General features: G+C 43.4%; 5 protein-coding genes across 23 annotated transcripts; 2 read left to right on the top strand and 3 right to left on the bottom strand.

Annotated features, from left to right (window-relative positions):
• Positions 1-35,448: 35,448 nt before the first annotated feature.
• RAN (RAN, member RAS oncogene family) lies at positions 35,449-42,472 on the bottom strand. Of its 4 annotated transcripts, none has more exons than XM_061602711.1 (7): positions 42,163-42,472; positions 41,011-41,059; positions 38,809-38,893; positions 37,602-37,727; positions 36,893-37,080; positions 35,942-36,112; positions 35,449-35,848 (listed from the first exon to the last, which is right to left on the bottom strand). In XM_061602711.1, exons 2-7 carry the CDS (start codon positions 41,047-41,049, stop codon positions 35,804-35,806), a joined length of 654 nt encoding a protein of 217 aa, XP_061458695.1. In that variant the 5' UTR covers positions 41,050-41,059; positions 42,163-42,472; the 3' UTR covers positions 35,449-35,803. The 4 variants fall into 4 exon arrangements, with proteins under 4 accessions (XP_061458695.1, XP_061458696.1, XP_061458697.1 ...); XM_061602712.1 differs by lacking the exon at positions 42,163-42,472 and adding an exon at positions 41,805-42,039; XM_061602713.1 differs by lacking the exon at positions 42,163-42,472 and adding an exon at positions 41,801-42,014.
• A 12,181-nt stretch (positions 42,473-54,653) lies between these two features.
• Positions 54,654-92,307, top strand: STX2 (syntaxin 2). 3 transcript variants are annotated; one of them, XR_009759665.1, is made up of 11 exons: positions 54,654-54,884; positions 62,768-62,842; positions 67,270-67,369; positions 71,406-71,480; positions 74,220-74,293; positions 77,457-77,565; positions 82,116-82,189; positions 82,445-82,582; positions 85,632-85,742; positions 90,373-90,593; positions 91,301-92,307. XR_009759665.1 is itself a non-coding variant. In XM_061602987.1 (11 exons), exons 1-10 carry the CDS (start codon positions 54,855-54,857, stop codon positions 88,941-88,943), a joined length of 870 nt encoding a protein of 289 aa, XP_061458971.1. In that variant the 5' UTR covers positions 54,654-54,854; the 3' UTR covers positions 88,944-88,987; positions 90,373-90,461. The 3 variants fall into 3 exon arrangements, 2 of the variants coding, with proteins under 2 accessions (XP_061458971.1, XP_061458972.1); XM_061602987.1 differs by lacking the exon at positions 91,301-92,307 and adding an exon at positions 88,860-88,987 and having other exon boundaries at positions 90,373-90,461; XM_061602988.1 differs by having other exon boundaries at positions 90,373-92,307.
• Positions 92,308-115,646: 23,339 nt separating this feature from the next.
• Positions 115,647-389,665, top strand: RIMBP2 (RIMS binding protein 2). Of its 13 annotated transcripts, XM_061602669.1 has the most exons (25): positions 115,647-115,727; positions 184,539-184,667; positions 279,876-279,965; positions 290,347-290,469; positions 302,555-302,659; positions 304,750-304,800; positions 314,786-314,806; positions 321,827-322,031; positions 330,744-330,895; positions 334,181-334,257; positions 335,899-336,008; positions 338,393-339,205; positions 341,509-341,660; positions 343,609-344,073; positions 346,489-346,638; positions 346,949-347,107; positions 348,501-349,220; positions 351,215-351,332; positions 371,223-371,407; positions 373,605-373,773; positions 378,081-378,184; positions 381,988-382,059; positions 385,629-385,763; positions 386,303-386,350; positions 388,109-388,134. In XM_061602669.1, exons 1-24 carry the CDS (start codon positions 115,686-115,688, stop codon positions 386,327-386,329), a joined length of 4,374 nt encoding a protein of 1,457 aa, XP_061458653.1. In that variant the 5' UTR covers positions 115,647-115,685; the 3' UTR covers positions 386,330-386,350; positions 388,109-388,134. The 13 variants fall into 13 exon arrangements, with proteins under 13 accessions (XP_061458653.1, XP_061458648.1, XP_061458652.1 ...); XM_061602664.1 differs by lacking the exon at positions 386,303-386,350 and having other exon boundaries at positions 388,109-389,665; XM_061602668.1 differs by having other exon boundaries at positions 386,303-388,190.
• Positions 214,750-219,343, bottom strand: LOC133373260 (uncharacterized). Its single transcript, XM_061602774.1, has 2 exons — positions 219,098-219,343; positions 214,750-215,536 (listed from the first exon to the last, which is right to left on the bottom strand). The coding sequence occupies exons 1-2, from the start codon at positions 219,135-219,137 to the stop codon at positions 214,932-214,934; spliced, it is 645 nt and encodes a 214-aa protein (XP_061458758.1). The 5' UTR covers positions 219,138-219,343; the 3' UTR covers positions 214,750-214,931.
• A 4,910-nt stretch (positions 389,666-394,575) lies between the features above and the next one.
• Positions 394,576-441,509, bottom strand: PIWIL1 (piwi like RNA-mediated gene silencing 1). Of its 2 annotated transcripts, none has more exons than XM_061602814.1 (21): positions 441,195-441,509; positions 438,003-438,102; positions 430,211-430,331; positions 425,144-425,269; positions 424,602-424,816; positions 423,930-424,051; positions 422,742-422,822; positions 421,096-421,293; positions 419,963-420,074; positions 413,175-413,298; positions 412,688-412,805; positions 412,441-412,555; positions 412,118-412,305; positions 411,720-411,792; positions 404,676-404,876; positions 401,089-401,192; positions 400,762-400,832; positions 399,201-399,354; positions 398,288-398,413; positions 396,930-397,077; positions 394,576-395,008 (listed from the first exon to the last, which is right to left on the bottom strand). In XM_061602814.1, the coding sequence occupies exons 2-21, from the start codon at positions 438,081-438,083 to the stop codon at positions 394,892-394,894; spliced, it is 2,595 nt and encodes an 864-aa protein (XP_061458798.1). In that variant the 5' UTR covers positions 438,084-438,102; positions 441,195-441,509; the 3' UTR covers positions 394,576-394,891. The 2 variants fall into 2 exon arrangements, with proteins under 2 accessions (XP_061458798.1, XP_061458797.1); XM_061602813.1 differs by having other exon boundaries at positions 441,112-441,507.
• Between the last annotated feature and the right edge of the window lie 4,146 nt (positions 441,510-445,655).

Below are 445,655 nucleotides of genomic sequence, written 5' to 3'. Positions count from 1 at the left end.
CATGAGGATTTTTTTTTTTTTTTTTTTAAAGGCTAATTGCTGCAGAACTGAATTTAAGATTGGAAAAATGAGAAGTGTAGAGAACCGAAACTGACAGATATTTCCATCCTTAATACACACACACACACACACCTCCTCCATCCAGGCAAGCACGAGACATTAGCAGAGTTGAAGGACACCTTCCAGCCAGGCAAAAGCGCTCAAGCAAAGTGCAAAGCAGCAGTGATGGGGAGTGTGGGTCAAGAGGCTGTATGTCCTGAGGAGTGTCCCAAGGGCCAGACGCCTGGTGGGAGTGAAGGGAAAGGAGTTAAAATGCCAGCGCTATCACCACTGCTTCACGCAAAATTAACCCTTCCCTCTCTATTTGTTTTAAACAGAACAGCCTTGGGGCTCCATCGTGTGCATATGCACGGCAACAGCACTCTGCTGCTCACATTTGTGCATAGTGTGTACTTAACCCCATAATTAAACCCCTAAGAACAGCACCTTCCTAGTCAAAAAAGCAAAAACAAAATCCCGCTTAATCTTCCAGGCTCTGGCCAGGCAGCCCACATCATTGCTTGTTCAACTGCTCCACCTACAGGCACAAAAAAAGAGCTGCAGCTTAAGAAAGGGCAAGGAAAGCAGAAATGGAAAGATGTGCCTTATTTTGTTTTTAATTGCCGGGAGGAAGTAGAGCTCTTAAGGAAAACTAGAAGCATGCAGAAAAAGAGCAAACATTTATGCTTAACGGTGGTGCAGAAGTAGTTGTTGGCAAGCTAGACCCCAGAGAGCATCTTAGTCACAGTAATATAATTGTTATATGCTTCTCTCCAGGATGGAATAACAAGGGGCAAAAGGATTTAACACAAAACATCATTATCTGGGGCTGGGCGGGTAGATCAGAGAAAAGGGTTGTTCCCTAGAGACATTATGTTCCAATAGTTCTGCTCCAGCCTGGCAGGGAGGCTCCAGAAGGTGGAGAAGTTAATTCTACAGAGCTCTGTTTTGCCACTGCTGTCACCCCCGTCTTGTTATTTGATGTCTACATGCTGCATGCAACTGCTGGGGGAGGTTGCACAGGGACTTTGGGGGAGGTATGGCATTAATATGCAGATGGCACCACGTTCAGGAGCCCTTTTCATGTCCTCAGAAGAATACATTTGGGCGTAGAACTCTGTAGGGCATGCCACAAACAATGCCCCCATCATTGCAAGAAGGGCCATGGCTCAGTGGCAGAGCATCGGCTTTGCATGTAGAAGGTCCCAGGTCCAACCCCCAACATCCCAAGGTAGAGCCGAGAAAGAACCTTGCCTGAAATTCTGGAGAGCTGCAACCAGTCAATGTAGGTGGACCAATGGTCTGACGCAGTGGAAGGCAGCTTTTTATGAGGGGGTGAGCCTCAGTTCAGCAGTAGAGCACCTGCTTTGCATGCAGAACTTCCCAGGTTCAATCCCCAGCATCTCCAAATAGGGCTGGGAAAGAAAGACCCTTCCTGAAAACCTGGAGAGCCACTGCCAGTAAGTAAAGACATTACTGAGCTAGATGGATCAATGGTCTGATTCAGTAGAATCAGTAGAATCTATGTTCCCAAGATCTGAAGGGGGTTTCCACCTGTGTTGGGCTGAGTATGCTGAGAACCCTCTGTATGGGAAAATATCTCACAGGACTTCTCGATGTAACAAGGAAGTATAGGATGGTATGCTCAATTCCCCTGTCCCATGCTTCTGTCTCACTCCCCTGGATCCCAGCCATGTGGGCCTTTTCAGCAATTTTGCATTTGAGTTCTTTGAGAACTCTTGAGAGGATGCCATTTGGACCTGGCCATTTGTCAGTTTTTATTTTGTCTATTAAGCCTAGAACTTCATCTCTCATCATCACTATTTGCCTCAGAGTCCCATCTTGCAAAAGTTAGTTCAGGCACAGGGATCTGCCCTATATACTCCACTGAGAAGCCAGATGCAAAGAATTCATTTAGCATCTCTGCAATCTCCTTATGCTGCTTTAGCACACCTTTGACTGCCTTGTCATCCAAGGGTCCAATCGCCTTCCTAGATGGCCTCCTGCTTTGAATGTATTTAAATATTTTTTGTTGGTTTTTATTTTTATCAATGTGTTCCAAATTCTTTTTTAGCATCCCTTATTGTCTTCTTGCATTTATTTTGCCAGAGTTTGTACTCCCTTTTATTCTCCTCATTCTGACAAGACTTCCACTTTTTGAAGGAAGCCTTCCTGCCTCTAAGAGCTTCTTTGACTCTGCTCATTAACCAAACTGGCATTCTTTTGCCCCTGGTGGTTCCTTTCCTGATCTCGAGTTTACACTCCACTTGAGCTTTTAATATTGTGTTTTAAACAACTCCCAAGCATTCTGGACCCTCTTGACTTTGCCTTTCGACTTTATTTTTACTAATCCCCTCATTCCGGGGAAGTTTCCTCTTTTGAAGTCAAATGTGACAATGTTGGATTTTCTTGGTAACTGGCCATTTACACGTGTGTTTAATTTAATAACACTATGGTCACTGCTCCCAATCAGTTTGACAACTCTTACATCTCACACCAGGTCTGAGGCGCCACTTAAGATTAAGTCTAGGGTCACTGCCCCTCTGGTCGGTTCCATGACCAGCTGTTCTAGGGCACAGTCATTTAGGGTATCTAGGAATTTTACCCCTTTGTCATGACTGGAACACATATGTAGCCAGTCTGTATCAGGGTGGTTGAAGTCATCCATCCCTACATTTCCTAGTTTGGATACTTCTTCAATTTCATTTTTTCAGTTTCAAGATCTCCCTGAGCATTTTGATCAGGGGGAGCAAGAACATTCCCAGTACTAAAAACAAATTGAGAGAGAGAGAGAGAGAGAGAGAGAGAGAGAGAGAGAGAGAATGTTGCTTTGCATGTGTGACAAAGTCTTGCTTTTTAAAATTAAGCATGTGGTTGATGAGCTAATACAATGAAACTTTAGAGTTTGGTTTCAGGACTCTTTATTTCACACCAGACGCCTTCCAAGAGATTTTAGCACAAACAGTGCCAGAAAATTAGCTAATTGTCACAAGCTCTCAAAAAGCGCACCAAGAAAAGAATGATATCCCAAAGTGAAATTCTTTTTCCTGGTTGCATAAAGGGAAGGCACCAGAAAAGAAGGTAATTTATATTTCATGCCATGGATAGAAGAATCTGTAATGCAGCTTTCTTAGAACTGTTTTCGTTGGAATTAACTACCTCTTGGCAACACCACCCAGAACAGTTCAATACATCAGTGCCATTGGAATATTTAATGAACATTATAGGCGAGCTCAATTCAACACAAATCCTTTGCACTTCCAGCTGTTAAGTCTCATTACAAATGACCCAATAGCCCATATCTTTGGTGGCTTTGAAATCTAAAGGAGAATGGATAAAAATGAGTCCAAATCTATTTCTAAATAAGTAATGGAGACTATTAACGAGTAAAATACAGCTGATCTCAGAAAAATGCTTCTAAGATCCACACACAATTGATGTGAGCTTTAATGTTCCATCTGCGGGCTTAAACTACAGTTCTCAAGGGAAGTTAAAAACCAAGTTGTTTTTATTTAATTTCTGTGAGCAGAAGCATTCCAAGAAAATAATAATAAGAGGAGGAAAAGTCAGGCCCAGAATTATCCCCAACAATCTGGTAACCTTATGGGTTGTATCCAATGCTAGCCCTACCTCAGAGTAGACCCACTGATATTGCTGGATATCAATATCAATTTAGAGATTTCATTTCAGTGGGTCTACTCTGAGGTAGAGCTAGCATTGGATACAACCCATTGAATTCAGGAAGACAATTCTCCCATCCTATGCATCTTTACTCAGAAGTCAGTCCTAATGTGTTCAATGGGACTTACTCCCTAGTAAGCATGCTTATGGTTGCAGCCCTAGGTAGGACTCCTATGCACACTTTCCTGGGAGTATGTCCCATGGATATCAGCGGGTCTTACTTCTGGGTCAATATGCACAGGATCGAGCTACAAGGATGCAATCCTAGGTTCATTTTCCTGTAAGATTCTTTGAATTCACAGGATCTACTTTTGAGTACACAGAGAGAGAGAGAGAAATTAAGCAATACATGCTCCTGTCCAGTGGAAGGGAGACATACTTGAGTAAAAGTCCAATCTTATGCTGGAGGTATTTAAGCAGAAGTTGGATGGCCATGTGTCAGGGATGGCAGTTTACAAGATTCCTGCTTTGAGCAGAGTGTTGGACTAGATTATTACCAAGTTCCATTCCATTTGCAAAGACGCAAAGTAATGTCACAGTGCTACATAGTGAATCAGATTTGGCTCTTTGATGATGTCACTGAGAAGGCCAACGAAGTCCAGAGGGCATTGCTCCGTGGCTTAGTTCTGTAAGTGATCTCAGGCAATCAGGGATCATGGAGCATACAGGAAAATGCCCTTATGCCATCTGTCAGAGATGCTGCTAGTTGCAAGATTGGACTAGATGACTTCCAATATCCCTTCCTGCTCTGTGATTCAATCATCTGCAAAAGGCAGGAATAGAGACACTTATTCACTACAACAGGGATGGGAAACTTCCGTTCCGAGGGGACAAATGCAGCCCTCCAGACCTATCTGTTTGGCCCTCAGGACTCTGCCCAGGCCACCACCCCTCCTGAGTCACACCTTTCACCTGCCCTGCTTTGTGCCGTCCTTGAGTGCTTTTTCCTGTCTGGAAATGTGTCCTCTCTGAGGATGCCTCTTGCTTGCTTAGACGTAGGATAGAGAGAGATGGGCATATGTGAACAAACCAGCCTTCCATGCAAAGGTAGCATTCACATTGATTGCTCCTCTCACTTTTGCCGCTGGCCCTGCCCACCACCGACATGTGGCCCCTGCAAGGCTGCCAAGAAGGAAACGTGGCCCTCTGGCTGAGAAAGTTCTCCCACCCCTGGACTTGAAAATAGAAGGTGTTCCTGGTAAAGAAGGGCAGCTGGAGTATTCAAGACTGGAGGAGCCTTAACTTCCTTCCCATCTGCTCAACCTGCCTCCCCTTCTCCCCAAATCCTCTTCCAGAGACATGCTGGGAAGTTAAATCATTGCCCTTTATCCTCGTTCACGGAATGGCACCACACCCATTTGTTTGCTGTCCATGACACAACACACTGCCGGGCTGGTGAGACCCCAAGCCCAAGGGAAACGCAGCCTCTCAGATCTGCACTATTTGAATTCAAAACATACTTGAGAGCTCCCTGCTGGTTTCACAGCATGGGATGAAGTGTTTAAGCATTCATGATGCAATGAGCAATGGATTTAAAAGAAAGGAACCTTCATATTTGTGAACCGATATTCATCCAGCTGCAGCAGCACCACAGACAGCCATGTTGATCCCTTGTTTTTAAGGCCCTTCTCCAGCACGGAAGAGACCTTCTCCTCCTCCTCCTCCTCCTCCTCCTTCTTCTTCTTCATCATCATCATCATCATCATTTAATTTGTATCCCGCCCTTCCTCCCAGCAGGAGCCCACGGCGGCAAACAAAGCGCTAAAAACACTTTAAAACATCATAAAAACAGAACTTAAAATACATTAAAACAAAACAGTATTAAAAACATTTTTAAAAAACTTTTTAAAGGGTTAAAAACATTATTAAAAAACATATTGAGCAATTCTAACACAGAGGCAGACTGGGATAAGGTCTCAACCTAAAAGGCTTGTTGAAAGAGGAAAGTCTTCAAAAGGCGCCGAAAAGATAGTAGAGATGGAGCCTGCCTAATATTCAAAGGGAGGGAATTCCACAGGGTAGGTGCCGCCACACTAAAGGTTCGTTTCCTATATTGTGCAGAACAAACCTCCTGATAAGATGGTATCTGCAGGAGGCCTTCACCTGCAGAGCGCTGTCATCGACTGGGTATATAAGGGGTAAGATGGTGTTTCAGGTATCCTGGTCCCGAGCTTCCAGCATCACCAGCTTGCTTCAGAATGAGAGAGGGGGTGTGGCCTAGGAGAGTGCTAGGGAGTCAAATCACAAGACCTGGCGGCTAGAGGTTCTCAGTTTCTGGTGGAAAATGCCAGTTTTTTTAAAAAAGAGTTAACATTAAGATTCTAGCCCCTGAAACAATCTTGGAGGTTCAAATGCATGTTTCATTTTGAGTGATTGCTTCAGCAGTACCAAGGCAAGGCTTTAGTGTTATTCTGGATAGCTCCATGCAGGGCTCAGGCTGGAGACTCCATAACAGTAGAGTTCAGATGTTGCTTCAGCAGCAAACTGAGAGGAGAGACACATTCACTGTTCTGCCTGGTCCAGTGAGTCTCCACCTCTCTTTTCTGAAAATGGAGGCACATGACGCTAGTTAAACCCCATCTCTTTTCACTGTAGAACCTGGTGGGATCAACTTGAGTGCATTTTTTTAATTCACTTCAAAGAGATTTCACAATTGATTGGCTGATTCAGGGCTGGCATCAGGCATGCCGGGACCTGCACACATGCCCCACCTACCTTCCTTTCCCTTGAAGTGAATGCTGCCTATGCTGTGCGCTCATGCCTGCCATCAACCAAGATGGAGGCTGAGGCTTCCCTAAGGGGCTGATGCCTCCACTGCCATCTTGGTTGACGGCACACATGTGTGCTACATGCGCTCATACCTGCCATCAACCAAGATGGCAGCAGGGACATCAGCCCATTACGGAAACCTCAGCTGCCATCTTAGTTGATGGTAGGCTTGCCCCTGCAGTGCAGCCAGCATTCACTTCAAGGGAGAGGTAGATGGGGCATGCAGGCAAATGTTGCAGGCCTGCATGATAGTAAGGGGGTGCCTGGAAGATCCCTGTCTGCGATCCACAGCAGGGTTGGGAGCCAATGCTGTTGCAGATCATGGAAGGGAGTGCTACCCACCCATCCTAAGGAAGGGCCCTTCAGGGGCCCTCAGCCAGGGCCTGACCTGGCCATCCTCTGGTGCCAGCCCTGGGCTGATTGACCCATTCCCCCTCCAGGTGAGGCCAATGGAAACACTTTGCTGTAGACAACTAGTGTGTTCACAATCTGTGACTTAAATAGGAACTGCAGCTCTCTCTCTCAGTTGGTAGCTCTGCAACAGGAACATCTTCACTGAAAGGGCCCTGGCCTGCTTTAGCATTCATTGACTGCAACAGAATGGGAGAGACAAGCAGCAACAGTGCTGTGGCTCTGATGGTGGTAAGGATGGCAGGGGCCCTGGACAATGGTACCAATGGGTCAGCAGGATCAGATCACCTATGGGCCCTTCTGTGCTCCTGGGCCCTCAACAGGTGGCCAAACATGGAGACTTCTGATGCTGGGCCTGCTTCTTGGTATCCAGCAGGTGAAATACTTTCCTCCTCACAAGCACAGACAATAAGAAGACAAGAACATCAGAAGAGCCCTGATGGATCTGGCCAATGGCCCACGTAATCCAGCATCCTGTTCTCACAGTAGCCAGCCATCTGAGAAGCCCATCACCAGGAACCAGGTGCAATACCCCTCTCCTGCTTTGGATTCTCAGCAACTGGTATTCAGAGGCACCCTGCCTCCAACAGTGGAGGTAGAACATTGCCATCATGGCTAGTAGCCATTAATCCTCCATGAATTTGTCTAATCCCCTTTGAAAGCAATCCAGATTGGTGGCCATTACTATATCTTACGGTGGCAAATTCCATCGTTTAACTGCATGTTGTGTGAAAAAGGGTTTTCCTTTTATTCAAATATGGAAAGGGGATATAAGCACTGGCTTGTCATTTTGCTAAACCAAACAGCACAAATTCACTAAGTTCACAAATTTACAGATTGAATTCCTCAAGCGTCCCTTGCACGGCTTCCGCCTGTGCTGTTCTACTTGCAAATGACTTGTATCAGTCCCCTTCCATGAATTTTTCTTCACTGCAGTAATCTGCTTTTACATGAAATGGCGCCATAAAGTTTTAATCATCATCATAAGCTTGCATTGCAAGCATCAATAAAACATCCCCTGCCAAACTATGACAGCCTTCTCGAATGGCTTGCTAGCTTGTGAGAAACCCATTTTACAGAGTTTTAAAATAGTTTATTGATGCCATTTACTTCACCATCTATAAATCTGGAGTGTTTCAGCATCGCAAAGCTAATAGCACAGATCTCAAAGGACGGATTTTTTTTTTTCAGATGAAAAATATCTATTTGACTCTTCCTCTTTTTTGGTATGACCGCATGATGGTATTTCAGTTTTACCCAACGGCTATAAAAGAGGACCTGCATAATCTCACCTAACCCCAGAGTTGACCAGTAGCCATTGACAGTTGGGACTTACAACAAGAGGTTACATGTTGGAATGTGGAATGCTCCTGTTCAATCAATCAATCAATCAATCAATCAATCATGCTCCTGTTCAAGATTCCAGCCAACGAGACATGCCCTTTTCAAGGATACTCTACTCCATTCTCCCCTTGCTTTCCCCTACCCAATAGTCAGCCAGAATTCCATGGCCACTGAGCATGCTCAGTCCTCACTGAACTGTTGTGGGGGGAGGCTCTTCCCCTTTGAGTTCTTGTTACTACAGATTATACTTCTGCAAACCTTGGGGTTCCTCAAAGCTTGTCGATACGTCCTTCTTTTGCATGCATCGTGCCATCTCGGCTACGCTAAGGATCCACAGGCAGAGGGCGAGATCACTGCTATGATAAAGCAGGAATGGAACCTTGTGGCCCTCTGGATGCTCTTGAACTCTCATCAGCCCCAGCCAGCATGACCAGTGGTCAGGGATGATGAGAGTTGTAGTCCCACAACATCTGGAGGGCCACAGGTTCCCCATCCCTGCTAAAAAGCATGGGTGGGGAACTGAAGACCTAGGGGCCAAATGTGGCCCTCCAGGACACTCTGTCAGGCCCTCGGTACTCTCCGCAGACAGCAGCCACAGACCTTCTTGCCAGGCCACACTGCTTACAGGCCCTACTTTGCACCATATTTCAGCATTTTTACCAGGATGGAATGTATCTCTGAACTCTGATAATGCTTTTTTCTTGCCTGGCTACAAAGAGAGAGAGAGAGTATAAACTAGACTACTGTCCAAATGTAATATTCAAATTCATTGCTCCACCTGGTTTTGACTCTATCACTGGCATATGGCCCCTGAAGGGTTGCCCATAAGGGAATCTGGCCCTTAAGCTGTAAAAGGTTCCCTAATCCTGCTCCAAAGAATAAGTGGTGCCTCCATGAAAGGAGGCCAAACTCTGTCTTAAAGAATTAACCACTATATTGCTTTCAGATGAACTGCTTTGTTGGTTTAATGTTGATGGTAAGTTGTTTATTTTTAAGGCAGGGGAGCACTCTAACATTGTGATCCCCACCACTTGCAGCCTAAGACTGTTCTACCACCCCAGCATTCCACCATTCAGTTCTGTTAAATGTATCGTCTAGGTCCAGCTGAAGCCAAATGGAAAGGAGGAGTCCCAGACTCAGCCTTTCGGAGCCAGTTGACTATGTCCTCCAAGATGGAGCCTGGAGTTCAAAAGTGGAACCTGAGAAACTTGGGCCAAGGAAGTGAATGGCTAGCTTAGCACTGTCACCTCTATAGCAGGCCAACAAGCTGGGTACTTTCTACGCCAGTACTGCCTCCCTATGTAGGAACATGAAGCATACCCTCCCCATTTCAAATATTATCAGGGCACCTCTCCTGTTCCTGCCAGACAGGAGCGGTATGGCTGGATTTGCCACCATACCAGTGAAGGCTGGGAGCTGTCCAGTAAGGCAATTGCAGGTCTGAGGCAAAGGGTGCTGAAGCCGCAGGGGAGTTGTCCAGCAAAAGACTCAGATTGCAGCACAGAGAGTGGAGCAGCTGAAAGAGTCGCATTAGCAACAGCAGGCAGCAAGTGAGTGGCTTCACAGCTGGCCCACCGTTGTTGGACTACCAGATGTCTTGCCATTTCCTGGCGCATCTGCAGGACCCTAATCCCAAGTTACAGTCAGGCTGCTGTTCTCACCTCCTAAGCAAGATGCAGAGATAGGAGGCCTCACACTAGCAACAGTGTGCGGGCAGAAATTTTGGAGTTGGAGGGTATGGGCTCCCCTCTCTCAACAAACTCCCTGAGTAGGTGTCACCCTCCAGGGGATGCTCCCAGAGGCTAGGGTTCTAGTTACACATAAGTCTTCACCAAAGTATTCCTCAATAAACAAAGCAAGGTCAAGCAGTCTAGGTCCAAATGTGATCCAGAGACAAAGTCAGGTAACAATCTACGGCCAATATCAGAGTTCAGGCAAGGGACAGCACAGCAAGGTGGGAAGATTAGACTCAGTCACACAGTGGCAAAAACATATATTGTTCCCAGCACCTGGAAGGCTCAAGTGGGAGGCCTTATATTGTTGTTGCTGCTGACATTTATTACCCACCCTTCACCAAAAGGTCTCAGGGCACGTTACACATTTTAAAAATCCAGTATTAAAAACAAGCTAAAATCACAAAATAGGGGGTGTCCTAAAAATATATATCTCAGGAGTCAATGTCAGGGTAAAGAGGTACATCTTCAGCATTTGCCTAAAGCTATACAGTGAGGTTGCCAGACATACCTCGTTGGGGAGAGAGTTCCACAACTTAGGGGCCACCACAGAGAATGCCCTCCCAGGACACCACCCCTGAGCTTCCAAGGGTAGCGGAACTACGAAAGGGCCCCCCTCTGCTCATCTCAATACCCAAAAGGGTCTGTTGGGAAGGAGGGGGTCTTTTAGATATACGGGACTGAAGTCATTTAGGGCTTTAAACACTAGCGTGATCACCTTGAATTGGGCCTGGAAACAAACTGGCACCCAATGCAGCTGTTTTAAAACAGGGATTATATGAGATCTAGTAAACTGGCTATTACTTTTTGAACCAGTTGACATTTCTGAGTTGTTTTCCAGGGCAGCCTCACATAGAGCACATTCCAATAATCCAATCTGGAAATTACCAGAGCATGGAGTACTGTGGCCAAGTGATATCACTTGGTCTTCTCGACCACACCCTAATCACAGCTGCTGGCAGTGAAGGAGTATCGGAGATTGCTTACTCACAAGTATACAGATGAGACTGGGTCTGTAGATGCATACTGTGCCATTGCTCTTCAGCCTGAACCCAAAGCTTCAGCGCAGGCACTGTTGGTGACTACGGGACCACTCCACCTCTGACAGTTCCACAGGGTCTTCATCAGGTATTAACCTGGAAGGCTCTTCAAGGGGATCCTCAGCATTGGATTCATTACTCCTCAACCCGTGGGGTATCTGGTTCATCCTCTGAGGACTCCAGGTCTGGTACCAGGTCAAGGCTAGGCATGGCAGTGGGATGTCATCTAGTGTAGCAGCCTTGGGGAGTCCATGAGGGCATGCTGACTCCCCTCAGTCTCAGGAGATGCTGTGGCTGGCAGCGGGATCCTCCTCCGCTGAAGATAAGGAGGTCTCAGCTGGTCTCAGAGCTGGGCCTGGGCTGCTCCTGGCAACAGCAGCATAGGCTCTCTGCGGTAATTCTAACATTTGAATCGGCCTTTGGCAGTGTCATAGGCCTGCCTCCACTAGTTAATTGACTCTGTCTACTATAACACAACCTTGACATTTTTTATGCGTTACTCATGAATGCAGGCCGTACATAAAACAATAATATTAGCATAACTAGATAAATAGTCTTTGTTTTTTCTTCCCCCTAACCTGCTAGCTTTTCTGTCTCCGCGCTGCATCGCCTTTGGATCTCCGTAATTAGGAAAACATTTTGTGCTACGACAAGCATCTGCCCTTGGAGTTCACATCAACGCATTTGTTGTCTGTTGCCTTCTTAATTCATTGCCCTGACACCCTCAGAGGTCAAAAGAACCCTATGGAAAATAGCAGAAGATAAAAGCAAGCCACAGCCACGTTACATTGCAAATTAAATTCTACCATTCAGAGTTGAAGACAAATAGGCTCAACCACTCCCAAGCAAGTCTGCAAATTGTTCTACTGGGAGGAACGCAAAATAGATAAGTGAAAATCATCTGCCAGACCGATCCTGTGTTGGGGAAAGTATCGAGTGAAGTGGCAAGAGTTCCAAAAACAAACTGTTCATAACCTCCAAGTTCAGAGGAAGTGTACCACTGTTGTCTTAAAAAGCCCTGGATCGCAGGGGATGATAACCAAATGGGCCTGGGTTTGGATTAGACCCATGGTGCCTGGCATAATTTTAGGTGATAATAGGAAGCTACCTTAGATCACGGTAGGGATGGGGGAGAAATGTGATTCCATTTAAATTCATTTCATTCATTTGATTGCATTAAATTCAGATTCTGTTTCAAGCTGAATCTATCAAATTCAGCCTTTCTGAAACAACACAAGAACCAAAACACAGCCATCCTTCAAAATCTGCATGTGTCCAAATTTTGCGATGCAATTCTCCAACCAAAATAATGCTTGCAGAAATGTGTGTATTAAGGGAAAGTGTGCATAAAAATGAATATATTTGTAAAAATAACATACAAAAATGCATTATATAAGGAGAAATTGGTTGCAGAAATGCATACATTGGTCAAAACCACCTATAAAAATGCGTGTGTTAGGAGAAATTCCCACTAAACTGCAGAAGAATTTTCATAGAATCATAGAATAGTAGAGTTGGAAGGGGCCTATAAGGCCATCAAGTCCAACCCCCTGCTCAATGCAGAAATCCAAATCAAAGCATTCCCGACAAATGGCTGCCCAGCTGCCTCTTGAATGCCTCCAGTGTCAGAGAGCCCACTACCTCTCTAGGTAATTAGTTTCATTGTCATATGGCTCTAACAGTTAGGAAGTTTTTCCTGATGTTCAGTCGAAATCTGGCTTCCTGTAACTTGAGACCATTATTCCGTGTCCTGCGCTCTGGGACTGTCGAGAAGAGATCCTGGCCCTCCTCTATGTGACAACCTTTCATGTACTTGAAGAGTGCTATCATATCTCCCCTCATGAGGATTTTTTTTAATTGCCAATTAAAAGTAAAGGTGTCCCCGCACTTGTAGTGCAAGTCGTTTCCAACTCTTAGGGTGACATCTTGCGACGTTTACTAGGCAGACCGTATATATGGGGTGGGATTGCCAGTTCCTTCCCCGGCCTTTCTTTACCCCCCAGCATATGGCGGATACTCATTTTACCGACCACGGATGGATGGAAGGCTGAGTGGACCTCGACCCCTTTTACCGGAGATTCGACTTCCTCCTTCTGTTGGAATCGAACTCCGGCCGTGAGCAGAGCTTCGGCTGTGTTACCGCTGCTTACCACTCTGCTCCACAGAGGATCTTCACACCACGGAGCCAATTGCTACAGAAATAACCGAATTTAAGATTGGAAAAATGAGAAACGGAGAGAACCAAACCCATCCCTAGATCACAGGAGACCTTTGGTCTGCCTAGCTCAGCCTTTCCCAACTAGTGGGCCACCAGATGTTGTTGGACCACAACTCCCATCATTCCTGACCATTGGCAATGCTGGCTGAGGCTGATGGGAGTTGTGGTCCAGCAACACCTGCTGGCCCACTAGTTGGGAAAGGCTGGTCTAGCTTGTGATTATCTACACTGACTAGCAGTGGCTCCCCAGAGTTTCAGACTGAAGTCTTTCCTGACCTACCTGGAGATGTTTGGGTTAAACCTCAAACGGTTTGCATGGAAAGCATAGCCCTTCTCTACCTGAGACTTCATTTCCCCAAGACTATCATGAAAATAATAAGAGGGAAGAGCTGGGGGCTTCTTACAATATAACCATTGTTATTAAGGAGGCCTATCAGTAGGAGTTACTCCCTATGAAGGCAGCTTTACATCTTTCTATTACGTGCTGAAGAGGCAAGCCCCTTTTCAGAATGCATTTTAAACTAAAATGGAGCTGCAAAAACTGCAAAGAGTTAAGGTGATGATGACTGAAGCCAACCAAACAGAATCAGATTTCAGGTGAGAGAAGGGGATCTTTCATGAACCTTCACATGCTTGTTAAGAAAATGTGATGGTCCATAAAGCACAAATCAGAATAAAGATTTCCAATGCAAGCATTCCGGAGGAGATTCCTCGCCCCCAACCCTACACAGAATGAGGTTATGCAAATTCAGTGAATCTATGTAGTATATTTCTGTTGAAAGCTGAGTTTGTTTGTTTTTCCATTTTGTTTTAATCAACAGAATTCTAGAGCCCCTTCTTATAACTTACCCTTCTCAGCACTTCTGGCCCACTCTATGGAGATTTGGAAGATTAAATTTGCATCCTTGCTCCCCTATGTGAATTACTGAGCATATGCATGGTGCAATCTTTTACGTTTCTGTTGGCTCTCCAGACATTGTTCTCTGCCAAATGCCAGTAAGAACTCCAGCCTTCATTCCAGTCCCCATGGGAATCATGGTATGAAGCTAATTTGAGGCTGCATGCTGTGCCTCCAAGAAAACGATCTTATTTGGTGGTGAGGGTAGAAAAACAACTTTCCTGCCATTATTCAAATATGCTAAGCTACAAGCAAGTGTAAGTAGCTAGTGCCATTGGGGAAATGGCAGCTAATTAAAATGTAACACAGCTCTGCAAGATGTCATCAACTCTCCAACCCTCGAGCGGGTAGGGCCTCCAGTACTGAATTTCAGTATGAAGGTGAAGATTCTCACAGACGGGCAAAGTACCTGCCTCTACAATAGGCAGCAGGCAGAAGGATGGAGAGGCCCCGCTATGAAGCCTTCACATTACCTGCTGCATTGGGAGTTTCTGGAAGACACACACACACACCCCAGTGAAAGTTTGACCATCCAGGGTCAACAAAGTCCCCAAGTTTGTCACTAATGGAGAAATTAACCCATAGGCTTAGAACTTTAAGAAAGAGAACTGAAACAGATACGTTTTATGAAACATGGTATTGTTAAGGATAAATTGAAACCCCCAGTGCTTGTAAAACTATAGTTCACTTGTCCTAACTAAACCAGCTTGAGCTTTATGGGAAATAGAACCAAAGTGGCCTTTATTTGACTTTTGATATAAAATGTCGGTTTATTTCCTTGTGACCTGACCCTTACCTACATTCCAGTGGCTCGCATAATAAAAGCCGGTTTAAGCTGGAACCTTCCCTACTATGCATTTCTGTATCTCATGTATGCTTGTGGCCTTGCTTATTGCTGCTAATGTGCCTTACATAGAAATGTCAAATGCTGTTCCATTGCCCCTCATATCCTTGAGTTGTATCACTCCCTTTTGATACGTAAGAAAGAATGATACCATGTCTGTGTTTGGTTTAGGGGGCGCCCGGTTGCAACTGGACCTCCTCTTCTCATCTGCCTTTGTCTGTTTCTGCATAGTGCTTATCTCAAGGACATGCGAAATATGCGGACAAAGAGTCTAAGAGATAGTCTTGATGTTTCCACTTTGTCCTTCCCCCTGTACCCCTTTACCTCCTTTTGGATATGCCCTAAAGCTATGGCAGTTAGCAATTGTTTCTTTATATTTTATGACGCGAACCCGATATTGTAAACTTCGGGGTAAGCCTATATAAACCCTTGACCACCAATAAACGAGGTTCCCATGCTGGCCTGCTTCGGCGAGTAAGTATTGGGTCCCCTTTGCAAAGGTTTTGTGTCGTGTTACTTGATCTCTGATAGTGGGTTCATTTGTACTCAGCTCTGCACTCTTCCCGGGTGTAATAAGCGAGTTGGGGTAGACAGGACAGCTTGCGTGTTGGGTTTGGACCTAACAGTATTGTTTTTATTGTTTATCATTTAAGAAAGAAGGTGATTGCAATCAGTGCCGGATTTAGACTTGGTGAGGCCCTAAGCTATATAAAACTTGGAGGCCCTTTGTTAAAAAGTTACACCAGATATATATATATATTCAGTACACATAAAATTTTAAAAGCCCCCCCAAAAAAGATTCTGAAATTTGTTGAGGCCCCTGCAGATTGTGAGGCCCTAAGCTGTAGCTTGTTTAGCTTATGCCTAAATCCGGCACTGATTGCAATCCTCTGGCCAAGCAGAGACAACACTGGTTGACTAACCAGGGTTGAATCCTATAAAACAAAATGGTCAGTTATGATCTTATTGCTCGGACATCAAATCTCAATGTATATGGGTATGTAATCATTCTGTCTTTTGTATTTCTCTTGTTTGCTTTTATTTTTGTTCTTTTCTTTATTAATGTTTTGTTTATTGTTAACTGTACTGTGGATGTGGAAGGTATCTTTGATAAAAGGATAATAAAAAAAAACAGAGTCCCCAAGTGAGTGGCAACCATTCACGTATATGGAAATAAAGATATGCACTCAAGGATGTGAGCAGAACCTTTTCTCTGTCGCTGGTCATTCTAGGAAAGCAAGCTGAGTCCTTCCCCCACAGTTTTGCCTTACAGAGGTTAATGGGAGCTGTGAACCCAATCTTTCATCACTCTACCTAAGTGACTTCTCTACTTTACATCAGGGGTGGGGAACCTCAAGCCCAGGTGACAAATCCAGCCCTCAAGACCTCTCTGTCCAACCCTCAGTAACTTCCCCAGGCCTCTCCCCTCACCAATCCTGCTCCATGCCCTCCTCAAGTGTGGAGATGTTACAAACAAAACGCCCTAGCCCCTTTTAGGGGTCCTAGTGGCTTGAGTTCACTCCCAATACTCACCCCAATAGAGTCTCAGAAACGACGAAACAATGATGGAGAAGGAGTATCTTTATTGCTAACACGTGCACGTGGAGAAGAGGCCAGGCCAGTTCTGGCAAAACTATGCATTGCTGGCCTTTTTATCAGTTTTGTTATGTTAATTACATTAGCATCATTATCATCATAACTACATCACTTTCATTTTCCATACATCACTTTAACCATGCCCACTGGTACCTTCCCCTCTCTTCCTAGTTCCATATTTGGAGTTGTTATTCACAACTTGTTTTGCTCATTTCAACCTTGGATGTTTCACTTATATCTGATACCTTTTCCTACAAACACAGCTGCATATTGCAACAAGACCTGATTTTCCCAGCTATAGCTATTTTGCAAACGCAGCTTTATACAAACAATACCAGTCAGCAAATTAGCATTTCTCTTTACACACACACAAGTAAATTAACTTGTCAGCAGATTATCACACAAGCAAATTAACTGTCAGAGGGATGCTACAATTCCCAAACCAAGCAATATCTATATTTAAGTAGACTTCAGTGTCACAGGGATGTGCCCTTGAACTGTGACAAATGCCTCTTGCTGGAAGGTAGCCTAAGGTAAGAGTTACCTATCTTGCTCTGCCCACCTTTGCTTCTGGCACCACCCACCGCTGACATGTGACCTCTGGAATGCTTCCAGCGAGAGAACAGTCCCCAGGGCTGAAAGTTTCCCATTCCCTGCCCGAAACCTTTAGATGGATGGCTTCCTATCCACCCCTGGATCATACACAGGCTCCTCAATTTCGTCCTCAAAGCCTTCTAAGGCCTAGCCTCTCCTTATCATTGGCTGCGTACACACCATTCATTTAAAGAGCAGAGTGAGGCATTATGCAGTAGAGCATGGTTGGCTGGCTGGAACCCTGATCAGGAGTACTCCTTATAAGAAGGTCAGAATGCATCGTAACATTTTGTTGCAAGCCCAACTTGTATGCCTCTCTGCAGCATACATTTAATGCAACCCCCCAAGAATCCTCAGAACTGTAGTTTATCCCTCACAGAGCTACAATTCCCAGCACCCTTAGCAAAATACAATTCCCAGGATTCTTTGAGAGGGGAGGAGGAAATGTGATTTAAATGTAAGGTGTGTACGCAGCCTCTCTATTTTTATATCATGAGAAATCCCGGTGCTCCCTGGTTGTCTCTGAGCCATGACAGGGCTGTCTCAGTGGCAGCCCCAATCTGTGGAATGCCCTTTCTGGTGAGGTCTGTCAGTCTCCCTTATTATTAGCATCCAAGAGGAATTTTAAAACATGTATGTTCATCCAGTCTTTCGACAGCTGAAAGAGACAGGTCATCCTTTTTGAAATTATTAGCTGTGAGGTTATGTGGCTATGCATACACCATATATTTAAAGCACATCCCCCCCCCAGAATCCTGGGAACTGTAGTTTACCCCTCAAAGAGCTACAGTTCCCAGCACCCTTAACAAACTACAGTTCCCAATATTCTTTGCAGGGGGAAATGCGCTCAAGTGGATTGTATTCAACTATGTCCTACGCAGACCTGTGAAATTAACAGACCTAAACTAAGTTAGTAATGTATGTCAACTTGGCGAGTCTTATTTAACATCGACACGAAATCGAGCCTTCAGTGTCACTGGCCCATTTCTCTGGAATGCTCTGCCAACAGAGATTCAGCAGGTGCCTTCTGTTTTAACCTTTAAGCACCTGTTCTTCCAGGCTTATGCAGGCAATTAAGAATATGTCTTTTCGTAATAGTTGACCTTTGTTTTTATTGTATTTTTAACGTTTTTATTCTATGGTGGTAGATGTTTTTAACAAAATAGTGGTATACAAATATCTTTTATAAATAAATAAACAAACTTCAATGGGTTTACACTGAGTAGGACTGGCTGTGAATACCATCCAAAATATGCTGTGTAGATGTTTTAAAGTGTTTTTAGATGTTCTTAATGTCTTTAACTTAATGAGTAAATACATGAAATAGTAAAATTATCTGTCTGTGACCATCATTCCTCCAGCCCCATGACCCCCAGCTATTCCAGAGCCCCCTCTCCTTCAAATGACTCTGACCTTTGCCCCTCACCACACATTATTCTCAAGACCACCTTCTCAAATTCCTGCCTGATGCCACTTCTCTTTACTTCCATAAAACCACATCTTAAAAATCACCTTTTCCATGAAGACACGAGCAAAGCATTGTCATCCCCCACACAAAAAGGCTGGTGGTGTTTACCTGAAAGCAACATCCCATCCAGCACTCTGAAACGCAAAAGCAGCTCCCTGGGGGAGGCAAAAAAACAAACTACAGCTTCAGAGCTCTCTGTGTGCTCACAGAGAGGAGTTTCAGTATATAGCCAACTTCTATCAATCAGTGGTGGCTAGTGGCTCCATGTCAGTGGGGCAGTGGAATCTGCTCCGGGAAACCTGGAGTGGATTCCACTGCCTCACTGACATAGAGCCACCAGCCACCACTGCCATCCATGTAGCATTTAGGTCAGGTGTGGGGAATCTTTAGCCCTCCAGTTGTTGCTGAACAACAACTCCCATCATCCCTGCCCATTGGCCACCCTGGCTGGAGCTGATGGAAATCCAGCAACATTTGAGGACCCAAGGTTGGGAAAAGCAGACCTAAATGGAAGGACCACATTGTGTAAGAGAACTGCAGGATTCGAAGCAATCTTAATATTTTGGTAAATATTTGGGTGAGAGAGGCTAGTTTGCAATAGCTGATAAATTAACACACTCCTAAGAAGGGAGTTTCCGGCTTCCCACACTTCCCTGCCACTCTTCCTTCAGCTTGTTTGGATGCCTCAAATCAAGCTCTTTATTAAGTGTAATCATGCTCAATTTGTTCTACTAATTATGCTCAGCAGGATGGCAGCCAGACAGCGGCATCAAGACAGCTCAAATCGTCATTTGTTCCCACACACACACAACCTTCCCAAACTTTCTCTTGCTGATGGATGCAGTGAAATTTGGGAATCCCATCCTATGACCCAGATTGCTGTTGTTGTTGTTTCTGTTGTTGTTGTTGTTTTTGTTGTTGTTGTTGTTGTTGATAATAATAATAATAATAATAATAATAATAATAATAATAATAATAATAATAATAATAATAATAATAATAATAATAATAATAATAATATAGCTGCATGAGGAGGAGAACGTAAGAACAGCCTGCTGGATTAGGCCAAGGGCCCATCTAGTCTAGTATTCTGTTCCCACAGTGGCCAACCAGATGCCTATGAGAAGCACACAAGCAGGACCTGAGCGTAAGAGCATTCTCCCTCCTGTGGTTTCCAGCAGTTATTATTCAGAAGCATGCTGCCTCTGACCATGGAGGCAGAGCATAGCCATCATGGCAAGGAGCTATTTATAGCATCCACAGTATGAGTGCAGAAGCCATTAAGTTAATCCCTTTACTACAGTGGTAGCCAATGTGGTGTCCTTCAGATGCTCTTGAACTGTTAACTCCCATCAGTCCCCATATGCATGACCAATGGTCAGAATCACAGATGATGACAGTTGTAGCCCACCAAAATCCAGGGGGAGACCACATTGGCTACTGCTGTTCTAGTACAACATGAATTTTATTTTATTTTATATACTACTTACATGCCAAAATGGCTTCTAAGCAGTTTACAACTGTAGAATCAATTATAAAATAAATACATAATTAAAGTACATAATAACATTTAAACATCCTTAACTGAAATATGTAATAAAACAAGCAAGCTAAAAAGCATAACAATTAATTTCTTTTTTAAAAAGTTAAAATAAAATAAAATTAGAAGTTCAAGTTCAGGGGAGTGCTTGCCTAAACAGGTGTGTCTTCAGGAGCCGGCGGAATGACAGTATTGATTATCAGTAACAATATTATTAAGTTACATTTGTATCCCACTGTGAGGCGTCCTTCCCTGGCTCTCCCTGTCAGGTTCCTACCTGCTTGTGGTTACTGCCTGTCTCTAGGCACCACCAGGGACTCCACCAGTCCGGACCGCACTCTCTTATGGTTTACCTCTCCGCTCTAGCACAGATCTCAACAGATCCCCCTGCTAGGCAACCACCAGTAACGTCCCAATACTAGTATTCCCAGAGACTCTGAATACTGGTATTGTTATTCTCTTCACCGCTGCCACCATTTGTTACAGTTCCCCTTCAGCCTTGGTCATTACCTTACCCTCCCTTCTGGTCTGTGAAACCCCAGCCAAGGATCAGGCCTTTGGTAAACCAAATTAAGTATTTATTACAGATAACAAAGCTAACAAGATTAACAAGATTTCTTCTTAAGGCACATAAGCATATGGTTTTACTCAATACTAATCTGAACTCCACCCCCCTCCTTCTTCACTCTCTCCTGGCAAACAACTCTCTCAAACCCCACCAAGCAATCCACTCTTTCTCTTCTCCCCCCCAGATTCGACTCTCACTCTTCCTTTTATACATTCAGCCATTTTAAACACTCAGCCAATCATCTCGCATTCTACTGCCCAGTCACTCCCCCTCCTCTTTCACTCCACTTACCATGTATCTTCTAAAACAACAACACTTACCATATATACATTAATATAGGAACATCACACCCACCTTTTCCTCTAAGGAGCTCATGGCAACATACATGGCTATCCCTCCTCATTTATCTTTACAACAATCCTGTAAGGTAGGTTAGTGGTGAAATATTTTGTGCCAGAGGAACGTTGCTGCACAAGAAAACACATAAGCAGGTTGCTGGTAACTTTGTTGCACAACAGATTGTGCAATCTCATTTCATTTCATTTTATTTGTATATAGCCATAGGCTGTTACAAAAGAGCAGTGCAATCATAACATTTAGCCCGGATACATTTCATGATTAAAATGTGAAAAATTTAATTTTTAACTACCGTATTTGTCTTAATAAAACTGGTTCTGAGTTTCTTAGCAGCCAAGGCAAAGTTAGCCATAGAAATTACTACGTCTGGCTGGGGCGAAGATAAAAGAAAAATTACTTTCTGAAAACTATTAAAATTAGTTAACGTATCGAGAATTGAAAATAAAAATTTTGCCCTTGGATAATCAAACAATTGGCAGTCTAAGATATAATGAAATACATCATCAGGGACAGAACAACCGGCTATACATATCCTTTGGTCGTATGGAATACCAAGATATCTACCTTAAAAATAAGACGAGGGCATCACTTGAAAGCGGAGTTCAGTATAGGCTCTACGCAGTGAGGCCCTCGTCAGGATATCTAGGTAATTGGGCCAATCGCAATTAGGTTTGATATACTGAAAACATTTGGAGAAGTGAGAGTTTGCAATTATTACTGTGTCTTGGTGTCTATCCTGGGCGTAAATCTGATTGCGAAGAGTGGTGGGACTGAGATTTGAAAGGAGAGAAGGGGTTAGAAGATACTGTACACCTGGGGCTGGAAAGTTTTTTGCCCAGCCACCCTTTGCCAGCTGGTCCTCCCAACATGATTTAACCAGAGAGGGAGGATCAATAACCAAGAGTTTCTTCCAGTAGTGTAAAAACGCTAAGTCAATTCTGGCCATTAAAGAAGGGGAATTGAGTTCGGATCTCAAGAAAGCTGCCGGAGTGCCTTTAGGGAGGCCTAAAATGTGTTTGAAAAAGGTATTTTGGAGAGGTTCTAAAGTAAGACGTAAAGAGGGACCCCAAATCTCGCTCCCATACATAATTGCCGGCAGAATTTTCGTTGAATAGAGTTTAACCATGGGTCTCACTAGTTGGCCACCCTTGTATAGAAAAATTTCTTCAGGAGGCCGAAGGCCCTTAATGATTGGAGCTTAATATGGGCCAGTTGGTGGGACCAAGACAGATTATTATTGATATAGATGCCCAGATATTTGAAGGTGTGGACCTGTTCCAAGCTATGGCCGTTTAATCGCCAGGTGATGATGGTTTTACTACCTTTCCCGCAGACCATTATTTTAGATTTTGAGTAATTTATTTTAAGAGATTGTGAATTACAATAGTCTTGTAGGTGTAGTAGCATTCGTTTGAGACCTATCTTGTTCTGTGAGAGAAGGAGAAGATCGTCGGCATAGAGTAGAACAGGGATCTTCTTTTGATTAATTGAGGGTGGAAAGAATGATGGGGAGGCCATGGCTGAAACAATATCATTGATAAAGAAATTGAATAAAAAGGGGGCCAATATACAACCCTGTCTGACACCCTTTCTCATGTGTATTTCTTGGGATAAGACACCATTAAAGCCAAGTCTAATTTTTATATTGGTGTCATGGTGTAAAATTTGGAGGAGATATAGTAATCTTTTGTCTAGGCCAGCCTTATCTAATTTCCTCCAAAGGAGAGAACGGTCAATTGAGTCAAAGGCGGCAGCAAAGTCGATAAATGCTAGATAAAGCGAATTTAAGGCTCTCATTTTAACTTTCATGATGAAGTGGTGGAGGACATACAGTTGGTCTATTGTGGAAGCCCCTTCTCTAAACCCCGCTTGGGCGTCTGATATCACTGTGTGTTCCCTGTCCCAATCACTATGTTTATTTAGAAGATATCGCCCATAGAGCTTTGCCGCCACATCCAGCAGTCTGTTGTGCAACAAGTTTCCACTAGCACAACTGTTGCATTGGATCCCTGTTGCACAACATTACCCAACCACTAGTGCAAAAGCCCTTGCACTAGCAGATAGAGAATGTTGGATTTACAGCCTTTTGTCACAGAGCCACAGGTTCCTTCACAACCTGGAAAGAAAAGTGCCTTGCCTCTGAGTTGACCATTGGAGGTTAGCTGGTGTTCCTCAGGGGGCTGGAAGTGACAGTTTCCATCGATTGCCACCTCCATAAGCATTTTAAAACATCTTTAATGCACCACCCTAAACGCTTTAAATAGATTCTGGAAACAAAAGCTTCACTTGGAATTCAATGTTGGTTAGCAAGCAACTGCTTTATTACACTTACATACGTAGGTCATACATAAAACATTTATTTTTAACATCTTTTGTTTTTGCAGTACAATGGAAGAGGTGACCAAGCGTGAAAAGGGCATTAATGCCGTTGAGATCTCACAGCAAGTGGTTGTGGTTGCAAGTGGATGATTAAAGAGGAGGGAAAAGCAAAGGCAGTGTGGTGGGGGAGGGGAGTGAAAGAAATATTGCACAAATAGAAACCTGCAAAAACATTTTAAGGAGCGCATTTATATAAAGAGAATGAAATGGCTGAATTAAGGTTGATCTTTAGGGACAAGTACAAAAATACGTGTGGATACCCATCACACACAAAGACACGATCTACCTCCTCAAGAAGCAGCACCAATATTAATAGTACTCTGTGATTCTACTCAGAGTTCTAGCCCTTATGCTTATTTATGTTGAAGTCTTACACCCTGCCGTTCAATTAAATCAGGGGTGGGGAGCCTCAGATCCAAGGGCCAAATGCAGCCTTTCAGGCCTCTTTATCTCGCCCTTGGAATACTCCCAAGGCCCCACCCCTCACTGGCCTTGCTCCTCCCACCCCCCCGGGTGCATTTGCCTGGTTGGAATGTGTCCTTAAACCCTGATGACGTGTCTTGTTTAGAAGGAGGTATGATGTGTGTGTGTGTGTGTAGATCTGTGAAGAAACTAGCCTAGTGTACAAAGGTAACATTCACTTTTTATGTTCCTCCCACTTTTGCCTCTGAACCCGCCCACCACTGGCACATTGCTCAGAAGGTTGCCCAGAAATGAACATGGATCCTGGACTGAAAATGGTTCCCCACCCCTGAATTAAAGGATGCTCAAGGCGGCTTGCAAGAAACAAGTATCATTTTAAAAACAAGAACAAGCAAATTTTCTCTCTCACCCACCTCAAAGCAGCTTTCCTTTTGGTTCTGCAGTCACAGGACAAGTGGTGGCTGGATCTGACTGTTTGTTCTAGCAAGAAGGGAGGGAAGTCAGCTCCCTATTGCTACTCCTTCTCTGGCCAATGGACGGGGCCAGACTGGTCCTCTCTTGCCACATTGTTCTTCCTGGTAGGCAGGGAATGCAGCCTTCCAGTAGCCCTCGGGCATAACACAGGAAGCTGCCTTATACCACATCAGGCAACTGGTCCATCAAGCTCAGTATTGTCTGCACTGACTGGCAGCAGCTCTGCAAGGTTTCAGATGCTCCCTGCCCTATCTGGAGATGTTGTAGATTGAACCTGGGACCTTCTGCATGCAAAGCAGACGCTCTTCCACTGAGCTGTGGCCCTTCGTCTCTTGGATGATGTGGATGGGGCCACAGTGTGCTTCTCTTCAGCTTTCCAGCTCCCAGAGCAACTCAATAACACTCTCAGCTATGAAAATACTCTCAGCAGTGTGTGGCCAACAATATTGCAAAAGCCAGAGTGCGGCTCACTAGGAATTCCAGTGGCTGAGAACACATTTCAAAGTGGGAGCCACGTTTCATCTGTTGCACCAAAACCAATAAAGAGATTTGCAGCATATTAAGTCACAGCAGACATATCTAAGTAAAACTGAAAGGCAGCAATTTTACTCTTAAGTTACAGAGCTTGCATGGAGGCACAGCACCATCATGTGGGCTCTCAGCATTATGGTGATATTCTGTCGGAATGTTGCTCTCTATTGAGATGCGTAGCAAAGTTGCGTATGCGCTGCAGAACGGAGAGTATTGAGCAAGCTTAGTGTGTGTGTTTGAATCTTTGCTAAGATTCTACCTTCCCTGCAAATTAGTCAGACAGAGACTTTAAGCTTTAAAATAAGAAACAACTCCTTCATTCTGGAAGTACATGCTTGATAGGAAAGAGTCCTATATCTAGCTTAACTGGTCTATGCTGGAGAAACGAGCACTGGTCCCAGTACTCGCCCTCATCCTGGTTGAGAGGAGAGACAAAGAGAAGATGTCTGCTACCCTCTTGAGAGAAAGAGAAGAACTGAGAAAGGCAGGAAGGAACTGAGATTAACATTCCTTTGCTTATCAGTCTAGCAGGAAGGGAAGGCAGGATCAAAGGGATAGGTATAGCTTCAACCAGCAAGAGGTCTAGCTCTCTAGCTACCCTTATTAACCCCATGCAGCCTCAACCCGCCAAGTTGGAGTTGAACCTCATACATTCCAACATATTCTTCTTTAAAGGCAAACATTTATCTGGTCTGCATCATGCAGCAGACTTTGCAAGACTCAAGAGTGCATCACACGTAGCCTGCACTGGCGCTGGGATGGTACTGGCTGAGGCAGGCCCTGTTTGGATCATCTGTTCGCAACCACAGGCTGTTTTTCTGCTCTCTGTGGTGAACGCAAGTGGGATGATCAGGAGGAAATCTTCCATTTTCTGCACTATATGCAAGCAAAATTCAATTTCGAATACCAACAATTTCACCACACAAGGCATAAGGCATTTCTTTAAGTCCCAGAAGAGGGGTAGGGGGCTAGAGTGTGCCCCCCAAGACTTGCCAGCGTGCTGAGTCCTCTTCCCCCCCCCATTTTGATAAGGCAAAAAAAAAGACTGCTATAATTAAAACATCTTTTGCAAATGATTAAAAAGCAGAGGTGGACACTTTTTCTAGGAGCCTGCAACCAACAGCATTATCTTGGTTACTGTGCCTCAAAAGTAGGTTTATTTATTTATTTATTAGATTTTTATACCGCCCGACTAGCATAGCTCTCTGGGCAGTGTACAACAGAAAATACAAATACATCTCATAAAATCCCATGTTAAATACAACAAAAACATGTAAAAAGAAGAAACAATCTAAAATCAATTACACAAATTTTAAAATTTAAATTAAAACACCATAGAAAAGAGGCAAGTCTTAAGCTGGGGCCGAAAAGACAGCAGCGTCGGCGCCATACGCACCTCATCGGGGAGACTGTTCCAGAGTTCGGGGGCCACCACTGAGAAGGCCCTAGTTCTTGTCACCACCCTCCGAGCCTCCCTATGAGATGGGACTCGGAGGAGGGCCTTCAAGGTAGAGCGCAGTGTCCGGGCAGTTTCATATCGGGAGAGGCATTCCAACAGATATTGTGGTCCCACGCCGTATAGGGCTTTATAGGTTAAAACCAACACTTTGAATCTGGCCCGGAAGCAAATTGGCAGCCAATGCAAGCGAGTCAGAACAGGTGTTATATGTTCAGACCGCTTGGTCCTCGTTATTAATCTGGCCGCCGCATTTTGGACAAGCTGTAGCTTATATAACTGAGGTTATATTGAATGTCAGTTTAAATGGGTCTACACTGAGTATGACTAACAGATGGGACTAACTTAGACCCATCAATATCAGTGGGTTTCTTCTGAGTTAAACTTAGCCACAACCCACAGCTTTGCTGTGGTGGGAGGAGCTGAGTGGAGGGCCACTGTATGCAGAGGGAGAGAGAGTTGAGGTCAACGGTGTCAATGATGAGCTTGGAACAGTGTTCTTACAGCCAAAACAAGTCTACTAGGAAACAAGAAAGAGCTGCAAAAGCTGTCTAATATGTGCACAGGTTGATAGTGTTAAACATTGGAGAGGCAATTCTAATGGGGCATGTAAGTTTCATGTATTTTGGACCTGCCCTAAGATTATAACATACAGTACTGGTCTTCTGTAATAACAAGAGAAAAGAAGCATGAGAGGCTACAAGTTACCATTGGTTATTCTGTTGGGACATGTGGAGGGTGTAATACCCCAGAATGCTAGGGAAATACTACATTTATTGATAGCCCCATTAGTGATAAATGGGAAAACCCCAATTCACCATCTATCGATGAGCAGCTTTCAAGAGTGTGGGAGATGGTCTATATCGGGTTAGGAACACAGGAATCTGCCTTCTGCTGAGTCTGATCATTGGTCCAACTAGCTCAATATTGTCTACACTGACTGGCAGCAGCTCTCCAGGGTTTCAGGCAGGGAGTTTCTCCCAGCCCTACCTGGAGATGCCAGGGATTGAAACTGGGACCTTCAGCAATGCAAGGCAGATGCTCTGTCACTGAGCTATGGCCCTTCCCAAACGGTGGACCATGGACTGCGAGCTTCATTCGGGTGGCCTGCAGCGTGTTTGTGAAGAATACTTACAATTTGAATTCTATGGAATTCAAGTTGTAATACAATTTTGAATACAATAAAATAGGAAAGAAGCAATAAAAAATGAGTTAAAAACATACATCATCTAGCACAACACATTTTCCTCATCAAGCGGTCCACCAAGAGCAATTTTCAAGAAGTCCATGGGGGGGGGAGGAGAAAGCTTGGGAGCCACTGGCCTATATTTTAAATTTACAAATATAATTAGAATCAGGAAGGGGAGACAGCAAACAATTCCTAGGGAAATGGAATGTGCGTAGCCACTGCTGGTGAGTGTGCCAGTTTCAAAGGCACCTCCATTTGTGTGTGTGTGAGAAGGTTAAATCCCTGAAATTAGAAAGACACAAAATAATAATAATAAAACCCAGAACATCAGGGAGAACTTGCTCATTTCCTAACCCCGGCAATGGTGGTTATCCTTTGTTTCAGAGGCCTGATCCAACCCCCGCAAGCTAGTTTTTCTGAGTGCAACAGGACTCCACCAATTTTGCTGGCAGCTGCAGCAATAAATAAATAATAAAGCAGGCACAGTGCTGGGGTGGGCAGAGCCCAGCACCCTGAAGAGGACGCCAGCTGCTCCCCCCTCCTTGCTCAACAGATGAATCATTTGTTGAACGAAGAGCGGGTGGCAAACCCTGCCGCTTAGCTGCTCGGCAGGATCCGCTGAGGAGAGGAGCTTCTGTCTGCCTGTGGGCATATGCAAGCAAATGTACGTTACAGAGTGTAGCATCATTACAACCACTTTCAGCTATAATCAGTGGGCTAACTTTGCCCCCCGCCCCCATGTTGTTGCTTCAAATCCCATGATCCCTGGACTAGTGGCTAAGCTGGCTGGGGATGTAGCTCAAGAACATCTGGGGACCCAAAGTTGAAGAAGAGTGAGCTGTATCCTCCACTAGCTCCCAGAGTTGGCAGTGGGTGAATGCAGCCCTCAGGGCAAAGACACAAGTTAAGTTTGTTTGTAATGCAGAAAAGCCTTCAAAAGTGTCCTGTCCCCCCTTCACCTAGTTTTAAATGGTATTAGGGTTTGTGTTTTTTGGTACAGCTGCCACATATAGAGAAATGCGTAAGGACGGAGCAGGGACACACTCCATCCAACTGGGATCCCTGACTGGCTGGAGTGCCTACGCATGAAAAGATCGTTTGAAGACATCTGCCTGTTAGGGGACAGGTGAGGACCCGTTCTGTCCTCCCCCTTTCCTTAAACATTAAGGATGTGTCTGAAAAGGGCAATTGTCTGTTCCACCACCTCAAAATATTCTTTCCTCATTTTATTTGGCTGCGCCCAGGTTGGATGACTGCTGTTTGACCAGGCTGCTGGGCCATTTTCCGGTGATCGCCCAGTTGCTACATGTAACACAGCAAGGCTGCCATCACCAACCAAACATGCAATGCTCTCTGACAGCCCAGACAGGAAGATTTCAGTAGGCGATCAGGCCACCACTGTTTGACCACAGTACTGCAAGAAAGGCAAGCAGCCCAACCCAGCTGTATTCACTAATAGGCAAAAAAAAAAAAAAAACACCTTGTGGTTTAAGAATGTACCTATAGGCAACAGATATTTCTATCAAACTTTAAAAAGCAGGGAAATTGGGCAGCTATAGTGAATGCATCAGGGGAGCAGGAGACTGACCTCCTCTCTGAGATATTGTACTGCGCTACAAATTTGTCAAAATGCAAACACAATTTGGGTTGGTCTTTCACAGTCCAATCCACTTCCTGTGTAGCTTGGAAGAATTTAGTAACATGTGCCTCTGAGCATATGGTGAGTGGTGGCAACTGTGAGGATCCCACCTCAGACCTCCAGCTATCAGGTCCCTCCAGTCAGGATCATTTTTTATTTGTTCTCTCACCGGCTCTAGCACAGATCTCGCAAGATCCCACTGCTAGGCAGCACCACCAGCCACTCCCTATTTCACAATATTGCCTGGGGATTTTGCCTTAGTCTCCCTCTGGCTTATTGCTACTTAGTGTCTGGGTACACTTGCAGGCCACAACCCCCCTGTATCTTTGTGCCAATAAAGCATACAGCCCTGGGTTGCCCTGGATACTTGATGATACACTATCTCTTCACCGCTGCCACCATTGATACTGTTTCTCAACCTTGGTAATTACCCTGCCCACCCTTCTGGTCTGTGAAAGCCCCAGCCGAGGATCAGGCTCTTGGTAAACCAATAAAATATTTATTTATAAACACCAGGAAATAACAAGATTACGTATGGGATATTTAACAAGCGTATGGTTTCATATAGCGTTACTCTTTATGTTTCCAGTCATATATAATCTGCCTTAATACCAGCCAAATATAATCCAACCCACAACCAACTCCAATCCACACTCCACAACCAACCGACCCCCTCTCAACTGTCATCCTCTCATTTATACCTTCAGCCACTCAAATTCTCAGCCAATCATCATACAGCATTCTAGCCCATGTACTCCCCCGTCTCACTCAGTCACTTACCATATATCGCTTAATAAACCCGCACTTACCATATTTACAGTTATCAAACTATAGGGACAGCACAGCAACACCTGCCATCTCCACAGGTGATTACATTTCTGTATGTTGTGTTCTTACTTTGCTTCTTTTTTGTGTTACTACTGTTTCTACAGAGAATCTAACCTTGAAAATTGTATTTCTCTTATTATTCATCCTAGAAATCTGTTGTCAAATTTATTTTTATTAATTTCAAAGTCTTTTTATTGGTCAATGTCATATGATGGTAAGCCTTTTGTGTTTGAAACTGGAGGTTATGTTCTATTTCTATTTTGGGTGCATAAACAGTAGAATCTGAAACTGCAGCTTGATGTAAAATTAGAGTAATTACAATATGTTGCTACTTAAGCAATGACTCTGAAAATGGAAATGGACTGACTTCAAGTCGATCCCGACTTATGGCGACCCTATGAATAGGGTTTCCATGGTAAGCGGTATTCAGAGGTGGTTTACCATTGCCTTCCTCTGAGGCCAAGAGGCAGTGACTGGGCCAAGGTCACCCAGTGAGCTTCGTGGCTGTGTGGGGATTCGAACCCTGGTCTCCCAGGTCGTAATCCAACACTCTAACCAAGCTGTTGGAAAAAACAAACTTGGCCTGTCCAAGATGCATGTTTTCAGCCTGCTATGCTTAAACCACCCCACTTAAGGAAAGGTGGGCACTGTCAATTAAAAACATAGAGCACACCTAGAATTTTGCTAGAATATATTTCACCTCCCACTATTTTATCTTGTGCAAACTCAGACACTCCTCAAGTACACTGGAAACTATTTTTCAGAATAGTCAGTGCCATTATGCCCAGGCTATGGTCTGAAGGCACATGAGGCCAGTACCTGCTGAAGCTAAGCAGGTCAGGTCTGGTCAGTGCTTGGATGGGAGATCGCCTGGGAACCATATGTAAGCTGCATGAAAAGGCGGGATATAAATTATTCCACAATAGTTTTTGGAGTTTTCTTTAGTGTTGCAAAGTGTTGCTGTACTTCACATATTCATAGAAACAGAAGTAAAGGAAAATGATTTACTATAGGAAACTTCACTAAAATTGCAAAGTAAACCAAACATATCAAAGTGACCATTTGAACTGTATCAGCTGTCTTAATATTGCTGTTCCTCCCTGCTAAAACAAGATCAGCACATCTTGTTTCTGTTATTTGGGCTGATTGCAGGTATTGCCACCACTCACCGGGGGGGGGGGAGATTGGGTGGGCGGGCACTGGGCAGAGGGGAAGCCCTTTTCCTTTCCAAAAGGAAAAATTGTGAACAGTATCATTGATTTTCAGCATTCCCCCCACCTTTTTATTCTACAACAGGCTCATGCAGCCTCCCACCCAAATTTAAACCAAAGCTGTCATTACCACATCCACACCAGACCTTTATTTCACTTTAGACAGTCATGGCTTCTCCCAAAGAATCCTGGGAAGTGTAGTTAGTGAAGGGTGCTGAGAGTTGCTAGGAGCGGCCCTATTCCCCTCACAAAGCTACAATCCCCAGAAGTGGAGCTGACTGTTAAACCACTCTTGGCCACTGGGGTTCTGTCACCCTTCACAAACTACACTTCCCAGGATTCTTTGGGGGAAACCATGACTGTCTTAAGTGAAATAAAGGCCTGGCATGGGTGTTGCCCCCTAATTAGCTAGGCCAAGCCAAGCAGATGTGGGTCTGGCTATTTAGAACACTGACAGTTGGTTCTTACTGAGCATGCCCGGCCTTATCATTGACTTTAATATTAAATAAATGTCTTGAATTAATTAAAAATCAGTCAGACATTTTTTTTTAACTTTTAAACTGCAGAAGATGAAGGTCAGAGTATGGAGCAAGGTCAGTAACCGGATTACAGGTACTCTGTGTACATGACTGATTTTTAAGTAATTTCAACGAATTATGAGAACTCTGTCAGAATAAAGTCCAACAGGGGTCTGGTTTCCCCCCTCATCTTAGACTTTGAACTCTCGATTCTCTGTTTTGTGTATAGCCCTAAACATTTAGAGGGTTGTTAAGTAAGTGTTTCTGAGTTCAGGACTGTAAGTTTTTTTAGGTTTTGTTTTGAACTGAGCTTATGGGATCATTATGCATCAGAATGGCATGGGGGTATTTTCAATTTAACATTGCGGAATGCTGTATAATTTGTGTCTCCTTTGCAAGGCACAAATGTTCGAAGGCTACCTTTTTGCTCTGGCTCAGCTCTTGGTATCTTTAATAGCAACTTAACAACAGAATTCAGCGCTTACATTTTGCTCTTTTGAAAGATGCACACCTGCTTGATTTCTGTATGCCAGCCTGATGTTGAGCCAGGGAGCAATGCTAGAAAAACAGCTGGTGGAGAGGAAGAAAGAGAAGCATAAGAGAATGGATCCCCCTTTTCCCTCTCCTACAGCAGCCATGACTTTCAGTTACTGGCTATTGACATTTTCAGGGGCCACTTTGGACACAAATGGGTGTTCTAAGACCCTGGTATCCAATATGGTCACCAGTCACAACATGTGGCGATAGGACTACTGACCTGTGGCATATTGGTGCTTTACTTGTACCACTTTTTAAATAAAATTCTTTTTTTACATGTACCAGTTTTAAAGTGTCCACCCTCTGCCCTTAGCAACCAGATTCAACCTTGGATCCGAAGTGTGGCAAAATGCACTTTAACATCTACAGTTCTCAACTATCTCAAGAGCTTGTGGGGCTTCTTTCTTTGGAGGGGTGATTTTACTTTAAAACACTCAACATTTGAAAGATCGTTCAATTGCTACAATGTGGACTTGTATTTTAAATTGAACTGAGTTCAGTTTTAGTTATTCCAAAACTGGTTTCAATTTTTGGTTCAGTGTGGCTCTGTGAATCTAGCTGCCTCTTGAATGCCTCTGGTGTTGGGATACCCCAACACCTCCCTAGGGAATTGGTCCTATTGTCATACTGTACTGCTCTAACAGGAAGATTTTCCCAATACTCAACCGAAATATGGCTTCCTGTAACTTGAGCCCATTATTTCATGTCCTGCACTCTGGGACGATCAAGAAGAGATCGTGGCCCTCCTCTGTGTGAGAACCTTCCAAATACTTTAAGAGTGCTATCATATCTCCCTCAGTTTTCTCCTCTAAAGGGCTAATCATGCCCAGTTCTTTCAGTCCCTCATTTTTATTAACACAGACCTACTCAAAGGGCTACAGGCCATTACACATTACTACAAGGGAGCCATCCTTATTTGTCCAATTCCAAGATTTACAATGACTTCTTTCACCTTTAAAATACATAGGAACTGGGCCCATGACAGAACTTTGCCCGCACATAGCATATGAAAATTATGCATTATCATTGACAGGATTTTTTTGGCAGTTCCGAAGACAAAAGCCAAGGAAACTAGAACTATAGCACTAAAATCCTGTACCACACGTCTTGTGTGAACTGAGAGATGTAACCAGTTCCTGAGCTAGTTTCATGTAAGTACTTTGGAATTGCATTAACCCATGTAAAATGTATGCATGTAGCATCTTTCTACTTTAAAGTATATACTGAACATACTAAGTTGCAAAGTAATTTGTGGGATTACTGGAAGGCTTGTTTCAGTTATGATGGGCAGAGCAATCCAACTCAGGGGAAGCCAGCATAAATGGTGCCAGTGCAAAAGAAACCAGTGTAAAGTTCTGCAGCGTCCAGTTGCTGTTCACGTCTCTGGGTTGGCTGAACACTGGCTCAGCCGGGAGCTGCGTGCAAGGGCCAGATAGTAAATCTGCTCTTCCAAATACCCCTACCAGGGAGTAAGTCCTCTCCACTGACTTCTGCTGTATTAATTTTCTTAAACCTTTTTCCCAGAGTAACTTTTGCTTGAATTGGGACCTGCAGGAGCACTCCAAAGGCAAGTTGGATGTGGCCTAAGTCCCCTCACCTTGGCACCTCCCCTAACATGCCCCCAGAACACCCCTTTTTCGGGACTTACACTGGTCTCGGTTGAGCTGTGCCATGGGACTTACGCTGGCATAGCCCAGCTAAGCTGGGACCCTGCCTTCTCAGCTGGAGATCCACCACATCAAACTCTCTGGTGTAAATAGGGAGTTGGATTGTGCCCTTAATCATCTTTCCCATGGATTATTTGGTTTCATTCTTACACCCAGGTCTTGTTTCCATTTGTTGTACTGTATTCATTCTGCACTTTCCTTTTTTACTGTATTTATTCCCAATATAGGATCTCTTACAACAAATTCATAAAGTTATGCATGGAAAGACAAAAACCTATATACAGGTATTTTCCAGGGTTGCTCCTTTCCTTTGTTTCTCTGCACTGGCCAAGCCCCACCCCTCACAAAAACAAGATGGAAGCAAAAATGACATGTCAATGACCAATAGCTACTGGGCAGACTAGAGCAGTTTATTTTCATCAGGTGAAAAAGAAAATGCTTATGCTTGGAAACTTAGTATGGAAATATTTGTATTTTAAAAATGATCACAGTGAGACGACTCCTTTAACTCAAACGGGGTGGATTCTGTTTGATTTTAACTGAAGGACTAGCATGCTTATAGTGATATATTAACCTAGTTACAACTTGAGATACAAGCTATTTTAAAACCTTATTTAAATTTAAAAATCCATTTTATTTACCCTGCCTGGCAGTAAAAATTAACTATTTTTCAGTGCCAAGATCTGCTACAATTGCAAGGAAGCTGGTTACATTTCACAGGCCAGTCTAGTCAATAGGTCCATCAGAATGTAGTATTCTCAGACAAATAAAAGCCTTTACTTAAGGCTCTGTATTGTAATTTTGAGTAATGGCACCTATTTTCCTATTCATGAACTTGCATCCAGACTGGGACACTAAATACATCACTTGGAATACCATGGTTATTTTTTTTTTAGTAGCTATTGCATGAGGGAGGAATTTTATTCAAGAGTGCAATGCTCAGGGAGGTATATCCTTTGCTCACCTGACACAACTGTACACCTTGAATGCCAAGCTTCCATAAAAGCTTTGGTGGGAGAGTAAAGGATTAACACGCCCCCCTACACACCAAGGCCATGATGACAATTTCCCACTTACCACATTAACAGTTAACATACACAGTACTTTGTGATGAGTTTTAGCATCAGATTGGCTCCACTCTATTAAAATTGTACAAGGGAAGATTAAAGTATTTAGTCCCAAGTAACTTGCTTTTCAGTTAACTTGTTAAAAAGTGCTGCTTCCAACAAGTAGTCTTACCCACCTACAGCCCAAAATGCTGGCATTTGCTTCAATGTTTTTTTTTAAAAAAGTATCTGCAAGTGACTAAAATATACTATCTACCTTTAAACTATTATGGGTGGGTAGCAGCTTTTCCAGAATATGAATGCATCTGGTTGTCAGCTAGTCAGAGAACGTTTCCTGTTGAGGGTTATAGGGTTTCTACTACATCCCAATTTGGTGGAAGCTTTAAGGGCTCTAAATAACTAGTCTTAAATTCATGAAGAGTCACTTGCTTGGATATTTGAAATACAACTTTATTATGATTCTAAACAAAAAGGAATGGGAATGACAGTAACAAACAAGATTTACCACTGAATACTGTGATGTGACTGCAGCAGTCAGATTCATAACTCAAATGAGGAGTAAATTGCAGTCCAAAACAGCTAAATATGCAGGTCCAAAATGAAGGAATTTTTTTTAACTGCCACATTCACTCCAAAGCCCATTCTCTCTTTCAGCATCCCAAAGATTAAAGCACATGTTCTGCTCAGCTAGAATAATAAAGTGGCAAACACGCTGCACCACTGACATCACAGGACAGTTGCCTATAAAACTAGACTTCTGACGCTGGGCTCCAGCTTCTCTCCCTCACAGGTCATCATCTTCATCTGGCAGTGCAGTGGTTTGAGCAATCTGGAACAGGGAAAGGAGAAGTTTAGTAACATTCTAAAGTCTATGGCAATAACAAACAGATCGCTATCTTGGGTTCTTTAGGAACTCATTTACCTGTAAATCTTGCTCATACTGTGCTGCCAGTGCTGGATCCATAACAACCTCTGGTGGTGCAAGGGCAGGCATAGCAACAAATTCCAAGTTAGGATCTCCAATTAGCTTTCTCGCCAGCCAAAGGAAGGGCTTCTCAAAATTGTAGTTACTCTTGGCTGAAATATCATAGTACTAAAGGGAAAAAAAGATTGCACATTCACAAACAATCCAGAGATGAATCAGTATTATTTATAAAAAAGTTTTATTGTGGCACAAGCCCATCTCAAATGCACTGAGCATTACTCTCAGTGAGGAGGTAAGTCCCAGCAATTTATCTCCCACTACAGATGAAAAAGTAACATAACAAGGACACAAGTTTGTGAACTACCACTACTTAATCCCACTGTGAATGTTGCAGTCTTTGTCTCATAGACATTTGAGCTTTGCATCTGTATGCCAGCCTCATCATTGTATTTTGTTCCCACTGATGCTCTGGGCCCATGCGCAATAATTTCCCTCTAGTCACGTGCGCAGGTGTGAGCACACACACACCCGCGGAGCTCTTCCAACTGTGATGAATTTCATGCAGCTAAGTGGGCTGTAGTCAACAAAAGCTTATGCCACATAGAGTTATCTTCCAAAGTGCTACAAGAATCTTAATACCTACTTTACTGCTTTAGGAGCAAACTGCACAGACTAGAGTGGAGGGTACAGTCCAATCAAATTTATAATTATCAAAACATTACCACCACCTTCCTTTAATATGACTTACTGCACACTGCCCATCAACAGAAGATATTTAGAAGCAGATGGAACAGAGGATTTTAAGTATGATGCAAGCTAAGAAGAGAAACCAGAATAATAGAGAATGACGCCTCTTTAGTTCTTTCCAAAACTGTTGATAATCCTCTTACAGCTTTTTTCTTCCAGTCTTAAACAGTTTTCCCACTAAAGGCAATCTTGTTATCTTACCTGCAGATTCTTCTTCCTATGGAAGACAATCGACTTTGCTTTGACTTTCCTGTCCTTGATATCCACTTTGTTGCCACACAAAACTATGGGGATGTTCTCACACACCCGTACCAGATCTCTATGCCAGTTAGGTACATTCTTGTATGTAACTCTTGATGTTACATCAAACATTATGATGGCACACTGAGCTAAAAATGGAAACAATTTACAGTTTTATTAACAGTGATCAAACTGATGTAATGTACAGCTGTCCAAGCTCAAGTTCTAATGATTTTAGAGGTGCTCCTATAACATATATACCAGGCCTTGGACCATTATATCCAGAACACTGCACTGGCTTTAACACAGCTGCATTTTTATAACGAAAGAACCCACAACTCAGTATTTCAAATATAGTGTATAGAAGACAATAAATCTCTGCTTAAGGAAATGGACCTTATTTCTGATATCATATAACCACAGTCCTGCAAAATTGTACAAATCTAACACACATGTTCATAACACACTGGTGAAGATCTAGTATATGAATACAGTGTTCACAAATAGCAAGCTGACCTTGGCAGATGCCCTTCAATAAAGCCAAAGGCTTACTACCCCATAAAAACTAGAGGTTGGTGCAATGAAATTACTGATGCTTCACACTCTGGGAAAGTAGCATATACTTCCTTTTGGCAGTTAATCAGCCAAAATAGCTGTTCAGGTAACTTACCTTGGATGTAGTAGCCATCTCGCAGACCTCCAAATTTCTCTTGCCCAGCTGTGTCCCATACATTAAATTTAATAGGACCTCTATTAGTGTGGAACACCAAAGGATGAACTTCAACACCCAGAGTAGCTACAGTGACATAAAACCTCAATTAGAATATTGCAAGTAAAGGACACACAGCCACAGTGTTTATAGGCCAAGATTTCAATTGAAGAGCTTCTGATGGAGCACTCTTAATGGTTCCTCACATCCTTGAGGTTTGGGTGGCCTCCACCAGAGATTGAGTCTTTAGTGTAGCAGGCCCTACCCTGTGGAACTCACTACCAATAGAGGATCAGCAGAACCACCCCTTCTTTCTTTCAGGTGTCTCCTGAAAACTGAACTTTTTAAACAGGCCTTTTAATATGCATTTTCTTTTCCAACCAATGCAGTACTTATGGATACTTTTATTATTATTTTTAACTATTTATTTATTGGTTTTTAATTCTATTATGTTTTTGTATGTTGTAATGCCATCTTGATAAAACTTATGAAAACTGTGGCTTATAAATATTTTAATAAATAACAGCAATACATAATAAGCGACAACACATGACTGGCATAGTTATTTACCTCCACTTATTTAAAAAAGACCCACTTTCATAACCCGCTTGCCCACAATAGTGGGCTGTTTTGCATCTTGTAATCAAAAGATTTAAGATGCCTGCGGAGGTGCCCATTAAAGGCCTCCATTTACACCAGGGGCAGGAAACCTGTGGCTCTCCAGATAACGACAAACTTCAACTTCCGTCATCTGTCACCACTGGCCATGATGGAGGGGGGTGATGGGGGTCCAACAATATCCCGTTCCCAACTCCAATCTACACCCTCAAATTTTTCATTGCATAGTCTGGTCCATTCTTTTCTCTAGGGCTAAATTATTTCACCTACTGTCAATCCTTCTCAAAATATCAATCCACTAGCAGAGAAAGAAAATCCAGTTTTATCACAGATTTAGATCTTCCTCTTATCTTGTAGCATTGAATCATACAAGATTCAGTGCTCAACATTTGCACATTAGAAAGGAGAACACTTCACAAATTTATTTTACTGAAATCTATTTGAGGAACAAGATATAAATGCCCAAAATAAAAAGCCACCCACATTATTTTACATATTACTAATATAGCAATCCTTATGCATAATAGAATATTGAAGACATCTGACATACCTACATACTTCTTCTCAAATTCACCAGTCAAGTGACGTTTTACAAATGTTGTTTTACCAGTACCACCATCACCAACCAAAACAAGCTGTTGAAAGACAAATTTGGAAAATTTGTTTACTTTTGTATCGAACACCCTAGGTTAATGTTTCTACCCACACAAATGGAAACGTTTCTCCAGCCAGAGTGGTATAGTGGTTAGAGTATTAGGCCTGGGAAAACCCATGTTCAAATCCCCACTTAGCCATGAAGCTCACTGATCGACCTTAGAACAGTTACTGTCTCACACACAGCCTAACCTTCCACAAAGAATTGGTATGAGAATAAGGGGGAACCAAGTACGTCATTTTGAACTCTTTAAAATATGAGTGGAAAATAAATTTAATAAGTACTAAGTTACATTAAGCTACTTAAAACCCCAAATACACTAGTTCACCGCACTGACTGTTAAGTCCACAAACCATTTACACAATGGCACATCTCCCTTCTACCAGAATCTAGAGAACTGTTTCAGAGTAAGTGATATACAGCTGCCCTGTAAGATGCTTATAATCATAAACCAAAGCCAATTCAACCATGCCTAAAATCTGTAACCTGCCTGTCTTCAAAACAGGTACAAAACCAAACAGATGTCACAATGTTTCCTGTTTTGTACACTGCCTCGGATAAGAGGGAGGAAAGACACAGACGCTGGGCATCCAGAATTTAATTCAGAGGAATATACATATGGGTTAAATTCAGTCTACAGCTTATATGCTACATAAACTAAGTTATATTCAGCTAAGCTGAGCAACAGAAATTAGAGTTACTTCTAAAAACAATGGTTAGGAGTCCGTCAAAACTATAAAGGGCAATATCCAATTGTGACATCCAGCTTGCACCCTCTCCTCCCAAATCAGGATGTTCGGGAGACACAAAGTGCTGGGACATACTTTTGGAGGTGAGAGAGAAGGAGAGTCCCTTTATGCCTACAATGTTGAATGTCATCCACAAAACCTATGCAGAATATCGCACTTTTTCCCCAAGATGTGAACTGTAGTGATCAGTACAAACTTCTTGTTTCATAACTTGCTTGATAAACTTGAGATTTCCCAATACAATAATTAACTGAGCTAAAAGGCAAGCAAGGTCTTGTACATCTGAGAATATACTGCCCCATGTTGGTTTTGCTTTACTGAGACCTTACATCTCAGTCTTTAAAGGCTTAAAAACAACTTGGAAATTTATGGAAGAATAAAAATTAGAAAATACTTTAATTAAAATTTGAACTTCACAATTTCACTCATTGCACAAACCTCCACATTAATGCCACAGAAGACACTGAAAGAAAAAACACAGAAAGCAAGCTGCCAGCTAGTAAAAGAATGTTGTGGGTCACCTGTCCAACTGATTGATTTGGGTATTAGTAAGACCTCAACACAAGTAACTTTTCTCTCATTATTGCCAGAAAACCATGACACTGAATTTAGTGCAGTTACCTCATTGTTCAAAAGAGCCATATATTTTCTTTTATTCCCCAACAGTAACACACAAAAACCAAAGCAACTCAAAACTCCTTAACTGTCTGTCCATCTGATGGAAATTTCTCCTTACATGCCAGGCATCTATTAAGTCAATTAAGTTACCATTTACAAACTAGTATGTACAGCACTGGCAGAAATCTTAAGCATCAAGCCCAAAATCCCCTTCCCTTGGATAAATCATTTCATCAAAACCAATAGGCACAAAGCAGACAAACACCTCAGGCTGCAATCCTATACATATTTTAAGTCAAGTCCAACTGAACTTAATGGACCCTTCTTCCAAGCAACCACACAAATAATTGCATCCCACTTGTTCAATCTCAAACACATTTATAAAACTTTTAAGATTTACAAGGCCAGTATAGTTTTATTGATCTTATGTAAGCACCTCTCTTAGGAACCTTTTTAGCTCTAGAGTAGGGTAAACATTCTTTATTTTTATTTTTTTACATCCCAAGAAAATAAACAGGGCATGATTTAAATAAACCATGGTTAGGCTAGAGCTGTTATAATCTGCAACTCAGTATGAGCATTCCTGTGGCTTTGCAGCCTAACAAAGGAACTTCACATGCCCAACCTCCATCGCTAGTATCGGCAAGAGGTTTCTTTTAATTTAAAAAAAAAAGAAAAAGGGGAAAGAAAAACAAAGAAGGGTAGAGAGCGTGTCTGCCTTCCGCCTTACCTTAAACTGCACTTGAGGTTCTCCTTGTGGGGCGGCCATGCTGCTGCGTCTGCGGAGGAGAAAAAAAAAGGTCCGGCTGAGGAACAAGCTCCTGCTATGCTCATCGGCTCACGCCACCAAAAGGCGCGTGGCTCACTCTTCATCCGGGTCAGGAGGAAGGAAGCAGTAAATGGCGGCCGGAATTTTTCCCCCGCCCTCCAAGTTCTCTCTCCCCCCCCACGAGGGTGGATGGCTCAGCAGAATTGAGAAAATTATCGCTTTAAAAAAACACACAAAAACCGATGGCCTACAGGGTTTATATGGGGGAAGGGGGAAAATATTACAGGAGAAAGAGGTAGAAATTCAAAAATGAAACGTCAATCTCCCCGCCCCCAGCCAAATCCCCTCTCCCCCCGCCCCGATCACTTTCTATCTACCCTGTGCCATTATTTACATGGACCCACGTCCCTCTCCCAAAATCTCTCTACCTTCCCAATCCACCACGGTCCCGTATTTCTTTTCTTAAAGCGGGGGGGGGATGAGATATAGTCCCACGACACCCTCCCAAATCGCACCCATCCACTGCCATGACTCTCTACCTACCCAATCAAGCATGGCCCAAAATTTTAGTTTTTCCTTAAAAGGGGACAGGGAAGAGGAAGATAGATGGATGGAGAAAACGGTCCTTACCCACCCGACCACTACGAGGAACCCCCTCCACTCCCCCACTTTTCCCTCCCACCCCAATCCCGTCGCTCGGCGCGCCCTCCCGCCCCGGGGCACGCGCGAGGAACGCAACGCTAGCACGCACGCACGGGCTTCTCCTTTTAACGGCCTCCCTCCAACCGCCGCTCCGCGCCTGCCTGGAGGCCACAGCGCGAGAGAACGCAAACGGGGCAGGGCGCGCGAGAGGACTGTGACGTTTCTCTCTCTCCCTCCCCGTGTGCGCCCACCCTGTCTCGCGCCTGAGGTAAACCACCGCCACGACCAGCACTGCGCAGGCCCCTTTCCCCGCCTCCCGAGAGTTAAGGCCTACTCCATGCCGCCGCCCGAGATTGGCTCAATGAGGACAACCCGCAGCGGGGCCTTGCCAGCCCTTCCCGCCACCTTTTTTGTTTTTATTATTTTGCCTCATCGAGTTTTTTAAAAAATTATTAATCCCCCAAGCGTTACCTCCTCGATGCGTCTCTCCGCTTTGTTTTTTTCCCCTTCCCGTCCTCCTCCTTTCCTCTCAGTAAAAAAACTGGGCGGGCAGGCGGCTGAAGAAGAAGATGGCGGAAGCGCGGCGGTTCAAATAGCCGTAAAGAAGGGAAAGGCAAACGCTGGGAGGGAGGGAAAGGCGGGCGGGTGGCGCGCACGGCGGCGGCAGCAGCTGCAGCAGCGCGAGAGGGACGCAAGGGCCGTTGGGCGCGCACGCACGCACGGCGACGCACACAAAACGCCACACAGAAACGACGCAGCAGGGTGGGACGGGCTGGATGGCGTCACATGACGAGAAAGGAAAGGGGAGGGTGAGCGTGGCTGTCGGGAAAGGGGAGGGAGCCGGGAGCTTCCTCCTTCCGCGGGAGTTGTGTGCCCGTGCGCAACTTTTCGCTTTCAAGCGGCTGTGTAGGGAGGGAATACGTGCGCGCGCGCCAAGCAGCTGCTCTACTGCAATTCTTTCGTTCTCATGGGAGAAGGAGCGCGCGGGCGCGATGTCGCGCGGGCCTCAGCAGTCGGCGCCGACGCGGCGCGTGCTAAACCTCAACGGAGTTGTGGCGGAAAAACTTTGTTTTCCTTCTCTCCACTCACACACATTCTCTGTTATTCTCTGCTTGTTATTGGGCCGCCCTCCTGCTCTTTCTCTGAAGGAAGCGGAGAAAGGGAACCCCTTTCTTCTCCGGCATACTTAATTCCTGTCTCTTGCAGACCACGTTCTTTGTTTAACACTTACAAGATGAAGTATATTTGAGCTCTTAACTTCAGCGTACTAATAGTAGTAATAAATAAATGATAAATGGCAGGTACATCACCGAATTTTAAAAAATCGAAACAAACTGTTTCTAGTCAGTTAAATGAAGATATATCTGCACACAATTGGATATGGAAACTACGGGGCGGGGGAGAGTGCTCCTATGCTCCGGTCCTGCTTATTTATGTATTTATTACATTTATATCCCACTTCATTTGAGGACCTCAAGGTGGTATACAAACATGGTTCTCTCCCTACTGATTTTTCCCTCAATGGTTCCTTTTCAACCTGAGCGGAAGTAACGAGTGGGGTACCACAGGGCTGGGTCCTGGGCCCAGTGCTCCTCGATATTTTTATTAACGACTTGGATGAGGAGGTACAGAGCATGCTTATCAAATCTGCAGATGATACACAATTGGGGGGCACAGCTAATACTGTGGAAGACAGAAGCAAAATTCAAAGAGACCTTGATAGGCTGGAGCATTGGGCTGAAAACAACAGAATGAAATTCAACAGGGATAAATGCAAAGTTCTACACCTAGGAAAGAGAAACCAAATGCACAGTTATAAGATGGGGGATACTTGGCTCAGCAATATGACGTGAGAAAGATCTTGGAATTGTTGTTGATCACAAGCTGAATGTGAGCCAACAGTGTGATGTGGCTGCAAAAAAAGCAAATGCTATTTAGGCTGCATTAACAGAAGTACAGTTTCCAAATCTAGTTCCCCTCTATTCAGCACTGGTTAGGCCTCATCTTGAATACTGCGTCCAATTCTGGTCTCTGCACTTCAAGAAAAATGCAGACAAACTGGAACAGGTTCAGAGGAGGGCAAAAAGGATGGTCAGGGGACTGGAAACAAAGCCCTATGAGGAGAGACTGAAAGAACTGGGCATGTTTACCCTGGAGAAGAGAAGACAGGGGAGATATAGCACTCTTCAAGTACATGAAAGGTTGCCACACAGAGGAGGGCTGGGATCTCTTCTCTATCGTCCCTGAGTGCAGGACACAAAATAATGGGCTCAAGTTGCAGGAAGCCAGATTTCAACTGAACATCAGGAAAAACGTCCTAACTGTTAGAACCATACGACAATGGAACCAATTACTTAGAGAGGTAGTGGGCTCTCTGACACTAGAGGCATTCAAGAGGCAGCTGGACAGCCATCTGTTGGGAATGCTTTGATTTGGATTCCTGCATTGAGCAGGGGGTTGGACTTGATGGCCTTATAGGCCCCTTCCAACTCTACTATTCTATGATTCTAGGTTAGATTCTCTGTAGAAACAGTAGTAACACAGGAAAGAAGCAAATAAAGAACACCAACAAACATACAAAAATGTTATTCTCCATCTTTGGAGATGGCAGGTATTGCCACCACTCACCATATGCTCAGAGGCATGTTACCAAATTCTTCCAAGCTACACAGGAAGTGGATTGGACTGTGAAAGACGAAGCCAAACTGTGTTTGTGTTTTTACCAATTTGTAGGGTAGTGCAATATCTCAGAGAGGAGGTCAGGTCTCCTGCTCCCCTGGTGCATTCACTCTAGCTGCCCAATTTCCCTGCTTTTTAAAGTGTGATAGAAATATCTGTTCGCTATAGGTACATTCTTAAACTGTCCCCCCCTCTATTAGCGAATCTATTCACCGGGGGGGAGGAATAGTTGGAATGAATCACCTTTCCGAAGGCAGCCCCATCGTCCATACTATCTTACCCAACATGAGGGAATTCAGGATAGTTGCTACTTTTCTGTGGTGGTGGGGATTTGGAAAGGAATAAAACCCACCACTTGCTCAAGCTGCCCCCCTCCCTAAATGTGTCCAATAGCTGACCTAGAAAAGTCACCCTATTCCTGTGACTAATTTATTTTAACTATTTTTAATACTAAATTTTAAATTGTTCTAGCCCGCCCTTGGACCTGCTGGTGAAGGGCAGGTAATGATGAAGTCAAGAGACTTGATATTTGAAGCAGAAGGCTCATGTTTCAAATATTGCCTGCTGCCCTGGGCTCCTACTTGGAGGAAGGGCATAAATCTTATAAATAAATGTTGCCTCTGATTCGGGCTCACTAAAGCAGAGGTAGCCATTGTGTTGCCCTCCACATGGGAAAATTACTACTACTAGTAGTAGTAGTAGTTAATTGCTTGTTGCGTGAAGGTCTCTAAGTGATTTGTTCTTTTTATATGCCTTCAAGTCAATTAGGACTTGTGATGACCCTATGAATCAGTAACCTCCAACAGCATGGAGTTATTCACAACACATTAAAATATAAATACATGGACTTCATGGCCTTATAGGTCCCTTCCAATTCTACTATTCTATGATTCTAGGCTGAGAGATTGAACTGGCCCAAAGTCACCCATTGAGGTTCATGGCCGATCGGGGATTTGAACCCTGGTCTCCCAGGTCCCAGCCCGACTCTAGCCGCAACACCACACTGGCTCTCATATGGGCTTCCCATAGGTATCTCGTTGCCCACTGTGAGAACAGGATGCTGGACTAGATGGGCAACTGACGTGATCCAGCAGGGCTCTTCTTGTGTGTGGGGGGTGCAGTTACTATAACGAAAAGAGAAGCAAAGCACTTTTTCTTAGATCAGGGGTGGGGAACATGTGGCCCTCCACATACCGCTGGACTACAGCTCCCATCATTCTTGGCCACTGGCCATTATGGCTGGGGAGGAAGGGAGTGCAGCAACCTTTGGAGGGCACTGGGTTCCCCACCCCTAAGATGGGGCACAGACGTGATAGGACAGGAATTTTCATAGGGTCAAATGGTTACATGTTAAAGGCATATTTGTGTCTTGTCAGGATCAGGACACATACACAGCAGCAGCAGCAGCAGTAGCTATTTCCCCAGAATTCGGGGGGGGGGGTAGGGATTCCACTGGGATCACAAGATTAAAAATCAATGTGCTGCAATTCCAATCCTGATTTTGAAAAGAAAAAAAAAAAACACCCCTGCAATGGCTGTTATAAAGAAGACAAGGCAAACACATATACACATTTAAAGGCCTGTCTAGATGGGATCTTAGAAGAGGTATTGCCTTTTGTGAGAGTGAGAAAGAGGAATGGCCTTCTGAAGATGGTGCTTGCTATCTGAATTTTTTTAAAAAATCTTATTTTAAAAATCATTTTTGAAATTTGCTGCCCATTTAACTGGAGACACCTTTTAAATCAATCCAAATTTTTTAATAAATTAATTGCTTAGTGAAGTCCACCTGAAAAGTAGTATATGAATGCCTTAATTAAATAAATAAATAGAATCAAAGAGTTGGAAGAGACCCATTAAATGCAGGATCTGTGATGCAGGAATCTTCTAACTCCTGGTCGGCCACTGTGAGAACAGGATGCTGGACTAGATGGGCCACTGGCCTGATCCAGCAGGCTCTTCTTATGTTCTTATCCCTGACAGATGACCTTCCAGCTTCAGCTGCAATGCTTCCAGCAAAGGAGAGCACATCACCTCTTGAGGCAGTTGTCCCATGTTTACTGTTAGGAAGTTTTTCCTAATCTGTAGCCAAAATCTGTTTCCTTGCGATTTCCACACATTGGTTCTAGTCCTTTCAGGATCTGCAGAGAAGAAATCGCCTCCATCTTTACTGCAACAGCCTTTCAGAGATTTGAAGACTGCTGTCATATCTTCCCTTAATTCAGGGGTAGGCTCAAAGAGCTAGATGTCTAGAAGAACTGGCAGTGTTTCCCCTTCACATGGCTTTTTAAAAAACTACAGAAAGATTTCAGTTTCTCAACGGATTTATATCTGTAATTTAAACAGGTGGAGAATATAATCCACTATTTATTTAAATGCCCTTTATATATGATGGCCCAAGGGAAAACATCCTGAGAAATATTCTGTCTAGTATTCTGTCATCTACTCCGATCATGAAATTATCTGCTTTCTCTTAGAAGATGCTCTCTCCTACATAACATATAGAACAATACTATATGCTTTAGCTGCAAGGAAACTCCAGGCAGAAAGAACTAGTGAACCACAGCAGGTTATGTCTGAGAGTTTTAAGAGTGTATTCAGTTAATCGTAGCTTAAATTGGGTTTATTGTACTGCATCCAAAGTTTAACATAATCATATTGTATCTTATTATTGTATTATCTATTCTTATTCTACTGTATACATTGGAGTGCATTTTAATGTCAAGGCCAGTGGCCAGTACAATAAATTTGATGATCATGAGGGGTAGGAAGCTTCAGGCCGGGGGGCAAAACATGGCCCTCCAGGTCTTTCTATCTGGCCCTTGGGACTCTCCCCAGGCCATACCCCTCAAAGGGTGTACAAAGATAAAACTCATATTTGTTACTTTGCCCACTTTTACCTCTAGCCCAACCAACCACTGGCATGTGATCCCCCAGAAGGTTGCTCACAAAGGAATGTGGCCTTCAGGCTGAAAAAAGTTCTGCACTCCTCCCTTAATATTGATTGCCCAGCTCTTTCAACTGTTCCTTCTAGGAATGAGTTTCTAGACCTCTCACCTCTGGACCTGCTAATATCCTTCTTAAAATGTCACACCTAGAACTTGGACACAACTAAATCAGTTAAAGGTTCTCATCCTGACAAACAATAAAATCAATCCTTATAATTTCTATAGATCAGAAAAGCTTTTAAGAGATCATGCTATATAAAGTGACTGCAGATTTGGTTGTGTTTTTGTTTTTTCCTCCTGGGAATTTTCCGTTTAGCCTCTAGAGGTCAGGAAGGGAGCTTGTGTATAATTTCTCGCAACCTCTCTTTATAGATCTGCTTGCCAGAACAGCAGGCCAGAATACTATCAAGCCTCCTTCACCACCTCTCTCCTTTTCTGCTTTTGTTCTGCCTTCTCACTCTGCCTAGCTTCAATCCACCCAAACCTAGGTTCTGTCTGGTCTGACAAAAGCATAAAAAGTGACCACTTTTGGCTCTTTTTCGCCATAGTGAACAAATACAGTTCCACTGTCTTTCATGAACTTTCATCCTTCATGTGAAGGAGTTCAACATGCCACACCTCTTATGGAATGTTTTTCAGGTTCGGAACTTAGCTAAGAGGCAAAGGACTGCACTGCCTACCTAATACTGTAACTCTTGCCAGGAGAATCCCTAAAAACAAAAAAGAAACTTAATTGGCTATTTTGATTCATTGGTGACCTGCAACATGGCCTCTGAACTCCCAGTGGGTTTTGTTACTCTTGCAAACAAGGGTATCATCCAGCCTGCTGCTCATGCCTTCTAACTGCCACTGGGTCAGTTTCTCTGATGTCGCAGCCTTAGGCAGTGTCAAAGGAAAAGGCAATGCTGGATACCACCTAACCTCTCTTGAGTCACTGAGTGCTGCTGGCCACATAAACTCAGAGAACAGGTGTACAGTAGTTAGTGATGGAGAAATCTGTCAATTTTGGTTTCTCTTAGTTTCTCATTTTTCCATTAAGTTCAGTTCTCCACATTTCCACATCACTTTGCAATTTTTTTTAGTCATAAAAACTCTTCAGCATTTTAGTGTGAATTTCTCTTAATAAACACATTTTTGCAAAGCAATTTCCCCTAAAATAGTGCATTTTTGTATGCTGTTTTCACTAATATATGGATTGTAATTAACACTTTGTCCTAGTATATGCATTTTTGTACACGTTACTTGCCTGGAGAACTGTATTGCAATTAATTCAGAGAAGTACAAATCTTGAAAGATGGCTGTGCTTTTGTTAGGGTATTGTTTTGGAAAATATGAATTCAGTAGGTTTGCCTTTACATGCAGACTTAATCTTATTTCTCCTCATTCTAACGGGATTGCTAACTTTATTAACAGTACCACAAAAAACTCTGTTTCAATTCTTTCCCCTCAGCTCCCACACCCAAGATCCATGAATGTACTACCTGGCTTTCAGCTTCAGAACTCTTATCTGCAGTAGGTTAAGAATGATGTCAGCCTACCTTGCATGGTTGTTGTACTCCTTACCAAGGCAATGCATGTGAAAACCCTTGACCACTCTGACATGGTATGTTATTATTTCCGCTTTTAATAGGTTCCCAGAGCTTGCACTTCCACAAGTTCATTTCTCCTCCCTTCTCTACCCTTCCACCCTTTCCAAACTCATATAGGCAGTACAATAGCCCTGTTAAAGCAACCTCCTCTTTCATATTTTAACTATGCACTGTGTGAAAAAATACTTTGTCCTGAATCTTTCAACATTCAGCTTCATTGGATGTCCCCAAGTTGCAGTATTATGAGAGAGAGAGAAATCGGCAACACTAGCATTGGTTGCAGCATCAGTACCTCTCATGCAGCCAGGACTTCTGACATGACCTTTGCAGGGCAGGAACAAGGCATTCTATAGTAGTTTTCATGCTGCAAATGGTAATGTGTATAGGGGGTCATGAGCCAGGCTATAATTTGCTAGCATATTTTGTGTCAAAAGTTGCCTTGCACTGGTGAGAATCCCACGGATCATAGGTAAACACATAAAGAGCATAATGTTGGAAGTGGGGTGAGAGCAACTCCTGTTTTGTTCTTTTGTTTGTGCTCCAGAAGGGAGATAGAGCTAGGATCCTCCAGATGGATAGGCTTGTTTACCTTTACCTGTGATGCTCTGACTGACTTCCTTTTGTCACTAGACTGTTACGTCTTTAGGGAAGCTTACCTGCCCCTCCTCCTTCCGCCCTTTCCTTTCCTTTCCTTTGTCCACCGACTGTCCAGGAGAGAGGAGACATCCCTTTGTCTCTGCTGTCTCCAAGCATGGGGCTAACTCCTACACCTGGGCGTTATGCCTCCAACTTAGCTAGTTAGTTAGAACTAGGTTTGCTTTTCCATCTACTATGTATTTCTATAAATAAAGTAGCTTTTCTTATTTTTACTAAATCTCATGTCTCAGTGATGCTGATGCAGGGTAAAAGCCTGCTTTCTTAGGTAAACGCACGCACACGCTGGCACACTCGCATTTCAACATCTGCTGTTACTCAGCTGCTGTGGTGCTGCTTTAAAATGAAATTAAGCACACAAATTACACACAGCACAACACATAAGAAGAGTCCTGCTGGATCAGGCCAATAGCCCATCTAGTGCAGCATCCTGTTCTCATAGTGGCCAACCAGCTGCCTATGGGAAGCCTGCAAACAGGTCCTGAGTGCAACAGCACTCTCCCTTCCTGCAGTTTCCAGCAACTAGTATTCAAGAAACATATTGTCTCTGATCATGGAGGAAGAACATAGCTATCATGGCTAGTAGTACCAACCATTGATAGCCTTATCCTCTATGAATTTGTCTAATCCTCATCACTGACTCCCGTGGGAGTGAATTCCATAGTTTAAATGTGCTGTGTAAAGTACTTTATTTTGTCTCTCCCAACACTCAGCTTCATTAAATGCCCCTGAGGTCTAGTGTTATGAAAGAGAGAGAAACACCATACATAATTTTATACGCTTCTATCATGTTGGCTTTTACTCTCCTTTTCTCAAAACTAAAAAGACCCAAATGCTGCAATCTTTCCTAGTACGTGGATTTGGTGGTGATGACGACAGAGCTGTGAACTTGGTTCTGGTTCAGAAAACAGATTTCCAGGGCAAGAAGCCCTGGAATTTTGCATCAGGGTACTTTTAGTGGACTACTAACAGGAACAGGCTGAAGTCAGTCTATCTCTGGTGCAGATAGCGCCTTTGCTTCAAGGACTAACTCTCTTTTTATGTACCAACCAAGACCTTGTGCATGGCATCAGGAGGGCCTTCTTCTTGTGCTCCCTTCGAAGGAGATGCTGAGAGTGGCAACACAAGAACAGGTCTTCTCAGTGGCATCCCCGTTTGTGGAATACTCTCCCTGGGGAGGTATGCTTGGCTCCATCATTATCCATTTTTAGGCGCCAGGGAAAACATTTCTCCCAGGCATTTGCTTCTTAACTTTGGAAGGCTTTTGGAGGGCTTCTGTTGTGTAGCCTTCCTAAAAAGGATTGCTTCACCTTATATACTGTTGCATACTAATATGCAACCATATTAAAATATCTTGAATGTACAAAACTAGCATGTTAGGGCGAAGGGTTCCACCTAGCCTTACTGTGGCATGGAATTTCTTTTATCTGCAGAGATATTCTGTGATTCTGCATGTGTTTGTTTGTGCATCTTTGTGTGTGTGGTATCATTCAGATACGAAATTCCTCTGTCTACAGACAGAGGAGGTACAGCCTAGGAAAAGCTTTACCATTCATTTCTGCTGAATGGATAAACCAGCCCATTGATAACATGCGTATATGTGTCAAAAAAGAATGCCAGCCTTGTTCCAGAATTGGGAAAGAGCAGCTATGGGTAAGACAATGACAAAGCCACTCTTTGGTTCCATAGCTCAAAAGGGGGGGCATAATTTATTTATTCTAATAAAATTATTTGCCTACTGCCTTTCATCTCAAAGTAAAACCAGCATGGTTTGCAGGGAAATAAAGCAAAACAACATTTATTACGTACAAGTGATACACTAAGAGGCACAACGTTGGCTAATAATACAGGATCACAAACACAGCACAACAATAAAAACATTAACATCTTAGTGACATATACAAAGTGCCAGTGTCATCAAGAAGGTTGATTACATTGCAAAGGCCTGGGTAAATAAAAAGGGTTTCACCTTGCACCTAAATGAGACCCACATGCGGGACCACAGAATATCATTTTTGAAGGACTTCCATAATTGGGGGGGGTGCCACTAAAAATGCCATCATGTCATTGCCTGCCTAGTCGTGAGGAAAGTGATGGGAAAATGCACTGGAAAGTGTAGAATAACATTTGCTTGATGCAGCAGCATCTAACCTCCCCACAAACAAATCAGGATGAATGCCCAGTAAACAAGTCATCTGGAAGCGACCTGTCATTCTACATGTGATATCATTTATTTGTTTTAGTATTTTAAAATGGTAAGCCACTAGGTGCCTTGGCAGAAGGGCAGTATATAAATGCAATAAATAAATAAATGTATGGACTGCACAAACACCGTTTGAGAAAGTGCCGCAAGATGTAAATATGCCTAACTACACTAAAACAGATTTCTCTGGGGCATCCTAAAATGGTTTACAAGATTCTAGTCACTGCCTACCAAAGAAAAGTATGTTCTTTCTGCTCTATCTCATATTGTTAGAACAGGACACACTTTGAAAAACTGCCTATTTCAGATTTATGTCTCAATAGATATGTCATGTCATGTAAACTGTTTCAGCTTTTTCTAGCTCTGATCTTAACAACGTAATTGCGTTTCTGAATCACACATAAGGTCCCCTAGTCCAGGGATACCCAGCATAGTGTCCTCCAGTAACAACTGGACTACAGCTCCCATCATCCTTGATCATTGGCCATGCTAGATGGGGTTGATGGGAACTGTAGACCAGCAACATCTGGAGGGCACCATGTTGGCTGCTCTGACAGATGAGAGTAGAGATAGAACCTGGACAAAATGCTCTTGTCCATTTCACACTGGAGCTGGTTGTATGCCTATGGGAAGTCTGGCGCATGGCATGAAGGTGATGGTCACTTCCTTTATTTCTTCCCAGCATGGAGATAAACATCCTCTAAACCTGGAGGTTTCATTTTGCTATCATGGCTGTAGCCCCTGATAAAAATAGAAGGAACCATCTAGTTCAGCATCCTCTTTCACACAGTGGCCAACCAGATGCCTATTATTTATCAATCAAATTTGTATGCCACCCCACAACATAAAGTTGTCTGGGCAGCATATAGTATGTAAGTGTAAAAATAATTTATAATCCTCCGTGGCTTCAGTATTGTGGGTTCAGCAATGTGGGACTCCCAGCTGAGATCAACACACACACACACACCCCATTGAACATATGGCACCTACTGAAGCCTCTCTGTCTTAATTGACCACTTAATGATTATTCTGCCCGCTGTAGCAGTTGTAATGTGCTGTGCAAGGTGAGGAATGGTTTTTAACTGTATTTTTATTGCTTCTTTTATTTCTTATATTGTATGTATTGTGTTACAATTCAAATTGTAATACAATACAATGTGTGTGTGTGTTATTTGCCTTCAAGTCGATTACGACTTATGGTGACCCTATGAATCAGCAACCTCCAGTTGCATCTATTGTAAACCACCCTGTTCAGATCTTGTAAGTTTAGGTCTGTGGCTTCCTTTATGGAATCAATCCATCTCTTGTTTGGTCTTCCTCTTTTTCTACCCCTTCTGTTTTTCCCAGCATTATTGTCTTTTCTAGTGAATCGTGTCTTCTCGTTATGTATCCAAAGTATGATAACCTCAGTTTCATCATTTTAGCTTCTAATGGTAGTTCTGGTTTAATTTGTTCTAACACCCGTACAATACAATGAAATGGAAATAGACTGCCTTCAAGTCGATTCCGACATACAGCGACCCGGTAAGCGGTATTCAGAGGTGGGTTACCATTGCCTTCCTCTGAGGCTGAGAGGCAGTGACTGGCCCAAGGTCACCCAGTGAGCTTCATGGCTGTGTGGGGATTCAAACCATGGTCTCCCAGGTCGTAGTCCAACACTTTAACGACCACTACACCACACTGGCTCTCATACAATACAATAAGAAACAAGAAATAAAAATACAATTAAAAATCAATATGAATATTTAATGTAGATCATCAGTATGAAGCTTGTGGACCCCTAGTGGTCCACAGACCACAGTTTGGAAATCTCTGGTCTAAATAAATAAACACATAAAACACAAAATTAAATGTAAAATTAAAAGCAACAAAAACAAAACTCACTGCATCCCAAAGCAAAGGCATGTGGCTCGTCACTGTGAGAACAGACTGCTGGACTAGATGGGCTTTTGGGCTGATCCGGCAGGGCTAAACTCTTCTTATGTTGTCTACATTGCGGACATTATGTGTAAGGAATCCCATAGTTTAATTATAGCCTATCATAAATTTGTAGGAAAGATCCTTGCACTAAAATCCAGCATTCTGGTCCTTTGGACTGAAGTTGTAGATCACAGCACCTTACTCAAATCCTGACAGCATCATAATGGGTTTCCCGTTCAATATAATTGTATTCCCCACATAGGGCTGTTAGTTTAGAAGAAAGTCCTACTGAGTTCAAAGGACTTGCTCCCAAGTCAATACTGATAGGATGGTACCCTAGCAGCCAGATCCTACCCACGTTAGTAAATGAACCAGAATTGCCACCTTACAACCCAATACTGTGCATGATGTCTGGGAAGCCTCACTGAGACTGCCGTGCAGATCATGCACTAAAAGCATATTTCATCCTCCCAAAAAGGAATCCTAGGAGCTGTAGTTTGTTAAGGGTGCTGGGAATGTAGCTCTGTGAGGGATAAACTTTTTAAATGTGCATGCAACGTACGGCGTCGAGGCAGCCTGAGTTTAAAGGGGCTTGCTCCCGCTACGCGAGCTTCAGGAACCGAACCCTCCCACTCCAAGCACGCACGTATACTCTGAAACAAGCCCCACTGGCACGACAGAGGCATGCAGGATCACACTCTTAGGCTGCAATCCAATACACGTTTACCTGGGAGAAAGTCCCATTGAATCCAGCAGACATGTATTGGATAGCAGCCTTAGAATCCCTCTTCCCCGCACTTTCTCTCCGCTGCTTTGTTACGGTGACCACAACTTTATCCAGCGTTTGCTGCGGGCGCTCGATTTGCATAGCCACGCCCATCTACTTGAACGCGGCCACGCCCCCTGTGGTCCTGGGTCTCCCAGGCCCTTCTGCTCTCTCAGCTGTTTGGCTTGTAACGCGGGGGGGGGGAGGTGGTGCGGGTGGCGGCATCAGCGGCGCATGCGCAGGCCGTGGCGGAGAGGCGGTGGTTGCCCTGGCATCGCCGCCGAGGGAGGTTTGGGAGTCGCAGCCCGTGAGGGACTGAGGGAAGCGGGCCGGCGGGCGGACGGCGACCAGGAGCGGCCGGAGGAGGAGGAGGAGAATCCCTCTGGCTCCTCTTCCCAGCTGCCGGGATGAGGGACCGCCTGGCCGAGCTGGCAGCGGTGAGGGGCGCCGGCGGAGGGGAGGGTCGTGTGGGCAGCAACAGCCCGGCGGGAGGCGGGCAGACTGGCTGGTGGAGGCGCGACAAATCCTGGTGTTGGCTGTAATCCTACACTCCCCCTTACTTGGGAGTAAGCCCCGTGGGAGTTAATGGGACTCACTTGTAAAGGGTCGCGCTGCGAGTTGAGATCTGAGTTGATAGCATCTTAGTTGTATTGTTCTCATGAAGACTCGTGTCATATAAAATGTACGTATGCACGCCCGGTTGATTTGGTTTTGCTTTGCGTTTTCTTTAACGGGACTTATTCTTGAGTAGGTGTGTGGTTGAGATCTTCTAGCAGCCTCATAGGATTGCTCTCCACAAGGGCTCATATTTCTGTTCGCGCTCCGCAAACCAATCAAAAGACATACCACAAAGGAGAACAAAAACTTGTTACAAGGAATATCAAAAACTGTAATCATGCTTCATACAGGGTTATATCCGGCGTTGAAATCAGCAGATAACAGTGGTGGTAGGAATAAGTATTTTTTTTCTGCAAATGAGTGAATAAACCAAAGCAGTCTGTTTCCCAGCATCGTTAACAGGCAACAGCAAACAGGAGGGAGGTTTGGGCTTTAAATGTATGGTGTGTATGCAGCATGAGGAAATTATGCTGATGCAGAAAGCCGAATCCAGCTCAGGCATCTGTGACAGACACTGGGATAGTCTGGAGATGCAGGGGAAAAACAAGAAATATGGGTCAGGAAGGATTGCCTTCTGGTGAGGATAGTATGCAAAGGGAAAGCAATCATCAGGCTCGAAAATTTCAAATAGAGGCAGGATGGCAAAGTGAGTGTAAGTCCAAGTTTGGGTGGAATCTATTCTGATCTCAGTTCATTTAACCCCTTAGTCCGCATCTCCAACACAAATACATCTGCCTGCTGTTCACATTCATTGCTTCTTGCTTGTAACTCTCCCATTCATTCCTTCTCTCTGTTGACCCTCTTCTGGTTTCCTGGGGGCAGGGACCTATTTCTTTTGGTTTCCTCTGCAAAACATCACATATGCTTGACAGCCCTGTATAATGAATACAGTAATAGAAATAATGCAGATGTTAATTAGTATAGAGATGAAAAATTTCTGGAAATTTTGAAGCCATGGGGGGGAAATTGTTTTTTTCAGGGGGAAATGGAAATGTTTGGAAAAATTTTAAAAATGCAATGAAAATCACTTTGTTACTTCAGGAACATAAAATGTAATGATGTACAAGTTGGTTTGGCAGAAAATTATCACATTTGGTACATTAAAAGTACATTTTATTCAAACAATTATTACAAATTGAATTTGCTTTTAAAAAAAATTCCTTTTTTTTTGTAACAAATTGAGGTACCAGCTCCTGAACTGTAAGGAACCTTTTTCATTTTGCCAGTTTATGAGGAGCAGGCAAAAAACAATTTAAAAAACCCAGAACAAACCATCAACATTAATAACAAAGAAAAATTATTTATGTCTCTGCTAGGCCTCCACAGTGTTAAGTAGACATAAAGCACCCATTTCCATAAAAAGAACAGAAAACGGGGGGAACAAGATTCAGTGAAACATTTTATTCATCATGTTAAAATAAAACATTCCATAATCCATTTTTCTTCAATTTTTCCAATTTTTGGGGGGGGGGAAAGGCTTCAGAAAAAAATGGAAAATGTTTTTTTCTGCATTCTTACGGGTTTTTTCCAGGCCTTCACATCTCTAAACTGGTATCATCTTTAGCTTCACATAAGGATCAGAGAGGGGGTCTTCCAGAGAATGGTCCTCTAATGTACATTTCTTTGAGCTGCCACAGCCACTTCCTGACCTGTGTTACTAGGAGGAAGAGGAAATGGAGGTGTAACTTAATCCTGCCCAATAGGGACATACTTCCAAAGTTGCTGAATTGTGAGTGGAACTAATTTCTCCTGCATTTCCAGTAATTTATTACTGTGCCCCTCTGGCCTTATCTTAAACAGCTGATGAAATGGTAAGCCTGTGTCTAGACCAGGGCTTTCTAAACTGTGGTCTGAGTTTCATTCAAGGTGGTCTGCGGTGTGCCTATGGATCTGTGGTTGAAGACAGGAGGTGACGCATCCATCTATGGAATTCAGATTGTAATTCAATATATAAATAATACAAGAAACAATTAAAATACAATTAAAAATCACACAGCATCAACACAGCACATTAGAGCTGCCACAGCAAGCAGAAAAATCATGAAGTAGTCCACCGAGACTGTCAGCAATTTTCTAGGGATCTGTGGAGAGAGAGGTGTGGGAACCACTGGTCTCGATTGTAATACTTCAGATCATTATGAGGAAGTTCCTGCACACAGAAAAGGAGCATGTTAGGAAGATGGCTGGACTACCACCCTAAGTTTCCATGCGCAGGGTTTCTTGTTTTCATTTTAGTATAAAAAGCCTTTGATCTTGCAAGTCCCCACCTCTGTTTTGAAATAGTGTAGTCCAGACACTGGTTGCTAGCCTCATCTCTTCTTTGTGTGAGAATTAGGCCCATGAGGTTCAGAAGCACCTCTCCATTGTTTGAATCAGCCACATTATGACTGTTACAGATGTAGATTAGATTATTCCTCCATTTTATGTTGTTATGGCACAGAGGAGGAATGTATGGCCCTCCAGAGGTTATTGGACTCCAACTCCCATCAGCTTCTGCCAGCAGTCGCCGATGATGGGAGTTGAAATTCAGTAACATTAGGAGGGGCACTGGTTGCCCATCTGTGCATTAGAGATTTTTATGGGAACGCTGAAAATACTGCTGCATTTTTGTATATTTCCAAGTGGGTATTCAAGCAGGGTGTGTGTGAGAGAGATACACATATGCTTTCCTTCCGCTTATTCTTATCTCTTCCTGAGGTAACAAAAGCTGAAAGGGAGGGATTAAGGGGGGTGATGTCTTTTGTTTTGACATTGGTGCAAGCTCATGAAATTGTGTTTGGAGAATTCTGTCTTTGCTTTTGAATCTGTATTCTAGAGAGCACTGAAGCATGCAAGACACGTTTCCGATTCATTTCCTCGACAACTTTTCAGGCTGGGCTATTATAGTTCCTATTGATATCCAAAGTAGCTCCATCATTGTGTGATTGGAATCCAGCTTTTTTGCATCCTGCAATCAAGCTGGAGACAGGGAGCTTCTGGCCCATGGGCCAAATGTGGCCTACCAAGGGTTCAAATTTGGCCTGCGAGGACATTTTCTCCAAACCGTGCCCAGTTTCCCCATACCTGGCATCATATCCGGTGTGAGGCAGGTAGAGAACTGGCTCCCGATTAGACATTGGCAAGGGAAAGCAGGCTTTGGCTCTCCTGCCCATCAGCAGATGGGTGGTAGAGCCAAAGCCTGCTGAAGTGAGTGCACAAGGGGGCTCCTCAGTGGTAGAGCATCTGCTTTGCATGCGGGTCCCACGTTCAATCCTCGACATGGAGCGACTCCCTTATGAGGAAAGGTTGCAGCATTTGGGGCTTTTTAGTTTAGAGAAAAGGCGGGTCAGAGGAGACATGATAGAAGTGTATAAAATTATGCATGGCATTGAGAAAGTGGATAGAGAAAAGTTCTTCTCCCTCTCTCATAATACTAGAACTCGTGGACATTCAAAGAAGCTGAATGTTGGAAGATTCAGAACAGACAAAAGGAAGTACTTCTTTACTCAGCGCATAGTTAAACTATGGAATTTGCTCCCACAAGATGCAGTAATGGCCACCAGCTTGGATGGCTTTAAAAGAAGACTAGACAAATTCATGGAGGACAGGGCTATCAATGGCTACTAGCCATGATGGCTGTGCTCTGCCACCCTAGTCAGAGGCAGCATGCTTCTGAAAACCAGTTGCCGGAAGCCTCAGGAGGGGAGAGTGTTCTTGCACTCGGGTCCTGCTTGCGGGCTTCCCCCAGGCACCTGGTAGGCCACTGTGAGAACAGGATGCTGGACTAGATGGGCCACTGGCCTGATCCAGCAGGCTCTTCTTATGTTCTTATGACATCTCCAGGTAGGGCTAGGAGAGAATCCCATCTGAAGAGTCGCTTCCAGTCAGCGCAAAGCTAGATGGACCAGTGCTTTGACTCCGCATAAGGCAGCATCCTGTCCATCTATCTTCTGTTCAGGGAGGTCTCTGGGACGCCTGGTACAGCTGAAACCTGATGGATCAGGTGTGCGAGGGGGGGCAGAGCTCCTGCTGCTGTGTTGTCAGGGGGCACCTGCAGCTTCGTTGTGATTTTTGTCTTGGGATACTGCTGTCTGAAGGATGGCCATAGCTAAGTGGTAGACCATGTGCTTTACATGTCCAAAGTTCAGTCCTGGACTAAAAGATTCTGCATGTTGACAGGGGAACAATCCATTTTATTTTCTAAATCAATCAAAAAGTATCTCCTTATCTCCCACGTACCTTTTTGCTGACACAGCAAACTTTTGGGCTGGGCTGTTAAGGCATATTAAGACTTTTCAGAAAACTCAGGAAGTGTTCTTTAACCTCTTGACAAACAAGGGACTAGTATGCACGTACTGTATCAGTCTAAACCTTGAAGTATCAGTCAGGTAACCTATTTTTAATTAAAGAGGGTTTAAAAAAAAAGTAAAAGGCATGATGTATCTAAAACCATGATTCCCAAACTTTCCCCCCCCACCAACCACTTGAAAATTGTTGAGGGTCTTAGTGGACCACTTAATGATTTAATGTAGCAGTTGCAGTGCACTGTGCTAGATGCTGTATGATTTTTAATTGTATTTGTATTTCTTCTTTTATTTCAAATTGTAATACAATAAATACAGTAGAAGAAATAAAAGAAACAATGAAGATACAATAAAAATCAATATGAATATTTGATGTGATGGATGTGCCTTCAACCACAAATCTACAGAAATGTTGCGAACCACCTGAAAGAAGCTTGCAGACCACTGGTGGTCCCCGGCCACGGGTTGGGAACCCCTGATCTAAAACATAAGTCGGACCAGTTTTAAATTGGCATCCATTCTGTACGTCAGGGGCCAGGGAAATTGTGGCCCTTAAGTTGTTTGACTTTAACGCCTCATCAGCCCCAGCTGGCATGAGCAATGGTCACATCTGCAGGATCTCTAGTTCCCCATCTCTGCTAAATACACACCTGTGCTTGCACACACACTTTTAATTCCCAAACACACTTTCTTGATGCCACGCACCTGCCTTGATAGCCCATCATGGGAAGGAGTACCCAGAAGTATTTTTAATCAGAGTCTAGGTTTCTTGTTTGACAAATCCATGTTGAATGTCTTCTTCAATCTGTATCACTTTAAATGCAGTCAGTGTGGTGTAATGGTTAGAGTGCTGGCGTATGACCTGGGAGACCAGAGTTTGAGTCTCCACTCAGCCATGAAGCTCACTGGGTGACTTTGGGCAACTTACTGTCTCTCAGCTCAACCTACCTCACAGGGATGTTGGGAGGATAAAATGGAGAAGGGCGAACAACGTACATAGCTTTGAGCTCCTTGGAGGAAAGGCTGGATAGAAATGTCACAAGTAAAAATAACCTGCATTTTTGATGTAAATGATCTACCCAATCTTAACATGTAGGAAGAATACTTCCACACACACACTCCTTTTCTTATATTGGTTTGTATTTTTATTTGTTCAGAGCTTAGCTTTGTAAGAGATTAGGCTACTTGCAGTCTGTTAATGTTAAAACAGTTTAACACAGCACAAATACTATTTCATTTTGTAGTTGCTTCTTTGTCTGTGCATTTGTGTAGTAAAGTTCTGAGTGAGAACAATAAAGCCGACTGCAGATCTTGGAAGCTCTGTCCCAGGAGATGAAATATAATGCAATGAAAATACAATACAGTATGCAATGGGTAGGATTTCTTTGGGTAGTTGCTTTCTTTTTCCCTCCTTGTTTCCTTTCCTTTTTTTCTGTGTTGTGTCTATTAGATAGTGACCCTATTGCTTATTTATTTACTATTTAATTATTACATTTCTATCCAGCCTTCCTCCCAAAGGGAGCCCAGGGCAGCAAATGACAAATAATAAAATGCTGAAAACATCTTTAAAACATCTTTTTAAAAATCATATTTAAAAACAATTCCAACACAGTTGCAGACTGGGAGAGAGGTCTCTACTTCAAAGGCTTGTTGAAAGAGGAGGGTCTTCAGTAGGCACTGAAAAGACACCAGAGACGTCGCACCTCTTAATCTGTTAGGGGGAGGGAATTCCAAAGGGTAGGTGCCACCACACGAAAGGTTTGCTTCCTATGTTGTGTGGAATGGACCTCCTGAAGAGATGGCATCTGCAATCTAAAGTCAATGGGGCCTCTGAATAAACACTGATTGCGTTAGGTTTCACAGATTTGATACTTTACCTAACATGAATTCTAAGATTGTTAGATTTTTGCATTTATGTTTTTTGCCAGTTCTTCATTGGGATGTGACTGCAGTTATGTGTATTATTTATTTATTTATTTATTTATTTTATTACATTTTTAGACCGCCCTATAGCAATAAGCTCCCAGGGCGGTGAATAAGCTCCCAGGGCTTATTGAGGTAGGAGCTAGTGTGTACAGATAATTTCTTCATCACTTTGAATTTTAACAGTGGTTTACATGTTGGAAAGGACATGGAGAATGGCTCCAAATATCTGAAAGATTGCCTCCTTCCCTACAGATCCTTTCATGCATTAAGATCAGCAGAGGGGGACCTCTTGTTAATTCTACAACTCTAAGAAGTTTGGAGGTTGTGGCCCTGGAGAGGACATTCTCTGTGGCAGCCCAATAGTTGTGGAATTCCCTCCTCATCTGGCACCTTCACTATACAGTTTTTGTCATGTGCTGAAGACACACCTTTTCACCCTGGCCTTTGATGCTTGCGTTGCGTATTTTTAGGACCTGTCCTATTCCTATAATAGCAATTTGTTTTAAACTGTTTTAATATTGAATTTTTATTGTTGTGACCCACTCTGGGACCTTATAGTGAAGAATGGGTAAGAACTCACGTAAAAATAAATAAATAAGTAATAGCAGTAGGAAGGGATGTCCTCCTGATTACCAATATGCACGCCTGTGCCTGCCTGTCTTAAGGTATGTGAGAGGAGGCTGTGTATTTCTTAAAGAGGGGTCATTTCAGACCTGCTTCCAAAATTTAGTGTTCTGTGAATCTTGGCTTGGAAACTAGACGTAGGTTTTCTCAAAGCCTAATAATTGGGTCTTTGGAGTCACATTACTATATTATGTGTTGGGATTCTTCTAGAACTGACAGTCTTCTGAAACATTCTGAACTTTACAAAGCAAAACAAATAAAATCATATTTATGAGAACTGTAAAATGTGAAATCATGAATATTTTGTGCATGCCCTCTTAAGCATGCTTACTCAGAAGGAAGCCCCACTTATTTCTGGGATATTTGTTCCCTAGTAAGTGTACGTAGGATTGCCTCAACAACATAATTAGGAAATGCTTAATTGTAAAAAAACATTTCATAAGTTATTCTCCCAAGACTGCATAGGAAAGTTCTTGAGGTATAAATATTTCCGATCTGTCTGTTGCGCCAAAAGCTTGTTCTGTCTCTTTCCAATGAGTCATAAGAGTAATGGGGCTGGAGGGGAGGGGAAGGCAGCATAGGAGGGAAAGGCCTGTTTATCCCAAATGAGGGAAAATCAGTAATACACTTTGTCACCAATGCTTAAGTGCAGTTGAGAGCATCAAGTACTGTTTTGAAAATGTTATTTTATTAGTAAAAACGTGTTGTTATACAAGGACAAAGTGATTGTTAATTATAGTCCAGTTCCTGCACTCAAGTATAATACCTTCCATAGCTAGAAATATTTTTTTTGTCTTGAGGCTGAAACAGATTGACTTCTTTTAATGGATGTTTGAATAACAGAATATTTCTGGGGTTTTTTTTTATAGCGCACTCAGAATGAAGATGGAGAGGCATCTGTTGTTGTTGAAAATGACCACTATATGGAAGACTTCTTCCAGCAGGTAAAATGGATGCAAGAGGCATCCAGGAAGGAGCCACGTATTGTAATACAGTAGAACTTCGCTATAATGTGCCTCAGTGATCCGCAGAATTGGATATACCGTGGATGTAACTATGTCACCTGAGTAAAATATACACTCCAGTAGGTCACACATCTTTTAACTCAGAAGAGCAGTTCCTTCCAAACAACTTTCCTCACTTCAGTGCCTGCTATTCTCCCCCTGGGGTTTAGAAGCAACTGCTGCTTTGGCTTCTCTCTAGGAAACAATACTCACTAGTTTTAACCCTTAAGGGTGAGCCTGAGCTGAATGCAACCAGGGAAGGTTCTCGCAAGAAAGGGAGTAGCAGGATGGTTGGAATGCGCAGAAAATGGAACATGCAGAGATGACATCTACTGGGTACACTAAGGGTTGTTCTCTTCCCGCCAAACGGCTGATAGCTTTGAAACCACATGGGGAGAATAGCAGGCATTGTAATGACAGGCAAAAGAAAAAAATTACACAATGCAGGAAAAGCTCAAAATTATTGAGGGGGTCAAAAATGGTGAATCAAAAGCCAATATATTTCAGGAGTGTGGAAAAGGGCTGGATAAATGAGGGGGAAAAGTCATGTGCGTTTGTAGACAAGATTGAAGATGAGGTAGGGCTGCGCAGAAAGAAAGCCAGGCTTTCTCAGAAGAGTGATGTGGGTGACTGCTTATACAAATGGTTCCTACAGAAGCGTTCTGAAGGAATGCCTGGTAAATGGGGTGGTCCTGAAAGTGCAACCAGTAAAATTCAGTCAGCTGCTTGACGGAGTCTTCAAGTCTTCTGAAGTCTGGCTTTGTAGGTGGAAGGTTCATCATGGGATCTCTCAGGTACATCTTGATGATGAAGCTGCATCCAATGACACCAACACAGCAGAAGAGTTTCCTAAATTTCTACCCAAAATGATCAAAGAGGGCAACTACAGTGATGACCATCTGTACAACTGAGATGAAACGGCTGTTTTTCAAACTGCTTCCAGATAAAACGTTGGTTGTTATCAAGGCACCAAACAAGGTGGGCATGAAGACTCAGAAGGACAGAGTGACTCTTTCTGTATACCAACAAGAGCGGCAGCCACAAGCTAAACCCATTGTGCATTGGCAGAAGTAGGAGTCCTCAGTGTTTTAAGCACATAAACATGATATTACTGCCCATGCTGTACTGCAGCAGTTCCAATGCCTGGTTGATGCATATATTTTCGCCTCATGGTTTGAAGAGGAGTTTGTACCATCGGTGAGACGCCAATTGCATTCAAGGAAACTAGAACAGGGAGATCAATGTTGGATCACTGTCCAGCCCATCCTTCAGCTGACATCTTGCAGTCCAGTGACAGGAAAATCAAATCCCTCTTTCCCCTGATGAATACCACTGCACTGATCCAACCCATGGTTTGAGGCATCATTCAGGCATGTAAAGCTTTTAATCATCATCATCATTTATATGCTGCCTTTCCATAGTTAAACCATGCTCAAGGCAGCTTACATAAAGAAATACATAATTTACTCTTAACAGTTACAAAACTAAAAGGAAATGTGTATAGTCAAACAATAGTCATAATGAAAATATCTCAATAAACATACAATAAAATTAAGCAATCCCCACATACTTCATGATAACATCTAATAATAAAAATACAGAGCCATAGTCCCAATAACAGCCAAAATGCATCTCTAAAATTAAATTTTGATCCGAAAAAGAACTCCTAAACTGCCCACCCCTATAGCTTCTAGACATCCTGAGCAGCAAGTCTTTCTGGACTAGTAGCAAGATGGTCTCTGGCCTTTCAGCAGCTGATGCTGTTGTAGCTGGAATGTCAGCGCCTCACCCTCCCAGGCCAAATGGAAATTAGCCATTCAGGGAGCAGATCTTGCAGGAAAGATGGTTAATCAGGCCTAAGTGTGAGTAACTTGCTCTATATTCATTCCAGCATTGCTTCTGCTACTGCTTCTTTGTTAGGCAGTGGTGAGTCATGAAGGCACTGGGAGATGTAAAATGTCCACTCCCCAACCCTCTGCTGCTGCTCTCTTAAGGTTCTTTGAGAACTAGCCCTACACTGGAAAGGTGCTACATCACAAGCAGGGCCTGCCAGGTAGCATGAAATGTGTTTGCGTCCTTAGCAAACAGGATGTCTCCTCCCCAGGGCAGTTGGGACAGTCCATGTAGCTCCTGGCTCTCCCTTGTGGCAGTGATGACTGATGAAGGCTTCTTGATGGAGGAGGATGTAGGGCAACACTGAAGAACCTGTGGCCCTCTAGAACGTTGTTGAACTCCATCATGGCCAATGGTCAAGAAAGATGGGAATTGTAGTCCAGCAATATCTGCACTAAAAAGGGCCACAGGTTCCTTACCCCTAATGTTAAGTGTCCACTTGCCAACCCTTACTTGGAAATTCCTTTCACCTGCAACCATGTTATTTGGTAACCAAAGTCTACCCTGCTGCTGCTGCTCAGAACTAGAAAAGCATTTTGTGTTGAAACACTCGACAAAAAATATAGGTTTAGAAATGTTGGAAGTGAAGGGGACACTTGTTTCACATGGCACCTTTTGCTGAGCGTTTGATGACAGGTGCCCCACAGCAACAAGTCTGTTCATATTTTGCCATGAGGAAATCCACATTCTATGCCAAAGAGAATTAGTTGATGGCCAGCTGGAACTAATACTACAGAGAGAGCAGGAAGGCAAGTGTGTGTGGCAGATGGTGTTTTGAGCTTGTGAAGTTCTGAGTTGGCATCAGTCAAATTTAAACTACATAAATTGGTTAGCACTCCTCAAATGACAATACAAGTGTTGCCTCTGAATGCAGTTAGAAGAGATAAGCCATTTTTGCTGGGTTGGCTCCAGGAAATGAGAAACTTGAAAGATATATTCCCTTGGTCCATACCCTTGCTTTAGGGCAGAAGTGGGGGACCCCTGGCCCATGGGCCAAATTTGGCCTGCCTCAGCCTCTCCATTCAGCCTACAAGGCTGTTTTGGGCAAGCTGTACCCAACTGCCCTACACCTGACATCATGTATGACAATGTGTGTGGCACAGGCAAGTGTGAGGCTTGGCCAAAAGGGGCTATGCAGGCACTGCCTTTTGGCAGCACTTCCCACGCTCTCAACAACCAGCTGATTGTCGGGCACTTTGGAAGTGCTGCACGGAGCACTTTGCAAGCCCTGTGCTTGGCGTCTGGGAATTGCTGAAAACTGAGCTCACAGAGTGCTTTGCAGATTGCTTCCCAAATGGGTGACAACCAGCTGATAGGTGGGGATTTGGAAATTGCTGCGCAAATTGTTTTCCAAGCCCTGTGCTCAGCACTTCCCAAGCACCAAGCACAGACTCCTGTGCACAATGCTTCCAAAACACCTAACAATCAGCTAGTTGTGGGGCCCTTTGGGAAGCGCTGTGCTTAGGGTTGAGCAAGCCATCTGAACAATCTGCCCCCACCCCCGCAGGACAGGTTTGTCAGGTGTCAATCACCTGATCTCATACTGATGTCAGATGATTGATGGGAATGGTCCCACCCACCTGTCATTCTTGACCCTTGGAGTTTGCGGGAGATAAAGACCTGACCCACTGGGCCAAAAGGGTTCCCCACTCCTGCTTTTAGGGGATCTGAACTTTGGGTTGAAGATGAGTTTCTGGGTGACATGGGCTGGCCTATGTTAACTGAAATGAGTTCATCAAAAGATTCCATCTTACCTCTTCCTAGCTTAAAAGGAATTCCCTCTGCTGTTTTCTGACCTCGGTCTCTGTCATGTCATAGGTGTATCACAACCTGCAGGTGTAACAAATGGCCTTTCAGTGCCCCCATCTTTTCTCCTTCCGTCTGACCAGGGCTTTGGAAAGTCCTTGCAACCTACTTTGTGTTGCAACACCTGCAATGGCGGGTGGTGGTGGTGGAAAGCTTATACTTGATCTGTTCATGTTGTGAAAATATCTGTTAAACCTCATCTTTGAACACGCTGCATAAGATTAAGATTGCAGCTTGATTTACAGTAAAGAGTAATGTGGGTTTCCAGAAAAAAATCCATTTGTGTTGGGAAATGTTCTGATACCCAAGAGAGTGATCCCATTTAGCATGTTTTCTAAACTTGTAAACAAGGCTCAAAACTGCCAGGCTTGCTTAATACTATTATCTGCAGTTGGAATCCAGTCATTGTTACTAAAGAACTTATGAAACAGAAAATGTTCTGCCCTGCTTCACTAATAGCAAAGGCGCATTCTTTCTTCCTTGTTCTGTGATGTCATCTCCTCTAGGTACTAGTCACATCCTAATGGGCCTGTAAATGCAGATGAAATGTAGAGTTTGTTTTGTAATGGATTGTTGACTTATTAGGCTCAGAAGCAAAGATCTCTCTCTCTCCCTTCACTGGATTTATTCATTTCATCTTATTGATATTCTTCCTGCCCCTTTTAAAGGTTGAGGAAGTTCGAAAGTACATAGCCAAAATAGCAGATGTTGTGGAAGAAGTGAAGAAGAAGCACAGTGTTATTCTTTCTGCCACGCATCCTAAAGACAGTAAGTTTTTCATCTTTGTGACGTTTAAAAAATGCATATCAGCTGAACTTGCATCAAAGGGACTGTTAGCAAATGAAACTACATCAGCAGCTCTATAAGTGTAAGGCAAGCCTGCCTCAGAAGGGTCCAGGTGTTGACTCTGGGTGGCACCACCTTCTCCTTGACCTCTTAGGTGACTTGTTTGGACTAGGAATCTACTGCCCCTGTCCCCAACAATTAGTGCCATGCAACTCTCAGTGTGGTAGTCTGCCTTGCTGGGATCATTTGGTGTCTTGTTTTGTGAGCTTTTTTGCTTTCCAGGGGCACTTTTTCTGTGGATGCTGTCAGGATTCATCAGGTCCTAGCCACTTCTTGCTTGCGGATGTTTCCCACAAAATTCCCACGGAAATTTTAATCTTGGCATAACATTTTCCATGCATGTTTTCTACAGGAATCATTGCACAAGTGCTCCCAAGGAAGGGGAAAGTCTATGGTGTGGAACTGGCACATTGGCTCCCTGATGAGCCTACTTTCTGTATGTCCAGCGGGTCAGCAGGGCTATTAACACATTCTGCACAATTAGGGGTTGTAGTTTTTTTCCAGTCTGCAGGTTGTGGTGTTGGTAGGGTGGTTGCACATATGAGTCTTTCTCCTCCCCTGGATAAAAACAAAACATCCCACAGCAAAGAAGAACAGCATGTCTGCATGAAATTGGAATTGTTCTTATTTTTTTTAAAATATGTTTTAAAGATTTATTTTTGAAGATATTTTCTAAGATGTTTTGTTTGGGGGATGTTTTTAAAATGTTTTTAGTGTTTTTGTTTACCGCCCTGGGTGCCTTTTGGGGGGAGGGGTGGGATATAAACTTAATAAATAAATAAAAATAATGTCAGGAGGTAGGGTGACAACCTAGCTTTCATGGAGAAGGCAAACCTGTCTTATAATTTATGTAGGGATTGGGCTGTAAGAGGAAGAAGATCATGAGTTTCTGTCTCCCCATAGAGCAAGGTTGGCTAAATTGTTTTGGCCTGAGGGTGGCATTCACCCTTGGCCAACCCTCTGAGACTACATGCCAGCGACGAGTGTTGCCAAAAGTGGTTGTGACCATCCTATGCTCTCACTAGCACACTCACATGTGCACAGGATGCACTTACACACACAGTTCCCCCTCCCCCAAAGCTGATAGATTAGAGGACGTGAGTTATCACCATCTCTCCACTTAAATGATGGATTCAATAATGGAGAAGGGGCTGATCTGCCCATCAGGGCACTGGGCAGCCCCCCCTTTCCCCCTCCCACTACTGTTAACATTAGTGGGGCCTCATGCTGTGGGGTAGAAAAAAATCCTTGTGATTGTATCTAAATAAATTCTGCTTTGAGTAAACCCATTGAATTAATGGACCTAAGTTAGTCATGACCATTTTTTTCACTGGGTCTACCCTGAGTATGGCTAGGTGGATACAACCCTTGGGCACAAATTCTGAGTTAGCCGCTCCTGCCATTCAGGCCTGTCTCAGACTGATAATGCTGAACCCTACATAAACTAAGGAACAGTGTACTTTATTGTGCTGATAGAGCAATCAATGCCTTTTCATCCCAAGTACTTGTTTGCTGCCACAGTAAATCTTTGGATCAGGCCCTTACAACCCAATTAGAGCCTGGATAAAAGGAAGATACTAGAAGTTAACCCAGGTTAGTTCCATCAACGTTTGTGGGTCTAAGACTGGAAATGTGTTTTCACTGAAAAAGCAGAGGCTTGCCTCCAGGTAAGGATGCTGAAGTACAGGCATACCCCGCTTAACGTCGCTTCACTTAACGTCGCCTCGCTATAACGTACATGCTCCATATGCCTGTATTTCTCCAGAAACACAGCTAGCAAACCACTTACTGGGTTAGGGTTAGGGAGAGGCGCGGCAGCACAGCAGCAGAGGCTTTAGAGTGCGGGGGTGGAAATAGACGCAATCGCGCCACCGCAAATCAGCTCGGAGGCGCGATTGCGATCAGCTGGGAGGCGCGGCAGCGCAGCAGCAGAGGCTTTAGCGTGGGGCTTTGAGGCTCCGCATGAAGGAGAGGTAAAAAAAGTTTTAAAAGGTAGTGCTTCGCTTTAAGAACATTTTCAGTTTACATACTCACTCTGGTCCCATTGAGTACGTGAATGCAAGGTATTACTGTATAGCGTAGAAATCCTTTTTTGAAACTTATTAGTGTTTAATAACAATGGAAATGCCTTATTTTATCTCACTGTATATTGTGCACGTGGTACTGATAAATTAGCCAGCATCCGTAAGAGAATATTTGAAATGTATATTTTGTTTAATATATATATATATTATAGTATATAAGTTGAGCTACAAGGGAATTATTTTAGTTATTGTATTATATTCCAATTGCTACATTAACGTGTTAAGAATTTCCTTTTTTAAATTAATGCGTTAGAGATTTAAATGTAAGTTTAATTCAACAGATATGTACACCTATGGTGAACTTTGTTGGGATAATTTTATTGCCATTTATTCTGGAAGCAATGTGTCAGCTTAAAGATATATAGTTTTGCAAAGAAGAAACAACAGACAAAACTTTGCCTTAAATTGCTGCATATTCTGCATGAGCCTTTAAAAATCCACTTGTATTTCTAACCATTGTGATCATGAGCTAATTTTACATCTAAGAGCAGAGTGAGCTAAATACAGTATACCGTATTCTCTGGAGGAATACGAGGCAGTGCTTGGTACAGTTGTTTGGCTCTGCCGAGGGGGCGGGGGACAGTGATCCACTAACGAAGGCTCAAAGATATAGAGCATTGTTTTATTAGAGATTGTTTAAATTTGAAACAGACTTCTATGGTTATGTGAAGTGTAAATTGATTGCAGCTATTTTCTGTCTGCTGGCTTGATTTGGAAGATGAGATTAACCATGAGTTTTCTTTTTAATAACTTTAAAGTACATATATTAAAAGATAAGACAGTTCCTGCCATCAGGCTCACAGTCAAACAGACGTGAATGTTTAAAGTCTGTAGACCAAATAAAATACTCTAAATAGGCACAACACAAAAGGAAAAACGAATGGTGAGGGCAGAGGAAAGCAAGCAATTTCAGATACCACTTCTTCAGGTTGCATAATCTCAGTGGTATTATATGATGTGAACAAGTAAACCTCCCTGTCTTTAAGTCTGTTTCTCCAGAAGTCATCAGTCCCCAGTTTGGCAAAGGCCAGAGTGTGCCTCCCTTCTGCTCTGCTGTCCCAAGGCAACTGGTCGTTGGAGCTGAATGTTCTTTCTCACCTCTAGGAGGCAGAAGAAGCAAGCTCCCTCCAGCTGCTCTTTCTCTGCCTTATGAATACAGCCCTTGTCATGTTGTTCTGTCTGGGAAGTAGGGGGCTGTGACCACTTTGCATTTACACAGCCCAAGCCTCATTTCAGCTATACAGATAATACTGTTTTCTCCTGACTTTTCATGTTGAGCTTTTGTAACCATCATGGAACTGTTCCTTTAAAAATGATAAAAGACTTTAACCTCACTGTGGAGGGTGGCTTTCCAAAGGCCACCTGCCAAAGCTAATTTGCTAACCAGGATGTCATGTTGACATGTGCGTTATTGATAACTCCCCTAATTCAATGCCTTTTCAGCTTTTTGCTTTACTGTAGGTTTATAGAAATGTTTGATGTTGGGATCTGAAATATGGGGAATAAGATTTGAATACCTTCCATGACATATCCTTGTCCGTTGCTGTTCACCCATGGCAAATAGCAGCACCTTCTCTACAAGTGTTCCAGTTGCACCATTTGCTTTTTGTAGTGCTAGAGAATGTGCATATGCTGTTCTCTTAGTTTCTGGACCTGGACCAAGGCAGCATTCTTTCTGGATCAGGAGGCTCTGGTTCCAGGGTCTGAGGAATTACAGGAGCAGGGATCCTTTAGCCCGAAACATCACAGTGCTACCTTTGTGCACTGTTCTCCGGGGATGGGTGGGTGGGGGCTGCATATTTGCAAAGCTGTTTATAAGCTGTCATTTGTCATAAACAACTCTAAATGAGTTTTCAAAATTCCTCCTCTTTTAGAAACAAAGGAAGAGCTTGAAGAACTGAACAAAGAAATCAGGAAAACAGCAAATATAGTTCGTGCTAAATTGAAAAGTAAGTATTGCGTAGTTGAGGGTGAAATAGTATATGTCAGGCCACAGTGGCTGAGTAACTATATTGTATATTAGCTCACCCTAGCACAGATCTCACAAGATCCCACTGCTAGGCAGCACCACCAGTCACTCCCTGTAAACAATACTGCTAGAGACTTCGCCTTAGTCTCCCTTCTGGCTTATTGTTACTTTGTGTCTGGGTGCACTTGCAGGCCACAACCCCCCTGTATCTTTGCCAATAAAGCATACAGTAGGGCCCCACTTCTACAGCGGGTTAGGGACCAGGCCCCCGCCGTAAAGCAGAACCCATTGACTATGATGGGTCGCGTTGCGCAAAAATGCCGCAAAATGCCGAAAAACCACAAAATCAGCTTTAAAACGGGGAATTTCCCCTAATTGAAAGCCGCCACATCAGCGGAATGCCGGAAAGCGGGGCCCTACTGTACAGCCCTGGGTTGCCCTGGATACTTGATGATATACTATCTCTTCACCGCTGCCACCATTTGATACTGTTTCTCCACCTTGGTAAATACCCTGCCCACCCTTCTGGTCTGTGAAAGCCCCAGCCAAGGATCAGGCTCTTGGTAAACCAATAGAATATTTATTTATAAACACCAGGAAATAACAAGATTATGTAAGGTATGTTTAACAAGCGTATGGTTTCATATAGTGTCATTCTTTATGTTTCTGGTCATATATATATTGCCTAAATATCAGCCAAATACAATCCAAGCCTCCTTCAGAATTCTGCCAACCAACTCCTCCAAAATCCCTCTCATCAACCAACCCACCTCCTCAACAACTCCCCCCCCCACTCAACTGTCATCCTCTCATTTATACTTTCAGCCATTCAAACACTCAGCCAATCATCATCCAACATTCTCCAGCATTCTAGCCCATATACTCCCCCCTCTTATTCAGTTACTTACCATATATCACTTAATAAACCTGCACTTACCATATTTACAGATATTAAAATACAGGGACATCACACAGCCCACTGAGCATACATGGTGGATCACTAATGGCCCAGTGCACGTTACACTAAACCATGGTTTATTTAAAGTTGTTGCACATGACCCAACCATCCATGGTTTGTTCTGACAAAGCTTTGTTTGTTTTCCCTTCCACCTCCTACATGCAGCCCACCTGATATCTTGAACACCTTCACACTGCTCTAGCACTAGCACTGTCATCCCCCTTACTGCTGGCCAGCTGCTGAGGGGGAACTGCATAATGCAATGATGGCTCCTGCTGTTGTTGACAGCCTGGAACTGCAAAAATGAGCACCTAAGCAGGTCACAGGCCGATGGGCTCGATTTGGCTTGGTGGGGTCATACAACCTGCTTCAGAGCAAAGGGAGAAAGGCAACATAGTGGCCATGTTGAGCAGTGTGGTGCAGTTTGTATCTGGCAGATAGAATCCTAAAAAGAATAGTCCCAGCTTTCATTTTAGGAGCACTTCACACTGCAACATTTTGTTGTAGATCCCACTTGTTAATTTAAAACAACTCATGTTTGGGGCCAGCATTAAAACAAATACAGTTGAATGGAAATTAAAATTAAACACACAACTACAAATTTTAGTAACAATTTTAGAGTATTTACTAAAGGCTCTCTTGCCTCCCCCACGGCACTGCAAGGTGAGACATACTATATAAAAAGTAGAAATGGCCAACAGTTGTAGAGTGGCATCTTCCAGATTCATGACAATAGTGTGAACATTGTTGATACTGATTGCAAGCCACAGCATCCAGACCAGCTGGGGCTCTCCAGCTGACCAGGGGTTGCCAAGCTAGCCCTCCAACCTTTTAAAAAATACTTCTTTTTATTTATTTAATTTAAAAATACAATTATATAACATGTAAGAAATAAGGAATTAAAGAGGGAACTGCAGTTGAATTAAAAGTAAACACGCACTCACACACAAAGGTACACAAAGAGTAGTTTTCAACCACATGGCAAAAAGTATTTTATATACAAATGACAACAAATACCTCTACATGAAATTAGCCACTATTTGGGACTCTTAGTAATTCTCCAACTTCAAGTGAGACCCTGAGGACAACATCCTGATACTTACATACAAAACAGATCTTTAAAAAGGACATGTTACTGCCCTTCAGTACTGATAATTCTTCTTAGGGATTGCAGTCCAACAATCCGAACTTGTACAAGTGTGTGCTTGTGTGTTTAACTTTAATTTCCATTCAGTTGTATTTTTTCCCCTGGTCCTCCAGCTTCGAGTCGTTGTAAGTTAACGAGTGGGATCTCCAACAAAATGTTACAGTGTGGAGTGCTCCTGTTCAGCTTTCCAGCTAGGATCTGGCATCCCCTCCACTTCCACTGTCAGTTTTCCAGCTGCCCCCAGCAGCCACGAAGTGTTCTGTGCCCACTGAGCATGCTCAGTTCGCATTGAGCTAAGCTGTTTTTGGTGTGTTGTCATCTCCTCTCCTCCGCAGCTGCTGTTAGGGTTGTTTACAAAAGGGTTTTTTTTTGGGGGGGGGGGGTACTTCTGTAAACCTTGGGTTTCCCCCAAGCATGCCAGTACCTCCCTCTGGTGTATGGATGTTGCTGCTCTTGCTAAATAAGGATATGCACTTGGAGAATGAGTTCACTATTTATAGGATTTAATTCTGGACTGAGTTTTGTTTCTGTAAGAAATTCATTTTTTTTAAAAAAAATGGTAGGGGGTGAGAGCTAGCAGCTGTGTGTCACATCTAAGTTACTCTGTTTTGCAGCCATAGGACAAAATTTAGCTCGGCACGAGAATGTTAATCGAACTTCAGCAGATGTCAGAATACGGAAATCACAGGTATGCTACAGCCAGGAAACGGGCTAAAGTGGGAAAAGTGGTTTTTTAAAATAGTTAGGAAATGATATCTTCCTTATTATTATTTTTTGTATGTTTAAAATACAATAATTTTGAAAGGTAAGTCCCCATAAGGACTATAATGGGGATGATTCACAGAACTGTATGCCTGGATGTGAGCTGTGTTGCAGCTGAGCTGACAGCAAAGCCGTCATCGGGCAACTCCACTCTGCCTTGAGGCTGCCAGCAAGCCCACACACATCTCTTGCCCTTTTCAGACACCAGGGCACGCATGCTTGGAGGTGCAAGGTCTGCACTGGTCCAATTTTAGTTTGTTGCTGTCCACGAAAAGGGGGCTGGCCAGGTATTGGAGTGAGCTGCATGTGCTGCACACCTGGCTTTCTGATTGCCAAAGCCATAGCTATGTTCCAAACTGCCGGTTTTATAACCCATCCAGTCTCCTGGAAAACCTTGAGAACTGTAGTCCTGCGCAAGGATCGATGGAATCTCCAGCAGACAGCTCTTGGCATCCTCCCTGAGCTACTTTTTGTGGGAGTGTGTGTGTGCAAAAAACTTTTAACATCCAGTGTGTTTTGGGTCTCTCAGGTCCTTCATCTGGAAGTTTCAAGTACAGACATTCAGTCTCTTGTTGCACTGTCTCTTGGTTATTAAATTTTTTCTTCTACCCCTTTGACTCCTGCTCTCCCACCCCATTTGGCTGCGGCTTCCTCTTTTTCCCGCATTTAGTTGGACCAACAGCCTGATTTCGTGTTTAGCAGCCTCGCCAGCTGCTGAAGTCAATTTCATGACAGCTAAACTGGTGTAAAGGCACTAGAGATATATACTGTAGAGCAGTAGCAGCAGGTGGCAGGGATGGAGCAGTGATGCTCACCTGGCTTCCCAGCGTGGAGGCTGCTCTCTCTGCTGCACCCGCACTGTGCTGACCTTCCCAACGCCTCCCCTCCTCCCCCTTTGATTACCCACAGCAATCTCTGTTCTGGGCAGTCAGAGGAGCAGCGATGCGCCCCCTCTGCTGGCCGCTATTGCTGCAGATATGCCCCTAAATGGGGGTGGGGAAGGGCAGCCATGGTGGTCCTTTTAGCAAAAGGACTTTATCTTCTCCTTCTAAGTGATTGCGGACATGAATGTGGCAAAGGTGCTTCCTAAGACAAACATGGGATGTGAGTATGGAGACATTTGAGATATTCGAGAACAGCGGCAAGAGACGAAGTGTTGGGTAACTCGCCCTTTCTCCATTGTTAAGGGTCTTTCTCCAGAAGGGAGCAATGCTTCCATTCCCCTGCAGAGAGCTGTACACATGAGATCTGCACGCATTTGGGGTGGGGCGGGGAGAAGAAATATACTTCTCTTGTCTTTCCTCTCCTGCCACTGCTTTGGAACATCCAGAATGGCATAGGGATGTTTGCTGATATGACAGAGTCGAATCCTGTGCCTGAAGTCAAGCAGATTACCAAAAAAAGGGGGAGGGGAAGCGTAGCCCCGCGGGACCACTGTGTGTTGTGTAGGGATGCCTGGTTGACCGGAAGAAGAAGTCCTGCTGGGTCAGGCTTGAGGGTCCATCTCGTTTGACATCCTTGTTTCTGGTAGCGGCCTGCCAGATGTTCCTGGGAAGCTCACAAATGGGCCAGATTGTGCCCTTCTGTTTTGTTGGTCCCTAGCATCTGGTGTCCAGAGGTGCACTGCCTCTGTACATAGAGCTTCTATTTAGCTCTTGGTGGCTAATACCCATTTATGGATCAGTTCTCCATAAGCATGTGAAGACATTCCTCCAGCACTGACATTTAATTGCACAGTATAGAGCAGGGGTGAGAAATCTTTTTCAGCCCAAGGGCTGCATTTCCTTGTAGGCAAACCTCCGGGGTGGTGGCTGGAGGTAAACCAGAGGCTAAAGTAGGTAGGGCAATTATTATTATTATTGTTTTATTTATTGCATTTATATACCACCTCATAGCCGAAGCTCTTTGGGTGGTTTACACCAATTAAAAACATTAAAAACAAGTGTTTAAAACCATACCAAATTAAAACCCATAAAAACCGATAGGCAAATTAAAAAAGTGCTATTCAAATGCTGTTAAAAATGCCTGGGAGAAGAGGGAAGTCTTGATCTGGCACCGAAAAGATAACAGTGTTGGCGCCAGGCGCACCTCGTCATAGAGGTCATTCCATAATTTGGGGGCCACCACTGAGAAGGCCCTCTCCCTTGTTGCCATCCTACGAGCTTATCTCGGAGTAGGCACCTGGAGGAGGACCTTTGATGCTGAGCATAGTGTACAGGTGGGTTCATGTCGGGAGAGGCGTTCCATCAGGTATTGTGGTCCCAAGCCGTGTAAGGAATGTGAATGTGACTCTTACCTTTGTACAGGAGGTTATATCCCACCCGTATGAAATTCAGGCATTTACACACATACACACTCCTCTCTGTCCTTCATCCTAGCAAGTAAGAATCATTATCATCGTTCAAAGACGCCTTCTAGTCAGAAACAAGCACTCCAGGAAGATGTAGAGCAAGGCCAGTGAGGGGCGTGGCTGTGTGGCCTGGGGAGACTCGGGGGGGGGCATATAGAGAGGTCTGGAGGGCCATGTTTGTTTCCCATGTCTGAGGTTCCCCAACCCTCATGAAGAGCATGCCTCTGTAGCTTTGTTTTATTGGTGGTGTGGAGCACATTCGTATTAACATGGGGGTAAGCAACATGTCTGGTGTCTCAATAAAGGGCATAACAGCCCTGCTGGATCACACCAAAGACTGTACCTAGTCTGACATCCTTTTCACTCTCAGTGGCCAACCAGTTGCCTCCAGTAAGGCCGCAAGCAGGACATAAAGCACGATAGATTCTCCTGCTGTTGTTCACCAACTGGTATTTGGAGGGATGCTGCCTCTGATCCTGGAGATTGTACGTAGCCACCGATAGCCTCATTCTCCATATAGTTGTCCTAATTCCCTTTTAAAGCCTTCTAAGGTAGTGGCCATCGCCACATTTTGTTCTAGCAAATGTTATTGTTAAAACTTAGGTGCTGTGTGTAGTAGGGCTTCTTTTCACGGATGAGAGTTGTGTTACCAGTTTCAAAAATTCTCTGGTTTAAAAAAGCTACGTATAAAAATGAGTCCAAAGGTAACTTTGCAAAATTTATTTTCTTCTAATCCCAGCATTCGGTGTTGACCCGGAAGTTTGTGGAGGTCATGACAGCCTATAATACAACTCAGACGTGCTTTCGGGAACGCACCAAGGATCAAATACGGCGGCAGTTGGAAATAAGTTAGTGATCCCCTTAATTATTTTTTCTGCTCTACAAAACGACTGTTTTGCAATCATGTTTGTGGGAGGGGAATGGAGTTGTTAAGTACTACTTCCTTGATCTAGGCATAACTGTGCTAATCTCCCTAAATAATCTGGATGATTATTGGATTGTTACCTAGTGCTGGAACCCATCTCTTTCCCAGTGCCAGGCAATGCAAAGTAAGATGCTTGCAGTTAGGAAAACGAACTACTTACTACAGGAGTGGGAAGCCTGTGGCCCTCCAGAATTTGTTGGACTACAACTGCCTTTATCCCTGACCATTGGCCATGCTGGCTCGAGCTGATGGGATTTGGAGTCCAACAAGGTCTGGAGGACCACAGATTCCCCATCCTGGGACTTACTGTTTATTCAGGAGCTCTCTGTGGAGGGAGAGCTGAACATTATTCGTTATTTAGACCCCACTCATAAGCCAAGGTTGGCTCCCAACATGATTTACACTTTTGTGTGGATTTGAATTGTAATATAATTAAGTTTGTATGTGTGTGCGTAGCAGTCTCCTCTGGCCCCCGGTAATTGGTGACGATGTTCCAAGTTTTTTCCTCCAGAGGGAGATGCAGAAGAAGTTCTAAATAGACAACAGTTTTTTTCCTGAGAATATAGTCTTTCCAGGATTATTCCTCCTTAGTTACTGTTGAGATGTGGGAGGTTCTGCTGGCATGCCTGACACTAAATATATATGCAGTATGTGATTTTCTGAAATTGTACTGCTCAATAGCCAGTCAGGTTGTCTTAGCAGCTCACAGAAATAATTTAAACCAGAGATGGGGAACCTGTAGCCCTCTGGATGTTGCTGGACATCAACTCCCATCATCCCTGCCCATTGGCCATGCTGGGTGGAGCTGATGGGAATTGGAGGGCTACGGGTTCCCCGCCCCTGAACTAAACCTACATTTATAAAGCAATCTAAGCCTGCATTCCTTTATTTGCTTACCTGAGAGTAAGTTGCCTTGTTGACCTGGGCTGTAAAACGGGACTGGGCTTTAAAACTAGCAGCAAAAAATTTCAGTACAAGGCATGTTGCATTTAAAACATGTCACAGAAAGACTTCCGGGAAGGGTGACTTAGCCTGTGCCTGCTTTTGAGACGGGCTCCTGCCTCAAAAGAAGCTTATTCAGATATATCAGTCAGTTTTTTCTTTTTTTTTTGACTGATTAAACTTCTCCCGGGTAGGGAGAAACGAAGAGATTAACCTCAAAGCCTATTTTTGTTGGGACGACCAGATCTCATTAATTTATGGGACGAGGTCCAGCCGACGAAGGTGGGACGGATTTTCAACAGCAAGCTCTATCTGATAAAGCGAACGTTCACCTTATCTTTTAAGAGAGAACGCACTAACAGGCAAGCACCCTTCTTTCTATATTTTTCTTTTACTTGACTTAAATTGTTGCTGTTTAAAAGAGATTTGCCAGATTGATCGGTTTTTGACATCTCACTGGGGAGCCATAACTTCTCTCTGCTACGCACTAATTAATAGCTTATCTCTGTTTTTGTTGCAAAAAGCTGTCCTGGATTTGCATTCTAAAGATATACACAGAAGAGGGATTTCTATTCCAGATTTTTATTTTGAAGAATATTATATTGTCTGAGACTACTCTCTTTTTGGTCTATTTTATTTTATTTTATTTTGACGAATCTGTTTTCTGACGACTGCCATTAATTGTTTCGATCCTGGGAACTGCATTTTGTTTACTTAACTATGGAGAGATAAGGCTGTCTGCTCTGTTTATACTGTGATGTCACCAAGTTTGGAGTATTAACCCAATTGTTGCTGAAATAAGAAGTGGTTTTCCTATATTTTTCTTTTAAAATGGCAATTAAGAAAGTGGCTGAGAATCTGGAAATAACTATGTTTCAGAAAATAATGGATGAGATTGAGATAACGAAACAAAACCTGCGACAGGGTTGTAAGGAGCTGAAAATTGAATTGAGTAAAATGACGCAGGAGATTAAAGATATAGGGGTCCCTGTGAGAGAGGTGACCCTGGAAGGGGTCCCTGTGAGAGAGGAGACCCCGGAGATTGGAACAAACGTGGAACAGGAAAAAGATTTGGAGTCTATGGACTTTAGAAATAAAATCTATTGTTTGGAGACACAGGAGATTGAAGACATAGGGGTCCTTGTGAGAGAGGAGACCCTGGAGACTGGAACAGGGGTCCCTGTGAGAGAGGAGACCCTGGAGACTGGAACAGGGGTCCCTGTGAGAGAGGAGACCCCGGAGATTGGAACAAACGTGGAACAGGAAAAAGATTTGGAGTCTATGGACTTTAGAAATAAAATCTATTGTTTGGAACTCAATGTTATCTCTGAAGAAATTAATGAAGATTCTAGAGATAAAGTTATCAATGGCATGGATAATCTTCTGGACTGGAATGATGTGATGGAGCCCAATATAGAGGAAATCTATGGAATTAACTGCAGCCATGTGACAATGGAAAAACTTTCAAGAGATGACCCAGTGTATTTTGAAAAAAAGAACAGAGATATGATTTTACAGCAGTATTTCAGCAACCTATTCAGAATGGATGGCAAGAAAATATTTGGGATAGAGGTAATTCCCATCAGACTCTTACTATATGACTATGGCTTTGACAGCAAGATTATTATGGAATACTGATAATGGAAGATTGGATACTGAAATTACTGGACTTAACAAGACTACTGAAGATGGAAGATGGAAAATGGAACTAATAGGGATAATAGAACAATGGCTACTGAAATTACTGAACCTAACAGATTCTGATGTGATGGATTAATTGAAATGTTTATTTTGACTATGGTTATGACAATAAGATTATCATAATTAGTAATGAGATGGGTTAATCGATATGCTTATCTGGAAAAAAAAATTGATAGATATATTTCTTAAAGAATTGAAACCTCTCTTTGACTTTTTGTGGAAAGAATAAAGTAATGTTTATGAGATTTGATGATTAAGTAAGATAACTATTGGAGGAAAGTGATTTTATAATATGACTTAAGAGACAGGATTGTTATATATTATAGACTTATAACTGATCTGATCTTTGACAAATGGGAAGTCAATATTTTACTCTTTATTTTTTATTTTTATTTTTATTTTTATTTTTTTATTTTTTTGCTTAACTATTTTTGATTTTGTTTTTTGTCTTTGAATGTTTTATGATTTTGTCTTGTATGTTTTATGAAAATTTGAATAAAAATTATTGAAAAAAAAAAAAAATAAAACATGTCACAGAAACAATAGCACTGGTGCTGAAATGGCTGCCAGTACACTTCCTAAAAAGGGTGCCTTTAATCATTATCTTAAACGATAAGAATAAGTTGGCCAGATGAGCCATCCTGGGCAAGGAATTCCATTTGGGAGGGGCCCTCAAAAAGAAGAACCTGGAGCTGATGGCTGCCCACCACAACAGTTACTTCCCGGACCAGGTCAAAGAATGAACATGTGTGTGAAATGTTATTTTTGTCTTTAAATAATTAAAGCCTGCTTTTGGTCCCTTGTGGAACTCCCAAAGTTGCATTAGCTCCCCAAGAACCACGTTTACAGCCAGTCAATGCTCTTGTGTTGCCCGTGCTTTTAAATAATTGCCATGGCTGCCTCCTACATTTTCTGCACTTTGAAAAGAGCCATTGAACTGTGTGGCCTTGGATCCAGTTAAGTAGTCCATGTCAGATGCAGGCATTGGATAGTGGCTTACCTAAATCCAAGCTCTTCTCAATCTTATCTCAATTTATCTGTAATTTGGGGATAATTCTTTTCCTTTTTTGGTTTAGTTTTCATTTAAAATAAACTAAGTAACCTAGAGTGGTATCTAATTTTAGTCATATTCAGAGTAGACCAATTGAAATTAAAGGACATGTCTAACTTAGGTCTATTAATCTCAGTGGGTCAACTCTAAGTACAACTCAGTTGGATTCATGTTTATAAAATGTGTTTAATGGTCACATTCATTTCTGCTTTACAAGAGTTCCTCTAAAGCTAACCATATTGATTTCATGAGAGACCACCATCCCTTACGAAACAGGTAACAATAATGAAATAAGCCAAAGACATTTATATATCCATTTCCTTAAGTGCTCAGAGCAATTACATTATCTCAGTAAGCCTTACAGCAGGACTGGAAAACCAGTGGTCCTCCTGATGTTGTTGGACTTCAACTCCCATGAACCCCAGCCAGCATGGCCAGCGGTCAGGGATGATGGGACTAGCAGTTCAACAAGATTTGGAGGACCACAGTTTCTCCAGCTCTTTTGAAAGTATTACTGAATAATATAAGAGCTCTGAGCACTTAAGGAAAGTGATATATTTTACATAAATATGTGACAACAATGATAGTTAGCAAAGCTGTAGCAGAAGCTGTCCACTTAAATGCTAAGCATATGTCTGTTGCTTTTCTAGCCAAGTAGATGAATCATCTCTTCACACTATCATTTATTTTTTGTGAGAGGCAGACACTCCTTTTCAGCTTTTGAGCAAAGTAGTTATTTTGCAGCATGTAATAAATGAATGTCTGTAATTTCTTACTAGCTGGGAAAAACACTTCTGATGAAGAACTGGAAGAAATGTTGGAAAGTGGCAATCTTTCTATTTTCACTTCTGATGTATGTATTTCAAGTCTTTGTTGCCCTTGTATGTGTAATATTTCTTTTGGGCTAGAATGAAAACATGGTATGGTAATTGTAGAATTAAAAAGTCCTGCCCATAGACTTGTTCTCTCTCTCTCTCTCTCTCTCTCTCTCTCTCTCTCTGTGTGTGTGTGTGTGTGTGTGTGTGTGATATATTCTCCAATTTTTAATTTAAAAAAAAATCAGTTGCATATTGATTTTGGTCTTTTCCCCTCCTCATCTTCCCCAAAGATTATTTTAGACACCAAAATTACTAGAGAAGCTCTCGATGAAATTGAGTCACGTCACAAAGATATTATAAAACTGGAATCCAGTATACAAGAGTTGCATGAAATGTTTATGGACATGGCAATGCTTGTTGAGGTTCAGGTACGTGACCTAAATATAACTCTATTGATTGCAGTGTAGTATTTTATTAAATGTTTGAAGTCTTCAGGTTGGGACAACATTGGGTCAATTACTTAGGTTGGCCACATGTGGCACTTGGGCTTGGCCTGTAGGGTGGTGATAAACCAAAGGGGGCGGGATTCCAGGTGCTAGAAATATTTACTCCAGGCCTCACGTATTTCGGAGAAAAACCCTTCCTATAGGGCACTATAGATATAAACAACACAGAGATGAAATGGGATGGTGAGTACAAAATGCAATAAAGTCTAATGCAGTGTTTCTCAACCTTTTTTAACCCATGCTCCTTTTAGCTAACATAAAAATTCCACTCCCCCTTCCAGATGTGGCTCCCCTAATAATGCCATACTGCTCACACGCGCGATGAGCTGCAGATCACGTAATAAGCTGCGTTGGATCTTCTCACCTTCAGAACATAACATTTCATACTTCTGTATTTTAATATGATTTTTTAAAATTATATTGTACATATTTTTTGGAAACATTCATGCCCTGGGGGGTCACACACCCCTAGTTGAGAAACACTGGTCTAATCCATTCTCATAATCTTATACTAAATAGTGCTCAGCAAAAGTTATCAAGTTACTTTTCATAAGAAATCATTGCAAGAACTTAACATGTATATTGGGGGGAAAATGTATCCCACAAAACCAAATGGAAAACAGGACACCTGTTGTATCACGATCCTAAGCAAGCTGGTGTCACTCTTAAGAAACCCCATTAGCTTAGAAGTTAAAGAACCTAAGCTATAAATTCAGAAGTCCCTGGTTCAAATGTCACCTCTGCCATGAATTAACTTGGTACACTTAGGCAAGCCACGCTCTCATTCAGCCTCAGTGTCCCCCATCTTTAACATGGGGGGATAATAACACTAATTAACATTACAGGATTGTTGTAAGGGTTACAAATAGATAATAGGCTGATTTGGACATAACTCTAATTTTAACAAACTTTTCAGCTTGTGTTGTTTTAAGGGCTTTCCATGTTCACTCAGACTCCAAAAAACTGGAAAATGAATGACCACTTCCTTAACACACATCAGTTACTTCACTTATTTAAACAATGAAATAATGTTTTGAAACTGTAATGCATTTCTCAACCATGTCCAGCATATGGTACGTTTAAGGAGATTAATGCAAATGCCCTGCGTTATAGTCCAGATATTCAAAATTGCTTGGCTTTGCCTTGAGATCATATACACTATTGCATTCAGTTTTTTTTAAATTTTGCATTATGCTATTTTCTTACCTAGATTGTGGCATATGGTTAAAAAAAAGTTAATTGAATCTCCATTTAGTATGCATTTGGGGTGGGTTCTGTAGCTTACAAGTTGACTAGATTCCTATTGGAGGCTTTTAACAGTGCAGAAATGAATGTTACATTATCATCTTTTTAACACTTTGCTGTTTATTGCTGCTGGTAATACCTGCTGTCGGACAGAACTGCACAGGTAACACGCCTCCCACAATATTCCCATCTTTTTCCATACATCATTCTCCAAGTTAGTTCATCAAACCTGTTATAGTAATTATATACTGGCATTCTAACTGAAATCTCATAAAAGCAGATTCATCCAGGGGTATCCCATGCCCCCCCAGCCTGGCCCCCTCACATTGAACCAGCAAGATCAGCCCATGAATGTTTGAGGGAAGTTGATTAGCATGTTGCCCAATCCACTGCAAAATTCTCTTCAGTTCCCCAGTTCATTTTAGTATGGGTAGTTCCAGGAGAATTTCCCAGTGGACTACTATATGGGGGACGTAGAAGACAGAATAGCCCATGCTGTCCCTGCTGCTGTTTCTTTCTGCTGTGCCAGCAGGCAGGATGTCTCTGGAGCTCTCATCTAGGGTTGTGTAGTGTGTCTCTTGGATGCACTTAAGCAGCATATGTTTTTCATGTGAAAAAGTGTCTTTGTAAGAATTGTATGGGTCCATGTTTGCCTTTTTTAAGGGTGCTTTCTCACAGAAGCATAGTGACTTAGAAGGGTGCACTGACGTGCAAACACTGTGCAGCCCATTCAACTGTGTGGCACTGGCCCAGTATCTGATTGACCCAATAAAGTGAGCCTCTGACCCAGCACATCATGCTAAATATCTGATGCCAGGTGGGAGGTGCAATCTGGATTACCCAAGGGACATCATGTGTGAATGGTAGCAAAGAGCATGTTCATCTCATTAGCAAGCTTGTCTACAGACCCCCCTCACAATAACAAGTTTGGACCCAGCATACTTGTTTTTGGCTGATTCACTGTGAGGGAGGCTGTTGCACAGAAAAGGTGGGTTGCAGATCAGGGTTGTTCTCAGGTCCCGGGAGGAAAGGCAGGCAGGCAAGGATGAGAGAGGCAGTCATACCTGAGAGTGGTTTTGCAATGCTGAGATGGGATTGCACAGAGTTGCAGGATAGCAGAATAAAGAGCTTTAATTGCATAGCTTCTCTGGGAGCCCTACCTCTAGGGACGCATTGCCCTAGAGAGCAATCTGGTGTCGCTGAGAGAGGGAGAAATTAATTTAATATGTAGGGGATATAAGCTGGTTCCTTGCTCTTCTCTGTTAAGGAGTTGCGGGTTTAAAGCTTATTAACTGTGACACATGTGGCAGATCTTTTTTAAAAAAAGATTCCAGGACAGGGCTGTGGATAAGGGGCATTTTCTGGTAGACAGACCACGCAAAAGATAACAGTTTGGACACACCCATGTTAGAATGCCAGTCCTAAGCAAGGTAATCAAGGCATATCTCATTTTTGTACTTTGCTTTCTGTGTTCAATATTTTTCCATCTGCCTACTTTTACTGATGTGATTTCCTGATGTCTAAACATTAAAAAAAAGTAAAGGTGCCATTTTTCTTTAAAATGTGAATGCCATAATAAAAGTCAGTCATCTTCACATAATCTTTGTCCTAAAATAGTTTCAGTATGTTTCTTTCCTGTTCTGGATCATTCAAAGGATTCTAGAAAATCCCAACAGTGGTGAAGTAAAGCTCTGCTTCTGCTGTATGTTCTTGTTTTAACTTTAAGGGCGAAATGGTCAACAGCATAGAGAAAAATGTGATGAATGCGGCTGATTATGTAGAACATGCAAAAGAAGAGACCAAAAAAGCTGTTAAATATCAAAGCAAGGCGCGCAGGGTAAGTTTTTCTGTCGGAGAATAAAGCTTGCTTTTGTCAGCTATTGCTTAATGCATTTATAGACATTTCGTTGTATTTTGTCCTGACGTGCAAGAAACAAGGTTGCTACAGGGCTCCTTTCTCTGGAGCAATCCCACAAACCTCCCTAGCAGAACTCCACAGAGAATTATTTGATATCTTTGTGGCCCAATAAATGACCAAGTTTAATTTGAAAAACATGTTTTTGCGTGTGTGTTTCCGTCATTGCTGCCTTGTAGAAAGGGGGGGGGTGCTTCTCCTTTTTTGTCTCCAAACATTTGTTTTTATGGGTGGTATTTAATGAAGCCCTACTCAAGGTAGACCCATTGAAATTAATGAACCTGTATTAGTCATGCCCACTGACATTAATGGTCCACTTTGCATAGAACTAGCATTGAATACCACCCTGTGTTTTATACACTTTGGGTTGTATCCAAGTAGACTCATTGAAGTTAAGCTGACCTAATATAATTGGATAGTGTTGATTTTAAATGCCATGTTGAATTCCCTTGCATCAGACTTGAAATGGTGTTATTGTTTGGGTCTGGTTCCTCTGCACAGCCCCACAGATGAACCGCTGGGAACATAATAAGCTAGTTTTTCTTTTACTTTAGTTCAGTATTGTCTACCCTGACTGGCAGCGACTCTCCAGGATTTCAGGCAGCCCTACCTGGAGATACCAGGATTGAATCTGGGATCTTCTGCATACAAGGCAGAATCTCAGCAGCTGAACTATCACCCTTCCTCTTTGTCAAATGAGTGTTGGATAGTCTTGTTTTCTCCTGCGGCTCTCTAGTGTGGAAAACCATCATTTTGTGAAATTGTCATTTGGGTAAGGGCAGCTGGGACTAGCAAGTGCCTGCAGCTGACTTCCAAATTCTTAACCCATTTCTGGTCTGGGAAGAACTGTATGCGTTCTATTTCCCACTTTGGGGCCCTTGCTGTGGAATACATGGAGGTACTTCCTTTTATTGTCACAATTTTGTGAGAGAGATGAATCTGAAATGGTGACATGCCCAAGGCCACAAGTGAGTTTCAAGGCTAGGAATGTGAACTCGGGTTTCCTTCGTTCTAGACTTCGTTCTAGTCCGCTACTCCGTGGCGCAGAGTGGTAAGCGGCGGTAACGCAGCCAAAGCTCTGCTCACAGCCAGAGTTCGATTCCAATGGAAGGAGGAAGTCAAATCTCTGGTAAAAGGGGTCGAGGTCCACTCAGCCTTCCATCCATCCGTGGTCGATAAAATGAGTGCCCGGCATATGCTGGGGGGTAAAGAAAGGCTGTGGACGGAACTGGCAATCCCACCTCATATATATGGTCTGCCTAGTAAATGTCGCAAGACGTCACCCTAAGAGTCAGAAACGACTCGCACTATAAGTGGAGGGACACCTTTACCTTTAGTCAAACAGCCAGTTTCTGAATCAAGGGTGGGGAAAAGATGGATCTGTGGCAGTGCTTGAATTACTGGGACAGAGAGGGCAGAAAAGAGCCCCCAGCTACTATTTTTGGAAGGCTTATGGGAGGATGATTTGGCTAAAACGCGGGAGAGTTAGTGCATGGGGCTTAATGTATGCCACTAAAGCCCTCCCAGACACACACCCCTTTTCTTCTTTATTTATCGCACCAAACTACTGATGGGTTGCTGATTGATTTACAATAGATTGGCAAGGCTTTCTGAGTCCCAATTGTAACAATAGCAACAACAAATTGCTGTCTAAGTAAATTGAATGCAGATTTGTGTATGGATATGCAATTTCTTGGGAAGCTGCCTTTTACTGAGTCAGATCATGAGGCAGCAGCTCTCTGCTCTCCAGGGTTTCACACGGGGGTCTCTCCAGCCCTACCTGGAGATGCCAGGGGTTGAAGCTGGGGCTTTCTGCAAGCAAAACAGTTGCTCTACCATTGAGTTGCAGCCCTTCCTGGAGGGTGGCTTAGAAGGTTCTGCACGTCATTGGCTCTATCCCCTGGGGCCAGGATTTTTGCATATAGCTCTGCCCCAGGCACTATGGCTCCTTCTGGGAGGAAGGGTAGGCTATAAATAATATCCTGCTTTAGCACTCCTTTGACTTCCTTGTCAACCCAGGCGTCCAGCCACCTCCTTAGACGGCCTCCTGCTTTGAATTCATTTAAATAATTCTTTTGTTGTTAGTTTTCATGTTCTTAGCAATGTGCTCCTCAAATTCTTTTTTAGCATTCCTTATTGTCTTCCTGCATTATTTTTTGCCAGAATTTGGGTTGCTTTTTATTCTCATTCAGACAAGGCTTCCCTTTTTACAGGAAGCCTTCTTGCATCTAATAGCTTCTCTGACTCTGCTTGTTAACCACACCGGCATCTTCTTGGTTCTGGTGGTACCTTTCCTAATCTGCGGTATACATGCCCATTGTGCTTCTAATACTGTGTTTGTAAACAACTCCCAAGCGTTTTGCACCTGACTTAATTGCAAGGGTGCAGAACCTTTTTGACTCTGTAGGCCAGATCCTTTTCGGATCCTAGCATCTCAAGCCAACTTTGACACGTTGGCCAGGCTGCCAACCTGATGTCAAAATAAAGCCAGATGATTGGGCGCTTTGAACTCCTGGTTGGGACTTGAAAGCACCATGCAAGACGTGCAGAAGGTTTGCCAGCTGAAGCCTGTTTTCTGTAGCAGATCCAGCAGGAGATCCTTGCCCAGCCAATCCAGAGGTCTGTGACGATACTGCCTGTCAGCTGATGGTCACCGGGGCCAAGCCTGCTTTCCTTTGCACCCTTTAAGGCTCCTGCTTGTCCATTGGCATCTGCGTCTCTGCCTGCCCAACATGTGACATCAGGTGTGCAGCAGCTGGATGTGGTTTGGGAGAAATGACTTGAGAGGCCAAATGTGAACTCCTGGCAAGCGAAATCTGGCTGATGGTGTGGAGGTTCTCCACCCTTTCTCTAGTGGGTAGACCTTGAGAGTTCTAGTAAAAAACAAAGTAGATCCTGCAAGCCTGAAGGCTCCCTAACCTTGCTTTACAGCATATTGATTTTTCAGATGAGGTGGTAGAATGGCACTTGACATTTCTAAAATAAAGCTTTCACTACATTTTGCAAAATTTAAACAATCACCTTGCTTTCCTTTGGCAGAAAAAGTGGATAATTCTCATTGTAGTGCTGGTGCTGCTTGCTGTCCTTGCTCTAATCATTGGCTTGTCTGTCGGGGTTAAGTGATACTTCGATACCTCCAGCATGCAGCCTCACTTTGCTTTTGTGCAGTAAGTACTAATCAACTAACTTTGCCTTCCGTGCTAACCTGTGTTCGTCAGTGATACACGAAGTGTTGCAGTACCCCAAACTAGTGGATTACATTCAACAGCTACGTAGGCCCTTAAATGTGTTCAGAGTAGAAATCATGTATATTGTGAGAACTGACACACCTAGTGGCTAGCTGCTGAACTTGTTTATATTGTGCACCTCTTACAACAGACTTTGATGGAGTGATACCTGGTGGGATTAGATCTGTTCTGCTTGACTAGTTTTTTGTATCGGTGTACAAATATGCAAGCTTTGGGGATTACACAGATTTCTTCATCAATATGTAGTGATGGGATGAAGAGAGATTTTGGATCAGTACTACAGTCGGTAATCTTTTCTTGGTCTGTATATATTGTATATTTGATAACCAGGATGAAGCTGTTTTCTTTCTTTTGTAAGAATCAATACTGGGCAATAATTGAGAATTATATGCTGTGTCCTGCCTCAAAACCTGCCTCTTCCACAGGAAGCTGCCTTATACCTCATCAGACCATATGATTATCTAGCTTAGTACTGTTTACTTTGACTTCCCAGAGTCTCAGGTAGACTTTTTTCAATCATCTGCTACCTGATCCTTGTACCTGGAGAAGCCAGAGATTAAACCTGGGACATGCACTCTGCCACTGAGCTATGCCCCATTCCCTGTGAAGGCTTCCATAAAGCCCTTAATGTTAGCCCTTGGTCCTCACCACAACAGAACAAAGCCTAAGCTGTATGTATAGTTGCATATTTGTCCCCTCTGTATAGTTGCTTCTTCCCTTTTTGCCTCTGTTGACCCCTCCCAAATCAAAATTTAAGACAAAACCCAGTCTGAGTTATCTCTTGCTCTCTAACAACCCCAATCTCTGATATTTCTGGGAAGTATCTTGAATGCTGGTGCCTACCAAAAAAAGAGAGAAAAGAAATGGCAGTAATAACTGTCCACCATTCCATTCTGTTCAATCAGGTGTGGGGAACCTTTGGCCCTCCAGATGTTGCTGAACCACAACTTCCATCACCCCTGGCCATTGACCATGGTTGCTGGGGCTGATGGGCGTTATAGTTCAGCAACATTTGGAGGGTCCAAAGTTCCCCATACCTGTTAAATACTGTTCTGTGTAACCCCAAATGTTCGATGCTCCTACACCAACAAAACTAATGTTCCTGTTTCCCATGTTATTTAATCAAATCTTTGAGTTTATAAAGTCCCTTGACTTTAGTTTTCACTGGATGTGATTACCACTGAAATTTCTTACTTCCAGGTAGTTATGGTTAGGTATGGAGGTACATATGTTAATTTCTTGCATCTCTGCATTTTTTAATCTGTTGGGGTATAAGCTAATCACAGTTTTTCCTCTCTTTGCAGAAATTGATGTTCATAATAATTTGTGTAACTGTAATCCTTGTAATCCTTGGAATTGTCCTAGCGGCGACCTTCTTGTAGTGACCAGCATATTCCAAGCATTTGGGATCTTCTGAATCGCATGTTCAGGGAAACTAAAATGACCTAGTTCTTGTAAAGACACCTTCTCTTGCCATAATGAGATTTTCTTTTTCAAGATTGGCTGGTCGCTAACTGTTTAAATGGTCAGTAGCACTTACATTTTATACCAGCAAATCAGAACCAAAATTGTAACCATGGTTGTTTTTTCTTTCTCCAAACAAGAAAAAACCAGACAGCCTACCTTATGGAGTTGTTATCTTAAAAGCTGCTAAATCTTTTCTGCGCTAACTATTTTAGAGATTAATTTCAACTTTTGATACATCAGTGTTACTACTGTGGGATTAGAGGATTTATTTGTTTATTTTTGCCCAGAAACATTGAGCTTTTGAAATTTGGCTTTGTTTTCTCCATTATTAATTCATCTTCTTAACATAACAATCTTGTTTAAAATTAAATCAGCCACATTTTCTGAATAACTGTTTTGACTGCAGTCCTAAACTCACTTATTTTGGAGGTGAGTTCCACTGCAATAATTGAATTTACTTTGAAGTAAATGTGATTAAGATTGAGATGTAATGTGGCTTTCTCTCATCGCCAGGATTAACGGTTAAAAAAGTCTTAAACTATAAATGTTAAAATTTGTGCACAATATATATCAAACAAGTACATCAAGGCAGAAGTAGAAATTGAAGTGCCTCTTTAATAGTGACCTCATAAACTGCTTCTTTTTAAAGCATAAATTCTGTTATGAATAACCTTCCTCCGCTCATTTCATAAAAATTCTTTTTAAAAGAAATCCAGTCCACTGTGAAGTTTACTAAGCTGTGTATGTGTGTGTGCTTTCTTTCAGCTTTTTGATATAAAATGCTTGTTAAAGGACACCAGATTGGTTGAGATGAAAGAGAGGTCCTCACTTGTACCTGATCCAGAGCTCCACAAATTCTGCAGTGCATGCTTTGGAAGCTCCTCCATTCACTGCAGTGCAGGGGAGAAGCTTTGCAAGCTTCTTAAGCCACTTGCATTGAAGTAAATGGAGTAGCTTTTGTGGGTGGGACTGCTGTAAACATTCATCAGAGCCCTTGTTCGGCAGAGGATCTCTGGGTACGTGCTCTGTTCTCTTGTGCAACTCTCATTAATTTTAGTGAGGCCTGCGTCTGAGACTGATTTTGTGGGCTGCGCTCAAAATGCCTAGTAACTGAGAAAATGGCTGCCGTAAAAATGTGATAATGGAGCAAAGATGCAAGTGCCGTAAAGCTTGACTTAATCTTGAAATACTTCTAATCCATGATTGTGTAAAGAACTCCAGTGCACAGATCGGATCAGCATTACAATATCGGCTGTGGTGCAAATGAACCATGATTTCCTTATTTCATAAAACTTTCCTTTTCACCAAGGAGCAAAAATCAAAATGTTTCTTTTTATTTCTGTTTGGTCCTTCAAGAGTGGGAGATGATAAAGAGAAACTAGCATCTTTGTAATCTTTTTCTCTCTCTTTTTTAAAATGAACTTAAATAAACACTGATTTTGTTGGGGAATTTGCCTCTACATTTCCAAAACATGAATGAAGTGTTTGTGAAGGCAAAAGCCTCAGACCAAAGAAAATTGGTTGCACTGAAGTCCCACGGAAATGAATGACACCTAACACACGTAACCACCCCTGGATCTGGGGCCAAAGTGTCCATCTGTTAGCAACTTTTAAGCATTTCAAAGTAACCCAGACAGTTGAATTTTGTGTTGCTGGTTATCTTTTGTATTGTGTTTATTACTCTGTAAATATTTGGAAGTGTATTTTGATTTCCAATTGTTTAAATATATATTAATGTAGATATTTATGCTGGAAATGAAATAAACTATAATGGGTGCCTTTTTATATAAAAAAAAAACAAAGCGTGGCCTTGAGATGCTTATTTTTCTGTGCTTTAAAAAATATAAGTACAACTGCAGGTATATTTTGCCTTGTAGTTAATTTTTTTTTTCATGTAACCTCTAATCTTATAACCTCTAGTTTACTTTTACATATTTGAAAGAAATATTTTAAAATGTTTGGTATACATATAATGACCTAAAAAGGTATCTGTAATCACAGCTATTTCTGATATGTCTAAATTCTTGAAGGATTACAAATATTCTATGAAAAACGTTCACCCTGAAAGTCAGCAAGCTGGTAAATGTAACATTCCAAATAAGTTTCTTGATGCTTTAAAACAAGCTAACCCAGGAATGTAGCGTGAGTAGTTCTGTTGCTATCAGGCCCTGCTACTTACCATTTTTGAGCGATGGCATTCACTGTGAGGCCTAATGTCTTTTTTTTTTTCCTTTTGACCCATGGAACGTGTAGGAAAAACCAACAAGAGGGAGGAAATCCACAGCAGTGGGAAGTCTCTTCTGCAAGAAGCCCCACTGCAGCAAATAATACCTTGTTTCAATGGGGCTTGCATAGGAGAAAACATTGTGGATTGTTTTGAATTCTTCAAACCATTCCTGAACTGCTGCTACAGCTTGTTCAAATTCTGTGTGCAAATTGCAAAAAGATACGGGAGATCTTGAAAACAATTGTTAAGGGTTGTTTTTGGTTTTGCTTATTCTAGTATAAGATTTTTCTAAATATTGGGGGCAAGGGAATGAAGACATCCTGTAGCATTGCCAGGAAAGTTATTAACAGGCAGCCTTAATTGTTATCATCTTTATTTTTATTTTGAAATGGTTTTCTAGGTATCTTCTGCTTTTAACATGAACATCAGGAGTAGGTTACTCACTACACTTTGCAATACAAATTCTCTCTTTGAAATATTTAAATTCCATTCCCTGTGTAACCACCATTTCTCTTTTCCTTCAAGGCATACATGCATACATAACTAATCAGATGGAAAAACAGATGTTCTAATAAGCACACTGAAACAAAACATTTGTTATATGACTTTTATCAATCTTTGGAATGAAGCATTGGCCACTGAAGGGGAGGACAATGAGGGTGGCATCTTAGATGTACATTAGAATGGATTTAACACCACACTTTTTAGGAATATTCAGTGGGCTCAGTGGCAAACTTATTTTTTAAAAAGCAAGCTTCTAGCCCTCATGATGTTGGAAAGTTGCTGTTATTGTCCTGGAACTACACGTCTTTGGTACTTCTGTCTCCATTTCATGAGTTCCTTCTTCCATTGACACAGCTGTAACCTTCAGATGCTGGTAGTTGAGAGGCTCCTGTATTTGGCTATGAATAGAGCTACTTGTTGGTTAAAAAGATGGCTGTTTCTGTAGGCTAGTGAGGGTGGAAGCAGAGTTGGGGCAATTGCTGAAGATGTGAAAGGTGGAGAGGGTTGTATCAATCCTCTCCCTCCAGTTGCCGGGTAGTTGAAATGGCAGTGGTTGCTACCATTTGCTCCATAGGGCCAAGAGTATATTCTTAAATTATTACTATAACATAAATTTATTTTTACTTATTTGTTATTTGATTTATATCCCCCCCTCCTCCCAGCAGGAGCCCAGGGCAGCAAACAAAAACACTAAAAACACTTTAAAAGTCATAAAAACAGACTTCAAAATGCATTAAAACAAAACATCTTTAAAAACATTTTTTAAAAGCTTTCAAAACATTTTTTTTTAAAAGATTGAAAACATTTTTAAAAAAGGTTTAAAAACATTAAAAAGCAATTCCAACACAGATGCAGAGTGCAAGAGTGGCAGGAGGACACACCCAGCTATGGTTTGTGTCCTTTTAAGAAGAAAATGGAATGCCTTTTGCCCTCTGATGATCTTTATTGATATTTACTGCTTTTAGCAAATAATGGAAGGGGAGGGAGCAGGAATTGTTGCTTTGAACAAAAATGAAAAAATAAAATGAAAGTTTACAAAATTTCCAGCCCCACTCTTGGCTGAAATGCCCTTTTCCTATGTCCTCGTGACTCGTATACCTTGCTAAATGTAGCCATGGCACCTGTCCTCAGACAGGGCAGCGGGTCACTGCACCTGTGAAGCAACATAAGCCATGTACCACGATTGCCTTCTCAGTCTATACAACTATCAGATGTGATTTCCAATTTGGTGAATCATATACAGCACCCACAGTTTCACACAGCTGATGCAGGAAAAGGAAGACAGATAAATCCTGAGAATTGATCAAAGAAGCAGATAGTCCCGGTGTGCAGGAGTTAGCAAATTCATAACTCATCTTTGTCAAGGTGGGGAAATGGAAACGGTAAGTTGACTTGTTTTGCTGTTTGAAAAGCATTGTATATGGCTTCATGCTGTGCTCAGGATAAACCTTAATAGGAAGTGGCACAAATGAACCAAAAAGTTATTGCTCAGAGCAGGAGAGCAAATAGGTATAATTTTTGACTTGTCAGTGACAAATAACTCAAAGCATCTGAGTTTTGATTTTGGTGTAACAAACACTGCTTCTCCACTACATAACTTCCCTGACAAAACCAGAGTGCAGTGTTTAGGCTAGATAACCAAAGTGACTGCTCCCATACTCTGTACTGCTAGTAACTGCCCCTTAAACCCTTTCATTGACTTTCCTCCCTGGCAAAATGAAATTAAATATTTTTAAGGACTGTAAGAAGGAGGAGTGTTGAGCTTTGAAAAACCATAGATAGCAAATTGCCCCTTTCTGTTTTGTTGCCTTTGTTTTTTCATTGTCTTCCCAACTATCAAAATTCAGAGTGAAAGTTCCTTGGTGCCAGGGACCCAGTCCTTTTTGCTAATGTTTTCTCTACAAAGCATATAAGTTGATGGCACTGCAGAGACTGAGGTAGCTAACTGTGGACCTCTTGATGCTGCTGGACTACACCTCCCATCATCCTTGACCAAACTGGCAGGGACTCATGGGAGCTGGAGTCCAACAACATCTGGAGGGCCACAGGTTCCCCACCTGATAGAAGGTGGTATTCATTGCTAGTCCTACTAAGAATAGACCCACTGAGGTTAATTAACATGACTAGCATAGGGGTCATTATTTCCAACAGGTCTACTCTGAGTAGGACTTCATTGAATATCACCCATAGGGTGATAGACAACTAAGTCATATTCAGAGTAGACCCTTTAAAATCAAATTATTGATTTCAATGGATCTACTTTGAGTATGACTTAGTTGGCTCTCATCCATAACATACATGTGATTTATTTATATACTGGAATTCTAGCACTGTGGCACACACAGGCACTCAGTGCTTCAAGGAGAAGACAGCTCCATGCCACTGCAAATCTTGTGACACCACCCCCCAGTTCCAATTTGGGTTTTTTTGCCAAATTTTATTTGGTTTCAAATATTTTCATTATTCTTCCAATTCATCCAGAAACAAATATATTAGAAGCAAACAAGACACCATAAAATCAAAATATCCAAACCATCAATCTCATTCAAAAACTGAAAGGGCATAACCAGCACTTAGGAATGACTTTTCTTTACTGTTTTCCATCTGTGTCCAGGGTACAGTGCAATGCAAAAAACTTTAGGTTTTGAGGTGACAACCAATCATCTTTCTGAGCAGGACAAATTAAAATACAGCACACAGATCATTTTTTAACAATTTAAATACTATTAGCCACCTTGTGAAGCAATTCCTCCTAACAGTGATACACACAATAATTCAAAAATGTTATCAAATGTGGTTTCTAGTGGATTAATGTCCAATTTTGGTGGATTTGAGGTGTGGAGGGAAAAAATCTTAAGAACATAAGAGCCTGCTGGATCAGGCCAGTGGCCCATCTAGTCCAGCATCCTGTTTTCACAGTGGCCAACCAGGTGCCTGGGGGAAGCCCGCAAGCAGGACCCAAGTGCATGAACACTCTCCCCTCCTGAGGCTTCCGGCAACTGGTTTTCAGAAGCATGCTGCCTCTGACTAGGGTGGCAGAGCACAGCCATCATGGCTAGTAGCCATTGATAGCCCTGTCCTCCATGAATTTGTCTAATCTTCTTTTAAAGCCATCCAAGCTGGTGGCCATTACTGCATCTTGTGGGAGCAAATTCCATAGTTTAACCATGCGCTGAGTAAAGAAGTACTTCCTTTTGTCTGTTCTGAATCTTCCAACATTCAGCTTCTTTGAATGTCCGCAAGTTCTAGTATTATGAGAGAGGGAGAAGAACTTTTCTCTCTCCACTTTCTCAATGCCATGCATAATTTTATACACTTCTATCATGTCTCCTCTGACCCGCCTTTTCTCTAAACTAAAAAGCCCCAAATGCTGCAACCTTTCCTCGTAAGGGAGTCGCTCCATCCCCTTGATTATTCTGGTTGCCCTCTTCTGAACCTTTTCCAACTCTATAATATCCTTTTTGAGATGAGGCGACCAGAACTGTACACAGTATTCCAAATGCGGCCGCACCATAGATTTATACAACGGCATTATGATATCGGCTGTTTTATTTTCAATACCTTTCCTAATTATCGCTAGCATGGAATTTGCCTTTTTCACAGCTGCAGCACACTGGGTCGACATTTTCATCGTGCTGTCCACTACAACCCCGAGGTCTCTCTCCTGGTTGGTCACCGCCAGTTCAGACCCCATGAGCGTATATGTGAAATTAAGATTTTTTGCTCCAATATGCATAATTTTACACTTGTTTATATTGAATTGCATTTGCCATTTTTCCGCCCATTCACTCAGTTTGGAGAGGTCTTTTTGGAGCTCTTCGCAATCCCTTTTTGTTTTAACAACCCTGAACAATTTAGTGTCGTCAGCAAACTTGGCCACTTCACTGCTCACTCCTAATTCTAGGTCGTTAATGAACAAGTTGAAAAGTACAGGTCCCAATACCGATCCTTGAGGGACTCCAGTTTCTACAGCCCTCCATTGGGAGAACTGTCCGTTTATTTCTACTCTCTGCTTTCTGCTTCTTAACCAATTCCTTATCCACAAGAGGACCTCTCCTCTTATTCCATGACTGCTAAGCTTCCTCAGAAGTCTTTGGTGAGGTACCTTGTCAAACGCTTTTTGAAAGTCTAAGTACACTATGTCCACTGGATCACCTCTCTATATGCTTGTTGACACTCTCAAAGAATTCTAATAGGTTACTGAGACAGGACTTTCCCTTGCAGAAGCCATGCTGGCTCTGCTTCAGCAAAGCTTGTTCTTCTATGTGCTTAGTTAATCTAGCTTTAATAATACTTTCTACCAGTTTTCCAGGATCCCCTCTGGATCCCTTTTTGAATATTGGCGTTACATTTGCCACTTTCCAGTCCTCAGGCACGAAGGAGGACCTGAGGGACAAGTTACATATTTTAGTTAGCAGATCAGCAATTTCACATTTGAGTTCTTTGAGAACTCTTGGGTGGATGCCATCCGGGCCCGGTGATTTGTCAGTTTTTATATTGTCCATTAAGCCTAGAACTTCCTCTCTCGTTACCACTATTTGTCTCAGTTCCTCAGAATGCCTTCCTGCAAATGTTACAAATGTTCAGGGATCTGCCCTATATCTTCCACTGTGAAGACAGATGCAAAGAATTCATTTAGCTTCTCTGCGATCTCCTTATCGTTCTTTAGTACACCTTTGACTCCCTTATCATCCAAGGGTCCAATCGCCTCCCTAGATGGTCTCCTGCTTTGAATGTATTTATAGAATTTTTTGTTGTTGGTTTTTATGTTCTTTGCAATGTGCTCCTCAAATTCTTTTTTACCATCCCTTATTGTCTTCTTGCATTTCTTTTGCCAGAGTTTGTGTTCTTTTTTATTTTCTTCATTCGGACAAGACTTTCATTTTCTGAAGGAAGACTTTTTGCCTCTAAGAGCTTCCTTGACTTTGCTCGTTAACCATGCTGGCATCTTCTTGGCCCTGGCGGTACCTTTTCTGATCTGCGGTATGCACTCCAGTTGTGCTTCTAATATAGTGTTTTTAAACAACTTCCAAGCATTTTCGAGTGATGTGACCCTCTGGACTTTGTTTTTCAGCTTTCTTTTTACCAATTCCCTCATTTTTGTGAAGTTTCCTCTTTTGAAGTCAAATGTGACTGTGTTGGATTTTGTAGGCAATTGGCCATTTACATGTATGTTTAATTTAATAGCACTATGGTCACTGCTCCCAATCAGTTCGACAACACTTACATCTCGCACCAGGTCCCGGTCCCCACTGAGGATTAAGTCCAGGGTTGCCGTCCCTCCGGTCGGTTCCATGACCAACTGGTGTAGGGAATAGTCATTTAGAATATCTAGAAATTTTGCTTCTTTGTCATGACTGGAACACATATGCGGCCAGTCTGTGTCTGGGTAGTTGAAGTCACCCATTACTACCACCTTTCCTAGTTTGGATGCTTCCTCAATTTCATATCTCATCTCCAGGTCTCCCTGAGCATTTTGATCAGGGGGACGATAAATCGTTCCCAGTATTAAATCCCTCCTGGGGCACGGTATCACCACCCACAACGATTCTGTGGAGGAGTCTGCCTCTTTTAGGGTTTCGAGCTTGCTGGATTCAATGCCTTCTTTCACGTATAGAGCGACTCCGCCACCAATACGTCCTTCCCTGTCCTTCCGATATAGTTTATATCCAGGGATAACCGTATCCCACTGGTTTTCTCCATTCCACCAGGTCTCCGTTATGCTCACTATATCAATGCTTTTCTCTAAGACCAAGCACTCCAGTTCTCCCATCTTGGTTCAGAGGCTCCTAGCATTAGCGTACAGGCACTTGTAAGCAGTGTCTCTCTTCAAGTATCTTGTTGGTAACACTACCTTAGCCATTTCCTGCATCCTCACAGGCTCCAGCTAATAAACTAGGCCCAGACTGAGACCAGTTCTAGATTAATTGTCTGACAGTGTTTAAAATTAGCCCCTTCGGAATACCTGCAAGCTTAGCTGAGAGGCTAGGCCCATATTTAAGAGCAACTCCAAAACAATTATCTGACAAGTGTCAAAGGGTTTTTTAAAAAAACAAACATCAAAAGGTTTTTTTTTGTTAGTCCAATCAAAAAAACAAAACAAAACAATAATATAATGTTATATCTAGGCTTATTCCGATTGGATGTAGTGAAACTGTCACATACTGTACATGACAGGATATTTTCTTTAAGAAAATGTAGTGTTAGAATCATAGAATCATAATCATTGAATAGTAGAGTTGGAAGGGGCATACAAGGCCATCAAGTCCAACCCCCTGCTCAATGCAGGAATCCAAATCAAAGCATTCCCAACAGATGGCTGTCCAGCTGCCTCTTGAATGCCTCCGGTGTCAGAGAGCCCACTACCTCTCCAGGTAATTGGTTCCATTGTCATATGGCTCTAACAGTTAGGACATTTTTCCTGATGTCCAGTCGAAATCTGGCTTCCTGCAACTTGAGTCCATTATTCCGTGTCCTGCACTCTGGGACGATCGAGAAGAGATCCCGGCCCTCCTCTGTGTGACAACCTTTCATGTACTTGAAGAGTGCTATCATGTACTTGAAGAGTGCTATCAGTCTTCTCTTCTCCAGCCTAAACATGCCCAGTTCTTTCAGTCTCTCCTCATAGGGCTTTGTTTCCAGTCCCCTGATCATCTTTGTTGCCCTCCTCTGAACCTGTTCCAGTTTGTCTGCATCCTTCTTGAAGTGCGGAGACCAGAACTGGACGCAGTATTCAAGATGAGGCCTAACCAGTGCAGAATAGAGGGGAACTAGTACTTCACGCAATTTGGAAACTATATTTCTATTAATGCAGCCTAATATAGCATTTGACGTTTTTGCAGCCACATCACACTGTTGGCTCATATTCAGCTTGTGATCAACGACAATTCCAAGATCCTTCTCACATGTCGTACTGCTGAGCCAAGTATCCCCCATCATAACTGTGCTTTTGGTTTCTTTTTCACAAAGAGCAGATTCAAAATGCAGTTTCCTACCCATTAGTAGTTCTTCTGGTGATTTTCCTGTGGTGGAATGTGGTGTAACTGATGGAGAATTTTTCTCCTTTTGGATCTTTTGCTGGGGTCCTTGAAGAAATTTGAGGACACAGGCTTGAAGCAAAAAGGTAGCCCTTTATTCTTTACAAGCATGTGCAGGGTCAGCTTTCCAGAGAGTCTGGAGAGGACTGCACTGAGGCACAATCTGCACCGATCTTTTATACAGTACTGAATACACATGTGACATTAGTTTATCAATCCCATAAGTTCCTCCCCACGTAACGTAACAGTTCTTCCCTCTTGCAATATTTCCAACCAATCAGATATTTTTTATTAAAACAAGTACATGTATATTCATATTTTGCAGATACCTCCCATCCCATTGTCCTGTTATCTCCTTAGATTAATATCTCTAATCTATCCCACTGTCTATTTGACCTAGGTTACCACTATTCTTCTGTCTTACTTTACTAATGATTTTAGACCATTTTGAGGCCAGTTTGTACCATACATTCCATTCCATCATGGCTCCTTGATCAGCCAAGCTGGCCAGGGACATCTTAGAACATTACAACATGTTCCTTAAGTAATACCATGATGCAAGGCTGAGTTTGGTTCACTTTAGAGTGACTGGAAGTTCATGAACACCACAACTCTGTTCTTCTACATGAAGCCCCACTTCCAACTTATAAAATGCATAGCGTTATGAGGGAGATTTATATTTAAACACTGGGCTACATCACCCAGTCTAAGGAAGACACTGGGGCTGATTTAGGCCACCCAGCTTCTCTCAGTCTGAAAGGAATAGACAAAGCAAGCCACCTTAAAGTACTTATTTACCATGAGTACCCACTTAAAAAAGTTGTATCCTATTTATCAAAAATGAAAAAACAACACACTTAGTTATCTTAAAATGCGTGGTAAGCACAAAGTTCCTCTTGCTCCTACTCTGGGAGCGTTATGAAATATTTCCGCTAGTCGGCATTCTTGCCCTACAAATCAAGGATAGAATATATGTAATTGTTATCTAAAATTCCATTCTCAGGAGCACACAGTTCAAAATACATCAATCAAAGATTATGCTTCTTTTGCTTAAAACAATATGGTCATTAATCAAAAGTTAATCATACACTCAGGCCTATGCTTCTCATGAGCTGTGAACTTCAATCTGAATTTGCTTTTTCTATGATCCCAAGGTCTGTGGCCTTTTGCTTAATTCTTTTAGTTCCTTGTGATTTTTATTCATAAACCTATACCTTCCTATATAATAACTTATGTTTATATGTGTGAATATAGAAAATATCCATTTTTTCTCCATCATAACATGGTACTGGAAAAGGAATCTGGCTACTTTAGTCTCTAAGCTGCCACTTGTCATTTTTAGTCCGTCTTTCAAGGTCTCTATAGTTCTTTCTGCCAGGCCATTGGAAGATGGGTGATGTGGAGCAATTCTTACATGCTTGATGTGGTTTTTCTCCAAAAATTATTGGAAAATTACACCTGTAAATTGTGGCCCATTATCACTTACCACTACTTCCGGCAATCCAAAAGTAGAAAAAGACAGGCGGAGTTTATCCACAGTTGCTTCAGCAGTAGTGGATGACATGATGTGAACTTCAAACCATTTGGAATGTGCGTCTGTTATTAAGAACATTTTTCGCATGAATGAACCAGCATAATCTATGTGAAGACTTGCCCAGGTCGTTGTGGCCATTCCCATGGATGTAAGGGTGCTTTTGGAGGAGCATGACGGTTAGATCAACAAGTTCCACACTGTCGCACCACTGTCTCAATCTGCTGGTCTATTCCAGGCCAGCACCCATAACTATGTGCTAATCCCTTCATCCGTACAATGCCAGGATGTGCTTCATGCAACAATTTTAGCACAGCAGACAGACTCCCCGGTGGTACTACTATCCAAGACCCCAATAATAAACATACATCCTGGATACTCAAGGACTCCCTGTGCTGATAGTAGGGCTGTAAATCTGTGCTTCCCCCCTCAATCCATCCATTTGTGACCATTCTTTGCACTCTAGATAACAGAGGATCTTGGTCTGTCTCTCGTTTAATCTTTGCTACATCTATCAAGGATGTGGACGTCAATTCAATAAGAAGAATGGTTTCAGTAGGCTGAGGTACTGACTTTCGGCAATCTGGTAGTGGAAGTCTGCTAAGGGGATCAGCATTACTCAGGGCTTGACCTGGTTTATATTCAAATTTGTAGTCATATGCAGACAATGTCAAGGCCCATCTCTGGATTCTAGCAGATGCCATTGGGGGTACTGGCTTGTTCTCTCCCAGCAGACCCTGAAGGGGCTTATGATCTGATTGTATGACAAAACATCTGCCATACAGATATGAATGGAATTTCTTTACTGCAAAAACTACTGCTAACCCTTCATGTTCTAGCTGTGAGTAGTTTTTTTTCTGCTGGGGCTAGGGATCTTGATGCATAACTAATAGGATACTCTGATCCATCAGGCATTTGGTGGGCTAACACTGCTCCCACTCCATATGGAGAAGCATCACAAGACAAGAGAAATTCTTTATGACTGTCGTAATGCGCAAGGAGCGTGGATGACTTCAACAAGGTCTTTGCTGCTGCAAAAGCTCTTGCCTGCTCTTGATCCAAATGGAATCTTAATCCCTTTTCGTAAAAGTCTATGTAATGGTAATACTGTTGCCAAATTGGATAAGAATTTGCCATAATAGTTTAGCAACCCCAAAAAGGACTGCAGTTCTGAAACTGACTTTGGTGCAGGTGCCTCAGTAATGGCATTTACCTTCTCTTCCACAGGATGTATGCCAGCTGCGTTAATTTTGTGTCCCAGATACACACCTTCTGGGGCCTGAAAAATGCATTTTTCTTTCTTGAGACACATGTCTGCAATTGGCAGCTTTGATAGTACTTGGTCTAGGTTCTGCAAATGTGCTGCCTCTGTTCTTGTAATCAGAATATCATCAAGATATACACAGACATGCAGCATACCTTGGAACAAATTGTCCATAGCCCTTTGAAAGATTCCAGGCGCAACAGAAACGCCAAAAGGGAGCCGATGGTAATGAAACAGTCCTTTATGAGTATTTATTGTTACATACTGTTTTGAACTCTCCTCAAGAGGAATCTGAAGGTATGCGTCACTTAAGTCGATTTTTGTGAAAACTTTTCCTCCAGCCAGGGTGGCATATAGATCTTCAGTTCTAGGAATGGAGTTTGTATCCAGCTGTGCTACACGGTTCACAGTGACTTTATAGTCTCCACAAATCCTTACAGTACCATCTGGCTTCAGTACAGGGACAATTGGAGCAGCCCACTCAGAGAACTGAACAGGTTCAATAATTCCCTTAGCCTGTAGTCAATCTAATTCTTGCTCCACTTTGTGACACATAACATATGGTACTGAGTGGGGCTTTTAAAAAGTGGTTTAGCATCTGGATCCCCAAAAACCCTACTATTTACCCCATTTAGAGTGCCCAACCCATGTCTGAAGAGCTCTTTATGTTTTGAAAGAATTGCTTCTGTCCCAAGTGAGCTAATTTTGCTGATCTGTGCCCAGTCGAGGTTCAGCTGCCTTATCCAGTCCCGGCCCATAAGACTAGGGCCTTGTCCTTTTATCACAAATAAGGGCAATTGAAAGGTCTCTTCTGCATATTTCACTTCTACATTAATACTGCCTCTCACTGGGACTTCTTGACCAGTATATGTGCGTATCATCGTTTTCAGTGGTCTCAACTGTGACCCCTTATTCTTTGGCTACAAACAGTTATAAGTGGATTCACTAATTATAGACACAGAAGCCCTTGTGTCCACTTCCATGGTTATGCTTTTCCCATTAACAATAACATCTACTTGCAGTGGTTTTTCTTTATAGTCTTTTCTAACAATGTTGTACATAGTGTACATCTGTGCCCTTATCATGCTCCCCTGTACTTGCCATCTGGTGTATCTGCTTCTTGCTACCTTCCTTCCCCTTTGTCTGTGTACTTTTTCTATGGCACATTTTGGCTAGATAACCTTGTTTCAAGCAAAACCAGCACTCACTACTCCTGTGGGGTCATAGGTGGCCATCATGTTTCCCTCCACAGCGAAAATAGGGAGTTGCGCCATGTAAGTGGTTTCTCTCTTCACCCGGACACCCAGAAAATGGTACTGGATAATTTATGCATGGTGGCAGTAAGTGCCTGGGCGTCATGTGGATGTTGAGAGACCCCCTGTAAATTTAAAGCATGCTGAGCTGCAACCTCTATGCTTTGTGCAATTTCCAGGGCTTTTAAAAAATCTAATCTGGATTCTGCCAATAAGCGCTCTGAATCCTCTCATCACTGATGCCACATACCAACCGGTCCCTCAGCATGGCATTCAAGGTGTCCCCAAACTAGGCTTGCCAGGTTCAAGGCCTGAGACCGATCCTGTATCTTTAGGAGAATAGAAAGTCAGCCAAGTGCAGGTGTTCTTGCAACCCTGTAATGGGAAAAGCCACAAGGTGGAATTCTCCCTTCCTCTGCACAACTTTTAAAGATACAGAAGACCTCAATGTGTGAATAAATCCAAGGAGACCAATGCATCCAGTTTACCTTCATCGCCAGTATAATATATGGAGGCTACACCAGTAAGAGGCAAACAATAACTAGGTTTATTTCTTAGCTTCTTTCACACAGTTCTCAGTTTGAAATCCATTTTACAGCCACACCCTGAGAGCTAGGTCTCAGGCATGCTCAGATCCAACTTTCTAAAAAAACAGTTTACCCTTTTGGCCACTAGGTGGCAACCACATGAACATATCTTATAGCTTCCGACAGCCAGGTACTGGGCAGGTTGCTTTTCCAGATGGAGTTCCACTCCCTTTGAACAAACAAGAGCATAATTGCAGAGGAGGCCACCTTTCCTCTAAAAAAGGAGCACCTCTCACCAGCTTTGGCTCGTTTACCAGCTATGACTGTTACTGGACAGGAATAGCCTGACCCAGAGCTTGGAAAAGTTACTTTTTTAAACTACAACTCCCATCAGCCCCAGCCAGCATGGCCACTGGATTGGGCTGATGGGACTTGTAGTTCAAAAAAGTAACTTTTCCAAGCTCTGCCCTGACCACAGTGACCCATATGTTGTTAACATTAAGCAGCTTTCTGTGAGTCTGCTCTTGAGACTGGTTAAGAAGCTACAACTCATGCAAAACATATGAGCTAGGCTACTGTACCAGTGCAGTCTACCAAGAACACATAACACCAGTTCTGAAGTCTGCACTGGCTGCCAGTTTACTTAGGAAACCCTATGCATCTTGGGGCTTGGTACCTGAAGAAACACCTTCTGCCAACAGACCTGCCAATGTGTTGATCTGCTGGAAAGCCCTCTAGTGATGCCCAATTATCTGAAGTATGTTATGCAGCAACCTGAGGGAGGGTCATCTCCGTGGTGGTCCCCCAGTTATGGAATTCCATCCCTTCTAAGTTATGGCTGTTGCTAACCTGGTTGAGTTTTCTGCGCCAGCTGAACTTTGCCCAGGAATTTTCTGGGCATTAATGCTGCAGCATGTTTTTAAGAATGCTGCAGCATGTTCTTAAGTGAATGTTTTTTATTGTGTATGTTTTGCTTTGCATGTGGTATTTTAACATTGTTTGTGTACCCTGTGCTGGGATTGTTGTTACAATGAAGAGTAGGAAACTAGCACCGGATAAAGATAAAACTATAAAATCAGAAATGACTTACAATGCCTGCTGGAATAAAAAAGGTCATCCATAAGTACTGGAAGTTCATCACAGAGGGGTTCTGCTTGATCTCAACTGGAAAGGAGTTCCACAAAATTGGGCCCGCAACATTGAATGAACAGCTCCTACTGGATACAAGCCATGGCGGACCACTGACAGTGACTCCCCCCAAGACCTCAGTGATTGGGCATGGGTATAAGGAATCAGGTAGTCTTTATATCCTGGACCCAAGTGAAGGGCTTTGTAAATTAGTTCAAGAACCTTGAACCTGACCCAGTAATGTATGGACAGTCAGTGCAAGCTTTAAGCACAGAGTGAGGTGCTGGTGCTAGTCTGTCCCCGTCAACAGTCTAACTGCAGCATTTTGCACCAGGTGAAGCATCCAGACCAGGCCCAAGGGTAGCCCTACACAGAGCACATTGCAAAAATCGAGTCTTGAAGTTAAGATAAGGTGAATTCTGAGGTCTGAATGGATTTGAAGTACTCTCTTGTTTTGGACTTAAACAACAAAATCCTAACTTTCTGAGGGCTTTTAAAGAGGGAAATATTCTCGAGTAGGCACTGTTTTGTTTTTTTCCCCATTAAGCTGTCCTGAGAGGAAATCACTATTGTGCTCTACAGCCTAAAATGCAAAATGGGAAAATAAATGGAACTTCGGCAGTGCCAAAGGACCAAATCTACAAAACTAAAGTGAGAATTGCAGAGAAGACAAAAACCTCTGTGAACCTAAGAAGAAAAGCAAGAAGATGTTGACCGTTCAGAATGTCTTATATTCTAGGTGGAATTCAGGGTTCTGCCGCTGAAAGAAACTCATGAGAATGAACTAGGGATTCACCAGGATCTAGACGGTTATGTTGCCATTCCAGAAGGCTTTCTCAATCTGCTGTTCCCCCACCCCTCAAAAAGGAGATTTGCTCATGAACCTTTCATATCAGGTTTGTTTGGTCCCTTAGGACAGTGGTCTCCCAATTTTTTCCCCCATGGACCACTTGAAAATTGCTGAGGGTCCTGATGGACCACTTAATGATTTATCCCCCTTCCTGTTGTAACAATTACAGTGCATTGTGCTAGATTTTGTATGATTTTTAATTGTATGTCAATTGTTTATTTTATTTCTTATTTTATTGCATTACAATTTGAATTCTACAGAATTCCAGTGGTCAGTGACCTGCATAGACATGTTGCAGACCACCAGAATGAAGGTCATAGACCATTAGTGGTCCATGGACAAGGGTTTGAGATCCCCCGCCTTAGGAGCATTTGAAAAAGGGAATTAAACATAGGAATATAGGGAGCTGCCTTATACTGAGTCTGGCCCTTGACTTCATGTTCAGAGGTAGTGGTCTCTGAATAAGCAGAAGGGGAGAGCTTTTGCCTTGCAGCTTGTGGGCTTCTCAGAAGCACCTGGCTGGCCTCTGAAGAAAATGAATTTCTGGACTAGCTAGACTCTGGCTGATCCAGTAAGTTGGTTTTTGTATCATTGGGGTTTCAGCTGCCTCTCCTCAGTCTTTTAATGTTAAATCTCAGAATTGATGCACTGTTCTGACCCATCTGTGCCAGGTGTCTGTGTGGGGGTTAAATCCAGTTCACATTTAAAGCAAAAACTTATCAAATGTGCACGTTCCAAAGCAATATGAGAGCTGAAACACAACCATCCTTTGAAATTTGCATCTACCCAAATTTTGCGGTGCAGTTCTGTAACCAAATATTTACAAAAATGCATATATTAGGGGGAAATGTGCATTAAAATTAATATATTCATGAAAATAATATACAAATGCATTTTATGAGGAGAAATTGCTTGTAAAAATGTGTATGTTAGTCAGAACTACATACAAACTATATTTATTAGGATGAATTTGCAGTAATATGCTGAAGAGGATTTTTAAAAAATTGCAAATTACTCTAGAAATCGATGGAGAAAACTGCATACAAAAATGTGTGTGTTAGGAAAAATTTGCACTAAAATGCTGAAGAATTTTCATGAGGAATCACAAATTGCTGCAGAAATATGGAGAGCTGAATTTATGATTGGAAAAATGAGAAAATGGAGAGAACCAATACTGACAGATCCTTACATCCCTACTACAAGGTACCCACAGGACAAGGCAGGCTGAGCAACTTGCTTCAACAAAGGCTAGAAGGGAGCTGAGGCCTTCAAAGTCCCTTCCTTCAGCCTATCTTTCCCAAACTCCATCCCCTTGGCCCAAAGACTCTGACTCTTAAAGAGAAACCCCCTACCCTGAAGACAAGTCCTCCTTCCCTTTCTGTGGCCTCCTGCCTGGTACACTTCTTGTGCTGTTGGAAAGGTGTGATTCCATGGGAAACATTTGATTACTCCAAAAAGCCAGACTCCGTGATTGTCCTGGCTCAGGCTCTGCAGACTCTGAACCACGAGCCTTGGGCTCCATAACACCAGTTTGGTGACACAGCAGCCGAGAACTTGGCTGGATGCTCCTCCTCTGACTCTGGGCTCAAGGCCATGACAGGCACATGCATTCTAATGCACATCCATCTAAAGATGCAGAGATTCAAAACACCAGTGCATCGCTCTTCTTCCATCTCCTCTGTAACCGCCTATCTAGATAGTAAACATCTAGTAAACTTGTTATGTTAAGGAAGGGAAGTATAGATCAGGCATGGGGAACCTGTAGCCTTCCAAGTGTAGTTGGACTACAAACTCCCATCATTTCTGACCATGGCCATGCTGGCTCGGGTTGGTGGGAGCTGTAGTCTAGTAACATCTTGAGGGCAACTCCCATCCGCCCTGACTGTTGGCAATGCTGGCTGAGTTTAATGGGAGCTAGGGTCCAACAGCATCCGAAGGCCCCATCACTGACACAAATGAAGGTGCTGAAAGCTGTGGCAAGTTATGCATGCACAGCACTCCATACAAAATTTGGATATTAAAAAAAAGAGGTAATGGTTGATTTCTAATTATATTTATTTCCTTTATCAGTTGCTTTATACAACAGAGAGGCTCAAAGCGACTTGACAAAATAAAAATTCAACACATAAAAACTATTTAAAACAAGAAAAATGTAAAGCAACTTGATTAAAAAATAGTTTAAAACAACGACAGTATAAAATACATAAGATGCTCATCCAGCAACATATTAATAAAGACCAAGACATGCCCAAGTCCTAACGTGTCAGTTTCACCTTAAAACAATATAAACCAATTTGGAACTCTGAAATCTGGAGAGAAATTTGGACAAGAATTTCAGAAACATTTCTCTGCCTATGTCCAGACTGCTGACTGGGTGAAGGTCGAAGTGGAACCCCTTACTCAGCTTCCTCTTACCATGCTGGCAATAGCTCCTTCAAGATATATGGAGCTCTGGCTGTAAGTTCACAGTTGTGCCCAGCTCATGAACCAGGTAGCTCAGGAACCACCACTAAACCACAGTGGACGGTTTCCCTTGTAAGACAGCCATAATGAGTGCAGGCATTCCTTATATATGTATCTTTTAAAAATCCAGTAAATAAAATTCAAGCATTTGGCAACATGTATCCTCTTTTGCTCTGCCATTTACTCAGCATGTTAATGCTTAATAAGAACCACACCCGTAAAATATTCATTGGCTGAGCTTTCAGCGGGCAAAGCATCCCACTTTGATTCAATTTTCCTGCCTCCATTCATAGCAAAACAAACTGTTTCAAGAGAATAACAATTGAGTTTGCCAAAGGAGTAACAACTGAATTACTTATTTTGAGGTCAGTGTCACGTTAATATTCCAGTGCCCAAGTGGTGTAGTCATTGACATTTCAATGGGAAATCTGTTTTGTAGTTTCAAAGATGCAGGCTTAGTGGAGGGAGTCAAGTGCAAGCAAACCTGGATCATTTATCTCCTGCTTTTTCATGTTGCTTTCGGTAAACATTTGCAAAGAGAAAGAAATGGTTTACCAGCACTCGTTATATATTGCTGATTAACAGTAAGAGGTGAAGATCAAGGAGGAATCACTGGTTTATTCTATGTGAAGACAAATGTAGGATTTAAGTGTGATAAAAGGTGATATGAAAATGTCTGGTCATAAGATTCACTGTGAAGTCAATCATGTCATTCGCCCTTGCATGATTAAAAAAATAATAAGTTGCAGCCTCAGGGATGGGGGACAAACCAGACTGGGATGGGGGGGGAAGGGGGCTTTAACCCTTTGTTCCACTTCTGATCTGAATCAATCAGGAGGAAGATCTCCTCAGGTGAATAATGGCTCTGGTGGCTCTAGATTGTGGAAGGGCAAAGAATGAAAGCCCCAGTGGTCTGACTTTCCCAGGAGGATCTCTCCGCCTGTGCAGCTCTGAGACGGGCTCCCGTCTTAGATGAAACTTTTTCAGCTTTTAATTCAGTCAGAAGGGTCTTTTCTGACTGGGGATAATTTCTTCCGGATAAGGAAGAAACGTGAGATTTCCCACATAGCTTTGTCGTGATAGTTGGAGTCTGGAATTCGTCAGAATTGTCTGCGAAAGGCTTCCAGCTGCCCAGACGGAGTGAGGATTTCTATGCTAGCTCAGCTGAATAAGTGACCCATTTTTTTTTCTTTAAAGAACAACGGACAAACAGGCAAGCATCCTCCTGTCTATGCTTATCATTTTCTTATCTATACAGCTAAAGAGATTTGTCAAAGTAACAGCAATTAAGATAACCTAGGTGAGTTAAGACTTTCCTTCTTTACTTACGGAACTAAGGGGGAAGAAAATAAAAATAGCCTATCTTTCTTTTATTGCAAAAAGCTGATATGGAAAATAGCATTTTAAAGATTACAACGGATGAGGGATTTCTGATTGGAATATTTTTGATTTATAAGGTTTTTGTGTAATATATGCATGGGACTATTTTTCCTGATCTACTTTTTTTTTTTTGATGAATCTGCTCATTCTCTCTGCTACTAGTTATTTGGACGCTGTGAACTAAAGCTGTTTTTGCACTTCTGGGCATATAAGAGATAAGGGCTGTCTAGCGTGTGACGTCAGTTGGTTGGAAAGATTAACTCCTTTGTAACTGGATAAAGAAATAAACTGCTCTTTGCTTGGGACATTGAAAATTGAAGGAGTTCTGTTCCTTTGGCTTTAAGAATGACAATTAAGAAGATCATGGATGTACAAGAAGGGACTTTATCTTTAGACATGTTTCAGAAAATAATGAATGAGATTAAGTCAATAAAACAAGAACTGAGAAATAATAGACAAGCGTGGAGAATTGAATTTCACGAAATGAGACAGGAGCTGAAAGAAATTCAGGATTCTATGAGAAAGGAGAATAAAGATAGATCTGGAAAACCAAAAAAAGATGAAAGAGAAATTAAAGGCAAGGTTCAAACTTTGGAGATTGGATTAAATATGGACATGAAAAAAGATTTGGATTTCCTGGCTCTGACGGATCCTGGAGACAAATATTACAGTTTGGAACTCAGCGCTGTCCCTGAAGGAATTGAAGAGATTGGAGATAAAGATATTATCGGTTCAAAAAAATTCCTGGACTGGAAGGATTTGATGAAACTTGAAATGGAGAAAGTTAACAGAATTAATCCCTGTTTTGTGTCAATGGAAAAAACTTCAAGAGATGTACTAGTGTATCATGTGGAAAAGAGGAACAGAGATGCGGCTTTGCAGCAATACTTCAGTGATACGTTCGGATTTAATGGCAAGAAAATATCTGTGATGGAGGAAATTCCTATCAGACTTTTATTATATGACTATGACAGCAAGATTTTTGGATGCGTGGAGATGGAAGATGGAAGATGGACCTAATACGGATAAAGACAGAAGAGCGATTTGAAGTTACTGGACTTAGTAGACTTGATGAGTTGGATTAATTGACATGTTTATTTAGAAAAAAAAAGAATTGATTGACATATATCTCAAGGATTGGAAACTTCTCTTTGAGTTTTTGTGGAAGATTAAAATGATATGATGTTAATGAGATTTGAAACCAATTAAGATAACCGCTGGAGGAAGGTGATTTTATAATCTATTAAGAGATAGGTTTGTTATATATTATAGATTTATAGCTGAACTATGACAAATCGGAAGTCAATATTTCTATATATTTTTTCTCTCTTTTTTATTGTATTAGTTATTGATTTGTGTTTTTTTCTTTTTGTATTGTTTTGGTTTTGAAAATTTGAATAAAAATTAATTGAAAAAAATAAAATAAAGCCCCAGTGGCCCAATGCCACAATCCCTATCTGGTCCATCTCACCATCCCCTGAGGCTGCTGCTTATTGAAACCAGAACATGGAAGGGCTAATGATATTATTAACATTTGATATCATAAAACACCGGTATATCTTTTGAAGTTAGCTTTGGAAAAATGCCTTGCATGTTTTAAGAATGGAAAGGTGAACCCATCGTATTGACTAGAATTGATGACACTGCCCTCTGCAGTCTCTGGAGCAATTTTTAGATTGTTGTTTTGTGGATGTCTTTGCAAGGCAAAACATACGTGTGTGTGTGTGTGTGTGTGGCTATAAACACACACACATTCTTATACATGCTGCTTTAAAATATTTTCTCTCTCCCCCCCCTTTTTAAAATAGGGGCAGCCTGTAAAAAGCACAAGCTTAGCAAACTGCTTAGGCTGACATCCCTTTCATACTCCTTTACCTCAGTTGTATGTAATTCTCTGTTATACCTCCAGTCAGGCACCTGGGTTTGTGTATATATATGAGCATGCTCAGCGAATGCTTCTTCGTGGTCATTATCAGTATGAGTAGTTTTGCTGGAGAAGAATATTTTAGACCCATTTATGTAAGTAAAAATTATTATTTTTTCACAGATATATTATGGTTTTATGTTGTATGAAATTCCTATACAATAATATGGTGTGTTCTCATGATTTTGTTTACAGCTCCTGACGACGGCCAAACCACAGAGTGGCTGAAACGCATTGGGCTTTTGTCATAATAAGCATATTTTTCAAGCATTTTGGGTTTCCCCCCTTTTTTCTTTTTTCTTTTGGATGCTTGCCACCTTTTGCTGTTGGATTTATATCTTTTGTGGCTTTCATGGCTTGGGACAACACAGTTACCCTAAAGAACATCTGGATAAATTGTTACAGCAACCATCCATCTTTTTGATAATAATGAGTACAACAATACTGCCTGGGAGGACATTATCAAGCAAAATAAGAGTATGATTAGAAGTGAATTACATGCCTCCACCTTGTTAGAGTACTGTTGTGTTCAACGCATACCTAGGGGTTTAAGGATTCTCAAAGCACCTGGTATATTCCAAGATACTGAAGAATTCATAAACAAATGGTATGCCATTCTTAATAAATGTTCTCAAGATCTTATGATTTTAATAGTAGATACTTCCTCCAGAATCAACTCTCAGTTGAAACAATCTCTCAACGAAGAAGTAGATAAATATAAGAAAAAGAATGTTTTGGGAATGGAACAAAAATTGTCATCTTTAGATTCAGAACTTAAAGACTTCTATGAGGAATTAAAGGCGTTCAATTATAATAAAATTATAAGGGTGAAAGTGATTACAAGACCAATAGAGTATATCCCTGGTTGTATAAGAAACCTAAGACAGTCACATTTTCTATACATGAGACCTCTGTAGGATCACATACAAATTGGGATTCCACCACTGCAGAGAGCAGCAACACAGATAGTTCCAATTACAATTCCTGAACTTTTTTAGAAGACAGAGGCAAACACAAGAACGACTACTTACAATGGGAATCGGAAGAGATCCAAGAGAAACAGGTCTCCCCATATCGTCTCAGGAGGAAACATTAGTTGTTAATCTCTCCAAAAGGTCTTTGAGTGATTTTGAAAAACGTGTACTGGATAAAGGACTTTTCTTTGCTCCTACTCCTCAGCATGACCCTGTTCAAGTCAGATTAGATTTGTTTCATTTTTTCAGGAACATAAAATTGCATCAATACTTTGGATGAACTGTCTCAAGGTTTACAGATTCTAAAAGCATGTTTAAGACTTCCTCTAAATTCATGCCTCCAGTGTCAATAGATCCTTCTATACAAATGTTTGAGAGATTAGTCTCTCAAGATTTAGAAAGAATAGAGACAACATCTCAATGTTTATGGCACAATTTAAATAGCGATGAACAGCAGGTTTTAAAGGAGTTATCGCATGACTCCTCCATTGTAATTAAACAAGCTGATAAGGGCGGTGCCATAGTTATTCAGGATGTCCACGATGATAAAAAAGACAGTTATCAGACAAAGCAGCATACGTGGTGTGCCCCAGTGATCTTACTGCAAATATTGCCCATGAAATCAAAATCATCCTTGAAGAAGGTCTCAACCTGGGATATATAACTATGGGTGAGTACAAATCTCCCACACATTCTCTTTGCACATTGGCAGAAATAGCCATGTGTAAGAATTATTTTAAATTTGGCAATTCTTTTTATTGACAGATTAAAGGGGTGGCTATGGGATGCCCCACGGCTCCAGAAATAGCCAGTTTGTACATGGGATCCTTTGAAAAAGATATCACTGCAGCTTCAAGCCCTTTTTGCTTATATGTTGGTGGAGATTCATAGATGATGTGTTTCTAATTTGGAGGGGAACAGCTGAACATCTGTGTGACTTATTTGAATAGATAAACTGTAAGATTGTTCACATCCAGTTTGATTTCTTTTACAGTCCAGAAGAAATTAATTTTCTTGATTTGTTAATTAGGAAACAAGGTGATCATTTGTGTACTTCTATATACAAGAAACCCACAGATAGAAACACCTATCTAAGGTTTGACAGCTATCACCCCAAACCACTACGACAGAACTTACACTACAGCCAGTTTCTAAGGATCAAACGTAATTGTTCTTCTGAAAAGGATTTTATACAGCAATCCCAGATTTTGAAAAAAAAAATCATTTGAGAGGGGTTATCCAAAGAATATAGTAGAGGATAACTTTAGGAAAGTTTCCCTTAAAAAACACAGACCTTTTGCAACCCACGTTTAAAACAGCTTCTGATCGCTTAAATTGCAATTTGACCTTTAACCATGTTACTAATAGACTACAAAGTAGCATTAAAAGGCATTGGCAACATACCCCTGGTTGTCATGAGAAACCAATGATTTCCTTCAAAAGAACTAAGAACTTGAGGGATATTTTGATCAGAAGTGAATTTAGGGATAACAATCACCTCAACTTTAATTCCATACTGGGCACAATTGCACCTAAGGGTCACCATCCCTGTGGATACTGTGCCTATTGCAGATGTATGTGCAAGATGACAGTTTGTTAATCCTGTCAGTCATAAAAAATACACTTTGAATCAATTGTCCACGTGTAACATTGCCAATGTCATTTATGCAATGCAGTGTAGTTGCCAGAAATTTTACATAGGTCAAACATCAAGAAACGTCAAGAAAATTAGTAGCATCAGAAACGAGTAATCTGGGGCTCCCTTGGTGGAGCATTTTACAAGATGTCATCATTCCTTTGTTGACTTTAAATTTGGGGTGTTAGAAAAAGTAAGTGTGAACAAAAGCCAAGTTTTATTAAGGAGAGAAATGGCCTGGATCTTGGAAATGAAAACGCTGACCCCTAGTGGTCTCAATGAGGGATTAGAGTTTCTTCCTCTCTTGTGAATCTCACCAAATACTGATGATCCCTTTCATACTCCTTTGCCTCAGTTGTATGTAATTCCCTGTTATACCTGCAATCAGGCACCTGGGTTTGTGTATATATATGAGCAGGCTCAGTGGATGCTTCTTCGTGATCATTATCAGTATGAGTAGTTTTGCTGAAGAAGAATATTTTAGACCCATTTATGTAAGTAAAAATTATTTTTTCACAGATATATTATGGTTTTATGTTGTATGAAATTCCTATACAATAATATGGTGTGTTCTCATGATTTTGTTTACAGCCTCTGATAAAGGCCAAACCACAGAGTAGCCGAAACGCATTGGACTTTAGTCATAATAAACATATTTTTTTCAAGCATTTTGGGTTTCCCCCCTTTTTTCTTTTGGATGCTTGCCACCTTTTGTTGTTAGACAAAGAAAGCCATCTCATAACAACCGCTATCACTGAGGGAGAAGGCTCACTAGAATCCTTCCCCAAATCTGGTTGTTGCTTTTTTAAAATGTCTAGGAATCTTTAAAGTGCAGGACTGCTTTCTATCCTGTGAGTGACTCCTGCAGTTTAAAGTGGTATAGCCCAGACACAAGTTTACCACCTTCAGCAGAACTAAGCCTTGCTTTTCATATAGGGTTGGTATGTTCAGGGTCTGAGACTGGTCCTGTATCTTTAGGAGATGAGAAAGTAAGCCAAAGTGCAGGTGTTCTTGCAACCCTGTAATGGGAAAAACCACAAGGTGGAATTCTCCCTTCCCCCTGCACAACTTTTAAAGATACAGAAGACCTCTTGGAGACTGGGCCTGGCAACCAAGAGGTCTTCTGTATCTTTAAAAGTTGTGCAGGGGGAAGGGAAAATTCCACCTTGTGGTTTCCTCCGTTACAGGGTTGCAAGAAAACCTGCACTTTCTCTTCTCTTAAAGATACAGGATCAGTCTCAGGCTCTGAACCTGGCAACCCTATTTTCATGTGAGGGAACCAGGACACACAGAGAGGCAGTAACAGGACATAGAACCCCTGGTAGGGTAGTAGGGTGGCTATTTATGCATTGCCAAAAAAAAAAAAAGTCCACATGACATTCACATATGCTAATACACATATGTATAGATGCAAATTTAGAAATTACTATAATTTAAATGGAAATACAATACATCTCACTGTACTGAGGCCAGGTGACCTGTGTGTGTCTGCACAGTCTGTTGTCCAGGCACTCACTGGTGATGGGCAACTTCAAAACCTTTAAACCTGACAGCTGTTCAGACAGAGGCTCTTGCGAACAGAGGAATGTAAATTAGGAGACATCCTCTACACACACCATAAAGAATAAAGATATGTGAGGGCAGATATGTGAAACACATGTTATCCACTACCACCTTCAAGTGGCATTAGTCTCAAACTCTGACTCTGAAAATCCTAAATTTTGATGCCTAACAGAGAGAATGTCTTGGGATGTGTATGTACCATACGTTGAAAGTGCATGACTTCCCCCAAAGAATCCTGGGAACTGTAGTTCATTAAGGGTGATAGGAATTATAACTCTGTGAGCGATAAACTACTGTTCCTAGGATTCTTTGGGGGAAGCATAGGCTTAAAACGTATGGTGTGTATGAAGCCTTGGTGGCTTTCCTACTTCCCATGACCCTAGAGGACACCACCTCAATGGGTCTGCAAGAAGATGGTCTCTGCCAGTTCCTTAGTCACTAAAGCCTTGAAAGTCAGGAGCTTTTAAATTCTTTTGCTTGTTGAGCTGCTCAATTTTGCCATGTCAGATTTTCTTCCAGAGGTTTTGACTTGGCCTCCTTTGACCTGAGCTTTGAAACTTGTTTCCCCTCTCTCTTGTTCCTTTCTTTTTTTAAAAAAAAAGATGGAATGAGCCTGCCGGCTGCATGGAATGAAACTTGACAGCAGAGGGCAGCTCTGAAAGATTTTTGGAGAGGTGCTGGGCTGAGGAGAGGGGGTACGGAGGGTGTTATCTACAGTGCCTGGGCATCTGGAGAGCCTGGACCATGAAAAAACAAACAATACATTACAAAATTTATTTTGGTATCTCAACAGACCGGAGAGTGGCTATAATGTCTGTTGCTAAATCTCAACATATCCAAGTATTTTTGGCAAACTTTTACAGAGAGCAGGACTGGGGGAGTGCAACATTTCTCCTGCTTCTCAATTACTTGGCAGCTTTCGATGTAACTGACCATGCTATCCTCCTAGACAGGCTTCATGAAATGAGAATTTGGGGCACCGTGTTATGGTGGTTCCAGTCCTACTTACAGGACCAAGCCATAGAATAGTAGAGTTGGAAGGGGCCTACAAGGCCATCAAGTCCAACCCCTGCTCAATGCAGGAATCCAAATCAAAGCATTCCCAACAGATGGCTGTCCAGCTGCCTCTTGAATGCCTCCAGTGCCGGAGAGCCTACTACCTCTCTAGGTAATTGATTCCATTGTCGTATGACTCTAACAGTTAGGAAGTTTTTCCTGATGTCCAGTCAAAATCTGACTTCCTGCAACTTCATAGAATCATAGAATAGTAGAGTCAGAAGGGGCCTATAAGGCCATCAAGTCCAACCCCCTGCTCAATGCAGGAATCCAAATCAAAGCATTCCCGACAGATGGCTGTCCAGCTGCCTCTTGAATGCCTCCAGTGCCGGAGAGCCCACTACCTCCCTAGGTAATTGGTTCCATTGTCGTATGGCTCTAACAGTTAAGTCCAGAGAGTACCATTGGGTGATTGTCTTTTGCCCCCCTGGCAATTGTGCAGTAGGGTGCCTCAGGGTACCATCGTATCCCCAATGTTCTTTAATATCTGTATGAAGCTGCTGGGAGTGGTCATTATGGGTTTGGTGTCTTCAGTATGTATTTGAATCGGTAGAGACCATGTGGGCCCTGGACCTAGCGGCTGGATGTGGTGGTGGGATGAAAGAAAATAAGCTGAGCTTGAATCTGGCAAAATGAAGGGTGAGTGGTTCTCGTGTCCATGAAATTGGTCAGTTGCCTGCCCTGGATGGGGTTGCACTCCTCTTGAAGGGGCAGGTGCTTTGGATCCAGCTCTGTCACTAGAGGCCCAGGTAGTCTCAGTGGCTAGAAATGCCTGCTATCAGCTGTCCCTGGTAAGAAAACTATGACCATTCCTGGACAAGTAGAGCCTGACCACGGTAGTTCAGGCTTCAGCGACTTTAATACTGGATTACTGCAGTGCACTCTGTGTGGGGCTTCCTTTGCATTTGACCTGGAAACTGCAGAACTTTGCAGCAAGATTGCTGACAGGAATGAGACCCTGTCATTATATAACACCTCTGCCGATTTGTTACCAGGTCGCGTTCAAGGTGTTACTACTGGTATATAAAGTCCTTAAGAGCTTGGTGATATGCATATGGAGACTAACTCAGCGGTCTGAGCTGCTTGTGTCAGTGTGTGTATTTACCTGAGAAGCAGGCTTTTACCCTGCATTTAGATCACTGAGACTTCTTAGTAAAATAAGAAAAGCTACTTTACAGAAATACATAGTAGATAGGAAGGGAACCTAGTTCTAACTAAGTTGAAGGCACAATGTCTAGACCGGGGTATTACCCTCATGGTTCAGGAGAGAGAACAAAGACAGAGATGTCTCCTCTCTCCTCGGACAGTCAAAGAAGGCAAAGGAAGGAGGGGCAGGTCAGCTTCCCTGAGCAAATCAGTTTACAACAGAAGGAAGTTAGGTAAAGGTAGGCAAACTTAGCCAGCTGGAGGACCCTAACTTTATCTTCCTCCTGGAATACAAACAAAAGGACCCAAACAGGAGTTGCTCTTGCCCCACTTCCAAAACGTGGGACCATTTTCCATGTGGGACAGCCCTACCCCACATGTGCTCACTTGAGTGCTGTGATCTGTGGAACTGGCACTGTTACAGATGCCACATAATACTCATTCTGCATTTGTAAGAAATTGTTCTTTTAGTGTGGCAGAACCTTCTCTTTGGAACTCCTTGCCTATTGACATCAGACAGGCATCTTTACTGTATTATTTTTGGCACCTGCTTAAAAAAAAAATTGTTTAGGCAAGCCTGTCCAGACACATAAATGCTGATGTGTTTTAATCTTTTTTGTCTGTTGCTATTTTAATTGTTTTTTAAATGTTTTAATTACTTGTTTTTAAACTGTTTTATCCATAATGTATTTTTTTTTTGGTAAGGTGCTTAGAGGGTTTTTTTTTTACAATCACGTTGTTTATAAATTTTGTTAAATAAAATAAAATAAAAAGCACCAACGTTTATTAATATGATTCAGCCATGGCAAAGAGCCTTGGGGTCCTTCTGGGAGGAAGGGCACAATATTAAATAAATAAATAACCAAGCGTATACCTTGAGACCAGAACAATTAGTAGTAGGCCCCAGTTCACAGTATTGTATTAACACTACTAATTATGTAGTTTAGTAATGCAATAGTACTAAAAATGTTAACTTTATTTATTTTCACTTGAGTTTGTGAACAGTGTTAGTTCTATTAACTACCTGTCCTGATAAATTTCTTTCATTTATTTTCAATCAATAATAAACTTGGAGTCCTGCGCTGAGCAGGGGAGCCGATGGCCTCAGAGGCTCCTTCCAACTCTACTATTCTGTGGTTCTAAGATCCAAGGCAGCAATCAAGGATCAGGAATCCTCACTCTAGTAGAGGTACGTTGTTCAGACTGAGGAGCAAAATTCTTATGCAATTTAGTGGATCAGGGTTGGGGGGGGGAGTCAGCTGACTGTGTATTCAGGCAGCCTGTACTGCTGCCTAGATAGCACCTTTGATCCTCAGTCTGACAGGCTTCCAAGTAGACAACAGTATCAGTGGTGCAGGTGATACAACTCTGGAGCCTTACAAGCATCTTACAGATGGTGGGACAGTTTTTTCCCTACTTTACCTTTCCCAGTTCTGGAGGGTTACTCCACTGATTGTGACAAGGTTCCAGGTATCCTGTGTGTAGGGTTCAGCACCTTCTAAGATGGAGGTCAAATTTTCTGAGGATCTGAAACACTGGCTCCTTCCTTACAGCCCTTCTTGGATATTAAGATCATTAGAGGGAGAGCCTCTTGGAAGTTCCCCATCCTCAGAAGTTCAGGGGGTGGCAGACCAGCTGTACACCCACACCATACATTTAAAACACTCTTATATCACTTTAATAGTCATGACTTCCCCCACAGAATCCTGGGAATTGTGGTTTAAGGGTCTCCTAACAACTCCCAGTACCCTTAACAAACAATCGTTTCCAGGATTCTTTGGGGGAAGCCATGACTGTTAAAGTGGTATAAGAGTGCTTTAAATGTATGGTGTGTGTGTGACTTGCGAAAGGGCATTCTCTGTGGCATTAAGCTATGTAATCCCCTCCCCAAAGAAGTGCATCTGGTGCCTTCATTATGTGGTTGTAATCTTTTGCTGAAGATGCACCTCTTTACCTTGGCTGTTGATGCCTGATATACATATATGGACCCACCTATTCTCTTGACTATCATTTGTTTTAACTGATATTAATATTGTATTGTTAAATTGTTGTAATCCACCATGGAACCTAATGGGAAAGGACGGGTAAAATAACAACAACAATAATAATAAAAAATTGAATGTGTGTTCAAAACATAATCTCCAAAAACTGCAAGAGTTTATTTACAATATATACATGCACACAAATGCCTTTTGGAGTTGCGTTTATTAAATGGGAAAAACCCCTTGGATTAGTCCTTATAATAGACATTAACGACTGTTAAAAAAAAAATAGCATCCGCACAAATGGGAGGAAGAAAACCTGGAACGCCTGTTATTTTAATAGTGGGGAGGGCAGTGTCCCTGTCATATTCCCTCCCGCAGCCTGACACAGGCAGACCATAACTTGTTTTGGCCTGTATGCATTTCGGATGCCAAACCATTGATGGTTCAGGTGCATTTCTCTGTCTGTCTCTCTGTTTGTGTATTCATTGCTCTTCGTGTGTGTACATATAAATGTATGTATACTGCTGCGCTTCTTCCAGTTGCTAGGCAGCCGCCTGATCACACAGCCAGGGTCTGAAGTTGGGTGCGTGTGTGTTGGTTGCAGTTGTCTTTTGCTCTTTTTTTTTTTGAAAAAAAGTGGGAGGGAGCAGAACGTTTGCTTGGACAGTCCAGCTAATCGGCCTTTAAATACCCTTCTGTGTTTTGAGTCCCAGGCGCTTCCGCTGGACAAGCGAGGGAGGCTTTAAAAGGGGTGTGTGTGTGTGTGTGTGTGTGTGTGTACACACACAGTGAAAACATTGCAGCTGCCATTGACAGTCCATTGCCCGGGCCCGCTTGTGCTTGTAGGCCTGGCCTGACCCGCAGAGGTTGCCACACTGTGAGAGCCTTGGCGTGCAGCTGCCTTTCTCTGCCCCCGCCGCTCCATCCCTCCTGCGTTGTGTCCAGGCAGGCCCACGCGGCCTTTCCTTCACCCTCCGGTCAGTTTCCATCCGCGCCGCTCGCTCTGCGTGTCGGGGCTAAGGCTGTGTGAACGGGAACCCGGCGACAGGCAAAAAGGAGAGCCATCTTGGTGCGTGTCTGTGTGTGTGCGTGCGTGCGAGAGCGAGAGGGCGCCAGTTTTCGGTGTGCGGTGCGCGCGCGCCAAAGCACTGCTGTTTCATAGGTTCTGGCAGCTGCTGCATGGCCGATGATGCGCTCGCCATCGCCTGCCTCCCTGCAGACAGCCCCAGAAGCATTTTGAGCCCGGGCAGCAAGCGGAGCTAATGTGCGCACTGATGCTGCCGCCGCCGCCGCCTTCACCTCCTCCTCTGCTCAGGACCAGCCGGTAGCCCCAGCCCAGACTGCGGTCTCCTTTTCAATTTATTTATTTATTGGTTGGTTTATTTGGGGGGTATGTGTGCCTGCGCGGATATTGTTGTTATTTTTAATTCGTGCCGCTCAGGTTGGCTGGTGGCGAAAAATCTGCTCGGGTTTATCGTCAGAAGCGCTCAATTCTAAGGTAAGGCGAGAGACAGTTTTGCTGGTCTCTCTCTCCCCCTCCCTTCTTCTTCTTAAAAATAGCTTCGCCTGCTTAATTGGCATTGACACTAACCCATTCGTGGCCTCTCTCTCTTCCCAGAGCAATACTGCTGCAGGAAACCATCCCTGCAGGCAGACAAACTTTATTATTATGCTGGAATGCATGATGCCCTTCAGATCCTCCCTTGGGGTGGGGAGAGAAAGGTTGCTTGAATTGTTGAGGGAGTTCCTTTGGCATCCTCTGGGCATAAAAAATATAAAAGGGATTCAGGTCTTCTGTTAGATTATTCTAGCCTGCCCCCCCTTCCCCATTGGTCCCCTGCAATCTGTTTGATGTTATGGCTTTGGAGGTGGGATTAACCCTGTCTCGCTTCCCAGGCAGGATCTTGGCCTTCCCTGTAACATAAGACAAACGGGTCTGGTGTGAGCTGGCGGTGTGCTCTGTTTCTAAGGCTTCTGCTTGGGGCAAACTTTGTAACCATACCATCTCGTGTATTCCTCTGTTCTACCCCCGGCCTCCTTTTTCATTAACACCGTTCAGCTGTACAGTATCCAATTGCTTCCCTGATCATCGCCAGAGTGGCACATCAAAGCCACCACATTAAGCTTCCCCCTCTGAGATATTATTAATTAGATCAGCCATGGCTTTTCCACTGGTCAGTGGGTCTCTCTCTCTCTCTGTGTGTGTGCGTGCGTGCGTGCAAAAGCACTTGTTTCGGGTGGGAGGCAGGTTGAAACTCTTCGTGTTCCACATTGAAATAGCCAGGTTGTCACTCTCTTTCTATTCCCTCAAGGAAGGTTATACACAGTAGTGGCTTTGTAGGGATCTTTCTGAATGGCATGCCTGTTGTGTGTGTCTGGAGAGAGAGAGACTTGGATGGCAAATGCACATTAACAATGGTGATTTCATATATTTATTTATTACCATTTATTGTGTCATCAATGCGCTTCCCCTTTCCCTATACCAACACATTCACTTTTCCTGTTGTGTCTTATTTGCTAGATATTTATTTATTTATTATTACATTTGTACCCCACCTTTCCTCCAAGGAGTTCAAGGTGGCATTCAAACATGGTTCTCCCCCTCTCAATTTTATCCTCACAACAACCCTTTGAGGAAGGTTAGGTCAAGAACCTATGACTGGCCCAAGGTCACCCAGGGAGCTTTATGGCTGAGCGGGGATTTGAACCCTGGTCTCCCAGGTCCCAGTCTGACACTCTAACCACTACACCACACTGGCTGTCTAGTAAACTCTTGGCTGGGACTTGTGTCCATGCCTAGTGCAACATTAGGCAATAATAATAATTTAATACATGTTGTTTTAGACAGTAATGTTATAATTAGCACAGATTCCTACCATCATCATCATCATTCAAATTTATAGACAGCTTCACAGCACAAAACCACTGAAGCAGTGTGCAAGAGAAAAACAGAATAAAACACACACAGACACAAGCCAAAATCTCTCTGCTCAGTGGGATTTATGCCTAGGTAAGTGTGTGCAGGATCGTAGCCACTGAAATGAATGAACCTAAGTCAGATATGTCTATTCACTTCAAAGGGTCTAGGACTAGCATTGAATACCACCAAATAAAATCAACTCAACAGACTCTAAAAACAGTAAAACCATCCATACAAATGCCAAGTAGACACACAACAAATCCATCATATATAGAACTGATATTCCATAAATGACTGGGTTGCCTCTCAGGGAAAGCTTTCCTAAACAAAAATGTTTCCAGAGGCACCTGCAGTTCTGCTGTCCAGTCCTATGCAAGTTGATGCAGAAGTCAGTCCTACTGTGTTCAGTGGGATTTTCACTTAGGTGAGTGTGTGTAGACTGCAGCCATTGAGATCACCTTTTTTAAAAATAGCACAGATCTCTTTCAATAACAACATGTGGTGGTGTGCAGTGCAATCCTGTATGTGTTTATTCATAAGTCAGTCACACTGTGTTCAGTGGGGCTTACTCCCAGGTACGTGTGTATAGGATAGACCTTTTTTTTTTTTAAAAAAAGGACAGATCTCTGCCCCTAGGAGCCTAGCGTTTGTATTTTGGTACTGTGGGAGAGAATGGAGGGAAGGGGGGATAGAAAGGGACAGACCAAGCAAATGTAGGAAATGAGAATGAGTAGCATGTGAGGATTTGGCTAGGAGACATGGAGGATGTGCATGAATGGGTGACATTTAAACAGGGATTCTTGTGCATCTCCCCAATCAGGGCAAAGTGCACAGTTTCCAAGTGATGTCTGTGGAGGTGCACAAATCGGCAGCCTAAACTATTGTGTCTATTGCCTAGTCTTCGTTGACATTGAGAGAGAGGGAGAGAGTATTAACTAGGAGACTATTAAAATTCTCTGTTTGTGATGCCCATGTAATGCTCCTTTTCAGCGCCTTCATATGAGCATATACAATCCATTGCCATGATGTTGGTATATATAGTCACCTGTCACACAGGCCTAGTCGTGGGATTTGTGGCTGGGATGCTTGCAAAGCAAATTATAGGGTGGTAAGAAATTCACAGCTCCCAAACCCTGACTTCTCCCAATTGTAGCTAAATCATGCTCCCTTATTAAAACAGAATCTAAGGAGGAGGGTATCACAGAAGATAGGGGTGTGGGACCTCTCTCTCAGGGACCTCATAATTTGAGTATTGCTGCAAAGGACTGACCTCACCGTGATATTCCACTCCTTCTCTAAATTTTCATGTTTCATTGGTACTTATATATAAAAAAACTCTAGTTGTTGTTTTTACTTACAAATATATATAAGGAAATAAAGTGAAGACATGATTGCCACCAGATGGTTCAATAAGAAGCGAATGTGCTACTTGTGATTTTGAGCATCCCGCCAATGGGTTGTATCTGACTAAATCATACTTGGAGTAGACCCATTGAAACAAATGGATTTAGTCAAGTCCTTTGATTTCAGGGGGACTATTCTGAGTATGACATAAGTCAGATATAACCCAATTGTCAAGGACTTGGTATGTATCTGGTGTGTGTGTGTATAATTTAACCATGAATTGTGTCTTATTAACAATATCTCATAAACCGAAATTAAACAGCTTAGAATCCTTTATTAAGGTTTTTGCTGGTTTGTGTCGGCTTGCGATGGCCTCTCCATTGGGCCTGGGTTCTATACCTATTGTGATGTGTATGGTGGGCATGATTTGACTAACAGTGGGAGGAAGTGAGGGTTCTGGATTACATCAAAGGACCTCTCTACCTCTCCCCACACTGAGCCCCACTTCCTTAAAAACATCTGGTGGTTTTTCTTTCTACTAGCTTTAACCCCATCATAGGGACACATCCTGATCCAGGCAGCCTTGATTGCAATGGTAACCTGGGAGCAACAAACTGTTTGGCACTGCCTGTCTGGTGATGTGTGTATCCTTGATTTGGCAAGAGAGCCCCAGAAACCAGAATTATTCTTCCCCCCCCCCGCACACTGTCTCTGTAGGAGGGTGAAGCAATTAGCTTCAGGTAACTCCATTGGGGGGAAGTAGTTAAAGGCAAGAATTTGGTGTCTGAATTTTGAAAGATCCTAACAAAGGTAGAGGAGGGGGACCAGTTGGGCTTCAGCCAGCAAAATGTCTTCAGCGTGTGACATTAGATATCCCCCCCCCAAATCCAGTCAGCATGTGACATTAGATATCCCCACCACCCCCAAATCCAGTTGCCTTTTTGACTGAATGAGGCCTAGTTCAGAACAGGGACTTTTAACATGTGGGTGGAAACTTATTTCTTCCTATGTGCTCTACGTGGGGATTCTAATTTCATCTGGCAAAAGAGGGGGCAGATTCTTAGTCTCACAATTTCTTTGTTGTTGTTGTTTAAAAAAAGAAAGCTATTCATCTTAATGTTTTACTAACTGCATCAAGTGGCCACAGAAAGGAAGTGTTAAGGCTCTGATCGATAACACAGAAGGCTAAATGTGGACTAAGTAGCAGCAAGGAAAAAAAATCCACCTTAAGAAGCAAGTGTGAAATACAGGGACACTGAGCAAGCCAGAGAACAGAATGGAAAGTGGGCTTCTTGTTAAAGAAGTGGAGAAGAGAGCTGCCTGTTAAAAAATAGAATTGCTCCATCTGCAGCTCCAAGAGGTAAATTCATGCACTCATGACTGATTCACACATGCATGGACATCACTCAGTTTCTCATAGCTCATGATGCTTCATGCCTGAATGAACATGCGAATGGCCTCCATGGAAAGCCTTTGAGTTCGCGGCAATCATGCAAGCTCTGTCATATCGGCAAATTCTCACTACATGCCGTCGAAAGATGGTGTGAATGTGTGAACCACATTTCTTTAGTGGCATTGCTGTAATTCTGGGGTTGATGCAAGAATTATATGAGAGATCCATCCATCCATGGAGTCTGCACTGTGGCTAACTCAATACATTTGAATTGTCACTTTACGCAGGAATTGTCAAGTGATATATGTGAAAGAGTCTTTGGACTCTCAGCAACTCTCAGCTGAGTATATGACCATCCTTTACAGAAAAGCACAGCGTTTTAGTCTTTGAATGGGATTGTTGATAAAAGATATGCAAACTGCCTAGTTATTTTAGGGCTGGCACAAAAGGCAAATCATTTTCCATTGTGCTATAGCCAACATGGTGTCCTCCGGACATTTTTGGATTATAATTCCATCATCCCTGGCCAATGGCCAAAAGGGCTGATGAGAGGAGGAGCCCAACATCATTTGGAGAGCATAGTGTGGGCCTTGAACTCAGAAAAACCTGGATTCATATCTCTGCTCAAAGGTGTTGGTTTTGCACAGCACTCCATTTCTCAGTCTAACCTACCTCACAGGATTGTTATACAGTAAAGATAAAATGATGGTGGTGGTAAAACCCATACAGTACCCCACACTGAGCAACTGGGAGGAAGACCAGGTTACAATTAAAAAAAATGTCTGGGAACTGCCGTCTGTTCTTGTACCAATTCAAAACATGGCAGAATTTCAAATTTTACATCTGACATTTTTGATTAATATTGTCCTGTTTCACTTTACAGTCTGATGCACAGTGATATTTCTGAAGAAGTTCAAATATGATATATATTTAGGGCAATAATGTTAAAAATCAACCTGTAAAACTTCAATACTCTTACCTTCCATTCTCCCTGGTTTTTTTTTTTTAATCCCTTATTCCAACAACATCCATAACTGGCAATATTGTAGTGGATGTCTTCTTTTGTGTGTGTGTGGGATCATATTAGAAGTAACTTGAGAATATAACCCCACCATTACTTGCTTGTTACATTCACATATTTACTTAACAGTACACGGTTGCATCCAGATAAGTCTCTGTACAGATGGAATGACTTCTGTTTGCACAACAGGACTTGCTCTCCCACTGCTCCCCCCCCCCCATGTGCCCTCTGCATTCCCCTTCCCCCATATTTGTTCTGGGATTCTCCCAACCCTCTGGAACAGATTTGGGGCCAGGAAAGGAGTGGCAGGGGAAGTTCTGTTTCAGTAGTGGAAGTTGTTCTGCCTGTGCAGTGACTTATCTAGATTCACCTCACATGCAAACAATTACCAATACCTAGGATTTATGTAGCACATTTCAGACTATTGTTGTTCGGTCTAAACCCCGAGTGGATTCTCTGCCCCACGGACATTGGAGCCACCAGCCTTCACTGTCCACTTTATACAGTAACGTGTACTTACGGGAAAAAAGTCAGTGCCCTGAAGAATTTGCAGTCCAAATTTTACATTTTCAGTTCAGTTGAACATACCTTATCTGAAGCTTTGGATACCTTTTGATGATTGAATTAAAAAGTAATAACACAATTAAAAATGTGTTATTTTAGGTGAGGGGTCTGTGCAACTGGAAGTTCCCTGGGCCAGGGCTGGCTCCCTGAGAAGTGTCACATGCCCATTCCTCCAAGTTGCTGACCTAGAACTGTGTAGGAAGCAGCATTTGTGGTGAAAGAATTTGCTAGCAGGCCTCCTTAGTGAATCGCACACCTCTCTCAAAGTTGGCTAGGAGAATATTGTTCTTGTTCTTGTTCTTGTTATTGTTATTTTATTAACAAGTACTCCTACTATTACCACTACTACTACTACTGTTACCACCAATACCTAGGATTTATGTAGCACACTTCAAACGTTCAAGGAACTCCCATATAGCATTTTGGTAATCCTTACAACAACCTTGGAAGGTAGTTCAATATTATTAGACCCATGTTGCAGTTGAGGGAGATGGCTAAGCTTGAGAGACAGCAGCCTTGTCTGCAGCCAGCTGGTGAGAGCCAAAAAAGAAGATGTTACACAGAAGGTGTGTGAACAGTCTTCTGATGGGTTGTTTATTTTTACTGAAAAACAGCACTGAGCAGAGAAACATTAGAGGAGTGGGGCTGCTTAACCCCATCCCCCTTCGGCCTCCTGAGTCATGTGCAGCTTGGGCCTGAGTTCATGGACACAGTGAGTGAGATTTGAGCCAAGGGACTTCTTAGCTTGCACTGTTTTCACTGTCCTGGCTCTGAGTTGGGGCCCTTGCTGTTCAAGAACGGGGTGGCTTAGAATCATAGACTCATAGAATAGTAGAGTCGGAAGGGGCCTATAAGGCCATCAAGTCCAACCCCCTGCTCAATGCAGGAATCCAAATCAAAGCATTCCCGACAGATGGCTGTCCAGCTGCCTCTTGAATGCCTCCGGTGTCAGAGAGCCCACTACCTCCCTAGGTAATTGGTTCCATTGTCATATGGCTCTAACAGTTAGGAACTTTTTCCTGATGTCCAGTCGAAATCTGGCTTCCTGCAACTTGAGCCCATTATTCCGTGTCCTGCACTCTGGGATGATCGAGAAGAGATGCTTGCTGGTTGGTCTTGTGCTTAAATGAGGCTGAGTGACTGTCAGTGTTGGGGATGGACAAACTGGTCTGTTTTCCAGTCCATGTCACTGTACCATCCCCAACTGTGGCAGGGAAGGTTGCCCATGGCTGCTGCCCAGGCTTCCCCTTTCCCCCTCCCTCAAATCCCCTTGCCTTGGCTGCCTCTTCCTCTTGATCATCATTTGACTACCAGCAGTGGAGACTAGGCTTGAACAGCCTTCTTGGCCTCCCACCCATATTTACCATATATGGCGTTGCAACCAGCACAATGTCACAAGAGTTGCATGGCTTCTCCTGAGGCTTCCTGTGGGTGGGATTGCTTGCCCTGCTGCTATAGCAAGGAGGCTGCAGCTCATCCTGTCACTCACAGGTGGCTGGGAAGGAAAGGCTAGCTCCATAAAGGGCCATAGTGCCGTCGTGCCCTGCTGTGAGTGTTTTATTTTTCTTGACACCCCACCCCAAATGGAGGATGGATGGAACAGAGAAGCAGCTTCCAGCTCATCCCGACATAGGCAGTGAGGGCACAGTATCTGTCAGTCACCTTTATCTGCTTTTACTTACAAGTCCATTCTGAGCTCTTTCCGCATTAATTTGCATTTTTAAACAAAATTTATCGGCATGAAAATTTGCATTTAAATACGTATAGATAAATATGTTTTTTGTCAACCTATGCATTTCTAAATGTGATTTCACTCAAAATATGGATTATAAACCCTAGTTTGATGCATTTTTGAGCCCCGAAGCACATTGGAACTTTCAGAAAGTATGGAAGCCAGTAGCTAACTGTGTTCCGATGTGTACATGAGTGTAGAAAGGCATGGATCGAATAAGTTCATCGTATCTGAATTCACAGAGGCCAGATTCTTCAAACATGATGAATGGGTTGGGGTGGCGGCGGTTGCCGTGAGAGTCTCTTGAGCGAAAGCCAGTGTTTCCTCTGCAGGCTGTAGAGTGGGTAGACCTGTTCAGTTGACACCTGCCTTGGCGCCAGCTTCCTTTGCTTAGTGCCTTGTGTGCTGTATTGTGTGCTCTTTCCTGAGCAGGAAAGAAAACAAACACGGATTGCCCTTGCATACTGTGGAAATAGCTGGAGAGCAGCAGCAGAAAGAGAGCGAAAAGGTGGCAAGATGTAGCAATCAGAGATACCTTTTTAAACATAGGAAGCTGCCGTATACTGAATCGGACCATTGGCCCATCTAGCTCAGTACTGTCTACACTGACTATCAGCAGCTCTCCAGGGTTTCAGACTGGAATTTATTCCAGCCCTACCTGGAGATGCTGGGGATTGAACCTGGGACCTTCTGCATGCAAGGCAGATGCTCTGGCACTGAGCCATGGCCTTTCTGCTTGAAGGGGAATATGGGCATTTCATTGTTAAAATATGGCTGGTTTTAACTTGTTGTTAAAGGTTTTTGTGGATGGCTGGTGATCTTTTGAGACAGAAAGGAGGGGGGGAACAGGTCTCTGCAACCTGTCAGGTTATGGGCCAGTATAGAGAGAACCAAAGCTTGCAGCATGGATGGGAAAGGTAGAGCCAACACTTGATACCTTGCTTAACCGATACGCTGCAATGGCTCCATTTCCAGGCTGAACTTGGTGGCCGTGAGAGGGCATTTCATTATGCCTGATTACTTGCAAAGGCTGAGTGTTGGTGGGACTGGCCAAGTGGAAGGCTTGCCATGTCATTAGGATGCTTTTGGTACAACATGATTATTGAGATGTTTTTAATAGTTCTACCCTTGATAAGAGCTAAATATTTATTTATTTATTTCATTTATGAATTGCTTCCCATGAGGGATCCCAAAGTGATTTATGATACAACAATGTACAGTATATAAAACAGTTACATAAGTAAAAACAGTTAAAACAATTGCATATACAATTTTTTAAAAAAACATTGTAAATATAAAAACAAGAACAGCATCAAATAAGGTCAATTCAAATCCAAGACAAAGCAACTGGGGTACAGATATTAGAAGGCTTGTTGAAAGAGCAGCATCTTTATCAGGCATCAGAAAGACAATGCAGAAGGCAACTGTCTTACAATGGGTGGGAGTTCTAAAAGGGAGGTGCCACCACACTAAAGGCCTGATTTCAACATTGTGCAGAATGGACCTCCTGATAGGATCTGCAGGTTGCCCTTTCCTACAGAACACAGCGATTGGTTGGGTATGTAGGGGATGAGATGATCTTTTAAGTATCCTGGTCCCAAGCTCTGGAGGGCATTGTGCACCAGTACCAACACCTTCATCCTTGCCCTGTGGTTAATTGGCAGCCAGTGTAATCTTTCAGGAATGCCGTAATATGATGACAATATTTCACCCAGTGAGCATTGAGCCACCACAGTTTGCACTAGTTGCAGCTTTCAGGTCAGCCTCATAGGCAGACCCACATAGAGTGCATTGCAGTTATCTAATCTGGAGGTTACCAGCACATGGACTACTGTGGTCAGTCTTTCCTGATCCAGAAATGGCCTTCGCTATCGTTACAATCAAAGCTGGTAAAAAGGACTCCTACCACTGAGTTCACCTGACACAAAACTGTGTCCGTCTGTCCGTCTGTCCGTCTGTCCGTCTGTCCGTCTGTCCGTCTGTCCGTCTGTCCGTCTGTCCGTCTGTCCGTCTGTCCATCTGTCCATCTGTCCATCTGTCCATCTGTCCATCTGTCCATCTGTCCATCTGTCCATCCATCCATCCATCCATCCATCCATCCATCCATCTGTAGATATAAATACATAGTAATTAATTAGGAACACTTTTATGTGTGATATATAATCACACATAGAGTTGTCCTTTTTCATGTCAGCTGTTTCCAAGGTCAGAAATGCAGAGAATGAGCAAGACCATTTTGTTCTGTCCTGCAAAGCTTTGGCGGAGTGTGGAATGATGATTCCAAATTCTGGATGCAAGGATAGGGCATCATAGAATCAATCACAGAATTTGGGGTGCATGGGGGTGGCTTGTTGACTAATTAGTCCAAAAGTCCACTAGAAGCAGGAAATCCTAGGTCATATCCACCCTATACAATTAAGCCACTCTTATACCACTGTAACAGTTATGGCTTCTGCCAAAGAATCCTTGGAACTGTAGTTTACCTCTCACAGAGCTACAATTCCCAGCACCCTTAACAAACTACCATTTCCAGGATTATTTGGGGGAAGCCATGACTCTTGAAGTCATATAAGAATGGTTTAAATGTACAGTGGAGATGTGATCCCAGAGCTAGAGAATCCCCAGTAGAAGACCTTCAGCTAAAGGAGACAAACGGACCTTCCTTGCTATCCTGGACTCGTAGCTAAAGCTAAGCGAAAATCCTCCTGAAAATTCTCCATGCAATTTGTGAAATGAGGGGAGGATTTCTCCAAATAATCGGGGGGGGGAGGTGGAGAAGGTAAAATGCTCTTCCAAGACATTTTAGCTTAGTGTTAAATAAACTCTCTTGCTAGTTATATTAATGGGATAAGAGAATAGGACTGGAAGGTGTTGTGCATTGCTTCCTTCAGTTCCCTTAAAACAACCTTCAACAATATTAGAACTGGATCCACAGTGGCCTCCCAAATTCATGGACTGCAAAATTGGAGAGGCCATTTCACCAAATATTCTCCAAGAGAGGACTGAAATTCTCCAACAGTTCAGGAGGAGCTCAGAAAAGGAAAGAGAAAATCGGGGGGGGGGGAATCATCAGATAAAAAATGTTTTTGGAAAACATTCCAAGCTCAGCCCTACCAATTGCATGTGAAATGGTTGCCTGGCATGGCCTGGAATCCTAAGCGACCACCTTGCATGCTTCAGCTTAGGAAGCAGGTGTTGCCATTTGCACCTCCATCTCCCCATGTGAGAAGCTGCAAGGCGTGGAAGGCGAAGTGCCAGCAGGGCTGAGTGATGACATTGGGCCATGTTGGGCCACCGCGTCACATGCCTGAGGTCCATGACTCAAGGAAGGGGAGGAGAGCACATTGCACACCCCTCAATCAATGCAGTGGAGGCTTGTCCTTTGGGACAAATGGAGCATTGCCCCACCAACCTCAGTCTGCCCTCGGCCAACCCACATCTGCCTGCCTTTTTCGTTGCCGACCACTTGGGAACGGCATTGGCTGTCAGCTTCCTCCTGCTTCCTCTCAGTTTCACCCTTGTAGAACACAGCAGCAAGGAAGATGGGGACAAAAGTAGAATTAGTTGGCTCCACCTGTCATTGGCTCTGCCTCTGCTTACTGTTGGCCTTCCTGCCTTCCACCTTACCAGTTCCAATGGCCACCGGCCACCAATGCATCAGTGGCTTCTGGATATTTCCAGAAAGGGATCACGCCTAGCACCTTGCCATCTCATTCTAGAAATGATTCTGTCTTAGCTGAGTTCATTCAGTAGATTAATGAACCAAGGCTTTATTTTGAAACAAACACACACTTGGACAACAGAGAAAAAGGTAAGTTAGAAATATTCTTCCTGGCATGCTAGGAATAGGGATGGGAAGATCTACAATTTCAGTTCTCTTTTTCTCATTTTTCCAATCTTAAATTCAGTTCTCCACATTTCTCCAGCAATTTCAATTTTTTTTAAAAAAAAAATCTTCATGATAATTCTCCAGCATTTTAGTGTGAATTTCTTGCAATAAACACATTTTGTATGCAGTTTTTATTAATGTACACATTTTTGTAAGCCATGATATAATGCATTTTCGCATGTTATTTTCACTCATATATACTGTACATTTTTATGCACATTTCCACAACACATACTCATTTTTGTAAACATTGCTTGGTTGGAAACTATCACAAAATTCGAATAAGCATGAACTTTGAAGGATGGCTGTGTTTCAGTTCTGATATTGTTTTGGAAAGTGAGAATTTGATAGATTCAGCTTGAAATGTGAGTTGGATTGAAATTCTTGCCCATTCCTAGGAAACATTAAAAAATGGCATCCATCTGCAGTGGTTTAGTCTATACTACCAGATCTCTAGAACAAGGTGGGTGGGGGAACCTGTGGCTTGCGACATGCTGTTGGACTCCAGTTCCCATCAGCCCCAGCCAACATGGCTTATGATCAGGAATGATAGGAGTTGGAGTCCACCAGTCTCTGGAGGGTTGCAAGTTCCCTATCCCTGCTCTAGAACATTGGAAGTTGCCTTATATGAGGCGAGACCCAGCAGTGGCATGTGGAATGTGTGTGCCGGGAAGCAATGGCACCCTTTTGGCAGTGATGTTGCTGATGCTTGCTGGGAAATGGATGGGAAGAGACTGAGGAGGTCTGGGTCAGTGGTGGCAGCCCCACAGGTGCATGTGCTTGCTGTCACCACTGCCAACATGAAGCTCCCCAACTTTGCCACTTCCCCACCCTGGCAAATGCATCACTGCCACTTCTAGGAGGGCATCACTGCTGCTCTGCCCTCTTCCCCATGTGCTGCTGGTGGTCAGACCATTGATCCATCTCGGCCTATGGCAGGCAGCGGCTCTTCAGTGTTTCAAGCAGATGGTCTTTTGCATTCCTTCCTGATCCTTTCAACTGGAGATGCCAGGGATCAAACTTGGGACCTTATGCATGCAGCATTTGTGATCTGCCACTGAACTGTGGTCCACCTCTAAGAAGAGAGAGACACTGTAAGATGAGCACAGGGAGAAACGAAAGGAAGAATATGCCAGTTTGATAGTGCCAGGAAAATGATGACTCCTTACCAGGCATTTACATCCATTTGGGGTCATGCTGATCTTCCTTCGCTGGTGTTCTCACTGAGCTGGAGATGATGCAGTGACCTTTGGTCATCCAATAGATTTCAGAGGCCAGACTGACCTTCCCCTTGCCACTGCAGTTAATTTGAATCAATTACTTGATTCAGTGAAAATGCTTAAAGAGGGTTTTTTTTAAAATGGGTTTGCAGGCCTCATTTTTATGAATAAAGTGTATGTAGATTACCTTATCTCTGTTGCATTTCTGCTATGTGTAGTTCTTATCCTGTTAACCTGGTTTACCCTCCTCTGGGACTCAGCCCACCCTTGTGCATATATATACTTACCACCTTTGCAGTTTTCTTTGTTAAATCCAATTACGTTTGGCTTTTGTCTAACATAACGCATGGAGTCACAGCACAATCACCTGGCTTATTTTCCAAGACACCTGTGCACCTTGTGCCTTCATTTTGTACACAGTCAAAGGACCCCAAAAGCTGTACAAAAGGGGTGGGTAATTTTTTTTTTAAAAAAAACAGCCCAAATCTCTACTGGCCTCTGAATGCCAGTTATTGGGAATCAAAATAGGGAGAGCGCTGCTGCAGTCAGGCCCTACTTGCAGGCTTCCCATCGGGGCATCTAGATGGGCCCCTGTGAGAACAGGATGCTGGACTAGATGGGCCATTAACTTGATCGTGCAGGGCTCTTCTTACGTTCTTATGTGGGTGTGTTCATATTTTTATTCCCGTCTTTAGTTCACAGTGGTGTACACAACTTCCTTCTGTTTTGTCCTCACAACCAGGGCCGGCTCCAGCAGTGGCCCAGGTGGGGCACTGGCCGAGGGTCCAGGAGTGCAGAGGGATTCCTCACTGGTCCCAGTGGAATGGGTCACTTGCAATCATGATGTGTGTGTGTGTGTGTGTGTGTGTGTATATATATATATATATAAAAAAATGTCAAGCATAAAGGTGATTTTTATTGGGATCACAGCACATGGGGAGGAGAGATTTAGTGCCATTTTCCCCTGCCACAATCTCATTACCCTCCTCCCACCTGTTAAGTAAGGACATACTGATGATGTCATGCTTGCAAATGATGCAGCTGGCATCACGTGTAGTGAGGCCCTCACGCAGAGGCCCTTCTACCTAAGATGCTAAAAGTAGCATGGACTGAACCTGAGATCTATTATTTGGTCACCCATGTTTGTGGATGCACCATGTCAATTTTGCTATGCTAAAGGGATGTTTACAGGTGGTGGGCTATTCCCTCAGCAGCAAAGCTTCTGCTAGACATTTAGAAAGTCCTAGGTTTAAATGCTGGTATCTCTAGTTAAAGGACCTCAGGTAGGGTATAGCTGCTACCCGTCAGGGCTGGAAGCACTGAGCTGGATGAACCAATGGTCTGGCTTGGTTATAAGTCAGCTTTTCTGTAACAGCTACTTAAGTAGCCTAGCCTTTCCTCAATTGGCTGTCTATCAGTGCTGGTTGTAGATTTATCTACACATCAGACTCTTCCCCCCCCCCCTCAATAAAAAGGAAGGATAAAATCCCTACAAATTTTGTTTATAGTAGTAAGAAGCGTGTTATCTCTTGATCCTATGAGTGTTTGCACCCCCACCGTCTCTTGTTTACCTCCTGCCAATTAAATTTTGTAGGTGGCGATTTGAAATCTTACTTGGTTGTGTCATGTGATTTGCTTAATATCCTGGCAGATCGGTATTACATAACCTCTAAGCCGTGGGGGTGGGGGGTGGGGAAGAGGGGATGGCTGAGTGTCATACTGAGAGTGGCGGAAGGCATCCGTCTCAACCTCTGCAGCCCAAGTGCTCATTTGTGCAGAGACTGGCTGCAGAAAATATTTTGGATGTTTTGCAAATGCATTTTATTATCCTCTGTTTTTTATCCCTGTTGGCTGCCTGGTTATATCTCTCAGACACATTGCAGTCTGCATAGTTGGGCTTCCTTTACCTTAAGAAGCATTCCTCGTTTTATCTTCATTTTTCTTCAGTTATTTTAGTGTGATATTGTAAAGAAGTATACATAGAACATCAGCTGCATACTAAGAAAGACAATAATCTTATGGTATCAACAACGTGGGCCCGGGGTATGGTCTGAAGGCACATGAGGCAACCACCTTGCTGAAGCTAAACTGGTCTGGGTCTAGTCAGTGCCTGAATGGGAGACCAACTGGGATCCACATGTATGCCGCCTTGGGTTTCTTGATTGATTGATGTCAGGAGGGGAGAGTGTTCTTGCACTCGGGTCCTGCTTGCGGGCTTCCCCCAGGCACCTGGTTGGCCACTGTGAGAACAGGATGCTGGACTAGATGGGCCACTGGCCTGATCCAGCAGGCTCTTCTTATGTTCTTATAAAAATATTTGTATACCGCTATTTTGTTAAAGACATCAAAACTGTTTATAAGAAGATAAGAAAAGCGACAACCATACAACGAACATATTAAAAATACAATAAAAACAAAGGTCAGCTATGGCGAAAAGACATCTTAATTGCCTGCATAAGCTTGGCAGAACAGAAAGGTTTTCAGCAGGCGTTTAAAAGTTAAAACAGGAGGTGCCTGCTGAATCTCTGTTGGCAAAACATTCCAGAGAACTGGGCCAATGACAATGAAGGCTCAGTTTCATGTCGATGTCAATGAGCCTTGCAAATTCAGGGGACGACCAAGGCTGCTCCTGCAGATGAACACAGTGATCGAGCTGAGATATAAGGGTTCAGGCAGTCCCGAAGATACTCTGGACCTAAGTTGTTCAGGGCTTTGTAAATTAATGAAAGGACTTTGAACCTGGCTTGGTAGTGGATGGGCAGCCAGTGCAGATGTTTAAGAGTGGTGCTATATGTCACATGCTGCCATCAGCAGTTTGGCTGCCGCATTTTGCACCAGCTGGAGCTTCCAAACCAGGCAGCCCCACACAGAGCTCATTGCAGTAATCCAGCCTCAAGGTTCCCAACACATGGACTGCAGAGGTCAGGCTATCCCTGTCCAGGAACGGCCATAGCTGACAAAACAGACAAAACAGGTAAAAGATACTTCTAACCACAGAGGATACTTGGGCCTTTAGTGACAAAGATGAATCCAGGAGTACCCCAGGCTACATACCTGCCCTTCAGAGGGAGTGTCGGGCATAAATGTAATAAAATAAACATTTAAGGTATGCAGCACCGCTATTATAGATGCTGGGTTGTGTCTAATGTTAGAGTAGACCCATTTAAATTAATGGACATGACTACTTTAGGTTTATTAATTTCAATAGGTTACTCCAAGTACAAGTTAGAGAGGCAGTGTGGTGTAGTGGTTAAGGTGTTGCACTACGTCCTGGGAGACCAGGGTTCGAATCCCCACACAGCCATGAAGCTCACTAGGTGACCATGGGCCAGTCCCTGCTTCTCAGCCTCAGAGGAAGGCAATGGTAAACCCCCTCTGAATACCGCTTACCATGAAAACCCTATTCGTAGGGTCACCATAAGTCAGAATCGACTTGAAGGCAGTCCATTTCCATTTTTCCAAGTAAAAGTTGGATACAACTCCATATCATTGAACTCCAATTATCTCTTATGTTCTAAGTTTGTATCAATGATCTTTGAAAAGCAGTAAATGGAATCAGCATAAACAAATCCAGTACTTTTCTTGTAGTCTGGAACTGGAACAGGTTCAGAGGAGGGCAATAAGGATGATTAGAGGATTGGAAACAAAGCCCTGTGAGGAGAGACTGAAAGAACTGGGCATGTTTAGCCTTGAGAAGAGGGGAGATATGATAGCACTCTTCATATACTTGAAAGGTTGTCACACAGGGGAGGGCCAGGATTTCTTCTTGATCAGCCCAGAGTGCAGGACACGGAATAATGGGCTCAAGTTGCAGGAAGCCAAATTTCGGCTGAACATCAGGAAAAACTTACTGTTAGAGTGGTACAACAATAAAATCAATTGCCTCAGGAGGTGGTGGGCTGTCCAACACTGGAGGCCTTCGAAAGGCAGCTGGACAGCCATCTGTCTGGTATTCTTTAATTTGGATATCCTGAATTGAGCAGGTGGTTGGACTTGATGGCTTTATAGGCCTCTTTCAATTCAACGATTCTATGATTCAAATTGCAGCTTGACATGCATTTGGGAAAGATTTAGAACTAGATTTGTTAAGCATATTTGCCATATATGATGGTTTTTTAATAATGTTTTATGATTGCTAGCTGTTATATAATAAAATTACATTTAATATTTTAGATGTTCCAACAGATATATTACTGAGTCCACTTGAGTTTTTCAGAGGTTGTTTAGGATGGGTTTCTATCCTTTTTGGTTGCATAGTCTAGTCAAAATACATACATCAAAAGGTACCAAAGGTTTGGCTCCAAACCTGCCGTTCTTATGAGCAACTGCTGAGATGTTTACTGGATGGCAGCACACTACCTGGGGCTAATAATAAAATGCATTATATTAGGAGAGATGTCTTGTAAAAGTGTGTACACTAGTCAGAACTGCATACAAAAATGTGTTGAATCTGAGAAATTCACACTAAAACACAGAATAATTTTTATTAGGTGTTTTTTTAAAAGACAAAATGCAAATTGCTGCAGAAATGTGGAAAACTGAATTTAAGGTTGGAAACATGCGAACCAGAGAGATCAAAGGCTGACAGATCCTTCCATCCCTATTTGTGAAAGATCACCTTTCTGCAAATTTAAATATCCACTCTGCTTTTCACAGGGCCATTCCCCAAATCAGCCCATTTAACATGGTTGGAGATGTAGCCATTTCTGCTGTGTTGAATTGGAACTATGCACATTGGTTTTGAATTTATGAATTATCTAAACAATAAACTCAAAACAAAGGATTTGGGGAGGGTGCTACAGGAATAAATGCTTTTGTATTTCATTATGCTTATCAGTTATTACCTGGTAGCAGAGAGGTAAGTTTCAAAACAAGCCAACTTCAAGCATTGGATTATGAAACTGGCTTGCTTTAAATAATCAGAGTTTGTTCTAAGCTGGGATTCCTAGTTTGTACAACACAGCAAACCAACATTCTTTGAAAGTGAACTAATCTCTCCAGAGAGTGTGTGCATGTGCAATGTGAGAAGTGTGAGAGTCTGATGCTTTATTTATTTATTATTTGATTTATATCCCGCCCTTCCTCCCAGCAGGAGCCTTTACTTGGGCTCCCTGCAAGTTGTCCACATAGCACTAAACAATGGTTACTTTAGCATTATGTACATATGCACCAGAGGAAGTGAAGCTCAGAGGTGCTGTTAGTATGATGTATGCAATTAAAGCTGCCACTTGAGTTAAGAAATCTTGGTCGATTAATCGCCTGAGTTTTAATTGATTGGTTAATTTCCTCAAACCTCCATGTTAATATAAAAATCAATAATTCATTCTCTGCCATCAGTCATTCTGAAAGGGAAAAAGGTCTTTCCTTTGTTTATAGATGTGGCTATGCAGGCACCACTAGAATGCCTGTTTCTACATCACCCAAAGGATGCAGATGTGCAGATTTAGAAGTAATTCCTACAATTTAAATAGAAACACAGTCCATCTCACCATAGGACAGAAGAGTGGTTTTATCCAACTAAGTCCTATTTGGAGTCCATACACTGAAATTAATGGACCCAAGTTAATCATTAATTTCAATGGGTGTACTTTGAATAGAACAAACATTGGACACCATACTGTGTGACCAGGTGATTTGTGTGCCTGCTGCATCTGCTGTCGAGATGTTCCTTGCTGATGGGTAACTTCAAGGCCCCTTCTGCTCTTTCTTCTTAGCATTTTCTGTCTGTACCTTTAAGCCAGACTTGGAGTGGGCAGTCGTTCAATGCATTGCACCACAGCTATTAGCCCTGTTGGCTATGTTGTACCTCCACTGTCAGAGAACGTACAATGTTTCTGAATACCAGTTGCCGCAGGAGGGGAGAGCACTCGGGCTCAGGTCCTGCTTCCTGGCTTCTCACAGGCATCTGGTTGTCCACTGTGAGAATGCTGGACTAGATGGGCCACTGGCCTGATTGAGCAGGTCTCTTCTTATGTGCTTAGAGTGATCAGCTGATCAGTGTGCCTGCTCAGTCTGTCATCCAGGTGCTCATTGTTGATGGGCAAGTTCAAGGCCCTGCTTGCTCTCCCTTCGTAGAGTCCTTAGCCTTTTAACCAGACTTGAACCAGAGAGCCTTTAAAATAAAAGGGTGTTCTCTGTAAAGTAGGATGCATCTAGCCCCCAATGTGTGAGAGAAGAAAGAATACCTCTTTGAGAATAGAGTTCGCCACCAGCTCCCAGTTCCTATACATATTTGCATGAAAATAACCAGAGGTTGGAAAAGTTACTGTTTTGAACTGCAACTCTCATCAGCCCCAGCCAGCATGGCCACTGGATTGGGCTGATGGCAGTTGTAGTTCAAAAAAGTAACTTTTCCAAGCTCTGAAAATAAGACACTTAAAACAATAAGTCACCTGAATAATTGGGAGCAACTTTTTAAAACTGAGCCAAATAATTGGTTGTATCCAATGCTAGTCATGTTCTGAGTAGACCTATTGAAATTAATGGACATGACTAACTTTAATATGGGTTTATTTGGCTATAGCCTATCATTTCAGCCCAGTCCTTTGTGTGTCTGCTTGGGCCTGTCGATTTCAGTATGGCTTTCTCCCAGGTAAATGTGCAGAGGACTGCAGCTTTAATTGATCATGGAAGCAATTAATTGGATAAAGGTTGCAGGTCTTGTGGAAAGTCTTTGAATTTGTTGTTGTTGGCACTTGGACCAGCTCACAACTGATTTATGCAGGCCTCTTTCAAATCCTTTTTTGATTTCCAGTTCTTGTTCTTTTTTTAACAAAATATTATTCTAATGGGTTCTAAATGATTACAGCTAAGTGGCTCATCCACCCTGTTGTCAGCAATTGTCAGTACACTGTGGCCACAGGATGGATGCATCCATTGTTGGCGGGCATTCCTGTTTCCAGGCAATCTTAGATAATGTGTATAATTAAACCCAGTGTAGACAGACTCAGCCAGATGTGCCTGTAATTTTGCTCATTTCGACTTCAGTTGAGTGAGGCTGATGGGCAAAAAAATCCTGCCCAATATTTAGGCCTGCAGGCTGGAGTACTAGACTAAATTCCTTATGGAATCATGTTTGTTTATTTTTAGGAGAGCCAGCCAAAACCATCAAATGCATGGACCTGGCAACCAAGAGGTCTTCTGTATCTTTAAAAGTTGTGCAGGGGGAAGGGAGAATTCCACCTTGTGGTTTTTCCCATTACAGTGTTGCAAGAAAACCTGCACTTGGCTGAATTTTCTCTTCTCTTAAAGATACAGAATCATTCTCAGGCCCTGAGCCTGGCAACCCTATCCAGAGTTAATTTCAGGATTCATACCAACCACAAACAGGTGCACTGGGGAAACTCTGATAGAGTGTGGTTATTACATGGCTGGTGTGGTCAACTGAACTGAAGTGCTAGCAGACTTAGTGTGAGGAGTCTGCACCATCAGGCGTCTGCTGAAGCCCATGCACCAGGCAGGGGGCCCACTGCTATCCTAGGATGCCCACTTGTGTGTCACTATAAAAGAGGACATTGTTTTGCACAAGATAATTAGAAATAATTATCACTATTTTAAATGGAAGTAGTTTCTCACCGTATTGCAAAAGGCTGTCGTCAGGGCCCAGCCAGGGGAGTTCTCATCAGAGGAAGACCAGGAGATTCCGGTCTTGGACCCAGCCCTCGCTCTGATTCCATGTATGGGTGAAGGGCCAGGATTGTGTGACGGGGCCCACGACAGGCCATCTGCATCTGGGGCAAGTTGGCCTCTGACATTGAGGTTGAAGAGCCCCCCAAACCCAAGGGAGAGGCATTGCCTCTGAGGAGCGCCCAACTATAGGGCCAGACTCCTTGGGAGTAAAGGTCTGCCTGCAGGTGATCTATGGGAGTCAGGTGAGGTTTGGGGTGTGGTTCAGCAGCTCCAGCATAAAAACCCCAGTGCTAGGTTGGAAGGGCTGCTGGATCAATGTCTGAGCACCAGCTCTGCACCTGACCTGTCTAAAGGTTGTCTGTGAACCCTGGACCTGTCTCTTATCTTGCCCATCGCCTGCATTGCTTACAGACCACTTGGCATCTTGGCTATGATCCTGATTTTTGTCTGACCTCCTTGGTTTCAAGGTAAACTCTGGACTTGGACTGACCCTGAATATTGCCCTTGTGTTGCCCCACTTGTGTTTCTGCTGGCAAGTCTCTTGTCTCCTTAAGGAGCCTGGACAGCCGTGGCCTGTGTGTCTATTCAATCTGTTGTCCAGGTGCTTACTGCTGAAGGGTAGCTTCCAGGCCTCTGTGGCTCACCCTTCTTAGGATTCTTTATTTTGGGGGGAAGCAATATCTATTTCTCCTAGGGATTTGCTCTATGATCCCTACCGGCTAATGGCAGACCACTCCAGGCCAGCCCCATTCAAGAGTTTGTGGGTGCCCTGCAAGCTCTCATTTGCTACAGGAGTCTAGGGTTGCCAGGCTCAGGGCCTGAGGATGATTCTGTATCTTTAAGAGAATTCAGCCAAGTGCAGGTTTTCTTGCAACATTGTAATGGGAAAAACCACAAGGTTAAATTCTTCCTCCCCCCCCCCCTGCACAACTTTTAAAGATACAGAAGACCTCCTGGATGCTGGGCCTGGCAACCAAGAGGTCTTCTGTGTCTTTAAAAGTTTTGCAGGGGGAAGGGAGAATTCCACCTTGTGGTTTTTCCTGTTACAGTGTTGCAAGAAAACCTGCACTTGGCTGAATTTTCTCTTCTCTTAAAGAAACAGAATCATTCTCAGGCCCTGAGCCTGGCAACCATATACAGGACAGAAGTTGCATCCAGGCTGTTCTGCTCCCACTAGAGCTTTGCCGGAGGTGATTGCTGATGCTAATGGAGAGGGAAGGTGCTTCAATGAAAATCAGTGGGGATGTGCAGGGCAAAAGGTCTAGGGCTCCTACTCCAGGGCAATGTGATGGTGGTTGTGGTGCTCCTGTGGTGAGAACTTAAAAAGCAGGATGCTTCCTTTGCTGTACTTCTGGATGCAACTTATGAAGAATGTTCCCACTGTGTTAGCGTTGCCAGTGTTCAGTTTGTGAGTGATGTTGCTTATGTAGCTCAAAGGCACCACTCACTCTCAAAAGAGAAGTGTCAGCCGACTTGGGGAAACCCTCTTTACAGAAGTACCAAAATTCTTTACAGAAAAAAACCCTTCAAAGTGGGATGACTATTCCCCCAATACCCAGACCAACAAGGAAGATTTGAGTGTGCTCAGTGGTCATGGAATGCTGATTGTCGGGGGGGAATTGGAAAACCGGGGGGGGGATGGAATGGAGTGAATGGAATCAGGCAGCACTTCACACTGCAACTTTTTGTTGCAGGCCCAACTTCTATTCCCCCCAAACTTCATTAATTCAGTCAGTTGGTCTTGTACATGTTGTGTGTTAGGGTTGCAAAGCTATGTGCATGTATGGTTGTTTCCTTGTGTTATATACAGTGTTAGTTGTACTCAGAGTTGGAGTAAACCTACTGAAATCTGATTTCATAGGGTCTACTCAGAGCACAACTTAGTTGGCTATCACCCCATTTCTTGAGCCCAAGGAAGGGTTGTATTTAGCGTAGCGCTAAGCAGGTCATTCCATCAGCTCAAGGATTTCTGTTTGCACAACGGAATTATCTCCCCCTATGTGCCCCCTAACTCTGTTCTGGGGCTTCCCCAGCCCTCCAGAGAAGCTTTGGGGACAGGATGGGGTGCACGGGAGGGAGGACCAAGGCAAATGCCATTGCATTAGTGCAAACCTTTGGTTGAATACCTCCCAAAGTGGCTCAAATCTTAAAAAAAACAAAGTAATAACAATCTTAAGAAACACCAAATTAGAGCTTCCATTTTTAATGTAAAGCAACAATTCCCTGAATGGTTTAGCCACTAGTCCCTGTTCCCAGCAAGCTCTGGGGATTGTCCCTCTGTGAGGGGAACAGGGAGGAGGGTCTCCTAAGAACTCTCAGCACCCTCAGCAAACTACAGTTCCCAGGATACTTTGGGGAAGCCGTGACTGCTTAAAGTGGCACAATATGGCTTTAAATGTATAGTGCAGATGGGACTTAAGAGTGTAATGGAGGCGTGATACATTATGTGCATCAGCATGCTATATTATCCTCCCTCTCTCCCACGTCATGTACATCAGGGAAGGGATCCCTTACGATTAGCCGTGCTGGCTGGGCCTGATGGGGGCTAGAGACCTGCAACAACTGGAGGGCCGCAGGTTCCCACATCCCTGATTTACAGCAAGCTAATGAAGTGCACTGAACTTTTACAAATCTGAATGATTATGATTATTATTAGCAGTACTATTATTTTTACTATTTGTCTTTTGGATGGCTTTTTTGGATTGGTTATTTATGTAGTGAGTGATACGGGTGTTTTACCCAACTCTCCAAAAATTCAGCTGCCTTAGATCGTAAGCCTCTTGAGGACAGAACTACTAACGTTTAGAAAAACTGCTGTAAGCTGCTCTGAGCCCATTGGTTAAAACAAACAAGTTAATCAGTAAAAGGAAACCCAAAACAGCAAATAATAACATACAAAACAAATACAATCTCCAAAACAAAAAGAACAATGCAAAAATTATCCAGCATTAAAAATGCTGCAATAACCCGTGAGGAAAATTTCAATTAAATACCAAATTACAAAGGTGGCATATAAATAAACCCAATCAATCAATCAAAAGGGAGGGAAGCATTAACAGTTCAGTTAATAATGTAAGATTCATGAATTTTAAATCAATAAATCCCTGCAGAACAAACATTTCAGTAAGTTGGCAGCTAACAGTAAGCAAGCCAGGTTATTGCAGGATCCTGTAAGTAGGCCATTAATATGGCACCTATACTGCCGTTAAACAGGCCCATTGAAAAGCAAAAGAGAGGTATTGGCATGTTTTTTTTGGGGGGGGAGAGAATCTGTAGTCTTTGCAGTAGTACCTTCCAATCTCTGCCCCCAAATGGCAATCTCACTCCCAAAAGCAGCCTAGTGGGGACTGAGCATGCTCAGTTGCCATGGAATGTGGATTGCTAGTTGGGAAAAGGGAAATGGGTGGTGGTGATAATGGAATGGAGTATTCTGGAGGAGGGCATGCGGCTGGCTAGACTGAGCATCCTTAGTTGCCATGGAATGCTGAGTATCAGTTGGAAAAAGGAAAATGAGTGGTGGTGGTGATGATGGAGTAGTGATGGAATGGAATATTGTGGGGGAGGGCATGGCAGGCTGATTGGCTGGGACCCTGAACAGGAAAGCTCCTGTTAGGAGGTGAGAAAATACTGCAACATTTTGTTGCAGGTTCCACTTGTTTATATGTAGGTTCATAACTAAAATGTAAACCACTGTACTACCTGAAAACAAATCCATAGTTCTGAATTGTCTTTTGGCTTGGTCAATGGGAAATGCCTCTTGTTTTTGAACTCCCAGTATGCAAGGTCTGTGTATTAGGATTCACACTGAGTGTTCAGTCTGTGGCATGCTGCTGCAGACATTGCTTATGAAGCATTTGTGGTAGCATGTCGAAAGCTGACTCCTGTACATGGTGGTAGTGAGGGCGGAGGGTTTGAGTGTAACTGACTTGCAAGAGGACTATGTGCCAACATGCTGAGGCTTTTTCTGTGCTGTCCTGGCAACCTTCAGGTTCCTGGTGGTTATGTAAATAAGCCTGTAATGACCATGAGTCAAATAAAACTGCCAACTTTATCTTTTTATTCCTTTTCCTGGCAGTGCCTTTAATGGTTTCCATCACGAGCTCAAATACAGGTGTGACATTTCACAGTGCAGTGATGAGGACAGTTTTATTTTTAGTTATTTGAAATGTTTTGAAAATCATCCAATAGATTTTATGGCGGTATACAACATTGCTATTGATTCCCTCAAGAGGCAGTGATGGCCATCAGCTTGGATGGCTGTAAAACAGGATGAAACAAGTTCACGGAGGGCAAGGCGGTCAATGGCTACTAGCCATGATGGCTGTGTTCAGCCTCCACCATCGGAGGCAGTGGACCTCTGAATGACGGAGCCTGGGACTCACTGCTGACAGAGTGCCATGTAGTAGTTCATTATTTATCAGTTTTGTTTCTTATGTTTATATACTGTCTTTTCCTCCAGGTAGTGGTGGCTGGGCAAGTGGGGCACTGTCCTACGAATTTCACTCTGCCCTCAGCCAGCCCCCACCTGCTTGCCTTCTTACTTACAGCCAGTAAAGCCAGGGCATGGCACTGGCCGTTAGCATCCTCCGTCTTAGCCCCAGTGCTGGCATTGTTGAACTTGGCAGGGAGGAGAACAGGGGCCATCTGAGCATTAGCTGGCTTTGCATGTCATTGGCTTGGGTTCCACCTACTGTTGGGCTGTCTGCTTTCCACCCCACCAGTGGCACCGGCTGTCACTTCCTCCAGAGAGCTCAAGGTGGTGTACGTGGTTCTCTCCTCCAGATTTTATCCTCACAACAGCCCTGCTAGATTGGTTAGGCTGAGAGGCAGTGACTGGCCCAAGGCCACCCAGTGAGTTTCATAGCTGAGTGGGGGCCTGAACCCTGGTCTCCCAAGTCATAGTCCAACACTCCAACCCTTAGGTATAAACAAGTGTAAAATTATGCATATTGGAGCAAAAAATCTTAATTTCACATATACGCTCATGGGGTCTGAACTGGCGGTGACCGACCAGGAGAGAGACCCCGGGATTGTAGTGGACAGCAGGATGAAAATGTCAACCCAGTGTGCTGCAGCTGTGAAAAAGGCAAATTCTATGCTAGGGATAATTAGGAAAGGCATTGAAAATAAAACAGCCGATATCATAATGCCGTTGTATAAATCTATGGTGCGGCCGCATTTGGAATACTGTGTACAGTTCTGGTCGCCTCATCTCAAAAAGGATATTATAGAGTTGGAAAAGGTTCAGAAGAGGGCAACCAGAATGATCAAGGGGATGGAGCGACTCCCTTACGAGGAAAGGTTGAAGCATTTGGGGCTTTTTAGTTTAGAGAAAAGGCGGGTCAGAGGAGACATGATAGAAGTGTATAAAATTATGCATGGCATTGAGAAAGTGGATGGAGAAAAGATTTTCTCCCTCTCTCATAATACTAGAACTTGTGGGCATTCAAAGAAGCTGAATGTTGGAAGATTCAGGACAGACAAAAGGAAGTACTTCTTTACTCAGCGCATAGTTAAACTATGGAATTTGCTCCCACAAGATGCAGTAATGGCCACCAGCTTGGACGGCTTTAAAAGAAGATTAGACAAATTCATGGAGGACAGGGCTATCAATGGCTACTAGCCATGATGGCTGTGCTCTGCCACCCTAGTCAGAGGCAGCATGCTTCTGAAAACCAGTTGCCGGAAGCCTCAGGAGGGGAGAGTGTTCTTGCACTCGGGTCCTGCTTGCAGGCTTCCCCCAGGCACCTGGTTGGCCACTGTGAGAACAGGATGCTGGACTAGATGGGCCACAGGCCTGATCCAGCAGGCTCATCTTATGTTCTTATTAGGTCCTGCTTATGGGCTTTCCAATGGCATCTGGTTGGCCACTGTGAGAACAGGATGCTGGACTAGATGGGCCTTTGCCTGATCCAACAAGGCTCTACTTATGTTCTTATGAAGGTACAACTGCTAACCTGGGTGGTCTAAAACAAATGTAACTTTGCAGTGTAAATAGTACATTTAAACATCTGTTTATGAAAGTAGGGTAGGAAATATTTTGGCTTATATGAACTGCGTTATGCATTATGGTTATTTGGATGCCCTGTTTGCTAAGGAGACCAGGATGGCTAAGAGTAACCACACAGATAAAATAAATACAAACAATGATGAAAAACAAAATTGGCAACTAAACTACAGTATAGCAGACTGCAGTATTGTGTTTTTGTATCTCGCTCCAGCTATGCACCAAAACTACAAGGGAACAAATATGCTTTCTGTTGTTGTTTCGAAGGGTTTGGAAGAGACAGCCAAATCCCCACCTGGAGGGAGTTCCAAAAATGGACATTAAAATATTCAAATAAAGTATAAATATAGTACATTAACATCCTTCATAGTAATTTGCAGACTAAGAGGCAGCAAAATTATGGAAATTGTGGTCCAGTAACATATGCATTCTTGATTTATATCCAATGGAGACTGGTGGCTTCAGTGTCAGTGAGGCAATGAATCTGCTTTGGGTTTTATCTTGAATTTTCAAGGTGCTGTCCAAGGTGCTGAACCTATTCCAGGAATAAGTTTCAGCATCATGGACAGCTCCTTGAAAATTTGGACTAAAGCATCCTGGGGTCGGTGGAGGACTCCTGGTGGAGTGGTGGTGGTGGTGATGATGAGGAACAAGAATGGGACCCTGAGGAAGGGCCCAGTGGACTGCAGAGAGCGGGGGCTGAAACATGAGAAGACTTCAGTAGTTTAGACAGTGACAGTCCAGTTCCAGTTACAACAGAAGTACTGGTCTTGTTCTATCTCTCATCCCTGCCTTGTCATCTGAGCCACCCCTTGCACCTTCTCCTGAGGAGGAGGAATCAGAGACTCAACCAGAGGCATGGATGAAGGATCTGGATGAAGTGCTGACGCCGCCAATGACAAGCTGGCAGATGCACATGTGCTCATAGATAGTGCCAGCTTTTCAACCTGTGCTCACTTGCTAATGTAGTCCTGTTCAGAGAAACCTTGCCCACGCAAATAGAAAGCCCGTCCTGAGCCTACTTAAAGAGTCTCAAGGGGCATGTCTAATTGCTACGACAACATTTTAGCTTGAGTAGTCATGCTTAATTATGCTTGTGTAGAGATGCTGAATGCTGAGTGCAGAGTGCTGTATAGTCCGTAAGCTTATCTATGAAATGCTCTAAAATGAGATTACACATTAAGCATAAAGGAGAAAAATCCATCAGTTAATCCGAGCCTGAATCCAATGGGGTTGGCCTGGACAGGATTCACTGCCCCACTGACATTAATTAAAAATGAAATGGACTGCTTTCAAGCCGATCCCAACTTATGGCGACCCTGTGAATAGGGTTTTAATGGTAAGCGGTATTCAGAGGGGGTTGACCATTGCCTCCCTCTGAGGGTGAGAGGCAGTGACTGGCCCAAGGTCACCCAGGGAGCTTCGTGGCTATGTGGGGATTCGAACCCTGGTCTCCCAGGTCATAGTCCACCACACTAGACTGGCTCTCTGACATTAATTAAGAGATATATAAATTCATTAACAACAACGACAACAACTATCTAATATCTATATATGGAGTTGTGAGGATAAAATTAGATAGCCCCTTGTATACCATCCCTGAACTCCTTATAGGAATAGTGGGAAACAAAACTGATAAATTAAGGAAGAAAATTAATTCATATTTATTTATTTATTATATGATTTATATCCTGCCCTTCCTCCCAGCAGGAGGCCATGTAAATTCAAAGCCCTCCTTTGCAATAATGATGGTCTACAGGGTTGTTGCAAGGATTACTGAGATAACAGAAGCCACTTTGAGGGCCTTGTTGCTGAAAAGTGGCCTATAAATACATTGAGGCCTCACCTACACTATACATTTAAAGCAGTATTATACCACTTTAAAAGCCATGGCTTCCCCCAAAGAATTCTGGGAACTGCTGTTTGTTAAGGTTGCTGAGAGTTATTAGGAGACTCCTATTTGCCTCACAGAGCTACTATTCCTAGTATGGTTTTTTAACAGCCAGTCCCTCTTCCCAGAGAACTCTGGGAATTGTATTTCTGTGAGGAGAATAGGGGTTCCAGAGCAACTCTCAGCACCCTTAACAAACTGCAGTCTTTTGTGGGACGTCATGGCTGTTTAAAGTGGTATAATATGGCTTTAAATGTATAGTGCAGGTGCAGGCCTAAAATGGATGTGGTGTTCTTTGAATGTTCTAACATACTAAATACATTATTATTAATAAACTGCAAAAATATTTCCCAGCCACTGAAAGTGCAGACATTAACCCGACAGATGCTTGAATGGTTTGAACATGATCAGACTGCCTACAATTAAACCAGGCATAGTAGAAATCATTCAATAATGTAAAAAGATTGCAGCCGCTTTATGCTGATTAAAATAAAAAAGAAGAATCCTGAGAAGATCCTCAAAATGGACTTTCTCCGATTTGATGCTGATTTAAGTCCATCCATTAGCAGCCGGGCCGCTGCTAGCCCTGTTCTAGGGGATTTCCCCCCTCCCTGCTGTATGGCTGAGAATAATAATTTCTTCGTTCAAGAGATGGTGTTTTTAAGGGACACGGTGGCGTGGTGGTGATTATCTGTGCTGTCCCCAGAATACCTGATGCTAAACAAAAGTCTGTGTCATGTGAAGGGCAAGGGGGGAGGAATGGGGTTGTCCAGTAGGGTTCATAGATGAATAGGTTTTTTAAATGTTAACTGGGAACAAGCAGGTGAGTGTGCAACATCCAAGGAGAATCTTGGCCTGTAATCTAAAGATAGATCCCCAAAGATCTTACTATAATGTGCAAGCCAGGCACTGGCAGATATCTGTGCATTAAATAGGAGTTTAACAAAATCTAAACTAGATGAAACAAGATCCCAAAAGGAGGATTTTTTCCTTTCAGCTGCAACTTGTCCGAATTCAGTCCATTTTTGCTTAGCAAGCTCCCTCTTTTTTTCCTCTTCAAAAATGCCTTATATGCAGTACCGTAATGGCAAATTCAGAAGTGCAGGGTCCCTTCATGATAGTCATGCCACACACCCCTCACAGCCACACCCTTTTCTACTTTCCCTCACCTTCCTTGCTCTCCCTGTTGTCTGCGAGCCTATCAGCATGGAAGGAAAGGCTATGTGTTAGCTATTGAGAAGAGTCTTCTGAGTGGTTGGCTCACCTCCTTTCATTCTGATTTGCTGTGTGTGTGTGTGTGTGTGCACTTAACAACAGCACACCTTCCTTTACTTTTGCTTTTCTTCCCTTGGCAAAACAAGCTTGCTTTTAGTCAGTGATTCTAATGGGTAACATGGGTGGCTTCAAGTGTGGATGACTCTCTGTTTCCAATGTATACTGGCATCTTGGATAAAGTAGGACTATGGAAGACAGTCTTTGGGCACCCTTTGAGGCCATGGCTCCTTTCACTAGATTGTGTGGGTGTTATCAGTTTTACTAGAGGCTACTTGAGAGCCAAATGGACAGATTTCTCACCTGCAGGTTTAAAGTGGTGCACTGCAGTGTTGCTGGAAGGCTGGAAGAGGCCTGCAGTGACCTGCCATTGTTGCTGTAAAGGCAGCCTGCTTAGCTAAACGTTTTGGCTGCAGATGGTGGCTCAAATCCAGTCCTCTTTATTCTAATGCTTAGCATTCCATAGGAAAGAAGGTAGCTAGAAAACAAATACCATCATTTCTCTCTCTCCTGTCCACTTTTCACGGGTAAGGTTCAAGTTCAAGTTTATTGTTGTACAATCATAGATCCAAATACATACAATTTTTTTTAAAAAAACCGCGTAAGGTGTAAAATAATTTACTCAGTAGGGCCAAAAGATAATACCTGGATTTTCCGGATAGATTGGGCTATATATAGAAATTTTGCTACTTGTACAGTCTTAGCTTTATCATTATCTGATAAAAGATACTGTAATAACCATTCTGTGGTACTATCAGGATATCCTGATGTTAATGGGAAAATAATTTTTTCCCTTATTTCTTTATATAGCTCACAAACAAAAAACACATGTTCAACAGTTTCTACCATTTGTAACTTACAAATACAAAGCCGATTTACCTTAGGGTAAGGTTGTGATCCTACACCCACTTATATGGGAGTAAGTGCCATTGAACTTGGCAGAACTTTGAATAAACATACCTGTTAAAGCTGCAAACTTCCTTTCTAGCAAATTGTCACCTTTTGACTCTGCAAGAAAATGCTGTCATTGTTATAGTGTGTGTGTGTGTGTGTGTTCCCACCCCCCACTCTTCCTTCCCTTAATTAGTGAGAGCTTCAGGAAAGCTTTTAACTAGCTTGTGTCTCAGTCCTGAACTCATTTACCTGGAGGTAAGTCACCAGGAGAGCTTTTTTGGAGGTGAAAGTACTGGAGACTTGTGGTGTCTTTGAAGTAACTAGTTTTATTATTATTGTTATTGTTACACTGTTCCTCCCAAACACACAGATGTTAAAGCAAAACAAAACACAATCTTAAAAACAATTCCGGTACAGATGGAGTCTGGGAAAGATCTTTTACTTAAAAGGCTTGCTGGAAGAGGACGTTCTTCAGCAGATGCTGAAATGACAACAGAGATGGCACCTGTCTAGTAATTAATGGGAAGGAATCCCAAAGGGTAGGTGCCACAGCGCTAAAGGCCTGATTCCTATCCTGTGTGGAACAGACCTTCTGATGACACGGTATCTGCAGGAGGCCTTCACCTGCAGGGCACAGTGATCAGCTGGGTGGTTGTTGTTATGTGCCTTCAAGTCGACTATGACTTAAGGCGACCCTATGAATCAACGATCTCCAACAGCATCTGTTGTGAACCACCCTGTTCAGATCTTCCCTGTTCAGATCAAATGGGTATATAAGGGATAAGACAATCTGGTCCCAAGCTGTATGGGGCTTTATACACTCCAACCAGCACCTTGAACTGGAAGCTAATTAGCAGCCTGTGTACAGGCTAAACAGATATTACAGAAATGGGCCAGGATGCAAGAGAGCACTGTTCAAACTAAAGTCCTCTTGCAGCAGCATCTTCTGTTCAAAAGGGGAGCCACCTGTTTTGCTGATATCCCTTGGGCTAATAGGAACTTTGTGCCATGAGACATCTATATCTAAATCACCTTTCTCCAACTTGTTGTTCTCTGGATAGGGATGGGGGAGAAATTCCATTCAGTTTGTGTTTAAAGGTGAACCTACGTAATTTGCACTTTCCAGAACAATGCACAATCTGACACATGGCCATCCTTCAAAATCCATACTTTGCTGAATTTTGCAATGCAGCACTTCAGCCTCGTCATGTGTACAAAAATGCATGTGCTAGGAGAGAGTGTGCATAAAAATGCAGCTATTAATGAAAATAGCATTCAAAAATTCATTGTAAAGAAAAATTGCTGGGCAAAATTTTTGTATAGGAGGCAAAATTGCAGACAAATGTGTAAGGAGAATTTTGCACAAAAATGCTGGTGAATTTTCATGATTCATGTGGAAATGTGGACAAATAAATTTAAAATTGGAAATACGATAAACTGAGATAAACTGAAATGGACAGATTTGCTCATCCCTACCTCCAGATGTTTTGGACTACAACTTCCCCAAGCTCAGTCAGCATGGAATGATGGGAGTTACAGTCTGCAACATCTGGAGGGGCCCAGGTTGTGGTAGGCTGAGCTTATTGATATGCTGCCACATAAAAAGCTGAGCAAACTGCCACAAGAAAGATCTGCAAATATCTCAATTGTCACCTATTACCACCTCCTTCTCCTCCTCCATCCTATGTTCCGTTACAGCCTGTGCATCATCTTTTAGAGTTGGCAGGTTGATTTACAACTTGGTGGAGAGTACAGCAGCAGATATATTTTGATGAAAAAGCCATAGCCAGTTGAGCTACACAAAATATTAGAATATCTGCAAAACCTCCTCAATCAACTTGTGTGTTCTTAATGGGTCTTGCTGTGTCTGCTATTCCATGGAGCGTGAACTCGCAATTTCTCACTGCAAGGAGTTAAGGGGGTTATAGATAGTCTGATTCTTCAATAAATGGCATGGTTCTAGTAAGCAGAGACTCCTATAAGACTGTTGACCGGAGTTAGCTACAAGAGATAAGAACATAAAAAGCTGCCTTATAGCGAGTCAGGTAATTGGTTCATCTTGCTCAGTATTGTCTACACTGACTGGCAGTGGTTCTCCAGGGTTTCAGACAGCAGACATTCCTAGCTGTACCTGGATATGCCAGGAATTGAACATGGGGCCTTTTGCATGTGGAACAGATGCTCTACCACTGAGCTATAGCCTTTCCCTGTTGTTATTGCAAGACATTGCTATTACAGCTGTATTGGTGTTTGAATGTGGAGCAAGCATAACTTAATGCCAAGAGAAAGTTCCTGGTTCAAACATCCCTTGATTTATTTCCTAATGGAAAGTGTCTTGCACTGCTCAGGAATTCTAAGGATTTTTATCAGCCTCATGAAAACCTCATTCACAGGGTCGCCATAAGTCGGAATTGACTTGAAGGCAGTCCATTTCCATGTTCAGCCCACCAACACTTTACTTCAGCACCTTGGACAGCTCTTAAAAAGTTCAGTCTAAAAACCCATAGCAGATTCCACTGCCTCACTGACATTAGCTACCAGCTGCCGCTGCTGGGAGTAATGCTGACCTTTCCTTTTCCCCAGGTCTAATGGACAGAGGGGCTTAATAAATGTAGCAGAAGCAAATTGCCAGCCAGAATGCCACCCACTGCGAGAACTAAGCACGGTTGCTTCAATAAGGCACCCAAGAGATTTGCATTTGGGCTATGTAGCAGTTATAATTGTTATTTAAACACACACACAGAATCCTTGGCTGCTTGCAACAATTAAGAGAAAAATGATCAATGTTCTCAGGACATCACGGCAAGTGAGAAGGGAAAGTCACTGGCAAAGGAGGTTGTAGAAAAATCTCTGCCTTTTAAGATTTCTATAATAAAATTATTTCTAGTATTTGTACGCTGGCTTTTAACAAACAATTTAAAATGTTCCCAAGAGTTTCACAGACAATAAAACAGTGTGTGTGTGTATCTATATCTATATATTAAACCTTAAGTTATATAATATCTTAAGAAATTGGAAATCTTTGTAAAAATGCTTGAAGTTCATGTGAGGAAAAGTAGTTCTTGAGGTATTGGGGTCCCAAATGGTGCAAGGCTTTATAGGTCAAAACCAGCACCTTGAATTGGGCTCTGAAACAAATTGGCAGCCAGTGAAAGCAGGCCCGGACTGGAGTTACGTGTTTAGCCTGCTTGATCCTGGTCAGTAATGTGTCCACTGCGTTCTGCACTGGCTGCAGTTTCTTAACCATCTTCAAAGTCATCCCACCGTAGAACTCATTGCAGTAATCTAACCTAGAAGTTAACCAGAGTGTAGAACACTGAAGCCAGGCTATACCCATCCATATAGGTCACAGCTTGGCTACCAGCCAAAGCTGGCAGAAAGCATTCTGTATCATGGAGGCCATTTGTGCCTCCAATGACTATGATGGATCCAGGAGTATCCCCAAGTCAATCATCTGCTCCTTCAGAGGAAGTATGACCACATCTATAGCAGGTTGCCTCTCACCCATCCAGACTGAGAAACCACCTACTAACAATGCAGCCTTTCCCAACCAGTGTGCCTCCAGATGTTGTTGGACCACAACTCCCATCAGCCTCAGCCAGCATTGCCAATGGTCAGGAAAGATGGGAATTATGGTCCAACAACAGCTGGAGGCACACTGGTTGGGAAAGGCTGAACAATGTCTCTGTCTTATCTCGACTCAGCTTCTGTTTGTAGGCATGCATTCACTCTATTACCAGGACCAGGCACCAGTTCATCTAATCTGGTTTCAGGTGATCCTGGTCAAGGTGCTGTTTGGGAGGCCCTTGCACTGCCCTGGTAGCTCCCCCATGAGCATACATACACACCATCATAGTTGCTCTGTGTCCACCCAAAGCAAGGCAGCCCCAACTCTGACTCTATTGCCCTCCTCGGTACCTCCAAAGCAGCCCTCCAAATCCTATCACCTTCAGCCTCTTCCATGAAGACCAGGCTGGTATGGGGCAGGCACTGGTAAGCAGCCCTTCTCATCATCTGCTCACTCAAGGTCAGAGATGAGGGGAAAGGTAGAAGTGATCCCTCTGTCTCTGGTTAACGTGGCTAGGGATGTTAATTTTGGTGGTAGACATGGAGCCTTTATAATGTCTAGCTTGGTCTATAGGACAGGGCTGTTGCCTATTCTGTGTAGAATTGACTTGGGTGGAGTCTGCACTAAGTGATGCTTCACAGCTCTGAAGTCAACCCATCATGCATTCATGGTAGCCTTCTAGGTGTTTGGTGATCACCATGTCTTTGTTCCAGACAGGCAACAAAAACAGGCTCATCGAGATCCTGCTTAGTTGCCAGCCGTGGCGTGGCGGGCTCTGTTCAGGTTGGTGAGATGTGAGCTGCTCAGAACTGACTTATGGGATTGGCTAAATGGTGGTGGCTGCTACCTCAGGGCCACACTTAATGTGACAAGAATTGCCCTGCCTATTAATTAGCTGCCGAGCTGAGTTGAAGGTGCTGGTATTGGCCTGCAAAGCTCTATACAGCTTGGGACCAGGATATCTAGAAGATTATCTCACCCCAACCAATTGCTGCACTGTGGGGGTGAGGGTCTATTGGAGATACAGTCTCATCAGGAGGTCCACTCTGTACAATATAGGAATCCGGTCTTTAGTGTGAGGGTACCTACTATTTGGAACTTCCACCCATTACATATCAGACAGGCACTGCCTCTATTGGCTTTTCAGTCAATAGACAGAAGACCTTCCTTTTTCAATAAGCCTTGTAAGCGGAGACCTTTATCTCGGTCTGTATCTGTACTGGATTTGAAATTGCTTTTAATTGTTTATATATATGGATTTGTTTTTACATATGAGGAATTGTTTTTAATTGTTGTTTTTACTGTGAGATTGCTTCAAGATATTTTATGGGAAGCAATTCATAAATAATTGGCAGGACTGTATTTAAATGCACACATGCTTTGTTATGTAAATAGCAAGCTCTGGAAAGCCTGAGCAGCCGCAAGACTGTGGGGAGGTGGAGTTTAACTCTTTCTCTCCCTGCCAGGGTTCTGGCAGAAATTGCTTCTCAAAAGCTGCTGTTTGCATTTCATGGGAAGCTCCCATGGGCGTCAGTGGAGGCTTCCCTTGAAATTCAAATATCGGCTTAGGAGGGAACCACTGAAGGAAGGGAAGGCAGTGTGTTCCATTTCTTCTTTCTGTACTATGTGATTGTGAATCTGTTCAGGCTTTCCTGAAGCTGCCTTTATTTATTTATTTATTACATTTATACCCCGCCTTTCTTTTCATGATAGAAACCCAAGGTGGCTATATGGTTCCCAGGCGGTCTTCCATCCAGGCACTGACCAGACCTGACCCTGCTTAGCTTCAGCAGGGAGCTGGCCTTATGTGCCTTCAGACCATAGCCTATTTACATAAAAATGTTGCACGTTAATAGCATTCACACAGTGTATAAGAATTAACCCATCTAGTTTGGCCCTCAGGTAGCTTTTAAGAAGGATTAAACAAATACATGCAGGGAAGCTATTAGCCATTGTCGTCACCATCTATGTATTACCCACCCTTCACCCAAATGTCCCAGGATGGGTTACAACAATTAAAAAAAAAAGCATTAAAACAATTTAAAACAACCTAAAATCCTGAATCATGTCTCGGGTGTCAAAGGCCAGGGTAAAGAGGTGCATCTTCAGCTTTTGCCTAAAACTAAACAGTGGAGCGGCCAGGTGCACCTTGGTGGGGAGGGAGCTCCACATCTTAGAGGCCACAGAGAATGCCCCCTCCCAGCAACTATCCTCAAGGTGAAAGAGTGGGTAGGTATCCTGATCTTTCTGACTTCCATTCTTCCATAGCTGTCTTGTGTGAAGAAGGATTTACATAACACCTTTCACCTTGTGGCTATACAGCTTCCTGTAAATATTTAAACTCACAGCTCAGCTTTCAGCCTGGCTATAGTGATGACAGAAATAAAACATTTTTGACCTTTTGTTAATCTTCTCTGTGAAACCGGATGACGCCTTTGGTCTCCTTTTAGTGTTTAAAGAAAGAAGAGGGCATGTTTGGAGGAGGAGGGTGGCCTTTACTGTGCCCCAAGGCTGCCTTCACACAAACAAATGCACAGAGTGAATGAGACAGTCCAGAAGGTCTCATGCCTGGCTTCCGTAGCAAAAAATATAAACTAGTTTAGGTTTTGTCTAGTGTTGGTGTTGTGCCCTTTTGGTGGTGGTGGTGGTGGTGTAGATGGTTTGCTTAGACTAGGAATGGGGAACGTTTTTGAGCTTGAGGGCCACATTCCCTTCTGGGCAACTTTCCAAGGGCCACGTGACAGCGGTGTCTGGGACCAGAGGAGAAAGTGGACAGAACGATTAATGCACATTTTTATGATTATACAGCAAGCCTGTAGCTGGGGGAGATATATGGGGGCACCTCCCAGAGTTGTGCTTCACCCCCCCCATGATTTTTATGGGGAAAAATTGTCATCTTTTTAATTTATGACATAACAACCAATGACGTCTTCCATTTAAAGAATGATAGCTTGCTTTAAGAACAGGAGCAATTTAAGAATAGGTCCCTCTGAAAAATTGAGTGAATGAGGCAGGGTGAGTGCACAGCAAAAGCCCTATTTGGAAGAGCCCCCAAATGTCTGCTCACTTAAGACTTTCCCTGACTGAGGGTGGATTTTTCATGATCACAATCACCTTACAATTACGAAAGTGATCATGAAAATATAGTATAGTAACATAACCCTTGAAGAGTTAAATATTAGAACTTTTAAATATTAAAATTAGACTCCACCTCTTGGACTTTCCTTTCCAGGTCCAGTGAATGCAATTTTGAATTTAATTAATACAACTAACACCTATTTGCTTTTTATCATCACCCCCATTCCTTTGTGTACTATTCTCATTTGAAGTTTAGCATTTCCAAAGTGAATGGTTAGGTTCTGGCTCTACAGTCTCAAACATTTACACTTTGGGTTGCCAGGTCAGAAGCATCCCAAATCCTGAGATTTCAGGGGTGGGCCCTGGTGATGTCATTAAGCATGATACATTAAGCATCAACCACAGTTGCTTGGCACAAACCACTCAAACAAAAAAAATCTGAATGGAAATTAAGATAGAAATCTTAGCTATATGAGGGTGTTCCCTGGTCCAGCTGAAGTGACAGGATCATTCCTGGGTCGGGAGCCTGGATAGGGAACATTTAATGTAGCCTACTTGCTTCTGGCAAGGATTTAGTGCCCACAGGCCAGGCCAGTTACCAGAAGGCTATCGTAGGAAAAAGGGAGCCTAGTGTTGTGATTTGATTTTAATATCGCTACCCCGCCTTTCGGCCAAAAGGCCCTCAAGATGGCTTACAAAAGAGCACCAGTATAAAGATACATCAATAAAATATCAATAATACATCAATAGAACATCAGTAATACATCAATAAAACAATAAAAACAATACAATTTGCAAAAATTAAATAGTTGTGGAGATGTTAGATGGGAGCACTCAGGAGTAAAGATGGATAACCCTGAAGGCTACAGCTCTAGACACACTTACTAAGGGACTAAGCCCCATAGAACTCAACAGGATTTACTTCTGAGTAGATATAAAGATTGTGCTATTGGTAAGGCTTGACTAGGCATCCTCTGCAAAGATATCCATATCAAAGCAAGGTTGGCAACCCCCTGCCTGGAATGCCCTGCCTGCTTTTAACATGGCTGCTCCAAACTTCTTTACAGACGACCCTTTACTGCAGAGAGAGGTTTGAGAAATGAGTAAGAGTTAAGCAGATTCTCTACCCTTTTTGGCCTACCTTGTGGGCTGTGATAAACTCACTTTGACAGCCAACCCAATTCCAGTGAGTAATAATGGACGGAGAGAAAACACACATGGTTTGATCTACCTGCACAGGCAGTAGCTTGGGAACAACAGCAATTGCAGCCACGCTGCCCAGTATGTGAATTCTCTTTGCCCACTACAGTACTGGGCAAGAAGCAAACCATCATGCAAACAACAAGGTGTATCATCAGTGGGTTTAAGGGAGCTGAGCAGAGCGCATGGAACCACTGTTGTTGCTTCTATGGATGTAAGGGAGTGAAGTCAGAGGTAAATGAAATGCAGATAGAAAAAGAAAAAGAAAAGACTGTGATGATTTCCTAAATGCAATACCATACCAACCACAACAAGATTCCTTAGAGTCTCAAGCCCAGGAACCGAATGTGTCTATCCAGGCCTCTCTTTTTGGCCCCTAAGACTCTCTCCAGTCCTGTTTCACACCCTTCTTGCATGTTTTTTGCCTGGCTAGAATACATTCCTGAACTCTGACAATGCCTCCTACTTACCTGGATGGAAGATAGAGAGGGTAGGTGTGCGAGAGTAGAAAAGTAATATTTACGATCTTGGCTCCACCTGCCAATGGTGTATGGCCCCCAAAAGGTTGCCCAGGAGGAAATGCATCTCTCAGGCTGGAAAAGGTTCCTCACCCTGGATTTGCTTGAAGGGCTGAACCAAATTTACTTGACGGCTGTATTGGCTTTAAAGTCCTATTGGCTTTATTAGCCCTTCCATATGCTTCAAAGCCCTTTTTGATAAGCTAACCAAGAATTTATATTATTTGCCCTGTGACAGGTATGCAGTGATTAATCAGTCTGATTAATCAGTTTTAAAAAGTTGTGATGAACTAAAAGGGTTGCCCCAATTAATCAGCAACTGGGTTGTTGTTTTAAAAAAAAAAGATTTCATAAAAAATGGAGATGGCAAACATTATCTCAAGAGGCATTCCATCCTTCTCTCACACACAGGAGAGGAATGCCTCTTCTAAGATGATTAAACTGAGAGGTGCAGTTCATGGGAACTCATTTAAGAATCTGTAAAGACCCCTTTTCTCAAGCATCTGTAATGCTCTCTCCATCCATCTCTGTTAAAAGAGAAGCTGTATTTTTCATCCAGGGTTGAACAGGAACCTCACAGGTCAGAAGCAAGCAACCACAGAATCTTATTATTTTCAACCACACTCCATTGCTATCGTAATTTATAGCACAGGGCAAGTTTGCTGTTTTGCTTCCCCCCCCCCCAGCTTTTTTCCCTTGCTGGCTGCAAGGAAGGAAGGGGGAAAGCAGCTTTTCCTTGCAGCCTTGCTTCTTTTTGCTTCACAGAAAGCCCTCTCCTCTTGTTCTGAGCAAGGCAGTGTGAGGAGTCGGTAGTCGGTAGTCGGTGATAGTAATCCCCTCTACTTCCTGGTAGCTCTATCCTCGGCCTCCTTTGGCATTTGCCATGTGTTTTATAGGCAAATGCCTGCCTTTGGTGCACCTGAAAGACTCTCTGGCACTTCAGCAAAAGCCCTCCCCAGGGTAAGGTGTCATCTGCAGCAGCAGTGGGGAGCAGCCAGCATTCGGGGAGTGAAGACTTTAAAAAAAATCATTCCTTTACTGTTCGCGGCCCTCTCTGGATTACTTCACGACCCCTCTGGGGGTCACGGCCCCCAGGCTGGGAACCACTGCTTTGAAACACATAACAAATGACGAAAGACAATTGCTCATCAAAGGAGCAGCAGTCGGATCTCTCCTCCCCCACATGCCCACTGAAAAAGATGTCTCTTAAATAACCATCTAAAACTATAGAGAGATGGGGCCAGGCACTCCTCAGTAGGGAGAAAGTTCCACATATGAGGAGCCGCCACTTTTATATTCCACCTTTTTCCCAATGTGCTCCAAGCACTGTACATAGTTCTTTTCCCCCCGCCATTTTATCTCCACAACAACCCTGTCAAGTAGGCTTAGGCTGAAAGATAGTGAACGGTCCAAAGTGGCCCAGTGATGTTTGCAGCTGGGGACTCCCCAGTCTAGTTCAGCATTCTAAATGTGACACCACCTGACTCCCAAGATTATCCCAAAAAATGTTATCTGCACTTAGCCAATATAAGGTGGCTTCTCACACATCTTGGTTGGTCCTAGTTTCTTGGGTATAATTCAGTATGTGCAGAAGGCAGGAAAACAAGCAAAACAAAACCCTGAATGGCCATTTTTTTTCAGCTTTCCGTCTGGTACATTTGATTAAAAGTGTGAGGTGTCCCATTATTGACAAATTAATGCTGCTGCTGTCTTTAAAACCCCAGGACCTTTCTCATCAGCCTGTAGGGTGTGGGAATGTAAGGATGCTAATGCATTTCCTGCCTGTGTGTTTTCGTTTTAGCGCAGTTCCTTATGACATACATGAAGACATTTGCTGAGTTCATTCAAAGAGATTTTTGTGTCGGGGAAAATGAAATCTTTTACATATGCCTCCCAGGGATATGGGGCTCTTTCATCCATTACTAGTGGATTCTCAAAATGATCTCAATCTAATGTGAAATGTGTAAGCAATAGCTTTGTTTGAAAAATGGCTTCCTTCTCTCCACACTTTCTTTTTGTTTATTCTTAATATAGTGATACAAGGAAAACAAAAAATAGGCCTTGGATAAGTGGCATTGCTGATCTGGGCTGTGCAAAAGATTAGATTAAATTTGGGCTTTTCTGGCCAAAGGACTGAGGTCAGGATTTAGACACCTTTTTTTTAAAAAAGGAAGGTCATCCACAACCATCTGAAAAATGACAAGAGCCATAAGCAATACAAATGCATCCTAGCCTACATAACAGAAATGTAAGTGCCACACTGGACTGTGAGATCATCTAGCCAACGTTTGTTCAACTAAGTGGATGAAACAGCTCCCCTATGAGGAAAGGTTATAGCATTTGGGGCTTTTCAGTTTTGAGAAAAGGTGAGTAAAAGGTGACACGTCACAAATGATGTCAGTTGGTTGGCATGTGGGCATGGTTTGGGGGAAATGGCCTCATGGGCCAAATTGGACCCCTCGGCGGGCCAAGACTGATCTGCAGGTTGGAGGTTCACCAGCTCTGTTCTAGTGCATATGTAGGTAAATGCGTGCACAAGAATACTAAGGTGCTATGCAGTAGACAACCTGCCATTTGACACACTGCTTCTGCTGAGGTATACTTTGCACAGTTTGGGGCAGTTATGTGTTTTCTAGTCCCTCTTTTCCAATAATTGCCTTCTTAGCTTTTAAATTAATGGAAGATATTGCAGAGTGAAGATGTACAGCTGATGGAGTGATAAATAATAGTGAAGGGGGCGGAGCTCATACAGTGATCCTATATGGAACTTAAGACAGTTGTATGTGAATACAGAAGCTGTAAATTATCCACCTGGTGTATTCATTTACTTTTTCAACACGTTATTCTGTGGTAGCTTCTGAAGTGATGCGTATTATCATTACGGTCTTCTTGAAAAACATGTACCATTCAGTAGCATGGCAGTTTTCTTCTTCCTGTACCAGAGTGACCTCAAAATACTTTGCGAAATGATAGTACAGCTGTGGATCATTACAATAGCTAAAAGAGATTGCATCACTTTTGTAAAGGGTACCACTGCGCCTGGAAAAAAGCCAATGAGCTGGCAGTGAACTTCTTGGATAAGACAGTTTCACCTTTGCCCTTGCATCTTCCCAAGATGCTGTGGGGCTTAATGTCTTGAATTTTTTTTGTGTGTGGCAGTCTGTATAAACATCTAATGTAGAGCATGCTAGTTCATTTTATTGGCTATGTCAACTTTTCTGTTCTTGCACTGTCTTCTTTGACCTCTGACCTCTCTTCCCGCCTTGTCTCTTTTGGTCCCATTGGTTGTTCTACTTGGATGTCACAGAGGGTTTTATTTAGGCACATTTGCCCTTTTGGCTGTCCGTAGTTACTCTAATGTCACAGCATCAGAGCAACAGCCTTCGGGCCAGATAGTTGAGCTGAGTTGAGTTGCTAACTGGGGATTCTTTTGAGATGTGGAATTTCAGGACTCCTAGTTGACTTTTATTAAAAAAAAAAGTTATTAAACCAAAGAACAAATACTATTGCCTAGATGTTGTGGGTTTTCAGATGACACTTTATGAGTGTAAATCTGTTGTGTGGCTTCATACCCTTTTGGTGGAGACACATAATAGGCTTGTCCAGTATAAGAGGCTACCAAAAATAGTATGAATCCTGAGCATTTCCTTGCTTTAAAACTGCATGAATTCTACAACATGTACATTTAAGCAGTCAGTGTATTACTGTAATATTCTAACAAAGCAGAACCCACAGAGGCTGATGGTAAAGTTCACAAGTGTGAACAAATCACAACTTTCAGGTCCCTAGACAGGTCACTGGGAAGTGATCACTTGTTCCAATGGAGCTGTAGGCTGTGTACACACCATACATTTAAAGCACTTGTAAAACATATTGTCCCCTCCCCAAGAATCCTGGGAATTGTAGTTATTAAGGGTTCTGGGAACTGTAGCTCTGTGAGGGATAAAATTTGGTTCCCAGTTCCTAGGATTCATTGGGGGAAATAATGTGCTTTAAATGTTTGATGTAAACGCAGCCTTAGTTCCAGTGTAGCCCTTATATACTTCCTAGTCCTGACTGCACTTCAGGCTCCTGATGATGTGTGGAGAGCCTTAAAGGGAGGCATCCCTTGGGACTGAAGCTGAACACTCTACCAATACCCTCTCTGCTCCCACTTTGTTCACCACCCATTTTTGCAAGCAGGAAATGAGGAGAGTGAAGATCCTGTTGGGAAGAGTACATGCTCGTATTGGGGTTGAGTCCAGTTTCTCTGTTGCTGGTGCTGAGTCACCCAACCTGATTGGCTCTTCCCAGTCCCAAGTCTGAGTCTTGGTTGATACTCGAGGCCCTAACGATTGAAAAGCCAGTGAGTTAATGGATTAAAATTCTTTTGGGTCAGCTCATAGTTCCCAACATGTGATAGAAGAGCAACTCTGATCAGAAGTATGGTAGTCGCAGGTGCAGACAATTGCAAAGATAATGATTGCTCATCCCCTGCTCAGGTTGCCTGTTTTCCCTTTACTCCTTCCTCTTCCCTGTTGCTACTGCCATGGGGCTGAAGAAGTACCAGGCCCATATAGGATGGGGAAATCAGTCTTCTTCTGGTCTGTGCCACTTTTGCACGCGTGCGTGCACACACACACACACAAATTTCACATTTAAAGACATATTTTAAAACATATATTTTCTTTCTCAGGTTACACATTTCTGGATATATATGCTACGCCCGTTAGAGTTGAGGATTGTGTCACTTATCTACCAGCTTTTGAGCATCTTAAATGTATTAAATTCCTATCTGCGCATTAGTCCAAGACATACAGGGTGGGGTCAGCCTGTGTCAAAATTTACAAAGTGGTTTTTTTTTTATTATTCCTTGGTTCTGCTTATTTCTAGAAGGAGGAGAAAAAACACCGTTTGACAGGTGGACGGCCACCCTTCCAGTTCCCAATCTGGGAAGAGAATTTGGAAGCCTACAGGAACACGTTGGGTGAAATAGTGTTTGTTATAAATGGGGGAAGGGATACCTTTACCAACACATAAGCTCCTTACAAAGCTGTGCTTTTACTGGAGGCTCACGTATGGCATTGACCACCTTTGGGAAGGCACCTCCTGCAGGAGTCAGCAGGTGGAGCTCAGAGCTGCTGCTTCTGGAGGAGCCGCCCTCTGCCTCCCAGACTGACTCTGGATAGGCAGGGTTTTCATCAGGCTCTTGCAGTCTGACTGCTTATCCAGAGCTTTTTAACTTTTTAAAAAGGAATTTCTACCTATTTTCTGTCCTGTTCCGTCCCCCATTCCCTCCATCCTACTTCTTATTCCTTCACTTCCAGGGACTAATTAGGAACCTTTAGGGTTCCACAAGTGAGGGGGATTGTGTGGCCTAGTTCCCGCCAAAAAGCCAGTGTGGTAGTACCAATGGCTGCTTGAGGAAACTGTGGCAGAGCTGCCCCCTTGGATGGTTGCAAGGGTACCCAGTTGCTCAGGACCACCCAGGGAGGAGGCAAAAGCCTCAGCTGCTGGACAGTGGCGGAAACACATCACACCAGGCAAGACACAGTTGAGGAGAAGTTGTACCATTTCACTTTTGGGGTTTTTTGGTTGGCGCACCTCTATGTCCATCTGCCCTCTGGGCTAAGGGAGACATCGCACAAGGGCTCTGCTCATAACTACAGTCATGTCCTACTCCCTTTGTGGAGTCAGTCCTTCAGATGACTCAGCTAGCAATGGCGCTCGACTGGGTCCCTCATTGCCATATCCGGAGCAGAGCATTGTGGGCCCATCAGGGTGTCCGGAGGAGGTGAGTCCTATGCCAGCCCCGCTGTAATGTTCCCTGGGATATCGGGGGAGGCAGCCCTGGGAAGGTTCTCAAACTGGGTCTAGGGCCTCATTGACAGCCAGTCGAGGCAGTCTCTACCCTGGGATCGGGGGGCAGGGAGTCATGTTCACACTCCCCACAGATCTCACTCTACCACAGGGTGCAGTAGAGGAAGGAAAGGCAAGTGAGGGCACACGTACCGGAGGAGACCTAAGAGAAAATGTCAGAGGGCGCGTAGGGACCCTTCCTCCTCCAGTTCTGGCAGTTCCTCAGGGTTGGATGCCTCTTCTCATGGGGAGCGGGGGAGATCTCATCATTCCATCCTCAAAACTCTTACAGCCTTGGCAATGGCATCCTTTCATTGTCACCAGAGCAGCTGACAAAGGTGGAAACCGAACCATTTTGCAAAAGAAATGAAATCTCTGTTTTGTTAATGTTGGCGTCGTATATATTATTTCTGTGATTAACTGAATCCCAAAAGGGATCCAGGGCAAGCTTATGTGAAGTGCTGTTTGATGCGCTCTCTCTCTCTCTCTCTCTCTCTCTCTCTCTGAATGATATGCTCTTAGTGACAGTCAGTTCATCAGTTTTGAATTCTTTGCTTGCTCTTGCACTGCACAACATGGTTTGCTGTAGGTTAATAACCATCATTTTTTAAAAAGTGTGAAATTGCAGGCAGGGACCCTGAGAGAACTGCCAAACCTGTCATCTCATAAGCCTTCAGTTGCACTCATTGCTCTTACAATTCATTTTAACAGTGGAGATGGGGGTAGGGGAAGAGGAAGGAACTAAACACAAGAAGAAAAGAGCCCTCACTCTGCCTAGGCTTTGCATTATTACCTTGCTTAAGTTTTTATCCTGTCCTTCCTCCAGAAAAGCGGATTTGTTTATTTTGTTCTAGTTTGTTTCCTGCTTTCCAGGCAGGATTGGCTCCACAAGCAGCTTGCACTTAAAAGAAATGAAGATACCCTATTTTAGGGAGCTGAGGGGGTGTTTAACAGCAGCCTTTTCTGGTCTTTAGCTGTTGGTGATATAGTCCACGTTTCAGAATGGGCAGGCAGAAGTAGTTGCAGGTAGACTTGGAGAAGATACCAATTCCGATTGAGGAGATGCCAGTTCACACCAGCTATATCTCTTCTGGTGATCTGCTGAATCTTCTGGCCCATGCCAGTGGGCGATGGAGTCCAGGTTCTGAACCAGGGGTCTGGGGGCTGCCCCAAAGTTTGCTTTTAGTCCTGGATGCAGAGCTGGATGTGGAGATAAAAGACATTGTGTGCTGGTGTGCAGAGTATTATTCATTGCTCTGAACTGAGTTTTCGAAGATTTGACTTCCAGGCAGGCTGAAACCCCATCACATCTCTCTTTCAAAATTAAGCACTGGAAGGGATTTTGATTGCATTGTTTCCACCTGCAGTGCATTCATTTCCCTTATGCTGGCATCTTTTCACAGTCTATTTCTGCTAGTGGCCTTAGTGTCACACCTTTTGGGCTATGATTTCTAGGAGTGCACAAGGAGTGCAGAAGCAGCAAACATACAATTTGTAATGTTGAATGTGGCTGGGGTGGGAATTTTTACTTTATGAAGTTGCCTGGGTTCCATCTTTGATTAGTCACCTCTTCCCTCCTGTGGCTTGTGGGACTTGAGCCAATATATGTGAATGCAAATGGATTTCTGTTAAGGCTTTCAGGGGGAAAAAGGAAGGTTTAAGATTTGCCTCTATAAGCTTTGATTGCTATAATGGGCAACTGTGGTGGATTTCACATAGATGGGGAGAGTGAAAGCTCAGGGGAATTGGAGTGTACTTTGCTCCCAGGTAGGATACAGATATAGACAGCCAGGGCCAGCACCAAGATCAGCATCACTGGGCACCTGCTAAGGCCCTTACCCCAGCAGGGGCCCCACTTCCACTCTCTGGAGACTCCTGCTCCTCAGCTTCTTTGCTGTCACGGGGTATGTTCACTCGCTGTCTCTGCGGGTGCAAACAATGGCAAGAGATGCAACAGCACTCTTTACTGCCCTTTTGCTCATCTGTGGGTGGTTATATGGATTGAGCCCAGACGAAAAGGGCAAGCAAGTGGGCAGAGAGCACCAACAGCAGCTTGCCCTCTAAAACTAGCACCGCAGGTATCATTCCAACAGGTGGAAGCATATTTTATTTCCAAACACACGCCTGACACCTTTTGGGTATAACAGATCTTCCTTGGGGGGTAAGCAATAAAAGAATGAAAACAACCATCATTTTCAACCTCTTAGCCAGGCTTGCAGAAAGCAGCTCGTGTATGAACAGCGGCACAGAACAGAATGCTCTCCACTACCTATCGAACCAGTCCTGTCTACTTGGTGGGATTTGGCAGAGTTGGCCACACCCCTCACTGGTCCTGCTTTGTGCCCTCCTTTCATGCTTTGTCCTGGCTGGGATGTGTTCTTGAACTCTGATAAGGCCTTTTGTTTGCTTGGATAGAGAATGGAGAGGCATGTAAGGGGTGGGCAGACAAGAAACATCTGACTTTTGCATGACTGGAATGCAGCTGACCGTACAAAGTGTAAGAGTCACATCAGTTTTTTTCCTCTGGTCCTGTCTAGCACTGGCATGTGGCTCCTGGATAGGGATGACATAGAATTCCAGTGGAAATGGAAAAGGAAGCAGAAATTGTTGCAGTTTGCATGTTCATCTGTGGTAAGGAATGGAAAGTGGGCTGCATTCAGAGAGCAGTTTATTCCATTTTCACAGAATTTCCTTATCTGATAACTTCCGCATTTTATTTGATCTTTGACACAATGTAAAAGCCCCTTCTAGAAATCTAGCAGAATATAGTGGAAGTCTAGTGCCCATGTCTATGTTAATTGCCTCCAGAAAACGTTGTTTGTAGCCCCATTAACTCCAAAAACTGCACATGTGAAGTAACAAAATTTGGGGCAGTATGCTAGCCAGTGTGGTGTAGTGGTTAAGGTGTTGGACTACCGTTCGAATCCCCACACAGCCATGAAGCTCACTGGGTGACCCTGGGCCAGTCAGCCTCAGAGGAAGGCAATGGTAGACCCCCTCTGAATACCGCTTACCATGAAAACCCTATTCACAGGGTCGCCATAGGTCCATGTCCATTTTTTTTCATACTAGCATATTGTTCTTTCTTGCCATTTTCATGTGGGAATCATGGGGGAACAGAAGTGTGCATGTGCAGAAAGGGTGCGGGAGGAGCAACTTGTCCAATGATGTTCATTGTTGTGTCACACCACACCCACTGGTGTCAATGAAATTTAGAGTGACATAGCGGTATATCGGTCAAAAAGCCACAGTTCCATAGGGCAACAGCTACTACAGTGTGAAAGTAATCGAGACAGAAGCGCTACCATTATAATCAGTAAAACTAACACAATAAACCCCTGTAACTTGAGCCCATTATTCCATGTCCTGCACTCTGGGACAATCGAGAAGAGATCCTGGCCCTCCTCTGTATGACAACCTTTCAAGTACTTGAAGAGTGCTATCATATCTCCCCTCAGTCTTCTCTTTTCAAGGCTAAACTTGCCCAGTTCTTTCAGTCTCTCCTCATAGGGCTTTGTTTCCAGTCTCCTGATCATCCTCGTTGCCCTCCTCTGAACCCGTTCCAGTTTGTCTGCATCCTTCTTAAAGGGTGCTGTCCAGAACTGGATGCAGTACTCAAGATGAGGCCTAACCAGTGCCGAATAGAGGAAAACCAATACTTCATGCGATTTGGAAACTATACTTCTGTTAATGCAGCCTAAAATATCATTTGCCTTTTCTGCAGCCACATCACACTGTTAGCTCATATTCATCTTGTGATCAACAACAATCCCTAGATCCTTCTCGCATGTAGTATTGCTGAGCCAAGTATCCCCCATCTTATTTGTGCATTCGGTTTCTTTTTCCTAGGTGTAGAACTTTGCAGTTATTCCTGTTAAATTTCATTCTGTTCTTTTCAACCCAGTGCTCCAGGCTATCAAGATCCCTTTGAATTTTGTTTCTGTCTTCCAAGGTATTCGATATCCCTCCCAATTATATATCATCTGCAAATTTGATAGGAATTCCCTGCACCTCCTCATCCAAGACATTAATAAAAATGTTGAAGAGCACTGGGCCCAGGACTGAGCCCTGCAGTACCCCACTCATTACTTCCCCCCAGTTTGAGAAGGAACCATTGATAAGCACTCTTTGAGTACGATTCTGTAGCCAACTGTGGATCCATCTGATAGTTGTTCCATCCAGCCTACATTTAGCTAGCTTGCTAATCAAAATATCATGGGGTACTTTGTAACAAGCTTTGCTGAAGCAGAAATATATTATGTCCAAAGCGTTCCCACAGTCTACCAGGGAGGTTACCCAATCAAAAAAATGAGATAAGATTAGTTTGGCAGGATTTGTTCTTGATAAATCCATGTTGGCTTCTAGTAATCACTGTATTGTTTTCAAGGTGCTTATAGATTTACTGCTTTATCATCTGCACCAGAATTTTCCCGGGGATCGATGTCAAGCTGACTGGTCTGTATTTCTCTGGTTCCTCCTTTTTGCCTTTTCTGAAGATGGGGACAACACTTGCCTTCCTCCAGTCATTCGGCACTTCACCCTCCTCCACGATTTCACAAAGATAATAGTCAGTGGTTCTGAGAGTTCTTCAACCAGTTCCTTCAATTCTCTAGGATGCAGTTCATCAGGCCCTGGAGATTTGAACTTGTTCAAAGTGATTAGGTATTCCTTGACCTTTTGTCTATTGATCTCAAGCTGCAATCCTGCCCCTTGAACTTCATGTTTCCCAGGAGGGTCATAGACCCCCTTCTGGGAGAAGACTGAGCCAAAGTAGGAATTGAGCCTTTTTGTTGCTATAGCATCCCTCGCTAACCTCAGCTCATTCTCAGCTTTAGCCTTTCTGACACCATCCCTGCAATTCCGTGCTACCTTCTGTACTTTTCCTATGTGGTCTGGCCTTCCTTGCACTTCCTGTATGTGTCCTTTTTTGTTTTAGGTCATCTCTAAGCTTTCTGTGAAGCCATATTGGCTTCTTCTGCTGTCTTCCCCCTTTTTCCTTGACGGAATTGTTTGCCATTGTGCCTTCAGAATTTCCTCTTTTAGAAGCTCCCACCTATCTTGGACTTCTTTTCTCACTAGGGTCACTCGTCATGGAACCTTACTTACCATTGTTTTGAGTTCATTAAAATCTGCTTTCCTGAATCCAGGGATACTCTCAGCTTTTGCTTCCTTTAAAATCAAGTATAGCATAGTCACTTTCGCCCACAGTTCCCATAACTGTTACTCCTTCTACCAAGTCATATCTGTTCGTTATAGTCAAGTCAAGGATAGCTGATCCTCTAGTTGCTTCCTCCACTTTCTGTAGGAGAAAATTATCTCCAACACAAGTTAGAAATTTCTTGCAGGTGTTGTGTTTGGCAGAATTTGTCTCCTAACATAAGAACATAAGAAGAGCCTGCTGGATCAGGCCAGTGGCCCATCTAGTCCAGCATCCTGTTCTCACAGTGGCCAACCAGGTGCCTGGGGGAAGCCTGCAAGCAGGACCCGAGTGCAAGAACACTCTCCCATCCTGAGGCTTCCAGCAACTGGTTTTCAGAAGCATGGTGCCTCTGACTAGGGTGGCAGAGCACGGCCATCACGGCTAGTAGCCATTGATAGCCCTGTCCTCCATGAATTTGTCTAATCTTCTTTTAAAGCCATCCAAGCTGGTGGCCATTACTGCATCTTGTGGGAGCAAATTCCATATTTTAACTATGTGCTGAGTAAAGAAGTACTTCCTTTTGTCTGTCCTGAATCTTCCAACATTCAGCTTCTTTGAATGCCCACGAGTTCTAGTATTATGAGAGAGGGAGAAGAACTTTTCTCTCTCCACTTTCTCAATGCCATGCATAATTTTATACACTTCTATCATGTCTCCTCTGACCCGCCTTTTCCCTAAAATGAAAAGCCCCAAATGCTACAACCTTTCCTCGTAAGGGAGTCGCTCCATCCCCTTGATCATTCTGGTTGCCCTCTTCTGAACCTTTTCCAACTCTATAATATCCTTTTTGAGATGAGGCGACCAGAACTGTACACAGTATTCCAAATGCGGCCGCACCATAGATTTATACAACGGCATTATAATATTGGCTGTTTTATTTTCATTACCTTTCCTAATTATCCCTAGCATGGAATTTGCCTTTTTCTCAGCTGCCGCACACTGGGTCGACATTTTCATCGTGCTGTCCACTACAACCCCAAGGTCTCTCTCCTGGTCGGTCACCGCCAGTTCAGACCCCATGAGCGTATATGTGAAATTAAGATTTTTTGCTCCAATATGCATAATTTTACACTTGTTTATCTTGAATTGCATTTGCCATTTTTCCGCCCATTCAGTCAGTTTGGAGAGGTCTCTTTGGAGCTCTTCGCAATCCCTTTTTGTTTTAACAACCCTGAACAATTTAGTGTCGTTAGCAAACTTGGCCACTTCACTGCTCACTCCTAATTCTAGGTCGTTAATGAACAAATTGAAAATTACAGGTCCCAATACCGATCCTTGAGAGACTCCACTTTCTACAGCCCTACAGCTATCAGGGTAATTGAAGTCGCCCATTACTACTACATCATGCCACCTCAAAACATTGGCAATTTGCTTTGCAAAAGTTTAATCCTCATCTTCTCCTTGATTGGGTGGTCGGTAGTAGACTCCAACCACCATTTTCATTTTATTCCTTGTCCCATTTATTTTAACCCAGATACTCTCAGTGGAGCTACCAAGCTCATCTTCCTGTATTTCTGTACAGGGATATATATTTTTAACACATAGCGCAACTCTGCCTCCCTTTCCATTCCTTCTGCTCTTTTTGAACAAGTTATATCCTTCAATTGCTGTATTTCAGTCATGGGAGTCATCCCACCAAGTTTCAGTTATACCTGTCAAGTTGTTTTGAGGTTTCCTTTATGCTGAAATGAATGTAGGTTATGCAAATAGTTATGCTAGTTACACAACTTATGTTAAAGAGCGGGCAGAGGGACAGATAACATAGCATTTGGTGGAAAGTGAACTGCAACAGAATGGGAACAGTACTGATTGTGATGAATATGGGTCAGAACTGAAGTCATTGCCTTCTTATATCCCTAGCCCTGGAAGGTGCCCTGAATTGCTAGCCCTCAATAGAGAAATCTTGCAATTGACAGAAGTTGTTACAGTGTGAAGCATTAATTTGTTCAACCAAGTTAAATCTGTAGTTTTGCAATTCAAATGTTGTGGGGAGGGCAGCACAAAATGTGTAACGACAATATCATTTTTGCACAATATGTGTCTGAACAATATCATTCTTGTTGCAAATTGCAAAATTGGTTGGGTTGTCTGTGAGAGAGAAACAAATCCTCAAAAATTTTCAAATGACACGTTGATGGAAAATAAACAACAAAGTGTGTTTCGTTAAGGACACTGAAGACAAATTGCTTTCAAGTTCAGTTTATCTTTCTTTTTTGATGTGTTCCTTAGTGTCAGATCTATGCTTATATCTTTCTTTTCTTTTTAAATTCTCCCTGACAGCAACATGTTGGTTCACAAGTGTTGTATTGCTTAAGATTCCATTTGGTGAGTTGTTGGGGTGGGGGGAGGTGTCATATGCTTAGCCACTGAAGAGGATGCTTCTTCAAGTGAATTTGCCCTTCACTATAAGGCCCCAGAGTGGATTCAAACAATATACAGTGATAAAAACAGTTAAAATGGTTACAATTATAAAACAAGTAAAACCAGTTCCAAATGGTCTCCTCCTTCCTGCCTGCAGCAACCAGGCAGCAAAGGAGACTTAAAGTCTGCTCCTGGAGGTGGGGCCTCAAGAAAGGAGATAACATGGGGCCAGTCAGTACTAGCTCAGGGGCTGGTAGTTCCAACCCTGAGCCGTGGTGCTTCCCTACACGGAACAATGATGCACATCGCTTTCCTGGGTTCCTGGTTCTAGTCTTGGCAGCTCCTGACGCTGCTATGAACTCGGGCAGAGCTTTTGAAGTTGGGTTTTTTTTAAAAAAAAACTGTTGGGTCATTTTTGGGAACAGTTTCTGCAAACCCCTGGCTTGTAGCCACTGTTCACTATATCACCAACTTAATCTTTTTTTTTCTTTATATGCTCTCAGTTTAGCCATCTGCTGCCAATTTAACATCGCTCAGCGTTGGCAGTTTTCTTATGTGTTCTTTGCTTTGTCTTTAAAAAAAATCAATAGGCAAGAGTTTTAAAGAAAAGGATCTGTAAACCAATTAAGCTCTTGAAGAAGAAAGCCACAATTCCCTTTAATGTGCTGAGTAGGGTGTTCTGGAAGCATCAGATCTCACTTGTAGAGTGGAAAGGGTTTGTTTGTTTGTTTGTTTAATTTAAGAGATCACTGTTTAGGAGCAAAGCACATGCTTTGTATGCAGAAGGTCCCTGGTTCAGTTGCTGGCTTCTCCTGTTATAAAAGGATCTCAGATGTCAGCACTGGGAAAGACCTGAGAAACTGGAGAGTGGCTGTCAGTCAGAACAGGCATTACTGGGCTAGATCAATCTGTGGTCTGGGGAAGGCTGTTGTTGTTGTTATCCAGGATGAACAAGTTGGGTTCTGGAGGAACTCCGGCTCAGCCAGCTGGATCCCGGCTCAGCTGGGCTAGGCCATTGTAACTCGTTCATCCTGGCTCAGCCAGAGATACACCAGGCTAACTTGTTCAGTCAGGACCTAGCTGGCTAAGCTGAGACCAGTGCCCTGAAAAAATGGACATTCTGGGGGAGTGGCTGGGGGGGGGGGGAAACTTACACTGGACCCTAACTTTGTTCAGCTCAGTCATGTGACCTGGCAACCTGGTTGAACTTGCACTGACAAAAATGGTGGTGTAAGTCAAATTCTATTTTACAGGCTTATTTTCCCTCTGCCAGACTTGGGCCAGCTGAGCAGTCAGTAAACAGCCTTGTTCCTGAATGGTGTTTGGATCTGGCATACTTAACCCCAGTTTAAGTTAAGCTGGCATAAAGTATGCCAGATCCAAACTCCACTTACTCTTCCCTGGCTTCTATACTCAGGATTGCTCTGCCCGTGAGTTACCGTGCACATGCACACACACACACACACACACAATATTGAACACAAATGCACATGCAATTCATAAAAATGCATAAGCATCCCATCCAGCACGTCACATATGACAACCAGGACCCTTGTGTACTCTATCATCTTTTCTCCTTATTTATTTATTTATTTATATATGTTATATACTGCCCAGACTACAGGGTGGTTTACAACACAGAATGTAATAAACAATGAAGGTCAATATATAACATAACTTTATAATGCAAAAAAAAAAATAAAGTTACATAATACAATTAATAAGTAATACATAATGCATACCTACTAAGCAGCAATGTCAAATTATACACAATACTATCCCAGAAATAAATTCCACAGCCCCTGTAATATATAGAGTCTCATGACATAAGTTGTTATCCTACTTATCAAGGATCTCTGCTTGAACCATCCTACATTGCTGAAGACTGGTTATATTGGATAGGTCTTGATAAGCCTTGGAATGGCAGAGTTGAAGGGGCCAGGAAATGAAGGTGGGGAGGCCCATTTGTCCAAATCAGATGATATTGCTCAGATTATTTAACTTTAAGAATTGCTGCATGAACTTGCTTGTTTTCTTCTTCCCTCCCCATCTCCCTTTCCTTTCCTATTGTGTCTATGAAATTGTAAGGCTTTGGATAGGAACTGTCTTTTTATCTTTGCACAGTGTATAGGAAATTATAGATGTTTTATAAGTTGCTATTATTCAGAGTAATAGTTAGGGCTCTTTTATACTCTCTCTTTTTGGATGGATCACTGTATTATGTGCACATGCCTAGATGAGTCTTGGGCTCGCATGCTCCCCTAATCGCCTCCTACTGAACAGGGAATCAGAGGGATCTGCTTCCATTTCTAACCAAACCAGTGTTTCTTGTTTCATTCCAACTATGGTTAATTTAAAAAAGCCAGGATCAAACTTTGATTTATGATCTTGACTTTTTCAGTAATCATGATTTAAATTAATCAGAGTTCTCCTGATTTTACATGTAAAGAGGAACTCACGTTCGTTTTAAAAGTGGAAACAGATGTTTCCAATCTCCTCCTTGCAGCTATGCTGGGATGGGGATTGCCCACATTTGAGGTTCATTCTCCTTGTGCTAAACCATATTGTAGCATTGTGTCTGACCCAGTCAACTTGTGTCCATTTTCTCTGGAATATAGAAAGCTGTCAAGTCAGATCACTGGTTCATCTGGTTCAATATTGTTGGCACTCATTGGCATTTTAGGCAGGGTTGAACCTGAGACATTTTATTTATTATTTGTTTATTTGTTTGTTTGTTTAATTTGTATCCCGCCCTTCTTCCCAGCAGGGTGGCAAACAAAGCACTAAAACACTTTAAAACATCATAAAAACAGATCTTAAAATGCATTAAAACAAAACAGCATTAAAAACATTTAAAAAACAACTTTAAAAAAGGGTTAAAACATTATTAAAAATATATTAAACAATTTTCATGCAAAGCACATTCTCTACCACTGAGTTATGGTCCCTCTCCTCTGTAAAAGCCTATCTTGAAATGGCTTTCAAAATAGAGTGTATTAGTAAGCTGGATGCAACTTTTATTTTTAAGTCATGTTTAATGGAATGAATGCTTGCAGCATGATTCTTTTACATGATTATTCAGATGTAACTGTCCATAGGACTGCAGCCTTTGGTAACACAGGAGGTTTTTGCCTTGCCTATTTGTCCCATGTCCTATCGGCTCTGTCTGGGGGCTGAATGAAATGAATCAGGGAGACTGGGCGGGGGGGGGGCTTCCTCTCTTCTGAGCTGAAGTGCAATGTCATATACCTCCTTAAATTGTATCAGCGCCCCCCATTCACGTTGATATGTTGTTTCTGTACCCTATATCTCTGTTTCTGTAGTTCCATGGGCTTTGCAAGAAGTGAGGCTGTCCTAAATGTTGCCTGCAGAACACTGAAGAGCTCTGGATTTTATTTTATTTTTGTTAAAACATAGTAGCAGAGACTTTTTTTTGTTAAAAGCTCTGTTTCACTTTTTTTTTAAAAAAAGCCCTACATTGTTCTGCTTTAACACACACACCCCTCCCAAGCAGAACTCCACAGGCGGCATTATAGACAGCCTCAAGTTTTAAGGTAAATTGGAAGCCTGTAAGGCCAATCAGAGGACACCAACAAACACTGGGGAAAAAAGGCTGGTGTGAAGCTGCAAAGTTTTTTTTAAAATGCACATTTTTTCCAAGAAATCATGCCATTCAGCCACATCTTAATTGTTTTAAGGTAAAAAGAGCAAGAGATAAACTCCTGTCCCTACCCCCATAAAGAAGTATGGAGAGTAGTAAATAAATCACTTTTACTTCCGACACAAAGCATCTCTGCCCCCATTTTTCTGCATTTTGTCAGCCTTAATCCACTCTGGAGGGGCTCCTATGCCTATAAATTTAATTCACTGTGGCAGAAGGGAAGAAAAGTGTAGCTGTTTTTAGATGCAACACACCAAGCGTTGTCATTTACAGACCAGCTCAGAACCCAAATTACAGATCAAAGCAGAGAGAATACAGAGTGACTTGGAAGCAAGCTGAAATTTTAAAAAACATCACCAATACAAGGCGAATCGTGGGTTCCATGTACACTCCTATTAAAGTGGCAAATGATGTGAAATATGCCTCTAATCATGTACTTAATGTGGGAGAAGAAAGTTCAAATGTCATTAAGGGGTCACAGGAAGCTGCATTTTGTGGAATCAGACCATTGGTCCATTTAATTCGGTATTGTCACACTGACTGGCAGCTGCTCTCCAGATTTTTTGGGGGGGCTTTATTTGCCCTACCTTAGGATGCTGTGGTTTGAACCTTGTATTGTTTGCATGCAAAGATAATGTGTCCTATCACTGAGCTCATAGAGCTTACAATAGCAACGAAGGCGTCTTTGGTATAATCTGTTCATTTTAAGAGCGCAGTTGGGGTCTGGGTGTCGTAATAATTGAGGTAAGATTCTGCTGTGCTCTGCAAAGCTTGAAAGATGTGATGCAAGCAAGATTTATTCCAACATTGCCTTTCCATGCAGACACGCTATTTCCAGAAGTGCCCTGGTGGATTGATAGCTTTGTAATTGCTGACATTTTTTGCTTGATTGGTTGAACATCGTTCTCTGTCTTGTTCTCCAGCTACCGATTTCCTTGGCTGTGGTACATTTGTCACTGTAGGAAGTAAAAAGTAAATGGAAACAAAAAAGGCAAAGTGCTCCCTGTTAATTTATACAGTATATTGTGCAATAAGCAGCAAGTTAGCAGCACCCTTCCTTTTACTTTCTATAATGCAGGCCCCTTTCAGAAATACTGCAATTAGGTGAGGGGGGGGTTGGAGCTAGGCTGGAGGAGAAATCCGATTCCGTTTGCATTTAAAGCGCAATTTTTCAAATTTACACTTTCCAAAACAACATGAGAACCGAAACACAGCCATCCTTCAAAATTCACACTTACCTGAATTTTGCAATGCAGTTCTCCCACCAAACAATATTTGCAAAATGGAGAAAGTGCTCGTAAAAGTGAGCATACTGAAAATAACATTCAAAAATGCATTGTATTAGGAGAAAACAGCTTGCAAAAATGTGTACGTTAGTCAAAACTGCATACGAAAATGTATTTTTAGGAGAAAGTCATACTAAAATGCTAAAGAATTTCCATGAGGTTTTTTGTTTTTAAAATTGCAAATTGCTGCAGAAATGTGAAGAACTGAATTTAAGACTGGAAAAATGAGAAAAGGACAGAAGTGACATTGACAGGTCTTTCCATCCAGGAGACATTAGATTTATTGGGGTCAATCCACTAGTGGGCTGTCCTGAAATGAAGAGGAGCAGTGCCATTTCAATTAGGCTGATGTTGGCGAACTTACCAGCCAGTTGTGCCCTGTAATAATATCTGTGTATGTGGGTGGGTGGAAGAAAGGGTGCCATTTTTGTGTGTCCCCTCTTTCCCGTACACTAACATGTCTTGGATCAGCCCTGCTACATGGAATGCTGACTTCAGATTTTGGTTTTAAGCTCCACACACATCATACATTTAAAGCACATGACTTCCCTCAAAGAATTCTGGGAACTGTAATTTGTTAAGGGTGCCAGGAATTGTAACGCTGTGAGGGTTAAACTATAGTTCCAAAGATGCTTTGGGGGAATAATGTGTTTTAAATGTATGGTGTGTACACAGACTTAGAGGAGGCAGAAAAAAATAGCAAAAGGGTATAACTTAAGGTAGCTTTGCTCTATCTAGAATTAAGAGGCAGAGGTGTAACGCAGGAAGCTGCCTTATACCAAGTCATATGATTAGTCTGTTAAGCTTAGTACTGTCTACTCCAACCTTCTCTAACCTCATGCCTTCCAGATATGGTTGGACTATAACTCCCATCATCTCTAACCAAAGCTCATGCTGGTGGCAGCTGATAGGGGTTGGGAGTCCAAAATATCTGGAGGGTACCAGATTGGGGAAGGCTGGTCTGTACGGAATGGCAGTTAGACTCCTGTCAAACCCTGGAGAGTTTGTCAGTCCTATCTGGAGATGCCGAGGATTGAACTTGGGGTCTTCTACATGCAAAGCGTGTACTCTTCCACTGAGCTGCAGGGAGCTGAGTTTTGTGCATTGAACCAACCGGCACAATATTTGAATATAGTCCTCTCATTTTAGAATATTTAATATCGACAGTGCCTGCAACATTGGAGATCTTTTAAACATAGCTTTTCTTGCTTCCTCCTCCCAGTGCAGATAAAAGAATCCTATTATGATGATGATGAAAGCAGTGTATCTTTATCTGACTGTTTCATTAGGGCTGAATGGATCTCGGAGATTGAATTACAGTTTTTATTCAGCTGATACAAAAGCAGTCAGTGGTACGCCTATGAATAAATGAACAACCTTGCCATCCCATGCCTAGCATGGAGATGGAAGATGGCATGGAGCCACCTCTCAATATTATTAAAGGAGCTGATAAAAACTTGGCAAGCTTGTCCCACCTGAACTGGCATTGAAAGAAGGAATCTCACATGGCTTTGGTGCCAGGGCATACAGGCACCAGAAAGATGAAACAGGTGGTGTTTTTGCTGATAGACAAGATTTATGATGTAGATATCAGATGCATGTGCTGTTCGTTTTGGTGATGATAAACCTCCAAATGTAACCAACTTTTCAGGGCTTTATATTTAATATTAAGAGTTATGAGCAGACTCTTGGTGAGCTCCGGCCTTGTAAAACCAAATCCTGATCTCTCTTATGGTGTTCTCCATTTTTGGTTTCATCTACCTCAGCATTTATTTATTTATTTATTGCACTTGTATACCGCCTCATAGCCGAAGCTCTCTGGGCGGTTTACAGCAATCAAAAACATTAAAACAAATATACAATTTAAAACACATATTTTAAAAACAATTTAAAACACAATTTTAAAATTTAAAACAATATAAAAACAATTTCAAACACATGCTAAAATGCCTGGGAGAAGAGGAAAGTCTTGACCTGGTGCCGAAAATATAACAGTGTTGGCGCCAGGTGCACCTCATCAGGGAGATCATTCCATAATTTGGGGGCCACCACTGAGAAGGCCCTCTCCCTTGTTGCCACCCTCCCAGCTTTCCTTGGAGTAGGCACCCAGAGAAGGGCCTTTGATCTTGAACGTAGTGTACGGGTGGGTTCGTATCGGGAGAGGCGTTCCATCAGGTATTGTGGTCCCAAGCCATGTAAGGCTTTATAGGTCAAAACCAGCACCTTGAATTCAGCTCGGAAACATACAGGCAGCCAATGCAAGCGGGCCAGAATCGGTTTTATATGTTTGGACCGTCTGGTCCCTGTTACCAATCTGGCCGCTGCATTTTCCGAACCATCTTCAAAGGCAGCCCCACGTAGAGTGCATTGCAGTAATCTAATTTGGAGGTTACCAGAGCATGGACAACTGAAGCCAGGTTATCCCTGTCCAGATAGGGACGTAGTTGGGCCACCAACCAAAGTTGGTAGAAGGCACTCCGTGCCACTGAGGCTACCTAAGCCTCAAGTGACAGAGATGGTTCTAGGAGAACCCCTAAGCTACGAACCTGCTCCTTCAGGGGGAATGCAACCCCATCCAGGACAGGTTGGACATCCACCATCTGGTCAGAAGAACCACCCACTAGTAGCATCTCAGCCAGTCCATTGTCGCAGCCAAGCACCGGTTCAGCACAGTGACAGCCTCACCTGAAGAAGATGAAAAGGAGAAATAGAGCTGCATGTCATCAGCATACTGATGGCAACGCACTCCAAAGCTCCGGATGACCGCACCCAACAGTTTCATGTAGATGTTGAACAGCATGGGGGACAGAGCTGACCCCTGCGGAACCCCATACTGGAGAGTCCAGGGTGCCGAGCAATGTTCCCCAAGCACCACCTTCTGGAGGCGACCTGCCAAGTAGGAGTGGAACCACTGCAATGCAGTACCTCCCACTCCCAACTCGGCTAGTCTCCCCAGAAGGATACCATGGTCGATGATATCAAAAGCCGCTGAGAGATCAAGGAGAATCAACAGAGTCACACTCCCCCTGTCTCTCTCCTGACAGAGGTCATTATACAGGGTGACCAAGGCTGTTTCTGTTCCAAAACCAGGCCTGAAACCCGACTGAAATGGATCCAGATAATCGGTCTCATCCAAGAGCGTCTGGAGCTGGCCTGCAACCACTCGTTCCAAGGCCTTGCCCAGGAATGGAACATTTGCTACCGGCCTATAGTTATTAAGATTTTCTGGGTCCAGGGAGGTTCTCTTCAGGAATGGTTTCACTACTGCCTCTTTCAGACAGCCAGGGACCACCCCCTCTCACAGAGAGGCATTAATCACTTCCCTGGCCCAGCCGGCTGTTCCATCCCTGCTAGCTTTTATTAGCCAAGAAGGGCAAGGATCCAGCACAGAAGTGGTTGCACGAACCTGTCCAAGCACCTTGTCAACGTCCTCAAGCTGCACCAACTGAAACTCATCCAAGAAATCGGGACAAGGCTGTGCTCTGGATACCTTGCTTGATTCACTTGCTATAACACTGGAGTCTAAGTCCTGGCAGATGCTAAAGATTTTTTACTGGAAGTGCCTAGCAAATTCATAACAGCGGGCCTCAGATGGTTCTGCCATGTCCCTGGGGCCAGAGTGTAATAGCCCCCGTACAATTTATTTTTGCTTGGCTACAAACTTTTAACAGAGTCCATATTTGAACTGAGCAAGGGTTAGAGGACTGGCAACTTCTGCTCCACCTGCTGACTTGTTCATCAGTACCAGACTAGACCTCTGCAGCATTCCCTCCATACACACACAAACACACATATTATCCTAGCGGTCATGTCCACGCCATACATTTAAATCATACTTAAAGCACATGGCTTCCCCCAATGAATCCTGGGAACTGTAGTTTACCCCTTACAGAGCCACAATTCCTAGCATCGTTAATAAATTACAGTGCCCAGGATTCTTTGTGGAAGCCATGTGATTTTAAGTGAGGTTGTGCGCACCTTACTTTTTGGTACACTGTATGGGGTGGATGTGCATGTGGGTGCAATTGTACAAGTTTAGCTTTAATAAAATGTAAGTGGAGGGAAATTGTAAACTCGGGTGAACAATTCCAGGACAAAGTTAGCTATTCTTGACACTAGGAACAGAGGAAGCTGCTTTATATCAGACCAGACCATTGTCCATGTGCTGTTGCACCTTGGACAGTTCCTTCAAAGTTCAGACTAAGAGGGGATTCAATGCCCCACTGACATCAGAGCTACCAGTCTCCACTGCATCTAGCCCAGTATTATTTACTCTGAATAGGGCCATAAGAAGGCATCGTCTTCCATTCCACCTTGTACTCGCCTCATGCAGCACTGTTTCTGTTCCACGTAGTTCATCTTCCACCGAAAACTATTTTATATTGCTGTCTGTTGTGGTGAAATTACATATTAATTACATAAATTATTACAAACTGGAGTGACATACCTAGGTATATTTAGCTTGTGTGTGGGGAGGGATGAAGGAAATAAAAAGCATCCTGCAATTCTAAACACACTTATTGGGGAATAAACCCCATTGAGCTTGGTGGGACTTACTTCTGAGTAAACGTGCTCTAGATTGTAGTGTAAATGAAATAATAGAGGATTCAAAATGCATGGGCTGCACACACTTCAGAAACTATAATGATAATTCATCTAGCGTAGCTGGCAAGGATGGGAACATATTTTTGCTGTTGCTTGTAAAATATTTGAACACATGGTATTCAAAAGCATTCCATAAACTGGTCCATGGACCACTGGTGGTCCTCTAGCTTCATTCAGGTGGGTCCACATAGTATCTGTAAAAACACTGTTAAAAATCACACAGCATCTAGCACAGTGCATTACAATTTCTACAACAGGCAGAAAAATGATTAAGTGGTCCACCAAGACCCTCAGCAGTTTTCAAGTAGTCCATGGGGGTGGGAGTTTGGGAACCACTGCTATAAACTATGCTATTTTAAAAAAACTTGAAAAGATAATGCAGTGTTCTACTTATTACATCCCCCCCAAATTGATGATTTGAACTCTTATGCCCCCCTCCCTGCTCTTCTGTTTGCCCCTCACAGTTTGGAAATGAACTACCTGCAGTGCTGCAGAACACATTTGGTCGGATCCATATTTTAGAGGAGAAGAAACAGGATTTTTGGTCTAACATCACTCCACTAAGCCAGAAGAATAATCAGTGGAGCTTTTTAGTAAGTCACCAGATTTAAATTTTCTTTTTTTGGATTACCTTGGCTTGCTTGGAGGCAGATGTGTTTTTGCTGTTCCAATGTAACTGCCAGAAGTCTTTCATAAGGTCGTCTTACGCCTTTTCCTCTCCCCACTGCCTTGCTAGACATGTATTGCTATGCACAGTCTTTGGATTCTTTGTGTTTCTACTAGAGGGCATATAAAATGGAACGTTTCAAAGCCAAAATATTATTTTATTGGGTAAAAGGGCACCTTGTACGCAGCAATTAATCTTGTTTCCAATTTCAAACAAGCTTTTTATATAACTGCCAATATTACATTTGGATTTTGGGGGGGTATCATTTGAGTCACTGTAGCAAGGATGGAGTCTTCCAGCTGATAACTTAGTTTGCCCCTCAAACGATGTTCTGTGAAAGTTGAACATTACAAATTTGACTGTTCTGATGGGAATATGCATGATGTTATACCGTAAGAATACAAGAAAATGTGCCAAAACACCTGGGCTGGAAAAGATAATGGCACAGTTGTTCTGGTTTGGACATTCACCCTGTGTTGAGCATATTCTGTTTTATTTTAGCATTTTGTAGTCTGCCTTATATTCCAAGGTGGCTTAGCATCATGACAAACTCAAAGTAAACTCAAAGCAGTAACAAAATAATATATAAAGCCAACAGCATCAGTAAAACCAATAGAATGCAATAGCTGCATAACATTTCTCTCGCTATGCATTAAGACCTGGGTGAATAAAAAGCATTTTAGGCTAGCCCTGAAAATTCAAAAGTGTGATGCTAGGCAGGCTTTCCTGGGGAAGGGAGTTCCATAACGAAGTCACTATCCACAGCAGCTACACTCTAATCAGTGGGGACCTTGCTGGGTCCTGGATCTTTGGCAGGTGCCTGCCCATTCTTACTCTTGACACCAGCCTTGAAGTCATGTTCCTACTCTTTGGAACTCCCTGCCTATTGACATCAGGGAGGTGCCTTTGCTGTATTCAGCACCTGCTTAAAACTTTTTTGTTTAGGCAAGACTATCCAGGCACACAGATACTAGTTTTTATTTTATTTGTAGTCTGCTGCTGTTTAGATTGTTTTAAAAATGTTTTAATTGCTTGTTTTTAACTGTTATTTTGATCATTTTAATGTCTTTGTAAACCACTTAGAGGTTTTTTACAATAAAGTGGTATATACATTTAAAAAAAATAATAGATGATGGTAAGATTGGAGGTGGAGAACTTGACATGGGGCTGCTATTTTCAGCAACAGTTCTGTGTTGAGCATAATGTCTAGCACTATCCTCTCTCTGAAATGAAATCACAGCTCCACTGAGCTACATCTTTTCTACCAATACATGGAAGGCTGGGATCCCAACATTTTAATTTTCAATATTCAGCTCAATACAGAATCCTTTCCCCCCCTTTTTTAAAAAAAAAAGTCAGATAAGAGAATTGATTCCCCCTTTACCATTTGAAACCACAAAAATATGCAGCCTTTGGATTCAACAAAACATAGTTTGAGGCAGCAGGATGACATAGTCAGACAGTTGACTTTGTTATGTTGGTTTTGAGCACAATGTGTCATTCTGCCCAGAGGGATATCATGCATTGGTTTTTTGTCTTTGGAACAGCCATGCTGTGGTTTGTATGAATCTCCAGGTCTCTCTAAAAGTAGGATTTTTTTTTGAACTTCGCAAATATTGGTAGGTTGCTGTTCAGGATTATTTATTGGCCATGAAATTGATGAGAAGCCCCATTGACTTCAGTGTGGTAAAGATTCCTCATTTGCAAAGTGCAGTTTTAAGAGTTTCAGTGGTATGTAATGTGCTCTACGTGGGGTTACCCTTGAAAACGGTCCGGAAGCTGCAACTGGTACAGAATGCGGCGGCTCACCTGATTAAGGGTAGCCGCCGGCGAGACCACATCACTCCAGTGCTGAAGGAGTTGCACTGGTTACCAGTTGCTTTCCATGCCCAGTTCAAGGTGTTGGTTTTCACCATTAAAACCCTGCATGGTTTTGGCCCAGTCTATCTGGAAGAGCGCCTCCAGCATCATCAACGTTGCTGTGCAACAAGATCAGCCTCAAAAAGACCTTCTCTCTGTCCCACCAGTTAAAACAGCTAGACTGGTGAGAACTAGGGAGAGGGCTTTTTCAATCGTGGCACCCACTCTGTGGAACTCTCTCCCAAATGACATCCGCCATGCCCCCTCCATGATGAGCTTCCGCTGGACCTTGAAAACCTGGCTCTGCAGGCAGGCTTTTGGGGCGGGTTAGGTTTTAGTGTTATTGTTGGAATTTTAAGGTTTTAATGTGAATTATATGTTTTTATGTTGTACGTCGCCCAGAGTGGCTGGTAAACCAGCCAGATGGGCGACTAATAAATTTAATAAATAAATAAATAATATGAGAAGCACCTCCCTGATGGAGAATTTTTCCCCATTGGGATCGTTTGCTGTGGGTCCTTAAAAAATATTTGAGGACACAGGCTTGAACCAAAAAGGTAGGCCTTTATTCTTTATAAGCATATGCAGGGTCAGCCTCCCAGAAACATCCAGGAGAGACTGCACTGAGACACTGTGTGCAAGCTCTTTTATAGAGTAGAGTTACAGCATGTGGCAGTGATTCACCAATCTCACGAGATCCTGCCCACCTGTCGTGTCCAGGTTGAGGCTCAGGAACCAGACCAGTTGGTGAAAGCAAATCAGTTTTTATTAAAGTGATACCCAGACAAAGACTATGTCATCTCATGAACTTTAACTACTAAACATAACCTGCGACAGAGAAGAGAGTTGACAGAACAAGGAACCACTACTCCCCCTGTCCCTTAAGAAGGGGGCAAACGAGTGCGAATTCTCTCACTCCGCCTCAAAGTGCCCTCATCCACACCCCGCCTCTCCCCCTTCTTTTGCCGCCTCTTTTGCTGTCTCCTTGTACGTGGTGAAGGGGGTGCCACCGCCCCCTCCCCTCCTGAGAAATCTGACTCAGGTATGGGGGAAAGCGGGGGGGGGCAATGCTTAAAGCATCTGGCTGTTTCTCCTTGCTTTTTCCTGGATCAGGAGGGGGTTGGATTCCTCCTTGCCCTCCCTCCTTCTCCAACTCCTCCAAGCTCGGAGGGGGAGGAGGCGTGGGAAGCTCACGGTAAGAATCTATGTCTGTTGGACATTCAAGGTCCTCGCTCCCAGACAGTTCTATCTCTGAGATTCCCTCCCCCTCTTCTGCTTCTCCTTCACACGACTCTGTCCAAATGACCCCCTCCCTCTCCTCATCGTCTGAAACTTCAGGGCCCTAATCCTGCATCCTGACACCACCCAACATCACAGTTCCTCCTCTCTACAATCGTTTCTAAACCAATCAGAAAGTATTAGGCATCTCCACGCTGATTCCAAAATTCTGTCCATCTCAATTTCAGGCCAGTACCATTGTGAAGGTGCCTTCAAGCATACCCAGTACATTCCATATGCCATTGTTCCTGATCAGTCAGGCTGACCCAGGTACACCTAGAGATATTTGGACAAGTTCCTTGGGTTAAGTTTGCCTCAATTTAGGGTATTTGGGAATGTATGAGCACCCTGTAGTTCTGTTCCTTTGCCATAGGGGTCCTTATGTCCGTATACTTTCTCATTATCCCCCACTCCAGTTGGGGGCTAGTTCCATAGGAGTTGATGGCCTCAGGATATCATAGACTGCTACAATTAAAGAGATGATCCTGGATAGGATGGACAAGGATCTCACTAAGATTTCTATTAATTGGATTGGTTTTGCTTCTTGTTTGGAGGTCTAATTAAGCTTCATATGTGGAGTCTGGAAGATGTTTTCCTCTAGCTCAGATTGGGTAGTGACTTAACAAAGGTAGTCTTTTCCTGTGCATGTGGCTTGGCGCACTCACTTGGAATGATTTGCTAGTCTCCTGAATGGGCACTCCTTTTTCACTCCAACTTTCTGTTTGCGATATGCTGTAATTTAGGTGGTCCATCTGTGGGTATTGGTGAATTGTTGAGGGAAGCTTGTGCTTTGGGCTGGGATGCTGGACTGGTAGATGACAGTTCCATTTCCATTATTAAATGTCTAATGAAATGTCCACCATTTGTTGTTGCTTTCTGTATTTCACTTTTCATTCGTGACCCTTTGATTCTTGCCCTGTAAATCATGACCATCTTTACCCTTACTTCAGGTATGGGGAACATTTGGTCCTCTAGATGTTGCTGAACTAGAACTCCCATCAGCCCCAGCAAGCATGGCCAATGGGGAGGGATGATGGGAGTTATAGTTCAGCAACATCTGGAGGGTTAATTGGTTGCTAGACAGGCAAGTGGATCTGAGATGTGGGTGAGGATTGGTAATGAAGATGATTATTTCATACAAGGAGAGAGAGAGAAAAAACGTCAATGTGCCATTCTCAAGGCAGTCAACAATTATAGTAAAGTAAAAAACACATACAATGCAGTCAACATTTAAAATAAAATTGAAATCGTAGTACCATTCAAAACAGAATAAAAACCTCAGGAGTAAAAACTCATTTTAAAAAAAGTAGTATCTAAAAAGCCCACAGGACGAGAGAGGTTCCTCAAGGACCACAGACTTGTTGGCTAAAGGCTCTATACCACAGCAGCCTTCAAGATTGTTTTCCCCCCAAGTGATCCCTGAGTAAATTATGTGGAAATGTTACTGTAGGTAGGTCCACTGCATTCCACTTGGTGGATTTTACCACCTCTCTTCATTGGACTGCAGGCTGTAAGGGATGGTGCATGGCCAGTGGGCAGGAATAATGAGAGTTATAGTTCCCAACAACATCTGGAGGGCCACAGGTTCCCCTTCCCCAATGTACAAGCACAGGGTCTAGTCCTCCTTCCTCATCTGTTCCTAGTGGCTGCAGCCAGGTACTGCAGTGTGCATAGCTGCAGGGGTGCTGACTTATGGGCTGCAAACTGCCTACTGAGCTCTCCTTTCCCCATGCCTGCTTCTTTTCAAGTAGCAAATAAAGCTGAATGAATGCATATTAAATAAGTTAACAAGCAAGCCCCGATAACAAAACCAGCAGTTTCCTGAGCTTCCAGATGCAGCCATGCGATCTGCTCAGTCTGAATAGCTCCGTTTTTCCCCACATCAGCTTTTTTGCATTTTCTCTGCCCAAAGCACTATTCCTTTTCTTGTTTTTTTTTTAACCTTGGCTTGATGTTTGAAGAAATGAACATGATTAAGTTGGGGGAAATTATATTGCAACTCCAAATCCCAATTGAATGAATTGACTTAGTGAAATTCTGCATGGTCAATTTTCCAGCTATGAATGCAGCCCAAATCTCTGGGGAATTAGGTTTGCTGTGCTCAGTAATAACCCTTAAAACTTGCCACTTGCCAGAGATAATAGAGGCCTGCAGTCTTGCAGTTAAGTGTGCGTCAGTGAGGCTGTTGAGCTCCACAAGTCAGGTGGAAGGTTCAGGGAGACCAAATAATGACACATCGACCAAGAACCTTACTCCCAGCAGCTTGCAGGGAAGCTTATTTTTTCCAGCAGACCAATGAAGGAAATTGGAGTAGAAGCCTGAGAATTGCAGATTAATGCTGTAGATTTCTTGGATAAATCTGAAAGGCTTTGGAGAGCTGCTGCTGCAGGTGTGATTTGTTGTCAGATATATCCCCTATAATGCAGTGATGGGGAAGCTGTGGGCTGCTTGGTGTTGCTGGACTCCAATTCCCATCAGTCCCAGCCAGCATGGCCAATGATCAGGGATGATGGGAGCTGTAGTTCAGCAACATTTGGCGTGTTCAAACCCTGCTATAATACATGCTTCTTTGTTGAAGCATAGGTCTACTTTGCATATCAGACATCACAAAGCCTGAAAGTAGGAATTCCCCTTCAGATGTATGTGTGGATGTTATAACGCCCCATTCTCTGACTGCTATCTGCTATGTTAAGACGATTGATTGATTTGATTTGATTTATATCCCGCCCTGTCTCCTAGTAGGAGCCCAGGGCGGCGAATATGGCCGTATGCACTCTTAAGATTAAACACTCATAGAGCTTCCTTCAAGTAAGCATGCATAGAATTGTGTTAACCCTGCAATAGCCTGTCATGCTCTGACTTGTGAAACAGGGTGTGTTAGTCCATTGATCTTCAACTCCCTGATATATTAGACAGGCACTGTCTCTGTTATCTTTTTGGAACCTACTGAAGACTTTCTTCTTTCAACAAACTTTTAAGTAGATATTTTATCACAGTCCGGATGTGCTTTGGAATTGTTTTTAAAGATGTTTTGTTTTTAAGATTTTTTAAAAAGATGTTTTTTATATTTTATCACTTGTTTGCTGCCCTGAGCTCTCTTTGCAAGGAAGGGTGGGATATAAATTTAATAAACAAACAAACTAACTTGTAGTTCAGATCCCAAAACTGGTTGATGGGCCAACCTAAAGTGGGTCATACTAGAAGGGCAACCATTATTTTCTTTAAAAAAATTATTATATTTTATGTATTTACCATCAATGCACATGGCACTTAACAAAATACAAGAGCACATATTCCATCTTTGAGGAGTTTAAATCTAAAACGGGGATCAGAAACTGCCCTCCCCCCAAAACACACCAGATGCTGTTGGACTACAACTGCAATAATCCCTGACCATTGTCTATGATGGCTGGAGCTGATGAAAGTTTTAGTCCAAGAAGATCTGGGGAGGGGACACATTCCCCACCCTTGAACTAAAGTTTGATGTAGATGAGACAAGGAAATGGAGACAGTGTGCATTTCAGTTACATACAGTAGGCTGAGTTATACAGGTCCTATAACTATAATATATGGAATGGAGACTAGCAGGTTTTGCCAAAGACTTTAGGGTGGCCTTTGAGGAGCAATTTGAAAGAAGGAAGCAAGGTGACATTGCATAGGTCTTCCGGGAGGCAGCGATTGGAAAAGGTAGGAGTCACTTGAGTTTGCAGGCCTTTAAGCATAGATGGGGATATGGAGAGAAATAAGGAAAAAACACAGAGAGGGCACACCAGTGAGAGAGAAACAACAGACTCACAGAGAAAAGGATATTTAGAAAAAAATTGGAAAGTGGATCCTTATAGGAGGTTGGGAGTGTGTCTCCCATTTGTAAAGGTTGAATGCTGCCCCATAACAATTTTTCTTTTTTAATTGCTGACTTTTCACAATGAGATTGGTTTGTACATATTGTTAGTGATGGGTGAATCTGTCAATTTTGGTTTCTCTCAGTTTCTAATTTTTTTACAAGAAGGCTCCATTCAAACAAGGGGAAGGGCCGTAGCTCAGGGGCAGAACATCTGCCTTGCATACAGAAAGTCCCAAGTTCAATCCCTGGCATCTCCATGTAGGGCTGGGAGAGGCTCCCGCCTGAAACCCTGGAGAGCTGCTGCCAGTCAGTGTTGACAATACTGAGCTAAATGGACCAATGGTTGACTCAGGATAAGGCAGCTTCCTATGTTCCATATCTTAAGTTCAGTTCCCCACATGTCTACATCAGTTTGCATTTTTTTAAGTACTCATGAAAATTCTTCAGCATTTAACTGCAAATGTCTCCTAATATACATATTTTAATGCAATTTTGCCTAATATACACATTTTTGCAAGCAAATTTCCCCAGGAAATGCATTTTGTACACATTACTCGGCTGGAGAACTGCACTGGAAAATGCAGAGAAGTGTAAATTTAGAAGGACGGCTGTGTTTTGATTTGCAGATTGTTTCTGGAAATGCAAATTAAATAAGTTTGCCTTTAAATGAGAACCGAACTGAATTTCTCCCCCATCTCTACATATACATTGACTGCAAATTAAGAGTTTTCAGCAGTGTTTACCCGCTGACAGATAGCAACAGGGATAAAGGAACGGAAGATGGTGGAATTTTGGGTCATACACTGATGTGTACATGCACTAGATCAGAGGTTCCCAAACTGCGGTCCATGGACCACCAGTGGTACGTGAGCTTCATTCATGAGGTCTGTGTTATATCTGTGGATTTATGGATAAAGATGGGAGAAGGTACATCCATCGTATTAAAAGTTCATATAGATTTTTAATTGTATTTTTATTTCTTTTATTTCTTTTATTGTATTTATCATTCTACAATTTGAATGCTACGGATACAACTGCCACAGCAGGCAGAAAAATCAGTAAGTGGTCCGCCAAGAGCCTCAGCAATTTTCAAGAGGTCTGTGAGGGGGAAAAGTGCAGGAACCACTGCACTAGATGCATCTTGAAATGTAGGCTACACTCCTGAGCACACTTGCTAGGGAGTAAGCCCTTGAACCGTGTGTGTCTTGCTTCTGAGTAAACCTGCTTAGATTTGCACTATTAACTAGAGCTGGATCCCACGGAAATCTGGTGCCTGTGGATGGATGAGGGCGGAGTAACTTTTGCATGGTGCACTTCAAGCTACAGCTTTTCCGGCATCCATTTCTAGCTACTGATCTCAGGAACCCTATGTTAGAGAATACTGGACCTTTGGGGAAAGAGCACCTGCTTTGCATGCAGAAGGTCCCTGGTTCAATCCCCAGTATTTCTAGGTAGGGCCGGATGAAACCTCTGTCTGAAAACCTGGAGAGCTGCTACCAGTCAGTGTAGACAATACTGAGCTAGATGGACCAGTGGTCTGACTCGGGAACAGAGGAAGTTAGCTTATATTGAACCAGGCCCTTGGTCCATCTAGATCAGCATTGTAGCATCTTTCCAGGGTTTCAGACCAGGAGGCTTTCCCAACCCGACCTGGAGATGCCATGGATTGAACCTGGGACCTTCTGCATGCAAAGCAGATGCTCTATTACCAAGCTGTCAGAACATAGGGAGCTAACTTTTACTAACTCACCCTCCAGATGTAGATTTGGGCACAGTTCCTCATGGTTCCGGTTTGATCCTGGCAACCATCTCCCTACCTGGGCCAATCAGTTCAGTTACCTTGGTTGTTGCAATGGAGGGAGTCTCTCTCCCCCTACTCAGGTGATCCCAACTGAGGTGCTGAGTGCCAGCCCTTGCTGCACTGAGGTAAGGAATTTACTGCTTCCTTTCAACACCCGAATGAGTAAAGTGTGCATGTATGTGTTGAGTAAGAGTTACATTCTCCAGCACTCCTTCAACTCACTCATTGTTTGGGGCAGAATTGTCCCTGTCCCTCTGCTTTAAGTATTGCCTGGTTGTATCTTTGGGTCATGCTGAAATGTGATGAAGAGATGTGTAGGCTTCGAGTACGTAAGAATAACAGTATCTGGTTCCACTTCGAAACATACGTACTTATCTGCATGACCTATTGATTCTAATTACTTGCACAGAAATGCAGCTAGAGTTGCATCCTTGCTCACTTTTGCCCTGCCGGCACAAGATATCTGTTGTCATTCAATACAGCGTAAACCAAATGGTGCTGTCTAAAATCCTGATTAAAGCAGGATGAAAAGGAGAGTCTTGTCAAGCTTTTTCTGCAGGATGGCCTTACTTTGTTTTGGTACAAGGGATTCTCTTTTCTTTCTTTTTTTTTTTTTCAATAATTTTTATTCAGATTTTCATAAAACATACAAGACAAAATCATAAAACATTCAAAGACAAAAAACAAAATCAAAAATAGTTAAACAAAAAGAAAAAAAGAAAAAAAAAAGAAAACAAAAATAAAAAATAAAGAGTAAAATATTGACTTCCCATTTGTCAAAGATCAAATCAGTTATAAGTCTATAATATATAACAATCCTGTCTCTTAAGTCATATTATAAAATCACTTTCCTCCAGTAGTTATCTTACTTAATCATCAAATCTCATAAACATTACTTTATTCTTTCCACAAAAAGTCAAAGAGAGGTTTCAATTCTTTAAGAAATATATCTATCAATTTTTTTTTCCAGATAAGCATATCGATTAATCCATCTCATTACTAATTATGATAATCTTATTGTCATAACCATAGTCAAAATAAACATTTCAATTAATCCATCACATCAGAATCTGTTAGGTTCAGTAATTTCAATAGCCATTGTTCTATTATCTCTAGTAATTCCATTTTCCATCTTCCATCTTCAGTAGTCTTGTTAAGTCCAGTAATTTCAATATCCAATCTTCCATTATCAGTATTCCATAATAATCTTGCTGTCAAAGCCATAGTCATATAGTAAGAGTCTGATGGGAATTACCTCTATCCCAAATATTTTCTTGCCATCCATTCTGAATAGGTTGCTGAAATACTGCTGTAAAATCATATCTCTGTTCTTTTTTTCAAAATACACTGGGTCATCTCTTAAAAGTTTTTCCATTGTCACATGGCTGCAGTTAATTCCATAGATTTTCTCTATATTGGGCTCCATCACATCATTCCAGTCCAGAAGATAGTCCATGCCATTGATAACTTTATCTCTAGAATCTTCATTAATTTCTTCAGAGATAACATTGAGTTCCAAACAATAGATTTTATTTCTAAAGTCCATAGACTCCAAATCTTGTTCCTGTTCCACGTTTGTTCCAATCTCCGGGATCTCCTCTCTCACAGGGACCCCTATTCCAGTCTCCAGGGTCTCCTCTCTCACAGGGACCCCTGTTCCAACCTCCGGGGTCTCCCCTCTCACAGGGACCCCTTCCAGGGTCACCTCTCTCACAGGGACCCTTATATCTTTAATCTCCTGCTTCATTTTACTCAATTCAATTTTCATTATCTCAATCTCATCCATTATTTTCTGAAACATAGTTATTTCCAGATTCTCAGCCACTTTCTTAATTGCCATTTTAAAAGAAAAATATAGGAAAACCACTTCTTATTTCAGCAACAATTGGGTTAATACTCCAAACTTGGTGACATCACAGTATAAACAGAGCAGACAGCCTTATCTCTCCAATAGTTAAGTAAACAAAATGCAGTTCCCAGGATCGAAACAATTAATGGCAATCGTCAAGAAACAGATTCGTCAAAATAAAATAGACCAAAAAGAGAGTAGTCTCAAAACAGTATAATATTTTTCAAAATAAAAATCTGGAATAGAAATCCCTCTTCTGTGTATATCTTTAGAATGCAAATCCAGGACAGCTTTTTGCAACAAAAACAGAGATAAGCTATTAATTAGTGCGTAGCAGAGAGAAGTTATGGCTCCCCAGTGAGATGTCAAAAACTGATCAATCTGGCAAATCTCTTTTAAACAGCAACAATTTAAGTCAAGTAAAAGAAAAATATAGAAAGAAGGGTGCTTGCCTGTTAGTGCGTTCTCTCTTAGAAGATAAGATGAACGTTCGCTTTAACAGATAGAGATTGCTGTTGAAAATCCGTCCCACCTTCGTCGGCTGGACCTCGTCCCATAAATTAATGAGATCTGGTCGTCCCAACAAAAATAGGCTTTGAGGTTAATCTCTTCGTTTCTCCCTACCCGGGAGAAGTTTAATCAGTCAAAAAAAAAAGAAAAAACTGACTGATATATCTGAATAAGCTTCTTTTGAGGCAGGAGCCCGTCTCAAAAGCAGGCACAGGCTAAGTCACCCTTCCCGGAAGTCGGGATTCTCTTTTCTTTCAATGGTCTGGAGGTGCTCTCTAATGCTGGAGCTAGGCGTACACTGTTACAGAGCATTTGCCTTGTCTCCAGAGAGGGTTCTGTTTCGGTGGTGTCTAGCTGGAGGAGGTGGTTGTATTTATACAGGTCAACATCTTACAGACTGCTAGTCCTTACCTCCCTGCAAAATCCCTCAAAAGGTTCTGTGTATGTAAATAAGAGTAAGAGTGCAATCGAGGTCCATTTTACTTTTCAAACGGAAATTCTGCCGCTGAATGCAAGAGCCCTGCTAGATCAAATATAATTCAGCATCCTGTTTCTAACAGTTATTACCCAAGGTGTGAAGCAATGGCTCCTCAGCAATTGGTACACTCTATATCAAATGTAATGTGTGGATAGGCCTTTATCTCTTCCACAAAAATGTAGTGCTGAAGGACCAGGTGGGGACCCCACACCCGAAAGGGAAGGGCACACAGGGCCAGCCTCAGATGTGCTGCCACCAGATGAACTTGTGAGGCCAGTGTTGTTTTTGTTCTTTACCACCACCACCGAGGATGTGGCACTGCCATCCTCTGACTCTGAGGATTCCGCTGTAGAAGATCCTGGAAAACCTAAGCCTCCTCCGCTCCATTGTAGTAGGAGGTTACTAGAGAAGCCTGGGTCCCTTTAAGTAGAACAGCACATTGCAGCACAGGTGAGGCTAACAATGAAGTGCCGCCTGTGGTTACTGCTATACAAGGGCTCAATTTCAGCTTGCTCCTTGCAGGTAGAAGGGCAGGATCCAAAGAAGGAAGCAGGTGCTTCTTCTCCTTCTCAGACTTTAATAGCTTTGCAAGGCCAGAGGAAAGCCCCTGGTACTAGCACCTACTGGCTACAGTGTTATTGCACCTGACTGACAATCACTGATAAAACCATGTAGCTCTCAAGAACTTCCATAGAATCTCTAATACTGAGCCCCAAATACTTTTGTTTCAAAGGGCAGCCCCAAAGACCAATTTTCAATGCCCAAGTTGGCAGGTGTTTAGCCAGGCATGATCCTTTCCAGTGACACAAGGTTCCCCAGACTGAAGAACAAGCTCTGTGGCTAGGTTTTATAAAGCTTGATAGAGCCCGATTGGTCCTTATAATGATGCCTGATCTGTTCACGGAAATGGAGGCTGCAAGGGGACGGACAGAAAGCTGGGTCAGGTTCAGGGCTCAGAGCCATCTAGTGAACATAGGGGAACCAGTGCACTTGGGGCTGCTGCACAGGAGCTACTGACAAATCTCCTAGACCACCAGGGCCAATAGGGCCAGAGTCTGGAGCCTTTCCCCTGGAGAACCAGATGCCTCCCACCACACCACACCAGTCTGGGGGTGCTGGGGGTGCACTCAAAAGGAGGCTATGGAATGGAGGAGGATTGCTCATCTTCAGGCCAGAGGGTTGGCTCTTTAAGGTTCTGAAGTTCTCTCAAGGTGGTAGAGCCTGGAAACAGAGGCTTAAAAGACCTCAATCTGCTCCCAATCTTTGTTGGAGCAAGTTGCTCACTTGGAGCTATCCACAGTCTAGCAACCTTTGACCAGCCTTGCCTCTTTCTCCTTGGAATCTGGCATCAGACCAGAACATAGTCCTTCAAGACCAGCTGACCTGAGTTTGGAGCCACCTTGCACTCAGGTGGCATCCCAGGAAAACACAGTTTAATCTGTAAGGCATGTGGAAAAGTTCTGGCTTGGGGGGGGCCTGGGAGGCACCAGAGCCTCTCCACTGGAAGCTCTTGTTTGCAACACACACACAAAGGTACCCTCCAGGTCCATTGTACAGCTTGCTTATGCATTCCCAAGCATTTAACTCTTCACTTGGAATGTGTTGCAAAAAGCTACAGTTGCATTAGCTGGTTTGTTCTCCAACAGTGGTCAATTGGAAGGTCTGAATATGCAAATTCCCCTGTTCCCGTTCCCTTTTTTAAAATTTAGACACCTGTTTGAAGAAAAACAATGGTTCAGTGCCACGATAAGGAACGTGGTCTGAACCGTCCCTGCAGGCAAACATTCTTTTTGTTCTCGGCCATTAAATATGTGATGTGCGTAGATCTGTCCCTGGCTTTTGCAGCACTTACCTGTTAGTTACTAGGCAACCGTAGCATTTACCACTGGCTGCAGCTGTCAGTAAACGACATCTAAGTCTAAATGTAAACTGAATTGCTCTGGGTTTGAAACAGATGCTGATAAAAGGACCTGTTAATGTGTGCGTAAATATCGCTTTCTTCACCAGGAACAACCGGGAGCAACAATGATGTCCTTGAGGAGTCTGAACATGAACTACAAATGCACACATCTTTGTACTCTGGGTACAATCTCTCCATGCTCCATAGACATGCTGACTCTTATCCTCCGATTTTCATCAAGTCATTGCCCCCAGCGATGTTGTTAGGGAGTGGTCCAGAGACCCAAGCCCTTGGTCTTTTGAGCTTGCCCTGGATCTCCTACCCCCTCTTAATTTTTTAAAAAGCTTGGTTTATACCAGGGGTGGGGAACGTTTAGCTCTCTTGATGCTGTTGAACTACAACTCCCATCAGCCCCAGCAAGCATGGCCAATGGCCAGGGATGATGGGGTTGTAGTTCTTCAGCATCTGGAAAGCCAAAGTTTCCCCGCACCTGCCTTGTATTGCATGGCTGGGGGCACTGCAAAGTGCATTGTCAATGAGCCCCCCTCTCCCAGCCACCCATTATCTTAATTAGCTTTCCAGTTGTGGCATAGATTGTGATGATCTGTGGTTGCTGGACATTGTGTGTGGATGGTGAGTACATGCCATAACTGGATGGAGTGGGGAAGTAGAAGTGTGATGGTGCGTATGAAAAGAGAGAGAGAGACAGACAGTGCCATGTTAGATCAGGAATGGGGAACCTCTGGCTCTCCAGATGATGCTGAACTTCAACTCACCCCACGCTGTTGTCTTTCCGGCGTCAGGTTAAGACCTGGCTATGCTCCCAGGCATTTTAACTGTTAAATGTGTAAATGTTTATTATGTTATTGTGTGTAGTCTGATTTTATTGTCATATTCTGTATTTTAACTTTTTGTACACCGCCCAGAGAGCTATTCGCTATGGGCGGTCTATAAATGAAACAAATAGATAAATAAAATAAATAAATAAACTCCCATCATCCCTGTCCATTGGCCACACTTGCTGGGACTGATGGGAGTTGTAGTTCAGCAACTTCTGGAGGGCCAAACATTCTCCACCCCTGTGTTAGATATTAGACAAGATTTGTTTTGTTTTTTATATGTATATAAGCTGCTGCTCATGCCAGTATATATTGATGGCAGGGAGGGCCCAAACCACATACAGAAGATGCTATCCAGTGTTCTCTGTCCAGTAGGACAAGTGCTGTTGTGCTGGTGGATGGGTAGAGGAATCCAACACAACAGCTGTGCTTGTGAAAATTGTTGCGTAATAGAATGCACAGTTGACTGTGCAGCAAAGTTACCAGCAACCTGCTCATGCCTCCTCTTGTACAACAACGTTCTGCTGGCACAAAACATTTTGACAATGGAACAAATATACCGCTAAGTGACTTGTAAGTTAGTGTTACATTAGATACAACTCAGAATCTGTATAAGCTTTTTTGGACTTCCGGGAAGGGTGACTTAGCCTGTGCCTGCTTTTGAGACGGGCTCCTGCCTCAAAAGAAGCTTATTCAGATATATCAGTCAGTTTTTTCTTTTTTTTTTGACTGATTAAACTTCTCCCGGGTAGGGAGAAACGAAGAGATTAACCTCAAAGCCTATTTTTGTTGGGACGACCAGATCTCATTAATTTATGGGACGAGGTCCAGCCGACGAAGGTGGGACGGATTTTTAACAGCAAGCTCTATCTGATAAAAGCGAACGTTCACCTTATCTTCTAAGAGAGAACGCACTAACAGGCAAGCACCCTTCTTTCTATATTTTTCTTTTACTTGACTTAAATTGTTGCTGTTTAAAAGAGATTTGCCAGATTGATCAGTTTTTGACATCTCACTGGGGAGCCGTAACTTCTCTCTGCTACGCACTAATTAATAGCTTATCTCTGTTTTTGTTGCAAAAAGCTGTCCTGGATTTGCATTCTAAAGATACACACAGAAGAGGGATTTCTATTCCAGATTTTTATTTTGAAAAATATTATACTGTTTTGAGACTACTCTCTTTTTGGTCTATTTTATTTTGACGAATCTGTTTCTTGACGATTGCCATTAATTGTTTCGATCCTGGGAACTGCATTTTGTTTACTTAACTATTGGAGAGATAAGGCTGTCTGCTCTGTTTATACTGTGATGTCACCAAGTTTGGAGCATTAACCCAATTGTTGCTGAAATAAGAAGTGGTTTTCCTATATTTTTCTTTTAAAATGGCAATTAAGAAAGTGGCTGAAAATCTGGAAATAACTATGTTTCAGAAAATAATGGATGAGATTGAGATAATGAAAATTGAATTGAGTAAAATGAAGCAGGAGATTAAAGATATAAGGGTCCCTGTGAGAGAGGTGACCCTGGAAGGGGTCCCTGTGAGAGAGGAGACCCCAGAGATTGGAACAGGGGTCCCTGTGAGAGAGGTGACCCTGGAGACTGGAATAGGGGTCCCTGTGAGAGAGGAGATCCCGGAGATTGGAACCAACGTGGAACAGGAACAAGATTTGGAGTCTATGGACTTTAGAAATAAAATCTATTGTTTGGAACTCAATGTTATCTCTGAAGAAATGAATGAAGACTCTAGAGATAAAGTTATCAATGGCATGGATAATCTTCTGGACTGGAATGATGTGATGGAGCCCAATATAGAGAAAATCTATGGAATTAACTGCAGCCATGTGACAATGGAAAAACTTTTAAGAGATGACCCAGTGTATTTTGAAAAAAAGAACAGAGATATGATTTTACAGCAGTATTTCAGCAACCTATTCAGAATGGATGGCAAGAAAATATTTGGGATAGAGGTAATTCCCATCAGACTCTTACTATATGACTATGGCTTTGACAGCAAGATTATTATGGAATACTGATAATGGAAGATTGGATATTGAAATTACTGGACTTAACAAGACTACTGAAGATGGAAGATGGAAAATGGAATTACTAGAGATAATAGAACAATGGCTATTGAAATTACTGAACCTAACAGATTCTGATGTGATGGATTAATTGAAATGTTTATTTTGACTATGGTTATGACAATAAGATTATCATAATTAGTAATGAGATGGATTAATCGATATGCTTATCTGGAAAAAAAAATTGATAGATATATTTCTTAAAGAATTGAAACCTCTCTTTGACTTTTTGTGGAAAGAATAAAGTAATGTTTATGAGATTTGATGATTAAGTAAGATAACTACTGGAGGAAAGTGATTTTATAATATGACTTAAGAGACAGGATTGTTATATATTATAGACTTATAACTGATTTGATCTTTGACAAATGGGAAGTCAATATTTTACTCTTTATTTTTTATTTTTGTTTTTTTTTTTTTCTTTTTTTCTTTTTGTTTAACTATTTTTGATTTTGTTTTTTGTCTTTGAATGTTTTATGATTTTGTCTTGTATGTTTTATGAAAATCTGAATAAAAATTATTGAAAAAAAAAAAAAAAGAATCTGTATAAGCTTTTTTTAAAAAAAGCACAGATGGGGCATTTGATTCCTGCGGCTGGGCAAAGATGATTGCCACACCACTCCTACTAATAGCAAACTCAGGTGTGAGTACCAATAAGATTGGAGCCAAATTAGGGCCACTGGGAAATGAAAGGGGGTATTGGCATGCACAAGGAAACCCCTGAGGGTTGCAGAAGTAGAACAAACATTTTTCCCTGCCCCCCCAAAAGCGGACAGTTTCTCCTCCAAACCAACCCAATGAGCTCAGTAACTATCGGACTTTGCGTTTCAGCTAGAAATGAAAAAAAAGGGGGGGGAGGAATCTCTCTTGCCAGCATTTTTGCAGAAGGTATTCTTTTCTCCATTGCCAGATCCCATTTTGCAGAACGATGCAGGCAGGACAAATGAATGTGTTTTCTGCCTACCTGTGTGTTGCTATATCCTCAGGAAGGGTGATACCTGGTGTGGGAAATAACCTTGATATTTGTCCTTCCACGTGGTTCCTCCATGCATCTCAGTTGGCAAAGCAAGTCCAGGCCAGGCCTTGCTTTACCTGAACCTGACCTGACTGAAAGAGCTCTTGTTATTGCTTCTGCTTCCTCTGCAAACCCCAGCCGAACAGAACATGAGTTCTCTCAGCTAGCCTGCTAGAGGCAGCTCTAAGTGACTGTGCTTCTTTCAGTGGGCCTTTGGACATTATTTTCTATCTATTCAATGTTCCCTTCCTTGGCTGTGTCAATATCTACACCACACATTTAAAGTGCTGTGATACCTCTTTAATGGCCATGTCTTCTTGCAAAGAATTCAGGGAACTGTCATTTGTTAAGTGTGCTGAGAGTTGTTAGGAGACCCCTTTCCCCTCACATGGCTGCAATGCCCAGAGTTCCTTGGGAAGTGGGATTGATTGTTAACCCACTCTAGGAACTGTAGGTCTATGAGGGGAATAAGGGCTTCCTAACAACACTTGGCATCTTTAACAAACTACAGCTCCCAGGATTCTTTGCGGGAAGCCATGACTAAACAGTAATGGTATCATAGTGCTTGAAATGTAAGTGTGGATGTGGTCTGTCCTTTTTAAAAATGGCTTAAATAGATTGTTGTTATTTTACCTTGGCCCAATGTATGTGTGGTGGATTCTCATTCTAAGATACCTTGGGTGAAAAAAGCAAGGTAAAGATGATTTTAAATAAATGCATGCACAATCTTATTTCAGTTCTCTTCCTATATGCTAGGTGATTATAGAGTTAGGCTGTTAGGTTTCCCTTTCCAAGCAAGCTATCCAGTCTCAATGTCCACACACACATTGACATCTGTGTTTATTCAAGCCTGTTCTTTGCATCTGTGAAATATTGTACAATAGCAGATGTGCTCTGTGTTTACTCTAGCACATACAGTAAATATTTGGTCCATTCAGCTGGATGTCTTAAAGCAAACCCAAAATAGAGTCAACATGCAAACACTTTTTAAAAAAAGTTTTCTGCACACACATTTCTCTGATAGATTTTCAAAAAAACCAGGACTTGTACTTCACTGTAGAATTTCAACAAGATTTGCGTTTTGGGCTGCCGCTAGGAACTTCACACCTCTTTGAAATGGTCATGGATCCTATGGAACACATGGCAGGTGGATCTCAGTTTCCACCCTCATAAAGGATGGGGGATAATTGGGACATAGGACCACTGGTCCATCTACTCAGTATTGTCTGCACTGACTAGCAGCAACTCTCCAGAGTTTCAGACAGAATTCTCTCCCAGCCCTACCTGAAGATGTTGGGGATTGAACCTGGGACCTTCTGCATGCAAGGCAGATGCTCTGCAGCTGAGCTATGGCCCTTGTATGAATGGAGCCTTCTTGTGGTCAGCTATTTGCATAGAGGCCCACTAGCTCACTCAGGAGGTTATTTTTGCATGATCAAAGTGAAGGATTCATTTTGCTCCTTCACCATATCATTTCAAGCATCGCCCTCATCTGAATGTAGGGTCTGGGGCACTGTGTTATAAGTACACCATTCTCCAGTAGTGCAACACCTGAATTTTATGCACACACATCTCTCTGCCAGATTTGTCTGAATTTTGTCCATTTGAGCCATGCCTGTCTGATTGAGAGTTTTCTTGTTCTGGCTCCTAGTTGTTTCATCCTTGCCTTTCCCTTGGTAGAGGAACCATAACTCAGTGGTAGAGAACATGCTTTGCAGAAGGTTCCAGGTTCTATCCCTTCCCTCTCCAGTTAGAAAGATCAAGTAGTGAGTGCCGGTCAGAGTACACCAAGGATGGGCAGCCTTTGGCCCTCTAGATGTTGCTGGACTATGATTTCCATCATCCCTGACCATTTACCATGCTGGCTCGGGTTGATGGGAGTTGGAGTCCAGCAACATCTGGAGGACCAATAGTTCCTCATCCCTGGAATAGATAATCCTAGGCTAGATGGCATAAGGCAGCATCCTATACTCCTCATCAGGCTGTGACCTTCTCTTGTGCTTTGGCTCTCAGTTGCTTCAGATACCCAAAGCCTCTTCATTTATTCCAGAGTCTGGTCATGCATCTGAAGAGGGCAGTCAGCCCTACCATTAGGTAGAGTGAAGTGGCTTCCTCAGAAGGCAGGGAATGAAGGTGACAACAGCCCCCTGGCTGTTCCTCCTCAGTTCCCCAGCCATTCTCATCCTTCTGAGGTGGTGCCGTAATGGTGGCAAAGCCTCCTGCTGCCCTTGATGTCTGTCCTGTGCCCCCTGAGCTAGCCAGCTGCTCTCAAGTGTGGCAGAAGATGCTCTACCATCACCATGCGTAAGTAAGATTCAGCTGCCAATCCAATTGGCCTCTATATATGGAATGGAGGCATTATCAATAAAATGTCTTGGGCCAGCCCTGGATCAAGGTGAGTTTTAATCTTGCAGAGCTTGGAAAAGTTACTTTTTTGAACTACAACTCCCATCAGCCCTAGGCAACCTGGCCACTGGATTAGGCTGATGGGAGCTGTAGTTCAAAAAAGTAACTTTTCCAAGCTCTGTAATCTTGATTTAAGGAACTGGTTTGCATGTACATTGCCCCCTCAGATCTCCCAACTTAACGACTTGCAGTTCAGCATGTACATTTCCTCTCCTGAAAATATTTAAGGAGATATCTGGTTGGAATCAAAGCTTTGTCAGTGGCATCCCTCTCTGTGATGGCTATTCAACACATGCTAAGCTTCATTTGATGAGACAGGTCCAGAGGGACATGCCAGCAGATAGGGATGGAAGGGAAATTGGATTCAGTTCTCATTGAAAGAAGAAACTCCCTACTTTGCACTTTCCAAAGCAACGCAAGAACCGAACTGCAGCCATCCTTCGAAATTTGCACTTTTCTGCATTTTGAAATGCAGTTCTCCTATCAAGTAAATGTGTGCAAAAATGCACACACTGTGGAAAAATGTATGTAAAATGCATATGTTAGTGAAAATAAGGTACAGTATAACATAACATTATGTTAGGGAAAATTTATTTGCAAAAATGTGTGTATTAGGCAAAATTTCATATGTATATTTGGAGAAATCCACCTAAAATGCTGATGAATTTCCAGGAGCTCTTAAAACACAGTTTGCAAACTGATGCGGAATTGTGGAGAACTGAGCCTACAATTGAAAAAATGAGAAATTGAGAGAACGGAAATGGTCAGATTTACCTCTGTTTGAGCTTAGTATTTGATTGTGGAACATGAAGAAGACTTCATGCAGGCTGTTGGGTCAGCTGGTGTAGCTTCAGCATGTGGAATGCTGTGCTGTGGTGTGGTGCATGGCTCCATCTGTGTCTTCCTCCTCCTCCTCTCTTCCCACATCCCTACATTTTTTCTTGCTTTTTTTTAGTTAGCAAGTATGCATTGCACTTGCTTTATTTAGAGTTTAGTCTCCCTTGAAAGGTCTTGGAATAGAATTGGCTTTCACTCCTGGTTCTTCAGGAAGTCATCTGCTTTGAGGAGAGTTGCTGTGCTGGAAAACTGTGAGGAACGGGTTATTTTTGAGTTCATTTGCTAAATCTGGGATGAGAGAAAATGTGTTCAGGCAACTGGCTGAAATTCCTACAATGGTTGTGAACTGGATCTTTTTCTTAAAGAAAAAAAGAATAAGCTATCCTGTATCTCTGCTTGAAATGTATTTCAGAAATATATTTCACAAGATTTGTTTTCTTCATGCCCCCATCATTCTTTCCCACCCCATGGTGTTGAAATTATGGTTTCTACTAAAGAAAATTTGTTCATCTTAATAATTCGTAAGCTTCATTCCTTTTAAACACTGGCAGAGGCTTTATTGTCCTTGCCCTCCAGTCTATATTCTTAAGCCATGATAACTAAAAAAGTCAAACCTCCATGTTCAGATGAGTATACCTTGATCCCCTACTGTCAAAATATATGCACAGAGAGAGGAGTGGATCATACACGATATAGCCCCCAGTTCCAGGATTAGTGCATAAAACTCTTTGTTGACATTAACTGTTGAGAGAGCTCTATCCAGGGTCCTGAATTAGCTGCCACATTCTTCATTGCAACGATTAATACAAAAATGAAAATTAAACAGTATATTTATTGGTGTGGCTTCTATTTGCAGAAAAGTATATATGTGCCTGGCATATCCTGTGTGTGTTTACTAAGAAGTAAGCTTCACTGAAATCAGTGGAACTTGCTTCCAGGTAAATGGGTATAGGATATTTGTGCAAAAGTCTTCATTAGTATTATTTATTTATTTAATGCATTTATATCCCTCCTCATTTAATCCCCAAAACAACCATGTGAGGTAGGTTAGGTTGAAAGGCAGTGACAGCTCAAGGTCACCCAGTGAGCTTCATGGCTGAGTGGGGATTCAAACTCTGGTCTCCCAGGGCCTAGTCTAGCACTCTGACCACTGCACCACACTGGCAACATGATAGCCAACTTGAGCAAAGATGCTGTTAATCTGCATCAGTGCAGCCAAGGATTTAGTGGTGGTGGTAAAACTGCTGGCAGTTCTATTCAGGTGTTAGAGCACTGATGGGGGATATGTGGTCCTCCTACATGATGATGTACTCCATCAGCCCCAGCCAATGGTCAGGAGTGATGGGAGCTGTAGTTCAACAACACTGGGGCAGAGGGTCCCCATCTCTGTGCTCAGAGAGAAGCAAAACAGACAGAAGGACCTAGGTTAGGAGGTGGCAGAGGCCTGAGAAGGCAGCAGCAGAAGAAAGCGGTGTTCGGAAGACCTGAGGGTTGAAATGGAGAGTGGACCAGAGGAATGTAAGCAAGAGGGGGAGGAAAGCTGGAAGAGAGAATGGGCAAAGAAGAGGGCTGTGCCAGCGAGGAATCAGACACTGTTTTGAAAAAGCCAGTGGAATCTTTTAAATGTAAGTTGTTTATCTCTTGGCCTAAAAGCAATGCTCTTGCCAGTGTTATCCTACTTTGTGTCTACATAATATAAGAATTTTAAGACCCAGAGTTGTGTGAGTGAAGACAAAGTGAAAAGTAAGAACCCTGATTATTGGTCTAGCTTATTGTGTGGGCACTATATATAGATTCTATTATCCTGAGGTTTTTTAAGCTGGCTTGCTCTTAATACAGTGTGTGTGTGAGAGAGAGAGAGAGAAAGAGGGAGGGAGGGAGAGAGAGAGAGTTATATGTAAAATAGGTTGCTTAAGATTCATTCACTCTGCTTTAATAATCAGCACTCATTCTTGCCCATTATTAAATTTACTCCTTGCATAACCAGGTCAAAATACATCCTACCCTAGAGAGGAAGAGAGAGAATTAATCAAATTAAATTATTACAAAATTCAATTAATTTTTTTCATTTAACAGTATATAAGGAGTTGCATCTATCATTTTGTCTGTATGCTGAGTTGCAAAACAATAATTCATTGAAAGGTTTGCAGCAGCACTTTTCTCTCTTACCTAATTTGTGGTGGTTTTTCGTGTGTAGCTTTTCTCCATATAATGAAAACAACTGTAAATAGAAAGGTGTTTGGTTCTGCTGAGATCTACATCCATGTCATTTCCAGTCCCATCTTAAATGGATCTGGAACTTTTTTAAAATCTAAAGATGTTTTAGTATCTGAGAAACCCAGTTACTTATCCACTAAGACCATGTCTATCTAACCATTTTTCTAAACCATCATGCCATCACACAGCATTATGTGAGGGCGGAGCACAGCAGGGCAGCAAGTGAGGTGAGGGCATGAGGGAAGCAAGGATGGCTGGTGGGGGGGGCAGCTGGCCGAGGAAGTGGGGCGGCTGGGTGTAGGGCAAGGGAGGTGAGTGGGCAGGTGTGGAATGAGCAGGCAAGTGGCTGGGGGGGAGGGCGAGCAGCTGGGGGGCAAGTGGTGGTGGTGGTGGCGGTGGCAGCAGCAGTCTGGGCAGGATGCCCAAAAATGTGCAAGGTGGGGAGGTGGCCTGGTACACTGTGTGGAGCTGTATGGCAGTGCTGTTTGTTGTGGGACCAGCGATATGGGGCAATGACATAGCGCAGGAACAGGCAAGGAGCATTAGCAGGCCCATGGTTGCCTGGAGGTACTGGTTGGAATTGTGAGGGGGGTAGCAAGAGGAGGGGGGCATTTGTGAGTGCTTCGGGGGTGTATTTCTGAGTGTGTGTTTGGGAGTGCTTGTGGTGTGTGTGTTTGGGGCTGGTGATTGGGAAGCAGGGGGTCAGAGCCCCCTGAGTACAATATACAAGAAGATGAGAAGAGCTGTGCTGGATCAGGCCAATGACCCATCTAATCCAGCATCCTGTTCTCACAGTGACCAACCAGATGCCCACGGAAAGCCCACAAGAGGACCTGAGTGCAACAGCACTCTCCTCACTTATGATTTCCCAGCAACTGGTATTGAGAGGCATACAGCCTCTGACAGGGGAGGTAAAACATTATTGTTATCATTATCATTTATTAGATTTATATCCCGCCCTTCCTCCCAGGAGCCCAGGGCGGCAACGTAACTCTTGTGTTTAGTTGCCATTGATAGCTTTATTCCCCCATTTATTCTCCTACACAATACATGACCTATCAATCCAAATACAGTCTGTTGGCTACTGTTTTTGGACTGCAAACAGGAGGAGAGAGAGGTGAAGCAGCAGGCTGGCCACAGTACATGGCTGGTTGACTGTGTCTGACAAGTAGTTGCAAGTAGTACCCCTTACCACATGTGGTGAAATAGCAAGGTCTCTCCCAAGCTGGGCCATGCCTAACCTGGGTTTTCACCTTCAGTGAGTGCCGTATCCACTTACACAAAGAAGTTGTAGTGTCCTTACCGGAGACTACAGCCCTTTTCAGGTCTTCCATTTGTGAAGATTAGTCTGTTTGGGCCACTGCCCCCTCAGTCTGCTCCTACCTGCCTGTTTTTTTGCTTGCAAAAGATCCAGGTGGCAGCAGCACTGGCTTTCTACGACCTTAGTTTGCATTTGTAGGACTCAGCAGGGAGGAGGATGGGGACAAAACTAGAATGAGTTGTCTCTGCCTCCCCCAGCTATTGGCCTCCCTGCCTTCTCCCCTAGCAGCCACCAATGTCTTCTCTCTATGCAAAGTGCATGAAGGGGGGAGTATGGTCATGCCTGCTAGTGCCATACCAGAGTAGGCCCACTGCCAGAACTTCCACTAGACAACCAACATCACACATACATGAAACGTATGGAGGGGAGAGCAGGATTGCATCACCTGCCCCCCCCGGCTTGGCAGGAAGGTCTGAAAGGGATGCCTGTGTGTGCGCAGCCAAAAGCGCATAGGTGCTGTATGTGCTCTTGGGGCAAAGTGAATATGTCGTGCCGTGGCCAGTGACACAGGGTGACATCAGATGTGGACACGTGTAGCAGAAGGGGGGGTGTATGCGTATGCATGTATTGGTGTTGCAGGCTGTCCCCTTATCTGCCAGAATTTCAAAGATACAAGGCTAGGGGTGTCTTTGTGTACTTGCGGTAATACTATTTATTCTTGTCCAAAGCACCCCTACATGTACTTCCCCACACCCATTGCTGTACATGCTGTACATCCTCTGCAGTTGCATATTCTGCGCTGTTTTGAAAACAAAGAGGATGCCTGTTCTTTTGCTAAAAATGTAATGGAAAATCCAGCATAGTCCTAGCTGCCAGGAGCACCAGAAGATGCCTTCTACCACCAGGTCTGTCTAGACTGGTATTGACTACTCTGACTGTCAGTGGATCTCCAGGGTCTTTTCCATCATTTGCTAACTGCTCCTTTTAACCGGAGATAACAGGGACTGACCTTGCTCTGCCACTGAGTGATGGCCCTTTCCTGGCATCAAATGCTGCCATATACTGAGTGATCAGTCAATCTAACCCAGTATTGTCTACTCTGACTGGCAGCAGCTCTCCAGGATCTAAGGCAGAGCTCTTTTGCATGACCTGCTATCTGATCCTTTTTACTGGAGATGCTAGGAATTGAACATGGGACTTTCTTCATGCAAAACAGATGCTCTACCACTGAGCTATGGCCTCCACATTTGATTCTAACAGGTGGTGTGGAATGGGGTTATGCATGTGCAGTAGGCAGGATGTTTCAGTAAATCATAGGAGGAATGAGAGTGAGCTCACTTCACACACACAGATATAGTACTGAATAATTGCACCATCAGCACCTGGTATTGTTTCACAAGTACATCATTTGAAGGGATGGGCAAATCAGTCAGTTTTGGTTTCTCTCAATTCTCATTTTTCAAGTCTTAAGTTCAATTCAGTTTGTAATTTTTAAAAAACAAAAACTACTCATGAAAATTCATTTGCATTTTAGTGTCAACTTCTCCTAGCATAACATATGTTTGTACGCAATTTTGCCTAATATACACATTTTTACACACCATTTCCCCCAAATATAGTGCATTTTTGCCATGCTATCTTCACTAATATGTGCACTGATATACCCACTTTACCCTAGTATATGCACTTTTGCACACATTTCTTGGCAGGAGAACTGCATTGTAAAATTCAGAGAAGTGTGAATTTTGACAGATGGCTGTGTTTCTGTTCTTGCATTGTTTTAGAAAGTGTGAATTAGGTAGATTTGCTTTTAAACATGAACTGAATCAAATTTCTCCCTCATCCCGAACTGCATGCATGGGTTGGCCTATCCACTGGGAAGATGTTTGTCTGGGATTTCTCTGTGTACATACGTGTATGGGCGAGTTATTGAGCACCTAGCCGCTTTCCGCCTCAAATGGCATTAAACTGATTATATGGTCACTGTCCTTCCACCCTGGCAATACATTCAAGTTTAAAATCTTATACACAGTTGCACTTAAACAATATTGGCAATACAGTGTTTTAAAAACATGTACAACTGTAGCCCGAGGAAATGGACATGAAAGGCATGTTTCCATTCCACCATGGATGTAAGGTATATGTGGAGTTGCTTGGTTCAGCTGTCAAAGGGTTTCAGAGTGTTTTGGGTTTTCTTTGAACTCAGGAACATAGGAAGCTGCCTTATACCGAGTCAGACCGTTGGTCCATCTAGCTCAGTATTGCCTACACTGACCAGCAGTGGCTGTCCAAGATTTCAGACAGGGGTCTCTCCCAGTCCTACCTGGAGATGCCGGGGATTGAATCTGGGACCTGCTGCATGCCAAGCAGATTCTCTACCACTGAGTTATGACCCTTCCCTTTGCATCTGGCTGGACCCCTGGATTCTTGGATGGGCCTTCTGACCTCACAGAATCAGTGCTAGGCAGTCATTGTATGTATGCAATCCTGGGCACCATACCTACTCAGAATTTCCTCTTTTTTCACTCAGTGCTCTTATTTTTAGAACCATCTAGTGTTATTTCTCATCATTGTGTCAACTAAACTAAATTGAATCGCGTGATTATCAATTTTCTTCACATCTGATGTGAAAATGCTTTCACATAGTAAGCCCATCAGCTTCCTAACCCCATCTTTTATAGATCACACACTTAGTTCTGTAACATGTTGCAGTCACTAGTGGGACGCAAGAGACTACCAATCCCCAAAGAAACTGCAATTAACATGTTTAAGCTTTCTGATGGATTTTTTTTTTTTTGGCACTTGACTGCTTAAATAAATTTGCATTAATGAAAAGATCAGACTTGTCACGCAATCCTCTCCGGATAAGCTGAGACTAAAAATACATTGCTTAGAATTTTGGCTGTGAAATCTGGCATTTGTGAAGGGAGTGGTGGGGGAGAAAGAAATAAAATGTTAGTTGCAGCTTATGATTTTAACTTTTTAAAGCAGGAAGGAATGGGAGTCATCCTGAGTAGGCTCATGTCACATCCACACTACACATTTAAAGCACTCTTATACCACTTTAGTCAGTCATCGCTTTCCCCAAAGAATCTTGAGAGCTGTAGTTTAAGGCTGTCCTAATAACTCCCAACATCCTCAACAAGCTAACATTTCCAGGATTCTATGGGGGAAACCATGACTGTTAAAGTGGTATAAGAGTGAGAGTGTTTCCTCTAGATCATGGATATCCAACATAGTGCCTTCCAGATGCTGTTGAACTGGGCTCTCCAACACTGGAGGCCTTCAAGAGGCAGCTGGAGAGCCACCTGTCAGGTTTGCTTTAAGTTGGATTTTTGCATTGAACAGAGGGTTGGACTTGATGGCCTTATAGGCCCCTTCCAATTCTACAATTCTATGATTCTATGAAATGAATGGTGTGGATGTATCCTCAGCTGTCAGACTGCAACCTGGAAATCTCTCTTGTGTTCCAGTGGGAGTGGGGGAGGGGGAGGGGATGTGCATAGTCTTTGGCCTTGGACACATCATGTTCTCACTTGGTGTCTGGTCTGACCCTGTCAAATTAAGAGAGTGGCAGACATGAGACAAAACAAACAAATACAAAATACAGGCAATGCAAGGAATAACAGAGCTTCCTAGCTGCACATATCAGTGAGCGTGTCTGCCCTAGCAATTGTTGTTTTTCTTAAATAGGGGTCAGGCAGTGGAACCTGAGTCTTCCTTGCTAATTTGTGGATGGTCTCCTTGCAGTTCTTTCTGTCTCTCAATTGTGCAATGCAGTTCTCCAGCCAAGTAATGTATGCAAAAATACATATACTAGGGTAAAGTGTGCATAGATTAATATATGCATTATATCAGGGAAAATTGGTTTGCCAAAATGTGTATATTAGGCAAAATTGCATACAAAAATGTGTGTATTGGGAGACATTTGCACTAAAATGCTGATGAGTTTTCATAAGGGCTTCTTAAAAATTACAAATGTGGAATCACAAACTGGTGTGAATTTAAGATTGGAAAAGTAAGAAACCAAAATGGTCAGATTCACCCATCCCCATTTTAGATCCATTTTTATTGATCAGTTTGCCTTTCTTCCTCCTCCCCATCCTTAAATTCCATCACACACCCAGCAGTGTCTCTTGTTTTTCACCAAGTTGGGATTCAGTAGGGACTGTGTCTTCAGCAAACAGCAAGGTATCCATTTGTTGGCTGTTTTCCTCGTGTCGCTAAACAGTGCAACAGCTGAGCATCAATTAGCAACATCCTGGCTCATTAACGGCACTTTGGTTAATGTTCCAAGCACGGCAGTCCTCTAAGAGCAGCAGTTGGAAGCCTTGAGAATGTGAACGCCCTATTAGCTTGGTCTAAAATGAGCAGTCAGCAATTGGCATTGGAACACAATGTTGTATCGCTATAGAACACAGGTGGTGAATAACATGATTCAATGTTTTCCCCCATATAATTATAATTTAGATTTAAATACTGCTAGTACATAGATGGGCTGCAGAAAAGCAGAATGTCTCTTCCCATGATTTCTAACTTTCTCCATGCAAGGTGGATGCTATGGAATATTGTCCCTCAACTGTATTGTGACTTGGTACATTCTCAATGGGTCAGTGGCTTTTATCAGTGGCAGATCAGTCCTCATTACACCAAAAAGGAAACAATGCAAGGTTTTGCAACTGGTCACAAATAGGGGGATTGCGGCCTATTGCCGAAATAAAACACAGACACCATTGCTTGGGTAAATGATGGGCCACTTTATTTAAACAGAATCAATTGAATAATGAACCTGCAGAAGGGAGATTAAGGGCGGGGCGTTCTGGAGATCCAGGCAAAGCCTGTTAGCAGCTATCGGGCGATCATGCCCTGCCTGAGCCTGGGGCTGCCCTGTGCCAGCCCCCCAGCTCCAGCCACACCCTGAAGATGTGTAGGGGGTCCAACCCGCATCACCGCCCCTCGGAGCCCTGAAACTCTGAGCGGATGAGGCACGTTGGCCCCAAAGGCGGCCCGTACCCTGTCCCCGGGCCGTGTAGCCCTGAGCTGCAGGCCTCCGGACCGCCTGTCACCCCCAAAGGTGCCTAAAGGTGTCACCTAGCTGCCCTTTCCCTTTAACCTTTCCCCGCACTTCTTCGCTTGCATCCCAAAGTGACCGTTAACAATACAAACTAAACAGCCCAATCAGCCTATTGACCCCAGGGGCACCCGTGCTAACCCTTGACCCCTCCCCCCAACCACAGTGTGGAGTAGGCAAAAGAAACCTGCCAGCAAAGCGAGGCAGGCAGGCCAAAAATTCCTAGTCGGCCCCGTAGCGACCAAATGGATCACACTGCAGCAGAGGGAGGGTCGGGCGGGTGCCGCCGAAATTTGAACTGGATGGCGGGAAGCAGGCGGGGCGGCCTTAAATAGCCTTCAGCCGCCCCGCCTCCCTGCCGCGTCACACGACGGCGCGCCAGCGCGCCGTGTGTGCACGCATCCCATCCAAGATGGCGGCCGGGACATCGACAGCGGCCGCAAGCTCGTCCCTCTGCCCGGTAGGTCCCAGGCACGGAACGGGATTGCGGCCTATTGCCGAAATAAAACACAGACACCATTGCTTGGGTAAATGATGGGCCACTTTATTTAAACAGAATCAATTGAATAATGAACCTGCAGAAGGGAGATTAAGGGCGGGGCGTTCTGGAGATCCAGGCAAAGCCTGTTAGCAGCTATCGGGCGATCATGCCCTGCCTGAGCCTGGGGCTGCCCTGTGCCAGCCCCCCAGCTCCAGCCACACCCTGAAGATGTGTAGGGGGTCCAACCCGCATCACCGCCCCTTGGAGCCCTGAAACTCTGAGCGGATGAGGCACGTTGGCCCCAAAGGCGGCCCGTACCCTGTCCCCGGGCCGTGTAGCCCTGAGCTGCAGGCCTCCGGACCGCCTGTCACCCCCAAAGGTGCCTAAAGGTGTCACCTAGCTGCCCTTTCCCTTTAACCTTTCCCCGCACTTCTTCGCCACAGAAGGGGGACAAGCCTCTGCTTAGTCCCCCTTTACCCCACACCCGATAAGAATCTGGTGTAAACCCTTCTGCAGGTCCCTTAGAAAGATGTCGTTGCCCTTGTCCGTCAAATGGACGCCGTCAGGCCGAAACAGCTCAAGCTTGTTGTGGCCCACCTCTGGGTGGTGGATGACAGAACCTCCTAAGTCCCTAAGGGCCCTCTGAATTTGCCTGTTCACCTTTTTCCGTGCCCTGTCCATCCCTCGTGGGTCACCGGCACAATTCCACCTCCTGCGCGGCAGGATGTCTGACCACACTAAGTGCACCCCCGGCCAGCGACGTGCAATGGCCCGGAGGTCACCGCATGCCTGTTCAATTAGGGCCTTGCCCTTTAACAGACCCAAGTCGTTGCCCCCGAGGTGGATCACCAGCACCTGGGGCGCTGCCACTTCCACAGCCGGTTGAAACAAGGCTGGCAGGAGCCCATCCCAACGCATCCCCCGACGTCCCAGCCACCGCACTGCGGCCCATTGACTGAGCCCCAGCTGCGTGCCGAAGCGAGACTTCGCCGCCCTGCGGCCTGCCCAGAACATCATACTGTGGCCACATAGGAGGATGCGTGGCTGCTCCGATCTTGTCCAGCGATCTGTTGAAACAACAACGACATTGGGTAACAATGGGGGGGGCCCTGGGGGGGGCAAAGTCTAGCCGCTGGCGCCGTGTGTGTCAGCAAGTGGTCTAACATAGGCCTTGTACGCGTCCGAGGACCACCCGCCCACGGCCTGAAGCCTGTCTTTAGTAAAGCCCAATAGGGCCGCCGTGGAGGCCGCGCCTATCCGGAAGGAGTGTGTCCCGAACTTACTGGGGTCCACGCCTAAGTTCCCCAGTGCGGCCTTCGCCACGGACCAGAACTGGTATCTGGTAAGGGGCTGGGAGTTCCTATGTATGAATAGGTACCCTGACTGCGACCCCCTCGCTGCCACAAAACCGCGCAGGGCTGTTACTGGGCAGAGTTCTTGCTGCCGGCATGGGGCTAATACCACCAGGCGCCCCTTACCATGCTGGTCCGTTTTAGACCGCCTGAGCCGCAGGATGGCCCGCTCTGCCCTCCAGCTGAGGTCGGAGACTAGCAGGGCTCGGAGGGAGTTATCCCTCTTGGAAGCTGCCACCACCTCCCCAATTCGGAAGGCCCCAAAAAACAGAGTGAGGGCCGTAGCATGATATAGCAGGGCCTCGAAAGGGGAAGAACACAAGTGCTTCCACTGTCCCTGCAGGCCAAACAATAGCTCTGGGGAAAAGGGGAGGCGGGCATCCGGGGGGCAAGGGCGCTCGCGGGACCAACCCTCCAGCATCCGGCGCACCCTAAAGTCACCCGTGTAGTCCTGAAAGCCCCGTGCCTTCGCTAGGAAAGCGAGGCCTGAGAGCTTACCTTTGATGGTCCTGACTGAAAGGCCTCTCCGTTTCCCCTCCACGCAGAACTCCATAAGCTGCTCGACCGGGATGGGCCACTCCTGGACGTAACCCCTGGACTCTCTGAAGTTAGATAGATCCCTACCTGCCCCCTGGTAGCTGGCCAAAGTGCTGGGCGCCACAGAAAGGCTTATGGCCCTTTCTGATTCAATCCTCCAATCTCCCATAGCGCTGGGGGGAACGCCTCCGGCAGAGCCCTTGCCCACGGTGCCAGCTGGCGAAACTTCTCCATCTGGTTCCGTGATAGAGCATCAGCAATACTATTGTCAATACCCGGAACGTGGCGCGCCAGGAACTGAATATTATAGCGAAGACATTGGAGCACGAATGCTCGCACCAGAAGCATAACGTTGGGGTTTCTAGAGGACAGGGTGTTAATAACGTGCACTGTGGGGAGGTTGTCGCACCAAAAGTGGACTGAGGAATTACACAGCTTGTCGGGCCAGAGGTGTACGGCCACGACAATGGGGAAGAACTCCAAGAACGTCAGGTCTCTGGTCAGGCCGGCCAGTGTCCAGCCCTGTGGCCAGCTGCCGTGGCACCATGAGTCATGCAGAATGACCCCAAAACCGAAGGCACCCGAGGCATCGGAGTGCACCTGTAGCTCTGCCTCCAACAGGCGATCCCTTCTCCATAGGGAGACCCCATTAAAGTCCCGCAAGAAGGTGGACCACACTGTCAGGTCAGCCCTAAGAGCGGCTGTCACCCGTGTGCGGTGGTAGGATCGTGATAGGCCAGCCATGGCGTCATATACGCCAAGGCGCGGCCGGGCGCTACAACCCTGCAGGCAAAGTTCAGCTGGCCTGCCAGCCGTTGGAGAGTGGCTAATGTCACCTTATTAGAACTGACCACCTCTGAGATCTTCTCCCTGAGGGCCCCCAACTTGTCCTGAGGAAGCCTGCAGCATTGGGCCACCGTATCTATCTCGATGCCCAGAAACGTGATAGCAGTGGATGGGCCCTCAGTTTTTTCGGCCGCGAGGGGGACGCCCAGCTCCCCAGCCAGCCCCGCGAAATGTGCCATGAACGCCCTGCAGGTGCCTGAGTCCGCAGGGCCCGCAAACAGGTAGTCATCTAAATAGTGTACCACTGATTGCAAGCCTGCGCGCCTCTTGACCGCCCACTCCAAGAAGGAGCTGAAGCGCTCGAAAACAGCATGATATAGAGCAGCCCATAGGCAATGCCCTGTCCACGTAATATTCACCATCAAAAGCCAAGCCCAACAGCTCGAAGTCCTGTGGGTGGACCGGGAGGAGGCGGAAAGCAGACTTGATGTCACACTTTCCCATAAGGGCCCCAACCCCGCAGTCCCTGACCATTCGCACAGCACAGTCGAATGATGTGTAGCGGACTGAGCACAGCTCCGCTGGGATAAAGTCATTGACTGACTCACCCTGTGGAAAGGACAGGTGGTGTATCAGGCGAAATTCACCTGGTGCCCTCTTGGGGACGAGGCCCAACGGGGAAACTCTGAGTGAGGGGATGGGTGGTGCAGCAAAGGGGCCCAAAACCCGGCCGGCTACTACTTCCTTCCTAATTTTTTCTCTCAGAACTGATTCCATGCCTTCCACTGACTTAAGGTTGCAGGACATGAAAGGTCGCCTGGGACCTAAATAGGGGATCCGAAAACCCACTGTGAAGCCTTCTAATAAAAACTGGGCATCTAGGACTAGGGGGTAAAGGTGGAGTAAGTGTCGGAGCTCGGCAATTTTAATTGGGCTGGGGCCCCTTTCCCTGAGCTGCGCCTGCAGCCCCTGTCCTCCTTGCGCCAGCCGAATCCCTGTTTCCACCCCTGAAGGGGCGGCCCCTGGGGCAGCTAGTGCAGGCGTGAGGGCCCCCACATATGGCACATTCATGTCTGAACCTGCACGGGCTCCGACTGCAAAGGCCACGCGAGCTGAACTCCCAGCAAAGCAGGCGGGGTTGAACCCCCTGCCCCGCAGGCCCGCGGGAAGCAGTTGCTGATGCCTGGTGCGCCAAGAGATGGCCGCTGTCCGCCCTATCGCCTGCCATGGGTCTAGAATGCGCCATAAATTGCAGCCACAGGTCAGCCTCCTTCTTGTCCCAGGGGAGGGATGTATCAAAAGCCGCCCTCATACGGAACGCCTGGTCGTAGTCCAGCCATGCCGTCCCTTGAAACTCCGAGTAGCCCCGGTATATGATATCGAGGTATTTGATCAGTACCGAGGCCCTGTGAGGCTGCCTCTGTATTACCACCCCCATGTAGGTAAGGAATGCAGGCAGCCAGTTAGCCCAAGAGCGCTCTACCCGTCGGCGCTTGGGCCTATCGGGCTCTGCATGTTCTCCTTTATCCTTATCCTTCCCAACCGGCTCCCTGTACAGGAGCGAGAATAGGTCCACATACTCTCCCCTCCATATTCTGTCCTTCGTAGCAGGCAGAAGATGAAAACCCAGTGGGGCAGACGTTTCCCCAAAAGGTATGGCCCCCTCTCTGACTGATCCCAGGGGGTCGGATATCTCTGCAGGGGGGTTGGCAGACAGGGCGGGCTGATGTCCTCCTTCCGTCGCCGTCCCAGCGGCGAGGTGCCAGACCTGCTCGCAGGCCTCCCTTAGGGGATGCTGCTGCTGTGGCGTAACCTCCCCCCCGCCGGCGGGGGTCCCTGCCTGCCCATATCCCTCGGCTACCGCTGGTGGGGAAAAGGGCCAGTAGGGGTACCCCCAGGGGGCCCAGCTCCACTGCTGCTGTCCTTGTTGTTGTGGCATGATAGAGGACTCACCCTGTGTGCTTTCCGCCGAAGGTCCTTGTGCGGGCTGCATTGTTGGGGCTGCTTGCAGGGTGGGAGTTGCGCCTGGCTCTATGCTGGGCGTCCTCGCCTCAGCCCTGAGCCCGGCCTCCAGCACATCCAGTCGCGCTAAGATGGAAGCAACAGCCCCTGCATCAGCACTGTTCACTGGCCGCTGTGTTTTCCCCCGAGACCGTTTGGGTGGTGGGTCTTTCTTCTTCCCTGTCACAGGTTGGTCCCGGGGTGCATTAGGGTGGCTTCAGCCATGTTCTAGGGCTTCCAACCTGGCTAATATGGCCGCCCATGGTGGCCCCTCCGCACTCCTTGCCCCCTCCGCCGCTGGGGGTGGGCATCTCCCCCCTGCTCTGGGGGCCTTTCCCTTCCCTTTTGGCCCCCCTTGTCCTTTCTTAGGCATACTAGAGGGAGATAGGGGGCCCCGCTTGCAAAACGACGTGATTACAAAGCGTTGTGAAGGAGCCCGCCTGCTTATTCAATACCCCCACCCGGCACCCAATTATCCTGGAGGGTAGCCTAATTGCCCTGCACGTGGCAAGGATTGATGGTTGGGTCGTGCCCCACCTACCCCCGCGTTAATTAAAATTAACAATTAAATTTAAAAGTTGCCGGCCAAAGGCCGCCTAGCCTGTGGTCCTCGCCGTGCTGGATCCGATCCTGCGCTGCCGCCTCGTCGTGACTGCCCCAGGATCCTCGCCGCCTAGGCCTTGTTGCCCGCCGCCACTGCCTCCCTGTCTCTCAATGAGGTTGGGGGGGGGCTCGCTGCCGCCCAGCCACCCTGGCCACAGGAAGCCTCCGGAGGCCCACGTGCGCCGGCAGAGAAGCCGCCGCCGAAGCTGCTGCTGCCGAAATTGCCGCTGAAGGAAGCCGCGCCTTGCCGAAGCTGCTGCTGCCGCGATCGCTGCCAAAGGAACCCCGCCGAAGCTGCCGCCAAAAGGAGCCCGGCCGAAGCTGCCGCTGAAGGAAGCCGCGCCGAGCCGAAGCTGCTGCTGCTGCGGCTGCCCCGATTGCCGCCGAAATTTGAACTGGATGGCGGGAAGCAGGCGGGGCGGCCTTAAATAGCCTTCAGCCGCCCCGCCTCCCTGCCGCGTCACACGACGGCGCGCCAGCGCGCCGTGTGTGCACGCATCCCATCCAAGATGGCGGCCGGGACATCGACAGCGGCCGCAAGCTCGTCCCTCTGCCCGGTAGGTCCCAGGCACGGAACGGGAATCTGACAAATATGTCAGAAACTCCAGACCTCATCCTCCTCTTCCTGATCTCTCCAGGAACACTCTGCAGAGCCCATAATATTTTCCTCCATTGGGAAAACAGTTTTGCAGGGAAGCAGTTTAAACTAGGAAAAGAGCATTGCAGAAAGGGTCAGACCTCTCCCTATACTGTTTGCCTGTGTCCTAAGATCATCAGGAAAGGTCTTTCTTGATTTTCCACTGCTGGAAAATGTATATTACACAGCAACACAAGAAATGCCCTTCTTTGAGATGTGGTCTGTCTATGGAAATCTGTCCATTTTTGTGGTTTGATAGTTTTCATGGATATTGTAATATTGAGGTTTCTATTGTTATTTTTACCTGTTACATTTAGTCTGATTGTTTTAGTGGAGGGATGGGGAACCTGTGGCCCTCCAGAAGTTTTTGGATTCCCATTCACCCCTGGCCATTGCCTATTCTGTTCTGCCCCCTTCCTTTGATGTCTTTTAGGTAGGAGAATGATGGCCACTAGTTCAGGTATGTTTAAAAATGGACACAACAAATTCATGGGAGAAGGTAGCATATAACAATCACTACTAGGTCAAGATGGCTTCATGGAACCTCTGTATTCAGAGACCGTATACTGGGGTGGGGAACCTTTGGCCCTCCAGATTTTCCTGGACTACAACTCCCATCATCCTTGACCATTGGCCATGCTGGTTGAAGTTGATGGGAGTTGGAGTCAAACGGCATCTAGAAGGTCACAGGCTCCCCATTCCTATTTTGGTGTTTTACATATTTTGGAAGCTGTGATTTGTATTATATCTCACCCTGGGATCTTACACTGAAGGGTGGGTTAGGTATGTATTTAAGAATGGAAGCCCTCTTCCCCCAGGATAACAGCCCCAATTGGTTCTTTCCATTCTTTCTTTAAAAAGAAAAAAATATCAATAATCTCAGCTCTCCTCCAGTTTTCTTTAGTTTGGCCCCCAGTCACAGAGATCAAAGGGCAGCCCCCCAGCCTTGCCTTCCTCACATACTGGGTGTGAAGCTGCTTTAAGCTCTGGAGAAAGGGCAGGATTGGACCATGACAAATATAAATCAATGACTAAATTAGGGGAGAGTTCTGAGGGCCAGTTAGATAGGCCTGGAGGGTTGCATTTGGCTCCCAAGCCAGGAGTTCCCTTCCCCTGTTGAAGCACATATAATCATATATAACAATAGCAATCTCAGTTCAGTCCTAATTTAGCCAAAATGGCATCATCCACATATACCAATAGGCTCGGGGAAGAAGAAGAAGAAAAATTAAGGAGGCAACTCCCTCCCACAGCTCAATGAGGAGTGAGCATGACCAGTGCCATGGAATGCTGACTAACCAGGTGGGGAATTATCCTAAATTGGGCACAGCTGACAGGTTGGAATCCTGAACAACAGGAGCATTCCACATTCTACCATTTGTTGCAGGACCCACCTAAATGACCTGACACTCCCTGACTTGCCAGGGTTGCCCTGTTTAATTATGTATACTGGACAGACAAGCATGCTCAAAGAGATGCTGACATGAATCTGCTTTTTCCTTTGAAACCTATTTATCTCTTTAAAGCATTTTAATCCCGCTCATCTGATGAAAATGCCCCCAGAGTGGCTTACAAAGATCAATAAAGTCTAAAAGACATGGCACAAAAGGAAAAGGGATTGGGAGGGAGGAGGCACTAATTCTTATAGCAGCCATCTGAAATACAAGCAGTTCAAGGAAGCTAAAATTACTGGGCACTCAGCTGAGCCGTTGGAGTGGTCCTGCTTCCCTTCTCTCCCTCTCTTGCCACCTGATGGAATGGCTGCCAGGTGACCGCAGAATGGCTGCCAGGTCAAAGGGGTCACTGGAGAGAGGGAGAGGGAGAGAGAGAGAGAGAGAGACCACTCTGCATTGATGATTTAAGAGGACAAAGTATATATGAACCTCACAGCTCAGCTTTCTCCCAGATATTTTTGAGCTTGTGGGATATGATATAAGTAAACTCTCCTCACAGGTGCACAAACTTACATCAGCCCTAGACAGCATGGAAAGGGATGATATAGCTGTCCAGATGTCGCTAGACTACAACTCCCATCTTCCCTCTCCATTCTCCATGCTGGCTGGGGCTGATGGACATTGGGAGTCCAACAACATTTAGAGGGCACCATGTTGGCTACCTCTGATTTTGAGGGTAGGGATGGAGTGTGTGGGTGGATTTGCTTGGTTAGGATGTTTGTGGAAATAAATGCATAGCAGTGCACAAGATGCTATTGTGTATGTCCACTTGTTGCTAGTCACTGTACTCCCTTATTTTGGTTTTCTTGTCTGTGACAGCAAATTTGACCGCTGAGCGAAAATTTGGACGCAAGCCACATTTCAAATTGGGCCTGAGACTCTCTTTCTCAGCAGGTTGCCTCTGTACTACTAAGCTCTTTCTCCAAAACCTTTTCTCTCCCCTGCTTCCTTAATGGCACTTGATTCAGAAGAGAGCAGAACAGGATGGCAGGCTGAATATATCACCTAGTGAGGGTTCTTTGACAGACACTTAATCCCATCCTTTCCATAATATAAGTAGAGCCCCTGGACAACCTAATTTCAGAACATTGTCTTGTAAACCGTCACAGCCAAGGGCTGATTTATGCATTTGTCGCTCCTAGTGCATCACTGCGATTCCCAGGTAGCAGATGGATCCTTCCCTACCTCTCAGCTGAATAAAAAAGACTTCAGTCTCCTTCCTCTGACCTTCACGGTCCTGCAGGTCCTTGTTGGTGGTTCCTTTTCTGTCCTTGGTCATTTCTGTCCCTTAACTTAACTGCAGATAGGGAGGTGGGAGAAACTTTCCAAAACAATGTGAGAAGCGAAATGCATCTGTCCATCGAAATCTGCACATCTGAATTTTGCAATACAGTTCCCCAGTCAGTTGTTACAAAAATGCATACATTAGGGAAAAAGTGTGAATAAAAATGCATATACTAGTGAAAGTTACATTTAAAAAGTGTTTATTAAGAGAAATTTGCACTAAAAGGCTATAGAATTTTCATGAGTATTTTTTTAAAAAAAATTGCAAAATTGCTGCAGAAATGTGGAGAGCAGAATTAAAGACTGGAAAAATGAGAGCCAGATAGAAACCAACATTGACAGATTTGCCTGTCCCTAACAGAGAGGGCTTTTTCATACTTTTCTCCCTATCCCCCTTGATTGTGGAATGTCTTCCCCAGAGAAGCCCACCTACCTACTTTTAAGTATTTTTCTTGCCAGGCAAATACTTTTTTTTAATTTTCCTAGATCTTTTAAAATCTTTCTTCATTTTTAATAATGATAATGAAAAGTTACCATTGTGCTGTAATTTTAGCATGATTGTTTTAACTCATTCAGCTCTGGAATGTATCCCATTGGTTCTCTGTATTGTTTCTTGTTGTGAGGTTTGACACTCTGGATCTCTGATTTGGAATTATTGTTCCATTTCTGTATTTGATTTGCTGCTTTAGTGGTTCTCGTTCGCTTGTTTGTTGGAACTGTGATTTTTAAATCTATTTTATTTTGTATGTCACCCAGAGAACTGTTGTTATTGGCTGCCTAATAAAATGGAATGCACAAATAAACCAACAGACATATTTGTACTGCCTTTTGAAAAGCTGGTATCTTTAAAAACAAAATCCCCATAAGGGATGTTTAATAGCCAGTGCAAGGCATGTTAGTAGGAAGTACATTAACACAGCTTGGAACAGTTGGAAAAGAGCTTTCCGCAATATGTGATAAGTGTGGCAGGGATGAGCACTTGATTCCAGCATTTAACGACTTGCTGGTAGCCATAGATCAGCAGTCTTCAGCATTTTCAGACCCAGACCCATCTTTAACCCAAACATGCATTTGGGGACACATTTAAAAACAAACATATGTATGGGTGCCAATGCTGCTGTTGCAGCCCACTTTAGATTAGGCCATGACCTGGCAGTAAGTCCCAATCCACTAGTCCAAGGCCATTGCCATAGATGACTATGAATACCACCCAGTCAAGTGAGAGAAGGGGGGAGGGGGAGAGAGGGAAAGAGAGATCTCTCCTCTCTTCTGATAGGCTGCAAACACACCATACATTGAAAGCACATGGCTTCCCCCAAGAATCCTGGTAACTGTCATTTGTGAAGGGTCCCTGGAATGGTAGCTCTGTGAGATGTAAACTGTAGTTCATAAGATTCTTTTGCTTTCAATATATGCTGTGTATGCAGCCCCAGTCCTTTTAGCAGAAGACTTCTTTTGTTGTAGCCTAAGAGGCTGGTAGCCTGTGGGTGATATGCAATGCTAGTCCTACCCGGAGTAGACCCATTGAAGTTAATTGATATGACTAATGTAGGTTCATTAATTTTAATTGGTCTATCCTGTGTAGGACTTAGTTGAATACGACCCTGCATTTCCCTGCTCCTCATCCTTTCTAGCCACTATGGAAATGCAAACTGCAGGCTGATCATTTGTATTTTATTTTATTTTTGCAGGCCCGGAACTTTTGCAGCCTTACTAACAAAGCTTCTTTAAGCAGTGATTGTTGATGTGAGAACAGAGATGTATATGAAATTATGGGCGTTTTCCTCTATGAAAGGGCTGGGTTTGTTGACATGGTTACAGATTTGCAAGAAGAAGTTTTTTTCAGTGGAAGCCATTGCAGTGCAATATATTTGTGAACTGTTTCTATTAAGGCACTCCCCCCCCCACACACACGCACACATGGTTTGTGCCGCTAAGTGGAATTGCTGGTCGATGGACATTCAAATTCTGTTCTGTCAATGTTCCCGTTGCCTTTACATATGGCTAATGGTATCTCATGGCTATCATTTAATGAAGTCTTGCTTTGCTATGTGCTAGATTTCTGGGTAGGACTGCTCCTTGGCCTACAGAAAGAACTGTTTTCCTATTCTAGCTGGCAGTTGAATTCAGATGGTGGTAAACTTGCACAGTGGGGTTCTCCCAAGATCAATACTGAGATCTATCCTAGGCTGCCACATTATATGAAGAGTGTTTTGACATGTTATAGTGAAGCTTCTTTTATTGTTTTTCTATTTTTACCGTATTTCTTTATTACTCTCCCACATGTACGCACACTCAGTCTCTATAGGTGTGCATATTATTTAAATGTACTTTGGGAGAACAGAAAAGTGCAGCTATGCACTCCCTCCACCCCAACTTTACCGTCCAGTTTGTTGGATACGGCATTGGCTGGGGCTTTTCAGTGCTTTGGGGTGCAAGGGCATGAATAGGGGCAAAGTGTGGGGCAAAATTGCCTTTAAGATTAGAACCAATGAGAAACTAGAAGAACTGAAATTGGCAGATTCTTCCATCCCGGCTCCTAGAACCAACCAAAATCCTGGAGAACAGCTGACTCACTGGAACACTAAACAGGAGCAGTCCGCACTGCAACATTTTGGTGCAGGTCATATTTATCTGATCTAAGCTCAGTGAGATAACTGTCTCTTTTGCCTCTTCTACTGGCAGCCCACATTTTCCTGAGTGCATCAGACGTCTATTTTGCTGTTTCACATCCATGTGGGATTTTAAATGGATTTACTAATCTGAATCCCTTTCATTATCTGCAAATTGGATTTTGTGTCACAAGAAACACAGTCGCAGCAACACTGGATCCTTGGAAAGGGATGGATGTGGAATGTGCAGAGGGTTCTTCTATGTGGCCTGCTGTTCTTCTTGGTCCTTAAATGTTTTAGGCTTTGAGAACAGAATGACCTTTTTTAAAAAATTGGGAGGATTGTAGCTCACAGCAGCGGTTTTCAATGTTTTTGCTGCCAGGGAACTCTTCTCACACTCACTGTCTTCTTGAGGAACCTCTTGCACATTTCAGAGCCAATGTGGTACAGTTGCTAAGAGCAGCCTTCCCCAACTTGTGCCCTCCAGATGTTGTTGGACTACAACTCTCATCATCCCTGTTCATTGGCCATGCTGGCTGAAGCTGATTGGATTTAAATTCATGCTTTTCTGATTTTGTGATAGTTAAAGAAAGCTCCAAAATGCATTAACATGTGCATTTTAGGATAAAATATTTTTGCATGCATCCCAATTTCTGATCAGTGTGAGACTTCCTGAGGTGTCAGCACTTACCCAGGATTTGTTTTCCTTGGAAAGATATCAGTGGAGACTGTGGTGTCTGATGGGATATACATTTTTTATTTACACATATATACAGTCTGAGCGTAATATGGAAGGGTTCTTAGCATTAACAGTCCATCAGGTCTGTTAATTGCCCATAGTTTTGGGGGTTTGGACACAGTGTCACCCCCTCTGGTCACTTGTCTCTCCCCCTCTCCCCAAAATCACATATCCCCGAGACCAAAAGAGAGAAAGTGCTCATACACACATAATTTTCCATGGGATCTGGATAAAAGTCAGATCCAGAAGAATTAATCTGAGCCTTGGAAAGCACATAGAGCTGAAAGAGGAAGTGGGAAAGAGTGTCAGTTTTCCAGCTTCCTCCTTCAGTTCTATGTACTTTTTAAAGGAATAAAAAGATAACCACCCTCATCACCTCATGACCAAAGGGGCTGTGAGTGGCGGCTCTCAGAGGATTCATGGGCACCAGGGGAAGTCCTCAGGGGTGCCAATGTGCTCAGATATGCCATGTTGGTGACCCTTATTTTAGTGCAATCCTGCTGAGTAGTACATGTGTACTCAGAATTAAACCCCGCTGAATTTATTTATTATTTGATTTATATCCTAATTCAATTGGACTTATTATTATTATTATTTATTACATTTGTATACCGCCCCATAGCCGAAGCTCTCTGGGCAGTTTACAACAATTAAAAACATTAAAAACAAATATACAAATATACAAATTTTAAAACACTTAAAAAAAAACAGTGTAAAAACACATGCTAAATTGTCTGGGAGAAGAGGAAAGTCTTGACCTGGCGCGAAAAAGATAACAGTGTTGGCACCAGGCGCACCTCATCAACAGGATCATTCCATAATTTGGGGGCCACCACTGAGAAGGCCCTCTCCCTTGTTGCCATCCTGCAAGCTGCCCTCGGAGTAGGCACCCGGAGGAGGGCCTTGGATGTTGAGCGTAGTGTACGGGTGAGTTTGTGTCGGGAGAGACGTTCCATCAGGTATTGTGGTCCCAAGCCGTGTAAGGCTTTATAGGTAAAAACCAACACTTTGAATCGAGCTTGGAAACATACAGGCACCCAATGCAAATGGGCCAGAATCGGTTTTATATGTTTGAACTTCTGGTCCCTGTTACCAATCTGGCTGCTGCGTTTTGCACAAGCTGCAGTTTCCGAACCGTCTTCAAAGGCAGCCCCACATAGAGTGCATTGCAGTAATCTAACTTGGAGGTTGCCAGAGCATGGACAACTGAAGCCAGGTTATCTCTGTCCAGATAGGGGCGTAGCTGGGCCACCAACCAAAGTTGGTAGAAGGCACTCTGTGCCACTGAGGCTACCTGAGCCTCAGGTGACAGAAATGGTTCTAAGAGAACCCCTAAGCTACGAACCTGCTCCTTCAGGGGGAGTGCAACCCCATCCAGGACAGGTTGAACATTCACCATCCGGTCAGAAGAACCACCCACTAGTAGCATCTCAGTCTTGTCTGGATTGAGCCTCAGTTTATTAGCCCTCATCCAGTCCATTGTTGCAGCCAGGCACCAGTTCAGCACATTGACAGCCTCACCTGAAGAAGATGAAAAGGAGAAATAGAGCTGCATGTCATCAGCATACTGATGGCAGCACACTCCAAAGCTCTGGAAAGCACCACCTTCTGGAGCCGACCCACCAAGTAGGAGCGGAACCACAGCAATGCAGTCCCTCCCACTCCCAACTCAGCCAGTCATCCCAGAAGGATACCATGGTTGATGGTATCGAAAGCCACTGAGAGATCAAGGAGAATCAACAGAGTCACACTCCCCCTGTCTCTTGCGACAGAGGTCATCATACAGGGCGACCAAGGCTGTTTCTGTTCCAAAACCAGGCCTGAAACCCGACTGAAATGGATCCAGATAATCGGTCTCATCCAAGAGTGTCGGGAGCTGGCCTTAGACTTAGTCTTAGGTAGTTGTGTATAGGTTTGCAGCCTAGCAGATTTGATTATTTAAGGCAACAATGGCCAAGCTTTCAGCTTGGGAGAACTGAATTCTCTCCTGCTGAGCTGCTGCGGGAGGTCTCCTGGTGATGTCATTGTGAACCCAAGCAGCTCCATAAGGGAGAACCTGGCTCCCCCAAGGCTAAAAAACCTAGCAGGACCCTTCTCCCAATGCAATATGGGGGAAAATACCCCAGAGTCCTCTGTCACGATTTGGGAAATTGCCTTTTATTTATTTATTGTTTGATTTATATCCCACCCTTCCTCCCAGCAGGAGCCCAGGGCGGCAAACAGAAGTGCTAAAAACACTTTAAAACATCATTAAAAGACCTGAAAATACATTAAAACAAAACAATGTTAAAAACATTTCGATGTCACAGTCGGACAATGAAGTGTTAAATGAAGTAGAGACCTCTAGGGCACATCTTGTTTTGTGTAAAGAAGGATGGTTGACGGCCCAAAGTGGTCAACTTCACATCTGGGACATGGAAAAAGTACAGGCCACAAAAATACACTCCAGTATGCCATCCCTATCAAATGGATCAATTGCTGAATGAAGATTCTATGCTTGTGAGTTGAGAAACAAGGATCCAGCATTTGTTTCCGAAATAAATAAATAAGCATATCTTTGACCACTGTGGATGGAACAACATGGTCAGAACTGCATCCCTAGAATTAATTGCATTTTGAGGGGCTTCTGCTGTGTTTCTGCTTGAGGAGGATAATTGTGTTTGGCCGTGATTACTGTGGGTAACCAGATTGCAATTTTAATGTTACTACTGGCTCTACAGCAGGAAATGAGAATATTGATTTTACAATTACCAACCAGGGAGCTGGTACTGGGAGGGTAGAATTTTGAAGCATTTGCTCCGGCAAATTGGCTAAGATTTGTTCCTTCTGGCTCCCCCCCTCTCCCCCCCCCACTTTGTTTGGCGCTTTTGTTTTGGGAATAGCAACAGGAGATTGCTGGGGGGGATTGAGCTAAAGAAAAAATATTAGAAACTGAATACTGAGAGGTGGGAATCCTTATCTAGCTTCTAAATGTGGGAGGGAAGTAGACAGGATGGGCTTTGTGTGTCTTGGTAGTGCAGCTCCAATAAAAAGGGACGTGGGAAGAAGAATGAGCTGGCATTCTTTAAAATGCAAGTACAGCAAGAAGAAGAAAAAGAGGAGGAGGACGACAAGAGGAACCCAAACAATTGATTCTGTATTTTTTGGAGGGGGGATCTCATTTAATTTAGTTCATACCAAAATAGGGATAGGGGAGAAATTTGGTTCAGCATTGAAAGGCAAACTTACTAAATTCACATGTTTTGAACTAATATGTGAACTGAAACACAACTATCCTTTGAAATTTGCACTTTTCTGAATTTTGCAATGCAGTTCTCCAGCCAAGTAATGCATATTTTGAATATACTATGGAAAAATGTGTATGTTGAGTGTGCATTGAGACTGCAGCTTGAGATTGATAGACAAATGGTCAAGGAATACCTATTCACTTTGCCCAAGTTCAAATCTCCAGGGCCTGATGAACTGCATCGTAGAGTATTGAAGGAACTGGCTGAAGAACTCTCAGAACTGCTATCTATTATCTTTGCAAAATCGTGGAGGATGGGTGAAGTGCCAAATGACTGGAGGAGGGCTAATGTTGTCCCTATTTTCAAAAAGGGCAAAAAGGAGGAACCTGGAAACTATAGACTAGTCAGCCTGACATCAATCCCTGGAAAATTTTTGGAGCAGATTATAAAGCAGTCAGTCTGTAAGCACCTTGAAAACAATGCAGTGATTATTAGAAGCCAACATGGATTTATCAAGAACAAATCCTGCAAGACTAATCCTATCTCATTTTTTTTGATTGGATAACCTACTTGGTAGACTATGGGAATGCTGTGGACATAATATATCTTGACTTCAGCAAAGCTTTTGACAAAGTGCTCCATGATATTCTGATTAGGAAACTAGCTGAATGTGAGCTGATGGAACAACTATCAGGTGGATCTACGGTTGGCTACAGAAGAGTGCTTACCAATGGTTCCTTCTCAAACTGGTAGAAGGTAACGAGTGGGGTACCACAGGGCTCGGTCCTGGGCCCAGTGCTCTTCAACATTTTTATTAATGACTTGGATGAGGAGGTGTAGGGAATGCTTATCAGATCTGCAGATGATACAAAATTGGAGGAGTAGCTAATACCTTGGAAGACAGAAACAAAATTGAAGGGGATCTTGATAGGCTGAAGCATTGGGCTGAAAACAACAGAATGAAATTTAACAGGGATATGTGCAAAGTTCTACACCTAGGGAAAAGTAACCAAATGCACAGTTAATAAGATGGGGGATACTTGGCTCAGCAATACTATACGCAAGAAGTATCTTGGGATTGTTTTTGATCACATTTTTAGGCTGCATTAACAGAAGTATAGTTTCCAAATTGTGTAAAATATTGGTTCCCCTCTGTTCGTCACTGATTAGGCCTGGTGCTTTTGTTGCACTAAATCACAAGAGTGCCCATCCAGACAGCAATAATGCAGTAATATAGGTAAAGCATTGTGGAACCACTAAAAAGCAGAATAGTGTGTGAATGGTCCAGTATAAATTTGCTACTAATGCACTGTTATTGTGTCAATGACATGAACAAAACAAAACAGGTTGGAGGACTCCATAGTCCTGTAAGCTTAAAGAGACCATCCACTGAGGAGGTTACCTGCAGTGTCTCTGCACGGAAACTGCTTTGGCTGCACCTTCTTCCAATCAGATCTTTGTTGGTAACAGCTAATCCTCTCTGTGTGTGGCGGGGCAGGGGCTTATTAGAGGAAGGATCAAAAAGAAAAATGCCAGTATTGTAATGCCCTCACACAATTCTATGATGAGGCCAGACTTTGAATTCTCTGGGTTGTGTTTAAGTAAGTCCTAGTCAGAGCAGAGTGGTAAGCGGCGGTAACACAGTCGAAACTCTGCTCACGGCCAGAGTTCGATTCCAACGGAAGGAGGAAGTCGGATCTCCGGTAAAAGGGGTCGAGGTCCACTCAGCCTTCCATCCATCCGTGGTCGGTAAAATGAGTACCCGGCATACGCTGGGGGGTAAAGAAAGGCCGGGGATGGAACTGGCAATCCCACTCCATATATATGGTCTGCCTTGTATCAATCAATCATTGATTGATTGATTGATTGGTCTGCCTTGTAAACGTCGCAAGATGTCACCCTAAGAGTCGGAAACGACTCTCACTACAAGTGCGGGGACACCTTCACCTTTAGTCAGACCCATTGAAATTGAACCTAAGTTAGTTATGTCCATTAGCTTTGTTCATGGGTGTACTCTGAGTAAGACTAGCACTGAATTTATTACTACTACTGCTACATTGATATCCCACCTTTCCTCCACAAGCTCAAGTGGTTCTCCCCTCTCTCTATCTTATCCTCACAACAACCTTGTGAGGTTGGTTCAGCTGACTGAGAGACGGTGACTGACCCAAGGTCAGCAAGCTTCATGGCTGAGTAGGGATTTGAACTCTGACCCCCCAGGTCCTGAGTCCAGCACACTGACCATATACCACCCTCTGTACAGTTCTGGTTGCTGCATGTCAGAAAGGTCATTGTGAAACTGGAGAATATTCTGAAAAGGGCAACCAAAATGTTTAGGGGGCTAGAGCAATGCCCTGTAAGGGAAGGTTTATAAAGTTTAGGGGCTGTAAGTCCCACTCAGAGTAGACCCACTGAAATTAATGAACCTAAGTTTGCCATGTCTAGTAAATTTAGTGGGTCTACTCTGAGTAGAACTAGCATGGAACACTGACCTAGGGCTTTGGGACAGGGGGAGGACAGCTAAAGGGGACTAATGAAACCTTCTAAATTATGCAGTTTAAAGGGATTTTCTTTCTCCTTCAGACGTAATACTGATTAGTGGGAGATCTGAACAGACAATAGGGAGCACATGGTTCACACAGCACATAGTTAAACGGTGCAATTTGCGGCTGTAAAGATGTGGCTATGTACACTACATTCAATGGCTTTTAAAAGGGATTTAAGCAATTTCACAGTCAATAAGTTTTATCAATCGCTGCTAAACATGATGGCGATTCAGAAGCCCCGCGTTCAGAGGCAGTATGCTGCAGAATACCTGCTACTGGGGAGCAGTAATAGGGGAGGGCTATTGCTTTCAAGTCCTCTTTGTAGGCTTCCCAAAAGGCATTTGATTGGCCACTGTGGGAAAGTGGATACAGGACTGGATGGACTATTGGTGTGATCCAGCAGGGCTCTTCTTATCTGCTTAGACTATGCTTGGATAATTCAGTCACTCCCTATGCAGCAGAATTGCTTCAGAGGAAGCTGCATGTTGCATCAGTCTATGAGTCACTGCTCTTAGCTCTTTGCCTCCTTCCAATCATGTCCTTTACAGTGATTTGATTGCGCTTTTCCTAGAGGCCAGGTCATTCTTGCCCTTTCACACGTTAAAAATAAACTTTTTGTGGGGTATAAGGATGAAGTGGGCCTTCACTTTTAATTTGCTTTGTAAAATGCATGTCTCAAATATTCAGAAGTTCTGGAAACCCTTTTTTTCACACTCCAAGGTGGAAGAGAATAAAGAGAAGGTGTTAACCTCTAACAAAATTCAGGGCTCTGGATTTTTTACCTTCCTTTGATCCTTAGTGATGTGATCAATAAGAGGGTTGTCTCTCATGTTTGGATGGATGTAAACTAGGGACATAAAGGCATCACTTTCTGTTCTGCCATGTTTGTCATGTGCAGCACTGTTTGCATTCTGCTGCAGTTTGTCTTCTGCCAAAAACTATGTTATTCATCTTGCCGTCTGCTCTGGTGAAATTGCCTAAGTTATTTAAATTATGTTATCATTACATTATTCCACCCCATTTGGGAGTGTCGCCTGTTTTAATTTTGTGTGTAGGGGAAGGATGGGTGTGTGTTGCATTAGGTGGGTTTGCGTTTCTTTTCAAGGGGGGAAGGAAAGTTGCCTGGGTGAGATTTTGGGGGGAGTGTGGAAGGAAATGAGCCCACAACTGTTGATCAAATTTCAAAATGGGCCCAAAAAGAATTGGTGACCCCTGGTGTAAAGTTTGCTAAATAAGAGCTGCAATTTGCAAAAAGGCCTTGAAAGAGTTGTTCATCCCTTCTCCTCTACTTATCCTAATTATTTTCAGCCTCCCTTAATTGAGACATAACACAGAATACTGCATTTATTAGGCTTGGTTAGTAAATCAGGGCTGCAATTTAGGTTCCTGTGCGTTGTTTGGCAAAACAAGATCTGATGGGTTTTGCACCCCCTCTCTTGAATGCATTTGTATGCAAGTATTCTGAAGATGAATCACACAGTGTTTCTTCTTCAAAAACTCCTGAGTACAAGTACTGCCAATAAAGGCAGGGCTAGGCCTCAATGCCTCTACTGCTGCCGTTATTTCACTATTACTGTTTTTAAAGCTATTATCAGATGTGCCCTTTTCCCCACACAACCCCCTGAATGCATTGACTAAAGAATGTGTGACCACTTGCTTGCCTCCCCACCAATCCATATATTTTTCCAGAACCGAGACTATGCATGTGTCGTGAAACACTGAACCTGTTTGCAGCTGCCCCATGTGGTGAATTGCTGAAATTCAACTGGCAGCTTCTCAGTGAGGTACCTTCAGGCACAGGGTAGACTCCACTCATCCAAGTGATTGGATGGTGGTGATTGGATCCTTCTGAGCAGGAAGGAGTTTAAAGACTTCCTGTTCCAGTTGAGTTCTCTGTAACCTTGGTTATTCTTTCATCCTGACTTCTGGCTTGATACTACCTCTTGGTATGTCTTGACTGCCAGCTTGCCCAAAGCTCACCTCAGACTGCTGCCCATGGCCCAACCTTGACAGCATGGTTAAGGAAAGGATAGTAGCTCAGCGGCAGAGCTTTGGCCTTTCATGCAGAAGGTCCCAGGTTCAGTCCCTGGCATTTCCAAGTAGGACTAGCAGAGACCCTTGCCTGAAATCCAGGAGAGTCCCTGCCAGTCAACATATGAGCCAGATGGACGATTGGTCTGACTCGGTATAAGGCAGCTTTCCTATATTAATCCTGTATCCCTGTGTTATGTTAACTCGTATGTAGGTTGCTCTCCTTATGATCAGGGGTGCTGCTTTTTGGGATAAATGTGAGCAGGTTTCTGACCAGAAAAACTTAAAATAAATAAAATAAAGGCTAGGTTTAGCAACAGAGAAATCTTTCATCTTAATTGCTGCACTATACTATCACCCACTCTGAGCCCTTGAAAAAGGCGAGCTACAAAGTTCAGTAAGATACAGAGAGAAATAAAAGGTTCCCAAGCCACGTCAAGTGTGAAAGAAACTTCTGTTCAAGATTTGGACCAGACAACTTTGGTCCAATTAACTAACCCTATTCTGCCTTTCTTTATTCCCATCCTGTGGAATATATTGTCTCAGCAGGTTAGGAGTGAATAAAATATAAGCTAGAGGTCAGCCTTCTATCATTCATTTACAAGGTGCGTAAGCTACTGGAATGTCAATTAAACTGCAAGCACTGCCCTAATCTGTTCAATTGGTGTGGTTGTCTTTTCTTTTCTTTTCTTTTCTTTTCTGGACAGACATGGCATCCTATATTTATAATGCCTTGCCAGGCTGGCTAAGAAGCACCAGTCTTATTTTTTATGACGAAGGTTAATTTAACCTGTTTTAAACCTGTTTTATGGATTCTTTTTCTCTTTGTTGGTTATTTGCCTCTTCGTGTCCAAAATCAGAGCTTGGAAAAGTTACTTTTCTGAACTACAACTCCCATCAGCCCAATCCAGTGGCCATGCTGGCTGGGGCTGATGGGAGTTGTAGTTCAAAAAAGTAACTTTTCCAAGCTCTGTCCAAAATGAACTATGAAATGGTATTATAGAGGAAAAGGGGGGAATCATCTGGGGTGGAAGACTGTGCTGTGTGTTATGGTTGTGGTGTAGAGAAGCTCCTTGTGTAGCTATAAAATGCAAACTTATGCAAATTATTGTTGTGGTGTGGAGAGGCCACACCCAGTTTTTGCTGCATGATAAAGATACAGTGTAGTTATGAAGTGCACTGACACTGTTTGTTTGACTAATTTATTACACACTCTTATCCCTTCCTCCAAGGAGCTCAGGGCAGTGTATATGATCTCCACCCATTTTATCCTCAGAACAACCTTGTGAGGTAGGTTAGGTTGAGAGACGGTGACTGGCTAAAGCTCACCCAATAAACGTTGTGGATGAGTGGCGATTTGAACTCAGGCCTCCCTGCTGTCAGTCCAGCACTTTAGCCATTACACCACAGTGGATCTGTGTGTGCACCTTGCATTGTTTGTCCAAATGTCTGGAATCTGTGTTACAACTAGCACCCTCAGCACCCCAGCACTCCATGCTAGGAGCCCAGAAAAAAGGAAAAAATTAAAAGCTGCAATCAAATACCCACTTAGCTGGGAAAAGGGAAGGAAAAATCTGTCAATTTTGGTTCTCTTACTTTCTTATTTTTTCAGTCTTAAATTAAGTTCACCCGATTTCTGTAACAATTTGCTTTTTTAAAAAAAAATGCTCATGAAAATTCTTCAGCATTTTGGTATGAATTTCTCCTAATAAACACATTTTGTCTGCAGTTTGACTAGTGTACACAGTTTTGCAAGCATTTTCCCCTAACATAATGCAATTTTGTATGCTATTTTTACTAATATATTAATTTTATACACATTTATGCCTGATATATAAATATATGTAAGCACTGTATAGTGAGAGAACTGCATTGCAAAATTCTAATAAGTGAGAATTTTGAAGGAAGGTTGTGTTTTGGTTCCCATTCTTTTGGAAAGTGCAAATTTAATAAAATTGGTTTTAAATGTGAGCTGAACTGAATTTATGATCAGGGGTGTTACTGAATTTCAATAAGCCACACTGAACTCAATTGTACCTCCCTCTGAGCAAATGTGCTTACGTTTGTGCTGTAAAAAAATCAAATCAAATCTGGGAAGGAAGTTTGCAATATCAATGCCTTCCACAAGGCCAATGCCCATTGCTCAGACCCTCACTTTTCCTCACTCAGAATGGTTGAAGCTGTGAATGGAGATGTTGGCTTGTTTCCCCCCCCCCTCACATTTTGTGTCCAAATCTCATGCAAAACTCAGTATCCTGGAATATTCTTGGGAAGATGGAAACACTAGTTTGGGCAGAAATCCAAAGTAATGCTAGCTTTGTGGGTCAAAGTTCCACTCTCCCGTTTAAAAGAAAAGAAAAAGCATTTCCCATAGTTTTTTTTTGCATCTGGATTAGTAGTTGGGGTCAGGTTGCTTTTTTTCAAGAGAACCAGATTTAGCCCTAGGACCCTCTGGGAAAAGCTGCCAGTAAAGAAGCAATTTCCACCACCATCATCACCCCAGCAATTTAGCATTCAAATTATTAACATCTGTAAGGAACTAGAAGTGAGCATTTGAGCAAAGCGATCTCCTTAGGAGGCCGTTTCTTTCAGTGCCCTTTTCACTGGCTTGTATAGCAATCATTTCCCTAAATTTAGAAGCTAACCCCTAAGAGATGGTTATTATAGCAGCATTAGAAACACACTTTATTTGGCCGTTTGAACTATTCCAGTGAATTCTTTTTTAAGTCCAAAAAAACAGGTGTTGAAATAACATTGTTTGATGCAAATGTTCAGAGGGATAACACACACACAGAGCACCAAATAAATTCTTGTATCCCAATAATATAGCTTTTCTGCAAAGCCAGTGCAGGAGAGGAAAATATTTGATTTGAAATGCTTTTATATTTGTTTTTATGTTACTGTTTTATTTTTGTTATTATGAAATTGTTTTTGCAGTTGTTGATTTTGAGATGTGTTTCTGTTCATTTCATTGTAAGCTGCTTTGAGCACAATTTTTTGTGGAAAGGCAGCATGCAAATAAAATAATGAAAAAATTATGAATCATTCTTGCCACTTTGCAAGATACTAGTTTCATTTCAACTGGGAAAAGCTTCTCAGTCAGCTTTGCTGTTGATAATAGGTAGAAACCTTATGGAGAAAAGTATCCTTTTGCTGCCGAATCCTGTGCATGTTTGCTCAGAAATAAATTCCACTGCATTAAGTAAAGCATATTACCGAGTAAGGCTCTCAGTGGCTCCAAAGTCAGTGGGGCAGTAAATCTTCTCCAGGTTTTAGTCCAAACTTTCAAGGAGCTGTTTAAGGTGCTGAAACCCGGTCCCAAAATAGATTCAGGACCTTGGACAGCTCTTCGAAGGTTCAGAGTAGACCTCGAAGAGGATAAACCACCTAACATTGGAGCCACCAGTCTCCACTGCTTCCTCCTGATGCACTTTCTGCACCTCTAGCCTGGGCTCCTTCTGGGAGGAAGGGTGGGATATAAATTTAAATAAATAAGTATGGTGGGAGGCATTTGGTTCCTCAGGCTCAAAGGAAGGTGTCCCTGAGGGTCCTGGCTCTGGCCCTGGTGGTCCAGGAGGTTCCTCTGGGGCTTCTCATTACCATCCTCAGTCGCAGCGCTCCCCTGATCTCCGGAAGCTGGCTCAGAGCCCTGAACGTGACCTGGCTCAGAGCCCTGAACGTGACCTGGCTCCTGTGCTGGTGCCTCTACAGCCTCTGACTGAATTGCTGCTGGATTCAGGGGTCATGACAATGGATTATATAAGCATGAATTATTGCTTTCAATAGTCAGAGACCAAACAAGAAAACCATGTCCCTGGCATACTAGAAGGGTTGTTGTTTTTTAATATGGAGGAGCATTATGTGAACTATGAACTGCAGTCAGAAGTGGTCTAGCTACTGTTTGTGAGAACTCTAGGTCTGTTAAGGAGAGGAAGAAAACTCAGGTTGACATTGGAAATTCTGACTGATCTTTCAGCCTTTAAGAACATAAAAGGCTCCTGGATCAGGGGAAAGGCTCGTCTAGTCCAGCATCCTGTTCTCACAGTGGCCAGCCACATGCCTATGGGAAGCCTACAAATAGGACCTGAGTACAACAGCACTATCCCATCCTGCAGTTTTTAGCAACTGGTATTCAGAAGCATACTGCCCCTGAAAGTGGAGGTAGAACATAGGCCAGGGGTGGTGGACCTTTGGCACTCCAGATGTTGCTGAACCACAACTCCCATCATCCCTGCCCATGGACCATACTTGCTGGGGATGATGGAAATTGTAGTTCAGTAACATCTGGAGTGCCAAAGGTTCACCACCCCTGACATAGGCATTAGGGATAGTAGCCTCTGATAGCCTTCTCCTCCCTGAATATGTCTGCTTCTCTTTTAAAGCCACCTAAGTTAGTAGCCATCACAATCTCTTGTGGAAGTGAATTCATGCGCTGTGTGAAGAAATATTTTCTTTCACTGACGATTCAATGTAACAACAAGTGAGGCAAGCACTCACAAGAGCACCCAGGGTATTAGTATTCCATAACGAAGGGTTGGCTAACTGATAGGCCTCTAAGCATTAACGGACTCCACCTCCCATCAGCTCCAGCCAGCATGGCCAATACTCAGGGATGATGGCAGTTGTAATCCAGCAACATCTGAAGGGCCAAAGGTTAACCCCTCCTGATATAAACCATGCTATTGGCCAATACAGTTAAAATGAACATGAACTAGTATTATGTATACCTCAAATGCTCTAACGCAGGAGTAGACAATGAGATGCTCTCCAGATCTTGTGGGGACTACAGCTTCCACAGTCCCTGATGATTTGCCATTCTGGCTAATGCTGATGGATGTTGAAGTCCAACAACACATGAAGGGCAGTAAGTTGTCTATCCCTGCTCTAATACATATCACTTGTTGTTGCCCTGCATTATAGGACATATAGTTTATGCGACCTGGGCTGTTTTTGTACCTTGCACCTGCAATGAAAAACACAGGGCCACATCAGATACAACAGAATGCCTGTAATGAAAGCTCTTCCACACTGGCAATAGGAGGAAACTTATTTAGATTGTCATGAGTGACAATTGCATATATATGTGTTTGGTTGTATGTAGCACACTGAGAAGCTGCAAGTAGCTGTGGCAGCCAGTCTCATGCACACTATGTAATTGTGATATAAAATGTGTGTGTCATTCCATGTTCAGATTGCATGCCATTTTTAGCATTACACCGAATTGGTTGTAAGCCAATTGGTTGTAAGCCAATAATAATTTCTGTGGTACTTTCAAGAGTTCGTCACATGCATTAGCTAGTTGGAATCCTTACAATTATCTGCAAGGCAGGTGCAAGGAACCTTTGGCCCTCCAGATGTTGCTGAACAGCAACTCCCATCACCCTTGGCCACTGGTCATGCTTGCTGGTGCTGATGGGAGTTGAAGTTCAGTTGCAACTACAGGGCCAAAGGTTCAAGACTCCTGCTGTAAGATATTTATTGCCCCCATGTTAAAGATGGAGGGCAGGACAGAGGCTGAGAGGAGGGATACACTTTTCTGAAAATCTAATTGTCAAGCTTATCTGCATGGATTCCTTTTTTTAAAAAAATCCTGTCTTGTTCCTTGATCTTGATGAGAAGCAAGTTTGTTTTTCACCACTTCCGCTAAAACTACAAAGAATATGCACTCCAGATTTCCTAAAGTAACTATTACATAAATGAAAGCATACAACAATGCATATAGATGTATAGAAATGCTTATGTATTATATACACTGAAGAAATATAATGCCACATGAGTCTTGACTCTTTAATACACAAGTTGCCTAGAGACCATTGGGTATGAGGCAACTAACAAATGAAATCAATAATTTTTTATTAATATAATATATATATATATACATATACACGTCTTTGTATCATTTTTTCTATAATTTTACTTGGGTGATAAAAAACAGAGCAGTGCATGAGTATCTCGGACACAAGAAGGCACTTTATGCAAGAGGCAGCCTGATGCATCCAAAGCTTTGATTGGGTTGGAACCACCAAACAGAGCGAGTGAGAGTGAGAGCGAGCGAGAGCGAGCGAGAGAGAGAGGCTCAGCTAAGGCCATCTGGTGAGTTCATAACAGAGGCGAAATTCAAAACTGGACTGAGCAGGGGGTTGGACTTGATGGCCTTATAGACCCCTTCCAACTCTACTATTCTATGATTCTGTGACTTCCTCATTCATAGCTTATGTCACTTACCCATCATGACTCTGCACCAGCTCTGCTGACGTCCCATTCAGAGCACAGGAAACTACCTTATACAAAGCCAGATCCTTGGTCCATCTAGCTCAGTATTGTCTACACTGACTAGCTGTGACTCTCCAGGGTTTCAGGCAAGGGTCTCTCTCAACCCTGAACTCCTACCGGGAGGAAGGGTGGGATAGAAATCTAATAAATAATAAATAAAAACCTTACCTGGAGATGCTGAGAACTGAACCAGGGACATTTTGCACGAAAGGCTGATAGCCTACCACTAAGCTATGGTCCATCTGTTTTGCAGAGAAAGCCACTCTTTTCCTTTTGAACAGTTTTGCATAACTTCATGGATACCAAACATATGAATTCTGCCTTGAGCTTTTCCCTTTTTCTGTCTCCTGCCTACACACACGGATATCATTTACCACAAGGACCTTCAAAACTCTTCTCATAAAAGTGCATTATTGGCAAAACATTTATATCAAAGACAGAAGATGGTTCGGCACCAGAGGGAATGAAAATGCTTTAAGTAGCAGCTTAGCATCAGGTAAAGTCTAGGGAAAAAATCACATTGTAAGTGTAAACATGCCGATTAGAGTGACAGACACTTTGATTACCAGTGGAGGGGATGTAAGGCATCCCCCGCCCCTTTCCCCCCTCCAAGTTGCATACCTAGAGGGTAGGGGAGAGAGATGAAAAAAGGTTCTTCTCTCTCATTCATGTGTCACTCATCATTAGAAACAAAGCTCTCATTTGAAACTTCTAATTATGAGTAAATCCTATGACATTCCATCCATCTTTATGGCAGGGATGGGGAATCTCTGGCTCTTTACATTTTTCTCCTTACATTTGTATCCCACTTTTCTTTCATCAAAAAACCCAAGGCATGTGGTTCCTAGGTGGTCTCTCATCCAGGCGTTGACCAGACTCAGACTTCCTTAGCTTCAGCAAGGTGGTGGCCTCTTGTGCCTTCAGACCATACCCTGGGACTCCAGCTCCCATCAACCCTAGCTAGTATGGGCAATAGTCACGCATGGAGGGCCACAGGTTCCTCATCCCTTGTTATGCCCACTCGAATGCTTTGATCTGCGAACTGGCGCTTGTAAGTGCCACATAACACACATTCCACACTTGCAAGAAACTGATCCTTCAGTGTGGCAGCTGCTATACAGCATGATTGCTATTGTCCATGCGCTGGTAACCTCCAGGCTGGATTACTGTAATGCACTGTATGTGGGACTGCCCTTGAGATTGGTCCAGAAGCTGGTGCAAAATGCAATGGCACAACTGCTTACTGGGGCCTTCTCAGTGGTGGCCCCCGAACTATGGAACAGTCTCCCCGAGGAAGTACGCCTGGCGCCGACTCTGCTCTCCTTCCGGCGCCGGGTCAAAACCTTCGTATTCTCTGAAGCATTTTAAGTTACACTGATTTACTTTTTAAAATGTTTATTGTATTGGATTGATGATTGTATTTTAGTATTATTTTGTTATTCATTGTATTTTTATGCTATTTTATGTTCACCGCCCAGAGAGCTATTGCTAGTTGGGCGGTATATAAATTTAATAAATAAATAAATAAATAAATAAATAAATAATTGCCAGCATGTTACCCTGCTGTTGAAAGAATTGCACTGGCTGTCCATTAGGTACCGGGCTTAGTTCAACTTACTAGTTTTGGTGTATAAATCCCTATACGTCTTGGGACCAGGATACCTGATACCCCTTATATACCCAGTTGATCACAGTGCTATGCAGGTGAGGGCCTCCTGCTGATACCATCTTATCAAGAGGTCCATTCCACACAACTTACGAAGCAGACCTTTCATGTTGTGACACCTACCCTTTGGAATTCCCTCCCCTTAAATATTAGATGGGCGGCATCTCTGTTGTCTTTTCAGTGTCTGTTGAAGACCTTCTTCTTTCAACAAGCCTTTTAAGTAGAAACGTTATCCCAGTTTGCATCTGTGCTGGAATTGTTTTAGGTTTCTTTTTTTAAAGATGCTCTAAAGATTTATTTTTAAAGATTTTTTTAAATATGTTTTTGGTGGTTTTGCTTGCTGCTCTGAGCTCCTTCTGGGAGGAAGAGCAGGATGTAAATTTAATAATAATAATAATAATTAATAATAATAATAATAATATACTTTGGAACTCCCTCCCTATTGCTGTCAGGCAGGTGCCTTCATCACTGTTTTCCGTGCCTGCTAAAAACTTTTTTTTGTTCAAGTAAGTCTACCCAGACATGTAAATTTGATCCATATTTTATCGTATAATATGATTTTATAATGTATATTTTTAGAACTGCTGGTTGTATTTACATTTTGAATTTTTTAGATTAACTTTCTTTTAATACCTGATTTTATCAGCAATTTTAATGTATAGTTTATATTTTATGTAAACTGCTTAGAGGTTTTGATGATTAAGGAGTAAATGAATACTATTACATCTAAAACCCCTGCTTTATGAGATTGACATACTTTCAAAGTAAACCTGTCTTACTCAGGAATGCATTTATATAGAACTGAAAATTGGGAACTAGGTCAGATGTTACCAGTCCTCCTATGCACAGCATTGGAAATGCATGCAACATGTACTGCATTAAGGAAGCCAAATACATGTGCATATTAATGTACACATGACCTTCCTCATTTTCTCCATTTCTCATCCTTCCAAAAGGAATAGAAGATAAGCCAGTTAATCTCTAGTGTGTGTACCAGGTTCTTAAAAGCAGGGTGGGGGCAACCCAGTCCCCTCCAATGACAACCATGAGCCCGAATCATCTATGCAGGATGCACCAAACCTAGAGTCTAAGAGGGAACTCCTCAAAGGCATTTCTGAGGATAAGTGACCAGATCCTAAACCTGGAACCAGCAACTTAGGCTAGGATCTAAATGGGCCCAGGCTGTTTCCTCTACTTTGAAGGTTTCTGGTTCAAAAAAGGAGAGCGTGCATTCTGTGGGCATTTGATGGTGCACCAGGGCACAGCTCTCATACTACTCCCATTAAATTTGCTGCAAATTTACTTTAGAGACGGGCTCTGGCAGTCCCCTGGTTCTGTTTTGGGATACATGTTGAGCAACTGAACCTTGTCTGATCAATATCTGCCTTTCCTGAGAGGTCACTCAGGCCCTGAAGGCCCTGTACCTCAATCCTCTATCTGTGTCCTTGGTATGACAATTCCCAAGGAAAGTCAGTCCTTCCCAGGGCTTGCTTAGTGGCTGGAATCCTGAACAGCAGCACTCTGTGTTGCAACACTTTGTTGCAGGTCCTGCATTCTGTCTGGGTCTTATTGTGTCAGGTTTGGCTTGGAAATCAAGAGGGGAGATGGAGGATATAGTTGGCTGCCCAGCTATGTCATATGGAAGGTAGGGGGGGGGGAAGGGAGCTGAGCTCCAGTCCCACTGGTGACTCATTACTTTACTAAACCTGCCAAAAGGGAATGTCTAGTTTGCTCTGCTCAAATATCTTCTGCATCTATCGGAAGTTCTTAATGTGCTTTTCTGTTGTGGGTGGGGATCACTGTTATCTGTATTTTTCTTAGCATTGGTCTGAGGGCATGTTTTTTTAATTGGCAAAGCTAAACAGGTCAAAATTTGGTCGGTGTTTGGATTGGAGACCCCATCCCACCTGGGGAGGTACTAGGTGGGGAATAGGCATAGTGCAGTGGCAGAGTATGTGCATTGTGTGCAGAAAGCCCCAGGTTCAATCCTCAGCATCTGGAGGTGAGGCTGGGTAAGATTTCTGTCTGAGGCTGTAGAGAGCTGCTGCCCATCAGTGTAGACAATATGGAGTTAGATTGACCATTTGTCTGATTTGGTATGGCACCTTCCTGTGTTTACTTATTTTATTTATAAAAAATATTTATTTCATAAAACAATTTCATAAAAAATATGAAAGTAGTTTATTGCAATTATATGTTTGTGTACACACACAAACACACACAGATAAAAACAGATCACCGCCTAACTGGATTTATTTATATAAAAAAATACGTTCCATGCACAAAAACCCTTTTGAGCCTCACAAAGAAAAAATGGGAAACAAGTTCAGTAAAGCAAATAAAAAATGTGATTCTAGATACTTCTCCAAAGGACTACTTTGCTCCTCCAAAAGGCTACTGGTTTCTGTCTTGTTTTCAAAAAGGTATGATAAAAAAATGGGGGGGATGTTGTCAGGGATGTTATGCAATTTTATTTTCTAGCAGCTGTCTCCTTCAGTGTGTTAACTATACATTGTCTCATTATGATGTCTCTTTGAAACCCTGACTAAGTTATACCGGTGTTAGACACTTTCCTTTTTAGAATACACATAGACCGAAATTACCATTTGTTCTCTTGGGTTTCGTCTCATAGCTACCTTAGTAATTGGAGCCCACTGAGTAAATAATACCCTCAGTTTTGGCCAGAGGCATGCAATCTTCTAGCTAAACTGACCGGACTTGGTATATTTGAGCATGTGTACTGTCTTGGGTTGGCCAGTTGGGCCCCACCAGCACTAGTAATGCTGGTGGAATATCAGCTTCCTGAACCAGCCCATGAACTGAAACGTAGCTATCCTTCAAAATTCACTCTTCTCTAAATTTTGGGGGTGCAGTTCTTTAACCCAAAAATGTGCACAGAAAAAGCATATACTGGGGAAAGGACGCACAGAAATGCTTATACAGTGATAATAATGCACAAAAATTCATTATAGTGGGTAAAATGGTGTACAAATATGTGTATAAGGTAAAATGTACATTAAAAACGTGTACACATTTGCATGTCGGCTTTAAAATTGCAAACTGATGTGGGCAATGGGAAGAAATGAAGACTGGAAAATGAGCAATGGAGAGAGACAGAAATATATAGATTTGGTACCGACTGGGGAAGGCTCATTGGGGCTTTGCTGGACGCATGTGGGCAGCAGTCAGGTGGCAACAGCACTCTGTGACCAGCAATGGAAGCAGGCAGCAAACAATAGGGAGAATAGCTAGTTGCAGAGAGAGTCTCTGGTCAGCCAGAGGGTCTGCGAGGACCATGGACAGCACCAAGATGCAGCCCACACTTTCTGCTTTGACTTAAATAGCCTGTCTGGTGTGGCAAACTACCGAGTGTATGCTTAAAAAGAAGCTGCAGCCAATCCCAGCTCTCTCACTTCCATAATTAACTTATGGAATTTGTCACCGTGAGTTTGCAGCAATGGCTGTGGGGCTTAAATGGTTTTAAAGGGGGATTATACACATGCATGGAGGAGGACAGGTCTGTCAATGGCTATTAACTATTGTTCTCTCAAATAGCCAACTCTGTTGGTGAGTGCTGACAGAAATTGGTGCACTGAGAACAAGGAGGAGGCAACAGCATGCCCAGAGATACCCCAAGGTTTGTAGAACTAAAAAAACACACCCCTAAAGCAGCAAGAAAACAGCCCAACGAATCCTGAACATACTTAGGCCCCATCTGCACAATACATTTAAAGCACTATTATACCTGTTTAACAATCAATCCCTCTTCCCAGGGAACTCTGGGAGTTGTACATCTGTGAGGGGAACAGGGGGTCTCCTAAAAACTATCAGCACCCTTCACAAACTACAGTTCCCAGGATTCTTTAGGGGAAGCCATGATTGTTAAAGTGGTATCATAGTGTTTTAAATGTATAGTGCAGATAGGGCCTTAGTTGCCACAAAATGCTAAGTGTCGGTTCCAAAAGAAAAAGAGTAAACTGGGAAGATGAAAGTGGAGACACAGTAGAATGTCCTGATTGAACAGAAGGGCTGGGTGGAAACTTGGATAGAAGCACTCCTCTTAGGAGGGGAGGATACACTCCCACTTGTGATTGAATTAAATGGATTGAACCTCCAGGTTCAGAGGCAGTATACCTCTCAATCCCAAGTTGCAGGGGAAGGGAAAATGAGAGTGGGCTTTTGCCCTCATGCTGTATTTGTGAGCTTCTTGGAGGTATCTGGATGGCCACTGTGGGAATCAACATACTATATTAGATGAACCCTTGGTTTAATTGTGAACTGCCTTGCATCAAATCCCTTGCTAAAATATAGGGGGTTCACCCCCCCTCCCAATTTTAGTAGGGTGTTCAGTGCAAACCTCTTCCTGATTCAAGGAGGGGTTTGCATTGGAATTCCCTGCTCAACCAAAGGGGAGGGGAAACCTTGTTTTAGCAGAGCTTTGCAAGGTGTTTTGAAGCCCCAAAGCTAGGACTTGAAAGCATCTTGCACCTGATATAAGGTAACTGACAGGCGGATGTCCCCACTGTGTCAAATTTGGCCCACAAGATCAATCCTGATAAGAACCTGGCCCATGGAGCAAAAGGGTTCCCCACCCCCAGATTAATTTAGCATGGCTTCCCTTATGCTCTTACCTGTATGATTTTACCTTTTGAATCTACCTTTTGCCTGAAACCTTTGGACGCCACCCCTTAGTCCCATGTCCTAAAGCAACTAAGCTTTGCATGTAATTGCAGCAATCACATCTTCTTTCCCTCTTTGCCCCACTCCCATTTCCCTGTGTCTTTTGTCTCTCCCTTATGTTTGTTTCTAGATTGTAAGCTCCTGGAGGCAGGGACCTGTTCTCTCATACTTTCCAAAATGCCGTGTACTTGCACAGGGCATTGCTTGCTTGTCATTCTTTTATTTTACATTTTAAAAGTGTGCTCCTAAAACTGTAATGTGTGAAGAAGGCCTAAGTCTCTAGAGCAGCCTTTCCCAACCAGTGTGCCTCTAGATGTTGTTGGACCACAACTCCCATCAGCCTCAGCCAGCATTGCCAACGGTCAGGAAAGATGGGAGTTGTGGTGCAACAACATCTGGAGGCACACTGGTTGGGAAAGTCTGCTCTAGAGAAAGCTTCCCTTTCCCAGCCTTGGCTCCTTAGATGTTGATGGACAGCAACTACCCTGACCATTGGCCATGCTGGCTGTGGATGATAAGGGTTGTAGCCCAACAACATCTGGGTCCTCAAGGTTGAGGAAGCCTGCTCTGGGAGCTGCAATAACTGACCATGGAGTGTGATGAGGGTTTAAAGGGCTTCACTCTGGAGCTGAGCACTGCTGCAGAACATTGTATCATCAAGGCAGATCTGCAGTTGCATTGTGCAGTGATTCACAGGAGAGCTTCAGTCAATGGATTTCCTGAGGGGCTTTTTCTGCTCCGTAGATCTGCATTAATGAGCTTAGGGTCTAGATCTGAGAGTGGATCATTTTAAGAGGAGCCAGTGCAATGTTGTGGTTCAAATCTCACACTAGAACCAGGGAGGGAGACCTGGGTTGAAATCCCTTCTCAGCCTACCCTCCCTCACAAAGTTGTTGTGAGTCTGATCCTTCACATGACATATCCAGTCATGGATGCCTGAAATGAGATGGAGTGAACTGATTTCCTTAATCTTTCCATTGCTTTCAGTTGTGTCATTAGATTAGGACACTGTGGAAACAAGTTGGTCAATCTTTTTACCCTTAGTCCTTAATTCTTTGAAGTTGATGGCTTTATTTTATTTTTAAATAATTAACACTTGACAGTGTTTTCCCTGGGTTGTTGTTTTTTGGTTACCCATTTGTTTCTGTCCTTGCAATTAAATTAGAGAAGGCTGTTAGAGAATTTCAAGAGGACATCCGGTTTGAAAACTGGCTTGACAGTCTCTGATACACATGAAATGCAACCAAGCACTAAATAATGTTATTAAGGCCTCCGAAAAGCCAGATGGAATTAACCCCAGAATCTATTATTTTCTCTTTGATATTTAATTTAATACATGAACAACCCCCCCCCACCTTATTGATAAAACAAAGAGTGGAATTCTATTAATAAAGACTTGTGCTGGTCACCCAGTTAAAGAATCATTAATTTGTAAGAGGTTTACTGATGAATTGGTTAATTAATCACTTAAATCTGCAAAACTTAGCATAGGAATAAACTGTCCTGAATGAAATAAAATATTATTTTGAGATAAGACACACACCGATTGCAAAACAATATTCAAAGTGGCATTCCCCCTTCAAGAAAAGATGCCTCTTCCAAGATGATGTTTGCCAACTGTAATTTTAAGGACTTGTATTAAAAACAACAACAACAAATTAAAGTTGCTGATTAAGTAGCAGCACCATTTTAGTTGTTCAAAATGTTTTTTTTAATCATTTCAAAAGGGATTAGACAAATTCATGAAAAATGATTCAGTCAATAGCTGCTAGTCATGATGGCTATATGCAGTCTCCAGTTTGCCTTACATGTCCTGCTCTAGGGCTTCCTAGAGGCATCTGGTTGGTCACAATATAAGACAGGATGCTGGAGCAGATGGACCTTTCTCAGAGCTCAGAAAAGTTACTTTTTTGAACTACAACTCCCATCAGCCCAATCCAGTGGCCATGCTGGCTGGGGCTGATGGGAGTTGTAGTTTTAAAAAAGTAACTTTTCCAAGCTCTGGGCCCTTTCTCATTCATCAGGGCTCTTCTTAGCTCTTCATAACCTATCTTTGGTTCAGTTCCCATCTATCTGCCTAACCTACCTCTTAAGGTTGTAGTGAGGATGAAATGGAGGGAGTATGGGTGCCGGACTAGATGGACCCTTCTTCTCATTCAGCTGGGCTCTTCTGAGCATTGCATCTCTAATTATCCTTGGATGGGTCAGGGTATAGAGGCAGACCAGAACCTCACAAGTCAAGACCTGAGCCTGCAGGGGATCTAGTCAAAGCCGGAGCCAGAGCAAGAGCAAGTGGGCCACCATGGAATCTGTAGAAACTAGCAAGTCTGAAAGCCTACACAAAGGACCAAACCATTCTGTGGTGAGCTCTCTTGCCCTGGAAGAGCTTTGCTATCTGTATCATCCTGCCAAGCAAGAAGAATTTTACTATATGTAAGGTACACAAGCATGCAGTGCAATAACCCATAGGTGAGGCCTCATACAGCCTGGCACTAGCAGACTGTGGGTGGATTATTTTCAGATTTCAAATGAGTGACAGAACACAGTTTATCAAGATCTAGTTTCCCAGTTGGCGATGACCTGAGACAGAGCCTTCTTGGTGGTGGTTCTCTGTTTGTGGAATGCCCTCCCTAGTGAGGTGCATCAATCTCCCTCACTATTGACTTTTAGGAGAAATTTGAAAACATTCCTGCTTATCCAGGCATTTGATGGCTGAAAGTCCTGTCCTGGGCAACCCTGAAATTATTTGTTTGAGAATAGGTGATTGCTTTTAGGAGTTTTAAACTGTTTTTAGAAGGGCTATTTTTTATTGTTTTAGAAGGTTGTTTTAACTGTTTTTGAAGTTTTAATTGTATTGTTTTAGCATTGTCATATTTGCCACCCTGGCTTCCTTTGAAGGAAGGTGTGAGATAAATAATAATAATAATAATAATAATAATGTTGCCAATTTAAATAACCTTGACTAAATGTTTGCTCTCTTTTGATTATGTGGAATGCACCCACTTGAGGTAGCAAAATATCTTGGCAGTTTTTACTTTTTTAAAATATATGTGTGTGTGCTGGACATTGTGCTTTGACTGGCACAGCAACTCAGGAGGTGTTGCACTGTCTGAGGCCCCACCTCTCCATTCAGCCCCCAGGGAAGTGATGTTCTGTTTCCAGGCACTCACTGGAAAGGTCAGCGCCAACCAGCAAGGAAGATTAATTTTAATTTAACAGCATGCAGACAGCGCAGGAGGAGGTTGGCACTCTGACACTTGGGTGCCTTTTTAATGGGGCAACTGATGTGGGCAGCTGTGCATGGATGTAGGGCCTGCTTTCAGAACAATTCAGTACGCTGGGTGTGATTCAAGTAAGAGAGCTGATTAATGCTGTGAACTTCAAACAGGAACGGGGGACTTTCTGCTTATTTGACAGCTGCATTACCTTGGTAAGTTTTTTGGGCTCAGCCCAAGACTTGTTTTTTATGTGCAGATTTGCTGACCGTTCAGCTGGTCGGTCTGTCATATACCACTTTATTTGTTTAATGCATTAGGCTGCAGTGCTAAAGTGGTGATGGTGGTATGATCTAGAACTGAAGGCAGTTGTAAACCTACATCCAAATTGAAGACAGCTGAAGCACTCCCTCTGGCAGGGCAAAAGTGAGGACAGATGAGCACTTTTATGTGTGTGTGTTTTAAACAAATCCCTCTCATTGTTCTCATTGAGCCTTTTATATGTGGTCCTCTTCTCTCTCTCTCTCCACCCCCTGCCCATGGTTATATACAGCATGGCATTTATTTCAACCACAATAGCTGATTCGGTATGCATTTCCCCATGCTGTGGAACCGTGCCATGCAAATAGCATGGATTGAGAAGAAGAATAGGCTCAGGGGAGCAGTGGTCCAGCAGGTAACATTTTGGGCTTGGACCAGGCCTCAGCACATTCACTTGGAAGGTCTGGGTGAGTTTATTAGCTGGGGATGGGGGTGAGTTTGAACCCAAACAGAATCCAGGCTACAACGCAGCTTCTAAGCTGGGCAAAGCTTTTCTGAAGCGTGGCCAGGACTTGCTGTTTTCTGGTTGGTTCTAGGCTGTTCCAGGGATGCATGGTCCAAGACATCTATATCTGGAGGACTCTAGTGCATTGAATGGGCATGATTTCGTGTCCCAGGTGCCATCCTAGGCCTCTGTCTGCTCCAAAGCCTCCATCATAGGGATAGACTAATCTGTCAATTTCAGTTTCTCTGAGATTCTCTGTCTCTTTCGGTTTTAAATTCAGTTTTCCACATTTCTGCATTATGCCTGTGCTGCAGTTGTACATGGGTGTGTGTGTGTGTGTGTGAGGGAGAGAGAGAGAGAGATTTGCCTTGGGGAAGTAGCTATGGGACACACACCCCTTTCTGGAGTTTAGAATGATGCCAGCTAAGGAGGAATTTTAATCTCTCATCTGTTGGCTGTGTGAACAAAGTGTAACAAGTGGCTGCTAGGGTCTCAGCTCCACAAGTGACAGTTGTTTTTGTCAGTTTTGGAATTGTTTAAAAGGTTGTGGGTGTGTGGGTGTGGGTGTGTTCATATGATTCTTCTAGTTTTTATGTATTTATTTATTGGCAGCTGTTCTTACGAAGTTGCTGAGAATTGTATTTTTAGCTTTATAGGTCCAATCCTCAAAAATCACATTCATTCACAAATAAATTGGAGGACCTGGTGGGATATTTTAAGAAAATTAAAGTGATCAAGACATTCTCTCTCTCTGTCTCTGTCTCTGTTTCTGTCTCTGTCTCTCTCTCTCTCTCTCTCTGTGTGTGTGTGTGTGTGTTTAAAAGAAGCTTTATGCCTTGATGTTTTAAAAGTTCTTTGATTAATAAAATATTAGCCTGGGCTCACAGTTTGTTCATTAAAGAAAGGAGAAGCTGCAAGATTTCATCCCTATGTGTGCAATTGCAAACATAGAAATGAAGGGGCTGCTTTCACACATGGGGCTTATAGCGCTAGTTTAATGGATTAAAAAGGTAGCGCTTCTGTCCCAATCGCTAAAATCCCTTTCACACTGCAGTACCTCTTGCGATAAGGAGCAGGACTTTTTCAGCCGATATAGCGGCATTTCGCGCAACTGTCTTTCACAAAGCTTGTTTTTGTCCCTCACCCATGCACACTGTTCCCCACTGTGTAGGAGGTCTAAGATCTTGTCCCGTAGCCATGCAAGGCCTCTCCCTTTAGGATCTGACTTTTTAAATTGTTTTAGTTGCATCAAGATGGGTGTGTGTGGGAAATGCTGCTGCTATCTGCTCCTATGCCGGAATACCAGTTCAATGTTCGTCAGGCAAAAAAATCAAACAAACCTGTCCAACTAAAGGGCGGGAATGCACTGCATGCTGGGATGCCTGTCACATGAGCGGCAGTAGCTAGCAAAAAACTCCTGCAATCTTCCAGGTTCCCAGCCTTGCTAACGGATTATTTCTGGTATCAGTTATTGCGGAAATTAGCACTATACTTGCACTACATTCCACCAGAATTCCGGAATCTACCCGGTATATCGTGTGAAAGATCAAATATAATGCACAAATTACCAGGTACAAAATCATCAGAATAACGGAATAAAGTGCAGTGTGAAAGTACCCAGGGACACGTATGCTTTGTCAGGCCAAGCTGGGGGATTTTGGCCACCATATCTGAATGCAAATTTGGAATTAGCATTCTTTATCCCAGGGGCCCCGAGCTAAGAATCTCGTGGATCAGGATGGGCTGTCAAAACAAGCTGGCAGACTGCATTTGGCTTGGAGTCGTGGGTGACCATTTATCTAAGAACACAGCTGGATTAAGCCAGTGGCCCATCTAGTCCAGACTCCTATTCCGATAGGTGACCATGAGAAGCCTGCAAGCAGAACCTGAGGACAACAGCAACTCTCTCCACTGGTGATTTCCAGCAGCTGGCATTCAGAGACGTACTACCTCCAACGGTGGAGGTAGAACATAGCCATTGTAGCTAGTGGCCACTGATAGCCTTATCCTCTATGATATGTTGCACAGGTGTGACTTTCAGGGGGATGTGTTTGTTTCAAAAAGGCCGAACAAAACCAGCAGGGGACAATGTAGGGTTAGATATTTTTGTTTTAGATTGAGATTGTCCTGTGAAAAAGATTTTAGATTGAGATTGTCCTTTCTCTCAAGCATCTCAAAGGGCCATGAATGAACACAGAGCACCGAGCGGTAAAATATAACCAGGGAAGCAATGAGACCAGGAAGGGAAAAGTATGCTCTGGCCTTTCAGGGAAGGCCTTGGTAGGCTGCTTTTTCTCTCTTGCTCCAGGACAGGGGAACATTTTTCAGCCCAAGGGCCACACTCCCTTCTGAGTAACCTTCTGGGGGCCATATGCAAATGGTGGGCAAGGCCAGAAGCAAAAGTGGGCAGAGCAACTAATGTTAATTTTACCTTTGTGCAGTAGTCTAATTTCTACACACACATGCACACCCCTCTCTCTCCTCCATTCAGGCAAGCTAGAAGCATGATCAGAGTTCTAGGTCACATTCCAGCCAGGTAAAAACACTGAAGAAGGGTGTGAAGCAAAGCCGGTGAGGGATGTGGCCTGGAGAGACCTGAGAGGCCTAGAGGGGCAAATTTGGACCTGGGCTTGAGGTTCCTCATCCCTGCCCCAGGGCATCATGGGAAGGCCTCTGTGTTCAGAGAGGCGGCCAGAAATTATGCTGGATCAATAACAGTAGAGCTGTCACTCTTCTTCTGGTCATACAAAACAACCAAGCCTTAATTTTCCCGTTCTTCCCTTCCCTTCCCTTCCCTCCTTCCCTCCTTCCTTCCTTCCTTCCCTCCTTCCTTCCTTCCTTTATTATTTGATTTATATCCTGCCCTTCCTTCCAGTAGGAGGACAGGGCAGCTCCTCCTTGAATATGTGCTACAGGACAGAGAGTCCTCACCTGCTGGGCCACATTGCCATGACAACTGCTGATGTTCCCGTTCACTTCACTCTTCCTTTGTGCATTGCAATAAGGCAGACTTGCTGGGAAATATTTGTGATTGCACTTCTTTTAATTAAAACGTTAAGTATCAGCAAGGAGAAAAGATATGAGGCTGGCTGTACTTGAAATTGACTATTTAATCAAGGCTGATACGGGTCTGGCTGTCATGCCGGCTCCTGAATACTGATGCCCATGTGTTGGGTGGGTGGAATTTAAATGTGCCCTGCTAGGCAGGTGTGTTATGAGCTTATTTACTGAGCAAGGGGAGCCCCGACATAGCCACCATCTTTCAGAGGCTGCTTTATCAGAATGGTGGCTTCCATATAGCACCCATCTCCAACATTCGTCACATAAAAATAGAAAGTTATGTCTCCCCACCATCCCCACCGCCACTGCCGTGACATGAGAGAATAGCTCCTCATAGTGGGGTAAAGGGCAAACTGCAAGGCCAAACTGCGGACTTTTGATGGTTGCTTACTGGCATCTAACACTGAGCTGTTTGGAAGTCTCAATTTCCAAACATACCTCTTTCCCCCCTTTCTGTTCAGCACATAACTTCAGTATTTTTGAATAGCTTAAATCTGTACGTTTCCCACTGTAATGTCTGAAGTTAGCTCCCAAATGTTGTTAATGTTGGGAATTGTTGACCCCACCACCACCACTACAGTGGTTAGATTCAGAGCCAAAGGCAGGAGTGTGGTACTCTTTCAGTCAAATAGCTGAAGCTGAACTGCAGCCGTGGTTGACAAACCTGTGGAAAGGGTATCAAGGGGCACCTTTTCCCAGCTTTGCTTGGATCGCCAAATTTGGCCCTCACTGATGAAGCAGAGCCTTTCCCACATCACTCATGCCTTTGTTATCTCCAGACTGGCTTTAGGACCTGAGTACCTGGAAGGACCAGTTTCCTCCCCTAGGATCCACTCATCATCAGAGACGGTACTTAGGATTTCTCATCCCTGCAAGGCCAAGCAGGTTGCTACCCGGCACAGAGCTTTTTCTGTAGTGGTGCACTACCCCTTCCAGTCCTTTCTCTGAACAACTTATATGCTGGTTGCGATACATAGACAGAGCTTGGAAAAGTTACTTTTTTGAACTACAACTCCCATGAGCCCAATCCAGTGGCCATGCTGGCTGGGGCTGATGGGAGTTGTAGTTTAAAAAAGTAACTTTTCCAAGCTCTGTACATAGATGATGTTTTCCTTATCTGGAAAGGTGGAGTTGATCATCTACAATATTTTTTTGTATGGGTCAATGGCAAGAACAGCCAAATCCAGTTTGATTCTCATTTTAGTCCAGTCGAAATTTACCTTTTAGACCTCAGAATCATCAAACAAGGAGATCATCTGTGCACATCATTATACAAGAAACCCACTGACAGGAATACCTATTTAAGGTACGACAGTTCACATCCTAGGACACTAAGACAAAACCTACCTTACAGTCAGTTCCTCAGAGTGAAACGAAACTGTACTTCTAACAGAGACTTCAGACAGCAATCTTTGATCTTGAAGAAGAATCTATTAGAGAGGGGCTATCCGCATAAGATAATAGAGGACAACTACAGGAAAGCTTCACGCAAAAAATGTTCAGATCTTTTACAACCTACACCCAAAACAGTTTCTGAACGATTGCAGTGCAACTTGACTTTTGACCACATCACCAACAAGCTACAGAACAGCATCAACAGACATTGGTACATTGTACAACATATCCCCGGATGCCTGGAAAAACCTATGATCTCATTTAAAAGAACTGAAAATCTCAGGGATATATTGATTAGGAGTAATTTCAGAGAAAATCTGCATCGCCCCAGGCTTGTAGCTGGCACAAATGCTCCCATGGGGCACCACCCCTGTGGCCAATGTGTCTACTGCAAGTTTATGCAGAAGAAGACAGGATTTACCAACCCTATTAATCAGAAGCAATATACTCTGAAACAATTTTCCACATGTAACACATCCAATGTCATTTATATTATTCAATACAGCTGTACCAAAATGTATGTAGGTCAAACAAGTAGAGCCCTCAAAAAGCGTGTAGGGGAACATGTAAGCAACATCAGAAACAGTAGATCAGGAGCTACCCTGGTCGATCATTTTGCTAGACGTGGACATTCCTTAACAGATTTTAACTTCTGGGCGTTAGAAAAAGGAGATGTACAGGAAACTCAGATTCTATTGAGGAGAGAACTGTCGTGGATCTTAGAACTTAAAACGCTTGTCCCCAGCGGGTTAAATGAAGAGTTGGAGTTTCTTCCCCTTTTATGAATCTTACGCTTCAGTGACGATGCCTTAGACACAGCTGTGGTTAATTCCTCTGTCCCAGAGCTAACAGGCATTTGAGTGAGCGTATATAATCCTACGCTCTCAGCTATAGCTGCTACATGGTTAATTTCTCATTGCACAGAATTGGCATAAAGATTATTTGCATGTTTTGCCTACAGAACGGTTCCAGATAAACATTTTAGATTCAGTATGTGAGTATATTGTTTGTTTTTTCCCAAATGTCATTTGGTATTACATTGTATGATATGAGATGATATGAATAAGTTACTAAATGGATCATTGTATGTTTTAATTTTTAGCCCCTGACGAAGGCCAAGTCCAGAGTGGCCGAAACGCATTGGGCTTCTTTTCTCTTTTTAATGAACCGATTTGGATTTCTTAATCCAATTCTTATTCTCCTTTTTTGGCAACTTGGGGTCCCCCCTCCTTCCTCCCGACCCTATGAATCAGCCACTTCCAGTAGCATCTGTCATGAACCACCCTGTTCAGATCTTGTAAGTTCAGGTCTGTGGCTTCCTTTATGGAATCAATCCATCTCTTGTTTGGCCTTCCTCTTTTTCTATTCCCCAGCATTGTTGTCTTTTCTAGTGAATCATGTCTTCTCATTACAGTAGGGCCCCACTCATACGGCGGGTTACATTCCAGACCCCACCAAAAAGCGGAACTCCATCAATAAAATGGTGCCCAACGCCTGAAAAATGCTGTAAAAGCAGAAAAAGTGCCGTATGAGTGGGTCCTTACTCTAATTGAAACCCGCCGCATTAGTGGAATGCCAAAAAGTGGGGTCCCATTGTGTGTGTCCAAAGAATGATAACCTCAGTTTCATCATTGCTCTATGTTTTTAATTGACTATGCCCACCTTTCCTTAAGTGGAGTGGTTTAAGCAGGCTTAAATAAGTAGCAACATATTGTAATCAGTCTGATTTTACATCAAACTGCAGGTTCAGATTCAACTGTTAATGCACCCGAAATAGAAATAGAACATAACCTGCAATTTGAAACACAAAGGGTGCCTTCACCGTCATGTGACATTGACCAATAAAAAGGCTTTGAAATTAATAAAAATAAATTTGACACAGATTTCTAGGATGAATAATGAGAGAAATATTTTCTAGGTTATAATAATGATTATTATTATCATTTATTTAATTTGTATCCTGCCCTTCCTCCCAGCAGGAGCCCAGGGCGGCAAACAAGGCACCAAAAACACTTTAAAACATCACAAAAACAAATCTTAAAATACATCAAGACAAAACAGAGTTAAAAACATTAAAAAAACTTTTTAAAAGGGTTAAAAACATTATTAAAAAACATATCAAGCAATTCTGACACAGACACAGACTGGGATAGCTCTCAACTTAAAAGGCTTGTTGAAAAAGAAAAGTCTTCAAAAGGTGCTGAAAAGATAGCAGAAATGGCGCCTGGGTAGGTGCACGGGGTAGGTGCTGCCACACTAAAGGTCCGTTTCCTATATTGTACAGAACGAACCTCCTGATAAGATGGTATCTGCAGGAGGCCCTCACCTGCAGAGCGCAGTGATCGACTGGGTATGTAAGGGATAAGATGGTCTTTCAGGTATCCTGGTCCTGAGCTGTATAGGGCTTTGTACACCAAAAGTAGAACCTTGAACTTGGCCCTGTAGCAAATGGGCAGGTTATAAGATGGGGGATACTTGGCTCAGCAATATGACATGTGAGAAGAATCTTGGAATTGTCATTGATCACAAGCTGAATATGAGCCAACAGTGCAATGTGGCTGCAAAAAAGGCAAATGCTATATTAGGCTGCATTAACAGAAGCACAGTTTCCAAATCGCATGAAGTATTAGTTCCCCTCTGTTCAGCACTGGTTAGGCCTCATCTTGAGTACTGCGTCCAGTTCTGGTCTCCGCACTTCAAGAAGGATGCAGACAAACTGGAACAGGTTCAATGGAGGGCAACAAGGATGATCAGGGGACTGGAAACAAAGCCCTATGAGGAGAGACTGAAAGAACTGGGCATGTTTAGGCTGGAGAAGAGAAGACTGAGGGGAGACAGCACTCTTCAAGTACATGAAAGGTTGTCACATAGAGGAGGGCCGGGATCTCTTCTCAGACGTCCCAGAGTGCAGGACACGGAATAATGGGCTCAAGATTTCGACTGGACATCAGGAAAACTTCCTAACTGTTAGAGTGGTGCGACAATGGAATCAATTACCTATTCTATGATTGCAGTATAAATATCTTTTACAGGTTGTGTAAATAATCAGTATCTTTGACATTCATGCTTATATAAAGATTTCTTCTTACTGTTACTGTGTCTTGATATATATCTGATTTCACGCTATGGTTGTAAATTTTTATTTACAAATTATTTGTTACAAATTATTATTATTTGAAGTGTGCCCTTTCTTGGAGTGGTCATGGTCCTCCTCTGTTGTTTTCAGGAAACAGGGACTAGCTGAGCATATATAAGGAGTGGCAAACATTTTTATGTTATGTACTTGCCCATTTATCCTAACCCCACCCCCAAAATAAAGTTTGCAATGAATCTGGAATTTAACTGAGCAAAGACTGGGTCAGATTCAGGACCTAGACCAGAGTTGGGAAACTGGGACTCTCCCAACGTTGTTCTAACCCCCGTCATCCCTGAGCATTAGCCATGCTAGCTGGGGCTGCTGCAACTTGGAATCCAACAACATATGGAGGGACAGAGGTCTCCCAACCTTGGCTTTGTTTGTTTGTGTTTGTGTGTGCGCACGAGCAAGCGAGACCTGTGCAAAGCATTAAAACCATGGTTTTGCTTCTGAGTCTAACGTATGTTCCACACAAGGGCCTCTCCCAACCCAGTCCTACTTAGATGTCAGGGATTAAACCTGGAACCTTCTCCATGCAAAGCAGAGAGTGGTATTCAATGCTAGTCCCATTCAAAGTACATCCATGTAAGTTAATAGACTTGACTAACTTAGGTTCATTTATTTCAGTGGGTCAGCTCTGAATAGGACCTAGTTGAATACAACTCAGATGCTTTACTGCTGAGCCACAACCCTTCCCTTCTTCTGACTCTGTATTAATCTGACAATCTCATCACTCAGAGACACAGACTAAGCCATTTGTGGTCTGCCCACCTCATCTTGCCTTCATACTACCGCTCCAACAAAGAAATGAAATGATGTATATGCATGTGTGAGCAGTCCCAGGCATGGAACTTCAAATTCCACCTTCACAAAGTCCTTGCAAATGAGAAGTAGAGGGCATATTTAAAATAATAAGAATAAAAGCACTTGAGGAAAGCATGTTATATGCGTCCACATAAAAGCCTGGAGACTGGGAAAGGATGGGAAGCAGGAGTGGGATCTGTTGGCCGGTGCTGCTTCAAAAGCATTTTGTCAAGCTAACAGACAGATCTGTCTGCTGTCTCCTGCTTTTACTGCTTTGATTTTTTCTCCTAAAATATTGATATAAATATTAATATCAATATTTTGAAAGAAAATATTGACAAATGAAAAGAAAGTGGCTTTGCCACCTCCTTCTCCTCTGCTGTGACTGATCTGTTCAGTTTTCACATTAGCAAACAGAGACCGGCTGTTTTCCTTTTGGAAAGGAAAGGAGGAAAGCAGCTGTCAGTGTATCCCACATTCCCCTTCCTTTTCAGCAAACCCAGAGCCATTAACGTGGGTAAGATCTCTAGTCTCTAGGCTTGCCTTTTAATCATTTAATGGGTTAACACTACAGAGATTAGAAGGCAAGCCTAGAGAATCTCGTCCATGTTAAAGACTCTCTAGGGCCAGACTTACCTTTTAATCTCTGTTATAGGCTTGGCTTGCTTCCTCCCAGTTGGAGCTTGGATTATTCGAGTGGAGGGGGGTGGGAGAGAGACCAAGAGAGCTATGCTGTCCTGTGAGAAAAATCAATAAAATAACGTATTTGGGAAAATATTCAAGGGAAAACAATTCAGTGTCAGGGGAAAGCCAGTGAAGTTTAAAGCAAACAGGATTGCTTTGCAAAGATGGAGAATATGCGGACCATTGAAACATTTGGTGCTAAATCCAAAGTCAGCTGAATTCTCACCCATCTCTAGTGGGAACAGGGAGGAGGGATCACTGCATTTGAAAGACAAGGAAAGCATTAACTTCCCCGTGTGTGTGTGTGTGTGTGTGTGTGTGTGTGTGTGTGTGTGTGTGTGTGTGTGTGTGTGTGTGTGTGTGTGTGTGTGTGTGTGTGTGTGTGTGTGTGTGTGTGTGTGTGTGTGTGTGTGTGTGTGTGTGTGTGTGTGTGTGTGTGTGTGTGTGTGTGTGTGTGTGTGTGTGTGTGTGTGTGTGTGTGTGTGTGTGTGTGTGTGTGTGTGTGTAAGTGTGTAAGAAACACCCTTCTCTGGGACTGTCAGCCACTAATCTAATTGCCAATGCACTTAATGGAACTGTTACATTTTAAAGCAACTCCAGTGGTGTGGTCTCCTAAGCACATTGCATGTAACGATATGGAGAGCACTCCAAATTGAAATTCTGTGTTTCTTCTCTCTCTCCCCCCCCCTCACATTCTCCTTTTTGTACACATTGTAAATGAAACAAGCGTAACTGCAGAACAGAAAGATTGCAGACATTATGAAACATGACCCTACAGTACACTGCCCTGGGGAAATCTAAAAAATGTAAACAAATTCCATGAACACAGAAAAGAAGCAATCATTTTTATGTTGAAACATAGGGTTTAGGAAATGCTTTAAGAAACTGGTATTTGCAAATGGCTACATGAAATGAACTGATCCACACCATTTGGGCTAATGTGCAGGACAGAACTGAGCTGTCCAACAGATTTTGTCCTTCTCTGAACATGACAACACAGTTCGGCAGTTGAAATAATGTTGAAATACACAATAAAATAAGTATTTTGAGGGTTCTTTGTTAAAAGAAATACAGATCACTGCAGCAATGGAACAGAACAAAGTCCCCATTCAGTTCTCACCATTCCCTGAGAAGAGGGATTGGTTGTTAGACCACTCTGAGAGCTGTAGCTAACAGCACCATTAACAAACTGCAGCTCCCAGGATTTGGGGGGGAAAGTCATGACAGTTTAATACTGTTTTAATCGTATAGTGCAGGTGGGCTCAGAGTTATGGATAAAACCATACAGGACAGAAATCAATAGATTTGTTCATTCCTTGTACAATTGTTGTTGTTTTCCAACAGAGGGAGCAACTTCCATATCCCTCCATCTCATTGCAAAAAAACAGTCACTGCTTGAGTTAATAATAATTATATTTACCATTTATAATGTACTAGTGAGTATAGGCTGCTATCCTATACTCACTTACCTAGGATTAAGCTGCATTGAACTTGATAGGATACGTATTTGCAGACGTGTATAGGATTGCACTGTTAGATTCTTCAAAGCACTTCCCAGATGCCTCAGCCTTATCGAACCTGGTGCCCTCTGGATGTTATGGACTACAGCTCCATCATCCCTGACCGCTGGCTATTCTGGCTGGGGCTGATGGGAGTTGCAGTCCTAAACATCTGGAGTGCTCCAGGTTGGGGAAGGATCACATACATTATCTCAGTGATCTTCACAAGTATATTATCTCCCACACTGTAGATATGAGATTGTGGACCGGAAGTCATTGCAGGGAAGAGAGTGCTCAACGCTTTCCCCATAGGCAATTTTTGTTATCGATATCACTTGAAAAAGGTGCAGAATAAAGCTGCCCGACTGTTGACAGGTTTGAGGTGAACAGATCATGTAACACAAATCCTGTTACAACTGTACTGGCTGCCCGTGTGCTTCGGAGCCGAATTCAAAGTGCTGGTTTTAACTTATAAAGCTCTTTATGGCTCACGACACCTATAATTTCAGGAACACCTCTCTCGGTATGAACCTACCTGGATCTTTTTCTGAGGCCGTCCTCCATCTCTCCCTCTGAGGAAGGCTCAGAGGGCGGTAAGAACGGAGAGGGCCTTTTCACTTGTGGCCCCGTTTGTAGAATGCTATCCTCAGCGAAGTTCACCTGGCACCTTCATGGACATTTTTTTGGTGAGACTTATTTTTTTTCCCAGGCCTTTAATGGACTGAGACAATGTTTTGTTATTAATGTGCTGCCAAAGCTTCCTGTGGCTGTAATGTGGGTAGCTCGTTTTGTTTTTATTGTACTGTGAATGTATATTTTAATGTGTTGTGAATAACTCCATGCTATTGGAGGTTGCTGATTCATAGGGTCGCCATAAGTCGTAATCGACTTGAAGGCATATAAAAAGAACAAATCACTTAGAGACCTTCAGGTAACAAGCAACTAACAAGAAGTAGTAGTAATAATAATAATTTTCCCATATGGAGGGCAACACAATGGCTACCTCTGCTTAGTGAGCCCGAATCAGAGGCGATACTATTAATTAATTAATTAGATTTATGCCCTTCCTCCAAGTAGGAGCCCAGGGCTGCAGGCAATATTTGAAACATGAGCCTTCTGCTTCAAATATCAAGTCTCTTGACTTCATCATTACTTGCCCTTCACCAGCAGGTCCAAGGGTGGGTTAGAACAATTTAAAATTTAGTATTAAAAACAGTTAAAACAAATTACAGTCATAGGAATAGGGTGACTTACCTAGGTCAGCTATTGGACACATTTAGGGAGGGGGGCAGCTTGAGCAAGTGGTGGCTTTTATTCCTTTCCAAATCCCCACCACCACAGAAAAGTAGCAACTATCCTGAATTCCCTTGTGTTGGGTAAGATAGGATGGACAATGCTGCTGCCTTTGGAAAGGTGATTGACTCCAACTATTCCTCCCCCCCCCAGGTGAATAGATTCACTAATAGGCAAAAAAACCCTTGCAGTTTAAGAACGTACCTATAGCCAACAGATATTTCTATCAAACTTTAAAAAGCAGGGAAATTGGGCAGCTAGAGTGAATACACCAGGGGAGCAGGAGACCTGACCTACTCTCTGAGATACTGTACTGCCCTACAAATTGGTAAAAATGCAAACACAGTTTGACTTCGTCTTTCACAGTCCAATCCACTTCCTGTGTAGCTTGGAAGAATTTGGTAACATGCCTCTGAGCATATGGTGAGTGGTGGCAACACCTGCCATCTCCAAAGATGGAGAATAACATTTTTGTATGTTTGTTGGTGTTCTTCTTTATTTGCTTCTTTCCTGTGTTACTACTGTTTCTACAGAGAATCTAACCTAGAATCATAGAATAGTAGAGTTGGAAGGGGCCTATAAGGTCATCAAGTCCAACCCCCTGCTCAATGCAGGAATCCAAATCAAAGCATTCCTGACAGATGGCTGTCCAGCTGCCTCTTGAATGCCTCCAGTGTCAGCGAGCCCACCACCTCTCTAGGTAATTGGTTCCATTGTCGTATGGCTTGTTGCCCTCCATTGAACCTGTTGCCCTTGTTGCCCTCCATTGAACCTGTTCCAGTTTGTCTGCATCTTTCTTGAAGTGCGGAGACCAGAACTGGATGCAGTATTCAAGATGAGGCCTCCTCTGTTGTTTTCATCCTAAGGGGCAGATTAGGCTGAGAGATGGTGCATAGCCCATGGTCACCCACTAAACTTTGCATGTTTTTAAATTGTTTTTTAAAGTGTTTTTAAATTTGTATATTTGTATATTTGTTTTTAATGTTTTTAATTGTTGCAAACCGCCCAGAGAGCTTCGGCTATGGGGCGGTATACAAATGAAATAAATAAATAAAGTAAGTAAGTAAGTTATTTATATGCAGGCAAAGTTTATGAAGTAATGCAGATCTACATAATATATTTAAAGCATATCCAATTCGCATTTAAAGCACATTACGTCCCCCCAAAGAATCCTGGGAAATGTAGTTACCCCCTCATAGTTATAGTTCCCACCACCCTTAACAAACTACAGTTCCCATGATTCTGTGATGGGATTCATGTGCTTCAAATGTATCTTAAATATGCTTTAAATGCATGGTGTGGATCTGCCCTAGTATGCTGTGCATTCATTAGTGAACTGAAAAGAACAATTTAAAAAAATACTTTTAAAAACAGGGCTGTAGCTCAGTGGTAGGACACATTATTGCATGCAAAGGTCTATTTCCTGGAATCCTGGAGAGCCAATGCTAGTCCATCAGTACTGAGGTAGATGGTACCAAATCGCCCAAATCGATATAAGGCAGATTCCTTTGTTCCTAAAAATGGAAAGAGACCCAAGGGCCACAATGACTCCGAAATTTATTTATGTATTTTATTTACAACATTTATATACGGCTTTATTGTGAAACCCCCCCTAAAAGTGGTTTATAGAAGGAATTAAAATAATACAATTATTGGCAAAAACAGTTTATTTAAAAACATTCAAAATAATAAAGCCAACAATGAGTTAAAAACAGATAAAAAAACATAATAGCTTCTACATGCCTGGGTAGGCTTGCCTAAACAAATATGTTTTTAGAAGGTGGCAAAATGAGTACAATGAAGCGTCTGTCTGCCTAATGTCAATAGGCAGGGAGTTCCAAAGCATAGGTGCTGCCACACTAAAAGACTGATTTCTTACAAGAGCAAAACAAGTACTATGTGGAACCCGTAACATGCAAAGCACAGCTTGAACTTGGCCTGGTAGCAAATTGGCAACCAGTGCAGATATCAGAGCAGAGATATTATGTGCTGATAGGGTCTCACTCATGTCAGCAATCATGGCACAACATTCTGCACTAACCACAGACCCTGGGTCAGGATGTGCTGCATAGGGATTTCTGTGACATTGGCTGACTGGCTGCCAGGATTTTTTTAGTTTGGCTTTTTGCTTATGAATCCTGACTGGTTGTGGGATGCTGAGTTTTCTGCCTTACTCATAGGAATCTTGTTGTGGTTGGTATGGTATTGAATTTAGGAAATCATCACTGTCTTTTCTTTTTCTTTTTCTATCTGCATTTCATTTACCTCTGACCTTACTCTTTTATATCCATAGAAGCAGCAATAGTGGTTACATGTGGTCAGCTCAACCCCCTTAAATCCACTGATGATGCACCTTGTTCTTTGCATGATGGTTTGTATCTTGCCCAGTAAAAGTGGTAAAAGAGAATTCACATACCGGGAAGTGTGGCTTCAATTGCTGTTGTTCCCAAGCTGCTGTCTGTGATGGTAGACCAAACCATGTGTGTTTTCTCTCTGTCAGTTATTACTCACTGGTATTGGATTGACTGTCAGAGTGAGTTTATAGCAGCCCACAGGGTAGATAGAAAAGGGTAGAGAATCTTCTTAACTCTTACTCATTTCTCAAACCTCTCTGCATTGAAGGGTCAAGTCTGTAAAGAAGTTTGGAGCAGCCACATTAAAAGGGCATTCCAGGTAGGGGGTTGCCAACCTTGCTTTGATGTGGATATCACTGCAGAGGATCCCTAGTCAAGCCTTACCAACAGCACAATCCTAACAATATTTACTCAGAAGTAAGTCCTGCTGAGTTCTATGGGCTTAGTCCTTTAGTAAGTGTGTTTAGAATTGCAGCCTTTGGGGCATCCATCTTTAGTCCTGAGTGCTCCCATCTAACATCTCCACAACACTAGGCTTTCTTCCTACAATGAAAATGTAAATGTACTGCCTTCAAGTCAATTTTGACTTATGGTGACCCTATGAATAGGGTTTTCATGAGGCTGAGAGGCAGTGACTGGCCCAAGGTCACCCAGTCAGCTTCATGGCTATGTGGGGATTCGAACCCTGGTCTCCCAGGTTGTAGTCTGACACCTTAACCACTACACCATACCGGCTCTCTCTTCCTACAATGGCCTTCTGGTAACTGAACTGGCCTGAGGGCACTTAAACCTTCTTGCCAGAAACAAGTAGGCTAGATTAAATGTTCCTCACCCAGGCTTTCTAAGCAGCTGGGAAGGAATGATCCCATCACTTCAGCTGGACCTGGAAACACCCTCATTTAGCTAAGAGTTCTATCTTAATTTCCAATCAGAGAATTTTTTGTTTGTTTGAGTGGTATGCTTCAAGCAACTGTGGTTGATGCATAATGTATCATGCTTAATGACATCACTAGGGCCCTGAAATCTCAGGGTTTGGGATGCTTCTGACCTAACAACCAGTGGTGAGGTGTGTTGCCAGAAGCGCAAGCATTATCCTATTTTAATTTATGAAACATTGATGGATGATGTGCAGTTGGTTGTGCACATGAATCCCAAATCCCAAAGTGTAGGAGAATGCCTCATGTGGATTTTTGGCTTGTCAGAGATGAAGTGGGATCTATATGAGATGGCACAAGTTGAAGCAGGGGCACATGAAGCACTTTGTGGTCCCTCTATGATCCAGATTATATTTTAAAAGAATGTTTCTGATAAGCATCTAATGAAAGTGGATTGTTGTTGTTATGTGCCTCCAAGTCGACTACGATTTATGGCGACCCTATGAATCAGTGACCTCCAACAGAATCTGTCGTGAACCGCCCTGTTCAGATCTTGTAAGTTCAGGTCTGTGGCTTCCTTTATGGAATCAATCCATCTCTTGTTTGGCCTTCCTCTTTTTCTACTCCCTTCTGTTTTTCCCAGCATGACTGTCTTTTCTAATGAATCATGTCTTCTCTTGATGTGTCCAAAGTATGATAACCTCAGTGTCATCATTTTAGCTTCTAGTGATAGTTCTGGTTTCATTTGTTCTAACACCCAATTATTTGTTTTTTTCGCAGTCCATGATATCCGCAAAGCTCTCCTCCAACACCACATTTCAAATGAGTTGATTTTTTTTCTTATCCGCTTTTTTCACTGTCCAACTTTCACATCCATACATAGAGATCAGGAGTACCATGGTCTAAATGATCCTGACTTTGGTGTTCAGTGATACATCTTTGCATTTGAGGACCTTTTCTAGTTCTCTCACAGCTGCCCTACCCAGTCCTAGCCTTCTTCTGATTTCTTGACTATTGTCTCCATTTTGGTTAATGACTGTGCCGAGGTATTGATAATCCTTGACAAGTTCAATGTCCTCATTGTCAATTGTAAAGTTACATAAATCTTCTGTTGTCATTACTTTAGTCTTTTTGACGTTCAGCTGCAGTCCTGCTTTTGTGCTTTCCTCTTTAACTTTCATCAGCATTTGTTTCAAATCGTTACTGGTTTCTGCTAGTAGTATGGTATCGTCTGCATATCTTAAATTACTGATATTTCTCCCTCCAATTTTCACACCACCTTCATCTTGGTGCAATCCCACTTTCCGTATGAGAAAGTGGATTATACTTTCCAAATTGTGTGTGCGGGGGTGGGGTGGGGAGAGAGAATGACATCAAGTTTGTTCTGGTCTTTCTGTTGCCCATTCCCGGTTTAATGGAATAAAGAAAGGGCGGGTTGAGAGATTAAGAGATTCTCTAGGTATCCATAAAGCATACGGTACTTAGCAATTTAAATATAAAAGCATGAGAGCTTTTGAGCAGTATTTTTAATAGCCTGCACAAATTTAATCTTCTGCTGCTGTACTTTAATTACCCCAAAATGAAATCCCACTAGATCCCTGCTGCTCACAGTTCCTTTCACTGTGCAAAGGTATATGTTAAATTTATAGCTGCTGTTCTGTACCTACACTGAAATTGTCACTAAATGTGACAAGCCTCTTGTCTGGAGGGAAATTTGGTTTCCTGAAAACCTCACCTTTCATTGAACATAGAGCATGGATGGGAAACCTGTGGCCCTCCAGATTTGTTGGACTACAGCTCCCATCATCCATGACCACTGGAAATGTTTGTTGGGGTTGAGAGGAAATGGGATCTGACACGATCTGGAGAGCCACAGGTTCCCCGTCTCTGATATAAAGGCACTACCATCACAAAAAATACAAGTTTCTAGATGTTATGAGAGTCAAGAAAAGCCTCGAAAGATGTGTCGAGGGTATCTGGTGAAATTTCAGCATGGATAGTTATGGTCCATAGGAATAACATTTCATCTTCATAATTCCCTACACAAACACGGATTTTAATATCTGCTGATGCCTTCACTCAAAATGTGTAGGAAATATTTGCTATTCAAGCATGTTAGCTGCTCTTTGAAACAAAGATGAACAATGTTTGATAAGGTGAGCTTTTCTTTCCTGCTTACCCTGCTGATTCTTGGAGCTTGCCATTACAGCACACTCATTCTCACTCTTTCTCTCTGTGGCATAGTTTGCATGTTACCTTAAATGCCTTGGCAGTCCTTGCCTATGTGGTTGTTTCCAGACCAGTCCTGGTAACGTGTATATTCTGTCCATGTAATCTGGGCAAGTCCCATGGCTGCGTACCATGCTGGCATCTTACCATATCTTCACTTTTGTTTTTTGGTGTGCGGTTGCTAGAAGGAAAAAGGAAATCCTGCTTTGAACAAAGAATTGCAAGACACTGCCTTGAATTCCAAATCATTTCTTGGGCCAAGTCCAACTCAAAGTACACCTTCCTACGTGTGAAGCCTGAAATTGTTGGGGAATAAGATATTTGAAGGATCACTTCCTCCTCCCATGTGGCTATCTTTAGAGGCCTTGATTTGCATTCTGTAGCTACGAGTGTTGTGAATGGTGGGAATGCAGAACAGGGTCTTGCTGGTGGTGGTGCCCCAATCATGGAACTCCTTCCCATGAGAGGCTAGACTGGCCCCTTCACTGATGTCCTTTGGACAAGAAGTTAAGACATTTTTATTTTACAGGGCATTTGGTCTATTTTAAACTTGCTACAGATTTGTTTTATTTGCAGTTATTTATTTGCATACATTATTTACATTTATTCTGGCTTTGTAACATTTCCTGGTTTTAAATGCATTAAACTGCCTTGGGATACCTTTTTTAGAGCTGAAAGGCAGTATAAAAATGAAGGTAAGCAACAGAAGCCTATGAGGCTGATGGGTAGGGAGTGGGAACCTCAAGACACATATGCTGGTAGTTCCTTGGGCGGGAGGGCTGGCAACCACTGCAATCACTGGGAGGCTTCTTTCCATTTTATCTATTTATTTACAAACAGAGGTTTCTTAAAAAAACCCACTGTTGAAATACAAGCAGCTTAAACAGCAAAAATCAATCAATCAGGTGAAATACAAAATGCAAGCTAGCAGTATAATGTTATATTTGCAACAACAAAAAACCTTGTGCAATTTTTCTTTTTACAAAGTCTTCACCATGCACTTCAAGCCCCAGGCAAGCTTCCTTGGAGACAGTGTTCCAGAGTTGGGGTGCCCTCTCTCTCATCTCCATCTGCCTAGTTTCTGATGGGAGGAATACCACTAGAAAACCTCTAGTGCTAATCTTAACAAACAGGCAGATGTGTGCAGGAGGAGCCAGTGCCACGAGCCTTGGGCAGGACTTGTGGCCAGAGTGGGGGAAGGAGGAGGAATGGGATCTGGGAGAGGGGGGCAGTGATCTGGAACTTATGGATGAAGTTGATTGCGGGGGACCAGGTGATCCATGTGTTGACAGCTCAGGCACAGAGGTGCGAACTGACATGATTGAAGGGGTCAAGTTTCCCCCGCCTTTGGCAGTGGCTCTGCCTCTCAGCCTGCCCCCTATTGCTGAACACCCTCCAGTGCAGGAGCAAATGGCAGAGATGGAGCAGGGAGAGTTCCTGGTTGAGTTGTCCCTGCTTCCCTCGCCATGGGTGCACTGGAAGATGGGCAGGTGCAAACAGACTGAAGCTGTCAACCAGCCTACGTTTAGGAGTGCCCACTTGTTTGCCTAGTCCTGAGATGAGAGACAAATCCCAAGCAAGTAATAGTGTCCACTCATCCTACTTAAAGGGGATGCAGGGAAATGTGTCAAGTGTTGCAACAATGTCTTTGCTTGGGTAGCCATGCCTAGTAGTGCTTTGCTGTGATCTGAATGCTGCGTGATCTGTAACCTGATCTATGTTCCAATCATGTGCTAAGCTGTGGATTAAAACTATTGTCAATAAATGAGCTCCTGAGTCTGAATCTGTTGATGGGAGCCAGGACAGCCAGGCCTTTAGATGCCTTGTTAGAGAGGCACATTTATGAAGCAAAGCACAGGTCTTCCAGCACTTTTTAATCTATAACATTCTCCCTGTTGTTCTTACAACAGACTTGTGAGGTTGGCTCACAGCCCAAGTGATTTAGTTCTGTCTGTCCCCTTGCCCAAATAGTGGCACATGATCAGAGAGGTGTCCCTTAGAAATCTTTGTCATGGTGTAGGGGAGATTCTGGAACAGTGCCTCTTGGCTCATATGCTAACCCAGGGATAGTCAACATGGTGCCCTCCAGATGTTTGCTAGACTACAACTCCCATCCTGACCAGTGATGGGAGTTGGAGTCCAGCAACATCTGGAAGGCATCATGTTGGCTACCCCGGTGCTAACACCAGAATGTCAGGTTGTGATTTGAGAGATGCAGCCGTGAACATGTGAACAAAGTAGAGGTTTGAAATGGTTTCAGGATGTGTGTTTGTCGGTGGTTCTTTTTTATCACATTATATCTGATTGCAGGAAGCAATTCCTGGTTAAAGAGAAAAAGACAGGCATCACGGGTAGGCTCTTTATCTGTTTTCACGGCTGCTATTTTTATGCCCTGCATATTCTCTGATGATGAACTTTTAGGCTAGGAAGGAGCCCCAGTTGCTCTTGTGTTGATCATCTTTTTTTATTAGGACATGTTTTAATTTGCATCTTAAAAAGAAAACCTGATTGTGGAAGTGATCTTATTTAAAATGCAGATGGTTTTTCAATTAAGAAAAAAACCTGCTGTGTAGCGTAACTGACTTCTCACTTGGCTTTTGACAGCAAAGGCTTTTAAATGTCACCAGCTCCTTGCCCTTTCATGGCTTGACCCACATTTCATCTTCTCTCCCCTCTCCCTTCAACTCAGTTGATGGGATGACTCCCATGACTGGCATACAGCAATTGAAGGATATCACTTGTTCAAAAAGAACAGAAGGAATAGAAAGGGAGGCGGAGTTGCGCTATATGTTAAAAATGTCCCTGCACACAAATACAGGAGGATGAGCTTGGTAGCTCCACCAAGAGTATCTGGATTAAAATAAACAGGGCAAAGAATAAAAGGAACATGGTGGTTGGAGTCTACTACCGACCACCCAATCAAGGAGAAGACGAGGATGAAAATTTTACAAAGCAAACTGCCAATGTTTCAAGGAGGAATGATGTAGTAGTAATGGGGGATTTCAATGACCCTGACATTAGTTGGGAGACAAATTCTGCCAAACATGGCCCCTCCAAGAAATTTCTGACTTGTGTTGGAGATAACGTTCTCCTACAGAAAGTGGAGGAAACACCTAGAGGACCAGTTATCCTTGACTTGATTCTAACCAACAGAGATGACTTGGTAGATGAAGCGGCAGTTATGGGAACTCTGGGGGAAAGTGACCACGCTATACTAGAGTTCCTGATTCTAAAGGAAGCAAAAGCTGAGAGTAGCCATATGCATACCCTGGACTTCAGGAAAGTCAGTTTTAATAGAACAATGGTAAGTTCCATGGCAAGTGACACTAATGAGAAAATAAGTCCAAGATGGGTGGGAGTTTCTAAAAGAGGAAATTTGGAAGGCACAATGGCAAACAATTCTGTCAAGGAAAGAAGGGGGAAGACAACAGAAAAAGCCAATGTGGCTTCACAGAAAGCTTAGAGATGACCTGAAAACAAAAAAGGACCCATACAGGAAGTGAAAGGAAGGCCAGACCATGAAAGAAGAGTACAGACAGGTAGCACGTAATTGCAGGAATGGCGTAAGGAAGGCTTAAAGCTGAGAATGAGCTGAGGTTAGCAAGAGATGCCGAAAGCGACAAAATGTTTCAGGTACATCCATAGTAAAAGATAGAGAAAAGAAATGGTGGCACAGCTACTCAATGAGGATGGCAAAATGATGACAAAGAAAAGGCAGAAGTGCTCAATTCCTACTTTTGCTCAGTCTTCTCCCAAAAGAAGGTTGTTGTTATTATTATTATTATTATTATTATTATTATTATTATTAGTTTATTTATACCCCGCCTTTTGGCCAAAGGCCCTCAAGGCGGCTTACAAAAAGCACAAATATAAAATACAATATAAAAATGCATCAATAAAACAATACCAAATACAAAATACAATCAGCAAAAGTTAAATAACAATACACATAGTAGCTCTTAATGGTGGCTTTATCCGTGGTACAAGTAACTGCATTTTCTGTGTTAAATTCCAGTCTCCTCAAAGCCAGCTGAACTGCATTTGCAACTGTCCTGATTTTCTTGGGCGTCCAGCTGCCCAGGCGAGGCAACAGAGGGCAACCCCACTATGACCCCTCTTGAGAAACGTGAAGTTGAAGGGAAGGATTACAGCTTGAGATTGATAGACAAACAGTCAAGGAATACCTAATCACTGTGAATGAGTTCAAATCTCCAGAGCCCAATGAACTGCATCCTAGACTACTGAAGGAACTGGCTGAAGAACTCTCAGAACCACTGTCTATTATCTTTGCGAAATTGTGGAGGATGGGTGAGGTGCCGGGTGACTGGAGGAGGGCTAATTGTTGGAAATGGGCAAGAGCAACTCCTGTTTGGGTTCTTTTGTTTGTATTCCAGAAGGAAGATAAAGTTAGGGTCCGCCAGCTGGCTAGGCTTGCCTACATTTACCTATGCTGTTGTCTACCTAACTTCCTTCCATTGTAAACTGATATGCTCAGGGAAGCTGACCTGCCCCTCCTTCCTTTGTCTTCTTCTTCGACTGTCTGAGGAGAGAGGAGACATCTTTGTCTCTGCTCTCTTTCCTGAGCCATGAGGGCAATACCCAAGTCTGGGCATTGTGCCTCCCACTTAGTTAGTTAGAACTAGGTATGCCTTTCCGATCTACTATGTATTTCTATAAATAAGTCTTAAGTCTCAGTGATCTAAATGCAGGGTAAAAGCCTGCTACTTAGGTAAATACACACACTGGCACACACACAGCTCAGATGTTGAGTATCTGTGTATATTTCCATAACACTAATGTTGTCCCTATCTTCAAAAAGGGCAAAAAAGAGGAACCTTGGGAACTACAGACCAGTCAGCCTGATATTGATCCCTGGGAAAATTCTGGAGCAGATAAACTGGTCAGTCTATAAGCACATTGAAAACAATGCAGTGCTTATTAGTAGCCAACATGGATTTATCAAGAACAAATCCTGCCAGACTAATCTTATCTCATTTTTTGATTGGATAACTGCTCTGGTAGACTGTGGGAATGCTGTGGACATAATATATCTCAACTTCAACAAAGCTTTTGACAAAGTGCCCCATGATCAGCAGGCTAGCTAAATGTGGGTTGGATGGAACAACTATCAGGTGGATCCACAGTTGGCTCTGGAATTGTATTCAAAGAGTGCTTATCAGTAGTTCCTTCTCAGACTGGGGTGAGGTAATGAGTGGGGTACCACAAGGCTCGAACCTGGGCCCACCTTTAGGATTGTGCAGTATAAGAAAGATATTGCTGGGAATTCCCTGGGTCACACAGGGGCATTTCTTTATTTGGCTTTATTCGTTTATTAAAAATGCAACAACTAATTGATCAAATGATCCCAGGGCAATTCACAGTAATTAAAACAATAAAGTAAAATACCATATCAAAAATTAATGTACTTTAAAAAGAATACTAAAAGAGACTGGAAGGCACAAGGCAAGTATTTAAAACGCTCAAAATGCACAGAGTACTTAACATGCCTTGGAGAATATTAATGACAGTTTAAGAAGATAAGAAGAGCCCTGATGGATCAGGCCAGTGGCCCATCTAGTCCAGCCTCCTGTTCTCACAGTGGCAAACCAGATGCCCATGGGAAGCCCGCAAGCACAATCTGAGCACAGCAGTGCTTTCCCCACTTGTGATTTCCATCATTAGGCATTCACAGGCATCCTGCCTCCGACAGTGGAGGTGGGACATAGCCGTCTGGGCTAATCCTCTTCTAAAGCCATCCAAGTTGGTGGCCATCACTGCTTCCTGTGAGGGCAAATTCCATAGTTTATCTATGGGCTGCGTGAAGAAGGACTTTCTTTGGTCTGTCTGAGTCTTCCAACATTCAGCTTCATTGGATGTCCACGAATTCTAGTGTTATGAGGGAGGGAGAAAAACTTTTCTCTAGCCGCTTTCTTCATCTCATGCAAAACTTTATACATTTATACCATGTCACCTCTTTCTTGTCTTTTCTCTAAGCTAAAAAGCCCCAAGTGCTGCAGTCTTTCCTCATAGGGGAGTCGTTCCATCCCCTTGATAATTTTGGTTGCCCTTTTCTGAACCTTTTCCAACTCTACAATATCTTTCTTGAGGTGACCGCAAAGGAAGCACAAGGCAAACATCCTTGTAAAGGGGGCTCACAGGCAAAGTGCCACAGCCTATAAGTCAGTCACAACAGTGCAGAACATTCACTTATCACAGGGATGGGGAACCTGCAATCCCCCAGATGTTGCTGGACTCCAACTCCCATCATTCCTGGCCATTAGCCCTGCTGGCTGGAGCTAATGGGAACTGGAGCCCAACTACATCTAGAAGGTGCAGGTTCTCCACCTGTGCTCTATGGGAAATACAATAATACCTCCATTAACGAAGTAGATTCGTTCCTGGACATTACTTCTTTAACAGAAACTGGTACCAGAGAGAGGAATAACATGGAAAGAATAGGGATAGGTTCCTTCACCACAAAAAAGAAGAGCAGTTCAACATATTTCAGCAAACCTTTTATTCAAAACTAACAATACGCATGTCTGAACTGAAGCAACCAGGTCAGGCAAGACCACTTGAAGGCTTCTTCCAAAATGCATCCAGGGATGCCTGCCTTGCCTTTTTTCTTTTATCATGTAGTATCTTGCTATAGCAAACTAAAGCTGTGAGCACAGTTCTCCTCTCCATGCACGAGCAGGCAGGCAAAGGGCAGCCGCCCCCCCCCCCCGTGGTTGCTCTCTCCCTCTCTCACTCACTCTGCCATCCTCCCCCTACTCTTGAGCAGAGACGTCTGCAGTAAACAGTCCTTCCAGGTCACCCAAAGCACTGTTTACTGTGAAGTCACCTGTGCCACCTGGCAAGGAACGCCATTCCAGCCAGGCGTGAGAGAGCTGCCTGCAGCAGCCACAATCCAGTAGACAAGGAGCCACATTCTGACTATGTCAGAGTGTGCGGTCCCCCCAACACCCCCCTCCCAAAAAAGACTTTGTTAAAAGGAGCTATTACTGTAAAAGCTATCCCCCTATAGCTAGGATGAAGAATCTGTGGGCCTCCAGATTTTGTTGGACTCCATCAGCTTCAGCCAGCAAGGCCAATTGTAGGGGTGATGGGAGTTGGAGTCCAATAACATCTAGAGGATTTCAGGTTCCTCATCTTAGCCCTTTGGAGTATACCAAGATCATTACATGTATTATCTCAGTAATCATTGCAACAACCCTGTCAGGTGGATCAGTAACATTAACTTCATGTTTTCTTCTGGATATAATTTTTACTTGCCACAGGCAACCAGACAAACGGCTATTTCGAAGCCTAATTTCAGGCTGCAATGTCTCTCAGTCTTTTCTAACTTCTTGTGCCCCACTCTACTTCAGCGTGTCTTCCTGAACTCCCTCTAGGGCAGGCCAGTGGAACTTGACCCTTGGGTCAAATGCAGCCCACCAGGTGCTTGATAACCCCTCTGGGCTTGCTTGGTTTTAGTTTGCTGTCTGCGCGGCCAACAAAAAAGAGGAGGGGGTTCTCAAGCATCCAGCAGGCTATGATACATGGCAGGTGGACTGTGTCCAATTTGGTAGGTCATCACTCTCTCCCACCTGCCCTGCAACGCTCTGAGAAATCCTGGGGCAAATGATGGGAACAAATTCTCAGGCAGCATGTCAAATGCAGAGGATTCAGAATGCCTGAAAGAGACAATAACTCACAAAAAGAGCAGTGCTGTCTCTTCCAACCCCACCCAAACTAAAGCACACTGAATAGCTTTACATTCCAGAAGTGCACGGCTTTTGTTTTCAAATACAAAAAAATGATGCAAGAGCTAACTGGAACACAGGACAGCAGATGCTTAACTCTGGGTGATGTCAAGCCTTGATACACAGACAGTGGTGTCAGATTGCGTGAAATCTACTGAAGCCATCTCCCCACTGTGATTTTTTTTTATTACTCTTTTGGCCTTGTACCCATTGAAATATATTGTGGTGGTGGTGTTGTTTGTGTGCATATATAGTAAATATTGCATTTATTTTAAACCTTGGAAGAGATTCTGGCTTTCTTTCTGCAAAGATGCAACTGATTTATAAGGTAATTTTTTTTTTAAAAAAGCATTTATTGTCTTCACAAATGAGCTCATATTTCTTTTATAGGGAATTACAGAATGCAAACCTGTTAAGCCATTCAGTAGCCTGATTTCCTACTAAACTGGAACATGGTGGGCCAGAGGAGGGAGGGGATTACTTTCCTGAGGAATCTCATGGATGCCCAAAAGACCTTTTATTAAAAATACATGGTGTGTGGTGGCGCTGCGGGGTGTGTGGACTTTATCCTCCAGTTGTTTTCATCTCAGACTTTGTCCAAAATGCTTGCATTCACTTTGGAAAATAAGTTCTTTTTTATAAAAGTAAAGAATTTTACCTGACCAGGAAATAAGTTCTTTTTTATAAAAGTAAAGAATTTTACCTGACCAGCTATGATTTAGAGAGTGGCTTTGGGGCATATTCCAAAAATATTCTGGATGTGGAACAAGCATTTCTATATTATATACTGTAGGTGCCTGTAAGATTTGTGTTCCCACCAGGATAGAATCCATGAGATGCAAAAAAGAAATGTCAGATCTGCATTTTATTAGGAAAAGCCACTGAGCTGGTTGCTTTCTCTTGCAGCATTTTTAATCCTTATCCTGTTGTTGATGCTAATAAACTCACCATCATTATTCTTCATTTAAGAGATTTATTTAAGAATTTTCTTTTTAAATTAAACCTCTCTTTCTTTGATGCATTTCTCTCTGTTTTTTTTAAGCAAGATTTAATTGCATAATTATTTAATGGAGAGCCATCCAAGACTCATCAGCTGATGATAACTGCAACATTTTGGAACTCTTGCTTGTTTTTTTCATCACTCTGGTTACACACACAGAGACATAGACACAGAGACAGACAAGACAGATAATATTTCAGTGTTGTGATTTGTTAAACTCTCTAGCCTCCTTGTCTTTGACAGCAGCTGCCAGGGCTGGGAAGAAATTGATTTTGAACAGGTTAAATGGAACACCTCATTTGACTGTCAGTGCATATGTGGATACAGCAAGGGATAATTAACTTCTTAAAAATACACCACTAATCCCTTGATCAAAATAATGGCCAAACAAACAAAATAAATAAATGAATTTTAAAAAGCTATTTTAAAGGCAAGAAGTACCTTCTGTTGAAATAATAATGTGCATCTTTCCCCCCCCCCTTCCTCTTTTTAGGTAAATGATAAATTTGAGAGTCTTTTGCATATTCAGTTGTGCAGGGAGTCAGGGGTGGGGAACCTGTGGCCTTCCAGAAGTTGTGGGACTCCCAGCTGTCATCAGCTCCAGACAGCATGGCCAGTGGTCAGGGATGGTGAGAGCTGTAGTTCAACAACATCTGGAGGGCCACAAGTTTGTCTACCCATGCTAAGTGAATGCTCTGCATTGATATTGTTAACTAGATGTCTGTGACACCTTACCTGCAAGACCCCTCCCTAAGGAGTTTTGCCTAGCACTTTCCTTGCTTTTCTTCAGGAGCCAGATCTGCATAAGACTGGTGCATACCGAAAACTGAGTCCTGTGCATGGTATCCAGTGTGTACAGACAACCTCCTTCTGATGAGCTTGGGGCTGTTATGATCAGGCTTTTCCCAAATGGTTGTATGAATTGACCCCCGTTTTCTCAGTACCTGATCCTGCAGGTCAGGGCCAGTTGCAGGTTTGACAGGGCCCTTGGCAATGTGTTGAGGACCTCCCAATGTGGGTGGGGCCCTCAACTGTGGTCTTGCCTGCTGGCAGGGTGGCTGTGAGCTGCTGTTTTATATTTCCCATAGTAACCCTAATATAGCTTCAGTGTGGGCCATTATGAGAAAATATTAAATGGTGGCTCAAACACCCAACTCTGGTGATCCCCACCATGGTGATGGGGCCCTGGCAATTGTTGAAAGTTGCCATGTGCTAGCGTCAGGCCTGGTATGGGGGATGCAACCTACAGTGATAAAAATACTGGTTTGCATGCATGCAACCTCCCATCCTAGATGGCAGATAAACTCATTATTATTATTATTATTATTATTATTATTATTATTAAAAATGCATTAACACCTGACCAGCTCTGACCTATTGTTGTTCAAGAGACTTCTTTACTACCATGTCTGTGGCTGTTACATTATGTCTGTTCCTAAAGGTTCTGTTTAGTTACCATGGCCAACAGCCATTAGTAGGCCTCTCCACAGTGTCTTCTCCTTTGAGTAGAGCTTGGAAGTGGTGATGCACAAGCTGGATACGTGACTTGACATTCCTCAGGCTATAGATGTAGGATCTACAGTCAGCATGACTGTTTGGGTGCCTCTGTGTTCAATTTCGTCTTACATCTGGCATTGTGGGGAAAAATATTTTACCATATTGATTTGCAGAATTGCTAGAGATTTCAGCCAGTTGAATAGTCATTCATTCTCCACTAGGACAGTTCAGTCCTGAAAAAGGCCATAGCTCAATAGGAAAGCAGATGCTCAGAACATAGAAAGTTCCAGATTCAGTACCCAGATTCCTCTCCAGTGAAAAGGATCTCAGTAAGCAGGACATCTAAAGTTTTTTTTTGTTTAGGCAAGCCTATCCAGACACATTGATATTCATCAGGTTTTTTTTAGTTAGTAGCTGTTTTAATTTTTAACTGTCTTGTTGATAATTTCATTTTTTTTTGTAAACCACTTGAGATCTTTACATTCAAGTGCTATATCAATATTGTTAAATAAAAATAAATAAATAAAAATAGTTCAAGCTTTGGAGAGCTGCTTCCAAAGCAGAGAAGATTGGGCTAAATGAACAAATGGTCTGACCCAAAATAGAACTGTGGAGCTGGACGGGACCTTGGAGGTAATTTAGTCCAACCCACTGTTCAGTGTAGCATCTACAATGCAGGATGCAGCTACAGTATCCTTGAGATACGAGATACTGTGAGCAAAGGGGAGCCCACACACACATACACACATACACACACACACACACACACACACACACACACATACACACACGTATGTTCCACTGTCAAACAGCCTTCACCTTTAGAAAGTTTATCCTAATATTTAGCCAAATCTGCTTCCTTGCAATTTCCATGCATTAGTTCTAATCCTACCCTCTGGAGCAACAGAGGTCTGCTCCATCTTCTGCATGACAGCCCTTCAGATATTTGGAGACTGCTTATTGTTCATGTCTCCCCTCGATCTTCTCTTCTCCGGGCTGAACATTCCCAGCTCTTTCCACCATTCCTCCTAGGACTTGGTTTCCAGACCTTTCACCATCCTGGTCAACCTCCTCAGGACATGCTTCCATTTGTCAATGCCTTAAAAGGTGGTACTCAGAACTTGACACAGTGACCCAGGTGTGGTCATACTAGCACAAAACTGAATGGAATCATTCTTTCTTACAATCAGGTCACTATGCTTGACAAAAAGCAATGTCTCCTCTCTGTTCAGTGCCAGTCCAGCTACATCTGGAGTACTATTTATAAGGCAGCATCCAGTTTCTCATCCCTGAGTGCTTCCAGCATGCCCCTCCCCAAAAATACAATGCCCAGTGTGTGTGTCAGAGGCATGCCCCGCTGGCTAATTGAAGTCACTTAATAAGATGTCACCATGTGCTTTAGTACCTTCTCTCTTTTATGTTCTAGGAAAATGAACTGAATGATGCTGTGTGTGAAAAGAATCGCTTGAGCCTCCAGTATGCGAGTAAATCCCACAAGGCACTCCAGTATGACCAGGTAATTTCTCAATAGGCTGGCCAAACCCATTCTTGTGTTCCATTGATGCCTGGGCCACCGATCTAGTAAACTGTAGATGACACAGAGTCACTTTGAATCTTGGCCTCAGGGAAGGTGTCAGAGGTTGTGTTAGCAGAGGCAGGCAGACCTGCCGCTACTCTATCCTCTCTGGGTGTGTGCTGCCCTTGTTCTTCTCTGAGTTTTAACATAAAGTGGTTTTTGCTGCTGCATTAGTGGCAGCAGTGCAGACACTCCTAGGCTGTCTGGGGTTCTTCCTCAGAGTGAGGCGTGGTGGATGAGGGGACCCTGAGGAGTGCTGCTGCTGCTGCCACTTTGCACCAACAGCCCTCAGAAGTTCTTGGCTGCCCAGGACAGCGGATTCTTTGTGACAACCCCTAAGGTGTGGAATTGCCTCCCCACAGAGGTGTGGGTCATAGAAGGCTGGCTTATACTGAGTCAGACCATTGGTCCATCTAACTCAGTATTGTCTACATTGGCTGGCAGTGGCTTGCCAGGAGTTCCAGCAGGATTCTCTCCCAACCCTACCTGGAGATGCCAGGGATAGAACCTGGGACCTTCTGCATGCAAAGCAGATGCTCTATAACTGGCACTTTCACTATGTAGCTTTCGTTGTAGACTGAAGATATGCCACTTTATTCTGGGCTTTGACACCTGAGATATATATTTTAGGAACAACCCCTGTTTCCTTGATTGTAATCTGTTCTTTAAATTATTATTTTGTTTTACTTTCAATGTAAATATAGCAAGAAGGGGAAACAAGTGTTGGCTCATATTAACAATCAAAATAATCTATCCATCCTAATTTAAACATACATATTAATATAAGCAGTCCATATGTCTCTATGTATGGATGTGAAAGTTGGACAGTGAAAAAAGTGGTAAGAGAAAAATCAGCTCATTTGAAATGTGGTGTTGGAGGAGAGCTTTGAGGATACCGTGGACTGCAAAAAAGACAAATAATTGGGTGTTAGAACAAATTAAACCAGAACTGTCACTAGAAGCTAAAATGATGAAACTGGGGTTATCATACTTTGGACACATAATGAGAAGACATGATTCACTAGAAAAGTCAATAATGCTGGGGAAAACAGAAGGGAGTAGAAAAAGAGGAAGGCGAAACAAGAGATGGATTGATTCCATAAAGGAAGCCACAGACCTGAACTTACAAGATCTGAACAGGGTGGTTCATGACAGATGCTCTTGGAGGTCACCGATTCATAGGGTCAGCATAAGTCATAATCGACTTGAAGGCACATAACAACAACAACAACATGTCCAAACAGATATCTATATGAGATTGCCAATAATTTATTTATAAATGTATTTGTATACCGCTATTTTGTTAAAACATCAAAGTGGCAGAACAGAAAGGTTTTCAGTAGGCATTTAAAAGTTAAAACAGAAGGCGCCTGCTGAATCTCTGTTGGCAGAGCATTCCAGAGAACTGCGCCGATGACACTGCAGGCTCAATTTCATGTCAGTGTTAAATGAGCCTTGCCAATTCAGGAATGACCAATGCTGCTCCTGTAGATGATCTCAGTGATCGAGCTTGGATATAAGGGTTCAGAAGGTCCCTAAGATACCCTGGTCCTAGGTTGTTTAGGGCTTTCTAAATTAATACTTGAACCTGGTTCAGTAGTAATGGGCAGCCCATGCACTGCCATGGGGGTGGAGGACCTATTAAAATGGTCTGCCCCAGGCGTCTGATGGATCCTGATGGATTCCTGAATGCGCTTGGGGATTCTCTGGAGCATGCACACAGCCACTCGGCTGAGACCCTGGTGGAGGGGTGGAATGCCGCAATCGCCAGGGCATTAGACTGGGTGGCTCCGAAATGCCCTCTCCCCCTGAATAGAACTCAGACGGCACCGTGGTTCACCCCACGGTTACGAACTCTGAGGCGGGAGGTGAGACGGCTAGAGCGCCGGTGGCGGAAATCTCGCTCCGACGACGATCGGACACATGTTAGAGCGGCTGCGGCAGCCTATCATGCGGCAATAAGGGCAGCAAAAAAAGATTTTTATGCTGCCTCTATTGCATCTGCAGAGTGCTGTCCCAGGAGACTGTTCCAAGTGGTCCGGACCCTGGTCGGTCCAGTTGCTCCGGAACCAATGGAACATGCTAAGGCCTCCTGTGACGAGTTTGCTAAACACTTTGCGGAGAAAATTGATCGTATTAAGAGTGCTATTCCGTGAGCTGTGGACACAGTGAGCGAGCCAGAGGTGACCAGTGGTGCTCTGGTGGTGTGGGATCGGTTCCAGCTTCTTCCATCTGATGAAGTGGACAAGGTGCTTTCAACCTTAAAGCCAACCACTTGCTTACTCGATCCTTGCCCATCGTGGCTCATTATGAGCTGCAAAGATAGACTGGATGAGGGGATCAAGATGGTGGTAAATACATCTCTCGAAGAGGGAGTAATGCCATCATCGCTCAAGGAGGCAGTAATAAAACCAATTCTAAAGAAGCCCTCCTTGGATCCCCAAGATCTGAACAACTTTCGCCCAGTCTCAAATTTGCCATTCTTAGGCAAGGCGATTGAGCGGGTGGTGGCAAAACAGTTGCAAGCGCACTTGGAGGAAGCGGATTATCTGGATCCATTTCAATCGGGCTTCAGGCCTGGACATGGGACTGAAACAGCCTTGGTCGCCTTGATAGATGATATGAGGAGGGCGTGGGATAGGGGCAAATGCACCTTCCTTGTCCTCCTTGATCTCTCAGCGGCTTTCGATACCGTTGACCATGTTATCCTCCTGGACCGCCTGAAGAGGTTAGGCATGGGGGGCACTGTATTGCAGTGGTTCCATTCCTTCCTCTCTGGTAGGTACCAAAGAGTGGCATTGGAGGATGAGGTTTTGGATCCTTGGCCTCTCACTTGTGGGGTGCCACTGGGTTCCATCCTCTCCCCGATGCTGTTCAACATCTATATAAAGCCGCTGGGGGCAATCATCAGGAGATTTGGGCTGCAATGTCATCAGTATGTGGATTCTTGACTCCCAGCTGACCATGGAGGCTCAAGTCTCGGCTGTGAGCCGGGCGGCGCTGTATCAACTCCATCTGATACGGAGGCTGCGCCCCTACCTTCCCAACCATCTGCTCCCACCGGTAGTACATGCCCTGGTCACCTCTCGCCTAGACTACTGTAATGCGCTCTACGTGGGGTTACCCTTGAAAACGGCCCGGAAGCTGCAACTGGTACAGAATGCGGCGGCTCGTCTGATTAAAGGCAGCCGCCGGCAAGATCACATCACTCCAGTGCTGAAGGAGTTGCACTGGCTACCGGTTGTTTACCGGGCCCAATTCAAGGTGTTGGTTTTGACCTTTAAAACCCTATATGGTTTTAGCCCAGTCTATCTGAAGGAGCGCCTCCAGCATCGTCAGGGATGCCGCTCAACAAGATCAGCCTCAGAAGACCTTCTCTCGATCCCACCGGTTAAAACAGCTAGACTGGTGAGGACTAGAGAGAGGGCTTTTTCAATAGTGGCCCCCACCCTGTGGAACTCTTTCCCAAATGATCTCCGCCATGCCCCTTCTATGATAAGCTTCCGCCGGGCCTTGAAGACCTGGCTCTTCAGGCAGGCTTTTGGGGTGGGTTAGGTTTTTTACTGTTATGGTTTTAAATTTTAATGTTTTAATGTATTGTTTTATCTTGTACGTCACCCAGAGTGGCTGGACAACCAGCCAGATGGGCGACTAATAAATTAAATAAATAATAATAAATAATAATGTGGTGTCACATGTTGTCAGCTATGTGCTCCCATCGGCAGTCTGGCCACCGCATTTGCACCAGCTGGAGCTTCTGAACCAGGCCCAAGGGCAGCCCCTCATATAGTACATTTCAGAAATCCAGTCTCGAGGTAACCAATGCATGGACTGCAGAGGTCAGAGTATCCCTGTCCAAGAACAACTGTACCTAGTGCCCCAGACAAAGCTGGTAAAAGGCACTCCTAGCCACAGAGGATACTTGAGCCTCTAGCAACAAAAATGAATCCAGGAATACCCCTAGGCTACGAACCTGGTCCTTTAGAGGGAGCACGACCCCATTGAGAACAGGTAACCTGCCTATGTCCAAGACATGGGAACCACCTACTCAAAACTTCCTTCTTTCTAGGATTCAAGCACAATTTATTGGCCCTCACCCAGTTGACTGCAGCATTCAGACACTGATCCAGAGCATTCACAAACTCTCCTGATTCAGATGTTATGGAGAAATAGAGCTGTGCGTCATCAGCATATTGCTGACACCTTGCTTCAAACTCCTAATGACTGCTCCCAATGGCTCCATATAGATGTTGAATAGCACTGGGGAGAGAATAGTACCCTGCAGAATCCCATAGCACAAGTGCCAGGGGGCCAACTTACCCATTGTTACTCTTCAGACACAACCCTGAAGGTAAGAGTAGAACCACCATAATACAGTGTCCCCAACACCCATTCCATTGAGTCGATCCAGGAGGATATCATGGTCAGTGGTATTAAATGCCACTGAGAGATCAAGCAGCAGTAACAGGGTAAGATATATGTTTAAATGTAGAAGGCAGACAGGCACAAGCACTTGAGAAGGTTCAGAGCAGGACCAAGAGGTTTGGCTAAAGAGAGAACGTGTGGCCTGGGCAGAGACCTCTGGTATGGTCTAGAAACATTTTCGTCATGTGATGACCTGCTTGTCTAGACCAGGCTTCAGAGGTGCTGAAAAATAGCCAACAATGCCACATAAAAAAAAGTTGGTATGCCAATGCATTGACTTCATGCATGTGCTCACATAATAAGAGCCCTGCTATATCAGAGCAAAGGCCGTTCTGGTCCAGCATACTGTTCTTACAGTGGCCAATCAGCAGATGCCTCAGGGAAGTCCTCAAGCAGGACATGAGAGCACTAGTTCTCCTCTGCTGCTGTTCTCCAGCAATTTGTGCTCAGTTGCATGGTGCATATAGGTATTTGACTCAACTTTCTGAACATACATATGTAGCATGCTAGTTATCATGCTAATAGCCACACTGGATAGCTATCCTGGAGAATGACACACTGCATTTCTATTCTGCCTGCTGTCTTTTCTCCTGGTCCAGAAAAGATTGCTTTGTTACCCACAGGAAGCAGGATCTATTAAAATTATCTATGCGTATTAGAAGGTAAAGAAAACAGTAACTCTTCTCATGTATTGTATTGGATTCTGCTGTGTGTTATGCATGTAACTGATGTTCAGCCCATGCAATATCTGCCACGCTGTAGCCCATTTGCGACATCTCTGTGTCCAATTCTCCCCTCTGATTTCTGGTGAACATGATACTGTGAATGTTCCCACTCCCTCCACGTCATTGGCTGCTTTTGTCAAGGACAAACCCATCATCGGCAGGTAGCGTCATTAAGAGTCCACCCCTGCCCTGGGCCCCTTTTCCAATACTCGGATGAGTTGTGCACAACCATCATTGTAATTGTTCCTTCACACATGGGGCTGCGGGGAGAGGTTTATGTATGTATTTATTTCACAACAAAGACATGATCTCTGCAGAATGCCAAAAGGCAATTGGAATAATGCATGGTATGCACTGCAGAAGTTGTGGGTAGGGATGGGAGAGAAAGTCAATTCAGTTTGCATTAAAAGGCAAAAGTCGCACTTTCTGAAACAATATGACAACCAAAACACAGCCATGCTGTGACATCTGAATTTTGCATTGCAGTTCTCCAACCAACCAGTGTTTCCAAAAATGCATGTTTTAGGGGGTGTAAAAGAAGTAGATTCATGAAAAATACAAAAATTCATTGTATTTGGAGACACTGCTTGCAAAAAAACCCAGAAGATTAGTCAAAACTGCATGCAAAAATAGGTTTATTAGCAGAAATTCTTACGAAAGATGGGCCACTGGCCTGATCCAGCAGGCTCTTCTTATGTTCTTATGTCCCCATGGCATGTGCAGACTCCTGTGGTTTCCTTCCCATTTCTGCACTAATTTGCACATTTTTAAAAAAGTCTGCGTGAAAATGGATGCACAGTTTGGGCTGCTTTTTTCCCAATATATGCACTTCTGCAGGCAAAATGTAAATATACTGCCTTCAAGTTGATTGTGACTTATGGCGACCCTTTGAACAGGGTTTTCATGAGGCTGAGAGGCAGTGACTGGCCCAAGGTCACCCAGTGCGCTTCATGGCTGTGTGGGGATTCGAACCCTGGTCTCCCAGGTCATAGTCCAACACCTTAACCCCTACACCACACCGACTAATGGTGTTGTACGTTATTGTCACTAACATTTTTGTGCATGCTTTTTGGTTGGAAAGCTATGGCACAACATTTTGGGAAGTGCTGGTTTTGAAGGATAGCTGTGTTTTGGTTCACTTATTGGTTTGGAAAGTGAAAATTAGGCAGGTTAGCATCAAAATGTGAACTGAATACATTTCCCCCCCCCATCCCTAATTTCCTGTGAAGGTCTGAAGGGAGATTCCAAGTATGTTCAGCTGAAAACATAAAGCTCACACATTACTTGAATACAAGACCCAATGTCTAAGCAAGGGCTAGAATTTCTTCCTTGCAGAGTGGGGTTCTCCAGTTTCTAATTCCAGGCATTCCACTCCATTCCATTTCACTGAGAACTGAGATTAATAGATGCAGATGAGACATGCAACAAAACATTGCAGTATAGAATGCTCCTGCACAGAGTTCCAGCCAGTGTGCCATGTCATCTTCCAGGACATGCCTTCCCCCTCATCTCTGGGTTTCCATGTTTCTTCCCCATCAGTGAGCACTCCATAAGCATGCTTAGCTCTCCTTGAGCAATTTTGGGGTCCCCTATTTGGTTTATTTTCCCTAAATATTTTTTGAAAATATGTACTTCTGCAAATCTTGGGACTCCCTCAATCCCTTTCACCCCTCCTTGTTGTGCAGAGGTGGTGCCAAGAATCCACACTCAGAGAATAAGCTTGTTGCTACTCTACAGCAGGTGTGGGGAACTTTTGTCCCTCCAGATATTGCTGAACTGCAACTCCCATCATTCTTGGCCATGCTTGCTGGGGCTGATGGGAGCTGTAATTCAGCAACATCTGGAGTGCCAAAGGTTTCTCACACCTGCTATATAGGATGGTGGTGGTGGTGGTGGTGTAGATATGTCCTTAACTCCAATCAAATTGTTCAAATATGTTCCTGAGCATTATGTTCTTGAATATAGTAAAAGAGGTTTGGGGTTGTATTCAGCTAAGTCATACTCAGACTAGACCCATTGAAATTAATGAACCTAAGTTAGTTATGTCTATTAATTTCAAGGACTAGCCCTGAATATCACTCATTATCCCAGAGTAAACACACAGAGTTTTGTGGCACCTTGAAGACTTACGGGTTTATTGTGACTAATGCCACAAGAAATAAATTGTTACAGGACTATTTTTGTGCATTTGGTGTCTCAGAGCAAAGCATTCTATAAGATGGAGTGTATCTGCTAGACCTTCAAATTAGGTCAGCCATCCCTTGCCATCACTGGGGGACTCCAACATTCCAATGTAATTTTCATTTCGTGTATGGCCCATATGTTGCCAAGACATCAGCTTGCAGAAGCAGTCATTAGATCCACTTGCATAAGCATGAACAAATGGGATTGACAGATTCCACAAGCACACTGGATATGGGGCAAACTAGATCAGTCACTGCTGTGCACCCAGTTCAAGGCAAAATTCAGAGGGAAGAAGAAAATAAGGTTCTGCTAACAGTGGACAGTGCTGAAGCACCAGCATATGGATATCTCTACCCACTTGGCTAAATACTTAAAATTAGAAATCTAAATTTCGTGTGAAGGAGCCCCAAATTCTACCCTTATTTGCCAGGGGCAGTCCCAGTGGAGGCTGGTCTATTAGGGCAAATGGGGCACTGCCTCACCAACCTCAGACTGCCCTAATCGAGCTCCCATCTGCCTACTTCCTTCCTTACATCCAGTCTAGGAGGTGACACTGCCTGTCATCTCCCTGCTCCTCCTCAGGCTCAGTGTTGCCCTTGCAGAACTCAGCAGGAAGGAGGATGGAGACAAAACTAGAATGAGTTGCTCCCGAAGTCATTAGCTCTGGCTCCACCTACTGTTGGTCTCCCTGCTTTCCACCTATCAGTCCCAATGGGCACCAGCCACCATGGCTAGTGTCTTCATTCTGTCCCACTTATTTGCTTTTAGGAGATTACTTGTTCAGATGTGTAGTGTGAGTTGACAGAATTGTCATTCTTTGAGTTTAGCTCCTTTCCTGGAGTCTCTAGAAATTAGAGTGGGTAATGGATGCATTGGCTCTAGTCTTGGTGCATGCAGATGTTCACTAAGGCAGCTGCTTTTCACCACTAGAAAACTCATTTGGCAATTCCTCTGGCTTCTGAGGGCTAACCTGACATTGGCCACAAACATTCAAGGACAACTTCATAACCTTAATGGCTAGAATGTTTGTTTTATTCTATTTAGCTGAGGTTCTCAAGAGGCTTAGTTCTGTAGTCACATGTTGCAGATTTCTTTTGTGTATTCCTAATGGACCCAGGGATACTTGAGGAATTTGGGGTCTGCATTCTTGAGTGAACTCATGGCTTCATAATTAAGGTGCAGCTCAAAACAGTGAGTTGTATCAAGGTAGGACTAAGTTAAACTGACTTAGCGGTATACTTGTTCCACCAGATAAATGTTTTGCACTAGTGGAATGTTGTTGCACAAGAGAAGGCAGAAGCAGGTTGCCGGTAACTTTGTTGCATAATATATTTCACAATCTGTTTCACAATGAGTTTCTGCTAGCACAGCTGTCGCATTTGATTCCTTTGTTGCACAACCTTAAAACTCACCATCTGCTAGCACAAGAGCCCTTGTGCTAGTAGACAGAGAATGTTGGACTTCCTAGGTGTTACAGCAGTAAAACCAATTACCTAAGGCAGTGATGGGCACTAGAGGCCTTCAAGATGCAGCTGTCAAGTATGCTTTATCTTAGTTTCCTGCATTGAGCAGGGGGTTGGAGTTGATGACCATATAGGCCCCTACCAATTCTACTGTTCTATGATTCTATGGATACAGCTCATAATTCATTCCAGAATCTGCACCCTTGCCAAATTCCATGAGGCAGTCCAAGGGGGTGCCTTTTAATTTTTTTCAATCTTCACTTTTACCCTAGGTGCAAGCCAGATTGTACGGGGGCAAACATTGCTACTGTGATCAGGACATGGGGCCATCCATCCTTTTCCCATAAAAGGTTCAGAGGAAGGTCAGAAGGTCATCAACTGCCATGTTCTTAAGGGCTTTTGTGGCCCTATTTGTATAGCATGGAGAAGTTGCTGCACTTTCTGGGCAGTCCAAGCAACTATAAACTATTTTTTTTTAAAGGAAAGGGGGAAAAGTTTAAAAGTCAGTCCTTGGGCTGCCTTATATGATGTTAGTATTTTTAAATAAAATAATAATGTGAATTCAAAAGAACCTGCAAAATTGACATGGACCACAGTTAGATGGGTTTAGTGATCCTTAAAAGGACCATGGGATGCATGCGAGTGATGTCATGGTCACTAGCCAGTAGGTGCTGGTGGTGCTCACACAATTGCATTCTGAGGAGCAACCTTGTTACAAGCTGTCTATACACACCTACTTCTCCATGACATAAATAAGATCCCCAACCAGCTGAGTGTGTTAATAGTCTTCTTTGTCTTCTTCATCTTCTCTTCCTCCTCCTTCTCTGATTTAATGGCGAAGCAAAGCTAAGGAAAGGCCCTATAACCACCACCTACCGGTAACAGTATTATCACGTATCACTCACAGCCTTTGATAAAGCCTTGTATCTTTCACAAACTGTCATCTGATCTCCCACACTGAGCCCTGGAGATACTTGTTTCAAAGGACAGCCCCCACAAGCAAACCTGTAAGCACCAAATCACTAAACCTACAAAGGAGAGGCTCTCAGTGTTCCACATACCACAAACAGTCCCATAAAACATGATCAACCATTTCTTCCACCCCACAAACCTCACAACATCCAGAGTCAATCCTCCCAACCCTGCACAAATCACTCCAGATAACACAATGCCCCATCAGGACTCTGAACAGACTATCTTGCCTCTGCCGCCCTTTCAGTTTAAAAATGCAAAACTTCTCCAATGATGGACAGAAGGAGAAAACCCTTCTGCCCACCTCCCACTGTCATTGCCATTCACCTAACAATGTCTGTATAACCCAGCTTTTAACTTCCAAAAAAAGGTCAATGGCAACACAAGGAGTGAATAGACCCAAAGATCCATGGATGATAAAGCTTTTTCCTTTAAAGAATATTGGGTGTGTGTGGGGAGAGGATAATAAATCATACGGTTTTTCTCTCTTGTTGATGGCGCCTGTTGCAAGGCAGTTTGTCCGCTGACAGTTGTTCCTCTGTTGTTGTTTAGGTGAAAACAGACTATGATCAGCTTAGAGAAACTCTCGCCGCAGTGACCCAAGAACGCGATTTGGCTGTGAAGGAGAAACTCCAGCTCCAAGCCAAACTGGAGAACTTAGAGCAGGTCCTAAAGGTATGCAGAGAGAGAACTGAGAGAGTGTATGTGAAGCACTTTGGTCACTTGAATGTGATATATAAATGCTGTTGCTGCTGCTGTTGTCGTCAGTGGTGGCATCATTGTTAGCAAGATACTCAGCAAATGGTTGAAATGTTTGCAACACACAGCAAGGCCCAGCTTGGCATTGTGAACTTGGAATTTTCAACCATTCGAGTAATAGGAAGGCCAGGATTAGGAATGGGGAAGAAATGTGATTTAAGTCGCATTTTAAGACGAATGTATCAAACTTGCACTTTCCGAAACAATATGAGAATCAAAACACAGCCATCCTTCAAAATTTGCACTTATTTGAATTTTGCAACCAAACAATGTTTATAAAAATGCATACGTTAGGGAAAAGTGTGCATAAGAATAAATATACGAGTGAAAGTAACATAGAAAATGCATTATATGAGAAATTCCTCGCAACCATGTGTATGCTAGTCAAAACTGCCTATAAAATGTGTTTATTAGGAGAAATTCACACTAAAATGCTGGAGGATTTTCATGCGTGTTTTTTTTTTAAAAAAAACAACCTACAAATTGCCACAGAAATGTGGTGAACTGAATTTCAGATTGGAAAAATGAGAAACTAAGAGAGCCAAAACTGACAGATTTTTTCCATCCCTACTCAGGATTGATCTACTGGTGGTTGGTGCCACAGCCAGAGCTTGGAAGATTACTTTTAAAAAGTAATAAATTACAGTTACAGTTACATGGTCCAAAAAAGTAGTAATTACCGTTACAATTACAATTGCTCTGAAAATAACTGATTACTTTACTTTTCCTCCAAAGTAATCACTACAATTACAATTAAGCTACTTTACAAAAATGCCTACAAGGTGCTGGCCTTGGCTGCTGCACATCTAAGTAGCCTAAAACAACATTAAAAATAAATGAACACATACAGAGGTAGTAGAATAATTATTTTTATTCATAAGACAGCAATGGTAGTCTCTCCGCTGGTAAGGGAGGTGGGGAGGGAGGCTGAAGCCACTACTCAGATCTTTCCACATCAAACCAAGTGCAACCCCCCCACTCAGCCAGCCAGCATAATCTCTCTCATTTAACCACCTCCCGGACCTTGCCCTGCCACCAACTAAGGGACACTCACTCAAGCAAACATTTTCCCCTGAGATGCAAAAAGTTAAAATACTGCAAATGCAGCACAGTAGCCAGAGAGGGTGGTGGAGGCCACTTTGTGTGCCAAGTGCAAACACAGTATTCTCTCTCTCTCTCTCTCTCTCTCTCTCTCTCTCTCTCTCTTTCTCTCTCTCTCTCACACACACACACACACACACACTTTGTCATCTTTCACCTCCACAGTTCTTTATCTCCGTTCTGCTGCTGCCTCCTTCTCCTTTATCCATGTTCTTCACCTCCGGCTCCTGTTTCCCTCCACTCCATTCTTCACCACCACTATCCGTTTTTTTAAATAATTGTTTTCTCCACTCCACCCCGTCTCACTCTCCGCCTCCTCCCTCGTTGCCTCCTACCCATCCACAGAGCATGAGGGAAATGTTACGCTCCACAGAAGCCCAGTTTGAGGCACATAATTTTCATCCACAAATCCCCCCCAAGTAATGCCCAAAAGTAATGCTGGAAACGTTACAATTACTCCAGAAAAGTAGTAAAATTACTCCTATTACAATCAAAATGTAAAGGAATTACCCACTCGTTGCTCAGAAAAGTAATGAATTACAAGTAATTCGTTACTTGTAACTAGTTACTTCCAAGCTCTGGCCACAGCAGCCTTTAAGGTCACATCCACACCATGCATTCAACACACATTTAAAGCCCATGGCTTTCCCCCAAAGAATCCTGTGAACTGTAGTTTGTTAAGGGCACTGGGAGTTGTACCTCTGTGAGGGGTTAGCTAAAGTTCCTAGGATTCTTTGGGGGAAGCTATGTGCTTTAAACATTAAATGTATAGTGTGGATATGAGCTAAGCCTCCATTTGACTCTTTGTCTTTTCACGTATGCAGTTCTTTTGGATAACGTTGATGTAATGTACTTTCAAACTGAGACTCTGTGCATGGTATATACACAGTAAGCAATGCCATTGTCTTCTGTGCAACCTATTAAATCAATGGCAAAAAAAATACAGTAACAGGATATAACTTCACTCCCTGTTCACTGCATCCTATATATTCTGCCTTCCCCGTGGTATTCTACCATGTTCTGTCTTGCAGTGGCTTATAAACCATGCAATTCCCCTCCGGCTCCTTGGCTACTCTAATTTTAAGCAAGCCCCAATAATGGAATTGGACTGCTTTCCTTTGAAACCATTATCATTATTATTATTATTAGTAGTAGTAGTAGTAGTAGTAGTAGTTGCTTTTCTTCATAAAAATGAACCTAAAGTGACGTAAAATAAAAAGATTTAAACCAATATGAAACTAACACAAATAAAAAGTTAAAAAACTCAATACATGGATAAGACGGTGGAACAACCCACCCCCTAAAAGAGGCCTCAACATCAAAAGCCCTCCAAAAACTTAAAGCCGAATGCCTGGGAGAAGAGGTATTTTTCTCCTGGTGTCTAAAGATAGATTATGGTGGTGCCAGGCATGCCATAAGCAGAGTAGACACCACTGAGAAGGATCCATCGTTTCCTGTTTGAGGAGTTCCAGCTTCCCCTTAAATATCTTCTTCTGTGATCCTCACACTTGGCAAAGGGCCAAATTGCGTGATTGCATTTAATCTCCTTTTTTTTTAAGGAAGCTGGGGTGGTGGTGAGTGGTAACATAGAATGAGGGATTTAACCCTTGGCACTGAAAACAGCTTCCTTTCCATAACAAATTGCAGCTTGGGAGTGATTTTTATTGGGGCTAAGCTAGGGGGGAAGGGTTCACCCCCCATTGCAGTTTCGATCCTGATTGAGGCTTCCTGCAGCTACTATTAAAAAATAGCAGACATGTTTGATACAATAATACATTTAATGTAATGTAAGATTAGTCCAAAGATGCATTTTCCCACTTGTGTTAGCACCAGGCTTGATTTCAGTCTAAAGCAGAGATGGGGAACATGTGACCCTTCAAGGTGTTGTTGGACTCCATCTCCCATCCGATCCAGCTAATATGGGCAGGGATTCAGGGATCCTGAAAGTCAAAAATGGAGGAGAGAGATGCAGCACACCAGGGGTGGTATTTCACAGTTGGAGAACCACCACTGAGAAGGCCCTGTCACAGATAAATGCCTACTAGGGCGCCCCCCCAAATGTATTGGGCAGTCTGATTTCTTTGCATATCTACCCCTTTGGCCAAGAGCTTGGTGGCAGCACACAGACTGAACCCTTTCCAGATACCCCTGAGATCTGAAGTTCAACACCCAGCATAGGTTTGAGTCCTGACATCTCTGATCCCACTTTGATGCTGGCCAGGACTGCTGCAGACCCCCGTGCCCTGTGTCATGTGTGTGGGGCCCTGTGCCACAAGTGGGGATGGACGAATCTGTCAATTTTAGTTCACTTTTCAAGTCTTAAATTTAGTTCTCCGCATTTCCATAGCAATGGAATTTATTTTTAAAAATCATGAAAATTCATCATCACTTTGGTGCGGATTTCTCCTAACAGAACACAGTTTTGCATGCAGTTTTGACTATATACACATTTTAGCAAGCAATTTTCCCCAATGTAATGTATTCTTGTATGTTATATTCACTCATATATATATATGCATTTTATGCACATTTTCCCTAATATATGCATCTCTACTTGTTGGTTGGTTGGAGAACTGCATTGCAAAATACAGAGATTTCAAAAGACAGCTGTATTTCAATTCACATATTTATTTGAGAAGTGGGGAGAATGCAGTTGTGCTCCTGTCCTACTTGTGGGCTTCCCGTAGGCATCTGGTTGGCCACTGTGAGAGCAGGATGCAGGACTGGATGGGCCTTTGACCTGATCCAGCAGGGCTCTCCTTTTGTTTTAAAGCATGGATTAGGTAGTTTCTTATTAAAATGCAAACAAAATTGAATTTCTCCCCCATCATGGGTTAGCCACCTGCATCTTGTAATAATCTAACCAGGAATGTGGTGCTCATTTGATTGCTGTTCCTCCAGCTCTAAATATCAAAAAGCAGCCCTGCATTGAGACGGAGCAATTTTAATTCTTCCTTTCACCATATCGGACTTGGCAGAAGGGCCAGGGCTGTAATGTGCTGACACAACACTATGAAAAGTTAAATATAACATCTTAAAGGAAATACCTCTGTCTTCTCCCCACCCCTTCCTTTCTGCCCAATGTGTGTCACTGCTGCGGTGTCAGTGTTGCGTCTGCCAAGCAAGGCAACAAGCCTGTTTGATCGCCGCATTCTAGCATGGAATTAAATTTGTATCACTTTCCATTTCATTACAGTTATATTTCCGAAACAAGGCAGCAACATTCAAAAAGCCTTTTGAGCTGCAGATAATGTTGACAGTAGATTTTTATAAATATTGGAACTTTTGAACATAAATCTGTTCCTGGAACAGTGTTGTTGTTGTTGTTTTAATTAATCCCAATACAGTCCTCCTGCAAATTATTCCTTGGGCAGATTGATAGATAGATATAGATATAGATACAAATACATGGGTGGGGTGGGGGTTAAAAATGAGGTGCTGGTACTCATACCTTGATAAAAGTGCTGTGAGTGCCAGTGCAAAAAGGTCACCTGGTGCACAAAAAGCACTATAAATATAATCTCAAAGAAGTCCTCTTGCAAATTGTTCCTGTGATTAGCTTCTTCAGCAAAGCAATCTTGTCCCCTGGAGCAAAGCACACACTTTGGAGAGAATGGGGACAGAGCCATGCAGAAAGGGAGACAAATGCACTGCCCAGTCTTCAAAGTAGTGATGTGCAACCTCCACCCCACCTAATTTTGCCTTGAAATCCATCTGGATGATTTGAGTGTTCCCATCAAATGCTCAACAAACCTTGAGGGTTTACAAGCCTTCAATAGGAATGCTTGTGAAAAAAATAAAATCTAACGTGGTTTATGTGCATGTCCCCTGCTAGATCTCTCTTTCCCATTTTACAAGCAAAAACCTCCTTACCCTTATGAAGGGGAAGGCGTTCATCACTAATCGGACAGGCTCATTAACCCATCTTATATGATCCTGACAATAAAGAGGAAGAGCCTTGGCTCAGTGGTAAAACATCAGCTTTGCACACAGAAGGTCTCAGGTTCGGTCCCTAGAATTTCCAAGGAGGGCTGCTGGGAATGTCTCCTGTTTGAAATCCCACAGCACCTCTGCCAGTTACTGTAGACAAAGCTGAGCTAGGTGGACCAGTGGTCTGACTACTATAAGACAATCTCCTTTGCTTCCTAATACTCCTCTCACAAAATGGCATCACATGATCAGGACTGAGTCAGCCAGGCCTGTCTAATAACCTCCTTTGCAAATATAAAGGTGAAGGGAACTGTCAGGCAGAACTAGGAACAGAAGGGAAGCCCCATTGCGAGTTGGACCCAGGCTCAAATGGGCCTAGGGCCGGCTCAGATTGGGGCACCTATTTTCAGGTGTCACATTTCCACTGACCCCCTCCCTGAAATTTGTCAAAATCATTACTTCCAATCAACATCTGAAATGCCATCCCAAAAGAGAGATGATTGGTGCCAACATTACAGTAGCTTTGGTGCCAGCTTAAGCAATTTTTATTTGCCCAGGCATTTCAAAGGGTTGTGTTGCCTCAGTCTACTTTTAGTTTCTGTTGGGTTGTATCCAACTAAGCCATGTCCAGACTGTGTGTGTGTGTGTGTGCTATGTGCCTTCAAGCTGATTATGACTTATGGCGACCCTATGAATCAGTGACCTCCAATAGCATCTCTTGTATCTAGACCCACTGAAATCAATGGATTTAAGTTCATTGATTTCAGTGGGCCTGCAACTCATTGCCTTCTGTTATTTCTGACTCTGTAAATGACTATGAAGGAAGTTATTGCATTGCATGTGTAAACTGCATAAATAATAAGTACTAAAAACATACATTTTTGAAAGAGAATTGTAGCGAGAGGTTAATTCTGAGAGTATATCATCACTAGAGACTTAGTTTAATATTATTTTTATTTGAAAAACCTAAGTTCCTGCTTTTCCTTCAAGTTGGCTTAGAAGCAGATACACACACAGACGTCATTAAAATAAAACTACAGATAAATCAAGGTTGCTCCTCAGTAAAACAACCAATAAAATCATTAATTGTGTAAGTCAGCATTAGGAACAGTTTATTCAGCTGCCTTGAGGCAATAACCATTGCAGGAACTGGCATAATAAAGAGTGCCAAACTTGGACTGGAGAGACTTGGGTTCAAATACCTGCTGGGCCATAACGCTCAGCAAGTGTCAGACCTGCCTGTCCTGCAGCTGAGGGCAGGGAAGAGGGGAACAGAGGTGGAGATTGTCTACAGCTAGCAAGAGAAGGTCTCCTAGTTACTCAGACTCCCAGGCCAGCTTGATTCCTATAACAGAGACTGTTAATAGGGGTCATGGAGTATGATCTGCTCTGGCCAGTTAGTGCACAGAGGCTTCCTTGGCTGCTGTGGTTGGTTTCCCTTCCATTCCCTGCTTTGGCTGAAGCTGGAGGGTGTGGCCCGGGCAGAACCAGGCCTGTAGCCGGGGGGAGATGGTGCACTGCCAACCCCCTAGAGCTGTGCTTTGCCCCCCCAGTTTTGGGGGGAGATTGTCTTTTTAATTTGTCACATAACAGTCAGTGACAACCTCCATTTAAAGAGTGACAGCTTGTTTTAAGAATAGGAGCAATTTAAGAATGGGACCCTCTGAAAAATTCAGTGAATAAGGCAAGGCAACAAAAACCCCATCTGGAAGAGCTCCCAAAAGTCTGCTCACTCAAGACTTTCCGTAACTGAGGGTGGATTTTTCATGATCACAATCACCTTATAATTACTTAAGTGATCTTGAAAAAAATAGCCTGTATAGTAACGTGGCCCTTGAAGAGTTAAATATTAAAATGTTGTATTATGGGCTAGAGTTAGACTCTATCCCGTGAACTTTCCTTTGCTCTGCTTTTCAGTTTCAGCTGCAGTTATTATAATGAGTAGAACAGTACTGGGTGCTAATTGCTAAAGGGTAAACTACAAGAGATAACTTAAAGTGATCTGAAAAAAATGGCTACCCATTACTCTTTAAAGCACTCAATATGCTCACAGTCATAGTGGCTATTTTTTTCTTGTTTTTTTGATTAATTGATGGCAAAGGATGAAAACAATCCTAGAGGAAATGTTGCTGTGTACACTACAGTTAGCTAGCTAGCTGGGTGGCTGACACCTAGGCTGTAACTCAGGCCTAATTTCTGATTTTCCCAATATTTGCAGCTCAGCATGAGGCCTTTTCAGGATTTCTGGACAGAAAAATCAAGCCAGCAACCATTAAAAGAAAAATACAATTGCTTTCTACAGTTAGTGTCCTATTACTTAGTTCATCCTTTATATAGCAGCAAGTCAACAAGTTTTCCCTTGATTGTTCACAGGAAGGAAAATCTAAAGGCCAGGAATAAGACCAAAAGGAGAGAATGTCGAGGAGTTAACAAAAACACCCTAAAGTATTTATTTTCTCTCTGCCCTTCCGTAAACTTGTAGTATGGACAAGTTTGTTTTTCAGGTGGAATCTAAAACTGAGATACCTAATGCAGCATCAAAGCCAAGCTCAGGAGCTCACTGTCTTTACCAAAGTAGTTCAGTTCATGAAGAATCTGAACACAGGAACAGACCACAGGTGAAAGGGGACTGTAGCTATAGGCAAAGTTAAGCTTTTGAGTCTGGTATTCCTGGGGATCTCAAAAAAGGATGAGACAGTTCAACAGATTAAACTTCAGTCATGTAAATTAATGCAATCTCTGGATGGAGGAGGAGTGAGGGGAAAGTTCACTGCCTTTCTCTTCTCCTGGCCTGACCTTCATATCCTCTTCACCAGTGGGGGCGAATGGCTGGCACTATGCACCTCTCTCCCCCCAATGCCCCACTGAGAAACATGGCTGACCCACCTAGAAATATGGCTGCCCCACCTAACAAGGAAGGCTAGTTGCAGGGCTGTGTAGAAACTTCACCCAGCGTACCCCAGGTTCAAGATTCAATGCGAGTATTTGCCCTGGCACTGGCTGACTTTGGGCAAGTTGTTAGCCTTCACAACAACTTTGGATGCCTCTCTACATGCAGAAAGAGCTTTTTTATTCCGACAGGCTTTTGGACTAGAAGATGTTTAAGATAGGGCCTCATAAGGTCTGTTGTATTGTTCTATAGTCCTATTCTTAAAGTTTTAAATTGTCTTAGTATTTTAAGTGTATGTTTTATGGTTTTAATGTTACGAATAGTTTAATTCTGTTTTAATTGTATATTTTTGTATGTTTTTTACCTATGTGTAGTTTTTATTTGTAAGCCGCCCTGAGTTCCAGTTTTGGAAAAAGGGCGGGGTAAAAATAAAGATTGATTGATTGATTGATTGGGTGGCAGGGTTTCCCACATTATGGGACCCCTGCCTATGCACAAACGCACATTGCAGAGATGAATTTAAAACAGAGATGGCAAGAGGCGGAACCTGCCACAGCCTGCTCCCCCATGCATTCATTCTGCACGTGGAGAGGAGCCTGACCTTGTGAAGAGAGCTGTCCACTCTCAGCTTAACCTACCATGCATCTGAGAAATAAAATTACTTCCAGTTATCTTCCTCACAGAAACAGTGATGGAGGCAAGAAGAGTTTTCTTCAACTTTTTTCAGCGTTTCCTCCAACTTTGGCTGCAGACATGAGGGCTAGAAACTTTGATATGAAAAAAAAAGCTGAGCTTCTCAACAAGGTAGTTAGCAAACCCTGTACTTCTACCAGTGGGCATGCAGAGCTTCCTTTTTTTCTTTCTTTCACAAAATTTATATGCCACTTATTTGAACAGATGCCACCCCAGGGGGATATCATCATCATCATCATCATCATCATCATCATCTCTGTGATTTACAATAGACAATCTAAAATATTTATTTAAAATACCAATAAAAACAAGTTACATTTAAAAAATAAAATCAGTTCATTTAAAACTCTTACACCTGTCAAAATTCCATGCTAAAATTACATACCTGGCTAGGCTTCCTGGAACAAAAAACCTTTTAGCAGGGTGCAAAAAAATACAGTGAAGTCTCATGCCTAATATTAACAGTCAAGGAATTCTAAAGTGTTAGTGCTGCTATACTAATGGACTGATTTCTTGCAAGTGCAGAACAAATATTATGTGGCATTTGTAAGAACTATTGAAATAAAAATTAGCATGATTATAACTTTCTAAATGGTTAATGCTCACCTATAAAAGGTGGGGTGTTGTGTTTTTTAAATTTTTTTCTATCCCCCTCCCCCCAGCCACAGACGCATACACACACATTTTGTGAGCTCACAGAAAAACCACAATCTCAGCTTCTACAGCCTCTTTTGGAACAATGCAGAAAAAAAGTTCAAGCATTGCTTTTCAATCTTAACTTTGTTGGGCAAGCAAAAAGGGAGACCAAGGAGGGCACAGCGTGGATGTTTCAGAGGGAACAATGGAAGATGAAAACAACTCTGCCTTTGGTTTAAGCGATAGCAAGAAAAAAGTTCTCCAACATCTGCCCCTTGCCCTTTACCAAAAACTGATTTGCAAAGCAGCCTGGATATGCTTTTCATTCCTATTTTAGTCCTTCAAAAGCAGACCAAATAATAATAATTGTGCGTAGTTTGTGCAGCTTTTGCCAGCTCATTCTAGACAATTTCAAAAGGGAAGATGGCCTGTATGAAGTCGCAAAGATACTTCACCCATTTTTGTTCACCCTAAAGGCCTCAGCAGGCACCACTTACAGTCGCGGCACTTTCAACAGGAATAGTTTGCAACAGAAGAAAAGGTTTGGGGAAGTGGAGGGCCAGATTAAAGGACAAAAAAGGGAGGGGGTGAACTCTGTTAAACCATTTCCTGAGAGGCTAGCTTTTAAAAGAGATGTTAGATACATCCACAGAGGAACATAAGGATGATCAAGGGCTATTGGCCATGAAATGCTAAACAGAACTGCCAATCTTCATGTTTCTGATAGCAGAGGTTAATTTTTATACACTGACTATTTGTACCAGGGGTATTTGTTCATCTCTACTCTGGCAGAATTTGTCTCCCAACAGATATTGGGGTAATTGAAGTCCCCCATTATGAATACATCATGCCTTCTCGAAACATTGGCAATTTGCTTTTCAAAAGTTTTATTCTTGTCTTCTCCTTGATTGGGTAGTTGGTAGTAGATGCCAACCACCATGTACCTTTTATTCCTTGCCCCAATTATTGTACTCCAGATACTCTCGGTGCAGCTACCAAGCTCATCCTCCTATATTTCTGTGCAGGGATTATATATTTTTAACATATAGCACAACTCCACCTCCTGTTATATTCCTTCTGTTCTTTTTGAACAAGTTGTATCCTTCAATTGCTGCATTCCAGTCATGGAAGTCACCCCACCAAATTTCAGTTATACCTATTAAGTCGTATTTACCCTCCTGTATTTAGAGTTCAAGTTCATCCTGTTAGTTTCCCATATTCTGGACATTAGCATTGAGACATTGAAGGCCATGTGATTTACAGCCTGGCTTCCTACATTAGAACTGTTCTCTCAGTTCTTGTTACTGTGCATAAGCCTTTGTCAAACATTGAGCTGAAAGATGGAATTGGAAAGAGTGTCACTCTTCTAACTTCCCCCTTTCATTTCTATGTACTTTTCAAGGGAGAAAAAGGTCACCACCTCACCAGCTTATGAATAGGAGGGTGTGTGTGAAGGGGGGCTCAGAGGCTTCGTGCACACCTGGGAAAGACTGCAAGGACACCAGTTGCACCCATAGGCACCATGTGGCAGCCTCTGAATAATTCGGTGGGCAAATATTCTGTCATATTCATTTGACATTGTTCCCCCTACCATTAAGGATTAATTGCACAGCACCTCAAAATATTAGCATCATAGAAGGAAGCATGCAACTAGGAATGGAAGGATTTGTCAGTGTTAGTTCTCACAGTTTCTCATTTTCCCAATCTTAAATTCAGTTCTCTACGTTTCTGTAGCATTGACCTAGGGAGGTGGTGGGCTCTCCAGCACTGGAGGCCTTCAAGAGGTAGCTAGACCAGGGCCGGATTATCCATTAGGCTTAGTAGGCTGAAGCCTAGGGGCCTGGAGCTCTTGGGGGCCCCTGCATAAGCTAAAAAAAAATATCGCGGGACAAGAGCTTCCAAACCGCCCGCCATCCCCTTGCTTCACTTACCTTTTTCTCTGCTGTTTCTTGCAGTTTGCCATCAATCCAGATAGCGGCCGAAGTTTCCCTAAGGGGCTGAAGCCTCTGCCGCCATCTTGGTTGATGGTAAGCATGTGTGCTACACACACACGCATTGCTGCCATCAACTAAGATGGCGGCAGAGGCTTCAGTCCCTTAGGGAAACCTTGGCCGCCATCTTGATTGATGGCAAACCTGCGCAAAAAAAGCTGAAAGGTAGGGAGAAGGGGGCCCCAAACACCAATCAGCCTAGGGGCCCTCCTCAGCTTAATCCAGCCCTGAGCTGGACAGCCACTTGGCTGCCTTAAGTTGTATTCCTGCATTGAGCAGGGGATTGGACTCGATGGCCTTATAGGCCCCTTCCAACTCTACGATTCTATAATTCTATAATTTGCTATTTTTTCTTTTTTTAAAAGAAAATATCCGCATGAATATTCAGCCTTTTAGTGCAAATTTCTCTTAATAGCCACATTTTCGTATGCAGGTTTTACTAATGTACACATTTTTGCAAGCATTTTCTCCTAATATAATGCATTTTTGTATGTTATTTCCACTTATATATTCATTATTATGCACACTTTCCCCTAATATATGCATTTTTGTAAACACTGCTTGGTTGGAGAACTGCACTGGGAAATTCAGAGAATTGTGACTTTGGAAGAATGGCTGTGTTTCGGTTCTCATATAGTTTCAGAAAGTGCAAATTTGGTAGATTTGGCTTTAAATGTGAACTGAATCCAATTTCCTCCCCATCCCTACATGCAACTGTTCCCCGCTTCCCTGACAGGTTGCTTTGTTTCCCACTCAACAGCATATGCGAGAGGCTGCTGAACGGCGGCAGCAGCTGGAATTGGAGCATGAGCAAGCCTTGGCTGTTCTCAATGCAAAACAGCAGGAAATTGAACTCCTGCAGAAGGTAACGAAGGGCAGGGGGAGGGAATGGCAAAAAGCAGGGGATGGGGCAAAACTGCAGCGTGGAGGGCACAGGGGATGAAACAGGTAGGTCCCAGTTAGATTTTACAACACAATTTCATAACCTGCTTCTTGATTTGTAGATGTTCTACTTAGGACGCTACAAGAATATGGTAGACATATAATTTGACCTAGTTCTAGAAACCATCCCCCCCCCAATATTATGGGAACTTTGGTCCTTATTAGTTATTGGTGCCATCATCTGTTAAGGGCACCTTGTCCATTATCTTGCTGTTCTTTGATAGCTAGCCAGCCGTAGCATCCTGCGAAATGCTGTTCCATCTCTGGCAATGGCTGAGGACTGATTCAAGCTCATGAAGCAGACTGGTGATGAATAACGCTGTGTTCCATTTCCACTACTTTAAGGGAAAGGCCATAACTCAGTGGGAGGGAACATGCTGTGCTTACAAAAGATTCAATTTTTGGCTTTTCCATGTAAGTATGAGAAAGATCCCCTGTCTGAAACCTTGGAGAGTCCATCATTGGAGACCAGGGGTTCTCAAACTGTGGTCTGTGGACCTCTAGTCTGTGAGCTTCATTCAGGTGGCCTGTGGTGTGTCTGCCCATAAAAATGCGATTAAAATTCTTACAGCATCTAGCACAATTACAATTGCTGCAACAGGCAGAAAAATAATTTAACGTTCCACCAAGAGTGTCAGCAATTTTCAAGTCATCCATGGGAAAAAATAGTTTGGGAACCACTGCCATAGTTTAACTATGCAGTTTGTGAAGAAGTACTTTCATTTGTCTGCCCTGAATCTTCTAACATTCAGCTTCATTGGATGCCCACAAGTTATGAGAGACAAAGAAAAACTTTTCTCTGTCAACTTTCTCCATGCCATGCATAATTTTATACACCTGTAGCATGTCACCTCTTGCTTGCCCTTTCTTTAAAAAGCCCCAAATGTACCTTTTCCTCATAGGGGAGTTGCTCCTTTTGTGAATTCTGTACCTGCTTTTCCCATTAAGAAAGCTAATAACGGCTACTTTCACCTTAGACCCGTGATAGCACAGTCAGAGCGATTGTCCTATTTCAGGATACACAAAGCATCTCACCCATTCAAAGTGCCCCTGTCTTGCTTTCCAAGCATAATATTGTTTTCCCAGACATGCTGCCGATAAGGAGATGCAATAAGATAACCAAGTACATTATGAACCTAGGTTTGCAGTGAGTACTGGCATCGCTTTCCGCACCATTATTATGAGCTAGAATTCTGGAAAGATATATTTATTTATATGATTTTATTGAACCTGTGATGGTAGCTAAGACAAAGGTTTCTTATTACCTGCTAAGGTATTGTTTGCACTCCAGAGACATCTTCTGTGTCATGCATTGTGCTGTTTTTTATCAGATGCTATGCTATTGCAGAACGTCTATTAACCGAACACAAAAAGCAAACAGGAAGAAAATACATGTGATGTAGTTGAATAGAAGGAGGCTTTACCAGACACCCCCATTTTCCCCTTGGAGTCAGAGGGTTCTCAAAGCAGCCATTACAGGATCAGTTTCTTTTGAAGGCAAAGAGTTCAGGTGGCGTGTGCACAGGGACATAGGAAGCTGCTCTGTAACGAGTCAGACCATTGTCCACATGGCTCAGTACTGTCTGTAATGACCAGAAGCAGCACTCCAGGATTACATGTGGGATGTTCCCAGCCCTACATGGTGATGCTGGGGACTGAATCTGGGAGGTTCTGCATGGAAAACAGATCCCAACTCCTGTGCTACAGCCTATCCCCAGAGGTTATTTTAGGAGCCAAGCAGGTATTAGGTGGCACTGAGGAATACTGGGAATAATAATAACATTAACAAAAACAGAGGTGTGTGTGCACCAATATGAGCAGCACCATCCCAGCATCTCCTTGATACTTTGCAAGGGATGATGCAACATACCTCTAAGACTGTGTTGGTGCAACCTCTTAGAGTGGAAAAATGTTGTGACCAGTCCCAGAATGTGTGAAAAACCATGTTGGCAAAGATCTGTTGCCGTGGAATAATTCTAGTGTAACAGAGGTTGGTCTCATTTTCTTCTTCAGGCTCAGGTTGAAGCTAAGAAAGAACATGAAGGTGCAGTTCAGCTGCTAGAGGTAAGCGAGGTTGTGAGTTTCTTTATCCCTCAATATATTATTATGGTTATTGTTGTTATTATTCATCGGAGCAGCAAGCTTTACTTGGTTTTACTCAGGGGTAGGGAAAACTTACCAGCCTGAGCGCCACATTCCCTGATGGGGAATCTTCCAGGTGTCACATGCCAATGGCGGCTGGGACCAGAGGGAGAAGTGTGGGAAGCAATGGATGTGACTCTTACCTGTGCCCAGAATGCTACCTTCCAGCCATGCAAAGCTATAGGCTTCCACACCCACAGCTCTGTCCATCCAAGCAAGCTGAAGGGATTATCGAAGTTCGAGGACACGTTTCAGGAAGGGCAAAGCACTCAGGAGGACACAGAGCAGGGGTAGTGGGAAGTGTGGCCTAGGTAGGGTGCATGCCCTGGAGAGAGTCTTGAGGGCCAGATAAGGAGGCCTGCAGGGCTGCATTCAGCCCTCAGGCCTGAAGTTCCCCACCCCTGGTTTAACTGGTAGATTAATCAACTGGTAGGTTAATGAACTGGTAGACTGATAGGCAAGGACAAACATTGTAGGAGCTGAGCTAAGAGTTAAGAGAATGCTATGTTCTGATTTTTCAAATAAAATGATTAACCATGGCTGTTGCTTTCAGCAATGAGTGGTGGGTTTTGTTTACTCAATTATGGTTCCTTACACTTTGCCTTCATCTCTCAGAAAGGAGCCTCTGGTGAAGTTTTGATCATTGATGAGGTGATTGTTACACTCTGGTATTGGTCATCACTTTGGAAATTTACTCTGAAAGGTGGTATAACCAAAAATACCCTTATTTGAGAGCAAGCCCCATTGAATAAAATGAGACTGACCTCTGAGCATATTCATTTATATATATATACAGTGCCTTGCAAAAGTAATCAGACCTCTGACCAATGCTCTCATATTACTGAATTACAAATGGTACATTGTGATTTTGTCCTGTATGATATTTTATGTTGAAACACTGAAACTCAAAATCAATTATTGTAAGGTGACATTGGTTTTATGTTGGGAAACATAAAACATAAACATAAGAAGAAACATAAAAACCTGAAACACGTTGCTTGCATAAGTATTCAACCCCTGCGCTGTGGAAGCTCCCAGTTTTCACAGATGAAAGAAATTGCCCTGTCGAGGACACAATTACCTTACCATTGGCCTCCACCTGTGAACCATTATAGTTGCTGTCACATTGTCAGAATAAAAACCCGACTGTTGAAGGTTCATTGGTCAGGCTGTGGATCTGAAGGAAAATGAAGAGCATTCTACAGAAGTGAGAGATAATGTAATACAAATGCATAGATTAGGAAAAGGGTACAAAATAATATCCAAGTGTTTGGCTATCCCAGTGAGCAGAGTTGGATCAATAATCAGGAAGTGGAAGCTGCATCACACCACTCAGGCACTGCCAAGAAAAGGCCGTCCCTCAAAACTCAGCAGTCAAACAAGAAGGAGACTTGCGAGAGAAGCCAGAGAGAGGCCAACAATCACTTTGAAGGAGCTACAGAGTTCATTGGCTGGGAGTGGAGTAATGGTGCACCAGTCAACCATATCAACAACTCTGCATGACACTGGCCTGTATGGGAAGGTGGCAGGAAAGAAGCCGTTACTCAAAAAGTACCATCTGAAAGCACATCTGGAGTTTGCCAGAAAGCATGAGAGTGCCCCAACTGCAATGTGGGAAAAGGTTTTGTAGTCAGGTGAGACCAAGATAGAGCTTTTGGCCAAAACTCAAAGCACTATGTGTGGTGCAAACCTAACCCTGCCCATGCCTCAAGACACACCACCCCTACAGTGAAGTATGGTGGTGGCAGCATTATGCTGTGAGGATGCTTCCCATCAGTAGGGACTGGGCATCTTGTTAAAACTGAAGGAAAAATGGATGGAGCAAACTACAGGGAAATACTGCAAGAAAACCTGCTTCAGTCCACTAAAAAACTGAGGCTTGGGAGGAAATTCCCTTTTCAGCAGGAGAATGATCCCAAGCACAAGGCCAAAGCAACATTGGAGTGGCTCAGGAACAAAAAGGTGAATGTCCTACAGTGGCCCAGTCAAAGTCCTGATCTCAATCCCATTGAGAATCTGTGGTGCTCTTTGAGAATTGTGGTCCACAAGTGATGTCCAAACAACCTGGAGCAAATCTGCCAAGAAGAATGAGCCAAATTCCCTCTGACACTGTGTGCAAAGCTGGTACATATGTACCCCAAAAGACTTAAAGCTGTTATTGCAGTGAAAGGTGACTCTACCAAATATTAATGTGTGGGGGTTGAATACTTATGCAAGCAACATGTTTCAGTTTTTTATATTTCTTACAAACATTTCCCAACATAAAATCAATGTTACCTTACAATAATAGCAAGTGTGGGGAACTTTTGGCCCTCCAGATGTTGCTGAACAACAGCTCCCATCATTCCTGGCCATTGGCTAAGGATGGTTGGAACTGTAGTTCAACATCATCTGGGGGGCTCAAGGTTCCCCACACCTGCTCTAGTGTTTGTCTTTATTCAGGCAACTCTGGGAAAGGCCACATTGTGGAGGGCTGTATATACTTAATATGAACTTTTGCTAAATGTATCTGGCAATTGCTAAGCACTGCTGCAAGGGGAACCCCACACACAGAGAGAAATTGTATGTGCCTATCCAAAGGCTTAGCATCTACTAAGATGGCCCAGAAATTGTGTTTTGGGGGAAAGGACAGAGAGTGACAGTGGGGCTGTCAGCCAAAGTGGGACAGAAGCAAATGTGTGTTTCAGCCACCCTGACAGAGTTGGTTATCCGGCCGCTCCTGAAAAAGCCCACCCTGGACCCATTGGTCTGTGACAATTATCACCCAGTCACAAACACCCCCTTTTTAAGGCAGTGTGATTGAGAGGGTTGTAGTGCAGCAACTGCAAGTACTGTTGGATGAAACAGATTATCTTGACCCATTCCAATCTGGGTTCAGGCCTGGTTATGGGACTGAATCGGCCTTGGCTGCCCTGATGGATGACCTTTATTGTGGGAAGGACAGGGGGAGTGAAACCCTATAATTCTTACTTGATATTGAGTGGCTGGACTGTTGCCCAGAGTGGCTGGACAACCAGCCAGATGAGCGACTAATAAATCTAATAAACAAATAAAAATAAATAAATCATGATATCCTTCTGAGCCGACTGGGTGAGATGGGTATTGGAGGCACTTTTTTCAGTGGTTCTGATCCTAACTCTAGGGTTGTTTTCAGAGAATACCACTGGGTGATTGTCTTTTGACCCCTGGCAGTTGTGGTACCATCTTGTCCCCAATGCTGTTTAACATCTATATGAAGCCCTTGGGAGCGGCTTTGGACATCAGGCATTGGGAGATCTGGGATGAGATGTTAGCAGTACTCTGATGATACCCACCTCTATTTCTCTGTAACATCTGAATCGGGAGAGGCTGTACAAGGCCTGTAACTAGTGCCTGGATTCAAGTCATGGGCTGGATAAAGACTAATAAGCTGAGTCTGAATTACAGCAAGATGGATGCAATGTGGGCTTGGTGGTTTCTGAATTCAGATAATTGGTAAATTGCCTGCTTTGGATGGGGTTGTACTCCCTCTGAAAGAGCAGGTCCGTAGTCTGGGGGTGCTCTTGGATCCATCTTTATTGCTAGAGGCCCAGGTGACCTCAGTGGCTAGGAGTGCCTTTTACCAGCTTTGGCTGGTAAGACCGCTGTGGCTGTTTCTGACCAGGATAGCCTAACCATTGGTGTCTATGCACTGCTAACCTGCAGGCTTGATTACTGTAATGTGCTCTGTGTGGGGCTGCCCTTGAAGTTGGTTCAGAAGCTGCAGCTGGTCCAGAATGCAGCAGCATGACTGCTTACTGGGTCAGAATATTGCCAATATGTTTTATTTATTATTATAAAATTATTGTTTTATTTATATACCGCCCTTCCTACCAGTAGGAGCCCAGGGCGGCAATTTTGCTGCTGAAAGAATTGCATGGGCTATCCATTAGCTAGTGGGCCAAGTTCAAGGTGTTGGTTTTGGTGTATAAAGCTCTCTGCAGCTTGGGACCAGGATACTTGAAAGATCGTCTTACCCCTTGTATACACAATTGATCACTGCACTCTGCCAGTGAGGGCCTCCTGCAGATGCCATCTCATCAAGAGGTCTGTTCTGCACAACATAGTAATCAGATCTTTAGTGTAGTGGCACCTACCTTTTGGAATTCCCTCCCCTTAAATATTAGACAGGCGTCATCTGTTATCTTTTCAGCGCCTATTAAAGACCTTCCTCTTTCAACAAGCCTTTTAAATAGAGACCTTATCCCAGTCTGCATCTGTGTTGGAATTGTTTTTAGATTTTTTTAAAACATGTTTGAAAGATTTATTTTTAAATATGTTTTTAAATATTATTATTATTATTAAATTTTATTTATACCCCGCCTTTCGGCCAAAGGCCCTCAAGGCAGCTTACAAAGAAAAATAAACACAGGTATAAAAATACAATATAAAAATACAATAAAAGCAATACAATTTACAAAAAATAAATTAAATAACAACATTATAATAACAAATAAAATTAAATAACAACATTATCATTATCGGCACCGCCAAGAAAGAGGAGGTGGTGTTAGCGGGGGCGGCAGCTTCCAAGAGGCAGAAGGGTGACGGGCATTTGTTACAGCAAAGCTGTTTGCTGTTTCACTGTTGTCTTCCTCTCCATGTCATCGGGCTCACTCAGCTGCTCTTCCCCGGGCTTCTGCTGCTGCTGGTGGTGATGGTTTATGTTTTGTTCTTAAGATGTTTTAATGTTTTTGTTTGCTACCCTGGGCTCCTTTTGGGAGGAAGGGTAGGAAAATGATAACGATAACAATAATAATAACAATACAGGTAGGCGTCAAGATCCAGGACAGGAGCCAGGGAAAATGCAGAAGGCACTTAGGGAGGAGCATTCTCATGCTACAGAGACTGGTTGCTCTGAAGCTAGACCTTTATAAGGCCTGGTGGACAGGGATTGACTGCTGCACGTCAGCTGACTGTGAAAATAGTCGAATGAATCAGCTTTCTGATAGCTGAGGGCAGGGCTTCAGTGTGCTGTGTAGCTTCTAGCTCCACCCATGGCTAGCAGAAGAAATTATGCGAGGCAGCAACTGCAGGAGAAATCAGGAGATCAGTAGAAGGTCAATCACAGCCCACCAGTGGACCACTGGCCACTTTCTGGCAGACCAGGAAGCCCTTGCTGGTTGCTGACATTCCCTTCAAAGAAGGCTGGATTGTGTGAATGTTGGTCTGATCCAAGCATGGGTTTTTTTTTTGGGGGGGGGGGTTTAGCTAGCAAGCATACTCAGGCTCACTTAACACAGATTAGCTATGCCCTACATCAAACATGGTGCCCTCCACTTGTTATTGGACAATTCCCATCACCCTCATCTAGCATGGTCAACAGCCAGGGATGATGGGAGTTGTAGTACAATGACTGGAGGGCACCAGGTTTGGGGGGGTTTGCTTCAAATATTAAGAGATCCTAACTATTCTTTTATTTTATTTTATTTATTTATTTTTAAAAAGGTGGACCCCAGGGAGCATATGGAGACAAAAGCAGCATAGAAACTCATTCAGGTTTATTGTGAAGATGTCAGATTGGCTCAGAAAAGTCCTTTTTTAAAAACCAAGGAGAAGAATCCCAGCATTTTTCTTAGATTTCATCAGGAGCCCCATAAACCTAGTGATAAACAAGGTTGTTGCACCAAGCAGAATACTGAAGGCTGAGTCCAATAATTTTCCTGGCATCTGTCAAAACCCATTAATTGCCCTGTCCTTACAGCTGGTGCCCAGAGAAATAATATATATATATATACGCCTCCTCTGGCTTCATTAATGATTTCTAATAGCTGTTATGATCTTTGACTCTGGGCATTTCCTGGGGATTAATGACTGGGTACGTTTTATTGACTCTGGGATTGCACCTCTTTGCTTTCCAGTCCTCTGAACTAGTCATTAATCTGTAAGGAAGGTCTGTTGAGTCACATTTCTGCTTTAAAAACAGACACAGCGGTCTGTTTCTGCATAGCTTCTATGCTGTAATGCAGGGGTAGCCAAAATGTCACCCTCCAGATGTTGTTGGGGTGCAAATCTGATCATCCCTGACCATTGGCTGTGCTGGCTAGGGCTGATGGAAGTTGAAGCCCAAGAAGATCTGGAAGGCACTATGTTGGCAATGCCTGCTATGATGCCTCTGTTGGCTAGGATCCATATCATTCAGACCCTCCAGCTCTTCCTGTTTACCAATGACATCCCATATGAGGAAAGCCCTGAGAGAAAAGGTTGACATTATTGAGTGTGTTCAGCCTGGAAAAACTAGAATTAGTTGGCTTTGCCTGACATTGAACATAAGAAGAGCCCTGCTGAATGAGACAAGTAGCCCCTCTAGTCCAGCATCCTGTTCTCACAGTGGCCAACCTGATGCTCATGGGAAGCCCACAAGCAGGACCTGAGTGCAAGAGCACTCTCCCTTCCTGAGGTTTCCAACAACTGGTATTCAGAAGCATGCTGCCTCTGACCGTGGAGGCAGAGCATAGCCATTGTGGCTAGTAGCCACTGATAGCCTTATCCTCCATGAATCTGTCTAATCCTCTTTTAAAGCCATCCACGTTGGTGGGCATCACTGCCTCTTGTGGGAGCAAATTCCATAGTTTAACTGTGCCATGTGTGAAGAAGTGACACCTACTTCTTTGCTCCATCTACTGTCTGGGCTTCCTGCCTGCCAAACAGTTGGCACCAGCCACCATTGGTCTGGAGAGAAGAATGAGGGATGAAATGATAGTACTCTTCAAATACCTTACCTGAAGAGCTGTCATATAGCAGAGGGCAAAAGGCATGTTCTTATTTATTTATTATTATTTGATTTATATCCCACCCTTCCTCCCAGCAGGAGCCCAAACAAATGTTCTTCACTGCCCTGGATGGCAGAAATAGATCTAACTGGCCAACGTTACCAGAAGTTAGGTTTCATTTGAACATTAGGAGAAGCCTCTTGACTCTAAGAGCAATTTGGTAATGGAACTAATTACCTAGAGCAGCCTTTGCCAACCTTTGGGTCCCCAGATGTTGCTGGACTACAGTTCCCATAATTCCTGACCATTGGCCATGCTGGTTGGGGCTGATGGGAGTTGTAGTCCAGCAACATCTGGGGATCCAAAGGTTGGGAAAGGCTGACCTAGAGGGTTGGCGGGCAAACAGAGGCCAGACAGCTGCTTGTTGAAGATGTTCTAGTACCGGAGGTGTTGCTGAACTACAATTCCCATCATCCCTGGCCATTGGGAATGCTTGCCTGGGTTGATGGGAGTTGTAGTTCAGGAACATCAGGTGAGCCAAAGGTTTCCCACACCTGCTCTCACTCCAGATTTCCTGCATCAAGCAGAGGCTTGCACTTGATGCCCTACAAGGTCCCCTTTATGATTCTGTCACAGCCCCTGTGACCACAAGATTGAACCCTGAAAAATGGCCAATCTCGCAACTCATACTAACAAGAATGGCAATTCTTGCAGCTCACACTAACAAGTCTCAAAAGGCAAACATAGAGACAGGGACCAGGAAATGGAAACAGAACCTGGTAAATTATTGTCCCTGTTTTACCTTTGCAGGATGCCATTAAATGTGTGTGAGTGTGAGGCTGCTAGAACTGCAGTATTTCAAGGTTCAGCCCTTTCCCCAGGTCTGTATATGTTAAATCTCTGAGCTTGGGGATCTCAATGCAGCTTGACGCACATACATTGTGTAAATACATACACAGGAGCAGGAAAGAGCAGTCTGTGGTAGTGCCGAGACAGGTGAGGCTCATTTTGAATCGTAGATCCAGGTGGATTGTAGGACACCTTTGTTTTTCTAGCAAATCTTGAGCCCAAAGAACAAATGCCTTCATGGCTTTTTAAAACAGAGCAGGCCAACTATTGTGGAAGTAAAATTAATATTGCAAAGAGCAGGTGGAGCAACGCGTTTGGCAATGCATAACTGGGGAGCAGGCAGAATAATGAAAGACAGCAACTGAGGTATGTAATGAGGAGAGCCCTGCCAAAGTCTCTGTTGCTCTTAATGCTGGAGGAGGAGAGGATTTGACAGCTGGTTTTGGCCCTTGAGGGCAGAATCAATGTCACCAATCCTAGTTGCCAACCAAGGTTTTAGGTTTTTCTTCCTTTCCTTAAAGGTTTTCATGCAAAATGTTATCTGTGTGATTTAAATGGGTTGTGTCCAACATAATGCTAAGTTAAAGTCACTTAATGGTATACTTGTGCTGCTGACAAAATGTTTTGTGCTAGTAGCATGTTGTTGCTCAAGAGAATAAATAAGCAGGTTCCTGGCAACGAGTTTCTGCTAGCGCAACTGTTGGGTTGGATTCCTGTGCTGCACAGCATTAAAACTCACCCATCTGATTGGGTAAGAGCTCTTGCGCTAGTGGACAGAGAATGGTGGATACAGGCCATTAGCCTCCACCAAGTATATTCAAATTGATTTTTTTTGAGGCCACATCATATAAAATACCGAACCCTTAACATATGCAAGAAGACATGAGTTTGCCCAAGGTGAGAAGAGTGGTAAAGCAGCAAAGAGGTCATTTATCCTTCTTGAAATTCCAATTTCACCTGGATTTTCTGCTATTTCTCCCCTTTGTGATTTGTTTATTGATCTCACATCGCCTTTAGCTTATTAATTTCCACCCCTTTATGTTTATTTAATTGGCCTGTTGAGATTGCAAATCAGCAGTAATATTGATTTTCCCCCTCAGATGTATGCCAATGTGATTGCTGTTAATGCATGCTATTTCTTTCTATCTTTTTCTAAAGTATGATAAGTGTTTCAGTCGGCATATCTACGTTACTCATTCTAAGAAACAACCCCTCAGTTTCAATTGTGTGTTGAACTCAACTCTCGTAGTTCCCTATCAAGAAACTCGAGGAATTGTTCTGTGTAGTGCTGTGGAAAAGAATGCAGCTTTTGCATTTGCAGGCTGCAAAAATGAAATGGCATTTTTGAGTTTCTTGAGGGGCAGGAGAAAGCTGCAATATTCTCAAGACAAAGTGGTTTAGTAACTAAGAAAAACAGCAGAGGCAGCATCTTTCCAGCCAAAGGAGGCTGGTCCCATTAGGGTGAATGGGGCACTGCCCCACCAACCTGCCTCCACCTGTCTTGCCTTCTTATTTAACAACCAGCCCAAGGGAGTGGTGCTGCCTTTCAGCTTTCTCCTCAATGTTTTCTTTGAAGAACAGAGCAGGGAAGAGGATGGGGACAAACCAGAATGAGTTGGCTCTGCCTGTCCTTGGCTCTGGTTCCCCCTCCTGTTGGCCTCTCTGACTTCTGCCCTGCCTGTGCCAATGGACACCAGCCACCACTGCCCACCATCACCCTGCTTCTGGCTTGTCTGAGCCCTTCAAATGGTGTGAAGCTGCTGCAACAAGCAGTCAGGGGAAGCACCAGGCCCCCAGTTCCTGAATCTGCAAAAACACTACATCATGACGTACCATTGCTCTGGAGGCAGCATTGCGGTGAGGGGCAGGAGAGAATGTGGCAGCTCCCACTAGTTGGGGCTGCCACCTTTTAATGCCATGCCTCTGTTGGAGTGACACTATGCCACGATGTGCCATTCTGCCAACTGAGGCATCCTGGGAAAACATGGTGGCCCACCTAACGGTAGATTGCCGTATCCCCATGCCTCTTGAAGCAGAGGGGGAAACTTTCCACTGTGAGGGTCTGGGGACTTTGGACAAAGGGACGCCAGCACTCTTACCAAACTACAGTCCCCAGGATACTTTGCAGCAAACTGCAATATTTAAACTGGATTTGAAACATGTGGCGTAGATACGCTCAATATATATGTTGGTTTGAAATGTGCAAAAAAGTGTGTCTAATCTGTTGTTGTTCAGCTTTTTTAAAAAAAAACACCTTTCTTTTATTCCACATCTTTTTCTCCTCCCTCCCTGTGTTTTTTGTATATATTGCTTTGCTCTTCATCCAGAACACCTTGGACAGCATGCAGGTATTTCAGTCGGGAATCCAAATCTCCCCTACCTCCCTTCTTTCCCTCAACTCCACACCAATTGCTACCTCCCTTTGCATGAAAGGCACATGCAATTGAACCATTGTTCCCAAAGTGTGTTTAGTTTCTGATAGAGATACCATAGGGCAGGGCTGGTGAATCAAAGCCCCTGGTGTATCCTGGTGAACCTTGGCACATTAATATCAAATGTTTAGGCCCACCTTTTGATTCCGACTACCTGTATTATGAGCATGTCAAGTAAGAATGGTTCAAAACTTTCATGCAAAGTAGTAATTTCCAGGTTTTGTGTGTGGATTTGTCTGAATTCAGGTTACCTGGCCAGATGGTTGGTTAATTATCTCATTGTTTCAATTGTTAATTGTGGGAATGGTCTCTGATTTAATTGGGACCCAATAGTCAAACTCTGCTCAGGTGGCCACCTACGCATCACTGCAAAAGAGGATGCAGGTTTGCATAAGATGTGCATATGGTGATTTATATCTTTAGATGCAAATTTAGAAAGGATTATGATTATTTAAATAGAAAATACATCTCACCATAACGGGGAAGACTGTGACCAGGTGACCTGTGTCAGTCTAGTCTAGGTGCTCACGGTTGATGGGCAACATCAAGGCCACTCATGCTTTCCATACTTAGAATTCTTTATCTTTAAACTGGACTTGGACTGGGCAGGCCTTCAAATAGATGACTTCTTCAAACAGAGGACTGTCCTCTGACTGCCCCTCAAATAAAGAACCATTCTCTGTAAAGTAGGATACATGACCACCCTAGACACTACTATAACATGTCCCAAGATGCTTTGGGGCAGGTGGGATGAAAGCAATCAGCAACGGCTAGGAGAAAGAAATACCCAGTCTGATAAAATCTCCCTGACTGTCGTCAAGTATAGCTACGTATCCACAGAGCCTTAGCTGTGCTCACAGAAGGTGTCAGGTCCAATCCCTGGTATCTCCAGGCAGGACTGGGAGAGGACCCTGTCTGAAGCCCTGTAGAGTTGCTGCTTGTCACTCTTGACAATACTGAGCTAGATGGGCTAGTGATCTGGCTCAGTATAAGGCAGCTTTGTTTGCTCCTAGCCATCACACTAAAAATACAGCTGTGCAATTCTCCATTTAGAATCTAGAAAGGTTCCAAATGCAGCCCTCTGTGTACTAGGGAATAAGTTTTGGTACTTTGCACGTCTCCCATCCCACTATCCCCATGGCTTTTGCACCACGCACGCACACACAAACCCTCACTCCACCCTCTGATCTTAAGAGGGTCCATAGGCCGATGGTTAAGCACATGTTTTGCATGCAGAAGGCCCCAGATTCAGTCCCAGGCCAGCTCTAGTTAAAAGGAGCAGGTTGCATGGAAGACGGCTCTCTTCCTGAAACCCTGGAGAGCTGCTGTCTGACGATACTGGGCTAGATGAGCAAATAATCTTCCCTGGTCTCCAGCTACAGGGATGGTGTCACCTGCGGCAAGTCACAGTTACATCCAGAAGAAAACATGGAATTAGTAATACTGACCTGCCTTACAGGTTTGTTGTAATTATTGGTGAGATAACACTTGCAAAGATGTTTGTTCACTCCAAAGGGCTAAGTTAGTGATGAGGAACCTGAGATCCTGCAGATACTGTTGGATTCCAACTCCCATCATCCCTCAAAAGGTTGATGGAGTCCTACAGCATCTGGAAGGCCACAAATTTTCCATCCCTGCCATGGGGAAATAGCTTTTACTTCCCATAGAGAACGGCTGGGGAACCTGGGCCTTCCTGACATGGTTGGACTTCAACTCCCATCAGCCCCAGCCAGCATTGACCAGTAGTCAGGGTTGATGGGAGATGGAGTCCAGGAACATTGAAAGCCACAAATCCTCCACCTCTGTCTTAGGAGAAGGACCAGAAACTGAGGGGCAGAGCACATGCTTTGCAGGCATGGTCATTACAGGTGCAGCCCTGGCATCTCCAATTGAAAAAGAATCTCACATGGCGAGGTGGAAAAGTCCTCTTGTCGGAGACTCTGGAGGTCTGCTACCTGTCAAAGGAGACAAGGCTGAGCTTCTTTTGGTGGGGAGAGGGATGAAATCTTGGCATAACATTCTTAGACCTTCCCCATGCATAGAATCCAATGTTGGAGTAAGGCTCTCAGCTCAGACAATCCACCCAGGAAGTTGCTCCTCCTGCGGTTGTTTTGCCTGCTTCTGCTACTGGCTCAGCTGTCACTACCATAGAGCAGATGCTTCGCTCCAGATGTTTGAGTCTACTCTAGATTTCCCAAGGAGCAAGCCCATCCATAGGAAACTCTTCCTCTTCTTCGCCTCTTGCCCCACCTCAAGATGCCCTAGGCCAGCCTTTCGCAACTAGTGGGCCACCAGATGCTGTTGGACCACAACTCCCATCAGCCTCAGCCAGCATTGCCAATGGTCAGGAAAGATGGGAATTGTGGTCCAACAACATCTGGTGTCCCACTAGTTGGAAAAGGCTGCTCTAGGCAAAACAATTCAAGATGGAATGTGAGGCTGGTCTTGTAGAAAGATATATTTCGTTTGGCGTACACAGCATGGTCTCAGTCAGAGCTGGCCCAAGACACTTTGCTGCCTTAGGTGAAGTACACGATAGCACCCCCCTCCCCAGTCCATGTACAGAAGCTGACTGGCCTCATCCACTACACTTGAGGGCAGCAGGCTAATTTAGAGCTCCAGGACAGCTCTGGCCTCCAACAGAGAAATGGCCAAGGAGTTTGGGAAGAACAGTCAGGGGGTTCTCACCTGCACCTGTTGCTTGAGGCCGTTGCCCCCCTCTGCATCATTCATTGCTACTACTACTACCAGTTACATGCCAGAAAAACTTTCAAGCATTTTACAAGTATAAAATCAATTATAAGAGCCATACATTAGAGATGTATGAAAGTATGGGGAAAAAAATTCTGTCCCCCCCCCCCAAGCCTTCACATCTCTATCCATACATAATTGAAATTCTGTAATCAAGGCTGCTTTACTTAGGTCAGGGCTTGCCAACCTTTTTGGGCACATTTGCAAGCTAGAGAAGCACACACACACTGCAACCAAGCATGCATTACTACTACACAGTGCTTTTTTCATGCTTAATTTCAGTGTGAGCTGAATTTCAGGGGACTAGTATGAGCCAGGAAAGGCCTCTGTGGGCACATGCATACCAATGGGCACCACGCTGGTGACTCCTGACTTATCATCATCGTCATCATTTATTACCTGCCCTTCACCCAAATGTCCCAAGGCAGGTTACAACAATTTTAAAACACAACATTTAAAAGTGTATACAACGGGAGAGGAAAGGAGGTTAAAGTTAAATCAGGGGCAGTGTCAACACTGTTGGGCACCTGCCTAAGTCCACAGCCCTGCAGGGGGTCTGCGGCCAAGCACACACACACCAAACCTCCTGTCCCTGTTGCCCCTCTCCTTCTTTGCTGTCACTGAGTTTATCTGCCCTTTCCAAGCATCCAGGCAAGGATAAGAGCCAGGCGTCGGTGCAGGCTCCTGCACTTGTGTCCACTCCCTCTGGGTGGTTGCGTAGATTGGACTCAGGGGTAAGTGAAATGGGCTGCAGTGACTGTGAGGAGGAGGAGAGGAGGCCCAACACAAGGGAGCCGGGTTCAACTTTTGCTGTGGGGTTCTTGGGTTCTACTCAGAGATCTACCCAACAGCTTTGCTTTTCTGAGTTTGGGAGAGAGAGAAAAACAGACTAGAATTTTAGGCACAATCAAAGCCTCTCTGCTTCAAGTTCACGTTGCTTCCCATTCCAGCCAGAAGCATTGAGCAAAGTAATTTAGTCACCTTTTGTTTGTTTGTATTTAAAAAGAGCTACTAAACATTTTCTGGAATGTGGACTCTTGAATATAGGTTCACAGTATTGTGTTGACGTAGTGTAGTAGTTAACAGGGCAAGTGGTCATCATCATCATCATCATCATCATCATCATCATCATCATCATCATCATCATCATCATCATCATCATCATCATCATTATTATTATTATTATTATTATTATTATTATTATTATTATTATTATTATTATTAAAGTTTATTTCTATGCTGCCTTTTGGCCAGAAGAATAAGAATTGCCTTGTAGGATCAGACCAAAAGGCCCATCTAGTCCAGCCCTCCAGCATTCAGACATTCTAGCATATGTGGAGACATAATAATTTCCTTCTTGTTTGACCTCAACACCTGACAATTCAGAGCTAACCTCTTCCTGAGCATAGTGGCTCCATTCTAGCAGTGTAATCCTAACCATGTCTACTCAGAAGTAAATCCTGTTGACGTCAGTGGGGCTTACTCCCAGGTAAGTGGCATTAGAATTGCAGATTTGGTACCATGGTTAATAAACACAACCCCCCCTAATCTATATGAAGTTGTGAGAATACATTCCAATAAGAACTGATTTTACAGTAAAATAAATACTTAGGTGCGTCGCCACATACCTGGACTACAGCTTAAAAGCTCATCCATCTCTTTCCATGTGCCACAGCATGGTGAGCAGCAGTCTAGGTGCTTAATGACGAGATCAGATTGCCTCTTTGCTGTGGATCTGGCTTCCAGTAAGTGGCCTTGCCAGTAGGACTGTAGTTTAACAGCAGTAGAGCATAATCTAGCTGCATATTCCTTGCCATAATGAAATCCCAGCTTCAGTATCTGGCAACTACAGTTTGTAGGGCTGGAAAAGGCTTCCTCTGGCCCCTTGAGGAAAGAGAGTGCTTGGCCAAATGGACCCTTGTCCTCATTCCTTCCAAAGGCAGTACCTTACATCCAATGGAGTGTGTGTGCTAAAACAAAACACCCCAACATTCTGCACCAATGCAGAACTAGAATTACGCAAAAAGAAAATATGGGTTCTACAACCCATCAACATTCATTTATTTATGTATTTGGGTGCAATCCTATACACACCATTTACACCATACTTATTTCTTTCTGTCCAGGAGTACAGTCTTGGCTGTTCTCAGGCATGCATTCATGTGGACAAATGTAATTATGTAAACCTGGTGGAAGGTTTGCTAACATTTACCTGGGAGCACATGGAGATGCAATTTATATTTCTTTAGAGTTGTCTCCAGTGCCAGTCCTACTCTGAGTAAATCCCCTGAAATGAATGGACCTAAGTTATGTCTATTAATTTCAGTGGACCCACTGTAAGTATGATTAACATTGGATACAACACTTAGTTACATATTTAAAAGCATTTATAGCCCATCTTTTTAGGGTATAGTATACACAAAGTAGTTTAGACAATGATATGAGAAACAAATATATTTTAGAAGAGGGGCAGGGATGCTGTGGCCCTCCAGATGTTACTGGATTACAAGACCCATCATCCCTGACCATCAGTCATGTGTCTGGGGCTGATGGGACTTGGAGTTCAATGACATCTGGAGATCCACACATTTCTCTACTTTAGAAGACTCAAATCATATGGACACACTATTTTAAGAGAGCTCATAGTGTCAAGAACCAACACACACGAGTTAAAGAAAGGCAGCCTGGAACAGGTAAGCTTTTAAGATCTGTTTGAATGCCTACAGTTTAGGGGCCATGCATAGTTCAGCTGGAAGAGAGCTCCATAACTGTGGGGCCATCTCTGAAAAGGTCACGTCTCTTGTGCCTGTCAACTTAGTGCCTGTGCAGGTGATCTTAACATGCAGGTGAAGATGATTCTTTCATTAACTTGGCCCCAAACTGTTTAGAGCAGCCTTTCCCAACCTTTGGGTCCCCAGATGTTACTGGACTATAATATCCATCATCCCTGACTATTGGCCATGCTGACTGGGGCTGATGGGAGTTGTAGTCCAACAACATCTGGGGACCCAAAGGTTGGGAAAGGCTAGTTTAGAGGTTTGAAGGTTAACTTCCATCACTTTGAATATTAAGTGATGCTTCCACACAGAGATTATATGCAACTGCAGTGCAATCTGTATGATAGCGGCAACCCCTTTGAGCCATATGTGATCCCATACATGTAGGGATGGGTGAGTCTGTCAATTATGGTTTCTCATTTTTCCAATTTTAACTTCAGTTCTTCATATTTCCACATCAGTTTGCAATTTTGTTAAAGTCCTCATGAAAATGCATTAGCATTTTAGTGCAAATTTCTCCTAATGCACACATTGTATGGAATTTCCCTAACGTACACATTTTTGCTAAGGATTTTTTCCTAATATAGGGAATTTTGCTTGTTATTTTCACTGATATGTACTTTTTGATGCATATTTTACCTCAGTAAATGCATTTTTGTACACATTACTTGGTTGGAAAACTGACAAATTTAGAAGGATGGCTATGTTTTGGTTCCCACATTGTTTTGGAAAGTGATAATAATAATAATAATAATAATAATAATAATAATACTTTATTGCCTGCTCTTCTCCCAAAGGTCCCAGGGTAAGTCACAACAGTTTAAAATACATCATTAAAAACAATCTAAAATCACATCACAAAAAATTAGGGGGGGTTCTAAAAATATACATCTCAGATGTCAAAGGCCAGAGTAAAGAGAGGCATCTTCAACATTCACTGGAAATTGTGCAGTGAAGTTGCCAGATGTACCTCTGTGGGATGGGATTTCCACAACGTAGGGGCTGCCACAGACAAATTAGGTTCTCTTTTAAATGTGAACGGAATTGAATTTCTCCTCCATCCTTATGCACATCATAAGAACTGATATAATTGGCACCTAAATGCAATTCTGGCTGGAATCCAAGCCCACGTGCTTCCTACAGATGACTGCATGGTGTCTGCTGAGCTTTTAAACTGAGCCTTAGGTAGAGATAATCAAGTTTACATAGGGATTCCATTTCTTCATGTGAAGGTGTGCCTGGGAATGCCTGTGAGAACAGAAAAAGGGGGGGCACTCCAGAGCCTTGATATCCTGATGCCCATGTGCATATAATCACACTCAGCCCACCGACCCCCAGAAAAAAATGTTGTCCAAATGATGTGATTCCACTTCGCTGTTCTCAGTTTTGGTGTTCTCAATTTGCCCAGGCCAAGGTTCGCGAGCTAGAGGAGAAATGTCGGACGCAAGGCGAGCAGTTTAACCTCCTCTCCAAGGAACTGGAAAGGTTTCGTCAGCAAGCTGGGAAGATTGATCTCTTGACTAGTAATTCCTTGGCATCCACAGATATCCCCAGCTCCCCTAGCAAATCCCTATCCCGGTTAATGAACGGAATTGCCACTTCCTTAGGCAAAGGTAAGAGCAAGTGCTTTGATTCAAAACAGTCCATGGAACGTTTGGAAAGATTTGTTCATTTCTAGAAAGCTCCAGAAGCTAAATTCAACCATTCTGAGGGATGGGAAGATCTACTAATTTCAGTTCTCTCAGGTTCTCGTTTTTCCAATCTGAAATTCAGTTCTCTACATTTCTGTAGCCATTTGCGTTTTTTTAAAAAATCCTCATGAAAATTCTCCAGCGTTTTAGTATGAATATCTCCTACTAAACACATGCGGTTGTGTTGTATGCAGTTTTGACTAATGTCTAAATTTTTGCAATCAGTTTCTAATATCATGCATTTTTCACTGAGATATTCATTTTTATGCACATTTCCCCCTAATATATGCATTTTTGTAAACATTGTCTGGTTGGAGAACTGCATCACAAAATTCAGATGACTGAGAATTTTGAAGGAAGGCTGTGTTTTAGAAAATGCAAATTTGATAAATTCTGCTTTAAATGCGAATGGAATCAAATTTGTCCCCCCATCCCTAATCATAATGAGTGAGTCACATATAACAACAATCCATTGTTTGGCATTAAATCTATATTCCCCAACTTTATTCTCTGTACCTTATTGCATTTCATTCCCCTCTGGCCTCACTTTTTATAGTCCCCTTCCCCCCCAAAAAAGTGTGTGTGTAGGTAGGTAGGTAGGTACATACATACATACATAAAGATACAGTGGAGACTGGTGGCTCTGATGTCAGTGGAGCAATGAATCCACTCCGGGCTTTAGTCCAAACTTTCAAGGAGCTGTCCAAAGTGCTCAACCTATTTTGGGAATAAGTTTCAGCACCTCGGATAGCTCCTTGAAATTTGGACTAAGATCTGGAGGGAATCACTGCCTCACTGACCAGATTAGAGCCACCAGTCTCCACTGAATTGATGTATCTCAGGATAACATTTCCTGCATCTGATACAGCAGACTATAGTCCATAAAAGTGTGTGCCATAATAAATTTGTTAGTCTATAAGGTGCTGTAAAGCTCTCTATTGTTTTTGGTGTCTCAATAAGAAAGACTTAGCAAGATCTCCTGTAAACTTTCTAGGAGTTTTACATCTTTCGTTATTGAGAGAGAGAGAGAGAGAGAGAGAGAGAGAGAGAGAGAAAGAGAGAGAGACCCCGCCTTGTAAATCCGAGGTAGGGAACATCAGGCTCAGAGGCCTATCTCTGTCTGGCCCTTGGGACTTCCCCCAGACCACACACCACACTGTCCCTGCCTTGGACCCTCTGATAATGCTCCTTGATTGATTGTCTGGAGGAAGGAGAGGAGGGGTGAGGGAGAGTATATATAAACTAGCTCACTGTACAAAGGTAGAGATGTACATTCATTGCTCTGTCAAGTTTTGCATCTGTACCCACCCTCCACTGGCATGTGGCCCTTGGAAGTTTGCCCAGAAGTGAATACGGCCCTTGAGCTGAAAAGGGTTCCCCAACTCTGTTGTTAAACTTGCAGATGTCTGTTCCCTTTGCCTTTTTAAGACTCCAGAGGAAATAATAATCTCGGAATTCAAGAATATTGTTGAAGGATCAATGTTCTCTGTTCCCACTTCTAATTTCAGACTATGTTTCTCTTGCCTTGTTGGAGTATTGCTTCAGTTGTATGTTTCCCAAACCAACACATGTGAATATTTTGGGTTGGTCTTTCAGGGGTGGTGGTCCTTTGACTAGGTCTTTTCTCTTTTGCCAGTAACAGCTACTGCTAACTGAGACTGATCTCCTTAGCTTGCTTTTAATACATCAGTAATTTTCAAAGGTCACAGATGCGTCACTGGCTGGAGGTCACCCGAGGACACTCGGAATTACTCCAGCATGTTGATCTGTGCTCATAACTCTGTCTACCACAGGCTTTTGCCCACTGATGAGGCTTGTGCTGGCAAGTTGGGGCTATTCAGATGTTGATTTAGGATGTCAGATGTGTGTTTATTGAACATATGCTTGCCAGTTCACCTATAAAGCATGTGGGGAGGGGCTATTCTTCTCCTTAAAGAGCCCCCCCCCCCTTAGCTGGCAGATTGCTGATATTGTTCCTGGGTGAGCATGCATCTGGTTTGACCCTTGTATGCAGTTATGGGCAGAGCTTGGAGAGTTCATTTATTAAGGAACTAGGGTCCTGCCTGCACTATACATGTAAAGCAATGCCATACCACTTACATACCCTTATAGATTTGCAGTTCACTGTGTTCCCTGGGAAGAGGAATTGACTGTTAAACTACTCTGGGAATTGTAGCTCTGTGAGGGGAATAAGGGTCTCCTAACAACTCCCAGCACCCCTTAACAGACTACAGTTTCCAGGATTCTTTGGGGGAATCCATTCCTGTTTAAAGTGGTATAAGAGTGCTTTAAATATATAGTGCAGATGGGGCCTAGTTCTAGTTTAAGTTCAATATGCCCAAAAAGGAACTTTCCAGTTCACAATCATCCCTTTGCAAAATGAATATTCAGTTCACAGTTCTGTTCAAGTTCATGCCAATGGTCCTCAGCAACAAAACAAAACAAATCAGCATTCAGAAAGTTAAACACTGCTGCATGTTACAAGCGTGAAATACACTTTAAAAGACTAAGAAAACATAAAAAAACACACATAGTGGAATGTGAATTGTTTTATTTATTTGTCCCACCAATTATGACCTTTAAACGTAAAGGCCCAAAGAATCTAAAGTCTATGCAGTCTTGGATGTGAGTAACACAGGGTCTCTTATAACTTCTATAGACCTATCAATTGAATGAATGCATTTAGCTGGATGCTGCTCCAATTTCACTGTATTTTATCATTTTATCTTTTGACTGCTCTATTGTTGGGTTGTAGGTAGATCACACACGTTAGACAACGTGCGGTTTTAACTCCAGTAAAAGGTCCCATTAGCTCTAGTAGGTGTTGGGTCACTTGCAGTATACATAGATCTGGGGGATTCACACATACACTTGTTTTTACAAGGTGTTTAAGCAGTTGCAAGATTCCTGCATTGAGCAGGGGCTGGACTAGATGACTTCCACGGTACCTTGCAACCAAGATCCCCAGCATCCTTTTCCCATTAATTACTCAGAGCTGGCTCTGCCATTAGGCAGAATGAAGTATCTGCCTCCGTAGTAGATATTGGGGGGTGGGCAGTGGCAGTGCAGTGTTGGCAGGGATATGAGAAAGCAGTGGTTTTTGTTCCGACCTCTCTTCATCCCAGTCAGTGCTGTTTCCATTCTGCTGAATTTCAGTTTCTGCCAAATACTGCGTTTTTCATCTCACTATCTGCTATTTAATGTAATTTACATAAGTTACAAATTTAACATAATTAATGATGTAATTATTTCCACACCATTCCTTTCAGTGCAAAGGAAGCAGAGTTTAAATGAGGGGGGAAACAATAATCAATTGTGTATTGTTTGTGGGCTTGAAAACAACAACAGTGAATACTGATTAGTATTTGCTGGATTGATTTCCATTCCGAATATGGGACAAATGAGTGAACATCAGCAATTTCCACTTTTGTTTCCAATTTTATTGGAATTCTCCCTAGGTGCTGAAGCAATATTTTCAAGAGTTCAACATTCAAAAGGATGAATTATGGAATGCTGCCACATTAAGAATGCTTCAGCACTTGTAAGGATACAGGAAATGTAAAAGAAAAACACATTGTCAGATTGAATTAGACTATACAACTAAAATCCACTTTGATAAAGATAAGTCTTCCAGCCACAGCCAATTGGAAATCTGTTCTGCAGAAAAAGATAACAATCTTCCTGGCATAGCCAGTCAGTAAGATTTGCTGTTCATCAGATATGGAGGACAGTTTAATGTGCTCTCCTGGGCATCCAGAATAGTCCATAATTGATCAATCAATAATAGTATGAATTATCTTGTGCAAATGCTCTTTAAGTGCTGGCAGCTAATTTGTGCCCGGAGACCTTTAAATTAAGAAGACTGCCACACTGCAGCGCTTTGTGTTGGTGAATACTTTTGCTCTTACCTGAGTGTTATTTAGGAGGAGGTATGCCTCTGAATACTGGTTGCTGGGAATGGCAGGTGGGGGGTGCTGTTGCACTCAGGTCTTGCTGCTGAGCTCTTCAAAGGGATGTGGCTGGCCTCCGTAAGAACAGGATGTTGGACTAGTCAGGCCATTGGCCTGATCCAGCAGGACTCTTATTATGCTCTTAGGACCATTCTACGCATCGCATGGCTATAGCTATGGCATAATATTAAAAGCTGAGTTTGCCATTGGGCACCCTCTCTGCCCAGGCCACACCCCTCACCAGCCCTACTTCATACCTCATTTGAGTCATTTTTGCCTGGCTGGCCCTTGAACTCTGATAATGCCTCTCGCTTCCCTGGATGAAGGATTGAGATGGGTGAGTGACCATGTGCATGTACAAAGATTGAAGTGGCATCTGCTGCTTTGCCTACTTTTGTCTCTGGCCCTGCCCACCACTGCCATGTGGCCCTTGGAAGGTTGCCAAGAAGAGAATGTGGCCCTTGGGAACTCCAGCCCTGGTTGAGATAAACTTACTTAGGGAGATACCAAGCATAGCTCTGTGAATACTGAGGACTTCGATGATTTCATTCAGGAAGGGATCATGCTTACAGTTGAGGGTGCTCTGGAATAAGTCAAGCTGATTGTGGAAGATGAGTCATATGTTCATCCTTTGGAAGCCAGCTGCATATGCACTTCAAGATGCTGCCTGGGGTTTAGAATAGAATCTGAGGGTCTTGGGCTGATCAGCAAATCTTCCATACAGGCCAAATCAGAGATGTGCTTAAGTACCTTTAGGCTGTAGACTTGCAAGCCTGCCCACCCCTCTTTTACAATGGCAGTATGTCTTGGGGCTACAGATGTCCTTTTTATTGCACTTTCATTATCATTTGTCCTCAAGATGCTGTTGGGGTGATGGAACTTAGGAGTCCCATCACCTGAAGACCCCTTGATACCAGTGCTTCTCTGAAAAGGTTGTATTACCATGTTCTGCCTCCAAGGTCTCCAGCTTGGCAGCCTTAGCAGAACCACAATCTGGGCCCCTTTAAGGGTAGAAGCTCCACCCATCAGTCCGAGGTAAGGCTCAGGGCCCCTCCAGACATCCTATTGCACATTCCTGATAATTTGCGCTCATGATGATGTGATCAGAGAAGTCACACATAACCCTGCTTTCAATACTGTTTGCACCTGCAAATAGCTTTGGGGCAGTCATGCTGTTTCATTTTGAATCGGCATATATCCCATAGCTTCTTGCTGAAATCCCATAACTTTCTATACCCCAACTTTTCTGGTTTATTTTTGTCTTGCTTTTGTTGCACTAGAGCCCCTCCTGACAGCAATAATGTGGTACCATTGGAGAAGCATTACAGAGCAAACTATAGGAGATTAAATGCACCACCAATGCCCTGTTATTGGGTCAAGAACATGTTGCAGAATACATGTGCAATAAAAGACCAGTGTTGAGGGGCTCTTATTTCACTTAATTCAAAATGTGGCAAGCCAGCCCTGCAATACCTGGGGTGTCCTACTCACTATATGGAATGAGACTCTGGAATTCTGCCTTAAAGTCCTGCCTTGGTAGCCTCTACTGGTCCTAATAGATATAAGCTTATATTGGGAAGGGGACCACCAACATTTGTATACAAGCAGGAGGGGAAAATGCACTTCTCTATCTTTCCAAAGTGTTTGGTACTATAATGTTGTTTGACTTAGTGGCCCTTCTGCAGGGGAGACGGGTGGCTGCAGTGTCAGTGGGGTAGTGAATCTGCTCATTGTTTTAGTCCTAACTTTCAAGGAGCTGTCCAAGGTGCTGAACCTATTGGGGGAATGGAGTTCAGCACCTTGGACAGCATCTTGAAAGTTCCAACTAAAAAATGAAACAGATTGACATTGGAGCCACTCGTCTCCACTGCCCTTCAGCTTGCCCCTGTGGCCTACACTATTAGGCCCTTGATGTTGTGTTGAGATCAATACATTCTGCAGAGATGCGTCTGCGAAATGCCTATTTTGGAAAAGTAGGATGGAGGGAGAGAGGGTTGAGCTGTACTCTGTTTTCCTCCACTCTGTATTGTTGTTCCTTGGGAGCTGCAAATACGGAAGCAGAAAATAGCAAATGGAGCCTAATTATATTGGCGGCGGCAGCAGCTGTAGCAAAGCCACAGCATCAAGTTTAGGACAGTGCTGACATCCTCAAACATCCTCTCCAAGCCTGTCTGCATTCCTCCCTTTTCCTTTTAATGAAAATAGTCTACAGTCTACTTTTCAGAGTCTGGATCTGTGTATATGGTTTAGGGTAAAAAAATAAATAAATCTGGCCCGTCCATGTCCCTGACTTGAAATGGGCTCACAAAAGCAGCTTTCTATACCATGCTGTTGTACATGTGCACACATGCCTATGCTCTTTTCTGCCCTCTGGTGTACTTTCAGGAGCCTTCTTGCATCTGGCAGAGAGTTTTAATCCACTTTAATTGCACAAGCCTAAATCTCTGGTATGCAATTGAATCCATCCTGCAAATACTTAAAGTCTGGAGATGAACTTAGGTCCATAACTGGAATGAGTGGGGAGGCCCATTATGGTTATTGTTTTCATGCGGTAAGCAATTTATATGCAGTGGTTCACTACCTAATTCAGGCAATTGTATATCCACACCAGCACAGAGCTTTTCCTACCATGGAATATGTGAAATGACATAAACATGCGTGAGTTAAAATTAAACAGATACACCAGCCCTTAGCAATTTACTTTTTCCTCGCTCACCGCACCTGATAGCCACTCACATTTCCTTCTCACCCCCTGAAGTTGTGCCTTAGGAGCCATCAGCCTCTGTGCAATGGTAAGCAAGGACGGCAGATGGTCCTGCAGGGAACCCTGCAGTTTGCACTCTTTAGCCCTGTGGGGTGCCCTGCATCTCATCTGCAGGAGAACAGTTTCTCAGAGTAGCTGCAAAATGAAACGATGGCTGTGTTTCAGAAATGCTCATGTCTATATCATCACGGTTCAGATGCCGAGAATAGGCTGAAGCTCTGTCATAGCAGGAGAGTAATGAGGCCCATGCCAAATGTTGTCAGGCATAGTGGAGACTGGTGCCTCCAGTGTCAGTGGGGCAGTGACTCCACTCTGGGATTTTAGTCCAAACTTTAAAGGACCTCTCCAAGGTGCTGTTGCACCTTGGGCAGCTCCTTGAAAGTTCACACTAAGTCCCGGAGCCAATTCACTGCCTCACTGACATTGGGGGACAAACACTTGGCATAAAAGAAGTGTTTTTTGGAAATGCTCTAAAAAATAATAATTGCCCCCCAAAATTATTCTAATTGTGTTTGTGGCTGTCTCTGTTACCCCTTCAGTGCCATTTCCTCTCTTCTTCCTCTTCCACATGTTCCCAGCCGATCAGGGAACACACTGTGAACATCCTAACATCAGGCAGTCCAGGAGTAGGCAACACAGTGCCCTCCCACGAGACTCAGTCAGCATGGCCATTTGTCAGGGGTGTTGGGAGTTGTGATCCAACAACAGCTGATGGGCATCACATTGGCTACCCCTGATGTTGCAATCAGATTTCACTATGTGACTATGAAGGCAGCCACTCATTCTGAATGTAGGGGATGCTAGAGGGAATGCATAGGTCTCTTTGCCAAAGCAACTGGGCTCCTTTGTTTTGCCATGCTGTTCTATGTTGGATTCATTGCCGAAGTACAGTAACGGAGGCACCTGGATGCCTTTGCAATGGGCCTCCTCCCACATCCTTCTAATCAGCTCTTCTCCTGCTCAGAACTCAGAAGCTCTCACTGCTGGACAGCTCCCCTGCCTTGTTCAGAAGGCCAGAATGGAACACTGGAGCCTAAGAATCCCCTTTTGGGATGTTTGTTTAGCTCCACATAATTGGCAACTGGTGTATGGAATTTGGGGGAAAACAGATGAGGTTTGAAACCTTTTTAATACAGTGCAGCCAACATTATGAGCTGATTGAGATGTATGAGGGAAGTGTTAGTCCCCTACAACATGCTCTTTTAAAAAATACTTACAATTGGTGACCTATTTGTAAGTCAGATTGAGAGGAGTTCACTCATCACTAAACTTTATATGTTCAAGCTTACCGCTCCCTCTATACATGTCTTGGGATTCTGGGTTGTCTTTAGGGGACCATCTAATATTCCTCTGGGCCCAGAAACAGCCATAGTTCAGTGGCAAAATATCTGCTTTGCATACAGAAGGTCCCATGTTCAATCTCCAGCATCTCCAGGTAGGGATGGGAATGTCCTATTGGAAACCCTGGAAAAGTGCTGCCAGTTAGTGTAGACATTACTGAGCTAGATGGCCCAGTGGTCTGACTCAGTATAAGGTAGCTTCCTATGACCCCTGTGTTCTACAGTTGCTAATATCAATTTAAAAGAATGAAAAGCATTATAAAATTTCTCAGTGTATGGACATGCATGAGAGAGAAAGTTGTCCCTTGCCACTAATTACATCATGGGTGCTGTCCAAACATTGTCTTTGATGTTCATGTAATCTCATCATAAGGCTGAGCCATAGGCAGCTGTCAGAGAAGAGCCAGGACATGGGAGGAGCAGGGAGTCATGTCCCCCATAGCTATCTAAAAACAATAGATAAGGGGGCTGGCACATGAGGTAAGAGGGCTGCCTCCCCCTTATAATTTGAGCATTTCCTCAAGATGGCCACTAAATTTGCCAGTTTTCTGTGATGTTAACCCTCCTCTTTTTCACACAGGTCATGAAAGCTCCTCTGGAGGCCACTGTGTGATCTCAGAGTTTATACGACCCCTCCAACTATCCGGTGACAGACCGGAGCAATTGTCCATCAGACCAATTTTCCTGTCCCGGTCACGATCTGGCAGCCCAAGATGCAGATTTGAATCAGACGTAAGTTGGAAACGAGCTGAGCAAGCTTGAGTTTTCCTCAACCGTGGGCAACTACTTTTAGTTAGGAAGGGCTAACAGTGTAGATAATGTAATTGTCAGATGTCAGATGTAGGACCAAACCATGGTTTACTGTAGGAACAAAACTTGAAGTCCCTTGGAAACTGCAAACATCCACCTCTCCCTGCCCCCTGCCCCCAACACTACCTTATCCTCTTATGTGTTGTGACCCCCTCCCTCCAGTCCTAGTTTGAGACAAACCAATGTTCCGTTTTGTCCAAGTCAGCAAACTATGGTTTGCACTTGCCCTGCAAACTAGGATGACAACCCAGAGTCTAAAAATGGGGTGTCATAATGCTGTTATTTAAATCTATGGTGCAACTGTATTTGGCATACTGTGTACAGTTCTGGATGCCTCACCTAAAAATAATATGCTCTGTTGTGCTCAGATCCTGCTTGCAGGCTTCCCGCAGGCGTCTAGTTGGCCACTGTGAGACCAGGATGCTAGACTGGATGGGCCATTGGCCTGACCCAGCAGGGCTCTTCTCAAGTTCTTAATGTTCCTTTGCCTGTGCATTCAAACTGTGCAGGCAAAGGAAGTGTTTCCTTTGTATGCTGGCTTGAATTCACGCAGATCTTTAAAGGAAAAATGTTTGCCTGCATTAGTTGAAATCAAACTGTGGGAGCAAAGGAAAAATGTTCTTTTGCATGGATAGGCTCCACTCTGCAAAAGAAAAAAAAGGTTCCTTTGCCTGTGCGGTTTTATTTCAAGCTGCAGGAATAATGCATGACCTGCTTACAGCTGAGATCAGCTCCACTCCAGTGCTCTGATATGGAGCTCCCTAGCGGAATGAATCCAGTGGAGTTTGCATTTGGGGCCACATTTAAAAGGTGTGAAATGCGGGCCCCATTTGCAGAGGAGCAATCAGAAGTGAGCTTTAAGGCTCCTGATGGTTCTTTTGCAGCCACAGCGTTACCTCCCCACACCGGACATCAAGTGGGGTGGGCTGGTATGGCTGGGGCAAAATGGCCTCGCAGGCCAGATTAAGACCTTTTGTTGGGCCTAATGTGGCACACGGACCAGAATTCCCCAGGCCTGTTGTACACGCTTACCTTGGAGCAAACCCTGCTGAACTGAACTTTTTTTCAGAATTGGCAGAGAAATTAATGCACTGTATGCGCACTGCAAAACTGCAGGAAAGTATGTGTATGTACTGTAGGAAGCCATTGCACTCTCTTACTCCCACCTCTCTGCGAATATGGTGCTGGTACAGAGAGCCAGGCTGAATTTTCTATTATGCTTTACTTCACTTGCTGCCTCTCCCTGCCCCAGTAGAGCCCTGTTTTTTTAAAGAAGAAAAAAACGGAATTGCTCATTGTTTAATGTTTCTGTTGGTAATTATGGGGTGTATGTGTACCCCGCGTGGAGATTTGGCTCTAGACATGTTTGGCGGCACAGTACCCAGCATCAGAAAAAGCAGAGAGCGATATTATATGCTAAAATGCACTTCAGGAGAAATGGGGCTTTCAGAAGTCAAGCCAACAAAGCGGCACTTGACATGGGCAATTTCTGAAATTGCAAGCAGGCCTCGGCCATTCCACAAAGACGCCTTCCATTTACTGTCTTGGCGACTGAAAACAAGGAGGGGGGAACATAGACTCCCAAAGCAATTATTATGGGTTTGCTTATGAGTTGTACTGCATACCAGCACAGTGGAGAGAAAGGCCGCATTCTGTTCTCCACGGGTGACCAGGGGATGTGTGGAAAGAAAGCAATGGGCAAAACATTTCTGGGCATTTGGTTTTTTTGTGTGCATGTGAGGAGCTGGATGGATTGAGAGTGGGTGGCCGGATGCAGAAAGGCCCTAGGAATGGGATAGGTAGGGCTATTTGCATAGGCTGTTTGGCTGGCTCCAGTGGCCTCACAGTTGCAGAGGAACGTCACTGTGCATTTGAGGTCACATCCAGAAAGGGAACCCATAGCTCCCATGGGGCAGAGCACCTGCTTTGCATGCAAAACCTGTGAGGTTCAGTCTGTGGTATTTCCATTTAAAAAGGTAGCAGGTGATTGGAGAGTCCTTCCTCAGCCTGAGTCTGCTGCCACTCGGAGAAAGCAATGCAGGGCAAAATGGACAAAAGTTGGACCTGGAATGGCAGGTTCCTATTGGCTTAGTTCAGTGCTGGGGCATAACAACATAAGAAGAGCCCTGCTGGATCAGACTAATGGCTCATCTGAATCTAGCATCCTGTTCTCACAGTGGCCAACCAGATGCCTATGGGAAACCTGCAAGCAGGACCTCAGCACAACAGCACATATTATTTTTGAGGAGAGGCATCCAGAACTGTACACAATACTCCAAATGTGATTGCACCATAGCTTTGTATAATGGCATTATGATGCCTCATGTTCTTTGCATTTTCTTTGTTGCACTCCCTTAGCATCGTCAGTAAAAAAAAAAGGTCTCAGATAGCAGGGCTGGGAGAGGATTGTTGTTGCAGTCTCTAAGAGCCATTACCAGAGTTGTCTAGGAATCAGTAATTGGAGGTCTGTGAGCAAAATCCAGCCCAATGAACCCTACAGGGGAAGGGCAATATGGCTTGGTGGTGGAGCATCTACTTTGCACACATAAGGTCCCTGGTTCAATCCCTGGCATCTCCATGTAGGGCCAGGAGAGACTCCCTGTCTGAAATTCTGGAGAGTCACTGCCAGTCAGAGTAGACAATACTGAGCTCAATGGGTCTGATGCAATGTAAGGCAGCTTCCTATGTTCCTATGATGCACAAGTCCTGATTACTGAAAGAAAGATTTTTGAAACTGGGATTGCCCACTATTTATACAAAGTGGAGTTCTGGAAAAAAATAGTTGCTGACAATGGTAGAAGTAGTGAACTAGATTGGCCAGTGGTCTCACTTGGTATAATGCAGGCCCTTAGACTGTAATATATCAATTTATGCCTCTGGGCACTGAATGTCTGTTTTCAGTGTCCATTCCCCACCCCATCTTAAGGGCTAGAACAGTGATTAGTTTGAATGAAGAGATTTCACACGATGCTCAATGCTACACTCAGAACCAGTTTTTAGCACTTTCATATTAGATATCTTGTTAAATTCCCGCTGCTTGGTGTTAATACACTTTCCTGAGTAAATAGGATGCTCACCAGATTCTAGCTGGAGAAAAAAAAGTATTTATAAATCTCTCAATCATTGTTGGGTACATTTGTGCTTTTTGAGATTAAAATATAACCTCCATCCTGGAACACCCATCCTATATATTATTTCTTATTGCAGATGGATAATGAACAAAATTCTAATACCTCAAAGCAGAGATATGTGGGAAAAGTCCATCTTTGCATCGCCCGATATAGGTAACGTCAACCCACCAAGAAGGCCTGTATGTGGTTTATAGCCTCTTTTAGTTCTTACGAAGCTCAAAATTTGCTCCCTGGTACAAATCACCAGGAAAATGTGAAACTTTAGACCTTTCTCAAACATATTACCTGCTCGGGTATTTGCAAGGCAAGGGAATTACCTACATGGGTAGCTGCTTTCACTCTTCCCATCCCCAAAGCTATTTCAGGTATTGGGGAGAGTGAGGGGCAGGCCGGTAGTTTTAGGGGCCCTCCACACCATACATCTAAAGCACATTTAACAACATTTACAGCACATAACTTCCCCAAAAGAATCCCGGGAACTGTAGTTTGTTAAGGGTGCTGGGAACTGTACCTTAGCTGGGATAAACTACAGTTCCCAGGATCCTTTGGGGGAGCCGTGTGCTTTAAATGTGCATTAAACGTATTTTAAATGTATTGTGTGGATGTGACTTTAGTTGCTACCCAGCCACTTCAGGGATCCTGGACAGAAAAGTAAGCAGCAGTTTCTCCTGTCACAGCTCATCCAGAGTCCTGCTGTTGAAACAAGTTACCTACATGTCTGTAGATTTCCTAAAAAAAAGTATACAGTTGTGGCACCTGTTCTTTTTGTGTTGGGGGGGAGCAAGCAGGTCACGTTCTAAGTTGTGAGGATTTTCAAAGATTGGTAGTTAGCACAGATGTTGAAAATCTACTGAGTCAACAGTAATAATGTAGGTTAGCAAGATCCAAGGAGACAGATGAGGCTGAACTTGATGAGGTGATATGAGGAGGCACTGGCAAAGGCTGAGCACGTCAAGTGGGATCAACCTCTTAGCAAGCTGAGTCCATCTGCTGCTTAGGCTGAAGAACCAGACCTAACCAAGAAACGGAGGTAATTTCTTGCCCCCTGGCCACCTTTGTGTTCAGGGGACTCGTGCATGACTGGCTGGTCTTTTTGCCTTTCCCTCCAGTGGTACCATACACTGGCATCCTGGTCTGACACTCCCAAGGTCCCAGGTTCAGGACCTGTCATGGCCTTGATTCCTAACACTGGCATATTACTTGCCACATGCTACTCTGCTCCCAGTTGCGCTTAAGAGGGCAGAGCCCTACACATAACTCTGTGCCTATGTGAAGGGATGGGTCACATGGGTCACAGAGGCTTGTCAAGTGTATGATGGAGCTTTCCCACATTGTAGCGGAGAGCTCACTGCTCATATCTGAGCTTTGGGCAGAAGCCTTCAGCTGGCTTTGCATAGCAGACGTAGAGGTTGGGTTGCAATGTGGCAGGTGCTAGGGCCCTGTAGGAATTGGGCGATACAGGGTAGCCTAAGGCAGCCAACTGTTAAAGGAACTATTCAACAGTGGCTGGAGTTGATCAGCCCAAGGCTGCAAAAGCGTCCAGGTGCTGTAAACCCAACTGGTTCACCAAGAGTCTGGGATCTTGAGGGTCCTGTAAACCCAACTGGATCACCATGGGCCTGGCTTGCTAGCTTTGCAGGGAAGAGTCAGGATATGTTTATGTCTGAACATGGGAACAAGTGGATAGGAGGGTGCAGGAAGTGTCCCCCCCTTACCCCACCCAGACCCAAGATTCTCAACTCTAATGACATACTTGAAAGATGATGAGGAAAAGTCGTGTGTGTTTCCCTGTAGTTACAACCCATTTGATGGACCAAATGAAAACCCTGAAGCAGAGCTCCCCCTCACAGCAGGAAAATACCTCTATGTGTATGGAGACATGGATGAAGATGGCTTCTATGAAGGTTTGTTGGGGATTGTTTAACTGGCTATATTTTCAGGTGCATGGGAGCTTTCTGGCTTGCGAAATGAAGGAAAAGGGCCTTATTCATTTCTTTGTCTTTTTTATTTTAACCCTCCCTTTCCTTCAAGGAACTGAAGGCAGCCAACAAATCCCCCACCCCACCATTTCATCTTCACAACAATCTTGTGAGGTAGGCTGGGGGAGAGTAAATGACCCACAGTACCCCAGTAAAGATCATTGCTAAGTCGGTCTCCCCATTCCTAGTTCAACATTCAAGTCACTATACCACTCTGGCATTTTAGCCGAGACCTTCAACTGATGTAGGATTACAAAATTTGACCTGAATATAAGAAGACCTCTGCTGTCCCAGACTAAAGATCCATGTAGTGCAGCATTCTCTAGCGGTTCATAAGAAGAGATCTGCCACATCAGGCCAATGGCCCATCTAGTCCAGCATCCTGTTCACACAGTAGCCAACCAGAAGCCTGCACTCAGGCCCTGAGCGCAGCAGCCCTCTCCCCTCCTGTGGTTTCCAGCAACTGGAGTTCAGAAGCAGAATGTCTCTGGCCATAGAGGCACAGCATGGGCCATCACAGCTAGTAGCCACTGATAGCCTTATTCTCCATGTAGTTATCTAATCCTCTTCGAAAGCCATCCACGTTGGTGGCCGTTACTAGCTCCTGTGAGAGCAAATTCCATAGCTTAACTCTGCACTACATAGGGAAGGGATCTGTTGGTTGGTGCCTCTTTGAAAGCATTTCGTTGACCTAACAGGCAGTATTGATTGGAGTTCATTCTTTGTCCACTATCCATTGCTTTTACTGGTTCAATTTTTCCCCTCCCTTGAGCAACTAATGGGATCCACATTGCAGAAATTACTTTGGCTTGATTTGGTTAACGTTTATACTTACTAGCCTAGTGTTGCCTTTCTGGCTTTTCGTCTTTTTTTGAAACATTGTTTTGTCTGTTTATAAGAGTTTTAACATGTATTTTATTGTATGCCAATGTGTGATTGCAGACTGTTTTGAAATTTGTCTTGAAAGGTAGTATATAAATGTATTAAATACATAAATAGTGAATTCCAGTTACTTTCATTGGTAATCAACTGAAGCTTTGGCTAGAGCCTGGAGAGGAAGACACAGGGCACCCTTCGCCAACTGGTGCCCTCCCATCATTCTTTATGATTGGCTGTAGTCCAAACCATCTGGAGGGCAACAGGTTGGGGAAGGCTGAGCCAAGACCACTTACCATATGGCACAATCCAAGGAGGTATCTTCATCACCATCACAAATCTGCTTAAGACACCAGTAGAGCAGATCTGGGGGGGCCTTTGGCCCTCCAGATGTTGCTGAGCTCCAACTCCCATCAACCCCAGCAAGCATAGCAATTGGCCACGGCTGATGGGAGTTGTAGTTCAGCAACATCTGTAGGCCAAAAGTTTCCTGCACCTGGAGTAGAGACTATATTGACCATTAAAAGGAGAATGTCCAACTGCAGGAAAATAATGAATTTTTGTGGCCTGAGCAATGGACTGGAGAGCAAACTATTTCAGTGGAAGACAGGATCCCTGTCTGCGTGTTCACCCCCACATGATTAAAATTTTAGGAAGGGGAGAGCAGGAAGATACCTGTTCCCCAACCCCATCATTAGCCATTGCTGTCCACACAGTGAAGTGTTAACTCTGACTGTGAGGAGGCTGCACTGCTCTGGATAAGGTTCCCCGGGAGATTTAGAATCCTGATGGTTACAATTCTAAATCATGCAGGGAGCTTCTGTGAATGCAGGAGCATCCCCACTGCAAAAGCTACCCCACCAATGCATGGAGGGCCAAGGAACCCAGGGATGGGAGTGTGATGGAGGGAGTGGGGTCAACAAGAGTGTCCCCATTCTCACCATCATGAAATTCTAATCAGGTGTGGGGGGGTTAAGACCTTATTTGGATGGGACAGTGGAGGTTGGTCTAGTAGGGCAAATGAGGCATTGCTCCACCACCCTCTGCTCTCAGCCAGCCCTCACCTGCCTGCCTTCTTACTTACAACCAGTCCAGGGGGTAGCCGTGCCTGCAAGCTTCCTCCTCTTCCTTAGTCTCAGTGTTGCCTCAGCAGGGAGGAAAATGGGAAGAAAACAAGAATTAGTTGGCTCCGCCTGTCATTGACTCTTATCGTCCCTGCTTTCCACCCCACCAGTCCCAATCAGCACCAGCCACCTCTAGATGGAGGCTTGGACGCCTTAAGAAGGCTAGACCAAGGACAGAGAGTGAGAGCGGCTGTGCTTTTCCTTGGTCCATCTTTCAGTGTGAGCACAGATGAGCAGGTGTGTCTTTTCCATGCCATGTGCTGCGCATTAGTGCAACCTGCCTCCCATCTTTTTCTCTTTCTCTACTAGGTGAACTTCTAGATGGACAGAGAGGTCTTGTCCCTTCCAACTTTGTGGACTTTGTGCAGGACAGTGAATCCCATTTGTCAAGTGGGTTGGGCAGTGAGCAGGACCAGAATTACATCAACCACACTGGTCACACTTTGGAAGGAGATGGCCTTTTGGAGATCAACCCACCCAGCCACTTAGAGTCCAGTGTTGTCAGTAATGGTGCAGGGACCTTGGATGTGAACATTGATGAAATTGGAGAAGACATTGTGCCTTATCCTAGAAAAATTACCCTTATCAAACAACTAGCCAAAAGTGTTATTGTGGGCTGGGAGCCTCCGGTCGTGCCACCTGGATGGGGAACCATTCATAGCTACAACGTCTTGGTCGACAAAGAAATACGAATGAGCGTGTCCTTGGGGAGCAGAACTAAAGCTCTCATAGAAAAACTAAACATTGCTACCTGCACGTATCGAATATCGATTCAAAGCATAACCAGTAGGGGCAATTCTGATGATCTACAGTGCACTTTGTTAGTCGGGAAGGATGTCATTGTGGCTCCTTCCCACCTTAAGGTAGACAATATCACCCAGATTTCCGCCGAGCTCACCTGGCTCCCGACCAACAGCAATTACAGTCATGTGATCTTCCTCAATGAAGAAGAGTTCGACATTGTCAAGGCTGCCAGATACAAGTACCAGTTTTTTAACCTGAAGCCCAACATGGCCTACAGGGTGAAGGTACTGGCAAAGCCTCACCAAATGCCCTGGCAGCTGCCACTGGAGCAACGAGAAAAAAAAGAAGCCTTTGTAGAATTTTCAACGTTGCCAGCAGGTTTGCCTTAATTTTTGTAGTATTAGGATATTGCTTGTTGTTATTTATTAATTTATCCAATGTTGTCAGGGTCCACATCAGTTTACAGAGTGCAAATGGACAGGTCTTTTCCTGAGGGATCTTACAATCTAAACTTCAGCACAGGCAAAACAATATAAAAAGGGGAAGAAAGTGGAGTTGGGAATTAAAGGGGAGGACTTTTTGGCTCCACATGACAGATCCTTATAATTATAACATCACATGACTGACAGGTGGGTGGCCTTGCCCACCTCTCAAAATCTGGAGGCTTTAACAGAGTTTGATCACAGCAAGGTGAACCTTATATGGAAGGGTGCTTCTATTAACAGAACTGGTTTGGGGTAAGCTGGAGGGTTTAATTCCTGAAAATGTATCCCCCTGTTTCCTAAGGATAAGCTAAGCAGGATTCCTGATGTACAGGGACCTGCTAGGGGAAAAAATGTTACACCTTCAACCACCACTCCAACTTTATTTTTTCTCCAACCTTAGGGATTTCGTTGTCTGGCAATAAAAATGTGGAAATGTTAAGGGTTGTTCTAGGATTATCAGTACAGCGAATTGATTGTTCAGATGGTGGGGGTGGAGAGGGTGGTCCTTTCCCTCTGAAATCTTTTTAGCTTGTTCAGTTTAGCCAGGATGTTGCCGAATATGTGGAAGAACTCATGAAATATACATGACCTTAATAATTGCAGAGATATTTTTAGGCTAGGCTTCCATCTAGCACACTGCTATTTATAGAGGATTGGTTTTAATTAGAGATGTAGCAATTGTGCTATCATGATAACAGGTTTTCAGGGCCTTCAAATGGGGAGATTTTTGCTCAGTTGTTTTTAGCTGCATGGACTCTAGGTTTTAGAATAGACACACACACACACACACACACAGAGAGAGAGAGAGAGAGAGAGAGAGAGAGAGAGAGAGATGCAGGGAATGGAATGAAAGCAAAAGACATAGCAATCTAACTGAAGCTAGGATATAAGAGCCCTGCTGAATCAGACCTGTTCTCACAGAAGCCAGATGCCTCTGGGAATCCTACAAGCTGGACATGAGCACATCAGCACTATCCCCATTCATGATCTTCAGCAACTGATATTTAGGTTTATATTGCCTCTGATCCTGCAGGTCAGCATGTAATCACCATGACTAAATGCCATGGACAGTTTTATTCTCCATGAATTTCTCTAATACTCTTTTGAAACCAGCCAAGTTGGTGGCCATCTCTGTGACTTGGGTCACCATGGTGCCCTCCAGATGTTGTTGGACTACAACTCCCATAATTCCCAACCATTGGCCATGTTGGCTGGGTCTGATGAAGGTTAAAGTCCAGTAACATCTGGAGGGCATCACGGTGACTATTCCTGGGATAGGGAATTCCATCATTTGAACTATGTGCTGTTTGAAAAAGTCCTTCCTTTTGTCTATCCTGAATCTCCTACCATTCATCTCAATTGAGTGACCTCACGTTCTAGTATCATGAGAGAGGGATAAAAACTTTTTGCTGTCCACTTTCTCCACATCATGCATAATTCTATACACTTGTGTCATGTCCTCCCCTGCCCCCACTCAGATCTTGTGGGAGCGAGTTCCATAGTTTAACTATGTGCTGTGTGAAGAAGGACTTTGTTTTGTCTGTCCTGAATCCTCCATCATTCAGCTTCATTGGATGTCCACAAGTTCTAGTGTTATAAGAGAGGGAGAAAAAACTTTTCTTTATCCACTTTCTCTGTGCCATGCATAATTTTATACACTTCTATCATGAAATTAATTAATCTAATTTGCATACTTAACATTTAAATCATGTCTATACTCCTTTTTTAACCTGATGTCCTGTAGTAAAAACCATGTAAAAATGAAAGCTGGCAATTAAATTACAGGGATGAATTACAGAAAATAGCTTTTTTCAAAGCATTGTTTTGTTGTTACTGTTATTATTACTGTTATTATTATTATTTATGTTCTTCATATTTTCAGGACTGCTGAGGACAGTGGATATAGCATATCCTTCTGATTTGTGTATAAAATACAGACTTGCCAACCATACTATATAAAAACATTTGGTCTACCAATGCCTCTCATTAATCTTGTGTCCTTTTCGTTGAGCCGTTGCAGCTTCCCAGACATTCCTATACCACAATGCTATGTTTAGTCCTTTTAGGGATTTCCATTTTTTTTAAATTATTTTTTGTGCATAACAATAACTTGTTAATAAAGTGGTTCTCAATGTAGTGCATAAAGAAGGAACTGACAGGTGGCAACTGAAGGGTGGTTGTTGTTTTTAATTCTAGGTCCTCCAGCTCCTCCACAAGACATTAGAATTCAGGCTGGACCAGCACCAGGGACTATACTGGTTTCTTGGAAGCCACCCATTCTCACGGCAGCAGGGACCTCCAATGGAGCCAATGTGACTGGCTATGGTGTTTATGCAAAAGGTCAACGGGTAGGTGGGATTTTTCTACTTAGTTGATGGTGACTGATAGGTTTTGATTTGTGGTTGGTGAACCTGTGTCATTCCATGTAGTGATCGACTAACCTGACCTCAGGACCTGCTGGTGCTAAGTCCCCACCAGTTGCTTCAGAAGGTTTTCTTGAGTTCTAAAAACCTCTGAGGGTAGCCTTGTTCACCACTGAAGGGACTAGTGATATACAGTCCACAGAAACAGGGGCTAACACTTTTTCTGCACTGTACCACTTCACCCTGGGGGCAAGGGGCACTACATATGTGAATGCTTTTCCATTAAAAACACACACAACAACTCCTCACCTTGCACTTATAGAATTAACATGTTAGGCAGAAGGTTCGACTTAGCCTTCTCCCTAACATGGGGGGGTATATGTGTATGTGTGTTTTATGTACAGGGAGGTTTTTTTCATGGTTGAGAGTTCAAGCATGCAACTACAAGTTGGAAAAGTTATAGCCAGTTGGCAGAGTTGGTTCCAGGAGTCGGCATTGTTGGGCATCTGCCAAGGCCCACGCCCCAGTAGGGGCCCCACTGTTGAGTCACCAGAGTCTCCTGGCTCTACAGCTCTTCTCCCTGCCCCCTGGCTGTTGCTGCCTCTGTACCTGCCCCCTCCAAGCAAGCAAACAGCGAAAAGAGCAAGAGGAAACAACAGCCTCCACATGTCTTGTCCTCTGTCTCTCTAATGTGGGTTGGCAAGTGAATGGGTAGCAGAAAGCAGAGAATAAGACAAAGGGGGCCACTTTTCTTTACTTACTAATTTAGTTACTTACCACATTTATGTCCCACCTTTACCCCTAGAAGCTCAAGGCAGCATACATGGTTCTCCCTCCTTCCCCCCACCCTATTTTATGTTCAGAACAACCCTGTGAGGTAGGTTAGGCTAAGAGATAATCGCCTGGCCTCACTAACCTTGACTTAGCAAAACTATGCAAATATGCAGCCTCCCTATGATGATTTTGTGACCTCTTTGCTCCTCCCGAGTCCTTTTTGCTGTGGTGCCACACTGAGCTAAGCCAAGGTTGTCTGAAGCAGGACTCATGGTGAAGCTCTCTCCATGCTAATCATGAGCTTGAAAAAAGTCTGGCATCATCTAAAAACAAAGAAAGTGTTTTTTTTCTTATTTCAGAATTATGGTTTATATACATATAAAAAGTACATCTGTTAACCAATTGGCAAATGTATATGAACTTCAGATTACTTTAACCAGCTACTTGCCAATTAAATCATATATAACAAAGGGAAGATAAATCAGAATAGGTCTCGTGATGGTTTGCAGGAGATTAGCTTGGGTTTCCAACTCCCAATTGTTTAACAGCAAGAAGGAGGAGTTTTTCTCTACCTCTCTAAATCAGGCAGCTGAAACAAAGGAAACTGGGTGGGAAAACCAGGAGTGGATTTTTTGTGTGAAAGAATTGAACTCAATTATTTTGTGCTAAAAACAAACGCCTAGGTTGAGCTTGTGCTAATAATTCAAAGTGTATGTCTGTCTGTCATCGTCCCTACCATCACCACCTCTTTGAACTACTATTTTGTACTTTGCTCCTGATGATGGACCTCAAAGGCCTAGTAAAAAAACAAAATAGATCCTACAAGCGAGAAGTCCACCCACCTTTGTTTATATAGGGCAGATATGGGGAACCTTTGGCCCTGCTGATGTTGCTGAATTGCATCCTCCCTGGCCATTGACCATGCTGGCCGGGGCTGATTGGAGTTCTCGTCCAGCAACACCTGGAGGGCCAAAGGTTTCCACCTCTGATATAGGGCTCCTGTTATGTCCTCTATCAACTGGAGTGTGCTGCTCATGTTCTGTGTTAGTTTGGGGATGCTTCCTTTCTCTCTGCTGAATTGTTGAGTTCCCATCCAGGCACAGCAACAGAAGAGCTTGGCTCATTCTCATCAGGCCTTTGTATTTACCAATCTGTTTAGGTGGCAGAAGTTCTCTTTCCTATGGCCGAGAGCACCATCGTGGAGCTGATGAGAATCCAGAACCTGGAAGCCAAGGAAGTTCTCATCCGGACGCTTTCTGTCCAAGGGGAATCGGTGGACTCGTTCAGTGCTGCCATTCCACCTGACCTACTGGTGCCTCCAACCCCTCACCCTCGGCCAGCTCCCAAATCTAAGCCATTACCAAGTGCCGGCATCCCAGATACCAAAGACGAACATATATGTCTGCATGTAAAAAGGGACGAGTCATGGGAGCAGGGCCGTGTGGCTTGTCCCGTGCATGGACACACCCTGGAGCCTCCCAACTTCCACAGCCCACTCCAAGGGAGGAGGTCTCCTTCTCCAAATCGGATACTCCCTCAGCCACAAGGCACGCCCATCCCCAGTACAGTTGCAAAGGCCATGGCCAGAGAAGCTGCTCAGCGGGTTGCAGCAGAAAGCAACAGGGTGAGTAGAGTGGCTGCTTCTGACATGCACACACTCTGGTTGGTAGCACAGTAAATCTCAGGTCACTTCAGACATGCACATTTTTCACTCTTTGGTGTGGCGTCCGCTGATGATTTGTACATGTGAATGGCCCATTGTGGGCCTGGTCTACACAAGCATGCACAATGAGATAGTAGAGCATGAATAGCCAATGTGGTGGCCTCCAGAAGTTGTTGGACTCCAATTCCCATCAGTCCCAGCCAGCATGGCCAATGGTAAAGGATGATGGAAGCTGGAGTCCAACATCACCTGGAGGCCACCATGTTGGCTATCACTGTAGCAGAGTTATGAAGTGATAGGATGAACTTGTGTACCACTTCAGAGTTCGTTATGGTTTGTGGATCACTAATCGATTTCTCCTCCTCCGCAAAACACACACACACACACACTTTTGCTTGGATAGAGCTGGGGAGAAAGTTGGGAATATAACCAGCGAAGGAGACAGAAATCCTTTCTTTTTTAATTATGATTTTGGTTGGTGGGTCTTGGGGTGGGAGCATACAGGGTGAGAAATTCAATTCAGTTTGCAGTTGAAGCTGAATCTATCAAATCTGCACTTTCCAATACAATATGAGAACCAAAACACAGCCATCCTTTGAAATTGGCACTTATCCGAATTTTGCAACACAATGTTTACAATAAGTGCTTATATTAGGGGAAAGTGTGCATAAAAGTGAATATATTAGTGAAAATAACATACAAACATGCATTATATGCTGACAAATGGCTTGCAACCAAATGTATGTTAGTCAAACAGCCCACAAAAATGTGTTTATTAGGAGAAATTTGCACTAAAGTGCTGGAGAATTTTCATTAAAAAAAACAAAACCACAAATTGCTGCAGAAATGTGGAGAACTGAATTTAAGATTGGAAAAATGAGAAATGTGGAGAACTGAATTTACAGCACTTTCCATCCCTAGCAAGAAGGCTCCAGCAGCCTGTTGTTGCTTTGAGGAAACTAGTGTTATGATAAAGAAGTCTGCGTCTGTGTTGGAATTGCTTTTTCATGTTTTTTTTAAACCTTTTCCCCCCTAAACAATATGTTTTTAACCCTTTTTATTTAAGATGTTTTTTAAGCTTTTTTTAAAAAAATGTTTTTAAAGTTGTTTTGTTTTGATGTATTTTAAGGTCTGTTTTTATGATGTTTTAAAGTTTTTTTAGTGCTTTTGTTTGCCGCCCTGGGCTCCTGCTGGGAGGAAGGGCGGGATATCAATTAATCAATCAATCAATCAATCAATCAATCAATCAATCAAGAAAGAAAGAAAGAAAGAAAGAAAGAAAGAAAGAAAGAAAGAACGAAAGAAAGAAAGAAAGAACAACCCTGCCTATCTGGGTGCTTTCCCTTATCCTTGTGTATTTGTAATTAAATAGATACAACGAACACCCAACATCTCCAAAGTGCTGTCCTCACTTGACTCCTGTAGGGCAGAGATGGGGAACCTCCAGCCCTTGTTGGATTCCATTTCCCATCACCTGCAGCCAACACAGTGGTCAGAGATGAGACTTGTAATCCAGCAACATCTGGAGGGCAACAGGTTCCCCATCCCTGCTGTAGGGGCTGCCCCTAGAATTTCCTACAAGCCAGGGAAATGGCGAGCCATGAAGCCATATGAATGGTATTGTCAAAGAAACGAAGCTCTTAATCATTAAGCCTTTACACTGTAGCCAGATAGAAAAGGCTACTTGGGTTTGAGGAAACCTAGCATGGAGTCTTGTTGCAATCCCAGTAATTATCAGTGTACCAGATAGTTCTGTTTGCATTATTGCAACCCCATTAATGAATCGCCCCCATTTTTCAAAACCTGCACGTTAAATGCAAATTTGCATTTGTCATCTCTAGCTTTTCCCACCCACCTCCCCCAGATAAGGAAGGAAGAATCTGTCAGTTCTGGTTTCTATCAGTTTCTCATTTTTGTAATCCTAAATTCAGTTCTCCACATTTCCACATCAATTTGCTTTTAAAAAAAAAGGCCTGATGAAAATTTGTGATCATTATAGTGCAAATTTCTCCTAATTTGTCATTTTTGTATGCACTTTTTCTAATGTGCACATTTTTGCAAAGCAAGTTTCCCTAATATAATGCATTTTGTATGTAATTTTCACTAATATGTACACTATATGTAATTTTTGTGCATGTTACTTGGCTTGAGAACTGCATTGCAAAATTCAGAGAAGTATGAATTTCAAAAGACTGTGACTCAGTCTGCATATTGTTTCAGAAAGTGCAAATTAAGTGGGTTCACCTTTAAATGTGGACTGAATCAAATTTCTCATCCATTCCTGCCCCCAGAACACACAGACACCAAACCCACTTTCCCCGCCATTCTTTGAAGTGAACTTTTTTCTGATTGTGTTCCCTATTCTCAACCCTGTAGCTGGAGAGGAGGAGTGTGTTTACTGAAAGAAGCAGTGCTGCACATTACGCAAACTCTGATGAAGAAGAGGACGGCTATGACTCACCACGTGTCAAAAGGAGGGGGGCTTCTGTTGACGATTTCTTAAAAGGCTCTGAACTGGGGAAGCAGGTAACTGGCGCCACTGCAGCTGCTTGAGCATCAGGCATGCCCCATAGTCATCACACAAAGGAACTTGCTTGCATGCATGTGTGTGTCTGTGTGTGCGTTTTAAGTAAGTGCTCAGACCCTCAGGGTGGCGTAATCTGCAGGCGGTATTGGAGAATCCGTTCATTTTGTGAATGCCTGCAGCCCTGATGGTGGTGCTGAGGATCTTGGGAGCTGCCCCACCTCAACGAGTTGAGGTTGGCCTTGATTTAAATTTTGAAAGTCCATCTTGCTTTGTTCGCCCCCCTTTCTCCCTCTCCTCCCACCCCAACAGCCCCACTATTGCCATGGGGAGGAGTACCACACTGAGAGCAGCCGGGGCTCTGACCTGTCCGACATCATGGAAGAAGACGAGGAAGAGCTGTACTCAGAGATGCAGATGGAGGATGGAGGGAGGAGGCGAGTCAGTATAACATCGCATAACACTCTCAAGGTAAAAAGCAACTATGAGATGGGGAAATCCTCTGTACCAAAGGATAAATTAGAGAGAGAGAGAGAGAGAGAGAGAGAGAGAGAGAAGCTACTGATCCACTTGAGGGTAGGCTTGGATGTTCTGGACGTTTCATGGACTAGCAGCAGCACTTCAGATTCAGAAGAACATAGTTTGAGTTATCTCAATGCTCTGCACTTTCTAGAAAAGAACCCCAGAAGCTTCCTAAAGATAATCCCAAATTCTCACCAAGGAATCCTGATATGTACTGCATATAATTTCAGATTATGCTCCATGTTTCTACCCCCTGCCCAAAAATCTTAGCACACAATCACATGTCCATAGAATCACAAAGCTGGCAAGAACCAGCTGCTCACCTCTATACACCCCTTCCAGTCTGTCATGTACCAGGAAATTCTTTCTTCGGGCATAGTTTGTTTTTCTTTTGCCATGAACATCTAACAGAAAGATGATGTCAAATTATCTCCAAGCTGAATGTCAAATTATCTCCAAGCTGAGTGTTAAGCTTGAAAAGTTGGGTGCTTTTAAAACATAGAAACAGGGAGATACAAAAGCCTAACATCTCTCCCATCTCAGAGCTCTCCCTGGTGCTGATTCTTCTGCCTATTGGCAATTTCTCTAGCTTCTGGTAGGTATCAAAATGGTCACACACACAACTTTAAAAGTGGATGTCACAGTATTGATTTGGTGAGTTGATTCATAAGATAGCCTTTGAAACAGGATTTAGGCAGGCTCAGTGCCTAAACAGAAAGATGACAATATGCTAACTCATAACTGGAGTTCATCTCCCCACTCAATGGAAAAGAAGCATTAAGGTGCTTTCTAGGGACTATTCTAAGCATTCCAAGACATGCTGGTAGTTTCCATTCCTCATCTAGCTTCTTTTAATGTGGGAACACGATAGGATATTTTGCCCTGAGAATATAAGTCTAACTAAAGAGCAAAGACTACAAATTGGCAGAGAGCAGAGGGAAGAGTTACACCCCTAGGAAAATGACCCCCATCCTCCCCACATGCCAAGGAGACCTCCTGTGCAGCAGCATCCTCCTTGTTGCAAGTGCCTGGTTTTTGGTTCTTGTTAGAACCTCAGTATATCAGCCTGCTGTATTGACCTCCTTGCGCTAAATTCAACACTGGGGCAACTTCCTAATCATGTCTTTTATTTTCACAGATTCCCATTCAAGCATGACATCTTTCCTCACTGAATAAAAGCTGCATGCTTTCTGTTCACCATAGTTCTAAAACTAATTCTGTCTTTATTTTTTCTTTCCTCCCTCTTTATTATTTTTTTTTAAATCACACACTTATTTGTTCTCCTCGCCTATTCTTTGGTTCATTTGTTTTTTTAAAAAAAAAAACACGTACACGCTTAAAGGATTGTTATAAGAGCACTGAAGCAGCTTTTTTGGAACAGCCTGATTTTGCCCAGCAGATCCGTCACAGTAAAAAGCTGTTCAGTATCCCTGAAGTAGCCGAAGAGGATGGCGATTGTTCCGAACTGTTGCACAAGCAGGGTTTAGGGATGCCCCACAAAATGAGAAGTGCGATAGCTAGAGAGAGTAGATCGGCCTGGGCCTACAATCAAGACCCACCGCACATCTTCTGGCACCCGGCGAAGCAGCGGATCTTGGAGGATTCAGGGGAGAGAGGCTATACATTCAGCAGGTCTTCCACGAGGAGCCCAGACAGTGGCCTGGACTGTGGCAGTGAAGAAGAAGAATCGCGCTTCAGCTTCCGCAGTGCTTATGACACGGCTTCTGCCAATGTCGCACCCAGCTGCTGTGCTGGTGGCGAGGGCTGCTCCTGCCGGAAGACACCGCGGCCTTTGCTCGCCCGCCGAAGGACACTGACGAGGCAGAGCAGCATCGAAGAAGACTTTGGGGACTCTGTCCCTTCCTTTCTAGAGCCTCAAAGTGAGGAGAGCAAGCCGGCTTATTATGAGAGGAAGCACGAGCCTCAAAGGTGTAACAGAGCAGATAATTTGACACGCGAAGATTTTCAGGGAGGCTGGAGCAGCCACGTAACAGGGAATGACGTTAGGGCACCTTCTGTACCACTTACAAGGTCATCCTACAGAGATCCCAAAGACCCTCTGGTGTGTTGAAATAAAAACTTCCTTCTAAACATCTGCTTGCCAAATCAACCTCTTTCCTTCTTTCTTCCTCCCTTTCTTTCCCTTTCTGTTGGTTTCTTTTTCTAAAAAGTCCATCCTCAGCATGTGTCTCCTCCCCTTCTTCATTTTCTGTCCTCGTTATTTCCCATGTATTTCATTTCTTTCTTAATTCTATGTTGCTTTCACAGGCTTCTTAATGCTTCTGTTTATAATTATTATTTTTTTAAAAAAATATATTTTGTGCCATACTGAAATGGGACTAATTTGCTTTACAACAATGATTTTTTTAATCCCCGCAGACAATAAATAAATAAATAAATAAATACTGGCTTTTATTTTCTCCCTTCCTTCTTTAAAAGGACAACTGAAACGAAATTTTAATTAAGGGTTAGCTGAACTATCATTTTCCTAACATTTGGGGTTGTTCTTTTTTTAATTATATATTTATGTTTTTTTCTTTGTTTAGTTTTGAATGTGTTCCTCAGCATATGACCTAAGCTAAGAGATTTTATTTATAATTTGGGATTTAAACAACCATCCCCACTACCAAACAATTACCTTTATTCAACCCCCCCTTTTTTCCTGTTTGTTTAAGGTCTGCTTTAAATATTCCATGTTGTCATCTTATTTTTGCTTTCCTCACTCCCAGATTTTCAAGGACGAATTCTCTTTTTCTTCCATCCTTATCTCTGGGCAAGTACTAAAAACAAAGTCTCCTTTCCTGTAGTGACAGTGATCTAGGGTTTTGGATTTACAAGATCCATTGTGTTTCTATCATCCACCTTTTTTGCTATCGCTTCCTTACCCTTACCAAAAAAACCACCAAACCATCTCTTCTTGCCTTTGAAGTTGCAAACTGCATCTCAGCATGCAGGAGAAACACGCCCAGCTTTTACCTCCCTGCCCCTTCCCCAATCTCCACGTGCAGAGACACAGACACATATATCCCTGGGAACAATCAGTGCAGTTCCATATTTAATCCACAAGAGGGATCGCTGCTTAGCAAATACACGAAGAATGGTTTGCTCACTTTTTAAGGACTGCAACAAACCAGAGAATGGACATGTCAGAAATATTCTGCTATATATAATGATACTAGATTCAGTACCTGCCGCTTCTGCATTAACTAGGCCAGCAGTTTATTTTCCATGGATTCTTTTTTCTCTCACACACACTCTTATTTTAATTCATCCACAAACAAAATTGGTGTCAAGCCTTTTTTCTCTCTCTCTCCTCTCCATTTAATGTCAGTTGTTGCAAAGTCAGCCCCCGAAGAGACGTAGAATGTGGCGGCATTTCCAGCAGACTAGCCAGCAGAGTGTTCCAGCTGTGCAATTCTGAAGGGGAACGCAGATACGTTCATATAAGAAGGTCTTGGAGTCTCTTTTCGCCCCTCGCCCCCTCCTACAAGTCTTAATGACTTTTAAAAGCCGATAGGCAGCCGCAGACTGAGCAGGAGGAGGAACGGCAGGAGATGGATGGCGGTTCTGCAAACGCAACAGGGTCTGGCTGGAGCGAAAGGAGTAAATCAAATAAATACAGGCTAATCCACTCTTCACAGCTGTGGGAAATAGCCATGCTCCTCTTCGAGGAGGGAACAAAGCGACCGGAAGTGTGTTTTAGTGGCAACGACAAAGGCAAAAGAATGTCTTAAAACTCCTTTTTCTGTTCCAATGTGTGACTGTTGTTCACAAAGTCTGTACCACATCAGGCTAGTCGACTTTTCTTTTGTTTGTTTCCTTTCCAGGTTTAGTGGGCATCTGTCCTCCTCTTTTCAGCTAACCTTTCAGTTAAAAACAAAGTTTAGTTGCCTTTCGAGCTTTTGACAATGATTGACTTGATTTTCTGTTAATTCCACTCGCCCTGCCCTCGTCCCCTGCTCTCCCCTTACTGATATGAGTGCAGCTGTGTAACTTTTAAACCTGTCTCTCCCACACCCCTTTTTTCTCTCCTCCACCCCTTTTTGGGGTGTTTAGCTTTTAGGTAACCCATCATCCTCTGGACGACCAGACAGGGTGGAGCATCCAAGCAGAAGGATATCTCATGGAAGCTCAGGACCGCAAAGGTCACGACCCATGTTGGTCCCTTCGATTGGTTAGTTGGCTTGACTGGTATATTTTATGTTGCTTGTTGGAACCACAAAGATGGGTTGGCAGGAAGGGGAGGAGTTCTCAAAGAAAGCTCTTAACCTTGATTTGGTCTTTGTACACACTCACGTTTACTCTGCGTCCATCCCTCTCCCAGCAGTGGTTTGGGAAGCAGCATATGCACAATGTTAGCCACAATCCATATCTATCCTGTATCTGTGCTGTAGTTTCTCATGAAATACTGCACTTTGATGCGTTCTTCCCCAAACCAGCTTTAATCCAAATTGCGAAAAAGAACAATCCAGCTGCATTTTAAGCTGGTGATGTGTACGCAGCCTAAGATGGAGGAAGTAAACACATCTGTCTGGTTTACATGGCACTGTCTCACTGGAGATTGACTATAAGAGACTCTGGAACAACCCTGTTGAGCATATGAACTGTTGAGCTTCCATAGTTTGATAATGCGTTTGTGTAAAAGGCAGGTGGCAATGCCCTGTACCACTTCAGAGTCCTTTGGGGAGGGGGGGCATTGTGTGTTTGAACACTCCCCTGTGCCATACTCCTCCTGTCTAGCAAGTACATCAGGGAGAAGGCCCCCCAAGCTTTCTTCCTCTGTGCTAGCATGCGCATTAATGAGTGGAAGCATTCAAACACTTCCCCACTTGCATTCCTCAACAATTCAGTCCTCTGTGGAGTGTGCCCACATGACTTCTCTGAGTGGGGTTAGGGTTGGCAGGGATGGTCAATGGGGCACAGATCCATTCCTATTGACCATGGATCAGCCACGGTGCAACTCTGCTCTCCACTCTCCCTCTTTGGGTGAGAAGAGTTTGTTTCGAGAGGGCCTTTTGTTCCACTTGCATGTGCAAGAGAAGGCCTCCGTAGCTGCCACGCAAACAATGGATTTTCAAATTGTAGGGCAGCAATTTGGTCTGAGTGCTGGTTATGTCCAGCTGGAGTTTTCCCGTCTAATTTGCTTGCAGACAGTAATGTTTCAGGCTGTGCTGACGGACACTGAGCTGGCTGAAAACAAGTTGTTGTGTGGATATATTAGTACAAGCTTAAACTGGATTAGCAGGTAACTTTTCCCCTTTCCCCAAGGACCCCTGGGGCAATGATGTTATGTGAGAGGGTCTAGGGATCTGGGACAACAAATGCTCGCTCTCAGCAGACTCTCCGCCAAACCAGGTGCTATGCTATCTGCTACTTACATGTTGTTTTGCCTACCCTTTTTTAAAATCCTCAAGGCAGCTTCTCGAAGCTGCAAAAGTAAGTGGAAGAAGGGAAGGGGCTGCTTAAAATCACCCCCCAGCTGCCTTTTCACCTGCAGGGGAAAAATATGGGATGTAACCAATCAGTGGAGGCTGGTCCATTAGGGCGAGTGGGCTGCTGCCCCACCAGCCTCAGCCTGCCCTCATCCAGCCCCCACCTGCCTGTGGCAGCCTGTGCCACTTCCCTTAATCTCAGTATTACCATTGCAGAGAGGAGGATGGGGGCAAAACTCGGCTTAGTTTGCTCTGCCTGTCATTGGCTCTGGTTCTGCCTAAAGTGGGCCTCTCTGCCTTCCGCGCAGTTCTAATGGGCACCAGCCACCAGTGTAACAGATATGCTGTATCTTTTCCCCACAGGTGAAAAAGCAACTTGGGAAGTGATTTTAAACTGGCAAACAGAAAGACTTCAGCAGTTCTCCTCACCTGTCCTTCTGCTCAACCTGGCAGTATCTCAGGGCTTATTTAGCTTAAAAACAGGGATGACTAATATTTTTCTTTCTTTTTTCTTAATTTGGGCCCAAGGGGCCAACCTTGGCCAAACAGCCAATTGCCCCATGCTCACAGTGGGTATGGCCATACCACACATTCTCTCAGAGCTTGCAAAATTTACTTTTTTTGAACTACAACTCCCATCAGCCCCAGCCAGCATGGCCACTGGATTGGGCTGTTGGGAGTTGTAGTTCAAAAAAGTAACTTTTCCAAGCTCTGCTCTCTCTCACACTCTCTGACACATGACCCAGAGCTCCTCAGATCAGCTGAGGAGGGGGTGTTCCCCCTCCCTGCTCATCAGAAGGTCAGTCTGATCATTAAGGTGCAGCGGTGGGCATAAGAGGTTGCATCCAACTATGTGCTACTCAGAGTAGACCCACGAAAGCAACATTAGTCATGTCTATTCAATTCAATGGGTCTCCTCTGAGCAGGAGCAGCATCTGATGCAACCCAAGGCTTTCAACTTCTCTGCCCTCCACAGGGCCGTTATCTACTTTAAATGTTTTTTTTCCTTTTTGACACTGCTGCCAAAATCAGTGGAGTCTTGGAGGGGAGGGGAAGAGAAAATTGCTGAGGGGACCAGATCAGGCTCCCAGGCAACAGGGGTTAATCTTCCCAACTTTAAAAGAATTGTAGAGAAAAATACATCCGACCTCTGCGTAACTTCATATCTGGCCCTGTGATTCCTAGGTTTGTTTGCTGTACTTTAAATATGCCAGTTGTTGGAACTGAATTGCACTCATCCACCTCATTAATTCACCCGTCAGTGCCTCCATGTTTCCAATCCTCATCTGCACATTGCATTTGCCCTCCATACCCTTCACTTGTTTTTGGAGTTTAGTCAAGAGCATCAAAAGAATACCCAACATGCTGAGGGTGAAAAATGATCATATGCATATATCCCTGCAATTTTCCTTTCAATGACCCAGATTTTTGTTCTATTCCCCAAAAGCATTAATTTGAGATGGTTTCTCCCCTCCCCACACTCTCTTGGCAGTGTGTGAGGTACCTTTGTCATTTCTCATAAATAAGGGGTAAATAATCATTACCACTAACAGCGAAGTCAAGAGTTTGAGTCCCTGTTATTTTGGAAGTGAAACCAGGGCCACCAGAAAATAAGGCAGACGTTTCTACATAGGTGGGAGTTGCAGAAGAATATAACTAAATTGTAAACTAAAAGGAAAAACATTAAAGCCCGAAATGGCTGTGAGCTTCCAGATTTACAGAATGTTGATGGAAGTATGTTTAGACATGGAGAGATTGCATTTGGACATAATAGTAAGCTGTAATTTATTGTTACATAGACATTCCTCAGGCTTGTTCACTCCCCTCCCCTCTTCCTCCAATGAGGCTGTGAGATTGAGATTGGAAGCTTTTGCTTCCATTTTCAACTAACCACAGGTTAGCATTATGTCTTAACCCAGACAAATTGTAGTTAGACTTAACTATGGTTTACTGAAAGAAGACAACTTCAAACCATGGTTTCTGAAGCTAGCTTGTTTCAATACATCATAGTTCAGTTTAACCACAGTTCAGGGTTTGGTCGTGACACTAAACTGCAGTTAACTGAAAATAGAAGCAAAAATTTCTCTTCTCCTTGTTGCAGCTGTGCCAAAGGATGTGAAGAAACAATTCTTTGTAACAATAAAACATAGTGTATTAGTCAGCTTTTATTGGTTTGGGCCAATACTTCAAGAAATAAAATACATACGCTGGGGATACAAACTTCCAGAAGTTCAGTTTCAGAGTTAAAAATATGAAGGTTAGATCCATAAGAAGAGCCTACTGGATCAGGCATGTGGTTTCCAGCAACTGCTCTTCAGAAGAATGCTGCCTCTGACCATGAAGGGAGAGCATAGTCATCATAGCTAGCAGCCATTGACAGACTTTTTCTCCATAAAATTTGTCTCATCCTCTTTTAAAGCCATCCAAGTTGGTGGCTGTCACTACTTCTTGTGGGAGCTAATTTCAGAGTTTAACTATGCAATGTGTGAAGAAGTACTTTCTTTTGTTTGTCTTGAGTCTTACAACATTCTGTTTCATTGGATATTCCTCGAGTTCTAGTGTTATGAGAGAGGGAGAAAACCTTTTCTCTATCCACACCCTCCATGCCATGCATAGCGTTATACACTTCTATCATGTCACCTCTTACCTTTTCTCTAAACTAAAAAGCCCCAAATGCTGCAACCTTTCCTCATAGGGAAGTTGCTCCAACCCTTTGATCATTCTGGTTGCCTTTTTCTGAACCTTTTCCATCTCTACAGTATATTTTTTTGAGGCTCTGTGACCAGAATGGTACACAGTATTCCAAATGTGGTTGCAACACTGATTTCTATAATAGCATTATGATATCGGCAGTTTTATTTCAATTCCTTTCCTAATGATCCCTAGCATGGACTTTGCCTTTTTCACAGGTGCCACACACTCCAGAGTTAGTCATCCTTAGAGGAGACTCATTGATATAATTGGGACTTAAGTTAGTCATTGATTTCTGTGGATCTACTCTAAGAATAACTAAGTGTAGACCCAACCTCCCTGAACAGTAAAATTTATGAACAACAAAGAGCGTGATAACCAAATATATCAACAGGTTCATCAAATTAAACCATCATTATGGCTGCCAAACCCAAAATAGTTTTAACTTGGATTCTTGATCCTGTCGAAATGTGAAGAGAAACGCTTCACTTATGCATCCATGTCAGATGGTAGATAACTTTTCTGAAACAAGATTGTCAATGGGCTTAAACAGCCCCAAGAAATGTCTGAATATAAAGAACAAAATATATAGCATGAAAGGTCTTCCAACTCAGAAGCCCCACAAACACAAATTCACTGTACCAAAGGAATCTGATATCTTCCATCAATCATTGCAGTTGACATTGTTTGAAAATGAATAACCGTAAAAGCATGTCTAAGGTTGGGGAAAATCATAGTATTTATTTATTTATTTATTACGTTTATATACTGCCCCATAGCCAAAGCTGTCTGGGCAGTTTACAGCAATAGTAGCCAAATAAGAGTATCTATTATGGTCATTTTTAAATTGCCTATACCAGTGTCGATATATTCCCTGGCAAGGAGGATGTTTAGATCAAAGATCCAGTTTAATACCAGCTTGAGGAGGAACCAGAAGGGTCTACTCACTGTCATGGAATAGACTGGAGGAACATTTATTTATTTATTTATTTTACTTTATTTTATTTTATTTATATCCTGCCCTTCCTCCCAGAAGGAGCCCAGGGCAGCAGACAAAAACACTAAAAGCACTTGAAAACATCTTAAAAGATTTCAAAACATATGAAAACAAGACATCTTTTAAAAAAACAACTTTTAAAACATATTAAAAAGCAATTCCAGCACAGACTCAAACTGGGATAAGGTCTCTATTTAGAAGGCTTGTTGAAAGTCTTCAGTAGGCGCCGAAAAGATAGCAGAGAGATATATAAGGGGTAAGATTATATATTTCATTGTTACAATTGTTACAATTTTGTAACCTATCATGAACACAGTTTTGGTAGATAGCTGGGGTGTCACTTAGTTTCCTTGGATGGTTGAGCATGGCATGAACACAGGCTGTAGCTGAAGGGAGCCTGACCTCTGCCCAAATCATAGCTGCTGGTTTACTAGGAGGCAGAACTTAAAACTCCTGTAGAGTTTTTACTTTTGCAACCTCATCCCAGCTCTATACTTCTGCTTCATTTGAGCTACTGTTTTACTTCGGGAAAGATTTAAGGCAGGGCTGATCAAAACACCAACGTCTGCGCAATACAGTTTCACCTATTGGAAGGGGCCTACAAGGCCATCAAGTCAGACCCCCTGCTCAATGCAGGAATCCAAAGCATTCCCGACAGATGGCTGTCCAGCTGCCTCTTGAATGCCTCCAGTGTCGGAGAGCCCACTACCTCTCTAGGTCATTGGTTCCATTGTCGTATGGCTCTAACAGTTAGGAAGTTTTTCCTGATGTTAAGTCAAAATCTGACTTCCTGCAACTTGAGCCCTTTATTCCGTGTCCTGCACTCTGGGACGATCAAGAAGAGTTCCCGCCCTCCTCTGTGTGGCAACCTTTCATGTACTTGAAGAGTGCTATCATATCTCCCCTCAGTCTTCTCTTCTCCAGGCTAAACATGCCCAGTTCTTTCAGTCTCTCCTCATGGGGCTTTGTTTCCAGTCCCCTGATCATCCTTGTTGCCCTCCTCTGAACCTGTTCCAGTTTGTCTGCATTCTTCTTGAAGTGCGGAGACCAGAACTGGATGCAGCACTCAAGATGAGGTCTAACCAGTGCTTCACTTGTGGCCCCATGGAGAACAAGGCTATTAATGGCTACTTGCCACAATGGCTATGTTCTTCCTCCACTGTCTGAGGCAGTATCCCTCTGAATCATTGGCCTGATCCAGCAAACAAGCTTTTCTTATGTTCAGCATAGGGATGCGGGGATAAATGTGATTCAGTTCACATTTAAAGCTGAATCTATGAAATTTGCACTTGCTGAAATGATATGAGAACCAAAACACAGCCATCCTTTTAAATTCACACATCCAAATTTTGTGATGCCGTTCTCCTAACAAAAATGCATATATTAAGGAAAAGCCTGTATAAAAATGCATATGTTAGTGAAAAAATCAGCTTGGAAAAGTTACTTTTTTTGAACCACAACTCCCATCAGCCCAATCCAGTGGTCATGCTGGCTGGGGCTGATGGGAGTTGTAGTTTAAAAAAGTAACTTTTCCAAGCTCTGGAAAAAATAGCATACAAAATGCATTATGTTAGGAGAAACTGCTTGCAAAAATGTATGCATTAGTCAAATCTACAGACAAAATTGTGTTTTATAGGAGAAATGTGCACTCATATGCTGAAGATTTTCTTAAAAATGAATTGCTGCAGAAATGCAGAGAACTGAATTTAAGATTAGAAAAAATGAGGAATGGAGAGAACCCAAACTGACAGATTCTTCCATCCCTAGTTCAGTCTGCACATGCTCAGTCTCTCCTCAGGCAGGTGAATAGTGCCAGTACAGATGCACTGTCTGTGTGCGTGTGTGCGTGCGAGAGAGGAGGGAGAGACTGCCTGCTGGTTAGTTTATCAGCATGTCCAAATTCAGTCAAAATGTTAAGGTGGCTGTTCCAAGGGGAAGGAAGGAAAATGGGTGGACAGGTAGAGCGGGAGACAATTGGCCTGCTCAGATCTCTAACATCTTATATTAAATATCCCAGGAAGTAGAGGGATTAGGGTTGAGGGATTCATGCTCCCCCACTCTCTAAGAGGAGGAAGAACAGTGTTCCCACTCTCCAGAACTGTATTCCTGCCCCTTAATATATAATATAAATGCTTAGCTATTGTTCTTTGTCCCCAACCCCCAGCTTTATAAAGCGCAGGGAAAGGGGAGACAATGGATCCGTTATCCCTTCCCTGTCCTCCATACTCTCCCCTGAACAGCACTGCAAGGGTTCTGTTCTAGAGTGACTTGAGCCTGGAACAGGAGCACTTTTCTTAGGGGGTGGTGAGACACCACCGTATTTTGTTGCAAACCCTACTTGGTGGGTGGGTGCGTGTGTGTGTTTGTTTGGAATCTAAAAATGAAGACATTTCCGTTAGGTCTTCCAAGCAAGGCTTTCTCCTGATCTGTCCTTTGCTTATGTCCATGTGGGAGTTCCCACAGTTCTCCCACCCACAAGGATACCTGAAAGACCGTCTTACCCCTTATATACCCATTCGATCACTGCGCTCTGCAGGTGAGGGCCTCCTGCAGATACCGTCTTATCAGGAGGTCTGTTATGCACAACATAGGAAACAGACCTTGAGTGTGGTGGCACCTACCCTGTGGAATTCCCTCCCCTTAAATATTAGGCAGGCACCATCTCTGTTATCTTTTCGGCGCCTTTTGAAGACTTTCCTCTTTCAACAAGCCTTTTAAGTCTCATCCCAGTCTGTGTCTGTATTAGAATTGCTTGTTTTTTAAATAATGTTTTCAACCCTTTTTTTAAAGATGTTTTTAAAGCATTTTAAAAATGTTTTTAAAATTGTTTTGTTTTAATGTATTTAAGGTCTGTTTTTATGATGCTTTAAAGTGTTTTTAGCATTACTGTTTGCCGCCCTGGACTCCTGCTGGGAGGAAGGGCAGGATATAAATCACATACATACATACATACATAATGACTCACCTGTTTGATCTGTGCTGACAGCCCTGCACACATTTCTTTGTGGGTGCCTGTCAGTATATTCCATTGCAAAAGGAGGGGCATCCAAGCACCTAGGAACTCTGCCCGTACACTGGAACACACATGGATTTCTGGACAGGGACAATAGGAATTGTCCTCTGTTTGTACAGATCTACCACAGAGACACATTTTTGAAACGTTTTGTAAGAACAGAACATTGAATCATTGAGAAAGTGGAAGGAGTTAGTAACAGGCAGCATCTCCTTTCAGTGCATTGCTGAATCCTTGAATAAGTTTGAAGGAAACTCTCTCCTTGCCAGAAACAAAATGAGAAGGAACATTCTCTAATGCTTTGTCCCCATGCTCTGGGGACATTCACTTTTTTGCTGGTCCTTGACTGACCAAGCTGCATGAAGGGCTGATTTATGCATGATAAAATGTTTTCCCCCTCTCCGTTCACACTTGATGAAATTGCCTTGTGAATGGTAAGATAGCAAAATACCACAGCCTTTCAGGTGAGGGGGAACCTTTTTTATGATGCTGTGACATTATTGCATCATCACTTCCTTCAAGGAGTTAAGGACAGTGCCCATGGTTCCCTGGTGTCAGACTGGGACCGGGGAGATTGTGGTTCAACTTCCCACTTGGCCATGAATCTCACTGGGTGACCTTGGGCCAGTCACTGTCTCTCAGCCTCACCACAGTGACTGGCCCAAGGTCACTCAGTGAGATTCATGGCCAAGTGGGGATTTGAACTCAGATCTCCAAGATCAGTGCTCTAACCACCACACCCACTGGCTGTCTTGCCATGTGAATTACTCCCACCATCACCTCCATAAGACTGCTTCATCTCACTTAGCTGATGAAAAAAATCACCTTGTGGTGTGGCCTCTCTACAAAAAGTAGTGTAAATCTGGTCTTACAAAATGCGTAAGGTGATGCCTTTGTAAGATTAGCACAAGCATGAGATATCTGTGGCCCTCCAGATGGTGCTGGACTCCAGCTTCCCATCACCCGTGGACATTGGCCATGCTCACTGGAGTTGCTGGGAGGTGGAGTCCAGTAATATCTGAAGGGTACCAGGGTAGCCGGAATGGGTATGCTCTACCTCCACTGTTGGAGGGCAGTATAACTCCGAATGCCAGTTGTTGGAAGTCGCAGAAGGGTAGAGTTGCTGTCACGCTCAGGTCCTGCTTGGGGCTTCCTAGTTGTGGCATCTGGTTGGCCGCTGTGAGAACATGATGCTGGACTAGATGGGCCTTTGGTCTGATCCAGCAGGGGTCTTTTTATGTTCTTCTGAAACACTTGCGATGCATGCCAGCAAATGTTCCAATCAAACAAAAAAAAACACCCAAAGCCGGGCTGAGAGCCCTGCCGTGTGGACACCTTCGCAGGGAAAGAGTATATAAGTCGTGCTTAATAGACCATTCCGTTTTTCTCCATAGAGATTACAATGGACAGTAACAGTGAAGGCGCTCAGTCAGGTAGTGAGGGAAATATTTCTCCCGTAAAAGAAGAAGCTTATTATCGCAGCATTGGCGGACATGGGAAATGGTGCCGGCATCGTACCGTGGCCTCTGACTATAGATACGGTATGCCAAAACCCTTCTTTGTCCTTTGTGCCGAAACCCAAAAACCCTGCTTTTTTAGAGCTGCGTGTTAAATGAGCGCCCATCTCTGTATGTCAACGTTGCATGCCAAGCCGAATGCTGAGGCCGCCCCTGCCTCTCTTTACAAGGCAAGTCTTGTCCTGCTTTCCCCTGTCCTTCCCCTCTTTACAGACAGGTAAGTTTGGCTTAGGCTCAGCCATCTAGGGAGGAGTAAGCTTTTGGTAACCCACCCTGATTCCCTGCCATCCCATCAGCTTCCCATACTGAAATGAGTCAAAAGCACCCGCCATTGCATGAAACTCTTCCCCCCCCCACAACCCTCTTGCCTTTCCACCTGGCTGTACAGTCCCAACAAACATCTCACCACATGACCACTTCTGTACTCTCAGATGCTTCTGTTTGCAGAAATAGAAATGCAGGATGCTTAGGACTGGGAAATGATGAACAACAATAGGGCAATAAGCTGGTTCAGACCACACAGCCCCATGCTGTCATTGCTTTGGGAAAAATCCTATTAAGTGCAGTAGGACATGCATCCAAGGAAAAATGCATAGGATTAGGCTTTCGCACCGGGGACTTACAATTCAGTTAATTTCCAAGTCCAGGAGAAGCCTACATCCCATGAAATTTGTTTCACCTCTGAAATGCTGCAGAACCCCTGCTGTTAGCTGAGCCAGGGCTCCGATCTAAATGCCAGACCTAGTTGCTGCCAGACCATGTTGATCAGTGCCAAGCAAGAGCTGCAGGGTGGTGATTCAAAGACTGGATGCTTTAATCTGTGAGCATTCTGGAGGGGTGTAATGCAGGGCAGTGCAAACCACAGGATGAAAACAGGAGCAGACCAAGACACACGCCATGTCCCAGAGGCATCTTGCTGCCCTCACACTTTTGGGAAAGGGCAACTGGGACAGCACCATGTGTTAATTTAATTAATAAATGGGCCTAATAAAAGTATACTTCTGTGTATCTGGAACAGAAGAGGGGAGCCTGTGGTCCTCCAAATGCTGCTGGATTATAATTCCCATCATCTCTGACCGTTGGCAATGCTGGCTAGGGCTGGCAGGAGTTGCAGCCTAACTTCTAGAGAGCCACAGGTTCCGTACCCTTGACTTCTCTTTTACCTGCCATTTTGGTTTGGCAGCTTACTTCTGGCATACGTTGGTGAGTAGGGGATGTGATTCCCATTCCCTCCTTCGCCATTTGCTCTGTGTCCCCTAAGCTACCCTCCTTGCCCACATTCCTACCGCGCTTTGAGAAAAAAACAAATGAAGCAGTGCAGGGCTTTGGGGCTGGCTCTCCTTCCCCTCCTTGTCTGGCTGCCATGCACTTTGCCTGCCCTCCTCCCAGTGCCTGGAAATGACATTTCAATAACTTCCTCGCTTAAAAGCATCTCTCAAAATGTGGTGTTCTGATGAGCAAAACTATAAAGGGCATTGGGAGCACCAGTGATGACTGTTTACCATTGCCAACTGCACATGTGACCTGTTTGTGGCAGCCATGATCTTGTGCAAGTGTGCCCATGGGAGATGCTTTGCCATGTGTGTGCAGTCTGCTTTGCTATGAACAGGATAGTTTGTGTTACCTAGGGAGGTGGTGGGTTCTCCAACACTTGGATGCATTCAAGAGGCAGCTGGGCAGCCACCTGTCAGGTATGCTTTAAGTTGGATTCCTGCATTGAGCAGAAAGTTGGACTGGATGGACTTATAGGCCTCTTCCAGCTCCACTATTCTATGATCCCATATGACAATGCTCCACCTCTATGTAGGTGAAATGGTGGCAATGTCACAGGTTCTTGTAATGCAGGGATGGGGAACTTGTGGCCTTCCAGATGTTGTTGGGTACAGCTCCCATCATCCCTGACAATTGGTCATATTGGCTGGGTCTGATGGGTGCTGGGAGTCCAACAACATCTGGAGGGCAACAGATTCCCCACTCCTGCTATGCCGGAAAATATTACATGTACTTTTACTGGCACGGCTGATGTTCCTGCTACAGATGCTCCCAGTGCCAGTCCGGATAAGCATAAAGGCTTACATACGTAGATCAACCATATGGGCAGAAATCTTTGCACCTGTCTGTACAGGTCCAGTTGAAACCACAGAAGCAGCGGCAGTTATGCCAGGAAAGATACATGAACTAACCTTTATACATGGACTAACCTGACAATTATAGCCTGGCCCTTTTATGTGCCAAGATGTCACATAAAGGGGGATGTGAGCAAATGGCTGTTGGATTACAGGCACACCAGGTCTTAGAATTACAGTAACTTGATGGTGCCATGTGGAATCAGATTGGGAGAGTATTGAACTGTGGAATGTATAATTATACTCTTTCCCCAGAAATGCTAACCTGCAAAATACTAACCTGGCAATTGTTGTTGCATGTTGCTTTGGGTCACTTTTGCAAGGAAAGTGGTGATGATGATGATGATGATGATGTGTTATGTCAAGAAATAGCAGCAGCAAGCAGAAAAGCAAAAATCTGTATTTTTTTCATCTAAGCTTACATGTCTAGTAAAGATATTGCCAAAAAAATCTGATTGTATAATTTTGCAGAGGATCTCATAGTTCTCATGTGCTATCTACAGTAGTGCAATGTGTTGGAATGATTATTATATTGAGCACCTTTGCTGCAAAAAACCCCCAACTCCAGGCAGTTTACCTGCAGGTGATCCCATTTTATCAATAATGCTATGGACTAAGTGAGTAGTCCCCCTAGAGATGGTGGGTAGCCCAAGGTCAGCCAGTGAGCTTTGTGGCTGAGTTTGGGTTTGAACCTGGGTCTTCCTGGTCCTAGGGAGGCTGAAGATTGGAAAGGTCTCTCACCACAACAGAGAAGGTGGTCCTTAACACTGAAAAGAAAACAGAGAGGATGTTTAGTGGCTCACTGCAATGGAGGAGGGGTACACTGTGATTGTCACTCTGGATTTGAAAAAAATATGTACACATTTTCAAAGATCCACATGGACCTAATAGGGAATCATGTTTTCCCACTACATGAACAAGCTTGCATGAGTCTCTTCATCACACGCACACATATACTCCTATCCTCCACTTTTCATGGCTATGAAGAGGAGATTAGAAGCCTTTGCTTCTGGTTTTAAGCAAACCACAGTTCCCAGTGAGTCTGAACTCAGGGAAATGTGGCTTCTATAATCTCTAGTAAAATAACAAACCAGGATCTAAAACCTCCGCTTCTTCCTGGTAAGCAGTGTTTAAGAAACCACAATTCCCTGAATTCAGACACCATAGGGAACTGTGATTTGTTTAAAACTGGAAGTGAAAGTGTCCAATCTCTTGGTTGTACCTATAAAAGGGATTGAGGAGCAAGTTCTTTCATATAGCAGGAAAGCATCATTTCGCACATCTGAACCGGACAATGGAGTATTTCATTATTTATCTGTCTGTCTGTCCGTCCGTCCGTCCATCCATCCATCCATCCATCCATCCATCCTCCAAAGCAGCCGACATAAATACTGAAAAACCCAATTAAAAACTAAATTAAAAATAAATAAAAATGGAGGCAGAATAAAACAACCAAGAATAATCAATGAGGGTAGACAAAGTTTTTTGCGAATTAAAAGTGATGCAATTTTTTAAAAAGTCACTAATGGCTCACCTAAAACTTAAGAAAGAGGAAGCCAAACGAACCTTTCTAGGGAGGGAGTTCCACTGCTGGGGGGGGTATCATCATAGAAAAGGCCCTGTTTTGGATCCCAACCAGCTAATGTGGGGCCCTCCAAATGTTGTTAGACTACAGATTCCATCATCCCTTACTATTGACTCTGCTGTCTGGGGCTAATGGGAGTTGGAGCTCAACAGCATCTGGAGGGCAACAGGTTCCACACCCCTGCTTTACATATATTTTTTTAACTATTCAATAGTGCCACCTTGTGGTAGAACCTCAGGATTACAACACTAGCTACAGGGAAAGAAAGGAAAGCAGTGACTTTCTCCAATCCTGCAGTGCAGAGAGAAATGTTTAAACAATCTCTTAATGCAATTGGCTAATCACAGAAAGATGACATTATGCTATAAATAGATCTTAAGGCTGAAGTCCAATACATATCCCTAAGTAGGTAAATATTTGCTTGTATTTTATAGACAAATTCATGGAGGATAAGGCTATCAGTGGCTATTAGCCATGATGTCTGTGCTCTGCCTTCATAGTCAGAGGCAGCATGCTTCTGAATAGCAGTTGCTGGAAACCTCATGAGGGGAAAGTTCTCTTGCTCTCAGGTCCTGCTTGCAGGCTTCCTACAGACATCTGGTTGGCCACTGTGTGAACAGGATGCTGGACTAAATGGGCCACTGGCCAGATCCAGCAGGCTCTTCTTGTGTTCTTATGTTCCTAAGTAGACATGTATGGGATTACACTATTAATCTGATTGAGATGCAGTGACACTTGTTCTGTCTGCATGTGGTTGCTGGGGGAGGTGGAAAAGGCAGACAACCTCTAGATCAGAGGAAGATCACTGTAGTCCTCAGACTTCAGAATGAAGTTGAAATCATTATGACTATTCCAAGTAGTTTGGGGATAAGGGCCTACTTTGTGCTAACAGTAAATAAGGCCTTCTGCAATGCACCACGTTTAGATGCATGCAAAGTTGCTTCGCAGCCAAGAAGAGACTGAAGCATGAGGCATAACTGCTTTGCTGAATATGACTCAGATGCACTTCTTTGGTAGTATTTGGTACTCTCTGTAGCCCTTAGTAATGGCCTGATCTTGCAATGCATAGCATGTAGCAAAGTGTCCTATTATCTGCTAGAGGGCTGTTACTGCTCTTAATAATTCTTATTGTTATTCTTATTATTTTACCACATATAGCACTTTAAAGATACAACGTCCTTTGGAATTTTTGTCCTGTTAATCTCACAACATAGAACCTGTTGAGTCTCACAACAACTGTATGAAGTAGCCAATCAACACATGACCAACTGAGATGAGAACTAGTAACTTAGGCTGGAATTGGATTGGGATCCAGTTTTCAACACTCTAAATGAGTCTAGCACACCTTTAAGGGCAGAGACTGGAAACCTCTTGCCCTTCAGATATCGATGGACTCCAACTCCCATCAGCCCCAGCCAGCATGGCCAATGCTCAGGAATGATGGAAATTATAGTCCAACAACATCTGGACAGTCACAGGTTCTCCATCCCTGATTTATGAGAAAGGTTCATGTAAAAAGAACTGAACTGGATCTCAGCACGCTACCTTGACTTAAGTTTCTTAGATTCCAAAGGGAATGAAGCACATGCCATTTGCCGTTGATTGCATCCATAATGCAAAACTAGGATGTCTGTGATCAATTTTCAAGTGTGGTCTTGTATGCATTTTGAGGATGGTGGTACAGGGGAAGTAAAGCAAATCAAAGCCAGCTATCCAGTTCAGTAAATGGTATCTGAGGTTGTAACAGTGCTTCTCATTGTAGCTAAGCACAGAAAAATTCAATGGCACAATTGTTTGCCAGGGACTTAACTGCAAATTAGTTCTGAGTGTATTGTTTGGAATACCTCACCAGTCCAAAGAGACTCTGTTGTAAACCCTTGAGTAGGACTGTAGGGCCCTTCCTACAACTATTCCCTGGCCTCTGTCACCATTGTGAAGTCCTCACAAGTTGGCTTTCTTGGAATGCACCAGCACTTGCCTAGGTTAAAGCTCATCACAACTTGGGAAACTTTCCCAGAAACCACTTGAACTTGGAGGAAGGAATTTTAAAAAATGGACACACAGAGCATTGTTGAGGTTTATTTGCCAGGGCCAAATGTGCTGGAAAAGTCAACTTGTGATGACTTCAACAGTTTATTTTTTTTAAAAAGTATGAATTCAGTCGGCTGAAAGGGGAGGAGAGGGGAGGGTCAGACAATACCATACTGATACTATGACCACTAATAGTAGCAGTAGTATTTGTGTTTCATTGGCTCCCAAAGCATTATGCAGTGAAAATGCACACAGTTACAGTTGTAACAGGGTTACATGGGAGTATCCATGTGTATTTTTATTTATATTGATTTTTAATTAATATTTATTTTATTAGAAATATTCCACTTTTCCTCCAGGGAGCTCAAGGCAGCATATGTCTCTCCCCCCCACCTTTTTTTTTACCCTCACAAAAACCCTGTGAGGTAGGTTAGGCTGGGAGTGTGTGACAAGAGTGGAGACTGGTGGTTCCAACGTCAGCAGGGCAGTGAATCCTCTCTGGGTTTTAGTTTGAACTTTTGAGGAGCTATCTAAGGTGCTGAAGCCTATTCCCAAAGTAGGTTCAACACCTTGGTCAGTTCCTTCAAAGAGTGGAGTTAAACTTGGAATGGATTTGTTGCTTCACTGACCTCAGAGCTACCACTCTATGTGAGTGACTTGAAGGTCTGGAGTGGGGAGTTGCCTCTGTATGTGTGGCAGAGGCTTCTGGTCTGTGGCAGGGGGAGTGACAGTGCAGGAAGGGTGTTGTTAAGGAATAGCCCAGTGCCTCAACTACCTAGCAATACCCCTGCAGTGTAGCTTCCGGGCTTTTCTCTTGGGAGCGAGAAATCAAGAGAAGGTGAAGGCAGGGGCTGGCGGATGGCAAACAAGGCAGTCCTTCTGCTGGACCCTGGTGGTGACATGACTGCCCAGTTTCCTAGTCCTTTCCTCCAGGCAGGAGTGGCTGACCTGCCTGGACGGAAGGACTGGTAAATATATTGTTGAAGTCCCTAAGTAACTGTATTGTCCCCATCCTGTCAATAGGAAGGGATGATTTTGTCCACTGTAAGCATTATGTATAAAACTGATTATATAAATTATATAAAAACTGATACGACGACTGGGAATAGTTGTTGTTATCAGAAATGCTCAGCAGTGTACAGGCAGCATTACCCACTGCCCATATAAATTGCGTCTCTTTATAGCCTACATACATAGCCTTATTGAATAGCAACAACACACAGTTTCATTTATACAGCACTCTTTGAGCTTTCAAAGGGTTTCATACTTCTTCATGATCCTTACAACAGCCCTCTGCAATTGTTCTTTCTATTTCTGATGTCCAGGCTGTGAAAGCCATTGCTTATGCCAGCAAAACAGCACTACCCCCACACAACAGGGAGGTATTAGGAGGCTCAGGGGAATCTTAAGGTTTGCAGAATAATAACATGAACAACAAAACTTTATTTGAGGGCGGGGAAACTAAGGTGTATGTGTCTGGGGAAACAGTCCAATGAGGCCTCAGCATGCTCAGTGGCCACAGAATACTGACTTACTGTTGCAGGAGATGTGTGTGTGTAGAGATAGAACTGAATGGCTGGGATTCTGCGCAGCAGGACTCCATGCTGCAACATCTTGTTGCAAGTTCCACTTGTTATTCCTCCCCCTTTACTACAGTTGAGGCTGTTTATTTATTTTATTATTTATTATGAATATTTGTTACCCACCCTTCTCACACACTCACACACACACACACACACACAGAGAGAGAGAGAGAGAGAGAGAGAGAGAGAGTCCCAGGGCTATAGGATTAAAAATACATGCAAAATTGGAAATAATGGGCTGTATTCAACTGGGTCTGCTCTGAGTAAAAGTTAGTTGAATACAATCCTAGGGTTAGGATTTGGGATAAATACATGCAAATTTGGAAACTGTGGTTGTAACTGAAATAGGGATACAATGTTGTTGTTATGTGCCTCCAAGTCGATCACGACTTATGGCGACCCTATGAATTCAGATCTTGTAAATTCAGGTCTGTGGCTTCCTTTAGGGAATCAATCCATCTCTTGTTTGGCCTTCCCCTTTTTCTACTCCCTTCTGTTTTTCCCAGCATTATTGTCTTTCTAATGAATCATCTCTTCTCATGATGTGTCCAAAGTATGATAACCTCAGTTTCATCATTTTAGCTTCTAGTGATAGTTCTGGTTTAATTTGTTCTAACACCCAATTATTTGTCTTTTTCTCAATCCGTGGTATCCTCAAAGCTCTCCTCCAACACCACCTTTCAAATGAGTTGATTTTTCTCTTATCCACTTTTTTCACTGTCCAACTTTCACATCCATACATGGAGATCGGGAATACCATGGTCTGAATGATCCTGACTTTAGTTCATCTCAACAAAACACACCCACACATTCATGGCATGTTGGGAAATCATCATGACGCGCTCTGCACAGTTACTATGTAGCAGGGTTAAATGTGAGGACTGAGCATCTGCTTTGCATGCAGAAGGTCCCTAGTTCAACCCCTGACATTTCTAAGTAGGATTGGGAGAGTACCCTGCTTGAACCCCTAGGGAGCTGCTGCCAGTCAGTGTAGACAACACTGAGCTAGATAGACCAATGGTCTAATTCAGTAGAAGGCAGCTTCCTAACCAAATCTCCATATAAGATGTTCTCTAAACTTATTTTATTATTTATTTATTTTATTATTTAATTTGTATTCCGCCCTTCCACCCAGCAGGAGCCCAGGGCGGCAAACAAAGTGCTAAAAACACTTTAAAACATCATAAAAACAGATCTTAAAATACATTAAAACAAAACAGCGTTAGAAACATTTAAAAAAAACAACTTTATAAAAGGGTTTAAAATATTATTAAAAAACATATTAAGCAATTCTAACACAGACGCAGACTGGGATAGGTCTTGACGTAAAAGGCTTGTTAAAAGAGGAAATCTTGCTGCAGTATGGAGGTTTATTTTATTTATTTATTATATTTGATTTATCCCGCCCTTCCTCCCAGCAGGTTGCAACCCAAAACAGAGTTTCTCCAATTCTGGGGCAGAGAATAGGCCATCTTGCCCAGGGACTATCTCCTACCCTTTTCACCTGTCGTTCTTAGTGGCTGTTGGGGTCCTCTCCTGGCTGCTTTGTTTCCGTATGTCAGTGCTGCAAGTGAATCCGATCGAGGGGGAGACATGGGGTCTGCTAGGGATGGGAGAATCTGTCAATCTCAGTTTGTTTCTCATTTTTCAAATCATAAGTTCAGTTCTTCGCATTTCTACATCAGTCTGCAATTTTCTTTTTTAAAAAAAGTCCCCATGAAAATTCATCAGCATTTTAGTGTGAATTTCTCCTAATATAAACATTTTTGGTTGCAATTTTGCCTAATATCCACAAAATGGCAATGCAATTTCCCCTAATATAAAGCATGTTTGTATGTTATTTTCACTTTTGTATACATTACTTGGCTGGGGAGCAGCGTTGCAAAATTGAGAGACCTGTGAATTTCAAAGGATGGCTGTGTTTCGATTCACACATTGTTTGGATCAAGTAGGTTTGCCTTTAAATGCAAACTGAATCAGATTTCTCCCCCATCCCTAGCTGTCCATCAGAGCGCAGCAGACTAAACTATAGAACTGATACAGAGTGGCCACATGATGTACTTTACAGAGGACAGTTCTTTATTTGAAGATGTCCTCTAGTTGAAGGGCTCTCCAGTTCAAGTCTGTTTTCAAGGTAGATAAATAAAAATTACAAACGAAGTCTGGTTTAAAATTTATGAAAATAATGAATCCTAGCAAGGGAGAGCAGGAGGGGCCCAGAAGTTGCCGAGCAGCTGTGAGCCCTGGGGCAGCAGACTGAACAGGCGCACAAGTCACATGGTCACAAGTCTGCCTCACTGTGATGAGCTGCATTGCAGTTCTCTTTCAATTACAGCCATGATTTCCAAGTTTGTATCTATACATATAAATTAGCAGGTACGCTTTTAATGAAAATACATGTCCTCTTTTGTCCTCTTTTTTTGGGGGGAGGGGTGCATTTCTTATATTTTGGTGACATGTAAGTCCCCACCCTAAACTGCTTAGGATACAAACATTGGGCCTCTGCACTTAGTGACTGCTTAGTAGATAGAGCAGAAATGTTGTTCTCCCTCTCCCATAATACAAGAACTTGGGCTCATCTAATAAAATTGGATTTGGGAGAACACTCTGGACGAGCAAAAGAAAGTAGTCCTTCGTGTAATCTATAATGAACTTGCCACAAGATGTGATGATGACCACTTGCTTAGATGGATTAAAAGGGGAGGATAGACAAATTCATGCAAGAGACTCTTGCCAGCTGTTAATGGTGACAGCTAAATTAATCCTCCATGTTCTGAGGCACTGCATCTCTTAATGCCAGCAGTAGAAGCCTATTTGCTTCATGCCTTCCTTGTGGGCTTGTTGGAAGCATGCAACTAGCCCTTGATCAATGGATGATGCTGGACTGGATGGACCTTCGGTCTGATCCACGAGTTCTCGTCTTATGTTCTGATGTTGTCTGTCTATCTTGAATTCTAGAAACAGGTTTGAGGCTTTGTTGAAGAGGTTATATTCCTCCATAATGAGATGAGAGAGATTTCAAAGCTCAACTCAGTGGTGCACATGCATGTAACTGAACTTTTCCCTGGTCTCTGGCATTCATTTTACAGATGGGTACTGTAGCCGAGAGCGCCTGTCCCCAGAAATTTATGAAGAATCTGAAACAGATCCTGGTGCAGAGGAGGTGTCCACACGGATCTTTGTCGCACTTTTCGACTATGACCCACTGACCATGTCTCCTAATCCTGATGCGGCTGAAGAAGAGCTCCCATTTAAAGAAGGGCAGATTATCAAGGTATGAGACATGAAACGGAACCAGAGCACGCTGCTACAGGTGCCCTTTTGGACTGGAAGGGCATAAGGCAGCAAGACCCAGCAGTAAGTGGAGCCAGAGCCAATGACGGGCAGAGCCAACTCATTCTGGATTTGTCCCCATCCTCCACCCTGCTGAGTTCTACAAGGGCAACGCTGAGATAGAGAAGCAGACAGGCAGTGGGGGTTGCCTGCGGGTAGACTGAGGTTGGTGAAGAGGTACCCCATTTGCCTGATGGACCAGCCTCCATGGGTTAGAATTTATAATCAAGAAGGGGGTGTTTCTGTCATAGCATTGTTAAGCATTCTCCTCTCCCCTGGATGATAAGGAGTTCCAGGATAAGCACTCCAGGGTTCAGTTTCGTTTGGATATCAGAACACTCACAAATCACAGCATGCACAAGAGTCAGTACCTTTTTAGTGGTGGCCCTATATCTGTGGAACACCCTCCCAAGGAATGTATGTGTGGTTCCTTCCCTGTCTTCTGTTAAGCAGCCTTAAAACCCTGTTATATCAATTTGCCTTTGGTTAAATGATGAGGTGGATTTTAAAACTGTCAACTGTATTACTGATTTACTGGTCTAGATGGTGTAATGCTGTTGTTCAAACTTTTTTGAAATGTTTTTATTATAATATTGATTGCAAGACATATTGGGAAAACTTCAGTTTTAAGAGGCAGCACTTTAATTAATTGATTAAAATTATGGGGCTTTATCCAGCTAAATCCTACTCAGAGTAGACCCACTGAATCAATTGATATAAGTTCATCAATTGTTAATAACTCTGTCATCTACTCTATGATCTTCTTGGATAAAATCACATTTTATTTCATTTTATTTTTGTAATAAGGTCAGGCAAGGCACCACAACTGAAAAGGCCCTACAATTTTAAGTTGTGTTTTAATGGTGTTTCCATTTTTCAATTAATTTTTATAGTTAATACACAGTTAATGTTGTTTATTCTATATTTTAATCTGTTCTGTTGTTGTTTTGCTTTGTGAGCTGCCCAGAAAACTCTGCTTTTGGGGTGTTGATATAAATGCAGGAAATAAATAAACACAACATCTATAATGTTCCCACGAAAAAACAATGCATTATTGTTGTTGCTGCTGTTGTTTATGAATTGCTTGTATTCATGGATCTCTAAGCAATTTACAACAAAATAAAATACAGAATAACATACAGCATAAATAAAACAGCAGAGTATTAAAAGTGACCAGATTTATTTATTATTTGTTTCTTACATTTATATTCCACCTTTCCTCCCAGGAGCTCAAGGTGGTACACAAGGTTCTCCTCTCCCCATTTTATCCTTACAACAACCCTGTGAGGTAGGTTAGCCAAGAGACAGTGACTGGCCCAAGGTCACCTAGTGAGCTTCATGGCTGAGTGGATATTGAGACTTGGGTCTCCCAGGTCATAGTCCAACAAATGCTTGCTGGATTAAAGAAGTTTTCAATGTTGCCACCAGCTTCACCTCTACTAGGAGAGTGTTCCATAAGATTTGGGGTGGTATTCAATGCTAGTCCTACTCATGAGTTAGGTGCATTCATTTCAGTGTGTGTAATTGTTCTAGATGGATACCATCCTTGGTTTCTGAGACATGAGGCACCACCGTAGACACTCTCAGTGATCTAGCTGACCCATCAGGAGTGATGAACTGTTTAAGGCAGGGATTCCCAAACTGTGGCCCATGGACCACTAGTGGTCTATGAGCTTCACTCAGGTGGTCCATGGCATGTCTCTGAAGAATGGTGGTCTGCCCAGAAAGTGTGCAGGACAGACTGGAGAGGAGATGCTTGAAAGGAGCAGAAAGGATTAGCAGTTAATTTAATGGGAGACTAGAATTAAATTTATTTCAGTTACTCTTGATTCAGTTAATGCAACACATTACAATTGCTACAACAGCCAAAAAAAGTACCTTTACGACAAAGTCCTCAGTGGTCTGTGGGGAAAAAAGTTTGAGAACCACAACTTTAAGGTGCATGTGTGCTCAAGGCTTGTTTCTGCAGCTGGTGGCCCATATATCCAAGCATCACATGAATGGGTCCCTGGTACAGTTACGTGGGTTGAAAGGCCTTTGATCCTTCAAGATAAACAATTGCTTTTCAGCTTTAGAGATTCTTACCACCCAGTCAAGCCAAGTCATTGCTTCTTTTCTTCTTCTTGATCAACCATTAGGTGTATGGTGATAAAGACGCTGACGGGTTTTACAGGGGGGAAACCTGTGCGAGGCTGGGTCTTATTCCGTGCAACATGGTCTCTGAAATCCAAGCTGATGACGAAGAGATGATGGAGCAGCTTCTGAAGCAAGGGTTTCTCCCTCTGAACACCCCTATAGAGAAAATAGGTAAGGGTGCCTCCCTCTAGTTACTCACTTTGCTGCATCCATTTGGTATCTCTCTGTTACAGCGGCAGAGATGCTTATCAGTTCAACAGCAGATCTGTGGTCAAGCGGGATAAATCCCCTGCCCGTAACTTGATTACAGGCAAATCAGGGGTGTGGAAACTTTCTCAGCCTGGGGGCCACATTAACTCATGGACAGCCTTCCAGGAGCCACATCCCAGTGGTAGGCAAGGTCAGAGGAAAAAGTGAGTAGAGCAACAAATGCAGATTTTACCTTTGCACAGTAGACTAGCTTCTACGCGCACTCCTCTCTGCCCTCCATCCAGACAAGCAAGAGGCATGATCAGAGTTCAAGGACACATTCAGGCCAAAACACTCAAGGAGAAGGCAAGGCAGATCAGATGTGGGGTGTGAGGCCCAGGGAGAGACCGGGAGGGCTGCATTCGACCCCCGGGTGTGAGGTTCCGCATCCCTGGTGTAAACAAACAAAGACAAAACAATACTAAAACAGAAACTCTTGCTCCCACTACTAAGACCTTTGAGCCAACAAAATTAATTGTTGGTGTTGTTTAAAGAAAAATGTTGATATTCTGAATGGTTATAGCATGCTTTTATGTTCCCTGTCACCAGTTTGCCTAGGTCACTCCCTTGTTCGTTTCGGAGCCCCCTTGTAGCTCAGAATCACAGCCTGGATTGCATAGCATTCTATGGAATACTATGGAGGCAGGCCCCACACAGCTGCGTGGAAAACCAAAGTTCCCTCTGGCTTCAGTGTAAGATAAGGGTCAATGACTGAAAAGCCAGAGGATGAAACTAAACATCACATTAATTGCTGGAGAATGTGCATATTTTAATGATGTAATTGCAGCTGTGGGTTGGCCTGAGCTGCCTCAGGATCATGGGGTGTGTGGAGGAGGAGTTTTAACCTGCAGCTGCTGTTTAGAGAACAAAAATTGTGCACCTTCATTGCATTTGTGCCATCAACACTGTCTCTAGTTGGCTGAGGGCCTTCAGTGTTTTGTATTTTTTTAACCTATCCTTTGGCCTGAAAGGGCCAAACTCACAGTCCATGCTGGGATCTGATTTGATCCTGAGCATGTGAAAGCAGAAACAAACCTTAACCATGGCAGGATTGCGTGTGGCTTGCCTCACAGTTAGCGCAAGAGGGCTTGGAGCTCTGCAGCCCTGCTCTGTGATAAAGTCAACCACACAGGATGATTTATTTATTTATTGCATTTGTATACCACCCCATAGTCAAAAGTTCTCTGGGCGGTTTACAACAATGATTAAGATGAATGTGTTTCAGACTCGGGAACTGTTGCCTGCCTCTTGATAAACCCGTGAAAGCTCCCATTTTAAAAGCACAAGAAAAAAGTTAAGACTTCTTTTTAACAGCCTCATACCTTCTCTTCCCATTTGTTCCTTCCCTACAGATAACTGCGACCATTTCAAAGAGAGTGCACACTCTGCACATCGCATCCAGAAAGTCTAAAAGAGCTTAAAAAACAACCCCCCCCAAAAAAACCCCTACCAACCTGATTCAAGCTGTTGAGAAAGCAAGGTCTTTGAGCTGTCGTTTGATGCTCCTTTTATGCATTACATCAGATACCGTCAGCAGAAAGGGCCCTAGTAGAATCATTCCAGCATCACCCTGTGCAATATTGTCATAGTTGTATATTCTGCATCCAAAAATGAATACCAAAATATTGTACTGAGGGATGCAGATCCTGCTCTCTCAATACCTTATGCCAGGAATGGGGAAACCAGTGATCCTCCAGGTGTTGTTGGAACTCCAGCTCCCATGAGCCCCAGCCAGCATGGTCAGGGATGGAGTTGTAGTCCAGCAACATCTGGAGGGCCAGAGGTTCCCCATGTCTGCATTATGTCAATGTTTGCTTGATTGGCATAGGGTAATGGTTTTCACACTGTGTCACAGGGGACTCAGGAGTTCCGCAGAAGTTTGTCGGGTTCTTCAGCATGAAGATCAGTTGTGACAGCCAAGCTTCCCTGAAAGATAGCTTGCTTGCTGCTACGGATCTTTTCCTCCAATGCAGTTACAGGTTAGGGTATAAGGTGTGTTGTCAGGCAGGGGCGGAGAGAAGGCAGATTGGGGTCCACTGGGTGATCTCTGGCAAGTTTGCAATAGACTGGCAAGAGTTTCCTCACTCCCAATATTTAACAATGGCAAGTAAAATTATGAGTTACAAATGCAAATACAACTCTGCCATAGCTGCTCTTGTGCCTAGTACTTTTATGTCCCAGCCTCAGTGTTCCTCACCTGTGAAATGTGAGCATTAATTGGGTGCCTTTGCTCAGGTCATTGCACAACACTGCTGGCTGATTTTAGATCAGAAACAGATTAGTAAATTATTCCAATGTATGGCTCCTGGGGTGTGGCTGTGTTCCAAGGCACCATTTCATGTCTGGCTCCATCCCTGCTCCAAACTACATTTTTTCATCTGGTTCAGATCGATGGATCTTGGAATTCTGGTAAAAGTGTCAAATAGATCCTGCTGTCTGCCCACTTTTATTCTAGGGCATAACGTTCACTATCGTTGTCATTTATTCACCGCTTTCCACATACATGTCTCAAGGTAAAATACAACAAAAACAGCTTCAAAAAGGGTTAAAAACAACACGGAAAACAACAGACATGTTTTTAAAGCAATACAAAGTAGACACCCATGGTAGAGATTTGTTCATCCATTTGGAAAAGCTTGTCGGAATCAAAATGTTGTCAATTGTTTCTGGAAAGTACATAGCGAGCACCTGTCGTCTCTTGACAGGAATGCTGTTTCTCAGAATAGGGGCAGCCATACTAAAAGCTCTGCTCTGAGTTGATGTGGAGTGGGCTTCTGAGGTCTTTGGAACCTGCAGGAGAAGCTCTCCCACAACCACAGTGGGATAAGGCAGTCTCTTAAGTAACGTGGTCCTGGGCTGTATAGGACCTTGTGAATACTGAAACCTTGAAATTGGCCTGGTAGCAGATTGGTAGCAAGGGCAACTCCTGCAAGCAAGATGTTATGGGCTGGTGGTAGTTTGTCTCCCCAAGCAATCCAACTGCCACATTTTGCACCAGCTGCAGCCTCCAGACCAACCTCAAGGATAACCCCAAGTCATGCAGGGTGACAATGAGTATGAACTGGAACTACGTATGCATGGTGGAATATCCCCCATAGAATTCTTCTGCCATTCCAAGGAGATTCCCAGGGCTCTTCCTTACGCCAGTTAGACCCCTGAAAGTAGACAGTCTGAAGACCATTGCCACAGGCGATTCTTTTTCAACTACTCTGGGAATGTTTGGGGTGCAGGGAGGGCAAAATTGTTAGATTAAGAAGTGAAATTCCCTCCCAACCACTGGAAAGTGCTGCTGAGCCCTCTTTTGGCTGCTAAATGGTCACCAGACATTGATCATGCCCACAATCATAAGGACTAGAAACTTAAAAAAAAAAACTGAATAAAAACAGAGACTTCTCCAAACACTGAGCCCACCCAAATGCACATAGCCCTGAGAAAACTCTAAAGTATCTTGAATCACACATCTTGAGATCTGGCAGATTGATCCCATGTACCCTGCCAAAGTCACAAGATATAACAGTCAGGATTCAAAGAACTGCAGAGAGATGTTGTTGTCTGTCATCAGTCAGGGCTGCTGGTCAAAACAGCACAAGGCTTGTGCAACTGTGGCTTCATGGAGCTGCTTTTGTGCTTTTTTTTTTGGATTCTGGCCTATCTTCAAGGGTGATGTTTTTTTCAGAGAAGGGTCAATATAAGATGTGATGAGGAGTCCCTGAACAACTTCATTTTGAACCTCCCTCCCACATCCTTCGCACAGTTGAGATTTGTGATTTCTCTCCATCATTCGAAAAAGAGCTGCAATCAGCACATTGGACCAGCCAGTCTGAATTTTTGTTCCAACTTGGAGATGTTGTTGTCATCATTCCAAGTTTGAGATCAGCTTGTGTGTATTTAAAAATGTAATTAATTAAATAAAATAAAATAAATAAAATATTTAAACAGGATATGGTACCTCTTTAAAAGACTGTTTCAAGATGTTTGGGGCTGCTTTGAAATCAACAGGAACCTGAGCTCAATTGCTACCTGAGCCTGAGCCCCAAGACAACAAAGAGTTCAGCTTCATTTGCCTCCAACATGGCTTTGGTCTTCCCCAAGAAATGCCAGCTCCCAGGTGGTATGACAGGATGCTAGTAAGCAAGGTCCCGAGTGGATTTCTCCCTTGCTTAGCAGTTGCATGGCAAACATTTGTTTAAAAGTAACTGTGATATCTTCCCCTCCTTTCGTTGGAACAGAAAGGACCAGGAGGAGTGGCCGTCAGCCTGCAGCGTCAACCAGGAGAATGGTGGCATTATATGACTATGATCCAAGGGAAAGCTCGCCTAATGTTGATGTGGAGGTAGGTATTGAAGGAAATTAAAAGGCTTCTTTCTAACCTGATATATGAATACAGAGACAACTGAATCCATTTAGGGCAGGGAGAGCCGACGTAGTACCCTCCAGATGTTGTTGGGACTATAACTCCCATCATCCACCATTGTCTATCCTGGCCAGGAGTGATGGGAGTTGCAGTCTAAAACATCTGGAGGTCACCACATTGGCTACCCCAGATTTAGGGGCTGGGACTGGTTTGTGCTTTCCAAGGGCAGAACTGCAGTCCAAAATAATCATGGCACTTATGTCAGCTATGCTGAAAGCAGAGGTATGGAACCTGGGGGCCTCCAGATGTTGTTAAACTCCAGGTCCCATCCAACTCCAACATTACCAATTGTCAGGGATTATGGGACTTGGGAGTCCTGAGCAATATCTGGAGGGCTGCAGGTCCTCTTCTCAGTTATCATATCAAAAATGTCTCCTTATAGGAAAGGGTGCAGCAGCCCTGAGGTCGTAATAGAACGCTACTGGCTGTTACCCAGAGTGGCTAAACGGAACTTTTTTGTTCAGATGCAAATAGGCCTCTGAATATTAGTAGCTGGGCAGCGGAAGCAGGGCTCTTGTTTTCACACCCTGCGTTCTGGATGTGTCTGATTGGCTACTATTGGAAACAAGATGCTGAACTAGACAGACCTTTGGTCTGATGCAGCAGGGCATTTCTCCTTGTCTTCAAAACTTTGTTTTGGTTTCCTTTCTATCTAACATGGGGTAGCACCAATGGGGGAGTGGCTGCTTGATCCTTTTCCTTTCTGCTTTTCCCACTTGAATTGCACCACCACCCCCGAGCTGCTTTCCCGCATACAGGAGGAAAATTAGGTCGTCTCCCTCTTGTATCCTCTGAAAGTGGTATAGAAGTTTGGCAGAAGAGATTTTTGAGCAGATAATGGAAGGAAAAGGGATTCCCTCTCCCCCCACTTTTCCCTTTGAACCTGACAGCCTTCAAAATTGTCCACCTTTCTCCAGCATCTAGTCAGCAGAGACTTGTTCTTTGGAACAATTTGGTCAAGAAATTTTTCACCAAAGTCAAAATGGAGCAAAGAAACTGTGCTGCTCCAATCTCACACGCTCCCATTTCACATAATAGGCCATCACGTGTAATGTAAAATTAAGGCTGGCTTCCCCCAATGCACCCTGGGAAGTAGTTTGTTACAGGTGCTAAGAGTTGTTAGGAGACCCCCATTTTCCTCCCAGAGCTACAGTTCCAAGTGGTTTAACAACCCACCCTCTTTACAGGGAACTCCAGGAATGGTCGCTGTGTGAGGGGAAGAGGGGTCTCCTAACAACTCTCTGCACAGTTAACAAACTAGTTCCCAGGATTCTTTGAGAAAACCATGTGATTAAAGTATGATATTGCTTTAAATGTATAGTGCAGATGGATCTTAAGGTTGCAGTCCTGACCCTGCTTACCTGGGAATAAGCTCCACTAAATTCAGTAGGGTTTACTTCTGAGTAAACAAGGTTAGGATTGTGATGTAATAATGCTAATAGTTGGTGCATCATGTGTTTGTTTTCTTTTAAAAGCAGCAGCTTGTTCCTATTTGTTTGTATCAAAATTAATTTCCACCCAAATTTTAAGACCAGGAGCTTAAAATTAATTTAAACCATAGTCTTCAACGTATTACAGATCCAGGACTCACCTGCAACATCAAGTCACACCATGGGGGTAGCTTTTATTTATTTATTTATTAGACTTTTATACCGCCCGACTAGCAATAGCTCTCTGGGCGGTGGACACAAGAAATACAATAAAATCACATAGTATAATACAGCCAAAAACATATAAAAATAAAACAATCGAAAATCAATCACAGCAGATTTTAAAATTACGTTAACTTAAATTAGCATGCCTCGGAAAAGAGGAAGGTTTTAACTTGGCGCCGAAAGGATAACAATGTCGGCACCAAGCGCACCTCCTCGGGGAGACTAGTCCACAGTTCGGGGGCCACCACTGAGAAGGCCCTAGATCTTGTCACCACCCTCCGGGCTTCCCTATGAGTCGGAACCCGGAGGAGGGCCTTCGTAGTAGAATGTAGAGTACGGGCCGGTTCGTATCGGGAGAGGCATTCCGACAAGTAACGTGGTCCCGCGCCGTATAAGGCTTTATAGGTTAATACCAACACTTTGAATCTGGCCTGGAAGCATATTGGTAGCCAGTGCAGGCGAGCCAGAACAGGTGTTATGTGCTCGGACCGCTTGGTCCTTGTTAACAATCTGGCCGCCGCATTTTGCACTAGCTGTAGCTTCCGAACTGTCTTCAAAGGCAGCCCTACGTAGAGCGCGTTGCAGTAGTCCAAACGCGAGGTTACCAGAGCATGGACAACTGATGTAAGGTCCTCTTTACTCAGATAGGGACATAGCTGGGCTACCAACCAAAGTTGATAGAACGCATTCCGTGCCACCGAGGCTACTTACTTGAGCCTCAAATGAAAGGGAAGAGTCTAAAAAGACTCCCAGACTACAAACCTGCTCCTTTAGGGGGAGTGTAACCCCATCCAGGACAGGGTATGTATCCACCATCCGATCAGAGAAACCATCCACCAGCAGCATCTCAGTCTTGTCAGGATTGAGCCTCAGTTTGTTAGCTCTCATCCAGTCCATTGTTGCGGCCAGGCAACGGTTCAGCACATCGACAGCCTCACCTGAAGATGAAAAGAAGTAGAGCTGCATGTCATCAGCGTACTGATGACAACGCACTCCAAAACTCCTGATGACCGCTCCAAACGGCTTCATATAGATGTTAAAAAGCATGGGAGACAAAACCGACCCCTGCGAGACCCCACACTGGAGGGCCCACGGTGTCGAGCAATGTTCCCCAAGCACTACCTTCTGGAGACGGCCCGCCAAGCAGGAGTGGAACCACTGCCAAGCAGTACCTCCAACTCCCAACTCCGCGAGCCTCTCCAGAAGGATACCATCTTACCCCCCCCCCAAAAAAATGTTTCTCCTTTAGTTCAGTTGGTATGTTGGCATGGCAAAACCTCTTCATAGAATTTCTCCTTCTACACTAGGGTTGCCAGGTTCATGGCCTGAGACTGATCCTTTATCTTTAGGAGAAGAGAAAGTCAGCCGAGTGCAGGTGTTCTTGCAACACTGTAATGGGAAAAACCACAAGGTGGAATTCTCCCTTCCCCCTGCACAGCTTTTAAAGATAGAGAAGACCTCTTGGTTGCTGGGCCCGGCCTCCAAGAGGTCTTCTGTCTCTTTAAAAATTGTGCACGGGGAAAGGAGAATTAAAGGAGCTCATCCTACCCATTCATCTCATCCTTCTCAAAAAAATTCTAAATACAAAACAAAGATTGAACCTGGGGTCTTCGGCATGCAAAGCAGATGCTCTACCACTAAGGTGGACCACAGTCATATGCATAAAGTGTTCTCCTGAATTGCCAAGTATATACACATGCATATACACATGGTAGTTGGCATGTAGAGGACTGGATTCTCACATTCTCTCCCTCCCACCTCTTAGATGCATACATGCTTGCCAGTTCAGGATTACACTTTGTATATCTGATGAGGTGGAACTGTAGAGCACAAAAGCTCATGCCACAATACATTTGTTAGTCTTTATGGCACATAAAGCCATTATGATTGCTACAACACACTGCCATGATTACCGTCTGTAACTAGTTTCAGCACAAGATACAATCCCCACCACCACCACATAAATACAGGTACTGTTGGTTATCCATTAGGCAGGGCCTAAAACTGATACCCCCTTTACACAGTCCAGCGTATATGATGGCATTGTCCTTTATCCTCTCTCTACAGGCCGAGCTAACATTTTGTACAGGAGACATAATTACAGTCACTGGAGAAATCGATGAAGATGGCTTTTATTATGTAAGTGTCGTGCTTATTTCTTCCCACAGGTCTGTTCCGATTGCACTACACAGAGTCCTTGCTTCTACAGCAAGCTTTCTTCAGCTTACAGGGAGGGACTCAAGAGTGTTTTATTGTCTTACAAGAGTGTCCCTGGTACAAGAGACCATTCCCAGTACTTGCAGGCAGTGGGCTGGCTCTTTCTCTGTCAAGGCCCCAGATCTTAAAACAAGCTACCAAATTAGAACTCCAGCAGGAACTCACAAAAGAAAGAAGTGGAAACAGAGGCAGTTATCACAGGACAGCAAACACACTGAATCAGTCAAGCCAAATAAAAGCTGGTGCCTGAAGGACCAAACTGTCGGCGCCTGACAGGCCTCCATAAGGTGGAGTCCAGACCAGGAAAGACTCTACTCCTAGTACCTGTACATCTGAATTTTGAGGCGAGATTGAGCAAGGCCTCAGGATATTTGCACAAAGGTATTTACATGCAAAAAGAAGGAAGTAGAAAAAGAGGAAGGCCAAACAAGAGATGGATTGATTCCATAAAGGAAGCCACAGAACTGAACTTACAAGATCTGAACAGGGTGGTTCATGACAGTTGCTCTTGGAGGTCGCAGATTCATAGGGTCGCCATAAGTTGTAATAGACTTCAAGGCACATAACATTTACGTGCAGGGGTGGAAAACAAGCCATTCAAGGTACTTGGGTAACAAGCCTGCGAGTTTGACGTTACCAAAATGCCTTGAGTAACTGCCCATTTGATCATCTGTCACTTTAACTTGCTGCACTATTTCCTGTTCCATATGGATCTGCTACAATTCACTTGGTTTGCCCATGGATGAGAAAGTAGCATGGCTCTGAAAACCTTGATTCCAACAATGGTTTGCTACCTTATCGGGGGGGGGGGAGTGGAGAGAAAGGAACCAGAGTCACTCCACTGGACAGCTGATACAGCAAGTTTTGGCTGCTTCTCTATTTATTCATTTTTCTTTATTAAATTTATATCCCACACCTTCCTCCAAAGGGAGCCCAGAGCAGCACACTGTCAATACTAAAACAATATAATTAATACTTCTAAAAACCATTAAAAACCTTCTAAAACAGTTAAAAACTCCTGAAGCAATCACTGTCAAATAATAAGCTGCTTTCATCTCAGCCAGTTGCTAGAACAAAGGACAGAGGAGAAATTTAGTTTGGTTTGCATTTTAATATGAACCTACCTAATTTAGCACCTGAAACTTTATGCGCGTATGTATAACTATCCTTCAAAATTTGTGTGTCTTCAAATTTTGCAGTGCAGTTCTCTGACAAAAAAATGCCGATAGATTGATAGATATGGGGAAAGCGTGAATTAAAAGAATCGTATTCGTGGAAGTAATACGTAATCACTTTGAACAAGTTCAAATCGGCAGGGCCCGATAAACTGCATCCTAGTATTGAAGGATGATCCTCCATGGTGCAGAGTGGTAAGCGGTGGTAACGCAGCCGAAGCTCTGCTCACGGCCGGAGTTCGATTCCAATGGAAGGAGGAAGTCGAATCTCCGGTAAAAGGGTTCGAGGTCCACTCAGCCTTCCATCCATCCGTGGTCGGTAAAATGAGTACCTGGTGTATGCTGGGGGGTGTAAAGAAAGAAAGGCCGGGGACGGAACTGGCAATCCCACGCCATATATATGGTCTGCCTAGTAAATGTCACAATACATCACCCTAAGAGTCGGAAACGACTCGCACCACAAGTGCGGGGACACCTTTACCTTTTAGTATTGAAGGAACTGGCTAAAGAACTCTCAGAACCGCTGTCTATTATCTTTGCAAAATCACAGAGGACTGGTGAAGTGCCAGACGACTGGACGAGAGCTAATGTTGTCCCTATCTTCAAAAAGGGCAAAAAGGAGGAACCGGGGAACTACAGACCAGTCAGCCTAACATCAATCCCTGGAAAAACTCTGGAGCAGATTATAAAACAGTCAGTCTGTAAGCACCTTGAAAGTAATGCAGTGATTACTAGGAGCCAACACAGATTTATGAAGAACAGATCCTGCCAAAATAATCTTATCTCATTTTTTGATCGGGTAACCTCCCTTGTAGACTGTGGGAATGTTGTGCACATAATATATCTTGACTTCAGTAAAGCTTTTGACAGTGCCCCATGATATTCTGATTAGCAAGCTAGCTAAATGTGGGCTGGATGGAACAACTATCAGGTGGATCCACAGTTGGCTCCAGAATCATACTCAAAGAGTGCTTACCAATGGTTCCTTCTCAAATTGGGTAGAAGTAACAAGTGGGGTACCACAGGGCTTGGTCCTGGGCCCAGTGCTCTTCAACATTTTTAATAATGATTTGAAGAGGTACACAGCATGCTTATCAAATGTGCAGATGATACAAAATTAGGGGGCATAGCTAATACCATGGAAGACAGAAACAAAATTCAAAGCGACCTTGATAGGCTGGAGCATTGGGCTGAAAACAACAGAATGAAATTCAGCAGGGATAAATGCAAAGTTCTACACTTAGGAAAAAGAAACCAAATGCACAGTTATAAGATGGGGGATACTTGGCTCAGCAATACGACATGTGAGAAGGATCTTGGAATTGTCATTGATCACAAGCTGAATATGAGCTAAAAGTGTGATGTGTCTGCAAAAAAGGCAAATGCTATATTAGGCTGCATAGTTTCCAAATCGCATGAAGTATTAGTTCCCCTCTATTCAGCACTGGTTAGGCCTCATCTTGAATACCGCATCCAGTTCTGGTCTCCGCAATTCAAGAAGGATGCAGACAAACTGGAACGGGTTCAGAGGAGGGCAGCAACAACGATCAGGGGACTGGAAACAAAGCCCTATGAAGAGAGACCAAAAGAACTGGGCATGTTTAGCCTGGAGAAGACTATGGGGAGATATGATAGCACTCTTCAAGTACATGAAAGGCTGTCACATAGAGGAGGGCCGGGATCTCTTCTCGTTTGTCTCAGAGTGAAGGACACAGAATAATGGGCTCAAGTTGCAGGAAGCCAGATTTCAACTGGACATCAGGAAAACTTCCTGTTAAAGTGGTACGACAATGGAATCAATTACCTAGAGAGGTAGTGGGCTCTCCAACACTGGAGGCATTCAAGAGGCAGCTGGACAGCCATCTGTTGGGAATGCTTTGGTTTGGATTCCTGCATTGAGCAGGGGGTCTGACTTGATGGCCTTGTAGGCCCCTTCCAACTCTACTGTTCTATGATTCTATAAGTAGCTTGCAAAAATGTACTACAAGAAATGCTGTGGAATTTTCATAAGGACTTTTTTTAAAATTGCAAACTGATGCAGAAATATGGACAATCAGGCTTAAGGTTGGAGAAATGAAAAAATGAAATTGACATATCCTTCCACTCCTACTTGTGACTAAGAACTGGTACCCACATCTGCTTGTTTCCTACTCCCTTCGACTCCATTTCATTTCATGTCCTTTAGAGTGTACGGCTGAAAGGAGGGACGTTGTTATTGAGCTATCAGTCACTCTGGAACTTTTTTTTTTGCTGAAGAACAAGGTAAAAATTCTTTAACTAAATGATTCTCACTTTTTCCACACTCCTACATTCCAGGGTGACCTGAATTGCCAGAAGGGTTTGGTTCCTTCAAACTTTCTTGAAGAAGTGCCTGATGATGTAGAAGTCTATTTATCCGATGCCCCATCACGCTATGCTCAAGATACGCCAATACGTACAAAAGCAAAAAGGGTAAGCAAGCATTGAAAATAAAAAAAGTCATTCTGTTTCAGTTTTGTCCCCCCCCCCATCATTTCAGATTTAGTTTTCACCATTATTTGTCAAGTATTTTTAAAATCCTTTTTTTTTGTTTTAGGACATGCTGTGGAGGAAGCTAATAAACACAGAAATAACTTGTTCTTCCACTAGCATGTATATGAATGTTTAGTTATTATGAACCATTCATTTTTTGTTTGGTTCAGCACAATGCAAGTTTAGCTTCTCAAGCATTTTCTGCCGTGCAGAGTTATTTACATCTGCAGACTATAGGTATGCTCGAGTTAAATACAACACAGCATGGGTGGGGGCGGGGACATGCTTTAGCCATCTTGTGTAGCTCAAAACTGTTCAGGTTCCCCCCCCCCCGCTGCCAGCAAGTGTCCCACAAAGATGCCCATCTCTGAAGAAAGTATTCATGTGTAGAATCTCACTTGTCTTCTTTCATCACTGCAGTTTTTATATATTATATTTTATGTATATTTTTATTTCTTTGCTCATCTGCTTGGGAACAGAAGAAGAGTGTTCATTTCACACCTTAAAAAAGGCAAAGTAGCCTTCACGTAAGTGAGCAACTGAAGATACCAATAAAGATAGCAATTCCAAACTAGCTGGCATTATCTAATGCAGCCGTCTTAGCACCTAAATGTGCAGAGAGAGAAATATGTCTCCAAAACCATTAGCCCTGTCGGTTGCAGACTTTCCTTATGTGTGTTTTTTTTCCTCATGAAAAAAAAAAATCAACTTCTAGGGTATATATAGTCATAAAACCTCAACAGAATTGACTTTTGTCTCACCATTTTCTTCTTCCGTGTATTCAGGGCTCATGTTTATAAAAAAAGTTTTAACATTTGGAACATATTTCTTACTGGGCGTAGTGTTTGTTTGCATTTTTAAAAAAGTGTTCCTAGTGTCTAACTTCAAAGAGAAGCTGCATATTGCATTGTTAGCCAATCTAGGGGGGTAGTCCCGAACTTCAAGAGAAAGGGAGGTGGGGTGTAAAAGCACAAAATAGACCCACCAGCGCATGACAAGCATAACACTGTAAGCAGATCACTATGATAATTAAGAAAAGGGTATGGGGTTTTTGTTAGTTTGTTTTTTTTAGAACACATTAACCTCAAATATCTGTTTAACAGTTTCCCTTAAAAGTTTATCTCCTGTTCAATGTCCCAAGTTTGCCTGTGGCACTTTCTCCTCTGTAGTCCTCATTCAAAAAAATTAAAGAAAAATGCAAATTCTTCCATAGCACAGTTCTGTATCCATGTTTGGAAAGCGCTCAGCAACTCTTTGGTTTATCAATGCAATAACAGTTGACATGAAAGATGTGCTGCTCAAACCCATGAACGAATGCATTAGAGCTCGATATAAACGGTATCTTCAGGTGTACGTTGGGGGTGCTTCTACAAAGTGGTTCTTTTGTTTGTTTTCTTCATTAGACAAAGGCCTTCATTTGAGATCAAAGTAAGCTTGTGACCCCTTTGCTTAAATTTCATCTTCATGTAAACTAAGCCTAATCTGGACAGAGCAGAAACCATTTTTCACAGCTGCCAGAAAGATGCGTCAGCCAGCTTACAGTATTAAGCAGTTGGCTGCTAGGGGCTCACTCTTCACTCTTGAATGACTCCCATACATAGCAGTACATCTTGCATTTTGGGTAGTGAAATCCTTGTTCATTGTACTAACTGTTGTACAAGCAAACATTATACACAAATCATGCGTGTAATAACATATTGCCACACAGAACAGCATCAAAGGTCTTGAAGCTTTCTTTGATTGCAATTAAGGTTCATTTTAGCTTTTTTTTTCTTTCAACCAGTGTGCCATCTTCTTAAAATATGTATATACAGTACGCTTAAAAAAAAAAAAAGCAGTCAATTGATCTCAAGAATTAAAACCCTCTTGATTTTATCTCCACAATTGGCAATACCTTCTGGAAACTGGCTGGTGTATATATAGAACTTGCCATTCGTAGTACTTAGCCCAATTTTCTCAGATGCTCAGGGGTCACCACAAGAGTACTGAAATGTGAAGAAGCAATTTAATTTTGGCAAAAACCCAGTTCTGGGTCACCTGTTTAAAATAAGCAGCTTTTTCCAAGAAACTATTTAAATTTATTTTACAATATACATATATATAAACTTTCAGCTGTATATGCTGTTTTTCTCACTACTTTGGTAAACTAGAGAAGTCTGTTGTGTGGCATACTTTAAAGAAAAAAAAAAGGATTGTCCAAAACAAAAGTAAAGAAACAAAAAAATGTTACCAACTTTCCTGTTGTTTGGCTTTCATTCAGTAAACTGTAACAATGTACCTACTAGGTTCCTCCTGAGAATACAGGTACATCACCAAGGAGAGCACCATCTCCCACAGTCCATCTCCATACGGGGTCACCTACGTCATCTGTGGGTTCTGGTAGTCCCGGGCGAGGCAGGGAATTGTCCTCGAAAAAGAAAAAGGGGCTGATTTCCAAAGGGAAGAAACTTCTGAAAAAGCTTGGTGCAGTGAAATGATTTCGTGTTCTTCTGGACAACCTGTAAAGCTTCAGATCTATATATTTTTTAAACAAAAAACAATTAAAAACGTCAAAAACTAGGGCTTTCATGACTATTCTGAACATTTAGTTCTATAGAGAACCTAACCATTTCTTAGCTCATTCCAACATCTAGAAATATCTAACTGGTTTAGTGACAAGTACCTTAATCAGATGTCAAGAAGGGGGTGGGGAAAATCAACATGACATTGTTGCTAAAAAGCACAGTGGTACCAATCTACATTTTTAAAAAATATATAAAAAAGGAAGAATGAAGGGATAAAGGAACATCACAAGAAGCAACCATCTTATGGCAAGGCAACTCTCTTCGTGTTAACGCCTTCGGATACATTCTGGTATGTTTCCCTTCCATAAAAGTGGAAAAAAACTTGTTCTTTGATTCTACCGTTTACCCCACAAATTTTACACATAAATGGTCTTGAAACTCCTAGTTTATTCCGCCTTGATGTTTGCCTTATTAACGCACAAATGATTTGTACTGTCTAAACTATACAGCGTATACTTTGTATGTACTGTGTATTCAGCTGTCTTTCCATCCTCACTGAGACATTGGTAATTCTAAAAGATCAAGTAATTGGTGTTGCTGATTCCATTCACTGTCTGATGTAATTCTTGGGAGTCTGAAAGTGTTGTGCAAAGATGCATTCCTAAAAACATCCTTATGAGTTCTGCTAGTCAACCTCTCAAGTAAGTTAAAAGCCAGATTACTGCATAAAACTATCCAGAAAATGCACACCTTCAAGCCATTTTAAGACTATATAAATATATATATATATATATTTCTGTAGGTCCTGGCACTGGTAAAGGTTTTGGTATTCCAACAGCCAGGCAATAATAATAATAATAAAATGTATCTTGAAAAGCAGATTCAAGCTTGACACCATTTTTTTATTGATCTCAGAAGTATGCTAGACAAAAAAAATGAAGAAGTACTACAATGAGAAAGTTGTGTTATTCACTGGCCATTGTCAGCTAGAAGTCACTAAAAACAGATGAGTGCTACGTTTGCCACGTACTATGTCCTGTTATTGGCATTGTGATTTGGGAGAAAACACACACACAAAAACCAACTACGTAGTTGATGGCAGACATATTTGGCTGTTACTCTTTTGTAACTTGTCCATTTGTAAATTCTTTTTACTGTTTATACATACTTTTCAGACTGCCTTTCTTTTGTAATTGATGGAAGGTTTATAATATGAATGATTAAAGCTTTTCCCCATTGTGTCTTCAAAGAAATGTAAATTCCTGTAAAATAATCTAGTGTGCTAGATTTACAAAATTAAAGAAAAATACTGGCCTAAATTTGTGGTAAAGTATTGTGTGGGCGTGTGCATGTGTACAGTTGTTCATGTGTAAAATATTTTATATAAATAAATTTGATATTTTGTAGGTTGGTTTTTGTTGCCTCTTTATTCACAAAATTAGGGAGCAACTGACCACCTTAGGCAAGTGGGACTGAGCCCTCCCAAGACTCCCACAACTCCCAAAGGCACATGAACCCAGTTTCTCTTCCATCCTCCACACATTTAGTTTTCACTAAAGTCTCTGGGATTCTTTTTTAGCCCAAAAAGTACCATACCTGCCAGCCCCTATAAGCCTCCTCAATGTCTCTCTAGAGCCCATTTTCAATGTCTCTCCCGTGGCCAAACAGGTGCAAGCCTGGATGCTTCTGGATGCATGTGCACCCAGAGAATGCAATCACTGTGTATTTGGTAGGTCCCACACATCTCCGGGGGGCAGGGAGAGGCCATTTCCCTCCAAGGTAATTCCTTCTCTCAAGAGAGCCTGGGTTCTGGAGTCACCACTCCTCTATGACGCCCCCCCCCCATGCTAGCATTCAGGAAGCATTCAAAACACATCTATTTAGTATATAGAGCAGACTTAATCAGTGGCCCCAGCCAATCCAGCAGCCCTTTGTTGGCTAGCTACAACAGCAGAAACCACACACTACCCCTTTAATATGCGTCCCAGGGCGAGGGGAGATGATGCAAATTTCTCATTCACACCCCACCATTGTCAACTCCCACCCTTCCAGATTGGTTGACATTACCATCTTTTTTGAAGACCCTCATTTATTTTTCTCTTCATAAGATGATGCTAGGGGTGGTTCTCCACCTCATGATTAATAAAATAAGGCGGCAGTTCTATGAACTTTATTATAAATGTAGTTTAATGGGCAAAAAACCCTTGCGGTTTAAGAATGTACCTGTAGCCAACAGATATTTCTATCAAACTTTCAAAAGCAAGGAAACTGGGCAGCTTTAGTGAATGCACCAGGGGAGGAGACCTGACCTCCTCTATGAAATAATGTACTGCCCTACAAATCTGTCAAAATGCAAACACAATTTGGGTTGGTCTTTCACAGTCCAATCCATGTCCTGTGCAGCTTGGAAGAATTTGGTAACGTGCCTCTGAGCATATGGTGAGCGGTGGCAACACCTGCCATCTCCAAAAATGGACAATTACATTTTTGTATGTTTGTTGGTAATGACCCTCCATGGCGCAGAGTGGTAAGCGGCAGTTAACGCAGCCGAAGCTCTGCTCACGGCCGGAGTTCGATTCCAACGGAATTCGAATCTCCAGTAAAAGGGGTTGAGGTCCACTAAGCCTTCCATCCATCCGTGGTCGGTAAAATGAGTACCTGGCACACGCTGGGGGGTAAAGAAAGGCCGGGGAAGGAACTGGCAATCCCACCCCATATATACGGTCTGCCTAGTAAACGTCGCAAGATGTCACCCTAGGAGTCGGAAACGATTCGCACTATAAGTGCAGGGACACCTTTACCTTTTTATGTTTGTTGGTGTTCTTACTTTGCTTCTTTCCTGTGTTTAGTGTTTCTACCGAGAATCTAACCTCGAAAATTATATTTCTCTCATTATTCATCAATCTCTGTCAAATTTATTTTTATTATTTTCAAAGCCTTTTTATTGGTCAGTGTCATATGATGGTAAAGACTGCCTTTTTGTGTTTCAAACGGAAGGTTACGTTCTATTTCTGGGTGCATAAACAGTTGAACCTGAAACTGCAGTTTGATGTAAAATCAGTATGCTCTTTTAAACTCCATGGAGTCTATTCAAACTGACCATGGGGAAGAGGGGGATGGGAGAGGGGGGGAAGGGAGTGGAGAGGGGAGCGGAAGGAGGGGGTTGGAAAGGGAGGGGGGAGGGAAGGAGCAAAAAGGTGATAGGAGGGAGGAGGAAGGCAGGTTTGACTATTTGCATGCTTATTGAGTTTGATGCGATTTAATCCTGTGCAATCATGCTTAGAACAGGTAAAGCTGACTGTGGGGGAGGGGAAGGAGGAGGGGGAAGGAGGGAGGGGAAGGGGGAAGGAAGGGGCAAGAGGTAGGGGATAGGAGGGCAGGTTTGATCATTTGCATGCTTTTTGAGTTCAGTGGGATTTACTCCTGTGCAGTCATGCTTTGGATAGGTGAAACTGACCTGGGGGAAGGGCAGGGAGGAATGGGAGAGGAGGAGATTCGGTAGGTGAGCACCGGGCAGAGGGAAAGCCCCTTTCCTTTCCAAAAGGAAAACAGTGTGGACAGTATCATACTTTTTCAGCATTTCCCCCACCTTTTTATTCTACAGCAGGCACATGTACTCTCGCACCCAAATTTAAACCAAAGCTGTCCCTGGCCACATCCACACCAGACTGTTATTTCACTTTAGACAGTCATGGCTTCCCCCAAAGAATCCTGGGAAGTGTAGTTAGTGAAGGATTCTGAGAGTTGCTAGGAGATGCCCTGTTCCCCTCACAGAGCTTTAGTCACAGCGGCTGACTGTTAAACCGCTCTGGCCACTGGAGCTTTGTCAGGGGAATAGGAGACTCCTCTCAGCACCTTTCACAAACCACACTTCCTAGGATTCTTTGGGGGAAGCCATGATTGTCTAAAATGAAATAAAAGTCTGGCATGGGTATGGACTCCTTTTTAGCCAAGCTACGCAGCTGTGAGTCTGGCTTTTAGCATGCCCAGGCTTATCATTGACTTCAATGTTAAATTTCTTAAATTAATTAAAAATCAGTCAGGCATTTTTTTAACTTTTAAACTGCAGAAGATGAAGGTCAGAGTATGGGGCAATGTCAGTAATAGGATTACAGGTACTTTGAACATGGCTGATTTTTAATTAATTTCAACAAATTATGAGAACACTGACAAAAAAGTCCAACAGGGATCTGGGTTTTTTTCTCTCTTTTTACACTTTGAACTCTCGATTCTCTCTGTTTTGTGTATTGCCATGAAAATTTAGAGGGTTGTTAAGCAAGTGTTTCTGAGTTCAGGACTGTAAGTTTTGTAAGGTTTTGTTTTTAAATGAGCTTATAGGAAGCATCAGAATGGCATGGGGGTATTTTCAATTTAACATTGCGGAATGTGAAAAATCCATGCTGGCTATAGTATACAGCCACTCTTGTGGCTGTATACATCTGTTGGCTATAGGTACGTTCTTAAACCGCAAGGGTTTTTTTTTGCCTATTAGTGAATTTCTATGCTTTTTAATTCGAAAGGTAAGATATGAAACTGTGCAAGCTTGCAAAGAATGCTTATTGAGTTCAATGGGATTTATTCTTCTGCAATCATGCTTAGGTGAAACTGACTCTGCGGAAGGAGGGAGAGGGAGGGGGGGAGGCCAGGTTCAATCATTTATGCTCACTGAGTTCAGTGGGATTTACTCCCATGCAATCATGCTTAGAATAGGTGAGACTGACCACAGGGGAGGAGAAGGGGATAGGAGGGCAGGTTTTGTCATTCCCGTGCTTACTGAGTTCAGTAGGGTTTACTCCTGTGCAATCATGCCTACAATAAGTGAAACTGACTTGGGGTAGGGACAGAGTAAGGAAATTACGTGGGCACTAGGCAGAGAGAAACCCCCTTTTCTTTCCAAAAGGAGAACAGTGTTAACAGTATCATTTTTCATGTTTTCTCCCATCTTTTTATTTTACAGCAGACACTTGTAGTCTCCCACCCAAATTTAAACCAAAGCTATCCCTGGCCACATCCACACCACAGCAGACATTTATTCCATTTACAGTCATGGCTTCCCCCAAAGAATCCTGGGAAGTGTAGTTTGTGAAGGGTGCTGAGAGTTGTTAGGAGACACCCTATTCCCCTCACAGAACTACAATCCCCAGAATTCTCTGAGAAGAGGGGCTTACTGTTAAACCACTCCAGCAGCTAGAGCTGTCAGGGAAGTCACCTAACAACTCTCAGCAACCTTCACTAACTACACTTCCCAGGATTCTTTGGGGGAAGCTATGACTGTCTAAGGTGAAATAAATGTCTGGCATGGTTGTGGCCCCGATTAGCCAAGCCAAGCAGCTGTTAGCCTGGCTTTTAGGACACTGAAAGTTGGTTCTTACTGAACATGCCTCTGCTATTATAGACTTCAATGTTAATTTTCTTAAATTAAAAAAAATGCATTGCTGATTTTTAACTAAGTTTTAAACGGCAGATAATGAAGGTCAGAATATGGAGCAAGGTCTGTAACAGGATTACAGGTACTCTGAACATAGCTGATTTTTAATTAGTTTCAACAAATTATGAGATCACTGACAGAAAAGTCCAGCAGAGGTCTGGATCTTTTTCCTCTTGTTTTAGACTTTGAACTCTGAATTGTCAGAGTGCTTTGTGTATCGCCATGAAAACTCACAGGGTCACAGGGTTATTAAACAAGCATTTCTGAGTTTAGGACTGTAAATTTTGTAAGATTTTGTTTTGAAATGAGCTTATGGGAAGCAGCAGAATAGCTAGGGGGATATTTTCAATTTAACATTGCAGAATGTGAAAAATCCATGCTGGCTATAGCATGCAGCTACTCTAGTGGCTGTATAGTAAGAGTATGCTCTTTTAAACTCCATGGGGTCTATTCATGAGCACATATGCATAGCCAAAATCCATTCTGGAGGAGCTCCTTGGCCTACCAATTTCATCCACTTTTGTGGAAAGGAAGAAAGTTGTGAAGTGAAGTTACAGCTAAAGTTTTTAGATTCCTCATTACATAGTCAATGGGGGAAGAACAGAATTTGGGGTTTAACAGATCTGATTTGCCCTGAATAATGAATCTAAGAAAATCACAAGAGTGGCTCCAAAACAGATTGGGCTGATTCCCAGCACCACCTATACAAGTCAGATATTATTGCACAAACAATTCTGCACAGGCTCTTTTGTTTAGGCTTGCTGTGTTAGCTATCTCTCATCCTCTAGGATGAAAAGCAAAAAACTACAAATAGATTCAATAAGGTGTGCACCAACCTAAGCAGTTTATTGAAACTGATATTTATGAACAATGTTATTATTTAGCAGGAACCAGAATCTACTGTTCAAAAAACCAAGTTCTCTTTATCAAACAAAACATTAACACACTAAAAATTTATCTGGCTGAAATCTTAACAGTCACCAAAAAAATACCTTGACATAATACTAGGTAAGTGAAACAGCGTAACATGATGAAGCAAACATTTTGCTTTTAAGCTCCACATACAAGACTTATCTATGAAAGGGAAAAAAGTACACATTGTCTTCCCTTACTGTACTTCATCCTCTTCTGTAAAATCACAGGTAATAGAGATTCTCCGAGAGTGACAGGTTTGGTTCTCTGTGAATGCTCTGACCCACAAGGAAAGCCAGTTTATGGGCATACTGGCAGGGGGCAGGAACTCTAATAACTCCCTAAGAAAAGACAAGTTACATGTTTATTATTTATTTATTACGTTTATACCCCGCCTTTCTTTTCATGATAGAAACCCAAGGAGGCTTACATATGGTTCCCAGGCGGTCTCCCATCCAGGCACTAACCAGACCTGACCCTGCTTCAGCAGGGAGCTGGCCTCATGTGCCTTCAGACCATAGCCTGGGACCTTAATGTTGTGGCTTCAAAATCTTAAGTGGTGACCATATTCCAAGAAGAACGCACAACATGATGGTGCCCTCATATTAGACTGATCATGAACTAACTTTGTGCTCTCAAAGGACAAATATGGTTAGGAGGTGTGGCCTAGTATGGCAATTATCAATACAATGTGCAATTCAAGTTTAGCTAGCCTCCTTCAGTCATTCCTCTCAACAGGAAATTATCCAGACCTCTTTTTGCTGCTACCCTCCCACCCCAGAACCAATTAAAATAGAGAGCAATTTAAATCTAGAGAGACTATGCTAAGCTGGACAAAAACTTGTATGATTTAGAACCCTAAAATGCATAGTGGGCCAATGCATGAGCAGGTTCCCATTGCACAGACCATTCAGTTGAGAACATGGCAGAAGGGATACAACCAAGCAAATGAACAGGGGTACTTTTTAACAACCTTCTTAGGGAGAACAGACTGCAGAAATCACATTACATGCAGCTGGGCCCCAACCGACTTATTAGTGTTCAAGACTAGACTGTACTATTTCCATTGGATAATATGCTTTTGTAATGATTCCTCACGTGAGAAGCTGCTGTATATGTATATTGACAGAAGCTGCTGTATATTGACAAGTAAACAGCTTTCCATAATTTTCACTAGCTGCACTCAGACAATCTTTCAAGGCTCTCCAAATCAGAATTTCCAACCAGCGAGCAAGTCTGCATGTCATAGTAAGTCAGTTTGTCTTAAAGCAGTTTAATCACAAATGTGCCTCCCACCTGTTGTGCACGTACCCATGTGGCTTCTCCACTTGTGGTTTATTTCTGCCTTACTGCTCATGGTTTGTTTGAAATAAACTATGGTCTTGGTTCAAACTATATGACAAGGCTGGTCTGAGCCACACACCAGAAGGTAGGTAAGAGTAGACACACAGGTACCCACAAAGGGGGGCACATTCATGATTATAGCATGGCTTAAGAAAACTGTGGCTTATCATGACGTGAAGCACCTTAATGGTTTGCAATTTATTTGGTGGGCTTATTGTAAGCCATAGATTTCTGCTTTAGATATAAACTTGTTCTGCTTGTTAATATGTTTGTTTTTAATAATATGTTTTTAACCCTTTTTTTAAAGATGTTTTTAAAATGTTTTTAACATTGTTTTGTTTTAATGTATTTTAAGGTCTGTTTTTATGATGTTTTAAAGTGTTTTTAGCATTTCTGTTTGCCGCCCTGGGCTCCTGCTGGGAGGAAGGGCGGGATATAAATCAAATAATAAATAAATAAAATAAAATAAAAAAACTATGGATTGATTAGACCTGGAAGGCAACACGTTAAGTAGCATGGGGACACTCAAGCAGATTTGGAGGATCATCTGAAAACAGCAAGCCAGCTCATTAATTTTGATATATATTTTTTTGCATTTGTTTTTACAAGTGTAGTATTTTCAATTGATTCTTAAGAAAGCCACTAGGAGGCTCAACTGCTAATAGCCTTTTGAAAAAATTACTTTACCAGTTCCCTTTCTCTAATCAGCAGAAGAGCCCCTAACTAGCTTTGATGGAATTTAACTGATGCCCAATTGTTTTGCAGCAAAGCAGGGCCAGAACTACAAGTGGAAAGTTACTTTTCTCCAAGTGTCTGGGATAAAGATATTAAAGCTGATTTGCAGAAACCCTGCTTGTTGAAGCACATACAACTATTCACTGAGAGAGAAGTATATTTATTACACAAGCAAATACTTACTGGCCAGTTATAATACATATGACAGAGCTTGTATGTTAGCCTCTGCATGTAGTCTGGCTTCAGCGCACTGCTGTCATAGATTACGTTGTAGTGGGTTGGTGAAACACTGCCACTTCTCACAGCCTGACTCACAATAAAGAAATCATACCTTTGATAGAAGAAAGTCAACATTCAGAATGGAGATCTACATAAATTGAAGCTAAAAAATACATACCCAACTTCATGATAATGAACTGGATGGCCCTGAATTCAGATAGTCCAACTGATGAATAGCCTTGGGAGCCACCCAATGTTTACTACAGCTTAAGCCAACATGTAGGTCTCATGAGTGCTCGGGTTGGGAGCACACAAGACATTTCTCCTATCATTCTAGTTGTCCTTATGAACTTGTTCAAATTTGAATACTTTCCCAACACCCCCCAAAATCTACATTTTCCTAGGCTTTGCAAGTTGGCACGTACATTTGCAGCTACAGAATCCTGTGGTTCAAGGTGACCATGCAAATCTAAAGCCCTGGATGCTTTTCCCAAATCCCCCCCCAAATTTTATTTAGCTCCTGCACCAAAAATTCTCTAATTCACCCCTGTAGCCCCAGGTCAATGGATCCACTGTCCAGAATTAAAAAGGGGTAGGTGAAAGGTCTCCCAATTCACATCAGTTCTGATTAGAGCTTAGTACTCTCCAAAGATCTACGCACCCACATGAGCAGATGTGGCGCTGGCCCAGTATATTCAGTCTTCCCAACAAGGTCACTATGCTGTCTGAGTCCTTCTCTCCATTAATCCCAAGAGCATCGGCTCGCCAAGAAGTGGCCTTTGCTGCGCGGAGCCTGCTTCCTCCTTCCTTGCAAAATCTGGAAGCTGCGCTCCTGCCCCTGGTCTGGTCTGTGGCTTCAAATACCCCCCTGCCACACCACCCAAGAGAAAAGTGCTCCTCCTTGAGAAGATCACACATATGCAGCCAAAGGCCTGACCCCTACCAGCCCTGGTGAGATGGAAAGAACAAGACCTCTTTATTGTGATGAGTAGCTATAACTCAGTGCTTTTTAGGCAGAAGGCAGCAGGTTAAATCCCCTGAACCTCCAAGTAGGAGTGGGAATGTCCCCTGCTTAAAACCCTTGAGAGTTGCTGCTGGTCAGTGCAGACAATGCCAAGCTAAATAGACTGGTCTCAGTATAAGCATCAGAGCTCAGTAACTCACAAGGCTAATTTGAATGGCTCTGCCAATCAGAGGGAGCATGAGAAGTAACCTGTGCAAGGCTACCTTCTTCCACTGAAGGAGAATCAGGTATTATCTGTTATTTACATAAGCTGTAATTCTTCTGCTGAAGCTATACAAAAGTTTTACTTGCAGCTTACCACTCTGGTCTGGTAACTTCTAAATCAATAACTGTGCCAGGTGGTGGATTCTGCAGTCTTCCAGCAATCTGAGCAAAGAATCTGGTATTCACACGCTTCTTCACCACTATCACTGTTAATTTGGGGCTGGAGAAGATAACATGAGAAGTTTATATTGAATTAGGATGCTATGAAACAAAAAAAATCAGGGGAAAAAATCACTCTTAAGGTGTTAATTAAATCCAACAAATTTCATTTGTACTGAAATTAACCTCTGCTATTCTTGATAGCAATTCAAATACATACAAATAAACCAAATTATGTTACAGCCTATGACCACCCAAAATGTAAGTCTTGCTTTCCCTGGGGCTTGCCACTGAGAGTTAAGGAACTGTGAAGCACTGCCTTTGGCTCTCTACACAAAGTGTCAAGAAATTCCTACCACTCGGAGATCATGGAGTATTTACAGTCCCAGCCACTCAGGGCTTTTAAAAGTTCAGTATCATGTTTGACCCAGAAGGATATATAATGAAGACTCCCCAGAACTCATTACATTCTACACCAGCAGCCTCCCAACAAGCCAATCTTCAGTGTATACTAGAAGCAGCCGAGTCTCAAGGCATTACTGCTGTATCTATCTTAGGAAAGCACTTCAGGTACAAATGAAGAACAGTGCATAATGTCTAAAGCACACATTCTACTATACCAGCCTAGGGTCTTCCATATGTTTTGGACTACAACTTCCATCAGCCCTAGCAAGCATGACCAGTGGGAGTTGTAGTCCAGAGCATATGGAGATCACCAGGTTGGAAAAAGGCTATCTTTTACCTTTACTTTATCCATTTGATGCTGGAGTATGTCAAACTACATCACCTTTCACTGAGTCAATGCATATTTATGCCAACATGCTTTAGTGTCAGCTCACCCAATTTACCTGTAGTCCTTCCCAACAGATTTCAAGCACTCCAGAAACTGAGGGACTTCATAGCTAACCAAGGTCTTCAACTGACCATCTCCAACACCATCTCGATACACAATAATGCGAGAAGGCATATGGTTGTTGTAGGTATACCAAGTCCTTAAAGCAGCTTTAGGAAAAAATATCAACAGAATGATTTACTACTAGTTATACACCTTTTTCACCACCAAAGATCCACTAAGTTAATAAAGTATGACTGCTCATAGCCCCCCCCCATGCTATGCTTAGGTAAAACTCTCATTTCTCTCACACTCGTGTTTGAATGGAAAGCTTTACCACCTTCACAGACATAAAATAGCCTGCTCTGTTAGGAAGACTTCCCATTATCTCCAGTTTTATAGTTAACTTTGTTATAAATCAGTCTCTTATATAGCAATTTGCCCCCTTAGAAGAGTACTACAAGCTTCTTCATTTCAACTAATATGCTTAACACACTCCATCCCTGGGATAAACATCAAGTCCCAGTGATTTCAATGAAGGCAAAGCACATGCTTGTCTCTCCCACTGAAGGCAATGGAATTCAAATTTTCCCTCAAAGGTTTTATCTACTACTGCTTAAAAATAGGCAAGAGTAGCCTGCACGGCTTTGGAATATGTGAGAGTTCTGCAAGATTTTGTTTTCATTTTTAAAGAAGAAATCCAGATCATGCAATGGCAGTTTTTTAAGAAAATGGCTTCCTTAGTGCAAGGGTATCTTCATGAAACCTTACACAGGTTTCCTACCTTAAATTAGAAATTGCAATCAACACTGTGCTCAACACTGATGCGCATAGAGAAGGAAAACACAACTGTCAGAATGTTTGACATATTGTGGTCTTTCCAATCACAGTCTTTCAATGGACTGCATTGTACATGAACCCTTATTCTGCTAATCCCGAGTGTTCATGTTCTACTTGCTTTTCTGTTCCCAACTTGTTCTATTACATTTCTAAAACTGCCACTCTTGCATTGATCCACCTCACATTGCCCCCAAGGTGCTCAATCAGACGACAAGAACGTCAGTGGTTGGAATTTTACTTTTCAGCACACCAAATATACAACCTGGGGCATTTTCCCCACTATTACTTGCATTATTTCAGTTTCATATGTCTGACTCACAAAATTAGTTCCAATTCTGGCCTTGTGACTGAACAAGTTGTGGCTTAAGATTGAAAGCAGGAGTGGCTACGCTTTTTTGGTCCACCACACGCAAACCTTATCCATTCGCTATACATACCCATCTCGCATGCCCACATGCCCCCAACTCAGTCAGATTCTGGCAGTTTAAAACAAAATATCTAAATATTCTTTGGCCCAAAGATTAAACACCAACCACAACCAGCTGCCATTGAAAAGAAACTGGAGCATTCCAACCTGCTTCCCACAGCAGTGGGCTGTGCCTCCAAAAGTGCCATCAGTATATTTGGAAATAGAGCTGGCAAGCCATTATGAATAGCTTGGTGAGCCTGATCAGAGTCATTGACCACAAGCTTATCAGCTCTTATTTAAAGGGGGGAGGGAATATTTCACAGTTTACCTTGCAAGCATACTTTAAGTCCATCCACAAGTTCTTGTCCACGATCTTGAAGGACACAGCGTGAATACCAACTGTTGAAAGCAAGGAAAGTGCTTCAGTCACCAGCTACTTCCCCTCCTGTTATTATTTAAAATGACAGCAAACAACCTGAAGTCTACTTCTGTATGACAGCAACTGCATTTTATTATATTTCAAGGGGGAAAGCGCGTGCATGACAGGACAGGCACCTGAGACAGGAGAAAACCAAGCCTCACATGAACTATAAAAGTGTTTTTTTCATGAAGAAAACAAAGCATTGCATTTTTTTTAAAAAAAATCAGATTTTACCGTGTCATTCCCTGATTCAGGCTCGCAACAAATCCTGCAATTGACCGTCGACCAGCTGTAGTGTCATGGTAACAATCAATTCCCACAATCATGATCTGTTTTAGCTTGAAGAATATTAAAGAAAGAGTAAGGTACAAACTCTAAAATGCAAGTTGTCCTATATATTGACAAAATTAGTTTTGGCACTAAAATGTTCTGGGATCTATCTAATAGATTTCAATGGGTCTAGTAGAGCAGTGTTCTTCAACCTTGGATCCCCAGAATGATGGACTACAACTCCCATCATCCCAACCACTGGCTAAACTGGCTGAGGATGATGGCATTTGCAGTCCCAAAACATCTGGAGACCCAAGGCTGAAGAACACTGTACTAAAGTACTACTTAATTGGGTATCAACTTAAATTCCTATTACTTAGTAACTAATCTCAATCCACTGACAGAAGTAGCCACTGCAAATACATCACAAAACTAAATTATACCATGCTAATTTCTAATTTCATGTACTATTCTATTATGATTATTACCTTGATAAACTTGATTTTGCATGCTTCCTACTCTTTGGCCGAGTTTTACAGAGCAACAATGTTATTTCCAATCATCCTTTCAACATGATTTCTCACTTTCCCATTTCTAAGCATTCATTGTCATTAGCAATCTTTTCATTTCATTATGATTTTAGTTAAGTTCCATTAAGCGTGCTTGTTCTATCTAAGAGTGGAGCGTTATCCCCTCCCACTTTGAGATAGTTCTAGGTCCAGGGACATTCAGGGTGACTGTAGCCTTTAACCAATCTGAGTCATTTCAGGTATCACTCAGTCTTATTTATTATTGGTATGTGTGCGATTTTTTCTCATCTATCATACTTATTGCTCATTACTGCACATTGTCTGTGTGTGTACCCCCCCCAACCTCTCATGCACTCATTCACTCTTCTCTCAACTTCCCATTAAGGTGCCACAAGACATGTGTTTACACTACTGCCTTTTACTGGCCTGCAGTACTGTGCTTTGTGCACAAGTATTGCTGTTTAAACAGCCATACATGTTTTTAACATGGTCATGCCCCTGCCTGTCTTACATTGTGCCTGACCACGCATGTACGTGCTGCTGGCAGAAAACCACATTGTGCCTACAGAAGTACAAGCGAGTCTGCAATGGTGGAGTTGATAGCAGAAACATTGGCTGTTTTTAGTTCTCCCCCCGTCACACTCAGACACATCTTCACATTGCAGGCAGGAGCCATATGCAGTAACAGCAGGTACCCTACTCTGCCAAAACACTGGTAGCGGAAACAGGTAGCCTATTCCCCATTACTATCACCAAGAAAGCTTTTTGGAGACAGTGAAGAAGCATTTTGCCCCTGGCAGATCCTCCAACTGAAGCTGTAGGAGAGTTGAGCTCATTCCACTCCGAGAAATTAGTCAACTGCCTGCCCTGAACAGGGTTGCACTCCCTCTGAAGGAGCAGCTATGCAGTCTGGGGGTGGGTGCTTCTGGATCCAGCTTTGTCACTGGAGGCCCAGGAATCTCAGCGGCTAGAAGTGCCTTTTATCAGCTGCACCTGGTGAGACAACTATGACCATTCCTGGACCAGAAGAACTTGGCTGCAATAGTTCAGGCATTGGTAACTTCAAAACTGGATTACTGCAATGCACTCTATGTGGGGCTTCCGTTGCACTTGACCTGGAAACTGCAATTAGAGCAGATTGCTGCAGCCAGATTGTTAACAGGGTGAGACCATGTCAACATATAACAACTCTGCTCAGAGATCTGCACTGGTTGCCAATTTCTTACTGGGCCAAGTTCAAGTTCTATTAGTATATAAAGCCCTTAACAATTTGGAACCAGTTTACTTGTGAGACCACCTTACCCCACTTGACCACTTTGCTCTGTGGAAGAGGCACTGCTACAGGTGCCACGTAATACTTGTTCTGCACTTGTAAGAAGTTGTTTTTAGTGAGGCAGCACCTACTCTTGGGAACTCCCTGCCTACTGACATCAGACAGGTGCCTTCGCTGTATTCCTTGTGGCGCCTATAAAACTTCTGTTTAGCCAAGACACATAGAAGTTGATGCATTTTAATCTTTTTAGTTAGTAGCTGTTTTAATTGTTTTAATTATTCGTTTTTAACTGTTTGGTAATTTTAATGTTTTTTGTAAACCACTTACAAGATCTTTACATTCAAGCAGTATATAAATATTGTATATGAATAAATTAGATGCAGAGATTAAGGTGGAGAGGATACCAGAGGAGTTGGGGGTCAGTTTAGTTGAGGATACGCTCAGCAGCCCCAACAGCTCCCCTGGGTGGGTGCTGGGGAGGGGAGGAGGCTGCCCTCTCTCTCTCCCCCTGGGGCATCCTCTCCCAGAAAATGGCACAGGCAACCATCCTTCTGACTGAATGGGCTACCATGCCATTTGACACTGGTTGGTTGATTGAAGTGTGTGCCAGGGCTATGTGCTCCCTTGGCCAATGTGCCAGGGAGGCAATGGTGCCTGTCTTCCCCAGAGAGAAGGGGCAAAAATGAAGTAAAGGGGAACTGTGTGGCTGGGTCCTATCTAAATAGACCATAACTGCCCTCTGGGCATCCATGGGGTACCACTCCCTCTAAGGGGATGGTTGGTTCAGACAGAACAGAGGGCTGACTAACTGTGGAAGGAAATATCCACCTTCAGCATGAAGGATCTGTCTGGTCTTAAGACTACCTTGCAGCAATTAAAAATGCAAAGCTCCCTCTCTAAAGAGAGGGTCCCTATCTATCTACCTCAGACATCCTCCTTGCTGAGGTGAGCGTCACTAGAAAGTTGGTTTGTAAAGGTTACGTTCTTCAGTGTCACTGCCCCTAAGGTTCAAAGGGAGGCCTGGTCTGGGCTTTTGAGGACCATGCTCAGTCTCCATCAGTGGACCTTGTGGAGGGTGGGGAAGAACTGACTAGGGAGATTGCCCTAAGAAACCTCTTCATGTGCAGGTTGATCTCCCACTGATCTTCCTCCCAGTTTCCAAAGATATTGGATAATCCACACTACCATTCTACACAGACCAACCATTTTGACTGTATTAGCATCTGCTACCCAGTGGCTTAACCATATATGCACCCATGCAATGCCATGCTGGGTTTTCTACTACTCTTCTTTCTTCTAAATCCCAATGAAGGTGGAGCTCCCCATCTCATGGACCAACATCCTGACCAAGAAGGTGCTGCTGCATGTCTACCTCTTCCTTTCAGAGCAGCTGACTTCCCTCCATGATGGGCAAGCAGCTCATGATCTCTCATCAGGAACAAAACACCACCCACTCCATGTTGTTCTGGCCATGTATGCTTGAAAAGCAAAAGAGGTGGGGCGGAGGAGAGGACTCTTCTTTCTTATACAGCCCTTCCTTTGTCTTTCATGTGGTGCTATCAACTGGGGGCCTAGGCTTTTAGGGTTCAATCCCAAATCAATCCAAGCCTCTGTTTCTGTGGGGGCCGTTCCAGTCAATAGCCCATTTTTTCTCTACTACAGAAACAAAACAAGCAACTGGGTTAAACCGATCTGAATATAGCAAAAAGAAAAAAGAAAAAAAGAATTACTCGGAAAGAGGCACTTACTGGTATCTCAACACTCCAAAGCTCTCCACCCATCTTACAGTTCATCTGTAAAGCAATTTTTGTGGCTATGGCCATTACTGTCTGCGGCTTACTTAATGTGCGAGCGAGCACACATTGGCTTGGAGTGGGACAATCTGTGCACAAATACTTCTTGATGGCATCATACTTGTCTTTACGATTACTGGACAAGAGACAAACCACCTTAAAAGAAGAAAAAAGAAAAACTCCAATAAATCACAATTACTACTATTGAAAACATTTCATAGTCTCCATTTAGTCTCTTCCCCCCCCCATCTGCCATGCTCAAGCTACTGTATTTTACTTAACATTACTAGTGTCCCTAACGCACATCTAGCAGAGCACAACACATTTAGCGGAAGGGCCGTGGCTCAGTGGTAGAGAATCTGCTTTACATGCAGAAGCTCCCATGTTCAATCCTGGTACCTCCAAGCAGGGCTGGGAGAGAACCCATCTGAAATCCTGGACAGCTGCTGCCAGCCAGTGTAGACAACACTGAGCTAAAGAGACTAATGGCCTGACTCAGTTCAAAGAAGCTTCCCAAGTTCTCTTTGATCCTGCCTCGTGTCTGTAATAGTTTGGGCCTCTCTTACAGGAATTAGATATGCAACATTCTGCTTTGGTGTAGTGGCCTGGACAAGACAATCTTCAGCCACCCTTAAGTTTTATGACCCCATTCCAGGCAAAGGCATTTAAGCATACATCTGGGACAATTTAGATTTTGCTTATTTCTAAAAATATTTATGAAACACCTACTCATATAAACTATAAAGGTTTTATATAAATACAATGCAACATAAAATACCATAGAAACAATTCAAAATACCATTAAAATAACAGGCTCTTCTTAAGAACATTCAAAACACTGAATAGTCCTGTCAACATAACAAGGCATGCAAGAGGTGACCGAAAATTAGTACCTAGGATGACTGCTGAATCTCTGCTGGAAAAGCGTTCCACAGCATGAGACCAGCAACACTAAATGCCTGACTTCTAGTTGAAGCCAGTGTGGCTTCTGAAAAACAGAGAACGGAAAGTTGGATTTACCGTTAAGTGTCCTTCTGGTCAGAGGACAGTGGAGCAGACAGGAATGGGTTAACTCTCCTGGAGGCAGGGTCAGCACTGTAACACAAAAGTTTAGCTGGTGGCCGGCCGAAGGGGAGGAACCTTCTCCCGTTCTCCAGTTTGTGACACAGCTGTAAAAAACCGAGTACTGAGCAGCCAATCACTCCACCTACATGAACTTGAAACTTGAACAGAGAACAGAATAAGAACAAGTGTTAACAAATCAGCACACAGTGCCAGGAAGGGATGAAGAGAGCCTTTACTACTCTATCCAGAGGGTGAGCGACTGGCGGTCGCCAGAGTTTCCGGAAAGGTGCCCTCCCCACCCCACAGCCTAGGCTTTGTTGCAGGGTGGGGCTGTCTGCTCCACTCTCCGCTGACCAGAAGGACACTTCACGGTAAGTCCAACTTTCCGTTCTCGGTCAGTGGAGCAGACAGGAATGGGATGTACCTGAGCAATGACCCCCCCTTACATCCTTGGATGGGAGCAAACCTACCTAGGCCATCACTCTCTGAAGAACCCTTCTGCTGAAGTCAGCTTCAGCAGAAGCAAATTTATCCACCTTGTAGTGTTTGATGAAGGTGGATGGGTGAACCCCAGGTGGCGGCTTCGCAGATTTCCTCCAGCGGGACATCCTTGTGAAGCACTGCTGTGGTGGCATCCCCTCTGAGTGTGCAGTGATCACTGGAGGGGGAGCTCTCCCTTTTGCCTGATAGGCCTTAACTACGCAATCCCTCACCCAGCTGCTGATGGTGGACGTGGACACCTTTAATCCCTGCGCCCCTTGTTTAAAAGACACAAACGGGGCCTCAGACCTCCTGAACGGTTCTGTACGGTCCAGGTAGATCCGAAGTGCCCGCCTGACAGAGTTTGTGCCACTTCTCCCTGCGATGGACCGGGTTGGGGCAGAAGTTGGGTAGAGAAATGTCCTGTCCCCTGTGGAACGAAGAATTAACCTTGGGTAGAAAACTGGGATCAGGGTGAACTACCACCTTGTCTGGGTGAAAAATGTACAGCTCCTCCCAGATGGAGAGGGCCCCCAGTTCCCCCACCTTCCTGGCTGAGGTGACAGCCACCAGAAAAACTGTCTTGAGAGTGAGGTCCTTGATTGGTATTGAACATGCCGGTTCAAATGGATGTTATGAAAGAGCTCTAAGGACTAACGAAAGATCCCAGGAGGGAAGCCTGTGCTGCACTGGAAGTGACAGCAGGGTTGCCCCTCAGGGAAAGCATTTGACTAGAGGGTGAGGAAATGGAATGGCCTCCCACCATTGGAAATACACTGCCTAGGGCCGCCACCTGTCTCTTGAACATGTTGGGGGCTAGCCCCTGGTCCAGACCGTCTTGCAGGAAGTCGAGAATGGTGTGAATGTGGCATTCTGCAGCAGGTACCTGTTTGCGTCTACACCATCTGTTGAACGCCTTCCATGTGAGGTCATAAATTCTCTGGGTGGATTGTTTGTGAGAAGTCAGAATGGTGGAAACAATCCTCTCAGACAGCCCCTCTTCACTTAGCCACTGCCACTCAGCCTCCAAGCATAAAGTTGGAGCCACTCTGGGTATGGGTGAAGGATGGGTCCTTGTGAGAAGAGATCCGGTCTGGAGGGAAGACACCACGGCAGACTGGAGCTGAGGTCCACTAGGTTGGAAAACCACGGTCACCGTGGCCAGTGTGGAGCCACCACTATCACCTGGGCCTGGAGAACTCTGATTCTGCGCAGCAGACTGGACAGAAGAGGTAGAGGCAGGAAGGCGTAGAAGAGTCCCCAAGGCCATGGGGCTGACAGGGCGTCTATATCCTGGGCGCTTGGATCCCAGCCTTGTGCCATGAACTGGTCCAATTGGGCATTCACCGATGAGGCAAACAGGTCTATGCATGGGAGCCCCCACTTCCGAGTGATCTCTAGGAACACGTCTCGGTGAAGGGCCCACTCTCCCTGGTGGACTTGTTCCCGGCTCAGCCAGTCGGCTTGTGTGCTCAGGATCCCCTGTACATGTATGGCCGAAATAGAAGCCAGGTGCCTTTCTGGCCACTGGAACAGCAGGTTAGTCTCCCCCAGAAGAGGGCCTGATTTTGTGCTCCCTTGTTTGCAGACATGTGATTTGGCTGTGACGTTGTCGGTGCGTACTAGCACATGAGTCTGATAAATAAGAAGTAGGAACTCCTGCAGTGCTAGTCGGATTATTCTTGAGCTCCAACCAGTTGACTGACTGGCACCGCTCCTGCACTGACCACTTCCCCTGTGCGATGCTGGAGCAATAGGTTGCCCCCCAGCCATATAGGCTCTCATCTGTGGTGACTACTGAGACTGCTGGAGCTCTGAGGGAAAGGCCTTTCTTCAGATAAGGTAGAAGTCCCCACCACTGGAGAAACTCCCCGCATATGCCTTGGGAGGGTGATGAGCCAGTTCTGGAGCGAGGTGATCTGGTCCTGATATGGAAGCAGCAGCCATTGCAGGGCTCTTGAATGGAAGCGCGCCCACGGCACTGAGCTTATGGCCACTGTCATGGAGCCCTGCAGCTGAGCCAGTTCTATCAGAGGAGCCTGGCTGCATTGCAGGCACATGTCTTGGCCCCGAGGGCAGACACAGGCTTGTCAATGGCCGGGACCTGAAGGGTTGTCATGATCATGGCAGGAAGAGAATATAGCTTCTTGGACAGAGTATGAGGAGCTTTGGATTTCGCTGGATGATCCCATTCTTCCTTAATAATGTCCTTGAAGAACTTCGGAAAGGGAATGACCACCTTCTGATCCCCTGACCTGGGGAAGATGTCCGAAGACCCCTGTTCACCTTCCTCTAGTTTCCCCTCCTGAGGAGTTTCCTTAGGGAGTTCTAACTGAAGGCCTTAGAAATCAAAATAGGATAGAATAGAGCCTCTTATGCACTAGGAATGGCATAGGGGAATCCTCCCGAGAGTTCCCCTTCTTCCTTTTCTGAGCCTGATGCAGCAGATGAAAGGGGAGCATCCTCCCCCCAGGAGCCTGGGCTAAAGGAAAGGTGGTCAGGTGGGAGCCCAGAGCTGCAGCATCTTTTGCATTTATCTTTGTGTGGTTTAGGCTTCTGTAAGGAGCCCCTTCTTTTAACTCTTCCCCCTTTCCCTAACTGGGCTGGCCTCCCAGGAGGAGGAGGAAAATGAGAAGAAATCATGGCATCATGCCCTGGAGTGCTTGGAGGCTTTTTTTCCTATGCGCACGGGCCCATTGCTTGACTAAGGAAGCCCCTGCCTCCTTCATCATGGCCTTGTTAAGCCAGACCAACACAGCCGGAGAGGTAGAGGGCTTACTACCCCCTCCCCCCAATTAGAAAAAGAAAGCTTAGTGGCTTTACCTGAGAACAATGTGGCAAGGAGGCCAACCACGCTTAGCGGAGGCCCATTGCCCCGGGGGGGTGTGTGTGAATCAATAAAAAGGGCTTGGATAGCGAAAGACCAATCTCTGCTCCTCCAAAGTCTTAAAACGCTCCTGAAAGCTTCCCTCTCCTTGGGACATGAAAGAGCATTCGATGAGGGACAGCAGGGGGTGGCATGAGACAGATCCCGGCCTGGCCTCCGCCGCTTCCAGCGCCTCTTCAGAAAGAACAATCCCTCTCTTCCTCCCTCCAATCTGGCTATTCAGTGAGGGTGGGAAGTGAAAGAAAAGAAGCAGAAGTCCGTGCGCTTCGACTGAAGTTGATGATGATAAACTCTCTGAGAAGAGCAGAGACAATAGCTAAACTGTTCCTGAATCCCTTATGGGGACCCAGGAGGAATAGGCTGTTGCTCGCTGAAGGCAGAGTCAAAAACTGGAGAACGGGAGAAGGTTCCTCCCCTTCGGCCGGCCACCAGCTAAACTTTTGTGTTATAGTGCTGACCCTGCCTCCAGGAGAATTAACCCATTCCTATCTGCTCCACTTCTCCACTGACCGAGAAAAGTGTTCCTCCAGAGGTTCAGTGCCCATGTCGGGATATAAGGGCTCAGGCAGACCTTGAGGTATCCTGGACCCAAGTTGTTCAAAGCTTTGTGTTTTGATTAAAGAACCTTGAGCCCAGTCCAGTAGCATATGGGTAGCCAGTGCAGATGTTTTAGCAAAGGAATCACATGCCATCTGCCCCAACTAGCAGCCTAGTTTCTGCATTCTGAAGTTTTCAGACCAGGCCCAAGAGCAGCTGCTCCACATAAAATGCACTGCTGTAGCCCAGTCTTGAGGATACTCAATACCTAGACTTTGAATGCAAACAAGTAAAACATTCACCGCTTGATTTTTGTGTTTAATCAGAAAAAATTAAACTATGAAGACTGTACAGAAGTGGCAACTAGCGCAGAATGCCTCAACAACAATTTTTTTGTAAACCACTTCAAGGTTTTCTACAATCAAGCAATAGGTACATCTGCTGGTGGGTGTCTCCAGTCAAATGTGTACTATGCCCATCTTAAAAGGTCTGCACTGACTGACAATTAGTTACCAATCCCAATTTAAGGTGTTAACATTGACATTTTAAGCTGAAGAGTGGAGTGGAAATACAACAAACAAACAAATGTGTAAACACCTCAGGCTCCATGCTGGAGTACCTCCTCCCGCAATGACCCGGCCTATTGGTATCCCCACTATTCTATGATTAAAGGGCAGTGGGACTTGAGAAGCCTACACTCTGGTGGCCCCCAGATTGTGGAATGGCATCCTTCTGCAGTGCATTACTGCATGCTTTTTGACAACTGGCCAAAATGCACCTCTTTACCTATACCTTTGAGTTGAGTGAACATCTTTGCTCCTGCTGCATGTTTTGTGCTTTTTATTTTATATTTTAGTTGCCTCTGGGCAACTATAAATGCAATACATAAATAAACAAGGAGTTGTATGCTTATTTTAATTGTTATGTTTTTGTAACCCACCCTGGGACAATATGGAAAAAGGCAAGCTATAAGTACAAGCACCGCATAGTAGAGCGCTGTTCGTAAAAGTAGCACCGACCATAAAAGTGTTGCATTTACCTTACCAAAACCTTCACATATGGGAAAGAATGGAAAGTTGGACTTCCCACGACACGTTCTTCTGGTCAGTGGAGAGTGCAACATACAAGAGAAAGAGTTAACTCCTCTTCTGGAAGGCAAAGTCAACCTCTGGAGACCAGTCAGAAGTGAGAACCTAAACACACGCCTCAATAAATTATCTCCCTAAAAGACTCTGAAGTAGGAAGTAGGCAAGCCAAAATACAGAACAGAACATGAAAAATTAGAAGAAATTGTACGGGACAGAAAAGGAGGGATATCAACAGAGTCCTCAACTATTCTACTGAGGGTAACCACACAAACATGAAGATGTGAGAGACCTCTTTGCCCCACATATATCCAGGTTCAACTTATAATGCAGGGCTTTATGGTCCACTCTCCACTGACCAGAACACGTCACAATAATTCCAACTTTCCATTCTCAGTCAGCTGAAACATGCTTGTCCATTTTATAGGGTTTGATGGATGTGGTGAAATGAGCCCAGTTGGCCACCCATCATGTGTCTTCTGAGGGGGGCTGATGTGCAGGGCCACAATGGAGAATGCTCCTCCCTCCCACCTGGATCACTAATGTTCAAAAGGCAGAACCTGAGATCTGGCACAGCAGACCTGCACAATGCAATCCGTGGCCCACCTGCTGATAGTGGACCTTGAAACCATACTACCCTGGGCTCCCACTTTGTATGAGACAAACAGTAAATCTGTACACTTCGTCCTTAGTGCAAGACACGGAGACCCAAATGGCTCTCCAGATGTCCCGTTTGTGCAACATCTTCCCCCGCTGGTGGACTGGTTTTGGGCAGAAGCACAATCTCTTAGCAGTTTTACAGAATTATTTCATGTCCCATGCTCATTCTATTCAAGTAAACTACTATAGGAAATCCAATTCAAAAATTCTCCTCCATGGTTCAGAGGATCTACCACCGCCACACCAGATTTCAGAATTATATCTTCTAAATCACTGAATACATACCATCTGTGTATCTGAGGCAACTTTTTGCTTCAAGATTCTCAAGTATGCTTCTGTTCGGTCCTCTACTTCAACCCTACAAAGAAAGGCCACATGTTTTGCTACTTTATTCATCGCCCATTCCAATTTAAGAAACTCAAGAGCAATGAATTCTTATGACTTTAATAGCGCATACCTAAGAATCCCAAAGACTTAGCTGAACTCTTATTTCATTTCTGGAAAATAAACCAAATATTGGCTGTTCTAGATGGTGTCACAAATTCTCCTGGATGTTGCTATGCTTTTAAAGAAGTTTATTGGAAATTCTGCCAAATTACTGTGTGCAACTTATTTTCCTTGATTTAACCAGCCTAGTATAATTTCTGAAAAAAGTTTCTAGATAGCATCTCTATAGCACTTACATCATTGCCTTGTTCATTTGTATTCCCATTGCTGGTGTGACTTTGAAGAGATTCTGAACTAATGTATTAGCAACATCATAATTTCGGTGTGTGTAGATCAACAGCCAGTTATCCAGAGGCTTTACGTTAATCAGAGATGCTCCCCTGGTTTCTTTAGACCAGTCTGCAAGTTGTGGATTGTAGTCAAACTGAAATAAAGATGATTCCAAAGTAATCATCCAGCATGAACATAAACTTTTTCTTGAACATCTATTTAATGAATAAGAATAATCCATTTTGGTCAAATTTTCAAATGCATTTAATTAAGTAAAAAGTTGACTCACCACTTTTCCTCCTTGATGGATCTTTTCTGACTGAACAACTCTTGCCGAAAAGGAAAGCAAGTTGGATTCAAAGCTTAAGCCCCAATCGCGAAGTTCTTTCTGGACATTATCATCTCTGTTTAATTATATAAAACAGAAGAGATGCTATAGTTAAAGATATTAACTTTTTCTGGGGCAGGGTAGGCTTGTGCTTCCTAGTAATCAACAAAATTATAAAAAGTGTGTGAATATTGTTTAAGTAACATACTTGTTAATGTAATCAATGAGCCTTCCAACTTCACGCATTCTCTGCTCTGGGGCAAGTCTTGTATGAACAGACAAGTCTTTCATCACAGTGAAATCACTTCGCATTTTATCAGTTAGCCCTGCAAATATGAAAAGCTTATTTACACCAAGCAAACAGGGTGCCAAATGGAAGCCTCAAGCATTCTCCACTGAATACACAACTAGGGAATAGTTAACAAAATTCAACTCCCACCCACTCCCACTCCCTCTCCCCCTCTCTCCCACACACACTTATTTTCCAACTATTACACAAACATGGATTCATACTGAGAGAGTACAATATGTGATGGATTGTTATTTGAATCATTTCAACAGTTTCTAACTACCAGACCTATACTGAGAATTGTGAATGGTACCCCCAAGTAAAAAGAAGCTGATTTGACCCAGAATATTAACAATATTAAAATATAGGTTACATGACGGAACTTCTACTTTTAATTGTATTATACCTGTAAGATAGCAGAGCTCAGGAATAAGTATTGCTGGACCTGCCATGACACCTCCAGGCCCTCTCCTCTTTGGCTGACTCACCAAAACTGGTTGATTCAAATCAGTGATTTCTTGGCTATATTGCTGAATTAAAAGCACAACACCTAGAATTTAGTTTTGCAAAACCTTTGGCTATGAGAAGCAGCTTTGTGCTACACAGATGCAAATAGGCTTCACAATATCATAAATACCAAGTGGCACTACTGAACTCAGAACATAATGCTAAAGCAGACTTAGTGGCTTGCCACAAAAACCACACCAATTGAAAGAAAGGTAATTAGTGCCTTCTCTTTTAAATCAGAGGCTAGACCCATTCCATCAAGAATTTTTCCTTCTCTGAACTCCTCTTGCAAGTGGCCTTTGCAAGCGTGCACCATGTGGCAAGAAACATCTGGAACTAGATTATCTGGCAAGGTCCAACACAATGGATTCCACAGCCAGAACTCTGTTTGGTTTCAATGCACTGTAGCCTGCCCTAAGTCTTTGGGATAGAGCAGAATATCAAGTCCAAATAAAAAAAACCCAAAAAGCTGTACAATTCTGCAGAAAGGAACTTCCAGATCCGCAGTCACTAATGTAGTTTCTGCAAACACATTGTACACAGCTCAGCATATTTATTTGAATTAAAAATTCCACATCTTTTGTGAATGTACAGACAAGGACTAGAGTTGTGCCTATGAAAAAAAGCATCAACCCTGTGATCAACTCATCTTATGTCCTAACATTACATTGAGCCCCTCATCTGCCAGAGGTAGCGAATGATGTGGAACAAGGAAACCTAGCATAACACCACCAAGCGAAAAGGTAAATTTAAATCTAGAGAGGAAGGATAGCAACACTGAGCTGTTTCTTTTAGTGGCAAACCTATGATTTTTGTAACTTGGTGTTTCAACCTGACTGGAACCTCATCAATAGGCTCCTGAATGATCAGCAGATGCTAATTTCTAGTGTTTTCAGAAGTTAGGCTATGAACTTGGAGGCTAGGCATTATTAAAAGTTCAGGTTTCACCAACTCAAGAGAATAAAGAAAAGGTACGGTTGGACTTACCGTGAACGGTGTTTCTTCATGGATGCCATGAGGTCTCCACGTGGGTTATAGTCCCCAATCAGCTCGAGACAGGAACCTGTCATAATTTTTTCTTGGCTCCTCCCCTTCTTACTGAGGTGATGCCAGTTCTCTTTCTTGACCAGCTCGGAACTTCACCTCAGTGTAACATAGAAAGAACAAATCAGAAGATATAACAACAGAATAAGAGCAGATAACACAGATTGCAGATGGATTTCCCAGCCCCTCATAGGGAGGGTCGTGGAGACCTCATGGCATCCATGAAGAAACACCGTTCACGGTAAGTCCAACCGTACCTTCTTTCATGGATGCCAGTGAGGTCTCCACGTGGGACGTACCAAAGCTCGGCAATAGGGTGGGTCTATTGAGGAAGAACCTGCTGGAGAACCCTACGACCGAATGCGGCCTCCGCAGATGCGTATAAGTCCATTTTGTAGTGTTGGGTAAACGACGAAGGTGAGGCCCAAGTTGCTGCCCTGCAGATCTCCTCCAATGGGGCATTAGCTGAAAAGGCCGCTGTTGTGGCTGCCGCTCTAGTGGAATGCGCCGTGATTCCCTGTGGCACGGGTTTACTGAGTGATCTGTAGGCTAAGGAAATACATGCCTTTAGCCATCTAGCTATAGTTGATTTTGACACCTTGTGGCCTAGAGTCGGAGGATGGAATGATACCAGCAGAGATTCCGATCTACGGAATTGAGCTGTCCTATTGATGTATACCTTCAACGCCCTCCTCGCATCGAGGGAGTGCCATGCCCTTTCCATGGGGAGTTTAGGATTTGGGCAGAACGTGGGCAGCACAATCTCCTGTTGCAGGTGAAACTGAGACCTGACCTTTGGTATGAAGCTAGGGTCGATCCTCAGTACAACTCTATTGTTATGGAAACTGCAGAGGTGTTTTTGCACTGATAGAGCCTGATCTCTGATATCCTGCATGCTGACGTGATTGCTATGAGGAACGTGACTTTGAAGGTGAGTATTCGCAAAGGAACCGTCTGCAGGGGTTCGAATGAAGATTTCTGTAGTGCGGTCAACACTGTGTGGAGGTGCCATGAAGGAAATCTGTGCACTACTGGAGGGCTGATAACGGTTGCTCCTCTTAGAAATCTCTTGAGCAGCGAATGTGACGCTGGAGAGACCCCTTCGTCTAAAGATAGAACGGATGCAAGCGCCGATAGCTGACGTTTGAGGGTGTTAGGACGTAGACCCTGGTGGAGGCCGTCCTGGAGGAACTGCAGGATATGTGGTGCGGATGCCGTCATAGGATTGGTGTCATGCGTACACCAATGCAGGAAAGCTGCCCAAGTGGATTGGTATATCCTGAGCGTAGATGGCCTACGTGACGCCAGGATAGTTGCTGTCGCATCAGGTGAAATATTTAATGCTAACAGCCTGCTCCGTTCAACCTCCAGGCAACTAGCTGAAGCCAGGCTGGGTCTGGGTGGAGGACCGGTCCCTGATGTAACAGGTCGTGTCGATTTGGAAGTGGGGTTCTGACAGACAGCTGGACTAGGTCTGCAAACCACGGTCTTCTCAGCCAGTATGGGGCTATTAGGACCACCTGCGCCTCTTCCCTCCTGATCTTGTTGAGGACTCTGGCGAGGAGAGGAGTTGGTGGAAATGCATACAATAGGAGCTGTGGCCAACTCACCATCAGTGCGTCTATCTGTTCCGCCCCACGCATGTGGAATCTTGCAAAATATCGAGGGATCTGATAGTTTGTGTCCGAGGCAAAGAGGTCCACCTCTAATTTTCCGAAGTGTTGTTGAACCATCAGGAAGACGCTTCTGTTGAGTGCCCATTCCCCTGGGAATATCTGACATCTGCTGAGCCAATCCGCCCGATTGTTCATTGCTCCCTGCAGGTATTCCGCCGATACAGATGTAAGGTGCTGCTCTGCCCAGGACAGCATGGCTATTGCTTCTCCGCTGAGGAGCTTGGATCGGGTCCCTCCTTGTCTCATTATGTATGATCTGGTCGAGGTGTTGTCTGTTTTGATCAATACATCGGGGTAGTGAAGACTGGGAAAGAAATGCTTCAGCGCCAGGTGAGCTGCCCTCAGTTCCAGCCAGTTGATGGGCCTGGCTGTCTCTGGTGGACTCCAACGTCCTTGTACAAAGAGATCCATATAATGAGCCCCCCAGCCCCAGAGGCTGGCATCTGAAGTAATTATTGCGCGAGGCGGGTCCTGTATCGGGATCCCCCTGGACAAATTCGAGTCCCGATGCCACCAGGTGAGAGACTGACGCACTTTGTGTGGTAAGGCAATCACACGGTGTCGCCTCGAGGCGATGTCTCTCTGGAACTTGATCAGAAGATGTTGAAGAGGACGTGAATGAAGTCTGGCCCATGGTGTAACTGCTATAGATGATGCCATCATCCCGAGCAGATTTGCCAGGCGCATCAAGTCTCATTTTGTTTGGTCGTGTATGGAGCATGCTAGGTCTGTGATGGCCCAGATTCGTTGTGGCGCCAGCGTTATAGTTTGAGCAAGGGTGTCTATCACCGTGCCCAGGTGTATAAGTGATTGCGTGGGGCAGAGGCGACTCTTTTGAACATTCACTAAAAAACCGTGGTTTTGTAGGAAACTGAGTGTAAGATTTAAGTCTTTGTTTGCCTGGGTAAACGACTGAGACCTGAGAAGTAGGTCGTCCAGATAAGGGGAGAGGTGCACCCCTTTCAGACGTAGGCCTGAGAGTGCTGCTGCCAGCACCTTGGTGAAGATCCTGGGTGCCGTGGCAAGTCCGAATGGCAGGGCTTTGTACTGAAAGTGTTTCTTGTCGTATGTGAACCTGAGCAACCTTCTGTGCGTGGGGTGAATTGGAATGTGCAGGTAGGCCTCCTTGAGGTCTATGGATGCCAAATAGTCCTGGGGTTGGAGTGCCTCTCTGATTGAAGCTATAGTTTCCATCCGGAAAGTCCTGCGTTTCAGGAACTGGTTGACAAACCTGAGGTCAAGCACCCCCCTGAATGAACTGTCCTTTTTTGCCACCAAAAAGAAGAGGGAGTACACTCCTGAGAACCGTTCGTCCATGGGGACGGGTTCTATAGCTGAGATTTGTAGAAGGTGCTCTATTTCTGCTAGGAATGTTCCGTGTTTTTGTAGTGATGTCGGTCTGTGTGAGAAGACAAAACGTGGGGGTGGATACTGATGTAACTCCAGTCTATACCTGTGTTTGATAATGCTCAGGACCCATTTGTCTTTCGTTGTTGTCTGCCATTGGTTTAGGAAGTAATTGAGTCGACCACCGACAGGTATAGAGTCAGAAACGTTGTTGTGGTTGACGCTGCTGCCTAGTCTGGTAGGACTGCTGTCTATTCTGGTGGAATCTCTGTGGAGGTTTCTGGTTTTGCCAGGGAAAACGGGAGCCTCTAAAATCCCTGTCTGTTGCTGAAGAAGGGCCTGGAGCCATGAAAGGAACGCGTCTGGAAAGTGGGAGTATAGCGTCGGAATGGCTTTCTTTCCTCTTTCCCCTGTGAGGGCATAACTTTCTTTTTATCCTTATTGTCCACCAATACCTCCGCCAGATTGTCTTCCCCAAATAATTTCCCACCTGTATATTTAGCTGTGGCTAGATTAAATCTGGATGCATTGTCCGCATCCCAATGTGAAAGCCATACTAGGCGCCTGGCTACCACTGCCGTGGCCATAGCCCTGGCTGCAAATTGTGAGGAATCCATAGTAGCGTCTGCTACGAAGGCCATGCAGCGTGAGTTTTAAAATGGACTTTCGTAACTTGGAGACCTCCAGCTCCTGATTTTGGGCTAGGTCCTCAATCCACAGCAGTGATGCCCTAGAGAATACTGAAGCTGCCACAGAGGCTCTTATGGACATAGCCGTCGCTTCATGTACCCGCTTAAGTGCTAGATCTGACTTGCGCTGTATGGGATCTTTGAGATGAGCATCCCCATCCCGTGGCAAGATCGAATGTGACAGGAGCGCAGTAATAGGCCCATCCACGTCTGGGGCCCGCAACTGTTCCATAACACTGGGTTCTAAGGTATATAGTCTATTAGCCCAGTTAGTCCCTCTTTTGGGGTATAGCGGTAGCTCCCACTCCTGTTGAATATTAGCCAACAGCATAGGTGGGCACGGAATGCCCTTAGGCCCGGTCTTAACAGTAGGCAGTACCATAGCTGGCCTGGAGGAGGTAGGTTGTTCCTCAGAAGGAGCAGTCAGCTCCAGGGAAGCAATCACCTTTTTTAATAATGGTTCAAAATGAACTTCCAAAAATAGTCTGACCGAGTTTTGAGCCTCTGTTTCTGAGGCATCGGTCCATTCTCCGTCATCCATGGACCCTGTAGATCCGATTTCTGATAGGGCATCCTGGTGGTCCCGCTCATAATACCCCGTACCCATAGCCACCAAAGTCCGGTCAGGGGAAAGCTGTCTGGCAACCTGGCGTGGTCTCTTACATGGTGGGGGGGGCGGCTACTGCCGTAGGCTGTGGGCATTGTGGAGTATTGGGGGGTATCACAGTAAATGGTGGGACCACCTCTAATAGCGCCTGCTTAAGTTGCCAAATTACGTCAGGCGAAAACAACTATGCCAGCATCATTGAAGGGGTTATTAAAGGAGCTGGCATAGGCTGAGGAGAGAGCTGGGGTGGAGAGACGGGGGGGCCATACCGCCCATGGGCTTCCGTCGTTCCCTCATCCTCCGATCTGCTGTCGTCCGGCTGCTCCAGTAGATGGCACTGGACTGCAGGCTCTATCGAACACGTCTCTTGAGTGCCACTCAAGATGGCCGCCGCCGCCTTTTCGGCGGGAAAAATCATTAGGGAGCTGGAAGAGGCAGTAGGCGGTGGTGAAAGGCTCACTTCACACAGTAGGCCTCCGCCCCGATTAGAGCTGTGCCGCGATGTAGCAGCGAAATTCATGCTCTGACGTGAGGCTTCTTGCCTATGCTCCCTGGCCGGACGTTGCACGTCCGCTGGAGCTGTTGCCGTCATGCCCAATATCTGCAGGGAACTGACCGCAGCAGGAGCTGGGTGCTGCCCTGATTTTTTGTGTCCCTTCTTGTTCTGGGATTGTGGGACAGACGGCAGCCGGGAACTGACTGCAGCAGGAGCTGAGTGCTACCCTGACCCCTTATGGCCTTGCAGGGATCCGACCACAGTAGCCACTGTGTGCTGCCCTGTTCCTCTAAGGGTTTTTGTCCTGGCGGTCTGAGAAGACGGCAGTGCTTCCATATCTCAGCCAGGAGAGAAAGAATAGGTACGAAAAGAGGAAGAGAAAGATAATAAGAAGTATAGAAAAGAACGAAGGAAAATAGAGGAGCCGTAGGCTGATAGTCTACAGAAGTGAGAGAAAAACAGCCAAAGGTTGTTGCCCGAGCTGAGACAGGAACAGAACTGGCATCACCTCAGTAAGAAGGGGAGGAGCCAAGAAAAAATTATGACAGGTTCCTGTCTCGAGCTGATTGGGGACTATAACCCACGTGGAGACCTCACTGGCATCCATGAAAGAACCCTTTTTTCTAGCCCAAATTTATTCCCACTTTCTCACAGAATTAGTAAGCAAAGACTTGCCTTTTAAGATCACAAATATTTGCCTAGATTCACCACATTATTTAACTGCCACACAGAAAGAAACAGAAATTAAATATACTCTTCACCAATCCTTAAACCTTAGTAAAGCTAAATGAGAAGGCTCACCACACAATTGAAGTAATCATTTCATACCATTTTGTAGTAGTCTACAAAGCTGATTTCAGATCCATCTGCCTTCTTAAAGACATCTTGGGGATTGGAATCCCAATCTATATCATCCACTCGGTATGTTTTGTTGTTATACCTGACCAAGTTTCAAAAAGTTCCATTAATTTTGCTTCCTTTGACACAGTGCTTTATTTCAGCGCAAAACAATTAACGTACAGAAAGCCATAAATGTTACTAAGTGATTCAGTATCAAGAGGAAAACTGCCTCAGTGTCACAGGGGCATGAGACAATGCTGACCCAGGGTTGACTCACCAAAACTGGTTGACTCAAATCAATTTGAAGCAAAGCTTCTCTCAGCTTTCTTTTCCCCAGTGCTTGTTTAAAAATAATTCTTGCCAGAATCACATGCCCAAGGCTGAAATAGAGGAAACCTGAAGAAAAACACCCCATCACTGAGCAGGCAGGACTGGAACTTAATCTGCACAAGCGTTGCCTCTAGAGCAAGTAGGAGGTAGCCCACTATGGAAACCCTCCTTTACCAATAGAGAACTGACATGAACCCAACAAGATAGGGCACAGTTATGTAATGGAAGAAAGAGCATATCAGGTCAACCTTCCATCACAGGTATTGGAAAGTGACCCCGAAAAGCAATAGATGATTATCCCTTATCATTGCTAAATTGTTTCATTTGAAATCAGAGTTTTTCATACAGAGAACATAGTAACTTTCTGGCTTTTGCCTACAATTGAATACGCTTAAGATCAGCCCTGGTCAGCATTACCAGAACTCAGCTAACAGGCTTTGGAGGTGGGCAGGGGGGCAAGGAAAGCTACACCTTGCAATGCAGGCACATCCTAAGCATCGTTTTGTTCCATTAACATAATCAGTTATTTAGATTTTGGACCAGTAGCTTTTTAAAAAGCTTGCAACTGTTTTACCATCTCTCCATTGCTTTCAAATATACTGACCAAAAAAAAAGGTAGCCATCTTACCACAACAAAGAATCCCACAGTAAAGCAGTCCCATTTATTAACTGCTACCTGATATATCTGAACATAATTCAGACAATAGGTACTACAAGCATGACTTCAATTTTCTTCTGTATAAGTATAACTAACCTCCCTTTTCAAAGGAAGAATCATCAGAAGTTCTTACCTTGTAAGAATGATTAGGCCAATCAATTCTTTAGCACATGTTTCCCTGAACCTCTGTTCTCCCCCTTGCTCATACATGGAATACATAAAATCCAAAACAGTTTCACTTCTGAGAACTTTGTGGCTCACATCTGTGCACAACATGATACTTGTTTCATACTGCAGAATGGAAGTCGTAAAACCTGGCCAAATCATCAACCTGCCATGCAAACAGATGACAAATTCCAATCAATGTCATGTATTACAAATTGCCACTCAATCAATAATGGCCTGGTTTACATGGGATGCTAAGCCATTTGTTTGACTGACACCTGCCCAGCAGATTAACTACAGGTTGCTTACTGCCAACAGACCACAAACTGATGCCTGCTTACAAACCTTTGTTTGTTTTAACTATGGCTTAGCTTTACACATGAACCTGCCCAACATTTTAAGAGACTGTGGATATTTTAATGAGAAGCTATTCATTCAAAGTTACAATCATGCTCTGTAGAATCGCAACTCAAAGCTTGGAAGAACCAGAAACAAAAATTTGAAGTTATTCACGTTCAGAAAATATCCATCATTTCTATTTTTAACTTAACTAACTTTTCAGGAAGCAAATCTAAAAGTCATAAAGCCAAAACTTATTTCCTTACTTTTGGAATCCTAAATCTTTGCAAAGAAAAATCCCTCAGTCGTTAAAGTGCCTGCTTCCAATTAAATTAGATGTGTTTGAACATTTCCACAATGAATTCTAAATTTTAAACAGGCTCAAAAAGAAAAATCCAGCAACACACGTACGCATATTTTTGTCTGTTAAGATCTCTTCTAAATGCTCATAAGAGCAGACTGCAAGAATATACTCTTCTGGAAGTCCATTTCTAAATATAAACATATACAATTCACCATGTGCAAGGGTGAACATTTATTTTTGTTGCATGTGGACAATAAAAGCCACTGCCAAGTGCATAGATATTTCTAGCCATAGTTCCTTGCAAGGACACCTTCCCTCACCCTTATCAAATACATCAATGAAGAGCTCCATGCTAACCATGTTTCATCTGCTCTCCAGATGTTGCGTAGACTCCACCTCTCATCAGACCCAGCAAAAATGGCCTATGGACAGATGATGGGAGTTCTAGTTCAACTACATATGCAGGGCATTATGTTCACTACCCTATGTTACAGTATCAGACACATCTCTACATCTCCAGAATAAAAGGTGCCCTCAGGCACAAGGCTGAAGACACTCTAAGTGCATACTTAACACAGTTCTAAGTGCGTTGAAGCCAGCTGACAGACCAGAAAAAAAATGTTCAGAGCTCCAGTTCTATGAAAGCCCTGTTGGTTTGAAGCAGGCAGCCTGAGTCTCCTGTCAACCATAGCAAATGGGAGGAATAACCATCCACCTCCTCTTTCAGGAGTGGAAGATGTTCAGAAAAGATGGATGACAGAGCTCTTATTTATGACACATGACAAAGCAAAACCAGCTTTTGTTCTATATGACCTTCTTGTGCAAAGTACACTATATAAATGAAGACCATTTTTGAGCTAAAATTTGACAGAATACCAAGAAACTGCGACTTTATCCAAAATATGCATCACACACAAAATGCTGTTCAGCCATGTAAAAAAGCTTAACTTAAAAGTGTGTTACAATTTTACCTGTGTTTAGGAATACTGATTGGGTCACTTGGATTGTAATAATTTCGTCCAATTTGCTGCAAGTTCATTATTTTCAACAGTCTGGAAAGAAAAAGTTGTAGTGTTAATAATCTGCAACATAGCAGACCAGAAATTGGCCATGCCATGGCTTGGCTAAGATCTTTCCATTCCTGTACTTTTATAGGAAATCACTCCTATACTTTTATAAGAAATAGCCCCTCAATTCAGGAACAGTGTTCCAATACCATAAACATGAAAATGGACTGCCTTCAAGTCGATTCCAACTTATGGCAACCCTATGAATAGAGTTTTCATGGTAAGCAGTATTCCATTGCTTTCCTCTGAGGCTGAGAGGCAATGACTGGCCCAAGATCACCCAGTGAGCTTCATGGCTGTGTGGGGATTCGAACCCTGGTCTCCCAGGCCGTAGTCCAACACTCTAACCACTAAGCCACACTGGCTCTCACTATAAATATAGGCTTCTGTTACGCAGTAAATCAGATCTGTATCAGTTCTACACAACACTGAGCATCGTTGGTTATGCACAGGATAACCAACTACAAGTTGCACTTGAGCAATTCAGATGTGGTTCCTGAACATTTTTTCCAGGCAATTGGACTGAATTATGATCACCACATGCACTGGAAACAATATTTGCTTTAGTCTTCCAGCCACACACTAGCACTGAGAATGTCAAATGCGGCAGTAGCAAGCTTTGTTGGGGGGAGCGTCCACCACAGTGGACAACCAAGATCACAAGATGGGAGCTTGTCAAGTGCATCACTGGCACAGCCGGCAAAAAGTGGCTAAGAAAGCCAAAGCAGAACAGTTCCCTTCTCACCCCAAATAAACCTGGAGTGTAATGATGAGAAACCATCCAGGATGTTCCACTCAATTAGCATTTCTACTGAGCAGAGGCTCTGCGAAGACGTCACCTGGAAGCAAGCAGTATCAGAACCAGGGGAAGGAGACACCTCCCACCAGATAAATTTGTATGGCTCTGCCTACTAGAGCAAGTAGGCGAAACTCGCTCTAGGATACTTAAAACTCTCCCTCGGTAAAGAAAGGTATTTCAGAGAAATAAGCTTAGCTGGCTCACAAAGCATTTTACCACGAACTACAAACATACTGCTGTCCCATCATCAGCACTAATTTATTTCACAGAGGATCAATGCACTGGCAGCCAACCTTCTAAAAATAATGTTGTAAAACTGTAAGCATGTCGGCGAAGTAGATGGCAGTTCATTGGTTAAGGTGATGGTAATCTTCACAGTCTCTCCCTGACGGGTCCGACTGAACACTTCAGTAATCTGAGAATATTAAATGGCAGTGTGATTAAGTATGACTTGCTTGAAAGTTGACTTACATTTTCATGCAAGAGCTTTGAGAGAACAAGCATAACCCCTTAAAGTGGGGGCTGCCAATATGGTGCCTGTGGGCACATTTGCCCCCATAGAGTCCTTCTTTGGTACCCGCAGGTTGCCTCCCCCAACCCCAGAAAATAGTCTTGAAACAAACATTCCATTAGTGTTTGCTTGGTTGAGGTTTGTGCACAGGGCCCACAACAGTTTCTTTTGTTTGTAAATGTGCTCACAAGCTCAAAAAGGTTGGCACCCGCTGTGTTAAACTGATGAAGCATCTAGAGACAAACAGCAGACACATCTCTAGCCACTTGAGCTTGGTGCTGTGCGCACCCTGAACCTCAAAGTCAACTTAATCAAACAGCACCATCCATCAAGATTTTAGTTCTTCTAAAACTTTGAATCATTATACACGAGCTTTCCAAACTATTCAAAGCATAACTGTGCAGCAACTCTGAAGTCAGCAAGTCTTGACAGAATTAGATTCTAGTCACCATACCTTGTTTTCCAGTTTCTTTGGTAAAAACAAAATGGTCCCATCAAAAGCATGCGTCCTTCCAATTAGGTCCTCATGCTGAAACAGCAAAGCTGAACGAAGACGCCGGGCTTCCATCTGTGGATTGTAGCCAATGTGGTACTGGTACAAGGCCCATTGCGGACGAGAAGTCAGACGAAAATGGTTTGTGCTTAACCTTATCATGGTACCTGAAGCACCTGAAGAAAGACATCCAACTCCTCTTACCAACAGACAGCTTTTCCAACCAACTATATAGCAAGAGACATTCTCATCAGTTAGAAATTTTTCATAGCACACAACACTAGAATGTCAGAATTTACAACAGGGATGGTGAACCTTTTCCTCTGCTCTCCCCTTTCTTTTGGCCTTCATTTAGCATAGTACTCACTGACACCTCAGGAATTTAAATAGCGGTTTGGGAATTTGATAGGGCAGCTGCTAAATCAGAAAGGAATACAATTCTAATTTATTACTGTACGAAACTTATTTTCTACACATTTGTAGCATGCTTAAGAATCATGTACCTGTTTTGGATTCTCTAACATGTTCCATTGACTGACGAGTATTTACACCAAGGTCGTGGAAGTCTCTGCGACGTCCGCCTCTTTCTCCCAATGTCATTTCTTGAAAGCCTGCTGAAATCTGAAGTTCTGCAATTTGTGGAGAAACAAGCATGACTTACAGTGGCAGCAAGTAGTTGTGGTCAGCTAAATCATAACACTCCCTCTCTTGGCAACCTGGAGTTGAAGTAGCCTCAAGGTGAGAGATATTCCATAGTGCAAACACTACTTTCAGTGCCAGCTGAAGCAAAAGGACAGGTCTTTCAAGCAAGTCAGCACTTAGGGTAAAATGTTAAATGGGAAATACAACAGTCTTATATAGTGCTTATAATGCTGATATAGCAGCAAAGCTATACAAGTACTGTAAGCAAGCAAGTATTTAATACAGAAAGAACTGCCAGACTAGAATTTTAACTCTTGAATTATACAGCCACGAAAGTCCCATAAGCTCATTTCAAAACAAAACCTTACAAAAAATATAGTCCTGAACTCAGAAATGCTTGCTTAACAAGCCTCTCAATTTTCATGGTGATACACAAAACAGTCAGAGAGAATAGAGTTCAAAGTCTAAAAAGATAAAAAAAACTCAGATCCCTTCTGAACTTCTATCAGAGTTCTCGTAATCTGTTGAAATTCATTAAAAATCAGCCATGTTGACAGAGTACCTGTAATGCTATTACTGACCATGCCCCATACTCTGACCTTCATCTTCTGCAGTTTAAAAGTTAAAAAAAATGCCTGGCTGATTTTTAATTTAAGAAATTTTGCATTGAACTGTATGATAGTATGCTCAGTAAGAACCAACTGTCAGTGTTTTAAAAGCCAGACTCACAGCTGCTTGGCTTGCCTAATCAGGGGGCCACACCAACACCAGACCTTTATTTCACTTTGGACACTCATGTCTTCTCCCAAAGAATCCTGGGAAGTGTAGTTTGTGAAGCGTGCTGAGAGGAGACACCTATTCCACTGACAGAGCTCCAGTGGCCAGAGTGGTTTAACAGTCAGCTACTCTGAAGGTTTGTGATGGGAACAGGACATCTCCTAGCAACTCTGAGCACCCTTCACTAACTACACTTCCCAAGATTCTTTGAGAGAAGCCAAGACTGTTTAGTGAAATAAAGGCCTGGTGTGGATGTGGCAAAGGACAGCTATGGTTTAAATTTGGGTGGGAGACTACATGTGCCTGCTGTAGAATAAAAAAGGGTGGGGGAAATGCTGGAAAGCAATGATACTGTTCACAATGTTTTCCGTTTGGAAGAAAGGTGCTTCCCCTCTGTCCAGTGTCCACCGACCCAATCTCCTCCCCTCCCCCTACCCTACCTGCCCCTCCCCCGGGTCAGTGTTGGACTACGACCTGAGAGACCAGGGTTTGAATCCCCACACAGCCATGAAGCTCACTGGGTGACCTTGGGCCAATCACTGCCTCTTAGCCTCAGAAGAAGGCAACGGTAAAACTATTTCTGAATATCGTTTACCATGAAAACCCTATTCATAGGGTCACCGTAAGTCGGGATCGACTTGAAAACAATCCATTTCCAAGCATAACTGCACAGAAATAAATCCCATTGAACTCAAAAAGTATGCAAATGATCAAACACACCCTCCCTTCTCCTCCCTCCTACCCCCTCCCTTCCCATCCCCTTCCCTTTCTCCTCCCCCATGGTCAGTTTTACCTACCCTAACCATGATGGCATGGTAGTAGATCCCATTGTACTCAATAAGCATGCAAATGATCAGACCTGCCTTTCCTCTCCTTCCCCTCCCCTCTCCCTTCCTCCTCCTCTCCCCCTTTCCTTCTTCCTCCTCCCCTGCCAACTCTAGCCACCCCTCCCTCCCCCCAGACAGTTTTACCTATCCTAAGCAGGGCTGTGGAGTCAGAAGCAATTTTGGGTGGAGTCAGAAGAAATGTACCGACTCCGACTTCAAAATAAATTTTGACTGACAATTTTTTAAAAATATAAATTCACAATGTCAAAGAAGCTTCCCATGAAGTCAGCTGTATTTCAGCATTTCACCATAACTCAGGATGGAAAACATTTTGTGTGTCAGTGTATGACACAGGACCCAGATGAACACAAATGCTGTGATGCCAAGATCAGCACATATTCAGGCAGTGATAAAAATGTTCCTACGAGAGCTTCCAATTTAAAAAGACATTTACAGCGCTTTCCACGGCTGTGGAGTCGGAGTCGAGGATTCGGAAGCAATTTGGGGTGGAGTCCGAGTCGGACAGTAGAAAAATAGAGGAGTCGGAGTCGAAGATTTGGTGTACTGCCTCCACAGCCCTGCCATCCCTCCTCCCCACCCTATTCCTTGTGGTCAGTTTCATCTATCCTAAGCATGATTGCAGGGGAGTAAATCCCACTGAACTCAATAAGCATGTGTAGCTTGGAAGAATTTGGTAACATGTGCCTCTGGGCATATGGCAAGCGGTGGCAACACCTGCAATCAGCCCAAATAATAGAAAGAAGACATGTGCTGTGCTGTTCTTGTTTTAGCAGGGACAAAGCAACATTATTAAGTCAGTTGATATAGTTCAGATGGTCACTTTAAATATGACTGATTTACTTTGCAATTTTAGTGAATTTCCTATGGTAAATTATTTTTTTTGCTTCTGTTTCAGTGAATATCTGAAGTACAGCAATGCTTTGCAACACTAAAAGAAAGCTCCAAAAACAATTGTGGAATAAAGGCACTGACTACTCTGCAGAATAGTTTCCAGTGGACATGAGGACTGTCTCAGTTTGCACAAGATAAAACAGTGGGAGGTGAAATATATTCTATCAAAATTCTAGGTGTGCTCTATGTTTTTAATTGACCATGCCCACTTTTCCTTAAGTGGCGCGGTTTAATTATAGCAGCGTGAAAACATGCATCTTGGGCAGGTTAACTTTGTTTTTTCCAACAGCTAAAGTCATAAATCTCATAAACTGGGTAGGTATATACATTTCGGTTTTTCCCCCTGTTGTGTGTAGGAGTCAGATCCTGGGCAGTGTTTTGAAAACCTTCCCAATAGTTGCTTTTGGGGGTAAAAACAGTGCTAATCCCATATGTCCAGAGTAAATCCTATTGAATTCAGTAGGAATTACTTTTGAGTAGACATGATTATGAATGTGCTGAAAATCAATGGGACTTTGGAGTGAATGTAAAAAAGAACTGTGTTTGTGTTCTCTTTCTGCCCCCCCCCCCAGTCCTATTTTAAAGCAAGTAGGCAGGGCTTACTTAGGTATTGCAGTTTTTATTCTGTAGGAAACTAATACTGATTTTTAAAAAACTAATACTGATTTTTCTGCAATGACCAATTGGTTTGACAATAAACTATTATATGGGCTGTATGTATTTATACATCTGCAGTGTGTGCGTGTGTGTATGGAGTCTTTCCAACACCCCTGTGAGGTAGGGTTGGAAACCAAGGCAGCTCACAACAAGAAATAAAGCCATTTAAAATCCAATAACCATAAAAACAAGTATAAACAGTTGCAAAACAGTGTAAAGTGGCATGATTCGGAATTTTGGGTTGTGTGAATGAAGATGCTTTATCACTTGAGGTTGCATTTCTGTCCCTGTTTGAGTAAGCCCCATTGAATACACTGGGACTTGCTTCTGAATAAATAAATTTAGGACTGCACTATAAATATCTTTACAGTTTGTGTAAATAATAAATATATTTGATAGTTATGCTTACATAAATATTTCTTCATTTATCATATTTTTGGTTTTTGGTTAGGAATCCTGACTGGTTGTGAGATGCTTAGTTTTTTGCCTTATAGGAATCTTGTTGTGGTTGGTATGGTATTACATTTAGGAAAGTGTTACTGCCTTCTGTGTTTTTTTTTCCTATTTGCATTTCACTTATCTTTAACCTCACTCCGTTACAGCCATAGAAGCAACAGCAGCATATGCAAGATAATTAACTCCCATTAGTGATAAGAACAAGAATTTATAATTATTATTTCAATTAAAACAAGAGGCTTATCAATACTTTGAAGAGGACCAGATATTTATTTTCTTTCTGAGCCCAGGACTGGGTCTTTCATGATGCCCGGTGTGTGTGTGTGGGGGGGGGGAGCAGGAGAGTAGTCGATAAGACAGACATCCTGGCATTGATAATCGAATTAGCAAGGTATGTGTGGGGTTGTTGTACACTTCCAGGCCCAGTTTCATTTTGAGTATGGAGGTGGAACCTGTGTAGATGTGGTTATCAAAGGGAGAAGAAATTTTGAGTTAAGCAAAGCTCTGCTTTTATAAAACCTAAGAAACATACAGTACTTTGAATGTCTGAGTGCCTGCACCAGTGGAATACTGGAGGAACTTGTAAAACTTGCTGCAACAGTATTTAGAACTGAGCATGTGGTGTGAAAGACTCCTTTTCCTAACATTTTGGCTTGTTTTTCTCTGATTGTGTATTTTTATTGTTTTTACTATATTTGTAAGCTGTGCTGAGCTCTGTTTTTAACAGCAAAAGGGCAGGATATAAATTCTCTTAATCAATCAATAAACACTCCATAGTGTTGGAAACTAGAGTCTAGGCATTTAATGTTGCTTTTAAAAAAAAGATTTCTCACATCTTTCCCCAGTTTTTGTTGGTAATTCCTAGGCACAAAAACAAAACAACTGGACAATCCAAATATTAATATTTATAAGTTTATAAGTGACAGTTTTCCTGCTAAGTACCTGCATGTCATAAGCAGGGGTAGTCTTATACGGCGAGTATATCCCAAACTCTATATTTTAACTGGAAAAGTTGGGGGTTGTCTTATACGCCCAGTCATCTTATATGCCGGAATATACGGTACATTAATCAATGTATGTCCTTATGAAATGCAGGAGTAACCTTCCTTCCTGTGTGAGTGATGGCAGCAAATTCAAACAGGCACTATGACAGCAGAGAATGTCAGTAAAAACTAAATGATACTTAACTGAACCTTTTGAAAAATCAAATGCAAATCTAAACAGTAGCTTAGCTTATACACACAGGAGTTGAAAGAATTCGCACTTTTGGATAATAATGCTATTCTGATGCACTCTTACCCTGCGATCTTGGTGCAACTGGTCCTTTTCTTTGCCGCCCACGCCCAATTAGTTCCCCTTCTGCTAGTGGCTCTGCTGGAGGTTGCTCGGGTTTAGTTTGCCCATAGGCAGGTGGCTGAACCTAGAAGATTCACCAAAAATGAGAACTGAATGTTAGTCACTTACTGTGAATGCCCATTCCAATCCAACATGGTGTCAATCAAATATTGCTCGACTCCTACCACCTCTCAGGACATTTGAAGTGCTTTGCTGACCTACGAGGCTCTGCCTCAATTCCAAATCCTTGCCAAGACAGTCACAGAGTGTGTGTATGAAGAAACTAGTGGGAATATATGTATTAGGACAGAAAAAGATAACGTTAAAAAGAGTCGATCTAGCCCAGCATCCTGTTCTCAGTGGCCAAACAGACACACCGCTGTCCCATTTGTGGGCATACTAGAGTCAACAGCATCCTCCCCACTTTTGTTCTCAGCAGCTGGTATTCAGAAGCACATCACCTTCAACACTGGATGCGAAACACGGCTTCACCCTTGATCATTTTGTCTAACCCCCCTTTTAAAGCCAGGCAAATTGGTGGCCATCACTGCATCTTGTGGAAGTACAACAAAGCTCATTATAATGTGCCTGCTTGTACCTTGGAATCTGATATGCTACAAGTATGACCAAGTAAAATATACAGTACAGCAGTTCACACTTCTTTTCACACACAAGATTGACCAAGGAGGAGGTTCTCATCCTTCCAAACAACTTTCCTCACTTCAGTGCCTGTCTTGGAATCAGTATTGTATTCACTGCCCAGGGCTGTGGAATCGGAGAGTCAGAAGCAATTTTGGGTGGAGTCAGAAGAAATGTACCAACTCCGACTTCAAAGTAAAAACTTTCATAGGAATTTAGGAAAGTTTTCTTGTTCAGAAATTTTTATCAAATAAATAGATTTTATGTTCTATCAATCTAGTCTGATGATTCACATGGTGGTCATGAAATGCCTTGTGCTACCATTTTACTACAGTAAATTTGTTATTACTAGTTAATATACATTTGCCATTTATGAAGGAGTCGGACAGTAGAAAAAGAGAGTCGGAGTCGAAGGTTTGGCGTACCGACTCCACAGCCGTCATATCTTTAACGCTTAAGGGTAAGCCTGAGCTGAAATGCAACCGGGAAGGTTTCTTATTCACACTTATGTCAGCCTCACTTTCTGCTTTGTTCTACCTTGTCCTTCATACTGAAGTGCCCGTTTCCCTGATTAGTTCTTCAGTTTGCTCCCTGGGTGTTTGAGCTATTTTTTTCCTGACAGCATTCATCTAATTTTTCTCCTGATGTTCCCCTCCACCGGTTTCCCGCTCTTATTCCTTCCCGGAGGCTTTTTTCCAGGGGTCAGTTGACACTTCCCCTCAGTTTTGGTTACTTCTCAAGCCCTTTTGTTATTGTCTGAGGAGTTTAATTTGGTAACTTATTCTTCCCTCAGTGTTACCCTTCCTCCTTCTTTCCTTCCCATCCCTAAGCTGCAGTGACAGTTTTACCTCAGCCAGTTTGCCTATTTCTCTTTTTTCCTCCACAGTTCTATATCTGTCCCGGATTCCTCTTTCTGCTCCCACTTATTGTGTATTAGGTTTGGTTGCTTCTTCTGCCTCAATCCTCGTCTTTTTTTTTTTAAATCATTCAAGTCCCTTTCAGTTCAATTTTCATTATAATGCTGAAGCCCTATAAATCCAGGTGTTTTCTTTGTCCTGACACCCGCTTTATAATGAACTTCTACTGTAAATTCCATAATTTAACTATGCACTCTGAAGTACTTCCTTTTCTGTCCCGATTCTTCTAATATTCAGCTTCAATGGATGGCCCCAGGTTCTAGTGTTATGAGAGAGAGCTTTCCCTTCAACTTTCTTCACACCATGCATGATCTTATGTGTGAAGCCTCCACAAAGACGTGGATGATGTACGGTTGCAGCTGGAATCACTGTGTGATTCAGCCACCTCAAGAAACGAGAGGTTGGATGCCTCCTTCACACTGGACCATAATGAACATTCATGGTAAATGACCACTTGGACCAGTGGGAAGGAGGCATCCAGGCTTTCCAAGCCTACCCCCTCTTCTGGCAAGGCTGAAGGTGGCTGATCACTAAGGCAGAAGCATGCACAACTTCAAAATGTTGCCTGCGCTGAAGCGTGGGTGTCCATCTTATAATGCCTGGCGGAAGTATTTGCTGAGAACCTGGTTACAGCATTACATGTATGATAATGGAACATTGGTAGAAAAGTTGCAGTGGTGAAAATTGCCTTGGTAGAATATGCTATGATTTTTAAACGTTGTGCCTGGAAAGGTAATAACATTTATGCCTTGATCCATCTAGCAAGGGTAGCCTTAAGACATGTTTTGGCCCAAGACAGATTGATTAAAGGAAATAAGTAAGTAATCTGACCACCTGAAGGGCCTGATCTTCCTGCCCTGTGCATACCCAGCTTGTGGCAAGCTTTTCAGAAGGGTGACATGGGTTTGGTCAAAAGAAAGGCAGGATTAGCTCCAGAGATTAACAGAGGAGGGATAAAAGACAGATGTGGCTTTAGAATCAGGATCACTCTGATATAATACACTTGACGGAAAGTCTGCAATTGAGAGATTTACCGGGCCGATTGCCATGAAGTCGCCCATCTCCAGCAGCAGCAGCAGCAGTAAAATCCAACGTAAAGGCTTGAACAGCTCCTTTGTGAGCATCTTATCAACAGCCAAGCTCCAGGAGGGATGCAACCAACTGCGCGAGGGTGGAGCAAGCAGAAATGCCACTGAAGAAGCTCTTGAAGTGAAGCCACCCGATTGCTGACAGGCTCAACGACAGCAATCATATAACACCAATCTTGGCATAGCTACACTAGCTCTCTGTATATTTGCAAGCTCAATTCAAAGTGCTGATTTTCACCCCTGAAGCCTTGTATGGCTCAGGATTATTATCTTATAGAGCGCCTCCCCCAATATGAATCTACCCAGACACTTTGATTGGCATCTGAGGCCTTCCTCCAGGTGCTCTCTCTGAGGATGGTGCGACAAGAGAGCCTTTTCCACTATGGCTCCTTGCTTGTGGAATGGACTCCTTGATGAGGTCTGCCTCACACCATCATTAACATCCTTTTGGCAGCAGATAAAAATATTTTTTCCCAGGCATTGATGGATTATGAATATTTTGCTTTGTCTTTATAGTATGTTTTCGCTGCTGACGTTTTTCCTGAAATTGTTATTCTACAGCTTTTATTATAACTTATTTTTTATGCTTTATACTCTTAAAAAAACAGGTTGCTTGGAAACTCCTATGTGGCAAGCAACTAATAATAATAAATTGGATGAGGATGATAATCTCTGACCAGCAAACCGGAGGACAGCCCTAGCACCCTGTGTCAACAGGTGGCAGCCCTAACCCCGAAGTCAAGACCCACTTGTAGAAACACAACACCACCTTTACACCAGCTGATCTGTATCTAACAACATTATGCTTGGCCCAAAGCGCAAGATGCCTCCCATGACAACTCACAGATCCTAATGGTTGACAGGCAGCAGGATGATCTGAATTACCTGCTCCAGGTAACCTAGCTTGGTAAGGATCTCCCAGTCAGACACCATCTGGTAACTGGAGCCACTCCAGATTCGAATTAAATACTGGGCCCCAAGAAAGGAGAGCCCTGGATGACTATAGGAACTATAAGCCATTGATGAGGTGTTTTAGACCTGAAAACCATGACCAATGCATCCATTAAGGAGCTACTAACACATCTGTTGCTTGCCCTGTCCAGGTTTTCTAAAGAATCCTGACTAGAACAGGTATTGACAGGAACACATTTAAGAATCAAAGGCAACAAGCTGCGGAGAACATCAAGTTCTCTGCTCCTGGAGTCGGGCAACATGAGTAAAACCAAGTCTTTATTTTTGAGGAGAAGGAAATAGGTCTATGATAAGGAGACTGAACCTGCAAATTAGAACTTTGAATGGCTATGGGGCTGCACTCTACTGGGTCCAGGGTTTGTCAGCACAAAGGTCTGCTACTGAGTTCACCGAGTCCTTGAAGTGCTCCATTTTGAGAGACTGTATCTGTCTGTATAAGAATCACTTCTGCTTGTGTATCTCAATCTCAACCCCCCTGCCCCCACGTACGAAGCGTGTTTTTGCCATCATGCTGTCCAACCTTACCAGTGCATAAGCTAGATGCATCAGGATGGAAAAAGACTGCGGGGTCAAGTTTAAAGCTCTGAACTCCAGTCAGTTTATGCTACTAGAGGCCTTTGTTGGGGCCCAGGAGCCTTGCGTTCTCCCATCCAAACTTGCGTTGGTGGCCACTATCACTCTTGTAGGCAACTGAAGAGGGATCCTCCCCCACAATCCATAGGCACCAAGTTTATTGCTCCAACGTGGTGAAAAAGCCTTTGAACAAAACAGACTCGGAGCACCTTTTGATTCTAACTTACAGAAGACAGAGGAACCTGATGCATCAAGTGAAATACTTATTTTATATTTACATATACATTTTTAAAAAAGAAATATAGATGGTTTTAATTCTTTTAAATATGTTTCATTTTAATTTCAATTATATTGTTTTAACATTTTGATGGTTGCCTCCTTTGGGAGAAAGGGTGCAAAACAAATTTAATAAATATATTTAATTACAAAATAAAATATACAATGCACATCCTCTTGGAATAAACATGAATACTGAAAAGCTTTTTCAATTCAAGCAAGCTTTTCAATTTTTTGAAGTTCAGAAATTACAGAATTTTAAGACACCAATTCTGTTTAATGAAATAAATGAGTTGACATTTGAAACTCTACTAAGATAGAGCAGGATAAAAACAGGCTTAACAGGATCAAATATGGGTTAAGGACAGCTGCCAACAGCAATTTGATGTACACCGCCCAGAGAGCCTTTTTGGCTTAGGGCGGTATATAAATTAAATAAAATAAATAAATAAATAAATTCAGACATCACTCCAAGCCCTGATTAAATAAGCTTAACTACTGTACAGTGTGAGGTCTAAATAGACAAAACAGGACTTGCTATTGTCTGGAAAAGTTAAGTTAAAACCATGGCTTGAAATGGGTCTGCAAACTATGGCATGTCTGCATTATTTATTTATTTATTTATTTAATTGGGTTTGTATACCGCCCTTAGCAAAATAGCTCTCAGGGCGGTTGACAACATGAGATAAAATACATAGATCATAACAATAAATCACTAAACATATACAATACAAAAGAAGAAAAGTACAATGAAACAAAATAGGAGATAATTAGGATTAGTGTAACACGATTCAAACGATACGATTAAAATGATTAAAATGCCTGCGAGCATAAAAAGGTCTTTACCTGGCGCCGAAAAGATAATAATGTAGGCGCCAGGCGGACCTCTTCGGGGAGGCTATTCCACAACTCGGGGGCCACCACAGAGAAGGCCCTAGATCTAGTAGCCACCCTCCGGGCCTCACAATGAGTTGGAACCCGGAGGAGGGCCTTCGATGTCGAACGTAGTGAACGGGTAGGTTCATAGCTGGAGAGGCGTTCCATCAGGTATTGCGGTCCCACGCCATGTAAGGCTTTATAGGTCATAACCAGCACCTTGAATCTCGCCCGGAAGCAAATAGGTAGCCAGTGCAGGCGAGCCAGAACAGGAGTTATGTGCGACGACCGACTGGTCCCCATCAAAAGTCTGGCTGCCGCATTCTGCACTAGCTGCAGCTTCCGAACTGTCTTCAACAGCAGCCCTATGTAGAGCAGATCATTAACAGATCATAGCTACAGCCCTTCCTCTAGGCCAGGGGTAGGGAGCATTTGGCTCTCTAGATGTTGCTGGACTACAACTCTCATCAGCCCCAGCAAGCATTGCTAACGGCTAAGGATGATGCAACCTGTCATTCAGCAACATCTGTAGGGCCAAAATTCCCCACACCAGCTCTAGGCAGTGCATCTAGACTGGAATGCTGAGCAAATGGAGAACAAATGTAGACAAATAGCCCTAAACTTGTTTGCTTATAGATTGGTTGCTACCTGGATCAGTTCAAACATTAATGTGAAACCATGCGATTAACTGAACAAGCTCTCCTCCTCCTCCCACCCTCAGTTTCCCTCGTTGCTTCAGACTTAGTGGGAAATTATGGTTTGATATGAAATCAAGAATGAAAGGGGCAGTAAAGCAAGAGAGATGATGAAGTAGGGGAAGGCTATGAGCACAAGCCCTATTGAAACCATGATTTGGTGCTGCATCTAATTTGCCGCATTATGGCAGGGAAGGGGGAACCTCTGGCCTAATCATGGCCCTTCAGGGAGTCCACTTGGTTCCTGTGGACATTCTCCACAAACCATGCCCACACACCCACTAGATGACATCACTAGTGATCTACCTCCCTATCACTAGAGGTCCACCCTCTTCCCCCATTAACTTCCCAACATTGGGGACAAAGGGGGAGAGGGGAGATTTGGAAAAGTCTTTTCAAAATCCCTCCTCTCCCTTCAAGTTCCCAATGCTGAGGACTTAATGACAGAAGGAAGGAAGACTTGGAAAATCATTTCCTTCTCTCCCTTTGGGAGGAGCAAGGAAGGAAAGAAAAAAGCCAACAGGGTTCCCAAGTGCCAGCACCAAGTACTGGCTTCCTTCTGCCCTTCAGGCGGTGCGATAGCAAGGGGGGGTAGAGGAGAGAAAGAAGCTTGCTTTCCCTTTCAACTCCCCCACCACCACCACTGGCAGCAGAAGGTAGGAAGCCAGCACTTGCTGAAGGAGCTTGGGAACCCTCCCCTGCAAGGGATTTGACAGGTGGGTAGGGTCACCCGCCTGCCAAATTTGGCCTACAAGGCTGATAAGGACCTGGCCCATGGAGTGAAAAAGGTTCCTCATCCCTGGATTTGTTGACGTGTGTGCGTTGTTGCGTGAAACAGCATACATTACGTTGGAGTTAAGTTGAGCAAGAAACTTCTTCAGAGCATTAGAGCATGTTAAGAGTCTTTATTAAGACATTATGGCCAGAGGCTTAAGAGTAAATACATGTAGAGTTTCTTCAGTCACCCCCCTTCTGGTACATCTCTCTTCAAAGGTACACAGAAGAGAACCTCTCAGTTCAGAGGCAATACACAGAAGACCAGCCTCACAGTTCAGAGGCAATATTCAGAAGACACAACTTACAGACTCTGTTAGAACTTTCCCAGTTGCTATCTCACGTTACCATGACAACCGCTGGCCTTGGATGTCTGCTCACTCTCAGGCCAAGAGATAACAGTTACTTCTCCAAACTTGCAGGCTTTATGGAAAACAACTAGAGACAGTAATGCCTATGGGTCACAGCCCAACAGGATTATGGTCATCATCGTTTGGAATCAACATGTAAAATGAGCATTTGTCTACTTGCAACCCAATCCTACATATATTTACATCGTCCCACTTAGTTCAATGGTGCTTATTCCTAAGTAGGTGTGCACAGGATTGCAGCCTCGCTGGTGACAATTATATACAACTGAAGACTTTGATACTGACAGCAATAGGAGAAACACCAAATATATTCAACCCAAAATTTTACCATTTCTTATTAAGCTATCGCCTGAATTACTGATCACCTTATCAAAGCCCACAACTGGAAGATCTAAACAGTTGACTATGTTGTCTTTCAGGCACAACATTTATGACCAGTTTTCAACCATGCAAAGTATTTTTTAAAAAACAGGACTTTTGTGGAAGTTTGAAATGAAACTTGAGCAACAGAATGTAAGACTTATCCATGAATCAACACGTCCATATTTCCAATCTTGAAGCTTTTAAACACTCACCGGAGTTGCTCCTACGGTGGGTGTAGTAGTCTCCTGGCCACGGGCCCTTCCCCTTGCTCGAGCTCTTGCTCTACCAGACATTGTCTCTCAAGAAAACAAGCTGCAATTATGAAACAGAATCAACACATATTTTGATTTCATCACATTCCTTAAAGTAAAAGTTAATCCACAAAAAGACAGCATTCGAACCAAAACCACATGCTGGTTTACTCAAATCCCTGGATAACAGAAGAAAAGGTCTTGGAGCACTTTTCAAAATGCCACCTGGAGTATGAGCTCAACAAACTACCCCACTTAGAGCCAAGGTACAAATATCTGTGCATTATTTTTTCCCCTTGGGGCAAAAAGCCACGGGGTGTATTTTTTTTAAAATGAGGAAATGGCTGTAGGAAACTGACAAAGCAGCCCTTTTTGCATTTCTTCCACTGAAATGCAGCCATTTTGTCTTGTGTATGTTTTGACATTGGAGAAAAGGGACACAGGAAGCTGCCTTATACTTTATTGGTCCATCTAGCTCAGCACTGTCTACACTGAATGGCAGCTTCTCTCCAGGGTTTCAGGCAGGAGTTTTTCCCAATCCTATCTGGACATGCCAGGAGTTTGAATCTGGGACCTTCTGCATGCAAAGCAGTATGAGGCTGCATGTAGCTTTTCCCTTAATCTTAAACACTTTGGAGAGACTGTTCAATTTAAGATCAGATGCATTCTAGCATAGAACCTCAATTGTGCATTTTAACATTTATCAGTTTCATCAAAATTGTGATGTAATAAATATTCTATCTTTTACATTAATTAAAAAGATATGACTTTGTCTTTATAACATATGAAGATTAACATTCATTTTAAGATGGGATGGATTAAAATCAGTTTTTAAAAAATAAAAATAGGATTTCTTTATTTAAATCAGATTTTTTATTTTTTAAAATAAACAATGAAATAATAAATTTTTCTCTCATTCAATTCTATCTTATTCCAAACAAGCTAAATCTACATTTACAGTCTCATTAAAATGAATTGGTTCTATCACATCCACACATATTGAGTTATCTACCAATCAAACATGGGCATTTATTTCAGTTTTTTATCTCATGAAAGTGACTCTCACTACAGACTTGCTTCTTGGAAGTTCTGGACTTTCAGTTTCTGTTTCACTAAAATTACATATGGAAAGACATAGGCTGCATGGATATGGGATTGTTGCACTTCTGAGCTTATGTGGCGGTGGAGCTGGGCCACACAAGACAAGAGTTAGAACAGAGACAATACAGAAGAGGACAGGTGGAAGCAGAGTAGAAAGGAACAATGGACAGGACTGTTAAGAAAAAAAGAAAAACATAGTACAGACACAGTTTCCAGTTCCTATACCCCCCCTTTTTTTTTGCCACAGGGAATATTTTGAAGAAATTCCTTCCCTGGACCAAAAATGAAAATGTGCAAAGTGTAAACAGTGCAGGAAAGAGATGCAGGGCTCCTTATTGCTTGTTTAATCAGTAAACCAGGTTTAGTATCGATAACCCAAGTTTACAGTGTAAAATGATACAGCTAAGAATTGCCACTGGATGCCATTTTCATATTTCATATTATATAACATGCCCCTTATTTTGCAACATCATGGCAGTCTATAATGATGATGCCGCAAATCTATTCCCAGTTTTACTTCAGCAACTTATCTTCTCTTGGAAACCCCATTCTTTACTTGTTTTCTGAAAAAGCAAGTATCTGCAGCTTGGCACAAGCAATATCAGAATCACAGACTATTGAAGGGGCCTATAATGCCACTGAGTCCAACCCCCTGCTCAATGCAGGAATCCAAGTTAAAGCATATCTGACAGGTAGCTGTGCAGCTGCCTCTTGAATGCCTGCAATGTTGGAGAGCCCACCATCTCCCTAGGTAATCAGTTCCATTTTTCAATTCCAATCTTTATTCGACCATAGGTCAGCTTAAAACATAGTAAGACAAAAACATACATGTAGCAATATGCTATATGACATTTTAGTTAATACATAGTTTTATATATAAAAACATGAATTTTTAAAATAGCTTAAGAACATTTAAAACTTAGATTTATTAATTAAATTTCCGTGAGGCCAAGGTTAGACTTTAATTTACATGTTAATATAACTAACATATCATCTTAAATTAGCTATAATCAATTACTTGGCACTCTATGCTATATTATTTAGACAACACATTTGTCAGTAAATATCTAAACCAGTATGACAGATTATAACTTTCATTGTCATACCACTCTAACAGCTAGGAATTTTTTCCCTGATGTTCAGCCAAAAGCTGGCTTCCTGTAATTTGAGGCCATTATTCTGTGTCCTGCACTCTGGGGTGATCAAGAAAAGATCCTGGCCCTCCTGCACGACAACCTTTCAAGCATTTGAAAAGTGCTATCATATGTCCCCTCAGTCTTCTCTTCTCAAGGCTAAACATGCCCAGTTCTTTCAGTTTCTCCTCATAGGGCTTTGTTTCCAGTCCCCTGATCATCCTTGTTGCCCTCCTCTGAACCCGTTCCAGTTTGTCTGCATCCTTCTTGAAGTGCAGCTTCCAGAACTGGACATAATACTCAAGATGAGGCCTAACTAGTGCAAAGAACAAATAAATTTTAATAAAAACCACAGGATAAAAATCAACACATTTTTACTGTCTATCCCATGGGATTGTATGATACAATATCGTATACCTCCTTCTCTTCTTTTTTATTAAGCGTACCTCTAACAATATTTTATTCATCTTCTGTATTAACCATGCCTCTGCTATTACTTTATCATTGGATGCGGTCCAGTACATTTTATATTCTGCGTTGTACTTAAAAATACCTCAAAGAAACAGATCAACATTAAAACCAGAAAAGCCAGCATAAAGGAATATAAGAAAGCTTTCAAAAACAAACCCTTTAACCACCTCTCACACAAAAAAAAACCACGAAGCAAATACCCTTTTAAAAAAAAATGATTTGAACAGTTTGTGATGTTGGATTTTACATTCTTGTGACCCGCCCTGGAACCTTGTGGCGAAGGACAAGTAATAAACCTGATGTTGATGACAATAATTTAAACGTATTAACCAAAGGGCCTATACACGAGCAGGAGTACTACAGACCTGAGGCAAACGCACTGACCACTTGTTTTAAGTTTCCAAACGGCCCAAGCAGTCTCCCTCTCCCTACAAGCCCCTTGCCTCACCCGCCACGACCGAAGACCGACCGCTTTACGCGAGGTCCGCTTGCATGGGTGTGGCCGTTAAACCGCGCTTTCAAGCCTCCCCCAGAAGCGCGTGCGCAAGCCGCGCCCACAACATTTTCCCCCTCTCAAAAGAGGGGAGGAAAAGTCGACGCTACACTCTGCTTATGGCCCCGTCGCGAGGCACAAAATATCACTCCGCGTCACGCGAAGGAGGCGCGGGATTTCAAATCACCGCTGCCATGCCCAGACGCTCCTTTTCTCGTGCAACTCCTTCTCAGCCGTTTTGCGCGTACGGTGTTCGCCGTAGGAAACAAAAGAAAAGAAAAAGGAGGAAGGTGTTATGTTGTTGTTGGGACTATTTTTTCTTCTGCCTTTCCGCTTCCGTTTGAATGAACACTCGCCAGCTACTGTCCTGCTGGGGCATTAACTGCAAAGGCGCGGGTTAAGCTCTGATTGGCAGCACGGTCCTCGTGACCATTCCCCCCCCCCCATTTCTCGGAAGAATATGCCAAAAATGGCTGAAGTGCGTCCCCGCGATCCGAAAATTACCGAGGAGTCCGGAAAGCTTCCGAAGTAGTCAGAACCGGTGTTTTCGGACGCGTTCTATTAATGGAGGTGCGTCTCACGAAGTTTTGTGTTAAGGCACTGAATTTAAGCATTAGCACCACTCACTATTTTTAATTTGACAATTTCCTATTTTTGAATTAAACCTAAATGTTTACTTTTAATGGCTCCGGATTAACAAAGCGGCTTTGTGCAGGAACTGAAAAAAATGTAGGTACACTCACAAATCTAAGGTGCAATCACAGTACTCTGTACTGTTCCGGTCGCCTCACTTCAAAACGGATATTGTAGAGTTGGAAAGTAGCTCACCTAAAGAGGAGGTAGAAGTGAAAAAAGTGGTCAGAGAAAAGGTGGTTTCGCTCACATTTAACGCTAGAGGAAGTAGAATGCTGGAAGATTCAGGACAGACAAAACAAGCTACTACTTCATGCAGTGCACAGGCAAACGGAGAAGCTAAATGAATTCTTTGCATCTGTCTTCACAGTGGAAGATATAGGGCAGATCCCTGAACCTGAACTAACATTTGCAGGAAGGGATTCTGAGGAACTGAGACAAATAGTGGTAGTGAGAGAGGAAGTTCTAGGCTTAATGGACAATATAAAAACTGACAAATCACCGGGCCCGGATGGCATCCACCCAAGAGTTCTTAAAGAACTCAAATGTGAAATTGCTGATCTGCTAACTAAAATATGTAACTTGTCCCTCAGGTCGTCCTCCGTGCCTGAGGACTGGAAAGTGGCAAATGTAACGCCAATATTCAAAAAGGGATCCAGAGAGGATCCCGGAAATTACAGGCCAGTTAGCTTAACTTCTGTCCCTGGAAAACTGGTAGAAAGTATTATTAAAGCTAGATTAACTAAGCACATAGAAGAACAAGCTTTACTGAAGCAGAGCCAGCATGGCTTCTGCAAGGGAAAGTCCTGTCTCAGTAACCTATTAGAGTTCTTTGAGAGTGTCAACAAGCATATAGATAGAGGTGATCCAGTGGACATAGTGTACTTAGACTTTCAAAAAGCGTTTGACAAGGTACCTCACCAAAGACTTCTGAGGAAGCTTAGCAGTCATGGAATAAGAGGAGAGGTCCTCTTGTGGATAAGGAATTGGTTAAGAAGCAGAGAGTAGGAATAAACGGACAGTTCTCCCAATGGAGGGCTGTAGAAAGTGGAGTCCCTCAAGGATCAGTATTGGGACCTGTACTTTTCAACGTGTTCATTAATGACCTAGAACTAGGAGTGAGCAGTGAAGTGGCCAAGTTTGCTGACGACACTAAATTGTTCAGGGTTGTTAAAACAAAAAAGGGATTGCAAAGAGCTCCAAAAAGACCTCTCCAAACTGAGTGAATGGGCGGAAAAATGGCAAATGCAATTCAATATAAACAAGTGTAAAATTATGCATATTGGAGCAAAAAATCTTAATTTCACATATACGCTCATGGGGTCTGAACTGGCGGTGACCGACCAGGAGAGAGACCTCGGGGTTGTAGCGGACAGCACAATGAAAATGTCGACCCAGTGTACGGCAGCTGTGAAAAAGGCAAATTCCATGCTAGCAATAATTAGGAAAGATACTGAAAATAAAACAGCCGATATCATAATGCCGTTGTATAAATCTATGGTGCGGCCGCATTTTGGAATACTGTGTACAGTTTTGGTCGCCTCATCTCAAAAAGGATATTATAGAGTTGGAAAAGGTTCAGAGGAGGGCAACCAGAATGATCAAGGGGCTGGAGCGACTCCCTTACGAGGAAAGGTTGCAGCATTTGGGGCTTTTTAGTTTGGAGAGAAGGCAGGTCAGAGCAGACATGATAGAAGTGTATAAAATTATGCATGGCATTGAGAAAGTGGATAGAGAAAAGTTCTTCTCCCTCTCTCATAATACTAGAACTCGTGGACATTCAAAGAAGCTGAATGTTGGAAGATTCAGGACAGACAAAAGGAAGTACTTCTTTACTCAGCGCATAGTCAAACTATGGAATTTGCTCCCACAAGATGCAGTAATGGCCACCAGCTTGGATGGCTTTAAAAGAAGATTAGACAAATTCATGGAGGACAGGGCTATCAATGGCTACTAGCCATGATGGCTGTGCTCTGCCACCCTAGTCAGAGGCACCATGCTTCTGAAAACCAGTTGCCAGAAGCCTCAGGAGGGGAGAGTGTTCTTGCACTCGGGTCCTGCTTGCGGGCTTCCCCCAGGCAGCTGGTTGGCCACTGTGAGAACAGGATGCTGGACTAGATGGGCCACTGGCCTGATCCAGCAGGCTCTTCTTATGTTCTTAATTTGTTCCCCCGAGAGGCAGTGACGGGCATCAGCTTGGATGGCTTTAAAAGAGGATTAAACAAATTCAGGGAGCTGCTGGCCCTGATAGCGGTGTCCTACCCAGGGCTCTGGAGTCAGAGTCGGAAGCAATTTTGGGTGGAGTCGATAGAAATGTACTTACTCCGACTCCAGCTTCAAAATAAAATTAATAATTTTTTTTTGTTTTAATGTATTTAAAGGTCTTTTATGATGTCTTAAAGTGTTTTTAGCGCTCCTGTTTGCTGTCCTGGGCTCCTGTTGGGAGGAAGGGCGGGATATAAACCAAATAATAAATAAATAAAATAAATAATATACATTTGCCATTTATGAAGGAGTCGGAGTCGGACAGTAGAAAAATAGAGGAGTTGGGAGTCGGAGTCAAAGGTTTAACGTACCAACTCCAGAGCCCTGGTCCTACCTACCTCCCCTGTTGGAGGCAGTAATGGCTTCTTGAATGCCAGTTGCTGGGAGTCACAAGTGGGGAGAGAGCTGTTGCAATCAGGCCCTGCATGTGGGCTTCCCATGGGCATCTGGTTGACCACTCTGATAATGGGATGCTGGACTGGATGGACCATTGGTGAGATCATCAACAACTATGGGGACAGGGAACCTGTGCAACCCCCCCCCCGATTTTGGACTCCCAACTCCCAATCAGCCCCAGGTAGCATTGCCAACAGTCAGGAATGATGGAAGTTGCATTCCAGCAACATTTTGAATCCTTCAGATTTACTACTTTTGGGCTAGAACAACAAAACGTTTGCTGCATACTCACCACAAATTTAAAGCACATGGCTCCCTCCATACCTACTGGGAATCTTGGGAACTGTAGTTTACCTACCACAGAGCTACAATTTCCAAAATACAGTTCCCAGGATTATTGGGGAGGAAGCATGTGCTTTAAATGTGTGGTGTGTACATTTGTTGTTGTTATGTGCCTTCAAGTTGATTACGACTTATGACGACCCTATGAATCAGTGATCTCCAATAGCATCTGTCGTGAACCACCCTGTTCAGATTTTGTAAGTTCAGGTCTGTGGCTTCCTCTATGGAATCAATCCATCTCTTGTTTCGCCTTCCTCTTTTTCTACTTCCTTCTGTTTTCCCCAGCATTATTGTCTTTTCTAGTGAATCATGTCTTCTCATTATGTGTCCAAAGTATAATAACCTCAGTTTCATCATTTTAGCTTCTAGTGACAGTTCTGGTTTAATTTGTTCTAACACCCAATTATTTGTCTTTTTCGCAGTCCACGGTATCCTCGAGGCTCTCCTCTAGCACCACATTTCAAATGAGTTGATTTTTCTCTTATTTGCTTTTTTCACTGTCCATCTTTCACATCCATACATAGAGATCGGGAATACCATGGTCTGAATGATCTTGACTTTAGTGTTCAGTGATACATCTTTGCATCTGAGGTCCTTTTCTAGTTCTCTCATAGCTCCCCTTCCCAGTCCTAGCCTCCTGATTTCTTATTGTCTCCATTTTGGTTAATGACTGTGCCAAGGTATTCACCTCTTATATAGTAAGTGACATGTTTAAAGGTAGCCAGCTGCAAAAGAGGACAGGGTGCCTACACCTTTAATAGTTGTGTAGAAGAGGAAACT

Source organism: Rhineura floridana, chromosome 19 (genome assembly GCF_030035675.1).
Source record: "Rhineura floridana isolate rRhiFlo1 chromosome 19, rRhiFlo1.hap2, whole genome shotgun sequence".
Taxonomy (NCBI): Eukaryota; Metazoa; Chordata; class Lepidosauria; order Squamata; family Rhineuridae; genus Rhineura; species Rhineura floridana.
This window is presented reverse-complemented; position numbering and strand designations above follow the sequence as displayed.

Coding starts and splice junctions, on each gene's coding strand:
- RAN (XM_061602711.1), bottom strand. CDS start 41,049: ATGGCCGCCCCACAAGGAGAACCTCAAGTGCAGTTTAAG. Junction 37,728..38,808: donor ATTTGAGAAGAAGTATGTAG/GTATGTCAGATG, acceptor ATGTCACTGTAG/CTACTCTGGGTGTTGAAGTT. Junction 37,081..37,601: donor AGATGGCTACTACATCCAAG/GTAAGTTACCTG, acceptor TTCCATTTTTAG/CTCAGTGTGCCATCATAATG.
- STX2 (XM_061602987.1), top strand. CDS start 54,855: ATGAGGGACCGCCTGGCCGAGCTGGCAGCG. Junction 82,190..82,444: donor TTTCTATTTTCACTTCTGAT/GTATGTATTTCA, acceptor TCTTCCCCAAAG/ATTATTTTAGACACCAAAAT. Junction 82,583..85,631: donor CAATGCTTGTTGAGGTTCAG/GTACGTGACCTA, acceptor TTTAACTTTAAG/GGCGAAATGGTCAACAGCAT.
- RIMBP2 (XM_061602664.1), top strand. CDS start 115,686: ATGAGTAGTTTTGCTGAAGAAGAATATTTTAGACCCATTTAT. Junction 304,801..314,785: donor GTGCAGTTCAGCTGCTAGAG/GTAAGCGAGGTT, acceptor CTCTTCATCCAG/AACACCTTGGACAGCATGCA. Junction 385,764..388,108: donor TACGTACAAAAGCAAAAAGG/GTAAGCAAGCAT, acceptor TGTACCTACTAG/GTTCCTCCTGAGAATACAGG.
- LOC133373260 (XM_061602774.1), bottom strand. CDS start 219,137: ATGCAGCCCGCACAAGGACCTTCGGCGGAAAGCACACAGG. Junction 215,537..219,097: donor TTCGGCGGAAAGCACACAGG/GTGAGTCCTCTA, acceptor TTGTTTCAACAG/ATCGCTGGACAAGATCGGAG.
- PIWIL1 (XM_061602814.1), bottom strand. CDS start 438,083: ATGTCTGGTAGAGCAAGAGCTCGAGCAAGGGGAAGGGCCCGTGGCCAG. Junction 422,823..423,929: donor TACAACATTATTTTTAGAAG/GTTGGCTGCCAG, acceptor TTTTCTTTCCAG/ACTGTTGAAAATAATGAACT. Junction 397,078..398,287: donor GAAGTTACCAGACCAGAGTG/GTAAGCTGCAAG, acceptor CTTCTATCAAAG/GTATGATTTCTTTATTGTGA.